Raw genomic sequence first — 554538 nt, 5'->3', positions numbered from 1 at the left:
AGCTAGCCCAGGCTCCCTATTCAATGAATGGAGAGAAACAGGCGCCTATCAATAGGATCCACACAAGCCAGCATGCTGGATAGGGAGATGCCTAAGCTAGGCAGTGGGAGATGCCGACAAGAATAATAGAATCTCAGGGTTAGAAGGGACCTCAGGAGGTCATCCAGTTCAACCCCCTGCTCAAAGCAGGACCAATCCCCAATTTTTGCCCCAGATCTCTATAAACAGCCCCCTCAAGGATTGAACCCTGGGTTTAGCAGGAAAAATGCTCAAATTACTGAGCTAGCCTCCCCTTAGGGTTTGTGCTAAGCCCTACCCCTGTTGCAGTACTAGGTGCCTCAGTCCAGGCTGGTGGAAGGCATTCATCTTGGCTTGTGAGCCAAGGGTCGGGCACATATGGTATTTTTTTCCAGTGTGGCTGAGCCTCTAGCTCATAACTGTCAGACCCGTGGCTAGGATACTCAGCTGGTATGTGGAAGAGCCCCCGTTCAAATCCCTCTTCTGCCTGATGAGGAAAAGGGACTTGAAGAGGATCTGCCATCTCTCAGGTGAGTCCTCTAACCATTGGGCTGTAGGATATTCTGAGATGAGTGCCCTCAATTTGACTTGTTCTATCTTAGATAAAGATGTCACTGGGACAGAGAGAAAAGAAGCACCAGAGTGACTCTCTAGCCTGGTGGTTAGTGCAATCCCCTGGCAGGTGGCAGACCCAGGGTACAGTCCCCTGCTCCAATGACTCTGTAGTTATTTATTGACAGGGAGCCCCTCCTGATAATACCCCATAGCACTGATGATGTGGCCAGTGGCACTACATCCTTTCTCAGAGCAAGTCCTTGTCAGTGTTTGTCTTTCCCTGTTCATCCACACTTTTGCCCTGTTATTCAATCCCAGCTGATAGATTTGATTTTGGGGCTGTGGCTGGGTCGGTGACCAGGAATCACAGGAGGGAGCCTGACCCATCAGAGCAAGGGGGACCAGTGGGTAGGACAGACCCAGCGGAAGTCTCTCTGGAGAAGCCCAGAGTCTGGAATGATCCTGAGGAGCAGAGAGAGCTGGACCTAATGCTCTAATTGAAGGGTAAAGACTAGAAGAATTTCAGGGCACAGGGAGTCTCATGAAGGGGTCCCAGAGGGGACCCAGGGTCAGAGAGGACTTGAGAAGAAACTCTCCAGAGGGGAGGATTGGCTGGAGTGACCTGTACTGCAGGGCAGGAACAGAACCCGCAAAGGGAATTAGGAGCCCAGGCGCAGTGTAATGGCCTGGTGAGTCTAGAGAAGGCAGCCCGGAGAGACTGGCTTTGAGATAAACTTTTATTTTATGTCAATAACCAGACCCCAGAAGCAGAGATAAATTTACATGCACCAATTGTAGCAGTTTGTTTAATTGGGAAAGGGGAGAAACTGAAACAGTGGCAAGTCTGACATCAGTTGGCCATATCCCTAATCCAACAAAACACTTAAGCATGAGATTAACTTCAAGTTCTCAATGGAACTACACATGTTTTTAAAGTTAAGCATGCCCTGAAGTGGTTTTCTGGATCAGGGCCTTAGTGCAGAATATTCAATGGAGGGGAGTTTTGAATTCACAACCATGAGTGTTCTGAATAGATCCTCAGGTTGTGTAAATTCTCAGAGGTCTGTTGACTTCAATGGAGATATAATAATTTATACTAGCTGAGGATTTGTCCCTTCCTTTTTAAGGAACCTGCAGAGTATTGTTAATGTCAGGATGGTAGAGTGGTCTAAGACTCTGTCTTTCTGCTAATCATTTAGTCTGTTCTTTCTATGGAGACCTGGGTTCCAATGCCACTTATAACACGTTTCTTCCATATAAGTAGGAGCATTGTCAGCAGATTGAGAGATGTGATTGTTCCTCTCTGTTCAGCATTGGTGAGGCCTCATCTGGAGTACTGTGCCCAGTTTTTGGCTCCACACTACAAAAAGAATTTGTAAAGAGTCCAGCAGAGGACAACAAAAATGATTAGTTTCAGAGTAGCAGCTGTGTTAGTCTGTATCTGCAAAAAGAACAGGAGTACAAGTGGCACCTTAGGGTATGCCTATAATACATTCCGGATTGGTGGGTAGAGTTTGATGTTTTGGGGATCGGTTTATCGCATCTAGTCTGGACATGATAAATCGATCCCTGAATCAATGCCTGTCCCCACCTTGATGGGAGGAGAAAGCGGAGTCAGTGGGGGAGCCGCGGAAGTCGACTTACCGGTGTGAGAATGGCCAGGTAAGTCAAACTAAGATACTTTGACTTCAGCTACATGAATAGCGTAGCTGAAGTTGTGTATCTAACTTTGAACATCCCTGCTAGTGCAGCCCAGGCCTTAGAGACTAACTAGATACATACAGAGAACAGGAAAAGGTGGCAGTTGCCCTACCCACTCTAAAAGGCTAATTAATTAAGATGGGCTATTATCAACTGGAGAAAAAAAATTGTAGTGATAATCAAGAGCCCATTTGAGACAGTTTGAGAAGAAGATGTGAGGATACTTAAGATAGGGAAATAGATTGAATGTGTGTAATGGCTCTGCCATTCCCACTCTTTATTTAAATATAGTTGATGGTATCTAGTTTGAATATTAATTCAAGTTCAGCAGTTTCTTGTCGGAGTCTGTTTTTGAAGCTTTTCTGTTGCAAAATTGCCACCTTTAAGTCTGTTACTGAGTGACCAGAGAGGCTGAAGGGTTCTCCTACTGGTTTTTGAATGTTATGATTCCTGATGTCAGATTTGTGTCCATTTATTCTTTGCATAGACTGTCAGGTTTGGCCAATGTACATGGCAGAGGGGCATTGCTGGCACATGATGGCACATATCACATTGGTAGATGGCTGGAGCACATGACTTACGAGGAAAGGCTGAAGGAATTGGGATTGTTTAGTCTGCAGAAGAGAAGAATGAGGGGGGATTTGATAGCTGCTTTCAACTACCTGAAAGGGGGGTCCAAAGAGGATGGATCTAGAATGTTCTCAGTGGTACCTGATGACAGAACAAGGAATAATTGTCTCAAGTTGCAGTGGGAGAGGTTTAGGTTGGATATTAGCAAAAACTTTTTCACTAGAAGGGTGGTGAAGCACTGGAATGGGTTACCTAGGGAGGTGGTGGAATCTCCTTCCTCAGAGGTTATTAAGGTCAGGCTTGACAAAGCCCTGGCTGGGACGATTTAGTTGGGGATTGGTCCTGCTTTGAGCCGGGAGTTGGACTAGATGACCTCCTGAGGTCCCTTCCAACCCTGATTTTCTATGATGCTATGAACTGATCCACTCAGGGAAGGGAAACAGAGCATGTTAAAAATGTATCCAGTTGAAACAGCATGAAGTTCAAACACCAAGTATTTAGGATGAACTGTTTGTAGATGAGCTGTGGAGTAAGGTATTGTGAGAGAAATTCTTTGGTAAATAATGTTTAATTATTAATTTTTATAAGAAAATCATGATCTAGGCATAGTCTTGGATAGGAAATGAGTCTCAATAATATGCATAAACTATTCATTATCTATCTATCATTAGCTAGCTAGCTAACAATTCACAATCAAATAGAAATCTATCATTATGACACAATTAGGTTGTGTGTTATGACAAAGAATGGTCCTCTCTCTCTGTCAATCTAACTTCAGACTCTGCCTTTTTCTGTCATATATGCAGTGTACACAACCATGCACAAAGATAGTGTTCTTATACTAATAACAGGCCAACTTCTTAGTTTGGATGTGACTAAATTTACACTGGATGGCATATGGAATACCAGATCGGTGCATGTGATGGCATTTTCCCATTCACACCAATACTATAACAAAATGACCCCTGACAAATAACTTGCACCAGAGTTTGTTACTACTGAACTTAGTCCCGTGTCTTTGGTCATAGTCATCCTGTGATCAACCAATACCCCAAGGTCCTTCTCCTCCTCTGTTGCTTCCAACTGTTGTGTCCGCAATGTATATCTAAAATTCTTATTATTAATCCCTAAGTGCATGACCTTGCACTTTTCACTATTAAATTTCATCCTATTACTATTACTCCAGTTTACAAGGTCAACCAGATCTTCCTGCTCTGATTGAGCTGAGATGGGAATCTCACCCTTATATCTCTGTTGCATTCATTTTCTCCAAGCTGCCTGGATCCACACTTGGATCCTTGTGTGCATTGGCCGCTGACCAAATCATGATTCCTGTGAAGTGAGTGGCTAAATTCCAGTTACTTCAATGGGATCAAAATTTGGCCTCATTATCCAGAGTCTGATTGTCTTTAGGAAACATTGCAAAACCTTCCTCTTAAATAAGCCTTTCAACAACATCAAGAATAACACAACACTGATTTATGCAGTGGTGTTGTAGCCATGTTGGTCCCAGGATATTAGAGAGACAAGGTGAATGAGGTAAGATCTTTTATTTCTCAACTTCTGTTGGTGAGAGAGAAGCTTTTGAGCTTACACAGAACTCTTCTTCAGGTCTAGGAAATGTACTCAGAGTGTTACAGCTAAATACAAATTGGAACAGATGGTTTAGTGTAAACAGTTAACACATATTTCAAGGGACCATTCAAGGTGAATTGGCCTGTTGATGACACGGTATCATCAAACAATTACAATCCATATTCAATGGGGACCATGACCTGAAAGAAATCTTTCCATCACTCCTTCTTCTGGCCCTCAGACAACCTCAGACAGCCAGGCCTACACCTCACAGCGCGATCCGGTGGATCTCGCAGCTCTCGCCCTCAGGGAGCCCCTGCGGCATGTCACGCAGACTCCGTCCCTCACCGTGCCCAGTGCACCGCACCGCCATCATTGCCTGGCACCAAACCCCGAAACCGGCCGGGAACGGGCAGATACTCCGGAACACGCGACCTTAAGCCACACTCCCATTCTGATATACAGCCAATCCGGCATATTGACCCCACCCACCGGTGGTACATCGGCCAATTGGAGCGAGAGGAGGAAAGGGGAGCCAATCACAGCGGAGCACTGCCCCCCATCCATCCATCTCTCTCTGCGCGGGAACCAGCTTTCGAATGGTGGGGAGGAAGTGACCAAGCTGGGGGACAGGTCATTGGTGGGAAGGAAACCAATGAGATCTGGCGAGAACTCCTGCTACTACTTCTGCGCCTACAGACCACGTGGGAACTTTACCCTTGGCCAATGGGAGTAGGGTGCGGGGCTATATCTGCCGGGGCAGGGCCAGTGAGGCGCGTCTGATCCCCAAAATAAAGAAATCTGCTTACCCTGCTACAGTGCCCAGCGCCTGATGTGTCACCTCCGCACACACCTTCCCCTGCCCAGCTCCCCTGCAGCGCGTACTGCCTTGCCCTGCCCTGCTCATGCCAGGCTACAGTGACTAGATCACCCAATTTTCTAGGGACAGTACAGAATGTAGGGTCTTTTTGTTGTATAGCTCCTATTACCCTCCACACACTGCGCTAGGGGTTTGAGCGCCCTAGGCGGACGGCAATTTCGCCGCTCCACGTGCTGGTCCCGCTGCTCCGGTGCAGCTGCCGCAGTGGTGCCTCCGGGCGGTCCACCGGAGCCACACGAGCAACTGACCGTGTGCAGGCACAACTGCAGCAGCTCCACCGGAACCGTGGAGCACCAAACCCTCCGCAGGCACCACTGCGGCAGCTTCACCGGAGCTGCCTGCTGCCCCCTCCGGCAAAACGGCACCCACCAAGTATTCTGGCGCCCTAGGCAATTGCCTAGGCTGCCTAAATGGTAGTGCTGGCCCTGACCCTACACCCACATCCCAATATATCAGACTTCCTGTCTGGCCACCTATGCTGACCTCGGCCAGTGCTCTTCCCTATCTACCCCATCTTTAATCTGCCAGGGGAAGGACTGGATGTTTGGCACCGCGCAAACCTCTCCAGTCTCTCTAAAGTGTCATGAAATTCCCAGGGCGGTCACCTACCTCTCCGACAGACACAGGGACCTTGCCCTCACCTACCAGCTCAGTAACACCTTTTTCCTCTCCAAACCTCCGCTTGACATGCTCCCGCGTCCACACTTCAGACTCACCTCATCACAAACTCATCCACGGACCCTTTGACTTTTCAAGTGCCTCTGGAGGGATGCAGCTTCCCAGGCACGCAGATACTTCCCTTCAACGTGCACTGGACGGAATTCGAAACACAGCCCTTTCCAGGAGGCAATGCGCTGCTTCTGGAGCCTGGTGCCCAGCAAGAAGGCCTGGGACTCTTTTTCAGACGGATGGACCCCACTGACTTTCCTTTACCAAGCAGAAACTAAGGACCGGCCCATGACTCTCTTGGCAAATGGACACAACCAGGCTGAGCCACGAGGCGTGCTGCAGGATAGCCCCTCCCCCACCAAAAAGCAATGCCGTGATCCAGATTTGAACCAAAGTTGCTGTGGCCACGGCGCAGAGTACTGACCACTATACAATCACAGCCAGGTGCCAGCACTAGTGCCGGCGCCAGCAACAGCAACAGCCCAGTGGAAAACGCTCAGCTCGGCGCTCTCAGGGCGGCACCCCTACCTCGCCGGCGGCCACAGATATTTCTCAAGTCTCTGCATTACAGTCACAGGTAAAATCCCGAGCAAAGGGAAAAAGACAGGAAGCCAATCCCATGCCTGTCTTCCTCCTCCCCGTCTGTCTGACCCATTGTCCTCATGCCCCTGTCCGGCCTATTTCCCTTTGCCACTCTAAAACGTGCCCCCACGTGCAGGCCCCGAAGCTGGGCCCGGTGGCGGAAGGCCAGGGAGAGGCTTTCGCTAGGGCCAGCATGTCCTTGCCAGGTAATTGTCTCTCTGGAGGTGAAAGTCATGAGTGCGGGGTGCGAAGGGAAGTGGCTGTAGAAGGAGAATGCAAGGACATGTGGTGGGCAGGCCGGGGATTTCTTTGTCCCCCCTTCAAAAGGGATCACCCTCCCCGTCAAGCAATTGAACCCCAGTCTATTGTATGACAGGCGGGGATACTCTCTACTGTACTAACAAGCAAAGGAGTAGGGCTGTGCAGTCAATAGAAGTGGGAGCATACGTCTACACTACCTTCCTGAACTGTGGGTAACAATATATGTATTGGCGATCGATTTATCGCATGTAGTGTAGACACGATAAATCGATTCCCGATCACTCTCCCATCAGCTGCTGAACTCCAGCTTGGCGAGAGACGGAAGCAAAGTCGATGGGGAAGCTGCGGCCATCGATCCTGCACCACGAGGACCCAAAGTAAGTGATGGTTTTTCAATCTAAGATATGTCGACTTCAGCTACGCCCTTCTCGTGGTCAGTGTCAACCATAGCATGAGCCCTACCAGTGGCCTGGGCCAAACTATCATCAAGGAAATACCTCTTGTTATTGCTGAAACTATTCTGTAAGTGAGAAAATTTTCATTGTATGTCCACATTTATTTTTCAAAGTATTAAGAAAGAAGTGAATGTTTTCATTTTAATACTTAGCGTTAGAGGAGCAGGGGAATACAAAATGCATATAAAAGTACCAAAAGTATTCTTTGTCAGAGTATTATTTCAGTTACACAGCCCTGTGCCTCCAAATAACATAAAGTACTATGAAAATTACAAGCGAGTCTCATCTTATGCTGGGGTTATGTTCCGCTGTCAGCGCGTAAAGCGAAAAACACATATAGTCACAAGTACATTGAGTGTAATGGAGGGCGGAATCGCTCGCACTAGAACAACGTATTTAAATTGTTATTTTTCTCTTTTTTTGTTTGTTTTTTTTGCCAACCACACAAAGCTGAATTTGCGCATGTTAAATACTCAGAAGATGAGACTCGCCTGTATACAAAAATGCATTAGCATTGGCCAACAGTGATTACAGGTAGTTTAGATTGTCCTCTTACTTCCATAAATCTACAGACAGAATAGCTTCTTTGATTTTAAATGATGAAACCTTTTTTTAAAAACAATATAGTAATTAGAGTCTGATTCTCCTTTTGTATCAGTGTAATTCCCTTGACGTCAGTGGAGTTACCTCTGATTTATTCCAGGGGATAGAAGAAGTAAATGCTCAGAATATGTGCTTTTCTCTGCAGAAAGCTTTCAAACAGAGAGTGTATGTTGGTTTTTTAAAACACATTTATCATTAATATAAAGTACTGTTCCACACTAAAGGACTACTCTCATAGTAAACTGAAATTAAATATATAATAGAACAAAACATTTCAAGTTTGTGATCAATATATTCATAAATTTTTCAGTATTAATTGAGGGAAGGGCCAGATGGAGAAGGGATTGAACATATACATGCTTTGTGTTACATTCTGCTCTAAGTTGTGCGCTGATATAGCCACACTGACTTCCATGGATTTACAGCAGTGTAACTAAGGACAAAATTTCCCCCGTTGTCTATAACAGGGTGGACAAACTACGGCCCGCGGGCCAGATTCGGCCAGCCAGCCATTTTAATCCGGTCCTCGAGCTCCCACTGGGGTCTGGGGCTTGCCCCGCTCCGGCACTCCAGCTGGGGATCAGGATCGGGGGCTGCTCCACGTGGCTCCAGGAAGCAGCAGCTTGGCCCCGCTCTGGCACCTATGTGTATGGGCAGCCAGGAGGTTCTACTCTGGATGCTGCCCCTGCCCCAAACGCTGCCCCCGCAGCTCCCATTGGCCAGGAGCTGCAGCCAATGGGAGCTGCAGGGGCAGCACCTGAGGATGGGGCAACATGCACAACCACCTGGCCACAGCTCCGCATAGGAGCTGGGGCGGGGGCATGGCCGCTGCTTCCAGGAGCTGCTTGAGGTAAGTGCCGCCCAGAGCCTGCACCCTTGAGCCTCTTCCCACCCCCAACCCTCTGCCCCAGCCGAGATCTCCCTCCTGCCCTCTGAACCCCTCAGTCTCAGCCTGGAGCACCTTCCTGCACCCCACAACCCTCATCCCCAGCCCCACTCCAGAGTGCACACCCCTAGCCAAAGTCTGTACCCCTTCCCACACCGCAAACCCCTGCCCTGATTCCAGGGCCAGCTTTAGGAAGCGTGGGGCCCAATTCAAACAGTTTTGACGGGGCCCCGGCAGGGATGACAAAAAAAACCCAACAACACATGGGGCTTGTATTGACTGGGCGGTGCTCCGAGTCTTCGGCGGCACTTCAGCGGTGGGTCCTTCACTCGCTCCAGGTCTTCGGCGGCACTGAAGGACCCGCCACCTAAGTGCCACCGAAGACCCAGAGCAAGCAAAGGACCCACCACCTAAATGCCGCCGAACATCTGGAGCACCGCCAGGTGAGTAAAAATTAAAAAGGCGCCTCTAGCCAGGGAAGAGATTCTCACTGGGCGCGGGGCCCTCTTAGGCGCAGGGCCCGATTTGGGGGAATTGGTGGAATTGGCCTAAAGCCGACCCTGCCTGATTCCCCTCCTGCCTTCCGAACTCCTCGATTCCACCCCAGAGTCCGCACACCTGCCCTGCACCCAACTCCCCTGCCCAAGCCCAGAGCCCCCTTCCACACCCTGAACACCTCATTTCTGGACCCACCCTGGAGCCCGCAGCCCCTACCGCACCCCAACCCCAATTTTGTGAGTATTCATGGCTCGCCATACAATTTCTATTTCCAGATGTGGCCCTCGGGCCAAAAAGTTTGCCTACCCCTGGTCTATAGTAATGGATGAAAACACATGCCTAGCATGACACACCTAATTTGTTCCTGGCTGATTTGTATTATTTGAGGAATGAGAGGAGGATGAAAAGATGTCATATTTTTATGGAAATGATGACTCAAACTTTAAAGTTATTGGGTTAGATTCTGATCCCACTAACACTGGTGCAAATCTGCATTAACTCTATTGAAACCAATCAACTTTCTTGACAGGGAATTAACTAAAAGTAGATTCTGTACCACTTGATTTTTTTTTTAAAGATAGAAAACATATTTCATAAAAGGTTGTAAAACATGGTCTCAGGAAAACATATCTGTAGGGCATCAGACATTGCAATTTATACAAAGTAAGGACTTTCTGTCGCCCTGATCCAGGCAGGTACTTAAGCACATGAGTAGTCCCATGAAGTAAATGGACTACTCCCATACTTAAAGGCATATGCTTAAGTGTCTTCCTATAGGGGGGCATTAGAGATTTTAAAAAGTTTTATTTGCCTAATTAAATGCCACTTTCTATAAGGATGAACTACATGCATTTTGATTTGCTAGCTGGCCATGATATTTGGAGCCATGCAGGACCGTCCTTAGGCATACACAGCATATGCAGCTGCGTAGGGCACCATGAAATTCAGGGCACCAAATTGCCCCAAATTTCAGGGTGCCCTAGGCACCTGCGTGTTGCGTAGGCAGCAGCCCCAGCCCAGGGGACCAGCCATACCCCTCGGTCGGCCCCCACTGCATGGGACAGGGCCACCCCTAGTGGGGAGTGGGGCCCCGGACAATTCCCTGCACCCTGCCTCTTACCATTGGCCCCTGCTCCTCTCCCGGCCCTCCCATCCCCCTCTTCCCCCAGCGACCCCACACCCACTGGCGGTGTAACGTCACTTTGAGCAACCCTCCCGTTTTCCAACTAGCTTCAGTTTCTGCCACATAAGGAAACCATCTGTGCTCCTGCTCAGGAATTGCTGCCGCCTGGTCCATGAGGTTGCAAATCGGGAGGGATGGATTTTGTGGTCGAAAACACTCACAATCTGCTTCCTCCATTGGTCCATGGGGTTGCAAATCGGGAGGGATAGAGTTTGTGGTCGAAAACACTCAGGATCTGCTTCTTCCTGGCTAATGTGCCAAATTGACCTATTGGGTGATCGAAGCACGCTCTTTCACTTTTCTGTGTCTGAATACGTGTAAAGGGAAGTAAGGTTTGGGGGTTCAAGGCACACCCCTGACCCCAAGGTGATAACCAGAGTGGCCCCTCTCATTGTTTCCACTGGCTTCCTCCTTGCTTAGTTCCAATGACATGGCTGCCTATGCCCCTGTCTCTGGTCCAGGGATGGTTGCAAATCGGGAGAGATGGAGTTTGTGGTCGAAAACACTCACGATCTGCTTCCTCCTGGCTAATGTGCCAAATTGACCTATTGGGTGATCGAGGCACGCTCTTTCGCTTTTTTGTGTGTGAATACGTGTAAAGGGAAGTAAGGTTTGGGGGTACAGGGCACAACCCTGACCCCAAGGTGATAACCAGAGTGGCCCCTTTCATTGTTTCCACTGGCTTCCTTCTTGTTTAGTTCCAATGACATGGCTGCTCGAGGCATGCTCTTTCGCTTTTTTGTGTGTGAATACGTGTAAAGGGAAGTAAGGTTTGGGGGTACAGGGCACACCCCTGACCCCAAGGTGATAACCAGAGTGGCCCCTTTCATTGTTTCCACTGGCTTCCTCCTTGCTTAGTTCCAATGACATGGCTGCCTATGTACCTGTCACTGGTCCGGGGATGGTTGCAAATCGAGAGGGATGGAGTCTGTGGTCGAAAACACTCAGGATCTTCTTCTTCCTGGCTAATGTGCCAAATTGACCTATTGGGTGATCGAGGCATGCTCTTTCGCTTTCTTGTGTATGAATACATGTAAAGGTAGGTTAGGTTTCGGGGTATGGAGCACGCCTATGATGACACCACTTTCATTTTTTAAAATTACTTTTAAAATTTTATAGTTTGCATTATATATATGGACAGAAATACAGAGAATAATTTATTTAACATCAAGAACATTTATTATAATCTGATGTATACATAGAAATATATTTCTTTGGGTTGCATTATGTTTTGAACAAGAGGCAGTTAAACAATGGGTTTTCTTTATTGCCTTTTTTCTTTTTGTTAATGAAGTGAACTATGCACATGTCTTGCAGTTGTACTCTTTCTTCTCATATGTCAGGTTTTCTTGATTGTTTCCTTCTGTAATGCATGGTATATGTGCCCACCTCTTGCAAGAATCACACTGGACCTTTGATAAGTAGGAATTAAGAAATTAAATCACAGAAGTTATGTTATACATACTTTGCATTGACTCATCCTATTCCTTCCACATGTGAATATTACCTAATATATAACTATCGGCATGAAGAAAATGTTTAATGTTGTGTAATTTTTACAAGGATCACGATCCTTACGCAGTTTATGGCATATATTTCTCATGTAATTCTATGTTTCTTACCATCGTGCAATCCTCACTTTCTTTTTCACAGTCGATAAGGTTGCAGTATATGCAGTAGTCCTCCACGCTTTCTTAAAAATAAATATAGCATTACGATATGATGAATATGTTACGACCAACACTGAAAATGCTAATCTTGATGTATTAATTGTCAATATTGTAATCCAGTCAATGGTTTGAACACACATATCTTTTTCTTTTTTTGGAATATTTTTTTCAAATTTTAACTTTACTGCACCTGTATCTAAAAATTCAAATTTCATTTAACTGGTTGATCAATAGTAATCATTCACCCCATTCAAATTTTTGTGTACTTAAAGATATTATTGATTCATAGTCACCATTTCAGAACCAAACCTTGAGATATCCCACTTTAGGGTTATTAAGATAACTGTCTGTTATGTGACAGAATTCCACTCTTCATATTATCCTCACATGTGCCTAATGAGTCCACAATACATGGTAGAAAGTAATTACCTGACTCCTTCATTAGAAGAATTGCTATATGTCTTCTAAACGCAGTATTAGCCTTCTGTGTTGTTTCCACCGTACTGATGTCTTTGTGCTGCAAATATGTTTCTGCAAACTAACAACACTGATATTTAGAATAAACCTCATACTTACCATAGGTGAAAGTGGGCTGGTCCAGTGTACCGGTAAGAATTGGCCACTGGTTCCAGACCATACATGGCTGACGTTACACTTCCGATGTGGCAGTGCTTTATGCTTTAACAGCCATAGAATCCAAATGAAAGCCCACTTTTAAACGCAGAAGAAAAAGAAAGAAAGAATAAACAAACAAAAAGAAGTGCAGGAATGAGTGATTGAGAACAATACCAGAGTAAAGCAGAAGAAATATCCCCAGCCAGTGCGAAGGCTTATTAGAGGTAATTGCTGCACTATGCTGTGCCACTTACATGCATTGGACTTGTTTCAAAATCAAAGCCTCATTGTACTGCAGAAATAACCATGGATAATGATAAACAATAAAGTGTCTGATTCAAAAATTCACCTCTATGCTTTTCAAGGTGGTATCCAGATTTGATTGCTTTCCTTCTTTCTGGCAAGTCAGACACTGTGCAACCTGTTTTTGATGGAACAATATGATGACATGAACATTTCGTTATGGAAATAGTATCACAAGGGAACAGAGTTCACATTTGCACACCAAATATACTTTTATATTTCTTTCATTCATTTTGTACTTCTATTTCAATTGTAAATACCATTCATCAGGATTTTGTTTCATTACTTTACATACCCAATTGGCAATGTCTTTTGTCATCCCTGGCCAATAGTATTTTGATGTCAGCGCATTCCTGGTTTTGAATATTCCTAGATGTCCACCCGCTGGACTGTCATGATACCTTTTAAAGAGTTGCAGGGCTTCTTTCATGGTATGTACAACAACAACCTTTCTTCCTTTTGCTGAATGGAACAATCTCCCCTCTGTTGATCATAGAAGATGGAGCACAGAGGATGATTAAAGTTTGTCTGGGCTCTGGGACAGAGCAATTGTTGGGCCCCTACCCACCCTGTCCACTGGCTACACCACCTATGGCCTTATCCCTTTCGTCCTCTTCCCCAGGATCGCAGCCATGTTCCGCCTGGGCTCCCCACCATTTTGCTGGCCCCACAACTCCTTGGCTCATTTCCCACCCACCCTGCTGTCCCACACAGCACCAGGACTGGAGAAGCCCTGTCCCTGTGTCACGGCTGTACCAGGGAGTGAGAGCTCCTCCCGTCCCAGGGCCGTGGTGGAGTTTTGGATCCTGTGGTTCTTTAGGGGACTAGGAGCAGGGTGCTGTGGAGTCTCCTGCCCCACCAGGCACATCTCCTGGAGATGGGGTCAGGCATAGAGGCTTCCCCTGCTGCCTTGTGGCTTCTACCAGGGCTGGGGTGTGGGAAAAGTATTTAACTTAAGCTATAAGTGGTTATTGGCAAAACCATTAATTAATTAAAAGGCATATGCCTATCAAAGACATCTATATACAGTCTGGTTCATAATGCCTTGAGTACAAGGGGGAAATTTCATTGTATAGCAAGGCTGCCCAGAGGGGGGGGGGAAGTGGGGCAATTTGCCCTGGGCCCCACACGTGCCCCCACGAGAGTTTTTCAGGGCCCCTAAAGCGGGGTCCTTCACTTGCTCCTTGTGCCCTTGAAAACTCTCGAGGGGCCCGGGCCCCCAGAGCTTCTTCCACTCTTGGTCTTCACCAGTGGGGGGGGTCCTTCCTCCAGGGCAGAGGGACCCCACAGCTGAATTACTGCTGAAGCAGGGCCCCCCTGCCACCAGAGACCACAGGCCCCAGAATCCTCTGGGCGGCCCTGGTGTATAGTTAGAAGTTTTTGCTCATTGAACATATAGTGATTGTTGATGGTGCTTGCAGCAGACTGGATAACATAATTAAGGAATGAAACAAACTCATCAGTTTTTTTTTAAAATAAATTTTAGACTCATTTCTCACGCAACTGCACAGCACACTCCTTTTGTTGCACCACTGGCATAGACAGATTTTCTGGAAAATTTTTATAAAAATAGAGATCTAAATTCCAGTCCCATTGAAGGTAAGGTTAACACTCCAAATACTCCCAGTGTTGGGACATCATGACCATCATTTACAGGCTGAAGTTTCCTGTGTTATGTGTCAGTACTATCTTAAAACAAAGAATCCTTACCTTCCAATGAAAAGTTGACAGCATATCGACGCAAGTTCAGTCTGCCTGCTTTATTCATTCCTTCAGGATATGTGCTACTCCTTATGTATGCTAAAACATTTGCAATTTTTTCTTCAAAAGATTTCCCTGAGAATTGTTTACAAGAGAAAACAGTTACTTAAGTGCAAACATGGCATATCAATGCATATAAGACTCAAAGTTGAGTTAGAAGGTAAGCGATGTACATTGCAAACCCATAAGCAGGGTAAACCTAAAGAAACAATACATCATTCATAGGCCAGTGACATGACAGACATAAATAAATTGCAGGCATGCGCATAATTCTGAAATATTTGTGGCTTGCAATTTTTGGCTGTATTTGCTCAATGAAGAGTGAATGTTATCAGAGCTAAGGAGATCACTACAAGATTGTAACAATGTATAGACATAGTGACTCAGGACAGTAAATGTAACAGCAAAAAATGTCAATTAAAAAAAGAAGCAGAGTTGCTTGAAGATAATGGGTTTTTAAAAAATATTTAATTTTAATAATATATGGGGATATACTTATGTCACAGAACTAGGTCTTGAGTCCAGTCCCCTGCCTTCACTATCAGGACCAAGTACTGTCCCTGACAGTTTTTTTTGGCCTTTCTTTTTTTTTTTTTTTGTCCCATGATCCATAAATGGTTCCCTTAAGGATTAGGCTCACAACCCTGGCTTTAGCAGGCCAATGCTCAAAACATTGAGCTAGCTCTCCCCTCCATAGGAACACATGGAAAAATTCTACTTACTTGCCATTATGTGTATTGAGGTAATTTTTTGCTTGGTGCAACTTTTTTGGAGAAAATAGTTGTCTGGAAATCTGAAGAATCTGAAATAGAGAAACTCCTATAACATACACATATCAGTATCACCTCATTCTCAGCAATGTCTTTAATCAATCGTTTTAATGTAATTAAAGTAATCAATCCTAACATAATGTTACTTGATTATCTAAGAAATTAGATCCCATCATCTAAATTGTTTTACACACAGCAAAATTACTTATATATCAGCCTAAGAAAATAAAAAAAAACAGACACCACACAGATAAACAATATAGAAATTAGGAGCAATAAAGAAGTCACCATGATTACAGACATGCAAACCATTTAAGAAATGATTATATAGTTATTGTAAAGATTCTTTATTATTCAGGCAGTTAGCCGGGAATACCTTTAGTATTTCTGTGCTTTTACCAGATTTGCCCATTACTTGGGGTATGCTCATTTATTGGGTTACTTGTCTGGGTTTTCTCCCTGATAATTCTAATCTTCTGGAGGGGGGTGGTTGTGTAACTCAATCAATGTACTCCTTGTGTGCCCAATGGAATGAGTCAAACAGCACTTTCAAGCTGACACCTTTATTTGTCCCAGATGTAGCATGTCCCTATCTCCATCTTTACATCACAAGGAGAGCCTAAAAAAAGTAAGTTACATTTTTACAGTTTAATACCTGAGTTAGAAAAGGAAAGAGAGAGAGAAAATGAGGAAAGTCACCCACTCCAGGAAGCTTGAACTCCTGAGTCTTCAATGATGATCGTAGCTCACAGTCTTGAATCTGTCAGGAATAGATGTGGTTACCTAAGGAAGTGGTGGAATCTCCATCCTTAGAGGTTTTCAAGATCAGGCTTGACAAAGCCCTGGCTGGGATGATTTAGTTGGGGATTGGTCCTGCTGTGAGCAGGGGGTTGGACTAGATACCTTCTGAGGTCCCTTCCAACCCTGATATTCTATGATTCTAACTCAGGCAGAATTTGGGTCTATGCATGCATAAGAATTCTTACTTAAGAGTGAGCAAATGGTTTTGTAGAGAAAATATGCAATAGGTTGAATTGGTTGAAGGGAGAACAGTAGATTTGTTTATGGGTAAACCGATGACTGCAGGAATTTCTTTAGGCTAGATAATAGGAGCTGATCACTTCTTACTATGGGTGATGTTCCTTCAGGGGGCTGACAATGAAATTTGTCTGCTTCAGTATTTTGGATATCAATCAGATATCAATCAGAGTTTCAACACTAGAATTTGTCTAACTGCTAAAGTGGGTGTGAATGAGGGTAGGGGAGTTGCCTCAAGCTTGTCGCCAGGGTTGTAGGTATGTCTCGTGCCTCCATTGACTGCTCCATGCAAGTTTTTCGTCTGATCACTTTTGGTTTTGGGGAACAGACAGGATACTGTGCCTTAGTTACCAAAGAAGACAGGTATTATCTGTGACTGCTGAGTTCTTAACAGGATATTGATCATAAAATATTTAACCATATGTTGTGACTACTTACATTAAAGAAATCCATTCCATCTTAGTTTAGGAGAGAGAGCAGTGATTGATCAATAATAATCTGGTGTTGCAGATCCCCGTAGTACAATTATTTTTTCTTCTCCACTGTCAGTGCAGCTTTTATTTTGGTGAGTTTTGCACAAAGATGCAGAAATGTGGACCATCCAAAAGTTCTGCAGCCACTGGTCATCAGCCCAAGCCTTCATTGTTGCCGAAGATTTTTGCACTTGGGAAGGTTCTAAGATGACACCATATAATAAACTTACTGAATATTTGTGAATCAGTTTCTACACACAAGCAATGACGTGTGAAAATAGGACTGTAAGAGCTGAGTTCACAGGCAAGATAAATGCAGCAAAAGGCAATTCTAAAATTTGTGAACTGTTGTGAGACTTCACATAGACAAATAGTTATGAGAGAGTCTTTTAAATACTGAAAATGTGTGATGCAGAGTTTGATGGAATGTAGGGAAATTATTTCACTGCATCATGTCTCCTGTAGAAAGAAAGTAGCACTGGGGCAGCAGATTTTAATATTTTTTGGTGGGATCCAGAAAAGGTCCAAGGGCGTTTTGCTATGGGTGGGGGCTTGAGGTCAGTACTGAGTTTACAATGGTGCCAATGGTGCCATGGCAACAGGCCCATCCTGCATCACGTTGCAGACACAGTGCTCAGAATTAAGCGATGTTCTCAGGACTATTGTACTCTATACTAGTTTTCAATTGCCTGATAAATGTTTCAGCCATGCCACCTTTTCACTCAGCTATATCCTGATTCGTGGTGACTGGGAATGGGGGGACAGGGGCAGGGAGTGTAGTAGATGCCAATTTGAGGTGAATATTCTCTTGTCCAGACTATACTGAGTTTATGGTGCTTTGTGCCGTGGACAGGAACAAAGTGGCTGGTGAATAACCAAGAATCTGGTTAATAATTGTTCTCTAAATTCAGCTTTCTTCTTTCTCTCTCTGTGAAGTATCACTAATTCAAAATAGTCCTGTTCAAATTGACTGGATAATGGTAATAGCATAATCTCTTCTTATAACATTGTAAACCCTGCTACCAAATTTTTATATTAAACACTTACTATACATAATACAATAAATCCAACAGAAACAAAAGATAAGAAAAGCTTTTTTTCTGCATCTTCTTTAAACTTTACCAGTTATCTCTTGCTTCAGAATGCCTCATGCGTCGCCCATATTGTTTACAATAGGATTCAACATGTGGCTTGGAAGCTAACTCCTGATTCCTGAAGAGCTGGGAGCTCAATGTTCGTCCCAGATAGATACTATATGCAGAAGCACAGCTCTGTATATATCGGGGGGAGGGGAATTATTTATCTTTGTGCACATGTAATGGTGTTTGGCGTTTGTAAGACAAGGTATCATAATGAACTGTGTAAAAGAGAGGTTGGGAGGCTCCAGGAAGGTGTGTAAAGTGCTGGGATGTCAGGATCCCGGAGGCGCTCTCACCCCCACACTAGGGCGGTGGTCAGGGCTGGCTTTAGGAAGTGCAGGGCCCAATTTGAACATTTTTGGTGGGGCTCCAGCAGGGATGACTAAAAAAAAAAAAAGTGTAAAAAAAAGCCATTCATTTCTTAGCAACCGGTTCCCTATAACAAGTTCTGATTTAAGGGATGTGCCACAGTATGTATTTTTTGTACCAATAAGGTTACCATACGTCCGTATTTTCCTGGATGACAATTTAAGACCCAAAAAGCTTGACATATCTGGGAAAATACAGATTTATGTTAACCCTACCTAAAGTTCTTTTTTAAACAGATGGGTCTGAACTAGAAATGAGCTCTGTTTCACATGTGTGGGTCCCCGCCACTCCCTGGGGGTATGCTAGGGTGACCAGATGTCCTGATTTTATAGGGACAGTCCCAATTTTCTGATCTTTTTCTTATATAGGATCCCATTACCGTCCACCCCATCCCGATTTCTCATACTTGCTGTCTGGTTACCCTAGGGTGTACACAGGTGTGGGTCCCAGCTGCTCCACGCCCCCCTCATTGAAGCAGGTGTGCAGGGTTACTACCCTGGGAACTGCAGGGCAGCAGTGGACATGGGGCAGGCTGGAGGCAGGGCAGGGTCTCACTGGAGGAAGGGTCTGGCTGCAGGCAGGGCAAGGGGTGTGGGGATGGCTGGAGATAGGTATGTGTGGGGTGGGGTGGGCTGGCTGGCTTCAGGCAGGGCCACAGGGGGCTGAGGCATGGGTTGGCAGGGCTGGAGACAGAGGAGTGCAGGATTGGCTGGCTTCAGGCAAGGGTGTGTGGCAGAAGTTGGCTGGAGACAGGGCAGGGAGTGGTTGGCTGGAGACAGGGCAGGGGATGCAGGGCTGGCTCCAGCCCCTGCTGGGAGCCCCAAGCCCTTTAAATTGCCCCCTGGGGAAGCCGGGCCACCCCAGTACAGCGCACTCGCTCTTGCCGGTACACCGAACCGGGGCAGGGCCTGATTCAGGGGAAATGGTTGAATTGGCCTAAAGCCAGCCATGCCAGTATATCCAGGACATTACTCGCACACTTTTCCCCCATTGATACCTAGTAGTTGCACTCTCATCTCCCATAGCTACTTATGTTGCAGCATTTTTGTTAAAACTAAATTGGGAAGAAAGATGACTGATTCAGAACCTGTTTAATGGTTACGTTATTGCTAAAGGGTGTGGTGAGGTGTAAACTTGGAGAGAGGAAGGTTTCTGTGATGTCGCAAACTGTACTACAGTCATACAGTATCTCAAATGCCAAGCTGCATTTCAGTGATCTGAGGTATGAAGAACAGTGTGGAACTAGCTATTTTATGGGATGTCTACATTTCATCCTGTAGTAACATAACTGGTGATAGGAAAGCAGGGAGAGAGAAGTGTGTGTGTGTGTGTGTGTGTGTGTGTGTGTGCGCGCGCGCGCGCGCACTTGGCAAGGCTGGTGGCCACGAGGCCAATGGGTGTGGGTGGGCTGGGTGGGATCTCGGGAGTCATGTCTCAGGTATCTGCCCTGCTCCCAGCAATGCTCCAGCTCTGAGCTGTCTCCACTGCCTGGGATCTGTGGGTCCCCACCTGCCTCCCCGGGGGAAGAGCCACCTGGGACTGGTGCAGAGGCTGGGCCAGTCTCGGCCAGTCACAGGGGAAAGTAGGGGGTGGGGAGAGGCTGAACTGGGTCCTGAGGGAGCTTGACCTGGGTAGGCTGTGCTCCAGCCTGGCTGATTGCACCACTCCCAAGGGGCCGGAGTTTTCCTGCCCCAGGACCAGCTCTGGCTGCGCTGCCAGCTCAGCCTGGCAGACACAGTCACCTCCCATCAGGGCTGGCTATTGTGGCTGGGGGTTAGGGTGTGGCCAGTGATGAGCTGCCAAAATCTTAACAACCAGTTCACTATAAAAAGTTCTGATTTAAGGGTGGGGAGCTGGGGCTGGGGGAGACACACTGGTGGGGCTGGGGGCCCCTCCAGGGCCCAGGCCAGTTGCCCCGCTTGCCCTCTCCCCTCTCCTCTGGCCAGCCCTGGAGCTTGCAGCAGGACACACACACCCCCGCCACCTTGCCGGGCCTCTCAAAAAGCGGCAGCAGGACGACACTCTCAAGCTCAGCTGAGCTGCCAAGCTGATGTCGGTGGCTGAACACGCTGCAGTGGGGGGAAACGGGGCAAGGGCCAGGGGAGCCTCAGCCTCCCCAGCTGGGAATCCTGGGAGCAACAGGATGGTCCAGCCAGGGCCGGCGCTTCCATTTAGGTGGCCTAGGCAATCGTCTAGGGCGCCAGGATTATTGGGGGGCGGCATTTTGCCGGGGGTGGGGTGGCAGGCGGCTCCGATGGACCTGCAGCAGACATTCCTGCGGACAGTCCGCTGCTCCCGAGGCTCCAGTGGAACTCCCGCAGGCACGCCTGCGGCAGCTCCAGTGGAGCCGCGGATCAGCACGTGGGACAGCCAAATGGCCATGCGCCTAGGGCGCTAAAAACACTAGCGCCGGTCCTGGGTCCAGCCTGCGGACTGGAGTTCTTTGCCCACCTCCTGGCCCTTTAACAACCGGTTCTCCACGGAGGTCTGATTTTAGCAACCGGTTCTTGGAGCTGTGGGAACCGGCTTCCGCTCACCACTGGATGTGGGAAGGTAGGTCTCTAGTGGGTCTGGGGGGATGCTGGGCAGTTGGGGCGTGGGAAGATCTGTGTGTGTTGGGGCACTGGGAAGTGTGGGGTGTCTGTGCGGGGCACTGTGCAGTTGTGGTGGTGGGGCAGTGAGGGGATCTGTGGGGGGGTTCAGTTGTGGAAAGGCTGTGGGGGGTCTTCAGCTAGGGGGTGACTGGGCAGTAAGAGGATCTGTTGGGGGGTTCTGAGTGGGTGGGGAAGTGGTCTGGGAGGGCACTGTGCACGGGGGTTTGTGGGGGTCTCTGGGTGGTGTGGCACTGGGCGTAGGTAGTCAGAGGGGTGCTGGGCAGGGGTGTGTGTGGGGGGGGTCTCTGGGTGGTGTGGCACTGGGCGTAGGGAGTCAGAGGGGTGCTGGGCAGGGGTGTGTGTGGGGGGGTCTCTGGGTGGTGTGGCACTGGGTGTAGGTAGTCAGAGGGGTGCTGGACAGGAGTGTGAGGGGGTCTCTGGGTGGTGTGGCACTGGGCGTAGGTAGTCAGAGGGGTGCTGGACAGGAGTGTGAGGGGGTCTCTGGGTGGTGTGGCACTGGGCGTAGGTAGTCAGAGGGGTGCTGGACAGGAGTGTGGGGGGGCCTCTGGGTGGTGTGGCACTGGGCGTAGGGAGCCAGAGGGGTGCTGGACAGGAGTGTGGGGGGGTCTCTGGGTGGTGTGGCACTGGGCGTAGGGAGCCAGAGGGGTGCTGGGCAGAGGTGTGTGTGGGAGGGCCTCTGGATGGTGTGGCACTGGGTGTAGGTAGTCAGAGGGGTGCTGGGCAGGGGTGTGTGGTTGGGGGGCCTCTGGGTGGTGTGGCACTGGGCGTAGGTAGTCAGAGGGGTGCTCGGCAGGGGTGTGTGGTTGGGGGGCCTCTGGGTGGTGTGGCACTGGGCGTAGGTAGTCAGAGGGGTGCTGGGCAGGGGTGTGTGTGGGGGGTCTCTGGGTGGTGTGGCACTGGGCGTAGGTAGTCAGAGGGGTGCTGGGCAGGGGTGTGTGGAGGTCTCTGGGTGGTGTGGCACTGGGCGTAGGGAGTCAGAGGGGTGCTGGGCAGGGGTGTGTGGAGGTCTCTGGGTGGTGTGGCACTGGGCGTAGGTAGTGAGAGGGGTGCTGGGCAGGGGTGTGTGTGTGGGGGTCTCTGGGTGGTGTGGCACTGGGCGTAGGTAGTCAGAGGGGTGCTGGGCAGGGGTGTGTGTGTGGGGGTCTCTGGGTGGTGTGGCACTGGGTGTAGGGAACCAGAGGGGTGCTGGGCAGGGGTGTGTGTGGGGGGGTCTCTGGGTGGTGTGGCACTGGGCGTAGGGAGTCAGAGGGGTGCTGGGCAGGGGTGTGTGGGGGGTCTCTGGGTGGTGTGGCACTGGGCGTAGGGAGTCAGAGGGGTGCTGGGCAGGAGTGTGTGGAAGGGTCTCTGGGTGGTGTGGCACTGCGTGTAGGTAGTCAGAGGGGTGCTGGGCAGGGGTGTGTGTGGGGGGGTCTCTGGGTGGTGTGGCACTGGGCATAGGGAGTCAGAGGGGTGCTGGGCAGGGGTGTGTGTGGGGGGGTCTCTGGGTGGTGTGGCACTGGGTGTACGTAGTCAGAGGGGTGCTGGACAGGAGTGTGAGGGGGTCTCTGGGTGGTGTGGCACTGGGCGTAGGTAGTCAGAGGGGTGCTGGACAGGAGTGTGGGGGGGCCTCTGGGTGGTGTGGCACTGGGCGTAGGGAGCCAGAGGGGTGCTGGACAGGAGTGTGGGGGGGTCTCTGGGTGGTGTGGCACTGGGCGTAGGGAGCCAGAGGGGTGCTGGGCAGAGGTGTGTGTGGGAGGGCCTCTGGATGGTGTGGCACTGGGTGTAGGTAGTCAGAGGGGTGCTCGGCAGGGGTGTGTTGTTGGGGGGCCTCTGGGTGGTGTGGCACTGGGCGTAGGTAGTCAGAGGGGTGCTGGGCAGGGGTGTGTGTGGGGGGTCTCTGGGTGGTGTGGCACTGGGCGTAGGTAGTCAGAGGGGTGCTGGGCAGGGGTGTGTGGAGGTCTCTGGGTGGTGTGGCACTGGGCGTAGGGAGTCAGAGGGGTGCTGGGCAGGGGTGTGTGGAGGTCTCTGGGTGGTGTGGCACTGGGCGTAGGTAGTGAGAGGGGTGCTGGGCAGGGGTGTGTGTGTGGGGGTCTCTGGGTGGTGTGGCACTGGGCGTAGGTAGTCAGAGGGGTGCTGGGCAGGGGTGTGTGTGTGGGGGTCTCTGGGTGGTGTGGCACTGGGTGTAGGGAACCAGAGGGGTGCTGGGCAGGGGTGTGTGTGGGGGGGTCTCTGGGTGGTGTGGCACTGGGCGTAGGGAGTCAGAGGGGTGCTGGGCAGGGGTGTGGGGGGGGTCTCTGGGTGGTGTGGCACTGGGCGTAGGGAGTCAGAGGGGTGCTGGGCAGGAGTGTGTGGAAGGGTCTCTGGGTGGTGTGGCACTGCGTGTAGGTAGTCAGAGGGGTGCTGGGCAGGAGTGTGTGTGGGGGTCTCTGGGTGGTGTGGCACTGGGCGTAGGGAGTCAGAAGGGTGCTGGGCAGGGGGTTTTGTGGGGGTCTCTGGGTGGTGTGGCACTGGGTGTAGGGAGTCAGAGGGGTGCTGGGCAGGGGTGTGTGGAGGGGTCTCTGGGTGGAGTGGCACTGGGCGTAGGGAGTCAGAGGGGTGCTGGGCAGGGGTGTGTGTGTGGGGGGTCTCTGGGTGGTGTGGCACTGGGCGTAGGGAGTCAGAGGGGTGCTGGGCAGGAGTGTGTGGAAGGGTCTCTGGGTGGTGTGGCACTGCGTGTAGGTAGTCAGAGGGGTGCTGGGCAGGAGTGTGTGTGGGGGTCTCTGGGTGGTGTGGCACTGGGCGTAGGGAGTCAGAGGGGTGCTGGGCAGGGGGTTTTGTGGGGGTCTCTGGGTGGTGTGGCACTGGGTGTAGGGAGTCAGAGGGGTGCTGGGCAGGGGTGTGTGGAGGGGTCTCTGGGTGGTGTGGCACTGGGCGTAGGGAGCCAGAGGGGTGCTGGGCAGGGGTGTGTGTGTGGGGGGTCTCTGGGTGGTGTGGCACTGGGCGTAGGTAGTCAGAGGGGTGCTGGGCAGGGGTGTGTGGAGGGGTCTCTGGGTGGTATGGCACTGGGCATAGGGAGTCAGAGGGGTGCTGGGCAGGGGTGTGTGGGGGTCTCTGTGTGGTGTGGCACTGGCCGTAGGGAGTCAGAGGGGTGCTGGGTAGGGGTGTGGGGGGGTCTCTGGGTGGTGTGGCACTGGGTGTAGGGAGTCAGAGGGGTGCTGGGCAGGGTGTGGGGGGGTCTCTGGGTGGTGTGGCACTGGGCGTAGGGAGTCAGAGGGGTGCTGGGCAGGGATGTGGGGGGTCTCTGGGTGGTGTGGCACTGGGCGTAGGGAGTCAGAGGGATGCTGGGCAGGGGTGTGTGGAGGGGTCTCTGGGTGGTGTGGCACTGGGCGTAGGGAGCCAGAGGGGTGCTGGGTAGGGGTGTGGGGGGGTCTCTGGGTGGTGTGGCACTGGGTGTAGGGAGTCAGAGGGGTGCTGGGCAGGGTGTGGGGGGGTCTCTGGATGGTGTGGCACTGAGTGTAGGTAGTCAGAGGGGTGCTGGGCAGGGTGTGTGGGGGTCTCTGGATGGTGTGGCACTGAGTGTAGGTAGTCAGAGGGGTGCTGGGCAGGGTGTGTGGGGGTCTCTGGGTGGTGTGGCACTGAGTGTAGGTAGTCAGAGGGGTGCTGGACAGGAGTGTGGGGGGGTCTCTGGGTGGTGTGGCACTGGGCGTAGGTAGTCAGAGGGGTGCTGGGCAGGGGTGTGGGGGGGGTTCTCTGGGTGGTGTGGCACTGGTGTAGGTAGTCAGAGGGTTGCTGGGCAGGGGTGTGGGGGGGTCTCTGGATGGTGTGGCACTGGGCGTAGGGAGTCAGAGGGGTGCTGGGCAGGGTGTGGGGAGGTCTCTGGGTGGTGTGGCACTGGGCGTAGGGAGTCAGAGGGGTGCTGGGCAGGGTGTGGGGGGGTCTCTGGATGGTGTGGCACTGGGCATAGGTAGTCAGAGGGGTGCTGGGCAGGGGTGTGTGTGTGGGGGTCTCTGGGTGGTGTGGTACTGGCCGTAGGTAGTCAGAGGGGTGCTGGGCAGGGGTGTGGGGGGGGTCTCTGGGTGGTGTGGCACTGGGTGTAGGTAGTCAGAGCGGTGCTGGGCAGGAGTGTGTGGAGGGGTCTCTGGGTGGTGTGGCACTGGGCGTAGGGAGTCAGAAGGGTGCTGGGCAGGGTTGTGGGGGGGGTCTCTGGGTGGTGTGGCACTGGGCGTAGGGAGTCAGAGGGGTGCTGGGCAGGGATGTGGGGGGTCTCTGGGTGGTGTGGCACTGGGCGTAGGGAGTCAGAGGGATGCTGGGCAGGGGTGTGTGGAGGGGTCTCTGGGTGGTGTGGCACTGGGCGTAGGGAGCCAGAGGGGTGCTGGGTAGGGGTGTGGGGGGGGTCTCTGGGTGGTGTGGCACTGGGTGTAGGGAGTCAGAGGGGTGCTGGGCAGGGTGTGGGGGGGTCTCTGGATGGTGTGGCACTGAGTGTAGGTAGTCAGAGGGGTGCTGGGCAGGGTGTGTGGGGGTCTCTGGGTGGTGTGGCACTGAGTGTAGGTAGTCAGAGGGGTGCTGGGCAGGGTGTGGGGGGGGTCTCTGGGTGGTGTGGCACTGGGCGTAGGTAGTCAGAGGGGTGCTGGGCAGGGGTGTGGGGGGGTTCTCTGGGTGGTGTGGCACTGGTGTAGGTAGTCAGAGGGTTGCTGGGCAGGGGTGTGGGGGGGTCTCTGGATGGTGTGGCACTGGGCGTAGGGAGTCAGAGGGGTGCTGGGCAGGGTGTGGGGAGGTCTCTGGGTGGTGTGGCACTGGGCGTAGGGAGTCAGAGGGGTGCTGGGCAGGGTGTGGGGGGGTCTCTGGATGGTGTGGCACTGGGCATAGGTAGTCAGAGGGGTGCTGGGCAGGGGTGTGTGTGTGGGGGTCTCTGGGTGGTGTGGTACTGGCCGTAGGTAGTCAGAGGGGTGCTGGGCAGGGGTGTGGGGGGGGTCTCTGGGTGGTGTGGCACTGGGTGTAGGTAGTCAGAGCGGTGCTGGGCAGGAGTGTGTGGAGGGGTCTCTGGGTGATGTGGCACTGGGCGTAGGGAGTCAGAGGGGTGCTGGGTAGGGGTGTGTGGAGGGGTCTCTGGGTGGTGTGGCACTGGGCGTAGGGAGTCAGAGGGGTGCTGGACAGGAGTGTGTGGAGGGGTCTCTGGGTGGTGTGGCACTGGGTGTAGGGAGTCAGAGGGGTGCTGGGCAGGGATGTGGGGGGTCTCTGGGTAGTGTGGCACTGGGCGTAGGTAGTCAGAGGGGTGCTGGGTAGGGTGTGGGGTGGTCTCTGGGTGGTGTGGTACTGGGCGTAGGGAGTCAGAGGGGTGCTGGGCAGGAGTGTGTGGAGGGGTCTCTGGGTGGTGTGGCACTGGGCGTAGGGAGTCAGAGGGGTGCTGGGCAGGAGTGTGTGGAGGGGTCTCTGGGTGGTGTGGCACTGGGTGTAGGTAGTCAGAGGGGTGCTGGGCAGGGTGTGGGGGGGTCTCTGGGTGGTGTGGCACTGGGCGTAGGGAGTCAGAAGGGTGCTGGGCAGGGGGTTTTGTGGGGGTCTCTGGGTGGTGTCGCACTGAGTGTAGGTAGTCAGAGGGGTGCTAGGCAGGGTGTGGGGGGGTCTCTGGGTGGTGTGGCACTGGGCGTAGGTAGTCAGAGGGGTGCTGGACAGGAGTGTGGGGGGGCCTCTGGGTGGTGTGGCACTGGGCGTAGGGAGCCAGAGGGGTGCTGGGCAGGAGTGTGGGGGGGTCTCTGGGTGGTGTGGTACTGGGCGTAGTGAGTCAGAGGGGTGCTGGGCAGGGTGTGGGGAGGTCTCTGGGTGGTGTGGCACTGGGCGTAGGGAGCCAGAGGGGTGCTGGGCAGGGGGGTAGCATGGTGCAGCATGGGCCCACACCGAAGGGGAAGAAGCAGGATGGCAGCACAGGGCTGGGCTGGACAGTGCCCGTCTGGCAGCTCCCGGGTTGTAAACAGTGCCCTTGTACTGGGCTGGGTGTTTGAGTGAGGGGTGCAGGCTCTGACCTGGGGTATAGCAGGGGGTGCAGACACGTGGGCTCTGGGACGGAGTTAGCAACTCAGCACGTTGTGTAAGAGAAAGGAGCTGCAGTGATTTCATATAGACATAGAAACTGACAGAGACACTTTTACAAAGTCAAAGCGCGAGAGGCAGAGTTTGAGGGAGGGAGGGGGCATCTGTACAATATTTCACCGCATTCAGCCTCCTGGCTGGAGCAATAACAGCCCCGCAACACGTGTGTGAGACAGGGAGGAGCTGCGGGGTCTGAGCTTTGACAATGTAGGAATTGGGAGGTCTGTGCCCAGCCCCAGGAACCCGCCCCCTGCTCCGGGGCTGACATGCAGCGTCCTGGGAGCAGAACGAAAACAGCCTCTGCCCCCCCACAGCCCCCGACACCCCCAGATTTGCGAGCACAGCGGATGGCTCATCCCCAGGGGTCGCTGTCCCCCCCTTCCCCTCCCGAAACGGGGGGTTTGTCCCCGCACAGGGTCTGGCAGCGTCTCCCCCCCCCGGGCTTAACCCCGGCTCCCACCCCCCACCCCCGATTTTCCCCCTTCAGCCCCCTCCCGCCGCTACCTACAGCAGTTTGATCCCCCCTGGCCAGTAAATTTCTGCCCCCTGCTCAGACCCTGGCAGCCCCCCCGCTGCGATTTGCCCCCCTTGGTGCTTTTAAGCCCCTCAAAGAGGAGGCAGCAAATCGTAAGCAGAAGTGAGGGCAGAGAGAGGATAGCGGCAACAGCAAAGTTTACTGCGCATGCTCAATTCATCTGCGCATGCTCAGTGCAGCCAACGTGGGGAATGTGGAGCGGTCACTGTTTCTGTCGTTACACAGAGGGTGTCAGCTGGATCCCAGCCGCTGCAGCCGGGGAGCGGGGGGCGCGGGGCACAGGAAGGGGCTGGAGCAGCTGGGAGCGGGGGGGGTTGCAGAGCACAGGAAGGGGCTGGAGCAGCTGGGAGCGGGGGGGCGCTGGGCACAGGAAGCGGCTGGAGCAGCTGGGAGCGGGGGGGGGGGTTGCAGGGCACAGGAAGGGGCTGGAGCAGCTGGGAGCGGGGGGGGGGTTGCAGGGCACAGGAAGGCATTAACCCCTCTATGCCCAGCCGGGGGGGGAGCTCTTCGGCTACAGTGGCACTAGCTCAGGTCGGGGTTATTGGGGGGTTGCTGGTGGGTTCCAGCTGGAGGGGGAGGGGCAGGAAATACTGAAGAGGTGGCAACTTGTGGGGAGTTAGGGCTGGAGGGGGCAGGGAATACTCTGGGTGAGGAAAGGGAGGGGGACAGAGTGTGACAAACCTGCTGGGACTTGTTTAACGTGGGCCTAGATCCTCAGAACAAACACTTGGGTCTTGGGGGAGAAAATTTCCTAATTTGTGAAACAGGAAATAGAGAAACCAACCCCCTGGGCAGGGCTGGGAAAACTGACCAGACTTCCACTGCTGAACTCTCAGCCTGCTAGCCAGGGGCTGGTGTGACATGGAAAGGGGGCACCCACCAGGGAGGTGCAGGGAAGATGTCCCGGCCCCTCACATCCAGCTGCTGGCAGTGGGGAGGGTGTTGGGTTCCTACCATGGGGTTGTATCAGCCCCTGGCTAGTAGGTGTCTGATGGATCTGCAGGCAAAGACAAGGGATCTCTCTTTGTTCTCTCACCGTGGTGCCCCTGGCTGCCCTCGGCAGTGTGGGGATAGGATTCTGCTGACTGTGTCTCTCTCAGCGCTTCCATTTGATTGGCTGCTTTCCCCTGTGAATAGGGGGCTGTGAGTGGGGAGCAGGTATTGAGTGTTGGACTCTTGCTCTTTCAGGGGCCGGTGACCTTTGAGGAGGTGGCTGTGTATTTCAACAGGGAAGAGGGGGCTCTGGTGGACCCCACTCGCAGAGCCCTTTACAGAGACATCATGCAGGAGAACTATTAGAAGGTAACCTCGCTGGGTAAGGATTCCCATCCCCTCGGTTCTTAGAAGGGGAAATGAAAAGTTAAGGTTCACACCAGTCCCACAATGCCACCTCTGCTCTGTCCGGTTTCAGCATTACCCCGACATGCCAGTGACACACACACTAGCCCTCTGCCCTCCCCTGTTACAGAGCGCTCTGGGAACAGAGCAGTCCAGCAGAAACTCTCACAGCTTCTCTTTGCTAAGATAATCGGGTTCATCTCCATCATAGCAAACAGAAGCTTCCTCCCCCTGGGCTGCTCTCCAGTACTGAACCTCCTGCACACAGACCAGCTGAGACTTGCAAAGTCTTACCACCCCTTTGCCCTCAACTTGAGTTTTCCTTGTGAGTCACTGCCTTCACTTACCCCTCACTCGAACATACGCCATCAGGTTGCTGACATTCCCCATGGCAAGAACACATCCTTGGACACCTTTGCTGACAAAGCCTGTAACACTCAGCACGTAAATGAGGCAGAATTGGCCCCCCAAGTTTCACATGCACCTCTCTGCGTAGCACAGGCACAGCTCTGTCCAGCTGCTCCAACCCATCCCTCCATCAGCCAGTCACAGCTACAGCTGGCCCAGTGCACACAGCTGGAGGCACGTGGGTAGATGCTGGGATTCCCATCTGTGAACACAGCACACACGACGGCATGTTCTCTTAGTCTTTCCTCCAATCGATTATAGGTTCGCAGCTTTGAAGGCCAGATGTGACTATTAGGTCATCTGCTCTGACGTCCTTTATACCACAGACCATAGAATTCATCCCATTACTGCTGCATTGAGCTGAATACCTGAGTCCCTGTGGCAGTTTGTTAACCTTTGCGTGGCCCACACAGAACCATCCTCAGTGGTTCTTGCCAGCTGCAGGGTTAAGGATTGGGGGCAAAGTTAAGGTTGCATTGAAGGAGGAGGGGGGCGTTTACATTAACTTCTCATTTCCTGGTTCGCAGAAGTTTAAGTTTAGTCACCATCTATACCCTCCTGCCTCCCTTGTTTTCTTTCCCTTGAGCAGGGTTTCCAGTTTCCAAACCCTCTGTGATCTCCCAGCTGGAAGGAGGGGAAGAGCCGTGGGTGCTGGATCTCCAGGGTTCAGAGGAAAACGAGATCCTGAGAAGTCCCTGGACAGGTGAGAAAACATTAAACCAACCCAGAAATTGTAAGTGCGTGAAAGAACCAGCTGGGATTCCCCACAGAGACTCTGTGAGCTCAGGACAGTCCCCAGCAGATCTCACTCCTGGCTTCCTACAGATGGTGATTGACACTTTGGCTGGAGCTGCCTCCCTTCCGACTGAGCATTTGGATGGGGTGTGGGCAGGGCCGGCCTTGGGGAAATGGCACCCAGGGCAAACTTACATTTTGGTGCCCCTGGCTCCCATAGGCATGGCACCCCCCCATTCCCTCTGTCCCCCATGGGCTCACCAGGCTCCCCACCCTCCCTTCCCCCCAGCCCCTGCATTGTGCCCCCTTCACTCCAAATACCTGCTCCCCCTTCACTCCTAACTTCTGCCCCCTCCAGCCCCTCCCAACACCTGCCCCCTCCTGTGCCCCGAAGCCCTGCACTGTGCCCTCTCACCCCAACCCCTTCCCCTCCCTCCTGTGCCCCTAATCCCAGGACTGTGCCCCCTTCACTCATGCCCCCTGCACCTCCCTCCTGCACCCTGAACCCCTGCATGGTGCATACCCCCTTCACCCCAAACCCTGCCCCCTGCACCTCAACACCTGCCCCTTCCTGAGCCCCCAACCCCTGCACTGTGCCCCCTTTGCCCCTAACCCTTGCATCCTCCTGCACCTAACTGGGGAACCTGACCTAGATGCACAAAGCAGCTCGCATTGCTGCTCACTCCCCCACTGGACTGCTGCTCCCCTGCCCCACGCAGCCCTGGGGTGCTGGGAGAGGGGAGCAAGGAGCGACATCAGGGCTGCCTGCACTCAGGTCACTTTCCCTGCAGGCTGTGTAAGGGGAGGGCAGGAGAGCAGCTGCTCCTGATATCTCAGCATAACCCAGGTGGGGAGGTGACCTGCATGCAGGGAGCCCTGGTGTGTGTGTGTGTGTGTGGAGGAGAGGATATGAGGAGTGTGTGTATGTTGATGGGCGTGTGTGAGGGACTGTGTGTGTGGAGAGGCCCCTCTGCTCTGGAGCAGTCACCTGGCTCTGACGGCTGGTCGTCCAACTGCCCCCTGCAGCTCAGGTCTCTTCCACTCCCCCACGCAGCTGCTTATCTGCCTCCCTGTGCCATTTTCATCAGCCCAGCGAGCCTCTCGGCAGCAGGTCATATGGGAATCCAAACCCTGCGCCCGGCACCCCCTTGGGTGGGGCACCCGTACGCCCCACTCTAAAGGCCGGTCCTGGGTGTGGAGCAGAATTGATCCCCTCCGCTCTCCCCTATGGGGATGAGTTTGGGGGAATTCAATCGCTGATTTTTATTGTCTGTCTCTCTGGCACTTACTTAGATTTGCTCTCTGCCTTTCCATCCCCAGTTGTGAGATTTCTCCTCTCTTCTAGCAGGTGATGGGTTGGTGAGGGAGAGTGAGGAGCAGAATCCTCACTAGGAAGATGCTGAGCTTGCCGAAGTGCATGGGGAATTACTGCGAAGATCCAAAGGGAGCGTGACCAGCCCACGTGATCAGGGAAAAGCTGATGAAAGTTACCACAGACCAGAGAGAGAGCAGGGAAACCACTCAGAGGAGAGAGTGGATGAACCCATTAATTGACAGGGAATTCACAGGGACCTCAAGGAAACTACGTCCCTGGAGAAGATCCTCACGGAGGAGCAAGAGAATACGTGTAGTGAGTGTGGGAAAAACTTCAATTACCATTCAGGCCTTATTCGACATGAGATAATCTACACAAAAGAGAGACCCTACGAATGCTGTGAGTGTGGGAAAAGTTTCACTCAGAGATATACCCTTATCTCTCATCAGAGAATCCACACGGAAGAGTGACCCTACAAATGCTGCAAGTGCGGGCTAAGCTTCACTCAGAGATTAGCCCTTATCTCTCATCAGACAATGCACACAGGAGAGCGACCCTACGAATGCTGCGAGTGTGGGAAAAGTTTCTCTTGGAGCTCAAACCTTACTATACATCAGCAGATCCACACAGGAGAGAGACCCTATGAATGCCGTGAGTGCGGGAAACGTTTAACTCACTTCTTCTCCCTTACCTCTCATCAGACAATGCACGCAGGAGAGCGACCCTCTGAATGTTGTGAGTGTGGGAAAAGCTTCTCTCGGAGCTCAAACCTTACTATGCATCAGAGGATCCACACAGGAGAGAGACCCTATGAATGCAGTGAGTGCGGGAAACATTTCACTCACCTCTCCTCCCTTATCTCTCACCAGAGAGTCCACACGGGAGAGAGACCCTATGAATGCAGTGAGTGCGGGAAAAGCTTCTCTCAGAGCTCAACCCTTATTACACATTACAGAATCCACACCGGGCAGAGACCCTATGAATGCTGCGAGTGTGGGAAAAGCTTCACTCATAGTTCAGGTCTTTCTAAACATCAGAGAATCCGTAAAGGAGATAAACTTCATAAAAACCTTCTCTAGAGCTGTCAGAAGATTTTTTTCTTTAATTCTTTTGACAGTTCCCAGATAGTGAGTGTTAAGGCTGTTTGCATCTTTTGCACATTGAGGTCCCTCAGCTTCCACACATGAGTTGCCCACTTTTGAAGCTCGCCCGTCTTTGGGGTGGATCCTGTGGTCCTTTCTATCAACTGCATTGTCCTGCGAGTCATGGGAGTGGGTGTCCTTTCTATCAGGAATGTCATCACCCCAGGTGGGGGAGATGGGGAGTGTCTTCAACCAGCTATATTGAGATAAAATCTACCTGGATCTCATCACTGTGGTTGCCATGGAGTTAGCTAGCTTGAGTTCACTTTTCTGATGTAAAAAGACAGCTATTTTTGCAGTAAAGACATGGGCCATGGATAGTGGGTGGGGTTATCTAGCACATTTCCTCCTGATCTGACCTAACCACCATCACATTTCCTTGTCTGAACAAACCTGGAGATTCACATTTGTACTCCTCCTCCCAGTGCAAAGTTATTGTTAGAGACGTCAAGTTCCTCTCTGAGGACAGATCGTCTCATTCCCAGTTGTTCTCACATTACCCTGGATTGTGCAGAACAGCAGTTACTTTGTTGACTTTTTTTCTCATGTAAAATATATTTCAATATGATGAAGAGCTGGAGCAGTGTCAGGGAAATAAGGGTCATTTCAGGTTCTGTGACACTGGAAGGAGATGGGGTGACTCAGAGATTCCGTCCTTCCCCATCATCCCAGAACTGTTACCTTGTGCCTGAGCCATGCAGAGTTCACCCCTTCATATTCCTTCACTTCCCAAGGTGTCTGGTGAGGTCATGTTCTTGGCTGTCCATGCTTGGGAATGGTGCTTGGACGTCTTTGATCCTAAATCAGAGTCACTCTGGCAGGCAATGAAAGTGTCACAGACCTGGAAGGGGATTTCAAATGGATCCCAAGCACTATTCAAATCCCCTTTTTCCTCTATTGGCAAAGCCACTTCTGGGGAGGTCGGCTGTTTTTTCCACCCGTTATGAAGGTGCTAAAACTTCTGTGAATAACACTAATGAGACAGCACTGGGTGAAGCAGGTTTCAGTGGATCAGGGGAGAATTTCTCTTCCTGATTCTGAGACATCAGATGTAACCTAGTCTGGAATTTCACTTTAAATTAAAATGAAAGTGTCTTCTACCTCTTTGTGATATGGGTTTTCTATCTTTCATGAAGGCTCCTTGGTCATTTAACTGCATGTTAGTGGTGTTTGACAGATTGTAGCTCAGATTTATTGGGAAATTTCAGGCAAATGACCATCATTTTTTACTTTAGGTTTGTTTTTTCCCCTATTCCTGCATGATGACATGGAGAAAATTCAAATACAGTTCAATCAACAGGAGAGAATACTCGTAGCTGGTGGACATATTATCAGAGAAACAGTCTGTTTTTAAATCTCCATTCTGAAAAGGTGAACAGCAGCAGACCCCAAATGGTGCAACTGACGGAAGTAAGTGCACATGGTCACAGGGTAGTTCAATTGTTTAAGTCAATATTGTCTCTCACTGATCCAGGGATAGAATTCCACAGCAAGTGACTTGGAACTAGGCAAAATGCCCAGGAATTTGGTTCCCAAGGTATTTGTGACCCAGTCCCTACAGGAGGTTACCTCTGAAGAGATCTCCTGGCTAATCCCAAAATTTGGGAAATGCTGTCTGTGATGAGGTGCATCAACCCTGCACTGGCACTGCTAGTGTTAACTGCACCCTGTGGGCTGAAGAGGCCACACCCCCTCACCCTCTCTGGGCATGCTCCGAATGGAGACGGAGTATAAAAGTATAGAAGTTATAGAAGTATGGAGTATAAAAGGGAGCAGCTCAGCTCAGCCTGGGTGGACTGAGGAGGAGAACAAACCTATGTTGTTGGCTCCTACCAGGAAGCTGCTGGACCCCCAGGCTGCACCATCCAGCCACCCTGAGGCCTCTGCACACACTTAGTTGACGGCCAGAGATGTGATGATGGATTCCAGGACATTACCAACTCTGAACATAAGGGAAGTGACTGAGGGAACGGGACTGTTGCAGTGAGAGATCAAGCCTGGACACAGGAGTATTGTACTGAGGATTGAGTGGAATGAAATGTTATTCTCCTTCCTGTATGAGTGAAGGGCAGCAGAACAGACCTAGTCCGTCCTGATGGAGGGGTAGGTGAGTGAAGAATACCTTTTAATTGACTGTATAGAAGCAACTCAGGATGTCACCCTAAACCAGTGGTCCCCAAACTTTTCACATTGTGCCTTTTTATCCGTGTCTGCGGCCTCTCGGAAACCACGGTCGAGAACCAGGGCTGGGAGTGGGGCTGTTGCTTGCTGGGGAGAGGGGTGCAGAAACAGGTAAGGGGGTCGCAGCTGGGCCAGGGGCTCAGGTTGAGGGTAGGGTGGGGGAAGAGCTGGGACAGAGTGAGACTGAGTGGTGCTCCCTCCCTGCCCTCCATGGGGGCTGGCTTGGGCCCTGAGGTGCCCCCCTGAACGTTCCTCTGTGCCCCCCTAGGAGTCATGTCCCACATTTTGGGAACCGCTGCCCTAAACTGACCCCTAGTCACTAAGCAGGGGCTAGTGATGCTAAAGCCCAGGGACAGGGAGCTTTGCCAGAGTGGAGCCTGCAGGTCACATCATGGGGGGCGGACACATGCTCCGTGCTCTGGAACAGCTCTGAGCCAAACCCAGGAAGAGTCGTCATCAGTGTGACACCCTCCAGGGGATGCTCTCATTAGGGGAAGCCTCCTTGCCCTCAGCCCTCCTAGGACTGACCTTGGACTTTTCAGCACCCCTGTTCCACACCAGGAGCTTTCTGTAGTGAGTCACCTTAGCAGGACACCTGGGAAAGCCTTAGACCCCTCACCCCAAAGGGGAGTCATGCACCCCCAACTTCCGCAATCACCAGTGACTCTCAGCCAGCGTTGTAAAACAGAAGGTTTATTAGTGGTCTGGAATCCAGCCTGCGAAAGTTCTGTGTTAGCACAGGAGGCAGGAAGATTCAGCAATGTCCATCTTGGGCAGACCCAGAACTCAGACCCTGGGCTTTCCCATCGAGTCCCCAGACCAGCAGACTCCATGCTTCCAACAGCCCAGCTCAGCCAGGTTCTTTGTCCCTCTTCTGTCCTTTGTTCTGTTTCCCAGGCAACCTGCTCACCCGGCCTCCAGTTCTTTCTTTGTTCTCTGAAAGACATAAATCTACACCATGTAGAGGGCAAGCATAGGAGTCTATTACACGTAGCGCTGGCGGAATGTCCCCTCGCTTCTTAGGCTCAGAGACACTGCCAATTAATTGATTACAATCGAATATATAAACTTTCCATGGGCGGGGGAAAGTGACGGGGTAGGCAGTTCCACGCCCCGGGATAGGTTTTGTAGCAAGACAAGATAAGCACATTAGCCAGTGGTTAACAGGTCACATAATGCCTCCGCCCATGGTCTCAAGTTAGCAAGTTAACATTTCATTAATACTTTGATAAAATATTAGTATAAATTATATAGGTTGAATTCTGATTTGGGGTCCATAGCAATCAAAGGATTGTCCAACAGGTACATTCCTAGGGGTTAAAGCAAAGAAACAGTGAAAATATATGGCAATAAAGATTGTTTTCTGTGTGTCTTAAGGCAGGCATTGGTCCTTGGGAAGGGAGGTGGAAGGATGCTGTATCTTATACTGACATGTGCCAACTCTTCATAAACTCAAGCCTGGATCTGTGGGAAGAACATCTCCCTACAGAAGAAACAAACACAATAGGAACAGGGATTCTTTGTTCAATCTGCAACTCTGAATAAGACACAATTATTTAGTTCTTAGCTCCAACACTGGCAGCTTGCTGACCAGGCCTATCTTAGCAAGCAAGGCTTTCTGTTAACCCAGCTTTCTTTTAGTTGGTCACTGTTTGCTAGGCCTCTGGTCCCTTGACCATACTCTGGACTTTGGGTCTGGAAAAGAGCTGGCACAATCCATAGACCAGGTTGTTATGCAAAATGCACATGGATTTGAACCCTTGACATACAGTAATAGCAAAGTTCTTGGTTCAGGCTTGTAGCAGTGATGGAATAAACTGCAGGTTCAAATCAAGTCTCTGGACTCCATCCACAGCTGGGATGGGTCATTCAGTCCTTTGTATAGAGATTCAGTTTGTAGCAAAGTCCCTTCAGAGGTATGAAGCAGGATTGAAGACAAGATGGAGACGAGGCATCAGCCTTTTATAGTCTCTTGCAGTGTGGTCTTTGCTTTCTTTGCCCCAGGGACACTCTATCCAGCACGTGGCATAGAAAAACCTTAGAGTTCTGTCCATAGGCAGGTCCCTGCATACCTTGCTGAGTCACAAGGCGTATCTGCCTTCTCTCAATGGGTCGATTGTATAGCTCATGGTCCTTAATGGGCCATCAGGCAGACTAGGCAGAACTGACACCAACTTGTCTGGCTGGGGTGTTTCCCGGAAGCAGAGCACAAGTTTGAAATAGGGACAGCATAGAGCCAATATTCATAATGTCAACTACAAAAATGATATACATCTAGATATAGCATAATTATAATCAGCCAATCAAAACCTCTCCATAGACCCCTTACACAACAACCTTTCTACAATTTTGGCTGCAAATATAGAACAGTGGCTGCAACGGTGATCTATACAGGTACAGATTGTGTCAATAACATCACAGGAGGTGACACAGCATCAGTGAGACTGATACTGGAATACTGCCTCCAGTTTTGATGTCCTCATTTGAAACAGATGTTGTGAAATAGGAGCTGGGGCAGCAAAGAGCCACCAAATGTTCTGAGGGCTGGAGAAAAATGCCCTATAGTGAGCTATTGAAAGAGCTCAACCTGTTTAGCTTCTCAAAAGAAGATTGAAAGGTGATTTCATTGACGTGTTGAAGTGCCTTAATGGAGAAAAAAGATTGGGTATTAAAAGGGTCTTTAATCAAGCAGAGAAAGACATAACAAGACCCAATGGCTGGAAGGTGAAAAGAGACAAATTCATATTACAACTAAGGCACAAATAGTCAACAGCGAGGATGATTCACCACAGGAACAAGCTACCAAGGAAAGTGGTGGATTCTCCATCTCCTGATGTCATTTAATGAAGACTAGATGCCTTTCTGGAATGTGTTTGCCCCCAAAGTAGCTCTTGTGTCATACAGGAGACCTGTGATATTCAGGAGGTCAGATTAGCTGCTCTAATGGTCTCTTCCGGCCATAAAGTTGACTAATTTCTGAAAAACAGAGTGTAGCATTGGGAGCAACGTCTGATGTTTTCCTGTCTAGCCAGCTTGCTTCCTAGAATGAAAGCTCCTTGAGTGGGGTGATCCACAGGGAGTAGCTCAAACCTCCAAAGGGCCTGGCCAGGGGCAGGACATTGGCACAGCAAGGGAGGGGTGTGGTCGTGACATCACAAAGGGCTTTTGCAGGACCTCAGACTATTGGTCCAAGGTAGGGGGGGAGGTGGTGACCTCACAGAGAGATGCTGACATCAGCCAGGCAGGACAGGGGCGAGGGGCCAGGGAAACCTCAGAGACCCCTGTGGCTTTGCTTCAGCAAGTCTCCTTCTCCAGGTCTCTCTTTGAGGACTGAGAGAGTATTCGGGTTCACGGACGTGAGTGCCAGGAGAAATCTCTTTCGAGTTTTCTCCTTCCCTTTTAGTGATTTTACTAGAAAACAGCTGTCCCTGTTTAGAAGGTAGGAGCCTCCTCAAAGGAAGGGGTGTCATGGGGGTGTCACAGTTCAGATGCCAATGCCCCACCGCCCCCACTGTAAGGAAGCTCCTACCACCTGCTCTGTGTTCGCAGTGTGGGAGTGAGCAGCATCCACGGCAGAGATTTGCTCCTGGCTGCTGGAGCAGAGCAGCAGGCTCAGCTGTCAGAACTTCCTGGAGCTATGAATGGGGAGGGCCCCATGGCTCTGTAGCAGAATGCAGGGCAGGTGAGTTCACGGCGGGCATTGTGGGATACTGGTGGAGGCCAGTTATGGTTATATAATGAACGGCAGCATCTACACTGGCACTCTGTCCCTTTAAGCTTGCTACAAAAAGCTCTAGGCCTCTCATCGAAGTGGTTTTATTTTGTCACCAAAACAGGGCAGTTTTATCACCAGATGTGGCATTGCAGTGTGTACACTGGTCACAAGCTGCCGACCGAGGGAGAGTTGCGTGTTTTTCACACAGCTGAGCAATATAATTCTGCTGAAATAACTTTGTAGTGCAGACCTGGCCAAAGAGGGTTTTACACACACACACACACACACACACACACACACACACACACACACACACACACACACACACACACACACACACACACACACACACACACACACACACACACACACACACACACACACACACACACACACACACACACACACAGAGAGAGAGAGAGAGAGAGAGAGAGAGAGAGAGAGAGAGCTTGCAAGGAACACCTCATCTGCCCCTCTGCTTTGCAGAATCCAAAAACAAACAAAGCTTTTCAGGTCCTGATGGAGATGGCAGGGAGTCAGGTATGGTCAGACAGTGTGTTTTAGCCACATGCAGGCATAATGGCTTAGCTGGCTAAAGCACTTGCCTTGTATGTAGGAGATCCTGGGTTCAACTCCCAGTGGTCCCTAGGGGAGTGGCTTTTGGGGCACCTGGTATTGGCTACTGTCAGAAGACAAGATTCAGAGCTAGATGGGCCTTCGGCCTAGCCCAGTGTGGTTTTTCTTATGGTGTAAATTATGCTCAGAGCCATTGATAATAGAGTTGCTGAAAGTTTGGGAGATAAGAGTTGACAGGTCAGTGGTCTAGTCTCCTCACAGATGACCCCCTGCCTCTGAAACAGGGGCAGGTCTGAGCTCTCACAACAAATGCTCATTGTGGCTGCCAGAATCTGTGGGCAGCTCATTTAATTTGCATTGAGGGTTGAGTCCTGCTTTGTGCCCAGTGTGTGAGAATGAAAATCCTAAACTGCCCTTTGAAATAACGAAAGCAGCAGGACGTGTTATTGTCCCTGCCCCAAAGCAGGCAGACCAATGGAGAAATACCATTGAGTCCAGGGTAATACTCCACTGCCATTTTACCTTTTTTGCTTGCTAAACTCCCTCTCAACCTTGTGGGGTCCCAGACCCCGGTATTGAGTCTGAGCCGAGACGTCTACACTGCAAATTTACCAGCCCACGGCCCAAGCCCCAGGAGCCTGAGCTGGCATGGGGCAGCTCTGGGTGTTTCATTGCAGTGTGCACATAGCCTAGCATATGTCTACACTGCCATTAGCACACCCAAGTCACTATTCTCAAACCCTGGGTCAGCTGATTCAGGCGTCTGGGGCTTGTGCTGCAGGGTAATAAGATTACAGTGTAGACACTTGGGCTTGAGCCTGGCTTCCAAGACCCCACAAGGGGTGAGGGTCTCTGAGCCTGGGCTCCAGTCTGAGCCCAAATGTCTACACTGCAGTTTTTAGCCTCACAACCTGAGCCCCAGGAGCCCAAATCAGATCGTCCAGGCCAGTCGGGCCACAGGGCTTTTATCTCAATATAGCTGCACTCTCAGGGTACGTCTACATTGCAATGCAAGCCCAGGGTTAGCAGAAGTCATGTCAGCAGCCCCAACACATAAACCTAAACCATGAGGAAAAGACCCACCCACAAATAAGCTGGGCAGTGTCCTTCTCCCTACGGTTCGTAAGTCCAGCAACCAAAAGTCATTTAACATGAGCCATACCCTCTCTGCACCCCACTCACAGCTGTTGTCCTTAGTCAGTGCAAGCCCAGAGGTGCCTCTGTAGAGTTCATCTGCCATCCTGGGTGGAAAAGGGAGAAAATAAGAAGGCACTGTACTCACTACGTTGTCTAGGGACTCACTCACCCCTCCACAGCCATGCTGTCCTAACATTGGTCTAACACATAAATTTTACTATGAGCACTCAGGCCCTAGCCCACTTAGCTTTGGAACCAATGTCCCCTGCCTAGCGAGTGCTATTGAATTGAGGGTGAATCCCTCCATCGGGGTCTGCCAAGCACAGTTCTACTGCCCTCGATTCACACAACAAGTACAACAATCCTTTATTTCTCCTGTCCCAATAACAAGGAGACTGGGAATCCAACACCAGCCAAAAGTGATCATTTTGGCAAGCAACCCAACATATTTCCAACATGCTGTAAAATCCACATGCAGACTCATACACGAAACCTTGCAAGAAAATCTTCCTGAGGGGGTCTGAAGCACCTGCTGCTGGGGGGAAGGAGGGAGCTGTGGGTTGGGATTGAGGGGCACTGGGAAAAGGAGGGGCTTGTGGATTGGGATTGAGAGGCACTGGGAATAGGAGGGGGCTGTGGGTTGGGACAGAGGAGAAGGGTGAAGAGGAGTAGGCTCTGGTTGGGAGTGAGGAGCAGTGAGCATAGGAGGGACTGAGGGTTGGGACTGAGGGGCACTGGGCAAAGAGGGGACATGGGTTTAGGCTGAAGAGCACCCACATTTGGGGATCCAGCAGGACGGGAAAGGCAGCAAGTGATTCTAATTCCTTTTGGATATTCTGTGTATGTGTGTGTGCAGAGGAGGAACATGCTATATGCCCAGAGGCCTTTATTCCTCCATCCTGCAAGGACAGAGGGGCTGTCAGGAAGTTGTCCCTTCAAGTCCCCCCACACAAAGGCCCTTCTTAGGAAAGGCAAAATCCTGAAGAGAAAAAAGAAGATAAAAGAAGAGTCCAGAAAGACAGATTTTTAAAGATATAGTGAATAACTCATAACCTGACTAGGGGCTTGAACTCTGGACTACTCCAATTAACAGTCTGCTGTGCTACCAACTGAACTAGCCAGGCTCACAGAGCAAAAGTGTAAATTGGTGCAGAGGAGAAACTAGTCAAGAAAACAAGAGCAGGAAACAATAGGGGAAACCTGCTGCTCTCTCTGGTCTGGTCAACACTATGAGTTTATATCCAATTTAGCAGCATTAAATCGCATTAACCCTGCACCCGTCCACACAACGAAACCCTTTATATTGGTATAACGGGCTCTTAATACCTTTATCTGCACTCTTCCCTGATGATGAGTAGTGCTGAAATCGGTATAGCTATGTCGGATTAGGGTTAATGTGGCTGCAATTTGATGGTATTGGTCTCCGGGCACTATCCCACAGCTCTCCATTGTGACTGCTCTGGACAGCAATCTGAACTTGGACGCACTGGCCAGGTAGACAGAAAAAGCCCCGCGAACATTTTGAATTTCATTTCCTGTTTGCCCAGCATGGAGTGCTGATCAGCACAGGTGACCATACAGTCCCAGAATCAGAAAAGAGCTCCAGCATGGACCATAAGGAAGATACTGAAGCTGATCGCTGTATGGGGAGATGAATCTGTTCTATCAGAACTCTGTTCCAAAAGACGAAATGCCAAAACATTGGAAAAAATCTCCAGGGCTATGATGGACAAAGGCCACAACAGGGACTCAATGCAATGCTGAAACTTAAGGAGCTGAGACAAGCGTACCAGAAAGCAAAAGAATGAAATGGACGCTCACGGAGGGAGGGGCGACTGATGACTATAGCTATCCCACAGTTCCCGCACTCTCCGAAAACCATTTGAATTCTTGGCTGAGCTCCCAAAGCCTGAAGGGTCAAAAACATTGTCGTGGGTGGTTCAGGGTATATGTCGTTGCCTCCCTCCACTCGTGAAAGGAAAGAGAAAAAAATCCTTTCTTGCCTTTTTCCAATGTCACTGTATGTCTACTGGATGCTGCTGGCAGACATGGTGCTACAGCGCTAAACAGCAGCATCCCGTTCCCTTCCCTTGCAGACGGCAGACGGTACAGTAGGACTTGTGTCTGTCATTGTCATCCCGTGAGTGCTCCTGGCTGGCCACAGTGAGGTTGGCCAGAAGTGCCTGGGCAAAAATGGGAATGACTCCCAGCTCATTCTCTTCTTTAAGCTTTGTCTAATGGACATTCAGTCCTGCCTGGAATATCCTAGCAGCTGGAGGCTGCGCTCCCCTCCCCCCTTTGATCTCTGCTTGCAGAAGCAATAAAGTCAGTGTTGTTCCAAATTCCTGCATTCTTTATTACTTCATCACACAAATGAGAGGATAACTGCCACGGTAGCCCAGGAGGGGTGTGGGAGGAGGGAAGCAATGGGTGAGGCTAGAATGACATGCAGCTCATCATTTCTGTGGGATCTCTGGGGCTGTGACCCAGAGTGGCCATTTGCCTCTCTGGGCTTAGCTGATAGTCTAGACAGAACTGACTCTCCATTAGACAAAACTTAAAGAAGGGAACGACCTGGGGAGTCATTCCCATTTTTGTCCATGCACCCCCAGCAGACCTCACTGAGGCCATCCAGGAGCACCTATGACAGCAGCAGATGGTACAGTGTAACTGGAAACTGTCATTGCCAACTTGCAAAGCAGCAGACGGTACAGTAGGGCTGGTAACCATCTTTGCTAACTTGCAAGAAGCAAAGGGATACTGCTGTGCAGTGCTGCAGTACCTGTTGCTGTTAACAACATCCAGTAGACATACAGTGACAGTGATAAAAGGCTGAACGGGCTCCATGGTTGCCATGCTATGACGTCTGCCCAGGCAATCCAGGGAAAAGGGCGTGAAATGATTGTCTGCCATTGCTTTCATGGAGGGAGGACTGAGTGACCACATTTACCCAGAATCACCCATGACACTGTTTTTGCCCCATCAGGCATTGAGATCTCAACCCAGAATTCCAATGGGCGGGAGAGACTGTGGGAACTATGGGATAGTTACCCACAGTGCAACGCTCTGGAAATTGATGCTAGCCTTCGTACATGTACGCACACTGCCGAATTAATGTGCTTAGTGTGGGCGCGTGCCCTTGACTTTATATAATCTGTTTTCAAAAAACGGTTTCTGTAAAATCGGAATAATTCTGTAGTGTAGACATACCCTGTGATTAACAACTTTGGTGGCTAATTGAAAGGCTGAGGTTCAAACCCAAGTGAAGATGGAGGTGTTCTTTTTTCAGTGATGAGAATCCAGTATATTTTATCAGGTAGAAAATCTCCTCAGTGCTGGTCTAGCCTCATTTGACAAGCATAAGTGGCATGTAGGAGAGGCTCTTTTTCCAGATGCATTGGTGGTATAGTGGTGAGCATAGCTGCCTTCTAAGCAGTGGATTGAGGTTCAATTCCCAGCCCATGCAATGAAGTGATGTTTTATCCCCTGGGAATTGGTTTAATTTCAGTCACATTGTATCAGTTTAGCAATTGAATGAGAGAATCAGTGTCCCAACTCCCAGCAGGTCATTAAACACCCAGCAGAGGAAAAAAGGGGCAGGACTATAGAATGAGCAGTTGGAGTCATCCTGGTATTACAATGTTTGGTTTATTTTTTTAAAATTTTTCCTTTACTTCCCTCTCCCTTTTAGACTCAGAGCCTTTAAGGTCAGAAGGGACCAGTGTGATCATCTAGTCCGACCTGCTGCACTTTGCAGGCCAAAAGACCCCACCCACCCACTCCTGTAATAGACCCGGGAGGGGAGGCAGCTCTGTGCTCTGCCCCTACCCCAGGCAGCACATGGAGGCCCTCTGCTCCCCTCCCCGCATGGGTGTGCAGAGATGTGCCAGCAGCACTGAGGTGGCTCCCTGCCCACTCTGCCTCCGTCCCTGCGTGCCACTCCCAGAAGTGGCTGGCATGTCCCAGCATCCCCTGGGGCAAGGACAATGTCTCCATGTGCAGCCTCTGCCCCGAGTACCAACTCCACAACTACCATTGGCCAGGAACTGCAGCCAATGGGAGCTCTGGGGGCAGCGCCTGAAGGCAGAAGCGTACGGAGACCCCCTGGCCCCACCCACCTAGGAGCTGCTGCTGCAGGGTTGTGTGTACTGGTCACTTTGGGAGATGCAGTGTCCGGGGTCAGCACTACCTCTCCCGCACCCCAACCTCCTCTCCCAGCACAGACCCCACACCCCACACCCAAATTTCCTCCCAGAGCTTTGCTTGTCTTCCTTTCACCCAGAACCATCCTTCTCCTGGGCTGCAAGTAGACATCCCTGGGAAGCCAAGAGGCAGGCACAGGATTCTGCCTCCCAGCAGCCAACCACACCTCCCCAGGCTTTGCAGAACGAATGGTGGTGCTCTACTAACCCCACTTAGCCGCACTGAGGCTCTTAGCTTCTGCCCTGCCTTCCTCAGCTCGACTTTCCTCTTTTGCCCCATTGCTGCCTCACTTTCTCGTTTGGCAAATCATGCAAAGGAGGCCAGCAGGAAGAGCCGGCTGCTATAGGCCAACCTACCAGGGCAGAGAAGACCAAGCTACAAGGCTTCAAATGGTGACTGGCCCAGATCCTCTAGCTTTCCCCTACTGATGCCAAGGCTTTTTCTCAGCTCATTTCCCCACCCTCTGTCCTGCAGGGGTTGGGGTTATCACAGGTGTTACCCAAAATTAGGCCAGCTAGTAAGCATAGGGAGGACTAATGACCCACCAGAGTTTGGCAGAAAGCAGCACATTTATTATACTGACAGCTAAGCTCCAAAGAAGATGGGTGGGGTGTCATACTTGCATATTCATGCTCCCAGGACTGGCACGGCACTGGAGATGTCAGGATTCAGCAAGGTAAGTGTCCCACAGTGCCGCGATGGATGATGGGATGAAGGTAAGTCTTCCTGAGGCACAATGAAATACAACGCAGAGAACCACTGGCCAGGTGGTCCAGGCCAAGGGCATTCTCTGGACGTACAAGCTTGTGAATGCACAGCTGAGCACATGGCCCCTTCCCCTTTTAAGGACCTGCTCCTCATGGCCTGCGACTACAGATGACTTGGCTGCATCTGGTGGGTCACACTGCACCTTGGGCAGTGTCCATGCTCTGGGGGTGTGAGTGCTGCCTAATTAGAATCCCAGACACCTTGTCTACTTGGGAGCTCTTCTGCTCTTCAACCAGCCCCCTCATCCCACAAGCATTCCAGGAGTGGGGGGAGGGGGAAAGCCACTTCACAGGTATTCAGAGAGGGAGAGGAGACAAAAGTGGGAGGGAGGGGAAATATAACAGACCTTTTGAGCATAGAAATCACTGCTGCTCCTACAACAGCAAGGACAGGCCAGTAGAAACTGGGAAAATTAAGCCATCATGTTTCTGCCTGGTTTCAAAACAGGAGCCTTTTGGGTGTTAGGCAAACGTGATAACCACTACACTACAGAAACTCCACCAGAGAGTTTTGTCCCTTCCTTAATAAGAACCTAAGAATGGCCATACTGGGTCAGACTAAAGGTCTATCCAACCCTGCAACCTATCTGCCAACAGTGGCCAATGCCAGGTGCCCCAGACAGACTGAACCTAATATGTAATGATCAAGTGATCTCTCTCCTGCCATCTATCTCCACCCTCTGATAAACAGAGGCTAGGGATACCATTCCTTACCCAGGATGGCTAACAGCCATTAATAGATTCATAGACTCTAGGACTGGAAGGGACCTCGAGAGGTCATCGAGTCCAGTCCCCTGCCCTCATGGCAGGACCAAATACTGTCTAGACCATCCCTGATAGACATTTATCTAACCTACTCTTAAATATCTCCAGAGATGGAGATTCCACAACCTCCCTAGGCAATTTATTCCAATGTTTAACTACCTTGACAGTTAGGAACTGTTTCCTAACGTCCAACCTAAACCTCCCTTGCTGTAGTTGAAGCCCATTGCTTCTTGTTCTATCCTTAGAGGCTAAGATGAACAAGTTTTCTCCCTCCTCCTGATGACACCCTTTTAGATACCTGAAAACTGCTATCATGTCCCCTCTCAGCCTTCTCTTTTCCAAACTAAATAAAACCAATTCTTTCAGCCTTCCTTCATAGGTCATGTTCTCAAGACCTTTAATCATTCTTGTTGCTCTTCTCTGGACCCTCTCCAGTTTCTCCACATCTTTCTTGAAATGTGGTGCCCAGAACTGGACACAATACTCCAGTTGAGGCCTAACCAGTGCAGAGGAGAGCAGAAGAATGACTTCTCGTGTCTTGTTTACAACACACCTGTTAATGCATCCCAGAATCACGTTTGCTTTTTTTGCAACAGTATCACACTGTTGACTCATATTTCGCTTGTGGTCCACTATGAGCCCTAGATCTCTTTCTGCCATACTCCTTCCTAGACAGTCTCTTCCCATTCTGTATGTGTGAAACTGATTGTTCCTTCCTAAGTGGAGCACTTTGCATTTGTCTTTATTGAACTTCATCCGGTTCACCTCAGGCCATTTCTCCAATTTGTCCAGATCATTTTGAATTTTGACCCTTTCCTCCAAAGCAGTTGCAATCCCTCCCAGTTTGGTATCGTCCGCAAACTTAATAAGCGTACTTTCTATGCCAACATCTAAGTAGTTGATGAAGATATTGAACAGAGCTGGTCCCAAAACAGACCCCTGCGGAACCCCACTTGTTATACCTTTCCAGCAGGATTGGGAGCCATTAACAACTACTCTCTGAGTACGGTTATCCAGCCAGTTGTGAACCCACCTTATAGTAGCCCCATCTAAATTGTATTTGCCTAGTTTATCGATAAGGATATCATGGGAGACCGTATCAAATGCCTTACTAAAGTCTAGGTATACCACATCCACTGCTCCTCCCTTAGCCACAAGACTCGTTATCCTATCAAAGAAAGCGATCAGTTTGGTTTGACATGATTTGTTCTTTACAAATCCATGCTGGCTATTCCCTATCACCTTACCACCTTCCAAGTGTTTGCAGATGATTTCTTTAATTACCTGCTCCATTATCTTCCCTGGCACAGAAGTTAAACTAACTGGTCTGTAGTTTCCTGGGTTGTTTTTATTTCCCTTTCTATAGATGGGCACTATATTTGCTCTTTTCCGTCTTCTGGAATCTCTCCCGTCTCCCATGATTTCCCAAAGATAATAGCTAGCGGCTCAGATACATCCTCCATGAACTCCTTGAGTATTCTAGGATGCATTTCATCAGGCCCTGGTGACTTGCAGGCATCTAACTTTTCTAAGTGATTTTTAACTTGCTCTTTTTTAATTTTATCTTCTAAAACTACCCCCTTCCCATAAGCATTCACTTTGTTAGACATTCCTTCAGACTTCTCAGTGAAGACCGAAACAAAGAAGTCATTAAGCATCTCTGCCATTTCCAAGTCTCCCGTTATTGTTTCCCCCTCCTCACTGAGCAGTGGGCCTACCCTGTCCTTGGTCTTCCTCTTGCTTCTAATGTATTGATAAAAAGTCTTCTTGTTTCCCCTTTATTCCCATAGCTAGTTTGAGCTCATTTTGTGCCTTTGCCTTTCTAATCTTGCCCCTGCATTCCTGTGTTATTTGCCTATATTCATCCTTTGCAATCTGACCTAGTTTCCATTTTTTATATGACTCCTTTTTATTTTGTAGGTCACGCAAGATCTCGTGGTTAAGCCAAGGTGGTCTTTTGCCACATTTTCTATCTTTCCTACCCATCGGAATAGCTTGCTTTTGGGCCCTTAAATTAATGTCTATTAATCTTTTAACTACACTCTCTCTCTTTTCTTTTCTAATAAATTTTAGCTTAGTTAATAAGAATTGGCTATAGCATGTATTTTGGGTGAGATCTAAGTTGGCTGATGAGTCTTGCCCACATGCTCAGGGTTTAGCTGATCGCCATATTTGGGGTCAGGAAAGAACTTTCCTCCAGGGCAGATTGGCAGAGCCCTGGAGGTGTTTGGCCTTCCCCTGCAGCGTGAGGCATGGGTCACTTGCTGGTGGATTCTCTGCAGCTTGAGGTCTTCAAACCACAATTTGAAGACTTCAGTAACTCAGACATAGGTTAGGGGTTTGTTATAGAAGTGAATGGGTAGGGTTCTGTGGCCTGCTTTGTGCAGGGGGTCGGACTAGATGATCACATTGGTCCCTTCTGACCCTACAATCTATGAATCTATTAATCTAAGTTATAATTGAACCTGGGTATGTGGCTGATCCTTTGGGATCAGAAGAATCTTTTCTTTTATATGATGAAGTAAGATTTTCAGGAATCATCATCATATCTGACAGGTGTGTCTGGACGGAGGCCTGAGGCTACGTACTTTAAGGGAACTGCGTGGTTTAAACTTCTAAGTAACCAGGGAGGTACTACAGAAGCTGTTTTGTGCTGGCTTGGTAAATCTAAGTATTAAAATAACCACCAGTGTTTGGGATTTGTCTGCTCTGTTTTGTTTGCAGTTTACCCTGATTGAGTGACCTCAGCTGGCTCCCACGGGCAACACCGTCACACCTACATCCAGGCTGTAGGGGTCCGGGGGATCTTAGGGGCCTTGGGGTGCACAGAGGCATCCTAGGAGTCTTAGGGGATTTGTGGGGGCCCAAGGTACCTATGTCCAGGCTGTAGGGTTACCAGGGGATCTTAGGAGTTCGGGTGGGCACAGATACGTATGTCCAGGCTGTATCGGTCACGGGGGGGGGGGTAGAGGTTTTGTGAGGGGCACAGATATCTACGTCCAGATTGTAGATGTCCCAGGAGGGTGTTAGGGGGGTTGTGGGAGTGCAAATACTTATGTCCAGGCTGTAGGGGTTCCTGGGGTGTTAGGGGGTTTCTGAGGGGCACATATATCTACGTGCACACTGGAGTGTCCCAGGGGGCTTATGGAGTCTATATGGGGTACAGATACCAGTGTCCTGGCTGTATAGGTCTTTGGGGGGCTTAGGGGGGTTGTGGGAGGCACAGATACCTAAGTTCAGGCTGGAGGGGTCTCCAGAGGGCTTAGGTGTTTGGTGGGGGGCACAGATACCTACGTCCAGGCTGCAGGGGTCCCAAAGGGGCTTTGGGTCTGTCACAGAGTGTGGGAGAGTCCGGTCCTGCACCCCTCTTCCTGGGACTCACAGTGACTCTCAGCCAGCCAGTAAAACAGAAGGTTTATTGGACAACAGGAGCGAAGGATACAGCAGAGCTTGGAAGCAGAAGCAGGACCTCGCAATCGAGTCCTTCTGGGAGTTCAGGAAACTTAGTTCCCAGTTTGGGATTCCCTGAATTCCAACCACCAAGACCAAAAGCGAAACTGAACTAACCCAATTCCCTCCAGCCGGCCCCTTCCTGTGTCCAGCTTCCCGGGCAAAGGTGCTGACCTCCTCCCCCCTGCCTAGCTCAGGTTACAGGCTGAGCACGAGTCTGGTCCTAAAGTCACCCCCTGCTCCCCCATCCCCCACACAGACAGTCCCTACTCCATCACAGTAATGCCCAGAGCATTTCCCTCACAGGGCAACAGTGACACCATGTGGCCACGCGGGGTAATACACAGAGCATTTCCCGCATGGAGCAACAGTGACACCGTGTGGCCATGCAGGGTAATGCACAGAGCATTTCCTGCATGGAGCAGCAGTGACACTTTATCAGAGGAGTAGCCGTGTTAGTCTGGATCTGTAAAAGCAGCAAAGAGTCCTGTGGCACCTTCTAGACTAACAGATGTTTTGGAGCATGAGCTTTCATGGGTGAATACCCACATGGACTTTTTTTGAGGGGTGAAATGACAGTCTGGACCTCTACATTGAATGCTTCCACCGACGTGCACAGGCAGAAATTGTGGAAAAACAACATCGCTTGCCTCATAACCTAAGTCGTGCAGAACGCAATGCCATCCACAGCCTCAGAAACCACCCAGACATTATCATCAAAGAGGCTGATAAAGGAGGTGCTGTTGTCATCATGAACAGGTCTGACTACCAAAAGGAGGCTGCCAGACAACTCTCCAACACCAAATTCTACAGGCCACTTCCCTCAGATCCCACTGAGGAATACACTAAGAAACTGCACCATCTACTCAGGACACTCCCTACACTAACACCAGAACAAATCAACATACCCTTAGAGCCCAGACCAGGATTATTCTATCTACTACCCAAGATCCACAAACCCGGAAATCCTGGACGCCCCATCATCTCGGGCATTGGCACTCTCACTGAAGGACTGTCTGGATATGTGGACTCTCTACTCAGACCCTATGCCATCAGCACTCCCAGCTATCTCCGTGACACCACTGATTTCCTGAGGAAACTACAACGCATTGGTGACCTTCCAGAAAACACCATCCTAGCCACCATGGATGTAGAGGCTCTCTACACGAACATCCAACACACAGATGGAATACAAGCTGTCAGGAACAATATTCCTGATGATGCCACAGCACAACTGGCTGCTGAGCTCTGTGCCTTTATCCTCACACACAACTATTTCAAATTTGATGACAATATATATCTCCAGATCAGTGGCACAGCTACTGGCACCCGCATGGCCCCACAATATGCCAATATTTTTATGGCCGACCTGGAACAACGCTTCCTCAGCTCTCGTCCACTCACGCCCCTTCTCTAGCTATGCTACATTGATGACATCTTCATCATCTGGACCCATGCGAAGGAGTCTCTGGAAATATTCCACCGTGATTTCAACAGCTTCCACCCCACCATCAACCTCAGCCTGGACCAATCTATACGGGAGGTCCACTTCCTAGACACCACGGTGCAAATAAGTGATGGTCACATTACCACCACCCTATACCGAAAACCTACCGACCTCTATGCGTATCTTCATGCCTCCAGCTTCCATCCTGGGCACATCACACGATCCATTGTCTACAGCCAAGCACTGAGGTACAACCACATCTGCTCTAACCCCTCAGACAGAGACCAACACCTACAGAATCTCCACCAAGCATTCTCAAAACCACAATACCCACACGAGGAAATAAGGAAACAGATCAACAGAGCCAGACGTGTACCCAGAAACCTCCTACTGCAAGACAAACCCAAGAAAGAAACCAACAGGACTCCACTGGCCATCACATACAGTCCCCAACTAAAACCTCTCCGACGCATCATCAGGGAACTACAACCCATCCTGGACAATGATCCCACACTTTCACAGGCCTTGGGTGGCAGGCCAGTCCTCACCCACAGGCAACCTGCCACCCTGAAACATATTCTCACCAGTAACTGCACACCGCACCATAGTAACTCTAGCTCAGGAACCAATCCATGCAACAAACCTCGGTGCCAACTCTGCCCACATATCTACACCAGCGACACCATCACAGGACCTAACCAGATCAGCCACGCCATCACCGGTTCATTCACCTGCACGTCCACAAATGTAATATAAGCCATCATATGCCAGCAATGCCCCTCTGCTATGTACATCGGCCAAACTGGACAGTTGCTATGGAAAAGGATAAATGGACACAAATCAGATATTAGGAATGGCAATATACAAAAACCTGTAGGAGAACACTTCAGCCTCCCTGGCCACACTATAGCAGACCTTAAGGTGGCCATCCTGCGGCAAAAAAACTTCAGGACCAGACTTCAAAGAGAAACTGCTGAGCTTCAGTTCATCTGCAAATTTGACACCATCAGCTCAAGATTAAACAAAGACTGTGAATGGTTTGCCAATTACAGAACCAGTTTCTCCTCCCTTGGTTTTCACACCTCAACTGCTAGAACAGGGCCTCACTCCCGGATTGAACTACCTCATTATTTCTAGCTTGCCTGCATATATATACCTGCCCCTGGAAATTTTCACTACATGCATCTGATGAAGTGGGTATTCACCCACGAAAGCTCATGCTCCAAAACGTCTGTTTGTCTATAAGGTGCCACAGAACTCTTTGCTGCTTTTACAGAGCCAGATTAACACGGGCTACCCCTCTGATAAGTGACACCATGTGACCACACAGGGTAATGCACAGAGCATTTCCCGCTTGGAGCAACAGTGACACCATGTGGCCATGCAGGGTAATGCACAGAGCATCACACCTGTGTAGAGGCTGTAGAGATCCCTGGGGGGCTTAGGAGTCTTAGGGGGCACAGATAGCTACGTCTAGGCTGGAGGCATTCCAGTGGGGATTAGGGTTTCATGGGGGACACAAATATCTACATCCGGGCTGGAGAGGTCCCTGGACGGCTTAGGGGTTTGTGATGAGCACAGATACATACGTCCAGGCTGTATTGGTCCCTAGGGGTTTAGGGAGTTGGTGAGGGGCACAGAAAGCTATGTATGGTCTGGAGGGGTCTCTGGGGGACTTAAGGGATTGTGGTTGCACAGATACCTACGTCCCGGTTGTAGAGGGCCCTGGGGAGCTTAGGGGGTTGGTGTGGCATACACATAGCTACAACCAGGCTGGTGGGGGCCCTATGGGTCTTAGGGGGCTTGTGGAAGGCAGAGATACCTATGTTCAGGCTGGAGAAGTCGTGGGGAGGGCTTAGGAGGTTCCTGGAGGTCATAAATATCTACATCCAGGCTGGAGGGGTTCTGGGGGTATTAGGGAGTTGTGGGGGGGCACAGATACCTATTTCAATGCTGTAGGGGTCCCGGGGTTGCTTTGGGGCATTTTGGGGTACAGACACCTACGTCCATGCTGTAGGGGTCGCTAGGAGCATCAGTGTGTTCGTGAGGGTGCACAGATACCTACGTCTAGGCTATAGGGATCCTGGGGGGGCTTAAGGGTTTGTGAGGGGCACAGATACCTTCATCCAGGCAAGAGGGGTCCTGGGGGCCTTAGAGGGATCGTGTTGGGCACAGATACCTGCATCTAGGCTGGAGGGGTTCTGGGGGGCTTAAGGGGGTTGTGGGGATCTCAGATAACTATGTCGAGGCTGGAGGGGTCCCATCGTGGCCTAGGGTGTCTGTGGGGGGCACAGATACCTGTGTCTAGGCTGGAGGGGTTTCGGGGGTCTTAGGAGGGTTGTGGGGGCACAGATACCTATGTCTGTGCTGGAGGGGCCCCGTCGTGGCTTAGGGGATTCGTGGGGTCAGAGATATCTATGTCTAGGCTGGAGGAGTCCCAGGGGGGATTAGCTGTGTTGGGGGGGGAACACATACCTACGTCCCAGTTGTAGGTGGCCCTGGGTAGCTTAGGGGGTTTGTGGGGGTCATAGATACAAACATCCATGCTGTAGGGGTCCCGAGGGTTTTGTGGGGCTCTGGGGGTCACAGAAACCTACCTACAGGCTGGAGGGGTCCTGTGGGCCTTAGGGGGTTTGTGGGGCATACAGATGCCTACATCTGGGCTTCTGGGTTCCCTGGGGGGCTCAGAGTTTTGTGGGGAGCACAGATACCTTTATCCAGCCTAGATGGGTCCCGGTGGGATTAGGGAGTTGTGGGGGGCACAACCTATGTAAGCATAAGCAGGATGAACTCTACCCTGACATCTGTTGGTGAATTATGGCAAGTGTGGAAAAGAATTTCAGGGGCTGATCATGTTTGCATAGACACACCCACCCCGCCTGACACGGCCACGGCAGCCTGGGATGGTTGCTTTGGCAGCTGTGGTATCCCCAGTTTGTATGTTGTTGGGGCATGAGATGTGGAGAGTTGGCACCCTGATTGTGTGGATGAGGAACTGTGAAACTGCTTTGAGACAGTGGTTCTCACCATCAATTGAGTGGCACTCGCTAGACAAGGGAGTGGGCTCCTTGAGTGAGCCAGAAACATCAATTGTACCTTTTTCTCTTTTAACAGTTGAATAACAGAGCTGATTTTTGATTTTCTTAAGAATTGAAGTTCTAGGTTCCTGAACTGAAATCACTGAAGAGCTGTGTTAGTTAGTGTGGGAGTCTAAAGTTGTGTTGCGGAGCAGAGCAGCTCATGGAGAAGAGCAGTTTGTGGGATGGTTGGAGTAGCCCATAGAGTGAGGTGAGCTGAGCAGTTTTTTGGGACAGCTGGAGCAGATCACAGGTTGGCTGGTGGGGAAGGTGGAAGTAGAATCCCACGGAGATGCAGGGCAGTCGGAAGTGGACCACGTAAGATGCTCTTTTCTACCCAGGCTGGCGGGGGAAAACCCTGCAGACAGACTCTTGAACTCTGGGGTTGCGGGACTGTGGGTGATTTTGGGGTTGCTGGACTCTTGAAACATTTGAGGTATCGGACTTTGGAGTCTTGGGGTGATTTGGGGATTGCTGAACTCAAGAGCCTAGGGAAAAGGACATGGCCTAGTTGAGGTGTTTTCCCAATTTAATGCTATGTTGTTTATCTCACATTATTAAAGGTGCTACACCAAGACTCTATGCTTGTGAGAGGGGAAGCATTGCCTCTTTGAGGCACCTAGGGGTGCATATGTAAAATTTTCCCAGGTCACTGGGTGGGGGCTCGAGCTGGTTTGCATTACGTTGTAGGGAAGGGACTCCTATGTATTGAACCCAGTCCTTACTGCTATCATTTCAGTCTGGCAGAAGGGTTCCACCTACGTCCAGGCTGTAGGGGTCCCTGGGGGGCTTAGGGGGTTCGTGGGGGCACAGATACCTAGGTCCAAGCTGTAGGGGTCACTGGGGGGCTTAGGGGGTTCGTGGGGGGCACAGATATTTAGGTACAGGCTGTAGGGGTCACTGGGGGGCTCAGGGGTTTGGTGAGGGGCATAGATACCTACATCCAGGCTGCGGGGTCCCAGAGGGGCTTAGGGAGTGTCACAGAGTGTGGTGGAATCCGGCTCTGCACCCCTCTTCCTGGGACAGACAGTGACTCAGCTAGCCAGTAAAACAGAAGGTTTTTTTGGCCAACAGGAACGAAGGATACAGCAGAGCTTTTGGGCACAACCAGGACCCCTCAATCGAGTCCTTCTGGGGGTTCAGGAAGCTTAGTTCCCAGTTTGGGATTCCCTGAATTCCAACAACCCAGCTCCAAAGCAAAACTGAACTAACTCCATCCAGCCGGCCCCTTTCTTTGTCCAGCTTCCCGGGCAAAGGTGCTGACCCCCCTCCCCACTGCCTAGCTCGAGTTACAGGCTTAGGTCCTGTCCCTCACCTAAAGTCACCCACTGTTCTCCCATCCCCCACTCAGACAGTCCCTACTCCATCACAGTAATGCCCAGAGCATTTCCCGCATGGAGCAATAGTGACACCATGTGGCCAAGCAGGGTAATGCACAGAGCATCACACCTACGTAGAGGCTGTAGAGATTCCTGGGGGACTTAGGGGTCATGGGAGGTACAGATCGCTACGTCCAGGCTGGAGACATTCCGGGGGGGCTTAAGGGGGTTCATAGGGTCACAGATACCTACGTCCAGGATGGTCGTGACCCTGAGGGAGCTAGGGGGGTTGTGGGGGTCATAGGTACTTGCGTCCAGGCTGTAGAAGTCCTGGTGGGGATTAGGGGCTTCGTGGAGGACACCAATATCTACGTCCGGGCTGGAGGGGTCCCTGGATGGCTTAGGGAGTTATGGTGAGCACAGTGGTCCCTGGGGGTTTAGGGACTTGGTGAGGGGCACAGATACCTATGTATGTCTTGGAGGGGTCCCTGGGGGGGCTTAGTGGTATTGTAGGGGACACAGATACCTACGTCCAGGCTACAGGGATTCTGGAGGGGTCTTAGAGCATCAGAGGGGCACAGACACCTACATCCAGGCTGGAGGGGTACCGGGCTCTTAGGGGGTCTGTGGGGGCACTGATATGTATGTCCAGGCTGGAGAAGTTCTGGGGAGGATTAGGGGCTTTTGCGGACAGCAGAGATACCTATTTCCAGGCTTTAGGGGTCCATGGGGGGCTTAGGGTTTTTTTTAGGAGGCACAGATATCTATGTGGAGATTGGAGTGGTTCCTGTGGGGTTTAGGGGGTGCCTGGGGGGCACAGATACCTAGGTCCATGCTGTAGGGATCCCCGGGTGGATTAGGGGTTTTCTGGGGGGCACAGATACATACGTCTAGGCTGTAGGGTTTCATGGGAGGCTTAGGGTGTTTGTGGGATCAGAGATACCTACGTGCAGGCAATCGGGCTTCCAGGGGGAATTAGTGTGTTGAGGGGGCACAGATACCTAGGTCCTGGCTGGAGGGTTCCCGGGGTGGGGGTTGGGGCTTAGGCAGTTTATGAGGGGCACAGATACCTGCATCCAGGCTGGAGGGGTCCTTGGGGGGATAAGGGGGTTTCTGGTGGGCACAGATACCTCCGTCCAGGCTGGAGGGTCCCTGGGGGGCTTAGTGGGTTCGTGGGGGGCACAGATACCTAAGTCCAGGCTGGAGGGATCCAGGGGGGTCTTATGGGGTTCGGGGGGGCACATACTTATCTCTAGGCTGTAGGGGTCCCTGATGGGCTTAGCGGGGTTTGGGGGGCCCAGTTACCTAAGTCCATGCTGTAGGCGTTCCTACAGGTGCTTATGGTTTCTTGGGGTGCACAGATATTTATGTCCAGGCTGTAGGAGTCCCAGGGGGGCTGTGGGGGTACTCACTCACTCACGCTTGTCACACCAATTGGGATATGGGCCACCAACAACAGATCTCCAGGGTCCTCTATCCTGGGCCATTCGTTCTAACTGGTTTTTTGCTATCAACCTGAAGGTCACGTCACCAGGTGTTTCTTGGACGGCCTCTTTTCCACTTGCCTTGGGGGTTCCACCACAGTGCCTGTCTGGTGCCTCACGTTCCATGTGCCTATGGTAATCCTCCTGGCTGCAAGAAGGGTAATCAGCTTAGTGGCTTCCTCATGGCTTTTACCACCCAGCATCATGCATCTTCGAATTGAAGACCCTTCTTTTTCCAGGGTAAAAGTCTCTGTTGTCTCTATTGTTGGCGTCTCTGTCGCGGGTTGATTTTTTACGAGGTGGAGTTGCTAGCCCACGCCCAGCCCTCCTCCTTTATCCTGACTTGGGACAGGCAGATGGCCCCAAAGGACCTCTCTGGTGGAGTTTGTGGGGGTACAGATACCTACATGTAGGCTGGAGGGGTCCTGAGGGTTATAGGGGGTTTGTGGGGGGCACAGATACCTAGGTCCAGGCTGTTGGTGTCCCAGGGAGATTAGGCGATTCACTGGGGGCTCAGATACATCCAGGCTGGATGTGTCCCGAGGAGCTTAGGGGGTTCGTGGGGTGCTCAGACACCTGTGTCCAGACTGTAGGGATCCCTGGGGGCTTAGGGGGTTCGTGGGGGTCACAGAGAGGTACATCCAGGCTGAAAGGGTGGTTGGGGCATTTAGGGGGGTTGTGGGAGCACAGATACCTACGTCCAGGCTAAAAGGGTAATGGGGGTGCTTAGGGGATCGGGGCTGACACAGATACCTAAGTCCAGGGTCTAGGGGTCCTGAGGTGATTGGGGATACAGGGGGGAACAGATGCCTATGTCCTAGCTGGAGGGATCCTGGGTGGTTTGGGAGGTTTCTTGGAGTCACAGATACCTATATCTAGGCTGTAGGGGTTCCTGGGCCATTAAGGGGTTTCTGGGGGTCACAGGTACCTACGTGCAGACTGGAGGGGTCCCAGAGGGCTTAGGAGATTTATGGGGGGCACAGATACCAACGTCCTGGCTGTAAAGGTCCCTGGGGGGCTTTGTGGGTTCGTGGGGGGCACAGATACCTACTTCCAGGCTGTAGGGGTTCCCGTGAGGATTAGGGGGTTTATGGGGGGCACAGATACCAACGTCCTGGCTGTAGATGTTCCTGGGGTGCATAGAGGGCTGAGGTGGCACATAACCCTACATCCAGGCTGTCGCCCCAGGAACCCCTACAGCCTGGACGTAGGTATCTGTGACTCCAACAAACCTCCTAAACCACCCAGGACCCCTCCAGCTAGGACGTAAGCATCTGTTCCCCCCTCCACCCCCAATCCCTTCGGGACCCCTCCAGTCTGCACGTAGGTATCTGTGTCCGCCCTGATCCCCTAAGCACCCCCATTACCCCTTTAGCCTGGACGTAGGTATCTGTGCTCCCACAACCCCTCTAAACGCCCCAGCCACCCCTTCAGCCTGGATGTACCTATCTGTGACCACCACGAACCCCCTAAGCCCCCAGGGATCCCTACAGCCTGGACACAGGTGTCTGAGCACCCCACGAACCCCATAAGCTCCTCGGGACACTTCCAGCCTGGATGTATCTGAGCCCCCAGTGAACCGCCTAATCTCCCTGGGACACCGACAGCCTGGACCTAGGTATCTGTGCCCCCCACAAACCCCCTATACCCCCAGGACCCCTCCAGCCTAGATGTAGGTATCTGTACCCCCACAGCCCCCCTGGGACTCCTACAGCCTGGAGGTTTGTATCTGTGCCCCCCACGAAACCCCAACCCCCCGGGACCCCTCCAGCCTTGACATAAGTATCTGTGCACCCCAGGAACCCATAAGCACCTGTAGGGACACCTACAGCATGGACTTAGGTATCTGGGGCCCCCCAAACCCCCCTAAGCCCACCAGGGACCCCTACAGCCTAGAGATAAGTATCTGTGCCCCCTGAACCCAGTAAGACCACCCTGGACCCCTCCAGCCTGGACTTAGGTATCTGTGCCAACAACGAACCTGTTAAGCCTGCCAGGGACCTTCCAGCATGGACGGAGGTATCTGTGCCCCGCACAATCCCTAAGTGCCAAGGAACCCCTCCAGCCTGGAGGTGGGTATCTGTGCCCACCAGAAACCCCCTTAGTCCCCCAGGGACCCCTCCAGCCTGGATGCAGGTATCTGTGCCCCTCACAAACTGCCTAAGGCCCCCACCCCGGGAACCCTCCAGCCTGGAACTAGGTATCTGTACCCCTCCAACACACAAATTCCCCCTGGAAGCCCGATTGCCTGCACGTAGGTATCTCAGCCCCCCACAAACCCCCTAAGCCTCCTAGGGACCCCTACAGCCTAGACGTATGTATCTGTTCCCCCCAGAAAACCCCTAATCCACCCCAGGAACCCCTACAGTATGGACCTAGGTATCTGTGTCTCCCAGGAACCCCCTAAACCCCCCAGGAACCACTCCAACGTGGACATAGATATCATTGCCTCTCAAAAAAACCCTAAGCCCCTCAGGGACCCCTTGAGCTTGGAGATAGGTATCTCTGCAATCCGCAAACCCCCCTAATCCTCCCCGGAACCTCTCCAACCTGGACGTACATATCTGTGCCCCTCACAACCCCCCTAATTCCGCCGGACCCCTCCACCCTGGATGTAGGTATCTGTGCCCCCCGATGCCCTAAGCCCCCACAGAATCCCTATAGCCTGGACATAGGTATCTGTGTCCCCTACAATACCAAGCCCCCCCAGGGACCCCTCCAAGACATACATAGGTATCTGTGCCCCTCACCAAGTCCCTAAACCCCCAGAGATCACTGTGCTCACCACAACCCCCTAAGCCATCCAGGGACCCCTCCAGCCCGGACATAGGTATTGGTGTCCTCCACGAAGCCCTTAATCCCCACCAGGACCTCTACAGCCTGGACGTAAGTACCTATGCCCCCCCAAAATCCCCCTAACTCCCCCAGGGTCCCGACCATCCTGGATGTAGGTATCTGTGACTCTACGAACCCCCTTAAGTGCCCCGAAATGCCTCCAGCCTGGCCATAACTATCTGCACCTCCCATGACCCCTAAACCCCCAGGGATCTCTACAGCTTCTACGTAGGTGTGGTGCTCTGTGCATTACCCTGTGTGGCCACATGGTGTCACTGTTGCTCCATGCGGGAAATGCTCTGGGCATTACTGTGATGGAGTAAGGACTGTCTGTGTGGGGCATGGGAGAGGAGGGGGTGACTTAAGGTGAGGGACAGGACCTAACCCTGTAACCTGAGCTAGGCAGGGGGGAGGGGGCCAGCAACTTTGCCCGGGAAGCTGGACACAGGAAGGGGCCAGCTGCAGGGAGTTAGTTAAGTTCTGATTTGGAGCTGGGTTGTTGGAATTCAGGGAATCCCAAACTGGGAACTAAGCTTCCTGAACCCCCAGAGGGAATCGATTGAGGGGTCCTGGTTGTGCCCAAAAGCTCTGCTGTATCCTTCGTTCCTGTTGGCCAAAAAAACCTTCTGTTTTACTGGCTGGCTGAGTCACTGTGTGTCCCAGGAAGAGAGGTGCAGGGCTGGATTCCCCAACACTCCGTGACCTAAATATCAGTGTGCCCCACGAACCGCCTAAGCCCCTCTGGGACCCCTGCAGCCCGGACGTAGGTATCTGTGCCCCCCACGAACCCTCTAAGCCTCCCAGGGGCCCCTTCAGCCTGGACATAGGTGGAACCCTTCTGCCAGGCTGAATTGATAGCAGTAAGGACTGGGTTCAATACACAGGGATCCCTTCCCTACAACGTAATGCAAACCAGCTAGAGCCCTCACCCAGTGACATGGGAAAATTTTACATACGCACCCCTAAGTGCCTCAAAGAGGCAATACTTCCCCTCTCACAAGCACAGAGTCTGGGTGTAGCAGAAAACGTTTAAGAATGTGAGATAAACAACATAGCATTAAATTGGGAAAACACCTCAACTAGGCCGTGTCCTTTTCCCTGGAATCTTGAGTCCAGCAATCCCCCAAAAACCCCAAGACTCCAAAGTCCAATACCTCAAATGTTTCAAGAGTCCAGCAACCCCAACATCACCCACAGTCCCGCAACTCCAGAGTTCAAGAGTCTATCTGCAGGGTTTTTCCCCCTGCCAGCTTGGGTAGAAAGGTGCACCTTACATGGTCCACTGCCGACTGCCCTGCCTCTCCGTGGGATTCTGCTTCCACCTTCCCCATGAACTGCTCAGCTCGGTCCACCAGCTGCTCTGCTCCAAGAACCGACCTGTGATCTGCTCCAGCTGTCCCAAAAAACTACTTGGTTCACCTCACTCTTTGGGCCACTCCAACCATCCCACAAACTACTTCTCTCTGCTAGTTGCTCTGCTCCGCAATATAGCTTCAGACTCCCCCACTGGCTAGCACAGCTCTTTAGTGATTTCAGCTCAGGAACCTAGAACTTCAATTCTTAAAAAAATCAAAAATCAGCTCTATTATTCAACTGCTAAAAGAGAAAAAAGTGCAATTCATGTTTCTGGCTCACCCAAGGAGCCCACTATCTTGTCTAGCGAGTGCCACTCAATTGATGGTGAGAATCCCTGTCTCAAAGCACTTTCACAGTTCCTCATCCACACAATCAGGGTGACAACACTGCACATCTCATGCCCCAACAACAAATAAACTGGGGATACCACAGCTGCCAAAGCAGCCATCCCAGGCTGTCGTTGCCGTGTCAGGCGGGGTGGGTGTGCCTATGCAAACACGATCAGCCCCTGAAATTCTTTTCCACACTCACCATACTTCACCACCAGATGTCAGGGTAGAGTTCATCCTGCTTCTGCTTACATAGGTATCTGTGCCCCCCACAACCCCCTAATCCCACTGGGACCCATCTAGCCTGGATAAAGGAATCTGTGCTCCCCACAAACCTCTAAGCCCCCCAGGGAACCCACAAGCCCAGATGTAGGCATCTGTACACCCCACAAACCCCCTAATACCCACAGGATCCCTCCAGCCTGTAGGTAGGTATCTGTGACCCCCAGAGCCACACAAAGACCCTCAGGACCCCTACAGCATGGATGTTTGTATCTGTGACCCCCATAAAGCGCCTAAGCTACCCAGGGCTCCCTACAATCGGGACGTATGTATCTGTTCCCCCCAACACACCTAATCCCCCCGAGACCACTCCAGCCTAGACACAGGTATCTCTGACCCCAAAACCCTCCTAAGACCCCCGAAACCCCTCCAGCCTAGACGCAGGTATCTGTGCCCCCCAGAAACACCCTAGGCCACGATGGGACCCCTCCAGCCTCGACATAGTTATCTGAGCTCCCTCCACGCCCCCTAAGGCCCCCAGGACCCCTTTTGCCTGGATGAAGGTATCTGTGCCCCCCACAAACCCCTAAGCCCCACCAGGATACCTATAGCCTGGACGTAGGTATCTGTGCACCCTCACGAACCCATTGATCCTCCCAGCGACCCCTACAGCATGGACATAGGTATCTGTACCCCAAAATTCCCCAAAGCAACCCCGGGACCCCTATAGCCTTGAAATAGGTATCCGTGACCCCCCACAACTCCCAAATACCTCCAGAACCCCTCCAGCCTGGATGTAGATATTTGTGACCTCCAGGAACCCCCTAAGCCCTCACCAGGGCTTCTCCAGCCTGGACATACGTATCTCTGCCTCCCACAAGCCCCCGTAAGACCCATAGGGCCCCCACCAGCCTGGGTTGTAGCTACATGTACAACACACAAATCCCCTAAGCTCCTCAGGGCCCCCTCCAACCGGGACGTAGGTATCTGCGCAACCACAACCCTTTAAGTCCCCCAGGGACCCCTCCAGACCATACGTAGGTTTCTGTGCCCCTCACCAACTCCCTAAACCCCCAGGTACCACTACAGCTTGGACGTATGTGTCTGTGCTCACCACAACCCCCTAAGCCATCCAGGGACCTCTCCAGCCCGGACGTAGATATTTGTGTCCCCCATGAAGCCCCTAATCTGCACTGGAATGCCTCCAGCCTAGACGTAGCTATCTGTGCCCCTCACTACCCATAAGCCCCCCCAGGGATCTCTACAGCCTCTAAATAGGCGTGATGCTCTGTGCATTACCCAGTGTGGCCACACGGTGTCACTGTTGCTCCATGCGGGAAAAGCTCTGTGCATTACCCTGCGTTGCCGCACGGTGTCACTGTTGCTCCATGAGGGAAATGCTCTGGGCATTACTGTGATGGAGTAGGGACTGTCTGTGTTGGGGATGGGAGAGCAAGTGGTGACTTTAGGACCGGACACGTGCTCAGCCTGTAACCTGAGTTAGGCAGGGGGGAGGAGGTCAGCACCTTTGCCCGGGAAGCTGGACACAGGAAGGGGCCGGCTGGAGGGAGTTAGTTCAGTTTCGGTTTTGGTCTGGGTAGTTGGAATTCAGGGAATCCCAAACTGGGAGCTAAGTTTTCTGAACCCCCAGAAGGACTCGATTCCGAGGTCCTGCCTGTGCCTCCAAACTCTGCTGTATCCTTCACTCCTGTTGTCCAATCAACCTTCTGTTTTACTGGCTGGCTGAGAGTCACTGTGTGTCCCAGGAAAAGGGTGCCGGACCGGACTCTCCCACACTCCGTGACAGACCCTAAGCCCTTCCGGGACCCCTGTAGCCTGGACATAGGTATCTGTGCCCCCCACCAAACACCTAAGCCCCCTGTAGACCCCTCCATCCTGAGCTTAGGTATCTGTGCCCCTCAAAAGCCCCCTAAGCCCCCCAGGGACCTATACAGCCAGGACATTGATATCTGTGCCCCATATAGACTCCATAAGCCCCTCGGGACACTCCAGTGTGCATGTAGGTATATGTGCCCCTCAGAAACCCACTAACCCCCCAGGAACCCCTACAGCCTGGATGCAGGCATTTGTACCCCCACAACCTCCCTAACGCCCCACCGGGACATCTACAATCTGGATGTAGATATCTGTGCCCCTCACGAAACCTATAATTGCCCCTGGGACCGATACAGCCTGGACATACATATCTGTGCCCACTCGAACCCCTAAGACCCCCTGGTACCCCTACAGCCTGGACATAGGTATCTTGGGCCCCAAAATATCCCCTAAGACTCCCAGGATGCCTCCAGCCTGGACGTAGGTATCTATCCCCCCACGAACCCCCTAAGCCCCCCTGGCACCACTAGAGCCTGGAGATTGGTATCTGTGTCCCCCACCAAAACTCTCTAAGCCCCCCAGGGACCCCTATGGCCTGGACGTAGTTATCTGTGCACCTCAAGGCCCCTAAGATCCCTCGGATCCCTACAGCCTGGATGTAGGTGTGACGGTGCTCCCGGTGGGAGCCAGCTGAGGTCACTTAATCAGGGTGAATTGCAAACAAAACAGGGCAGACAAATCCCAAACGCTGGTGGTGATTTCAATACTTAGATTTACCAAGCCAGCACAAAACAGCTTCTGTAGTATCTCACTGGTTACTTAGAAGTTTAAACCACGCAGTTCCCTTAAAGTACCCAGCCTCAGGCCTCCGTCCAGACACACCTGTCAGATATGATGATGATTCCTGAAAATCTTACTTCAACATATAAAAGAAAAGGTTCTTCCGATCCCAAAGGATCAGCCACATACCCAGGTTCAATTATAACTTAGATCTTACCTAAAATACATGCTATAGCCAATTCTTATTAAGTAAGCTAAAATGTATTAGAAAAGAAAAGAGAGAGAGTGTTGGTTAAAAGATTAATAGACATATAGACTTGAATTCAATTCTTGAGGTTCAGATACATAGTAGAGGTGAGCTTGTCGTTGCCAAAAGTCCTTTTAGAAATAGTCCATAGGTTATAGTCCAATTTCCATATTCAGGGTGGCTCCAGTCAATGACTGGGGATCTCAATCCTTGTGGCTTAAGGTTTCCCCGTCTTGAAACCCAAAGCAGATCTGAGATGAAGAAGGATCGTGTCCCAGGCTTTTTATACATTTCCAGCAGCCTTTCGGCCTGAGAAAACAATAGGCTTAACTCTCCTTCCAAACATCCTGGCAATTAGTACAGGGTAATTTATTCATTAAACAGTTCAAATACAGATTACCACAACCTTCAAAGAGACACATAGACAATAATACTATTTCACTCAAGTATCATCATAAATGTTAATATTCCTTTTTTGCTCTTTGAATTAAAACTATAGCAATAGACAAGACTTGTTTGCTTACATCACAAGACCTGAGCAAACACCTCCCCTTCTACCTTAACACTGTAGACTTGCATTTCAAAGCTCTGTTCATTTACAGATCTTGCTAACCAGTCCTTAAGGTTCACCCACGGGTCAGGTCAGTCGGTGAGGTGAGTTAATTAACTCTTTCTGGCCCTGTCACCTTTCAATGAGATATTAGATTATACTTACAATGTCACAGTCGCGGTGAGTAGACTGCTGCAGCTCCCCGTAGACTCTGCCTGCGTCTCTCACCAAGCTGGAGTACAGCAGTCAAGGGGAGAGCACTCAATGTATTGCATCTACACTAGACGCGATATATCCACCCCCGCTGGATCGATCGCTGCCCACCGATTCGGCAGGTGGTATAGACATACCCCGAGTTTCTGGTGATCGGAGCTGGAGCCCGGAGAGGGACACATTGAAGGGACTCAGGGGTTAAGGTGCCTCTATTGTCAACTGTCAGGGCTACTGTGGCTCAGAGGAGGGTGCCTGACTGCCTGGCAGGCTTAGGCGCCGCAAGCGTGGGAGGCAGGAGAAGTGAAGCGGCTACAGTGTGCTCAGGGTGCTCATGCTCGGAGCAGGGGTGAGCTGAGGCGAGGGGGGTGCCACAGGGCAGAGCGGGGGAATTGCCACAAAAGGGATGCCTCAGGGGGGAGGGGGGAGCTGCCACGGGTGGGGCCCCTCAGGGTGGGGGCGCAGAGGGGGAGGGCGCAAGGTGGATGTTTCGCCTAGGGCATGAAACATGCTTGCACCGGCCCTGCCCCATGCCCTGCCTGCAGCCAGCCCTGCACCCCCTGCCTTGCCCTGCTCTGCCCGCAGCCAGCCTCTGTCTCCAGCCAGCCCTGCATCTTCTACCCTGCCCACATCAGCCGTATCCTCCCTGCCCTGCCTGCAGCCATCCTCACAGCCAGCCTCTGACACACCCCCTGCCCTGTCTCCAGCCAACTCCTGCCACACACCCCTGTGCCCCTGTCCAAAGCCAGCCAGCCCCCACTCCCCCCACAGCCTGCAGCAGCCCTGCACCCCCTGTCTGCAGCCAGCCCCACACCCCCTGCCTTGTCTCCAGCCAACCCCTGATGCAGCCCCCTACCTGAAGCCAGCCAGCCCCGCACTCCTTGCCCTGCCAGCAGCCAGAACCTACCTCCAGCCAACTCCATGTCCACTGGTGCCCTGCAGTTCCCAGGGCAGTAACTGTGCACAATCCGCTTCAATGAGGGGGGCAGGGAGCAGCTTTGACCCACAGATGTGCACACCCTAGGGTGACCAGACAGCAAATGTGAAAAATCGGGACGGGGGTGGGGGGTAATAGGATCCTAGATAAGAAAAAGACCCCAAAATTTGGACTGTCCCTATAAAATTGGGACATTTGGTCACCCTAGCACACCCCCAGGACTCCTGAGTTCCATTGCTGGGTTTCCTATTGGATCCACTGCTGGTTGTTTTCCTTTTCCTGGGGGACTTTGGGCAAGTTGCTCCCCACTCCAGGGCTCTGTCCTCAGCAGTCAAATGGGGATTTCATATTTTCCCGCTATTGGAAAATGCTGGGAGAATCCCCCAGCAAAAGCTGCTCTGACAGTGCTAAGCAGCATCTGACCATTCAAGGTCGGAGCTCACTGCCCAGGAGGAGGAGTGTTTGGCTCTGGGGTTTCACCTCAGCCCAGTCTAGAGAGAGGGGCCCAACCATGGAGATTGGCTCAAGAAGACCAAGTCTCCAATTTGTTAAGGGTGTTTTGAATTCCAACCCTGTGCTCCAAAGTGCTTGATGTCAGTTGTAAATTTTAGAAGCATGCTCTCCACTCCATTTTCCAAATCATTCATGAAACTACTGAATAGTCCCGGACCCCGGACTGATCCGTGCCGGACCCGCTATGTACACCCTCTCCGTTGGACAGCCAAACATGGAGAAGGGCTCCTGGAGTCTGGGCTTTCAACCAGCTCTGCACCCACATTACACTGATTATAGCTGGACTGCATTTCCCTCGTTTGCTTGTGAGAATGTCCTACGGGACTGTTTGAAAAGCCTTAGCAACACCAAGCTAGATCCTATCTACTGTTTACCCACCTCCACCAGGCCCGGAACCCTGCCAAAGAAGGAAAGAGGATCGGTTTGGAATGATTTGTTCTTGACAAATCCATGCTCACTAATCCTAAGAACCAAATTATTCTGTAGGTGCTGTTGACAAACTGAGTGTTTAAGAATGTATTGCAGGATCTCTCCAGCTATGGCGGTAAGGCTAGCTAGTCTATAAGTCTCAGGGGTCTCTTTGTTCCCCTTTTAGAGAAAGGTCCTCTCTTGTTCATGGATGGAAAGATGTTCTTTTTCAGGGATCTCAGACGAGAACTGAGACACAGCACCTGGTTTGTCAAGGCCACAAAAATGGAGGCAGGAACCTCTTCTCTCCTGCTGGCAAAGAACCCCAGGTACCTAAAAGACAGGGACTCACATCCCTGAATGGGCTTTTAAAAAGGCACTGGTTAAAGATTGGCCCCGACAATTTCTTGTTTCCACAGACTAGACATTTTAGCAAACTTTAGAATTCCTTGGTGCTAAACACTGTGAACCTCCCCTTTCTCCTTCACAGAGGGCTTTAACACCCCTTATCTCACTCAGGCTCACCACTGCCCAGAGTTCGAGAACTGTCTCTGTTCCCATTGGATAGATGGGAGGAGCCTGAGGTCCAGAGAAGGGAAGTGACCTACCCAAGCACCTACACAGTAAGGCGGTGGTAGAGCCAGAAAGAGAAGCCACCAGTCCTGACTCCTGTTCTAACAGACAATAAACCCCCCCAGAGGCAGGGATAGAGCCCAGGAATCAAGATGGTGGGGAAATTTAATTGAATCCATTTCTGTCAGAAAATCCCATTCAGGCTAATCCGATTTGTTTCTCAAAATCATAACAAGTGGGATGAAAGTTCTTTGCAAAAATATTGTGTTGCAAAACAAAAGCATCTCCTGTTTGTCAGAGTGTGTTAAATTGTCTCATCGCACACAAAGAGGAGACACTTAGATCTCAAACATTAGATAAGATGCTTTAGTCTGAGCTAAGTCATTGCTGCTCTTAACAATTTCAAAATAAAAAAATTCAAATTAAATAGACTATTTCAGCTATTCTATTACGTGTTAATCTGCTCTAGGTAAATGTGATAGGACACCTCATATTGTGCCCTACTCCTAGTGACACTCTCCAATGCATCCCCATCCTCCACCCACCGTCAGGTAGGTGAGAGTGGATCATTATTATTTCTACTTGAAAGAGGGAAAAGCTAAGGCTGAGAAAGGAGAATTGACTTGTCTTAGGTCACACAGCCAGTCAGAGGCAGAGTTGGGAATAGGACCCAAGAACTCTGATTTTCAAACTACCCATTGGATCATGAATTTCAGACACCGAATGACCTGAATAAAGTGCTCTCAGATGAGCTCCAGACCAACAACAGTGACAGTAATTATTCAGCAAATATTTGAGGAGAACTGCAATGTTAGAGAGAATCATGAACTGCTCAGAGACAACTAATGCAGAGAAGCAGCAAAATTCATCAAACATAGAACTGGTTTTCACTTATAAAGAGAAAAAAAATGACCTGAGTCTCCTCCCTGTTAATAACCCCCTGCTCAGTCAATCAGGGTAGAGACTGAGGATGGGAGGCTGAGGGATCTCACCAGAGAGCCCAAAGGATGGCCCAGGTCACCGGTGGGGATCACTTCCCGAGCACTAGTTCAGCCTCACATTTTTGGGTAGACCTCCCACAGTGAGAACTGCAGAGCACTGCCCTGCAAAATACTAAAAAAACTACACACAGACTCTCTCTCTCCCCCTCCCTCCTGGTGTTGGGAGGGGAACAGGTAAAAGGACAAAGGAAGTAAGAGAAAAAGAGAAAGGAGGGAGGGAGGGATGGAGGAAGAGGTGAAACAAAAAGGACAAACCCTAATGTCCCCAGTGATCCTAAGGGACAAAATCCCAGGTGAAGAATAAAATTCTGCCTCTTTAAGCTCGTGTTTTCCATGCCTCGAATTCACCTGTCACCAGATGGATCAAACTGAACAGGTTTCAAACCTCCAGGAGGCTCTTACCTTCTAAACAGGGACAGCTGTTTTCTAGTAAAATCACTACAAGGGAAGAAGAAAACTCGAAAGAGGTTCCTCCTGGCGCTCACGTCCATGAACCCGAATACTCTCTCAGTCCTCAAAGAGAGACCTGGAGAAGGAGACTTGCTGAAGCAAAGCCACAGGGGTCTCTGAGGTTTCCCTGGCCCCTCGCCCCTGTCCTGCCTGGCTGATGTCAGCCTCTCTCTGTGAGGTCACCACCTCCCCACCACCTTGGACCAATAGTCTGAGGTCCTGCAAACGGCCTTTGTGATGTCACTGCCACATCCCTCCCTTGCTGTGCCAATGTCCTGCCCCTGGCCTGGACCTTTGGAGGTTTGAGCAACTCCCTGTGGATCACCCCACTCAAGGAGCGTTCATTCTAGTCAGCAGGCAGGCTAGACAGGAAAACATCAGACGCTGCTCCCAATGCTACACTCAGTTTTTCAGAAATTAGTTGTCTTTCTGGCCAGAAGAGACCATTGGTGCTGCTAATCTGACCCCCTGCATATCACAGGCCTCCTGTATGACACAAGAGCTACTTTGGGGGCAAACACATTCCAGAAAGGCATATAGTCTTCATTAAATGACATCAGGAGATGGAGAATCCACCACTTTCCTTGGTAGCTTGTTCCTGTGGTGAATCATCCTCGCTGTTGACTATTTGTGCCTTAGTTGTAATAGGAATTTGTCTCTTTTCATCTTCCAGCCATTGGGTCTTGTTATGCCTTTCTCTGCGAGATTAAAGAGCCCTTTAATAACCAATCTTTTCTCTCCATTAAGGCACTTCAAGACTTCAGTGAAGTGACCTTTCAATCTTCTTTTCATAAGCTAATCAGGTTGAGCTCTTTCAATAGCTCACTAGAAGGTATTTTTCTCCAGCCCTCAGAACATTTGGTGGCTCTTTGCTGCCCTAGCTCCAATTTCACAACATCTCTTTTTCAAATGAGGACACTAAATCTGAAAGCTATTCCAATATCAGTCTCACTGATGTCGTGTCACCTCCTGTGACGTTATTGACATAATCTGTAACTGTATAGATCCATGTTGCGACCATTGTTCTATATTTGCAGCCAATACCGTAGAAAGGTTGTCGTGTAAGGGGTTTAGGGAGAGGTTATGATTGGCTGATTATAATGATGCTATCTCTAGATGTGTATCATTTTTGTAGTTGTTGTTATGAATATTGGCTCTATGCTGCCCATATTTCAAACTTGTGCCATAACGGGGGACAAAACAGCTACCTTGTTAGAAGTGGCTTTGCCAATAGATGGAACCTGGGATTTAAACTCCCAATGATCGCATTGTGTTTGGGATCCATTTCAATTCCTCTCCCAGGTCTTTGACACTTTCATCTCCACTCATAGCGACTCTGATAGAGGATTAAAGAAGTCAAAGCATCATCTCCAAGCACAGACAACGGAGAATGCTTCATCACATGACACTTTGAGAAGTGGATGGATAGAACGTGATGAAGATAAACTCTGCCTGGCTCAGACAAAAGCTAACAGTTGTGCAGTGATGAGGAAGGAGGGAATATCTGAGTCACCTGTACACGGTCGGGTCTTCACAGTGCTCCCGAGCTGGAGAGTGAAGACCCCCCTCAGTCCCACCGTGAGACTGAGGAACAGGAGGCCTGTCACCCCGGTTCCTGCCGTCCTGCATTCCTGGTGTCCAGCATCCCAGAGGGCCTCCGTGCCAGCGAAGAAACCCAACCGTCGTCTGGCCTCCCCAGTGCTCCTCCTCAATGGCTCTAAGTCAGCGGGAGAGTGGAAGGTCCTGGGCATCGCACCGGCACCTGGGATCCACTGCACCTAAACAGTGGGAAAAGGTTTCTGTGTTGGAGCATTGTTTAATGTTTTCCAGTTTCCAAGGGACGGTTTATGGGCCTGAGCGTTAAGCTCCCAAAGCCAGTCACTGTTTCATTGTATTCATTAAGTTTGCATTTTCCCCTGTTCCCCCAGCTTTCTGTACCTTTACCCTGACTACACTTACCTTTGTTTGTGCCAAACCACCTTGTCTCCTCTTTATTTTATTTACACCTCAGAAGGAGGGAGGCAAAATCCACTGGTGATAGAGACAGGAGGGAGTCAAGTTTGTATCTCCTGAGAAAAGGGGCTTTTTCCTTTCCTATTTCTCCCCTACCATTTCTAACATTTTCCTTTGAAGCGTTGCCTTATTCAGCTTGAGGTAACATTAGCTTTTAAGATAAAAACTACGAAATACAGAACTAGAGACATTTTTTAGAAATCTGGGATTTAGACATTTTATTTAAAGCCGAGGGGGTGTCAGAGTTTCTGAGAAGGTTTTTGTTTGCAAGAAGCAACATTATTGTGTCTGTTATTGTACCAAGTGGGGAGATGGTTGTCTATAAAGGAGGAGTCAAGACTAAATGCATCCAATGAGGATGGGATTTGAAAACATGCATATAGAGCACAATGGATTAGCAGACCATCACCTTAACCACTCGGCCACCTCATCTGAGCTGTAACAAAAGGGACAGGAGGAGAAATCTCAGGCTGGCAGAGATAGGGACACGAAGGAGTTTTTAAATACTAAGCGGAAGCAGGGTCTGAATGAGCTCCCCCCTCACATCTACTGAGGAGCTGGGAAAAGACTTCAGGAACAGACCGTGTTTGCATAGACACACCTACTCTGCCTAGATATGCAGCATGGTGGGGCCGCTTCTCCAAAATGACCAGTTTGGGATGGTGGTGGGTTACAAATCGCTTTAGGATTGAGTGGAATAAAATGTTCTTCTCCTTCCTGTATGAGTGAAGGGCAGCAGAACAGACCTAGTCCATCCTGATGGAGGGGTAGATGGGTGAGGAATAGCTTTTATTGGACTGCAGAGAAATGATTGAGGACATCACCCTAAAACAATGGTCCCCAAACATTTCACATTGTGCCCTCTTATCCATGGCTGTGGCCCCTCGGAAGCCACAGTCGAGAACCAGGGCTGGGAGTGAGGCTGTTGCTTGCTGGGGAGAGGGGTGTGGACAGGGGCAAGGGGGTCAACGCTGGGCTGGGAGCCAGGGGCCCAAGCTGAGGGTGGGGTTGGGGAAGAGCTGGGACAGAGTGTGGCTGAGTGTTGCTCCCTCCCTGCCCTCCATGGGGGCTGGCTCAGGCCCTGAGGTGCCCCCATGAATGTTCCTTTGTGTCCCCCTAGAAGTCACGCCCCACATTATGGGGACCACTGAACCCTACTCGCTAAGCAGGGGCTAGTGATGCCAAAGCCCAGGGAAAGGGAGAATAAGTGTGGAGGCTCCAGCATCAGAACCATGGCCCCCATCTTCTGTCTGTGGCTCCACCCCCTTCCACACCTTCCACCCATGGCCCCATCCACTGTCACCTCTGTTCCACTCCTTCCCCCACTGGCCCCACCCTATCACACCTTTACCCCTGCCCCTCTGCGGCCTTGAGACCAGAGAAGTTCTGTGCCCCTGCTGCAGCCCCTGGGCTGTAGCAGGGAGTGGGAGCTCCTCCAGCCCTGGGGCTGACATAGGGGAGACTTTTGCAGGGTGGCCTAATTTGGCCAGGGCCCCTAGTCATGGGCCCCACTGTCCCCTTGGTGATGCAAAGTTTGGGGAGGCTGAGGCCCCCCGACCTCCATTACGTACCACCCAGGCTACCACTTCTCAGTGTGGGGCCAATCTCCCTGTGTTTTCTCCTGCTTGTGCTGGGGAGCCCGGCCGGCACTAGGGGTGGGGCCCCCCGGTAGTCACTCAGGGCTCCAGGGGGTCAAAGGGCACCGTGTGGCAGTGCAAAGGTGCTCACTGCTCTCCCCTGCCCCAATGCTCCTCCATGGGCCCACAGAGGGTTAGGGGGAGCGAGGAGCAACACTATGTGCTCCATGCGTCCTGGTCACTTTCCCCACCTGGGCTGTGCTGTGAGGGGAGCATCAGAAGCTGCTGCTCTCTGCCCTCCCATTATGCAGCCTGGCTGAGGAAAGTGACCTGGATGCAGGGAGCTCGGATGACGTCACTTCTCATCCCCCCGCCCTCACAGCCCCTAGCGGTACCCGGAGGAGCAGCATCCCAGGGAGGAGCAATGCTAGCTGCTCCATGCACACAGATCACTGTCCGCACGTGGGTGCAGGAGGGGGCGCAGGGGTTGGGGACAAAGGAGGTGGGGAAGGGGTTGGGGTGAATGGGGTGCAGGAGAGGGGCAGTGGCTGGGGGCACAAGAGGAGGCGTAGGGGTTGGGGTGAAGGGGGTGCAGGAGAGGGGCAGTGGTGATGGCACAGGAGGGGGTGCAGGGGTTAGGAGTGCAGAGGATGCAGGAGAGGGGCAGTGGCTGGGGGCACAGGAGGGGTGCAGGAGTTGGGGTGAAGGGGGTGCAGGAGAGGGCCAGGGGTTGGGGGCACAGGAGGGGGCATAGGGGTTAAGAGTGAAGGGGGTGCAGGAGAGGATTAGTGGCTGGGGGCACAGGAGGGGCCGCAGGGGTTAGGGGTGAAGGGGGTGCAGGAGAGGGGTAGGGGTTGAGGGCACAGGATGGTGTGGAGGGATTAGGGTGAAGGGGGTGCAGGGGTTGGGGCGCAGGGGGTAGAGGTGAAGGGGGTTCAGGAGAGGGGCAGTGGCTGGTGGCACAGGAGGGGGTGCAGGGGTTAGGGGTGAAGGGGGTGCAGGAGAGGGGCAGTGGCTGGTGGCACAGGAGTGGAGTGTGGGAGTTAAGGGCAAAGGGGACACAGTGTCAGTGTTAGGGCACAGGAGGCGGCAGGAGTTGGGGTGAAGGAGGTGCAAGGGTTGGGAGTGCCTGAGCTAGGGGGTAAAGGGAGAGGGGGATAGTCCAGGGGCGATGGGGAAGTGCCAAAGTCCAAGTTTTACCCAGGGCACCATTTCCCCTAACGTTAGTCCGTGGTAACATTTCTTGCTGGGACGGGGAGGGGAGAGAGATGAGGCGTTTTCTCTCTGTTTTTTTCCTCTCCATTTTCTGCTCCTTCCTTCAATTCCAGAATCCTCCCTTGTGTTTCAGACTTTGCAGTGACGCCCTCCCCACCCCAGGACTCTGGAGCCTTTGGAGCAGAAAGATCCCAGGAGCTGAGGGTGAATCCAGGGGTGAGTAGCTGTCAGGAAGGAGTCCTAGCAGTTCTTCTGGGAACACAGGTGAGGAATGACTCCCCCTTCCCTAGATTCTCCCCATGGGAACAGGGAGGGTTGTGTGATAAATTCCTGTAACCCTTCTGCCCCTCTGAGTTGGCAGAAACAAGGGCTGGGTTCAGTATCTAGGGGTTCTGCTTCAATAACACAATACAAAACTGGCTCGAGCCCCCGCCCAGTGACCTGGGACAATTACACACACCCTCCCCGGGTGCCTCTAGGAGGCAATACTTCCCCTCTTGCAAGCAGGGAGTCTGAGCCGCTCCACTCTACCAGCCATTCCACGAACCACTCCAGTGGTCCCTGAAAACTGCTCTGCTGCGGCTGCAAAGAGCCACCAAATGTTCTGAGGGCTGGAGAAAAATGCCTTCTAGTGAGCAGTGAAAGAGCTCAACCTGTTTAGCTTATCAAAAGAAGATTGAAAGGTGACTTTGTTGAAGTGTTGAAGTGCCTTAATGGAGAGAAAAGATTGGGTATTAAAGAGTTCCTGAATCTGGCAGAGAAAGACATAACAAGACCCAATGGCCGAAAAGTGAAAAGAGACAAATTCATATTACAAATAGGAAGCAAAAATTCAACAGTGAGGATGATTCACCACAGGAACAAGGAAAGTGGTGGATTCCCCGTCTCCTGATGTCATTTAATGAAGACTATATGCCTTTCTGGAATGTGTTTGCCCCCAAAGTAGCTCTTGTGTCATACAGGAGGCCTGTGATATGCAGGGGGTCAGATTAGCAGCACTAATGGTCTCTTCCGGCCATAAAGTTGACTAATTTCTGAAAAACTGAGTGTAGCATTGGGAGCAGCGTCTGATGTTTTCCTGTCTAGACGGCTTGCTGCCAGAACGAATGCTCCTTGAGTGGGGTGATCCACAGGGAGTAGCTCAAACCTGCAAAGAGCCTTGCCAGAGGCAGGACATTGGCACAGCAAGGGAGGGGTGTGGCAGTGACATCACAAAGGGCTTTTGCAGGACCTCAGACTATTGGTCCAAGGTGGTGGGGAGGTGGTGACCTCACAGAGAGATGCTGACATCAGCCAGGCAGGACAGGGGCGAGGGGCCAGGGAAACCTCAGAGACCCCTGTGGCTTTGCTTCAGCAAGTCTCCTTCTCCAGGTCTCTCTTTGAGGACTGAGAGAGTATTCGGGTTCACGGACGTGAGCGCCAGGAGAAATCTCTTTCAAGTTTTCTCCTTCCCTTGTAGTGATTTTACTAGAAAACAGCCGTCCCTGTTTAGAACGTAAGAGCCTCCTCGAAGGAAGGGGTGTCGTGGGGGTGTCACAGGTCAGATGCCAATGCCCCGCTATAAGGAAGCTCCTGCCACCTGCTCTGTGTTTGCCGGGCGGGAGAGAGCAGCATCCACGGCAGAGATTTGCTCCTGGCTGCCGGAGCAGAGCAGCAGGCTCAGCTGTCAGAACTTCCTGGAGCTATGAAAGGGGAGGGCCCCTTGGCTCTGTAGCAGAATGCAGGGCAGGCGAGTTCACGGCAGGCATTATGGGATACTGATGGAGGCCAGTTATGGTTATATAATGAGCGGCAGCATCTACACTGGCACTCTGTCCCTTTAAGTTTGCTGCAAAAAGCTCTAGGCCTCTCATCGAAGTGGTTCTATTTTGTCACCAAAACAGGGCAGTTTTGTCACCAGATGTGGCATTGCAGTGTGTACACCAGCCACAAGCTGCCGACCGAGGGAGAGTTGTGAGTTTTTCACACACCTGAGCAATATAATTCTGCTGAAATAACTTTGTAGTGCAGACCTGGCCAAAGATTTACACACACACACACGCACGCACGCACGCACGCACGCACGCACACACACACACACACACACACAGAGTTTGCAAGGAAAACCTCATCTGCTCCTCTGCTTTGCAGAATCCAAACACAAGTAAAGCTTGTCAGGTCCTGGTGCAGATGACAGGGAGTCAGGTGTGATCGGACAGTGTGTTTTAGCTATATGCAGGCACCATGGCTTAGCTGGCTAAAACACTTGCCTTATAAGCAGGAGGTCCTGGGTTCAACTCCCAGTGGTGCCTGGGGGTGTGGCTTTTGTGGCACCTGGTATTGGCTACTGTCAGAAGACAAGATTCAGAGCTAGATGGGCCTTTGGCCTAGCCCAGTGTGGTTTTTCTTATGGTTTAAATTATGCTCAGAGCCACTGATAATAGAGTTACTGAAAGTTTGGGAGATAAGAGCTGATAGGACAGTGGTCCAGTCCCCTCACAGATGACCCCCTCCCTCTGAGACAGGGGCAGGTCTGAGCTCTCACACCAAATGCTCATTGTGGCTGCCAGAATCTGTGGGCAGCTCATTTAGTTTACACCCAGGGTTGCGTCCTGCTTTGTGCCCAGTGTCTGAGAATGAAAATCCTAAACTGCCCTTTGAAATAATGAATGCAGCAGGACGTGTTATTGTCCCTGCCCCAAAGCAGACAGACCAATGGAGAAATGCCATTGAGTCCACGGTAATACTCCACTGCCATTTTACCTTTTTTGATTGCTAAACTCCCTCTCAACCTTGTGAGGTCCCAGACCCCGGTATTGAGCCTGAGCCGAGACGTCTACACTGCAAATTTACCACCCCATGGCCCAAGCCCCAGGAGTCTGAGCTGGCATGGGGCAGCCCTGGATGTTTCATTGCACTATGGACATAGCCTAGCATTATGTCTACACTGCCATTAACACACCCAAGTCACTATTCTCAAACCCTGGGTCAGCTGATTCAGGCTTGTGGGGCTTGTGCTGCAGGGTAATAAAATTACAGTGTAGACACTTGGGCTTGAGCCCAGCCTCCGAGACCCGACGAGCGGTGAGGGTCTCTGAGCCTGGGCTCCAGTCTGAGCCCAAATGTCTGCACTGCAGTTTTTAGCCTCACAACCTGAGCCCCAGGAGTCCAAATCAGATCATCCAGGCCAGCCGGGCCACAGGGATTTTATCTCAGTATAGATGCACTCTCAGGGTACGTCTACATTGCAATGCAAGCCCAGGGTTAGCAGAAGTCATGTCAGCAGCCCCAACACATAAACCTAAACCATGAAGAAAAGACCCACCCACAAGTAAGCTGGGCAGTGTCCTTCTCCCTACGGTTCGTAAGTCCATTAACCAAAAGTCCTTTAACATGAGCCATCCCCTCTGTGCACCCCACTCACAGCTGTTGTCCTTAGTCAGTGCAAGCCCAGAGGTGCCGCTGTAGAGTTCATCTGCCATCCTGGGTGGAAAAGGGGGAAAATAAGAAGGCACCGTACTCACTATGTTGTCTAGGAACTCACTCACCCCTCCACAACCACCCTGGCCTAAAATTGGTCTAACACATACATTTTAGTATGAAGACTCAGGCCCCAGCCCACTTGGCTTTGGAACCAATGTCCCCTGCTTAGCAAGTGCTATTGAATTGAGGGTGAGTCCCTCCATCGGGGTCTGCCAAGCACAGTTCTGCTGCCCTTGATTCACACAACAAGGACAACGACCCTTTATTTCTCCTGTCCCAATAACAAGGAGACTGGGAATCCAACACCAGCCAAAAGTGATCATTTCGGCAAGCAACCCAACATATTTCCAACATACTATAAAACTGACATGCAGACTCATACACGAAACCTTGCAAGAAAATCTTCCTGAGGGAGTCTGAAGCACCTGCTGCTGGGGGGAAGGAGGGAGCTGTGGGTTGGGATTGAGGGGCACTGGGAAAAGGAGGGGCTTGTGGATTGGGATTGAGGGGCACTGGGAATAGGAGGGGGCTGTGGGTTGGGACAGAGGAGAAGGGTGAAGAGGAGCAGGCTCTGGTTGGGCGTGAGGAGCAGTGTGCATAGGAGGGACTGAGGGTTGGGTCTGAGGGGCACTGGGAAAAGAGGGGACATGGGTTTAGGCTGAAGAGTATCCTCATTTGGGGATCCAGCAGGACAGGGGAAGGTAGCAGGTGATTCTCATTCCTTAGGGATATTCTCTGTGTCTGTGTGTGTGAGAGCAGGGGAGGAACACGCTATATGCCCAGAGGCTTTTATTTCTCCAGCCTGTGAGGACGGGGGGGATGTCAGGAAGTTGCCCCTTCAATCCCCCACCCCATAAAGGCCCTTCTTAGGAAAGGGAAAATCCTGAAGAGAAAAAGCAAGACTCTGGAAAGACAGATTTTTAAGTTATAGTGAGTAGCTCATCACCCAATTAGGGACTTGAACTCTGGACCACCTGATTAACAGTCTGCTGTGCTACCAACTGAACTAGCCACACTCACAAAGCAAAAGAACAAGTTGGTGCAGGGGAAAAACTAGTCAAGAAAACAAGAGCAGGAAACAATAGGGGAAACCTGCTGCTCTCTCTGGCCTGGTCAACACTATGAGTTTATATCCAATTTAGCAGCATTAAATCGCATTAACCCTGCACCCGTCCACGCAACAAAGCCCTTTATATCGGTATAAAGGGGTCTTAATACCGGTATCTGTACTCCTCCCTGATGATGAATAGTGCTGAAATTGGTATTATAATGTCGGATTCGGGTTAGTGTGGCTGCAATTTGATGGTATTGGTCTCCGGGTGCTATCCCACAGTGCACCATTGTGACCGCTCTGGACAGCAATCTGAACTCGGATGCACTGGCCAGGTAAATAGGAAAAGCCCCACAAACTTTTGAATTTCATTTCCTGTTTGCCCAGCATGGAGCGCTGATCAGCACAGGTGACCATGCAGTCCCAGAATCAAAAAAGAGCTCCAGCATGGACCATACGGGAGATACTGAAGCTGATCTCTGTATTGGGAGATGAATCTGTTCTATCAGAACTCTGTTCCAAAAGATGAAATGCCAAAACATTTGAAAAAATCTCCAAGGCTGTGATGGACAGCGGTCACAACAGGGACTCAAAGCAGTGCTGAAACTTAAGAAACTGAGACAAGTGTACCAGAAAGCCAAAGAATGAAATGGACGCTCATGGAGGGAGGGGCGACTGACAACTGTAGCTATCCCAGAGTTCTTGCACTCTCCGAAAACCATTTGAATTCTTGGCTGAGTTCCCAAAGCCTGAAGGGTCAAAAACATTGTCGTGGGTTGTTCAAGGTATATGTTGTTCCCCCCAGCCCATGAAAGCAAAGGGACAAAAATCATTTCTCGCCGTTTTTCAGTGTCACTGTATGTCTACTGGATGCTGCTGGCAGATGTGGTGCTGCACCACTACACAGCAGCATCCTCTTCCCTTCTCTTGCGGATGGCAGACAGTACAATAGGACTGGAATCTGTCATCTTCATCCCGTAAGTGCTCCTGGCTAGCCTTGGTGAGGTCGGCCGGGGGCGCCTGGGCAAAAATGGGAATGACTCCCAGGTCATTCTCTTCTAATGGAGATTCAGTTCTGCCTGGAATATCATAGCAGCTGGAGGCTGCCCTTCCCTCCCTTTGAGCTCTGCTTGCAGAGGCAATGAAGTCAGTGTTGTTTCAAATTCCTGCATTCTTTATTACTTCATCACACAAATGGGGGGATAACTGCCACGGTATCCCAGGAGGGGTGGGGGAGGAGGGAAGCAACAGGTGGGGTTGTTGCAGGGGCACCCCCTAGAATGGCATGCAGCTCATCATTTCTGCGGGATGTCTGGGGCTCTGACCCGGAGCGACCGTTTGCCTGTCTGGTTCTTTAGTAGGCTTGCCTGATAGTCTGGGAAGGACTGACTCTCTCTTTAGACAAAACTTAAAGAAGGGAATGATCTGGGGAGTCATTCCCATTTTTGTCCATGCGCCCCCAGTCGATCCCACCAAGGCCATCCAGGAACACCTATGACAGCAGCAGATGGTACAGTATAGCTGGTAACTGTCATTGCCAACTTGCAAAGCAGCAGACGGTACAGTAGGGCTGGTAACCATCTTTGCTAACTTGCAAAAAGCAAGGGGATGCTGCTGTGTAGCGCTGCAGTACCACGTCTGTCAGCACCATCCAGTAGACATATGGTGACAGTGAAAAAAGGCTGAACAGGCTCCATGGTTGCTGTGCTATGGCGTCTGCCTGGGCAATCCAGGGAAAAGGGCTTGAAATGATTGTCTGCCGTTGCTTTCACGGAGGGAGGACTGAGTGATGACATTTATCCAGAATCACCTATGACGCTGCATTTGCCCCATCAGGCATTGAGATCTCAAACCAGAATTCCAATGGGCGGGGGAGACTGCGGGTACTACGGGACAGTTACCCACAGTGCAACGCTCTGGAAATTAACGCTAGCCTCAGTACATGGACGCACACCGCCAAATTAATGTGCTTAGTGTGGGCGTGTGCCCTCGACTTTCTCAATCTGTTTCCAAAAACCGGTTTCTGTAAAATTGGAATAATCCCGTAGTGTAGACATACCCTGTGATTAACAACTTTGGTGGCCAACTGAAAGGCTGATGATTCAAACCCAAGCGAAGATGGAGGTATTCTTTTTTTAGTGATGAGAATCCAGTACATTTTATCAGGCAGAAAATCTCCCCAATGCTGGTCTAGCCTCATTTGACAAGCATAAGTGGCAAGTAGGAGAAGATCTTTTGCCAGCTGCATTGATGGTATAGTGGTGAGCATAGCTACCTTCCAAGCAGTTGACCTGAGCTTGATTTCCAGCCAATGCAATAATGTGATGTTTTCTCCCCTGGGAATTGATTTTAGTCACATTGTATCAGTTTAGGAAAGGAATGCGAGAATCAGTGTCCCAAATCCCAGCAGGTCATTAAACACCCAGTGGAGGAAAAAAGGGGCAGGACTATACAATAAGCAGTAGAAGTCATCCTAGTATTACAATGTTTGGTTTATTTTTTAAAAAAATTCCCTTTACTTCCCTCTCCCTTTTAGACTCAGAGCCTTTAAGGTCAGAAGGGACCAGTGTGATCATCTAGTCCGACCTGCTGCACCTTGCAGGCCAAAAGACCCCACCCACCCACTTCTGTAAGAGACCCTGGAGGGGCAAAAAAACTTCAGGACCAGACTTCAAAGAGAAACTGCTGAGCTTCAGTTCATCTGCAAATTTGACACCATCAGCTCAGGATTGAACAAAGACTGTGAATGGCTTGCCAATTACAGAACCAGTTTCTCCTCTCTTGGTTTTCACACCTCAACTGCTAGAACAGGGCCTCATCCTCCCTGATTGAACTGACCTCGTTATCTCTAGCTTGCTTGCTAGCACACATATATATACCTGCCCCTGGATATTTCCATTACATGCATCTGAGGAAGTGGGTATTCACCCACGAAAGCTCATGCTCCAAAACGTCTGTTAGTCTATAAGGTGCCACAGGATTCTTTGCTGCTTTTACAGATCCAGACTAACACGGCTACCCTCTGATACCTGGAGGGGAGGCAGCTCTGTGCACTGCCCCTACCCCAGGCAGTGCATGGAGGCCCTCTGCTCCCCTCCCCGCATGGGTGTGCAGAGATGTGCCTGCAGCACTAAGGTGGCTCCCTGCCCACTCTGCCTCCGTCCCTCTGTGCCGCTCCCAGAAGTGTCTGGCATGTCTCAGCATCCCCTGGGGTGGGGGAAGTGTCTCCATGCGCTGCCCCTGTCCCGAGTACCAACTCTGCAGCTCCCATTAGCCAGGAACTGCAGCCAATGGAGCTCTGGGGGCAGTGCCTGCAGGTAACTGCTCAGTGAGACCCCCTGGGCCTGCTCGCCTAAGAGCTGCTGCCAGAGAGTTGTGCCTACAGGTCACTTTGGGAGCTGCACTGCCTGGGGTAAGTCCCACCCCTCCTGCACCCCAATCCACTCCCCCAGCGCAAAGCCAGCACCCCACACCCAAATCTCCTCCCAGAGCTTTGCTTGTCGTCCTTTCACCGAGAACCATCCTTCCTCTCCTGGGCTTTAAGTAGTCATCCCTGGGAAGCCAAGAGGCAGGCACAGGATTCTACCTCCCAGTAGCCAACCGCACCTCCCCAGGCTTTGCAGAATGAATGGTGGCGCTCTACTAACCCCACTTAGCTGCACTGAGGGGCTTAGCTTCTGCCCGCCTTCCTCAGCTCGACTTTCCTCTTTTGCCCCATTCCTGCCTCATTTCCTTTTTTGGCAAGTCACGCAAAGGAGGCCAGCAGGAAGAGCCAGCCTCCATCAGCCAACCTCCCAGGGCAGAGGAGACCAAGCTACAAGGCTCCAAAAGGTGACTTGTCCAGATCCTCTAGTTTTCCCCTGCTGATGCCAAGGCTTTTTCTCAGCTTATTCACCACCCTCTGTCATGCAGGGGTTGGGGTTACCGCAGGTGTTACCCGAAGTTGGGCCAGCTAGTAAGTGTAGGTAGGACTAATAACCCACCAGAGTTTGGCAGAAAGCAGCACATTTATTATACTGACAGCTGAGCTCCAAAGAAGATGGTTGGGGGCGGTGTCACACTCACACTCCCATATTCATGCTCCCAGGACTGGCTCGGCACTGGAGATGTCAGGATTGTGCAAGGTAAGTGTCCCACAGCGCCGCAATGGACGGTGTGATGAAGGTAAGTCTTCCTGAGCCACAATGAAATACAACACAGAGAACCACTGGCCAGGCGGTCTGGGCAAAGGGCATTCACTGGAGGTACAAGCTTGTGAGTGACTCCTGAGCACAGGGCCCCTTCCCCTTTTAAGGACCTGCTCCTCATGGCCTGTGACTAGAGATGACTTGGCTGCATCTGGTTGGTCACACTCTACCTTGGGCAGTGTCCATGCTCTGGGGGTGTGAGTGCTCCCTAATTAGAGTCCCAGACACCTTGTCCACCTAGGAGCTCTTCTACCAGCCCATTCATCCCACAAGCATTCCAGGAGGGAGCAAGCCACTTCACAGGCATTCAGAGAGGGAGAGGAGAAAGTATAACAGATCTTTTGAGCACAGAAATCACTGCTGCTCCTACAACATCAGGGACAGGCCACTAGGAGCTGGGAAAATTAAGCCATCCTGTTTCCAAACCAGGGACTCTTTGCATCTTTGGCAAATGTGATAACCACTACACTACAGAAACTTTGTCACAGGGCTTTGCCCCTCCCTTCATAAGAACATAAGAATGGCCATACTGGGTCAGACCAAAGGTCCATCCAACCCCGCAACCTATTTGCCAACAGTGGCCAATGCCAGGTACCCCAGACAGACTGAACATAATATGTAATGATCAAGTGATCTCTCTCCTGCCATCCATCTCCACCCTCTGATAAACAGAGGCCAGGGATACCATTCCTTACCCAGCCTGGCTAATAGCCATTAATGCACTTAATCTCCATTAAATTATCTGAAAAAAGAACAAGGAGAACACGTGGCACATTAGAGACTAACACATTTATTTGAGCATAAGCTTTTGTGGGCTAAAACCCATTTCATCGGATGCATGCAGTTGAAAATACAGCAGGAAGAGCAGCAAAGAATCCTGCGGCACCTTATAGACTAACATGCATCTGACAAAGGGGGTATTGACCCACGAAAGCTCATGCTCCAAAACGTCTGTTGGCCTATAAGGTGCCACAGGACTCTTTGCTAAATAAACATGGGGAAATAGTTTTACTTTGTGTAATGACTCATTCACTCCCAGTCTTTATTTAAGCCTAATTTAATGGTGTCCAGTTTGCAAATTAATTCCAATTCAGCAGTCTCTCGTTGGAGTCCGTTTTTGAAGGTTTTTTGTTATAATATTGTGACTTTTAGGTCTGTAAATGAGTGACCAGGGAGATTGAAGTGTTCTCCGACTGTGTTTGAATGTTATAATTATTGACATGTGATTTGTGTCCATTTATTATTTTACGTATAGACTGTCTGATTTGGCCAATGTACATGGAAGAGGGACATTGCTGGCACATGATGGCATATATCACATTGGTAGATGTGCAGGTGAACGAGCCTCTTATAGTGTGGCTGATGTGATTAGGTCCTATGATGGTGTCCCCTGAATAGATACGTGGACAGAGTTGGCAATGCACTATGTTGCAAGGATAGGTTCCTGGGTTAGTGTTTTTGATGTGTGGTTGCTGGTAAGTATTTGCTTCAGGTTGCAGGGCTGTCTGTAAGAAAGGACTGGCCTGTCTCCCAAGATCTGTGAGAGTGAGGGATCATCTTTCAGGATCGGTTGTAGATCTTTGATGATGTGCTGGAGAGGTTTTAGTTGGGGGCTGAAGGTGACGGCTAGTGGCGTTCTGTTTCTTTGTTGGGCCTGTCCTGTAGCAGGTAACTTCTGGGTATTCTTCTGGCTCTGTCAATCTGTTTCTTCACTTCAGCAGGTGGGTATTATAGTTGTAAGAATGCTTGTTAGAGATCTTGTAGATGTTTGTCTCTGTCTGAGAGGTTGGAGCGAATGTAGTTGTATCTTAGAGCTTGGCTGTAGACAACAGATCGTGTGGTGTGGTCTGAGTTAAAGCTGGAGGCATGTAGGTAAGTATAGCGGTCAGTAGGTTTCCAGTATAGGGTGGTGTTTATGTGACTATTGCTTACTAGCACTGTAGTGTCCAGGAAGTGGATCTCTTGTGTAGACTGGTCCAGGCTGAGGTTGATGGTGGGATGGAAATAATTGAAATCATGGTGGAATTCCTCAAGGGCTTCTTTTCCATGGGTCTAGATGATGAAGATGTCATCAGTGTAGCGCAAGTAAAGCAGGGGGGTTAGGGGACGAGAACTGAGGAAGTGTTGTTCTAAGTCAGCCATAAAAATGTTGGCATACTGTGGGGCTATGCGGGTACCCATAGCAGTGCCACTGACTTGAAGGTATACATTGTCCCCAAATGTGAAATAGTTATGGGTGAGGACAGAGTCACAAAGTTCAGCCACCAGGTTTGCCATGACATTATCGGGGATACTGTTCCTGACAGCTTGTGGTCCATCTTTGTGTGGAATGTTGGTGTAGAGGGCTTCTACCTCCATAGTGGCCAGGATGGTTTTTTCTGCAGGATCACCAATGGATTGTAGTTTCCTCAGGAAGTCAGTGGTCTCTCGAAGAGAGCTGGTAGTGCTGGTAGCGTCGGGCCTGAGGAGGGAGTCTACATACCCAGGCAATCCAGCTGTCAGGGTGCCATTTCCTGAGATGATGGGGCGTCCAGGATTTCCAGGTTTATGGATCTTGGGTGGCAGATAGAATATCCCTGGTTGGGGTTCTAGACTGTCTTATTGCCAAGGGATGGAGAAACTCAGCCAGCAGCAGGGGGTGCAGATCACCGCCTTAGTGTGGCTGTGACAGTACCTCCGTGATCCTGACATCCTAGCACTTTGCACACCTTCCTGGAGCCTCCCAACCCCTCTGGGCTGTCGGGACTGTGACCCCAACTCTACTCATGAGAAACAGGCCTGGAGAGGGGAAGTTACTGGCTAAGAGTAACACCAAGTGTCAGAAGTATGGATGGGACCCAGCAGTCCTTCTTTACAGGCCCCTTCGCTAACCACTGCTGCATACTCCCTCCCACAGCTGGCAATTACAAGCAGGCCCTCACGGCCACTCCCCCTGCCTTTGAGAGGGAGTGTGCTCCACTGGAGTGACTGGACCAGGGGATTGGAAGTCAGGACTCCTGAGTTCCATTGCTGGGCTTCCTACTGGTTCCACTGCTGGTTGTTTTCCTTTTCCTGGGGGACTTTGGGCAAGTTGCTCCCCACCCTAGGGCTCTGCCCCCAGCCATCAAATGGGGATTTCATACTTTCCTGCTATTGGAAAGTGCTGGGAGAATCCCCCAGCAAAAGCTGCTCTGACAGTGCTAAGCAGCATCTGACCATTCAAGGTCGGAGCTCACTGCCCAGGAGGAGGAGTGTTTGGCGCTGGGGTTTCACCTCAGCCCAGTCTAGAGAGAGGGGCCCAGCTATAGAGTTTGGCTCAAGATGACCAAGTCTCCAATTTGTTAAGGGCGTTTTGAATTCCAATCCTGTGCTCCAAAGCTACTCCCTGTGGATCACCCCACTCAAGGAGCGTTCGTTCTAGGCAGCAAGTCAGCTAGACAGGAAAACATCAGATGCTGCTCCCAATGCTACACTCGATTTTTCAGAAATTAGTCGACTTTATGGCCAGAAGAGATCCTTAGAGCATCTAATCTGACCCCCTTCATATCACAGGCCTTCTGTATGACACAAGAGCTACTTTTGGTGGGAAAACATTCCAGAAAGGCATCTAGTCTTCATTGAATGAGATCAGGAGATGGACAATCCACCAATTTCCTTGGTAGCTTGTTCTCATGGTGAATCATCCTCACTGTTGAATATTTGTGCCTTAGTTGTAATATGAATTTGTCTCTTTTCACCTTCCAGCCATTGGGTCTTGTTATGTCTTTCTCTGCTCCATTCAAGAGCCCTTTAACACCCAGTCTTTTCTCTCCATTAAGGCACTTCAACACTTCAGTGAAATCCCCTTTCAATCTTCTTTTGATAAGCTAAACAGGTTGAGCTCTTTAAGTAGCTCACTAGAAGGCATTTTTCTCCAGCCCTCAGAACATTTTGGTGGCTTTTTCCTGCTTCAGCTCCAATTTCACAACATCTTTTTCAAATGAGGACACCAAAATTGGAGGCTATTCCAATATCAGTCTCACTGATATCATGTCACCTCCTGTGATGTTATTGACATAATCTGTAACTGTGCAGATCACCATTGCGACCACTGTTCTATAATTGCAGCCAATATTGTAGAAAGTTTGTCGTGTAAGGGGTCTATGGAGAGGTTCTGATTGGCTGATTATAATGATGCTATCTCTAGATAAGCAGCAAAGAATCCTGTGGCACCTTATAGACTAACAGACGTTTTGGAGCATGAGCTTTCGTGGGTGAATACCCACTTCGTCAGATGCATGTGTATCATTGTTGTAGTTAAGGTTATGAATATTGGCTCTATGCTGTCTGTATTTCAAACTTGTGCTGTGCTTCCGGGGAACACCCTGGACAAGTTGGTGTCAGTTCTGCCTAGCCTGCTTGATGGCCCATTAAGGACCATCAGCTATACAATCGACTCATTGAGAGAAGGCAGATACGCCTTGTGACTCATCAAGGTATGCAGAGACCTACCTATGGACAGAACTCTAAGGTTTTTCAGTGCCACGTGCTGGATAGAGTGTCCTTGGGACAAAGAAAGCAAAGACCACTTGGCAAGAGACTATAAAAGGCTGATGCCTTGTCTCCAATCCTGCTTCATACCTGGAGGGACTTTGCTACAAACTGAAGCTCTGTACAAAGGACTGAATGACCCATCCCAGCTGTGGATGGACTCCAGAGACTTGATTTGAACCTGCAATTTATTCCATCACTGCTACAAGCCTGAACCAAGAACTTTGCCATTACTGTATGCGAAGTGTTAAAATCCATGTGCATTTTATACAACCTGGTCTATGGATTGTGCCAGCTCTTTTCCAGACCCAAAGTCCAGAGTATGGTCAAGGACCAGAGACCTAGCAAATAGTGACCAGCTAAGAGAAAGCTGGGTTAAACAGAAAGCCTTGCTTGCTAAGATAGGCCTGGCCAGCAAACTGCCAGTTGTTGGAGCTAAGAACTAAAGAATTGTGTCTTATTCAGAGTTGCAGATTGAACAAAGAATCCGTATTCCTATTGTGTTAGTCTCTTGTGTAGGAAGACGTTCTTCCCACAGATCCAACCTTGAGTTTATGAAAAGTTGGCACATGTCAGTATAAGATATGGCATCCTTCCACCTCCCTTCCCAGGGACCAATGTCTGCCTTCAGACACACAGAAAACAATCTTTATTGTCATATACTTTCACTGTTTCTTTGTTTTAACCCCTAGGAATGTACCTGTTGGACATCCAAAGGAGTTGCTCCATTCCTATGGACCTCAAATCAGAATTCAACATATATATTTTATACTAATAACATTTTATCAAAGTATTAATGAAATGTTAACTTGCTAACTTGAGAACATGGGTGGAGACAGTATGTAACCTGTTAATCATTGGCTACTGTGCTATCTTGTTTTGCTGCAAAACCTATCCCAGATTTTGGAACTGCCTACCCCGTCACTTTCCCTCACCCATGGAACATCCAGATTTTCTATTGTAATTAACTAACAGTGTCTCTGAGCCTAATAAGCAAGGTGACATTCCTCCAGCGCTGTGTGTACTAAACTCCTATTCTTGACCTCTACATGGTGTAGATTTATGTCCTTCACAGACATCTGCTGAATAAAGAGGAGATTCAGCATCCAGCTTGGCTGAATGTGTCTTCTCTCCCCACAGCTTGGTGATCTTCTGAGGAAATGGAAAAGACTGCCTTTGCCTAGCTGTACATTGCTTGCAAAAGAAACAGGTCTTTTTGGTGACAAGTGTTGAAAGGAGCCATTAGACAAATGTGGAGACAGGAAAAATGTCCCCCAACTCAACTGGCATCTGTGGATGCTGAAGCCACAACACAAAGTGCTAAACAGTATATGAGCATGACAGGTGTCAAAAGAGTCTCTACCAAAGCCTTTTCCACCAGCAGGGGCCTCTCTGTGCACAGAACTCCTGGTAGTATGATGGCTGCAGGCAATGGAGAACTCTATTTTGGCATCTCTTTGTCGGTGAACATCTGCAGAGGCTGTTTAAAGGTCTCTGGATAGTGATCTTTGGGAAGAGCTGGCTGAAGTGTCTTCCTAGTAATCAGGAAATCCTGGCTTGGCCTGCCAGGTCTTCCTTGCAAGTCGTGAGGGAAATGGGGAACGGCTGTAGTTTGGAATTTGCAGGTGTTGTCCTGGACCATCAAATGGAACAGTTGCAAATATGTTCATGAGGCGGGCACCATGGCTTAGCTGGCTAAAACACCTGTCTAGTAAACAGGAGATCCTGGGTTCAACTCCCAGTGGTGTCTTGTTCCATGGGTTTTGTCTCCTCTGTTCACATTTTCCTGTGTCTTTCTGGGAAACAGAAGAGACCTCCCTTGGTAGCCAAGTAATTGCTTGTTAAGGAAAAGGTTTTTTTGGAGAGAAGCATTGGAAAGAATCAAATCACAATCCTGGAGTTGATGAAAAGGCTGCTGTGACTGGCATTTGCATGGTGGTTGCTTCAACTGCAATTGCGGCAACACGAAAGACTGCGCCACACATCCTTGTGATTTGCTGGGGATGTCCACACACAGATGTCATGTCACCTTCCTTTTGATTGTCACTGATGAAAAATGAAGCAGCTAGGAGAAAAGTCCCAGAGGCACCTGCCAGGTAAAGTGGAGGTTAGAGATGCAGCATCCAGTGGTGCCTTGCCAAATGTGTCCACTCCTCCCACCTTTTGGTCAATCTTCTGAGGAAACAGAGAAGACTGCCTCTACCTTGCAATGCAAATGCTTGCAAAAGAAACCGGTCATTTTTTCTGACAAGTGTTGGAAGGAGGCACCTAAGAAACGTGCAGACAAGGAAAAGGTCATCGTAACTCAACTTGCTTCCATGGCTGTTGAGGCCACAATGCAGAGCACTGAGCACTGTACGACCACAGTTGGGGACAGAAGGGTCTTTTTCAAAGGTATTCTCCACTAGCAGGGTCTTCTCTGTGCACAGAATTCCTGATAGTTTGATGTCTGCCGGCCCCAGAGATCACTATTTTGGCATCTCTCTCTCTGTCTCAGTGAGCATCTGCTGTGGTTGTTGAAAGTCTGTGATGGGATCTCCAGGATGCAACCTGAACAGTGGGACCTCTGAGCCCTGTGTCCCACTCCCTCTCACACTGTGATGGTGTGAGGAGCTGTGTATCTCTGGCAGATATTGCACTTACACAGACATCCGTAGGTAGGGACACAGCCAACTGAGTTACATGAATGCTTCTCCCAGCCACTTATAACATTAATGATAAAGAGTCGCCCCCCGCCCAGCTCTGCAGCCTTGCGCCCCTGGATCATACCATCTTGCCTTAATCGGAAGCCTGATCAGTGTGAGTTTATTATGCAGGGTCCACCCCTCCCTCACTGTGAACAGTACGTGAACCAGCCTTGTAATGGAGCTGAGATTTCCCAAGAACTTCAAGCAAAATACACTAGTTTAAGTACAGCATAAAACAGATTTATTAACTACAGACAGATGGAGTTTTAAGGATTATAAATGGTAGGAATAAAAGATCAAAGTAAGTTACCATGGAAATTAAAGATAAATTGACAATCTAAACTTTACACCTTATTACACCAGGCCGTAGTTCAGTTATGCACACAGGGAGGCTTAATGCTCGAGCTATAGCACATGATGGGCAGGCTTAAGGCCTGGCTCCCCATGGCAGGAGAGAAGAAGAAGACTTGGCCCCTGGAGAGGCAGGCTGGGGCTTCCTGGATCCCATTTGCTCACAGCCAGCACCCTGCCCCCACTCCCAAGTCATTAATGGTGCCCCCAGGTCAGCTAGAATGCAGCAGCGGTTTTCACTGCACTACATCCACTTATGGCTTACAGGCAACTCCCAGACCCACCACAGCCCACCATCTTAGCCAGAAAGGAGCCCACTCAGCCTCGCCATTGCTGCTTTTCCTTCCCCCCAGAACCCCGCTTCTCCTGGGCTGCAAGGACCCATCCCTGGGAAGCCAAGAGGCAGGTGCAGGGGTCTATCTCCCAGCAGCCAACTCCATCTCCCCAGGCTTGCAGAATGAATGGTGTCAAGTATCAGAGGGGTAGCCGTGTTAGTCTGGATCTGTAAAAGCAGCAAAGAATCCTGTGGCACCTTATAGACTAACAGACGTTTTGAAGCATGAGCTTTCGTGGGTGAATACCCACTTCGTTGGATGCATATAGTGGAAATGTCCAGGGGCAGGTATATATATGCAAGCAAGAAGCAAGCTAGAGATAACGAGGTTAGTTCAATCAGGGAGGATGAGGCCCTGTTCTAGCAGTTGAGGTGTGAAAACCAAGGGAGGAGAAACTGGTTTTGTAGTTGGCAAGCCATTCACAGTCTTTGTTTAAACCTAAGCTGATGGTGTCAAATTTGCAGATGAACTGAAGCTCAGCAGTTTCTCTTTGAAGTCTGGTCCTGAAGTTTTTTGCTGCAGTGTGGCCATCTTAAGATCTGCTATTGTGTGGCCAGGGAGGTTGAACTTTTCTCCTACAGGTTTTTGTATATTGCCATTCCTAATATCTGATTTGTGTCCATTTATTCTTTTCCGTAGAGACTGCCCAGTTTGGCCAATGTACATAGCAGAGGGGCATTGCTGGTATATGATGGCGCATATTACATTGGTGGACGTGCAGGTGAATGAACCGGTGATGGTGTGGCTGATCTGGTTAGGTCCTGTGATGGTGTCGCTGGTGTAGATATGTGGGCAGAGTTGGCATCGAGGTTTGTTGCATGGATTGGTTCCTGAGCTAGAGTTCCTATGGTGTGGTGTGCAGTTACTGGTGAGAATATGTTTCAGGTTGGCAGGTTGTCTGTGGGCGAGGACTGGCCTGCCACCCAAGGCCTGTGAAAGTGTAGGATCATTGTCCAGGATGGGTTGTAGATCCCTGATGATGCGTTGGAGAGGTTTTAGCTGGGGACTGTATGTGATGGCCAGTGGAGTCCTGTTGGTTTCTTTCTTGAGTTTGTCTTGCAGTAGGAGGCTTCTGGGTACATGTCTGGCTCTGTTGAGTTTGAGTTACAACAGCTATTTTACATCCCATCATTTTATGTGTAGAGTTGGGATTATGTTTGCCAATGTGCATCACTTTACATTTATCAACATGGAATTTCATCTGCCATTTTGTTGCCCTTTCACCCAGTTTTGTGAAATCTCTTTTTAGTTCCTCACAGGCTGCTTCAGACTTAACTGTCCTCTGTAGTTTTGCATCATCTGCAAATGTTGTCACCTCTCTGTTTAGCAGATCATTTATCAATATGTTGAATAGTCCCAGTATAGACACCACTAGTTAACTGTTTGCATCCTGAAAACTGACCATTTATTCCTACCCTTTGTTTCCTAGCTTTTAACCAGTTATTGATCCATGTGAGGATCTTCCAGAGGTGAAAGTTAAGCATGTACGTTCCAGTATGGGGTACTGGCAAGAGTGGGTACTCTGTGTCAGCCCGGCCCGGCTTCCCCAGTCTGGTGATTTAAAGGGCCCAGGGCTCCCTGCAGAGGCCAGAGCCCCAGGCCCTTTAAATAGACACCTGATCCCCCCTGCCAGAGCCCTGGGGAGTAAATCACTACCATGGATGCTGCTCTCTCCTGCGCTGCCAACACAGAGCAGGGGGCGGCAGGAGCTTCCTTACAGTAGGGGGGCACTGTTGTCTGAACTGTGGCACTCCCATGACACCCCTTCCCCAGGGACCCACACTCACACCACCCCTCCCCCCAAGGCCACACCCACAGAACATCTCTTCCCACCCCCCAAGACTGCCCCTTTCCTCCCCTCCATCATTTGTCCTAACAGCCAGTAAAGAGTGGTGGGGCCATGGCCCTCTAACCCCCTGTTCCAGCACCCCTGACACACAGCTAAGCAGGCAGCAGTGTGTTTGTCACAGAGGCTGCTATGCTGAGTTGAGCCAGTGAGGGAAGCAGGGGCTGATGTCAGACTGTCCCCCTCCTCAGGACTGGTTGCTTGCAGGCAGCTGTCTGAACTCAGAGACAGTGTGCCCACCCATTCACTTTTCCCCAACACACACACTCTCTACCCCATCATGCACATTGCAATTGAAAAGCAGCTGGCAATCTAGTAGCCGCATTACCTAATAGTGTAGACATAGCAACAAGACCCAGCTCCCTTGAAACTAAAGAACCAAAACATCCTCTGTAGTTGGCAGGATTTGAACCTACACAGGGAGATCCCAATGGATTGCTAGTCCATCACCTTAACCACTCAGACACAACTACTATGCTTGAGATGTGTTTCTCACTGCACTCTAGTTCTGTTCTCACTGAGTGATCAATTCCAGTTGTTCCCTTAGACCAGCTTCCACAACACACACACTGCTGTGCCATTGTGTAAGTGTGTCGCTGGCTGAATTGCAAGAATTCCTGTTCATTTCCCTTCTGGCTGGAGCATGAGGAGAGTGTGTTTGTGATCAATGACGTTCCTGTAGATTGTTGTCCATTTCCTGCCTTGACCATTCAGACAGTTCCTTTACCATCATATCCCCAGCACATCAGGGATTGCAATAGCAGGGGGCAGGTTTTCTCTGGGGCACTGAGATTTGTTAGGGGGTTGGTGGCTCCTTTCTTTCCTCACCCTGGAGTAAACTCGGCTTTTTATTCCATCCTTGATGTTTCAAGGAATAACAAGAGAGGACCGAGGAAAGAGGTGGACAGGGTGGGTCTCAGGGGAGGGGCAGAGAGGTGCAAGTGGTGGGCAGGGCTGGTCTCATGGGCGGGGCAGAGAGGTGTGGGTGGTGGTCAGGGCAGGTCAGGGGAGGGGGTAGAAAGGTGTGAGCGCTGGGCAGGGTGGGTGTCAGGGGAGAGGCAGAGAGGTGCAAGTGATTGGCAGGGCTGGTCTTAGGGGAAGGGGCAGAGAGGTTTGGGCAGAGTGAGTCTCAGGGGACGGGCAGAGAGGTGGGGGTAGAAGGCAGACCTTGGGGTAGGTGGTGGAGAGGCACAAGGATGCCTTCGGGGAAGAGAGGAGCAAGGAAAAGGTGGACCAGCAGGCCTCAGCCAAAGAGGAAGAGCAGGGGTGGGAAGTGGCCAAATGGGAGTGAGGGCAGAGCACAGGTGGGGCCTCAGAGGGAGGAGAATGAGCCAAGGGAGTGGAGTGGGCAGGGCTGCCCAGAGGATTCAGGGACCTTGGGCAAAACAATTTTGGGTGCCCCTTCCATAAAAAAAAAGTTGCAATACACTAGAATACTGTATTCTCATGGGGGCCCTGCAGGGCCTGGGAGAAATTGCCCCACTTGCCCCTCCTCTGGTGGCCCTGCCCTCAGCCTCTCCTCATAAGTCCCCTGCCCACTAATCATTTTTGTTGCCCTCCCCTAGACTCTTTCCAATTTGTTTCTGTAGTGGGAGGGCAAAAACTGGACGCAATGTTCCAGATGTGGCCTCACCAGTGCCGAATAGAGGGGAATAATCACTTCCCTCGATCTGTTGGCAATGCTCCTACTAATCTAGCCCAATACGACCAGTTACCCATATTGAATGCAGACCCACCAATATTTGATCAATTGGTTCCTGTCCATTCAGGAGGTTATTTCCTACCTATTCATAAAGAATGAAGATGCTCTAAGCAGAGGGGAGAGAGCTGTCCCGTCCGTGTAGTTAATCCATCTCCCCGAGAGGTGGTAGCTATGTCACTGGGGGAAGCTATGTGGGTGGGTGTGCAAGCTGTGGTGTCTCCATGTATCTATAAGTTTAATCAAACTCCATTTTTAAAAGCACTGTGGTCTGGGAAGAGAACAGGAGATCTCTGAGGCAGGGCCTGTCCTTCAAAATCTTTAAGATTACTGACTTACCTACACAGCAGTCATGGGGGTATAGCTCAGTGGTAGAGTGTTTAACTGTGATTTAAGTGGTCCTTGGTTCAAATCCAAGTGCTTTCTTACAAACCTCTTCCTTCAATCAAAACAATGGCATTTCCATTATGTTCAGGAGTTCCACTGAATAGGGATCCCTGAAATGAATGGAAACACTCACTATTGTCCTGTGCAAATGTGTAAAAACCTAGCAAACATGTGTCTCCACTGAAATCAGTTCCAATCCTCTAAAGGATTAAAGAATCTTTATTGAGGTTGAAGCAAAAAACCATCCCGATATGCAGAAAGAATAGTAAATATGGCAGGCGACCAGCTTGGCTTAACAGTGAAATCCTTGCTGATCTTAAACGCAAAAAAGCAGCTTCCAAGTAGTGGAAGATTGGACAAATGACCAGGGAGGAGTATAAAAATATTGCTCAGGCATCCAGGAGTGAAATCAGGAAGGCCAAATCACACATGGAGTTGCAGCTAGCAAGAGATGTTAAGAGGAACAAGAAGGGTTACTTCAGGTATGTTACTAACATGAAGAAAGTCAAGGAAAGTATGGGCCCGTGACTGAATGAGGGAGATAACTTAGTGGACAGAGGATGTGGAAAAAGCTAATGTACTCAATGCTTTTTTTGCCTATGTCTTCACAAACAAGGTCAGCTCCCAGACTGCTGCACTGGGCAGCACAGCATGGGGAGGAGGTGACCAGCCCTCTGTGGAGAAAGAAGTGGTTCGGGACTATTCAGAAAAACTGGAGACCAGCACATGTCCATGGGGCTGGATGTGCTGCATCTGACGGTGCTAAAGGAGTTGGTGGATGTGATTGCAGAGCCATTGGCCATTATCTTTGAAAACTCATGGCGATTGGAGGAGGTGCCGGATGACTGGAAAAAGGCAACTATAGTGCCCATCTTTAAAAAAAGGGAAGAAGGAGGATTTGGGGAACTACAGACCAGTCAGCCTCACCTCAGTCCATGGAAAAATCATGGAACAGGTCCTCAAGGAATCAATTCTGAAGCACTTAGAGGAGAGGAAAGTGATCAGGAACAGTCAGCATGGATTCACCAAGAGCAACTCACTGACTAACCTTATTGCCTTCTGTGAGGAGATAACTGGCTCTGTGGATGAGGGGAAAGCAGTGGATGTGTTATTCCTTGACTTTAGCAAAGCTTTTGATATGGTCTCCCACGGTATTCTTGCCAGCAAGTTTGAGAAGTATGGGCTGGATGAATGGACTGTAAGATGGATAGAAAGCTGGCTAGAAAGTCGGACTCAGTGAGTATGATCAATGGATCCATGTCTAGTTGGCAGCCAGTTTCAAGTGGAGTGCCCCAAGGGTCAGTCCTGGGGCTGGTTTTGTTCAATATCTTCATTAATGATCTGGAGGATGGTGTGGATTGCACCCTCAGCAAGTCTGCAGATGACACTAAACTGGGAGGAGTGGCAGATACGCTGGAGGGTAGGGATAGGATACAGAGGGACCTAGACAAATTAGAGGACTGGGCCAAAAGAAACTTGATGAGGTTCAACAAGGACAAGTGCAGAATCCTGCACTTAGAACAGAAGAATCCCATGCACTATTACAGATTAGGGACGGAAGGGCTAGGCAGCAGTTCTGCAGAAAAGGACCTGGGGGTTACAGTAGACCAGAAGCTGGATAAGAGTGAACAGTGTGCCCTTGTTGCCAAGAAGGCTTACAGCATTCTGGGCTGTATACTGTAGTAAGTGAAGGCCCTGATAAAGGCCCAGTATGAGGCCTGAGGCCTGAACTAAAGTAATGGTCAAGACTTTGCTAACATAAAGCAAAGTGAAGCTGTGAGCCAGAGGCAGGCCCTGCTCACAGGAGCTGGCAAGGAAAAGGCTGATGCTGCAAGAAGATACGTACCTAAAAGGTACTGAACACTAGAGATCAGAACATTCACATACTTGCACATTCCACACAGATAACAAGGAACAGGCCGACCCATTCCAATGACAGGGGCAAAAGGGTAATATGATGGATAGAGTTGTTTTGATTGAACCAACATGAACAAGGTGAGAGGCGGCACTTTACTACGTAGAGGGGTTGTACCTTACTACGTAGAGGGGCTGCACCTCAATACATCAGGAGTGATGTGTAACTTGTTTGTACCTGTGTATAAAAATGTATCCCTGGGGCGATGTTTTTGTCCGGCCGAGGGGGCAGTGGAAAGTCCCACCACTGACTGAGCCGAGTCCATTGCCAAGAGGCACTTTCTCGTAGTATGCCCTGAGTTAGGCTCAGAAACCTACAGGGAACTGCAATTGTGTCTGAGTGCAATAAACCTGGCCGACGTGCCTTCGTACCTTACTAGACTCTGTGGTCATTGGGGGTTCTCTTCGGGTTTGCTGTGTCAGCTATCTGCAGAGCTGGGGCAGCACAAGAGGGAACACACGCATGCAGCCGAGTGATATCAACAGAGAGAGAGCAGAGCACGACACCGGTAGCATCTGACAACACACCTCTGACAACATATACGTATGGGCACTGCCAGCAGATAGAGGGATGTGATCATTGTCCTCTATTCGAGATTGGTGAAGCCTCATCTAGAGTAGTGTCTCCAGTTTTGGGCCCTACACTATAAGAAGGATGTGGAAAAATTGGAAAGAGTCCAGCAGAAGGCAACAAAAATGATTAGGGGTCTGGAGCACATGACTTATGAGGAAAGGCTAAGGGAACTGGGCTTGTATAGTCTGAAGAAGAGAAGAATGAGGGGGGATTCGATAGCTTTCAAGTACCTAAAAGGGGGTTCCAAAGAGGGTGGATCTAGACTGTTCTCAGTGGTATCTGATGACAGAACAAGGAGTAATGGTCTCAAGTTGCAATGGGGGAGGTTTAGTTTGGATATTAGGAAAAAACTTTTTCACTAGGAGGGTGAAGCACTGGAATGGGTTACCTAGGGAGGTGGTGGAATCTCCTTCTTTAGAGGTTTTAAAGGTCTGCTTAAGGAGGCAAATTTTTATTCCACACATGGGATTTTGTCCCTTAGAATCACTGGGGACATTAGGATTTGTCCTTTTTGTTTCACCTTTTCCTCCATCCATCTGTCCCTCCCTCCTTTCTCTTCATCTCTTCTCTTGTCCTTTCTCCTGTTCCCCTCCCAACACCAGGATGTGCATGCGTGTGCGTTGTGTGTTGCGGGGGAGTGCTCTGCAGCTCTCACTGTGGAGAGTCCAGCCAAATATGTCAGGCTGAACTAGTGCTCGGGCAGTGATCCCCACCAGTGACCTGGGCCATTCTTCGGGCTCCCTGGTGAGAACCCTCAGCCTCTCGTCCTCAGTCTCTACCCTGGTTGCCTGACAGGGAGGAGACTCAGGTCCTTGTTGGTCTCTTTTAAGAACAAGGAAATAAGTCAGAACCACTTCTATGTTTGATGAATTTTGCTGCTTCGCTGCATTAATTCTCTCTGAGCAGTTCATGATTCTCTCTAACATTGCAGTTCTCCTCAAATACTTGCTGAATAATTACTGTCGCTGTTGGTGGTCTGGAGCTCATCTGAGAGCAGTTTATTCAGGTCATTCAATGTCTGAAATTCAAGATGCGATGGTTAGTTTGAAAATCAGGGCTCTTGGGTCCTATTCCCAACTCTGCCTCTGACTGGCTGGGAGACCTAAGACAAGTCAATTCTCTTTTCTCAGTCTTAGTTTCTCCCTCTTTCAAGTAGGGATAATAATGATCTGCTCCTACCTACCTCAACACACTCACCCTTCCCCAACACACACACTGTCTCTGCCCACACACAAGCAGTCTCCACACTGCAGTTGAAAAGCAGCTGGCAATCTAGTAGGAGGCCCCTGGAACAATGGGACAGAGAAACCTGCATCACAGCAGCCTTCCCTAGCAGGGCGGGGGAGCGGGGGGTCGAGAAGCGACATCATCCAAGCTCTCTGCATCCAGGTCACTTTCATCAGCTGGGCTGCATAAGGGGACGGCAGAGAGCAGCAGCTTCTGATGCTCCCCTCAGAGCACAGCCCATGTGGGGAAAGTGACCAGGACGCATGGAGCACATAGTGCTGCTCCTCGCTCTCCCCAACCATCTGAGGAAGGCAAAAGTAAATCTTGTCTTCATGGGCCGCTCGCAGTGACGTCTTTTTTCTGTGCAACAGCTGACAAAAACATCCCAGACAGAAAAGTAATAGGCCAAAAAGAAACCTAGCAGCTGCTGAAATAGTTCAGTTGGGGGCATGCTAGACTAACAGGCTCTTCTATCCCACTTTGTGCATGGGTGGGATATTTTCTGAAAGTACAGCAGTTCCTTTAACTGCCACAAGTCCCTCATTTCAGGCTATGCAGCAGGAAAAGACAGCTTGGGCTTCTGCACCGAGTTGGCCCACCTGACCTTTCATTCTTCTCTTGCTCTTTGTCAGCAAGGGGAAGAAAAAGAAGCTCTCCTTCAAGCTGGAGTCACAAGGACGATGTAAGGACGACTTCCTGAGACCCGGCTCCAGTCCTCTGCTCTGCCAGCTGACCCATCAAAGGGCTGGCACCACTTTCTCTAGGTTTCCCCATCAGTGTGTGCTAGGCTAGTAACACTTTAGCTCTATCCCTTCACTTTTCCATTATACTAACAAACCCATCTGGCTGGGCAGAAGCAACATACAATTTCTTTGTTCACAGATATTAATAAGGACGTAAGAGACACATCCTGGCTTGGCCTGCCAGTTCTTCCTTGAAAGTCTTGAAGGAAATGGGGAACATCTGTACTTTGGAATTTGCAGGTGTTGTCCTGGGCCATCAAATGGAACAGTTGCGAACACTCTTTTGAGGCAGGTACCATGGCTTAGCTGGCTAAAGAAGCTGTTCAGTAAACAGGAGTTCCTGGGTTCAACTCCCAGTTGTGCCTTGTTGTACGGCTTTTGTCTCCTCGCTCACATTTTCCTGTGTCTTTCTGGGAAGCAGAGGAGACCTCCCTTGGCAACACAAGTAATTGCTTGCTAAGGAAAAGGCTTCTTTGGAGAGAAGCATTCTAGAGAATCAAATCACAAGCCTGGAGTTGATGAAAAGGCTGCTGTGACTGGTATTAGCATGGTGGTTGCTTTGACTGCAATTGCTGCAACATGAGAGCCTGTGCCCCATGTCCTTGTGATTCCCTGGCGATGTCCACACACAGATGTCATGTCACCTTCCTTTTGATTGTCACTGATGAAAAATGGAGCAGCTGGGAGAAAAGTCCCAGACAGCGGCACCGTGGCTAAGCTGGCCAAGGCACCTGCCAGGTAAAGCGGAGGTTACAGATGCAACTCTCAGTGGTGCTTTGCCAAATGTGTCCGCTCTTCCCACTTTTTGGTCAATCCTTTGAGGAAACAGAGAAGACTGCCTCTGCCTTGCAATGCAAATGCTTGCAAAAGAAACCGGTCGTTTTTTCTGACAAGTGTCAGAAGGAGGCACCTAAGAAAGTCATAGTTGCTGGGATTCCCATCTGTGAACACAGCACAGATGGGAATCCCAGCATCAATCCGCATGCCTCCAGCTGTGTGCACTGGGCCAGCTGTAGCTGTGACTGGCTGATGGAGGGATTGGTTGGAGCAGCTGGGCAGAGCTGTGCCTATGCTACACAGTGAGGTGCATGTGAAACTTGGGGGGCCAATTCTGCCTCATTTCTGTGCTGAGTGTTGTAGGCTTTGTCAGTAAAGGTGCCCAAGGATGTGTTCTTGCCATGGAGGTTGTCAGCACTCTGGGGGTATATGTTTGCGTGAACTGTGGGGCTTAGTGAGGAGTAAGTGAAGGCAGAGACTCAAAAGGAAAACTCAGGTTGAGGGCAAAGGTGTGGTAACACTGTGCAAGTCTGAGATGGTCTGTGTGCAGGAGGTTCAGTACTGGAGAGCAGGCGAGGGGGAAGAAGCTTCTGTTTGCTATGATGGAGTTGAACCCAAATATTATCTTAGCAAAGAGATGTTAGACATTCTGCTGTACTGCTCTGCAAATCGACGGTATTGGCCTCTGGGCGGTATCCCACAGTGCACCATTGTGACCACTCTGGACAGCAATCTGAACTTGGATGCCCTGGCCAGGAAGACAGGAAAAGCCCTGTGAACTTTTGAATTTCATTTCCTGTTTGCCCAGCGTGGAGCTCTGATCAGCACAGGTGGCGATGCAGTCCCAAATCCAAAAAGAGCTCCACTATAGACCATACGGGAGATACTGGATCTGATCACTGTATGGGGAGACAAATCTGTTCTATCACAGCTCTGTTACAGAAGACGAAATGTCAAAGCATTTAAAAAAATCTCCAGGCTATGATACAGAGTCCACAGCACAGTGCTGCGTGACAAGCGTAATGGAAAGCCAAAGAATCAAATGGATGCTCATAGAGGGAGGGACAGGGTACTGCGGACTCCAGCTATCCCACAATCCCCGCAATCCCTGAAAAGTATTTGCATTATTGGCTGAGTTCCCAGTGCCTGAAGGGTCAAAAACATTTTCCCGGGTGTTTCAGGGTATATGTCATCAATTTACACCCTTCCTACCCCAAAAAGAAAAGGGAAAAAAAAGTTTCTCGCCTTTTTTCAATGTCACCCTATGTCTACCGCATGCTGCTGGTAGACGAGGTACTGTAGCGCTGAACACCAGCATCCTCTTCCTGGTGGCAGATGGTACAATATGACTGCTATCCATTGTCACCATCAGTCTGTGAGTGCTCCTGGCTGGCCTCGGTGAGGTTGGCCGTGGCACCTGGGTAAAAATGAGAATGACCCCTGGTCATTCGTGGCAGATAGTACAGAACAGCTGGTAACTGTCTCCATCATAGCAACTAGAGGCTGCGCTCCATCAGCCCCTCCCCGCCCTTTCAAGTCTAATGAAAAGATTCTGTACTGCCTGGACTATCATAGCAGCAGGAGGCGGGGCTCCTCTCCCCCACCCCCACCGTTTAATGTCCTGCCTGGACTATCATAGCAGCTGGAAGCTTCCTCCCCCTCATTTTATCTCACTAAGAAGTCAGTGTTTCTCACTCCTGCATTCTTTATTACTTCATTACACAAATTGGGGGGGACACTGCCACTGTAGCCCAGAAGGGTTGGGGGAGGAGGGAAGCAACAGGTGGGGTTGTTGCAGGGGCACCCCCTAGAATGGCATGCAGCTCATCATTTCTGCGGGATCTCTGGGGCTCTGACATGGAGCGGCTGTGCTCTCTGGTTCTCTAGTACACTTGCCTCATATTCTAGGCAGGACTGTGACTTCCCTGCTCCATGCAATTTGTCCTGAATTGATACTCCCAGCAGTGTCCTGCCAGAGGCCAGTTGTTACAGGGGTCATCTGGGATTATAGCTGGGAACTCTGAAGCTCAGGATGCACTTCCTTAGCTAGGGGACGTATGTAACCCACACATCTCCAGGGTGTGGTGCTGTGTCCCAGCTAGTGGCACCAAGATCACTTAGAGGGAGAGAGAAAACGAGTCTTTTCTGCAGTCTTAGCTAGCAGCCAGGTGGCTTTTAGTTCATGCTGTAGAGGCTCATGCACTAAGCTCCTGAGTTCCCACTTCGACCTCACCCACTGACAAGTCACCAACCCGGATCTGTCAGCGTAACTGAGACAGCTGCCGCCCCAAGGAGAAAGCTGCCATGACATGCCCGGCTGAGAAGAGGTGCTAAGCAGTGAGCTGACACCCGTCAGAGCTTCCTGTGATAACCTGCAAACTTTGGACAATAGCAGGGTGGTAGGAAGTGTTGCCCTCAGAGTGGCCTGGGTCAGAGCCCATGGGAAGCCATGGGCTCCCCTGCCATCTGCTGCACCCTCCCCCCCGTGGGACCAAAACCCTGACCACTAGGCGACATTCCCACGAGCAAAGGCCATCACCAGGCATCTGTCTTTGAAAGTTTGCAGAGGATGTGGGAGCAGAAAGGGCAGAGAGGATGAGGATGGCTCTTGGGAAGAGGGAGGGAGGGAGCCTTATGGGAATGTCTTGTTTACCTCCATCAACCCAATGATCAGATCATTGATGCCTAGAATCTTCTCTGATGTGTTGTAATTGATCGGATCTAGATTTTAAAATGGGTACCACATTTGCAGATGGAGAAATGTCAGCGAGTTGAGTGGAAGGTCATTGCAAGCTCAGCTAATTATGCAACATGGCTTATGCCCCATCTAACAAGCTCCTTAAACAACAGCTTCCAATTTTCATTTACATTGTTCTGTTAAGTGTTTTTCTCCAAAACACTTTCACTAATCATTTTGATCACCTTTGGAAAGTTAGCCCTTTCAGTGCACCAAATATAAATATTGCTGGTGGGGACTGCCCTCTATTGGTCATAAGAACAGCCATACTGGATCAGACCAATGGTCCAGCCACCCTAGAATCCTATCCTCCCACAGTGGCCAATGCCAGGTGCCCGTGAGGGAATCGACAGAACAGGGAATCATCAAGCAATCCATCCCATCACCCATTCCCAGCTTCCGGCAAACAGAGGTTAGGGACACTTCAAGAACATGGTTTTGTATCCCTGCCCATCCTGGCTAATAGCCAATGATGGACCTGTCCTCCATCAACTTATCTAGTTCTTTGGTGTTATAGTCTTGGCCCTCACAGCATCCTCTGACAAAGTTTCCCCAGGTTGACTGCGTGTTGGGTGAAGAAATACTTTCTTTGGTTTGTTTTAAACCTGCTGTCTATTCATTTCATCGGGTGACCGCTAGTTCTTGTGTTATGAGGAGTAAATAACACTTCCTTACAGATCCAGACTAACACGGCTACCCCTCTGATACTTCCTTACTTATTTACTTTCTCCAAACTTGTCATCATTTTATAGATCTCTATCCTAGTCCCCCCTTAGTCATCTCTTTTCCAAGCTGAAAACTCCCCTCAGTCTTATTAATCTCACCTCACACGGAAGCTGTTCAAGACTCCTAATAATTTTGGTTGCTCTTTTTCGTACCTTTCCCAATTCCGATATATCTCTTTGAGATGGGGGACCAGCTCCAATATTCAAGATGTGGGCATACCATAGATTCATAGACAGGCAATATTATATTTCTGTCTTGCTAGCCATCCCTTTCCTAATGACTTCCCAACATTTTGCTCGCTTTTTTGACTGTCGATGCACATTGAGTAGATGTTTTCAGAGAAGTATCCACAGTGACTCCAAGATCTCTTTCTTAAGTTGTAAGAGCAAAATTTAGACCCCATCAGTTTAGATGTAGAGTTGGGATCATGTTTTCCCATGTGCATTACTTTGCATTTATCCACATTGAATTTCATCTGCCTTTTTGCTGCCCAGTCACACAGTTTGGTGAGATCCCTTTGTCACACTTTGCACTCTCTTTTAGACGTAACTAACTTGAGTTGGTTTGTATCATCTGCAAATGTTTCCATCTCACTGTTTACCCCTTTTTCCAGATCACTTAGGAGTATGTTGAACAGTGCTGGACCCACTACAGACACCAGGGGGACACCACTATTTACCTCTCCATTCTGAAAATCAGACCCTTTCTTTCTTGCCTTTGAACCATACCTATCCCAGAGAGGACCTTCCATTTTATCCCATTTTGCTTCAGAGCCTTTGAGGAGAGACCTTGTCAAAGGTTTTCTGAAAATCTAAGTATATTATATCCACGGGATCACCTTTATCCACATGCTTGTTGACTCTCTCAAAGAATTATAGTAGATTTGTGAGACATGATTTTCCTTTACAAAAACCATATTCATTCTTCCCCAATGTAAGCAGGGGCAGACTCACCTGGCGGCACCTCCTGCTGATCATTTTGGGAATTAGCTCTCCAGACGTCAGAGTGCCTTCCGCAGGCCGGTGATCTGCCTTACCACAGCAGGGCCCCTGTACCTCCCAGGACCCCGGTGCCCCTTTTACCCTGGCAGTACCCCCTGGCAGTACCCCTACAGTTATGGGTCTCCCCCTCCCAGGGGAACCTCCACCCACTATCCCCACTTCACCTCAGTATTGGCTACTGCCCAATCTCCATCTAGCCCTCATTCACTGGGGCAGACTGCAGTATGAGCCACTCATCACAGGCAAAGGGGGTTTTGGCCCTCAGCTGTTTACTTTAGAGTAATGTGGCCCTTGCCGCTTAACGATTTGTGCAGGCCTGGATTAGGGCATTGCGCCACCCTGTGGGCATTTCATGTCCCTCCTCAGTTTCACATACCGACACAATTTCCTTTGCTGTTCAACGAACAGCAAAACCTTTCTGTGTCTCTAGTCTGAGCCAGGGCATTTAATTCCATTGAAACCTTCTCTCCTGCAATGGCAATGCTCAGACAGAGGGGACATGGCCAACCTTCAGCCCTGACAGTGAGATATTCATTCTCCTCTTTCTTCAAGCTGCTGTTGTTAGTCCATAAAACATGTACCATGGAATAAAAAGTTGAGTTTACTCCAGTGTGAGGAAAGAAAGGAGCCACCAACTCCCCGAAAAATCTCTGTGCCCCAGAGAGAACCTGCCCTTGCTACTGGAATCACTGATGTGCTTCAGCTACAAGGGGAAAGTATCTGCTCTAATGGGGGTACAGCTCAGTGGTAGAGTGTTTGACTGCAGATCAAGGGGTCCTTGCTTCAAATCCAAATGCCCTCTAAGAAGCCTCTTATTTTTTATTTTTACTTTTGAAAAAAGGGAAAACATTTTCATTTCCATTCTCCATGATGTTCAGGAGCTCCACTATATGGGGATGCTTGAAATGAATGTAAACACTCAACATTTCACTGTCTAAATGCATAAAAACCCTAGAAAACCTGACCATCAGCTGAAATCAGTTCCAATCCTCTAAGTGTAGAGTTTATGTTTTCATCCATTAAACAAAGGGATCATAGGAATGTACATTTGCAGATCCCTCTTCTCCAGGGCTGTGCTGTGCAGAAGAACAAGAGCCACGTCCAGTTGGGCTTCAGGAGTCTGATGAACAAAGGCAACTTGATGCAGGCTAAAGTCACCAGCACTTTGGCTCCTTCCCATTCAACCAGCAGCTGGGCCCCCAGGACAAGGCATGAGAAGATGACAGTGGCTGTGAGCAGGAAAATAGCCACCAAGAAGCTGGCTAAAGCTGCCAAGATCCTCAGGAAGGTCACCATGAACATGTCTACCATGTACTGACTGCAGCCGGGACCAAAAAGGCAGAGAAAAGCCCTCAAAAGTTCTAAGCTGCCAAGCCCGAGAAGGTGATCAAAATCCTACCTAAAATCAAGACAGGATAAGGCTAAGGTCATCTCCAAAGCCAGGGCTAAGAAGATAACACTGAGAAAGAAGTGAAGAGATTTCCATTGGGATGACTCCTGCTCTTTTATGAATCACAATGGACCACCTAAAGAGATCCAAGCCCTGCAGGACAAACAGCCCCATGGACGGTATAATGAAGTGGTGGCAGTGGGGGGAAGTGTTTCTCTTCCAGAGGGGAAGTGCTGTGTTTTGTGTAACACCTGCCAGGTGAGTGATGCACTGACAGGACAGCTGCCCATAGCTCCCACATGAGCTCATTCTCTTCAATCTGCTTCTGCAGTTATTTCAGAGCCAGCACTAGTGGGAGTGTGTCCCTGTCACTTCACCAGCTGTAGAACAGGCTCTGTCTGCACCCCAGCTCTGATTAATCCCACTTTTTAATGTAGTCCTACTGCGATACTTTCCCAGTTCTCTGCCTCATTCTAACATTCCTGTCAGAGACTGAATATGGGGAGTAATGGACTAATTTGTGTGACGTTCAGTAAGTTGCCATAGCATGTGACTGAAACCTCTGCTGGAGGTGGGCAGGAGCCTGTTACACACATAAAATAGCTAAGCTTTACTAAAGTACCTGCTACACATTCAAACCTTCCTGTACACACACAATAGAAATTGGGGCTCTGAGAAATGGCAACTTGCCTTTAACACAGATCATTGTTTTCTGTACTTCCAGAGGCATTGAAATAGAAGCACATTACCTTTCAACAGCTGCTATTTCACGATCAGCAGCAGAGCCTCTCTCAATTTATCACCCGTAGAGCTGATTGTTTCTAACTGCAGAGTTAGCCAGACCATTCAGTAACATTATCGCTCTGTTTACAAAGCCTTTGGTTAGTGATGAATCATGAGACTTATCCCTTCTTGCTGTAATTCCACTGACTCCAGTGTTCTCTTTCCCCAGTTCTGGTTCCAAGAAAAGAAACAAATTAAAACAACCTTCAGAACTAACATGCTGTGGGAAAGTGGAAATGTTGATAGCTCAAATAATCTGGGGCACAGAGATTTTTCAGTTTCTTCTGTGTCTTGTGTATGTCTATCTGCTTTGTGTGTGTGACCGGTGGGGCTTTTGTTTGCTCCTGGCAGGTTCAACCCTGTCAGATTTGTCTGTGGGGAGGGGCCAGAGAAAACAGACACCCTGGCCTTCCAGGTTGGGGTTAGGCAAAGGAACAACAACCCTGTCCCATAAAAAACAAAATATGTTACAGAAACAGTGGTAGGAACAGTGCTAGAGAAACTGGTAAATAATCACAATGCTCAGGCTTGAAGTAATCAGAAATACAGAATTCAAAAAGCAAAGCTTAGGGGAGATTTGGGATTTGTTCTCTGAGCTTAGCCATGTGCTATAGCACAGGGAGCACTTTTGGAAGTCTCCCATCCCACAACTGGGGAAAGGAAAAGGATTCTTAGGTTCTAGCATGGATTGAAGGAGGAGAGTGATGGGGAATAAGGGATTCCCTCTGACTTACCCTAACTACATCTGTTGTTACAGAGGATGAAATGACTTTTTCCCCTATCCCTGCCCTGTTCCTGATCTTGTTATAGTTCAATATATTTTAAGTGTTGAAAATAATAATAAAAATATCTGCTCTCCAGCACAACCTGAAGCAACATCAGAACAACTGGGAATGAAACAATTTGTTCCCCAAGGGAGAACTCGATGACTAACAATGGCTTTGAAATGGGGAAACAGGATAACCGTGATGCTCAGGGTTAGTTTAGACTAGGAAAAGTGATGGAGTTTAGGTCAGGTCAAGGGGAAAGCTTATGCCAACCACTGCACCTGGGCTGCATCTGCACTACAACTTATTACATTAAGATGACTAACTTGAGCAGCCAATGCCATGTACAGTCCTAGTGGATGGAAGGCACAGGTAGTTTTTGCCTCAGTGTACCTTGCTGGGATCAAACCTCTCTCCCCAACTTGGAACTCATGAACATTCCTGGCTGGAGGGGGACACACCTATGACTCAAAAGGAAAGGAGATGATAGAGAAGATCATAGGACTGACCTCAAAGAAGGATGAGCTGCAAAAGGCAGAAGGCAGCAACTTATCTGGTGGAGCTGAGACATCACGGTGAAGATGATGCAAAAATCACTATGTGGGAATTAGCAAATGTGATTTTTAAAAAAAAATTCGTTTTGGCCAACCCTAGTCAAGGGATTTATTACAATTCTCTCATGTGCATTTTCTGATGTCTAATGAACCTTGAGCGCTGATTGAAGCTTTTCTGAATTCACAGCATGTGTAGGGCATCTTCTTTGTGTGGATTCTACGGCGTCTCCCTTGGGTAGATTCTACGATGCGTGATCAGGGTAGAGCTCCGATTGAAGCTTTCCCACACTCAGTGCACGTGTATGGCGTCTCTCGTGTGTGGATTCTCCGATGTCCGATAAGGTGTGAGCTCCAACTAAAGCTTTTTCCACACTCAGCGCACGTGTAGGGCGTCTCTCCTGTGTGGATTCTACGATGTGTGTTCAGGGTAGAGCTCCGATAGAAGCTTTTCCCACACTCGTGGCATGTGTAGCGTGTCTCTTCCAAGTTGATTCTCTCGCTTGTTACAAGGTCTGAGAGGCTACTAAAGTTTCCCTCAGGCCTCCCCTGAGTTTCACAGGCTTTTGGTTTTTCTGGGAGTGCACAACTCCTGGAAACACTCCCTTTGGATCTTCCTGATAAAGTTCCATTTCGTTCCCCTTGCTCAGCATCTTCCTGATGGGGTTTCTCCTCCTCATTCTGACTCACCATCCCATCACCTGATGAGAGATAGAGAGAGAATCCAGACATAGGTCACTACCTGCACCGGAAAGAAAGAAAATCTCAGAGAGAGGAATGGAAAAAGGGATGAACAATCCAAAATATGTGTGGGAGAGATCAAACCTATCAGAATCTGATTTTCCCCAAAATCTTCCCCAGAGGAGAGAGGAAGGGATCAGATTTGGTCTGCATCTCACGAGAACACTCAGAGGAAAGCGAGATCGGGGAGCGACCTGCTGCCAGTTGTCAGTCAGAATAGGAGGGAAGCCATGAGTCACATCTGCCATAATGATTCTACATCTGCAGGGAACAATCCTGAACTTGGAGAGCTCATAGGGTCTTTGTACCGCATCCCAAATGTTTCCTGCATTCCCATACAGTTGTTGAGTTCGTTTAACTAAGTCCTCACCTGTGCAGGCAGCTCTTGGAAGAACTTCTTTCTCAGAGCCCTGGAGGTCTGGGACCCACGGCTCTTCCCCTCGTTCCACCTGGGAGATCACATCAGGTTTGGAAACTGGAAACCCTACTGCAGGCAAAGAAAACCAGGGAGGTCAGTGGAATTTGTGGGATACTTGTCACAAAGAACAGTCCATGGTTTTAACCCCCAACTCATTGTTAAGCAGTAACATCCCAAGGTCAGCTTCCTTGGCTCAAAGTGGAAGGAGAGTCATTATGATTATAAATCATATTCATTACATTAGTGCTAAGGAGCAACTAACAGTGGGTCCCCATTGTGCTAGGACAAGTACAAACACAGAATAGCAGATGGCCCATGCCCTGAAGAATTTACAATCTAAATACACAAGACGGACATAGAATGGGGGAAAGGACAGAACCCACTGTTAGAATAGAGATATTCAGGCCTGCCTGTAAAGCCTATAGTTTAAGAACTTAGGGGTATTTCTATCACTTAGCTACTTACAAGAGTATGAAAAAAAAGAATCAAAATCACTGCCTGTATTTGTAAGGGCCTTCTCTTACCGTGACAGTCTGAGGCCTTGTCCTGAGGCTAAGGCCTTTGGCTAAGCAGCAGGGGCAGCCATAAGCTGGGAAGCAAAGGGTCACATCCTCACATCCCAAACCAGTCACATTGAAATAAGGTGCTATTGGGCTGTTAGGAAGATGATCCTGTCCTGATAGTGCCCAGCACTACCAGATAAAGAAACAGATCTTAAGATGGTTAAAGAAAACTTAGTTTGATAGCAGCCTGTTTGGCAAGAAATCACTATTCAATGCTTGTGGTTGTGAAACCCTCATTTTTGTATTCTTTTATCTTTATGGCCACCACTTTACAATGTTAATCAGTCTGGTTTTCTAATTGTTTTTCTCTGCTGTATAATTAATTTTGCTAGGTGTAAGTTAAGTAGGGTAGTGGGATACAGTTGGTTAGAGAATTATGTTTCGATGTGTTAGGATTGGTTAATTAAATTTCAGTACAATGATTGGTTAAGCAAAGGTATAGCTGAGAATATTAGTATATAAACTGAGTCTAACAGGAGGGGGAACAGGAACAGGGAAACAGGGTAAATGCTCTGCGGCATCAGAGCTCATAAACTCATAGATTCTAGGGTCAGAAGGGACCAATGTGATCATCTAGTCCGACCCCCTGCACAAAGCAGGCCAGAGAACCCTATCCATCCACTTCTATAACAAACCCTTAACCTATGTCTGAGTTATTGAAGTATTCAAGTTGTGGTTTGAAGACCTCAAGCCGCAGAGAATCCACTAAAAAGTGACCCATGCCCCAGGCTGCAGAGGAAGGTGAAAAACCTCCAGGGCCTCTGCCAATCTGCCCTGGAGGAAAATTCCTTCCCGACCCCAAATATGGTGATCAGCTAAACCCTGAGCATGTGGGCAAGACTCACCAGCCAGCACTTAGAAAAGAATTCTCTGCAGTAACTCAGATCCCATCCCATCCAACACCCCATCACCGACCACTGGGCATATTTATCTGCTGATAATCAAAGATCAATTGCCAAAATTAGGCTCTCCCATCATACCATCCCTTCCATAAACTTATCAAGCTTAATCTTAAAGCCAGATTGTCTTTTGCCCCCACTACTCCTCTTTGAAGGCTATTCCAGAACTTCACTCTTCTAACGGCTAGAAACCTTCGTCTAATTTCAAGTCTAAACTTCCTAGTGTCCAGTTTATACCCATTTGTTCTTGTATCCACATTGGTACTAAGCTTAAATAGACTCATAGACTCATAGGTCAGAAGGGACCAATCTGATCATCTAGTCTGACCTCCTGCACAAGGCAGGCCACAGAACCCCACCCATCCAATTTTATAACAACCCTTATCCCAGGACCGAGTTATTGACATCCTCAAAAATGGTTTGAAGACCTCAAGCTGCAGAGAAACCACCAGCAAGCGACCCGTGCCCTACGCTGCAGGGGAAGGCGAAAAACCTCCAGGGCATCTGCCAATCCGCCCTGGAGGAAAATTCCTTCCCGACCCCAAATATGGCGATCAGCTAAACCCTGAGCATGTGGGCAAAAATAATTCCTCTCCCTCCCTAATATTAATCCCTCTGATATATTTATAAAGAGCAAGCATATCCCCCCTTAGCCTTCTTTTGGCTAGACTAAACAAGCCAAGCTCTTTGAGTCTCCTTTCATATGACAGGTTTTCCATTCCTCGGATCATCCTAGTAGCCCGTCTCTGAACCTGTTCCAGTTTGAATTCATCCTTCTTAAACATGGGAGACCAGAACTGCACACAGTATTCCAGGTGGGGTCTCACCAGTGCCTTATATAACGGTACTAACACCCCCTTACCTTTGCTGGAAATACCTCGCCTGATGCATCCTAAAACTGCATTAGCTTTTTTAACGGCCATATCACATTGGCGGCTCATAGTCATCCTGTGATCTACCAATACCCCAAGGTCCTTCTCCTCCTCTGTTGCTTCCAACTGATACGTCCCCAATGTATATCTAAACTTCTTATTATTAATCCCTAAGTGCATGACCTTGCACTTTTCACTATTAAATTTCATCCTATTACTATTACTCCAGTTTACAAGGTCATTCAGATCTTCCTGTAGGATATCCCGGTCCTTCTCCTTGTTAGCAAAACCCCCCAGCTTTGTGTCATCCGCGAACTTTATTAGCACATTTCCACTTTTTTGCCAAGGTCAGTAATAAAAAGGTTAAATAAGATTGGTCCCAAAACCGATCCTTGAGGAACTCCACTAGTAACCTCCTTCCAGCTGGTAAGGGGGACACAGGGAAAATGCTCTGCGGTGTCAGAGCGGACAAGAGGGATACGCCACCAAGACCCCAGGCCCGCTGAATCCTCTGGCCAGCCCTGGGTGACAGTCACTCTCTTGTCTCTGTCGGGTATTCGATTGATGTAGGTTACTCCCAGCCAGTCCTAAATGACCCATTCATATCACCCCATGACAGCTACGTGACAAAACACCTCACGTCTCCTGCTCTTTATAATCATAGCAATACCAATCACAGCAGAAAACTGAGGTGCGTATTGGCATCATACAAGTATCACCAAAAGTTCCACCTCTATCTCAGACACACTGCTCACAGCCCCTGGAGAGAAAGCAAAGCACAGGAACTGGACGTTAGTCCAGCAAACACAGTGGAGGACAAGCTGCAATCCTCACACACTGGTCAAAAAGGAGAGGCATGTGGGTCCCTATCCATAGTGAGGGGCTGGTTAGAGGCCTGATACCTGAGGGGCCATTCCTTGAGCAGACCATGGAGGCAGGTCAAAGGCTTAGCTACCCCTGGACTGTGACATTGCAAAAGCACATTTTGGGGCATTAGGAAATCTAGTCACTCAGGTGAAATGGGAGGGAGAATTAAACTCCCTCAGTGTGAGGAGAAGGCTGGGGAATTAAACGCTAACATTCAGGAGCAACAGCCTCTAATTCTTCTGGGAAAGGAGAATGTATGAAACAAGAACTGGGCTACGCAACCTCAGGAGGGACAGGCTCAAAGATCCAAGGAGCCTGGAGGGAAGACAGCTTGTGGCTGCTGCAGATGGGGAGAGGGGGGATAAGGCTCTCTCCAAACTCTCACTCTTCTTGACTCTGCCCTGATTTTAGGATTTATGACCTAGTCTCATGTCTTGTGGGCAATTTTATACTTGTAGAGGTAAGATGCCATGATCAGAGTATTGCTTATTAGCTTGGAACATGTGTGGAGGCAAAGAGGTGAGCATAAAGAAATGGGTTATTAAGGACAGGTCGACACTACAGCCGGGATTGACGCTCTGAGATCGATCGAGCCGTGGTCGATTTAGTGATACGATTTAGTAAACGTAGCCTAAGCATGCTACAGTTCAGGGCCTTATATTAAGTTGAGGCTTTGCGAGAGTGGTTATGCTGAAGTCTAAGATTTACCTGAGGTTTGGGTAGGGATTCAGGGTTAAACGTCTGGGATCCCCCACAGCTCTAGATCCCCAAACCTCTCCTCCCTCCCAATGACCCACCCAGCCCACTTCCTGGGTGCCCTTCCTCCACACTCCCCTCCGCTTCTTCCCATTACTCGCAGCCGGCACCACCTCCCGGCGCCTTGGGAGCTTCTTGTGTTGCCTCCTCATCCCTCATTACCTCCTCCCTCCCTGCTGCCTGCTAGTGTATGGGAGATAAGGAAAAAAAAGGGGGCAAAGAAACTTGTCAAAACTTGGGTGATGAATAAAGGTATAAAGTTATTACTGCTCAGGTTCTTTAGAGACCCCGCAGCTTCTAATAACACAGGGGACAGGACTCCTTACCCACCGAGGTCACCGTCTCATAGTTCTCCTGCATGACATCTCTGTAGAGGGCTCTCTGAACAGGGTCCAGAAGAGCCCATTCCTCCCTAGTGAAATACACAGCCACCTCCTCGAAAGTCACCGGATCCTGAAAAAGAACGAGTCCAACACTCAGTACCTGCTGCCCCACTCACAACCCCACGATTCACAGAACAGCAGCACCAGGGAAATGGAAGCTCCAGGAGGCACATGTTAACAGAGTCCCACCTCACCTTGCCTAGAGCAGCCAGGAGGAAGAGAGAACCTTTGTGTCTCCCAGCTGACGGACGGAAGCAGGGTCATCACATTTATCACACAGCTACTAGCCAGAGCTTAATATAGGAGATGGGGCTGTCTCTGGACCCTGCTGGTAGCTCCCTGGTAGGAATCCCAACACTCTCCAAATAAAATATATGGAAGAAAGGGGAAGTCAATAGTAAAGAATAGAAGTTCGAAGGTCAGAATTGTAGAAAGTTGGCAAGGAAAGCTATCAGAAATCAATGATCAACCAATGAAAATAAGAAGGAAGTTTTTAAAAGGACAAAATTAATCCTAACAATGGTCCAGATAACTAGAGTTTTGAAAGACCTGCTGGAGGAGCGTGGTGGACTGTTAATGTTGATTTTAATTAGGACTTGGAACACTTGGGAAATTCCAGAAGACTGGAATAAAGTTAATGCTGTGCCAATATTTAAAAAGTATAAAAGAGATGACGCAGCTAATTACAAGTGTGTCAGTCTGAAATCAATACTGGGCAAGAGAATGGAGCAGCCGATACTGGATTTCATTAAGAAAGAAAGGCGAGTAATATAATTAGTACCCATTAAAAAGGTTTAGACACAATAGATCCTATCAAACTAACTGGATAACCTTATTGGATGAGATCAAAAGTTTATTTGCAGCTAATAGTCCTGATGTAATATATGTAGGCACATGAGTTGGTTCAGAAAAAACCTAGTGATGGTGATATCCTGAGGAAAAGATCTCATGCGTCTTTAGATTACATTGATTTGTAATCTGGGAATATATACACTAAAATGTCTAAATTGTAGCCCTACGGCAATTGCCTGGTGTCACTACAGGGCAGAATTAAGGTTGGCCTTAGTTGTGAATTTCCATCCCCTAACATATTGCAATTGCTGTTAAGTGGGTTTGTCAAAATTCATTTTGTCTCTCTTTCTTTCTTTTAATTTCAATAGATAGCGATATTTATTTTTAAGCCCTGTTTTCAATGTTTACAATTTCAATGTTCAGAGCTGTGGAAAGTTAGGGGGGTCATCAGACAACAATTATTTAATAAGAGTAACTGCTGAGATTCCAAAAGCCAAATCAGATAACCGTTCAAAGAGAAATTGTCAATGTCACACCCAAAATATACAGTGTAAATATCGTTAAATCAAACTCCACTCTCTCCAGAAGCATTTCTGTATATTACCTATAAAAAAAATTTTTCATTTGTCTGTGTACTGTGAAATCAACATTTACTGCAATTTATTCATAAAAATCTAATCATGTCAAGCATAATTTTAAATAATGAAGTACTTGAATTCTTTCACTTCCTAGACTGGAATGTTTCATTTCAGGATAATTACTCTCTCCCTGTGATGTATTTTACTCTCAGTACTGTAACCCTCTTGTGATGCAGTTCCTGTCTGGGAGCTCTGCTGAAGCCAGTGGCATTATGATCAGAAGGTGACACACTGACACATGAGCAGACACATATGGGGGAGGGTGGAGGACGAGGTAACAGGAGCCTACCAGGATTGAACATGGCCCTAAGAGCAAATGCCCTCTCAGCCTCTCCTCTCTCCCACCTCCCAGAGTCAGTAACTCGGATAAATCATTCCCTGAAATATAAATAGCCCCGGTTCGAGAGACTGTGATTAACGCAGGTACCTTAGGGGTTGCAGCGCCAACCCCCTGCCTGGATGAGGAGGGTGAACAATTTCAGTAAAAATGGGTTAGGCTGGGAGAGGGCACAGTTGATGTGAGACTGGGAGCCAAGTTGACCAAGAGGCCAGAACTCATGGAGGGTTTAGGAGAAGTCAACAGGACTGGGTAGAGGTATTTCAGTGTATTTTCCCCATTAACCATTCTGCCATGTATTTAATTTAGAAATTTTTCATTCCCATCTAAACAACTTGGAGCTAAGCTGGGTTGATGCATTTCCACTTACAGTGGTACAGTTGTAATTAGGTGCTTAATCAGATGCTCATGCAACACAAAGCAGTCAGTAAAGGGTGTGCTCTCATTCATTACCATGACTGTGTGTTGTGCATCGCTTTTAAAAAAAGATGGTGTGAGCGAGTGTCAAAATTTTAGGCAATAAGAAATGGTAAGTAGGTGTCAGTTCATTTCTCATGTGTTTACCTCATAATTTTAATGTCAGTTTTGAATTGGTATTAATACCGTGTTGTTTTAACAGCAGTAGGGTCCATTTGTATAATTGTTTGCAAGATTTCATTGGATATTGTGAACCAGCCGTCTTCACCATTCATTTTGAGATTCCTAAATACAACCCAGTGCACCTCTCCTGAAAGACTGCAAGCCCTGGCTGCTGACATGTTCCTTAGAGAGCTAACACCTGACGAGCCCATTTGCCCTAAAAAGGTGCATTTGGCTCTTTGACATTGCTTTATCCGCCCCACCAGAAAATGCTAGAGGTAACCAGGAAATTAAAGCCGACCGTCACTAGGTATAGTTCTACCAGCTATGGGCCAACATTCAAATGCTTCTGTTTGTTTATCTTTCATTCAGCTTTGTAATTCTTAGAGCCCATTTAAAAACTGGAAGTGAAATAACCGAAGCAAGTTAAGAAGAGAGCAGCCTCGGGCACAGGTGGAGGTAAAACAATAAATGGAAAGAATTGACCATGTAAAAAGGAACATCGAAACTATCAGAGCCCCAGACCCCCATCCAACTGAACCCACCCCAGCCAGGCATATTAAGCTGGGTCTCTGAAAAATTGCCCAGCCCGTCTGGCAGTGAACGCTGCGTGTTACAGACAGAGCTACAGTGTGTGCGTCTGCTCTGCTGACGTGCTGCTTTGGTACGGAATGCACCACAGCCACAGGGAGCAGAGACATGGACTCCTACAAAACACATTCCCAGATACACCTCCAATGCCGCATCTCCCCCACCTCCCCACTGTCTGCCATCCCCTCCCCTACCTCCACATGGCCATTCTCAGCCTATTGCTAACACTTCCTCCCAGCCTTCAGCACTATAAATAAATAAAACGTGGTGTTACAAAAAGTAGATCGTGCCACAGAAACCTGATCTGGACGTGAGTGAGGTTTTTGATAACAGTTCCACATGAGAAACTATTTGTTAAATTGGAGAAGATTGGGATCAATATGAGAACCGAAAGGTCAACAAAGAATTGGTTCAAGGGGAGTGTACAAGGGAGTCATATTGAACGGTGAGTTGTCAGGCTGGAGGGAGTTACTAGTGGAGTTCCTCAGATCAGCCTTGGGACCAATCTTACGCAACACTTTTATTAGTGATCTTGGCACAAGAAGTGGGACGGGGACACAAAGCCGAGAAGGATTGCCAATATGGAGGAATACAGGAAAATCATACAAGAAAATCTGCATGTCCTTGAAAGCTGGAGTAATAGAAATGGGATGAAAATGAATAGTGCACAAATTCTAGTTGTTAGTCCCCAAGTGTATAATTTTGCAATAAACTGGGGATTTATCGATTGGAAGTGACAGAGGACTGGTTGATCAAAGGATAATTATGAGCTGCCAATGTGATGCAGTCATGAAATAGGTTAATGCAGTCCTAGGATACATCAGGTGAGGTATTTCCAGCAGACACATGAAAGGGTTAGTACTGTTATAAAAGGCACTGATGAGACCTCATCTGAAATACACCTCTACCTTCTGCCATTAAAGTCTGTGAGTCTATAAACTGTGCTTTGTGTTGCAGACACTGATGGAGATCAGGGCCCCATCGTGCAGCACATGGCAGAGAACCTGACTGAGATCAGCACCCTCATTCTGCTGGGCACTGCACAGACAGAGAGGGACAGTCCTTGCCCCAAAGAGATCACAATCCAAGGAGACAATGGGTAGGAGGAAAACAGAGAGGGGCTGTGACTTCCCCAAGGTCACCAAGCAGGTCAGGGACAGAGCCAGGAACAGACCCCGTTAACGCCAGAGCCACATCACCCGCAGCTTGGAAAGGTCCCCACACCGCATTGTATTAGGCTGCAGGAAGAGATGGTTTGTCCACGGATGCACAGGCTGTCTTGGCAGGGCAGCTCAGCTGCAGTCCCTGCACACAGCTGGGTGTGTGTGTCATGAGTCAGGAGAAGTCAGTGTCCAGTCCTGTGGGGCTGTGCTCCTGGCTCATACCTCCAGCACTCACTGCTGCCCCTCCCTTACCAGCTGCACTGGTCAGCCAGCCCCAGGCCTCTGTGAGGTCACTGCCCCTCCCATCCCACCACTTCAAACCTTCAAACAGGGACATGGTGCACCAGTGCCAGAGTGCACTAGTGTAAAGTCTGTCTGTACTAAGGGTTTGCACCAGTGCCTAAAACAACAGTATGGCAGAGACCTTCAGTGCCCAGAACAGCAGGACGGTGGCACTAGAACTGGGATCTAGTTTTAGCTCTGTCATAAACCTTGCGCACATCAATGTTTCTCCTCCCAGGTTTAGTCTCTTTACCCAGCTGCCCACTCACTGGGGTCGCCTCTCTCTCCACAGCTGCTCACCACTAAAATCTGTGTGGGTGTCACCAGAGCTGAGGTACTTCAGCTCTGGAATAGTCTTACAAGGGGGGCTGTGGATTCTCTTTTCCTGCAAGTTTTTAAGAACAGGTAGGACAAACCTCTGTCACAGATAATCTAAATATACTTGGCCCTGCCTCGGCAGAGAGAGCTGGACTTGATGACATCTTGAGGTCCTATCTAGCCCTACATTTCAAGGATGCTATGCGATATATACATATAAAACAACATACAGAGAAAAACCACACAACAACATGATGTCAAGCCATTCAAAAAAGAACAACAAAACAAAAAACTACATTGTACAGCATAAAATGACACAATACTAAGGAGAAGAAAGCAACACAATGCAAACTAACACACCTTAGGGCAAAAGTACACAATGCAAAATAGCTCAACTCAAACCAACACAACATAGACACCAAACAAGCTGAGGCAAAACAACGCACCATAAAACTATGCAACACAACATGGTGCAATCACAGTTCCAAAATGCAACATGCAAAACAGCTCAGCGTAGAAGAGGACACAGCACAAAAGAGAATTATTTCAATGCAGGCCTGGAAGGGATCTTGAGAGGTCGTCTACTCCAGCCTCCTGTGCTGAGGCAGAACCAAGTATCCCTAGACATTCCCAGACTGGTGTATCTCTAACCTGGTCTTAAAAACCTCCAGTGAAGGGAATTCCACAGTCTCCCTTGGAAGTCAATGCAAGGCAGATACAGGCCAGAACAACGCTGAACACACACGCTGGGCTTGTGGATAAGGGGAGAGGCAAGAACTGAAACAATCTGGGTTCAGTTCCCAGTTTTGCCACAAGTTCTCCATGCAAACTTGAGCAAATTACTTTAGCTCTCTGAGCTTCAGTTTCCCCATCTGTAAAATGGAGAGTCGCCTCCCACCATTGGCCTATTTAGCCTTTGAGCTTTTTGGGGTAAGACCTCTCTGTCCCTGTGGGCATGTCGACACTGCAGTCAGAAACCGGTGGCTGGCCTGTGCCCGTTGACTTGGGCTCACAGGGCTCAGGCTGCAGGGCTGTTTAACTGCGGTGTCGATGTTCTGGCTGGGGCTGCAGACCAAGGTCTGGCACCCTCCCACTTCGCAGGGTCCTACAGCCTGGCTCCAGCCTGAGCCCAGACATCTACACTGCAATTAAACAACCCCTTCGCCTGAGCCGTGTGAGCCTGAGTCAGTGGGCAAGGGCCAGTGGGGGGTTTTAATGGCAATGTAGAGATACCCTTGGTGTCTTTTCCGCACGTATCACAATGGGGACCCTGATCTTGGTCAGTGTCTGTGTAGAGCCCTGCACAACAGGAAGCCTGATCTCAGTTGGGGACTCTGCAGCTCCCAGCATTACAGGATCCCTGATTTTGTTCAGGGCCCCTGCAGCAATTGGCAAAATGTGGGGACAGGATCTCTGTCAGGGTCTCTGGGTAGTGTGGCACTGGGCGTAAGGAGCCAGAGGGGTGCTGGGCAGGGGTGTGTGTGTGGGGGTCTCTGGGTGGTGTGGCACTGGGTGTAGGGAACCAGAGGGGTGCTGGGCAGGGGTGTGTGTGTGTGGGTCTCTGGATGGTGTGGCACTGGGCGTAGGGAGTCAGAGGGGTGCTGGGCAGGGGTGTTTGTGGGGGGGTCTCTGGATGGTGTGGCACTGGGCGTAGGGAGTCAGAGGGGTGCTGGGCAGGAGTGTGTGGAGGGGTCTCTGGGTAGTGTGGCTCTGGGCGTAGGGAGCCAGATGGGTGCTGGGCAGGGGTGTGTGTGGGGGGGTCTCTGGGTGGTGTGGCACTGGGTGTAGGGAACCAGAGGGGTGCTGGGCAGGGGTGTGTGTGGGGGGGTCTCTGGATGGTGTGGCACTGGGCGTAGGGAGTCAGAGGGGTGCTGGGCAGGAGTGTGGGGGGGTCTCTGGGTGGTGTGGTACTGGGCGTAGTGAGTCAGAGGGGTGCTGGGCAGGAGTGTGTGGAGGGGTCTCTGGGTGGTGTGGCACTGGGCGTAGGGAGCCAGAGGGGTGCTGGGCAGGGGGGTAGCATGGTGCAGCATGGGCCCACACCGAAGGGGAAGAAGCAGGATGGCAGCACAGGGCGGGGCTGGACAGTGCCCGTCTGGCAGCTCCCGGGTTGTAAACAGTGCCCTTGTACTGGGCTGGGTGTTTGAGTGAGGGGTGCAGGCTCTGACCTGGGGTATAGCAGGGGGTGCAGACACGTGGGCTCTGGGAGGGAGTTAGCAACTCAGCACGTTGTGTAAGAGAAAGAAGCTGCAGTGATTTCATATAGACATAGAAACTGACAGAGACACTTTTCCAAAGTCAAAGCGCGAGAGGCAGAGTTTGAGGGAGGGAGGGGGCGTCTGTACAATATTTCACTGCATTCAGCTTCGTGGCTGGAGCAATAACAGCCCCGCAACACGTGTGTGAGACAGGGAGGAGCTGCGGTGTCTAAGCTTTGACAATGTAGGAATTGGGAGGTCTGTGCCTTTAAGACCCAGCCCCAGGAACCCGCCCCCTGCTCCGGGGCTGACATGCAGCCTCCTGGGAGCAGAACGAAAACAGCCTCTGCCCCCCCCCACAGCCCCCGACACCCCCAGATTTTCGAGCACAGCGGATGGCTCATCCCCAGGGGTCGCTGTTCCCCCCTCTTCCCCTCCTTAAACGGGGGGTTTGTCCCCGCACAGGGTCTGGCAGCGTCTCCCCCCCCGGGCTTAACCCCGGCTACCACCCCCCACCCCCGATTTTCCCCCTTCAGCCCCCTCCCGCCGCTACCTACAGCAGTTTGATCCCCCCTGGCCAGTAAATTTTTGCCCCCTGCTCAGACCCTGGCAGCCCCCCCCGCTGCGATTTGCCCCCCTTGGTGCTTTTAAACCCCCCCAAAGAGGAGGCAGCAAATTGTACGCAGAAGTGAGGGCAGAGAGAGGGCAGCGGCGACAGCAAAGGTTACTGCGCATGCTCAGTTCATCTGCGCATGCTCGGTGCAGCCAAAGTCGCGAATCTGGAGCGGTCACTGTTTCCGTCGTACTCCGGGCGGAGCAGGAGGGTTTGTGCCGGTGAGACCCGGTAACCGCCCGCGCCCGGCCCGGGCTCTGCCCCCCCGCTGCGGAGCTGCAGCTCCAGGTCCCGGAGCGAGCCCCGGGGGGGGCCGGGCGGTGACTCTGCCCCAGTGTCCGGGGGGGACCCGGCATCCCGCAGCGCCGGGATCTGCTCCCGGGGGGGCAGCGTCCGCGGGGGGCTCGGAGCTGCTGTCCCCGCAGGAGCCCAGCGCCCCCCGGCCCGTCCAGGCTCTGCCCTGGGGCCCCGCGGGGGAGGGGCCCGGCCCCACTGGGGTCCCTGCGTGGGGCCGGGGGGGCTGGGAAAGGGGCGGGTGGGAAATGTCTGTGCAGCTGGGACATGGCGGGGGGGAAGAGCAGGTGGCCCCCGAGGAGCGGGGAGAGAAAGGGGGGGGACTGAGATCCCCTCGGATTTACCGCTGCCCCCCCCGTGGGGACCCCCCCTCCCGTCCTGCCCCATTTCTCCCTAGAGAGCAACGAGCAGCACCCAGAGTGACCCCCCTTCCTCCAAACCCCTGAGAAGTTCCCTGTTCCCCTCCCCCCCATTGTGCCCCATTTTCTCTCCCCTTGGCCAATGGCCAGTTCAGATCTCAGGTTTGGGGTGTTTCCCCCTGTTTTCACCTGCAGGGATTTGTCCTTGTGTGGGTGGGAAATGGTTCCCCCGAGTGATTTCTGAACTGGGCAGAGGCTGAGGGGGCCCTGAGACAGGGACACCTCTGAGCTGGGCTGGAGGGACCACTCTCTGCTGGCAACAGGGCGTGGGAAGGGCCAGGAAGGGGAGGGAGGAGCAAGTGTCCCCCATGGGGATGGCCCAGCCCCAGGTTTCCTAGGCCAGCTACTCCTCCCCCCCATCACCTGCTAGTCACATTCCCAGACTCCATTGCCAGCCCCTCCCCACAGCCAGCGACCTTCTGACTCCAGCCCCGCTCCTTTCCCCTGTGAAAAGACATCACCCAGGGCTCCCTCCTGGCTCTGTGAGTGTGAGGCAAGATGAATCCATCCCATTCTGTTCTTGATTCAATATCCCTGTATAATCTCCTCTAATTTTCCCTCTTTTCTCTTGAACTGTTGAATCGACACATAAAATCTCCCCACATGTTGATGCTTGTCCATTATATTGGCAAATATTTAGTTTGTGCCCCATTTTCTTCTCAGTTCTGAAATACTGATAGCAAATTCTCAAAAATCTTCCTGCTTTTTTCTCTAGGTGTGTAACTGAGATCAGGGCTCTTATTGTACTGATCGTGGCTCTGTTCTGACAGCTGCTGCAGAAACCCCAACTGAGATCTGGGCCCTGCTTTGCCAGGCACTCAAGAGACCCCAGGTGAGATCAGACCCCACTGTTGTGCCAGGTAAAACTGAGACCTGTGCTGAGATCATGGCCCCCCTTGTGCCAGGCAGCGCACAACTGTGACCCAAACTGCTGCCTCCATTGTTCTGGGCACTTCAGAGACCTCGACTGAGATCTGTGTCCCCGTTGGGTCTGGCATTGCACTGACCCTAACAAAGATCACACCCCACCACTGTGCTGTGCACTGCGCAGACCCTGACAGAGATCCTGCCCCCACATTTTGCCAGTTGCTGCAGGGGCCCTAAACAAAATCAGGGATCCTGTAATGCCAGGAGTTGCAGAGTCCCCAGCTAAGATTAGGCTTCCAGTTGTGCAGGGCTCTGCACAGACACTGACCAAAATCAGAGTCCTCATTCTGACAGGTGCAGAAAAGACACCAAGGGTATCGCTACCCTGCTGTCAAATCCCCAGCTGGCTCATGCCAGCTGACTCAGGCCCACAGGGCTCAGTTAAAGAGGCTGTTTAATTTCAGTGTAGATGTCTGGGCTCGGGTTGGAGCCAGGCTGTAGGAACCTGCAAGGTGGGAGGGTGCCAGACCTTGGGCTGCAGCCCCAGCCAGAACATCGACACCGCAATTAAACAGCCCCACAGCCTGAGCCGTGTGAGCCCAAGTCAGCGGGCACAGGCCAGCCGCCGGTGTCTGACTGCAGTGTCGACATACCCACAGGGACAGAGAGGCCTTGTCACAAAAGGCACAAACACTAAATAGGCCAATGGTGGGAGGCGACTCTCCATTTTACAGATGGGGAAACTGAAGCTAAGAGAGCTGAAATAATTTGCTCAAGTTTGCGTGGAGAATTTGTGGCAAAACTGGGAACTGAACCCAGATTGTTTCAGTTCTTGCCTCTCCCCTTATTCACAAGCCCAGCGTGTGTGTGTACAGCGTTGTTTTGGTCTGTGTTTGCCTTGCGTTGGCTGGGGGGGGCCCTGAGACAGGGACACCTCTGGGCTGGGCTGGGGGGCCCCTCTCTGCTGGCAACAGGGCATGGGAAGGGCGAGGAAGGGGAGGGAGGAGCAAGTGTCCCCCATGGAGACGGCCCAGCCCTAGGTTTCCCAGTCCAGTTACTTTCCCCTCCTCCACCTGCCCAACCCAGCAGCCCCCCCCACCTGCTAGTCAAATTCCTAAACCCCACTTCTAGCCCCTCCCCATAGCCAGTGACCTTCTGACTCCAGCCCTGCTCCTTTCCCCTGTGAAAGCCGCACCACCCGGGGCTCTGCTGGCCATGTGAATGTGTGACAAGATGAATCCGTCCTATTCTGTTGTTGATTAAATAACCTTGTATAAACCCCTCCAATTTCCCCTCTTTTCTCTTGAACTGTTGAACGGTGACATAAAATCTCCCCACATGTTGGTGTTTTTCTCTTATATTGGCAAATATTTAGTTTGTGCCCCATTTTCTCCTCAGTTCTGAAATACTGATCTCAAATTCTTGAAAATCTTCCCACTTTTCTCTCCAGGTGTGTGACTGAGATCAGGGCTCTTATCGTACAGAGCGTGTCTCAGCCCTGGCCTGAGATCAGGTCCCTCAGTGCCGTGCCCTGCACAAACCTTGACCAAGTTTGGGGCCCTGGTGGTGCCAAGAACTGCACAGACCCCTACAGAGAGCAGGGACCTTGTTGTGCCGGGTGCTACAGTGACCCTGACTGAGCTCCGGGCCCCTGTTGTGCCAGGCCCTGCATCAACACCATGTGAAATCAGGCTCCCATTGTGCCAGGCGCTGCAGAGACAGCAAACAAAATCAGGGACCTTGTTCCTGGAGCTGCAGAGACCCTAAGTGAGATCTGGGCCCTGTTCTGCCAGGTGCTGCAGAGACCCCAACAGAGGTCAGACCCCACTGTTGTGACAGGTGCTGTGGAGACCCCAAGTGAGATCTGCGCCTCTGTTGTGCTGGGCACTGCAGGCCCCCCATTGTGCCAGGTAAAACTGAGACCTGAACTGAGATCACTGCCCCCCCTTGTGCTGGGCAGCGCACAACTGGCCCAGATTTCTGCCTCCATTGTGCTGGGCACTTCAGAGACCTCGACTGAGATCTGTGTCCCCGTTGGGCCTGGCACTGCACTGACCCTGACCCAGATCATGCCCCACCACTGTACTGGGCACTGCACAGACCCTGACAGATCCTGCCTCCACATTTTGCCAGATGCTGCAGGGACCCTAAACAAAATCAGGGATCCTGTGATGCTGGGAGTTGCAGAGTTCCCGACTGAGGTCAGGCCCCTTGTTGTGCAGGGCTTCTGCACAGACACCAAGATCAGGGTTCCCATTGTGACTGGTGCTGAAAAGACAGCAAGGGTATCTCTACCCTGCTGTTAAAACCCCCCCAGCTGGCTCATGCCAGGTGACTCAGGCTCATGGGGCTCAGGCAAAGGGGCTGTTTAATTGCAGTGTAGATGTCTGGGCTCAGGCTGGAGCCAGGCTGTAGGACCCTGTGAGGTGGGAGGGTGCCAGACCTTGGGCTGCAGCCCCAGCCGGAACATGGACACCACAATTAAACAGCCCCACAGCCTGAGCCGTGTGAGCCCAAGTTAGCTGGCACACGCCAGCGGCTGGTGTCTAACAAGTTTGCATGGAGAATTTGGGGCAAAACTGGGAACTGAATCCAAATTGTTTCAATTCTTACCACTCCCCTTAACCAAAAGCCCGTTGGCTTACAAGGGAGGCTGTGGAATTTCCTTCACTGGAGGTTTTTAAGACCAGTTTAGAGATACACCAGTCTGGGAATGTCTAGGGATACTTGGTTCTGCCTCAGCACGGGAGGCTGGAGTAGACGCCTTCTCAAGATCCCTTCCAGGCCTGCATTGAAATAATTCTCTTTTGTGCTGTGTCCTGTTCTACGCTGAGCTGTTTTGCATGGTGCCATTTGGAACTGTGATCGCACCATGTTGTGTAGCAGTTTTATGGTGCATTGTTTTGCCCCATCTTGTTTGATGCCTGTGCTGTGTTGGTTTGAGTTGAGCTATTTTCCATTGTGTTTTTTTGTCCTAGGATGTCGTCGTTTGCATCGTGTTGCTTTCTTTTCCTTTGTATTGTCATTTTATGCTGTTGAGTGTAGGCTGTGTTTTTTTTTCCCCCCCTGAATTGCCTGACATTATGTTGTGTTGGGTTTTATTCTGTATGTTGTGTTTTTATATGTATATATTGCATAGCATCCTAGAAATGTAGTGCTGGACAGGACCTCAAGATGTCATCAAGTCCAGCAGTCTCTGCTGAAGCAGAACCAAGTGTATGTAGATTATCTCTGACAGAGGTTTGTCCTACTTGTTCTTAAAAACTTCCAGGGAAAGAGACTCCACAGCCCCCGTTGTAAGACTGTTCCAGAGGTGAACTACCTCAGCTCTGGTGACACCCACACAGATTTTAGTGGTGAGCAGCTCTGGAGAGAGAGGAGACCCTAGTGAGTGGGCAACTGGGTAAAAAGAGTAAAGTTGGGAGGAGAAACATTGACATGTCCAAGGTCAGCCAGGCTGTCTGTGGTCGAGCTAGAAATAGGTTATAGTGCCATCATACTGCTGTTTCTGAAGGTCTCTGCCACACTGATGTTTTAGACACTTGTGCAAACCCTTAGTACAGACAGAATTTACACTAGTGCACTGTGATTGGTACTGGTGCACCATGTCCCACTTTGAAGGTTTCAGGTGGTGGGAGCGGTGGGGAGTGACCTCACAGAGGGTAGGATCTGGCTGACTAGTGCAGCTGGTAAGGGAGGGGAAGCAGTGAGTTCTGGAGGTATGATCCAGGAGCACAGCCCCACAGGCCTGGACACTGACTTCTCCTGACCCAGGGGATAGCCCCCCAGCGAGGTGGTTTGTCCATGGATGCACAGGCTGTCTTGGCAGGGCAGCTCAGCTGCAGTCCCTGCACACCTCTTCCTGCAGCCTAATACAGTGTGCTCTGGGGACCTTTCCAAGCTGCGGGTGACAGGGGCTCTGGAGTTAACAGGATCTGTTCCTGGCTCTGTCACTGTCCTGTTTAGTGACCATGGGAAGTCACAGCCCCTCTCTCTGTAACGCTATCTCTAGTGACTTGAGAGCATGAGCACCAGCCTCAAGCAGACTGGTGAAAAGCAGGGCACAAACCCCAAATTGGGTGCGAGGTCCGTATGGAGATTTCAGCAACCAAATATTCAGCGTAAACGCTTCAGGCTCTGTAACAGCATTAACATGGAATCACAGACAGTCCCCTTGGGTGATCCCATATATCTCGCTACGCAGGTGAGCTCAGCTCCCTGACAGATGGTCCCTTACTCCAGGGGTTCTCAACCTTTTTATTTCTGAATCCCCAATGATGGAGATTCCACAACCTCCCTACGCAATTTATTCCAGTGCTTAACCGCCCTGACAATTAGGGAGTTTTTCCTAATGTCCAACCTAAACCCCCCTTGCTGCAATTTAACCCCATTGCTTTTTGTCCTGTCTGCAGAGGTTAAGAACAATTTCTCTCCCTCGTCCTTGAAATGACCTTTTATGTACTTGAAAGCTGATCATGTCCCCTCTCAGTCTTCTCTTCTCCAGACTAAACAAATGCAGTTTTTTCAGTCTTCCCTCATAGGCTGTGTTCTCTAGACCTTTAATCATTTTTGTTGCTCTTCTCTGGACTTTCTCCAATTTTTCCACATCTTTCCTGAAATGTAGCCCCCGGAACTGGACACACTAGTCCTGTTGAGGCCTAACCAGTCTGAAGTAGAGTGGAAGAATTACTTCTCGTGTCTTGCTTACAATACTGCTGCTAATACATCCCAGAATTATACTTCCTTTCTTTGCAATAGTGTAACGTTGTTGACTCATATTTAGCTTGTGATCCACTGTGACTCCCAGATCCATCTCCGCAGTGCTCCTTCCTGGGCAGTCATTTCCTGTCTTGTATGTGTGCAGTTGATGGTTCCTTCCTAAGGGGAGTACTTTGGATTTGTCTTTATTGAATTTCATCCTATTTACTTCAGACCATTTCTCCAGTTTGTCCAGATGATTTTGAATTTCAGTTCTATTCTCCAAAGTCCTTGCAACCCCTCCCAGCTTGGTATCGCCCGCAAACTTGATAAGTGTAACAGAGAGACTCTGCTGCTGGGTGGGTTTCACCATGTGTCAGAGGGTTACACCCTGGTAGGACGGGGCTAGATCTGTACTGGAATAAGGTCACTCTGTGCTTCCCAGTGTGGCAGAACCTAGATTGTCCATTAGCAGGGGTAAATCCTGGGGGGGAATCGACATGTGGAAAGGACAGAAACCCTGTGTGAATGCTCTCACATTGCCCTTCTCACCCTGGCAGGCTACAGAATAACGTCCACGTTTTGCTCCAGATCATCCCATCCTCCCAGGCAATGGCTGCAATGGAGCTGCAATGGAGCTGGCTCAGGTAAGGGATTCTCATGGAGCTGGTGGTGGGTTCTGCTTGGAGGGAGAGAAGCAGTAAATGTGTAGTATAGTATAGTAAATGTACAATAATCAGTTTGTGACACATTTTCTTTGCAAATCTTAAAGATTCATATAAAATAACCTAAACATTTGTCCCACTTCTCTCTAGTTGTCTATTTCTAATTGAATATGCCCTGAGATTTTGCCGCCTCTCTAATTATAACATAAAAAGAAAATCTCAGATTTACACCTTTTCTCCGATTCTTGAACATGCATATAAAATGTTTGCAAATGGTGCTCATTTCCTCTTTATTCATTTATCAAATTTTGATGTGAAACACTCAGATTTTACCTCCTATCAACAACTGATATAAAATCCCTCTGATTTCCAGCCTTTCTCTTTCATTTCTATGTTATTATCGAATGTCATTTAAAAATTCTTTCATGTTTGGGGCTGTTCCCCATGTTTCTCAATCCCAGCAATTTCTCCTTCTTTGGAGGGAGCCTGTTTCCCTGAGTCCGTCTCCATACTGGAGGTTGCATGGGGTTAAATTTCCCAGTGATGGTCTTTCCCCTCTCCTTTGAAAATCATTTCTTCCCCCCCTATCTCTGTTAAAATGTTTGCTGATGAAAGAGACCAGCCACATATTTAATACCCATCAAAGCCAGAGGCCTCCCCTTTTGGGGATCAGTGGTTCCCAGCTGGTAACGGGAGAGTTGGCTGGACCCTTTTCTCCAGTTGGCCCGGGATAAGGAGGTTGCTGTGAGTGCAGCATAGGTCCAGAAGTATCCCAAACCTCATGGCAAGTGGTCTCTGGGAGAGGTTGATTCCCACAGTGTAAGATGCAGCCACCTCTGGGGTGGATCCATGGTGGCCATTATTTGCTAGTGACAGGGCATGGACATTACTTACCCTCCAGGCCTTCCATTCTCCTGTTCAAGAGACATCCCCCAGGGCTCCCTCTGTCTGTGTGACTGGCCAGCAGGGGGTGGTGATAACTTCCTATCCACTTCTCAGGCACTGTGAGGTAACAGTGTTGCGGGGGCGGGGAGGGTGTCTGTGTGGGGAGATTGCAGCTGAAGGGACATTGTGGTAGGGGGAGGTGTTTGGATGGCTGGACAGGGGGTACTCTAGTCAGGTTGGTGGGTTGTGCCCATCCCTGAGGCTATGGGTCCTGGAGGTGGGTATCGCTGGGGGCCTGGTGGCTGCAGAACAGTGGGGGGGTGGGTGTCTCTTGGGGGGGCGGGACAGGGGATTAGAGGGAGACTGGTGCTGTGCCAGGGACTCTGACTCGGCTTCCCCAGCTGGTTCCTGGTTTTATTGCCATGCCCAGTGCACAGAGCTGGGGGAGAGGATCCCTGGCACTAGGTCAGGGGATGCCAGGGAAGCAGAGTGAGGGGTCCCACTGAAAAGCATCAGGGGGTCCTGTTAGATAGAGAAAGGGGTCCCAGACAAATGGCAGGGCAGATCCTGCTTGGGGAGGGGGAGTCCTAGGCAGGCAGTGAGGGACTGAGTTCCCAGTGGGGGGTTCCCTGGGGAGGCTCCTGGCTGATGGGGGCTTTTGGTGGGGGGAACTCTTTGGGATTTCCAACCTGACAGTCATGGTCTGGTGAGGATTCCCTGGCTGGTGGGGCTTTGAGGGGTATCTGGGGTCCCTGGCCAAGGACTCTGGGGGGCTGTGTCCCAGGGAATATCTGATGGGTCCCTGGCTGTGGGAACTTCTACTAACCATGATCCTTCTCTCTGATCAACTTGTGCCAGAGTCCTGGCTCCAAGCACTGCCCGGCATTCCCCAGTCACATGCCCTGTCACTGTAATAACTTTCTGTCCACTTATCAAACACTGTGAGTGTGAAATCACAGATTTTGCTTTTCTCCTCTTTTGAAAACTACAGGAACTTTTGGTTCCGGTTTGGAAAATTTGTGCCACCAGTCCTTCTTCTCGATGTGGGCGGTGAAGGAGGTGAGAAGGGGGTCAGCACTGCCACACAATGGTCTCTTCCACAGCATTCTGGACTCATTTGTGAAATCTGGTTTCATTGAGACAAATGCTAATCCAGAGTCAGTGTATGGAAAGACAAGGAGTGACTCTGGATGGACAGTGGGGCAAATGAGATCAGCAATTCTCCCTGTGAGGAGGGGCTCTCATTAGCTGCTCTCCCCGGAGAGCTAAAGGAGGGAAGCTGCTCAAACGCTCTGTCCCTCTCTGCTCAGGATATTGGGGTTCAGCTTCCTGGGTCAGATGCTGCAGCCTCCATTGTGATCTGGGAGACCAGGCTTGGCAGCTCCTGCTCCTCCAGTGGGGTTCTGTGCTGGGAAGTGACCTTAATTAAAGCTGCTTCTCTGCTCGGCCCAGGGGATGACTTCCTCCAGCTGGTCCTAGCCCCGTAGGGCAGCCCTGGGCCCTATTAATACTAAATTCTGAGCCAGACATTCCAAGTAACTGAAAGGAACGAAGGGAAAATGCTGGGGTCTGGCCTTAAAATGACTCTACACAAACAGACCGCCCCTCATTTCTCGTCCCATTAGCAATTTCAGGAGCAAATCCAGCCATGGGGGAGCAAACTACCCAGGAATGGGACTTTCCTACCAGGCGGGCAGGAAGAGGGGATGGGAAAAGGAGAAAGAGAGATCGAAAGGCACAGTGGGAGAGAAGAGTTTGGAGCGAGATTTCCAGATCTCTAATCTGCCCAGAAAGATGTATTGCTGCACCCTGGATAGATTCACTTTCCTTTAGAAAAGATGAGAATCAGCCAGAGGAAAATCCAGTTCCTGACTCCATATTCTCCCTGCTGGGGTGTTGCTGCCGTGGGGTCAGTGTCTGAGGGAATCCCCCACAGTGACTCCTTTGGTTCTGTTTTTTTCTAGCCTTGTGTTCAGAGATTTTGTTATGGGATGGGGGGAGGGAGAAGGGAGGTTAAACATGTCTCTATGGGTTTAGCCTGGCAGGAGGGGCCAGGTCTACACTGTACACAGAGATCAAGCCTTTCTCAGCATGGCAGACTCTAGGGTGTCTATCTGCGGGGAAAGGGCCAGGGGGAATCATGCTGTGAAATGAATTAAAACCTGTTCTGAAAGCTTCACAACTGCCCTTCTCACCCTGCCAGGCTGCGGAATAATGTCCATGTTTCGCTCCAGTTCATCCCGTCCTCTCGTTGGACAGGGGAGAGAAATGGCTGCAGAGGAGCCACTTCAGGTAGGTATTATCAGGGGGTTGCTGGTGGGTTCCTCCAGGAGGGAGAGGGACTGCAAATACACCGGAGATGGGAAGGTTTGCACAGTCTGGTTTGCAGGAAATGCACAGGGTGGAGAATGGGAGGAGGACAGGGGTGTGCTAAACCTGCTGGGAGTTATTTAATAAGTGGCCTAGATTCTTGGAACAGAACCATGAGGTTCGGCGGTAGAAATGCTCTAGTTTGCGGAGTACAAAATAACCCAGCTCCATGGAGCTGGGAAAACTTACCAGACTCCCAGTGCTGGAGCCCGACCTGAGTAACCAGCGGTTGCTGTGAGATATGAAGGGGGCACCCGCTAGTGAGGCTTAGGGGAGATTCCCCTCCCTTCACATCCAGCTCTTCAGAATGGGGAGGGTGTTGGGCTTCCTACCAGGGAGCTGTCCCTGGACCCTGCTAGGGCTCCATCTCCTGAATCAGTCAGTGGCTAGTAGGTGTGTGATGGCTCTGCTGGGAGAGAGGAGGGGCTCTCTCTTCGACCCCTCCCCCTGGTGTTTCCTGGATGCTCTGAGCAGGGTGGGGATGGGACTCTGACTGCAATCCACCCAGAGTTTCTGTTTGGCTCCTGTCCCCCATGTATAGGGGGGCTGTGAGTGGGGCAGCAGGTACTGAGTATTGGACTCCTGCTCTTTCAGGGGCCGGTGACCTTCGAGGAGGTGGCTGTGTATTTCACCAGGGAAGAGGGGGCTCTGCTGGACCCCACTCAGAGATCGCTCTACAGGGATGTCATGCAGGAGAACTATGAGAATGTGACTGCACTGGGTAAGGGTTCCTGTCCCCTCTGTTCTTGGAAGGGGAAAAGAAAGATGGTTCATGCCAGCCCCCAATGCCACCTCTACTCTGTCCTGTTTCAGCATCACGCCAATATGCTAGTGACACACACGCTGTCAGAGACCGTCTCTTGCTGCAGGATACTTTGGGAACAGAGCACAGGAGCCGTATCGCAATATCAGCATCAAATATCTCCTGTTTGCTCAAGTAAAACTGAGGGTTAGGTGCAGCATACTCAGCAGAAGCTTCCTACCCCGACCTCTCAAACCCTGAGCCTTCTCCACCCAGACCTGAATGTGCTTGGGGTGTAACGAGCAGGCTGCTGGAGTCAGAGCTGCTGATCCAGGTTACTTATCACACAGACAGTCCGTGTGTCCTTGAATGCTGGCTGGGGGGATCCAGAGAAGGAAGCTCAGTGGTGGATTTAGCGTTAGTAGGGCCCTGTGCTCAGCTCCATTTTAGGGGTCCCTCCTTAGGACACAGGCAAGAAAACATTCTGATTTCCCTCCAACCTCCTTTTTTCATTCTTTTTTTTCCTTCCTCCTCCTCCTATAAGCAATAGGAAGTAAGTGAAAATAAAGTGAGGTGTATGGATTGTTTTTGTCGTCTAACCGATTTTTCCACAGACCACTTGAAAATCGCTGAGAGTCTTGGTGCACCACTTAATGATCTTTCCATATATTGTTTGTACCGTTAGCTAACTATTTTAAAGCGCTTTGGATAAGAGCCCTTTATTAAAAATTAAAAACATTGGAGTGCAGGGTCTGGCCAGGAGTTAGGGTGTGGGAGGGGGCTCAGGGCTGGGGCAGGGGATTGGGTGTGGAGCATTTACCTGGAGCAGCTCCTGTTTCATGCGAGCAATGCAGATGGGGAAGTGGGGGGCAGGAGTCAGGGTGGGCAGGAGGCTTCTGGGAGGGGTACAGGAGTCAGGGCTGGGGATGTGAGAGGGGCGTGGGGGAGGGAAGCGGTTATGGGTGGCTGCATGAATCAGAGAGGGTAGGGAACTGGGGTGTGTTTGAGAGGGGTGAAGGAGTAAGGGCTGGGATGTTCAGGGTGCAGGAGTCAGTGAGGGCAGGGTGTTCAGGGTGCAGGAGTCAGGGCTGGGGGTGCAGAGTCTGGGAGGGAGTTAGGGTGCAGGAGCAGGCTGGAGATTGGGATGCATGATCTGGCCAGATTTTAGGATGCAGGAGGGGGCTCAGGTTTGGGGCAGGAGGTTGGGGTGTGGAGTGCTTACCTGGGGCAGCTCCCATTTGGTGTGAGGTGTACAGGTGGCAATGTGGGGGTGTGTGTGCAGGAGCTCCCATTTGGTGCTCAGGGTACAGGGGGTGCAAGAGTCAGAGCATAGGGTGAGAGGGCTTGGTATGTGGGAGGGGGTGCAGGAGTCAGGACTCGGGGCTGGGAGAGTGGGCTGGGGTACCGGGGGTTGCTCCCAGCCCCCTACCCTGAGTGGCTCAAGCAGGGGTTGGGGGCAGGGAGGTATGTGGTAGGGGAGTGCTTTGTAAAGCAGTGAGCATGTGACCAGGGAGCTTTTCAAACAGGGCTGCTAACAGGGAGTTTCATGAGGGAGTTTGGAAGGGGAGTGGGAAGGGGGCGAGGTACTCTTGCCAGTCTCTAAAACATTTAAGCTATAATACAAACTTCTTGATTGAAACAAAACCCTGTTAACCTAGGTAACTGTAAGAGAATGCAGGCAGAAGCCCAGCAGCAGAGTGGGGGCTATCCTGTGTATTGCTCTCAATGTAGCATGTGCCCTGTGGGTGGCTGGCTTAAGTGTGCATTCGGTGCAAGGAGCTCCTGGCCCTCAGAGACCGCGTGGTGGCTTTAGAAGCGAGGGTGGTGGAACTGGAGACGCTAAGGGAGGCAGAGAAGTATGTTGATGAGGCTTTCCGGAACACTTGTAGATTTCTCCCACCTCTGGTCCGACAGCCACTGCGCTGTTGAGGAGGATGAAAGGCCCAGGGAAGGAGAGCAGTCAATGGGAGCAGAGGGAAATCTTCCCATAATTGGGACCCTCCTTCCAGATGGTGTTGAGGTCACCTCTTGCACTGATGTTACCTCTCCAGGGAGGGAACTCCAGTCATTAAGAAAAGGCAGCTGTTAGTAATGGTAGATTTGATCATTAGAAACAGGGATAGCTGGGTTTGTGATGACCGGGAGAACCATATGGTGACTTGCCTGCCTGGTACGAAGGTTGCAGATTTCTCACGGCATCTAGATAGATTTATGTGTTGTGCTGGGGAGGAGCCAGTGGTCATGGCACATGTAGATATCAATGACATAAGGAATAGTAGGTGAGACATCCTGGAGGCCAAATTTAGTCTGCTAGGAAAGAGACTGAAATCAGGGACCTCTATGGTGACATTCTCAGAAATGCTTCCAGTTCCACACACAGGGCCAGGTATGCAGGCAGAGCTTCAGAGTCTCAGTGTGTGGATGAGATGATGGTGTAGAGAGGAGGAGTTTAGATTTATTAGGAACTGGGGAAACTCTGGGGATGAGGGAGCCTATACAGGAAGGATGGGCTCCACCTAAACCAAAGTGGAACCAGAGTGCTGGCACTTAACATTAAAAAGGTTGCAGAGCAGTTTTTACACCAAGAGATGGGGGGAAAGCCAGTGGCTGCAGAGGAGTTCATGGATGAGACAGAGACTTGTCTTAGAGAAGAATCTAGTGATAGAGATTTTTCTAGTTTTAGTCAGGAAGAGAGGCTGGAAGAGGATAAAGTAGGGGCCAGAGCAGACGGGAAGCATTCACACACACACGAATCAGACACATCAGAGAAGGGCAGACAAATAAAGAGTGACAAGTTTTTAAAGTGCTTGTACACAAATGCTAGAAGTCTAAATAATAAGATGAGTGAATTAGAGTGCCTCATGTTAAAGGAGGATTTTGACATAATAGGCATCACAGAAACCTGGTGGACTGAGGACAGTCAATGGGACACAATTGTTCCAGGGTACAAAATATATCGGAAGGACAGAGCAGGTCATCCTCGGGGGGTGGAGAGGGGAGTGGCACTGTATGTTAAAGAAAATGTAAACTCAAATGAAGTAAATGAAACCGCATGTTCCATAAAATCTCTATCGATAGTAATTCCATGCTGCTATAAGATAACAATAGGGATCTGTTATCGACCACCTGTCAAAGACAGTGATAGTGAGGATGAAATGCGAAGGGAGATTAGAGAGACTATCAAAATAAAGAACTCCATAATAGTGTGGGATTTCAATTATCCCCATATTGACTGCGTACATGTAACGTCAGGACAAAATGCAGAGACAGAATTTCTGGCTACTTTAAATAACTACTTCATGGAGCAGCTGCTACAAAAACCCGCAAGGGGAGAAGCAGCTCTCGATTTAGTGCTGAGTGGAGCGCAGGATCAAGTCCAAGAGGTAACTGTAACATGACCGCTTGGAAATAGTGACCATAATATAACAACATTTAAACATTCCTGTGGTGAGAAGAACAGCTCAACACTGTGGCATTTAACTTCAGAAAGGGGAACAATGAAAAAACGAGGGGTTAGTTAAACAGAAATTAAAAGGTGCAATGACTAGAGTGAAATCCCTGCAAGCTGCATGGACACTTTTCAAAGACACAATATTAGAGGCTCAACTTAAATGTATACCCTAAATTAAGAAGCACAGCAAAAGAACTAAAAAAAAAAAGAGTCACTGTGGCTTAACAACCATGTAAAAGAAGCAGTGAGAGATAAAAAAGCATCTTTTTAAAAGTGGAAGTCAAATCCTAGTGAGGTATATAGGAGAGAGCATAAGCACTGCCAAATTAAGTGTAAAAATGTAATAAGAAAAGCCAAAGAGGAGTTTGAAGAAGGGGCTAGCCGAAAACTCAGAAGGTAATAAAATGTTTTTAAGTACATCAAGAGCAGGAAGCCTGCTAAACAACCAGTGGGGCCCTTGGATGATTGAAATACAAAAGGAGCCTTTAAAGACGATAAAGTCATTGCGGAAAAACTAAATGCATTCTTTGCTTCAGTCTTCCTGGCTGAGGATGTTGATGAGATTCCCAAACCTTTTGTGGGTGACCAATCTGTGGCAGTTCCTCAGATTTAAGTGTCAGTAGAGGAGGTTTTGGAACTAATTGATAAACTTAACTAAAACAAGTCACCAGAACCAGATGGTATTTACCCAAGAGTTCTGAAGGAACTCAAATGTGAAATTGGGGAATTATTAGCTATGGTTTGTAACCTATCCTTTAAACCAGCTTCTGTACCCAATGACTGGAAGATTGCTAATGTAACACCAATATTTAAAAAGGGCTCTAGAGATGATCTTGGCAGTTACAGACCAGTAAGTCTAATATCTGTACCAGGCAAATTAGTTGAAACAATAGTAAAGAATAAAATTGTCAGGAACATAGAACAAAAATTGTTGAGCAAAAGTCAACATGGTTTCTGTAAAGGGAAGTCATGTCATACTAATCTATTAGAGTTCTTTGAAAGTGTCAACAAACATGTGGACAAGGGGATCCAGTGGACATAGTGTACTTAGATTTCCAGAAAGCCTTTGACAAGGTCCCTCACCAAAGGCTCTTACATAAATTATGTTATCATGGGATAAGAGGGAAGATCTTTTCATGAATTGAGAACTGGTTAAAAGACAGGGAACAAAGGGTAGGAATAAATGGTAAACTTTCAGAATGGAGAGAAGTAACTAGTGGTGTTCCCCGAGGGTCACTCCTTGGACCAATCCTATTCAACATATTCATAAATGATCTGGAGAAAGGAGTAAACAGTCAGGTGAGGTGGCAAAGTTTGCAGATGATACTTGTGACAATGCCGTTCTGGTGGGACCCAACTAAGAGTGCCAATTCAGGACAAATCGCTTAAAACAAGGCAGTTACAGCCCAAGGCTGGGATTTTTCCACCTCTAAGGCAAACCAAACCAGCCAGACAAAGAGGATGTTGGTTTCACCCCACTGTTTAATCACAAGTCACACAAGCAATTCCCTTAGACACTCCAGTCTTCCAGTATCACCACCAGTGCACTCGTCCTGGGGATGAATGGTTATGAAAACCAACACCCCAATAAAAGAAAAAGGTTCTCTCGATCCCAAAGAATCAAGCCCCAGTCCCAGGTCAATATACACATCAGATCTTACCCACAAATCACACTGTTGCCAATCTTTTAGAATCTAAAATCTAAAGGTTTATTCATAAAAGGAAAAAGACAGAGAGGAGAGCTAGATTTGGTTAAATGGAATCAATTACATGTAGTAATGGCAACGTTCTTAGTTCAGGCTTGTAGCAGTGATGGAGTAAACTGCAGGTTCAAATCAAGTCTCGAGTACATCCCCCTCTGGGATGGGTCAGTCAGTCCTTTGTTCAGAGCTTCAGTTTGTAGCAAAGTTCCTCCAGAGGTAAGAAGCAGGATTGAAAACAAGATGGAGATGAGGCATCAGACATCTATAGGCTTTTCCAGGTGTAAGAACACTTCTTTGTTCTTACTGTGGAAAATTACAGCAAAATGGAGTCTGGAGTCACATGGGCAAGTCCCTGCATACTTTGAGTTACAAGGCATATCTGCCTTCTATCAATGGGTCAGTTGAATAGCTGATGGCCCTTAATAGGCCATCAAGCATGCTAGGCAGAGCAAACACCAACTTTTCTGGAATGTCTCCCAGAAGCACAGAACTTCGAAATACAGACAGTATAGAGCCAGTACTCATAACTTCAACTACAAAATGATACATACATATAGACACCATAATTATAACCAGCAACCCATAACCTGGTCTTAGACACCTTATATGACCCCCTTTACATAAGATTTGGTGCCACTACAGGGCCTTGGTTGCAACCATGTTCTATATGGTCCCAGATTATATCAATAACGTCACAATACTACACTGCTCAAGATAGTTAAGACCAAAGCAAACTGTGAAGAACTTCAAAAAGATCTCACAAAACTAAATGACTTGTCAACAAAATGGCAAATGTGTATAAATGTAAAGTAATGCACTTTGGAAAAAATAACCCCAAATATACATGCAATATGATGGGGGCAAAATTAGGGTAATCAGGAAAAAGATCTTTTTGTCATTGTGGATAGTTGGCTGAAGACATCCAGCAGTGTGCAGCAGAAGTCAAAAAAGCAAACAGGATGTTAGGAATTATTTAAAAAGGGATAGACAGTAATACAGAGAATATCTTATTGCCCTTATATAAATCAGTGGAAATAACTAATTTAGACCCCATCATTCTGTATGTATAGTTGGGATTGTGTTTTCCAATGGGCTGCACTATGTGCTATCCTGTCATCTAGTACTGCTAAGATCCTGCATTCAGTAATATCCCTGCCCTTCCTGTTCCCTTTCTCCACTGAACCCCACGCTTATGTTTCCAGCTTCCCCAGGACTCTCTCTTTGTCTCTGGACCTCTCTGTCAGCAAGAAGCAGTGCCAGGGAGACTGATTTCTGGGACGTGGATTTACTTTGTGTGTTTTAGGAGACTTTTTGAAATTGAGTGTCTGTGACAAAGCACAGTACGATCTGGACTGTTGAACAGCTCTGTCCCCTCAGTTCCCCAAGCTGGAGTGCCTTTTACACTGCTCTGCTGTGAGAGCAGCCACTCCTGGGCAGTCTCCAGCATGTAACTCACTTCTAGCTACACAGTTTTGAGTGCTGCTAGTCAGTGACTCACAAATTACAGTATCTCACAGGAGAACCCCAGAAAATTCTCTGCTCCCAGACTTCCCCCAGAAATATGCATCTTGCACTGTCCAGCACACTCCTGAAGAATGGGAGCTCTTATGAAATCTGTTGTTTCATCAGTGGAAAGTGACATGCACCAGCCTTGTTATTCCAAATGGAGTTTCCAACACACTTTAATCCAAACACACTGGTTTGATTAAGAAAAGGAAACAAAATTATTAACTACTGACAAAAAGATTTTAAGTGACTACAAGTAATGAGGCATAAAAGTCAGAATTGTTTATGAAAGAAAAGCAAGATAAAACACAAACTAATATTTAACTTAACAAACCAAAAAGGATTTAAAACAAATGTTTCTCTCACCGTCTGCTGAGACAGGCTGGTTTTCCTTTCAGCCAGGACTCCCCCTAACCTGCCCCTGCCGCCCACATTCAGTTCTTCAGGAGTTGTCATGAGCAGAGGAAAAGGGGAGAGAGAGAGTCCCATGCATTTTCCTCACCTCTTTTATAATTCAATCCTTTGTACTAGAAACCACTTCAGTTCCCAGCTGAGTCATGGTGACAGGCTGTCATAGATACGAGCTTGAAGTGTCCCTGTGATGGAATGTAAATGTCATCTTCACACCTTCCCCCTCCTGGAGAATGGCTGTTTGACCAGCTGTTTGCCTTGCTGTCTCTGAGGAACTTAGGGTTAGGGATGCAGCTTTTTCAGTAACATCATACTGTAAAATCTCATAACTTTACATACAATGTTGCTACACATTTTAACAGGAGAATATTCAGTAGATTATGTCTTTTCAAATGGTACCTCACAAGCCATACAGTGATAAATGAAGGGGAGGGGAGGGATCTCCCTTTTATAAACACCCAGCCAGCCAGTTGGCTGTAAAATCCCTGTTGTTGCGAGTTCTCTGCTTGCTTTACCTTTAAAGGATTAACAAGCCAACAGAGTTTTTTTTTTTTTAAAGTATTGGGCACCTGACCAAAAGAGCCAATGGAAAGGCTAGAACTTTGTTAAATGGGAAAGTAACTTTCCCTTTGTCTGTTCTCCAGAGGAGACATGGAGTAGCAATGCTGTGTAAGGCTTGAAGCAGGTATGAAAATTCATTTTTCATACCTAGAAGAAATGATTTGGATAGGGAATGTTTGGACAGACACAAACAGGGTTTTTTTTGTTTTGGCTTTCGGATCTCTGTGCTGTCTCAGATGCTTTTATTTGCTTGTAAGCTTTAAGCTGAACCCCCAAGAAAGCTATAAGCAAAAAGCCCAAGTTCCAGATGTATTGTTTTCCTTTTCAATTTTAATAAAAAATTTACCTCTTTTAAGAACAGGATTGGATTTTTGGTGTCCTAAGAAGTTTGTGTGTATTGTTTGATTAGCTGGTAGCCACAGCTAATTTCCTTTGTTTTCTTTCTCAGCTCTTTCCTGGAGGGGAGGTGAAAGGGCTGCAGGGTGCCCTCAGAGGGAAGAATTCTCAAGTGCTCCTTCCTGGGTCCAAGGGTTTGGGGTTTTTTTGCATTTGGGTGGTGGCAGCATTTACCAAGCCAACGTCAGAGAAAAGCTGTAACTTTGGGGGTTTAATTCAAGCCTAGAGTGGCACAAGTTAATTTGTAGAATCCTGTCGGGCCCCCGCTTTCTGCACTCGGAGTGATAGAGTGGTGATTCAGCCCTGACACATACTATGAACAAAATTGATCATAATTTTCTAAAAGGGTGAACATAGGGGAACAGACTTGCACAGTGTGTGTTCCCAACATATATGTGGGTATTACAGTCCCTCACAAGCAGAGTGTTCGGCATCTTCAAACACCTGAGGAATCGGTCCTGGGAATTCACTGGTTTATTAAGTGACACTATATGGAATTGAGAGACACTTTATATTATTATTATTATTATTATTTTATTATAAATACTGTGGCAAATTGCCGGTACTGTTATGCTGGGTCTCATGCTTTTGCTTCTTTGGGGAAGGTTCAAGGTGCCATTTCTTGCCTCTGAATCGGTATTTTAATTACCCCCGTAGTGTCCTTGAGGAGGGGAGTGGAGAGGGAGGGACCTGGGCCCACCCTCTTCTCCAGGTCCCACCCCAGGGGCCCTGAGGTTAGTGGTGAACCACTTGAACTGGCGGTTCCTTCCCCTGGGCTACTTCCTGCTCCTGCCCTTCAGCTTGTGGGGGCTTCCTGCCCTCCCTCTTTACAAGCCAAGAGCCTCTTATCTAGGGTCTTGGACTTCTTAGTCCACTGCAGCACTTCTCCAAACTTTCCTCTGCTTCCCTTCAAACTGTTCTGTGCTCCAGTACCAATCCTTTCTGCTCCAACTCCTTCCCTGTCTGATTGGAGCAGGAGTCTTTATCAGATGACTGACTGCAGGTGCTCTAATTGGCTTCAGGTGCTCTAGTTAATCTATAGCAAACTTTCTTCCCTCTACAGGGAATAAAGCTCCCTTCTAACCCTGTCCTGCTGCCCTCTGGCCACGCTGTATTACACTGTGTACTGAGAACTCCAAGGCTTTTCCATGCCATGTACTGTGAAGCTTGTGTTTGGGACACAGGAAGTGGAAGCCACTTGGCAAAGGGAATATAAAGAGCCTCTGCATCATCTCCATTTTGTCTTCAATCCCCCTTCCTACCTCTAGAGCAACTTCTCTACAAACTGAAGGCTTGAACAAAGGACTGAATAATGTGGATGTGTACCAGGGAGCCTTTCAAGCCAGAAACTCACCAATACTGCTAAGAACCAGATGTATAGATTTCTGAATGTGTCTGACTGCTTTCCCATTTAACAACTCCCTTTTTCTTTCTTTCTTTTATAATAAACCTTTAGTTTAGATGCTTTCTTGCTTATAAACCTTTAGTTTAGGTGCTAAGGATTGGCTGGCATCATAGTATTTTGGGTAAGAGCCAAACCCATACTGACCTGGTAATGTGGCTGACTCTGGGGTCAGAAGAACACTTTGTTTATGTGAGCAGAGTTTTTAAATAACCTCTCACTGTGCTGGACCTAGGTGCTGATTGGGAGTCAGAGAACTAGAATGCAATAAAGTGGGCCATGTGATTTCTTTTTTCAATTTCTCGATAACCAGTGTGTGGGATCAGAAGCACAGTTCGTGACTGGTTGGTGAGTTTAACTTCCGTGTTAACCACCAGTTTGGGGAGCCTCTGCTCTCCCTTTTTCAGCCTGCCCTGGTCTTGGCATTTTCAGTGAGGACTAGCCCAGGCACACCAGGTCTCACTAAGTATTAAAGTTAAATTAATAGAATGTTTTTTATGACAAAGTTTGATGAAATCAACAGAACTCCTTTGTCTTCTTTCATCTGAGCAGGTTTTCCAGTTTCCAAACCTGATGTGATCTCCCAGCTGGAACAAGGGGAAGAGCCATGGGTCTCAGACCTGCAGGGTTCAGAGGGAAAACAGACCCTGAGATCTCCCTGCAGAGGTAAGGAAACATTAAACCAACTCTGAGTGTGAAAGTGCCTGAAGAAAACATCTGAGATGCCCTACAAAGCCCTCTAGAGGTCTCTCAGTTCATTATTGTTGCCAGAAGGGGTCATATTCTCAGGGTAATTATAGCTCATGGCTTCCTGTAGATTCTAGCAGACACAAGGCAGTAGCTTCCTCTCTTCTCCTTGAGAATCTGGATGGGATTTAAAAGCCAAATTGATCCCCTCCTCTCTCCTGTTTTGGGGAAGAGTATGGGGGAGTTCAGTTTGTGATTTTTATTTGACCTCCCTCCAGCACTTAGTTTGTTTTGGCTTTTCACTTTTCATCCCTGTTTGAGGTTTCTGTCTTTTTCACAGCAGGTGATGCAATGACATGTGAAAAAGAGGAGCAGAATTCTCAGCAGAAAAATATTCAGCAACTGGATAAACACAGAGCATTATTGCAAAGATCAAAAAGCAATGTGTCCAGGAGTCATGAGGAGGAAAAATCCTGTGAGATTCAGCACAGACCAGAAAGAGAGCAAGGAAACCAGCCAGGGGAGAAATTGGGTAAACGTATTTCCTCTCAGGGAACTCAGAAGGACCTCAAGGAAGCCACAACAAAGCAGGAAATCATCACTGGAAAGAGAAAAAATACATGCACAGAGTGTGGAAAAAACATATGTGACTACTCAGCCCTTCTTAATCATCAGAGAGTCCACACAGGCGACTGGCCCTATGAATGCTGTGAGCGTGGGAAAAACTTCACTCACAGATCATCCCTTTCTGTTCATCGGAGAATCCACACAGGGGACAGGCCCTATGAATGCCGTGAGTGTGGGAAAAGGTTCATTGAAAGATCAGCCCTTTCTCAACATCAGAGAATCCACACAGGGGAGAGGCCCTATGAATGCCGTGAGTGTGGGAAAACCTTCACTAGCAGCTCAGCCTTTTCTGTTCATCAGAGAATCCACACAGGGGAGAGGCCCTACGAATGCAATGAGTGTGGGAAAACCTTCATTAGCAGCTCAAACCTTTCTAAACATCAGAGAATCCACACAGGGGAGCGGCCTTATGAATGCCGTGAGTGTGGGAAAACCTTCACTAGCAGCTCAGCTTTTTCTGTTCATCAGAGAATCCACACAGGGGAGAGGCCTTTTGAATGCTGTGAGTGTGGGAAAACCTTCATTAGCAGCTCAAACCTTTCTAAACATCAGAGAATCCACACAGGGGGAGGCCCTATGAATGCTGTGAGTGTGGGAAAACCTTCACTAGCAGCTCAGCCCTTTCTAATCATCAGAGAATCCACACAGGGGAAAGGCCCTATGAATGCCGTGAGTGTGGGAAAAGGTTCATTGAAAGATCAGCCCTTTCTCAACATCAGAGAATCCACACAGGGGAGAGGCCCTATGAATGCAGTGAGTGTGGGAAAAGGTTCATTGAAAGATCAGCCCTTTCTAAACATCAGAGAATCCATACAGGGGAGAGGCCCTATGAATGCCGTGAGTGTGGGAAAACCTTCACTAGCAGCTCAGCCCTTTCTGTTCATCAGAGAATCCACACAGGGGAGAGGCCCTTTGAATGCTGTGAGTGTGGGAAAACCTTCCTTAGCAGCTCAGACCTTTCTAAACATCAGAGAATCCACATGGGGGAAAGGCCCTATGCATACCGTGAGTGTGGGAAAAGCTTCATTGAAAGATCAGGTCTTTCTCAACATCAGAGAATCCACACAGGGGAGAGGCCCTATGAATACCGTGAGTGTGGGAAAACCTTCACTAGCAGCTCAGCCCTTTCTCAACATCAGAGAATCCACACAGGGGACAGGTCCTATGAATGCAGAGAATGTGGGAAAACCTCTTGGCACTCAGCCCATATTAGCCATCAGAGAATCTGCAAGGGCGATAAACACCATAAAAACCTCTAGGGCTATCAGTTTTTTTTCTTTAATACTTTTCCTGATCCCCACATAATAACCTTTTAAATCTGTTTGAACGGTTTGCAGCACAGTTGTCCCTCAGCTTGTCCAGATGAGTGGCCCATTTATGCCTTTTGTATTTTGCCTTCTTTTGAGGCGGGCCCATTTGTCCTTTCTATCAACTCAATTATCCCATGAGTAGTTGGAGTGTGCCCTTCCTATGAGGAACCAGGGAGCGTCACACTTATACCATTCCTCCTATTGCAAAGTTATTGTTAGAGTCACCAATGATACAGATTGTATCATTGCCAGTTGTTCTCACGTTGCTCTGGGTTGTGCTGAAGAGCAGTTATATTGGGAATTTTTCATGTTATAGTTAAATAAAGAGGAGCAGGGAGGAAAAGTGTCATTTCAGCCTCTGTGACACTGGAAGGAGATGGGGTGACTCAGAGATTCCCTCCTTCCCCATCACTCCAGAACTGTTACCTTTTGGCTTCCCTGTGCAGAGTTTATTTTCATCACATTCTATCCCTCCACTTCTCAAAGTGTCAGATCAGGAAGAGTTCTCAGCTGCCTGTGCTTGGAGATGATGCTTTGATTTCTTTAATCCTATATCAGAGTCGCTATGACTGGAGATGAAAGTGTCAAAGACCTGGGAGGGGAATTTAAATGGATCCTAAACATAGTGTGGTTATTTGGCATTTAAATTCCAGGTTTCATCTATTGGTAAAGCCACTTCTGGCAAGGGGACTATTTTTTCCCCCATTATGGGGATGCTAGGATATTTACAAAATTGTAAGTAACATAACTGACTATTGAGAGAGTGCTGAGTGAAGCTGCTTTGAATGGATCAGAGGAGAATGTGATGGGAGAATCTCTTGTCCCGATTCGGAATAATCAGATGTAACTTGCTCTGGAATTTCTCTTGATGCTTTCATTGTCATGTATTCTGTCTCTCTGTGATGTGGGTTTCTATCTTTCCTGAAGGCTGTTTGCTCACCCAATTGGATATTAGTTCAGTTTGATAGGACGTAGCTCAGATTTCTTGGAGAATTTAAGAGAAATTAGGACTTTAGGAAATGGTCATTTGTCACTTCAGCTTTGCTTTTTCCCCACCCCTCCATGATGACACGGAGAAAGTTCAAGTGCAGTTCTGTCAACAGTGGAGAACTCTCCAATTCACTGCACATGCTAACAAAGAAACAGCAGTGATTGAAAATCTCCATTCGGAAATGGGGAACACCAGCAGAACCCCAACTAACTGAAGGAAATGCATATGATCACACTGTAGTTCAATTCTTTAAGTCAGTATTTTCTCAGATGATTTGGGGAGAGAATTCCACATTAAGTGATTTCTAACTTGGAAAATGCCCATGTATTTGGTTCCTGAAGCATTTTTGTAACCCATGCCCCACAGAAGATCTTTCCTAGCTAATCGTATGGTATTCGGAATGCTCCCCTTCATGATGCAGATGTGGAGGAAAGAGAAGTGGTATTTTTGTTGAATTTATCCTTAATAGATGCTCAAAATGTGTATAAAATGAAATCAATGTTGGAAATCTAATAGATGCAGAAAAATAGCTCTTGTAAAATAGAAATTCTAGCTCTGGTAACGAAGATTCTGATCCAGGCCTGTATCCAGTCCTTTCTACAAGAATATCCAAAAAATATTGTTTCACTTCATAAATACAGTTGTGTGGCAGTAAATGATGACCCTAAAGTTTCATGAAAGCAAAGAACGCTGAACAAAAAAGTGTGGGAAATACAGATGTATCTGAGAAAATGGCTTGGAGTGAAGGAAGACAAAAATTGATCAGTCGAGAGAAAAGGCACTGTTTCCCCCTGGTTTGGAGCTTCTCTCACTACTGGAGTAGAAAACCTAAGCAAATGGTGTTCTATTGTTGCAAAGGAGATTGAAGTGAGGCCGTTTTCTCCAGATAAAAGAAAATGGTCATGTCAGGAGTGGGATTTGAAACCACTTCTCTGTGCAGAGACCAGAACACCTAAGAGATAGGAAAAGAGAGTCTTAAAATTGGCACTTTAGACCAGTCCACAATCCTAATGCTACAAAGAATGTGACTTATCAACCCTAGTTTTCATTAATATTTGATGACACTCTTTAGGGAGGTTGAGATGGCACATCTCTTTCAACTCCTAGAGACCTTCTACAGCACAGCTGATTTTTAGACACACTCTTCTGGACCTAAAGTTACATGTTTCCTGGAGCTCCATGAGTTCTGCGGTGTTGGAAGCTCCCTGCTCACGTTTTAAGTGAACAAAAGATGGTTGCTGGCATGCTGAGAAAGTAATAGTGACCCTCAAAATCCTGCCCTGGAGGCCAGACAGTTAAGCAACCAGCATCCACAACCTCTACTGTGATAGCATCCTGTCCGGCAACAGTTCACTTATCAATAGCTGGGGTGTGAAATCCTCATTTCTTTGTTCTATCACTGTAGTCTCCACTTTCCTATTGCTTGTCTGTGTAATCTCTGTCTGGTTCTGTGATTGTTTCTGTCTTCTATATAATTAATTTGTTGGATGTAAACTAATTAAGGTGGTGGGGTATAATTGGTTAGATAATCACGTTACAATATGTTAGGATTAGTTAGTTAAACGTCAGTAAAATGATTGGTTAAGGTATAGCTAAGCAGAACTCACGTTTTACTATATAGTCTGCAGTCAGTCAGGAAGTAAGGTGGGGAATGGGAATAGGGGTAGGAGAATTGCAATTATGTTTTGCTAAGGTGGGGAATAGGAACAGGGAATGGGAACAGGGACACAGGCAAGGCTCTGTGGTGTCAGAGCTGGGAAGGGGGATACTGAGGAAGGAAATTGGAATCGTTGCTTGCTGGAAATTTACTCCAATAAACATCAAATTGTTTGCACCTTTGAACTCCATGTATTGCTGCCCTCTGGTCACGCGAGAAGGCCCAGGGAATGGGAGGGTGATGGGATAACAAGTACGTCTTTCAGAGTGTGAAACCAGTACCAGTATCATTAATCTTACCTAAGCCGTGGTTACATAGTGCTAAATGAAAGGAAAGATTGTTCTGTCAAGGTAGCTATTACAGGGATGGAAAACCCCTCCACTCACTGTAGCAACTGTCTATTCCACAGTGCTGGAGCAGAGTGAGACTAGATCTGACTGCAGTTGGATGCTGTGGATATTCAGGCACCAAGACAACAGCAATAACCACACACTAATGCTACCATAGTTGGCAGGATTTGAACCTGCATAAGGAGATCCCAATGGATTTCTCATCCATCACCTTAACCACTCAGCCAAAACTACTTGATGTACAGGGGCTTCACTACACAATGATTCTGTTCTCACAGAATTGTCACTTCAAATTGCTCAGACCAGCTCCCCCAGCACCCTCCTGGCTGTGCATTAGTGTAAATGTGTCCGTGGCTGAACAGCAAGAGTTCCTGCCCATTTCCATTCCGGCTGGAGCTTGGTTAGAGAGTGTTTGCGGTTAACGACATTGCTATTGATAGTTGTTCATTCCCCACACTGACAATTCAGACCGTCCCTTTCCTATTCGAATCTCCACCAGATCATGCCAATGGCCGGGGGCAGGATTTCTCTGGAGCACTGAAATATTTCAGGGGATTGGTGCGTAAGCTCAGCCTTGCATCCATCGCTGATGTTACATGGACTGACAACAGCAGAGTAAAGAAAGAGCTGAGCCAATATCTCACTGTCGGAGGTGAAGGTGGCCACATCCTCTCTGTCACCTCCAAGGGAATAAGGCAACGCTTCAAAGGAAAACGTTAGAAATGATAGGGGAGAAATAGGAAAGGAAAAAGCCCCTTTTCTCAGGAGATACAAACTCAACTCCCTCCTGTCTCTTATCACCAGTGGATTTTGCCTCCCTCGTGAGGTGTAAATAAAATAAAGAGGAGACAAGGTGGTTTGGCGCAAACAAAGGTAAGTGTAGTGAAGGTAAAGGTACAGAAAACTGGGGGAACAGAGGAAAATGCAAACCATTAATACAATGAAACAGTGACTGGCTTTGGGAGCTTAACGCTCAGGCCCATAAACCCTCCCTTGGAAACTGGAAAACACTAAATGATGCTCCAGCACAGAAACCTTTCCCCACTGTTTAGGTGCAGTGGATCCCACGTGCCGGCATGATGCCCAGGACGTTCCACTCTCCAGGTGATTTAGAGCCGTTGAGGAGGAGCACTGGGGAGTCCAGACGACGGTTGAGTTTTGTTGCTGGCAGGGAGGCCCTCTGGGATGCTGGACACCAGGATGGCAGGAATGGTGGTGACAGGCCTCCTATTCCTCAGTCTCACAGCGGGACTGAGGGGGTTCTTCACTCTCCAGCTCGGGAGCACTGTGAAGACCCAACCGTGGACGGGTGACTCAGAGATTCCCTCCTTCCTCATTACTGCGCAACTGTAACCTTTTGTCTGAGCGAGGCAGAGTTTATCTTCATCACATTCTGTCCATCCACTTCTCAAAGTGTCATGTGATGAAGCATTCTCCATTGTCTGTGCTTGCAGATGATGCTTTGACTTCTTTAATCCTCTATCAGAGTTGCTATGACTGGAGCTGAGTATCAAAGACCTCGGAGAGGAATTCAAATGGATCCCAAACACAGTGTGATCATTGGGAGTTTAAATCCCAGGTTCCATTTATTGGTAAAGCCACTTCTAACAAGGTAGCTGTTTTGTCCCCCATTATGGCACAAGTTTAAAATATGGGTAGCATAGAGCCAATATTCATAACATCAACTACAAAAATGAAACATCTAGCAATAGGAGGGAGGGATAGCTCAGTGGTTTGAGCATTGGCCTGCTAAACTCGGAGTTGTGAGTTCAATCCTTGAGGGGGCCACTTAGAGATCTGGGGCAAAAATTGGTCCTGCTAGTGAAGGCAGGGGGCTAGACTTGATGACCTTTCAAGGTCCCTTCCACTTCTAGGATATTGGTATATCTCCAATTATTACCTTTAGCATAATTATAATCAGCCAATCAGAACCTCTCCATAAACCCCTTACACAACAACCTTTCTACAATATTGGTTACAAATATAGAACAGTGGTCGCAACGGTGATCCATACAATTACAGATTATATCAATAACATCACAGGAAGTGACACAGCATCGGTGAAACTGATACTAGAATACTGCCTCCAATTGTGGTGTCCTCATTTGAAAAAGATGTGAAATTGGAGCTGGGTCAGCAAAGAGCCACCAAATGTTCCGAGGGCTGGAGAAAAATGCCTTCTAGTGAACTCTAATGGTCTCGTCTGGCCATAACGTCGACTAATTTCTGAAAACCTGAGTGTAGCATTGGGAGCAGCGTCTGATGTTTTCCTGTCTAGCCGGCTTGCTGCCTAGAACGAACGCTCCTTGACTGGGGTGATCCACAGGGAGTAGCTCAAACCACCAAAGTGCCTGGCCAGGGGCAGGACATTGGCACAGCAAGGAAGGATTGTGGCAGTGACATCACAAAGGCCTTTTGCAGGACCTCAGAGTATTGGTCAATGGTGGTGGGGAGGTGGTGACCTCACAGAGAGATGCTGACATCAGCCAGGTTGGACAGGGGCAAGGGGCCAGGGAAGCCTCAGAGACCCCTGTGGCTTTGCTTCAGCAAGTCTCCTCCAGGTCTCTCTTTGAGGACTGGGAGAGTATTTGGGTTCGCATACATGAGCGCCAGGAGGAACCTCTTCCAAGTTTTCTCCTTCCCTTTTAGTGATTTTACTAGAAAACAGCCGTCCCTGTTTAGAAGGTAAGAGCCTCCTCGAGGTTTGAAACCTGTTCAGTTTGATCCATCTGGTGACAGTTGAATTCTAGGTGTGGAAAACACAAGCTTAAGGAGGCAGAATTTTATTGCGCACCTGGGATTTCTCCCCTTAGAATCACTGGGGACATTAGGGTTGGTCCTTTTTGTTTCACCTCTTCCTCCATCCCTCCCTTCCTCCTTTCTCTTCGTCTCTTGCTTCCTTTGTCCTTTTACCTGTTCCCCTCTGAACACCAGGAGGGTGTGTGTGTGTTACAGGGAAGTGCTCTGCAGCTCCCACTATGGGAGGTCCACCCAAAAATGTGGGGCTGAAATAGTGCTCGGACAGTGATCCCCACCAGTGACCTGGGCCATCCTTTGGGCTCTCTGGTTAGAACCCTCAGCCTCCCATCCCCAGTCTCTACCCTGATTGGCTGAGCAGGGGGTTATTGACAGGGAGGAGACTCAGGTCCTTGTTGTTCTCTTTTAAGACCAAGTAAATAAGTCAGAACCAGTTCTATGTTTGATGAGTTTTGCTGCTTCTCTGCATTAATGGTCTCTGAGCAGTTCATGATTCTCTCTACATTGCAGTTCTCCTCAAATATTTGCTGAATAATTACTGTCACTGTTGTTGGTCTGGAGCTCATCTGAGAGCACTTTACTCAGGTCATTCAATGTATGAAATTCAAGATCCAATGGTTAGTTTGAAAATCAGGGCTCTTAGGTCCTATTCCCAACTCTGCCACTGACTGGGTGTGTGACCTAAGACAAGTCAATTCTCCTTCCTCAGCCTTAGCTTCTCTCTCTTTCAAGTAGAGATAATAATGATCCGCTCCTACCTACCTCACAGTGCGTGGAGGCAGGGGCGGCTCTAGGATTTTTGCTGCCCCAAGCAAAAAAAACAAATTTTGGCTGCCCCCGCCCCAGCCGGGGGCTTCCCATCACGTGCTCCTGCTGACCAAGCCCTGGGCTTCCCCCCACTGGCAGCCCCCTGCCACCCCAGCCCTGGGCTTTCCCCCCACACACCCCGTGCCAACAACATAGGTTTGTTCTCCCCAGTCCACCCAGGCTGAGCTGCTCCCGTTTATACTCCATCTCGAGTTGGAACATGCCCAGAGATGGTGAGGGGTGTGGCCTCTTCAGCCCACAGGGTGCAGTTAATCCTAGCAGTGCCAGTGCAGTGTTGATACACCTCATCACAGACAGCATTTCCCAAATTTTGGGATTAGTTAGGAGATCTCTTCAGGAGTAACCTCCTATAGGGACTGGGTCACAAATACCTTGGGAACCAAATACCTGGGCATTTTTCCTTGTTCGAAGTCACTTGCTGTGGAATTCTATCCCTGGATCATCGGAGACAATATTGACATAAACAATTGAACTACCCTGTGACCATGTGCACTTATTTTGATCAGTTGCACCATTTGGGGTCTGCTGCTGTTCACCTTTTCAGAGTGGAGATTTAAAAACAGACTGTTTCTCTGATAATATCTCCAGCAGCTTGGAGTATTCTCTCCTGTTGCCTGAACTGCATTTGAATTTTCTCCATGTCATCATGCAGGGACAGGGGAAAAAACAAACCTAAAGTCAAAAAGTGATGGTCATTTGTCTGAAATTTCCCAATAAATCTGAGCAACAATCTGTCAAACAACACTAACATGCAGGTATATGACCAAGGAGCCTTCATGAAAGATAGAAAATCCATATCACAGAGAGGTAGAAGACACTTTCCATTTTCATTTAAAGTGAAATTCCAGACTAGGTTATATCTGATGTCTCAGAATCAGGAAGAGAAATTCTCCCCTGATCCGCTGAAACCTGCTTCACCCAGTGCTGTCTCATTAGTGTTATTTACAGAAGTTTTAGCACCTTCATAACAGGCGGAAAAAACAGCCGACCTTCCCAGAAGTGGCTTTGCCAATAGAGGGAAAAGGGAATTTGAACAGTGCTTGGGATCCATTTGAAATCCCCTTCCAGGTCTGTGACACTTTCAGCTCCTGCCAGAGTGACTCTGATTTAGGATCAAAGACCTACAAGCACCATTCCCAAGCACGGACAGCCAAGAACATGACCTCACCAGACACCTTTGGAAGTGAAGGAATATGAAGGTGTCATAAACAGATAAGTAAGAGTTAATAGAACAAAGGTGCTTCATATCTCTTTTGCCTGGAAAGGGTTAACAAGAACAGTGAGCCTGGCTGTCACCTGACCAGAGGACCAATCAGGGGACAGGATACTTTCAAATCTTGAGGGAGGGAAGTTTTTGTGTGTGCTGTTAGTGTTTGGTTGTTGTTCACTCTGGAGGCTCAGAGGGACCAGACATGCAACCAGATTTCTCTCCAATCTCTCCAATACAGGCTCTTATAAGTTCAGAATAGTGAGTACTAGGTAGATAAAGCTAGTTAGGCTTATGGTTGTTTTCTTTATTTGCAAATGTGTATTTGGTTGGAAGGAGTTCAAATTGGTATTTTGCTAAAAGGATTTTAATTTGTACTTGTATACTTAGGCTGGGAGGGTATTCCCAGTGTCTATAGCTGAAAGACTCTGTACCTATTCCATTTTTTTAAATTTACAAAGATAATGTTTACTGTTTTTATTTTCTTTAATTAAAAGCTTTTCTTGTTTAAGAACCTGATTGTTTTTTTATTCTGGTGAGACCCCAGGGGACTGGGTCTGGATCCACCAGGGAACTGGTGGGGAGAAAGGAGGGAAGGGGGAGAGAGAGGTTAATTTCCTCTCTGTGTTAGGATTGCTTTCTCTCTCAGGGAGAATCTGGGAGGGGTAAAGGTGGATTTTCCTCTCTGTTTTAAGATTCAAGGAGTTTGAATCACAGTGATCTTCCAGGGTAACCCAGGGAGGGGAAGTCTGGGAGAGGCAACGGTGAGGGAAAGGGTTTACTTTTCTTGTGTGAAGATCCAGAGCGTCTGGGTCTTGGGGGTCCCCAGGCAAGGTTTTGGGGGGACCAGAGTGTACCAGGCACTGGAATTCCTGGTTGGTGGCAGCGCTACAAGTACTAAGCTGGTAATTGAGCTTAGAGGAATTTATGCTGGTACCCCATCTTTTGGACGCTAAGGTTCAGAGTGGGAAATTATGCCATGACATGGTGTGCAGCATATGGGATAGATAGAAAAGATAGAATCCAAAAGCCAGTGAGGTTTTTATTTCTCTCCCTGCTAGCTATCTGCAGGCAGACTGAGGTTTAGGTTTAGAAGCAAAAGCCAGTAGGAATTTTTCTCTCTCTTTCCCTGCTAGCTGTGTGTAAACCAGGCTAGAGGAGATTCTTTTAAAAGCAAAGGTCGGAAAGATTTTTTTTTGGTCTCTCCCTTCTGAGTACTCTGAAGGCAGAGGCACTAGGGTTTAACAAGGATCTCTGTTAAACAAAGGGACTCCAGATGTGAGTTACCATACACCAGCAAAACACATTTGCAAATGAATGGTTTTTTTCTTTCTAACTCTGTCGGGAATAGCTAGGAAGAAGGAGTTAAAAAAGACTCTGTTGCTAAGCAACTCTAAGGAGGCAACAGAGAAGCAGGATTTCAGGCAGTAAACAGCAGAGGGTGCCCCAACACAAGAAAACAGAAACCATGACTACTAAGGACACCTTGAAACAGGAACGGGCAAAACTGGGGGCAGAGGCACAAATCAAAGACGTAGACCACAAGCGAGACATGGAAAAGAAACTACAAGAACTAGAAATAAAACAAAAAGAGATGGAGCTGAGAGAAAGAGAAAGAGAGGCTGACCACAGGAGAGAGCTGGAGATAAAAGAGAAAGAATTGGAACTCTAGAGAGAGGCCCACCGGCAGGCCCTAGAATTAGAACAGGCTAAGCCGAAGGACACAGCCAATCCTACCAACCCTTCGCCAGTTATCGTTCCACATCCCAAGAAATTTCCCACCTGCAAGGCAGGTGATGACACTCAGGCCTTCCTAGAAAATTTTGAAAGGACCTGCCATGGGTACATCATCTCTGAAGACCAATACATGATAGAGCTGAGGCCACTGCTCAGTGGACCCTTAGCAGAGGTGGCGGCTGAAATGCCTAAGGAGAACATGAACGATTATAAACTTTTTCAAACCAAGGCCAGAATCAGAATGGGGCTAACACTTGAGCATACCTGTCGGAGGTTCAGAGCCCTATGGTGGAAACCGGATGTGTCATTCACCTGACACGCCTACCACATTGGAAAGAATTATAATGCCTGGATATCAGGAGCCAATGTTAAATCTCTGGACGACATGCACCTCCTAATACAATTGGAGCAGTTCTTAGAGGGTGTTCTGGAGGAAATAGAAAGGTACATCCTAGATGGGAAGCCCAAAACGGCAACTGAGGTGGGGGAGATTGGAGCCAGATGGGTGGAAGTGGCAGAAAAGAAAAGAGCTACTATCAAGGGGAGCGAATATCACCGAGGTCACACCGACAATAAACCCTATACCCGAGGGCAACCCAAGACCCCACCTACAACCCAAGGAAAGCCGCCGACTCCCTGTTCTCTCACCTCACCAATCTCCAGTAACCCACCTCGGCCCAGTGACCAGTCAGCTAGGTGATGCTTCAAGTGTAATGAACTGGGACATATAAAGGCCAACTGCCCCAAGAACCCCAACCGAGTCCAGTTCATTATATCTCCATCACTCCAAAGATCCCCAGGCCCAGACGCCTCTCAAATACCCTCGGAGTGAAGGGAAATTTTGAGAGTGGGCGGAAAGAAGGTTACCACGTGGAGAGACACGGGGGCACAAGTGTCAGCTATCCACCAATCCTTGGTGGACCCCAAATTCATCAACCCAAAGGCCTAAGTGACAATTTATCCCTTCGTGTCACAAGCAGTAAACTTGCCTACAGCTAAACTGCCTGTCCAGTACGAAGGCTGGTCAGGAATGTGGACTTTTGCAGTCTATAACAATTATCACATCCCCATGCTACTGGGGGAAGACTTGGCCAAACAGGCAAAGTGGGCCAAGAGAGTGGGAATGGTTACACACAGCCAAGCCAGGCAAGCTTCCAGACCCATTCCTGTTCCTGAACCGTCCACAGGGGCCCCATCTGTGTTAGCAGAGACCCAGACAGAAGTAGTGGACCCGGATCCCCTGCCAACGACTGCTACAGCCATAGTACCTCCAGTCCCAGACCCGAACCTGGAAACGCAACCAACACCAGAACCATTGCCAGCACTGATGCCAGTGCTTGCAAACACATCCTCAACCCCAATGCCAGAGGGCACCAGCGAGCCTGAACTGGCAGAAGCAGCAGACAACCCTACCCAAGAGGCTCAGCCCGAGCCTGGAATACCACCTGGTGCACCAGCAGAGAGCGGTTCACCAGCCACGAAAACAACCCCATCACCTACATCGCTTCCAGAGGGGCCAAGCCCAAGTCCACAGTCTAAGGAAGAACTAGTGTCTCCAGCCTCCAGGAAACAGTTCCAGACTGAGCAGGAAGCAGATGACAGCCTTCAGAAAGCTTGGGCGGTGGCACGGAGCACCCCACCGCCTCTCAGCTCTTCTAACCAATCCCGGTTTGTTATAGAACAAAGGCTTTTATATAATGAGACTCTTTCTGGTGGACACCGAGAAGACTGGCATCCACAAAAACAGTTGGTGGTTCCAACTAAGTACCGGGGGAAGCTCTTAAGCTTGGCCCATGATCATCCCAGTGGCCATGCTGGGGTGAACAGAACCAAAGACAGGTTGGGGAAGTCTTTCCACTGGGAGGGGATGGGCAAGGATGTTGCCAAGTATGTCCGATCTTGTGAAGTGTGCCAAGAAGTGGGAAAGCCCCAAGACCAGGTCAAGGCCCCTCTCCAGCCACTCCCCATAATTGAGGTCCCATTTCAGCGAGTAGCTGTGAATATTCTGGGTCCTTTCCCAAAAAAGATCCCCAGAGGAAAGCAGTACATACTGACTTTCGTGGACTTTGCTACCCGATGACCAGAAGCAGTAGCTCTAGGCAACACCAGGGCTAAAACTGTGTGCCAGGCCCTAACAGACATTTTTGCCAGGGTAGGTTGGCCCTCCGATGTCTTACGGATTCAGGGACAAATTTCCTGGCAGGGACCATGAAAAAACTGTGGGAAACTCATGGGGTGAATTACCTGGTTGTCACCCCTCACCACCATCAAACCAATGGCCTGGTGGAAAGGTTTAATGGAACTTTGGGGGCCATAATACGTAAATTCGTGAATGAACACACCAATGACTGGGACCTAGTGTTGCAGCAGTTGCTGTTTGCCTACAGGGATGTACCACATCCCAGTTTAGGGTTCTCACCATTTGAGCTTGTGTATGCCCAAGAGGTTAAAGGGCCATTACAGTTGGAGAAGCAGCAATGGGAGGGGTTTACACCCACTCCAGGAACTAACATTCTGGACTTTGTAAGCAACCTACAGGACACCCTCCAACACTCTTTAGCCCTCGCTAAAGAAAACCTAAAGGATGCTCAAAAAAAGCAAAAGGCCTGGTTTGATAGACATGCCAGAGAGCGTTCCTTCAAGGTAGACCAGGTTATGGTCTTGAAGGCACAACAGGCCCATAAAATGGAAGCATCATGGGAAGGGCCATTCACGGTCCAAGAGCGCCTGGGAGCTGTTAACTACCTCATAGCATTTCCCAATTCCTCCCTAAAGCCCAGAGTGTACCACGTTGATTCTCTCAAGGTCTTTTATTTCAGAGACTTGCAGGTTTGTCAGTTTACAGCCCAGGGAGGAGATGATGCTGAGCGGCCTGACGGTGTCTACTACAAAGGGAAAAGTAACAGTGGCATGAAAGAGGTGAACCTCTCCACAACCCGGGAACATCTGCAGCGGCAATAAATCAAGGAGTTGATGCACTCTCCCGTGAAAGTTTCCCAAAATCAACTGGTTAAAAATTGTCCTTACAGTGTGAAGCATCTTGTAGTTGTACATAATTAGTAGCATATGTAAGGGTGCATGTGTTTATTGATCTGTTTATTCTAGAGTGCTAGAGAGAAATTACTGCCTGTGGGCAGCGATTTGGGGGGCGTGTCATGAACAGATAAGTAAGGATCAATAGAACAGGAGTACTTCATGTCTCTTTTGCCTGTAAAGGGTTAACAAGTCCAGTGAGCCCGGCTGTCCCCTGACCAGAGGGCCAATCAGGGACAGGATACTTTCAAATCTTGAGGGAGGGAAGCTTTTGTGTGTGCTGTTAGTTTTTGGTTGTTGTTCACTCTGGGGGCTCAGAGGAACCAGACGTGCAACCAGATTTCTCTCCAATCTCTCCTATACAGGCTCTTATAAGTTCAGAATAGTGATATTAGGTAGATAAAGCGAGTTAGGCTTATGGTTGTTTTCTTTATTTGCAAATGTGTATTTGACTGGGAGGAGTTCAAATTTGTATATGGCTGGAAGGAGTTCAAATTTGTATTTTGCTGAAAGGATTTTAATTTGTACTTGTATACTTAGGCTGGGAGGGTATTCCCAGTGTCTATAGCTGAAAGACCCTGTACCTATTCCATTTTAAATTTACAAAGATAATTTTTACTGTTTTTTTCTCTCTTTAATTAAAAGCTTTTCTTGTTTAAGAACCTGATTAGTTTTTTATTCTGGTGTGAGACCCCAGGGGACTGGGTCTGGATTCACCAGGGAATTGGTGGGGAAAAAGGAGAGAAGGGGGAGAGAGATTAATTTCTCTCTGTGTTAGGATTACTGTCTCTCTCAGGGAGAGTCTGGGAGGGAGAGAGAGAAGGAGGGGGGAAGGTGGATTTTCCTCTCTGTTTTAAGATTCAAGCAGTTTGAATCACAGTGATCTTCCAGGGTAACCCAGGGAGGGGAAGCCTGGGAGATACAACGGTGAGGGAAAGAGTTTACTTTCCTTGTGTTAAGATCTAGAGGGACTGGGTCTTGGGGGTCCCCGCGCAAGGTTTTGGGGGGACCAGAGTGTACCAGACACTGGAATTCCTGGTTGGTGGCAGCGCTACAAGTACTAAGCTGGTAATTGAGCTTAGAGGAATTCATGCTGATATCCCATCTTTTGGACGCTAAGGTTCAGAGTGGGGAATTATACCATGACACACCTATTTACTCAATTTAGAATTCTACAGGCAGCATAGTTTCCTCTTAAAATGAGAAAACAGCATGAAAGCTACAGTTATTAATGTAGCCAAGAAGGATACATTAAACGCAATTTCAAAATGACTGATGACAAATGTCTAAAAATGATTCTACTGGGTGGGAGATAAGGCAAAAAAAGGGGGCAAGGAAACTTGGATGATGAATAAAGGTATAAAGTTATTACTGCTCAGGTTCTTCAGAGACCCCACAGCTTCTAATAACCCAGGGGACAGGACTTCTTACCCAGCAAGGTCACCGTCTCATTGTTCTCCTGCATGACATCCCTGTAGAGGGCTCTCTGAGTGGGGTCCAGCAGAGCCCCCTCTTCCCTGGTGAAATACACAGCCACCTCCTTGAAGGTCACCGGCCCCTGAAAGAGCAAGAGTCCAACACTCAGGACCTGCTGCCCCACACTCATGAGGGAGAGGAGCCAATCAAATGGAAGCTCTGGGTGGCTCACAGTCAGAGTCCCACCCCACCCCACTCAGAGCAGCCAGGAAACGTCAGGGTGAGGGGACGAAGCGAGAGCCTCTTGTCTCTCCCAGCAGATCCATCACCCCACTCGCCACAGACGGATACAGGAGATGGATCCCCTAGCAGGGTGCAGGGAGAGCTCGCTGGCAGGGAGCCCAACACTGTTCTCATTGTAAAGAGCTGGACAGCGCCAGACTTAGTGGGGGGCAGACTACATGACGGTCCAGGGGGGCCTTGATGTGGGGCTTCCTCCAGCAGGGGTGTCCTGTCTCTTCTCTCCCCACTTCTCTTCAGCTGTCTGCCAGTGCAGCTCTTCCTGCAGCCCTGCCCCCTCCCCACACTTGGAGCTGCCCCTGCCAAGCTGCTCCCAGGAGCCTCCTGTGTGCTGCGCAGGGGGGGTTGCTGATGTCGGGGTGGCCACACCCTCCTGCCTCTGTGCCCAGTCTCTGCTGAGCAGAGCTGGGGGGACAAGATTCTGTGCTGCTGCCTCTGGGTCAGGAGTGGGAGCTGCTGGCCCCTGCTGCTGTGTGAACGAGCCTTCGGACTAGTGAGTGCCGCTGTGCTGGAAATGACAGCGGGCTGTGTCTCACCCTCCCCCAACACACACACACACACCCCACAACAGACACTTCAATTACTGTTATTACTTCTTTTTACTTCCTGTCAAAATGTGCAAAGTACATATAACCCCTGTAATTTTATTCTTTCCCATTCGGTCAGGATGACAGTGCTGTTAGTTTAGCTTTTTAACTGGTCTGTGTATTTCATCATTTTATTTCTGTCTTATGCTTAAATTCAGTCCTTTGAGTAATGAGTTCTAAAATGCCTCACCTGTCCTGGCTGCAGTAATTATCATTATTACTGTTATAACTGTATTGTGCTTTGTCATTCATTATTTACAATGGTACAATCAAATAACAGAATCGAAAACTTGCTTGTACTTACCTTAGCAGGGCTTGTTTAAAAAAAAGAGCTAAACTCAGAACTTCAGACACTGTGCAGATGAAGATCACTTATCTTCAAACTGTATTTTTAAATCTGTCTGTAAAGTTACTTAAAATGTCTATGAAAATAAATGCAGCTCCAAGTACCATACTAACAGCAATGATGGAGTCAAATCTTAGTGAGTCACATACAAGATTGTGATATGCAGAGAACCAGGCACACGCAGGGCCATGGAGTTCTTATAGCACGTTGGGGGCCTTAGAAAGAAAAAGGTTAAGTACCTTCCCCAAGCCTCATTTGTGGGTGCCCCCTCACATCTCACAGCAGCCGCTGGTTAATCAGGTCAGGTTCCAGCACTGGGATTCTGGTCCGTTTTCCTAGCCCCACTTAGGTGGGTTGTTTCCTGTCCCACAAATTAGAGCATTTCCACCTTCTAACCTCATGGGTCTGTTCCTAGAATGGAAGCCACATATTAAACCAGTCCCAGGAGGTTTGCTACACCCTGGCCTCCTCCCATTCTCCACCCTGGGAATTTTTTGATTTATTCCAACCTCCAATCCAGACTGCCCAAACCTCCCACCTCCTGTGTATTTGCTGTCCCTCCCCTCCAGCAGGAGCCCACCAGCCCCCTCCACCGATAATCCCTACCTGAATGGGCTCCTCTGCAGCTGTTTCCCTTCCCTGTCCCATGGGAGGATGGGATGAGCTGGAGCGAAACATTGACGACATCCTGCAGCCTGGCAGGGCGAGAAGGGCAGTTGTGGAGGTCTCAGAACAGGCTTTAGTTCATGTCACATCACGATTCCCCTAGGATCTTTCCCTGCACAGACACAGCCTAGATTCTGCCATGCTGGGAACATGCTCCATCTCTTTATTGCAGGGGAGACCTGCCCCTCCTGCCAGGCTAAGCCCACAGGGAGATTTTTCAGTCTCCCCAGTAAGAAAGTCTCTGAACAAAATGCTAGAAAGGAGCAGAAGCAAAGGGGCTGGGCAGGCTCCTCCTTTCCCCTCCTGTTCAGTCATGTCCTGTTTCTGGCAGAGATCGGCCACCTCATCTCCCCCCCAGAGGCAGCCATGTCTGCAGGCTCCTCCAATCAGCACCTACTAACCACCACCCACGTTGGGGGAGTGACCCAGGACAGCAAATTCCCACCTACCCAAGGACAAATTGCTGCAGATAAAACGGGCTGGGTTCACATCCCAAAGCTGAGGAGAATTTAAGAATTATGGAGAAAATAGGGCAAAATAAGAGACTAGAGAGTCAATAATTTTAGGGAAAATGAGGGAATCTCCTTGGATTTTCTAGCCACATGTGGGAATGGGAGAAAAGAGGAAGAACTAGAGAGAATTGTTATCAGGTTTTGAGACGGAAAGAAATGGCACAAACAGGAAAAGGATGCAAGTAGCTCACCCCCGTGACCATAGGCGTGAGCAGCACATTTCATTAGGGGGTGCACCCAGGGAGCCCCATCCCATCCACTGCCTCCCACTTACTGACCCCTGCCTGCCCCCCTCAGAACCCTCAACCCCCCCTGCTCCTTGTCCCCTGACTTCCCCCTCCTGAGACCCCCCCCACTGTAACCGCCTCCCTAGGACCCTGTCCCCTACCTGTCCCCCTGACCCTTATCCACAGCCCTACCCCCAGACAGACCCCTGGGACTCCCATGCCCCATCCAACCGCTCCCTGCCCCCTGACAGGACCCCCCCAGGACTCCCGACCCATCTAACTCCCTCTGCTCCCTGCCTGCCCCGACCCTGCTCCACCCCCGCATCTCCCAAACCCTCAACCCATCCAACCCCCCTGCTCCTTGTCCCATGACCGCCCCCTCCAGAGACCCCCCGACCCACTAATCACCCCCCCAACTATCCAACCCGCCACCTCCTGGCAGCTCTGTCCAGTGGCTGCTCTCACCCACCCACCCAAAGTGGCAGAGGAGGTTCCCTCTCCTTCGGTGGGAAGGTTGCCTTGTGGTTAAGGCACCGGAATCAGGCTCAGGTGTTCTGGGTTTGAGTCTCTGCTCTGCCACAGACTCCCTGCTTAGCCTTGGGAAAGTCGCTGCACCTCTTTGTGCCCTAGAGCCCACCTGCCAAATGGGGCCAATGCTGATCCTGCCTCCTGGGCTAAATCCATTCATGGCTGGGTGACGGTGGGGGAAATGGAGATACCAACATGGTGAGATTGGGGCTGAATTTCTCCACAGCCAGAGAATGAGACCCATCTCCACATGGGGGATGGGAGCGAGAAGGGCTCAGGGCAGCTGCACACAGAGTGGGGTCAGGGCTTCAGCCTTGCAACTTCTGCCACTAAGGTGGCTGGGGAATCCCGAGTCGGGGACTTCAGCCCCACATCTTCTGCCAGGGTCCAGGGCTTCTCCTCCCTGCCCCAGGGTGGCTCCTCTCCCCCTTCACACTCCCCCCACTGCAGCTCCTGCAGGGGACCGGGGCATCTCCTGCCCCCTGCCCCATCCCCAGTGTGGCTCCAGCCCAGTTCGGGGCTTCTCCTCCCCCACTCCAGCTCGGCTCCTCTCCCCCACCGCCCCCTGCCAGTATCTGGAGCTTCTCCTCCCCCCAACCTCCCACTGCCCCCAGCCCCAGCCTAGCTGCTGTGGCTGGAGCCGAGCCTGGAGGGCAGGGAGCAGCAATTCATGCGGAGGCCATGGCAGAGCCATCAGCCCGAGAGGTGAGGGGCAGCCCCAGGGAGCAGGGCGGGCTGTGCTGCTGCTGACCCCGCACCCCCGCCCACTCTGACCCCTGAGGCTGTTTGGGTGGGGGGACTCACTCAGACCCCACAGGAGCAGGGAGGGGGGAGCAGTTGAGTGGAGCCTGCCCAGCAAACAGCTGATCGCAGCTGTGCGCAGGCTGCCCCCAGGGAAAAGCTTAGCTGGATGTAGGTATCTGTGCCCCCATGAACCGCTAAGTCCTCCAGGGACCCCTCCAGCCTTGACATAGGTATCTGTGCCCCCCAAGAACCCCATAACCCCCCCAGGAACTACTCCAACCTGGACATAGATATCTGTGCCTTCCAAAAAAAGCCTAAGCCCTCCAGGGACCCCTAGAGCCTGGAGATAGATATCTCTGCCGTTCGCAAAACCCCCTAATCCTCCCTAGAACCTCTCCAGACTGGACGTACATATCTGTGCCCTCCAGGAACCCCCAAAGTCCCCCGGGACCCTTCCAGCCTGGATGTAGGTATCTGTGCCCTCTCTGATGCTCTAAGCCCCCAAAGATTCCCTATAGCTTGGACGTAGGTATCTGTGTCCCCTACAATACCACTAAGCCCAACCAGGGACCCCTCCAGGACATACAGAGGTATCTGTGCCCCTTACCAAGTCCCTAAACCCCTAGGGATCACTGTGCTCATCACAACCCCCTAAGCCATCCAGGGACCGCTCCAGCCCGGACGTAGGTATTGGTGTCCTCCACGAAGCCCCTAATCCCCAGCAGGACCTCTACAACCTGGACACAAGTACCAATGCCCCCAACAACCCCCCTAACTCCCCTAGGGTCCTGACCATCCTGGATGTAGGTATCTGTGACCCTACGAACCACCTTAAGCCTCCCTGAATGCCTCCAGCCTGGACGTAGCTATATGTACCTCCCATGACCCCTAAGCCCCCCAGGGAACTCTACAGCCTCTACCTAGGTGTGATGCTCTGTGCATTACCCTGCGTTGCCACATGGTGTCACTGTTGCTCCATGCAGGAAATGCTCTGGGCATTACTCTACGTGGCCACACGGTGTTACTGTTGCTCCATGCGGGAAATGCTCTGGGCATTACTCTGCGTGGCCACACGGTGTTACTGTTGCTCCATGCGGGAAATGCTCTGGGCATTACTGTGATGGAGTAGGGACTGTCTGTGTGGGGGATGGGAGAGCAGCGGGTGACTTTAGGTGAGGGACAGGACCTAAGCCTGTAACTCGAGCTAGGCAGGGCTGAGAGAGTGAGCACCTTTGCTCGGGAAGCTGGACACAGGAAGGGGTCGGCTGGAGGGAGTTAGTTCAGTTTTGGTTTGAAGCTCGGTTGTTGGAATTAGGGGAATCCCAAACTGGTAACTAAGTTTCCTGAACCCCCAGAAGGACTCGATTGAGGTGTCCTCGTTGTGCCCAAAAGCTCTGCTGAATCCTTCCTTCCTGTTGGCCAAAAAAACCTTCTGTTTTACTGGCTGGCTGAGTCACTGTGTGTCCCAGGAAGAGGGATGCACGGCTGGATTCCACCACACTCCATGACACCCCCTAAGCCCCTCTGGGACCCCTGCAGCCTGGATGTAGGTATATGTGCCCCCCACCGAACCCCTGAGCCTGCCATGGACCCCTACACCCTGGAACTATATATCTGTGCCCCCCACCAACTCCCTAAGCCCCCCAGGGACGTCTTGAGCCTGGACGTAGGTGGAAACCTTCTGCCAGGCTGAACTGATAGCAGCAAGGACTGGGTTCAATACATAGGGGTCCCTTTCCTACAAAGTAATGCAAACCAGCTCGAGCCCCCACCCAGTGACATGGGAAAATTTTACATACGCACCCCTAGGTGCCTCAGAGAGGCAATACTTCCCCTCTCGCAAGCACAGAGTCTAGGTGTAGCAGAAAATGTTTAATAACGTGAAATAAACAACATAGCATTAAATTGGGAAAACACCTCAACTAGGCCGTGTCCTTTTCCCTGGGCTCTTGAGTCCAGCAATCCCCAAATCACCTCAAGACTCCAAAGTCCAATACCTCAAATGTTTCAAGAGTCCAGAAACCCCAAAATCACCCACAGTCCCGCAGCCCCAGAGTTCAAGTGTCTATCTGCAGGGTTTTCCCCCCTGCCAGATTGGGTAAAAAGGGGCACCTCACGTGGTCCACTGCCGACTGCCCTGCCTCTCCGTGGGATTCTGCTTCTGCCTTCCCCACGAACTGCTCAGCTCGGTCCACCAGCTGCTCTGCTAGCTGACCTGTGATCTGCTCCAGCTGTCTCCAAAAGCTATTCAGCTCACCTCACTCCATGGACCATTACAACCATCCAAAAAACTGCTCCTCTCCATCAGCTGCTCTGCTCTATAATATAGCTTCAAACTCCGCAACTAGTTAGCACAGCTCTTTAGTCATTTCAGCTCAGAAACTTGGTACTTCAGTTCTTAAGAACAATAAAAAATTAACTCTACTATTCAACTGTCAAAAAAAGAAAAAGGTGCAATTGGTGTTTCCGGTTCACCCAAGGAGCCCGCTCCCTTGTCTAGCGAGTGCCACTCAATTGATGGTGAGAATCCCTGTCTCAAAGCAGTTTCACAGTTCCTCATCCACACAATCAGGGTGACAACACTCCACATCTCATGCCCCAACAACAAATAAACTGGGAATACCACAGCTGCCAAAGCAGCCATCCCAGGCTGCCCTGGCCGTGTCAGGCGGGGTGGGTGTGTCTATGGAAACACGATCAGCCCCTGAAATTCTTTTCCACACTCGCCATAATTCACCACCAGATGTCAGGGTAGAGTTCATCCTGCTTCTGCTTACATAGGTATCTGTGCTCCTCACAACCCCCTAATCCCACCGGGACCCATCTAGGCTGGATAAAGGTATCTGTGCTCCCCACAAACCTCTAAGCCCCCCAGGGAACCCACAAGCCCTGAAGTAGGTATCTGTACGCCCCACACACCCCCTAAGACCCACAGGACCCCTCCAGACTGTAGATAGGTATCTGTGACCCCCAGCGCCCCACAAATACCCTCAGGACCTGTACAGCATGGATGTTTGTATCTGTGACTCCTACAAATCACCTAAGCTACCCAGGGCCCCCTACCATTGGGACGTAGGTATCTGCTCCCCTCCCAACACACCTAATCCCCCCCGGGACCCCTCCAGCCTAGACGTAGGTATCTCTGACCCCATGAATCCCCTAAGCTGCGATAGGACCCCTCCAGAATGGACATAGGTATCTGTGCCTCCACAACCCTCCTAAGTCCCCCAAACCCCCTCCAGCCTAGACGCAGGTATCTGTGCACCCCACAAATCCCCTAGGCCACAATGGGACCCCTCCAGCCTCGACATAGTTATCTGAGCTCCTCCCACCCCCCCTAAGCCCCCCAGAACCCCTCCAGCCTAGATGCAGGTATCTGTGCCAACATAAACCCATTAAGGCCCCCAGGACCCCTCTTGCCTGGATGAAGGTATCTGTGCCCCTCACAAACCCCTAACCCCCCCCCCCAGGATCCCTATAACCTAGACGTAGGTATCTGTGCACCCTCACGAACTCACTGATCCTCCTAGCGACCCCTACAGCATGGACGTAGGTATCTGTAACCCAAAATGCCCCAAAGCTACCTTGGGACCCCTACGGCCTCGATATAGGTATCTGTGCCCCCCCCCACAACTCCCTAATACCCCCAGAACTCCTCCAGCCTGGACACAGATATTTGTGACCTCCAGGAACCCCCTAAGCCCTCCCCACGACTTCTGCAGCCTGGACATAGGTATCTCTGCCCCCCACAAGCCCCCTAAGACCCATAGGGTCCCCACGAGCCCGGTTCTTGCTGTGTATGCCATAAAACCCCCCTAAGCTCCCCAGGGCCCCCTCCAACCGGGACGTAGGTATCTGCGCAACCACAACCCCTTAAGTCCCCCAGGGACCCCTCCAGACCATACGTAGGTTTCTGTGCCCCTCACCAACTCCCTAAACCCCCAGGGACCACTACAACCTGAACGTATGTGTCTGTGCTCACCACAAACCCCTAAGCCGTCCAGGGACCTCTCCAGCCCGGACATAGATATTTGTGTCCCCCATGAAGCCCCGAATCCCCACCGGAATGTCTCCAGCCTGGACCTAGCTATCTGTGCCCCATACAATCCCTAAGCCCCCCAGGGATCTCTACAGCCTCTACATAGGTGTGATGCTCTGTGCATTACCCTGCGTGGCCACACGGTGCCACTGTTGCTCCATGCGGGAAATGCTCTGTGCATTACTGTGATGGGCTAGGGACTGTCTGTGTGGGGGATGGGAGAGCAGGGGGTTAATTTAGGACCGGACACGTGCTCAGCCTGTAACCGGAGCTAGACAGGAGGGAGGGGGTCAGCACCTTTGCCCGGGAAACTGGACAAAGGAAGGGGCCGGCTGGAGGGAGTTAGTTCAGTTTTGGTTTGGAGATGGGTGGCTGGAATTCAGGGAATCCCTGGGAACTAAGTTTCCTGAACCCTAGAAGGACTCGATTGAGGGGTCCTGCTTGTACCTCCAAGCTCTGCTGTATCCTTCGCTCCTGTTGTCCATTAAACCTTCTGTTTTACTGGCTGGCTGAGAGTCACTGTGAGTCCCAGGAAGAGGGGTGCAAGACCGGACTCCCCCACACTCCGTGACAGACCCTAAGCCCCTCCGGGACCCCTCCAGCCTGAACTTAGGTATCTGTGCCCCCCACAAGCCCCCTAAGCCCCCCAGGGACCTATACAGCCAGGACATTGGTATCTGTGCCCCATATAGACTCCATAAGCCCCCCGGGACACTCCAGTGTGCACGTAGGTATATGTGCCCCTCAGAAACCCCCTAACCCCCCATGAACCCCTACAGCCTGGATGTAGGTATTTGTACCCCCACAACGCTCCTAACCACTCCAGGACATCTACAATCTGGACATAGATATCTGTGCCCCTCATGAAACCTCTAAGCCCCCCTCGCACTGATACAGCCTGGACATACGTATCTGTGCCCACGCGAACTCCTAAGACCCCCTGGTACCTCTACAGCCTGCATATAGGTATCTTGGGCCCCCACAAATCCCCTATGACTCTCAGGATGCCTCCAGCCTGGACATAGGTATCTATGCCCCCCGCTAACCCCCAAAGCCCCCCTGGTACCACTACAGCATAGCTGAAGAAATATGTGCCCCCCATGAACACCTTAAGCCCCCCTGGGACCCCTACGGCCTGGACGTAGGTAACTGTGCACCTCAAGGCCCCTAAGGTCCCCCTAACCCCTACAGCCTGGATGTAGATGTGACCATGCTGCCTGTGGGAGCCAGCTGAAGTCACTCAATCAGGGTGAACTGCAAACAAAACAGGGCAGACAAATCCCAAACGCTGGTGGTTATTTCAATACTTAGATTTACCACGCCAGCACAAAACAGCTTCTGTAGCACCTCACTGGTTACAAAGAAGTTTAAACCACGCAGTTCCCTTAAAGTACCCAGCCTCAGGCCTCCATCCAAACACACCTGTCAGATATGATGATGATTGCTGAAAATCTTACTTCATCATATAAAAGAAAAGATTCTTCCGATCCCAAAGGATCAGCCACATACTCAGGATCAATTATATGTTAGATCTTACGTAAAATACATGCTATAGCCAATTCTTATTAACTAAGCTAAAATGTATCAGAAAAGAAAAGAGAGAGAATGTTGGTTAAAAGATTAATAGACATATAGACTTGAATTCTCTTCTTGAGGTTCAGATACATAGTAGAGGTGAGCTTGTAGTTGCCAAAAGTCCTTTTAGAAATAGTCCATAGGTTATAGTCCAATTTCCATATTCAGGGTGGCTCCAGTCAATGACTGGGGATCTCAATCCTTGTGGCTTAAGGTTTCCCCGTCTTGAAACCCAAAGCAGATATGAGATGAAGAAGGATCGTGTCCCAGGGTTCTTATACATTTCCAGAAGCCTTTGGGCCTGAGAAGACAATAGGCTTAACTCTTCTTTCAAATATCCTGGCAATTAGTACAGGGTAATTTATTCATTAAACTGTTCAGATACAGGTTACCACAACCTTCAAAGAGACACATAGACAATAATACTATTTCACTCAAGTATCATCATAAATGTTAATATTCCTTTCTTGCTCTTTGAATTAAAACTATAGCAATAGACAAGACTTGTTTGCTGATATCACAAGACCTGAGCAAACACCTTCCCTTCTACCTCTAACAATGCAGACTTGCATTTCAAAGCTCTGTTCATTTACATAACTTGCTAACCAGTTCTTAAGGTTCACCCACAGGTCAGGTCAGTCGGTGAGGAGAGTTAATTAACTCTTTCTGGTCCTGTCACCTTTCAATGAGATATTAGATTATACTTATAATGTCACAGTCGTGGTGAGTTGACAACTGCAGCTCCCTTAGACTCTGCCTGCGCCTCTCACCGAGCTGGAGTACAGCAGTTGAGGGGAGAGTTCTCGATGTCTTGCATCTAGAGTAGACGCGATATATCAACCCCCGCTGGATCGATCGCTGCCCACCGATTCGGCAGGTAGTATAGACATACCCCGGGTATCTGGTGATCGGAGCTGGACCCTGGAGGGGGACACATTGAAGGAATTCAGGGGTTAAGGTGCCTCTATTGTCAACTGTCAGGGCTGCTGTGGCTCAGAGGAGGGTGCTTGACTGCCTGGCAGGCTTAGGCACCGCAAGCCTGGGAGGCAAGAGGAGTGAAGAGGCACCGGTGTGCTCGGGGTGCTCGTGCTCGGAGCAGGGGTGAGCTGGGGCATAGAGGGGTGCCGCAGGGCAAAGCGGGGGAGATGCCACAAGAGGGACGCCTCAGGGTGGAGGGGGGGAGCTGCCACGGGTGAGGTTCCTCAGGGCGGGGGCGAGGCAGGGAGGGCACAAGGTAAAAGTTTATCCTAGGGAGTGAAACATCCTTGCACTGGCCCTGCCCCATGACCTGCCTGCAGCCATCCCTGCACCCCCTGCCCTGCCCTGCCCTGCCCTTCCCTGCCCTGCCCTGCCCGCAGCCATCCTCTGTCTCCAGTCAGCCCTGCACCTTCTGCCCTGCCCGCACCAGCCGCATCTTCCCTGCCCTGCCTGCAACCAGCCCCACAGCCAGCCCGACACACCCCCTGCCCTGTATCCAGCCAACTCCTGCCGCACCCCTCTGTGGCCCTGCCCAAAGCCAGCCAGCCCCCACACACCACCAGCCTGCACCAGCCCTGCACCCCCTGTCTGCAGCCAGCCCCACACACCCTGCCTTGTCTCCAGCCAACCCCTGATGCACCCCCCTGCCTGAAGCCAGTCAGTCCCACATCCCTTGCCCTGCCTGCAGCCAGACCCTACCTCCAGCCAACCCCATGTCCACTGGTGCCCTGCAGTTCCCAGGGCAGTAACCGTGCACATCTGCTTCAATGAGGGGGCCAGGGAGCAGCTGGGACCCACACATGTGCACACCCTAGGGTGGCCAGACAGCAAGTGTGAAAAATCGGGAAAGAGGGTAGGGGGTAATAGGATCCTAGATGAGAAAAAGACCCCAGAATTTGGACTGTCTCTATAACATTGGGACATCTGGTTACCCTAGCACACCCCTGGGACTCCTGAGTTCCATTACTGGGTTTCCTATTGGTTCCACTGCTGGTTGTTTTCCTTTTCCTGGGGGACTTTGGGCAAGTTGCTCCCCCCTCTAGGGCTCTGTCCCCAGCGGTCAAATGGGGATTTCATACTTTCCCGCTATTGGAAAGTGCTGGGAGAATCCCCCAGCAAAAGCTGCTCTGAGAGTGCCAAGCAGCATCTGACCATTCAAGGTCGGAGCTCGGTACCTGGGAGGAGTGTTTGGCTCTGGGGTTTCACTTCAGCCCAGTCTAGAGAGAGGGGCCCACCTACGGAGTTTGGCTCAAGAAGACCAAGTCTCCAATTTGTTAAAGATGTTTTGAATTCCAATCCTGTGCTCCTAAGTGCTTGGTGTCAGTTGCAAATTTTAGAAGCATGCTCTCCACTGCATTTTCCAAATCATTCATGAAGCTACTGAATAGTACCGGACCCCGGACTGATCCGTGCCGGACCCGCTATGTACACCCTCTCCGTTGGACAGCCAAACATGGAGAAGGGCTCCTGGAGTCTGGGCCTTCAACCAGCTCTGCACCCACATTACACTGATTACAGCTGGACTGCATTTCCCTCGTTTGTTTGTGAGAATGTCCTACGGGACTGTGTCAAAAGCCTTATCAACCCAAACTAGATCCCATCTCCTGTTTACCCACCTCCACCAGGCCCAGAACCCTGCGAAAGAAGGAAAGAGGATTGGTTTGGAATGATTTGTTCTTGACAAATCTATGCTCACTAGTTCTAAGAACCAAATTATTCTGTAGGTGCTGCTGACAAACTGAGTGTTTAAGAATGTATTGCAGGATCTCTCCAGCTATGGCAGTGAGGCTAGCTAGTCTGTAAGTCTCAGGGGTCTTTTTGTTCCCCTTTTGGAGAAAGGTCCTGTCTTGTTCATGGATGGGAAGATGTTCTTTTTCAGGGATCTCAGACTAGTACTGGGGCACAGCACCTGGTTTGTCAAGGCAGCAAAAATGGAGGCAGGAAGCTCTTCTCTCCTGCTGGCAAAGAACCCCAGGTACCTAAAAGACAGGGCCCCGACCATTTCTTTTTTCCACAGACTAGACATTTTAGCAAACTTTAGAATTCCTTGGTGCTAAACACTGTGAAACTCCCCTTTCTCCTTCACACAGGGCTTTAACGCCCCTTATCTCACTCAGGCTCATAACTGCCCAGAGTTCGAGAACTGTCCCTGTTCCCATTGGACAGATGGGAGGAGCCTGAGGTCCAGAGAAGGGAAGTGACCTCCCCAAGCGCCTACACAGCAAGGTGGTGGCAGAGCCAGAAAGAGAAGCCACCAGTCCTGACTCCTGTTCTAACAGACAACAAACCCCCCCAAAGGCAGAGATAGGGCCCAGGAATCGAGATGGTGGGGAAATTTCATTGAAACCATTTCTGTCAGAAAATCCCATTCAGGCTAATCCAGTTTGTTTCTCAAAATCATAACAAGTGGGATGAAAGTTCTTTGCAAAAATATTGTATTGCAAAACAAAAGCATCTCCTGTTTGTCAGAGTGTGTTAAATTGTCTCATCGCACACAAAGAGGAGACACTTGGATCTCAAACATTAGATAAGATGCTTCAGTCTGAGCTAAGTCGTTGCTGCTCTTAACAATTTCAAAATAAAAAAATGCAAATAAAATAGATGATTTCAGGTATTCTATTATGTGTTAATCTGCTCTGAGTAAACGTGATAGGACACCTCATATTATGCCCTACTCCTCGTGACACTCTCCAATGGAGCCCCGTCCTCCACCCACCGTCAGGTAGGTGCGAGCGGATCATTATTATTTCTACTTGAAAGAGGGAGAAGCTAAGACTGAGAAAGGAGAATTGACTTGTCTTAGGTCACACAGCCAGTTAGAGGTAGAGTTGGGAATAGGACCCAAGAGCCCTGATTTTCAAACTAACCATCGGATCTTGAATTTCAGACATTGAATGACCTGAATAAAGTGCTCTCAGATGAGCTCCAGACCAACAACAGTGCACAGTAATTACTGAGCAAGTATTTGAGGAGAACTGCAAGGTTAGAGAGAATCATCAACTGCTCAGAGACAATTAATGCGGAGAAGCAGCAAAATTCATCAAACATAGAACTGGTTCTGACTTATTTCCTTGGTCTTAAAAGATACCAACAAGAACCTGAGTCTCCTCCTTGTCAATAACCCCCTGATGAGCCAATCAGGGTAGAGACTGAGGATGGGAGGCTGAGGGACCTCACCAGAGAACCCAAAGGATGGCCCAGGTCACCGGTGGGGATTACTTCTCGAGCACTAGTTCAGCCTCACATTTTTGGGTAGACATCCCACAGTGAGAACTGCAGATCACTGCCTTGCAAAAAAAAAAAAAGAAAAAAAACAAAAAAAACCACATATAGACTCTCTCTCTCTCTCTCCCTCCCTCCTAGTGTTCGGAGGGGAACAGGTAAAAGGACAAAGGAAGCAAGAGAAGAAGAGAAAAGAGGGAGGGAAGGAGGGAGGAAAATGTGAAACAAAAAGGACAAACCCTAATGTCCCCAGTGATTCTAAGGGACAAAATCCCAGGTGAAGAATAAAATTCTGCCTCCTTAAGCTCGTGTTTTCCATGCCTAGAATTCACCTGTCACCAGATGGATCAGACTGAACAGGTTTCAAACCTCCAGGAGGCTCTTACCTTTTAAACAGGGACGGTTGTTTTCTAGTAATATCACTACAAGGGAAGGAGAAAACTCGAAAGAGGTTCCTCCTGGCACTCACGTCCGTGAACCCGAATATTCTCTCAGTCCTCAAAGAGAGACCTGGAGGAGACTTGCTGAAGCAAAGCCACAGGGGTCTCTGAAGTTTCCCTGGCCCCTCGCCCCTGTCCTGCCTTGCTGATGTCAGCATCTCTCTGTGAGGTCACCACCTCCCCACCACCTTTGACCAATAGTCTGAGGTTCTGCAAAAGGCCTTTGTGATGTCAATGCCACATCCCTCCCTTGCTGTGCCAATGTCATGCCCCTGGCCTGGACCTTTGGAGGTCTGAGCTACTCCCTGTGGATCACCCCACTCAAGGAGTGTTCGTTCTAGGCAGCAAGCCGGCTAGAGAGGAAAACATCAGAAGCTGCTCCCAATGCTACACTCAGTTTTTCAGAAATTAGTCTACTTTCTGGCCAGAAGAGACCATTAGAGCAGCTAATCTGACCCCCTGCGTATCACAGGCCTCCTGTATGACACAAGAACTACTCTGGGGGCAAACACATTCCAGAAAGGCATCTAGTCTTCATTAAGCGACATTAGGAGATAGAGAGTGGGAGTGCTGTTGGAGGAGTAGGTTTTTGTAGTTTGTGGTGTTTGTGTGTGAGTGAGTGTGTGTGCAGGCTGCTAGGGGCTGTGTGCTGAGAGCGAGGCTGAGCCCTGAGTTGGGGGCGGGGCTTACCTGAGGGGCTATCCCTCCCCCCGTATTGTTTTGCAATACGGGGGGAGGGATAGCTCAGGGGTTTGAGCATTGGCCTACTAAACCCAGGGTTGTGAGTTCAATCCCTGAGGGGGCCATTAAGGGAACTGGGGTAAAAATCTGGGGATTGGTCCTGCTTGGAGCAGGGGGTTGGACTAGATGACCTCCTGAGGTCCCTTCCAACCCTAATAGTCTATGATTCTATGATTCTATGATTAGGGGTCCTATATAAGGAGCCAGGCACTCAGGCAGCGGCACAGTCAGCTGCAGTGGTACAGGAGGTGGCGAACAGAGTGGCTAACAGGGGAGTTTCAGTGGGAGGTTTCAGGGGAGACCAAGGCAGAGAAACCGGGAAGGCAGACTAGGGAAGGGGCAGGGGTCTGCCAGCAGCCCTGCACTTGCCGGTGGCCTGCGGTGCGGTGTGAGCTGTGGATTGCCAGGCACAGAGTTGCAGCGCTACGATGGAGGCGGAGGCAGCAGGTGCAGACACACTGAGGATGACTGGGTGCGGCAGCTGCGGCATGTACATGGTCCTAGAGGGAGCACCTGAAAGGAGTTTCATCTGCATGAAGTGTCGTCTGATAGAGCTGCTGGAGGAAAAGGTAAGGGGACTGGAGATGCAAGTGGAAACTCTGGCTGAGTTTAGAAGGGGATTTGAGCAGATGATGGAACACAGACATGATGAGGCACAGGGGACAAGCTCAGACGAGCGGATAGAAGCAGGACCAAAGGACTCTGAGGAGGGGCTGCTGGGTGAGGAAAGTGGACGGTGGAAGCATGTGACTAGGAGAACCAGGCAGAGGAAAAGACGGGCCAGTGATGGACAAATAGAACTCAGGAACAGGTTTGCTGAGTTGGGAAATGAAGATGGAGCACAGCAGGCTGCTGAAGGAGAAAGGGCGAGGAAGAAGAGGCAAGCAGCTAGTCCTGCAGAAGGAGGGGAGGAGTCAGTGGAGGCGATATCAAGTACAAGCCCTAGGAGGATTGTAAGGGTGAATACAAATCGAGAGGAATCACGGCCAGCTGCTGTGGGGGATAGACTGCAGAATCGCACAGTCGCCAGGAAAAGGCAAGTCTACGTGATTGGAGACTCTTTACTGAGAAGAGTAGACAGGCCTGTAACTAGACCTGATCGGGAGAACAGAAGGGTGTGCTGTCTGCCAGGGGCTAAGATACAGGATGTGGACTTGAGGCTGAATACGATCTTAGCGGGAGCGGGAAAGAATCCGTTGATTATCCTCCATGTGGGAACGAATGACACGGCTAGTTACTCGCTGGACTGTATCAAGGAGGACTATGCCAGACTGTGGAAGAGGCTTAAAGACATCGAGGCTCAGGTGATCTTCAGTGGGATTCTGCCGGTTCCTAGAGCGGGGCGACGAAGGAGTGACAAGATTATGGCGATCAACAGATGGCTCAGGGAGTGGTGTTATAAGGAGGGCTTTGGGATGTACGGTCACTGGGAAGCATTTACGGATAGACAACTGTTTGCTCAGGATGGACTTCATCTAAGCAAGGAGGGAAATAGAATTCTAGGATGGAGGCTCGCCGACCTCATCAAGAGGGCTTTAAACTAGGAAGTTGGGGGAGATGGTTGGGAGATGTTCGGGAGATCTCCACGCCAGAATATAACCTGGAGAGGGAAGTAAACAAAGTGAGAGGGGATACCCTTGTGGCCCCAAGATTTGATCCAAGGAGGAATAGTGGAGTAGAAACCAGAGTAACGGGTGATGCTGGTGGTAGAAAGTTTGTGCACGACGGGGGAAAGAATGTCACTGACGTCAAACGCCAAAAATTAAAAGGTCTGTACACTAATGCGAGGAGTCTAGGTAACAAGATGGAGGAACTGGAGTTACTAGTGCAGGAAGTGAAGCCGGATATTATAGGGATTACCGAAACCTGGTGGAATAGTACTCATGACTGGAGCACGGGTATTGAAGGCTATGTGCTGTTTAGAAAAGACAGGAAGAAAGGCAAAGGTGGTGGAGTAGCCTTGTACATCAATGATGAAATTAACTGTAGCGAAATAAGAAGTGATGGAATGGATAAGACAGAGTCTGTCTGGGCAAAAATCACACTGGGTAAAAAAGCAACTAGTGCTTCCCCTGAGATAGTGCTTGGGGTGTGCTACAGACCGCCGGGATCGGATTGGGATATGGATAGAGACCTCTTTAGTGTCTTTAATGAAGTAAACACAAAGAGGAAATGTGTGATTATGGGGGACTTCAACTTCCCAGATATAGACTGGAGGACGAGTACTTGCAAGAATAATAGGGGTCAGATTTTTCTGGATGTGATAGCGGATGGATTTCTTCATCAAGTAGTTGAAGCACCTACGAGAGGGGATGCCATTTTAGATTTGGTGTTGGTGAGCAGTGAGGACCTCATAGAAGAAATGGTGGTAGGGGACAACCTTGGTTCCAGTGATCATGAGCTGATTCAGTTCAAAGTAGATGGAAGGATAAACAAATGTAGATCTGGGATTAGGGTTTTTGACTTCTCGAGGGCTAATTTTAAAGAGTTAAGGAAATTAGTTAGGGAAGTGGATTGGACAGAGGAATTAGTGGATTTAAATGCAGAGGAGGCCTGGAATTACTTTAAGTCACAGCTGCTGAGACTGTCGGAAGCCTGCATCCCGAGAAAGGGGGAAAAAACCATGGGCAGGAGTTGTAGGCCAAACTGGATGAGCAAGCAACTCAGAGAGGGGATTAGACAAAAGCAGAAAGCTTACAGGGAGTGGAAGAAAGGCAGGATCAGTAAGGTTTTTCGCCTTCCCCTGCAGCGTGGGGCACGGGTTGCTTGCTGGTGGTTTCTCTGCAGCTTGAGGTCTTCAAACCATTTTTGAGGATTTCAATAACTCGGTCCTGGGATAGGGGTTGTTATAAAATTGGATGGGTGGGGTTCTGTGGCCTGCCTTGTGCAGGAGGTCAGACTAGATGATCAGATTGGTCCCTTCTGACCTATGAGTCTATGAGTCTATGAGAATCCAACACTTTCCTTGGTAGTTTGTTCCTGTGGTGAATCATCCTCGCTGTTGACTATTTGTGCCTTAGTTGTAATATGAATTTGTCTCTTGTCACCTTCCAGCGACTGGGTCTTGTTATGCCTTTCTCTGCTAGACTCAAGAGCCCGTAAATACCCAATTTTTTCTCTCCATTAAGGCACTTCAACGAAGTCACCTTTCAATCTTCTTTTCATAAGCTAATCAGGTTGAGCTCTTTCAATAGCTCACTAGAAGGTATTTTTCTCTAGCCCTCAGAACATTTGGTGGCTCTTTGCTGCCCTAGCTCCAATTTCACAGCATCTTTTTCAAATGAGGACACCAAAACTGGAGGCAGTATTCCAGTATCAGTCTCATTGATGCCGTGTCACCTCCTGTGATGTTATTGACATAATCTGTAACTGTATAGATCACTGTTGCAACCACTTTTCTATATTTGCAGCCAATACTGTAGAAAGGTTGTCGTGGAAGGGGTCTAGGAAGAGGCTATGATTGGCTGATTATAATGATGCTATCTCTAGATGTGTATCATTTTTGTAGCTGATGTTATGAATATTGGCTGTATGCTGCCCATATTTCAAACTTGTGCCATAATGGGGGACAGAACAGCTACCTTGTTAAAAGTGGCTTTGCCAATAGATGGAAGCTGGGATTTAAACTCCCAATGATCACACTGTGTTTGGGATCCATTTGAATTATTCTCCCAGGTCTTTGACACTTTCATCTCCACTCATAGCGACTCTGACAGAGGATTAAAGAAGTGAAAGCAACTTCTCCAAGCACAGACAATGGAGAATGCTTCATCACATGACACTTTGAGAAGTGAATGGATAGAATGTGGTGAAGATAAACTCTGCATGGCTCAGAGAAAAGGTAACAGTTCTGCAGTGATGAGGAAGGAGGGAATCTCTGAGTCACCCGTCCACAGTCAGGTCTTCACAGTGCTCCCGAGCTGGAGAGTGAAGACCCCCCTCAATCCCGCTGTGAGACTGAGGAACAGGAGGCCTGTCACACCCATTCCTGCCGTCCTGCATTCCTGGTGTCCAGCATCCCAGAGGGCCTCCCTGCCAGCGACAAAACCCAACTGTTATCTGGATTCCCCAGTGCTCCTCCTCAACGGCTCTAAACCAGCCGGAGAGTAGAACGTCCTGGGCATCGCACCAGCACATGGGATCCACTGCACCTGAACAGTGGGAAAAGGTTTCTGTGCTGGGAAATCGTTTAGTGTTTTCCGGTTTCGAAGGGAGGGTTTATGGCCTGAGCGTTAAGCTCCCAAAGCCAGTCACTGTTTCATTGTATTCATTACGTTTGCATTTTCCCCTGTTCCCCCATTTTTCTGTACCTTTACCCTGACTACACTAACTTGGTTTTTGCCAACCCCCCTTGTCTCCTCTTTATTTTATTTACAGCACACGAGGAGGGAGGCTAAATCCACTGGTGACAGAGACAGGAGGGAGTCGAGTTTGTATCTCCTGAGAAAAGGGCCTTTTTCCTTTCCTATTTCTCCTCTACGATTTCTAACATTTTCCTTTGAAGCATTACCTTATTCAGCTTGAGGTAACATTACCTTTTAAGATAAAAACTACAAAATACAGAACTAGAGACATTTTTTAGAAATCTGGGATTTAGACATTTTATTTAAAGCCGGTGGAGGTGTTGGATTTTCTCAGAAGGTTTTTGTTTGCAAGAAGCAACATTGTTGGGTCTGTTATTGTACCAAGTGGGGAGATGGTTGTCTATAAAGGAGGAGTCAAGACTAAATGCATCCAATGAGGATGAGATTTTAACGCATGTATGCAGAGCACAATGGATTAGCAGTGCATCACCTTAATCGCTCAGCCACCTCATCTGAGCTGTCAGGAAACGGACAGGAAGAGAAATCTAAGGCCGGCAGAGATAGGGACACGAAGGAGTTTTTAAATTCTAAGCGTAAGCAGGGGCTGAATGAGCTCCCCCCTCACATCTAGTAAGGAGCCGGGGAAAGACTTAAGGACAGACCTTGTTTGCATAGATACACCTACTCTGCCTAGCTATGCAGCATGATGGGGCCGCTTCCCCAAAATGACCAGTTTGGGATGATGGTGAGTTACAAATCACTTTAGGATTGAGTGGAATAAAATGTTATTCTCCTTCCTGTATGAGTGAAGGGCAGCAGAACATACCTAGTCTGTCCTGATGGAGAGGTAGGTAAGTGAGGAATAGCTTTTATTGGACTGCAGAGAAGTGATTGAGGATGTCAACCTAAAACAGTGGTCCCCAAACATTTCACATTGTGCCCTCTTAGCCATGGCTGTGGCCCTTCGGAGGCCGCGATCGAGAACCAGGGCTGGGAGTGGGGCTGTTGCTTGCTGGGGAGAGGTGTGTGGACAGCGGTAAGGGGGTCAATGCTGGGCTGGGAGCCAGGGACCCAGGCTGAGGGTGGGGTTCGGGAAGAGCTGGGACAGAGTGAGGCTGAATGTTGCTCCCTCCCTGCCCTCCACAGGGGCTGGCTCAGGCCCTGAGGTGCCCCCATGCATGTTCCTCTGTGTCCCCCTAGGAGTCACGCCCTACATTTTGGGAACCACTGAACTCTACTCGCTAAGCAGGGGCTAGTGATGCCAAAGCCCAGGGAAAGGGAGAACAAATGCAGGGGCCTCAGCACCAGAACCATGCCCCCACCTTCTGTCTGTGGCTCCACCACCCATCCACTGTCACCTCTGTTCCAGCCCTTCCCATACTGGCCCCACCCTGTCACTCCTTTATCCCTGCACCACTGTGGCCCTGAGACCAGAGAAGCTCTGTGCCCCTGCTGCAGCCCCTGGGCTGTAGCAAGAAGTGGTAGCTCCTCTAGCCCTGGGGCCACCGTGGAGGAGACTTTTTCAAGGGGACCCAATTTGTCCAGGGCCCCTAGTCATGGGCCCCACTGTCCCCTTGGTAATGCAAGGTTTGGGGATGCTGAGCCCCCCGAGCCTCCATTACGAGCCGCCCAGGCTACCACTGCTCAGTGGGTGGCCCGTCTCTCTGTGTTTTCTGCTGCTTGTGCTGGGGAGCCTGGCCGGCACTAGGGGTGGGGCCCCCCAGTAGTCACCCAAGGCTCCAGGGGGTCAAAGGCCACCGTGTGGCAGTGCAAAGATGCTCACTGTTCTCTCCTGCCCCAATGCTCCTCCATGGGCCCATAGAGGGTTGGGGGGAGCAACACTATATGCTCCATGCGTCCTGGTCACTTTCCCCACCTGGGCTGTGCTGTGAGGGGAGCATCAGAAGCTGCTGCTCTCTGTCCTCCCCTTATGCAGCCCAGCTGAGGAAAGTGACCTAGATGCAGGGAGCTAGGATGACGTCACTTAGACTCATAGACTCATAGGTCGGAAGGGACCAATATGATTATCTAGTCTGACCTCCTGCACAAGGCAGGCCACAGAACCCCACCCATCCACTTTTATAACAACCCCTAACCCAGGACCGAGTTATTTAAATCCTCAAAATGGGTTTGAAGACCTCAAGCTGCAGAGAATCCACCAGCAAGCGACCCGTGCCCCACGCTGCAGGGGAAGGCGAAAAACCTCCAGAGCCCCTGCCAATCCGCCCTGGAGGAAAATTCCTTCCTGACCCCAAATATGGCGATCAGCTAAACCCTGAGCACGTGGGCAAGACTCACCAGCCAGCATCCAAGAAGGAATTCTCTGCAGTAACTCAGTTCCCATCCCATCCAACATCTCCCCACAGACCATTGAGCAGATCTATCTGGTGATAATCCAAGATCAATTGCCCAAATTAACGATCCTATCATAACATCCCCTCCATATACTTATCAAGCTCTGTCTTAAAGCCAGAAAAGTCTTTTGCACCCACTACTTCCCTCGGAAGGCTGTTCCAGAACTTCACTCTCCTAATGGTTAGAAACCTTCGTCTAATTTCAAGTCTAAACTTCCTAATATCCAGTTTATACCCATTCGTCCTCGTGCCTACATTAGTACTAAACTTAAATAATTCCTCTCTCTCCCTAACGTTAACCCCCCTGATATATTTATATAGAGCAAGTATATCCCCCCGCAGCCTTCTTTTGGCCAGGCTAAACAAGCCAAGCTCTTTGAGTCTCCTTTCATATGACAGGTTTTCCATTCCTCGGATCATCCTAGTAGCCCGTCTCTGAACCTGTTCCAGTTTGAATTCATCCTTCTTGAACATGGGACACCAGAACTGCACACAGTATTCCAGATGGAGTGTTACCAGCGCCTTATATAACGGTACTAACACCTCCTTATCCTTGCTGGAAATACCTCACCTGATGCATCCTAAGATCGCATTTGCTTTTTTAACAGCCGTATCACACTGGCGACTCATAGTCATCCTGCTATCAACCAATACCCCAAGGTCCTTCTCCTCCTCTGTCGCTTCCAACTGATGCGCCCCCAACGTATATCTAAAATTCTTATTATTAATCCCTAAGTGCATGACCTTGCACTTTTCACTATTGTATTTCATCCTATTTCTATTACTCCAGTTTACAAGGTGGTCCAGATCTTCCTGAATAGTATCCCTGTCCTTCTCCGTGTTAGCAATACCCCCCAGCTTGGTGTCATCCGCAAACTTTATTAGCACACTCCCGCTCTTTGTGCCAAGGTCATTAATAAAAAGGTTAAATAAGATCGGTCTCAAAACTGATCCTTGAGGGACTCCACTAGTGACCTCCTTCCAGCCTGACAGTTCACCCTTCAATACGACCCGCTGGAGTCTCCCCTTTAACCAGTTCCTTATCCATCTTACAACTTTCATATTCATCCCCATCTTTTCCAATTTAACTAACAGTTCCCCATGCGGAACCGTGTCAAACGCCTTACTGAAATCTAGGTAAATTATATCTACCGCATTTCCTTTATCTAAGTAATCCGTCACCTTCTCAAAGAAGGAGATCAGATTGGTTTGACACGATCTACCTTTAGTAAATCCGTGTTGCAATTCGTCACAATTACCATTGACCTCTATGTCCTTAACTACTTTCTCCCTTAAAATTTTTTCCAAGACCTTACATACTACAGACGTCAAGCTAACAGGCCTATAATTACCCGAATCACTTTTATTCCCTTTCTTAAAAATAGGAACTACATTAGCAATCCTCCAGTCGTACCGCACAACCCCTGAGTTTATCGATTGCTTAAAAATTCTCGCTAATGGGCTCGCAATTTCACACACCAGTTCCTTTAATATCCTCGGATGGAGATTGTCCGGGCCCTCCGATTTCGTCCCATTAAGCTGTTCAAGTATGGCCTCTACCTCAGTTGCAGTAATATCCACTTCCATATCCACATTCCCGTTTGTCATCCCTCCGTCATCGCTAGACTCCTCACTAGTCTTATTAAAAACTGAGGCAAAGTACTTATTTAGATATTGGGCCATCCCTCCGCCCCCACAGCCCCTAGGGGTACCCGGAGGAGCAGCATCCCAGGGAGGAGCAATGCTAGCTGCTCCATGCACACAGATCACTGTCCACACGTGGGTGCAGGAGGGGGTGCAGGGGTTGGGGAGAAAGGAGGGGGTGCAGGGGTTAGGGGTGAAGGGGGTGCAGGAGAGGGGCAGGGGTTCGGTGCACAGGAGGGGGTGCAGGGGTTAGGGGTGAAGGGGGTGCAGGAGAGGCAGTGGTTTGTGGCACAGGAGGGGGTGCAGGGGTTAGGGGTGAAAGGGGCAGGGGTTAAGGGTGAAGGGAGTGCACGAGAGGGGCACTGGTTGGGGGCACAGGAGGGGGTGCAGTGGTTGGGGTGATGGAGGTGCAGGAAAGGGGCAGGGGTTCGGGGCACAGGAGGGGGCACAGGGATGGGGTGAAGGGGGTGCAGGAAAGGGGCAGTGGTTCGGGGCACAGGAGGGGGCACAGGGATTGAGGTGAAGGGGGTGCGGGAGAGGGGCAGTGGCTGGTGGCACAGGAGTGGGCATAGGAGTTAGGGGTGAGAGGGGGTGCAGGAGAAGGGCAGTGGCTGGGGGCACAGGCGGGGTTGCAGGGGTTAGGGGTGAGAGGGGCACGGGTTGGGGGCACAGGGGTTAGGGGTGAAGGGGGTGCAGGAGAGGGGCAGGGGTTGGGGCGCAGGGGTTAGGGGTGAAGGGGGTGCAGGAGAGGGGCAGGGGTTGGGGTGCAGGAGAGGGGCAGGGGTTGGGGGCGCAGAGGTTAGGGGTGAAGGGGGTGCAGGAGGAGGGCAGTGGCTGGTGGCACAGGAGGGAGTGCAGGGGTCAGGGGTGAAGGGGTTGCAGGAGAGGGGCAGTGGCTGGTGGCACAGGAGGGGAGTGTGGGAGTTAAGGGCAAAGGGGACACAGTGTAGGGTTTAGGGCACAGGAGGCGACAGGAGTTGGGGTGAAGGAGGCGCAAGGTTTGGGAGTGCCGGAGCTAGGGGGTAAAGGGAGAGGGGGATTGTCCAGGGGCGATGGGGAAGTGCCAAAATCTAAGTTTTACCCAGGGCACCATTTCCCTTAATGCTAATCCGTGGTAACATTTCTTGCTGGGACGGGGAGGGGAGAGAGATGAGGCGTTTTCTCTCTGTTTCTTTTCTCTCCATTTTTTGCTCCTTCCTTCAATTCCAGAATCCTCCCTTGTGTTTCAGACTGTGCAGTGATGCCCTCCCGACCCCAGGACTCTGGAGCCTATGGAGCAGAAAGATCCCAGGAGCTGAGGGTGAATCCAGGAGTGAGTAGCTGGCAGGAAGGAGTCCTAGCAGTTCTTCTGGGAGCACAGGTGAGGAATGACTCCCCCTTCCCTAGATTCTCCCCATGGGAACAGGGAGGGTTGTGTGATAAATTCCTGTAACTCTTCTGCCCCTCTGAGTTGGCAGAAACAAGGGCTGGGTTCAGTATCTAGGGGTTCTGCTTCAATAAAACAATACAAAACTGGCTCGAGCCCCCACCCAGTGACCTGGGACAATTACACACCACCCCACTGGGTGCCTCTAGGAGGCAATACTTCCCCTCTTGCAAGCAGGGAGTCTGAGCCGCTCCACTCCACCAGCCATTCCATGAACCACTCCAGTGGTCCCTGCAAACTGCTCTGCTGGGGCAGCAAAGAGCCACCAAATGTTCTGAGGGCTGGAGAAAAATGCCTTCCAGTGAGTAGTGAAAGAGCTCAACCTGTTTAGCTTATCAAAAGAAGATTGAAAGGTGACTACACTGAAGTGTTGAAGTGCCTTCAGGGAGAGAAAAGACTGGGTATTAAAGGGCTCTTTAATCGAGCAGAGAAAGGCATAACAAGACCCAATGGCTGAAGAGTGAAAAGAGACAAATTCATATTACAAATAGGGCGCAAAAATTCAACAGTGAGGATGATTCACCACAGGAACAAGCTACCAAGGAAAGTGGTGGATTCGCCAACTCCTGATGTCGTTTAATGAAGACTAGATGCCTTTCTGGAATGTGTTTGCCCCCAAAGTAGCTCTTGTGTCATATTAGAGCCCAAATCAGATCATCCAGGCCAGCCGGGCCACAGGGATTTTATCTCAGTATAGATGCACTCTCACGGTATGTCTCCATTGCAATGTAAGCCCAGGGTTAGCAGAAGTCATGTCAGCAGCCCCAGCACATAAACCTAAACCATGAGGAAAACACCCACCCACAAATAAGCTGGGCAGTGTCCAGCAACCAAAAGTCCTTTAACATGAGCCATCCCCTCTCTGCACCCCACTCACAGTTGTTCTTACTCAGTGCAAGCCCAGAGATGCATCTGTAGAGTTCACCTGCCATCCTGGGTGGAAAAGGGGGAAAATAAAAAGGCACCGTACTCACTGTGTTGTCTAGGGCCTCACTCACCCCTCCACAGCCATCCTGACCTAAAGTTAATCTAATACATAAATTTTAATATTAGGACCCAGGCCCCAGCCCACTTGGCTTTGGAACCCATGTCCCTGCCTAGCAAGTGCTATTGAATTGAGGGTGAGTCCCTCCATCGGGGTCTGCCAAGCACAGTTCTGCTGCCCTCGATTCACACAACAAGGATAAAAACCCTTTATTTCTCCTGCCCCAATAACCAGGAGACTGGGAATCCAAAACCAGCCAAAAGTGATCATTTTGGCAAGCAATCCAACATATTTCCAACATACTGTAAAATCCACATGCAGACTCATACAGGAAACCTTGCAAAAAAATCTTCCTGAGGGGTCTGAAGCACCTGCTGCTGGAGGGAAGGAGGAAGCTGCGGGTTGGGGTTGAGGAGCAGCGTGAGGAGAAGAGGCCTGTGGATTGTGATTGAGGGGCACTAGGAATAGGAGGGAGCTGTGGGTTGGGACAGAGGAGAGTGATAAAGAGGAGCAGGCTCTGGTTGGGATTGAGGAGCAGTGTGCATAGGAGGGACATGGTTGGGACTGAGGGGACATGGGTTTAGGCTGAAGAGCATTGTCATTTGGGGATCCAGCAGAACAGGGGAAGGCAGCAGGTGATTCTCATTCCGTAGGGATATTTTGTGTGTGTGTGTGTGTGCGCGCATGTGCAGGGGAGGAACATGCTATATGCCCAGAGGCCTTTATTCCTCCAGCCTGCAAGGACAGAGGGGCTGTCAGGAAGTTGCCCCTTCAATCCCCACCACACAAAGGCCCTTCTTAGGAAAGGGAAAATGCTGAAGAGAAAAAACATCAAAGACAACTCCAGAAAGACAGTTTTTTTAGATATAGCGAGCAGTTCATCACCTGACCAGGGACTTAAACCCTGAACCCTCAGTTTAAGAATATGAGGCGCTACCAACTGAGGTAGCCAGGCTCACAAACAAAAAGAGCAACTTGGTGCAGAGAAAAAACTAGTTAAGAAAACAAGAGCAGGAAACAATAGGGGAAACCTGCTGCTCTCTCTGGCCTGGTCAACACTATGAGTTTATATCCAATTTAGCAGTGTTAAATCGCATTAACCCTGCACCCGTCCACACAACGAAGCCCTTTATATCGGTATAAAGGGCTCTTAATACCGGCATCTGTACTCCTTCCTGATGATGAATAGTCCTGAAATCAGTATTGCCATGTCAGATTAGGGTTAGTGTGGCTGCAATTTGACGGTATTGGCCTCCTGGCGCTATCCCACAGTGCACCATTGTGACCACTCTGGACAGCAATCTGAACTCGGATGCACTGGCCAGGTAGACAGGAAAAGCCCCGTGAACTTTTGAATTTCATTTCCTGTTTGCCCAGCCTGAAGTGCTGATCAGCACAGGTGACCATGCACTCCCAGAATCAAAAAAGAGCTCCAGCATGGACCGTATGGGAGATACTGGAGCTGATCTCTGTATGGGGAGATGAATCTGTTCTATCAGAACTCCGTTCCAAAAGACAAAACACCAAAACATTTGAAAAAATCTCCAAGGCTATGATAGACAGAAGCCACAACAGAGACTCAACAAAGTGCTGAAACTTAAGGAGCTGAGACAAGCGTACCAGAAAGCCAGAGAATGAAATGGACGCTCATGGAGGGAGGGGCGACTGAGGATTGTAGCTATCCCACAGTTTCCGCACTCTCAGAAAACCATTTGAATTCTTGGCTGAGCTCCCAAAGCCTGAAGGGTCAAAAACATTGTCGTGGGTTGTTCAGGGTATATGTTGTCCTCCCCGCTTCCGGTCCCCATGAAAGCAAAGAGACAAAAAATATTTCTCGCCATTTTTCAATGTCACCATATGTCTACTGGATGCTGCTGGCAGACATGGTGCTGCAGCGCTACACAGCAGCATCCTCTTCCCTTCCCTTGCAGACGGCAGACGGTACAGTAGGACTAGTATCCCTCATCGTCATCCCGTGAGTGCTCCTGGCTGGCCTGGGTGAGGTCGGCCGGGGGTGCCTGGGCAAAAATGGGAATGACTCCCAGGTCATTCTCTTCTAATGGAGATTCAGTCCTGCCTGGAATATCATAGCAGCTGGAGGCTCCCCTCCCCTCCCCCCTTTGAGCTGTGATTGCAGAGGCAATAAATTCAGTGTTGTTTCAAATCCCTGCATTCTTTATTACTTCATCACACAAATAGGAGTATAACTGCCACGGTAGCCCAGGAGGGGTGGGGGAAGAGGGAAGCAACGGGTGGGGTTGTTGCAGGGGCACCCCCTAGAATGGCATGCAGCTCATCATTTCGGCGGGATGTCTGGGGCTCTGACCCGGAGCGGCCATTTGCCTCTCTGGTTCTTTAGCAGGCTTGCCTGATACTCTAGGCAGGACTGACTCTCCCTTTAGACAAAACTTAAAGAAGGGAATGACTTGGGGAGTCATTCCCATTTTTGTCCATGCGCCCCTGGCCGACCCCACTGAGGCCAGCCAGGAGCTCCCATGACAGCAGCAGACGGTACAGTATAACTGGTAACCATCATTGCCAACTTGCAAAGCAGTAGATGGTACAGTAGGGCTGATCACCATCTGTGCTAACTTGCAAAAAGCAAGGGGATGCTGCTGTGTAGCGCTGCAGTACCACGTCTGTCAGCACCGTCCAGTAGACATACGGTGAGAGTAAAAAAAGGCTGAACAGGCTCCATGGTTGCCATGCTATGGCGTCTGCCCAGGCAATCCAGGGAAAAGGGCGTGAAATGATTGTCTGCCGTTGCTTTCATGGAGGGAGGACTGAGTGACGACATTTACCCAGAATCACCCATGACACTGTTTTTTCCCCATCAGGCATTGAGATCTCAACCCAGAATTCCAATGGGTGAGGGAGACTGCGGGAACTATGGGATAGCTACCCACAATGCAAAGCTCTGGAAATTGACGCTATCCTTGGTACGTGGATGCACACCGTCGAATTAATGTGCTTAGTGTGGGCGCGTGCCATCGACTTTATACAATCTGTTTCCAAAAACCGGTTTCTGTAAAATCGGAATAATCCTGTGGTGTAGACATACCCTGTGATTAACAACTTTGGTGGCTAATTGAAAGGCTGATGGTTCAAACCCAAGTGAAGATGGAGGTGTTCTTTTTTTAATGATGAGAATCCAGTACATTTTATCAGGCAGAAAATCTCCTCAATGCTGGTCTAGCCTCATTTGACAAGCATAAGTGGCACGTAGGAGAAGCTCTTTCACCACATGCATTTGTGGTATAGTGGCGAGCATAGCTCCCTTCCAAGCAGTTGACCTGGGTTTGATTTCCAGCCAATGCAATGATATGATGTTTTCTCTCCTGAGAATTGGTTTAATTTCAGTCACATTGTATCAGTTTGGCGGTGGAATGAGAGAATCAGTGTCCCAAATCCCAGCAGGTCGTTAAACACCTAGTAGAAGAAGAAAGGGGGCAGGACTATACAATGAGCAGTTGGAGTCATCTTGGTATTACAATGTTTGGTTTATTTTTTAAAAAAATTTCCTTTACTTCCCTCTCCCTTTTAGACTCAGAGTGTTTGAGGTCAGAAGGGACCGGTGTGATCATCTAGTCCGACCTGCTGCACCTTGCAGGCCAAAAGACCCCACCCACCCACTCCTGTAATAGACTGTGGAGGGGAGGCAGCTCTGTGCTCTGCCCCTACTCCAGGCAGCATATGGAGGCCCTTTGCTCCCCTCCCCCCATGGGTGTGCAGAGATGTGCCAGCAGCACTAAGGTGGCTCCCTGCCCACTCTGCCTCCATCCCTCCTTGCCACTCCCAGAAGTGGCTGGCATGTCCCAGCATCCCTTGGGGCGGGGGGAGTGTCTCCATGCGCTGCCCCTGTCCCGAGTACCAACTCTGCAGCTCCCATTGGCCAGGAACTGCAGCCAATGGGAGCTCTGGGGGCAGAGCCTGCAGGTAGCGGTACATGAAGACCGCCCTGGCCCCACCCACCTAGGAGCTGCTGCCGCAGGGTTGTGTGTACCGGTCACTTTGGGAGATGCAGTGCCCGGGGCAAGTGCCACCCCTCCTGCACCCCAACCCCCTCCCCCAGCACAGAGCCCGCACCCCACACCCAAATCTCCTCCCAGAACTTTGCTTGTCGTCCTTTCACCAAGCACAGGATTCTACTTCCCACCAGCCAACCGTACCACCCCAGGCTTTGCAGAACGAATGGTGGTGCTCTACTAACCCCACTTAGCCGCACTGAGGCTCTTAGCTTCTGCCCTGCCTTCCTCAGCTCGACTTTCCTCTTTTGCCCCATTCCTGCCTCACTTCCTCCTTTGGCAAATCACGCAAAGGAGGCCAGCAGGAAGAGCAGCCCACCATAGGACAACCTCCCAGGGCAGAGGAGACCAAGCCACAAGGCTTCAAAAGGTGACTGGCCAAGATCTTCTAGCTTTCCCCTGCTGATGCCAAGGCTTTTTCTCAGTTTATTCACCACCCTCTGTCATGCAGGGGTTGGGGTTACCGCAGGTTTTACCCGAAATTGGGCCAACTAGTAAGCATAGGGAAGACTAATGACCCACTAGAGTTTGGCAGAAAGCAGCACGTTTATTGTATTGATAGCTAAGCTGAAAGGAAGGGGGGTTGTCACACTCACACTCACACACTCACACTCCCAGGACTGGCACGGCACTGGAGATGTCAGGATTCTGCAAGGTAAGTGTCCCACAGCGCAGTGATGGACAGTGCGATGAAGGTAAGTCTTCCTGAGGCCCAATGAAATACAACACAGAGAGCCACTGGCCAGGTGGTCCAGGCGAAGGGCATTCACTGGAGGTACAAGCTTGTGAGTGCACAGCTGAGCGCATGGCCCCTTCCCCTTTTAAGGGCCTGCTCCTCATGGCCTGTGACTAGAAATGACTTGGCTGCATCTGGTTGGTCACACTCTAGCTTGGGCAGTGTCCATGCTCTGGGGGTGTGAGTGCTGCCTAATTAGAGTCCCAGACACCTTGTCTACTTGGGAGCTCTTCTGCTCTTCAACCAGCCTCTTCATCCCACAAGCATTCCAGGAGTAGGGAGAGGGGGAAAGCCACTTCAGAGGTATTCTGAGAGGGAGAGGAGACAATAGCAGGAGGGAGGGGAAGTATAACAGACCTTTTGAGCACAGAAATCACTGCTGCTCCTACAACAGCAGGGACAGGCCACTAGGAGCTGGGAAAATTAAGACATCATGCTCCTGCCTGGTTTCAAACCAGGGACTTTTTTTGTGTTAGGCAAACACGATAACCACTACCCTACAGAAACTCTTCCAGAAGGCTTTGCCCCTCCCTTCATAAGAACATAAGAACGGCCATACTGGGTCAGACCAAAAGTCCTTCCAGACCAGTATCATGTCTGCCAACAGTTATCAATGCCAGGTGCTCCAGAGGGAGTGAACCTAACAGGTAATGATCAAGTGATCTCTCTCCTGCCATCCATCTCCACCCTCTTGACAAACAGAAGCTAGGGATACCATTCCTTACCCATCCTAGCTAATAGCCGTTCATGGACTTAACCTCCATTAATTTATCTGCAAAAGGAACAGGAGTACTTTTGGAACTTTAGAGACTAACAAATTTATTTGAGCGTAAGCTTTCCTGGGATAAAACCCACTTCATCAGATGCATGCAGTGGAAAATACAGAAGGAAGATATGTATATATATACACAGAGAACCTGAAAAAATGAGTGTTGCCTTACACACCATAACGAGAGTGATCAGTTAAGGTGAGCTGTTATCAGCAGGAGAAAAAAACCTTTTGTAGTGATAATCAGGATGGCCCATTTCCAATAGTTCTCAGGAAGGTGTGAGTAACAGTAGGGGGACAAATAAACAGGGGAAAATAGTTTTACTTTGTGTAATGACCCATCAACTCCCAGTCTTTATTCAAGCCTAATTTCATGGTGTCCAGTTTGCAAATTAATTCCAATTCAGCAGTCTCTCGTGGGAGCCTGGTTTTGAAGGTTTTTTGTTGTGATATTGTGACTTTTAGGTCTGTAAATGAGTGACCAGGGAGATTGAAGTGTTCTCCGACTGTGTTTCAATGTTATAATTCTTGACATGTGATTTGTGTCCATTTATTATTTTACGTAGAGACTGGTTTGGCCAATGTACATGGTAGAGGGACATTGCTGGTACATGATGGCATATATAACATTGGTAGATGTGCAGGTGAACGAGCTTCTGATAGTATGGGGCTCATGAGGGACAGATACTGGTGGAGGCCAGTTACGGTGATATAATGAACGGCAGCATCTACACTGGCACTCTGTCACTTTAAGTTTGCTGCAAAAAGCTCTAGGCCTCTCATCGAAGTGGTTTTATTTTGTCACCAGACATGGCATTGCAGTGTGTACACCAGCCACAAGCGTCTGACCAAGGGAGAGTTGTGTGTTTTTCACACACCTGAGCAATAGAATTCTGCTGAAATAACTTTGTAGTGCAGACCTGGCCAAAGATTCACACACACACACACACACACAGAGCTTGCAAGGAAAACCTCATCTGCTCCTCTACTTTGCAGAATCCAAACACAAGCAAAGCTTGTCAGGTCCTGGTGGAGATGTCAGTGAGTCAGGTGTGGTCAGACACTGTGTTTTAGCTACATGCAGGCACGATGGCTTAGCTGGCTAAAACCCTTTCCTTGTAAGTAAGAAATCCTGGGTTACACTCCCAGTGGTGCCTGGGGGAGTGGCTTTTGGGGCACCTGGTATTGGCTACTGTCAGAAGACAAGATTCAGAGCTAGATGGGCCTTTGGTCTAGCCCAGTGTGGTTTTTCTTATGGTTTAAATTATGCTCACAGCCACTGATAATAGAGTTACTGAAAGTTTGGGAGTTAGGAGCTGATAGGTTAGTGGTCCAGTCCCCTTGCAGACGACCTCCTCCCTCTGGGACAGGGGCAGATCTGAGCTCTCATACCAAATGCTCAATGTGGCTGCCAGAATCTATGGGCAGCTCGTTTAGTTTGCATCGAGGGTTGAGTCCTGCTTTGTGCCCAGTGTCTGAGAATGAAAATCTTAAACTGCCCTTTGAAATAACGAATGCAGCAGGACGTGTTATTGTCCCTGTCCCAAAGCAGACAGACCAGTGGAGAAATGCCATTGAGTCCATGGTAATACTCCACTGCCATTTTAGCTTGCTAAACTCCTTCCCAACCTTGTGGGGTCCCAGACCCCGGTATTAAGCCTGAGCCGAGACGTCTACACTGCAAATATACCACCCCACGGCCCAAGCCCCAGGAGCCTGAGCTGGCATGGGGCAGCCCTGGGTGTTTCATTGCAGTGTGGGCATAGCCTAGAATTACGACTACACTGCCATTAACACACCCAAGTCACTATTCTCAAACCCTGCGTCAGCTGATTCAGGCTTGTGGGGCTTGTGCTGCAGGGTAATAAAATTACAGTGTAGACACTTGGGCTTGAGCCCAGCCTCTGAGACTCCAAAAGGGGTGAGGGTCTCCGAGCCTGGGCTCCAGTCTGAGCCCAAATGTCTACACTGCAGTTTTTAGCCTCACAACCTGAGCCCCAGGAGCCCAAATCAGATCATCCAGGCCAGCCGGGCCACAGCGATTTTATCTCAGTATAGCTACACTCTCAGGGTACGTCTACATTGCAATGCAAGCCCAGGGTTAGCAGAAGTCATGTCAGCAGCTCCAACACATAAACCTAAATCACGAGGAAAAGACCCACCCACAAATAAGCTGGGCAGTGTCCTTCTCCCTATGGTTCGTAAGTCCAGCAACCAAAAGTCCTTTAACATGAGCCATCCCCTCTGTGCACCCCACTCACAGCTGTTGTCCTTAGTCAGTGCAAGCTCAGAGGTGCCGCTGTAGAGTTCATCTGCCACCCTCGGTGGAAAAGGGGGAAAATAAGAAGGCACCGTACTCACTATGTTGTCTAGGGACTCACTCACCCCTCCACAGCCACCCTGTCCTAAAGTTGATCTAACACATAAATTTTAGTATGAGAACTCAGGCCCCAGCCCACTTGGCTTTGGAATCAATGTCCCCTGCCTAGCAAGTGCTATTGAATTGAGGGTGAGTCCCTCCATCGGGGTCTGCCAAGCACAGTTCTACTGCCCTCGAGTCACACAACAAGTACAACAACCTTTTATTTCTCCTGTCCCAATAACAAGGAGACTGGGAATCCAACACCAGCCAAAAGTGATCATTTCGGCAAGCAACCCAACATATTTCCAACATACTGTAAAATCCACATGCAGACTCATACACGAAACCTTGCAAGAAAATCTTCCTAAGGGGGTCTGAAGCACCTGCTGCTGGGGGGAAGGAGGGAGCTGTGGGTTGGGACAGAGGAGAAGAGTGAAAAGGAGCAGGCTCTAGTTGGGAGTGAGGAGCAGTGAGCATACGAGGGACTGAGGGTTGGGACTGAGGGGCATTGGGCAAAAAGGGGACATAGGTTTAGGCTGAAGAGTATCCTGATTTGGGTATCCAGCAGAACAGGGGAAGGCAGCAGGTGATTCTAATTCCATAAGGATATTTTGTGTGTGTGTGCAGAGGAGGAACATGCTATATGTCCAGAGGCTTTTATTCCTCCAGCCTGCAAGGACAGAGGGGCTGTCAGGAAGTTGCCCCTTCAATCCCCCCCACACAAAGGCCCTTCTTGGAAAAGGCAAAATCCTGAAGAAAAAAAACATCAAAGACGACTCCAGAAAGACAGATTTTTAAGATATAATGAGTAGTTTATCACCTGACCAGGGACTTGAACCATAAGATCAAAAATTTGATGATTTACCAACAGAGCTAGTCAGACACACAAACAAACACAGCAAGTTGTTGCAGAGGAGAAACTAGTCAAGAAAAGGAAAGCAGGAAAAAATAGGGGAAACCTGCTGCTCTCTCTGGCCTGGTCAACACTATGAGTTTATATCCAATTTAGCAGTGTTAAATTGCATTAACCATGCACCCGTCCACACAACGAAGCCCTTTATATCGGTATAAAGGGCTCTTAATACCGGCATCTGTACTCCTTCCTGATGATGAGTAGTCCTGAAATCAGTATTGCCATGTTAGATTAGGGTTAGTGTGGCTGCAATTTGACGGTATTGGCCTCCTGGCGCTATCCCACAGTGCATCATTGTGACCACTCTGGACAGCAATCTGAACTCGGATGCACTGGCCAGGTAGACAGGAAAAGCCCCGTGAACTTTTGAATTTCATTTCCTGTTTTCCCAGCATGGAGCGCTGATCAGCACAGGTGACCATGCAGTCCCAGAATCAAAAAAGAGCTCCAGCATGGACGGTTCGGGAGACATTGAAACTGATCTCTGTATGGGGAGATGAATCTGTTTTATCAGAACTCCATTCCAAAAGACGAAATGCCAAAATATTGAAAAAATCTCCAAGACTATGATGGACAGAGGCCACAACAGGGACTCAACGCAGTGCTGAAACTTAAAGAACTGAGACAAGTGTACCAGAAAGTCAAAGAATGAAATGGACTCTCATGGAGGGAGGGGCGACTGATGACTGTAGCTATCCCACAGTTCCCGCACTCTACGAAAACCATTTGAATTCTTGACTGAGTTCCCAAAGCCTGAAGGGTCAAAAACATTGTCGCGGGTTGTTCAGTGTATATGTCGTTCCCCCGACTCCTGCCCCCATGAAAGCAAAGGGAAAAAAATCCTCTTTCACCTTTTTTCAGTGTCGCTGTATGTCTACTGGATGCTGCTGGCAGATGTGGTGCTGCAGCGCTACACAGCAGCATCCCCTTCCCTTCCCTTGCGGACCGCAGACGGTACAGTAGGACTGGTATCCATCATCGTCGTCCCGTGAGTGCTCCTGATTGGCCTCGGTGAGGTCGGCCAGGGGTGCCTGGACAAAAATGGGAATGACTCCCATGTTCATTCTCTTCTTTAAGCTTTGTCTAATGGAGATTTAGTCCTACCTGGAATATCATAGCAGTTGGAGGCTGCGCTCCCCTCCTCCCTTTGATCCCTGCTTGCAGAAGCAATAAAGTCAGTGTTGTGTCAAATTCCTGCATTCTTTATTACTTCATCACACAAATGGGAGGATAACTGCCATGGTAGCCCAGGAGGGGTAGGGGAGGAGGGAAGCAAAGGGTAGGGTTGTTGCAGGGGCACCCCCTAGAATGGCATGCAGCTCATCATTTCTGTGGGATCTCTAGGGCTCTGACCTGGAGAGCCCTTTTGCCCCTCTGGTTCTTTAATAGGTTTGCCTGATAGTCTAGGCAGAACTGACTCTCCATTAGACAAAACTTAAAGAAGAGAATGACCTGGGGAGTCATTCCTATTTTTGTCCATAAGCCCCTGGCCGACCCCACCGGCCAGGAGCACCCATGACAGCAGCAGATGGTGCAGTATAACTGGTAACTGTCATTGTCAACTTGCAAAGCAGCAGATGGTACAGTAGGGCTGGTAACCATCTTTGCTAACTTGGAAAAAGCAAGGGGATGCTGCTGTGTAGCGCTGCAGTACCACGTCTGTCAGCACCATCCAGTAGACATACGGTGAGAATGAAAAAGGCTGAACGGGCTCCATGGTTGCTGTGCTACGGCGTCTGCCCAGGCAATCCAGGGAAAAGGGCGCAAAATGATTGTCTGCCGTTGTTTTCACGGAGGGAGGATTGAGTGATGACATTTACCCAGACTCACTCATGACACTGTTTTTGCCCCATCAGGCATTGAGATCTCAACCCAGAATTCCAATGGGCGGGGGAGACTGTGGGAACTATGGGACAGTTACCCACAGTGCAACGCTCTGGAAATTGATGCTAGCCTTTGTACATGAACGCACACAACCGAATTAATGTGCTTAGTGTGGGCCTGTGTCCTCGACTTTATACAATCTGTTTCCAAAAACTGGTATCTGTAAAATTGGAATAATCCTGTAGTGTAGACATACCCTGTGATTAACAACTTTGGTGGCCAATTGATGGTTCAAACCCAAGTGATGATGGAGGTGTTCCTTTTTTAGTGATGAGAATCCAGTACATTTTATCAGGCATAAAATCTCTTCACTACTGGTCTAGCCTCATTTGACAAGCATAAGTGGCACGTAGGAGAAGCACTTTTGCTAGATGCATTGGTGGTATAGTGGTGAGCATAGCTCCCTTCCAAGCACTTGATCTGGGTTTGATTTTCAACCAATGCAATGATGTGATGTTTTCTCCCCTGGGAATTGGTTTAATTTCAGTCACATTGTATCAGTTTAGTGATGGAATGAGAGAATCAGTGTCCCAGATCCTAGCAGGTCATTAACCACCCAGTGGAGGAAGAAAGGGGCGGGACTATACAATGAGCTGTTGGAGTCATCCTTGTATTACAATGTTTGGTTTATTTCTTAAAAAAATTCCCTTTACTTCCCTCTCCCTTTTAGACTCAGAGCCTTTAAGGTTAGAAGGGACCACTGTGATCATCTAGTCCTATCACTTCCTCCTTTGGAAAATCACGCAGAGGAGGCCAGCAGGAAGAGCCAACTGCCATAGGCCAACCTCCCAGGGCAGAGGAGACCAAGCCACAAGGCTTCAAAAGGTGACTGGCCCAGATCTTCTAGCTTTCCCCTGCTGATGCTAAGGCTTTTTCTCAGCTCATTCACCACCCTCTGTCATGCAGAGGTTGGGGTTACTGGAGGTTTTACCCGAAATTGGGCCAACTAGTAAACATAGGGAGGACTAATGACCCACCAGAGTTTGGCAGAAAGCAGCACATTTATTATATTGATAGCTAAGCTCAAAAGAAGGGGGATGGGGTGTCACACTCACATACTAACGCTCCCAGGACTGGCTCGGCACCGGAGATGTCAGGATTCTGCAAGGTAAGTGTCCCACAATGCAGTGATGGACGGTGTGATGAAAGTAAGTCTTCCTGAGGCACAATGAAATGCAACGTGGTGAACCACTGGCCAAGAGGTCCGGGCAAAGGGCATTCACTGGAGGTACAAGCTTGTGAGTGACTCCTGAGCACAGGGCCCCTTCCCCTTTTAAGGGCCTGCTCCTCATGGCCTGCGACTAGAGATGACTTGGCTGCATCTGGTTGGTCACACTGCACCTTGGGCAGTGTCCATGCTCTGGGGGTGTGAGTGCTGCCTAATTAGAGTCCCAGATGCCTTTTCTACCTGGGAGCTCTTCTGCTCTTCAACCAGCCCCTTCATCCCACAAGCATTCCAGGAGGGAGGGGGAGGGGGAAAGCCACTTCACAGGCATTCAGAGAGGGAGAGGACAAAAGTGGGAGGGAGAGGGAGTATAACAGACCTTTTGAGCACAGAAATCACTGCTGCTCCTACAACAGCAGGGACAGGCCAGTAGGAGCTGGGAAAATTAAACCCTCATATCATGTTTCTGTCTGGTTTTTAACCAGGGACCTTTTGCATGTTAGGCATATGTGATTACCACTACACTACAGAAACTCCATCAGAGGGCTTTGCCCCTCTCTTCATAAGAACATAAGAGTGGCCATACTGGGTCAGACCAAAAGTCCATCCAGCCCAGTATCCTGTCTGCCAACAGCAACCAATGCCAGGTGCCCCAGAGGGAGTGAAGCTAACAGGCAATGATCAAGTGATCTCTCTCCTGCCATCCATCTCCATCCTCTGACAAACAGAGGCTAGGGATACCATTCCTTACCCATCCTGGCTAATAGCCGTTCATAGACTTAATCTCCATTAATTTATCTGCAAAAGGAACAGGAATACTTGTGAAACCTTAGAGACTAACAAATTTATTTGAGTGTAAGCTTTCCTGAGATAAAACCCACTTCATCGGATGCATGCAGTAGAAAATACAGTAGGAGGAGATATATATATATAGATATAGATATAGATATATATATATACAGAGAGAGAACATGAAAAATGGGTATTGCCATACACACTATAACAAGAGTGATCAGTTAAGATGAGCTATTATCAGCAGGAGAAAAAAACCTTGTGTAATGATGATCAGGATGGCCCATTTCCAATAGTTTTCAGGAAGGTGTGAGTAACAGTAGGGGGCAAATAAACATAGGGAAATAGTTTTACTTTATGTAATGACCCATCAACTCTCAGTCTTTATTCAAGCCTAATTTCATGGTGTCCAGTTTGCAATTTAATTCCAATTCAGGAGTCTCTTGTGGGAGCCTGTTTTTGAAGGTTTTTTGTGGTAATATTGCGACTTTTAGGTCTGTAAATGAGTGACCAGGGAAATTGAAGTGTTCTCCGACAGGTTTTTGAATGTTATAATTCTTCATGTCTGATTTGTGTCCATTTATTCTTTTATGTAGAGACTGTCTGGTTTGGCCAGTGTACATGGCAGAGGGGCATTGCTGGCACATGATGGCATATATAACATTGGGAGATGTGCAGGTGAATGAGCCTCTGATAGCGTGGCTGATGTGATTAGGTTCTATGATGGTGTCCCTGAATAGATATGTGGACAGAGTTGATAATGAGCTTTGTAGCAAGGATAGGTTCCTGGGTTAATGTTTGTGTTGTGTGGTTGCTGGTAAGTATTTGCTTCGGGTTGGGGGGCTGTCTTTAAGCAAGGACTTTCCTGTCTCCCAAGATCTGTGATAGTGAGAGATCATCCTTCAGGATAGGTTGTAGATCCTTGATGATGTGCTGGAGAGGATTTAGTTGGGGGCTGAAAGTGATGGTAAGTGGCGTTCTGTAACTTGCTTTTTTGGGCGTGTCCTGTAGTAGGTGACTTCTGGGTACTCTTCTGGCACTGTCAATCTATTTCTTCACTTCAGCAGGTGGGTATTATAGTTGTAAGAACGCTTGATAGAGATCTTGTAGGTGTTTGTCTCTGTCTGAGGGGTTGGAGCAAATGCTGTTGTATTTTAGAGCTTGGCTGTAGACAGTGGATCATGTGGTGTGGTCTGGGTTAAAGCTGGAGGCATGTAGGTAAGTATAACTGTCAGTAGGTTTCCAGTATAGGGTGGTGTTTATGTGACCAGTGCTTACTAGCACTGTAGTGTCCAGGAAGTGGATCTGTTGTGTGAACTGGTCCAGGTTGAGGCTGATGATGGGATGGAAATTGTTGAAATCATGGTGGAATTCCTCAAGGGTTTTCTTTTCCATGGGACCAGATGATGAAGATGTCATAAGTTAGCACAAGTAGAGTAGGGGCATTAGGGAACGAGAGCTGAGGAAGTGTTGTTTTAAGTCAGCCATAAAAATGTTGGCATCCTGTGGGGCCATGCGAGTACCCATAGCAGTGCCACTGACTTGAAGGTTTACATTGTCCCCTAATGTGAAATAGTTGTGGGTGAGGACAAAGTCACAACGTTCAGCCACCCGGTTTGCCGTGACATTATCGGGGATACTGTTCCTGAAGGCTTGTAGTCCATCTTTGTGTGGAATGTTGGTGTAGAGGGCTTCTACCTCCGTAGTGGCCAGGATGGTGTTTTCTGCAGGGTCACCAATGGATTGTAGTTTCTTCAGGAAGTCACTGGCTCTCGAAGATAGCTGGGAATGCTGGTAGCGTAGGGCCTGAGGAGGAAGTCTACGTAGCCAGGCAATCCTGCTGTCAGGGTGCCATTGCCTGAGATGATGGGGCGTCCAGGATTTCCAGGTTTATGGATCTTGCGTGGCAGATAGAATAACCCTCGTTGGGGTTCTAGACTATCTTATTGCCAAGGGACGGAGAAACTTGGCCAACAGCAGGGGGTGCAGAACACCTCCCTAGTTTGGGGGTGACAGAGCCTGGAGGATACTGACATCCTAGCACTTTACACACCTTCCTGGAGCCTCCCAAAGCCCCGGGACTGCGACCCCCACCCTACTGATGAGAAACAGGCCTGGGGAGGGGAAGCTACTGGCTCAGGGTCACAGCAAGTGTCAGAAGTATGGATGGGACCCCATAGTCCTTCTTTCCAGGCCCCTTTGCTAACCACTGCTGCACACTCCCTCCCACAGCTGGCAATTACAAGCAGGCCCTCATGGCCACTCCCCCTGCCTCTGAGAGGGAGTGTGCTCCGCTGCAGTGACTGGACCAGGGGATTGGGAGTCAGGACTCCTGAGTTCCATTGCTGGGCTTCCTATTGGATCCACTGCAGGTTGTTTTCCTTTTCCTCTGGGACATTGGGTAAGTTGCTCCCCGCTCTAGGGCTCTGTCCCCAGCAGTCAAATGGGGATTTCATACTTTCCCGCTATTGGAAAGTGCTGGGAGAATCCCCCAGCAAAAGCTGCTCTGACTGTGCTAAGCAGCATCTGACCATTCAAGGGAGGATCACACTGCCCAGGAGGAGTGTTTGGCTCTGGGGTTTCACTTCAGCCCAATCTAGAGAGAGGGGACCAGCTCTAGAGTTTGGCTCAAGAAGACCAAGTCTCCAGTTTGTTAAGGGCGTTTTGAATTCCAATCCTGTGCTCCAAAGCGCTTGATGTCAGTTGTAAATTTTAGAAGCATGCTTTCCACTCCATTTTCCAAATCATTCATGAAATTATTGAATAGTACCAGACCCCGGACTGATCTCTGCTGGACCCACTAGGTACACCCTCTCCGTTAGACAGCCAAACATGGAGAAAGGCTCCTGGAGTCTGGGCTTTAAACCAGCTCTGCACCCACATTACGCTGATTGCAGCTGGACTGCATTTCCCTCGTTTGCTTGTGAGAATGTCCTACGGGACTGTGTCAAAAGCCTTAGTAACACCAAGCTAGATCCCATCGACTGTTTACCCACCTCCACCAGGCCCAGAACCCTGCCAAAGAAGGAAAGAGGATTGGTTTGGAATGATTTGTTCTTGACAAATCCATGCTCACTCGTCCTAAGGACCAAATTATCCTGTAGATGCTACTGACAAATTTATTGTTTAAGAATGTATTACAGAATCTCTCCAGCTATGGCAGTGAGGGTAGCTAGTCTGTAAGTCCCAGGGGTCTCTTTGTTCCCCTTTTAGAGACAGGTCCTGTCTTGTTCATGCATGGGAAGATGTTCTTTTTCAGGTATCTCAGACGAGAACTGAGGCACAACACCTGGTTTGTTTAGGCCACAAAAACGGAGGCAGGAACCTCTTCTCTCCTGCTGGCAAAGAACCTCGGGTACCTAAAAGACAGGGATTCACATCCTTGAGTGGGCTTCAAAAAAGGCAGTGGTTAAAAAGTTTGGCCCCGACCATTTCTTGTTTCCGCAGACTAAACACTTTTGCAAACTTTAGAATTCCTTGGTGCTAAAACACCGTGACATTCCCCTTTCTTCTTCACAGAGGGCTTTAACGCCCCTTATCTCACCGAGCCTCACGACCGCCCAGAGCTCGAGAATTGTCCCTGTTCCCATTGGACAGATGGGGAGGAGCCTGAGGCAAAGAGAAGGGAAGTGTCCTGTCACCAGATAGATCAGATTGAACAGGTTTCAAACCTCCAGGAGCCTCTTACCTTCTAAACAGGGATGGTTGTTTTCTAGTAAAATCACTAAAAGGGAAGGAGAAAACTTGAAAGAGGTTCCCCCTGGTGCTCACGTCCGTGAACCCGAATACTCTGTCAGTCCTCAAGGAGAGACCCGGGGAAGGAGACTTGCTGAAGCAAAGCCACAGGGGTCTCTGAGGTTTCCCTGGCCCCTCGCCCCTGTCCTGCCTGGCTGATGTCAGTATCTCTCTCTGAGGTTACCACCCCCCATCACCTTTGACCAATAGTCTGAGATCCTGCAAAAGGCCTTTGTGATGTCACTGCCACACCCCTACCTTGCTGTGCCAATATCCTACCCCTGGCCAGGCCCTTTGGAGGTTTGAGCTACTCCCTGTGGTCACCCCACTCAAGGAGTGTTCGTTCTAGGCAGCAAGCTGGCTAGACAGTAAAACTTCAGACGCTGCTCTCAATGCTACGCTCAGTGTTTCAGAAATTAGTCAACTTTATGGCCAGAAGAGACCATTAGAGCATCTAATCTGACCTCCTGCATATCACAGGGCTCCTGCATGACACAATAGCTACTTTTGGGGGAAAGGCATCTAGTCTTCATTGAATGACATCAGGGGATGGAGAATCCACCACTTTCCTTGGTAGCTTGTTCCTGTGGTGAATCATCCTCGCTGTTGACTATTTGTGCCTTAGTTGTAATAGGAATTTGTCTCTTTTCATCTTCCAGCCATTGGGTCTTGTTATGCCTTTCTCTGAGAGATTAAAGAGCCCTTTAATAACCAATCTTTTCTCTCCATTAAGGCACTTCAAGACTTCAGTGAAGTGACCTTTCAATCTTCTTTTCATAAGCTAATCAGGTTGAGCTCTTTCAATAGCTCACTAGAAGGTATTTTTCTCCAGTCCTCAGAATATTTTGGTAGTCTTTGCTGCCCCAGCTCCAATTTCACAGTATCTTTTTCAAATGAGGACACCAAAACTGGAGGCAGTATTCCACTATCAGTCTCACTGATGCCGTGTCACCTCCTGTGATGTTATTGACATAATATGTAACTTTATAGATCACCCCACTGTTCTATATTTGCAGCCAATATGATAGAAAGGTTGTCATGAAATGGGTCTATGGAGAGGTTCTGATTGGCTGATTATAATTATGCTATCTCTAGATGTGTAGCATTTTTGTAGTTGATGTTATGAATATTGGCTCTATGCTGTCTGTATTCAAACTTGTGCTATGCTTCCGAGGAACACCCCAGCCAGACAAGTTGCTGTCAGCTCTGCCTAGCCTGCTTGATGGCCCATTAAGGATCATCAGCTCTACAATCAACTAATTGAGAGAAGGCAGATACACCTTGTGGCTCTGCAAGGTCTTCAGGGACCTGCCTATGCACAGAACTCGAAGGTTTTTCTATGCCATGTGCTGGATAGAGTGTCCTTGGGACAAAGAAAGCAAAGAACACATGGCAAGAGACTGTAAAAGGCTGATACCTCGTCTTCATATTGTCTTCAATCCTGCTTCGTACCTCTGAAGGGACTTTGCTACAAACTGAAGCTCTGTACAAGGGACTGAATGACCCATCCCAGCTGTGGATGGACTCCAGAGACTTGATTAGAACCTGCAGTTTATTCCATCACTGCTACAAGCCTGAACCAAGAACTTTGCCATTACTGGATGTGAAGGGTTAAAATTCATGTGCATTTTATATAACAACCTGGTCTATGGATTGTGCCAGCTCTTTTCCAGACTCAAAGTCCAGAGTATAATCAAGGGACCAGAAGCCTAGCAAATAGTGACCAGCTAAAAGAAAGCTGGGTAAACAGAAAGCCTTGCTTGCTAAGATAGGCTTGGTCAGCAAATTGCCAGGTGTTGGAGCTAAGAACTAAAGAATTGTGTCTTATTCAGAGTTGCAGATTGAGCAAAGAATCCCTGTTCCTATTGTGTAAGTCTCTTCTGTAGGGAGACGTTCTTCCCAGAGATCCAACCTTGAGTTTATGAAAAGTTGGCAGATGTCAGTATAAGATATGTCATCCTTCCACCTCCCTTCCCAGGGACCAATGCCTGCCTTCAGACACACAGAAAACAATCTTTATTGCCATATACTTTCACTGTTTCTTTGCTTTAACCCCTAGGAATGTACCTGGACGACAATCAAAGGAGTTGCTCCTTTCCTATGGACCTCATATCAGAATTCAGCATAGATATTTTATACTAATAACTTTTTATCAAAGTATTCATGAAATGTTAACTTGCTAACTTGAGACCATGGGTGGAGACATTATGTAACCTGTTAACCTTTGGCTACTGTTCTTATCATGTCTTGCTGCAAAACCTATCCCAGAGTTTGGAACTCCCTACCCCGTCACTTTCCCCCACCCACGGAAAATCTATATATTCTATTGTAATCAATTAACAGTGTCTCTGAGCTTAGTAAGCAAGGTGACACTCTGCCAGTGCTGTGTGTAATAAACTCCTATTCTTGCCCTCTACACGGTGGAGATTTATGTCCTTCACAGACACCTCCTGAACAAGGTGGGGTTTCAGCATCCAGCTTGGCTGAAAGTGTCTTCTCTCCCCACAGCTTGGTGATCTTCTGAGGAAATGGAGAAGACTGCCTTTGCCTAGCTGTACATCGCTTGCAAAAGAAACAAGTCTTTTTGGTGGCAAGTGTTGAAAGGAGCCATTAGACAAATGTGGAGACCGCAAAAATGTCCCCCAACTCAACTGGCATCTGTGGATGCTGAAGTCACAACACAAAGTGCTAAACAGTATATGAGCACAGACTGGCATCAGAAGAGTCTCTATCAAAGCCTTTTCCACCAGCAGGGGCCTCTCTGTGCGCAGAACTCCTGGTAGTGTGATGGCTGCAGGCAGTGGAGAACTCTATTTTGGCATCTCTTTGTCAGTGAACATCTACAGAGGCTGTTTAAAGGTCTCTACATAGTGATCTTTGGGAAGAGCTGGCTGAAGTGTCTTCCTAGTAACCAGGAGATCCTGGCTTGGCCTGCCAGTTCTTCCTTGCAAGTCGTGAGGGAAATGGGGAATGTCTGTAGTTTGGAATTTGCAGGTGTTGTCCTGGACCATCAAATGGAACAGTTGCAAATATGTTTGTGAGGCAGGCACCATGGCTTAGCTGGCTAAAGTACCTGTCTAGTAAACAGGAGATCCTGGGTTCAACTCCCAGTGGTGCTTTGTTCTATGAGTTTTGTCTCCTCTGCTCACATTTTCCTGTGTCTTTCTAGGAAACAGAAGAGACCTCTCTTGGTATCCAAGTCATTACTTGCTAAGGAAAAGGCTTCTTTGGAGATAAACATTGGAAAGAATCAAATCACAAGCCTGGAGTTGATGAAAAGGCTGCTGTGACTGGCATTTGCATGGTGGTTGCTTTGGCTGCAATTTCTGCAACACAAAAGCCTGCACCACACGTCCTTGTGATTTGCTGGGGATGTCCACACACAGATGTCATGTCGTCTTCCTTTTGATTGTCACTGATGAACAATGGAGCAGCTGGGAGAAAAGTCCCAGAGGCACTTGCCAAGTAAAGTGGCGGTTAGAGATGCAGCATCCAGTGGTGCCTTGCCAAATGTGTCCACTCCTCCCACTTTTTGGTCAATCTTTTGAGGAATCAGAGAAGACTGCCTCTGCCTTGCAATGCAAATGCTTGTAAAAGAAACCTGTCATTTTTTCTGACAAGTGTTGGAAGGAGGCACCTAAGAAACGTGGAGACAAGGAAAAGGTCATCGTAACTCAACTTGCATCCATGACTCTTGAGGCCACAATGCAGAGCACTGAGCACTGTACGACCACAGCTGGGGACAGAAGGGTCTTTTTCAAAGGCATTTTCCACTAGCAGGGTCCTCTCTGTGCACAGAATTCCTGATAGTTCGATGTCTGCTGGCACTGGAGATCACTATTTTGGCATCTCTCTCTCTGTCTCAGTGAGCATCCGCTGTGGTTGTTGAAAGTCTGTGATGGGATCTCCGGGATTCAACCTGAACAGTGGGACCCCTGAGCCCTTTGTCCCACCACCTGGGCTCCCTCTCACACATGTGATGCTGTGAGGAGTTGTGAATCTCTGGCAGATATTGCACTTACACAGACATCCGTAGGTAGGGACACAGCCAACTGAATTACATGAATGCTTCTGCAGCCACTCATAACACTAATGATAGAGTCGCCCCCCCCCACAGCTCTGCAGCCTTGCACCCCTGGATCATACCATCTTGCCTTAATCAGAAGCCTGGTCAGTGTGAGTTTATTACGCAGGGTCCACTCCTCCTTCACTGTGAATAGTATGTGAACCAGCCTTATAATGCAGCTGAGATTTCCCAAGAACTTCAAGCAAAATACACCAGTTTAAGTACAGCATAAAACAGATTTATTAACTACAGAAAGATGGAGTTTTAAGGATTATAAGTGGTAGGAATAAAAGATCAAAGTCAGTTATCATGGAAATTAAAGATAAATTCACAATCTAAACTTTACACCTTATTACACTAGGCCATAGTTAGATTATGCACACAGGAAGGCTTAATGCTCGAGCTGCTGCACATGCTGGGCAGGCTTAAGGCCGGGCTCCCCATGGCAGGAGAGAAGAAGAAGACTCGGCCCCTGGAGCGGCAGGCTGGGGCTTCCTGGATCCCATTTGCTCACAGCCAGCGCCCTGCCCCCACTCCCAAGTCATCCATGGTGCCCCCAGGTCGGCCAGAATGGAGCAGTGGTTTTCACTGCACTATGTCCACTTATGGCTTACAGGCAACTCCCAGACTCACCACAGCTCACCATCTTGGCCAGAAAGGAGCCCACTCAGCCTCACCATTGCTGCTTTTCCTTCCCCCCAGAACCTCGCTTCTCCTGGGCTGTAAGAACCCATCCCTGGGATGCCAAGAGGCAGCCACAGGGGTCTGTCTCCCAGTAGCCTACTGCATCTCCACGGGTTCAGCCCTCAGAAGGACTGTCATAAACAGATAGCTAAGGGTTAATGTCTCTTTCACCTGAAGCACCTGACCAGAGGACCAATCAGGAAACCGGATTTTTTCAACTTTGGGTGGAGGGAACTGAGTGTTTTTGTCTTTGTTTTCTGGCTGCCTGCTTTCTCTGAGCTTTGGAGAAGTAGTTCTACTTTCTAGTCTTCTGTTTCTAAGTGTAAGGACAAAGAGATCAGATAGTAAGTTCTATGGTTTCTTTTCTTTGGTATTTGCATGAATATAAGTGCTGGAGTGCTTTGATTTGTATTCTTTTGGAATAAGGCTGTTTATTCAATATTCTTTTAAGCAAATTGCCCTGTATTGTGTCATCTTAATACAGAGAGACCATTTGTATTTTTTCTTTCTTTTTTATATAAAGCTTTCTTTTAAGACCTGTTGGAGTTTTCTTTACTTCAGGGAAATTGAGTCTGTACTCACCAGGGAATTGGTGGGAGGAAGAAATCAAGGGGAGATTTGTGTGTTGGATTGCTAGCCTGACCTTGCATTCCCTCTGGGGGAATAGGAAAGTACTTTTTGTTTCCAGGATTGGGAACAGAGAGGGAGATTCACTCTGTTTGGGTTCACAGAGCTTGTGTCTGTGTATCTCTCCAGGAGCACCTGGAGGGGGGAAGGGAAAAAGGATTATTTCCCTTTGTTGTGAGACTCAAGGGATTTGGGTCTTGGGGTCCCCAGGGAAGGTTTTTCAGGGGGACCAGAGTGCCCCAAAACACTCTAATTTTTTGGGTGGTGGCAGCAGGTACCAGGTCCAAGCTGGTAACTAAGCTTGGAGGTTTTCATGCTAACCCCCATATTTTGGACGCTAAGGTCCAAATCTGGGACTAAGGTTATGATATGGTGTAGCAGTGGTGGGATGATCTAGACAGAATCCAGAAGCCAGTAGGAATATTATATTTTTCTTTTCTCTGCTAAGGGCTTTTTAGCAGAGAGAAACAGTTTGGTTTTAAAAGGGAACCAGAGAGAAATTTTTTTTTCTGCTCTCTCTGGCAGTTTGTGGCTTGCATGTTAAGCAGAAGTCGTTAAGGACTATTAACAGTCTTTTGTCACACAATAGCACTCCCATTGAGAGTCATACCAGCACTATATGAATGCAAATAAAGTGGTTTTTCAGGTTTACTTGACATTGAAGATTAGCTAGAGAGAGAAAAGGAAAAAAGCACTGTTGCTAGGCGGACTTCAGGAGGCAACAGAGAACCTGCAGTTCAGAAGATAAACACCGGAGGGCACCCCAACACAAGAAAACAGGAATCATGACTTCTAAGGCAAAAATTGCGGCCGAAGAACAAATCAAAGAAGCTGAACACAGGCGGCAGATGGAGATGAAAGAAAGAGAAGAACAAATCAAAGAGGCAGCACACAAAAGAAAACTAGAAGAAGAAGAGGTGGCCCACCGCCGAGAAATGGAAAAGCACCGCCGAGAAATGGAAAAGCAACAAAAAGAGAATGAAGAGAAGGAAAAACAGAGAAAACATGAACTGGAGTTGGCAAAAGCTGGGCTGCCTGTGCCAGCCAACCCTAACAACCCGGCGCCAAATATTGCTCCACAGCACAGGAAATTTCCCACCTACAAGGCAGGTGATGACACCGAGGCCTTCTTGGAAAACTTTGAAAGAGCCTGTCTTGGGTACAGCATTCCCGAAGACCTGTACATGGTAGAATTGAGGTCACAGCTCAGTGGACCTTTAGCAGAGGTGGCAGCTGAAATGCCTAAGCACCAAATGAATGACTATAAACTTTTTCTAACCAAGGCCAGATACAGGATGGGGATAACCCCAGATCATGCCCGTCGGCGCTTCAGAACCCAAAAGTGGAAACCAGAGGTGTCATTTCCCAAACACGCCTACTACATTGCAAAAAACTATGAGGCCTGGCTAACAGGAAACAACATTCAAACCTTGGAAGAACTGAACCTCCTCATACAAATGGAGCAGTTCTTGGATGGTGTTCCTGAAGACATCACGCGGTACATACAAGATGGAAACCCCAAGAATATCGCTGAGGCGGGGGAGATTGGAGCCAAATGGATGGAACTGGCAAAAAGCAAGAAAGCTACTGTCAAGGGGAACGATTACCCCAGGGGGCACACAGACCATAAACCCTACAACCGAGGACAGCCAAAGACCCCACATACCACCCAAGTAAAGCCACAGATACCCTACCCTTCAACCTCACCAGTCTCCAGTAACTCACCTCGGCCCAGTGATCCATCAGATGGAAGATGCTTTAAGTGTAATGAACTGGGACATATCAAGGCCAACTGTCCCAAGAACACCATGCGAGTGCAATTCATTACACCACCATCACACCAAAGATCCCCAGGCCCGGATGCCTCTCAAATACCCTTGGAGCGAAGGGAAAATTTGAGAGTGGGTGGAAAGAAGGTTACTGCGTGGAGAGACACGGGGGCACAAGTGTCAGCTATCCACCAATCCTTCGTTGACCCCAAATTCATCAACCCAAAGGCCAAAGTTACAATTTACCCCTTCATGTCACAAGCTGTAGACTTGCCTACAGCTCAACTGCCTGTCCAGTACAAAGGCTGGTCAGGAATGTGGACTTTTGCAGTCTATGACAATTATCCTATCCCCATGCTACTGGGGGAAGACTTGGCCAACCAGGTGAGGCGGGCCAAGAGAGTGGGAATGGTTACACGTAGCCAAACCAGGCAAGCTTCCAGACCCATTCCTGTTCCTAAGCCGTCCACAGAGGCCCCGTCTGTGTTACCAGAGACCCAGACAGAGGTAGTGGACCCGGATTCCATGCCTACCACTGAAACAGCCACAGCATCTCCAGTCCCAGGCCCGGAACTGGAACAACAACCAGCACCAGCAAGTGCAACTACATCTTCAAACTCAACGCCAGAGGGCGCCAGCGAGCCAAAACTGGCAGAAGCGACAGACAGCCATACCCAAAAGGCTCAGCCAGAGCCTGAAATACCCTCAGGTGCACCAGCGGAGAGCGGTTCACCAGCAACGGAAACAACCCCATCACCTACATCGCTTCCAGAGGGACCAAGCCCAAGTCCACAGTCTGAGGAAGAACTGGTGACCCCAGCCTCAAGGGAGCAGTTCCAGACTGAACAGGAAGCGGATGACAGCCTTCAGAAAGCGTGGGCGGCGGCACGGAGCACCCCACCGCCTCTCAGCTCTTCTAATCAATCCCGGTTTGTTATAGACCAAGGACTTTTATACAAGGAAATTCTTTCTGGTGGACACCGGGAAGAATGGCAGCCGCAAAAACAGTTGGTGGTTCCAACTAAGTACCGGGGGAAGCTCTTAAGCTTAGCCCATGATCATCCCAGTGGCCATGCTGGGGTGAACAGAACCAAGGACCGGTTGGGGAAGTCCTTCCACTGGGAGGGGATGGGCAAGGATGTTGCCAAGTATGTCCGGTCTTGTGAGGTATGCCAAAGAGTGGGAAAGCCTCAAGACCAGGTCAAGGCCCCTCTCCAGCCACTCCCCATAATTGAGGTCCCATTTCAGCGAGTAGCTGTGGATATTCTGGGCCCTTTCCCAAAAAAGACGCCCAGAGGAAAGCAGTACGTACTGACTTTAGTGGACTTTGCTACCCGATGGCCAGAAGCAGTAGCTCTAGGCAACACCAGGGCTAACACTGTCTGCCTGGCCTTAACAGACATCTTTGCCAGGGTAGGTTGGCCCTGCGACATCCTTACAGATTCAGGGTCTAATTTCCTGGCAGGGACCATGGAAAAACTGTGGGAAACTCATGGGGTGAATCACTTGGTTGCCACCCCATACCACCATCAAACCAATGGCCTGGTGGAAAGGTTCAATGGAACTTTGGGGGCCATGATACGAAAATTCATCAACGAATTCTCCAATAATTGGGACCTAGTGTTGCAGCAGTTGCTGTTTGCCTACAGGGCTGTACCACATCCCAGTTTAGGGTTTTCACCATTTGAACTTGTGTATGGTCACGAGGTTAAGGGGCCATTACAGTTGGTGAAGCAGCAATGGGAGGGGTTTACGCCTTCTCCAGGAACTAACATTCTGGACTTTGTAAGCAACCTACAAAGCACCCTCCGACACTCTTTAGCCCTTGCTAAAGAGAACCTAAAGGATGCTCAAGAAGAGCAAAAGGCCTGGTATGACAGACATGCCAGAGATCGGTCCTTCAAGGTAGGAGACCAGGTTATGGTCTTGAAGGCGCAACAGGCCCATAAGATGGAAGCATCATGGGAAGGGCCATTCACGGTCCAAGAGCGCCTGGGAGCTGTAAACTACCTCATAGCATTTCCCAATTCCTCACTAAAGCCTAAAGTGTACCATGTTAATTCTCTCAAGCCTTTCTATTCCAGAGACTTACAGGTTTGTCAGTTTACAGTCCAGGAAGAGGATGCTAAGTGGCCTGACGGTGTCTACTACGACGGAAAAAAAGACGGTGGCGTGAAAGAGGTGAACCTCTCAACCACCCTGGAACGTCTGCAGCGGCAACAAATCAAGGAGCTGTGCACTAGCTTCGCCCCATTGTTCTCAGCCACCCCAGGACGGACTGAACGGGCATACCACTCCATTGATACAGGTAATGCTCACCCAATCAGAACCCCACCCTACCGAGTGTCTCCTCATGCCCAAGCTGCTATAGAACGGGAGATCCAGAACATGCTACAGATGGGTATAATCCGCTCATCTACCAGTGCATGGGCATCTCCAGTGGTTCTGGTACCCAAACCAGATGGGGAAATACGCTTTTGCGTGGACTACCGTAAGCTAAATGCTGTAACTTGTCCGGACAACTATCCAATGCCACGTACCGATGAGCTATTGGAAAAGTTGGGACGTGCCCAGTTCATCTCTACAATAGACTTAACCAAGGGGTACTGGCAAGTACCGCTAGATGAACCTGCCAAGGAGAGGTCAGCATTCGTCACCCATGCGGGGGTGTATGAATTCAATGTCCTTCCTTTCGGCCTTCGAAATGCACCCGCCACCTTCCAGAGGCTGGTAGATGGTCTACTAGCTGGACTGGGAGAATGTGCAGTTGCCTACCTCGATGATGTGGCCATTTTCTCAGACTCCTGGCCCGAACACCTACTACACCTGGAAAAGGTCTTTGAGCGCATCAGGCAGGCAGGACTAACTGTTAAGGCCAAAAAGTGTCAAATAGGCCAAAACAGAGTGACTTACCTGGGGCACCAGGTGGGTCGAGGAACCATAAACCCCCTACAGGCCAAGGTGGATGCTATCCAAAAGTGGCCTGTCCCACGGTCCAAGAAGCAGGTCCAATCCTTCTTAGGCTTGGCCGGATACTACAGGCGATTTGTACCCCACTACAGCCAAATCGCTGCCCCACTGACCGACCTGACCAAAAAGACCCAGCCAAATGCAGTTAAGTGGACTGATGAGTGTCAAAAGGCCTTTACCCAACTTAAGGCAACGCTCATGTCTGACCCTGTGCTCAGGGCCCCGGACTTTGACAAGCCATTCCTAGTAACCACAGATGCATCTGAGCGTGGTATAGGAGCAGTGCTCATGCAGGAAGCAACAGATCACAACTTCCATCCTGTCGGGTTTCTCAGTAAGAAACTGTCTGAGAGGGAAAGTCACTGGTCAGTCAGTGAAAAGGAATGCTATGCCATTGTGTACGCCCTGGAAAAGCTACGCCCATATGTTTGGGGACGGCGGTTCCAACTACAAACTGACCATGCTGCACTAAAGTGGCTTCATACTGCCAAGGGGAACAACAAGAAACTTCTTCGTTGGAGTTTAGCTCTCCAAGATTTTGATTTTGAAATTCAACACATCACAGGAGCTTCTAATAAAGTTGCTGATGCACTCTCCCGTGAGAGTTTCCCATAATTCAGTAGTTAAAAAGTGTTCTTAAAATGTAGAAGTCTGTTAGTTATATACTTAGGAGTATATGTAAAGGTGTATGTGTTGTATTAATCTGTTTATTTTCAAGTTCTAGAAGGAAATCGCCGCCAGTGAGCTTCCCCACTGTCTGCAATTTGGGGGGGGTGTCATAAACAGATAGCTAACGGTTAATGTCTCTTTCACCTGAAGCACCTGACCAGAGGACCAATCAGGAAACCGGATTTTTTCAACTTTGGGTGGAGGGAACTGAGTGTTTTTGTCTTTGTTTTCTGGCTGCCTGCTTTCTCTGAGCTTTGGAGAAGTAGTTCTACTTTCTAGTCTTCTGTTTCTAAGTGTAAGGACAAAGAGATCAGATAGTAAGTTCTATGGTTTCTTTTCTTTGGTATTTGCATGAATATAAGTGCTGGAGTGCTTTGATTTGTATTCTTTTGGAATAAGGCTGTTTATTCAATATTCTTTTAAGCAAATTGCCCTGTATTGTGTCATCTTAATACAGAGAGACCATTTGTATTTTTTCTTTCTTTTTTATATAAAGCTTTCTTTTAAGACCTGTTGGAGTTTTCTTTACTTCAGGGAAATTGAGTCTGTACTCACCAGGGAATTGGTGGGAGGAAGAAATCAAGGGGAGATTTGTGTGTTGGATTGCTAGCCTGACCTTGCATTCCCTCTGGGGGAATAGGAAAGTACTTTTTGTTTCCAGGATTGGGAACAGAGAGGGAGATTCACTCTGTTTGGGTTCACAGAGCTTGTGTCTGTGTATCTCTCCAGGAGCACCTGGAGGGGGGAAGGGAAAAAGGATTATTTCCCTTTGTTGTGAGACTCAAGGGATTTGGGTCTTGGGGTCCCCAGGGAAGGTTTTTCAGGGGGACCAGAGTGCCCCAAAACACTCTAATTTTTTGGGTGGTGGCAGCAGGTACCAGGTCCAAGCTGGTAACTAAGCTTGGAGGTTTTCATGCTAACCCCCATATTTTGGACGCTAAGGTCCAAATCTGGGACTAAGGTTATGATAAGGACAGGTGGGAGTTTCCTGGATCCCAGTTGCTCACAGCCAGCCTAGCCTCCACTTCCAAAACCATCAGTCACGCCCCCAGGTTGGCCATAAAGGTGCAGCCATTCTCCACTTAGATCATAGATCAGATCATAGAATATCAGGGTTGGAAGGGACCTCAGGAGGTTATCTAGTCCAACCCCCTGCTCAAAGCAGGACCAATTCCCAACTAAATCATCCCAGCCAGGGCTTTGTCTAGCCTGATCTTAAAAACCTCTAAGGATGGAGATTCCACCACCTCCCTAAGTAACCCATTCCAGTGCTTCACCACTCTCTGAGTGAAAATGTTTTTCCTAATATCCAACCTAAACCTCCCTCACTGCAACTTGAGACCATTACTCCTTGTTCTGTCATCAGATACTACTGAGAAGAATCTAGATCCATCCTCTTGGGAACCCCCTTTTAGGTAGTTGAAAGCAGCTATCAAATCCCCCCTCATTCTTCTCTTCTGCAGACTAAACAATCCCAGTTTCCTCAGCCTCACCTCATAAGTCATTTGCTCCAGCCCCTTAATCATTTTTGTTGCCCTCCGCTGGACTCTTTCCAATTTTTCCACATCCTGCTTGTAGTGTGGGGGCAAAACTTGACACAGTACTACAGATGAAGCCTCACCAATGTCGAACAGAGGGGAATGATCACATCCCTCGAATGAATGAGAGAAACTTAAAAAAAAAAAAAGGAGGGAAAGTCAGCAAGCGGCGGAGTGGTAAAAGAATGAGAGCCAGAAACAAAATAAGCAGGGGGCAGCTGCACCTTGTATGCAGGTGTCTACAAGAATATACATATTGTATTCAACAGAGGAGAAAACCCATATTTTTGGCTAACAGGTTTTTGAAAAATATCATTAGAAGCGAATCAATTCACGGTGCAAAGCATTCAGCTGTTGGAAGTAGAAGGAATAATAATGCACTTCTGAGAAAAAAATCCTCCCGTTACACTCTCAAGCTTGTGACTAATAACTTTGCACTCATGCAGTGCCCTGCATCTCAGGATCTCTAAGGGCTTTGCAGACACATTGACCAGGCTAGCAGATTTTATTATATGGTCTTTAGAATATGGTTTATTTTAGACCATCCCACCGCCAAGGATCTGACTTTATCTGCAGCTAAATTGTAATTCTCAGCTGTTGCTACATCCCACATGCTTATTGCCAGAGCATGTTTTGGTAACCCTAACATACTGATGCACTTATAACTAAATATAATGATTACTTTAAAGATGGATTTGTCCTTCTGCTTCTGTAGATTAGCAAGTAATGCAAGCATCAGGCATTTTTAAAAATCTCTTTCTTGAGTGGCAACAGCTAATTTAGACCCCCTCATTGTATATGAATAGTTTGGATTATGTTTTCCAATGTGCACTGCTTTGCATTTATCAACATTGAATGTCATTTGCCATTTTGTTGCCCTGTCATCTAGTTTGGATAGATCCTTTTGTAGCTCTTTTGGTCTGCCCAGGACTTAACTACCTTAAGTAGATTTGTATCATCTGCAAATTTTGCCACCTCACTGTTTACCCCTTTTTCCAGATCATTTATGAATATGTTGAATAGGACTGGTCCCAGAACAGACCCCTGAGGGACACTACTATTTACCTCTCTCCATTCTAAAAACTGACCATTTATTTCTACCTTTTATTTTCGATCTTTTAATCAGTGGTCCTCATGTGTCAAACCACCAGATTTTGTAGTCTCTCCTCTCCCCCAGCCCCATCTTCAACTGCAGATCCTCTGCACCACTTTATTTAGTCTCAGATGTCTCACTGACAGTGTTTTTAATCCTATTTCACTACTGATTAATATGGGGAACTGATCTTTACAATCGTTTCATTTTATCTGATCCAATGGCCCTGATCTTCAGGTAGGGCTCCTACAAGATTGAGGGTAGGGGAGAGAACAGGAATAAAAATGAGTAGGAAGAGCAGAAAACAAAGGAATTATGGGAAGCAATAGTCATTCGTCCAGGAAAACCAAATGAGGATTTAACCAAGCTCAGAATTATTGCAAGTGTTCATAGATTTTAAAGCCAGAAGGACCTGTTAGGATCTTGTCTGACCTCCTGCATAACATGAGCTGTAAAACCTCATTGAGGGTATGGCTACACTTACAGCTGTACAGCACTGGGAGTTACAGCTGTCTTCGTACAGCTGCGTAGGGAAAGCGCTGCAGTGTGGCCACATTTGCAGCATTTGCAGCGCTGTTGGGACTGGCTGAACAGGCATTCTGGGATACCTTCGAATACATCTGGAGGCCAATTACAGCACTTCTACTTGGACTCAGCTTTGCTTGTTTTCCTTTCACCTAGAACCCCCCTTCTTCTCCTGGGCTGCAAGTAGCCATCCCTGGGAAGCCAAGAGGCAGGCACAGGATTCTGCCTCCCAGCAGCCAGCCGCATCTCCCCATGCTTTGCAGAATGAAGGGTGGTGCTCTACTATCTCCACTTAGCTGCACAGCTTCTTCCCTGCCTTCCTCAGCTCAACTTTCCTCCATTGCCCCATTCCTGCCTCACTTCCTCCTTTGGCCAGTCATACAAAGGAGTCCAGCAGGAAGTGACAGCCTCTATAGGCCAACCTCCAACAGCAGAAGTGGCCAAGCCACAAGCCTCCAAATGGTGACTGGCCTAACTCCTCTAGGTTCTCCAGCCTTACACCAAGGTGCTTTCTCCACTGCTGTCAGCATCCTCTGTCATGCAGGGGTTGTAGTTATCCCAGGGACAGGCCAATAGGAGGAGCAGCCTTTCTGAACAACAAGGGGATCTGGGAAAAGGAAGCCAGTATGTTTCTGCCTGGTTTTGAACCGGGGACCTTTTGCATGTTAGGCAAACGTGATAACCACTACACTACAGAAACTCCACCTACTTGACTCTTGCTCACTCTGGCACAGACCGATGAACAAATCTAGAGAATGTGGTGGCAGCCCCTCGATAGGTCAGCTGGCAGAGCAGAGGACTGGAGCCGGCACTCAGGAAGTCGTCCTTACGTCACCCGTGTGACTCCAGCTTGAGGGAGAGCTTCTTCTTCTTCTCCTTGCTGACAAAGAGCAAGAGAAGAATGAAAGGTCAGGTGGGCCAACTCGGTGCAGAAGCCCATGCTGTCTTTTCCTGGTGCATAGCCTGAAATGAGGGACTCGTGGCAGTTAAAGGAACTGCTGCACTCTCAGAAAACATCCCGCCAGTGCATAAAGGGGGATAGAAGAGCCTGTTAGTCTAGCACGCTCCCAACTGAACTGTTTCAGCAGCTGCTAGGTTTCTTTTTGGCCTATTACTTTTCTGTGTGGGATATTTTTGTCAGCTGTGGCACAGAAAAAGACGTCATTGCGAGTGGCCCATGAAGACAAGATTCACTTTTGCCTTCCTTGCTCAGCTTTACTTGCTTCCTCACCCTATTCCTGCCTTAGTTCCTGTGTTACCTGAAGGTGAGAGGGGCCCAGAAGTACGAGGAGGAAGTTAGACAGCTAGACCCTGGTGGCAAAAGTTCTACCACCGCTTGCCACCCCACTCTCTTCTCCCAGCTTCACATATTGACCGCCAGGGACTTGGTACCCAGCAGCACAACGGAAGGCAGTGGACAGAGCCACCCTCGCCTTGAAGCTCTGGCTCATTAAACCACATCTTTAGTCGCTGATGGCCAATGAGAGACCGACATCACTTGTTATTTTAGCACTCGAAAATGCCATTGGTCAGTCATTGGATCTCTTTAATGCTGTTACATAACAAATGAAAATAGAATCTCAGTGTGACATTCTGTACCTTTGGGGGAGTGTTCTGTAACCCCCATATTCCTCATTTTCATATAATCGTGATCTTATATACAGAGCATGCCTTGTAAGGTATCAGGGGAAAGGATATGATCTGCTGAAAGTCATTTCTCTACCCATAGATGTTTACCATTCATGCATATGAAGTTACGAGAATTGTGCAGTGTGGTTGTCACTATGTTGTAAGGTGGGCGAGTCAGCCAAATATTAGCTCCCCAGTGACAACAGCAAGGAAAGTAACCAACACCTGGACAGAGTGTCAAACAACCATCGACAGCTATTGTCCAGCAAGGGAGCTACAGTGCAGTCACTTACCTGCAAGAAGACACCCCAGGGGAATTGCTCAGACTTGCTTGGAGAGACACAGTGATGCTCACCTGACTCTGAAGGGGAAGCAAAGCCAAGAGGGAAGAAAGGACATGATAAAAGGAGAGACATTTGCCATGCTTTGTCTCTCTCGTCCACCTACATCTACAGACACCTCCACACCAAGCAACTGAAGCGATGATGAAAGGGGAGAGCCTGGCTGAAAAGCCACCAGCCAGCCTGTGGTGAAAAGCATCTAAGTTTGTGAGGGCATTGAAAGGGTTAACATCAGCTTAGAGTGAATTTTGCTTTTATTTCATGAAAACAACGAGGAGTCCGGTGACACCTTAAGAACTAAAAGTTTTATTTGGATACAAGCATTCGTGGGTAAAAAGCCCTATTCTTCAGATGCATGGAGTGAAAATTGCAGATAGAGGCATAAATATATATTGGAACATGACGTGAAGGGAGTTACCATACAAGGGGAGAACCAGTGTTGAAGGCTAATTCAGTCAGGGTGGATTTGGTTCTCTCCCAGTAATTGACAGGGAGGTGTCAATACCAAGAGAGGGAAAATTGCTTTTGTATTGAGCCAGCCAGTCCCAGTCCCTCTTCAAGCTCAAATTAATAGTGTTAAATTTGCACATCAATTGTAACTCTGCAATTTCCCTTTGAAGTCTAGTATCAGAGGGGTAGCCGTGTTAGTCTGGATCTGTAAAAACAGCAAAGAATCCTGTGGCACCTTATAGACTAACAGATCTTTTGGAGCATGAGCTTTCGTGGGTGAATACCCACTTCTTCAATTGCATCTGAAGAAGTGCGTATTCACCCACGCTAGCTCATGCTCCAAAACGTCTGTTAGTCTATAAGGTGCCACAGGATTCTTTGCTGCCTTTGAAGTCTGTTCTTGAAGTTTTTTTGAATGGCTACTTTTAATTGTTGAGTGTGAATGTGTAAATGTGCTATCACCTATACAAGTCCCATATGGTCTAGTGGTCAGGCTTGCTGGATTTTCACCATGGTGGCCTGGCTTCAATCCCTAGCATGGGAACAATGCAGAGCTTTCGCTCAGAGGGGAGCCAGGAAATGAAAGGAATGGGGAGGGATCCTGCCAGCAGTGGAGTTGGATAGTATTGGCAGGGGACCCCAGAAGTGGGGATGGGGAGCAGAGGTCTGAGGAGAGATCAGGGAAGGATTCCAGCTGTGTGGGAAGTTGACATCCTAGAGAGCACAGGCCTGGCATGAGGGGTGGGAAGAGTGAGTGTGTCCTTCTAAACTCACCAACGGCAGGCTTGGAAGAATTACGTATTTCTTGGTAAATGTCAATTTCTGTGTAAACACACAGCCCAATGGCAAAATATTTCCATTGATAATAATCAAAATTGACAGATGGGCAAAGTAAGAAACATGCTGCTTGAGAACTTATCCTATTCTAATCCTACAGGGGTCCCTTCTGCCTTAGGCACCACCAGGTGGGTGTTTTGTTTCCTTCCTCATTTTCATACAGAGAAACAATTTCTTTTGTACAGAACCATGAACAGCAAAATCTTCCCGTGTCTCTTGTCTGAGCCAGGGCATTCAATTCCACTGAAACCTTCTCTCCTGCAATGGCAACGGTCAGACAGAGGGGATGCGTTCACCTTCCCCCTGGCAGTGAGATATTCCCTCTCCTCTTTCTTCAGGCTGCTGCTGTTTTTCCATAAGTCATCAAGGATGGAATAAAAAGCTGAGTTTACTCCAGGGTGAGGAAAGAAAGGAGCCACCAACGCCCCGAAAAATCTCAGTGCTCAGAGAAAACCTGCCCCCTGCTATTGGACTCACAGAGGTGCTGGCGATACAATGGGAAAAGGGACTGTCTGAATTGTCAAGGCAGGGAACGAGCAATCTACAGCAACATCATTAACCACAAACACACTCTAATTATGCTCCAGTCGCTGGGGAAATGGGCAGGAATTCTTGTTGTTCAGCCATGGCCACATGTACAGAGCTGCACAGCTGTGAGTGTGCTATGGAAGCTGATCAAACAATTGGTAATGATCTTCAGTGAGAACAGAACCATAGTGTAGAAAGGCTTCTGTCTTAAGTGGTTGTGGCTGAGGCCTTAGGTAGCTAGGCTAGGAAACCATGGGCATCTTTCTGTGGAGGTTTGGTTCTTGCCAGCTAGGTAAGGCTGGTGTGTGGTTTCTCCATGGCTGTATTTTCAGTGTCTGATCACAGCAGTGTCACAGGGAACCAAGTCTAGATGTATTCAGAGGCTAAGGACAAGTCAACATTTCAAACATTGAGCCTATGCTGTTGCAACTCATTAATGGAGATGCTCTATGCCAGGGTTTCTCAAACTTCCTTTCACTGCAACCCTCTTCTGCCAAAAAAACTTCCTACATGGCCCTGGAAAGAGGAACCAAGCCCCTCCACTCCAGGAGGGAGTGCAAAACCAAAGCTTGAGGGATTCAGCCCTGGGGGGTGGGGCTCAGATTTTGGCTTCAGCCCAGGACCCAACAAGTCTAACACCAGCCCTGGCGACTCCATTAAAACAGGGTCACGACTCATTTTGAGGTCCTGACCCACAGTTTGAGAACCGCTGCTCTGTGCTGATGGGAGAGAGTTTTCCTGTTGGTGTACTCAATCCACTTCCCCAAGAGGTGGCAGTGATGTCTGTGGGAGAAGCTATATCGGTGGGTGTGCAAGCTGTGGTGTTTACAACATTTCAGAAGTTTAATCAAACCCCATTTTTAAAACCACCTGTGGTCTGGGAATGGCAAAAGAGCTCGATGAAGCAGGGTCTGTCCTTCAAAGTCCTGGTGATCACAATCCCATTGTAATGGGGGTACAACTGAGTGGTAGAGTGTTTGCTTAAAAATTAAATGGTCCTTGGTTCAAACCCAAGTGCCCTCTTTAAAAAAAAACAAACATTTTCATTTCCATTATATTCAGGAGCTCCACCATATGGGGATGCTTGAAATGAATGTAAACACTCAACATTTCGCTCTCCAAATGCATAAAAAGCTACCAAACCTGTCCATCAGCTGAAAATCAGTTCCAAGCCTCTAAGTGTCTAGTTTATGTTTTCATCAATTAAACAAAGGTATCATTCCCTGAAGCAGAGCATAAGTTTGAAATACTGGCAGCATAGAGTCAATATTCATAATGTCAACTACAAACATGATACACATCTAGAGATAGCTTCATTATAATCAGCCAATCAGAACCTCTCCATAGACCCATTTCATGACAACCTCTCTGTAATATTGGCTGTAAATATAGAACAGTGGTCGCAATGGTGATCTATACAGTTACAGATTATGTCAATAACATCACAGGAGGTGACACAACATCAGTGAGACTGATACTGGAATAGTGCCTCCAGTTTTGGTGTCCTCATTTGAAAAAGATGTTGTGAAATTGGAGCTGGGGCAGCAAAGAGCCACCAAATGTTCAGAGGGCTGGAGAAAAATGCCTTCTAGTGAGCTATTGAAAGAGCTCAACCTGTTTAACTTATCAAAAAAAGATTAAAAGTGACTTCGTTGAAGAGCCTTAGTGGAGAGAAAAGATTGGGTGTTAAAGGGCTCTTTAATCGAGAAAAGAATGTCATAAAAAGACCCAATGGCTGGAAGGTGAAAAGAGACAAATTCATATTACAACTAAGGCACAAATAGTCAACAGTGAGAATGATCACCACGGGAACAAACTACCAAGGAAACTGGTGGATTCTCCATATCCTGATGTCATTTAATGAAGACTAGATGCCTTTCTGGAATGGGTTTGCCCCAAAAGTAGCTCTTGTGTCGTACAGGAGGCCGGTGAAATGCAGGGGGTCAGATAACATGCTCTAATGGTCTCTTCCGGCCATAAAGTCAACTAATTTCAGAAAAACTGAGTGTAGCATTGGGAGCAGCGTCTGATGTTTGCCTGTCTAGCCAGTTTGCTGCCTAGAACCAACACTCCTTGAGTGGGGTGATGCACAGGAAGTAACTCAAACCTCTAGTGTCTGACTAGGGACAGGACATTAGCACAGCAAGGAAGGGGTGTGGCAGTGACATCCCAAAGGCCTTTTGCAGGACCTGAGACTATTGGTCAGAGGTGGTGGGGAGGTGGGGACCTCACAGAGAGATGCTGACATCAGACAGGCAGGACAGGGGCGAGGGGCCAGGGAAAACTTAGAGGCCCCTGTGGCTTTACTTCAGCAAGTCTCCTTCTCCAGGTCTCTCCTTGAGGACTGACAGAGTATTCGGATTCACGGATGTGAGCGCCAGGAGGAACCTCTTTTGAGTTTTCTCCTTCCCTTTTAGTGATTTTACTAGAAAACAGGCATCCCTGTTTAGAAGGTAAAAGCCTCCTGGAGGTTTGAAACCTGTTCAGTCTGATCCATCTGGTGACAGTTGAATTCTAGGCATGGAAAACACGAGCTTAAGGAGGCAGAATTTTATTGCGCACCTGGGATTTTGTTCCGTAGAGTCATGGGGACATTAGAATTTGTCCTTTTTGTTTCACTTTTTTCTCCATCCATCCCTCCTTCCTTTCTCTTCGTCTCTTGCTTTTGTCCTTTGTTCTGTTCCCCTCCCAACATTAGGAGACTTGTGTGTGTGTTTGTTGCAGGGGAGTGCTCTGCAGCTCACACTGTGGGAGGTCCACCCAAAAATGTGAGGCTGAAATAGTGCTCGGGCAGTGATCCCCACCACTGACCTGGGCCATCCTTTGGGCTCTCTGGTGAGAACCCTCAGCCTCTAACCTGATTGGCTGAGCAGGGGGTTATTGATAGGGAGGAGACTCAGGTCCTTGTTGTTCTCTTTTAAGATCAAGGAAATAAGTCATAACCAGTTGTATGTTTGATGAATTTTGCTGCATCTCTGCGTTCATTATCTCTGAGTAGTTCATGATTCTCTCTAACATTGCAGTTCTCCTCAAATACTTGCTGAATAATTACTGTCACTGTTGTTGGTCTGGAGCTCATCTGGGAGCACTTTATTCAGATCATTCAATGTCTGAAATTCAAGATCCGATGGTTAGTTTGAAAATCAGGGCTCTTGTGTCCTATTCCCTACTCTGTCTCTAACTGGCTGTGTGACTAAGACAAATCAATTCTCCTTTCTCAGCCTTAGCTTCTCCCTCTTTAAAGTAGGGATAATAATGATCTGCTCCTACCTGCCTCAACACACTCACTCTTCCCCAATGCACACACTGTCTCTCCCCACAAACAAGCAGTCTCCACATTGCAGTTGAAAAGCAGCTGGCAGTCTAGTAGGATGCCCATGGAACAATGGGACAGAGAAACCTGCATCACTGAAAGTACAGCCATAAAGACAACACACAGCAGCCTTCCCTAGCAGGGGCGGGGGGGTCAAGAAGCGAGATCATTCAAGCTCCCTGCATCCGGGTCACTTTCCTCAGTCAGGTTGCATAAGGGGAGGGCAGAGAGCAGCAGCTTCTGATGCTCCCCTCACAGCACAGCCCAGGTGGGGAAAGTGACCAGGACACATGGAGCACATAGTGTTGCTCCTTGCTCCCCTAAACCCTCTATGGGGCCATGGAGGAGCATTGGGGAAGGGGAGAGCAGTGAGCACCTTTGCACTGCCACACAGTGGTCTTTGACCCCCTGGAGCCCCGGACGGCTGCCAGGGGGCCCCACCCCTAAGGCCAGCCAGACTCCCCAGCCCGAGCAGCAGAAAACACAGAGAAATGGGCCACACACTGAGTAGTGGTAGCCTGGGCGGTTCATAATGGAGGCTCAGGGGGGCTCAGCCTCCCCAAACCTTAAGTTGCCAAGGGGACAGTGGGGCTCATGACTAGGGGCCCTGGCCAAATAGGGTCCCCCTGGAAAAGTCTCCTACATGTCAGCCCCAGGGCTGGAGGAGCTCCCACTCCCTGCTATGGCCCGGGGGCTGCAGCAGGGGCACAGAGCTTCTCTAGTCTCAGGGCCGCAGTGGAGCAGGGATAAAGGAGTGACAGGGTGGGGCTGGTGGGGGAAAGGGTGGAACAGAGGTGACAGTGGATGGGGTCATGGGTGGAAGGTGTGGAAGGGGGCGGAGCCACAGACAGAAGGGGGGACCATGGTTCTGGTGCCCCTGCACTTGTTCGCCCTTTCCCTGGGGTTTGGCATCACTAGCCCCTGCTTAGCGAGTACGGTTCAGTGGTCCCCAAAATGTGGGGCATGACTCCTAGGGGGACACAGAGGAACATTCACGGGGGCATCCCATGGAAGGAGCACCATTCAGCCCCACTCTGTCCCAGCTCTTCCCCAACCCCACCCTCGGCCTGAGACTCTGGCTCCCAGCCTGGCGTCAACCCCTTTACCCCTGTCCACACCCCTCTCCCCAGCAAGCAACAGCCCCAATCCCAGACCCGGTTCTCGACCTTGGCTTCCGAGGGGCCACAGCCATGGATAAGAAAGCACAGTGTGAAATGTTTGGGGACCACTGGTTTAGGGTGACATCCTCAGTCACTTCTCTGTAGTCCAATAAAAGCTATTCCTCACCCACCTACCCTTCCATCAGGACGGACTAGGTATGTTCTGCTGCCCTTCACTCATACAGGAAGGAGAATAACATTTCATTCCACTCAATCCTAAAGTGATTTGTAACCCACCACCATCCCAAACTGGTCATTTTGGGGAAGCGGCCCCATCATGCTGCATAGCTAGGCAGAGTAGGTGTGTCTATGCAAACACCGTCTGTTCCTGAAGTATTTGCCACGGCTCCTCACTAGGTGAGAGAGGGGAGCTCATTCAGACCCTACTTATGCTTAGTATTTAAAAACTCCTTAGTGTCCCTATCTCTGCCGGCCTTAGATTTCTCTTCCTGTCCATTTCTTGACAGCTCAGATGAGGTGGCTGAGTGGTTAAGGTGATGGACTGCTAATCCATTGTGCTCTGCATGCATGGGGTCGAATCCCATCCTCATTAGACGTGTTTAATCTTCACTCCTGCTTATAGACAACCATCTCCTTCTTTGGTACAATTACAGCTCTAGCAATGTTGCTTCCTGCAAACAAAAACCTTCTGAGAAACTCAGACCCTCGGTTGCTTTAAATAAAATGTCTAAATCCCACATTTCTAAAACGTTTTTCTCTAGTCCTGTATTTCTTAGCTTTTCTCTCAAAAGGGAACATCCTCATAATCTCCCACAAACACCCTGGGACCTCTCCAAATAATTAAAATACCCCCATACTGAGCAAGGCCACAACAGTGAACCAGAGCTAGTGTCTAGGTCAAGCTGCTCTGGAGGAGGCAACTCAAACATTCTCTCCCTGCTTCCCTTGGCAAAGTCTGATTGGGAAAACAAAATTTCCCAAACTGAAAATTTTCTGCTGGAAAACCAATACTAGTCTGTTTGGGGACTTTAGTTTGAATGTATTATTATTATTTTCTTTTGATTTTTGAATCAGTTTTGCAATCCAGGTGTGTTTCCAGCTATTGAGTTGTGGGGGAGAGAGGCCAACACATGATGTGTCTACCCCTCTTTCATAGTTTCTTCCAACTTTCTAGGAAGCTCCTTTGCTAGGATGTGAGTCAAGCAGAGTCCATTGTCTCTGTGCTATCTCGGAAAAGTCTGCATTGTACACGGTTCCTGGGATAGTCCTTGGGAGTGTGGATCCCTTTAATGGGCCAGCCGTGAGTCTGACTCCTCCCTTGTCATACCAGGAAGGCTGGTGGTGGGCATTTCCCAACCTCATAACATATCTCAGTAACATACACAGAGCAAACTTCATAACTTCCCAACCAATGCTACACACACAGTCCTACACAATATTAATGTTCAACAGATCAAGACTTTTGAAATGATACCTCACCAGGCAGACTTTGTACAAACCGTATCATCATTATATGAGAGTGATGAATATGGGGCTTCCAGGTGCTGCTTTGAGCACAGCGTGCCACACCTGGGCTGACATTGCAATGGAGACGTACCCATAGAGTCCATCTCTCCTGGGATATGGATGGCAGCATGGCTCGCCTGGTCATCTGACTTGGACCCATGGAGCTAAAGCTGAGGGGCTAAAAACTGTAGTGCAGATATTTATGTTCACACAGTGTGACTGTTCTTATGGTTTAAATTATGCTCACAGGCACTGATAATAGAGTTACTGAAAGTTTGGGAGTTAAGAGTCGATAGATCAGTGGTCCAGTCCCCTCACAGATGACCCCCTCCCTCTGGGACAGGGGCAGGTCTGAGCTTTCACACCAAATTACTCATTGTGGCTGCCAGAATCTGTGGGCAGCTCGTTTAGTTTACGCTGAGGGTTGAGTCCTGCTTTGTGCACCGTGGGTGAGAATGAAAATCCTAAACCGCTCTTTGAAATAATGAATGCAGCAGGACGTGTTATTGTCCCTGCCCCAAAGCAGACAGACCAATGGAGAAATGCCATGAGTCCAGGGTAATACTCCACTGTGGTTTTACCATTTCCACTTGCTAAACTCTCTCCCAACCGTCTGGGCTCCTAGAGCAGGGTACTGAGCCTAAGCTGAGACACGGACACTGCAACTTTACTATAGACCAAGTTGCATGACCCTGATTACTGCGACAGGGGCCGGGCATGGGTGCTTCATTGCACTGTAGATGTGGCCTAATGTTATGTCTACACTGTGATTAAAACACCCAGGGCACCTGTCTCAAAGCACCTGTCTCAAAGCTGACTCAGGCTTATGGGGCTTGGGCTGGAAGACTAAAATTACAGTGCAGACATATAGGCACTAGATTTGCCTTTTTCCAGTCATCTGAGACCTCCCCCAATCACCACGAGCTTTCAAAGATAATGACCAATGGCTCTGAAGTCACATCTGCCAACTCCATCAGGACCCTCAAGATACATTAGATCCGGAATCAAGGACTTGATCATGTCCAGCTTTTCTAAATAGTCCTTAATCTGTTCTTTCACCACCGAGGGCTGCTCACCTCCTCTCCATACTGTGCTGCTCATGTCTGTGAAGACCGAGGCGCAAAAAGCATTGAGTACTTCAGCTTTTTCCACATCATCTGTCACTAGGTTGCCCGCACCATTCAATAAGGGGCTCACACTTTCTCTGACCTTTTTCCTAACACACCTGTGTTGAAACTGACTTGGAAGCTAATCAAAATAAGTTACTTTTGAAATACAAATCATTCAAATCAACACTGGGTCAGTTTTCTCCTCTACTCTATTTCTCATACACATTCCCCCACCCAGTCCTTTGGAGTGAGGTTTTATATCTGGACACTTTTGTCCAAAGGAGTAAGTTACATCAAAGAAGCTTTTCAGGATTAGCCCCCATTTCCTATATTACTAACAAAAAGAAAAACAAGACAAGTTTGATTCTTCCAGTAGAATTCAGTTGATCACATAATTAAGCCTCTTCTTCGTTACAGAGTAACTTCATGTTTAATTTCATTTTCATTGGTAATAATAAATCCTCAACAATTAACGAATTTTCTCATAAATGGTAGTTTTCCTTTAATCCTCCTTTCCACTAGTGAACCCTTGAGTACAGGTGTGGTTAGGGATTAGATCAGGGGTGGGCAAATTTTTTGGCCCAAGGGCCACATCTGGGTATGGAAATTGTATGGGGCCATGAATGCTCACAAAATTGGGGGCTGGGGTATGGGAGGGGGTGAGGGCTCTGCCTCGGGTTGTGGCCTCTGGGGTGGAGCCAGAAATGAGTTCAGGGTGTGGGAGAGGGCTCCAGGCTTGGAGAAGGGATTGGGGTGGGACTAGGGATGAGGGGCTGGGGATGCAGGAGGGTGCTCCAGGCTGAGACTGAGGGGTTAGGAGAGTGGGAAGGTTGGGACAAGGGAGGGGGTCAGTCTCCAGTTGTCACTTACCTCATACAGCTCCTGGAAGCAGCAGCATGTCCCCGCTCTGGCTCCTACACGGAGGCACGGCCAGGCAGCTCCCACTGGATGTAGTTCCCGGATAATGGAAACTGTGGAGGCGGTGCTTGGGGTAGGGGCAGTGTGTGGAGCCCTCTGGCTGCCCCTATGTGTAGGAGCTGGAGAGGGGACATGGCAGTGCTCTCAGGAGCCATAGTACATGTGAGCGGGGCAAGCCCCTGACCTGCATCCCGGCTGGAGTGTCGGAATGTGGCAAGCCCTAGAACCTGCTTCCCAGTAGGAGCTCCAGTGCTGGATTAAAATGTCTGAAGGGCCAGATGCGGCCCCCTGGCCGTAGTTTGCCCACCCCTGGATTAGATAGAGTCCTGGATCAGAATCTCTGTAAAATAACAGAGATGAAGTTCCTGTTAAAAATGCAGCCATCTCACATACAACACTGATTTCATCTTACACATAGTTATATCACCCACAAATGGTGAGTTCAACAAAAACACCACTTCTGTTTCCTCAACATCTACATCATTATGGACAGTGTCACGGGGTTGATACATCCTGTCACAGAGTGTATGGCCATGTAGTGAAGAAGGCAGGGATTTGAGGGGGGAAGAAATCTGTCCCCTGGGTCAAGACAGCTTGTCTTCAGGTGGTGACTCCATCCAGTGGTGGGTGCAGTGTGGGGAAGAGGGACCTGGGACCACCCTACCCCACCATGTCCTGGCGCAGGGCCTTGAGGAACCAATACTCCTGTGTCCAGGCTTGATCTCTCACTGCAACAGTCCCGTTCCCTCAGTCACTTCCCAGCCTTATGTTCAGAGTTGGTAATGTCCTGGCATCCATTGTCACATCTTTGGCCGTCAATTGCGTGTCTGCAAGGGCCTCAGAGTGGCTGGATGGTGCAGCCTGGGGGTCCAGCAGCTTCCTGGCAGGAGCCAACAACACAGGTTTGTTCTCCTCTTCAGTACACCCAGGCTGAGCTGAGCTGCTCCGTTTTATACTCAGTCTCTAGATGGAGCATGCCCAGAGAGGGTGAGGGGGTGTGGCCTCTTCAGCCCACAGGGTGCAGTTAACCCTAGCAGTGCCAATGCAGGGTTGATGCACCTCATCACAGACAGCATTTCCCAAACGTGGGGATTAGCTAGGAGATCTCTTCAGGAGTAACCTCCTGTAGGGACTGGATCACAAATACCTTGGGAACCAAATACCTGGGTGTTTTCCTAGTTCCAAATCACTTGCTATGGAATTCTATCCCTGGATCATCTGAGACAATATTGACTTAAATAATTGAACTACCCTGTGACCATGTGCACTTACTTAAGTCAGTTGCACCATTTGGGGTCTGCTGCTGTTCACTTTTACAGAGTGGAGATTTAAAAACAGACTATTTCTCTGATAATATGTCCAGCAGCTTGGAGTATTCTCTCCTGTTGACTGAACTGCATTTGAATTTTCTCCATGTTGTTCTGCAGGGATAGCGGAAAAACAAACCTAAAGTAAAAAATGATGGTCATTTGTCTAAAATTTCTCAGTAAAACTGAGCCACAATCTGCCAAACAACACTAACATGCAGGTATATGACCCTGGCGCCTTCATGAAAGATAGAAATCCCATATCACAAAGAGGTAGAAGGCACTTTCATTTAAAGTGAAATTCCAGACTAGGTTACATCTGATGTCTCAGAATCAGGATGAGAAATTCTCTCATGATCCACTGAAACCTGCTCCACCCAGTGCTGTCTCATTAGTGTTATTTACAGAAGGTTTAGCACCTTCATAACGGGTGGAAAAAACAGTCGACCTCCCCAGAAGTGGCTTTGCCAATAGAGGGAAAAGGGGATTTGAACAGTGCTTGGGATCCATTTGAAATCCCCTTCCAGGTCTGTGACACTTTCATTGCCTGCCAGAGAGACTCCGATTTAGGATCAAAGACGTCCAAGCACCATTCCCAAGCATGGACAGTCAAGAACATGACCTCACCAGACACCTTGGGAAGTGAAGGAATATGAAGGGGTGAACTCTGCATGGCTCAGACACAAGGTAACAGTTCTGGGGCGATGGGGAAGGATGGAATCTCTGAGTCACCCCATCTCCTTCCAGTGTCACAGAGCCTGAAATGACCCTTATTTCCCTGACACTGCTCCAGCTCTTCATCATATTGAAATATATTTTAAATGAGAAAAAAAGTCTACAAAATAACTGCTCTTCTGCACAATCCAGGGTAATGTGAGAACAACTGGGAATGAGACGATCTGTCCTCAAAGAGGAACTTGACGTCTCTAACAATAACTTTGCACTGGGAGGAGGAGTATAAATGTGAATCTCCAGGTTTGTTTAGACAAGGAAATGTGACAGTGGTTAGGTCAGATGAGGAGGAAATGTCCTAGATAACCTCACCCACTATCCATGGCCCATGTCTTTACTGCAAGAATAGCTGTCTTTGTACATCAGGAAAGAGAACTCAAGCTAGCTAACTCCATGGCAACCGCAGTGATGAGACCCAGGTAGATTTTATCTCAACATAGCTGGTTGAAGACACTCCCCATCTCCCCCACCTGGGGTGATGACATTCTTGATAGAAAGGACACCCACTCCCATGACTCACAGGACAATGGAGTTGATAGAAAGGACCAAAGGATCCACCCCAAAGACGAGCGAGCTTCAAAAGTAGGCAACTCATGTGTGGGAGCTGAGGGACTACAGTGGGCAAAACATGCAAACAGCCTTAACACTTACTACCTGGGAACTGTCAAAAGATTTAAAGAAAAAAATTTTCTGACAGCTCTAGAGAAGGTTTTTATGAAGTTTATCTCCTTTACGGATTCTCTGATGTTTAGAAAGGCCTGAGCTATGAGTGAAGCTTTTCCCACACTCGCAGCATTCATAGGGTCTCTGCCCGGTGTGGATTCTGTAATGTGTAATAAGGGTTGAGCTCCAAGAGAAGCTTTTCCCGCACTGATTGCATTCATAGGGTCTCTCTCCAGTGTGGACTCTCTGGTGAGAGATAAGGGAGGAGAGGTGAGTGAAACATTTCCCGCACTCACTGCATTCATAGGATCTCTCTCCTGTGTGGATCCTCTGATGCGTAGTAAGGTTTGAGCTCCAAGAGAAGCTTTTCCTACACTCACAACATTCGTAGGGTCACTCTTCTGTGTGCGTTGTCTGATGAGCGGTAAGGGAGGAGAAGTGAGTGAAACATTTCCTGCACTCACGGCATTCATAGGGTCTCTCTCCTGTGTGGATCCGCTGATGTATAGTAAGGTTTGAGCTCAGATAGAAGCTTTTCCCACACTCGCAGCATTCGTAGGGTCTCTCTCCTGTGTGCATTGTCTGATGAGAGATAAAGGCTGATCTCTGAGTGAAGCTTAGCCCGCACTTGCAGCATTTGTAGGGTCGCTCTCCCATGTAGATTCTCTGATGAGAGATAAGGGTATATCTCTGAGTGAAATTTTTCCCGCACTCACTGCATTCATAGGGTCTCTCTTTTGTCTGGATTATCTCATGTCGAATAAGGCCTGAATGGTAATTGAAGTTTTTCCCACACTCACTACATGTATTCTCTCGCTTCTCCATGAGGATTTTCTCCTGGGACATACTTTCCTTGAGGTCCCTGTGAGTTACCTGACAATTAATGGGTTCATCCACTCTCTCCTCTGAGTGGTTTCCCTGCTCTCTCTCTGGTCTGTGGTAACTTTCATCAGCTTTTCCCTGATCACGGGGGCTGGTCACGCTCCCTTTGGATCTTCGCAGTAATTCCCCATGCGCTTCAGCAAGCTCAGCATCTTCCTGGTGAGGATTCTGCTCCTCATTCTCCCTCACCACCCCATCACCTGCTAGAAGAGAGGAGAAATCTCAGAATTGGGGATGGAAAGGCAGAGGGCAAACCCAAGTAAGTGCTGGAGAGACAGACAATAAAAATCAGGGACTGAATTTCCCCAAGTTCATCCCCATAGGGGAGTGTGGAGGGGATCAGTTCTGATCCACATCCAGGACCAGCCTTTAGGGTGGGCCGTACGGGTGCCCCACCCAAGGGGATGCTGGGCGCAAGGTTTGGATTCCCATCTGACCTGCTGCCGAGAGGTTCGCTTGGCTGATGAAAGCGGCACAGGGAGGCAGATAAGCAGCTGCGTGGGGGAGTGGAAGAGACATGAGCTGCAGGGGGCAGTTGGATGACCAGCCGTCAGAGCCAGGTGACTGCTCCAGAGCAGAGGGGCCTCTCCACACACACAGGGTCTCTCTCCTGTGTGGATCCGCTGATGTATAGTAAGGTGTGATGCTGAGCAGATCAAGAGTGACTACAGGGCTCTGGGAGTACGGGTTAAGGAGTTTGGAGCGCAGGTGGTATTCTCTTCGATTCTTCCTGTTGAAGGTAGGGGTCCGGGCAGAGACAGATGCATTGTGGAGGTGAATGCCTGGCTGCGAAGATGGTGTCGCCAGGAGGGCTTTGGCTTCCTCTACCACGGGATGCTACTTGAGGAAGGACTGCTAGGAACAGATGGCATTCACCTTTCGAAGAGAGGAAAGGCCTTATTCGCGCACAGACTGGCTAACCTGGTAAGGAGGGCTTTAAACTAGGTTCGACGGGGACAGGTGAGCAAAGCCCACAGGAAAGTGGGAAACAAGACCTGGGAGATGGGTTGGAAGCAGGAGGGAGCACGGGCTATAATTGCAGAGAGGAAGGAGGGTCAGGGCAAAGCTGGGAGGCAAAATCAAACCAGTATCTTAGATGCCTTTATACAAATGCAAGAAGTATGGGTAATAAGCAGGAAGAACTGGAAGTGCTAATAAACAAATACAACTATGACATTATTGGCATTACTGAAACTTGGTGGGATAATACACACGACTGGAATGTTGGTGTGGATGGGTATAGTTTGCTCAGGAAGGATAGACAGGGGAAAAAGGGAGGAGGTGTTGCCTTATATATTAAAAATATACACACTTGGACTGAGGTGGAGATGGACATAGGAGACGGAACGGTGGAGAGTCTCTGGGTTAGGCTAAAAGGGGTAAAAAACACAGGTGATGTCGTGCTGGGAGTCTACTACAGGCCACCTAATCAGGCGGAAGAGGTGGATGAGGCTTTTTTCAAACAACTAACAAAATCATCCAAAGCCCAAGATTTGGTGGTGATGGGGGACTTCAACTATCCAGATATATGTTGGGACAATAACACCGCGGGGCACAGACTATCCAATAAGTTCCTGGACTGCATTGCAGACAACTTTTTATTTCAGAAAGTTGAAAAAGCTACTAGGGGGGAAGCTGTTCTAGACTTGATTTTAACAAATAGGGAGGAACTTGTTGAGAATTTGAAAGTAGAAGGAAGCTTGGGTGAAAGTGATCATGAAATCATAGAATTTGCAATTCTAAGTAAGGGTAGAAGGGAGTACAGCAGAATAGAGACAATGGATTTCAGGAAGGCGGATTTTGGTAAGCTCAGAGAGCTGATAGGCAAGGTCCCATGGGAATTAAGACTGAGGGGAAAAACAACTGAGGAAAGTTGGCAGTTTTTCAAAGGGACGCTATTAAGGGCCCAAAAGCAAGTTATTCCAATGGTTAGGAAAGATAGAAAATGTGGCAAAAGACCACCTTGGCTTACCCTTGAGATCTTGCGTGACCTACAAAATAAAAAGGCGTCATATAAAAAATGGAAACTAGGGCAGATCACGAAGGATGAATATAGGCAAATAACACAGGAATGCAGAGGCAAGATTAGAAAAGCAAAGGCACAAAATGAACTCAAACTAGCTATGGGAATAAAGGGAAACAAGAAGACTTTTTATCAATACATTCGAAGCAAGAGGAAGACTAAGGACAGGGTAGGCCCACTGCTCAATGAGGAGGGGGTAACAGTAACGGGAGACTTGGAAATGGCAGAGATGCTTAATGACTTCTTTGTTTCAGTCTTCACTGAGAAGTCTGAAGGAATGTCTAGTATAGTGAATGCTTACGGGAAGAGGGTAGATTTAGAAGAGAAAATAAGCAAAGAGCAAGTAAAAAATCACTTAGAAAAGTTAGATGCCTGCAAGTCACCAGGGCCTGATGAAATGCATCCTAGAATACTGAAGGAGTTAATAGAAGAGGTATCTGAGCCTCTAGCTATTATCTTTGGGAAATCATGGGAGACGGGGGAGATTCCAGAAGACTGGAAGGGGGCAAATATAGTGCCCATCTATAAAAAGGGAAATAAAAACAACCCAGGAAACTACAGACCAGTTAGTTTAACTTCTGTGCCAGGGAAGATAATGGAGCAGGTAATCAAAGAAATCATCTGCAAACACTTGGAAGGTGGTAAGGTGATAGGGAATAGCCAGCATGGATTTGTAAAGAACAAATCATGTCAAACTAATCTGATAACATTCTTTGATAGGATAACGAGCCTTGTGGATAAGGGAGAAGTGGTGGATGTGATATATCTGGACTTCAGTAAGGCATTTGATACGGTCTCGCATGATATTCTTATAGATAAGCTAGGAAAGTACAATTTAGATGGGGCTACTATAAGGTGGGTGCATAACTGGCTGGATAACCGTACTCAGAGAGTAGTTGTTAATGGCTCCCAATCCTGCTGGAAAGGTATAACAAGTGGGGTTCCGCAGGGTTCTGTTTTGGGACCGGTTCTGTTCAATATCTTCATCAACGATTTAGATGTTGGCATAGAAAGTACGCTTATTAAGTTTGCAGATGATACCAAACTGGGAGGGATTGCAACTGCTTTGGAGGACAGGGTCAAAATTCAAAATGATCTGGACAAGTTGGAGAAATGGTCTGAGGTAAACAGGATGAAGTTCAATAAAGATAAATGCAAAGTGCTCCACTTAGGAAGGAACAATCAGTTTCACACATACAGAATGGGAGGAGACTGTCTAGGAAGGAGTATGGCAGAAAGAGATCTAGGGGTCATAGTGGACCACAAGCTTAATATGAGTCAACAGTGTGATACTGTTGCAAAAAAAGCAAACGTGATTCTGGGATGCATTAACAGGTGTGTTGTAAACAAGACACGAGAAGTCATTCTTCCACTTTACTCTGCGCTGGTTAGGCCTCAACTGGAGTATTGTGTCCAGTTCTGGGCACCGCATTTCAAGAAAGATGTGGAGAAATTGGAGAGGGTCCAGAGAAGAGCAACAAGAATGATTAAAGGTCTTGAGAACATGACCTATGAAGGAAGGCTGAAGGAATTGGGTTTGTTTAGTTTGGAAAAGAGAAAACTGAGAGGGGACATGATAGCAGTTTTCAGGTATCTAAAAGGGTGTCATCAGGAGGAGGGAGAAAACTTGTTCACCTTAGCCTCCAATGATAGAACAAGAAGCAATGGGCTTAAACTGCAGCAAGGGAGATTTAGGTTGGACATTAGGAAAAAGTTCCTAACTGTCAGGGTAGTTAAACACTGGAATAGATTGCCTAGGGAAGTTGTGGAATCTCCATCTCTGGAGATATTTAAGAGTAGGTTAGATAAATGTCTATCAGGGATGGTCTAGACAGTATTTGGTCCTGCCATGAGGGCAGGGGACTGGACTCGATGACCTCTTGAGGTCCCTTCCAGTCCTAGAGTCTATGAGTCTATGAGTCCTTCGCACATTCCCATCAACATACACACACTCCTCATATCCTCTTCTCCACACACACACACAGTCCCCCCAACACACACACCAGGGCTCCCTGCATGCAGGTCACTTCCCCACCTGGGCTATGCTGAGACATGAGGAGCAGCTGCTCTCCTGCCCTCCCCTTACACAGCCTGCAGAGAAAGTGACCTGGGTGCAGGAAGCCCTCATGTCGCTCCTTGCTCCCCTCTCCCAGCCCTCCAGGACTGCGTGGGGCAGGGGAGCAGCAGTCCAGTGGGGGAGCGAGCAGCAATGCCAGCTGCTTTGTGCATCTAGGTCAGGATTCCCACTTGGATGCAGGAGGATGCAAGGGTTAGGGGCAAAGGGGGCACAGTGCAGGCGTTGGGGGCTGAGGAAGGGGCTGATGTTGAGGTGTAGGGGGCAGGGTGGGGTGAAGGGGGTATGCACCATGCAGAGGTGCAGGAGGGAGGTGCAGGGGGCATGAATGAAGGGGGCACAGTCCTAGAATTAGGGGCACATGAGGGAGGGGAAGGAGTTGGGGTGAAAGGGCACAGTGCTGGGCTTAGCGGCATAGGAGGGGACAGGTGTTGGGAGAGGCTGGAGGGGGCAGAAGTTAGGAGTGAAGGGGGAGCAGGTATTTAGAGCAAAGGGGACACAGTGCAGGGACTGGGGGGAAGAGAGGGTGGGGAGCTTAGGGAGCCCATAGGGGACAGAGGGAATGGGGGGGTGCCATGCCCATAGGAGCCAGGGGCACCAAAATGCAAGTTTGCCCTGGGTGCCATTTCCCCAAGGCCGGCCCTGCCCACACCCCATCCGAACACTCAGTCGGAAGGGAGGCAGCTCCAGCCAGAGTGTCAATCACCATGTGTAGGAAGACAGGAGTGAGATCTGCTGGGGACTGTCCTGAGCTCACAGAGTCTGTGTGGGGAATCCCAGCTGGTTCTCTCACGTACTTACAGTTTCCGGGTTGGTTTGATGTTTCCTCACCGTCCAGGGACTTCTCAGGATCTCGTTTTCCTCTGAATCCTGGAGATCCAGGACCCACGGCTCTTCCCCTCCTTCCAGCTGGGAGATCACAGAGGGTTTGGAAACTGGAAACCCTGCTCAAGGGAAACAAAAAAAAAGGGAGGCAGGAGGATATTTTACCCACCTCTGGTATAGATGGTGACTAAACTTAAACCTCTGTGAACCAGGAAATGAGAAGTTAATGTAAACGCCCCCCCTCCAATGCAACCTTAACTTTGCCCCCAACCGTCAACCCTGCAGCTGGCAAGAACCACTGAGGATGGTTCTGTGTGGGCCGTGCAAAGGTTAATGTAGTAAGTGAAGGCCCTGATAAAGGCCCAGTATGAGGCCTGAGACCTGAACTAAAATAATGGCCAAGACTTTGCTAACATAAAGCAAAGTGAAGCTGTGAGCCAGAGGCAGGCCCTGCTCACAGAAGCTGGCAAGGAAAGGGCTGATGCTGCAAGAAGATACGTACCTAAAAGGTACTGAACACTAGAGATCAGAACATTCACATACTTGCACATTCCACACAGATAACAAGGAACAGACCGACCCATCCCAATGACATGGGCAAAAGGGTAATATGATGGATAGAGTTGTTCTGTTCGAACCAACATGTACAAGGTGAGAGGCGGCACTTTACTACGTAGAGGGGTTGTACCTTACTGCGTAGAGGGGCTTCATCTCAATACGTCAGGAGTGATGTGTAACTTGTTTGTACCTGTGTATAAAAATGTATCCCTGGGGCGATGTCTTTGTCCGGCCGAGGGGGCAGTGGAAAGTCCCGCCACTGACTGAGCCGAGTCCATTGCCAAGAGGCACTTTTCTCGTAGTATGCCCTGAGTTAGGCTAAGAAACCTACAGGGAACTGCCATTGTGTCCGAGCGCAATAAACCTGGCCAAAGTGCCTTCGTATCTTACTAGACTCTGTGGTCATTGGGGGTTCTCTTCGGGTCTGCTGTGTCAGCTATCTGCAGAGCTGGGATAGCACAAGAGGGAACACATGCACGCAGCCGAGTGATACCAACAAGGAGAGAGCAGAGCACCACACCGGTAGCATCTGACAACACACTTCTGACAACACTGGTGACCCCGACCGCTGATCTGGTGAGTAAGCGAGCTATCCGCTGTAAGAATCGCAATCTAACATGACAGAAAACCTTGAGCTAGGGAATCCCCTGATCCCCTCCCTTTTGATCCCCATGGAGTTTGATAATTCCTGGATCCACTGCATTGCCAGTAAGGGAGGTCCATATGAATTTTAAAAAGAGAGTGGAGAGACTTGCACTGGCATATGTACAGCGATGGTAGAAACCGAGGCTCTAAAAAATAGTAATAAAGGTAAAAAAGCAAAAGTAACAGTAACAAAGAAACAGTTAAAAGAATCAAAAGAAGCTACACAGCCCTAGAATGCTCCCACCGCCCTAGCAGGGTGGCAAGCAGTCCAGAGACAACCGGTACAGGAACAGAGTGAAACACTGGAAACAACTGTAAGGAACCTACAAAAAATACATGTGCTGTCCCCTGTTATAAATATTGGTGGTAAACAGCAGGCTTCAGGTAGCTACCCTGTGCCTGAAGAATGGGGACAGAAGTGGAAAGAGGTGGTCCTAGTAAAATTAAAACATGAAACTGGGTCCACTGCATTGCAACCATCAGCTTATGATAAAAGCTGGGTTCCAGTTAAACTTAAACCGGAACCTAGACTGATGCCTGTCAGAACGGGACAAGTAAGTGAACAGAAGGAAAGAGTAGCAAACAATACTCTCACTGAATTGGTAAATCAAATGAAGGAAAAAATGGAACAGTTCACAGAGCACATTAGGAGACAGGAGCTGCGACTCGATCACAGGGGAGTGAATAAAAAATAATTTCAAAGTAAATAACTAATATTAAGTGGGTTAACACCTAGAATTAATGCATTAACACATGGAGCTGCCCAAAAACAGTTAACTGCAGCAAAAAAGGGCACACCCACTATCCACTTGGCATGCACACAAAAGCAACATACACTGGGGGAACAAATTCAGGTTTTACAAGAGCAGGTAACTACCCCCAATCTCCTCTCATAACTAGAATAAAAAACAGGGGCGCAATTCCCAACTGTGAAGTTTCCCAATTGCTTTGACCCATGGAACCACACTCCGCGCTCATATCTGAAAATAGAACCTTCTTTCTCATATATTTTTACATACCAGTTAAGTTTTGTCCTTTATATGTTTTCTCAGTTTCCTAAACTTGCTGCTGCTGTCTGGACTTTCAAATGCCTTGATAGAGTTAATCTCTCTTAGCTCAAGGCTCGCTACCTATCTAGGTTGCTCTTCACCCCCCCCTTTTTCCCCCGCCTCTCCTCACTTCTACTTTTTCTCTTTGTTTTAAAAGTTAAAAGTTATAGTTTTTACAGAAACCTCCAAAAGATAAAGCAATTGAAAACAGAACAAAACAAGAAACAAAAAGAAAAAATAGGGTAAAAATTTTAAATCCAGGAAATTAATTATTTTAACCCTTCAGGAATGCAACAGCTGGAATTATTCCTAACTTTCTTGAAGATATGATTGCCAAGCAACAGAAATGCACTCTCTGCTTCTAATCCTAACCACTAACTAATATTTGAAACATGGGCTTTTCTTATTACATAGAGCAGAGTTTTAAAATAATGTTAAATATAAAGTAATGCAAAATTCCTTGTTACCAAATTAATACAATACATTTGACAAATATTAATATATTTTTATCAAATTCATGCTACAAGTTTTAAAAAAGGTAATAACTTGTTTATTCAAATGTTTAACCCTTTTTAATTTTTATTTTTGGTGGTGTTATTTTGTATAGTTATGAATAGAATTCTGGCTCCATTTGTTTTTAATTGTAAGTTTGTCCTGTATGTCCTGTGTGTGTGTCTTGTGTCTATGTTGTATGTGTCACGTAACTATTATTTTAAAATCATGGTTGGGGTATAATCCTAGTATTATTAACACCAATTTTTTGTGCAAAGTTCAAAAAGGTTTCAGTTACAAATATATGTACATATATTTCTGTCTCAACAAATAATGCAATTGCAAACAAAAAGAATTCCCTTTTATCAATCACAGTTTTGTTTTTTAAGTTTTGTTTTTTTTTAAATTGTTATTCAAAGAAAAAATGTAAGGGGAAACCTCAACATTAAGGTAAAGATAATATTAACAAAATGTCAATTTCTTGTTTGGGCTTTTTATAAATTTGTATGCACTGTTAAATATAGTTATAAGACTGTCATAACCAAAATGTTTTAAAATAACAATTTATGCATGAAGCTAACCAAACAATTTCAACAGTTTTCCACGTTTTTAACAGATTTCCATCTTTGGCTCCCAAACATAGCAAAGCATTTTGAAAGTATACCCTCAAATACCGTCAAAGTATTTGCATGTATCTGTATTTAAAATTTATTTTGGTTTAATGTTATAGTTGGTTTATTTTTATATTCTTTTGTTTTGTTTTGTTATGTTCATGGGGAGCAATGGTTGTTAAGGTTTGTGCTTCTAAACAGTTAACAAAAGTAAAATTGGTATCACAAGTGAATTAACTCTAACTCTAAAAAGCTTGTTGAAGTTATGTTACTAAAAACAAAGTGTTCAGCAAGGGAAAGCAATACCCCTTCTCATGGAAGATTGTGAGCATTTATTGTAGCTGTTAAGCATTACATTTAGTATTAAATATTAGTAATGCACCTCAAATGAAAATGAATGTCTATACAACAATTGCAAAAGTATAGCTTATGTTATAAAAGGCTCTGTCCCTATTACATTGTTCTTATTACATTGTAAACAAACTAAGTTAAAACTGTGTATTAAGTCTGGGTTACTGAAAACAAACAAACAAACAAAAAAAAACTTTACTATGTTAACTAACAAAAGTTGTTTAAGTTGCATCCCACAGACCAAAGATGCCAGAAAATATCACACCCTGAAGACACCAGATAATAACTGTATACAGTGAAAAAACCTCCAAGCATCAAGAAAAGAAAAATGCTTTATAAATAAGAGACTGTTCAAATACACTTCTATCTACCATATATGGACAATTAAGTTAACAATCAGATAAAAACCACTAGCTGGACCAGAAAAACTGTCATTTAATTTCAACTTGGTTACTGTGTAAAAATAACTGTATTCTTGCTGTACTACTGTATTGTCATTGTAATGCTGTATTATTGCTGTATTGTATTATTGCTGTACAATGTGTATAACCTTGCTAAACTGTTTAACCAACCCACAGGTAAAAATCAACAAATGAATGGCAGCAAACACCATGAAGGCAAGGAAAAAACAAATTGATAAAGAAATTAAACTACATAGTAACTACAAATTGGGTAAACTAATTGCCTGTTAGTACCAGTCATAATTTGGGTCAGTGACACTGCATCCTAACTGAAGCACATGTTAGTCAAAACAATCTTGTTCAGTATCTGGGTACCAATATTAAATCCTGACACAGCAATATTTGAAAAATTGTTTACTGTCTGTTCAGTAGGTTATCAGGAAGACAGCATCCAAAAGAAACAACTGGATCTACATCAACTACTGGTGTATCACACAGCAGTTCAACCAATGGAACAGAGAAGCTACCCACTTCTGTTTCCTGCCCAGTAAAGCTGACCAGATGGTGACAACCAGCCTTAAGGATAACCTATAATATGAATGGACAGTACTGTGTAGTAACTAATTACAATATATTTATATATAAAGGCCTCAGTGGTAGTGTCACTACTCCAAATTTCTGTTTTACTTCTCATATACATAGCACTGTGGGACACACTATCACCACCACTATCTCAGTATTTCAAAGTACTCAGCCTACTACTAATAATGAGAGAGGTGGTCACTGGAATTGCCCTAATGGAAGTGTGTTTCTATCTGTGTCACCAAAGTAAAAGGGCCAGGGTACACCAGCAGCCTGGAAAAACATGGTTACACTTGGACATAAGTTGGTGTCATATGTACACATCTATACTATACATATATGCCCATACACACTACAAATATATGCCATATCCATATAATTCATATATATTAATTATTTGGAAGTGCCTCTAAGAATCAATCATAATATTACATTCCTCAGTCATGGTCCCGGGCCTAACATTCCCAGGCCCACCATAAGAGACTAAAAAATAATTGGATAATAAAATCTGCCTAACAGTCGTACGAGGGAATGTGCAGACTCAAAAGACAGATGGGGCATGAGTGTATGGATGGTAAAATAAGGTAATCACATAACAGTGTTTAGCCCACTGGATTATCCTTAGTCCATGCATTATGCTCTTCCGGGATGATGGGTAAACATCCTCCCCATAAAAAGACAAAAAGTGGGGGAATGTAGTAAGTGAAGGCCGTGACAAAGGCCCAGTATGAGGCCTGAGGCCTGAACTAAAATAATGGCCAAGACTTTGCTAACATACAGCAAAGTGAAGCTGTGAGCCAGAGGCAGGCCTTGCTCACAGAAGCTGGCAAGGAAAGGGCTGATGCAAGAAGATACGTACCTAAAAGGTACTGAACACTAAACATCAGAACATTCACATACTTGAACATTCCACACAGATAACAAGGAACAGACTGACCCATCCCAATGACAGGGGCAAAAGGGTAAAATGATGGATAGAGTTATTTTGATCGAACCAACATGTACAAGGTGAGAGGCGGCACTTTACTACGTAGAGGGGTTGTACCTTACTGCGTAGAGGGGCTGTACCTCAATACGTCAGAAGTGATGTGTAACTTGTTTGTACCTGTGTATAAGAATGTATCCCTGGGGCGATGTCTTTGTCCGGCCGAGGGGGCAGTGGAAAGTCCCACCACTGACTGAGCCGAGTCCATTGACCGTGGGTACATATTTGCAGTATGCCCTGTAGAGTAACAATCTCAGAGGAACTACTATTGTATCCAATACGGCAATAAACCTGGCCGACGTGCCTTCGTACCTTACTAGACTCTGTGGTCATTGGGGGTTCTCCTCGGGTCTGCTGTGTCAGCTATCTGCAGAGCTGGGACTCATAGACTCATAGACTCTTAGGTCAGAAGGGACCAATCTGATCATCTAGTCTGACCTCCTGCACAAGGCAGGCCACAGAACCCCACCCATCCAATTTTATACAACCCCTATCCCAGGACCGAGTTATTGAAATCCTCAAAAATGGTTTGAAGACCTCAAGCTACAGAGACACCACCAGCAAGCGACCCGTGCCCCACGCTGCAGGGGAAGGTGAAAAACCTCCAGGGCACCTGCCAATCCGCCCTGGAGGAAAATTCCTTCCCGACCCCAAATATGGCGATCAGCTAAACCCTGAGCATGTGGGCAAGAGTCACCAGCCAGCACCCAAGAAGGAGTTCTCCGCAGCAACTCAGTACCCATCGCATGCAACATCTCCCCGCAGACCATTGAGCAGACCTGTCTGGTGGTAATTCAAGATCAATTGCCCAAATTAACGATCCTATCATAACATCCCCTCCATATACTCATCAAGCTTTGTCTTAAAGCCAGGAAAGTCTTTTGCCCCTACTACTTCCCTCGGAAGGCTATTCCAGAACTTCACTCCCCTAATGGTCAGAAACCTTCGTCTAATTTCAAGTCTAAACTTCCTAATATCCAGTTTATACCCATTCGTCCTCGTGGCTACATTAGTACTAAACTTAAATAATTCCTCTCCCTCCCTAACGTTAACCCCCTTGATATATTTATATAGGGCGAGCATATCCCCCCTCAGCCTTCTTTTGGCCAGGCTAAACAAGCCAAGCTCTTTGAGTCTCCTTTCATAGGGCAGTTTTTCCATTCCTCGGATCATCCTCGTAGCCCGTCTCTGAACCTGTTTCAGTTTGAATTCATCCTTCTTGAACATGGGACACCAGAACTGCACACAGTATTCCAGATGGGGTCTCACCAACGCCGTATACAACGGTACTAACACCTCCTTATCCTTGCAGGAAATACCCCGCCTGATGCATCCCAAAATCGCATTTGCTTTTTTAACAGCCGTATCACATTGGCGACTCATAGTCATCCTGCTATCAACCAGTACCCCAAGGTCCTTCTCTTCCTCCGTCGCTTCCAACTGATGCGCCCCCAACATATATCCAAAATTCTTATTATTAATTCCTAAATGCATGACCTTGCACTTTTCACTATTGTATTTCATCCTATTTCTATTACTCCAGTTTACAAGATGGTTCAGATCTTCTTGAATAGTATCCCTGTCCTTCTCCGTGTTAGCAATACCCCCCAGCTTCGTGTCATCCGCGAACTTTATTAGCACATTCCCGCTCTTTGTGCCAAGGTCAGTAATAAAAAGGTTAAATAAGATCGGTCCCAAAACCGATCCTTGAGGGACTCCACTGGTGACCTCCTTCCAGTCCGACAGTTCACCTTTCAATACGACCCTCTGGAGTCTCCCCTTTAACCAGTTCCTTATCCACCTTACAACTTTCATATTCACTCCCAGCTTTTCCAATTTAACTAACAGCTCCCCGTGCGGAACCGTGTCGAACGCCTTACTGAAATCTAGGTAAATTATATCTACCGCATTTCCTTTATCTAAGTAATCCGTCACCTTCTCAAAGAAGGAGATCAGATTGGTTTGGCACGATCTACCTTTAGTAAATCCGTGTTGCAATTCGTCCCAATTACCATTGACCTCTATGTCCTTAACTACTTTCTCCCTTAAATTTTTTTCCAAGACCTTACATACTACAGACGTCAAGCTAACAGGCCTATAATTACCCGGATCACTCTTTTTCCCTTTCTTAAAAATAGGAACTACATTAGCAATCCTCCAGTCATACGGCACAACACCCGAGATTATCGATTGCTTAAAAATTCTCGCTAACGGGCTCGCAATTTCACGTGCCAGTTCCTTTAATATCCTCGGGTGGAGATTGTCCCGGCCCTCCGACTTCGACCCATCGAGCTGTTCAAGTACGGCCTCTACCTCAGTTGCAGTAATATCCACTTCCATATCCACATTCCCGTTTATCATCCCTCCATCATCTCAAGGTTCCTCACTAGTCTTATTAAAAACCGAGGCAAAGTACTTGTTTAGATGTTGGGCCATGCCTAGGTTATCCTTAACCTCCATTCCATCCTCAGTGTATAGCGGCCCCACTTCTTCTTTCTTTGTTTTCTTCTTATTTATGTGGCTGTAGAACCTTTTACTATTGGTTTTGATTCCCTTTGCAAGTTCCAGTTCAATGCGGCTTTTAGCCTTCCTCACTTTATCCCTACATGTTCTGACCTCAGCAAGGTAGCTTTCTTTACTGATCCTGCCTTCCTTCCACTCCCTGTAAGCTTTCTGCTTTTGTCTAATCCCCTTTCTGAGTTGCTTGCTCATCCAGTTTGGCCTGCAACTCCTGCCCATGGTTCTTTTCCCCTTTCTCGGGATACAGGCTTCCGACAGTCTCCGCAGCTGTGACTTAAAGTAATTCCAGGCCTCCTCCACATTTAAATCCACTAATTCCTCCGTCCAATCCACTTCCCTAACTAATTTCCTTAACTCTTTAAAATTAGCCCTCGAGAAGTCAAAAACCCTAATCGCAGATCTACATTTGTTTATCCTTCCATCTAGTTTGAACTGAATCAGCTCATGATCGCTCGAACCAAGGTTGTCCCCTACCACCATTTCTTCTACGAGGTCCTCACTGCTCACCAACACCAAGTCTAAAATGGCATCCCCTCTCATAGGTGCTTCAACTACTTGATGAAGAAATCCATCCGCTATCACATCCAGAAAAATCTGACCCCTATTATTTGTGCAAGTACTCGTCCTCCAGTCTATATCCGGGAAGTTGAAGTCCCCCATAATCACACATTTCCCCTTTGTGTTTACTTCATTACAGACATTAAAGAGGTCTCTATCCATATCCCAATCTGATCCCGGCGGTCTGTAGCACACCCCAAGCACTATCTCAGGGGAAGCTCTAGTTGCTTTTTTACCCAGCGTGATTTTTGCCCAGACGGACTCCGTCTTATCCATTCCATCGCATCTTATTTCGCTACAGTTAATTTCATCATTGATGTACAAGGCTACTCCCCCACCTTTGCCTTTCTTCCTGTCTTTTCTGAACAGCACATAGCCTTCAATACCCGTGCTCCAGTCATGACTACTATTCCACCAGGTTTCGGTAATCCCTATAATATCCGGCTTCACTTCCTGCACGAGTAACTCCAGTTCCTCCATCTTGTTACCTAGGCTCCTCGCATTAGTGTACAAACCTTTTAATTTTCGGCGTTTGGCGTCAGTGACATTCTTTCCCCCGTCGTGCACAAACTGTCTGCCACCAGCATCACCCGTTACTCTGGTTTCTACTCCACTATTCCTCCTTGGATCAAATCTTGGGGCCGCAAGGGTATCCCCGCTCACTTTGTTTACTTCCCTCTCCAGGTTATGTTCTGGCGTGGAGATCTCCCGAACATTTCCCAACCATCTCCCCCAACTTTCTAGTTTAAAGCCCTCTTGATGAGGTCGGCGAGCCTCCATCCTAGAATCCTATTTCCCTCCTTGCTGAGATGAAGTCCATCCTGAGCAAACAGTTGTCTATCCGTAAATGCGTCCCAGTGACCGTACATCCCAAAGCCCTCCTTATAACACCACTCCCTGAGCCATCTGTTGATCGCCATAATCTTGTCCCTCCTTCGTCGCCCCGCTCTAGGAACCGGCAGAATCCCACTGAAGATCACCTGAGCCTCGATGTCTTTAAGCCTCTTCCCCAGTCTGAAATAGTCCTCCTTGATACAGTCCAGCGAGTAACTAGCTGTATCGTTCGTTCCCACATGAAGGATAATCAACGGATTTTTTCCCACTCCCGCTAAGATCGTATTCAGCCTCAAGTCCACATCCTGTATCTTAGCCCCTGGCAGACAGCACACCCTTCTGTTCTCCCGATCAGGTCTAGTTACAGGCCTGTCTACTCTTCTCAGTAAAGAGTCTCCAATCACGTAGACTTGCCTTTTCCTGGCGAATGTGCAATTCTGCGGTCTATCCCCCACAGCAGCTGGCCGTGATTCCTCTCGATTTGTATTCGCCCTTACAATCCTCCTAGGGCTTGTACTTGATATCGCCTCCACTGACTCCTCCCCTCCTTCTGCAGGACTAGCTGCTTGCCTCTTCTTCCTCGCCCTTTCTCCTTCAGCAGCCTGCTGTGCTCCATCTTCATTTCCCAACTCAGCAAACCTGTTCCTGAGTTCTATTTGTCCATCACTGGCCCGTCTTTTCCTCTGCCTGGTTCTCCTAGTCACATGCTTCCACCGTCCACTTTCCTCACCCAGCAGCCCCTCCTCAGAGTCCTTTGGTCCTGCTTCTATCCGCTCGTCTGAGCTTGTCCCCTGTGCCTCATCATGTCTGTGTTCCATCATCTGCTCAAATCCCCTTCTAAACTCAGCCAGAGTTTCCACTTGCATCTCCAGTCCCCTTACCTTTTCCTCCAGCAGCTCTATCAGACGACACTTCATGCAGATGAAACTCCTTTCAGGTGCTCCCTCTAGGACCATGTACATGCCGCAGCTGCCGCACCCAGTCATCCTCAGTGTGTCTGCACCTGCTGCCTCCGCCTCCATCGTAGCGCTGCAACTCTGTGCCTGGCAATCCACAGCTCACACCGCACCGCAGGCCACCGGCAAGTGCAGGGCTGCTGGCAGACCCCTGCCCCTTCCCTAGTCTGCCTTCCCGGTTTCTCTGCCTTGGTCTCCCCTGCAAACTCCCACTGAAACTCCCCTGTTAGCCGCTCTGTTCGCCGCCTCCTGTGCCGCTGCAGCTGACTGTGCCGCTGCCTGAGTGCCTGGCTCCTTATATAGGACCCCTAATCAGGTAAGCCCCGCCCCCAACTCAGGGCTCAGCCTCGCTCTCAGCACACAGCCCCTAGCAGCCTGCACACACACTCACTCACACACAAACACCACAAACTACAAAAACCACAAAAACCTGCTCCTCCAACAGCACTCCCACAGCATAAGAGGGAACACACGCACACAGCCGAGTGATACCAATCAGGAGAAAGCAGAGCATCACACCGGTAGCATCTGACAACACACTTCTGACAACACCTCTGAGTTCTGCTATGTCTCCAGTAGCTGCTGTCCCCTGGTAGCAGGGAAGGACGTTTCTACCCATCCAGGAGATCCCAGCCTTGGACCAAAGGCAACGTCAGGCTTCTCCTCTCTCCCTTCTTGGAATCAAGTTCAGGTTTTTACCAGGAGTTAAAGCAGCCTGAAGCTGCAGAATCTGGATCAAGGTCACAAGTTCCCAGTGCCTCCGTGGAAGGGAATTTGTTAAATCCCAGATGAGTGGAGTTAAATCAGTTCTCAATCTGAGTCCTTAGGTCTAAATCCTGAGGATATTGTCCCATCATGGGGCCATTTCCATCCTCTCTTTCATACAGAAGCACATTTTTCTTTGCACAGACACAGGAACAGCAAGATCTTTCTCTGTCCCTTGTGCAAAGCAGGTGGCCAAATTCCATGGAAACAATGGCCAAGCAGAGGGGCCCTGGGCACATTAAGCCCTGCCCATGAGATGTTCCCTCCCCTCTTTCTTTATGCTGCTGTTGTTATTTCATGGAATGTCTGGGATGGGGAAAAGCTGAGTTCACTTCAGCTGGAGGGAAAAAGACCCCTGAAAATCTCAGGCCCTCAGGGAAAACCCAACCCCTCCTATGCCACTACCAGGGTCACTGAGGTGCTGGGGATTTGAGTAGGAAAGGGACTGTCTGAATTATCAAGATAGGGAATGAATAACAAACTACAATATCCACCTCATTAACCACTGACACAGACTAATCCTGTTGCAGATAGAGAGGAAACTTTGCTGTGCAGCCATGGAAACACTGACCCAATTGCACTGCAGTGAATGTGCTGGGGAAAACTGGATTTTACAGGCAGGTGGAAATCATGGATCCTAGAAACACCTGGAGTCCCCTACACTGCGTCTTCCACCAGGGTTCGGTGTTGAGCTGCTCACAGACTCCCCCACCACCATTACTTTCTAGCAGGGGATTGCAGCACCACCCACCCACCCAGAGGTGAAAGTAAGCCGGTCCAGTCTGGTATGGCATACCAGCAAGAGCCAGTACACCATGTTGGACCGCACCGGCATCCACGCAGGAGATTGAAAGGGCTCTGGACTGCCCACGGCCAGGGCTCTGGCAGCTGGGCTGGGGACGGGATTGAAAGGGCTCAGAGCTCCCCGCGGCTGCAGCTGAGATTTAAAGGGCTCAGAGCTCCTAGCAGACAGCCCAGAGTCCTTTAAATCCCGGCCGCGGCTCTGGTGACTGGGCTGAGGCCAGGATTTAAAGGGCCCGGGGCTCGCCTCAGTGGCAGGAGCTCTGGGTCCTTTAAATCCCTGCCTCAGCCCCACAAAGCTCAGAGTTCTCCTGGTGGCTTGAGGCCCAGGCCCTTTAATTTGCCCCATGAGCCCCGCGTGGCTCCCAGCCCACTCCTCAGCTAGGAGCCCCTGGTTGATTTAAAGGCCCTGGGTCTCCCAGCCACAGCTGGTGCCCCAGGGCCTTTAACTCTTGAGAGGTCACGCCTCTCTGGATGAGGCCACGCCCCCTCAGGACTCCCACAGTACCGGTAAGTCCTGTAAGTTACTTTCACACCTGCACCCAGCCAATGCAGTATGAGGGCTGAGTCTTGTATCGCTGCACCCTGGGTCCAGGGCATGCACTCTCTCTCCTCCTCTGCTGTGTAGAATCTTCCCCTGCTGCAAAGTGTCCTCCATGAGCCACCAACCTCCAGGACAGCAGGTTCAGCCCTCAGAGTAGGGACCTGCCCAAGGTGGGGGTGTAGCTCAGTGGTAGAGCACATGCTTTGCACGTATGAGGCCCTGGGTTCAGTCTCCAGGTTCTTTTTTCACCCTGCTGCTTTGCTCATGCCCAGAGGGGATGTGGCCCACCAGGCTCCCTGCCCGAGCTTCAGTCCTGCTCAGTGAGGGGCAAGGGACAATTGCAAGGAAGGTCCTGGGGGAGTTTCTGCTCCTAAGTCATCTCAGTATGTTTAAGATTCCCACCCGCTGTGCTGCTTGGGACAATGGTAGATGAGAAGGGCGAATCCTCCACCACTGGAGGGAAAGGTCCCATCTGCACAGGCCGAGGGGCAAGGAAACAGAGGGGCCGTCAGTGCTCTGAGAGGAGAGAGGTCAGTGATTTACACCCACCAGAGGACACTGACTTTTTGAGGAGGGTGCAGCTGGCTTGAGATGGTGCTGACGATGGATAGAAAAAAGGCTGGAGTCAGTGACAGATGGGACCACAGAAGGGGAAGGGGAATGGCAGCCCCACAGAAGGTCCTGGGTGCTCAGATGCCCCAGTTATTGCACCCTGGCCTGTCCTAGAGAGAGAAAAGACACAGAGGGACCCAGCCCCCCTACAGTGATCTCATGGACAAGAACCTGGTTGGGAGTGAGGTGAAGGTTCCCTCTGGGCAAAGGGGAGCTGAAATCCCTCAGTGTCCTGGCATTTAAGTAATGAAAGCTTCAAACCCTGCACAGGTGTGTGCTGAGGTGCATCAGCAGAAGGTTGGGCTGGACAGAGCTGGCAGGTTTGTATAATTTTTGGTGGTGCCCAGAATGGGACCAGGTCCTTCCCCACCCCACACCTGTGTGAGGCTCTGGGAGGGAGTTTGGGTGTGGGAGGGAGAGGGGTTGGGCTCTGGGAAAGACTTTGAGTGCAGGGTCTGGGCTCAGTCAGACGGTTGGGGTGCAGGAGTGGGTGTGGTGGGCAGCGTCTTGGAGGGAGTTTGGGTGTGGATATGGGGTCTGAGTTGGAGCAGGGTGTGAAGGTTGCAGAGGAGGGTGAGGGGTGCAGCATTTACCTCAAGCATTTCCCAAAAGCAATGTGCATCCCTCTCTAGAAGCAGCCTCTAACCAGGAGGGCTGGGAGTGTTTCTGTGCACCACTGCCAGCAGACTCCACCCCACAGGTCCCATTACCACAATAGGCAGAGTTGGCACTCGGGGAGACCCCCCCACACGTCAGGGACTACAGAGACGTGCCAGCTGCTTCTGGGGGTGGCGTGCTACACGGAGCTAGGGCGATCAGGAAACTGCCTTAGCCCTCTTCTGCTGGTGGTAGTGGCGGCGGCAGGGATCTCTGGGCCCTTTTAATTTCCCATAGGCGGCAAGCAGGACCAGAGGGGACACTCCCAAGGCCAAACATTGCTTTGCACAATGATAAATCTTGGAAGAGGACAGAAATGAAATGGCAGCAGAACCTAAGGAATGAAAAGCCTCCGGATTCTTGTGTGTGCACTGACTCCAAACAGAAACTGTAATTTGACTCGCTTTGTGTCTGCGACCGGTAAAATATCAAGGCAAAATCATTCCAGTCATTGTGACACCGGGTTTGAGGAGGCTTTGGTCTTATTAAAATGTAACTAGCATGTTAGGTCCTGTCTTGTTCCTGGGTAGGAAGATGTTCTTTTTCAGAGATCTCAGACGAGAACTGGACCACAACACCGGGTTTGTTTAGGCCACAGAAACGGAGGCAGGAACCTCTTCTCTCCTGCTGGCAAAGAACCCCAGGTACCGAAAAGACAGGGACTCACATCCATGAATGGGCTTTAAAAAAGTTAGGCCCCGACCACTTCTTGTTTCCACAGACTAGACACTTTAGCAAACTTTAGAATTCCTTGGTGCTAAACACGGTGTAACTCCCCTTTCTCCTTCACAGGGGGCTTTAACACCCCTTATCTCACTCAGGCTCACAACTGCCCAGAGTTCGAGAACTGTCCCTGTTCCCATTGGACAGACGGGGAGGAGCCTGAGGTCCAGAGAAGGGAAGTGGCCCACCCAAGGGCATACACAGAAAGGCGGTGGCAGAGCCAGAAAGAGAAGCCAGCGGTCCTGACTCCTGTTCTAACAGACAAACACTCCCTCTCCTCCTTAGAGGCAGGGATAGAGCCTAGGAATCGAGATGGTGGGGAAATTTCATTGAAACCATTTCTGTCAGAAAATCCCATTCAGACTAAAACAGTTTGTTTCTCAAAATCATAACAAGTGGGATGAAAGTTCTTTGCAAAAGTATTTTGTTGCAAAACAAAAGCATCTCCTGTTTGTCACAGTGTGTTAAATTGTCTCCTCACACACAAAGAGGAGACACTTAGATCTCAAACATTAGATAAGATGCTTCAGTCTGAGCTACGTCGTTGCTGCTTTTAACAATTTCACAATAAAAACATACAAATCAAATAGACTATTTCAGCTATTCTATTATGTGTTAATCTGCTCTGAGTAAAAGTGATAGGACACCTTATATTATGCACTATTCCTAGTGACACTCTCCAATGGATCCCCATCCTCCACCCACCATGAGGTAGGTAGGAGCAGATCATTACTATCCCTACTTGAAAGATGGAGAAGCTCAGGCTGAGAAAGAGAATTTACATGTCTCAGGTCACACAGCCAGTCAGGCTAGGCTGGGGCGGCAGGGGGTGCGGGTGGAGGGGGCAGAGCCCAGAGCTGAGCCGGCAGGAGTGTGTGTGGGTGGGGGAGCACTGGAGGGGGGGAGAGGAGAGCCCAGAGCTGGGGCAACACGGGGTGTGTGAGGGTACAGCCCAGGGCTGGGACAGCAGGGGGATGCGGTTGGGGGGAGGCCCAGAGCTGGGGTGCCGGGGGGTGCAAGTGGGGAGGGAAAGCCCAGGGCTTGGGCAGCAGGGGAGAAGGAGGGGGCAGGGATGGGGAAGGGGCAGCCAAAATTTTTTTTTGCTTTGGGCAGCAAAAGACCTAGAACCAGCCCTGCCTCCACGCACCATGAGGTAGGTAGGAGCGGATCATTATTATCCCTACTTGAAAGAGGGAGAAGCTAAGGCTGAGAAAGGAGAATTGACTTGTCTTAGGTCACACAGGCATTCGGTGGCAGAGTTGGGAATAGGACACTGTGACAAACTGGGAATGTTCTTAATGTTCCCTCTGAATACTGTGTTGGTGCCTCAGTGTCCCCATGGCAGTTCTTAAGTATGTGGCAGAGGAAAGGACCAGTGCACCTAAATGCCTGACCCTCTGTCTCCTAGTAACTGATGGCCTGGGCCCCTCCTCTGCAAAGGTGCCAGCTGAAGGTGTTGGAGACAAAGGGATCAGGTGACCTTCTGGCCTGGGAAAGGGGCTGAGCAGAAAGGAGGGGCTGGAAGGAGTGGTTAGTCTGGAGCTGGCTGAGGGCAGACGTGGGGATCTGGCTCACTGACCCCAGAATGGACCCGGCCAAGGGGTCCGGTTTTCTGTACCTAAAAGCTCTGTTTTAGACCCTGTTCCTGTCATTGAATAAACCTCTGTGTTACTGGCTGGCTAAGAGTCATGTCTGACTGCAAAGTGGGGGTGCAGGACCCGGTGGCTTCCCCAGGACCACACTGAGGCGGGCTCGCTGTGGGAAGCGCACGGAGGGGCAGAGGATGCTGAATGCTCCAAGGAGAGACCCAGAAGGTGAAGACGTGTGAGCTTCTTGCCCTGAACAAGTCTGCTCCAAGGGAAAGGAGGCTCCCCAAAGTCCTGCCTGGCTTGGTGGGGAGCAGTTCCAAAGCATTGCCCGGGGACTCCGTGACAACTGGTGGCAGAGGTGGGATGTACTGCACCCCGTGAATGGCGCTGCTTGCAGTAAGTGACTGGGGAGCAGTAAAACAAAGGAGGTATAATGAGGACTAGGTGTGCTGAAGGCTCAGAGAGGCACGGTTTCAGGGGGCAGTTAACCTCTGGGAGTGTGTGACCAGCGAGAAGGACTGTTGGAGTAACGGGGTCCCCCTGAGGATTGCAGCGAGCAGTCTCAGGGGCGGAGGAGCTTGCCGCTCGACCCTGGGAGAGAGAAGGATTTTTGCAGTAGCAGGGTTCCCCTAGGGATTGCAGGAGCAGTCCCAGGGGCGGAGGAGTCTGCAGCTCGACCCTGGCAAAAAGGTGGTGATCACGAGAAGGGCTGGCACACCAGGGGTTCTTCCTGGAAACCATGGGGGAGCCAAGAGCATACAGGCCTGTGAGTCCAGAGCCACTTGGTAACGGTGAAGTGATGGCCTATCACCATCTCCTTGAGAAGGACATTGTGATCCTGTGCACAAAGAGAGGGTTACGCATGAGGAAATTCACCAAGGCACAGTTAATCGTGCAGTTGGAGGAGAAGCACCGCTCTGAGGAGCAGATTCCTGGCCCAGATGGGGCTACAAGAGGATGTGAGAGCAGCTGGAGCATCAGCCAGGCATCCCCGGGAGTCTGGTCCCCAATCAGACGAGGGTCTTCACGATTGGGTTCCCCATCAGGAGATTGGAGACGGATGGGATGGGAGCAGAGCCCGAGAGAGCGAAAGGACCGTGAAAGAAAGCAAGAGGCTGAGAAAAAGCTGCGTGAGAAGCAGCAGCAGCGTGGACTGGTGATGGTGGAGCAGAGAGACATAGGGGGCTGCCCAGGGGTTAGGGGGGAAACACGCCTGCAGGGGCAAGACCCTGGGACAGAGAGAACTGTGGTGGTGCAGCCCCAAATGCTGAGGGACTGTGGGACCTGGGTGAAGTTCCCTGGAGTGAAGTCCCTCGCCCTGCCTATGGCCCAGATCCCTGTGCAGACCCAGAAGGGGTCAGGCTGGCTGGTAGTTGGGGTTCTCCAGGATATTGGCTGGGAGGCCCTGTTGGGGGGTGACTGTCTCCCCATGGGACAGGATCCAGGCCCCGCTCCTGTAACGGCTGAGGGTTTGAATTCAAATCCAGGGAACCAATTGGCTAGGATGGAAATGGTCAGTGAAAATGCAAATAACCTGGCTGGCAGGGGGGAGGGGCTGCTGGACTCAGGATACCTGCCTACCTATAACCAGCCCCCTGGGGCTGAGTGGGAGGGAGAGATGCTCCCCGCCCCCCTGCACACCGGAGAGGGGGCTCACACTGGATCTGATGCTGTGACCAGAGCAGAGAGCTCGCTGCCTGTCCCCACTGGGACAGCAAGGGCAGCACTGAGCACGGGGGGAGCTGAGATCCCAACTGAGTGGGGGGACACCCGGGCAGGGCAGGTCAGCTGCCAAACAGGTTTGCCTGGTCCAGACGTGCTGCTGAGAAGTGATTACACAGCAGGGAGGGAGCTACCAGGGACAGGGCTCAGGGGGGCTGTGACCCCAGGCCCAACCAGCAAGAGGGAGCAGGTCCCACTCGCTGCCCCAGCTGCTGAATCCCAGACCGAGCTGCAGAAGGATCCCTCCTTGGAGAAGCTGAGAGAACTTGCTGGCCACAGCACTGCAAACCCCCTTGGGAAGGCTGCAGGGACAGAGTCCTGTGGGAGAAGGGATTCCTGTACCGGGAATGGGCTCCCCAAGGGGAAGTAGAACTGGGGGGAATCGGAAGGCAGCTGGTGGTGCCCCAGGAATCCACAGGGCTCTTCCCATTTGAGCTGCTGGATGGGAGGACAGTGAGGGGACCCCTGGACCTGAAGAGGGAGGATTGGATGGAAAAGGGGGAAGACCCCCGGGGGGATCTCTTCCCTGAGGTGGGAGCCAATCTCCCCATCAGGTGTTCCCCATTCAGAGTCACTGGGAAAGCAGCCCAGAACCTGGAGAGAGAGGTCAAGGACCTGCTGGCTTTAGATGGGATCCAGCCGTTTTACAGCCCATGGGCCTCACCCGTGGGGCTGATCCCCAAGCAAGACAGGATGATCTGGTTTTGTGGGGGCTATCATAAGCTTAAAGCCATCACAGTGTCCGATGCAGACCCCATGCCTAGCCTGGGGAGATTCTAAACAAGCAGAGGGGGATGGAGAACTTGGCTGTGGCAAACACTGATAACATGTGCATCTTTAGCCAGACCTGGGAGGAACAGGTGTCCCAGGTGAAGAGGGGCCTGGGCTGCCTCAAGGAGGTGGGACTGACAGTAAAAGCTGGAAAGTGCGAGGGGGAACGGCAGAGGTGTTGTGTCTGGGCCACAAAGTGGGAAGCAGCTGCCCAAGCCCAGAGCTGGCCAAGGCCAAGATGGGGGCTCTTAACCAAGAGATCCCGAATCGCTGCCCAGAGTGCTGGGAGAAGACCCAATCCCAGTTTGAACCCCAGGGGTATTGGGAATAGAAAGGGTTCAAGCTGCATAAACCTTCCCACATGCAGCCTGCAAGTGCCATCAAGCACACCCGACCTAAGGGAGGGCGTGAGACTGGACTGCCCTGGTGTAACTCACACCAAGGAATGGGAGAGATGCTGGGTCACCCATGGGAATGTTGGTGGGTTTGAACTTCCTCAGGTCACTGGCTGGAGTGACCTCGCTCAGTTCGGTCTCGAAGGGGGGAGAGATGTGACGAACTGGGAATGTTCTTAATGTTCCCTCTGAATACTGTGTTGGTGCCTCAGTGTCCCCATGGCAGTTCTTAAGTATCTGGCAGAGCAAAGGACCAGTGCACCTAAATGCCTGACCCTCTGTCTCCTAGCAACTGATGGCCTGGGCCCCTCCTCTGCAAAGGTGCCAGCTGAAGGTGTTGGAGACAAAGGGATCAGGTGACCTTCTGGCCTGGGAAGGGGGCTGAGCAGAAAGGAGGGGCTGGAAGGGGTGGTTAGTCTGGAGCTGGCTGAGGGCAGACGTGGGGGTCTGGCTCACTGACCTCCAGAATGGACCCGGCCGAGGGGTCCCTTTCTCTGTACCTACAAGCTCTGTTTTAGACCCTGTTCCTGTCATTGAATAAACCTCTGTTTTACTGGCTGGCTAAGAGTCATGTCTGACTGCAAAGTGGGGGTGCAGGACCCGGTGGCTTCCCCAGGACCACACTGAGGCGGGCTCGCTGTGGGAAGCGCACGGAGGGGCAGAGGATGCTGAATGCTCCAAGGAGAGACCCAGAAGGTGAAGACGTGTGAGCTTCTTGCCCTGAACAAGTCTGCTCCACGGGAAAGGAGGCTCCCCAAAGTCCTGCCTGGCTTGGTGGGGAGCAGTTCCAAAGCATCGCCCGGGGACTCCGTGACAGACACAAGAGCCCTGATTTTCAAACTAACCATCGGATCTTGAATTTCAGACATTGAATGACCTGAATAAAGTATTCTCAGATGAGGTCCAGACCAACAATAGTGACAGTAATTATTCAGCAAGTATTTGAGGAGAACTGCAATGTTAGAGAGAATCATGAACTGCTCAGAGACCATTAATGCAGAGAAGCAGCAAAATTCATCAAACATAGAACTGGTTATGACTTATTTCCTTGGTCTTAAAAGAGAACAACAAGGACCTGAGTCTCCTCCCTGTCAATAACCCCCTGCTCAGCCAATCAGGGTAGAGACTGAGGACAGGAGGCTGAGGGTTCTCACCAGAGAGCCCAGGTCACTGGTGGGGATCACTGCCCGAGCACTAGTTCAGCCCCACATTTTTGGCTGAACATTCCACAGTGGGAGCTGCAGAGCACTCCCCCACAACAAACACACACACAAGCATACCTCCTGGTGTTGGGAGGGGAATAGGAAAAAGGAGAAAAAAAGCAAGAGAAGAAGAGAAAGGAGGGAGGGAGGGAGGGAGGGAGGAAAAGGTGAAACAAAAAGGACAAACCCTTATGTCCCCACTGATTCTAAGGGACAAAATCCCAGCTGTGGAATAAAATTCTGCCTCCTTAAGCTCGTGTTTTCCATGCCTAGAATTCAACTCTCACCAGATGGATCAGACTGAACAGGTTTCAAACCTCCAGGAGGCTCTTACTTTCTAAACAGGGATGGCTGTTTTCTAGTAAAATCACTACAAGAGAAGGAGAAAACTAGAAAGAGATTCGTCCTGGCGCTCACGTCCGTGACCCTGAATACTCTCTCAGTCCTCAAAGATAGACCTGGAGAAGGAGACTTGCTGAAGCAAAGCCACAGGGGTCTCTGAGGTTTCCCTGACCCCTCGCCCCTGTCCTGCCTGTCTGATGTCAGCATCTCTCTGTGAGGTCACCACCTCCCCACCAATAGTCTTTTACCAATAGTGTGAGGGCCTGCAAAAGGCCTTTGTGATGTCACTGCCACATCCCTCCCTTGCTGTGCCAATGTCCTGCCCCTGGCCAGGCACTTTGGAGGTTTGAGCTACTCCCTGTGAATCACCCCACTCAAGGAGCGTTCGTTCTAGGAAGCAAGTTGGCTAGACAGTAAAACATCAGACGCTGCTCCCAATGCTACACTCAGTTTTTCAGAAATTAGTCGATTTTATGGCCAGAAGAGACCATCAGAACATTTAATCATATAATCATAGAATATCAGGGTTCGAAGGGGCCTCAGGAGGTATCTAGTCCAATCCACTGCTCAAGGCAGGACCAATCCCCAACTAAATCTTCCCAGCCAGGGCTTTGTCAAGCCTGACCTTAAAAACCTCTAAGGAAGAAGATTCCACCACCTCCCTAGGTAACCCATTCCAGTGCTTCACCACTCTCCTTGTGAAAAAGTTTTTTCCTAATATTCCACCTAAACGTTCCTCATTGCAACTTGAGAAAATTACTCCTTGTTCTGTCATCAGGTACCATAGAGAACAGTCTACCCATCCTCTTTGGAACCCCCTTTCAGGTACTTGAAAGCAGCTATCAAATCCCCCCTCAGTCTTCTCTTCTGCAGACTAAACAAGCCCAGTTCCCTCAACCTCTCCTCATAAGTCATGTGCTCCAGACCCCTCATCATTTTTGTTGCCCTCTGCTGGACTCTTTCCAAGGTTTCCACATCCTTCGTGTAGTGTGGGGCCCAAAACTGGACACAGTACTCCAGACGGGGCTTCACCAATGTCAAATAGAGGGGAATGATCACATCCCTCGATCTGTTGGCAATGCCCCTACTTATACAACCCAAAATGCCGTTAGCCTTCTTGGCAACAAGGGCACACTGTTGACTCATAGCCAGCTTCTCGTCTACTGTAATCTCTAGGTCCTTCTCTGCAGGACCGCTTCCTAACCATTCGGTCCCTAGTCTGTAACAGCAAATGGGATTCTTCTGCTCTAAGTGCAGGATTCTGCACTTGTTCTCGTTGAACCTCATCAGGTTTCTTTTGCCCCAGTCCTCTAATTTGTCTAGGTCCCTCTGTATCCTAACCCTACCCTCCAGCGTATGTACCACTCCTCCCAGTTTAGTGTCATCTGCAAACTTGCTGAGGGTGCAGTCCATGCCATTCTCCAGATCATTATTGAAGATATTGAACAAAACTGGCCCCAGGACCAACCCTTGGGGCACTCCGCTTGAAACTGGCTGCCAACTAGACATGGAGCCTTTGATCACTGCCCATTGAGTCTGACGATCTAGCCAGCTGTCTAACCACCTTACAGTCCATTCATCCAGCCCATACTTTAACTTGCTGGCAAGAATACTGTGGGAGACCACATCAAAAGCTTTGCTAAAGTCAAGGAATAACACATCCACTGCTTTCCCCTCATCCACAGAGCCAGTTATCTCCTCATAGAAGGCAATTAGGTTAGCCAGGTATGACTTGCCCTTGGTGAATCCATGCTGACTGTTCCTGATCACTTTCCTCTCCTCTAAGTGCTTCAGAATTGATTCCTTGAGGACCTGCTCCATGATTTTTCCAGGGACTGAGGTGAGACTGACTGGCCTGTAGTTCCCCGGATCCTCCTTCTTCCCTTTTTTAAAGATGGGCACTACAGTAGCCTTTACCCAGTCATCCGGGACCACCCCCGATTGCCATGAGTTTTCAAAGATAATGGCCAATGGCTCTGCAACGACATCTGCCAACTCCTTTAGCACCCTCGGATGCAACACATCCAGCCCCATGGACATGTGCTGGTCTCCAGTTTTCTAAATAGTCTCAAACCACTTCTTTCTCCACAGAGGGCTGGTCACCTTCTCCCCACACTGTGCTGCCCAGTTCAGCAGTCTGGGAGCTGACCTTGTTTGTGAAGACAGGGGCAAAAAAAGCATTGAGTACATTAGCTTTTTCCACATCCTCTGTCCACTAAGTTACCTCCCTCATTCAGTAAGGGGCCCACACTTTCCTTGACTTTCTTCATGTTAGTAACATAACTGAAGAAACCCTTCTTCTTATTCTTAACATCTCTTGCTAGCTGCAACTCCGAGAGTGATTTGGTCTTCCTGATTTCACTCCTGCATGCCTGAGCAATATTTTTATACTCCTCTCTGGTCATTTGTCCAATCTTCCACTTTTTGTAAGCTTCTCTTTTGCGTTTAAGATCAGCAAGGATTTCACTGTTAAGCAAAGCTGGCTGCCTGCCATATTTGCTATTCTTTCTACACATCAGGATGTTTTTTTCCTGCAACCTCAATAAGGATTCTTTAATCCTTTAGAGGATTGGAACTGATTTCAGTGGAGGCACATGTTTGCTAGGCTTTTATGCATTTGCACAGGAAAATATTGAGTGTTTGCATTCATTTCAGGGATCCCTACTTAGTGGAACTCGTGAACATAACAGAAATGCAATAACTTTTGTTGAAGGAAGAGGTGTATAAGGGGGCACGTGGATCTGAACCAAGGACTGCTTGATCTGCAGTTAAACACTCCACCACTGAGCTATACCCCCATGACTGCTGTGAAAATAAGTCAGTTATCTTAAAGAGTTTGAAGGACAGGCCCTGCCTCAGAGATCTCCTGTTCTCTTCCCAGACCACAGTGCTTTTAAAAATGGGGTTTCATTAAACTTATAGATGCATGGAGACACCACAGCTTGCACACCCACCCACATAGATTCCCCCAGTGACGTAGCTACCACCTCTCGGGGAGATGGATTAACTACACGGGCGGGACAGCTCTCTCCCCACTGCTTAGAGCATCTTCATTATTTATGAATAGGTAGGAAAGAACCTCCTGAATGGACACTAACCAATTGATCAGATATTGCTGGGTCTGCATTCAATATGGGTAACTGGTCATACTGGGCTGGTTTTGTAAGGAGCATTGCCAGCAGATCGAGGGAAGTGATTATTCCCCTCTATTTGGCACTGGTGAGGCCACATCTGGAGCATTGCGTCCAGTTTTCGCCCTCCCACTACAGAAACAAGTTGGATTGAGTCTAGGGGAGGGCAACAAAAATGATTAGGGGGCAGGGGACTTACAAGGAGAGGCTGAGGACAGGGCCACCCAGAGGGGGGGCACGTGGGGCAATTTGCCCCAGGCCCTGCAGGGACCCCATGAGAATATAGTATTCTAGAGTATTGCAACTTTTTTTATGGAAAGGGCCCCCAAATTTGTTTTGCCCCAGGCTCTGAATCCTCTGGGTGGCACTGCCCACTCCACCCCCTGACTCATTTTCCTCCCTCTGAGGCCCCACCTGTGCTCTGCCCTCACTCCCATTTGGCCACTTCCCACCCCTGCTCTTCCTCTTTGGCTGAGGCCTGCTGGTCCACCTTTTGCTCACTCCTCTCCTGCCCGAAGACCTCCTTGTGCTTCTCCACCCCCTACCCCAAGGTCTGTCTGCTGCCCCCACCTCTCTGCCCTTCCCCTGAGACTCACCCTGCCCAAACCTCACTGCCCCCTCCCCTAAGACCAGCCCTGCCCAACACTTGCACCTCTCTGCTTCTCCCCTGAGACCCACTCTGCCCAGCATTAGCACCTCTCTACCCCCTCCCCTGACCTACCCTGTCCACCACCCACATCTCTCTGCCCCTCCCCTAAGACCCACCCTGTCCACCTCTCTCCTCGGTCATCTCTTGTTATTCCTTGAAACATCAAGGATGGAATAAATAGCTGAGTTTACTCCAGGGTGAGGAAGAAAGGACCAACCAATCCCCTAGCAAAGCTCAGTGCCCAGGAGAAAACTTGCCCCCTGCTATTGCAATCCCTGATGTGCTAGGGATATGATGGTAAAGGAACTGTCTGAATGATCAAGGCAGGAAATGGACAACAATCTACAGGAACGGAATTGACCACAAAAACACCCTCCTCATGCTCCAGCCAGAAGGGAAATGAGCAGGAATTCTTGCAGTTCAGCTATGGACACACTTACACAATGGCACAGCAGTGTATGTGTTGTGGAAGCTGGTCTGAGGGAACAACTGGAATTGATCACTCAGTGAGAACAGAACTGGAATGTAGTGAGAGACACATCTCAAGCAAGTAGTTATAGCTGAGTGGTTAAGGCGATGGACTAACAATCCATTGGGGTTTCCCTGCACAGGTTCAAATCCTGTCAACTATGGAGGAAGTTGTGTTTTTTTAGTTTCAAGGGAGCTGGGTCTTGTCTCACTCTCAAGCTATGTCTACACTATTGGGTAATGTGGCTTTAAAGTGTTTTAATTAAACAGCTGTTGCATGTCCACACTATGCCCCTTGTGTCACCAGAGCACATCCAGGCTAGAATCCTGGATGGCCACAGACAGAAGTGCATTGTGGGTAGCTGTGCAACTGGCTGCAGGTGTTTTAGGAAGGGTTTGCAAGACCTCATGGTTGGCACAGCATCACATGATGCAGGTTTCTCTATCCCATTGTTCCATAGGAATCCTACTAGATTGCCAGCTGCTTTTCAACTGCAATGTGCCTGGTGGGGTAGAGAGTGTGTTTGCGTGTGTAGGGGGAGAGTGAGTGTGTGGGCACACTGTCTCTAAGTCCAGACAGCTGCTGCAAGCAACCAGTCCTGAGGCAGGGGGAGGGAGACAGCCCCAACATCAGCCCCTGCTTCCCTCACTGGCTCAGGTCAGCACAGCAGCCTCTGTCTCACACACACACACACACACACACACACACACACACACACACACACACACTGCTGCCTGCTTAGCTCTGTGTCAGAGGTGAAGAAACAGGGGGTTAGATCTGTTTACCAGCTGTTAGGACCAGTGATGGAGTGGTGGGAAGAGTGGAGTCTTGGGGGGGAAGAGGCGTTCTGTGCTTGTGGTCTAGGGGGGAGGGGTGGTGTGAGTGTGGGTCCTTGAGGAAGGGGTGTCATGGGAGTGCCACAGTTCAAACAACGGTGCCCCCCCCACTTTAAGGAAGCTCTCGCCGCCCCTGCTGTGTGTTCATAGCGCAGGAGAGAGCAGCATCCACGGCAGTGATTTGCTCCCTGGGGCTCCGGTAGGGGGGATTGGGAGATGATTTAAAGGGTCCGGGGCTCCAGCCACTGCAAGGGAGCCCTGGGCCCTTTAAATCACCAGCCTGGGGAAGCCGGGCCGGGCTGGCACAGCGTACCCGCTCTTGCCGGTATCCCATACTGGACTGGACTGACTTACTTTCACCTCTGGAAGGTCCTCACGTGGATCAATAACTGGTTAAAAGCTAGGAAACAAAGGGTAGGAATAAATGGTCAGTTTTCAGGATGCAAACAGGTAACTAGTGGTGTCTGTACTGGGACCAGGACTAGTCAACATATTGATAAATGATCTGCTAAACAGCGAGGTGACAAAATTTGCAGATGTTCCAAAACTACTGAGGATAGTTAAGTGCAAAGCAGCCCGTGAGGAGCTAATAAGAGATTTCACAAAACTGGGTAAAAGGGCAACAAAATGGCAGATGAAATTCAATGCTGATGAATGCAAAGTGATGCACATTGGCAAACATAAACCCAACTCTACATATAAAATGATGGGATGTCAAATAGCTGTTGCAACTCAAGTGAGAGATCTTGGAGTCACTGTGGATAGTTCTCTGCAAACATCCACTCAATCTGCAGCAGCCGGCAAAAAGCGAACAGAATGTTGGGAGTCATTAGGAAAGGGATAGAAAATAAGAGAGAAAATCTTATTGCCACTGTATAAATCCATGGTACGCCCACATCTTGAATGCTCCATGCAGATTGGGTCACCCCATCTCAGAAAAGATGTATTGGTGTTGGAAAAGGTTCAGAAAGGGGTGTGGAGTGTCTGCCATATGAGGAGAGAATAATCAGACTGGGACTTTTCAGCTAGGAGAAAAGATAACTAAGGGGAAATATGATAGAGGTCTATAAAGTCATGGCTGGTGTGGAGAAAGTAAATAAGGAAGTGTTACTTATTCCTTCTCATAACACAAAAACTTGGCGTCACCAAATGAAATTAATGGGCAGCACGTTTAAAACAAACAAAAGGAAGTATTTTTTTCACATAATGCACAGTCAACCTGCAGAACTCCTTGCCAGAGGATGTTGTGAAGGTAAAGACTATAACAGGGCTCAGAAAAAGAGCTAAATCGATTCATGGAGGACATGCTCTGAGCCAGGATGGGCAGGGAAGGTGTCCCTAGTCTCTGTTTGCTGGGAGCGGGTGACAGGGGATAGATCACTTGATGATTACCTGTTCTGTTCATTCCCTCTGGGGCACCTGGCTTTGGCCACTATGGGAAGACAGGACACTGGACGAGATGGACCCAGTCTGACCAGTCTGGCTGCTCTTACGTCCTTATGCTCCTGTCATACAGATGCCTGGGATTCTGCCTGACAATGTGTCCCTGAGGTCTCAGCCAAAATGCCCAGACAGGCAAACACTCTGGGCTCCTGAAGCCTCTTCCCCCCACCTAGTGCCTATGGCTCATCCCTGACCCTTGCTGCTGCTCCTTGCTGTAGAAGGTGAAAGGAGCAGAGGCAGTGCAGGAGCCTTCTGGGGATGCAGATCTGAGGCTTTGGGAGAGACACATTGTCTGAGACATCAGAGCGCTGTAAACCATGCAGCCACCCTCTCAATCAGGGTCCTGTTCCAGCCCTGAGTCTGGGTTACCGTGATCCCTCCCACACAGCAGGTTGCCCACTGTTCTGTATTTGGTTGTCGTGGTTTTTGTTCCAATGGCAACTTAGTTAGATTATTAGGGGTTAGCCCAGCCAGCTTTGGCCGGTTGGGTTAGCTCTGTGTCTGTAAATAAATGGTAGTTTTGTTAGCTGTCTGCTGTCTGGCCTCAAGTGATATCTTCCTAAACCGGCTGCCCAGAAGGATATAACAAGTGGCGACGAGGATGTGATTCCAGTGCTGCTCCAGCAACACAAGGAAGTAGAAGTCAAGGTACAGAAAGTGAAACTAAGAATCATGGCTACTCTGACGGGGCCACTGGAACCTTTTGATGAGAATATAGAGCAGTGGCCTGTGTATACTGAGTGTTTTGAGCTTTTTGTTATTGCAAATGACATTACAGAAGAGAAGAAGGTGCCCATATTCTTAAGTGTTGTAGGAGCCAAAATCTACTCCCTGCTACACAGTTTACTATACCCTGTTAAGCCTGAGACTAAATCTTACAGTGACATGTTGGAAATCCTGGGGTCCCATTTTTCCCCAAAACCACTGGTAGTTGATGAAAGATATCGGTTCCACAAAAGAGACCAAAAAGAAGATGAAAGAGTTGTACAATTTGTAGCAATTTTAAAAAAGCTAGCAAAACACTGTGAATTTAAAGAGATGTTAAATGATGCCCTGAGTGACAGGTTAGTGTGTGGCCTCTACAGAGAAGCTATATGGAAGTGCCTACTGACAGAGGCTCAGCTTACATTACAGAAGGCTGTTGATATTGCTATATCCATGGAACTGGCTACAAGGGAGGCGCAATACATCGGTGCATCCTCTAGGCTGCAAAAAGTGTCACAAGAACCTACCTACAAAACTGTGCAGAGTCAGGAATGTTACCGCTGTGGTAAGCCGGGTCACCAGGCATCAGAATGCTGGTGTAAGGACCTGGTGTGTCGACACTGTGGCAAAAAGGGACAGATTGAGTTTGCCTGTAAACAAAAGAATAAGAGGCCTGTGGTCTGGCCGACAAAAAGAGGAACCCTGCATACCCTAGAGCAGAGCTAGAATGATCAAGGTGACACCTCATCGCAAGCGGAAGTGCCACTGCATGTTTTGTCTTTGGCGGTGGGCTCACGTGAATACAGGGTAACCCCATTATTGGATGGCAAACCTATACGCATGGAACTGGACACCGGTGCAGCCGTCTCGCTGGTCTCCAAAACTGTGTATAAAGAAAAACTACAGCATCTTCCGCTAAAGGCAACAAAAACTGTTCTGAAGAGGTATACGGGAGAAGCTGTGCCCATGTTTGGCACTATTGATGTTAAGGTGGAGCTCAATGAACAGGCTGCTAAATTGCCACTGTTTGTGGTGAGAGGTAACTACCCAGCCTTAATGAGTAGGTCTTGGCTTGGGCAGATTCAGCTGACCTGGGCAGAAGTGCACCAGATGACTAAAGAAGAAAACAGTCTAACCCCTATACTAAGGAAACATGCCGCTGTTTTTGGAGATGATTTGGGAAGTATGAAGGGAATCACTGTGACATTGAACATTAAACCTTATAGTCCACCAAAGTATCTGAAAGCATGTACTGTGCCATATGCCATCAGGCCAAAAGTCGAAACAGACCTGGAGCGCCTGGTCACCAATGGAGTCCTAACACCAGTTACCCATAGTTCATGGGCCACTCCTATCGTTCCAATAGTGAAGAAAGATGGCTCTCTCCGGATTTGCGGTGATTTTAAAGTCACTGTCAACCTAGTGTTGTGTGCAGAGCAATACCCTCTTCCCTGCATAGATGATCTCTTCGCAGGCCTGGCTCAGGGACAAAAGTTCAGTAAGATTGATCTGAGTCAAGCATATTTACAGATGCATGTCGATTACAAGTCCTAAGATCTGTTGACTATTGTGACTCATAAGGGGCTTTATCGATACTGTCGCCTACTCTTCGAAATAATGTCTGCTCCCGCCCTGTTCCAGAGGGCTATGGACCAGATCTTGTGTGGCTTGTCAGGAGTTCAGTGCTATCTGGATGATATCCTGGTCACTGGAAGGAATGAAGAGGATCACTTAAAGAATTTAGAGGCTACCCTACAAAGACTGGAAGAGTATGGCCTACGAGTTCGCAAAGACAAGCGTGAATTCTTCAAGCTCTCTGTTGAATATTTGGGACACATCATTGATTCTGCAGGTCTTCATAAGGCCCCTGCAAAAGTTAAAGCTATGGTAGAGGCTCCTCCACCTTGAAATGTAAGCCAGCTGCACTCGTTTCTAGGACTACTGAACTATTATGGAAAGTTCATCTCACAGTTAGCCACACTGCTAAAACCACTTCATGAGCTCCTGGGGCAGAACAAGGCCTGGAAGTGGACTGAAGCCTGTGATGTTGCATTTAACAAAGCTAAGAATGCACTGCTGAATTCTGAAGTTCTCACGCACTTTGATCCATCCTTACCCCTACAATTGGCCTGGGATGCCTCCCCTTATGGAGTGGGAGCAGTCGTGTCACACATTATGCCTTCTGGAGAAGAGAGACCTATTGCTTTTGCTTCATGCACTCTAAGCAAAGCAAAAACTAACTACTCCCAAATAGAACATGAGGCATTAGGAATTGTTTCTGGAATTCGGATGTTTCATCAATACCTGTTTGGGCGAAAGTTTACTCTTCTCACAGACCATCGACCTCTGACGTCAATTTTTGGACCCTACACAGGCATTCCCCCATTAGCTGCTAGTTGTATGCAACGTTGGGCATTGTTACTTTCAGCACACACTTATAAAATTAAATATCGGAAATCCACTCTGCACGGCAATGCGGATGGTCTCTCAAGGTTGCCTTTGCCGATCAAACATCAAGATAGTGCCCAAAAGGAAATCTTCTACTTTGATCAGGTAGAGAATACCCCCATCACTGCTACTCAGATAAAGAAGGCAACTCGCGTTGGCCCAGTATTGTCCCAAGTTATGGACCTGGTGATACATGGAAAATCTCGACAAACCTTTCCGGTCTCATCCGACCTTGTTACCTACATGTCCAGGAGGATGGAGTTATCGGTTCAATCCGGTTGTTTGTTGTGGGGGAGACATGTCATTATTCCACCACCACTGAGATCACAGATGTTAGAACAGCTACATTCCAGTCACTGTGGAATAGTGCACATGAAGGAAATTGCACAAAGCTATTTTTGGTGGCCTGGATTGGACAGTGCTATTGAAGAGAAAGCAAAAGCTTGTATGTCATGTCAGGGTATGAGGAATGCACCCCAGTGGGCACCCCTACACCCATGAGACTGGCCTGAAAACCCGTGGCAATGTATTCACATTGACTTTGCTGGCCCCCTTGAAGGAAGCATGTTCTTGGTGGCAGTAGATGCCCATTCTAAATGGCCAGAAGCCTCTATAATGCAGTCCACTACTGCAGAGAGTACTGTCCACAAACTACGGGGACTCTTTAGTCCTTTTGGTCTCCCAGAACAACTTGTGAGCGACAACGGACTGCAGTTCGTCTCTCAGGAGTTGCAAAATTTTATGAAGGCAAATGGGATACACCACATCACTTTAGCACCATATCATCCATCTACCAATGGATTAGCTGAAAGATTTGTGCAGACAATGAAACACGCTTTGAAATCAGCAAGGGGACAACACTCCATTCAAAAACGTCTGGATACCTTCTTACTTTCCTACAGAAACACACCTCATGCTACCACCCAGGCATCCCCAGCCTTTCTAATGATGGGACGACAGATGCGCACTTGCTTTGATCTGCTGAAACCTTCTGAACCCTGACAAATTGTGCAACATCAGCAGCAACATCAAGTCATCAGACGTGCACCCAGAGCAAAAGACCTAACCTTTGGCCCGGGACAGCCAATTTTGCCTGGGAATTATACTTCTGGAGCTAAATGGGTCCCTGCCACGATCATCACTCAAACAGGACCTGTTTCCTACACAGTTCGGACTGCAGAGAATCTTACCTGGCAGCGACATGTAGATCAGCTGTTGCCAGATCATGCCAGTCCTCAGACACATCTGCAGTTGAGTGGTGTGACTTCACCTCTTCTGGTCAGACACTGACTCACGAATCACCTATTCCTGACTGTTCTCCTCCCTTACTACCAGCGGCTGAGATACCCCTTTGCCCAGCATGAGCTGATACCACCTCTTCACCTGTTCGTGCTGCAGACCCTAAGCCCATGGTACTTTTGAGTGCAACAACACCAGAAGTTCACCATAATCCACCTAGAGACAGAAGGCCTCCTCATCGGCTGGATCTTTAGCTAGAGTGAACCCACAGTTATCGGACAAAATAATCCCCGGGGTTTAGCCTGGAATGGAGGCAGTCTACCCTCCTTCTCTAGTCTAGTATCAGAGAGGTAGCCATGTTAGTCTGGATCTGTAAAAGCAGCAAAGAATCCTGTGGCACCTTATAGACTAACAGACGTTTTGGAGCATGAGCGTTCGTGGGTGAATACCCACTTCGTCAGATGCATGTAGTGGAAAGTTCCAGGGGCAGGTATATATATGCAGGCAAGCTAGAGATAATGAGGCAGTTCAATCAGGGAGGATGAGGCCCTGTTCTAGCAGTTGAGGTGTGAAAACAAAGGGAGGAGAAACTGGTTTTCTAATTGGCAAGCCATTCACAGTCTTTGTTTAATCCTGAGCTGATGGTGTCAAATTTGCAGATGAACTGAAGCTCAGTAGTTTCTCTGCTGTACCCAGCAGCCTCCTACTGCAAGACAAACCCAAGAAAGAAACCAACAGGACTCCACTGGCCATCACATACAGTCCCCAGCTAAAACCCCTCCAACGCATCATCAGGGATCTACAACCCATCCTGGACAATGATCCCCCACTTTCACAGGTCTTGGGTGGCAGGCCAGTCCTCACACACAGGCAACCTGCCAACCTGACATATTCTCACCAGTAACTGCACACCGCACCATAGTAACTCTAGCTCAGGAACCAATCCATGCAACAAACCTCGGTGCCAACTCTGCCCACATATCTACACCAGTGACACCATCACAGGACCTAACCAGATCAGCCACACCATCACCGGTTCATTCACCTGCCATCATATGCCAGCAATGCCCCTCTGTTATGTACATAGGCCAAACTGGACAGTCGCTACGGAAAAGGGTGAACGGACACAAATCAGATATTAGGAATGCAATATACAAAAACCTGTAGGAGAACACTTCAACCTCCCTGGCCACACTATAGCAGACCTTAAGGTGGCCATCCTGCAGCAAAAAAACTTCAGGACCAGACTTCAAAGAGAAACTGCTGAGCTTCAGTTCATCTGCAAATTTCTCCTCCCTTGGTTTTCACACCTCAACTGCTAGAACAGGGCCTCATCCTCCCTGATTGAACTGCCTCATTATCTGTAGCTTGCCTGCATATATATACCTGCCCCTGGAACTTTCCACTACATGCATCTGACGAAGTGAGTATTCACCGACGAAAGCTCATGCTCCAAAACGTCTGTTAGTCTATAAGGTGCCACAGGATTCTTTGCTGCCTCTAGTCTAGTGTGTGTTTTATTTAGGGGAGATGTTCTTATTAGCGGGGGAGGAAAATGTTGTGTATTTGGTTGTCATGGCTTTTATTCCTATGGCAACTGAGTTAGATTATTAGGGATAGCCCAGCCAGCTTCAGCCTGTTAGGCGAGCTCTGTGTCTGTAAATAAATGGTAGTTTTGTTAACTGTCTGCTGTCTGGCCTCAAGTGATTTCTTCCTAAACTGGCTGCCCCCAAGGATATAACACCAACCCAGCGTGGCTTTTCCTCCTCTTCCCCCGCTTGGTGCTTCTCCCCCTCCCTCCCCCAACTGCAGCTCCTGCAGGGGCCCAGGGCTTCTCCTCCCCGCTCCCCTCCCCTCCCCAGCGTGGCTCCAGTCCAGTTCGGAGCTTCTCCTCCCCCACTCCAGCTCGGCTTCTCTCCCCTCCCCCGCCCCTTCTGCCACTATCTGGAGCTTCCTCTTCCCCTAACCTTCCACTGCCCCCAACCCCAGAAGGAGCAGGGAGGGAGGAGCAGTTGACCTAACATCCCACTGCTCCCAGAGCCCCGCCCCCAGGAGCTTCCCCACCCCTTGCCTGTGCCAGAGCCCCACCCCAGGAGCTGCCCCGCCCCCAGGATCTGCCCCACCCCCTGCCTGTGCTAGAGCCCCTCCCCCAGGAGCTGCCCCTCCCCTTGTCTGTGCCAGAGCCCCGTCCCCAGGAGCTGCCCCGCCCCAGGCAGTGCAAGAGCCCCACCCCCGGGCTCTGGGCTTTGTTCTCCTGCCTCCTTCTTCCCAGTACCCCCCACTCCCAGCTGCTCCCTCCCTGTGTCTGCAAACACTGCCCCGGGCGGGTCGCTGAGGCTGACTCTGCTGGCTGAAGTAGCCTCCATCTCTGCTCACCTCGGAGGGAGAGGAGGGACGAAGAGAGGAGATGGTCCCAGGGTGTGAAAGCAAAATTAGGGGGCAGGGAAAGGAGGACTGTTTGGAAAGGTGGGTTTTTTGCGGGGGGGGTGAGCCAGAGGGAGTCAGAAGAAGTTGGGCAGCAGAGGCTCATGGAAATTGAGAGGAACCCCCTGGGTGTCCCAGTGTTGGCCAGGGATTGTACAGCACCTAGTGCAATGTGGGGTCCTGATCTCAGTCATGGTGTGTGCAGCACCTGGGAGCCCTGATGTCTATTTTCTGATCACAGGTACTGGGAATGGACAGAGGGAAAACCTCAGCACCTGAAGGGTTAATGCAGCCTTCTGTGCAGTCCCTGCTGGGTGGCGCTGCTGCTCTCATGCGGGGCTGGCTTAATAGACCAACAGCACAATCCCAGTCCCATGTGGTCTAGTGATCTGGGTTTTTGCTTTTCACGCAGGTGACCTGGGGTTCAATTCCCAGTGTGGGAATAGTGCAGAGCTTTTGCTCAGAGGGGAGGAAGGGCAAGGGGGAAGATCCTAGAAGCAGGGCATTTGGACAGTGTGGGGAGGGGATCCCAGAAGTGGGGGTGGGGGGCAGAGGTCTGAGGGGAGATCAGGGATGGATCCCAACATTGCGGAAAGTGGGCAGCATGGAGAGCCCAGGCCTGGCATGGGGACGAGGAAGAGTGACTCTGTCCTTCTAAACTCAGCACTGGCAGACTATGCAGGCTTGGAAGAATTACTTATTTGTTAGTAAATGTCAATTTCTGTGTAAACACACAACCCAATGGCAAAATATTTCCATTGATAATAATCAAAATTGACAGATGGGCAAAGTAAGAAACATGCTGCTTGAGAATTTATTCTGTTCTAATCCTATAGGGGTCTCTTCTGCCTTAGATGCCACCATGTGGGTGTTTCATTTCCCTCCTCATTTTCACACAGAGACACAATTTCCTTTGCATGGGTCCATGAACAGTAAAATCTTCCAGTGTCACTCGTCTGAGCAAGGGCATTCAATTCCACTGAAACCTTCTCTCCTGCAATGGCAATGGTCAAACAGAGGGGACGTGGCCACCCTCACCCCTTGCAGTGAGATATTCCCTCTCCTCTTTCTTCAGGCTGCTGCTGTTATTCCATGAATCATCAAGCATGGAATAAATAGCTGAGTTTACTCCAGGAAGAGGAAAGAAAGGAGCCACCAACTCCTTGAAAAATCTCAGTGCCCAGAGAATACCTGCCGCTGTTATTGGAATCCCTGATGTGTTGGTAGCTTATTTATTTACACTGAGGATTGAGTCCTACATTGTGCACCATGTTTGAGAATGAAAATCCTAAACCACCCTTTGAAATAACGACTGCAGCAGGACATGTTTATGTCCCTCTCCCAAAGCAGACAGACCGATGGAGAAATGCCATGAGTCCAGGGTAATACTTCACTGCAGTTTTACCATTTCCACTCGCTAAACTCCCTCTCAACCTTCTGGGCTCCTAGAGCAGGGTACAGAGCCTGAACCGAGATATGTACAATGCAACTTCACAGACCAAGCCACATGACCCTGATTAATCTGACATGTGTTTCATTGCACTGGAGATGTATCCTAATGTTATGTCTAGACTGTGATTAAAACACGCAGGGCACCTGTCTCAAAGCCCGGCCAGCTGACTCGGGGTTATGGGGCTTGGGCTGCAAGACTATAACATTACAGTGCAGACAGATGGGCTTGAGCCCAACCTCAGAGACCCCAGGAGGATGAGGGTTTCTGAACCTAGGCTTCAGCGTGAACACAAATATCTGCACCACAGTTTTTAGCCCCTCAGCGTTAGCTCCATGAGCCCAAGTCAGATGACCCAGGCCAGCCATGCTGCCATCTTTATCCTAGCAGAGATGGACTCTACGGGTACATCTCCATTGCAATGTCAGCCCAGATGTGGCACGCTGTGCTCAGAGTAGCACCTCGAAGCCTCATATTCACCACTCTCATATAATGATGATACGGTTTGTACAAAGTCTGCCTGATGAGGTATCATTTCAAAAGTCTTGATCTGTTGAACATTAATATTGTGTTGGTCTGTGTGTGTAGCATTGGCTGGGAAATTATGAAGTTTGCTCTGTGTGAGTGTTACTGAGATATGTTATGAGGTTGGGAAATGCCCACCACCAGCCTTTCCGGTGTGACAATGGAGGAACCAGACTCACTGCTGGCCCATTAAAGGGATCCACACTCCCAAGGACTATCCCAGGAACCGTGTACAATGCAGACTTCTCCGAGATAACACAGCAACACTGGGCACTGCTTGACTCACATCCTAGCAAAGGAGCTTTCTAGAAAGTTGGAAGAAACTATGAAAGAGGGGTAGAGACATCATGACTTGGCCTCTCTCCCCACAACTCAACAGCTGGAAACACACCTGGATGACAAAACTGATTCAGAAATCAGAAGAAAATAATAATAATGCATTCAAAGCAAAGTCCCCAAACAGACTAGTAATGGTTTTTCAGCAGAAAATTTTCAGTTTGGGGGATTTTCTTTTCCCAGTCAGACTTTGCCAAGGGAAGCAGAGAGAAAATGTTTGAGTTGCCTCCTTCAGAACAGCTTGGCCTAGACACTAGCTCCGGTTCACTGTTGAGGCCTTGCTCAGGATGGGAGTATTTTAAGAATTTGGGCAGGTCTCAGGGTGTTTGGGGGAGATTATGAGGATGTTACCTTTTGAGATAAAAGCTAAGAAATACAGGACTAGATAAAAACCTTTTAGAAATGTGGGATTTAGACATTTTATTTGAAGCAATAGGGGCTCTGAATTTCTCAGAAGGTTTTTGTTTGTAGGAAGCAACATCGCTAGAGCTGTTATTGTACCAAAGGGGGAGATGGTTGTCTGTAAAAGACGGGTGAAGACCAAATGCCTCCAATGAGGATGGGATTCAAACCTATGCGTGCAGAGCACAGTGGATTAGCAGTCCATCACCTTAACCACTCGGTCACCTCACCTGAGCTGTCAGGAAATGGACAGGAAGAGAAATTTAAGGCCGGCAGAGATAGGGATATGATGGAGTTTTTAAATACTAAGTGTAAGCAGGGGCTGAATGTGCTCCCCACTCACATCAAGTGAGGAACTGGGGGAAAGACTTCAGGAACAGACCGTGTTTGCATAGACACACCTACTCTGCCTAGGTATGCAGCATGATGGGGCCGCTTCCCCAAAATGACCAGTTTGGGATGGTGGTGGGTTACAAATCACTTTAGGATAGAGTGGAATGAAATGTTATTCTCCTTCCTGTATGAGTGAAGGGTAGCAGAACATACCTATTGCATCCTGATGAAGGGGTAGGCACCTCAGGGCCTGAGCCAGCCCCTATGGAGGGCAGGGAGGGAGCACTACTCAGCAGCGCTCTGTCCCAGCTCTTCCCCAACCCCACCCTCAGCCTGAGACTCTGGCTCCCAGCCTGGCGTCGACCCCTTTACCACTGTCCACATCCCTCTCCCCAGCAAGAAACAGCCCCACTCCCAGCCCCAGTTTTCGACCGTGGCTTCCGAGGGGCCACAGCCATGTATAAGAGGGCACAGTGTGAAATGTTTGGGGACCACTGGTTTAGGATGACATCCTCAATCACTTCTCTGGCACCACGGGCAGCCCAGAGCCCTTAAATGTCAGCCGCTGCTGGGATTCAAAAGGGCTCAGAGATCCCTGCGGCTGCAGGCATCCCAGAGCCCTTTTAATCCCGGCCACAGCTCCAGGGGATGGAGTGGGGCTGGGATTTCAAGGGCTCAGGCTCCTCTCAGCAGCAGCTCTGGGCCCTTTAAATCGCTGCCCCAGCCCCACAAAGCTCCGGGTTCCCCCAGCCACCGAGCCCCGGGCCCTTTAATTTGACTCTGAGGGCTCCCAGCCACATCTTCAGCTGGGAGCCCCTGGTTGATTTAAAAACAAGTATCACCTCCCCACCCTCAACCTTCCTTTTTGACCCACAGCTGTTTTGATGTGGCGGTGCTGGGGAAGGAGGGCTTTTTTCTGCAGGGCTGGGCGAGGCGTTTCCACTGGGCCAGGAAGTCCTGGGGGCGGTTCCGCGGGACCAGGGGGTTTTAGCCTTTAGCTGTTTTCTTTAGAGTAATGTGGCCCTCGCCGCTTTATGAGTTGTGCAGGCAGGCTGACGGCATTCACTGGGCCTCTCGCTTGTGTGGATTCTCTTATGCCTAAAAAGGTGTGAGCTGTGATTTAAGGTTTTTCCACACTCACGGCATTCGTAGGGCCTGTACCCTGTGTGGATTCTCTGATGTTGAGAAAGGCGTGATCTGTAAGTGAAGTTTTTCCCACACTCAACGCATGTATTTTTTTGCTTTTCCCAGCAGATTTCCTGCTGTATTCTGGTTTCCTTAAGGCCCTTCTGAGTTCCCTGACAGGAAATAAATTTATCCATTTTCTCCCCTGGCTGGTTTCCCTGCTCTTTTTCTGGTCTGTGCTGAACCTCACAGGATCTTCCCTGCTCGTGACTGCTGGACACATTCCTTTTCATTCTTTACGATAATGCTCTGTGTTTATCCACTTGCTCAACATTTCCCTGCTGAGAATTCTGCTCCTCTTTCTCACACGTCATTGCATCACCTGCTGTGATAGAGACAGAAACCTCAAACAGGGATGGAAAGGGGAAGGTCAAATCAAAACAAGTGCTGGAGAGAGGTCAAATAAAAATCAGGAACTCAGCTCCCCCCAAGAGGAGAGAGGAGGGGATCAATTCAGCCTTCACATCCCATCCAACTTCTCAGGGGGAAGGTTTAAGGCTACTGCCCGGTGTCTGCTAGGATCTATAGGAAGCCTTGAGCTATATTTACCCTGCGGATGCGACCCCTGCTATGGACAATAATGAACTGAGAGACTTCCCAAGAGCTTTGTAGGGCATCCCAGATGTTTCCTTCAGGCACTTACAGATTCTGAGCTGGTTTAATGTTTCCTCATCTGTGCGGGGAGATCTCAGGATCTCTCTTTCCTTTGAACCCTGGAGCTCTGGGACCCATGGCTCTTCCCCTTGTTCCAGCTGGGAGATCACATCACGTTGGAAAACCAGAAACCCTGCTCAAATGAAAGAAAACAGAGGAGTTCAGTTGATTTCATAAAACTTGATCATAAAAAACATTTTATTAATTTATCTTCAGTGCTTAGTGTGACCTGGTGTGCCTGGGGCAGTCCTCACTGAAAATGCCAAGGTCAGAGCAGGTTGAAAAAGGGAGAGCAGATGCTCCCCAAACTGGTGGTTAACACTGAAGTTAAACTCACTAACCAGTCACAAACTGTGCTTCTGATCCCACACACTGGTTAACGAGACTCTGAAAAAAGAAATCACATGGCCCACTTTATTGCATGACAGTTTTCTGACTCCTAATCAGTAACTAGGCCCCGTACAGTGAGAGGTTATTTTAAAACTCTGCTCACTTTGATACAGCATGGCCAGAGGGCAGCAAGAGAGTGATCCTAATTGGATCCAGGAAGTGGGTGGGTGGAAGGTCAGCCACATTATCCAGTCACTATAGGATTGGATCTCATCCAAAATACCATGCTGCCAGCCAATCCTTTAGCAGTTAAACTAACTGTTTAGAAGAAAGAACGAATGAAAGAATGAAGTTAAATTCCATCCTTCCAGACCATTCTTTAGCATCTAAATTAAAGGTTTAAAAGAAAGAAGGACAGAAAGAAGTTAAATGGAAAAGCAGTCAGATACATTCCAAAATGGATATATCAGGTTCTTAGCAGTATTGGTGAGTTGCTGGCTTGAAAGTCTGTCTGGAACGCATCCACAGCTTGGATGGGTCATTCAGTCCTTTGTTCCAGGATTCTGTTTGTAGAGAAGTTGCTCCAGAGGTAGGAAGGGGGATTGAAGACAAGATGGAGATGATGCAGCTGCGCTTTATATTCCTTTTGCCATGTGGTTTGTACTTCCTGTGTCCCAAACACAAGCTTCACAGCACATGGCATGGAAAACTTTGGAGGTTTCATTACACAGGCATACCCCAGTATGTCTTGCTGACTCAATAGGTGTATCCCCTTGGTCCATGGGCTCATTGTACAGCTGATGACCCTCAATGGGCCATCAAACAGGCTAAGCAGTGTTGATGTCAATATGTCTGGGGGTGTCACCCAGAAAAACTGCACAAGTCTGGAAATACAGATATACCCTACATATCTGTAACTCACAATACAAAGGTGATAGAAACATAGAAACAAAATTATCATACTTGGCAAATCATAACATTTTCACTAACACTTTACCTGGCATACCTAGCATGATTCATTGCAATTTTATCAGATTATATTATTTTATTATTAATACCAAAGTGTCTCACAATTTCTCACAGTCTCATGCAGTTTGATGGATAAATTATCCTATACTAATTGCCAGGATGTTTGGAAGGAGAGTTAAGCCTATTGTTTTCTCAGATCGAAAGGCTGCTGGAAATGTATAAGAACCTGGGACACGATCCTTCTTCATCTCAGATCTGCTTTGGGTTTCAAGAGGGGGAAACCTTAAGCCACAAGGATTGAGATCCCCAGTCATTGACTAGAGCCACCCTGAATATGGAAATTGGACTATAACCTAAGGACTTTTGGCAACTAAAAGCTCATCTCTACTATGAATCTGAACCTCAAAAATTGAATTCAAGTCTATATGTCTATTAATCTTTTAACTAACACTCTCTCTCTTTTCTTTTCTAATACATTTTAGCTAAGTTAATAAGAATTGGCTATAGCATGTATTTTGGGTAAGATCTAAGTTATAATTGAATCTGGGTGTGTGGCTGATCCTTTGGGATTGGAAGAATCTTTTCTTTTATATAATGAAATAAGATTTTCAGGAATCATCATCATATCTGACAGGTGTGTCTGGATGGAGGCCTGAGGCTGGGTACTTTAAGGTAACTGCGTGGTTTAAACTTCTGAGTAACCAGTGAGGTACTACAGAAGCTGTTTTGTGCTGGCTTGGTAAATCTAAGTATTGAAATAACCACCAGCATTTGGGATTTTTCTACCCTGATTTGTTTGCAGTTCACCCTGATCGAGTGACCTCAGGTTGCTCCCACTGACAGCACCGTCACACCTACATCCAGGCTGTAGGGGTCCGGGGGATCTTAGGGGCTTGAGGTGCACAGATAGCTACGTCCAGGCCGTAGGGGTCCCTGAGGGGCTTAGAGAGTTTTGAGGGGGACACAGATACCAATCTCCAGGCTCTAGGGATCCCGGGGGGCTTAGGGGGTTCGTGGGGGGCACATATACCTACATCCATGTTCCAGTGGTACCGGGGGGGCTTACGGGGTTAGTGGGGGCATAGATACCTACGTGCTGGCTGGAGGCATCCTGGGAGTCTTAGGGGATTTTGGGGGGGCCCAAGATACCTATGTCCAGGCTGTAGGGGTACCAGAGGGTCTTAGGGGTTCGAGTGGGCACAGATACGTAGGTCCAGGCTGTATCAGTCCCAGGAGGGGTGAGAGGTTTCGTGAGGGGCACAGATATCTATGTCCAGATTGTAGATGTCCCAGGGAGGTTAGGGGGGTTGTGGGGGTACAAATACCTACGTCCAGGCTGTAGGGGTTGCTGGGGGGTTAGGGGGTTTCTGAGGGGCACATATACCTACGTGCACACTGGAGGGTCCCGAGGGTCTTATGGAGTCTCTATGGGGTGCAGATACCAATGTCCTGGCTGTATAGGTCCCTGGGGGGCTTAGGGGGTTTGTGGGGGGTACAGATACCTAAGTTCAGGCTGGAGGGGTCTCCAAGGGGTTTAGGTGTTTGGTGGGGGGCACAGATACCTACGTCCAGGCTGCAGGAGTCCCGGAGGGGCTTAGGGTCTGTCACAGAGTGTGGGGGAGTCCGGTCCTGTACCCCTCTTCCTGGGACTCACAGTGACTCTCAGCCAGCCAGTAAAACAGAAGGTTTAATGGACAACAGGAGTGAAGGATACAGCAGAGCTTGGAGGCACAAGCAGGACCCCGCAATCGAGTCCTTCTGGGGGTTCAGGAAACTTAGTTCCTAGTTTGGGATTCCCTGAATTCCAACCACCCAGACCAAAACCAAAACTGAACTAACCCAACTCCAAACCAAGCCCCTTCCTGTGTCCAGCTTCCCAAGCAAAGGTGCTGACCCCCTCCCCCTGCCTAGCTCAGGTTACAGGCTGAGCACATGTCCGGTCCTAAAGTCACCCCCTGCTCCCCCATCCCCCACACAGACAGTCCCTACCCCATCACAGTAATGCACAGAGCATTTTCTGCATGGAGTAATAGTGACACCTTGTGGCCACGCAGGGTAATGCACAGAGCATCACGCCTATGTAGAGGCTGTAGAGATCCCTAGGGGGCTTAGGGGTAGTGGGGGGCACAGATAGCTACGTCCAGGCTGGAGGCATTCCAATGGGGATTAGGGGCTTCATGAGGGACACAAATATCTACGTCTGGGCTGGAGAGGTCACTGGATGGCTTAGGGAGTTGTGGTGAGCACAGATATATACATCCAGGCTGTAATAGTCACTGGGGATTTAGGGAGTTGGTGAGGCACACAGAAACATACAGATGGTCTGGAGGGGTCCCTGGGGGACTTAAGGGGTTGTAGTTGCGCAGATACCTATGTCCCATTTGGAGTGGGACCTGGGGAGCTTAGGGTGTTTGTGTGGCTTGCACACACCTACAACCAGGCTGGTGGGGGCCCTATGGGTCTTAGGGCGTTTGTGGTGGGCAGAGATAACTATGTACAGGCTGGAGAGGTCCTAGGGAGGGCTTAGGAGGTTCCTGGAGGTCACAAATATCTACATCCATTCTGGAGGTGTTCTGGGGGTATTAGGGAGTTGTGGGGGGGCACAGATACCTATTTCGAGGCTGTAGGGGTCCCGGGGTTGCTTTGGGGCATTTGGGGTACAGATACCTACTTCCATGCTTTAGGGGTTCCTGGGAGGATCAGTGAGTTCGTGAGGGTGCACAGATACCTACGTCCAGGCTATAGGGATCCTGAGGGGGCTAAGGGTTTTGTGGGGGACAAAGATACCTTCATCCAGGCAAGAGGGGTCCTGGGGGTCTTAGGGGGGTCGTGTTGGGCACAGATACCTGCGTCTAGGCTGGACAGGTTCCGGGGGGGCTTAGGGGTGTTGTGGGGAGCTCAGATAACTATGTCGAGGCTAAAGGGGTCCCATCGTGGCCTGGGGGTTTGTGGGGGGCACAGATACCTGCGTCTAGGCTGGAGGGGTTTTGGGGGTCTTAGGAGGGCTGTGGGGGCACAGATACCTATGTCCATGCTGGAGGGGTCCTGTCATGGCTTAGGGGATTCATGGGGTCAGAGATACCTATGTCTAGGCTGGAGGGGTCCCGTGGGGGATTAGGAGTGTTGGAGGGAACACATACCTATGTCCCGATTGTAGGGGGCCCTGGGTAGCTTAGGTGGTTTGTGGGGGTCACAGATACAAACATCCATGCTGTAGGGGTCCCGAGGGTCTTTGTGGGGCTCTGGGGGTCACAGATACCTACCTACAGGTTGGAGGGGTCCTGTGGGTCTTAGGGGGTTTGTGGCGCTTACAGATGCCTACATCTGGGCTTGTGGGTTCCCTGGAGGGCTTAGAGGTTTGTGGGTAGCACAGATACCTTTATCCAGATAAGATGGGTCCAAGTGGGATTGGGGGTTGTGGGGGTCACAGATACCTATGTAAGCAGCAGCAGGATGAACTCTACCCTGATATCTGGTGGTGAATTATGGCGAGTGTGGAAAAGAATTTCAGGGGCTGATCATGTTTGCATAGACACACCCACCCCGCCTGACACGGCCACGGCAGCCTGGGATGGTTGCTTTGGCACCTGTGGTAGCCCTAGTTTATTTGTTGTTGGGGCGTGAGATGTGGAGTGTTTTCACCCTGATTGTGTGGATGAGGAACTGTGAAACTGCTTTGAGACAGGGATTCTCACCATCAACTGAGTGGCACTCACTAGACAAGGGAGTGGGCTCCTTGGATGACCCAGAAACACTAATTACACTTTTTTGTCTCTTAGCAGTTGAATAGTAGAGATGATTTTTGATTTTCTTAAGAATTGAAGTTCCAGGTTCCTGACCTGAAGTTGTTAAAGAGCTGTGCCAGCTAGTGGGGGAGTCTTAAGATATATTGCGGAGCAGAATAACTGATGGAGAGAAGCAGTTTGTGGGATGGTTGGAGTGGCCTATGGAATGAGGTGAGCAGAACAGTTTTTGGGGACAGCTGGAGCAGATCACAGGTCAGCTGGAGGAGCAGAGCAGCTGGTGGACTGAGGTTGGCAGTTTGTGGGGAAGACGGAAGCAGAATCCCACGGAGAGGCGGGGCAGTCGGCAGTGGACCATTAAGGTCCCCCTTTCTACCCAGGCTGGCAGGGGGAAAAGCCCTGCAGATAGACTCTTGAACTCTGGGGCTGCGGGACTGTGGATGATTTTGGGGTTGCTGGACTCTTGAAACATTTGGAGTCTTGGAGTGGTTTGAGGATTGCTGGACTCAAGAGCCCAGGGAAAATGAGACGGCCTAGTTTAGGTGTTTTCCCAATTTAATGCTATGTTGTTTATCTCACGTTATTAAACATTTTCTGCTTCACCCAGACTCTGTGCTTGTGAGAAGGGAAGTATTGGCTCTTTGTGCCACCTAGGGGTGCGTATGTAAATTTTTCCCATGTCACTGGGTCAGGGCTCGAGCTGGTTTGCATTACGTTGTAGGGAAGGGACCCCTATGTATTGAACCCAGTCCTTACTGCTATCAGTTCAGCCTGGCAGAAGGGTTCCACCTACGTCCAGGCTGTAGGGGTCCCTGGGGGGCTCAGGGGTTTGGTGAGGGGCACAGATACCTACGTCCAGGCTGCAGGGGTCCCGGAGGAGCTTAGGGGGTGTCCCGGAGTGTGGTGGAATCTGGCCGTGCACCCCTCTTCCTGGGACACACAGTGACTCAGCCAGCCAGTAAAACAGAAGGTTTTTTTGGCCAACAGGAACAAAAAATACAGCAGAGCTTTTGGGCACAACCAGGACCCCTCAATCGAGTCCTTCTGGGGATTCAGGAAGCTTAGTTCCCAGTATGGGTTTCCCTGAATTCAAACAACCCAGCTCCAAACCAAAACTGAACTAACTCCCTCCAGCCGGCCCCTTCCTGTGTCCAGCTTCCCGGGCAAAGGTGCTGACCCCCTCCCCACTGCCTAGCTCAAGTTACAGGCTTAGGTCCTCTCCCTCACCTAAAGTCACCCCCTGCTCTCCCATCCCCCGCACAGACAGTCCCCACTCCATCACAGTAATGCCCAGAGCATTTCCAGCATGGAGCAACAGTGACACGTCCTGGCCACTCAGGGTAATGCACAGAGCATTTCCCGCATGGAGCAACAGTGACACCGTGTGGCCATGCGGGGTAAAGCAGAGAGCATCACACCTAGGTAGAGGCTGTAGAGATCCCTGGGGGGCTTAGGGGTCATGGGAGGTACAGATAGCTACGTCCAGGCTGGAGGTATTCTGGGGGGCTTAAGGGGGTTCGTAGCACCACAGATACCTACGTCCAGGCTGTAGGAGTCCCAGGGGGGGCTGTGGGGGTACAGATACCTATATCAAGGCTGGAGGGGTCCTGTGGGGTATAGGGGCTTTGTGGGGGGCACAGATACCTAGGTCCAGGCTGTCTGTGTCCTGGGGAGATTACGTGGTTCACTGGGGGCTCAGATACATCCAGGCTGGATGTGTCCCGAGGAGCTTAGGGGGTTCGTGGGGTGCTCAGACACCTGTGTCCAGGCTGTAGGGATCCCTGGGGGCTTAAGGGGTTCGTGGGAGTCACAGATAGGTAAGTCCAGGCTGAAGAGGTCGCTGGGGAGTTTAAGGGTGTTGTGGGAGCACAGATACCTATGTCCAGGCTAAAGGGGTAATAGGGGTTCTTAGGGGATCAGAGAAGACACAGATACCTAGTCCAAGGTTTAGGGGTCCCAAGGGGATTGGGGGTTGAGGGGGGAACAGATACCTACGTCCTAGTTGCAGGGGTTCTGGGTGGTTTAGGAGGTTCGTTGGAGTCACAGATACCTATGTCCAGGCTGTAGGGGTTCCTGGGGCGTTAGGGGGTTTCTGGGGGTCACAGATACCTACAGGCAGACTGGAGGGGTCCTGGAGGGCTTAGGAGTTTTATCAGGGGCACAGATACCAACGTCCTGGCTGTAAAGGTCCCTGGGGAACTTTACAGGTTTGTGGGGGGGCACAGATACCTACGTCCAGGCTGTAGGGGTTCCCGTGGCGATTAGGGTTTTATGGGGAGCACGGATACCAACGTCCTGGCTGCAGATGTTCCTGGGGAGCATAGATCGGCTGTGGTCTTGCCTAACCCTATATCCAGACTGTCGGGGTCCCGTGGGGGATCAGGGGGTTCGTGGGGAGCTCAGATACCTGTGTCCAGGTTGGAGATGTCCTGGGAAGGATTAGGGAGTTTCTGGGGTGCACATATACCTATCTCCAGGCTGTAGGGGTCCCTGTTAGCCTTAAGGGTTTGTGGGGGGCAGAGATAACTATCTCCCATCTTTAGGGGTCGCTGGGGAGGCTTAGATGGTTTGTGGGGGGGGCAAATACCTACGTCCAGGCTGGAGAGGTCCCTGGGGGGCTTATAGGGTTCGTGAGTGGCACAGATACCTATGTCCAGGCTAGAGGGGTGGCTGGGGGGGGGCGGTTGTGGGAGCACAGATACCTAACTTCAGGCTATAGGGGTCCCAGGGTTGCTTAGGGGTTGGAGCAGGCACAGATACCTACATCCAGGCTGTAGAGGTCCTGAGGGGATTGAGGGTTCTGGGGGGCAGAGATACCTACGTCCAAACTGGAGGGCTCCCTGGGGGTTTAGTGCTTTTGTGGGGGTCTCAGATACCTACGTCCAGGCTGTAGGGATCCCGGGGGGCCTTAGAGAATCATGGGGGGCACAGATACCTAACTTCAGGCTATAGGGGTCCCAGGGGTGCTTAGGAGGTGGGGGGCACAGATACCTATGTCCAGCCTGTGGGGGTCCCTTGGGGGGCTTAGGGGGTTGTGGGGGTAAAGATACCTACATCCTGGCTGAAGGAGTCCTCAGGGGGTTCGTGTGGGTCAGAGATACCTACGTCTAGGCTGTAGGGGTCTTGGGGGGCTTAGGAGGTTTCTGGAGGTCACAGATACCTCCGTGCAGACTAGACAGGTCCCGGAGTGATTAGGAGGTTTATGGGGTGCACAGATGACAACTTCCAGGTTGTACAGGTCCCTGGGGGGCTTAGGGGGTTGTGGGGGGCACAGATATCTATGTCAAGGCTGGAGAGGTCCCTGGAGGGCTTAGCGGTTCATGGGGGCACAAATACCTACGTCCAGCTGAGCTTTTCCCTGGGGGCAGCCTGAGCGCAGCTGCCATCAGCTGTTTCCTGGGCAGGCTCTGCTGAACTGCTCCCCTCTCCCTGCTCCTGTGGGAGCTGAGTGAGTCCCCCCCCCAAACAACTGCAGGGGTCGGAGTGGGCGGGGGGTGTGGGTCCAGCAGCAGCACAGCCCGCCCCACTCCCTGGGGCTGCCCCCCACCTCTCACTCTGATGGCTCTGTCCTGGCCTCCGCGTGAATCGCTGCTCCCTGCCTGCCAGGTTCGGCTTTGGCCACAGCAACATCGGGTGCCCCAGGGAGCCCAGCTAGGCTGGAGCTGGGGGCAGTGGGAGGCTGGGGGGAGGAGAAGCTCCCGATACCGGCAGGGGGCGGAGGGGAGGAGAGGAGAGGAACCGAGCTGGAGTGGGGGAGGAGAAGCCCCGGGCCCCTGCAGGATCTGCAGTGGGACAGAGAAGCACCAAGCTGGGGCAGAGGAGGAGAAGCCAGATAGGGTTGGGAGGTGGGGGAATAAGCCCAGACGCCAGCAGGAGCTGCACTAGGGGATGGTGAAGGGGGAGAGGAGCCACCCTGGGGCAGGGAGGAGAAGCCCTGGACCCTGGCAGAAGATGTGGGGCTGAAGTCCCTGGCTCCGGAGCCCCAGCCACCTTAGTGGCAAAAGGGTCAGGGCTTCAGCCTTGCAACCACTCTGTGTGGAGCTGGCCTGAGCCCCTCTCGCTCCCATCCCCCCTGTGGAGCTGGCTCTCACTCTCCAGCTGTGGAGAAATTCAGCCTCAATCTCCCCATGTTGGGATCTCCATTTCCCTCATCGTCACCCAGCCATGAATGGATTTAGCCCAGGAGGCAGGATCAGCATTGGCCCCATTTGGCAGGTGGGCTCTAGGGTACAAAGAGGTGCAGTGACTTTCCCAAGGCTAAGCAGGGAGTCTGTGGCAGAGCAGAGACTCAAACCCAGAACACCGGAGCCTGAGTCCTGTGCCTTAACCACTAGGCAACCTACCCACAGAGGGAGAGGGAACCTCCTCTGCCACTTTGAGTGTGTGGGTGGGAGCAGCCACTAGACAGAGCTGCCAGGAGGTGGCGGGGTTGGATAGTTGGGGAGGTGATTAGTGGGCCTGGAGGTCTCTGGAGGAGGCGGTCATGGGACAAGGAGCAGGGGGTTGGATGGGTTGAGGGCTCGGGGGGTTCCTGTCGGGGGGTGGAGCGGGGTTGGGGCAGGCAGGGAGCAGAGGGAGTTGGATGGGTCAGGAGTTCTAGGGGTCCTGTCAGGGGGCGGGGAGCGGATGGATAGGAGTGGGAGTTCTGGGGGTCTATCTGGGGGCAGGGGTGTGGATAAGGGTCAGGGGGACAGGTAGGGGGCAGGGTCCTAGGGAGGCAGTTACTGGGGGGGGGGGGTCTCAGGAGGGGGACCAAACCCTGGGATAGGTTTTGCAGCAAGACAAGATAGTACAGTAGCCAATGGTTAACAGGTTACATAATGTCTCCACCCTTGGTCTCAAGTTAGTAAGTTAACATTTCATTAACTCTTTGATAAAATGTTATTAGTATAAAATATATATGTTGAATTCTGATTTGGGCTCCATAGGAATGGAGCAACTCCTTTGATTGTCCAACAGGTACATTCCTAGGGTTTGAAGCAAAGAAACAGTGAAAGTATATGGCAATAAAGATTGTTTTCTGTGTGTCTGAAGGCAGGCATTGGTCCCTGGGAAGGGAGGTGGAAGGATGACATATCTTATACTGACATATGCCAACTTTTCATAAACTCAAGGTTGGATCTCTGGAAAGAACGTCTTCCTACAGAAGAGACTGACACAATAGGAACAAGGATTCTTTGTTCAATCTGCAACTCTGAATAAGACACAATTCTTTAGTTCTTAGCTCCAACACCTGCCAATTTGCTGACCAAGCGTATCTTAGCAAACAAGGCTTTCTGTTAACTACGCTTTCTTTTAGCTGATCACTATTTCCTAGGCTTCTCGTCCCTTGACCCTACTCTGGACTTTGGGTCTGGAAAAGAGCTGGCACAATCCATAGACCAGGTTGTTATACAAAATGCACATGAATTTTAATCCTTCACATACAGTAATGGCAAAGTTCTTGGTTCAGGCTTGTAGCAGTGATGGAATAAACTGCAGGTTCAAATCAAGTCTCTGGAGTCCATCCACAGCTGGGATGGGTCATTCAGTCCTTTGTATAGACCTTCATTTTGTAGCAATGTCCCTCCAGAGGTATGAAGCAGGATTGAAGACAAGATGGAGATGAGGCATCAGCCTTTTATAGTCTCTTGTCATGTGGTCTTTGCTTTCTTTGTCCCAAGGACACTCTATCCAGCACTTGGCATAGAAAAACCTTAGAGTTCTGTCCATAGGTAGGTCCCTGCATACCTTGCTGAGTCACAAGGCGTATCTGCCTTCTCTCAATGGGTTGATTGTATAGCTGATGGTCCTTAATGGGTCATCAGGCAGGCTAAGCAGAACTGACACCAACTTGTCTGGCTGGGGTGTTCCCAGAAAGCAGAGCACAAGTTTGAAATAGGGACAGCATAGAGCCAATATTCATAACGTCAACTACAAAAATGATACACATCTAGAGATAGCATAATTATAATCAACCAGTCAGAACCTCTCCATTGACCCCTTACACAACAACCTTTTTACAATTTTGGTTGCAAATATAGAACAGTGGTCACAACAGTGATCTATACAGTTACAGATTGTGTCAATAACGTCACAGGAGGTGACACGACGTCAGTGAGACTGATACTGGAATACTGCCTCCAGTTTTAGTGACCTCATTTGAAACAGATGTTGTGAAATAGGAGCTGGCGCAGCAAAGAGCCACCAAATGTTCTGAGGGCTGGAGAAAAATGCCTTCTAGTGAGCTATTGAAAGAGTTCAACCTGTTTAGCTTCTCAAAAGAAGATTGAAAGGGGATTTCATTGAAGTGTTGAAGTGCCTTAATGGAGGAAAAAGATTGGGTGTTAAAGGGTTCTTTAATCGAGCACAGAAAGACATAACAAGACCCAATGATTGGAAGATGAAAAGAGACAAATTCATGTTACAACTAAGCCCCAAATAGTCAACAGTGAGGATGATTCACCACAGGAACAAGCTACCAAGGAAAGTGGTGGATTCAGCATCTCCTGATGTCATTTAATGAAGACTAGATGCCTTTCTGGAATGTGCTTGCCTCCAAAGTAGCTCATGTGTCATACAGGAGGCCAGTGATATGAAGGGGGTCAGATCAGATGCTCTAATGGTCTCTTCCGGCCATAAAGTCGACTAATTTCTGAAAAACTGAGTGTAGCATTGGGAGCAGCGTCTGATGTTTTCTTGTCTAGCTGGCTTGCTTCCTAGAACAAATGCTCCTTGAGTGGGGTGATCCACAGGGAGTAGCTCAAACCTCAAAAGGGCCTGGCCAGGGGCAGGACATTGGCACAGCAAGGGAGGGGGGTGGCAGTGACATCACAAAGGCCTTTGCTGGACCTGAGACTATTGGTCCAAGGTGGTGGGGAGGTAGTGACCTCACCGAGAGATGCTGACATCAGCCAGGCACAAAAGGGACAAGGAGCCAGGGAAATCTCAGAGACCCCTGTGGCTTTGCTTCAGCAAGTCTCCTTCTCCAGGTCTCTCTTTGAGTACTGAGAGAGTATTCGGGTTCATGGCCGTGAGTGCCAGGAGGAACCTCTTTCAAGTTTTCTCGTTCCCTTGTAGTGATTTTACTAGAAAACAGCCTTCCCTGTTTAGATGGTAAGAGCCTCCTGGAGATTTGAAACCTGTTCAGTCTGATCTATCTGGTGAGAGTTGAATTCTAGGCATGGAAAACACGAGCTTAAGGAGGCAAAATTTTATTCCACACCTGGGATTTTGTCCCTTAGAATCACTGGGAACATTAGCGTTTGTTCCTTTGTTTCACCTTTTCTTCCATCCCTCCCTCCGTCCTTTCTCTTCTTCTCTTGCTTCTTTTGTCCTTTATCCTGTTCCCCTCCCAACAGCAGGAGAGGGGTGTGTGTGTGTGTGTGTGTGTATGTGTCTGTGTGTGTGTGTGTTGCGGGGCAGTGCTCTACAACTCTCACTGTGGAAGGTCCACCCAAAAATGTGAGGCTGAACTAGTGCTCGGGCAGTGAGCCCCACCAATGACCTGGGCCATCCTTTGGGCTCTTTGGTGAGAACCCTCAGCCTCCCGTCCTCCATCTCTACCCTGATTGGCTGAGCAAAGGGTTATTGACAGGGAGGAGACTCAGGTCCTTCTTGTTCTCTTTTAAGACCAATTAAATAAGTCAGAACCAGTTCTGTGTTTGATGAGTTTTGCTGCTTCTCTGCATTAATAGTCTCTGAGCAGTTGATGATTCTCTCTAACATTGCAGTTCTCCTCAAATACTTGCTGAATAATTACTGTCACTGTCGTTAGTCTGGAGCTCATCTGAGAGCACTTTATTCAGGTCATTCAATGTCTGAAATTCAAGATCCGATGGTTAGTTTGAAAATCAGGGCTCTGGGGGCCTATTCCCAACTCTGCCTCTGACTGGCTGTATGACCTAAGACAAGTCAATTCTCCTTTCTCAGCCTGAGCTTCTCCCTCTTTCAAGTAGGGATAATAATGATCCACTCCTACTTACCTCACGGTGCATGGAGGCAGGGCTGGCTCTAGGTCTTTTGCTGCCCCAAGCAAAACAAATTTTGGTTGCCCCCACCCCAGCCCTGGGCCCCCCACACACACTCCCCTGCTGCCCAAGCCCTGGGCTCCGCCCCCCACCTTCACCCCCTGGCACTCCAACTCTGGGCCTTCTCCCAACCGCATCCCCCTGCCATCCCAGGCCTGGGCTCTCCCCTCCACAAACCCCGTGCTGCCCCACCTCTGGGCTCTCCCCTCCCCGCCCACCAGTGCTCCCCCACCCACACACCCCCTGCCGTCCCAGCCCTGGGCTCTGCCCCCTCCATTCGCACCCCCTGCCGTCCCAGCCAAGCCTGACTGGCTGTGTGACCTGAGACAAGTCAATTCTCTTTTTCAGCCTGAGCTTCTCCCTCTTTCAAGAAGGGATAATAATGATCTACTCCTACCTACCTCACTGTGGGTGGAGGATGGGGATCCATTGGAGAGTGTCACTAGGAGTAGGGCATAATATGAGGTGTCCTATCACGTTTACTCAGAGCAGATTAACACATAATAGAATAGCTGAAACAGTCTATTTTATTTGTTTTTTTATTTTGAAATTGGTAAAAGCAGCAACGACTTAGCTCAGACTGAAGCATCTGATCTAATGTTCGAGCTTTAAGTGTCTTCTCTTTGCATGTGATGAGACAATTTAACACACTGTGACAAACAGGAGATGCTTTTGTTTTGCAACAAAATACTTTTGCAAAGAACTTTCATCCCACTTCTTATGATTTTGAGAAACAAACCGGTCTAGTCTGAATGAAATTTCCCCACCATCTCGATTCCTGGGCTCTATCCCTACCTCTAGGGGAGAGGGGGAAGGTTTGTCCCTTAGAACAGGAGTCAGGACCAGTGGCTTCTCTTTCTGGCTCTGCCACCATCTTCCTGTGTATGCCCTTGGATAGGTCACTTCCCTTCTCTGTACCTCAGGCTCCTCCCCATCTGTCCAATGGGAACAGGGACAGTTCTCAAACTCTGGGTAGTTGTGAATCTGAGTGAGATAAAGGGCGTTAAAGCCCTGTGTGAAGGAGAAAGGGGAGTTTCACAGTGTTTAGCACCAAGGAATTCTAAAGTTTGCTAAAGTGTCTAGTCTGCGGAAACAAGAAATGATCGGGGCCTAACTTTTTTAAAGCCCATTCATGGATGTGAGTCCCTGTCTTTTAGGTACCTGGGGTTCTTTGCCAGCAGGAGAGAAGAGGTTCCAATCTCCATTTTTGGGGCCTAAACAGACCAGGTGTTGTGCCCCAATTCTTGTCTGAGATCCCTGAAAAATAACATCTTCCCATCCATGAACAAGACAGTACCTAACATGCTAGTTATATTTTAATAAGACAAAAGCCTCCTCAAACCCAGTGTCACAATCACTGGAATGATTTTGCCTTGATATTTTACCAGCAGCAGACACAAAACGAGTCAAATTACAGTTTCTATTCGGAGTCAGTGCACACACAAGAATCCGGAGGCTTTTCATTCCTTAGGTTCTGCTGCCATTTCATTTCTGTCCTCTTCCAAGATTTATCATTGTGCAAAGCAATGTTTGGCCTTGGGAGTGTCCCCTCTGGTCCTGCCTGCCTCCTATGGGCAATTTAAAGGGCCCAGAGATCCCTGCTGCCACTACCATCAGCACAAGGGGGCTAAGGCAGTTTCCTGCTCGCCCTTGCTCCGTGTGGCATGCCACCCCCAGTAGCAGCTGGAACGTCACTGTAGCCCCTGAGGTCTGGGGGGGTCTCCCCGAGTGCCAACTCTGCCTACTGTGGCAATGGGACCTGTGGGGTGGAGTCTGCTGGCAGTGGTGCACAGAGACACTCCCAGCCCTCCTAGTTAGAGGCTGCTTCCAGAGAGGGGTGCACATTGCTTTTGGGAAATGCTCGACGTAAATGCTGCATCCCTCACCATCTCCTGCACCCCTCACACCCTACTCCAACTTAAACTTCATATCCGCACCCAAACTCCCTCCAAGATGCTGCCCACCACACCCACTCCTGCACCCCAACCCTCTGACTGAGCTCAGACCCTGCACTCAAAGTCTTTGCCAGAGCTCAACCTCTCTCCCTCCAACACCCAAACTCCCTCCCAGAGCCTCACACAGGTGTGGGGTGGGGCAGGACTTGGTCCCATTCTGGGAACCACCAAAAATTATACAAACCTGCCACTTCTGTCCAGCCCAACCTTCTGCTGATGCACCTCAGCCCACACTCATGCAGGGTTTGAAGCTTTCATTGCTTAAATTCCAGGACACTGAGGGATTTCAGCTCCCCTTTGCCCAGAGGGAACCTTCACCCCACTCCCAACCAGGTTCTTGTCCATGGGGTCACTGTAGGGGGGCTGGGTCCGTCTGGGTCTTTTCTCTCTCTAGGACAGGCCAGGGTGCAATAACTGGGGCATCTAAGCACCCAGGACCTTCTGTGGGGCTGCCATTCCCCTTCCCTTTCTGTGGTCCCATCTGTCACTGACTCCAGCCTTTTTTCTATCCATCGTCAGCACCATCCCAAGCCAGCTGCACCCACCTCAAAAAGTCAGTGTCCCCTGGTGGGTGTAAATCACTGACCTCTCTCCTCTCAGAGCACTGACGGCCCCTCTGTTTCCTTGACTCTCAGGCTGTGCAGATGGGACCTTTCCCTCCAGTGCTGGAGGATTCGCCCTTCTCATCTACCATTGTCCCAAGCAGCACAGCAGGTGGGAATCTTAAACATACTGAGGTGACTTAGGAACAGAAACACCCCCAGGACCTTCCTTGCAATTGTCCCTTGCTCCTCACTGAGCAGGATTGAAGCTTGGGCAGGGAGCCTGGTGGGCCACATCCCCTTTGGGCATGAGCAAAGCAGCAGGATGAAAAAAGAACCTGGAGATGCTGGGGATTGAACCCAGGGCCTCATACATGCAAAGCATGTGCTCTACCACCGAGCTACACCCCCTCCTTCGGCAAGTACCTCTTCTGAGGGCCAAACCTGCTGTCCTGGAGGTTGGTGGCTCATGGGGGACACTTTGCGGCAGGGCCAGATTCTACACAGCAGAGGAGGAGAGAGAGTGCATGCCCTGGACCCAGGGTGCAGCGATACAAGACTCAGCTCTCATACTGCATTGGCTGGGTGCAGGGCTGAAAGTAACTTACAGGACTTACCGGTACTGCGGGAGCCCTGAGGGGTCGTGACCTCATCCAGAAGAGGCGTGGCCTCTCAAGAGTTAAAGGCCCTGGGGCACCAGCTGTGGCTGGGAGACCCAGAGCCTTTAAATCAACCAGAGGCTCCTAGCTGAAGATGGGGCTGGGAGCCCCCCGGGGCTCATGGGGCAAATTAAAGGGCCCGGGCCTCCAGCGACCAGTAGAAACCCGAGCTTTGCGGGACCAGAGCAGGGATTTAAAGGGCCCTGAGCTCCTGCCGCTGAGGGGAACGCCGAGCCCTTTAAATCCTGGCCCCAGCCCGGTCACCAGAGCCGCAGCCGGGATTCAAAGGACTATGGGCTGCCTGAAGTGGCGTGGAGCTCCGAGTCCTTTCAATCCTGGCCTCAGCCCGTCCGCCGGAGCCCTGGCCATGGGCAGTCCAGAGCCCTTTCAATCCCAGCCGTGGATGCCGGTGCGGTCCAACACGGCATACTGGCTCTTGCCGGTACGCCATACCAAACTCGACCGGCTTACTTTCACCTCTGGGTGGGTGGCTGGTGCTGCAATCCCCTGCTAGAAAGTAATGGTGGTGGGGGACTCTGTGAGCAGCTCAACACCCAACCCTGGTGGCAGACACAGTGTGGGGAACTCCAGGTGTTTCTAGGATCCATGATTTCCACCTGCCTGTAAAATCCAGCTTTTCCCAGCACATTCACTGCAGTGCAATTGGGTCAGTGTTTCCATGGCTGCACAGCAAAGAATCGCTCCCAGTTTCCCCTCTATCTGCAGCAGGATTAGTCTGTGTCGGTGGTTAATGAGGTGGATCTTGTAGTTTGTTATTCATTCCCCACCTTGATAATTCAGACAGTCCCTTTCCTACTCAAATCCCCAGCACCTCAGTGACCCTGGTAGCAGAGGTTGGGTTTTCCCTGAGGGCCTGAGATTTTCAAGGGTCTTTTTCCCTCCAGCTGGAGTGAACTCAGCTTTTCCCCATCCCAGACATTCCATGAAATGACAACAGCAGCATAAAGAAAGAGGGGAGGGAACATCTCACTGCCAGGGCTGGATGTACCCAGGGCCCCCTGCTTGGCCATTGTTTCCATGGAATTTGGCCACCTGCTTTGCACAAGGGACAGAGAAAGATCTTGCTGTTCCTGTGTCTGTGCAAGGAAAATTGTGCTTCTGTATGAAAGAGAGGATGGAAATGGCCCCATGATGGGACAATATCCTCAGGATTTAGGCCTATGGACTCAGGTTGCGAACTGATTTAACTCCACTCATCTGGGATTTAACAAATTCCCTTCCACGGAGACATTGGGAACTTGTGACCTTGATCCGGACTCTGCCGCTTCAGGCTGCTTTAACTCTTGGTAAAAACCTGAACTTGATTCCAAGAAGGGAGAGAGGAGAAGCCTGAAGTTGCCTTTGGTCCAAGGCTGGGATCTTCTGAATGGGTAGAAACGTCCTTCCCTGCTACCAGGGGACAGCAGCTACTGGAGACATAGCAGAGCTCAGAGGAAGGGGGATTGTTGAATGCACTTTATGCGCACAGGGCCACACTAACTCTAAATCCCCCACTCTAGCAGGAACTTAGAAAGTTAGACCTCGGTCAATGGCAGGACTGGGCTTTGAAAAAGAGATTCGTTTTTCCTTCCCGTCATGAGAAAGAAAGTAAGAGCTGGCAGCTCTGGTGCAGAAAACCACTTTTTCCTCTGGCTGGGGAGCTTCCAACCAGGCGCAGACGACTGGTGTCTCCTGAAGGGGGGGCACAATGTCAAGGTTCAGCCCCATCCCCTTGCAATCAACAGCCCCCCCAGCTGCGCACAGTGAAGGGAGAGGAAGCAGCAAAGACAGCCCCTCTCCACTCAGCCCTGCATCAGCTGCTGTTCATTGAGGGGGCCTGGCAGCACCACATGATGCAGCAGGCGATAGCTAACCCAGGTGGGGCACATGACCCCACACACGCCCTCTGCAAGTGTTGCTTCTGAAATTAGGAACACTGGTGAGTTCAGGGAACAGCTGCACACCCAGAAGAAAGCCCAACACAACACACCCAGGGTGAAGGGGGTGCTAAAGCCTGGTATCAAATCAGAAACCTTTAGATTTTCAATCCAATGCACTCCCAGCTGAGCTATTGGACACCACTATCTACTTCTTCCCAACACTATACCACAACTGACTGGAAATTCCTGTTTCTAAACCTTTATTCCACCTCTTCGGCAAGGACCAGGCCCACCAGGAAGGCTTAATACATGAACCGCAGCACATGCTGGGAAAATTTAAATCTGGATGTCACAACACAGGAGCCAAGCAGTGGACTTGGCCTGGAGGGGCAGGCTGGGGTTTCTTGTATCCCATTCACTCAAGCCAGCACCTGCCCCCTCACAAGCTGTCACTGGCACCCCCAGGTTGGCAAGAAAGGAGCAGTGGTTCTCACTGGAACAACCTCTTCCACAGCTCGCAGGCTCCTCCCAAGCCTAAAAGGGAAAACCATCTTGCCAGAAAGCAGCTGACTAGGACTCATCATTCTCAATAGAACATCTCTCCAGTCAACAATGGCAAATGCAAGATGGACATCGCTTGCTATTTTAGCACTTGGAAATGTCATCAACTAGTCTCTGGATCTCTCAAATGCTGCGCTTCAGTTCATGGGGGAAAGGCGAGAGAAGCGACCTTTCAACTAAAGGCCTGGAGTTAACATCCTAACGCTGTCTCCTACTGTAACACTACTTAATACTGGCCAGCCCTGTGCTGGTGACAGTTCCATTGCTAGATGTTAGTACAGTTCAGTTACTGTCAAAATTAAAAAGTTTCTATATGCTTAGAGGAAATGAATTTGTTTGATTTGCTTATATGTGGTAAGAATAAATACAGGTTTACAGAACCTAGCCTGCAAATTTATCATCTTATATGACAGAGAAAATCGTGCATCGAAATCATGAATTGAGCTACAAATGCAATGAAAAATAAGATATTCAAAATTTTAACATGGGGGGGCACCGAAGACACGTCTTGCCTGGGGTGCCACTTGGTCTAGGGGAGGCCCTGTCAGGGAGAACAAGAATTAGTGTCACATGCCTATTTTCAGGCTGTAATCTGTGGGTACTCTGCTCTGTGGGAAGGATCGTGGTAGCCCAGACTCAGGGCTGGAAAAGGCCCCTGAGAGAGGGGGTGGCTGCATGGTTTACAGCGCTCTGATGTCTCAGACAATGTGTCTCTCCCAAAGCCTCAGATCTGCATCCCCAGAAGGCTCCTGTGCTGCCTCCGCTCCTTTCACAGTCTATAGCAAGGAGCAGCAGCAAGAGTCAGAGATGAGCCATAGGCACTAGATGGGGGGCAGAGGCTTCAGGAGCCTGTCTGGGCATTTATGCTGAGACCTCAGGGACACATTGTCAGGCAGAATCCCAGGCATTTGTATGAAAGGAGCATAGGGACGTAAGAGCAGCCATACTGGGTCAGACTGGGTCCATCTCGCCCAGTGTCCTGTCTTCCCATTGCGGTCAAAGCCAGGTGCCCCAGAGGGAATGAACAGGACAGGTAATCATCAAGTGATCTATCCCCGGTCACCCACGCCTAACAAACAGAGATTAGAGACACCTTCCCTGCCCATCCTGGCTCAGAGCATGTCCTCCATGAATCGATTTAGCTCTTTTTTTGAACCCTGTTATAGTCTTGACCTTCACAACATCCTCTGGCAAGGAGTTCCACACGTTGACTGTGCATTGTGTGAAAAAATACTTCCTTTTGTTTGTTTTAACTGTGCTTCCTATTAATTTCATTTGGTGACCCCTAGTTCTTGTGTTATGGGAAGGAATAAGTAACACTTCCTTATTTACTTTCTCCACACCTGTCATGATTTTATAGACCTCTATCATATTTCCCCTTAGTCATCTTTTCTCCAAGCTGAAAAGTCCCAGTCTGATTATTCTCTTCTCATATGGCAGACACTCCATACCCCTTTCTGAACCTTTTCCAATTCCAATACATCTTTTCTGAGATGCGGTGACCACATCTGCAAGCAGCATTCAAGATGTGGGCGTACCATGGATTTATATAGTGGCAATGAGATTTTCTCTCTTATTTTCTATCCCTTTCCTAATGATTCCCAACATTCTGTTCGCTTTTTGCCGACCGCTGCAGATTGAGTGGAAGTTTGCAGAGAACTGTTCACAGTGACTCCAAGATCTCTCACTTGAATTGCAACAGCTATTTTACATCCCATCATTTGATATGTAGAGTTGGGATTATGTTTGCCAATGTGCATCACTTTGCATTTATCAGCACTGAATTTCATCTACCATTTTGTTGCCCTTTCACCCAGTTTTGTGAAATCTCTTTTTAGCTCCTCACGGGCTGCTTCGCACTTAACTATCCTCAGTAGTTTTGGAACATCTGCAAATTTTGTCACCTCACTGTTTAGCAGATCATTTATCAATATGTTGACTAGTCCTGGTCCCAGTACAGGCACCACTAGTTACCTGTTTGCATCCTGAAAACTGACCATTTATTCCTACCCTTTGTTTCCTAGCTTTTAACCAGTTATTGATCCACGTGAGGACCTTCCAGAGGTGAAAGTAAGTCCGTCCAGTCCAGTATGGGATACCGGCAAGAACGGGTACGCTGTGCCATCCCGGCCCAGCTTCCCCAGACTGGTGATTTAAAGGGTCCAGGGCTCCCTTGAGTGGCCAGAGCCCCGGGCCCTTTAAATCGTCTCCCAAGCCCCCCTGCCAGAGCTCCGAGGAGCAAATCACTGCTGTGGAAGGCTGCTCTCTCCCGCGCTATGAACACAGAGCAGGGGCGGCGGGAGCTTCCTTACAGGGGTGGGCACTGTTGTCTGAACTGTGGCACTCCCATGACACCCCTTCCCCAGGGACCCACACTCATATCACCCCTCCCCCCGAGGCCACACCCACAGAAATCCTCTTCCCCCCACACTCCACCCTTCCCCCAACTCCATCGTTTGTCCTAACAGCCGGTAAAGAGTGGTGGGGCCACGGCCCTCTAACCCCCTGTTCCAGCACCCCTGACACACAGCTAAGCAGGCAGCAGTGTGTATGTGTGACAGAGGCTGCTGTGCTGTGCCGAGCCAGTGAGGGAAGCAGGGGCTGTCCCCTTTCCCCTGCCTCAGGACTGGTTGCTTGCAGCAGCTGTCTGAACTTAGAGACAGTGTGCCCACACACTCAAACACTCTCTACCCCACCAGGCACATTGCAGTTGAAAAGCAGCTGGCAATATGGTAGGATTCCCATGGAACAATGGGATAGAGAAACCAGCATCATGTGATGCTGTACCAGCCCAGGAGGCATTGCAAACCCTTCCCAAAGCACCTGCAGCCAGTTGCACAGCTACCCACAATGCACTGCTCTCTGTGGCCTTCCAAGAGTCTAGCCTGGATGTGCTCTGGTGACACAAGGGGCATAGTGTGGCCATGGAACAGCTGTTTAATTCAAACACTTTAAAGCCACATTACTCAATAGTGTAGACATAGCCTGAGAGTGAGACAAGACCCAGCTCTGTTGAAACTGAAGAACCACAGCTTCCTCCTTAGTTGGCAGGAATCGAACCTGCGCCAGAAAACCCCAGTGGATTTCTAGTCCATCACCTTAACCACTCGGCCACAACTACTTGTTTAAGATGTGTTTCTCACTACACTCTAGTTCTGTTCTCACTGAGTGATCAATTCCAGATATTTCCTCAGACCAGCTTCCACAACACACTCACTGCTGTGCCATTGTGTAAGTGTGTCCCTGGCTGAACTGCAAGAATTCCTGCTCATTTCCCTTCTGGTTGGAGCATGAGGAGAGTGTGTTTGTGGTCAATGACGTTCCTGTAGATTGTTGTCCATTTCCTGCCTTGATCATTCAGACACTTCCTTTACCATCCTATCCTCAGCACATCAGTGATTGCAATAGCAGGGGCAGGTTTTCTCTGGGGCACTGAGCTTTGCCAGGGGTTTGGTGGCTCCTTTCTTTCCTCACCCTGAAGTAAACTCAGCTTTTTATTCCATCCTTGATGTTTCAAGGAACAGCAACAGATGACCGAGGAAAGAGATGGACAGGGCGGGCCTCAGGGGAGGGGCAGAGAGGTGTGAGTGCTGGCCAGGGCTGGTCTTAGGGCAGTGAGCAGAGAGGTTTGGGCAGGGTGAGTCTCAGGGGAAGGGTAGAGAGGTGGGGGCAGCAGGTAGACCTTGGGGTAGGGGGTGGAGAGGCACAAGGAGGCCTTCAGGGAGGAGAGGAGCAAAGAAAAGGTGGACCAGCAGGCCTCAGCCAAAGAGGAAGAGCAGGGGTGGGAAGTGGCCAAATGGAAGTGAGGGTAGAGCACAAGTGGGGCCTCAGAGGGAGGAGAATGAGTCAGGGGGTGGAGTGGACAGGGCTGCCCAGAGGATTCAGGGGCCTGGGGCAAAACAATTTTGGGGGCCCCTTCCATAAAAAAAAGTTGCAATACTCTAGAATACTATATTCTCATGGGGGCCCTGAAGGGCCTGGGGCAAATTGCCCCACTTGCCTCCTCTCTGGGTGGCCTGCCCTCAGCCTCTCCTCGTAACTGCCCTGCCCCCTAATCATTTTTGTTGCCCTCCCCTAGACTCTCTCCAATTTGTTTCTGTAGTGGGAGGGCGAAAACTGGATGCAATGCTCCAGATGTGGCCTCACCAGCCCGGAATAGAGGGGAATAATCACTTCCCTTGATCTGCTGGCAATGCTCCTACTGATCCAGCCCAATACGACCAGTTACCCATATTGAATGCAGACCCACCAATATTTGATCAATTGGCTACTGACCATTCAGAAGGTTCTTTCCTACCTGTTCATAAAGAATGAAGATGCTCTAAGCAGAGAGGAAAGAGCTGTCCCGTCCGTTTAGTTAATCCATCTCCCCAAGAGGTGGTAGCTATGTCACTGGGGGAAGCTATGTGGGTGGGCGTGCAAGCTGTGGTGTCTCCATGTATCTATAAGTTTAATCAAACCCCATTTTTAAAAGCACTGTGGTCTGGGAAGAGAACAGGAGATCTCTGAGGCAGGGCCTGTCCTTCAAAATCTTTAAGATCACTGACTTACCTCCACAGAAGCCATGGGGGTGTAGCTCAGAGGTAGAGTGTTTGACTGCAGATCAAGGGGTCCTTGGTTCAGATTCAAGTGCCTCCTTACAAACCTCTTCCTTCAACCAAAATAATGGCTTTTCCATTACGTTGAGGAGTTCCACTGAATAGGGATCCCTGAAGTGAATGGAAATACTCAATATCTTCCTGTGCAAATGCATAAAAACCTAGCAAACATGTGCCTCCACTGAAATCAGTTCCAATCCTCTACAGGATTAGAGAATGCTTATTGAGGTTGCAGGAAGCAAACCATCCCGATGTGCAGAAAGAATAGTAAATATGGCAGGCGACCAGCTTGGCTTAACAGTGAAATCCTTGCTGATCTTAAACGCAAAATAGAAGCTTCCAAGTAGTGGAAGATTGGACAAATGACCAGAGAGGAGTATAAAAAGATTGCTCAGGCATCCAGGAGTGAAATCAGGAAGGCCAAATCACACTTGGAGTTGCAGCTAGCAAGAGATGTTAAGAGTAAGAAGAAGGGTTTCTTCAGGTATGTTACTAACATGAAGAAAGTCAAGGAAAGTGTGGGCCCCTTACTGAATGAGGGAGATAACTTAGTGGACAGAGGATGTGGAAAAAGCTAATGTACTCAATGCTTTTTTTGCCCCTATCTTCACAAACAAGATCAGCTCCCAGACTGCTGCACTGGGCAGCACAGCATGGGGAGGAGGTTGTCATAAACAGATAGCTAAGGGTTAATGTCTCTTACACCTGGAAAGAAGTAACCTGAAACACCTGACCAGAGGACCAATCAGGAAACAAGACTTTTTCAAATCTGGGTGGAGGGAAGTTTGTGTCTGAGTTCTTTGTCTTGTGTCTGTCTCTCTCTCGGCTATGAGAGGATTTCTGTTTCCTGCTTTCTTATCTTCTGTTTCCAAGTTGTGAGTACAGAGATCATAAAACAATAAGGGTTATTGGGTTTTTTTTCTTTTGTATTTACATGGTGTAGTTGCTGGAATGTTTTGAATTGTATTCTTTTTGAATAAGGCTGTTTATTCATATTTCTTTTAAGCAATTGACCCTGTATTTGTCACCTTAATACAGAGAGACCATTTTTATGTATTTTTTTCTTTCTTTTTATATAAAGCTTTCTTTTAAGACCAGTTGGAGTTTTTCTTTAGTGGGGAACTCCAGGGAATTTAGTCTGCAGCTCACCAGGGAATTGGTGGGAGGAAGAAGTCAGGGGAAAATCTGTGTGTGTTAGATTTACTAGCCTGACTTTGCATTCCCTCTGGGTGAAGAGGGAAGTGCTTGTGTTTCCAGGACTGGAAATAGGAGAGGGTGGAATCGCTCTGTTTAAATTCACGGAGCTTGCTTCTGTGTATCTCTCCAGGAACACCTGGAGGGGGGAAGGGAAAAGGTTTATTTCCCTTTGTTGTGAGACTCAAGGGATTTGGGTCTTGGAGTCCCCAGGGAAGGTTTTTGGGGGGACCAGAGTGCCCCCATACACTCTTAATTTTTTGGGTGGTGGCAGCTTTACCAGGTCCAAGCTGGTAACTAAGCTTGGAGGTTTTCATGCTAACCCCCATATTTTGGACGCTAAGGTCCAAATATGGGAATAGGTTATGACAGAGGTGACCAGCCCTCTGTGGAGAAAGAAGTGGTTTGGGACTATTTGGAAAAACTGGAGACGAGCACATGTCCATGGGGCTGGATATGCTGCATCTGAGGGTGCTAAAGGAGTTGGTGGATGTGATTGCAGAGCCATTGGTCATTATCTTTGAAAACTCATGGCGATTGGGGGAGGTCCTGGATGACTGGAAAAAGACTACTGTAGTGCCTATCTTTAAAAAGGGAGGAAGGAGGATCCGAGGAACTACAGGCCAGTCAGCCTCACCTCAGTCCCAGGAAAAATCATGGAGTAAGTCCTCAAGGAATCAGTTCTGAAGCACTTAGAGGAGAGGAAAGTGATCAGGAACAGTCAGCATGGATTCACCAAGGGCAAGTCATGCTTGACTAACCTAATTGCCTTCTATGAGGAGATAACTGGCTCTGTGGATGAGGGGAAAGCAGTGGATGTGTTATTCCTTGACTTTAGCAAAGCTTTTGATGTGGTCTCCCACAATATTCTTGCCAGCAAGTTAAAGAAGTATGGGTAGGATGAATGGACTATAAGGTGGATAGAAAGCTGGCTAGATCGTCAGGCTCAATGGGTAGTGATCAACGGCTCCATGTCTAGTTGGCAGCCGGTTTCAAGCGGAGTGCCCCAAGGGTAGGTCCTGCGGCTGGTTTTATTCAATATCTTCATTGATGATCTGGAGGATGGTGTGGATTGCACCCTCAGCAAGTTTGCAGATTACACTAAACTGGGAGGAGTGGTAGATACGCTGGAGGATAGGAATAGGATACAGAGGGACCTAGACAAATTAGAGGACTGGGCCAAGAGAAACCTGATGAGGTTCAACAAGGACAAGTGCAGAGTCTTGCACTCAGGATGGAAGAATCCCATTCACTGCTACAGACTAGTGACCGAATGGCTAGGCAGCAGTTCTGCAGAAAAGGACCTAGGGGTTACAGTGGACGAGAAGCTGGCTATGAGTCAACAGTGTGCCCTTGTTGCCAAGAAGGCTAACTATATTTTGGGCTGTATAAGTATGGGGATTGCCAGCAGATCAAGGGATGTGATTATTCCCCTCTATTCGACATTGGTGAGGCCTCATCTGGTGTACTGTGTCCAGTTTTAGGCCCCACACTACAAGAAGGATGTGGAAAAATTGGGAAGAGTCCAGTGGAGGGCAACAAAAATGATTAGGGGGCTGGAGCACATGACTAATGAGGAAAGACTGAGGGAACTGGGCTTATTTAGTCTGCAGAAGAGAAGACTGAGGAGGGATTTTATAGCTGCTTTCAACTACCTGAAAGGGGGTTCCAAAGAGGATGAATCTAGACTGTTCTCTGTGGTACCTGATGACAGAACAGGGAGTAATGACCTCAAGTTGCAATGGAGAAGGTTTAGGTTGGATATTAGGAAAAAGCTTCTTCCCTAGGAGGGTGGTGGAGCCCTGGAATGGGTTACCTAGGGAGGTGGTGGAATCTCTTTCTTTAGAGGTTTTTAAGGTCAGGCTTGACAAAGCCCTGGCTGGTATGATTTAGTTGGGGATTGGTCCTGCTTTGATCAGTGGATTGGACTAGATACCTCCTGAGGTCCCTTCCAAACCTGATATTCTATGATTATATGATTAGATGCACTAATGGTCTCTTCTTGTCATAAAGTCGACTAATTTCTGAAAAACTGAGTGTAGCATTGGGAGTAGCGTCTGATGTTTTCCTGTCTAGCCAGCTTGCTGCCTAGAACGAACGTTCCTTGAGTGGGTGATCCACAGGGAGTAGTTCAAACCTCCAAAGTGCCTGGCCGGGGGCAGGAGAGTAGCACAGCGACGGAGGGGTGTGGTATTGACATCACAAAGGCCTTTTTGCAGGACCCCAGACTATTGGTGAAAGGTGGTGGGGAGGCAGTGACCTCACAGAGAGGTGGTGACCTCACTGACATCAGCCAGGCAGGACAGGGGCAAGGGGCCAGGGAAACTTTAGAGACACCTGTGGCTTTGCTTCAGCAAATCTCCCTCTCCAGGTCTCTCTTTGAGGACTGAGAGAGTATTCGGGTTCATGGCCGTGAGTGCCAGTAGGAACCTCTTTCGAGTTTTCTCCTTCCCTTGTAATGATTTTACTAGAGACCAGCCTTCCCTGTTTAGAAGGTAAGAGCCTCCTGGGGGTTTAAAACCTGTTCAGTCTGATCGATTTGGTGACAGTTGAATTCTAGGCATGGAAAACACAAGCTTAAGGAGGCATAATTTTATTGCGCATCTGGGATTTTGTCCCTTAGAATCGCTGGGGACATTATAGTTTGTCCTTTTTGTTTTACCTTTTCCTCCCTCCCTCCCTCCTTCCTTTCTCTTCATCTCTTGCTTCTTTTCTCCTTTCTCCTGTTCCCTTTCCAACAACAGGAGGGGTGTGTGTGTACGTGTTGTGGGGGAGTGCTCTGCAGCTCCCATTGTGGGAGGTCCACCCAAAAATGTTGGGCTGAACTAGTGCTCAGGCAGTGATCCCCACCAGTGACCTAGGCCATCCTTCGGGCTCCCTGGTGAGAACCCTCAGCCTCCCGTCCTCAGTCTCTACCCTGATTGGCTGAGCAGGGGGTTATTGACAGGGAGGAGACTCAGGTCCTTGTTCTCTTTTAAGACTAAGTAAATAAGTCAGAACCAGTTCTATGTTTGATGAATTTTGCTGCTTCTCTGCATTAATTGTCTCTGAGTAGTTCATGATTATAACATTGCAGTTCTCCTCAAATATTTGCTAAATAATTACGGTGCACTGTTGTTGGTCTGGAGCTCATCTGAGAGCACTTTATTCAGGTCGTTCAATGTCTGAAATTCAAGATCCGAGGGTTAGTTTGAAAATCAGGGCTCTTGGATCCTATTCCCAACTCTGCCACTGACTGGCTGGGTGACCAAAGACAAGTCAATTCTCCTTTCTCAACCTTAGCTTCTCCCTCTTTCAAGTAGGGATAATAATGATCCGCTCCTACCTACTTCATGGTCGGTAGAGGATGGGAATCCATTGCAGAGTGTCACTTGGAGGAGTGCATAACATGAGGTGTCCTATCACATTTACTCAGAGCAGATTAACACATAATAGAATAGCTGAAATAGTCTATTTGATTTGTATTTTTTTTTATTTTGAAATTGTCATAAACAGATAGCTAAGGGTTAATGTCTCTTTCACCTGAAGCACCTGACCAGAGGACCAATCAGGAAACCGGATTTTTTCAACTTTGGGTGGAGGGAACTGAGTGTTTTTGTCTTGGTTTTCTGGCTGCCTGCCTCTCTGAGCTTTGGAGAAGTAGCTCTATTTTCTAGTCTTCTGTTTCTAAGTGTAAGGACAAAGAGATCAGATAGTAAGTTCTATGGTTTTCTTTTCTTTGGTATTTGCATGAATATAAGTGCTGGAGTGCTTTGATTTGTATTCTTTTTGAATAAGGCTGTTTATTCAATATTCTTTTAAAAAATTGCCCTGTATTGTGTCATCTTAATACAGAGAGACTATTTGTATTTTTTCTTTCTTTTTTTTATATAAAGCTTTCTTTTAAGACCTGTTGGAGTTTTTTTTTACTGCAGGGAAATTGAGTCTGTACTCACCAGGGAATTGGTGGGAGGAAGAAATCAGGGGAGATCTGTGTGTGTTGAAGTGGCTAGCCTGATTTTGCATTCCCTCTGGGTGAAGAGGAAAGTACTTTTTGTTTCCAGGATTGGGAACAGAGAGGGAGATTCACTCTGTTTGGATTCACAGAGCTTGTGTCTGTGTATCTCTCCAGGAGCACCTGGAGGGGGGAAGGGAAAAAGGATTATTTCCCTTTGTTGTGAGACTCAAGGGATTTGGGTCTTGGGGTCCCCAGGGAAGGTTTTTCAGGGGGACCAGAGTGCCCCAAAACACTCTAATTTTTTGGGTGGTGGCAGCAGGTACCAGGTCCAAGCTGTTAACTAAGCTTGGAGGTTTTCATGCTAACCCCCATATTTTGGACGCTAAGGTCCAAATCTGGGACCTAGGTTATTACAGAAATTGTTAAGAGCAGCAATGATTTAGCTCAGATTGAAGCATCTTACCTAATTTTTGAGATCTAAGTGTCTCCTCTTTCTGTGTGATGAGACAATTTAACACACTGTGACAAACAGGAGATGCTTTTGTTTTGCAATAAAATGTTTTTGAAAAGAACTTTCATCCCACTTGTTATGATTTCAAGAAACAAACTGGTTTAATCTGAATGAAATTTTCTGACAGAAATGGTTTCAATGAAATTTCCCCATCTCGATTCCTGAGCTCTATCCCTGCCTCGGGGGCAGGTGGTTGCTGTCTGTTAGAACAGGAGTCAGGACTGGTGGCTTCTCTTTCTGATTCTGCCACCGCCTTGCTGTGTAGGCCCTTGGGTAGGTCACTTCCCTTCTCTGGACCTTAGACTCCTCCCCATCTGTCCAATGGGAACAGGGACAATTCTCAAACTCTGGGCAGTTTAGAGACTGAGTGAGATAAGGGGCGTTAAAGCCCTGTGTGAAGGAGAAAAGGGAGTTTCATATGTTTAACACCAATAAATTCTAAAGTTTGCTAAAATGTCTAGTCTGCGGAAACAAGAAATGGTCGGGGCCGAACTTTTTAACCACAGCCCTTTTTAAAGCCCATTCAGGGATGTGAGTCCCTATCTTTTAGGTACCTGGGGTTCTTTTCCAGCAGGAGAGAAGAGGTTCCTGCCTCCGTTTTTGTGGCCTTAACAAACCCGGTGTTGTGCCTCAGATTTTTCTGAGATCCCTGAAAAAGAATATTTTCCCATCCATGAACAAGACAGTCCCGTAGGACATTCTCACAAGTGAACGAGGGAAATGCGGTCCAGCTGCACTCAGTGTAAAGTGGGCGCAGAGCTGGTTGAAAGCCCAGACTCCCGGAGCCCTTCTCCAGGTTTGGCTGTCCAACGGAGAGGCTCTACCTAGTGGGTCCGGCAGGGATCAGTCCGGGGTCCAGTACTATTCAGTATTTTCATTAATGATTTCGAAAATGCAGTGGAGACCATACTTCTAAAATTTTCAGCTGACACCAAGCACTTTGGAGCACAGGATTGGAATTCAAAACTCCCATAACAAATTGGAGACTTGGTCTTCTTGAGCCAAACTCCGTGGCTGGGTCCCTCTCTCTAGACTGGGCTGAAGTGAAATGCCAGAGCCAAACACTCCTCCTGGGCAGTGAGCTCCGACCTTGAATGGTCAGATGCTGCTTAGCACTGTTTGCTGGGGGATTCTCCCAGCACTTTCCAATAGCGGGAAAGTATGAAATCCCCATTTGACTGCTGGGGACAGAGCCCTAGGGAGGGAGCAACTTGCCCAAAGTCTCACAGAAAAAGGAAAACAACCGGTAGTGGAACCAATAGGAAACCCAGCAATGGAGCTCAGGAGTCCTCGGGGTGTGCTAGGATGACCAGATGTCCCGATTCTATAGAGACAGTCCCGATTTCGGGGTCTTTTTCTTATCTGGGATCCTATTCCCCCCCATCTCCTGTCCTGATTTTTCACCCTTGCTGTCTGGTCACCGTAGGGTGCACACATGTGTGTGTCCCAGCTGCTCCCTGCCCCCCTCATTGAAGCAGATGTGCAGGGTTACTGCCCTGGGAACTGCAGGGCATCAGTGGACATGGGGTTGGCTAGAGGTAGGAGTGCGGGGCTGGCTGGAGACAGGGGTGTGTGGGACAGGCTGGCTGACTTCAGGCAGGGATGCAGGGGGGTGCGGCAGGGGTTGGCAGGGCTGGAGACATAGGAGTGCAGGACTGGCTGGGTTCAGGCAGGGGGTGCGGGGCTGTCTGGCTTCAGGCAGGCGGTGCGGCAGGGATTGGTTAGAGCCAGGGCAGGGGATGTGGCACTGGCTGCAGGCAGGGCTGGGGGTGCAGGGCTGGTGCAGGCTGGGGGTGTGTAGGGGCTGGCTGAGTTTGGGCTGGGCCACATGGGGGTGCGGCAGGAGTTGGCTGGAGACAGGGCGGGGGGGTGTCAGGGGCTGACTGTGAGGCTGGCTGCAGGCAGAGCAGGGAAGATGTGGCTGGTGCGGGCAGGGCAGGTGGAGCTGGCCTGGCTGCAGACAGGGGCTGGCTGCCGGCAGGGCAGGGGGAGCTGGATTAGCTGCAGACAGGGGCTGGCTGCAGGCAGGGCATGGGGCAGGGCTAGTGCAAGAATGTTTTGCGCCCTAGGCGAAACTTCTACCTTGCGCCCTCCACCCCCGATGTCCCTGCCCTGAGGTGCCCCATTCATGGCAGCTCCCCCCTCCACCCTCAGGGTCCCGTCTTGTGGCAGGATCACCGCTCTGCCCTGCAACACCCCCCTCGCCCCAGCTCACCCCTGCTCTGAGCACGAGCACCCCGAGCACGCCGTGGTCGCTTCACTTCTCTCGTGTCCCAGGCTTGCGGCGCCAAAGCCTGCCAGGCAGTCAAGCACCCTCCTCTGAGCCACAGCAGCCCTGACAGTTGACAATAGAGGCATCTTAACCCCTGAGTTCCTTCAATGTGTCCCCCTCTGGGGTCCAGATCCGATCACCAGATACTCAGTGTATGTCTATACCACCTGCTGAATCGGTGGGCAGCGATCGATCCAGCGGGGATTGATATATTGCGACTAGTTTAGATGCAACACATCAAGTGCTCTCCCCTCCACTGCTGTACTCCAGCTCGGTGAGAGACGCAGGCAGAGTCTACGGGGAGCTGCAGCAGTTGACTCACCATGACGAAGACACCACAGTAAGTCAATCTAAGTATATCAACTTCAGCTACATAATTCACGTAGCTGAAGCTGCGTAACTCAGATCAATCCCCTCCCCTAGGGTAGACCAGGGCTCAGAAAAATCCCAGCTCCTCTCTGCCCAAAGCAATGGTACCTCCCAGGTTACCAGTTTTACTGGTATCACACACAGCACTTGAGCACAGTTATCGAACAAATGGAAATTTCTTTACCAAGGGACAGAGATTTAAATAGAAACAAATATGAGTGATGGAAACCAACCGTTACCAACAAAACAAAATCACAAAATGCAACCGACACTTTTTAATAGCTCCCTTCCCTATCTAAGTAGACTGAAGTGTGAAGTGACAGTCTATTGCAGTGATTGCTAGTCCCTAGGAGCCATACTCCTGCCTTTCTTGAAGCACCACTGGTCAGTAGTGATCTCCTTGGTGAATGGACCCAGAGTGTTTCTCTCCACCCTGTCATAAACTGAATCAGTCTTTTGTGTATATTCACAGAATGGACCATTTCCTCATTGTCATATTGTCCTTTTCACTTCCACAGGGTTTCGATGTCTATAATTTGTGTTTGATAGTTTTCCATTGGCTTTTCTGGGCTGGAGCAAAGGTTGACAATGCAGCAATACATCGCATAACTGGCTAATAAGGGACGGGTGACAATTCCCTCCCACTTGACTGGGCTGTCCCCAACAAGACCTATGATTGGGGTGACTCACTTTCATGACAATACCATATGGGCATAATTTTCCATCTACTTACATGACTCCTTCAACAGGACTCATACACACCTCTTGCAGTGATCAGGAGTAACAATAATTTACAAGCTTTCACTAGAGATCTCACTGCTAAGCTTCCTGGATAAATATCATAAAAATTAGTGCATCAGGTGTGATGAGTTTGTCAGGTCTGAGACAGGAGTTTCTTGTGAATTACTTTGACCTCTTTGCCAATTGGCACCAAAGAGCTTTTATCACACATGCACTGAGCTATACAGTCACACCCTGATAGAACAGAAAGGCCAGCACAAAAAAAAGAGAGAGGAACAATAAGATACTAAAATGACAATTGTTGGAACTCAACATTTCTCTCAGTCTTTGGACTGATGGATACTAAGAGCTTTTCCCTCAGTTGAACCAAGTGATCGGATACCTGGCTCAGGCCTCCATAGTAGCAGCTTTCTCACGTATAGGGAGATGGGTCAAAATTGGAATTGATGTCATGACTTGATTCTCAAATCTATCTAAGGCTGTGTCTACCCTTCAAACATTGGAAATATTCTTCTGCCAACCTAACACTGTCTACACTGGGGCTTAGGTCACATTAACTACTTCTCTCAGAGGACTGGATTTTTCACACTACTGAGAGATGTGGCCATGTCAACATAGCTTTTCAGTGTAGACCAGTCTTTGGATGGCTTTTTGATATGAAAGACAATGGACTTCAGCCTTTTCCTTGGTATTTGATGGTTGACAACTGCAGCTTTCCTACCTGCTGGACACATCCTATGACGGATGTCAGGCCTCTCCTTTGCAAATTAGAGAAGTGGGGAAGTCAGTGACCCTTACAGCGTAAGTGGGTAAAAAGTTATACAACTTGTCTCCTCGAGTTTTCCTTTTAATTGAAATTGACTTTGAAGCTAAGCAAAATATGTTCTATTTGAAATGCAAAAAAAATAAAATCTATACAGACCCAATATTCTCTTATACACTAACTCCTATTCTCCCACCCCAACCTTTGGAGTGAGGTTTTCTACCAGAACTCCCTGCACTACAGGGGGTAAATTATATCAAAGTAACTTTTGAAGATTAGCCATCATTTCCTGTACAACTAAAAAAAGAAAAAAACAAGACAACTTTCAGTTTTCCAAAATAATTCAGATTATCAAACAATTAGTCTCTTACTCTTTAACCAATAACAAGTCTGTATTTTTTCTTCTTTTCCATGAGGATTTCCTGCTGTGCTGTGGTTTCTTTGATGCTCTTCTGAGTTCCTCAGCAGAAAATATATTTACCCATTCTCTCTCCTGGCTGGTTGCCTTGCTCCCTTTCTGGTCTGTGCTGAATCTCAAAGGAGTTTCCCTGCTCATGACTTCTGGACACATTCCTTTTCGATCTTTGCAAAAATGCTCTGTGTTTATCCACTTGCTCGACATTTTCCTGCTGAAAATTCTGCTCCTCTTTCTTACCTATCATTGCATCACCTGCTGCGATAGAAACCTCAAACAGGAATGGAAAGGGGAAGGCCAAACCAATACAAGTGCTGGAGAGAGGTCAAATAAAAACAAGAACTGAACTCCTCCAAACTCTTCCCCTTAATAGGAGAGAGGAGGGGATCAACTGGGCCTTCACATCCCATCCAAATTAACAGGGGGAAGGAAGGAAGCCACAGCCTGGTGTCTGCTGGGATCTAAAAGAAGCCATGAGTTATGTTTCCCCTGAGGATACGACGCCTGCTAGGGACAATAATGAACTGAGAGACCTCCCCAAGGGCTTTGTTAGGCATACCAGATGTTTCCTTCAGGCACTTACAGATTCTGAGCTGGTTTAATGTTTCCTCACCTGTGCAGGGGGCTCTCAGGATCCATCTTTCCTCTGAACCCTGGAGGTCTGGGACCCATGACTCTTCTCCTTGTTCCAGCTGGGAGATTATATGAGGTTTGGAAACTGGAAACCCTGCTCAGATGAAAGAAAACAAAGGAGTTCAGGTGATTTCATATGACTGTGTCATTAAAACACTCTATTAATTTAACTTCAGTGTTTAGTGTGACCCAGTGTGCCTGGGGCAGTCCTCATTTAAAAGGCCAAAATCAAGGCAGGCTGAAAAAGGGAGAGCAGATGCTCCCAAAACTGGTGGGTAACAAGGAAGTTAAACTAACCGACCAGTCACCAAATGTGCTTCTGATCCCCCATGTTGGTTATTGAGAAACTGAAAAAAGAAATCACACAGCCCCCTTTATTGCATTCTAGTTCTCTGACTGCCAATCAGCACGTAGGTCCAGGACAGTGAGGGGTTATTTAAAAACTCTGCTCACATAAACAGTGTTCTTCTGACCCCAGAGTCAGCCACATTACCAGGTCAATATGAGTTTGGATCTTACCCAAAATACTATGATGCCAGCCAATCCTTAGCACCCAAACTAAAGGTTTATAAGCAAGAAAGCATCCAAACGAAAGATTTATTATAAAAGAAAGAAAGAAAAAGGGATTGTTAAATGGGAAAGCAATCAGATATATATATTTCTGAATGTATCTGGTTCTTAGCAGTATTGGTGAGTTTCTGGCTTTAAAGGTTCTCTGGTACACATCCACATTATTCAGTTCTTTGTTCAAGCCTTCAGTTTGTAGAGAAGTTGCTCCAGAGGTAGGAAGAGGGATTGAAGACAAAATGGAGATGATGCAGCTGCCCTTTACATTCCTTTTGCCAAGTGGCTTCTACTTCCTGTGTCCCAAACACAAGCTTCACAGCACGTGGCATGGAAAAGCCTTGGAGGTCTCAGTACACAGGCATACCCCGGCATGTCTTGCTGACTCAATAGGTGTATCCCCTTAATCCTTTCAATGGGTTTATTGTATGGCTGATGACCCTGGATGGGCCATCGAACAGGCTGGGCAGCGCTGATGCCAGTATGTCTGGAGGTGTCATTCAGAAACACTACACAAGTCTGGAATACAGATATACCCTACATATCTGTAACTCACAATACAAAGATAGAAACAAGATCATCATACTTGGAAAATCATAACATTTTCATTGACACCTTACATGGCATATCTAGCATGATTCATTGCAATTTCATCATATTGGTATTTATAAGAAAATAATATTAATATAAAGTGCCTCTCAATTCCATACAGTGTCACTTAATAAACAGGTCAATTCCCAGGACCAGTACCCGGGTGTTTGAAGATGACGAATGCCTTGCTTGTGAGGGACAGAAATACCCTCATATGTGTTGGGAACACAGACACTATGCAAGTCTGTTCCCCTATGTTCACTCTTCTAGAAAATTATGATTAATTTTGTTCATAGTATGTGTCAGGGCTGAATCTCCACTCTGTCACTTCGAGTGCAGAAAGGGGGGCCTGCTAGGATTCTAAAAATTAATTTGTCCCACTCTAGGCTTGTACTAAAACCCCAAAGTTACAGCTTTTCGCTGACCTTGGCTTGGTAAATACTGCCACCACCCAAATGCAAAAAAACCCCAAACCCTTGGACCCAGGAAGGAGCACTTGGGAATTTTTCCCTCTGGGGCACCCTCAAGTCCTTTCACCTCCCCTCCAGGATAGAGCTGAGAAAGAAAACAAAGGAAATTAGCTGTGGCTACCAGAAAATCAAATCACATGCACAAACCTCTTAGGACACCAAAAATCCAATCCTGTTCTTAAAAGAGGTAAATTTTATTAAAATTGAAAAGGAAAACAGTACATCTGGAACTTAGGCTTTTGCTAGATCTTAAAAGAACATTTTTGAAAACATCCAAAATAGCTTTCTTCTGGGTTCAGCTTAAAACTTACAAGCAAACAAAAGCATCTGGGATAGCACAGAGGAGCTCCAAAAGCCAAAATAAAAAATAAACCTGATTGTGTCTGTCTAAACATTCCCTAGCCAAATCATTTCTTCTAGGTATGGAAAATGAATTTTCATACCTGCTTCAAGCCTTACACAGCATTGCTACTCCTGCCTTCTCCAGAGAAAAACAGACAAAGGCAAAGTTGCTTTCCCATTTAAAAAATTTCTAGCCTTTCTATTGGCTCTTATGGTCAGGTGCCCAAACCTTTTCTTTTACCTATGGGCTTGTTAACCCTTCAGAGGTAAAGCAAGCAGAGAACTCGCACCAACGGGGATTTTACAGCCAACTGGCTGGCTGGGTGTTTATAAAAGGGAGATCCCTTCCCTCCCCTTCATTTATCACTGTATGGCTTGTGAGGTACCATTTGAAAAGACATAATCTACTGAATAAGCCGCCTGATAAACTGTGTGGCAACATCGTATGTAAAGTTATGAGATTTTACGGTATGCTGTTACTGAAAAAGTTGCAACCCTAACTCTAAGTTCCTCAGAGACAGCAAGGCAAACAGCCGGTCAAATAGCCATTCTCCGCCAGGGGGAAGGTGTGAAGAAGACATTTACATTTCATCACAGGGATCACTTGAAGCTCGTATCTATGACAGCCTGTCACCATGACTCAGCTGGGAACTGAAGTGGTTTCTAGTACCAAGGACTGAATTATAAAAAGAGATGTGGAAAATGCATGAGACTCTCTCTCTCTCCCCTTTCCCTCTGCTCATGACAACTCCTGAAGAACTGAATGTGGGCGGCAGGGGCAGGTTAGGGGGAGTCCTGGCTGAAAGGAAAACCAGCCTGTTTCAGCAGATGGTGAGAGAAACATTTGTTTTAAACCCATTTTAGCTTGTTAAGTTAAACATTAGTTTGTGTTTTATCTTGCATTTCTTTTGTAAAAAATTCTAACTTTTATGCCTCATTACTTGTAGTCACTTAAAATCGTTTTTTTCAATAGTTAATAATTTTGTTTCCTTTTTTTATCTAACCAACGTGTTTGGATTAAAGTGTGTTGGAAACGCCATTTGGAATAAAAAGGCTGGTGCATGGTATTTTCCACTGATGAAATAACATATTTCATATGAGCTCCCATTGTTCAGGAGTGTGCTGGACAGGGCAAGATGCACATTTCTGGGGGAAGTCTGAGAGCAGAGAATTTTCTGGCGTTCTTCTGTGAGGTACTGTAATTTGTGAGTCACTGACTAGCAGCACTCAAAACTGTGTAGCTGGGAGTGAGTTACATGCTGGAGACTGTGTGTGAACTGCCCAGGAGTGGCTGCTCTCACAGTACAGCAGTGTAAGAGGCACCCCAGCTTGGGGAACTAAGGGGACACAGCTGTTCAACAGTCCAGCTTGTACTGTGCTTAATGTCAGAGACACTCAATTTCGAAGAGTCTCCTAAAATATACTGAAAGTAAATCCATGACCCAGAAATCGAAGTCTCCAGAGAGCAAGTCTCCCTGGCACTGCTTCTTGCTGACAGAGGTCCAGAGACAAAGAGAGAGTCCTGGGGAAGCTGGGAACAGGAAGCATGGGCTGGTGGGGTTCGGTGGAGAAAGGGAACAGGAAGGGAAGGGATATTACTGAATACAGGATCCCAGCAGTGCTAGATGTCAGGATAACACATAGTGCAGCCCAGTGGAAAACATCAATCCCAAATATACATGCAGAATGATGGGGTCTAAATTAGTTATTTCCATTGATTTATATAAGGGCAATAAGATATTCTCTGTATTACAGTCTATCCCTTTTCAAATAATTCCTAACATACTGTTTGCTTTTTTGACTTCCGCTGCACACTGCTGGATGTCTTCAGAGAACTATCCACAATGACAAAAATATCTTTTTCCTGATTAGCCTAATTTTGCCCCCATCATATTGTATGTGTAGTTGGGGTTATTTTTTCCAATGTTCATTACTTGACATTTATACACATTAAATTTCACTTGCCATTTTGTTGCCCATTCACTTAGTTTTACGAGATTTTATTAAAGTTCTTCACAGTCTGCTTTGGTCTTAACTATCTTGAGCACTTTATCATCATACGCAAACTTTGCCACCGCACTGTTTACCCCTTTCTCCAGATTATTTATGAATACGTTGAATAGGATTGGTCCAAGAGTTGACCCTTGGGGAACGCCACTAGTTACTCCTCTCCATTCTAAAAGGTTACCATTTATTCCTACCCTTTGTTCCCTGTCTTTTAACCAGTTCTCAATCCATGAAAAGATCTTCCCTCTTATCCCATGATAAATTCATTTATGTAAGAGCCTTTGGTGAGAGACCTTGTCAAAGGCTTCTGGAAATCTAAGTACACTATGTTCACTGGATCCCTCTTGTCCACATGTTTGTTGACCCCTACAAAGAACTCTAATAGATTAGTTAGACATGATTTCCCTTTACAGAAACCATGCTGACTTTGGGGGGAGAGACATCTCTGTGGTTTGAGCAGTGGGTAGCTAAACCCAGGCTTGTGAGTTCAATCCTTGAGGAGGCTGCTTAGGGATCTTTGGCAAAAATTGGTCCTCCTAGTGAAGGCAGGGGGCTGGACTCAATGACCTTTCAAGGTCCCTTCCAGTTCTAGGAGATTGGTAATCTCCTATTATTTTCTTTGTCCAACAATTTTTGTTCTTCTATGTTCCTGACAATTTTATTCTTTACTATTGTTTCAACTAATTTGCCTGGTACAAACGGTAGACTTACTGGTCCATAATTGCCAGGATCGCCTCTAGAGCCCTTTTTAAATATTGGTGTTACATTAGCAACCTTCCAGTCATTGGGTACAGAAGCTGATTTAAAGGACAGGTTACAAACCATAGCTAATAGTTCCCCAATTTCACATTTGAGTTCCTTCAGAACTCTTTGGTAAATACCATCTGGTTCCGGTGACTTGTTACAGTTAAGTTTATCAATTAGTTCCAAAACCTCCTCTAGTGACACTTCAATCTGTGGCAATTCCTCAAATTTGTCACCCACAAAAGGTTTGGGAATCTCACCAACATCCTCAGCCGTGAAGACTGAAGCAAAGAATGCATTTAGTTTATCCGCAATGACTTTATTGTCTTTAAGGGCTATTGCATCTCGATCACCCAGGGGCCCCACTGGTTGTTTAGCAGGCTTCCTGCTTTTGATGTACTTAAACATTTTATTACCTTCTGAGTTTTTGGCTAGCTGTTCTTCACACTCCTCTCTGGCTTTTCTTATTACATTTTTACACTTAATTTGGCAGTGCTTATGCTCCCTTTTATATACCTCACCAGGATTCGACTTCCACTTTTTAAAAGAGGCCTTATCTCTCACTGCTTCTTTTACATGGTCGTTAAGCCACAGTGATTCTTTTTAAGTTCTTTTGCTGTATTTAGTAATTTGGGAGATACATTTAAGTTGGGCCTCTAATATTGTGTTTTTGAAAAGTGTCCATGCAGCTTGCAGGGGTTTCACTCTAGTCACTGTACCTTTTAATTTCTGTTTAACTAACCCCCTCGTTTTTGCATAGTTCCCCTTTCTGAAATTAAATGCCACAGTGTTGAGCTGTTCTTCTCACCACAGGAATGTTAAATGTTGTTATATTATGATCACTATTTCCAAGCGGTCCTGTTATAGTTACCTCATGGACTAGATCCTTCGCTCCACTCAGGACTAAACTGAGAGTTGCTTCTCCCCTTGTGGGTTCTTGTACCACCTGCTCCATGAAGCAGCCATTTAAAGTAGCCAGAAATTTTGTCACTGCATTTTGTCCTGAGGTGACATGTACCCAGTCAATCTGAGGATAATTGAAATCTCCCATTATTATGAAGTTCCTTATTTTGATAGCTTCTCTAATCTGCCTTCAAATTTCATCCTCACTATCACTGTCTTTGATAGGTGCTTGATAACAGATCCCTATTGTTATATTCTTATTAGAGCATGGATTTACAATCCAGAGAGATTCTCTGAAACATGCGGTTTCATTTAAGATTTTTACTTCATTTGAGTCTACATTTTCTTTAACATACCGTGCCACTCCCTTCCCCACCCCCTGAGTATGACCTGCTCTGTCCTTCTGATATATTTTGTACCCTGGAACAATTGGGTCCCATTGCTTGTCCTCAGTCCACCAGGTTTCTGTGACGCCTATTATGTCAATATCCTCCTTTAACATGAGGCTCTCTAATTCACCCATCTTACTATTTAGACTTCTAGCATTTGTGTACAAGCACTTTAAAAACTTGTCTCTGTTTATTTGTCTGCCCTTTTCTGATGTGTCAGATTCTTTTGTGTGTAAATGCTTCCTGTGTGATCTGGCCCCTACTTTATCCTCTTCCAGCCTCTCTTCCTGACTAAACTAGAAAAATCTCTATCATTAGATTCTTCACTAAGACAAGTCTCTGTCCCATCCACGAGCTCCTCTGCAGCCATTGGCTTTCCCCCATCTCTTAGTTTAAAAACTGCTCTGCAACCTTTTTAATGTTAAGTGCCAGCAGTCCGGTTCCACTTTGATTTAGGTGGAGCCCATCCTTCCTGTATAGGCTCCCCCATCCCCAAAGTTTCCCCAGTTCCTAATAAATCTAAACCCCTCCTCTCTACACCATCATCTCATCCATGCATTGAGACTCTGAAGCTCTGCCTGCCTACCTGGCCCTGTGCGTGGAACTGGAAGCATTTCTGAGAATGCCACCATAGAGGTCCCAGATATCTCTTTCTCGCAGACTAAATTTGACCTCCAGGACGTCTCACTTACTGTTCCTTATGTCATTGGTGCCTACATGTACCACAACCACTGGCTCCTCCTCAGCGCTACACATAAATCTATCGAGATGCCTCGAGAAATCAGCAACCTTTGCACCAGGCAGGCATGTCACCATACAGTTGTCCTGGTCATCACAAACCCAACTATCCTTGTTTCTAATGATCAAATCTCCCATTACTAACAACTGCCTTTTCTTGATGACTGGAGTTCCCTCCCCGGAGAGGTAACCTCAGTGCAAGAGGTTACCCCAACACCATCTGGAAGGAGGGTCCCAATTATGGGAAGGTTTCCCTCTGCTCCCATTGACTGCTCTCCTTCCCTGGGCCTTTCATCCTCCTCAATAGCACAGTGGCTGTCTGGCCAGAGGTGGGAGAAATCTAGTATTCCAGAAAGCCTCACTGACATACTTCTCTGCCTCCCTTAGTGTCTCCAGTTCCACCACCCTGGCCTCCAAAACCTCCACGTGCTGTCTGAGGGCCAGGAGCTCCTTGCACCGAATGCACCCGTAAGCCACCTGCCCACAGGGCAGGTAATCATACATGCTACATTGAGTGCAATAAACAGGATAGTCCCCACTCTGGTGCTGGGCTTCTGCCTGCATTCTCTCCTACAGCTACCTAGCTTAACAACAGGGATTTTGTTTCAACCAAGAAGTTTGTATTATAGCTTAAATGTTTTAAAGGATGGCAAGAGAACCTCGCCCCCTTCCCACTCCCCTTCCAAACTCCCTCACGAAACTATCTGTTAGCAGCCCTGTTTCAAAAGCTCCCTGGTCACTTGCTCACTATTTAACAAAGCACTTACCTATCACATACCCCCACATCCACAGCCCCCACTGAGAGCCACTCAAGGTACGGGGCTGAGAGTACCCCCATGACCCAGCCCACCAACCCAGCCCCCAGCCCTGACTCCTGCACCTCCTCCCACATATGCAGCCCTCACATCCCATGCTCTGACTGTTGCACCCCCGCCACATCCTCACCCCCACCCTGAGCACCAAATATGGGAGCTCCTGCACATACGCCTCCACATTGCCATCTGCATCCCTCGCACCAAATGGGAGCTACCTCAGGTAAGCACTCCACACCCCAACCTCCTACCTGAACCCTGAGCCCCCTCCTGCATCCCAGAACCTGCACCCCAATCTCCAGCCTGCTCCTGCAGCCTAACTCCCTCCCAGACCCTGCACCCCCAGCCCTGACTCCTGCACCCTGAACACCCTGCCCTCACTGACTCCTGCACCCCTACTCACACCCCCAGCCCTTACTCCTTCACCTCTCACAAACACACCCCAGTTCCCTGCCTTCTCTGATTACTGCAACCACCCATACCCCCTGCCCCCAGACACACCCCCAGCCCTGACTCCTGCACCCCTTCCACACAGCCTCCTGCCCACCCTGACTCCTGCCTCCCCACATCCCCACGTGCATTGCTCGCATGAAACAGGAGCTGTCCCAGGTAAGCGCTCCACACCTCAACCACCTGCCCCAGCCCTGAGCCCCCTCCCACACCTTAACTCCTGGCCAGACCCTGCACTCCAACTTTTTTAATATTTTTTTTGATAAAGGGCTCTTATCCAAAGATCAGAGGGGTAGCCGTGTTAGTCTGGATCTGTAAAAGCAGCAAAGAATCCTGTGGCACCTTATAGACTAACAGACGTTTTGGAGCATGAGCTTTCGTGGGTGAATACCCACTTCTTCAGATGCATGTCACCCATGAAAGCTCATGAGCCAAAACGTCTGTTAGTCTATAAGGTGCCATAGGATTCTTTGCTGCTTTTACTTATCCAAAGAGTTTTACAATAATTAGCTAACGGTACAAACAGTATTTGGAAAGATCATTAGGTGATGCACTGAGACGCTCAGCGATTTTCAAGTGGTCTGTGGAAAACTCAGACAACAAAAACAATCAAGTTACCTCACTTTAGCCTCATTTACTTCCTATTTCTTATAGGAGGAGGAGGAAGGAAAGAAGAATGAAAAATGGGGGTGGGAGGGAAATGAGAGTATGTTATTTTTCTTGCCTTGGTCCCAAGGAGGGACCCCAAAAATCGAGCTGAGCACAAGGCCCCACTAAAGCTAAATCCGCCACTGAGCTTCCTTCTCTGGATACCCCCAGCCAGCATTCAAGGACACATAGAGTGTCTGTGTGATAAGTAACCTGGATCAGCAGCTCTGACTCCAGCAGCCTGCTCGTTACACCCCAAGCATTATTGTGGTCTGGGTGGAGAAGGCTCAGGATTTGAGAAGTCAGGAGTAGGAAGCTTCTGCTGATTATGCTGCACCTAACCTCAGTTTTACTTGAGCAAACAGGAGATATTTGACACTGTGCGATACGGCTCCTGTGCTCTGTTCCCAAAGTGTTCTGCAGCAGGGGATGGTCTCTGACAGCGTGTGTGTCACTGGCATATTGGGGTGATGCTGAAACAGGGCAGAGTAGAGGTGGCATTGGGGGCTGGCGTGAACCATCTCTCTTCTTTTCCCCTTCCAAGAACAGAGGGGACAGGAACCCTTACCCAGCGAGGTCACATTCTCATAGTTCTCCTGCATGACATCTCTGTACAGGACTCTCTGAGTGGGGTCCAGCAGAGTCCCCTCTTCCCTGGTGAAATACACAGCCACCTCCTCAAAGGTCACCGGCCCCTGAAAGAGCGAGAGTCCAACACTCAGTACCTGCTGCCCCACTCACAGCCCCCCTATACATGGGGGACAGGAGCCAAACAGAAACTCTTGGTGGATTGCAGTCAGAGTCCCATCCCCACCCTGCTCAGAGCATCCAGGAAACACCAGGGGGAGGGGACGAAGAGAGAGCCCCTCCTCTCTCCCAGCAGAGCCATCACACACCTACTAGCCACTGACTGATTCAGAAGATGGAGCCCCTAGCAGGGTCCAGGGAGAGCTCGCTGGTAGGAAGCCCAACACCATCCCCATTCTGAAGAGCTGGATGTGAAGGGAGGGGAATCTCCCCTAAGCCTCACCGGTGGGTGCCCCCTTCATATCTCACAGCAGCCGCTTAGGCAGGTCAGGCTCCAGCACTACGAGTTTGGTCAGTTTTCCCAGCCCCATGGATCTGGGTTATTTTCTGCTCCAGAAACTAGAGCATTTCCACCGCCGAACCTCATGGGTCTGTTCCTAGAATCTACACCACTTATTAAGCAGCTCCCAGCAGGTTTAGCACACCCCTGTCCTCCTCCCTTTCTCCACCCTGTGCATTTCCTGCAAACCAGACTGTGCAAACCTTCCAATCTCCGGTGTATTTGCTGTCCCGATCCCTCCTGGAGGAACCCACCAGCAACTCCCTGATAATACCTACCTGAACTGGCTCCTCTGTAGCCATTTCTCTCCCCTGTCCAACGAGAGGTCAGGATGAACTGGAGCGAAACATGGACATTATTCCACAACCTGGCAGGGTGAGAAGGGCAGTTGTGAAGCTTTCAGAACAGGCTTTAATTCATTTCACAGCATGATTCCCCCAGGCCATTTCCCTGCAGACAGACACCCTAGAGTCTGCCATGCTGAGAAAGGCTTGATCTCTTTGTACAGTGTAGTCCTGGCCCCTCCTGCCAGGCTAAACCGACAGAGACATGTTTAACCTCCCTTCTCCCACCCCCTCATCCAATAACAGTCTCTGAACACAAGGCTAGAAAAAAGCAGAACCAAAGGAGTCACTGTGGGGAATTTCCTCAGACATGGACCCCACGACAGCCACACCCCAGCAGGGGGAATATGGAGTTAGGGACTGGAATTTTCCTCTGTCTGATTCTCATCTTTTCCACAGAAAAGTGACTCTATCCAGGGTGCAGCAATACATCTTTCAGGGCAGATTAGAGATCTGGAAATCTCTCTCCAACTCTTTTCTCCCATTGCCCCTTTCAATCTCTCTTTCTTCTTTTCCCATCCCCTCTCCCTGTTCGTCTGGTAGGAAAGTCTCATTCCTGGGTAGTTTGCTCCCCCATGGCTGGATTTTCTCCTGCAATTGCTAATGGGACAAGAAATGAGGGGGGTCTGTTTGTGTGGAGTCATTTTAAGGCCAGACCCCAGCATTTTCCCTTTGTTGCTGTCAGTTACATGAAATGTCTGGCTCAGAATTTAGTATTAACAGGGCCCAGGGCTGCCCTTGGGGGCTAGGACCAGGTGGAGAAAGTCATCCCCAGGGCTGGGCAGAGAAGAAGCTTTAATTAAGGTCACTTCCCAGCACAGAGCCCCACTGGGTTAGCAGCAGCTGCTAAGCCTGGTCTCCCAGATCATAATGGAGGCTGCAGCATCTGACCCAGGAAGCTGAACCCCAATATCCTGAGCAGAGAGGGACAGAGCGTTTGAGCAGCTTCCCTCCTTTAGCACTCCGGGGAGAGCAGCTAATGAGAGCCCCTCCTCACAGGGAGAATGGCTGATCTCATTTGACCCACTGTCCATCTGGAATCACTCCTTGTCTTTCCATACAGCGACTCTGGATTAGCATTGGTCTCAATGAAACCAGATTTCAGAAATGAGTCCAGAATGCTGTGGAAGAGACTATCATGGGGCAGTGCTGACCCCTTCCCACCTTCCTCATCGCCTAGATAGAGAACAAGACTAGGGTCACAAATTTTCCAAACGGAACCAAAAGTTCCTGTAGTTTTCAAAAGAGGAGAAAAGCAAAATCTGTGATTTCACACTCACAGTGTTTGATAAGTGAACAGAAAGTTATCACAGTGACAGGGCACGTGACTGGGGAATGCCGGGCAGTGCTTGGAGCCAGGACTCTGGCACAAGTTGATCAGAGAGAAGGATCATGGTTAGTAGAAGTTCCCACAGCCAGGGGCCCACCAGATATTCCCTGGGACCCAAACCCCAGAGTCCCTCGCCAGGGACCCCAGATACCCCTCAAAGCCCCACCAGCCAGGGAATCCCCACCAGACCATGACTGTCAGGTTGGGAATCCCAAAGGGTTCTCCCCACCAAAAGCCCCCAGCAGCCAGGGACCTCCTCAAGGGAACCCCCCACTGGGAACTCAGTCCCTCACTGCCTGCCTAGGACTCCCCCCCAGCAGGATCTGCCCTGCCATTTGTCTGGGACCCCCTTCTCCATCTAACAGGACCCCCTGATGCTTTTCAGTGGGACACCTCACTCTGCTTCCCTGGCATCCCCTGACCGAGTGCCAGGGATCCTCTCCCCCAGCTCTGTGCACTGGGCATGGCAACGATCCTAACAGCCAGCCAGGGAAGCCCAGTCACAGCCCCTGGCACAGCACCAGGCTCATTCTAACCCCCTGTCCCACTTCCCCAAGAGACACCCCTCCCCCTGGTCTGCAGCCACCAGGTCCCCAGCGATACCCACCTCCAGGACCCATAGCCTGAGGGCTGGGCACATCACAACCACCCCCCAAGCCCCGAGAACCCACCAACCTGACTAGGGTACCCCCTGTCCAGCCATCCAAACACCTCCCCCTACCACAATGTCCCTTCAGCTGCAATCTCCCCACACAGCCCCACCTGCACCCCCCACCCAGCAACACTGTTATTTCACAGAGTGTGATAAGTGGATAGAAAGTTATCATCGCCCCCTGCTGGCCAGTCACACAGGCAGAGGCAGCCCTGGGGGATGCCTCTTGAACAGGAGACTGGAAGACCTGGAGGGTAAGAAATGTCCATGCCCTGTCACTAGTAAATAATGGCCACCGTGGATCCACCCCAGAGGTGGCTACATCTTAGCATTGTGGGAATCAACCCCTCAGAGACCTTTTGTCTTGGGGTTTGGGATAGTTCTGGACTCACGCTGCACTCAGAGTGACCTCCTCATCCCAGGCCAGCTGGAGAAAAGGGTCCAGCCAACTCTCCCTTTACCAGCTGGGAACCACTGATCCCCAAACTTAGGGAGGCCTCTGGCTTTGATGGGTATTAAATATGTGGTTGGTCTCTTTCATCATCAAACATTTTAACAGAGATAAGGGGGGGGAGGAAGAAATGATTTCAAAGGAGAAGGGAAAGATGATCACTGGGAAATTAAGCGCTGGAATAAATTGCCTAGGGAGGTTGTGGAATCTCCCTCATTGGGGATTAAGAAAGAAAAAGGTTGAGAACCCCTGGAGTAAGGGAATCTGTCATGAAGCTGAGCTCACCTGCGTGGCGAGATATATGGGATCACCCAAGGGGACTGTCTGTGATTCCATGTTAATGCTGTTACAGAGCCTGAAGCGTTTACACTGGATACTTGGTTGGTGAAATCTTCATACAGACCTCACACCCAATTTGAGGTTTGTGCCCTGCTTCTTACCAGTCTGCCTGAGGCTGGTGCTCATGCTCTCAAGTCACTAGAGATAGCGTTACAAAGAGAGGTGCTGTGACTTCCCCATGGTCACTAAACAGGACAGTGACAGAGCCAGGAACAGACCCTGTTAACTCCAGAGCCCTGTCACCCGCAGCTTGGAAAGGTCCCCAGAGCACACTGTATTAGGCTGCAGGAAGAGGTGTGCAGGGACTGCAGCAGAGCTGCCCTGCCAAGACAGCCTGTGCATCCATGGACAAACCACCTCGCTGGTGGGGTGTCCCCTGGGTCAGGAGAAGTCAGTGTCCAGCCCTGTGCGGCTTTGCTCCTGGCTCATACCTCCAGCACTCACTGCTGCCCCTCCCTTACCAGCTGCACTGGTCACCCAGACCCCGGCCTCTGTGAGGTCACTGCCCCTCCCCCACTCCCACCACCTCAAACCTTCAAACTGGGACATGGTGCACCAGTACCAATCACAGTGCACTAGTGTAAATTCTGTCTGTACTAAGGGTTTGCAGAAGTGCCTAAAACATCAGTGTAGCAGAGACCTTCAGAAACAGCAGTACGGTGGCACTAGAACCTATTTCTTGCTCAATCACAGACAGCCTGGGTGACCTTGGACATGTCAATGTTTCTCCTCCCAACTTTAGTCTCTTTACCCAGCTGCCCATTCACTGGGGTCTCCTCTCTCTCCAGAGCTGCTCACCACTAAAATCTGTGTGGGTGTCACCAGAGCTAAGGTAGTTCAGCTCTGGAATAGTCTTACAACGGGGGCTGTGGAGTCTCTTTCCCTGGAAGTTCTTAAGAAGTAGGACAAACTTCTGTCAGAGATAATCTACATATACTTGGTCCTGCCTCAACAGAGAGAGCTGGACTTAATGACATCTTGAGGTCCTGTCCAGCACTACATTTCTAGGATGCTATGCAATAAATACATATAAAACAACATACAGAATAAAACCCACCACAACATAACGTCAGGCAATTCGTGGGGGGGGGACAGCCTACACTCCACAGCATAAAATGACAATACAAAGGAAAAGAAAGCAACATGATGCAAACGACGACATCCTAGGACAAAAGAACACAATGGAAAATAGCTCAACTCAAACCAACAAAGCACAGGCACCAAAAAAGCTGAGGCAAAACAATGCACCATAAAACTGCTACACAACATGGTGCGATCACAGTTCCAAATGGCACCATGTAAAACAGCTCAGCGTAGAACAGGACACAGCACAAAAGAGAATTATTTCAATGCAGGCCTGGAAGGGATCTTGAAAGGGCGTCTACTCCAGTCTCCTGTGCTGAGGCAGAACCAAGTATCCCTAGACATTCCCAGACTGATGTATCTCTAACCTGGTCTTAAAAACCTCCAATGAAGGAAATTCCACAGCCTCCCTTGTAAGCCAATGCAAGGCAAACACAGACCAAAACAATGCTGTACACACACATGCTGGACTTTTGGTTAAGGGGAGTGGTAAGAATTGAAACAATTTGGATTCAGTTCCCAGTTCTGCCCCAAATTCTCCATGCAAACTTGTTAGACACCAGCGGCTGGCCTGTGCCCGCTGACTTGGGCTCACACGGCTCAGGCTGGGGGGCTGTTTAATTGTGGTATTGATGTTCCGGCTGGGGCTGCAGCCCAAGGTCTGGCACCCTCCCACCTCGCAGGGTCCTACAGCCTGGCTCCAGCCTGAGCCCAGACATCTACACTGCAATTAAACAGCCCCTTTGCCTGAGCCCCGTGAGCCTGAGTCACCTGGCATGGGCCAGCTGGGGGTTTTTAACAGTAGGGTAGAGATACCCTTGCTGTCTTTTCAGCACCAGTCACAATGGAAACCCTGATCTTGGTGTCTGTGTAGGTGCCCTGCACAACAGGGGGCCTGACCTCAGTTGGGGACTCTGCAACTCCCAGCATCACAGGATCCCTGATTTTGTTTAGGGTCCCTGCAGCATCTGGCAAAATGTGGAGGCAGGATGTGTTAGGGTCTGTGCAGTGCCCAGTACAGTGGTGGGGCATGATCTGGGTCAGGGTCAGTGCAGTGCCAGGCCCAACTGGGACATAGATCTCAGTCGAGGTCTCTGAAGTGCCCAGCACAATGGAGGCAGAAATCTGGGCCAGTTGTGCGCTGCCCAGCACAAGGGGGGGCAGTGATCTCAGTCCAGGTCTCAGTTTTACCTGGCACAATGGGGGGCCTGATGTCAGATGGGGTCTCTGCAGTGCCCAGCACAACAGAGGCACAGATCTCACTTGGGGTCTCCACAGCACCTGTCACAACAGTGGGGTCTGACCTCTGTTGGGGTCTCTGCAGCACCTGGCAGAACAAGGCCCAGATCTCACTTGGGGTCTCTGCAGCTCCAGGAACAAGGTCCCTGATTTTGTTTGCTGTCTCTGCAGCACCTGGCACAATGGGAGCCTGATTTCACATGGTGTTGATGCAGGGCCTGGCACAACAGGGGCCCGGAGCTCAGTCAGGGTCACTGTAGCACCTGGCACAACAAGGTCCCTGCTCTCTGTAGGGGTCTGTGCAGTTCCTGGCACCACCAGGGCCCCAAACTTGGTCAAAATTGTGCAGGGCACGGCACTGAGGGACCTGATCTCAGGCCAGGGCTGAGCCACGCTCTGTATGATAAGAGCCCTGATCTCAGTCACACACCTGGAGAGAAAAGTGGGAAGATTTTCAAGAATTTGAGATCAGTATTTCAGAACTGAGGAGAAAATGGGGCACAAACTAAATATTTGCCAATATAAGAGAAAAACACCAACATGTGTGGAGATTTCATGTCACCATTCAACAGTTCAAGAGAAAAGAGGGGAAATTGGAGACGTTTATACAGGGTTATTTAATCAAGAACAGAATAGGACGGACTTTTCTTGTCAAACATTCACATGGCCAGCAGAGCCCCGGGTGGTGCGGCTTTCACAGGGGAAAGGAGTGGGGCTGGAGTCAGAAGGTCATTGGCTGTGGGGAGGGGCTGGCAGTGGGGTCTGGGAATTTGACTAGCAGGTGGGGGAGGCTGTTGGGTTGGGCAGGTGGGGGAGGGGAAAGTAGCTGGACTGGGAAACCTGGGGCTGGGCCGTCTCCATGGGGGACACTTGCTCCTCCCTCCCCTTCCTGGCCCTTCCCACTCCCTGTTGCCAGCAGAGTGCCCCCCCCAGCCCAGCCCAGCCCAGAGGTGTCCCTGTCTCAGGGCCCCCCCAGCCTCTGCCCATTAACCCTCTGCTCAGTTCAGAAATCACTCGGGGAAACCATTTCCCACCCACACAAGGACAAATCACTGCAGCTGAAAATGGGAGAAACATCCCAAACCTGAGATCTGAACTGGCCATTGGCGAAGGGGAGAGAAAATGGGGCACAATGGGGGGAGGGGAACAGGGAACTTCTCAGGGGTTTGGGGGAAGGGGGGGTCACCCTGGGTGTTGCTCGTTGCTGTCTAGGGAGAAAGGGGGCAGGACGGGAGAGGAGGGGGGTACCCACGGGGGGGCAGCGGTAAATCCGAGGGGATCTCAGCCCCCACCCTTTCTCTCCCCGCTCCTCGGGGGTCACCTGCTCTTCCCCCCCCCCGGCCATGTCCGGGCTGCACAGACATTTCCCACCCGCCCCTTTCCCATCCCCCCAGCCGGGTCTCACCCCCCAGCCCCCGCCCGGCCCCACGCAGGGACCCCAGTGGGGCCTGGCCCCTCCACCCGCCACCCCCCGTGGGGCCCCAGGGCAGAGCCTGGCCAGGCCCGGGGTGCGCTGGGCTCCTGCAGGGACAGCAGCTCCGAGCCCCCCGCGGGCGCTGCCCCCCCCGGGAGCAGATCCCAGCACTGCCGGGTCTCCCCCCCGGACACTGAGGCAGAATCACCGCCCGGCCCCGGCCCCCCCCCGGGGCCCCCCGCACTGCCCGGGCCCCACTGCGCTGCCCCCGCCCCCACCGCGCTGCCCCACGGGCTGCAGGGCTGGAGCAGCCCCCGCGCTGCGCTCCCGGCCCGGCCATGGCCCCGCTGCCAGCACAAAGGGGCAGGGGCAGGAGAGGGGCAGGGGCTGGTGTAACAGCTCGCGTCCTCCCAGCACCTGCGGAGGGTGTCAGCTGGATCCCAGCCGCTGCTGCCAGCCCTGGCAACCGCTGCAGCCCGGGGGAGCGCGGGGTTGCAGGGCACAGGAAGGGGCTGGAGCAGCTGGGGGGGGCGGGGGGGGCAGGACACAGGAAGGGGCTGGAGCAGCTGGGGGGGCGGGGGTTGCAGGACACCCCTTTGCCTTCAACCTGAGTTTTCCTTGTGAGTCACTGCCTTCACTTACCCCTCACTAAGCCCCACAGATCACTCCAACGTACGCCACCAGGGTGCTGACAATCCCCATGGCAAGAACACACGCCTGGGCACCTTTGCTGACACAGCCTACAACACTCAGCACAGAAATGAGGCAGAATTGACCCCCCAAGTTTCACATGAGCCTCTCTGCGTAGCATAGGCACAGCTCTGCCCAGCTGCTCCAACCCATCCCTCCATCAGCCAGTCACAGCTACAGCTGGCCCAGTGCACGCAGCTGGAGGCATGTGGGTAGATGCTGGGATTCCCATCTGTGAACACAGCACAGATAGTGACACGTTCTCTTAGTGTTTCCTCGGATCCATTATAGGTTCGCAGCTTTGAAGGCCAGATGTGACTATTAGGTCATCTGCTCTGACGTCCTTTATACCACAGACCATAGAATTCATCCCATTACTGCTGCATTGAGCTGAATACCTGAGTCCCTGTGGCAGTTTGTTAACCTTTGCACGGCCCACACAGAACCATCCTCAGTGGTTCTTGCCAGCTGCAGGGTTAAGGGTTGGGGGCAAAGTTAAGGTTGCATTGGAGGGAGGTGTTTACATTAACTTCTCATTTCCTGGTTTTCAGAGGTTTGTTTAGTTACCATCTATACCAGAGGTGGGCAAAGTACCCTTCTGCCTCCTTTGTTTTCTTTCCCTTGAGCAGGGTTTCCACTTTCCAAACCCTCTGTGATCTTCCAGCTGGAAGGAGGGGCAGAGCCGTGGGTCCTGGATCTCCAGGGTTCAGAGGAAAACGAGATCCTGAGAAGTCCCTGGACAGGTGAGGAAACATTAAACCAACCCAGAAACTGTAAGTGCCTGAGAGAACCAGCTGGGATTCCCCACAAAGACTCTGTGAGCTCAGGACAGTCCCCAGCAGATCTCACTCCTGGCTTCCTACAGATGGTGCTTGACACCTTGGCTGGAGCTGCCTCCCTTCCTACCGAGTGTTTGGATGGGATGTGGGTAGGGCCGGCCTTGGGGAAATGGCACCCGGGGCAAACTTGCATTTTGGTGCCCCTGGCTCCCCTGGGCATGGCACCCCCCCATTCCTTCTGTCCCCCATGGGCTCGCCAGGTTCCCCACCCTCCCTTCCCCCCAGCCCCTGCACTGTGTCCCCTTCACTCCTAACTTCTGCCCCCTCCTGCCCCTCCCAACACCTGCCCCCTCCTGTGCCCCTAAGCCCTGCATTGTGCCCCCTTCACCCCAACCCCTGCCCCTCTCTCATGTGCCCCCAAGCCCTGCACTGTGCCCCCTTCACCTCAACCCCTTCCCCTCACTCATGTGCCCCTAATCCCAGGACAGTGCCCCCTTCACTCGTACCCCCTGCACCTCCCTCCTGCATCCTGAACCCCTGCATGGTGCATACCTGCTTCACCTCAAACCCTGCCCCCTGCACCTCAACACCTGACCCTTCCTGAGCCCCCAACCCCTGCACTGTGCCCCCTTGCCCCAAATGCCTTCTCCCCCTCCTGCACCCCATATCCCTACACCCCTTCAATCTTAACTTCTGCCCCCCAGCACCCAAATCCCTGCCCCCTCCTGAGACCCCAACCCCTGCACTCTGCCCCCTTGCCCCAAACCTTACACCCTCCTGCACCCAAGTGGGGAACCTGACCTAGATGCATAAACCAGTTGGCATTGCTGCTCGCTTCCCCACTGGACTGCTGGTCTCCCGCCCCACGCAGCCCTGGGGGGCTGGGAGAGGGGAGCAAGGAGCTACGTCAGGGCTGCCTGCACTCAGGTCACTTTCCCTGCAGGCTGTGTAAGCGAACAGGAGCTGCTAACAGGGAGTTTTGCAAGGGAGTTTGGAAGGGGAGTAGGAAGGGAGGGGGTCCCTTGTCGGTCTCATCTGTGACCCATTGGTCCCTTGAACCCATAACCTGAGCCACATCGAAAACCTTTCTGCTCACAGCAAAGAGGAGCGGACAGAGAGCTGTAGACAGGAATTTGAGACTTTGACAGAGGGAGGCTTAAAATGGTGAGGAGGACCCGTAACACCTGTGCCAGCACGGCTTCTGTCTCCTCCACCTGCGCCTGTAGCCAGACAGAACACCAAAGCATGGATGCTTTTACCCAGATTCTGGTGTGGGCTTGCAAAGACTGTAATTTGCAATTTCCACTTACTGATATCCAGGCTGGGGGTGGCATCCAATGTGAAAGGTGCCTACTGGTGGAATCTCTCAGGCAGCAGGTGGGAGAGCTACAGGAGGAGGTGGCCTGGCTGAGGAACATCTATGTCCATGAGCAATTCCTGGACAGTATCCATGTGGAGACAGCTGATGGTGCTGTCCCAGTTGATGGGACTACTGACACTGCAGTGGAAGAGGAGATGCCTCAGGGTGTACCTGACACACCAGTGGAGGAGGAGGCTCAGGGTGGACACAGCCAGCTGGTTACTTCTAGCAGCGGGCAGTGCTCCACCACTGCTGCGAACCCTCCTGTTGTGGTAAAAGATACAGGAGAGAAGAAATCACCCCCAACAGTGAAGGGGGTGAAGCCTCGTACCCCTAAGGCTGGGAGGTCTGCTGCCACCACTGATAAGAAACGTAGGGTAGTGGTGGTTGGAGACTCTCTGCTGAGGGGGACGGAGACACCCATCTGTCGCCCTGACCGTTCATCCCGGGAGGTATGCTGCCTGCCAGGGGCCCGTATCCGAGACGTTACAGAGGCTTTGTCGAGGATTATCCGGCCTTCTGACTACTATCCCATGCTACTCATCCATGTGGGCACAAATGATACTGCGAGGTGTGATGCTGAGCAGATCAAGAGTGACTACAGGGCTCTGGGAGTACGGGTTAAGGAGTTTGGAGCGCAGGTGGTATTCTCTTCGATTCTTCCTGTTGAAGGTAGGGGTCCGGGCAGAGACAGATGCATTGTGGAGGTGAATGCCTGGCTGCGAAGATGGTGTCGCCAGGAGGGCTTTGGCTTCCTCGACCACGGGATGCTACTTGAGGAAGGACTGCTAGGAACAGATGGCGTTCACCTTTCGAAGAGAGGAAAGGCCTTATTCGCGCACAGACTGGCTAACCTGGTAAGGAGGGCTTTAAACTAGGTTCGACGGGGACAGGTGAGCAAAGCCCACAGGAAAGTGGGGAACAAGACCTGGGAGATGGGTTGGAAGCAGGAGGGAGCACGGGCTATAATGGCAGAGAGGAAGGAGGGTCAGGGCAAAGCTGGGAGGCAAAATCAAACCAGTATCTTAGATGCCTTTATACAAATGCAAGAAGTATGGGTAATAAGCAGGAAGAACTGGAAGTGCTAATAAACAAATACAACTATGACATTATTGGCATTACTGAAACTTGGTGGGATAATACACACGACTGGAATGTTGGTGTGGATGGGTATAGTTTGCTCAGGAAGGATAGACAGGGGAAAAAGGGAGGAGGTGTTGCCTTATATATTAAAAATGTACACACTTGGACTGAGGTGGAGATGGACATAGGAGACGGAAGGGTGGAGAGTCTCTGGGTTAGGCTAAAAGGAGTAAAAAACACAGGTGATGTCGTGCTGGGAGTCTACTACAGGCCACCTAATCAGGCGGAAGAGGTGGATGAGGCTTTTTTTCAAACAACTAACAAAATCATCCAAAGCCCAAGATTTGGTGGTGATGGGGGACTTCAACTATCCAGATATATGTTGGGACAATAACACCGCGGGGCACAGACTATCCAATAAGTTCCTGGACTGCATTGCAGACAACTTTTTATTTCAGAAAGTTGAAAAAGCTACTAGGGGGGAAGCTGTTCTAGACTTGATTTTAACAAATAGGGAGGAACTTGTTGAGAATTTGAAAGTAGAAGGAAGCTTGGGTGAAAGTGATCATGAAATCATAGAATTTGCAATTCTAAGTAAGGGTAGAAGGGAGTACAGCAGAATAGAGACAATGGATTTCAGGAAGGCGGATTTTGGTAAGCTCAGAGAGCTGATAGGCAAGGTCCCATGGGAATTAAGACTGAGGGGAAAAACAACTGAGGAAAGTTGGCAGTTTTTCAAAGGGACGCTATTAAGGGCCCAAAAGCAAGTTATTCCAATGGTTAGGAAAGATAGAAAATGTGGCAAAAGACCACCTTGGCTTACCCTTGAGATCTTGCGTGACCTACAAAATAAAAAGGCGTCATATAAAAAATGGAAACTAGGGCAGATCACGAAGGATGAATATAGGCAAATAACACAGGAATGCAGAGGCAAGATTAGAAAAGCAAAGGCACAAAATGAACTCAAACTAGCTATGGGAATAAAGGGAAACAAGAAGACTTTTTATCAATACATTCGAAGCAAGAGGAAGACTAAGGACAGGGTAGGCCCACTGCTCAATGAGGAGGGGGTAACAGTAACGGGAGACTTGGAAATGGCAGAGATGCTTAATGACTTCTTTGTTTCGGTCTTCACTGAGAAGTCTGAAGGAATGTCTAGTATAGTGAATGCTTACGGGAAGAGGGTAGATTTAGAAGAGAAAATAAGCAAAGAGCAAGTAAAAAATCACTTAGAAAAGTTAGATGCCTGCAAGTCACCAGGGCCTGATGAAATGCATCCTAGAATACTGAAGGAGTTAATAGAAGAGGTATCTGAGCCTCTAGCTATTATCTTTGGGAAATCATGGGAGACGGGGGAGATTCCAGAAGACTGGAAGGGGGCAAATATAGTGCCCATCTATAAAAAGGGAAATAAAAACAACCCAGGAAACTACAGACCAGTTAGTTTAACTTCTGTGCCAGGGAAGATAATGGAGCAGGTAATCAAAGAAATCATCTGCAAACACTTGGAAGGTGGTAAGGTGATAGGGAATAGCCAGCATGGATTTGTAAAGAACAAATCATGTCAAACTAATCTGATAACATTCTTTGATAGGATAACGAGCCTTGTGGATAAGGGAGAAGCGGTGGATGTGATATATCTAGACTTCAGTAAGGCATTTGATACAGTCTCGCATGATATTCTTATAGATAAGCTAGGAAAGTACAATTTAGATGGGACTACTATAAGGTGGGTGCATAACTGGCTGGATAACCGTACTCAGAGAGTAGTTGTTAATGGCTCCCAATCCTGCTGGAAAGGTATAACAAGTGGGGTTCCGCAGGGTTCTGTTTTGGGACCGGTTCTGTTCAATATCTTCATCAACGATTTAGATGTTGGCATAGAAAGTACGCTTATTAAGTTTGCAGATGATACCAAACTGGGAGGGATTGCAACTGCTTTGGAGGACAGGGTCAAAATTCAAAATGATCTGGACAAGTTGGAGAAATGGTCTGAGGTAAACAGGATGAAGTTCAATAAAGATAAATGCAAAGTGCTCCACTTAGGAAGGAACAATCAGTTTCACACATACAGAATGGGAGGAGACTGTCTAGGAAGGAGTATGGCAGAAAGAGATCTAGGGGTCATAGTGGACCACAAGCTTAATATGAGTCAACAGTGTGATACTGTTGCAAAAAAAGCAAACGTGATTCTGGGATGCATTAACAGGTGTGTTGTAAACAAGACACGAGAAGTCATTCTTCCGCTTTACTTTGCGCTGGTTAGGCCCCAACTGGAGTATTGTGTCCAGTTCTGGGCACCGCATTTCAAGAAAGATGTGGAGAAATTGGAGAGGGTCCAGAGAAGAGCAACAAGAATGATTAAAGGTCTTGAGAACATGACCTATGAAGGAAGGCTGAAGGAATTGGGTTTGTTTAGTTTGGAAAAGAGAAGACTGAGAGGGGACATGATAGCAGTTTTCAGGTATCTAAAAGGGTGTCATCAGGAGGAGGGAGAAAACTTGTTCACCTTAGCCTCCAATGATAGAACAAGAAGCAATGGGCTTAAACTGCAGCAAGGGAGATTTAGGTTGGACATTAGGAAAAAGTTCCTAACTGTCAGGGTAGTTAAACACTGGAATAGATTGCCTAGGGAAGTTGTGGAATCTCCATCTCTGGAGATATTTAAGAGTAGGTTAGATAAATGTCTATCAGGGATGGTCTAGATAGTATTTGGTCCTGCCATGAGGGCAGGGGACTGGACTCGATGACCTCTCGAGGTCCCTTCCAGTCCTAGAGTCTATGAGTCTATGAGGGGAGGGCAGGAGAACAGCTGCTCCTGATGCCTCAGCATAGCCCAGGTGGGGAAGTGACCTGGATGCAGGGAGCCCTGGTGTGTGTGTTGGGGGGAGGATATGAACGAGTGTGTGTATGTTGAAGGGAGTGTGTGAGGGACTGTGTATGTGTGTGTGTGTGTTGAAGAGAGTGTGTGAAGGACTGTGCAGGTGTGCTCCTGAGTAAGTGAGTGAGCGCACTGTCTCTTTAAGAAAGTTCTCAGGGTCAGGATCCTGAACTAGGCTTGTTCAGACATATGCAGCTGCCAGCAGCTCCGGCCCCAGAGAGGCAGCAGCACACGCAGATTCCCCCTGTCCCGTCACACCAACTCAGTGGAAATTGTCTACCCGGGAGGAAGGGAGGGGGACATCCCACCGTCAATCAGCCCCTCCCCCCGCAGAGCAGTCAGGAGGATGCTCCCAGTCAGGAGTGGACAGGAGTGACTCCAGGAGTGAACAGAGAGTGGGGAGATGGAGGGACAGGAACAGCAGCAGCTGCACACATGGAGCAGGGCGGAGGAGGGGCCCCTCTGCTCTGGAGCAGTCACCTGGCTCTGACGCTGGTCGTCCAACTGCTCCCTGCAGCTCAGGTCTCTCCCACTCCCCCACGCAGCTGCTTATATGCTTCCCGTGCCACTTTCATCAGCCCAGCGAGCCTCTCAGCAGCAGGTCAGATGGGAATCCAAACCCTGCACCCGGCATTCCCTTGGGTGGGGCACCCGTACGGCCCACCTTAAAGGCTGGTCCTGGGTATGGAGCAGAATTGATCCCCTCCACTCTCCCCTATGGGGAATAGTTTGGGGGAATTCAGTCCCCAATTTTTACTGTCTGTCTCTCTGGCACTTACTTGGGTTTGCTCTCTGCCTTTCCATCCCCAATTCTGAGATTTCTCCTCTCTTCTAGCAGGTGATGGGGTGGTGAGGGAGAGCGAGGAGAAGAATCCTCACCAGGAAGATGCTGAGCTCGCCGAAGTGCATGGGAAATTACTGCGAAGATCCAAAGGGAGCATGTCCAGCCCCCGTGAGCAGGGAAAAGCTGGTGAAAGTTACCACAGACCAGAGAGAGAGCAGGGAAACCACTCAGAGGAGAGAGTGGATGAACCCATTAATTGTCAGGGAACTCACAGGGACCTCAAGGAAAATACGTCCCAGGAGAAAATCCTCAGGGAAAAGCGAGAGAATACGTGTAGTGAGTGTGGGGAAAACTTCAATTGCCATTCTGCCCTTATTCAAATGAGATAATCCACACGAAAGAGAGACCCTACGAATGCTGTGCGTGTGGGAAAAGCTTCAATCTTCCCTCAGCCCTTAGTAGGCATCAGAGAATCCATACAGGAGAGCGACCCTACAAATGCTGTGAGTGCGGGATAAGCTTCACTCAGAGATCAGCCCTTATCTCTCATCAGACAATGCACACGGGAGAGCGACCCTACAAATGCTGCAAGTGCGGGATAAGCTTCTTCTGGAGCTCAAACCTTATTACACATTACAGAATCCACACCGGGCAGAGACCCTATGAGTGCTGCGAGTGTGGGAAAAGCTTCACTCATAGCTCAGGCCTTTCTAAACATCGGAGAATCCGTAAAGGAGATAAACTTCATAAAAACCTTCTCTAGAGCTGTCAGAAGATCTTTTTTTCTTTAATTCTTTTAACAGTTCCCAGGTAGTGAGTGTTAAGGCTGTTTGCAACTTTTGCACATTGAGGTCCCTCAGCTCCCACATATGAGTTGCCCACTTTTGAAGCTCGCCCGTCTTTGGGGTGGATCCTGTGGTCCTTTCTATCAACTCCATTGTCCTACGAGTCATGGGAGTGGGTGTCCTTTCTACCAGGAATGTCATCACCCCAGGTGGGGGAGATGGGGGGTGTCTTCAACCAGCTATATTGAGATAAAATCTACCTGGGTCTCATCACTGTGGTTGCCATGGAGTTAGCTAGCTTGAGTTCACTTTCCTGATGTAAAAAGACAACTATTCTTGCACTAAAGACATGGGCCATGGATAGTGGGCGGGGTTATCTAGCACATTTCCTCCTGATCTGACCTAACCACCGTCACATTTCCTTGCCTGAACAAACCTGGAGATTCACATTTATACTCCTCCTCCCAGTGCAAAGTTATTGTTAGAGACGTTATGTTCCTCTTTGAGGACAGATTGTCTCATTCCCAGTTGTTCTCACATTACCCTGGATTGTGCAGAACAGCAGTTACTTTGTTGACTTTTTTTCTCATTTTAAAATATATTTAAATATGATGAAGAGCTGGAGCAGTGTCAGGGAAATAAGGGTCATTTCAGGCTCTGTGACACTGGAAGGAGGTGGGGAAGGACGGAATGTCTAAGTCTTCCCATCACCCTAGAACTGTTACCTTGTGTCTGAGCCATGTACAGTTCATCCCTTCATATTCCTTCACTTCCTAAAGTGTCTGGTGAGGTAGTATTCTTGGCTGTCCATACTTGGGAATGGTGCTTGGACATCTAGTCACTCAGGCATGAGGGGAAAGGGTCACAAACCTGGAAGGGGATTTCAAATGGATCCCAAGCACTGTTCAAATCCCATTTTCCCTCAATTGGCAAAGCCACTTCTGGGAAGGTTGGCTGTTTTTTCCCCCCCTTTATGAAGAAGCTAAAACTTTTTTGTAAACAACACTAATGAGACAGCACTGAGTGAAGCAGGTTTTATGGGAGAATCTCTCATCCTGATTCTGAGTTATCAGATGTAACCTAGTCTGGAATTTCACTTTAAATGAAAAGAAAAGTGTCTTCTACCTCTCTATGATATGGGTTTTCTATCTTTCATGAAGGCTCCTTAGTCATATAACCGCATGTTAGTTTTGTTTGACAGAATGTAGCTCAGATTTATTGGGAAATTTCAGACAAATGACCATCATTCTTTACTTCAGGTTTGTTTTCCCCCCATCCCTGTAGGTGACATGGAGAAAATTCAAATGCAGTTCAGTCAACAGGAGAGAATACTCCAAGCTGCTGGACATATTATCAAAGAAACTGCAGTGTGTTTAAACCTCCACTCTGAAAAGGTGAACAGCAGCAGATCCCAAACCATGTAACCGACGGAAGTAAGTGCACATGATCACAGGGTAGTTCAATTGTTTAAGTCAATATTGTTTCAGATGCTACAGGGATAGAATTCCACAGCAAGTGACTTGGAACTAGGCAAAATGCCCAGGTATTTGGTTCCCAAAGCATTTGTGACCCAGTCCCTACAGGAGGTTACTCCTGAAGAGATCTTCTAGCTAATCCCAAAATTTGGGAAATGCTGTGTGTGATGAGGTGCATCAACCCTGCACTGGCACTGCTAGGGTTAACTGCACCGTGTGGGCTGAAAAGGCCTCACCCTCTCTGGGCATGCTCCGACTGGAGACGGGAGTATAAAAGGGAGCAGCTCAGCTCAGCCAGGGTGGACTGAAGAGGAGAACAAACCTATGTTGTTAGCTCCTGCCAGGAAGCTGCTGGACCACCAGGCTGCAGTGTCCAGCCATGCTGAGGCCCCTGCAGACACCCAGTTGACCGCCAAGGATGTGACACTGGATGCCAGGACATTACCGACGCTGGATGTATGGGTGGGAAATGACTCAGGGAATGGGACTGTTGCAGTGAGAGATCAACCCTGGACACGGGACTATTGGTTCCTCAAGGCCCTGGGTCATGGCATGTCCCCACTCCAGCTCCTACACATAGGGGCAGCCAGGGGGCTCCACACTCTGCCCCCATCCCAAACACCACCTCCACAGTTCCCATTGTCCAGGAACTGCATCCAATGGGAGCTGCCTGGCTGTGCCTCCGTGTAGGAGCCAGAGCGGGGACATGCTGCTGCTTCAAGGAGATGTTTGCGGTAAGTGACAATTGGAGACTGACCCCTTCCCTTGCCCCAACACCCTGCCCCAGCCCTACCACTCTCCTAACCCCTCAGTCCCAACCTGGAGCAACCCCTCACCCCTAGACCCACCCCAATCCCCTGTCCAAGCCCTGGAGCCCTCTCCCACACCCTGAACTCATTTCTTGCTCCACTGCAGAGCCCACTACCCCAGCCAGAGCGCTCGTCCCCTCACACACTTCAACCTCCAATTTTGTGAGCATTCATGGCCCCATACAATTTCCATACCCAGATGTGGCCCTCGGGCCAAAAAATTTGCCCACTCCTAATCTAATCCCTAACCACAACTATACTCAAGGGTTCATCGGTGGAAAGGAGGATTAAAGGAAAACTACCATTTATGAGAAAATTCTTTAATTGTTGAGGATTTATTATTACCAATGAAAATGAAATTAAACATGAAGTTACTCTGTAATGAAGAAGAGGCTTAATTGTGTGATCAACTGAATTCTGCTGGAAGAATCAAACTTGTCTTGTTTTACTTTTTGTTAGTAATGTAGGAAATGGGGGCTAATCCTGAAAAGCTTCTTTTATGTAACTTACCCCTCTTGGCCTAAAAGGTCCGGATGTAAAACCTGACTCCAAAGGCTGGGGTGGGGGAAAGTGTGTGAGAAATAGAGTAGAGGAGAAAACTGACCCAGTGTTGATTTGAATGATTTGTTTTTCAAAAGTAACTTATTTTGATTAGCTTCAAAGTCAGTTTCAACAAAGTCAGTTTCAACACAGGTGTGTTAGGAAAAAGAAGAAGGTCAGAGAAAGTGTGGGCCCCTTATTGAATGGGGCAGGCAACCTAGTGACAGATGATGTGGAAAAAGCTGAAGTGCTCAAGGTTTTTTTTTGCCTCGGTCTTCACAGACATGAGCAGCACAGTGTGGGGAGGAGGTGAGCAGCCCTCGATGGTGAAAGAACAGATTAAGGACTATTTAGAAAAGCTGGACATGACCAAGTCCTTGGTTCCGTATCTAATGCATCTGAGGGTCCGGAGGGAGTTGGCACATGTGACTGCAGAGCCATTGGTCATTATCTTTGAAAACTCGTGGTGATTCGGGGAGGTCTTAGATGTTTGGAAAAAGGCAAATCTAGTGCCTATATCTCTGCACTGTAATTTTAGTCTTGCAGCCCAAGCCCCATAAGCCTGAGTCAGCTGGCCGGGCTTTGAGACAGGTGCCCTGGGTGTGTTAATCACAGTGTAGACATAACATTAGGCTACATCTACAGTGCAATGAAGCACCCACAGCTGGTTCCTGTCACATTAATCAGGGTCATGCAGCTTGGGCTGTAAAGTTGCAGTGTCCATGTCTCAGTACCTTGCTCTCAGAGCCCAGAAGGTTGGGAGGGAGTTTAGCGAGTGGAAATGGTAAAACCACAGTGAAGTATTACCCTGGACTCATGGCATTTCTCCATTGGTCTGTCTGCTTTGGGGCAGGGACAATAACACTTCCTGCTGCATTCGTTATTTCAAAGGGTGGTTTAGGATTTTCATTCTCACCCGTGGTGCGCAAAGCAGGACTCAACCCTGGGTGCAAACTAAATGAGCTGCCCACAGATTCTGGCAGCCACAATGAGCCTTTTGGTGTGAGAGCCCAGACCTGCTCCTGTCCCAGAGGGAGGGTGTCATCTGTGACAGGCTGGAACACTGACCTATCAGCTCTTAACTCCCAAACTTTCAGTTACTCTATTATCAGTGCCTGTGAGCATAATTTAAACCATAAGAACAGTCACACTGGACTAAAGCTGCATCTAGCTCTGTGTTTTGTCCTCTGGCTGTAGACAATTCCAGGTGCCCCAAAAGCTACTCAACAAGGCACCACTGGGAGTTGAACCGAGGATCTCCTGTTTATAAGGCAGGTGCTTTAGCCATCTAAGCCATGGTGCCTGCATGTGGCTAAGGGATACTGTCTGCTCACACCTGACTCCCTGCGATCCCCACCAGGGCCTGACAAGCTTTGCATATGTTTGGATTCTGCAAAGCAGAGGAGCAGGTGACATTTTCCTTGCAAGGAGTGTTTGTGTAAATCTTTGGCCAGGTCTGCACTACAAAGTTATTTTAACATCATTATATTGCTCAGGTGTGTGAAAAACACACAACGCTCCCTCGGTCGGCACCCTTCTCCTCTGTCCCAACCCACAGCCCCTCCTATTCCCAATGCCCCTCAATCCCAACCTTGACGAGAGCCTAGAGCTTTTTGCAGCAAACTTAAAGCGAAAAATTGTCAGTATAAATGCTGCTGTTCATTATATCACATAACTGGCCTCCTGCAGTATCCAACAATGCCCACTGTGAACTCGCCTGCCCTGCATTCCTGCTACAGAGGCTGGGCCCCTCCCCTTTCATAGCTCCAGAACGTTCTGACAGCTGAGCTGCTGTCTACACCAGCATTGGTTTGGTATAACTGCATTGCTTGGGGGAGTGTACATTTTTTATACATCTAAGTAACACCGACCTAATTTTGTAGCGCAGACCTGTCCAAGTAATCACTCACACACCTTGGGAGTAAACTTTCCCCTGCTCCTCTGCTTTACAGAATCCAAACACAAGAAAAGCTTGTCAGGGCTCAGTGGGGATTGGCAGAGTCAGGTGTGGGCAGACACGATGCTTTATGGAGCAGCAGACACCATGGCTTAGCTGGTTACAACACCTGTTCTGTAAACAGAAGATCGTGGGTTCAACTCCTAGTGGTGTTTGGTTGAGTGCCTTTTGGGGCACCTGGTGTTGGCAACTGTCAGAAAACAAGATTCAGAGCTAGACGGGACCTTTGGTGTAGCCCAGTGTGGTTTTTGTTATGGTTTAAATTACACTCACAGGCACTGCTAACAGAGTTACTGAAAGTTTGGGTGTTAAGAGCTGGTAGGTCAGTGGTCCAGTCCCCTCAATGCAATTTTACCATTTCCACTTGCTAAACTCCCTCCCGACCTTCTGGGCTCCTAGAGCAGGGGACTGAGCCTGAGCCGAGACAGGGACACTGCAACTTTACAGCCCAAGCCGCATGACCCTGATTAATGTGACCTGAGCCAGCCATGGGTGTTGCATTGCACTGGAGACGTAGCATAGTGTTATGTCTACACTGCGATTAACACACCCAGGGCACCTGTCTCAAAGGTGACTCAGGTTTATGGGGCTTGTGCTGCAAGACTATAACATTACAGTGCAGACAGATGGACTTGAGCCCAACTTCTGAGATCCCATGACAGGTGAGGGTTTCTGAACCCAGGCTTCAGTGTGAACACAAATATCTGCACCACAGTTTTTAGCCCCTCAGCTTTAGCTCCTTGAGCCCAAGTCAGATGACCCAGGCCAGCCATGCTACCATCTTTATCCCAGGAGAGATGGACTCTACGGGTACGTCTCCATTGCAATGTCAGCCCGGGTGTGGCACGCTGTGCTCAGAGCAGCACCTGGAAGCCCCATATTCACCACTCTCATATAATGATGACATGGTTTGTACAAAGTCTGCCTGGTGAGGTATCATTTCAAAAGTCTTGATCTGTTGAACATTAATATTGTGTAGGACTATGTGTATAGCATTGGTTGGGAAGTTATGAAGTTTGCTCTGTGTGTGTTACTGAGATATGGTGTGAGGTTGGGAAATGCCCACCACCAACCTTTCAGGTGTGACAATGGAGGAGCCAGACCCTCTGCTGGCCCATTAAAGGGATCCACATTCCCAAGGACTATCCCAGGAACTGTGTACAATGCAGACTTCTCCGAGATAGCACAGCGACAATGGACACTGCTTGACTCACATCCTAGCAAAGGTACTTCTTAGTAAGTTGGAAGAAACTATCAAAGAGGGGAAGAGCCATCATGACTTGGCCTCACTCCCCCACAACTCAATACCCAGAAACACACCTGGAGGACAAACACTGATCTGAAATAAATCAAAAGAGAATAATAATAATACATTCAAATCAAAGTCTCCAAACATACTAGTATTGGTTTATCAGCAAAAAATTCAGTTTGGGGAATTTTCTTTTCTCAGTCAGACTTTGCCAAGGGAAGTGGAGAAGAAATGTTTGAGTTGCCTCTTTCAGCACAGCCTGGTCTAGACACTAGCTCTGGTTCACTGTTGTGGTCTTGCTCAGGTTGGGGGTATTTTAATTATTTGGGAAGGTCCCACGGTGTTTGGGGGAGATTATGAGGATGTTCCCTTTTGAGATAAAAACTAAGAAATACAGAACTAGAGAATTTTTTCAGAAATCTGAGATTCACAGTTTTTATTTGAAACAAGGGAAGGGGCTGAGATTCTGAGAAGGTTTTGTTTGCGAGAAGCAACATTGTTTGATGTGTCATTGTACCAAATGGGGAGATGATTGTGTGTAAAGGAGGGGTGAAGACTAAATGCACGTGATAAGAAGTGGATTTGAACCCATGTATGCAAGGCACAATGGATTAGCAGTCCATCACCTTAACCACTCAGTCACCTCATCTGAGCTATCAAGAAATGGACAGGAAGAGAAATCTAAGGCCGGCAGAGATAGGGACACTAAGGAGTTTTTAAATACTAAGCATAAGCAGGGTCTGACTGAGCTCCCCCCTCACATCTAGTGAGGAGCTGGAGGAAAGACTTCAGGAACAGACGGTGTTTGCATAGACACACCTACTCTGCCTAGCTATGCAGCATGATGGGGCCGCTTCCCCAAAATGACCAGTTTGGGATGGTGGTGGGTTACAAATCACTTTAGGATTGAGTGGAATGAAATGTTATTCTCCTTCCTGTATGAGTGAAGGGCAGCAGAACATACCTAGTCTGTCCTGACGGAGGGATAGGTGGGTGAGGAATAGCTTTTATTGGACTGCAGAGAAGTAATTGAGGGTGTCACCCTAAACCAGTGGTCCCCAAACATTTCACATTGTGCCCTCTTAGCCATGGCTGTGGCCCTTTGGAAGCCACGATCGAGAACTGGAGCTGGGAGTGGGGCTGTTGTTTGCTGAGGACTGGGATGCGGACAGGGGTAAAGGGGTCGAGGCCGGGCTGGGAGCCAGAGTCTCAGGCTGAGGGTGGGGTTGGGGAAGAGCTGGGACAGAGTGGGGCTGAGTGTTGCTCCCTCCCTGCCCTCCTTGGGGGCTGGTTCAGGCCCTGAGGTGCCCCCATGAATGTTCCTCTGTGTCCCCCTAAGAGTCACGCCCCACATTTCGGGGACCACTGAACCCTAGTCACTAAGCAGGGGCGAGTGATGCCAAAGCCCAGGGAAAGGGAGAACAAGTGTGGGGGCCCCAGCACCAGAACCATGTCCCCATACCCTCTTCTGCCTGCGGCCCTGCCCTATTTCAACCTTTCCACGCCTTTCACCCATGACCCCATCCACTAGTCAGCTCTTTTCCGCCCCACCCTGTTCACTCATTTACTCCCCCCCACTCACGCTGCAGCCCTGAGACCAGAGAAGCTCTGTGCCCCTGCTGCAGCCCCCGGGCCATAGTGTGGACTGGGAGGTCCTTCAGCCCTCGGGCTGACATAGGGGAGACTTTTCCAAGGGTCCCAAATCAGCCACGGCACTCGGGCAGCATGTGGCAGTGCAAAGGTGCACGCTGTGGGAGTAGTGTCAGACACTGCTTCCTGGGGGGGCTCCCACATTTCTCCCTGCGTGTACCCGGTGGAGGAGCATTGTGGGGGGAGGGGCAAGTGGTGACACAAAGATACAGCTCACCCGCCCCCAATGTTCCTCCATGGCCCCATAGAGGGTTTGGGGGGAGTGAGGAGTAACACTATGTGCTCCATGTGTCCTGGTCACTTTCCCCACCTGGGCTGTGCTGTGAGGGGAGCATCAGAAGCTGCTGCTCTCTGCTCTCCTCTTATGCAGCCCAGCTGAGGAAAGTGACCTGGATGCAGGGAGCTCGGATGATCTCGCTTCTTGCCTCCGCCCTCACAGCTCCTAAGCGGCATTCCAGGGAGAAGTGGGGGGCAGCAATGCCAGCTGCTCCATGCACACAGGTCAGTGCCCCTAAGTGGGCGCAGGAGGGGGTGCAGTGGTTTCTGGGATGCCTATTCTATCAATATCGTCACTCAATACCAGGCACTCAAATTCACCCGTCTTAGTACTTAGACATCTAGCATTTCTGTTTAAGCACTTATAAAGTGTGTCACAGTTTAGCTGTCTGCTATTGCATGATCTAATTGAGGGAGACTCTTTCATTTCACTGTTTCCCATTAGATCCTACCTGTACATTATCATCTTCCATCCTCTCCTCCTTACTAGGCTATAGAGAATCCCTGTGAATAGTTCCTCTCCTAACGGATGTCTCTGTCTGAACCCTGTGATCCTCAGCGCCTGTCGGCTTTCCCCCAGATCTGAGGCTGTGTCTACACTGCGCACCTCACCACGGTGCAGCTGTGCCACTCTAACCGTGCTGTTGTAAGGTGAGCTGTGTGGCCGTCCTTATCGCTGGGAGAGAGCTTCCCCGGCAACAAAGCCAAATTACCTCCAATGAGGGGCAGGAGCTTCGTCACCGGAAGCACAGCTCCACCTACGAAGCACTGTTCACACTGCTGCTTTTCATGGCTCAAATTCTGGCATTAGGGGAGTGTTTTTTCTCACCCCGGAGAGACAAAATTTTTAGCAACAAAAGCCGAAATTAAAAAAAACTCCTCTGCAACCTATTTAATTTTACCTTTATACAATCTTTATACTGCCCCAGTTTTGGTGTCTTCATTTGAAAAAGATGTTGTGAAATTGGAGCTGGTGCAGCAAAGAGCCACCAGATATTCTGAGGGCTGGAGAAAAATGCCTTCTAGTGAGCTATTGAAAGAGCTCAACCTGTTTAGTTTATCAGAAGAAGATTGAAAGGTGACTTCATTGAAGTGTTGAAGTGCCTTAATGGAGAGAAAAGATTGGGTATTAAAGGGCTCTTTAATCGAGCAGAGAAAGGCATAAAAAGACCCAATGGCTGGAAGGTGAAAAGAGACAAATTCATATTACAACTAAGGCACAAATAGTCAACAGTGAGGATGATTCACCACAGGAACAAGCTACCAGGGGAAGTGCTGGATTCACCATCTCCTGCTGTCATTCAATGAAGACTAGATGCCTTTCTGGAATGGGTTTGCCCCCAAAGTAGCTCTTGTGTCATACAGGAGGCCTATGATATGCAGGGGATCCAATCAGATGCTCTAATGTTCTCTTCTGGCCATAAAGTCGACTAATTTCTGAAAAACTGAGTGTAGCATTGGGAGCAGCGTCTGATGTTTTCCTGTCTAGCTGGCTTGCTGCCTAGAACGAACGCTCCTTGACTGGGGTGATCCACAGGGAGTAGCTCAAACCTCCAAAGTGCCTGGCCAGGGGCGGGACAGTAGCACAGCAAGGGAGGGGTGTGGCAGTGACATCACAAAGGCCTTTTGCAGAACCTGAGACCATTGGTCAAAGATGGTGGGAAGGTGGTGACCTCACAGAGAGCTGCTGACATCAGGCAGGCAGGACAAGGGTGAGGGACCAGGGAAACCTCAGAGACCCCTGTGGCTTTGCTTCAGCAAGTCTCCTTTTCCAGGTCTCTCTTTGAGGACTGAGAGAGTATTCGGGTTCATGGATGTGACCGCCAGGAGGGACTTCTTTCGAGTTTCTCCTTCCCTTGTAATGATTTTACTAGAAAACAGCCATCCCTGTTTAGAAGGTAAGAGCCTCCTGGAGGTTTGAAACCTGTTCAGTCTGATCCATCTGGTGAGAGTTGAATTCTAGACATGGAAAACACGAGCTTAAGGAGGCAGAATTTTATTCCGCACCTGGGATTTTGTCCCTTAGAATCACTGGGGACATTCGGGATTCACCTTTTCCTCCATCCCTCCCTCCCTCCTTCCTGACTCTTCATCTCTTGTTTCTTTTGTCGTTTCTCCTGTTCCCCTTCCAACACCAGGAAGGAGGGGTGTGTGTGTTTGTGTGTCTGTGTGTGTTGCGGGGGAGTGCTTTTCAGGTCCCACTGTGAGAGGTCCACCCAGAAATGTGGGGCTGAAATAGTGCTCGGGCAGTGATCCCCACCAGTGACCTTGGTCATCCTTTGTGCTCTCTGGTGAGAACCCTCAGCCTCCCGTCCTTTGTCTCTACCCTGATTGGCTGAGCAGGGGGTTATTGACAGGGAGGAGACTCAGGTCCTTGTTGTTCTCTTTTAAGATTAAGTAAATAAATCAGAACCAGTTCTATGTTTGATGAATTTTGCTCCTTCACTGCATTAATGGTCTCTGAGCAGTTGATAATTTTCTCTAACATTGCAGTTCTCCTCAAATATTTGCTGAATAATTACTGTCACTGTTGTTGGTCTGGAGCTCATCTGAGAGCACTTTATCCAGGTCATTCAATGTCTGAAATTCAAGATCCGATGGTTAGTTTAAAAATCAGGGCTCTTGGGTCCTATTCCCAACTCTGCCACCGACTGGCTGTGTGACCTAAGACAAGTCAATTCTCCTTTCTCAGCCTTAGCTTCTCCCTCTTTCAAGTAGAGATAATAATGATCTTCTCCTACCTACCTCACGGTGGGTGGAGGATGGGGATCCATTGGAGAGTGGCACTAGGAGTAGGGCATAATATGAGGTGTCCTATCACGTTTACTCAGAGCAGATTAACACATAATAGAATAGCTGAAAAAGTCTATTTTATTTGTATTTTTTTATTTTGAAATTGTTAAGAGCAGCAACGACTTAGCTCAGACTGAAGCATCTTATCTAATGTTTGAGATCCAAGTGTCTCCTCTTTGTGTGCAAGGAGACAATTTAACACACTGTAACAAACAGGAGATGCTTTTGTTTTGCAACACAATATTTTTGCAAAGAACTTTCATCCCACTTGTTATGATTTCGAGAAACAAACTGGATTAGTCTGAATGGGATTTTCTGATAGAAATGGTTTCAGTGAAATTTCCCCACCATCTCGATTCCTGGGCTCTATCCCTGCCTCTGGGGGGGTTTGTTGTCCATTAGAACAGGAGTCAAGACTGGTGGCTTCTCTTTCTGGTTCTGCCACCGCCTTGCTGTGTAGGCGCTTGGGGAGGTCACTTCCCTTCTCTGGACCTCAGGCTCCTCCCCTCTGTCCCATGGGAACAGGGACAGTTCTCGAACTATGGGCAGTTGTGAGCCTGAGGCCTGGTCCACACTAAGCAGTTAAACCGATTTTAACAGTTAAATCGATTTAACGCTGTACCCGTCCACACTACAATGCACTTTATATCGATTTAAAGGGCTCTTTCAATCGGTTTCTGTACTCCTCCCCAACGAGAGGAGTAACGCTAAAATCGATATTAACATATCGATTTAGGATTAGTGTTGCCGCAAATCGAAGTAATTGGCCGGATAGTTATAGTGATAGCTATCCACAGTGCAATGCTCTGGAAATCGATGCTAGCCTCAGACCATTGATGCACACCTCCAAATTAATGTGCATAGTGTGGCTGCGTGCAATCGATTTTATTATATTTGTTTAATAAAACCAGTTTAAGTTAATTCAAAATTATCCTGTAGTGTAGACATACCCTGAGTGAGAGAAGGGGTGTTATAGCCCTCTGTGAAGGAGAAAGGGGAGTTTCACAGTGTTCGGCACCAAGGAATTCTAAAGATTGCTAAAATGTCTAGTATATGGAAACAAAAATATTTGGGGCCAATCTTTAACCAGTGTCTTTTTTAAAGCCCATTCAGGGAGGTGAGTCCCTGTGTTTTAGGTACCTGGGGTTCTTTGCCAGAAGGAGAGAAGAGGTTCCTGCCTCCGTTTTTGTAGCCTTAACAAACCAAAAGTTGTGCCTCAGTTCTCGTCTGAGATCCCTGAAAAAGAACATTTTCCCATCCATGAACAAGACAGGACCTATCTCTAAAAGGGGAACAAAGAGTCCCCTGAGACTTACAGACTAGCTAGCCTCACTGCCATAGCTGGAGAGATCCTGCAATACATTCTTAAACAATCAGTTTGTCAGCAGCACCTACAGAATAATTTGGTTGTTAGGACTAGTGAGCATGGATTTGTCAAGAACAAATCATTCCAAACCGATCCTCTTTCCTTCTTTGGCAGGGTTCTGGGCCTGGTGGAGGTGGGTAAACAGTAGATGGGATCTAGCTTGGGGTTGCTAAGACTTTTCACACAGTCCCATAGGACATTCTCACAAGCAAACGAGGGAAATGTAGTCCAGCTGTAATCAGTGTAATGTGGGTGCAGAGCTGGTTGAAAGCCCAGACTCCAGGAGCCCTTCTCCATGTTTGGCTGTCCAACAGAGAAGGTGTACCTAGTGGGTCTGGCAGGGTTCAGTCCGGGGTCCGGTACTATTCAATGTTTTAATGAATGATTTGGAACATGCAGTGGAGAGCATGCTTCTAAAATTTGCAACTGACACAAAGCGCTTAGGAGCACAGGATTGGAATTCAAAACACCCTTAACAAATAGGAGACTTGGTCTTCTTGAGCCAAACTCCAAGGCTGGGCCCCTCTCTCTAGACTGGGCTGAAGTGAAACCCCAGAGCCAAACACTCCTCCTGGGCAGTGTGCTCCGACCTTGAATGGTCTGATGCTGCTTAGCACTGTCAGAGCAGCTTTTGTTGGGGGATTCTCCCAGCACTTTCCAATAGCGGGAAAATATGAAATCCCCATTTGACTGCTGGGGACAGAGCCCTAGAGTGGGGAGCAACTTGCCCAAAGTCCCCCAGGAAAAGGAAAACAACCAGCAGTGGAACCAATAGGAAACCCAGTAATGTAACTCAGGAGTCCTTGGGGTGTGCTAGGGTGACCAGATGTTCCGATTTTATAGGGACAGTCGAAATTTTGGGTCATTTTCTTATCTAGGATCCTATAACCCACCTCCATCCTGATTTTTCACACTTACTGTTTGTTCACCCTAGGATGTGCACAGGTGTGGGTCCAATCTGCTCCCTGCCCCCCTCATTGAAGAAGATGTGCAGAGTTACTGCCCTGGGAACTGCAGGGCACCAGTGGACATGGGGTTGGCTGGAGGTAGGGTCTGGCTACAGGCAGGGCAAGGGATGCGGAGCTGGCTGGCTTCAGGCAGGGGGGTGCATCAGAGGTTGGCTGGTGACAGGGAAGGGAGTGTGGGGCTGGCTGCAGACAGGGGGTGCAGGGCTGGTGCAGGCTGGGGAGGTGTGGGGGCTGGCTGGCTTTTGGCAGGGCCACAGAGGGGTGCGGCAGGAGTTGGCTGAAGGCAGGGCAGGGGGTGTGTAAGGGACTGGCTGTGGGGCTGGCTGCAGGAAGGACAGGGAGGATGCGGCTGGTGTGGGCAGGGCAGAAGGTGCAGGGCTGGCTGGAGACAGAGGCTGGCTGCGGGCAGGGCAGGGCAGGAGGTGCAGGGCTGGCTGCGGGCAGGGCGTGGGGCAGGGCCAGTGCAAGGATGTTTCACGCACTAGGCAAAACTTCCATCTTGCGCCCTCCCCCCCACACCCTCGCCCTGAGGCGCACCGCCCATGGCAGCTCCCCCACTCAACCCTGAGGCTCCCCTTTTGTGGCAACTCCCCCGCTCTGCCCTGCGGCACCACCCTCGCCCCAGCTCACCCCTGCTCCGAGCACGAGCACCCCGAGCACACCGTGGCCACTTCACTTTTCCTGCCTCCCAGGCATGCGGCGCCTAAGCCTGCCAGGCAGTCAAGCATCCTCCTCTGAGCCACAACAGCCCTGACAGTTGACAATAGAGGCACCTTAACCCCTGAGTTCCTTCAATATGTCCCCCTCCGGGGTCCAGCTCCGATCACCAGATACTCGGGGTACGTCTATACCACCTGCCAAATCGGTGGGCAGCGATCGATCCAGCAGGGGTCGATATATCGCGTCTAGTGTAGATGCAACACATTGAGTGCTCTCCCTTCGACTGCTGTACTCCAGCTCGGTGAGAGACGCAGGCAGAGTCTACGGGGAGCTGCAGCAGTCGACTCACCGTGACTGTTACATTATAAATATAATCTAATATCTCATTGAAAGGTGACAGGGACAGAAAGAGTTAATTAACTCCCCTCACCGACTGACCTGACCCATGGGTGAACCTTAAGGACTGGTTAGCAAGATATGAAAATGAACAGAGCTTTGAAATACAAGTCTGCAGTGTTAGAGGTAGAAGGGGAGGTGTTTGCTCAGGTCTTGTGATGTAAGCAACAAGTCTTGTCTATTGCTATAGTTTTAATTCAAAGAGCAAAAAAGGAATATTAACATTTATGATGATACTTGATTGAAATAGTATTATTGTCTATGTGTCTCTTTGAAGGTTGTGGTAACCTGTATTTGAACTGTTTAATGAATAAATTACCCTGTACTAATTGCCAGGATGTTTGGAAGGAGAGTTAAGCCTATTGTTTTCTCAGGCAGAAAGGCTGCTGGAAATGTGTAAGAATCCTGGGACACGATCCTTCTTCATCTCAGATCTGCTTTGGGTTTCAAGAGGGGGAAACCTTAAGCCACAAGGATTGAGATCCCCAGTCATTGACTGGAGCCACCCTGAATATGGAAATTGGACTATAACCTATGGACTATTTCTTAAAGGACTTTTGGCTACTACAAGCTCATCTCTACTATGTATCTGAACCTCAAGAATTGAATTCAAGTCTTTATGTCTATTAATCTTTTAACCAACACTCTCTCTCTTTTCTTTTCTAATACATTTTAGCTTAGTTAATAAGAATTGGCTATAGCATGTATTTTAGGTAAGATCTTAGTTGTAATTGATCCTGAGTATGTGGCTGATCCTTTGGGATTGGAAGAATATTTTCTTTTATATGATGAAGTAAGATTTTCAGGAATCATCATCAACATATCTGACAGGTGTGTCTGGACAGAGGCCTGAGGCTGGGTACTTTAAGGTAACTGCGTGGTTTAAACTTCTAAGTAACCAGTGAGGTACTACAGAAGCTGCTTTGTGCTGGCTTGGTAAATCTAAGTATTGAAATCACCACCAGCATTTGGGATTTGTCTGCCCTGTTTTGTTTGCAGTTCACCCTGATTAAGTTACCTCAGCTGGCTCCCACAGGGAGCACCGTCACACCTACATCCAAGCTGTAGGGGTCCGAGGGTTCTTAGGGGCCTTGAGGTGCACAGATACCTACGTCCAGGCCTTAGGGGTCCCTGGGGGGCTTAGAGAGTTTGGGGGGAGACAAAGATACCAATCTCCAGGATCTACGGGTCTCAGGGGGGCTTAGGGGGTTCGTGGGGGGATAGATACCTATGTGCAGGCTGGAGGCATCCTGGGAGTCTTAGGGGATTTCTTGTGGCCCAAGATATCTATGTCCCGGCTGTAGGGGTGCCAGGGGGTCTTAGGGTTTTGAGTGGGCACAGATACGTATGTCCAGGCTCTATCAGTCCCAGGGGCGATTAGAGGCTTTGTGAGGGGCACAGATATCTACATCCAGATTGTAGATGTCCCGGCGGGGGGTTCAGGGGGTTTTGGGTGTACAAATACCTACATCCAGGCTGTAGGGGTTCATGGGGGGTTAGGGGGTTTCTGAGGGGCACATATACCTACGTGCACACTGGAGTGTCCCAGGGGGCTTATGGAGTCTATATGGGGCACAGATAACAATGTCCTGGCTGTATAAGTCCCTGGGGGGCTTAGGGGGCTTTTGAGGGGCACAGTTACCTAAGGTCAGGATGGAGGGGTGTACAGGGGGCTTAGGTGTTTGTTGGGGCACACAGATAGCTACGTCCAAGCTACAGGGGTCCCAGAAAGGCTTAGGGTCTGTCACGGAGTGTGGGGAAGTCCGGTCCTGCACCTCTCTTCCTGGGACACACAGTGACTCTCAGCCAGACAGTAAAACAGAAGGTTTATTGGACAACAGGAGCGAAGGATACAGCAGAGCTTGGAGGCACAAGCAGGACCCCTCAGTGAAGTCCTTCTGCGGGTTCAGGAAACTTAGCTCCCAGTTTGGGATTCCTTGAATTCCAACCACCCAGACCAAAACCGAAACTGAACTAACTCCCTCCAGCCAGCCCTTTCCTGTGTCCAGCTTCCCTGGCAAAGGTGCTGACCCTCTCCCCCCTGCCTAGCTCAGGTTACAGGCTGAGCACGTGTCCGGTCCTAAAGTCACCCGCTGCTCTCCCATCCCCCACACAGACAGTCCCTACTCCATCCCAGTAATGCCCAGAGCATTTCTCGCATGGAGCAACAGTGACACCATGTGGCCACGCAGGGTATTGCACAGAGCATTTCCCGCATGGAGCAACAGTGACACCCTGTGGCCACACAGGGTAATGCACAGAGCATCACACCTACCTAGAGGCTGTAGAGAGCCCTGGGGGGGCTTAGGGGTAGTGAGGGGCACAGATAGCTACATCTAGGCTGGAGGTATTCCGGTGGGGACTAGGGGCTTCATGAGGGACACAAATATCTACATCCGGGTTGGAGAGGTCCCTGGATGGCTTAGGGGTTTGTGGTGAGCACAGACACATACGTCTTAGCTGTAGTGGACCCTAGGGGTTTAGGGAGTTAGTGAGGGGCACAGAAACCTATGCATGGTCTGGAGTGATCCCTGGGGGACTTAAAGGGTTGTGGTTGTGCAAATACCTATGTCCCCGTTGGAGGGGGCCCTGGGTAGCTTAGGGGGTTTGTGTGTTGTACGCATAGCTACAGCCAGGATGGTGGGGGACCTATGGGTCTTAGGGGGTTTGTGGGGGGGCAGAGATACCTATGTCCAGGCTGGAGAAGTCCTGGGAAGGGCTTAGGGGATTCCTGGAGGTCATAAATATCTACATCCAGGCTGGAGGGCTTCTGGGGGTATTAGGGAGTTGTGGGGGGCGCAGATACCTACCTGCAGGCTGGAGGGGTCCTGTGGGTCTTAGGGGGTTTGTGGGGTGTACAGATGCTTACATCTGGGCGTGCGGGTTCCCTGGGGGCTTAAAGGTTTGTGGGGAGCACAGATACCTTTATCCAGGCTAGATGGGTCCCAGTGGGATTAGGGGGTTGTGGGGGGCACAGATACCTATGTAAGCAGAAGCAGGATGAACTCTACCCTGACATCTGGTGGTGAATTATGGCGAGTGTAGAAAAGATTTTCAGGGGCTGATCGTGTTTGCATAGGCACACCCACCCCGTCTGACAAGGCAATGGCAGCCTGGGATGGCTGCTTTGGCACCTGTGGTATCCCCAGTTTATTTGTTGTTGGGGCATGAGATGTGGAGTGTTGTCACCCTGATTGTGTGGATGAGGAACCGTGAAACTGCTTTGAGACAGGGATTCTCACCATCAATTGAGTGGCACTCGCTAGACAAGGGAGTGGGCTCCTTGGGTGAACCAGAAACATAAATTGCATTTTCTTCTTTTTTAGCAGTTGAATAGTAGAGCTGAAATCTGATTCCGTTAACAATTGAAGTTCTAGGTTCGTGAGCTGAAATCACTGAAGAGCTGTGCTAGTCAGTGGAGGAGTCTGAAGCTATATTGGGGAGCAGAGCAGCTGACAAACAGAAGCAGTTTGTAGGAGGGTTGGAGTGGCCCACGGAGTGAAGTGAGCTGAGCAGTTTTTTGGGACAGCTGGAGCAGATCACAGGTCAGTTGGCGGAGCAGAGCAGCTGGTGGACCGAGCTGAGAAGTACGTGGGGAAGGCAGAAGCAGAATCCCACAGAAAGGCAGGGTAGTCGGCAGTGGACCATGTAAGGTGCCCCTTTATACCCAGGATGGCTGGGGGAAAAACCCTGCAGATAGACCCTTGAACTCTGGGGCTGCAGGACTTTGGGTGATTTTGGAGTTGCTGGACTCTTGAAACATTTGAGGTATTGGACTTTGGAGTCTTGGGGTAATTTGAGGATTGCTGGACTCAAGAGCCCAGGGAAAAGGACACGGCCTAGTTGAGGTGTTTTCCCAATTTAATGCTATGTTGTTTATCTCACATTATTAAACGTTTTCTGCTACACCCAGACTCTGTGCTTGTGAGAGGGGAAGTATTGCCTCTTTGAGGCACCTAGGGGTGCGTATGTAAAATTTTCAAATGTCACTGGGTGGGGGCTCGAACTGGTTTGCATTACGTTGTAGGGTAGGGACCCCTATGTATTGAGCCCAGTAATTACTGCTATCAATCCAGCCTGGCAGAAGGGTTCCACCTACATGCAGGTTGAAGGGGTTCCTGGGAGGCTTAGGGGGTTCGTGGGGGGCACAGATACCTACATCCAGGCTGCAGGGGTCCCAGAGGGGCTTAGGGGGTTCGTGGGGGGCACAGATATTTAGGTCACGGAGTGTGGGGGAATCCGGCCCTGCACCCCTCTTCCTGGGACACACAGTGACTCAGCCAGCCAGTAAAACAGAAGGTTTTTTTGGCCAACAGGAACGAAGGATACAGCAGAGCTTTTGGGCAAAACCAGGGCCCCTCAATCGAGTCCTTCTGGGGGTTCAGAAAGCTTAGTTCCCAGTTTGGGATACCCTGAATTCCAACAACCCAGCTCCAAACCAAAACTGAACTAACTCCTTCCAGCCGGCCCCTTCCTGTGTCCAGCTTCCCGGGCAAAGGTGCTGACCCCCTCCCCGCTGCCTAGCTCGAGTTACAGGCTTAGGTCCTGTCGCTCACCTAAAGTCACCCACTGCTCTCCCATCCCCCACACAGACAGTCCTTACTCCATCACAGTAATGCCCAGAGGATTTCCCGCATGGACCAACAGTGACACCATGTGGCCACGCAGGGTAATGCACAGAGCACCACACCTACGTAGAGGCTGTAGAGATCCCTGGGGGGCTTAGGGGTCATGGGAGGTACAGATAGCTACATCCAGGCTGGAGGCATTCCGGGGGGCTTAAGGGGGTTCGTAGAGTCACAGATACCTATGTCCAGGATGGTCGGGACCCTGGGGGAGTTAGGGGGGTTGTGGGGGGCATAGGTACTTGCGTCCAGGCTGTAGAGGTCCTGGTGGGGATTAGGGGCTTCGTGGAGGACACCAATACCTACGTCCTGGCTGGAAGGGTCCCTGGATGGCTTGGGGGGTTGTGGTGAGCACAGTGATCCCTGGGGGTTTAGGGACTTGGTGAGGGGTATAGATACCTATGCATGTCCTGGAGGGGTCCCTGGGGGAGCTTGGTATTGTAGGGGACACAGATACATATGTCCAGGCTATAGGGATTCTGGGGGGGCTTAGGGCATCGGGGGGGCACAGATATCTACATCCAGGCTGGAGGGGTCCCGGGGGACTTAGGGGGGTTGTGAGGGGCACAGATATGTACGTCCAGGCTAGAGAGGTTCCAGGGAGGATTAAGGGGGTTTCCGGATGGCAGAGATACCTATCTCCAAGCTCTAGGGGTCCCTGGGGGGCTTAGGGTTTTTTTGGGAGGCATAGATATCTATGTCCAGGTTGGAGTGGTTCCAGGGGGTTTAGGGGGTTCCTGGGGGGCACAGATACCTAGGTCCATGCTGTAGGGGTTCCCGGGGTGGATTAGGGGTTTTCTAGGGGCACAGATACATACGTCTAGGCTGTAGGGGTCCCTGGGAAGCTTAGGGGGTTTGTGGGGGGCTGAGATACCTACATCCAGGCAATCGGGCTTCCAGGGGGAATTAGTGTGTTGGGGGGCACAGATACCTAGGTCCAGGCTGGAGGGTTCCCGGGGTGGGGGGCTTAGGCAGTTTGTGAGGGGCACAGATACCTGCATCTAGGCTGGAGGGGTTCCTGGGGGGCTAAGGGGGTTTCTGGTGGGCACAGATACCCACCTCCAGGCTGGAGGGGTTCCTCAGCACTTAGGGATTGTGCGGGGCACAGATACCTCCGTCCATGCTGGAGGGTCCCTGGTGGGCTTAGCGGGTTCGTGGGGGGCACAGATACCTAAGTCCAGGCTGGAGGGGTCCAGGGGGGTCTTATTGGGTTCGAGAGGCACAAATACTTTTCTCTAGGCTGTAGGGGTCCCTGGTGGGCGTAGGGGATTTTGGAGGGCCCCAGACACCTAAATCCATGCTGTAGGCCTCCCTACAGGTGCTTATGGGTTCCTGGGGTGCACAGATACTTATGTCAAGGCTGGAGGGGTCTCGGGGGGGTTGGGGTTCCGTGGGGGGCACAGATACGAACCTCTAGGCTGTAGGAGTCCCAGGGGGGCTGTGGGGTACAAATACCTACATCTAGGCTGGAGGGGTCCTGGGGAGTATTGGGGGTTTGCGGGGGGCACAGATACCTAGGTCCAGGCTGTCGGTGTCCCAGGGAGATTAAGTGGTTCACTGGGGGCTCATATAAATCCAGGCTGGATGTGTCCCGAGGAGCTTAGAGGGCTCGTGGGGTGCTCAGACACCTGTGTCCAGGCTGTAAGGATCCCTGGGGGCTTAGGGGGTTCGTGGGAGTCACAGATAGGTACATCCAGGCTGAAGGGGTGGCTGGGGCGTTTAGGGGGGTTGTGGGAGCACACATACCTATGTCCAGGCTAAAGGGGTAATGAGGGTGTTTAGGGGATGGGGCGGACACAGATACCTATGTCCAGGGTCTAGAGGTCCTGAGGGGATTGTGGGTAGAGGGGGTAACAGATGCCTACGTCCTAGCTGGAGGGGTCCTGGGTGGTTTAGGAAGTTCGTTGCAGTCACAGATACCTACTTCCAGGCTGTAGGGGTTCCTGGGGCGTTAGGGGGTTTCTGGGGGTCACAGATATCTACATGCAGACTGGAGGGGTCCCAGAGGGCTTAGGAGATTTATGGGGTGCACAGATACCAATGTCCTGGCTGTAAAGGTCCCTGGGGGCTTTGCGGGTTTTTGGGGAGCACAGATACCTACATCCAGGCTGTAGTGGTTCTCGTGGGGAATCGGGAGTTTATGGGGGGCATAGATACCAAAGTCCTGGCTGTAGATGTTCCTGGGGTGCATAGAGGGGCTGAGGTGGCACATAACCCTACATCCAGGCTGTCGGGGTCCCGTGAGGGATTAGGTGGTTTGTGGGGAGCTCAGATACCTACGTCCAGGTTGGAGATGTCCCAGGAAGGATTAGGGAGTTTCTGGGGTGCACAAATACCTATCTCCAGGCTATAGGGGTCCCTGTGGGACTTACGGGTTCGTGGGGGGCAGAGATACCTATCTCCCATCTTTAGGGGTCGCTGGGGAGGCTTAGACGGTTTGTGCAGGGCCCAAATACCTACATAAAGGATCCAGAGGTCCCTGGGGGGCTTATAGGGTTCGTGAGTGGCACAGATGCCCATGTCCAGGCTAGAGGGGTGGCTGGGGGGCTTAGGGAGGTTGTGGGAGCAAAGATACCTAACTTCAGGCTATAGGGGTCTCGGGGGTGCTTAGAGGTCGGGACGGGCACAGATACCTAAGTCCAGGCTGTAGGCGTCCCCAGGGGATTGGGGGTTGTGGGGGGTAGAGATACCTACGTCCAAACTGGAGGGCTCCCTGGAGGTTTAGTGCATTTGTGGATGTCACAGATACCTAAGTCCAGGCTGTAGGGGTTCTGGGGGCACCTTAGGGGATTGTGGGGGGCACAGATACCTAACTTCAGGCTATAGGGGTCCCAGGGGTGCTTAGGAGGTGGGGGGGTGCAGATACCTATGTCCAGGCTATAGGGGTCCCTTGGGGGGCTTAGGGGGTTGTGGGGGTAAAGATACCCACATCCTGGCTGAAGGAGTCCTCAGGGGGTTCGTGTGGGTCAGAGATACCTACATCCAGGCTCTAGGGTCTTGGGGGGCTTAGGGGGTTTCTGGAGGTCACAGATACCTCCGTGCAGACTAGACAGGGTCCGTGGGGATTAGGAGGTTTATGGGGTGCACAGATGACAACTTCCAGGCTGTACAGGTCCCTGGGGGACTTAGGGGGTTGTGGGTGGCACAGATACCTATGTCAAGGCTGGAGGGGTCCCTGGAGGGCTTAGCGGTTCATGGGGGCACAGATACCTACGTCCAGCTGAGCTTTTCCCTGGGGGCAGCCTGAGTGCAGCTGCGATCAGCTGTTTGCTGGGCAGGCTCCGCTCAACTGCTCCCCTCTCCCTGCTCCTGCGGGGGCTGAGTGAGTCCCCTCCCGCAAACAGCCTCAGCGGTCGGGGTGGGTTGTGGTGCGGGTCCAGCAGCAGCACAGCCCATCCTGCACCCTGGTGCTGCCCCCCACCTCTTGGGCTAATGGTTCTGCCATGGCCTCCGCGTGAATCGCTGCTCCCTGCCCGTCAGGCTCGGCTCCGGCCACAGCAGCATCAGGTGCCCCAGGGAGCCTGGCTAGGCTGGGGCTGGGGGCAGTGGTAGGTTGGGGGGAGGGGAAGCTCCAGATACTGGCAGGGGGCAGGGGAGGAGAGGAGCCGAGATGGAGTGGGGGAGGGGAAGCCCCGAACAGTGTTGGAGCCACGCTGGGGAGGGGTGAGGGGGAGGAGAAGCCCAGACCCCAGCAGGAACTGCAGGGGGGGGGTGAAGGGGGAGAGGGGCCACCCTGGGGCAGGGAGGAGAAGCCCTGGACCCTGGCAGAAGATGTGGGGCTGAAGTTCCCGTCTCGGGAGCTTTTTAACAGGTCTGTGCATTTCATCATTTTATTTCTGTCCTGTGCTTAAAATCAGTTCTTTGAGTAATGAGTTCTAAAATGCCTCACCTGTCCTGGCCGCAGTAATTATCATTATTACTGTTATTGCCGTATTGTGCTTTGTCATTCATTATTTAAAATGCTACTAGCAAACAACAGACTGTACATTTAGCTTGTACTTACCTTAGCAGGGCTTAACTGAAAAAAATTAGCTAAACTCAAAACTTCCGATACTGCGCAGATGAAGATCACTTATCTTCAGATTGTATTTTTAGTCTGTGATGAAGCAGGGAGTGGGGAGGATTGACCTGGGGATGTTGCAGGGGACTTTTCCTGGGACTGTCTGCATTGGGGATGGGATATCAGGGTGTGACTTCACTTGAGGGACAATAGCTGAGCATGTAACCTGAGCCGAAGGGGGGGATGAGGCCACGTGACACCTTCTGCACTGGAAACTGAACTAAGGCTGGAGGAGGAGCCGGGGGGTGTGTGCTGGAGGAGACGGCTGGAGGGGATTTTTCAGTTTGGAGCTGGCTGGGAAACTGAGTCTGGCTCCCTACCCCCCGCCCCAAGATGGACCTGACCAAGGGGTCCTGCTGTCTGTACCTACAAGCTCTGGTTTGGACTGTGTTCCTGTTGTCTAATAAACCTTCTGTTTTACTGGCTGGCTGAGAGTCAGAGTGAATGGCAGGAAGTGGGGGAGGTGCAGGGACCTGTCTCCCCCAAACTTCATGGTACAGTTAAATCTGGAAAGTAACTTAAAATTTCTATGAAAATAAATGCAGTTCCAAGTATCATACTAATAGCAAAGATGGAGTCAAATGTTAGTGTCACATACATGATTGTGATCAATAAACATAAATGCCAAAATAACTAGAAAATAAATTCCCATTCTTAATAAAAGAGAAAAAACCTTAATCATGTATGTAAATTAAGTAAATATGTTTCCAGTGGAGTGAAAACCAATTGACTAAAATAGAGGAGATGGCGGCACTAACACAGAGTGTGTCTGTTGAGTAAAATCTGCTTCCTTTCTCTATATCTATTTATCTCTGCTAAAGAGAGGGTGTAAAGTATCAAACTTGTGTTTCCGATACCTGCATTAAAGCTCCAGAACTGATACCTCAAGGCTTGGGATGGGAATATCTTGCTGTATTATCTCCTGATTGTTCTAAATTTACTACGTGGCTGTAATTGGAGTCAATATATATTTATCTTTCTTTACATAACAATGAGATACACTGCTCATCAGTGAATTTCTAAGTTATTTTCTGTAAAAAACCCTACAGTTTTCAGGTGCCTCAATACCCCTGAGATCACAATTAAAGTTGCCCCCCCCCCAAAAAAAATCTGAAATGGCCCCTGGTGAGCCAGGGGCAGCCACAGAGTTGCAGGGTATCTGGGGCTCCAGCAAGATGCAGCCCCTCGTTTGAGAGCACAAAGCCCGTCGTGAGCTGCAGGCAGAGCGCTGGGCACCACAAGCCACAGCAGCAGTGTAGGAGTAAGGGTGGGAACGGCAGCCAGTGATTTTAGTTTACCGTTCATTGACTGTGTGGTGTTATAAATAACTAACACGTTATGTCATATAGAATCACTGTATGCTAAAAAGGGAATCGATTGATCGGTATGTAGCAAGAAAAATCATGTATTCGATATCTAAGTAAATAGGGTTGAAACACAAGGCCTGTAGGCTGAGACCTGCAAGATTTTAGCTTCGTTATTTTAGGCCTTGGAGCTAAGAAACGCTGACAGAAGTAAAAGGCCGAGGAATAACCTGATGCCCTAAGATGATGGGAGAAGAGGTACCAAGTGGTAACAGGGTGAACAATTAGCCAGAAGATTAATTTTAAATAAAAAAATTCTGTAAGGCACATTTGGAAACAGAGGTGCCTTTAACCACAGGATACAGGTGGTGCGTCAATGCTAAGGAGGTATAATCAGAATCACATTATAAAAAGGGGGTGCCCAGAGCAGGAAAACTGAGCTCCCTACAGAACCATCCCTCCACTGATGATCATTCCAAGAGAGACACATCAGCCCCTAATACTATTGTTCAGGATGTGAGTAGAAGTAGAGTTGGACCCTTTGCAGAGGTCTTTATAGAATGTCTATATCAGGGGTCAGCAACCTATGGCACGCGTGCCAAAGACGGCACGCGAGCCAATTTTTAATGGTACGCTGGAGCCTGCCAGGACTCCAGCATGCCACTAAAAATCCTGCCCAGCCTGGCGCGCTCTCCTCTGCCTCCACTTCCCCCGCGGAGGCAGGGAGCAGAAGCATAACCGTGCGCACGGGGTGGGCAAATGGCCCCACTCTCCCGGCACGGCAAGCCGCGGGGTCCGCGCTCCGGGGCCGAGCGCAGCAAGCTGCCTGCCCCTCTCCTGCCTTCTCCTCTCCCCTGGAGCCTTGCTGCAGAGCACAGCGCTCTGGGGGTTGGGGCTGTGCGCTCCCGAGGGCAGCGTTTGGCTCTGCAGGTGGGCAGACATGCTCCCCGCTCAACCGGAGGGGTGGGGCTCTGTGCTCCCGCGGAGCAGCGTATCCAGCTCTGTGTGGAGCCTCATGGTAAGGGGCCCGGAGCTGGGGGGGTTGGATAAGGGGTGGGGGCAGTTAGGGGACAGGAAGCAGGGTGGGTTGGATGGGGGGGTTAGAGGTGGGGAGGGTCGGATGGGGCATGGGAGTCCCAGGGTTTGTGAGGGGGCAGGGGGTGGATAGGGGTCAGGGGACCGGGAGCAAGGAGGGTCCTGGGGGGGGAAGTTAGGGTGGAGGGGTCTCTGAAGAGGGTGGTCAAGGGACAAGGAGTGGGAGAGTTGTATGAGTTGGGAGTTCTGGGGGTCCTGTCAGGAGGCAGGGGAGTGGAAAGGGGTTAGGGCAGGCAGGGAGTTGGGGGGCTGGATGGATTGGAAGTTCTGGGGGTCCTGTCAGGGGGAAGGGAGTGGTTGGATAGGCATGGGAGTCCCAGGGGTCTGGGCTGGGGACAGGGCTGTGGATAAGAGTTGGGGCAGTCAGGGGACAGGTAGGAGGTAGAGTCCAGTCTGGGGACAAGGAAAAGGGAGGCTTAGATGGGGATGGGGTCCCAGGAGGGGGTACTCAGGGGACAAGGAGCAGCGGGGTTGAGAGTTGTTAGGGGGGCAGTCACGCAGCACTCTCCCCTGAGCCCTGCCCCCCCATACACACACCACGCCCTCTGCCCTGAGCCCCGCACCCTCCCCAGGCCCCTGCCCTGAGGCCTGTACCTTCCTCATACAAACCCAGCCCTCTGCTTGACTCCTTCATCCCCTGACCCCCTCAACCCGCAAGCCTAGCCCTGACTCTGGCACCCCCACCCATATCCAGCGCCCCCTCTGTCCTGACACCTACACCTCCTCACATACCCAACCCCCAGCCCTGACTCCAGCCCTCTGCCCCCAACCCTCTGGGTCCTGGCCGCCAGCCCCGCACAGCCCGCTGCCAGTCTGGGGTTCTGGCTGACGGACCCTTGCCAGACGGGGTGCCGGCTGCAGGCACCGCTCAGCTTGCTGCCGGCCTAGGTGAACAGAACCCCAGACCAGCAGCGGGATGAGTGGGCTGACAGCGTAAGATCAACATTTTAATTTCATTTTAAATAAAGCTTCTTAAACATTTTGAAAACCCTGTTTATTTTACAATACAACACTAGTTTAGTTATATAATATATAGACTTGTACAGAGAGAGATGTTCTAAAAAACATTAAAATGTATGACCGGCACGCGAAACCTTAAATGAGAGTGAATAAATGAAGACTCGGCACACTGCTTCTGAAAGGTTGCTGACCCCTGGTCTACATGCCTAGGTATTCCTAGCCTTAACTGTAACTTTAATAAAACTTGTAAAACCGACCAGACCTTGTGCTTGTGAATGTCTGTGTGGTCACTACCCTTGCTCTGTGTGTGCTCCTAGAGACTGAACATTTGAAGCAAGTAGCAGAGGCAACTTTCACTCTGTTAAGCTTGACATTGTCACCACCAGAGCCGACCCCGCGGCGGTGCAATGCCGCATTACAAACTGCACTTTACATACAATAAAAGGCTGCACAATACACCACACACCAGGCCACCCTCACTTCTGCGATGCTGCTGGCGGTGGCATTGCCTTCAGAGCTGGGCGCTTGGTCAGCAGCCGCCGCGGTGAGGCCGCTCTGCCAGTGCTGAATTTGTGCCAGGGCTGAGCTCTGGCACCTCTTTCAATACAGATTAAGCACTAGAGGGAGGCATCGGGGTCTGGACGTGATGGTGGGGAGCCTGTGAGGGCCGGGGAGGATGGGGGGCACCAAAATACAAGTTCACCCAAGGCGCCATTTTCTCTAAGGCCAGCCCTGGAGCTGGGTATGGGGGAGGGGCACATCCCCTAAGGCCGTGGGTCTCAACTAGGGGTCCTTGGACCCCTACAGGGCTGGGAGCAGGTTTCAGGGGGTCCTCCAAGCAAGGCCCGTGTTAGACTCGCTTGGGCCCAGGCCAGAAAGCCGAAACCTCACTGCCTGGGGCTGAAGCCTGGGGCCATGAGCCCTGCCACCAGGGCTGAAGCCAAAGCTTGAGCAATTAGCTTTGCGGGGGGCCTGTCACATGGGGCCCCAGGCAATTGCCCTGGTTGCCACCCCTGACGCCAGCCCTGGCTTTTATATGCAGAGAACCAGGCATATGCAGGGCCATGGAGTTTTTATAGCACGTTGGGGGCCTTAGAAAGAAAAAGGTTAAGAACCCCCCCGCCAAGCCTCACTGGTGGATGCCCCCTCACATCTCACAGCAGCCGCTGGTTAATCAGGTCAAGCTCCACCCTGGGAGTCTGGTCCATTTTCCTAGCCCCATCTGGGGGGGGGGGTGTTTCCTGTCCCACAAATTAGAGCATTTCCACCCTCTAACCTCATGGGTCTGTTCCTAGAATGGAGGCCGCATATTAAACCAGTCCCAGGAGGTTTGCCACACCCTGGCCTCCCCCCATTCTCCACCCTGGGAAATTTTTGGCAAACTCCAACCTCCAAACCAGACTGCCCAAGCCTCCCACCTCCTGTGTATTTGCTGTCCCTCCCCTCCAGCAGGAACCCACCAGCCCCCTCCACAGATAATCCCTACCTGAACTGGCTCCTCCACAGCCGTTTCCCTTCCCTGTCCCATGGGAGGATGGCACGAGCTGGAGCGAAACATGGACGACATCCTGCAGCCTGGCAGGGCGAGAAGGGCAGTTGTGGAGGTCTCAGAACAGGCTTTAGTTCATGTCACATCACGATTCCCCCAGGATCTTTCCCTGCACAGACACAGCCTAGATTCTGCCATGCTGGGAACATGCTCCATCTCTTTATTGCAGGGGAAACCTGCCCCTCCTGCCAGGCTAAGCCCACAGGCAGATTTTTCAGCCTCCCCAGTAAGAAAGTCTCTGAACAAAATGCTAGAAAGGAGCAGAACCAAAGGGGCTGGGCAGGCTCCATAGGGACACCGGCTCCTCCCTTCCCCTCCTGTTCGGCCATGTTCTGTTTCTGGCAGAGATCGGCCACCTCATCTCCCCCCAGAGGCAGCCATGTCTGCTGGCTCCCCCAACCAGCACCTACTAACCACCACCCACATTGGGGGAATGACACAGGACAGCAAATTCCCACCTATCCAAGGACAAATTGCTGCAGATAAAACGGGCTGGGTTCACATCCCAAAGCTGAGCAGAACTGAAATGGCAATTGGACAATTACAGAGAAAATAGGGCAAAATAAGAGACTAGAGAGTCAATAATTGTAGGGAAAATGAGGGAATCTCCTTGGATTTTCTAGCCACATGTGGGGAGGGGAGAGAAGGGGAAGAACTAGAGAGAATTGTTATCAGGTTTTGAGACGGAAAGAAATGGCACAAATAGGAAAAAGATGCAAGTAGCTCACCCCCATGACCATAGGCGTGCGCAGCACATTTCATTAGGGTGGGCACCCAGGGAGCCCTGCCCTAGCCCCACCCCATCCACTGCCTCCCACTTCCTGCCCCCTGGCTGCCCCCCTCAGAAGTCCCCCTGCTCCTTGTCCCCTGACTGCCCCCTCCTGGGACCCTGCCCCTAACTGCCCTCCAGGACCCAACCCCCTACCTGTCCCCCTGACCCTTATCTGCACCCCCATAACTCCCAACCCATCCAACTCCCTCTACTCCCTGCCTGCTTCACCCCCCACAAGGCACCCCCCGAACCCTCAGCCCATCCAACTCTCCAGCTCCTTGTCCCCTGACCGCCCCCTCCAGAGACCCCCCGACCCACTAATCACCCCCCCAACTATCCAACCCCCCACCTCCTGGCAGCTCTGTCCAGTGGCTGCTCCCACCCACACACTCGAAGTGGCAGAGGAGGTTCCCTCTCCTTCGGTGGGAAGGTTGTCTAGTGGTTAAGGCACAGGACTCAGGCTCAGGTGTTCTGGGTTTCAGTCTCTGCTCTGCCACAGACTCCCTGCTTAGCCTTGGGAAAGTCACTGCATCTCTTTGTGCCCTAGAGCCCACCTGCCAAATGGGGCCAATGCTGATCCTGCCTCCTGGGCTAAATCCATTCATGGCTGGGTGACGGTGGGGGAAATGGAGATCCCAACATGGGGAGATTTGGGCTGAATTTCTCCACAGCCGGAGAGTGGGAGCCAGCTCCACAGGGGGGATGGGAGCGAGAAGGGCTCCGGGCAGCTGCACACAGAGTGGGGTCAGGGCTTCAGCTCTGCAACTTCTGCCACTAAGGTGGCTGTGGCTCCTGAACTGGGGACTTCAGCCCCACATCTTCTGCCAGGGTCCAGGACTTCTCCTCCCTGCCCCAGGGTGGCTCCTCTCCCCTCCACCCCGCCCCAGTGCAGCTCCTGCTGGGGTCTGGGCTTCTGCCTCCCACCTCCCAACCCAGCCTGGCTTCTCCTCCCCTGCCCCAGCTTGGCGCTTCTCCCCCTCCCTCCCTCCCTCCCATTGCAGCTCCTGCAGGGGACTGGGGCTTCTCCCCCCCCCTCACCCCAGCGTGGCTCCAGCCCAGTTCGGGGCTTCTCCTCCCCCAATCCAGCTCGGATCCTACCTCCAGCCCCCTGCCAGTATCTGGAGCTTCTCCTCCCCTCAACCTCCCACTGCCCCCAACCCCAGCCTAGCCAGGCTCCCTGGGGCACCCGATGCTCCTGTGGCTGGAGCCGAGCCTGGCGGGCAGGAAGCAGCGAGTCACGCGGATGCCATGGCAGAGCCATCAGTCCGAGAGGTGCGAGGCAGCCCCAGGGAAGTGGGGTGGGCTGTGCTGCTGCTGGCCCCACATCACCGCCCACCCCGAGCCCTGAGGCTGTTTCGGGGGGGGACTCACTCAGCCCCCACAGGAGCAGGGAGAGGGGAGCAGCTGAGCAGAGCCTGCCCAGCAAACAGCTGATCACAACTGAGCGCAGGCTGCCCCCAGGCAAAAGCTAAGCTGGATGTAGGTATGTGTGCCCCCCAGTAAATCTCCTAAGCCCTCCGGGACCCCTCCAGTCTGCACATAGGTATATGTGACCCCCAGAAGCCCCCTAACGCCCCAGGAACCCCTGCAGCCTGGACGTAGGTTTCTGAGACTCCAACGAACCTCCTAAACCACCCAGGACCCTCCAGCTAGGACGTAGGCATCTGTTCCCCCCTCAACCCCCAATCCCCTCGGGATCCCTAGACCCTGGATGTAGGTATCTGTGTCTGCCCCGATCCCCTAAGCACCCGCATTACCCCTTTAGCCTGGACGTACCTATCTGTGAACCCCACGAACCCCCTAAGCCCCCAGGGATCCCTACAACCTGGACACAGGTGTCTGAGCATCCCACGAACTCCCTAAGCTCCTTGGGACACATCCAGCCTGCATGTATCTATGCCCCCAGTGAACCGCCTAATCTCCTCGGGACACTGACAGCCTGGACCTAGGTATCTGTGCCCCCCACAAACCCCCTAAACCCCCCAGGACCCCTCCAGCCTCGATATAGGTATCTGTACCCCCACAGACCCCCTGGGACTCCCACAGCCTGGAGGTTGGCATCTGTGCGCCCATGAAACCTCAACCCCCCCAGGACCCCTCCAGCCTGGACATGAGTATCTGTGCACCCCACGAACCCATAAGCACCTGTAGAGACACCTACAGCATGGACTTAGGTATCTGGGGCCCCCAAACCTCCTAAGCCCACCAGGGACCCCTACAGCCTAGAGATAAGGATCTGTGCCCCCTCGAACCCCATAACCCCCCCGGCCCCTTCCAGCCTGGACTTAGGTATCTGTGCCCCCTACTAACCCGCTAAGACCCCCAGGGACCCTCCAGCCTAGACGGAGGTATCTGTGCCCCCCACAATCCCTAAGTGCCGAGGAACCCCTCCAGACTTAAGGTAGGTATCTGTGCCCACCAGAAACCCCCTTAGCCCCCCAGGAACCCCTCCAGCCTGGATGTAGGTACTGTGCCCCTCACAAACTGCCTAATCCCCCCGCCGGGGAACCCTGCAGCTTGGACCTAGGTATCTGTGCCCCCCCAACACACTAATTCCCCCTGGAAGCCCTATTGCCTGCAGGTAGGTATCTCTGCCCCCCACAAACTCCCTAAGCCTCCCAGGGACCCCTACAACTAGACGTATGTATCTGTGCCCCGAGAAAACCCCTAATCCACCTGGGTACCCCTACAGCATGGACCTAGGTATCTGTGCCCCCCCAGAAGCCCTCTAAACCCTCCAGGAACCACTCTAACCTGGACATAGATATCTGTAACTCTCAAAATAACCCTAAGCCCCCCAGGGACCCCTAGAGCCTGGAGATAGGTATCTCTGCCATCCACAAACCCCCCTAAACCTCCCCGGAACCTCTCCAGCCTGGACATACATATCTGTGCCCCTCAAAACCCCCCTAAGCCCCCTGAGAACCCTCCAGCCTGGATGTAGATATCTGTGCCCCCTTGACTCCCTAAACCCCACCAGAATCTCTATAGCCTGGATGTAAATATCTGTGTCCCCTATAATACCACTAAGCCCCCCCCCCCAGGGACCCCTCCACAACATACATAGCTATCAGTGGCCCGCACCAAGTCCCTAAACCCCCAGGGATCACTGTGCTCACCACAACCCCCTAAGCCATCCAGGGACCCCTTCAGCCTGGACGTAGGTATTGGTGTCCTCCACGAAGCCCCTAATCCCCACCAGGACCTCTACAGCCTGGACGCAAGTACCTATGCCCCCCACAAGCCCCCTAACTCCCCCAGGGTCCCGACCTTCCTGGACGTAGGTATCTGTGACCCTACGAACCCCCTTAAGCCCCCCTGGAATGCCTCCTGCCTGGACGTAGCTATCTGTACCTCCCATGACCCCTAAGCCCCCCAGGAATCTCTACAGCCTCTACGTAGGTGTGATGCTCTGTGCATTTCCCTGCGTGGCCACACGGTGTCACTGTTGCTCCATGCGGGAAATGCTCTGTGCATTACCCCGCGTGGCCACACGGTGTCACTGTTGCTCCATGCGGGAAATGCTCTGGGCATTACTGTGATGGAGTAGGGACTGTCTGTGTGGGGGATGGGAGAGCAGCGGGTGACTTTACGTGAGGAACAAGACCTAAGTCTGTAACTCGAGCTAGGCAGGGGGGAGGGGGTCTGCACCTTTGCCTGGGAAGCTGGACACAGGAAGGAGCCGGCTGGAGGGAGTTACTTCAGTTTTGGTTTGGAGCTGGGTTGTCGGAATTCAGGGAATCCCAAACTGGGAACTAAGCTTTCTGAACCCCCAGAAGGACTTGACTAAGGGGTCCTGATTGTGCCCAAAAGCTCTGCTGTATCCTTCGCTCCTGCTGGCCAAAAAACCCTTCTATTTTACTGGCTAGCTGAGTCACTGTGTGTCCCAGGAAGAGGGGTGCAGGGCCGGATTCCACCACACTCTGTGACAACCCCTAAGCCCCTCCGGGACCCCTGCAGCCTGGACGTAGGTATCTGTGCCCCCCACCAAACCCCTGAGCACCCCAGGGACCCCTTCAGCCAGGACCTAAATATCTGTGCCCCCCACAAACCCCCTAAGCCCCCCAGGGACCTCTACAGCCTAGACCTAGGTATCTGTGCCCACCACGGACCCTCTAAGCCCCCCAGGGACCCCTACAGACTGGACATAGGTGGAACCCTTCTGCCAGGCTGGATTGATAGCAACAAGGACTGGGTTCAATACATAGGGGTCCCTTCCCTACAATGTAATGCAAACTAGCTCAAGCCCCCACCCAGTCACATGGGAAAATTTTACATATGCACCCCTAGGTGCCTCATAGAGGCAATACTTCCCCTCTCACAAGCACAGAGTCTGGGTGTAGCAGAAAATGTTTAATAACGTGAGATAAACAACATAGCATTAAATTGGGAAAACACCTCAACTAGGCCATGTCCTTTTCCCTGAGCTCATGAGTCCAGCAATCCCCAAATCACCCCAAGGCTCCAAAGTCCAAAATCTCCAATGTTTCAAGAGTCCAGCAACCCCAAAATCACCCACAGTCCCACAGCCCCAGCGTCTATCTGCAGGGCTTTTCCCCTTGCCAGCCTGGGTAGAAAGGGGCACCTTACGTGGTCCACTGCCGACTGCTCTGCCTCTCCATGGGATTCTGCTTCTGCCTTCCCCACAAACTGCTTAGCTCGGTCCACCAGCTGCTCTGCTCCGCCAGCCGACCTGTGATCTGCTCCAGCAGTCCCCAGAAACTGCTAGGCTCACCTCACTCCGTGGGCCACTCCCACAATATGCCCCATACTGCCAACTGCTCTGCTCTGCAGTATAGCTTCAGACTCCCCCACTAACTAGCACAACTCTTTAGTGATTTCAGCTCAAGAACCTAAAACTTCAATTCTTAAAAGAATCAAAAATCAGCTCTACTATTCACCTGTTAAAAAAAAAGGGGGCAATTGGTGTTTCTAGCTCATTCAAGGAGCACACTCCCTTGTCTAGCGAGTGCCACTCAGTTGATGGTGAGAATCCCTGTCTCAAAGCAGTTTCACAGTTCCTCATCCATACAATCAGGGTGACAACACTCCACATCACACGCCCCAGCAACAAATAAACTGGGGATACCACAGTTGCCAAAGCAACCATCCCAGGCTGTGCCCTCCACAACCCGCTAATCCCACCAGGACCCATCTAGCCTGGATAATGGTATCTGTGCTCCCCACAAACCTCTAAGCCCCCCAGGGAACCCACAAGCCCAGATGTAGGCATCTGTATGCCCCACAAACCCCCTAAGACCCACAGGACAGCTCCAGCATCTAAGTAGGTATCTGTGACCCCCAGAGCCCCACAAAGACCCTCGGGACCCCTACAGCATGGATGTTTGTATCTGCGACCCCCACAAACCACCTAAGCTACCCAGGGCCCCCTACAATCAGGACGTAGGTATCTGTTCCCCCCCAACACACCTAATACCCCCGGGACCACTCCAGCCTAGACGTAGGTATCTCTGACCCCATGAATCCCCTAAGCCACGACAGGACCCCTCCAGCATGGACATAGGTATCTGTGCCCCACAACCCCCCTAGGCTACGATGGGACCTCTCCAGCCTCAACATAGTGATCTGTGTCCTCACAACCCCTCTAAGCTCCCCGGAATGCCTCCAGCCTAGACGCCGGTATCTGTGCCCAACACGAACCCCCTAAGGCCCCCAGGACCTCTCTTGCCTGGATGAAGGTATCTGTGCCCCCCACAAACCCCTAAGCCCCCCCAGGATCCCTATACCCTGGACATAGTTATCTGCACACCCTCACAAAACCACTGATCCTCCCAGCGACCTCTACAGCATGGACGCAGGTATCTGTACCCCAAATTGCCCCAATGCAACCCCGGGACCCCTACAGCCTCGAAATAGGTATCTGTGCCCCTCCACAACTCCCTAATACCCCCAGAACATGTCTAGCCTGGATGCGGATATTTGTGACCTCCAGGAACCCCCTGAGCCCTCCCCAGGACTTCTCCAGCCTGGACATAGGTATCTCTGCCCCCCTAACACACATAGGAAACCCACCAACCTGGTTGTAGGTGTCTGTATGCCACACAAACCCCCTAAGCTCCCCAGGGCCCCCTCCAACCAGGAAGTAGGTATCTGCGCAATCACAACCCCTTAAGTCCCGCAGGGATCCCTCCAGACCATACGTAGCTTTCTGTGCCCCTCAGCAACTCCCTAAACCCCCAGGAACCACTAAAGCCTGGATGTATATATTTGTGCTCACCACAACCCCCTAAGCCGTCCAGGGACTTCTCCAGCCATGATGTAGATATTTGTGTCCCCCCATGAAGCCCCTAATCCCCACCGGAACGCCTACAGCCTGGAAGTAGCTATCTGTGCCCCCCACGACCCCTAAACCCCCCAGGGACCTCTACAGCCTCTACATAGATGTGATGCTCTGTGCATTACCCTGCGTGGCCACACGGTGTCACTGTTGCTCCATGACGGAAATGCTCTGTGCATTACTGTGATGGAGTAGGGTCTGTCTGTGTGGGGGATGGGAGAGCAGCGGGTGACTTTAGGACCGGACACGTGCTCAGCCTGTAACCTGAGCTAGGCAGGGGGGAGGGGGTCAGCACCTTTGTCCGGGAAGCTGGACACAGGAAGGAGCCGGCTGGAGGGAGTTGGGTTAGTTCAGTTTCGGTTTTGGTCTGGGTGGTTGTAATTCAGGGAATCCCAAACTGGGAACTAAGCTTCCTGAACCCCCAGAAGGACTCGATTGCGGGGTCCTGCTTGTGCCTTCTACCTCTGCTGTATCCTTCACTCCTGTTGTCCAATAAACCTTCTGTTTTACTGGCTGGCTGAGAGTCACTGTGTGTCCCAGGAAGAGGGGTGCAGGGCCGGACTCCCCCATACTCCGTGACAGACCTTAACCCCTCTTGGACCCCTGCACCCTGGACGTAGGTATCTGTGCCCCCCATCAAACACCTAAGACCCCCGCAGACCCCTCCAGCCTGAACTTAGGTATCTGTGCCCCCCCACCATCCCCCTAAGCCCCCCAGGACATTGGTATCTGTACCCTATAGGGACTCCATAAGCCCCCTGGGACACTCCAGTGTGCACGTAGGTATAGGTGCCCCTCAGAAACCCCCTAACCCCCCAGGAACCCCTACAGCCTGGATGTAGGTATTTGTACCCCCCCAACCCCCTCCCGGGACATCTACAATCTGGACGTAGATATCTGTGCCCCTCACGAAACCTCTAACCCCTCCTGGGACTGATACAGCCTGGTCATATGTATCTGTGCCCACCCGAACCCCCAAGACCCCCTGCAACCCCTACAGCCTGGACATAGGTATCTTGGGCCACAAAAAATCCCCTAAGACTCCCAGGATGCCTCCAGCCTTTATGTATGTATCTATGCCTCCCACTAACCCCGTAAGTCCCCCTGGTACCACTACAGCCTGGATGTACTAATATGTCCCCCCACGAACCCCCTAAGCCCCCCGGGACCCCTAGAGAATGGAGATTGGTATCTGTGTCACCCCCAAAACTCTCTATGCCCCCCAGGGACCCCTACAGAGTGGACGTAGGTATCTGTGCACCTCAATGCCCCTTAGATCCCCCAGACCTCTACAGCCTGGATGTAGATGTGAGAATGCTGCCCGTGGGAGCCAGCTGAGGTCACTCAATCAGGGTGAACTGAAAACAAAACAGGGCAGAAAATCCCAAACGCTTTTGGTTATTCCAATACTTAGATTTACCAAGCCAGCACAAAACAGCGTCTGTAGTACCTCACTGGTTACTTAAAAGTTTAATCCACGCAGTTCCCTTAAAGTACCCAGCCTCAGGCCTCCGTCCAGACACACCTGTCAGATATGATGATAATTCCTGAAAATCTTACTTCATCATGTAAAAGAAAAGATTCTTCCAATCCCAAAGGATCAGCTACATACCCAGATTCAATTATAACTTAGATCTTACCTAAAATACATGCTATAGCCAATTCTTATTAACTAAGCTAAAATGTATTAGAAAAGAAAAGAGAGAGAATGTTGGTTAAAAGATTAATAGACATATTAACCTGAATTCAATTCTTGAGGTTCAGATTCATAATAGAGGTGAGCTTGTCGTTTCCAAAAGTCCTTTCAGAAATAGTCCATAGGTTATAGTCCAATTTCCATATTCAGGGTGGCTCCAGTCAATGACTGGGAATCTCAGTCCTTGTGGCTTAAGGTTTCCCCCTCTTGGAACCCAAAGCAGATTTGAGATGAAGAAGGATCGTGTCCCAGGATTTTTATACATTTCCAGCAGCCTTTCGGCCTGAGAAAACAATAGGCTTAACTCTCCTTCCAAACATCCTGTCAATTAGTACAGGGTAATTTATTCATTAAACAGTTCAAATATAGGTTACTACAACCTTCAAAGAGACACAGAGACAATAATACTATTTCACTCAATTATCATCATAAATGTTAATTTTCCTTTTTTGCTCTTTGAATTAAAACTATAGCAACAGACAAGACTTGTTTGCTTACATCACAAAACCTGAGCAAACACCTCCTCTTCTCCCTCTAACACTGCAGACTTGCACTTCAAAGCTCTGTTCATTTACATATCTTGCTAACCAGTTCTTAAGGTTCACCCACTGGTCAGGTCAGTCGGTGAGGGGAGTTAATTAACTCTTTCTGGCCCTGTCACCTTTCAATGAGATGTTATATTATACTTACAATGTCACAGTCATGGTGAGTCGACTCCTGCAGCTCCCCGTAGACTCTGCCTGCGTCTCTCACCGAGCTGGAGTACAGCAAGCGAGGAGAGAGCATTCGATGTGTTGCATCTACACTAGACGTGATATATCGACCCCCGCTGGATCGATCGCTGCCTACCGATTCGGTAGGTGGTATAGACATACCCTGAGTATCTGGTGATCGGAGCTGGACCCCGGAGGGAGACACATTGAAGGAACTCAGGGGTTAAGGTGCCTCTATTGTCAACTGTCAGGGCTGCTGTGGCTCAGAGGAGGGTGCTTGACTGCCTGGCAGGCTTAGCCGCCGCGAGCCTGACAGGAGGGAGAAGTGAAGTGGCCACGGCGTGGTCGAGGTGCTCGTGCTCAGAGCAGGGGTGAGCTGGGGCGAGGGGGGTGTTGCAGGGCAGAGCGGGGGACTTACCACAAGAAGAACGCCTCAGGGTGGAGGGGGGGAGCTGCCGCAAGTGGGGCGCCTCAGGGTGGGGGCACAGGGGGGGATGGCACAAGGTGGAAGTTTCGCCTAGGGAGTGAAACGTCCTTGCACCGGCCCTGCCCCATGCCCAGCCTGCAGCCAGTCCTGCCCTGCCCTGCCCCGCCCGAAGCCAGCCTCTGTCTCCAGCCAGCCCTGCACCTTCTGCCCTGCCCGCACCAGCCACATTCTCCCTGCCCTGTCTGCAGCCAGCCCCTGACACACCCCTTGCCCTGCCTTCAGTCAACTCCTGCCGCACCCACCTGTGGCCCTGCCCAAAGCCAGCCAGCCCCCACACACCCTCAGCCTGCATCAGCCCTGCACCCCCTGTCTGTAGCCAGCCCTGTACCCCCTTCCCTGTATTCAGGCAACCCCTGATGCACCCCCCTGCCTGAAGCCAGCAAGCCCCGCATTCCTTGCCCTTCCTGCAGCCAGACCCTACCTCCAGCCAGCCCCATGTCCATTGGTACCCTGCAGTTCCCAGAGCAGTAACCCTGCACATCTGCTTCAATGAGGGAGGCAGGGAGCAGATGGGACCCACACCTGTGCACACCCAGGGTGAACAGACAACAAGTGTGAAAAATCAGGACGGAGGTGGGTTATAGGATCCTAGATAAGAAAAAGACCCAAAATTCGGACTGTCTCTATAAAATCGGGACATCTGGTCACCCTAGCACACCCCCAGGACTCCTGAGTTCCATTACTGGGTTTCCTATTGGTTCCACTGCTGGTTGTTTTCCTTTTCCTGGGGGACTTTGGGCAAGTTGCTCCCCACTCTAGGGCTCTGTCCCCAGCAGTAAAATGGGTATTTCATACTTTCCCACTATTGGAAAGTGCTGGGAGAATCTCTCAGCAAAAGCTGCTCTTAAACTGCTAAGCAGCATCTGACCATTCAAGGTCGGAGCTCAGTACCTGGGAGGAAGAGTGTTTGGCTCTGGGGTTTCACTTCAGCCCAGTCTAGAGAGAGGGGTCCAACCATGGAGTTTGGCTCAAGACGACCAACTCTCCAATTTGTTAAGGGTGTTTTGAATTCCAATCCTGTGCTCCTAAGTGCTTGGTGTCAGTTGCAAATTTTAGAAGCATGCTCTCCACTCCATTTTCCAAATAATTCATGAAAACATTGAATAGTACCGGACCCTGGACTGATCCCTGCTGGACCCATTAGGTACACCCTCTCCGTTGGACAGCCAAACCTGGAGAAGGGCTCCTGGAGTCTGGGCTTTCAACCAGCTCTGTACCCACATTACGCTGATTGCAGCTGGACTGCATTTCCCTCGTTCACTTGTGAGAATGTCCTGCGGGACTGTTTGAAAAGCCTTAGTAACACCAAGCTAGATCCCATCTACTGTTTACCCACCTCCACCAGGCCCGGAACCCTGCCAAAGAAGGAAAAGGATCGGATTGGAATGATTTGTTCTTGACAAATCCATGCTCACTAGTCCTAAGAACCAAATTATTCTGTAGGTGCTGCTGACAAACTGATTGTTTAAGAATATATTGCAGGATCTCTCCAGCTATGGCAGTGAGGCTAGCTAGTCTGTCAGTCTCAGGGGTCTCTTTGTTCCCCTTTTAGAGAAAGATCCTGTCTTGTTCATGGATAGGAAGATGTTCTTTTTCAGGGATCTCAGACGAGAACTGAGGCACTACACTTGATTTGTTAAGGCCACAAAAAGAGATGCAGGAACTTCTTCTCTCCTGCTGGCAAAAAACCCCAGGTACCTAAAAGACAGGGACTCACATCCCTGAATGGGCTTTAAAAAAGGCACTGGTTAAAGATTGGCCCCGACTATTTTTGTTTCCATATACTAGACATTTTAGCAAACTTTAGAATTCCTAGGTGCTGAACACTGTGAAACTCCCCTTTCTCCTTCACAGAGGGCTTTAACACCCCTTCTCTCACTCAGGGTACATCTACACTACAGGATAATTTTGAATTAACTAAAACTGGTTTTATTAAACAGATATTATAAAATTGATTGCATGCGGCCACACTATGCACATTAATTCGGCGGTGTGCATCCATGGTCTGAGGCTAGCATCGATTTCCGGAGCGTTGCACTGTGGGTAGTTATCACTATAACTATCTGGCCAATAACTTCGATTTGCGGCCACACTAACCCTAAATCGATATGTTAATATCGATTTTAGCGTTACTCCTCTCGTTGAGGAGGAGTACAGAAACCGATTGAAAGAGCCCTTTAAATCGATATAAAGTGCATTGTAGTGCGGATGGGTACAGCGTTAAATCGATTTAAAGCTGTTAAAATCGGATTAACTGTGTAGTGTGGACCAGGCCCCAGGCTCACAACTGCCCATAGTTCGAGAACTGTCCCTGTTCCCATCGGACAGATGGGAGGAGCCTGAGGTCCAGAGAAGGGAAGTGACCTCCCCAAGCGCCTACACAGCAAGGCAGTGGCAGAACCAGAAAGAGAAGCCACCAGTCCTGACTCCTGTTCTAATGGACAATAAACCCCCCCAGAGGCAGGGATAGAGCCCAGGAATCGAGATGGTGGGGAAATTTCATTGAAACCATTTCTGTCAGAAAATCCCATTCAGGCTAATCCAGTTTGTTTCTCGAAATCATAACAAGTGGGATGAAAGTTCTTTGCAAAAATATTGTGTTGCAAAACAAAAGCATCTCCTGTTCATCACAGTGTGTTAAATTGTCTCCTCGCACACAAAGAGGAGACACTTGGATCTCAAACATTAGATAAGATGCTTCAGTCTGAGCTATGTCGTTGCTGCTCTTAACAATTTGAAAATAAAAAAAATACAAATAAAATAGACTTTTTCAGCTATTATATTCTGTGTTAATCTGCTCTTATAGGACACCTCATATTATGCCCTACTCCTAGTGACACTCACCAATGGATCCCCATCCTCCACCCACCGTGAGGTAGGTAGGAGCAGATCATTATTATTTCTTCTTGAAAGAGGGAGAAGTTAAGGCTGAGAAAGGAGAATTGACTTGTCTGAGGTCACACTGCCAGTCAGTGGCAGAGTTGGGAATAGAACCCAAGAGCCCTGATTTTCAATCTAACCATCAGATCTTGAATTTCAAACATTGAATGACCTGAATAAAGTGCTCTCAGATGAGCTCCAGACCAATAACAGTGACAGTAATTATTCAGCAAGTATTTGAGGAGAACTGCAATGTTAGAGAGAATCATGAACAGCTCAGAGACAATTAATGCAGAGAAGTAGCAAAATTCATCAAACATAGAACTGGTTCTGGCTTATATACTTGATCTTTAAAGAGAAAAACAAGGACCTGAGTCTCCTCCCTGTCAATAACCCCCTGCTCAGCCAATCAGGGTAGAGACTGAGGCTAAAGGTTCTCATCAGAGAGCCCAAAGGATGGCCCATGTCACTGGTGGGGATCACTGCCCCAGCACTATTTCAGCCCCACATTTTTGGGTGGACCTCCAACAGTGGGAGCTGCAGAGCACTTCCCTGTAACACACGCACACACCCCTCCTGATGTTGGGAGGGGAACAGGTAAAAGGACAAAGGAAGCAAGAGAAGAAGAGGAGGGAGGGATGGAGGAGGAGGTGAAACAAAAAGGAGACATTCTGAAGCAAAGCCACAGGGGCCTCTAAGATTTCCCTGGCCCCTCGCCCCTGTCCTGCCTGGTTGATGTCAGCATCTCTCTGTGAGGTCACCACCTCCCCCACCACCTTTGACCAATAGTCTGAGGTCCTGCAAAAGGCCTTTGTGATGTCACTGCCACATCCCTTCCTTGCTGTGCCAATGTCCTGCCCCTGGCCAGGCACTTTGGAGGTTTGAGCTACTCCCTGTGGATCACCCCACTCAAGGAGTGTTCATTCAAGGAAGCAAGCCAGCTAGACAGGAAAACATCAGACGCTGCTCCCAATGCTACACTCAGTTTTTCAGAAATTAGTCTACTTTATGGCCAGAGGAGACCATTAGAGCATCTAATCTGATCCCCTGCATATCACAAGCCTCCTATTTGACACAATAGCTACTTATGGGGCAAATCCATTCCAGAAAGGCATCTATTCTTCATTACATGACATCAAGAGATGGAGAATCCACCACTTTCCTTGGTAGCTTGTTCCTGTGGTGAATCATCCTCGCTCTTGAACATTTGTGCCTTAGTTGTATTATGAATTTGTCTTTTTTCACCTTCCAGCCATTGGGTCTTGTTATGCCTTTCTCTGCTCGTTTGAAGAGCCCTTTAATACCCAATCTTTTCTCTCCATTAAGGCATTTCAACACTTCAATGAAGTCACATTTCAATCTTCTTTTAATAAGCTAAGCAGGTTGAGCTCTTTCAACAGCTCACTAGAAGGCATTTTTTTCCAGCCCTCAGAACATTTGGTGGCTCTTTGCTGCCCCAGCTCCAATTTCACAACATCTTTTTCAAATGAGGACACCAAACTGGAGGCTATTGCAATATCAGTCTCATTGATCCCGTGTCACCTCCTGTGATGTTATTGACATAATCTGTAACTGTATAGATCACCATTGTGACCACTGTTGATATCAGTTCTCCTTAGCCTGCTTGATGGCCCATTAAGGAGCATCAGTTATACAATCGACCCATTGAGAGAAGTCAAATATGTCATATGGGCTTGAGCCCAACCTCTGAGACCCCACGAGGGGTGAGGGTTTCCAAACCCAGGCTTCAGTATGAACACAAATATCTTCACCACAGTTTTTATCCCCTCAGCTTTAGCTCAATGGGGCCAAGTCAGATGACCCAGGCCAACCATGCTGCCATCTTTATCCCAGGAGAGATGGACTCTCAGGGTACATCTCCATTGCAATGTAAGCCCAGGTGTGGCACGCTGTGCTCAAAGCCGCACCCTGGAGGACCCATATTCACCACTCTCATATAATGATGACATGGTTTGTACAAAGTCTTCCTGGTGAGGTATCATTTCAAAAGTCTTGATCTATTGAACATTAATATTGTGTTGGATTGTGTGTACTTGCATTGGCTGGGAAGTTATGAAGTTTGCTCTGTCTGTGTTACTGAGATATGTTATGAGATTGGGAAATGCCCACCACAAGCCTTTCAGGTGTGACAGTGGAGGAGCCAGACTCGCTGCTGGCCCATTAAAGGGATCACACTCTCAAGGACTATCCCAGGAACCGTGTACAATGCAGACTTCTCCGAGATAACACAGCAACAATGGACACTGCTTGACTCACATCATAGCAAAGGTACTTCCTAGCAAGTTGGAAGAAACTATGAAAGAAGGGTAGAGACATCGTGACTTGGCCTCTCTCCCCCACAATTCAACACCTGGAAACACATCTGGAGGAGAAACACTGAACTGAGATAAATCAGAAGAGAATAATAATAATGCATTCAAACCAAAGTCCCCAAACAAACTAGTATTGGTTTTTCAGCAGAAAATTTTCAGTTTGTGGGATTTTCTTTTCCCAGTCAGACTTTGCCAAGGGAAGCAGAGAGAAAATATTTGAGTTGCCTCCTTCAGAACAGCTTGGCCTAGACACTAGCTCTGCTTCACTGTTGTAGCCTTGCTCAGGAAGGGTTTTTTTTTAATTATTTGGGGAGGTCCCAGAGTATTTGGGGGAGATTATGAGTCTGTTACCTTTTGAGAGAAAAGCTAAGAAATACAGGACCAGAGAATACTTTTAGAAATGTGGGATTTAGGCATTTTATATAAAGCAACAGGAGGGAGGTCTAAGTTTCTGAAAAGGCTTTTGTCTGTAAGAAGCAACATTGTTTGATCTCTCATTGTATAAAAGGGGAAGATGGTTGTCTTTTGAAGAAGGTGTAAAGACCAAATACATCTGTTAAGGATGGGATTCAAACCCACATGTACAGAGCACAATGGATTAACAGTCCACTACCTTAACCACTTGGCCACCTCATCTGAGCTGTTAGTGAATGGACAGGAGGAGAAATCTAAGGCTGGTAGAGATAGGGACACTAAGGAGTTTTTAAATACTAAGCATAAGCAGGATCTGAATGAGGTCCCCCCTCACATCTAGTGAGGAGCTGGGGAAAGACTTCAGAAACAGACCGTGTTTGCATAGACATACCTACTCTGCCTAGCTATGCAGCATGGTGGGGCCGCTTCTCCAAAATGACCAGTTTGGATGGTTATGGGCTACAAATCACTTTAGGATTGAGTGGAGTGAAATGTTATTCTCCTTCCTGTACGAGTGAAGGGCAGCAGAACATACCTAGTCTGTCCTGATGGAGGGGTAGGTGGGTGAGGAATAGCTTTTATTGGCCTGCAGAGAAGTGATTGAGAACATGTCCCTAAACCAGTGGTCCCCAAACATTTCACACTGTGCCCTCTTAGCTATGTCTGTGGCCTCTCGGAAGCCACGGTCGAGAACCGGGGCTGGGAGTGGGGCCGTTGCTTGCTGAGGAGAGGGGTGCGGACAGGAGTGAAGGGGTCGACGCCGGGCTGGGAGCCAGAGTCTCAGGCTGAGGATTGGGGAAGACCTGGGACTGAGTGATGCGCCCTCCCCCTCCCTGCCTTTTACAGGGGCTGGCTCGGGCCCTGAGGTACTGCCATGAATCTTCCTCTGTCTCCCCCTAGAAGTCATGCCCCACATTATGGGGACCAATTAACACTACTCGCTAAGCAGAGGCGAGTGATGCCAAAGCCCAGGGAAAGGGAGAACAAGTGCGGGGGCCCCAGCACTGGAACCATGGCCCCCCCTTCTGTCTGTGGCTCAGCCCCCTTCCACACCTTCCACCCATGGCCCCATGCACTGTCCCCTCTGTTCCACCCCTTCCCCCACTGGCCCCACCCTATCACTCCTTTACCCCTGCCCCGCTGTGGCCCTGAGACCAGAGAAGCTCTGTGCCCCTGCTGCAGCCCCCGGGCTGTAGCAAGGAGTGGGAGCTCCTCCAGCCCTGGGGCCACCGTAGGGGAGAATTTTCCAGGGGGACCCAATTTGTCTAGGGACCCTAGTCATGGGCCCCACTGTCCCCTTGGCAACGCAAGGTTTGGGGAGGCCGAGCCCCGCCGAGCCTCCATTACGAGCCGCCCAGGCTACCACTGCTCAGTGAGTGGCCCGTCTCTGTGTTTTCTGCTGCTCGTTCTGGGGAGCCTGGCCGGCACTAGGGGTGGGGCCCCCTGGTAGTCACTCAGGGCTCCAGGGGGTCAAAGGGCACCGTGTGGCAGTGCAAAGGTGCTCACTGCTCTCCCCTGCCCTAATGCTCCTCCATGGGGCCATAGAGGGTCGTGGGGAGCGAGGAGCAACACTATGTGCTCCATGTGTCCTGGTCACTTTCCCCCCCTGGGCTGTGCTGTGAGGGGAGCATCAGAAGCTGCTGCTCTCTGCCCTCCCCTTATGCAGCCCACCTGAGGAAAGTGACCTGGATGCAAGGAGCTCGGATGATGTTCCTTCTCACCCCTCCCCGCCCTTGCTAGGGAAGGCTGCTGTGTGCTGTCTTTACGGCTGTACTTTTAGTGATGCAGGTTTCTCTATCCCATTGTTCCAGGGGCATCCTACTAGATTGCCAGCTGCATTTCAACTGCAGTGTGGAGACTGTTTGTGGGGAGAGACAGTGTGTGTGTTGGGGAAGAGTGAGTGTGTTGAGCTAGGTAGGAGCAGATCATTATTATCCCTACTTGAAAGAGGGAGAAGCTAAGCCTGAGAAAGGAGAATTGACTTGTCTTAGTCACACAGCCAGTTAGAGGCAGAGTTGGGAATAGGACCCAAGAGCCCTGATTTTCAAATTAACCATCGGATCTTGAATTTCATACACTGAATGACCTGAATAAAGTGCTCTCAGATGAGCTCCAGACTAACGACAGTGACAGTAGTTATTCAGCAAGTATTTGAGGAGAACTGCAATGTTAGAGAGAATCATGAACTGCTCGGAGTCCATTAATGCAGAGAGGCAGCAAAATTCATCAACCATAGAACTGGTTCTGACTTATTTCCTTGGTCTTAAAAAAGAACAAGGACCTGAGTGTCCTCCCTGTCAATAACCCCCTGCTCAGCCAATCAGGGTAGAGACTGAGGACAGGAGGCTGAGGGCTCTCACCAGGGAGCCCGAAGGATGGACCAGGTCACTGGTGGGGACTAGTTCAACCCCACATTTTTGGGTGGTGCTCCCACAGTAGGAGCTGCAGAGCACTCCCCCGCAACACACACACACACACACACACACACACACACACACACACACACACACACACACACACCTGCTAGTGTTGGGAGGGGAACAGGAGAAAGGAAAAAAGAAGCAAGAGAAGAAGAGGAGGGAGGGATGGAGGAAAAGGTGAAACAAAAAGGACAAACCCTAATGTCCCCAGTGATTCTAAGGGACAAAATCCCAGGTGCAGAATAAAATTCTGCCTCCTTAAACTCATGTTTTCCATGCCTAGAATTCACCTGTCACCAGATGGATCAGACTGAACAGGTTTCACACCTCCAGGAGGCTCTCACCTTCTAAACAGGGATGCCTGTTTTCTAGTAAAATCACTAAAAGGGAAGGAGAAAACTCAAAAGAGGTTTCTCCTGGTGCTCACGTCCATGAACCTGAATACTCTCTCCGTCCTCAAAGAGAGACCTCGGGAAGGAGACTTGCTGAAGCAAAGCCACAGGGGTCTCTGAGGTTTTCCTGGCCACTCGCCCCGTCCTGCCTGTCTGATGTCAGCATCTCTCTGTGAGGTCACCACTTCCCCACCAATAGTCTTTGACCAATAGTCTGAGGTCCTGCAAAAGGCCTTTGTGATGTCACTGCCACACCCCTCCCTTGCTGGGCTAATGTTATGCCCTTGGCCAGGCACTTTGGAGGTTTGAGCTACGCCCTGTGGATCACCCCACTCAAGGAGTGTTGGTTCTAGGAAGCAAGTCGGCTACACAGGAAAACATCAGATGCTGCTCCCAATGCTACACACAGTTTTTTCAGAAATTAGTCAACTCTATGGCCAGAAGAGACCATCAGAGGATCTAATCATATAATCATAGAATATCAGGGCTGGAACGGACCTCAGGAGGTATCTAGTCCAATCCACTGCTCAAAGCAGGACCAATCCCCAACTAAATCATCCCAGCCAGGGCTTTGTCAAGCTTGACCTTAAAAACCTCTAAGGAAGGAGATTTCACTACCTCCCTAGGTAACCCATTCCAGTCCTTCACCACCCTCCTAGTGAAAAAGTTTTTTCCTAATATCCAATCTAAACCTCCCCCACTGCAACTTGAGACAATTACTCCTTGTTTTGTCATCAGGTACCACAGAGAACAGTCTAGATCCATCCTGTTTGGAACCCACTTTCAGGTACTTGAAAGCAGCTATCAAATCCCCCCTCAGTCTTCTCTTCTGCAGACTAAACAAGCCCAGTTCCCTCAGCCTTTCCTCATAAGTCATGTGCTCCAGCCCCCTAACCATTTTTGTTGCCCTCTGCTGGACTCTTTCCAATTTTTCCACATCCTTCTTGTAGTTTCGGGCCCAAAACTGGACACACTACTCCAGATGAGGCTTCACCAATGTTGAATAGAGGGGAATGATCACATCTCTCGATCTGCTGGCAATGCCCCTACTTATACAGCCCAAAATGTCGTTAGCCTTCTTGGCAAGAAGGACACAGTGTTGACTCATACCCAGCTTCTCATTCACTGTAACCCCTAGGTCCTTTTCTGCAGAACTGCTGCCTAGCCATTAGGTCACTAGTCTGTAGCAGTGAATGAGATTCTTCCGTCCTAAGTGCAGGACTCTGCACTCATCCTCGTTGAACCTCATCAGGTTTCTTTTGGCCCAGTCCTCTAATATGCCTATGTCCCTCTGTATCCTATCCCTACCCTCCAGTGTATCTACCACTCCTCCCAGTTTAGTGCCTTCTGCAAACTTGCTGAGGGTGCAATCCACACCATCCTCCAGATGATTAATGAAGATATTGAACAAAACCAGCCTCAGGACCGACCCTTGGGGCACTCCTCTTGAAACTGGCTGCCAACTAGACATGGATCCATTGATCACTACCAATTGACCCAGACGATCTAGCCAGCATTCTATCCACCTTATAGTCCATTCATCCAGCCCATACTTCTTTAATTTGCTGGCAAGAATACTGTGGGAGACCATATCAAAAGCTTTGCTAAAGTAAAGGAATAACACATCCACTGCTTTCCCCTCATCCACAGAGCCAGTTATCTCCTCATAGAAGGCAATTAGGTTAGTCAGGCATGACTTGCCCTTGATGAATCCATGCTGACTCTTCCTGATCACTTTCCTCTCCTCTAAGTGCTTCGGAAGTGATTCCTTGAGGACCTACTCCATGATTTTTCCAGGGACTGAGGTGAGGCTGACTGGCCTGTGGTTCCCCAGATCCTCCTTCTTCCCTTTTTAAAGATGGGCACTACAGTAGCTTTTTTCCAGTTATCCAGGACCTCCCCCGTTCGCCATGAGTTTTCAAAGATAATGGCCAATGGCTCTGCAATCACATCCGCCAACTCCTTTAGCACCCTTGGATGCAGCGCATCCAGCCCCATGGACATGTGCTTGTCTCCAGTTTTTCTAAATAGACCCAAACCAATTCTTTCTCCACAAAGGGCTGGTCACCTTCTCCCCACCCTGTGCTGCCCAGTGCAGCAGTCTGGGAGTTGACCTTGTTTGTGAAGACAGAGACAAAAAAAGCATTGAGAACATTAGCTTTTTCCACATCCTCTGTCCACTAAGTTACCTCCCTCATTCAGTAAGGGACTCACACTTTCCTTGAATTTCTTCATGTTACTAACATACCTGAAGAAACCCTTCTTCTTACTCTTAACGTCTCTTGCTAGCTGCAACTCCAAGTGTGATTTGGCCTTCCTGATTTCACTCCTGGATGCCTGAGCAATATTTTTATACTCCTCCCTGGTCATTTGTCCAATCTTCCACTTCTTGTAAGTTTCTTTTTTGCGTTTAAGATCAGCAAGGATTTCACTGTTAAGCCAAGCTGGTCACCTGCCATATTTACTATTCTTTCTACACATCGGGATGGTTTTTCCTGCAACCTCAGTAGAGATTCTTTAATCCTGTAGAGGATTGGAACTGATTTCAGTGGACGCACATGTTTGCTAGGTTTTTATGCATTTGCTCAGGAAAAGAGTGAGTGTTTCCATTCATTTCAGGGATCCCTACTCAGTGGAACTCCTCAACATAGGAAAAATGCACTTACTTTTGTTGAAGGAAGAGGTGTATAAGGGGGCACTTGGGTTTGAACCAAGGGCCACTTGAACTGCAGTCAAACACTCTACCACTGAGCTACACCCCCATGACTGCTGTGGAGGAAAGTCAGTGATCTTAAAGATTTTGAAGGACCCCTGCCTCAGAGGTCTCCTGTTCTCTTCCCAGACCACAGTGCTTTTAAAAATGGGGTTTGATTAAACTTATAGATGCATGTAGACACCACAGCTTGCACACTCACCCACATAGCTTCCCCCAGTGACATAGCTACCACCTCTCGGGGAGATGGATTAACTACACGGACGGGACAGCTCTCTCCCCTCTGCTTAGAGCATCTTCATTCTTTATGAATAGGTAGGAAAGAACCTCCTGAATGGACAGTAACCAATTGATCAAATATTGGTGGGTCTGCATTCAATATGGGTAACTGGTCATGCTGGGCTGGATTAGTAGGAGCATTGCCAGCAGATCGAGGGAAGTGATTATTCCCCTCTATTCTGCACTGGTGAGGCCACGTCTGGAGCATTGCATCCAGTTTTCGCCCCTCCACTACAGAAACAAATTGGAAAGAGGCTAGGGGAGGGCAACAAAAATGATTAGGGGGCAGGGGACTTACGAGGAGAGGCTGATGGCAGGGCCACCCAGAGGGGGGGCAAGTGGGGCAATTTGCCCCAGGCCCTGAAAGGCCCCCATGAGAATACAGTATTCTAGAGTATTGCAACATTTTTTTATGGAAGGGGCCCCCAAAATTGTTTTGCCCCAGGCCCCCTGAATCCTCTGGGTGGCCCTGCCCACTCCACCTCCTTCATTCATTCTCCTCCCTCTGAGGCCCCACTTGTGCTCTGCCCTCACTCCCATTTGGCCACTTCCCACCCCTGCTCTTCCTCTTTGGCTGAGCCCTGCTGGTCCACCTTTCGCTTGCTCCTGTCCTGCCTGAAGGCCTCCTTGTGCCTCTCCACCCCCTACCCCAAGGTCTGCCTGCTGCCCCCACCTCTCTGCCCTTCCCCTGAGACTCACCCTGCCCAAACCTCTCTGCCTCTTCCCCTAAGACCAGCCCTGCCAATCACTTGCACCTCTCTGCCTCTCCCCTGACACCCACCTTGCCCAGCGCTCACACCTCTCTACCCTCTCCCTTGGCCTGCCCTGACCACCACTCACACCTCTCTGCCCCTCCCCTGAGACCCACCCTGTCCACCTCTTTCCTCAGTCATCTTGTTATTGCTTGAAACATCAAGGATGGAATAAAAAGCCGAGTTTACTCCAGGGTGAGGAAAGACAGGAGCCACCAACCCCCTGACAAATCTCAGTGCCCCAGAGAAAACCTGCCCCCTGCTACTGCAATCCCTGATGTGCTGGGGATATGATGGTAAAGGAACTGTCTGAATGATCAAGGCAGGAAATGGACAACAATCTACAGGAAAGTCATTGACCACAAACACACTCTCCTCATGCTCCAGCCAGAAAGGAAACGAGCAGGAATTCTTGCAGTTCAGCCAAGGACACACTTACACAATGGCACAGCAGTGTGTGTGTTGTGGAAGCTGGTCTGAGGGAACAACTGGAATTGATCACTCAGTGAGAACAGAACTTGAGTGTAGTGAGAGACACATCTCAAGCAAGCAGTTGTGGCCGAGTGGTTAAGGCGATGGACTAGAAATCCATTGGGGTCTCCCCATGCAGGTTCAAACCCCACCAACTACAGAGGAAGTTGTGGCTCTTTAGTTTCAACAGAGTTGGAGTCTTGTCTCCCTCTCAAGCTATGTCTGCCCTATTGGGTAATGTGGCTTTAAAGTGTTCTAATTAAACAGCTGTTGCATGTCCACACTATGCCACTTGTATCACCAGAGCACATCCAGGATGGCCACAGAGAGCAGTGCATTGTGGGTAGCTGTGCAACTGGCTGCAGGTGCTTTGGGAAGGGTTTGCAATGCCTCCTGGGCTGGTACTGCATCACATGATGCAGGTTTCTCTATCCCATTGTTCCATGGGAATCCTACTAGATTGCTGGCTGCTTTTCAACTGCAATGCGCCTGGTGGGGTGAAGAGTGTGTGTGTGGGCACACTGTCTCTAAGTTCAGACAGCTGCTGCAAGCAACCAGTCCTGAGGCAGGGGGAAGGGGACAACCCCAACATCAGCCCCTGCTTCCCTCACTGACTCAGCTCAGCACAGCAGCCTCTGTCACACACACACGCTGCTGCCTGCTTAGCTCTGTGGCAGGGGTGTTGGAACAGGGGGGTTAGAGGGCCATGGCCCCACCACTCTTTACCAGCTGTTAGGACAAATGATGGAGTGGGGGGAAGGGTGGAGTCTTGAGGGGGGGTAGAGGCGTTCTGTGGGTGTGGCCTTGGGGGGAGGGGTGGTGTGAGTGTGGGTCCTTAGGGAAGGGGTGTCATGGGAGTGCCACAGTTCAGACAACGGTGCCCCCCCACTGTAAGAAAGCTCCCGCTGCCCCTGTTCTGTGTTCGTAGAGCGGGAGAGAGCAGCGTCCACGGCAGTGATTTGCTCCCCAGGGCTCTGGCAGGGGGGCTCGGGTGGCGATTTAAAGGGCCTGGGGCTCTGGCCTCTGCAGGGAGCCCTGGACCCTTTAAATCACCAGCCTGAGGAAGCGGGGCCGGGCTGGCAAGGCGTACCTACTTTTGCCAGTACCCCATATCGGACCGGACCGGCTTACTTTCACCTCTGGAAGATCCTCACATGGATCAATAGCTGGTTAAAAGCTTGGAAACAAAGGGTAGGACTAAATGATCAGTTTTCAGGATGCTAACAGGTAACTAGTGGTGTCTGTAGTGGGACTATTCAACATATTGATAAACAATCTGCTAAACAGAGAGTTGACAAAATTTGCAGATGATTCAAAACTACAGAGGATAGTTAAGTGTGAAGCAGCCTGTGAGGAGCTAAAAAGAGATTTCACAAAACTGGGTGAAAGGGCAACAAAATGGCAGATGAAATTCAATGCTGATAAATGCAAAGTGATGCACATTGGCAAACATAATCCCAACTCTACATATAAAACGATGGGATGTCAAATAGCTGTTGCAACTCAAGTGAGAGATCTTGGAGTCACTGTGAATAGTTCTCTGCAAACATCCACTCAATGTGCAGCGGCCGGCAAAAAGCAAACAGAATGTTGGGAATCATTAAGAAAGGGATAGAAAATAAGAGAGAAAATCTTATTACCACTGTATAAATCCATGGAATGCCCATCTCTTGAATGCTGCTTGCAGATGTGGTCACCCCATCTCAGAAAAGATGTATTGGAATTGGAAAAGGTTCAGAAAGGGGTATGGAGTGTCTGCCATATGAGGAGAGAATAATCAGACTGGGACTTTTCAGCTTGGAGAAAAGATGGCTAAGGGGAAATATTACTGAGGTCTATAAAATCATGACTGGTGTGGAGAAAGTAAATAAGGAAGTATTACTTATTCCTTCTCATAACACAAGAACTTGGGGTCACCAAATGAAATTAATAGGAAGCACAGTTAAAACAAACAAAATGAAGTACTTTTTCACACAATGCACGGTCAACGTTTGGAACTCCTTGCCAGAGGATGTTGTGAAGGCCAAGACTATAACAGGGCTCAAAAAAGAGCTAAATCAATTCATTGAGGACATGCTCTGAGCCAGGATGGGCAGGGAAGGTGTCTCTAATCTCTGTTTGTTAGGCGTGGGTGACAGGGGATAGATCACTTGATGATTACCTGTCCTGTTCATTCCCTCTGGGGCACCTGGCTTTTGCCGCTATGGGAAGACAGGACACTGGGCGAGATGGACCCAGTCTGACCCAGTCTGGCTGCTCTTACTTCCCTATGCTCCTTTCATACAGATGCCTGGGATTCTGCCTGACAATGTGTCCCTGAGGTCTCAGCCAAAATGCCTAGACAGGCAAACACTCTGGGCTCCTGAAGCCTCTGCCCCCCACCTAGTGCCTATGGCTCATCCCTGACCCTTGCTGCTGCTCCTTGCTATAGAAGGTGAAAGGAGCAGAGGCAGCGCAGGAGCCTTCTGGGGATGCAGATCTGAGGCTTTGGGAGAGACACATTGTCTGAGACATCAGAGCGCTGTAAACCATGCAGTCACCCCCTCTCTCAGGGGCCTGTTCCAGCCCTGAGTCTGGGCTATCGCGATCCCTCCCGCAGAGCAGGGTGCCCACAGATTACAGCCTGAAAATAGGCATGTGACACTAATTCCTGTTCTCCCTGGCAGGGTCTGACCTAGACCAAGTGGCACCCCAGGAAAGAAGTGTCTTCGGTGCCCCCCCGATGTTAAAATTTTGAATATCTTATTTTTCAGGGCATTTGTAGCTCATGTCATGATTTCGATGCACGATTTTCTCTGTCATATAAGATGATAAATTTGCAGGCTAGATTCTGTAAACCTGTATTTATTCATGCCACATATAAGCAAATCAAACAAATTCATTTCCTCTAAGCATATAGAAACTTTTTAATTTTGACAGTAACTGAAATGTACTAACACCAAGAAATGGAACTGACACCAGCACAGGGCTGGCCAGTATTAAATAGTGTTACAGTAGGAGACAGCGTTAGGATGTTAACCCCAGGCCTTTAGCTGAAAGGTCGCTTCTCTCGCCTTTCTCCCATGAGCTGAAAAGCAGCATTCGAGAGTTCCAGAGACTAGTTGATGACATTTCCAAGTGCTAAAATAGCAAGCGATGTCCATCTTGCATTTGCCATTGCTGACTGGAGAGATGTTCTGTTGAGAATGATGTGTCCTAGTCAGCTGCTTTCTGGAAAGATGGTTTTCTATTTTAGGCTTGGGAGGAGCCTGCGAGCTGTGGGTGAGGTTATTCCAGTGAGAACCGCTGCTCCTTTCTTGCCGACCTGGGGGGTACCAGTGACAGCTTGTGAGGGGGCAGGTGCTGGCTTGAGTGAATGGGATATAGGAAACCCCAGCCTGCCCCTCCGGGCCAAGTCCACTGCTTAGCTCCTGCTTTGTGACATCCAGATTTAAATCTTCCCAGCGTGTGCTGCAGCTCGTGTATTAAGCCTTCCTGGTGGGCCTGGTCCTTGCCAAAGTAGCTCAGCTGGGAGTGCATTGGATTGAAGATCTAAAGGTTTCTGCTTTGATACCAGGCGTTAGCACTCCCTTCACCCTGGGCGTGTTGTGCTGGGCTTTCTTCTGGGTGTGCAGCTGTGCCCTGAACTCACCAGTGTTCCTAATTTCAGAGGCAACACTAGCAGAGGGCGTGTGTGGGGTCATGTGCCCCACCTGGGTTAGCTATCGCCTGCTGCATCATGTGGTGCTGCCAGGCCCCCTCCCTGAACAGCAGCTGCTGCAGGGGTGAGTGGAGAGGGGCTGTCTTTGCTGCTTCCTCTCCCTGCACTGTTCACAGCTGGGGGGGGCTGTTGATTGTAAGGGGATGGGGCTGAACCCTGACATTGTGCCCCCCCACTTCAGGAGACACCAGTCGCCTGTGCCTGGTTGGAAGCTCCGCAGCCAGAGGAAAAAGTGGTTTTGTGCACCAGAGCTGCCAGCTCTTACTTTTTTTCTCATGACGGAGAGGAAAAACGAATCTCTTTTTCAAAGCCCAGTCCTGCCATTGATCGAGGTCTGACTTTCTAAGTTCCTGCTAGAGTGGGGGATTTAGAGTTAGTGGGGCCCTGTGGCCATAAAGTGCATTCAACAATCCCCCTTCCTCTGAGCTCTGCTATGTCTCCAGTAGCTGCTGTCCCCTGGTAGCAGGGAAGGACGTTTCTACCCATCCAGGAGATCCCAGCCTTGGACCAAAGGCAACTTCAGGCTTCTCCTCTCTCCCTTCTTGGAATCAAGTTCAGGTTTTTACCAGGAGTTAAAGCAGCCTAAATCTGCAGAGTCTGGATCAAGGTCACAAGTTCCCAGTGTCTCCTTGGAAGGGAATTTGTTAAATCCCAGATGAGTGGAGTTAAATCAGTTCTCAACCTGAGTCCTTAGGTCTAAATCCAGAGGATATTGTCCCATCATGGGGCCATTTCCCACCTCTCTTTCATACAGAAGCACAATTTTCTTTGCACAGACGCAGGAACAGCAAGATCTTTCTCTGTCCCTTGTGCAAAGCAGGGGGCCAAATTCCATGGAAACAATGGCCAAGCAGGGGGTCCTGGGCACATCCAGCCCTGGCCGTGAGCTGTTCCCTCCCCTCTTTCTTTATGCTGCTGTTGTCATTTCATGGAATGTCTGGGATGGGGAAAGCTGAGTTCACTCCAGCTGGAGGGAAAAAGACCCCTGAAAATCTCAGGCTCTCAGGGAAAACCCAACCCCTGCTACGAGGGTCACTGAGGTGCTGGGGATTTGAGTAGGAAAGAGACTGTCTGAATTATCAAGATGGGGAATGAATAACAAACTACATGATACACCTCATTAACCACCGACACAGGCTAATCCTGCTGCAGATAGAGAGGAAACTGGGAGCGATTCTTTGCTGTGTAGCCATGGAAACACTGACCCAATTGCACTGCAGTGAATGTGCTGGGGAAAGCTGAATTTTACAGGCAGGTGGAAATCATGGATCCTAGAAACACCTGGAGTCCCCCACACTGAGTCTGACAACGGGGTTGGGTGTTGAGCTGCTCACAGAGTCCCCCATCACCATTACTTTCTAGCATTGGATTGCAGCACCACCCACCCACCCAGAGGTGAAAGTAAGCCAGTCCAGTCTGGTATGGCATACCGGCAAGAGCCAGTACGCTGTGTTGGACTGCACCGGCGTCCATGGAGGGGATTGAAAGGGCTCTGGACTGTCCACGGCCAGGGCTCCAGCGGCCAGGCTGGGGCCGGGATTGAAAGGGCTCAGAGCTCCCCGCGGCTGCGAGCAGCCTAGAGCCCTTTAAATCCCAGCTGCAGCTGAGATTTAAAGGGCTCAGAGCTCCCAGCCCTAGCAGACAACCCAGAGTCCTTTGAATCCCGGGCGCGGCTCTGGTGACCAGGCTGGGGCCGGGATTTAAGGGCTCGGGGCTCCCCTCAGCGGCAGGAGCTCTGGGCCCTTTAAATCCCTGCCCCAGCCCCAAAAAGCTCGGGGTTCTCCTGGTGGCTGGAGCCCCAGGCCCTTTAATTTGCCCCATGAGCCCCGGGGGGCTCCCAGCCCCCTCTTCAGCTAGGAGCCTCTGGTTGATTTAAAGGCTCTGAGTCTCCCAGCCACAGCTGGTGCCCCAGGGCCTTTAACTCTTGAGAGACCACGCCTCTTCTAGATGAGGTCATGCCCCTTCAGGACTCCCGCAGTACCGGTAAGTCCTGTAAGTTACTCTAACCCCTGCACCCAGCCAATGCAGTGTGAGGGCTGAGTCTTGTATCGCTGCACCCTGGGTCCAGGGCATGCACTCTCTCTCCTCCTCTGCTGTGTAGAATCCGGCCCTGCCGCAAAGTGTCACCCATGAGCCACCAAACTCCAGGACAGCAGGTTTGGCCCTCAGAGCAGGGACTTGCCCAAAGTGGGGGTCTAGCTCAGTAGTAGAGCATATGCTTTGCATGTATGAGGCCCTGGGTTCAATCCCCAGCAACTCCAGGTTCTTTTTTCACCCAGCTTATTTGCTCGTGCCCAGAGGGGTTGTGGCCCACCAGGCTCCCTGCCCGAGTTTCAATCCTGCTCAGTGACGGGCAAGTGACAATTGCATGGAAGGTCCTGGGGGAGTTTCTGCTCCTAAGTCACCTCAGTATGTTGAAGATTCCAACCCGCTGTGCTGCTTGGGACAATGGTAGATGAGAAGGGCTAATCCTCCAGCACTGGAGGGAAAGGTCCCATCTGCACAGCCCGAGAGGCAAGGAAGCAGAGGGGCCGTCAGTGCTCTGAGAGGAGAGAGGTCAGTGATTTACCCACCAGGGGACACTGACTTTTTGAGAAGGGTGCAGCTGGCTTGGGATGGTGCTGACGATGGATAGAAAAAAGGCTGGAGTCAGTGACAGATGGGACCACAGAAGGGGAAGGGGAATGGCAGCCCCACAGAAGATCCTGGGTGCTCAGCTGCCCCAGTTATTGCACTCTGGCCTGTCCTAGAGAGAGAAAAGACCCAGACGGACCCAGCCCCCCTACAGTGATCCCATGGACAAGAACCTGGTTGGGAGTGGGGTGAAGGTTCCCTCTGGGCAAAGTGGAGCTGAAATTCCTCAGTGTCCTGGCATTTAAGCAATGAAAGCTTCAAACCCTGCGCGGGTGTGGGCTGAGGTGCATCAGCAGAAGGTTGGGCTGGACAGAGGTGGCAGGTTTGTATAATTTTTGGTGGTGTCTAGAATGGGACCAAGTCCTGCCCCACCCCACACCTGTATAAGGCTCTGGGAGGGAATTTGGGTGTGGGAGGGAGAGGGTTTGGGCTCTGGGAAAGACTTTGGGTGCAGGGTCTGGACTCAGTCAGAGGGTTGGGGTGCAGGAGTGGGTGTGGTGGGCAGGGTCTTGGAGGGAGTTTGGGTGCAGATATGGGGTTTGAGTTAGAGCAGCGTGTGAGGGGTGCAGGAGAGGGTGAGGGGTGCAGCATTTATCTCTGGCATTTCCCAAAAGCAACACGCACCCCTCTCTAGAGGCAGCCTCTAAGCAGGAGGGCTGGGAGTGTCTCTGTTCACCGCTGCCAGCAGACTCCACCCCACAGCTCCCATTGCCACAGTAGGCAGAGTTGGCACTTGGGGAGACCCCCCCCCACATTCTAGGGGCTGCAGTGATGTGCCAGCTGCTTCCGGGGGTGGCGTGCCACACAGAGCGAGGGCGAGCAGGAAACTGCCTTACCCCCTTGTGCTGGTGGTGGTGGTGGCAGGGATCTCTGGGCCCTTTTAAATTGCCCATAGGCGGCAGGCAGGACCAGAGGGGACACTCCCAAGGCCAAACATTGCTTTGCACAATGATCAATCTTGGAAGAGGACAGAAATGAAATGGCAGCAGAACCTAAGGAATGAAAAGCCTCCGGATTCTTGTGTGTGCACTGACTCCAAACAGAAACTGTAATTTGACTCGTTTTGTGTCTGCGGCCGGTAAAATATCAAGGCAAAATCATTCCAGTGATTGTGACACTGGGTTTGAGGAGGCTTTTGTGTTATTAAAATGTAACTAGCATGTTAAGTCCTGTCTTGTTCATGGATGGGAAGATGTTTTTTTTCAGGGATCTCAGACGAGAACTGGGGCACAACACTTGGTTTGTTTAGGCCACAAAAATGGAGGCGGGAACCTCATCTCTCCTGCTGGCAAAGAACCCCAGGTACCTAAAAGCCAGGGACTCACATCCCTGAATGGGCTTTAAAAAGTTAGGCCCTGACCATTTCTTGTTTCCGCAGACTAGACACTTTAGCAAACTTTAGAATTCCTTGGTGCTAAACACTGTGAAACTCCCCTTTCTCCTTCACACAGGGCTTTAACGCCCCTTATTTCACTCAGGCTCATGACTGCCCAGTGTTTGAGAACTGTCTCTGTTCCCAGTGAACAGATGAGGAGGAGCCTGAGGTCCAGAGAAGGGAAGTGACCTACCCAAGGGCATACACAGAAAGGTGGTGACAGAGCCAGAAAGAGAAGCCACTGGTCCTGACTCCTGTTCTAAGGGACAAACCGTCCCCCTCTCCTCTAGAGGTAGGGATAGAGCCCAGGAATCGAGATGGTGGGGAAATTTCATTCAGACTAGACCGGTTTGTTTCTCAAAATCATAAGAAGTGGGATGAAAATTCTTTGTAAAAGTATTTTGTTGCAAAACAAAAGCATCTCCTGTTTGTCACAGTGTGTTAAATTGTCTCATCACACGCAAAGAGGAGACACTTAAAGCTCGAACATTAGATCAGATGCTTCAGTCTGAGCTAAGTCGTTGCTGCTTTTAAAAATAAAGAAACAAATAAAATAGACTCTTTCAGCTATTCTATTATGTGTTAATCTGCTCTGAGTAAACGTGATAGGACACCTCATATTATGCCCTACTCCTAGTGACACTCTCCAATGGATCCCCATCCTCCACCCACCGTGAGGTAGGTAGGAGTAGATCATTATTATCCCTTCTTGAAAGTTGGAGAATCTCAGGCTGAAAAAGAGAATTGACTTGTCTCAGGTCACACAGCCAGTAAGGCTGGGCTGGGACGGCAGGGGGTGTGTGGGTGGGGGAGCACTACTGGGCGGGGAGGGGAGAGCCCAGAGCTGGGGCAGCACGGGGTGTGTGGAGGGGAGAGCCCAGGGCTGGGATGGCAGGGCGATGTGGTTGGGAGAAGGCCCAGAGTTGGAGTGCCAGGGGGTGCAGGTGGGGGGGGGAGCCCAGGGCTTGGGCAGCAGGGGAATGTGTGTGGGGGGCCCAGGGCTGGGGTGGGGGCAGCCAAAATTTGATTTGCTTGGGGCGGCAAAAGCCCTAGAGCCAGCCCTGCCTCCATGCACCATGAGGTAGGTAGGAGAAGATCCTTATTATCCCTACCTGAAAGAGGGAGACGCTAAGGCTGAGAAAGGAGAATTGACTTGTCTTAGGTCACACAGCCAGTCAGAGGCAGAGTTGGGAATAGGCCCCCAGAGCCCTGATTTTCAAACTAACCATCGGATCTTGAATTTCAGACATTGAATGACCTGAATAAAGTGCTCTCAGATGAGCTCCAGAACAACAACAGTAACAGTAATTATTCAGCAAGTATTTGAGGAGAACTGCAATGTTAGAGAGAATCATGAACTGCTCAGAGACAATTAATGCAGAGAAGCAGCAAAACTCATCAACCATAGAACTGGTTCTGACTTATTTCCTTGGTCTTAAAAAAGAACAACAAGGAGCTGAATCTCCTCCCTGTCAATAACCCCCTGCTCAGCCAATCAGGGTAGAGACGGAGGACGAGAGGCTGAGGGTTCTCACCAGAGAGCCCAAGGATGGCCCAGGTCACTGGTGGGGATTACTGCCCAAGCACTATTTCAGCCTCACATTTTTGGGTGGACCTTCCACAGTGAGAGCTGCAGAGCACTGCCCCGCAACACACACACACACACACACACACACACACACACACACACACACACACACACACACACACACACACACATCCCTCTCTCCTGCTGTTGGGAGGGGAACAGGAGAAAGGAGAAAAGCAAGAGATGAAGAGAAAGGAGGGAGGGAGGGAGGAAAAGGTGAAACAAAAAGGACAAAGCCTAGTGTCCCCAGTGATTCTAAGGGACAAAATCCCAGGTGTGGAATAAAATTCTGCCTCCTTAAGCTCGTGTTTTCCATGCCTAGAATTCAAATGTCTCCAGATGGATCAGACTGAACAGGTTTCTTACCATCTAAACAGGGACGGCTGTTTTCTAGTAAAATCACTAAAAGGGAAGGAGAAAACTCGAAAGAGGTTCCTACTGGTGCTCACGTCCATGAACCCGAATACTCTCTCAGTCCTCAAAGAGAGACCTGGAGAAGGAGACTTGCTGAAGCAAAGCCACAGGGGTCTCTGAGGTTTCACTGGTCCCTCGCCCCTGTCCTGCCTGGCTGATGTCAGCATCTCTCTGTGATTTCACCACCTTCCCACCACCTTGGACCAATACTCTGAGGTCCTGCAAAAGGCCTTTGCGATGTCACTGCCACACCCAGCCCTTGATGTGCCAATGTACTGCCCCTGGCCAGGCCCTTTGGAAGTTTGAGCTACTCCCTGTGGATCACCCCACTCAAGGAGCGTTCGTTCTAGGCAGCAAGCCGGCTAGACAGGAAAACATAGACTCATAGACTCTAGGACTGGAAGGGACCTCGAGAGGTCATTGAGTCCAGTCCCCTGCCCTCATGGCAGGACCAAATACTGTCTAGACCATCCCTGATAGACATTTATCTAACCTACTCTTAAATATCTCCAGAGATGGAGATTCCACAACTTCCCTCTGCAATCTATTCCAGTGTTTAACTACCCTGACAGTTAGGAACTTTTTCCTAATGTCCAACCTAAATCTCCCTTGCTGCAGTTAAAGCCCATTGCTTCTTGTTCTATCATTGGAGGCTAAGGTGAACAAGTTTTCTCCCTCCTCCTGATGACACTCTTTTAGATACCTGAAAACTGCTATCATGTCCCCTCTCAGTCTTCTCTTTTCCAAACAAAACAAACCCAATTCCTTCAGCCTTCCTTCATAGGTCATGTACTCAAGACCCTTAATCATTCTTGTTGCTCTTCTCTGGACCCTCTCCAATTTCTCCACAGCTTTCTTGAAATGCGGTGCCCAGAACTGGACACAATACTCCAGTTGAGGCCTAACCAGCGCAGAGTAAAGTGGAAGAATGACTTCTCGTGTCTTGTTTACAACACACCTGTTAATGCATCCCAGAATCACGTTTGCTTTTTTTGCAACAGTATCACACTGTTGATTCATATTAAGCTTGTGGTCTACTATGACCCCTAGATCTCTTTCTGCCATACTCCTTCCTAGACAGTCTCTTCCCATTCTGTATGTGTGAAACTGATTGTTCCTTCCTAGGTGGAGCACTTTGCATTTATCTTTATTGAACTTCATCCTGTTTACCTCAGACCATTTCTCCAATTTGTCCAGATCATTTTGAATTTTGACCCTGTCCTCCAAAGCAGTTGCAATCCCTCTCAGTTTGGTATCGTCCGCAAACTTAATAAGAGTACTTTCTATGCCAACATCTAAATCGTTGATGAAGATATTGAACTGAACCGGTCCCAAAACAGACCCCTGCGGAACCCCACTTGTTATACCTTTCCAGCAGGCTTGGGAGCCATTAACAACTACTCTCTGAGTACAGTTATCCAGCCAGTTATGCACCCACCTTATAGTAGCCCCATCTAAATTGTACTTTCCTAGTTTATCTATAAGAATATCATGCGAGACTGTATCAAATGCCTTACTAAAGTCTAGGTATATCACATCCACCGCTTCTCCCTTATCCACAAGGCTTGTTATCCTATAAAAGAACGCTATCAGATTAGTTTGACATGATTTGTTCTTTACAAATCCATGCTGGCTATTCCCTATCACCTTACCACCTTCCAAGTGTTTGCAGATAATTTCTTTGATTACCTGCTCCATTATCTTCCCTGGCACAGAAGTTAAACTAACTGGTCTGTAGTTTCCTGGGTTGTTTTTATTTCCCTTTTTATAGATGGGAACAATATTTGCCCCCTTCCAGTCTTCTGGAATCTCCCCCGTCTCCCATGATTTCCCAAAGATAATAGCTAGAGGCTCAGATACCTCTTCTATTAACTCCTTGAGTATTCTAGGATGCATTTCATCAGGCCCTGGTGACTTGCAGGCATCTAACTTTTCTAAGTGATTTTTACTTGCTCTTTTTTCATTTTATCTTCTAAACCTACCCTCTTCCCTTAAGCATTCACTATACTAGACATTCCTTCAGACTTCTCAGTGAAGACTGAAGCAAAGAAGTCATTAGACATCAGACGCTGCTCCCAATGCTACACTCAGTTTTTCAGAAATTAGTCAACTTTTTGGCCAGAAGAGACCATTAGAGCATCTGATCTGACCCCCTGCATATCACAGGCCTCCTGTATGACACAACAGCTATTTTTAGGGCAAACACATTCCAGAAAGGCATCTAGTCTTCATTAAATGACATCAGGAGATGCTGAATCCACCACTTTCCTTGGTAGCTTGTTCCTGTGGTGAATCATCCTCACTGTTGACTATTTGGGGCTTAGTTGTAACATGAATTTGTCTCTTTTCACCTTCCAATCATTGAGTCTTGCTTTGTCTTTCTCTACTCGATTAAAGAGCCCTTTAACACCCAATCTTTTTTCTCCATTAAGGCACTTCAACACTTCAATGAAATCACCTTTCAATCTTCTTTTGAGAAGCTAAAAAGGTTGAGCTCTTTCAATAGCTCACTAGAAGGCATTTTTCTCCAGCCCTCAGAACATTTGGTGGCTCTTTTCTCCTTCAACTCCAATTTCACAACATCTGTTTCAAATGAGGACACCAAAACTGGAGGCAGTATTCCAGTATCAATCTCACTGACGCCGTGTCACCTCCTGTGACGTTATTGATATAATCTGTAACTGTATGGATCTCTGTTGCAGCCACGGTTCTATATTTGCAACCAAAATTGTTGAAAGGTTGTTGTGTAAGGGGTCTATGGAGAGGTTTTGATTGGTTGATTATAATGATGCTATCTCTAGATGTGTATCATTTTTGTAGTTGACGTCATGAATATTGGCTCTATGCTGTCCCTATTTCAAACTTGTGCTCTGCTTCCGGGGAACACCCCAGCCAGACAAGTTGGTGTCAGTTCTGCTTGGCCTGCCTGATGGCCCATTAAGGACCATCAGCTCTACAATCAACTCATTGAGAGAAGGCAGATACGCCTTGTGACTCAGCAAGGTATGCCGGGACCTGCCTATGGACAGAACTCTAATGTTTTTCTATGCCAAGTGCTGGATAGAGTGTCTTTGGGACAAACAAAGCAAAGACCACATGGCAAGAGACTATAAAAGGCTGATGCCTCGTCTCCATCTTGTCTTCAATCCTGCTTCATACCTCTGGAGGGACATTACTACAAACTGAATTTCTATACAAAGGACTGAATGACCCATCTCAGCTGTGGATGGACTCTAGAGATTTGATTTGAACCTGCAGTTTATTCCATCACTGCTACAAGCCTGAACCAAGAACTTCGCCATTCCTGTACGTGAAGGGTTAAAATTCATGTGCATTTTGTATAACAGCCTGGTCTATGGATTGTGCCAGCTCTTTTCCAGACCCAAAGTCCAGAGTAGGGTCAAGGGACGAGAAGCCTAGCAAATAGTGACCAGCTAAAAGAAAGCTGGGTTAACAGAAAGCCTTGTTTGCTAAGATAGGCTTGGTCAGCAAATTGGCAGGTGTTGGAGCTAAGAACTAAAGAATTGTGTCTTATTCAGAGTTGCAGATTGAACAAAGAATCCCTGTTCAGATTGTGTCAGTCTCTTCTGTAGGGAGACGTTCTTCCCATAGACCCAACCTTGAGTTTATGAAAAGTTGGCACATGTCAGTATAAGATATGGCATCCTTTCACCTCCTTTCCCAAGGACCAATGCCTGCCTTCAGACACACAGAGAACAATCTTTATTGCCATATACTTTCACTGTTTCTTTGCTTTAACCCCTAGGATTGTACCTGTTGGACAATCAAAGGAGTTGCTCCATTCCTATGTACCCCAAATCAGAATTCAACATATATATTTTATACTAATAACATTTTATCAAAGAGTTAATGAAATGTTAACTTACTAACTTGAGACCAAGGGTGGAGACATTATGTAACCTGTTAACCATTGGCTACTGTGCTATCTTGTCTTGCTACAAAACTTATCCGAGGGTTTGGTCCCCCTCCTGAGACCCCCCCACTGTAACTGCCTCCCTAGGACCCTATCCCCTATCTGTCCCCCTGACCCTAATCCACACCCCTGCCCCCAGATAGACCTCCGGAACTCCCACTCCTATCCAACCACTCCCTGCCCACTGACAGGACCCCTAGAACTCCCGACCCATCCTACTCCCTCTGCTTCCTGCCTGCCCCAACCCTGCTCCACCCGCTGACAGGCACCCCCCGAGCCCTCAACCCATCCAACCCCCCTGTTCTTTGTCCTATGACCATCCCCTCCAGAGACCCCCAGACCCACTAATCACCTCCCCAACTATCCAACTGCCCCACCTCCTGGCAGCTCTGTCTAGTGGCTGCTCCCACCCGCACCCTCAAAGTGGCAGAGGAGGTTCCCTCTCCTTCGGTAGGAAGGTTGCCTAGTGGTTAAGGCACAGGACTCAGGCTCAGGTGTTCTGGGTTTCAGTCTCTGCTCTGCCACAGACTCCCTGCTTAGCCTTGGGAAAGTCACTGCACCTCTTTGTGCCCTAGAGCCCACCTGCCAAATGAGGCCAATGCTGATCCTGCCTCCTGGGCTAAATCCATTCATGGCTGGGTGACGGTGGGGGAAATGGAGATCTCAACATGGGGAGATTGGGGCTGAATTTCTCCACAGCCGGATAGTGAGAGCCAGCTCCACAGGGGGGATGGGACCGAGAGGTACTCAGGCCAGCTCCACACAGAGTGGTTGCAAGGCTGAAGCCCTGACTCTTTTGCCGCTAAGGTGGCTGGGGCTCCGGAGCCAGGGACTTCAGCCCCACATCTTCTGCCAGGGTCCAGGGCTTCTCCTCCCTGCCCCAGGGTGGCTCCTCTCCCCCTTCACCATCCCCTAGTGAAGCTCCTGCTGGCGTCTGGGCATCTCCCCCCACCTCCCAACCCAGCCTGGCTTCTCCTCCCCTGCCCCAGCTTGACGCTTCCCCGTCCCACTGCAGATCCTGCAGGGGCCCGGGGCTTCTCCTCCCCGACTCCAGCTCGGCTCTTCTCCTCCACCCACCTTTGTTGGTATCTGGAGCTTCTCCTCCCCCTAGCCTCCCACTGCCCCTAGCCCCAGCCTAGCTGGGCTCCCTGGGGCACCCGATGTTGCTGTAGCTGGAGCTGAACCTGGCAGGCAGGGAGCAGTGATTCACGCGGAGGCCAGGGCAGAGCCATCAGCCTGAGAGGTGAGGGGCAGCCCCAGGGAGCGGGGCGGGCTGTGCTGCTGCTGGACCCACACCCCCCGCCCACCCCGGCCCCTGAGGCTGTTTGGGGAGGGGACTCACTCAGCCCCCGCAGGAGCAGGGAGGGGGGAGCAGCTGAGCGAAGCCTGCCCAGCAAACAGCTGATGGCAGCTGCGCTCAGGCTGCCCCCAGGGAAAAGCTCAGCTGGATGTAGGTATCTGTGCCCCCATGAACCGCTAAGCCCTCCAAGGACCCCTCCAGCCTTGACATAGATATCTGTGCCCCCTACAGCCCCCTACACACCCCAGGGACCTGTACAGCCTGGAAGTTGTCATCTGTGCACCCCATAAACCTCCTAGTCCCCCCGGGACCTGTCTAGTCTGCACGGAGGTATCTGTGACCTCCAGAAACCCCCTAAGCCCCCCCGGGACCCCTAGAGCCTGGACGTAGGTATCACTGACCCACACGAACTCCCTGAGGACTCCTTCAACCGGGATGTAGGTATCTTTACCCCCACAAACCCTTAAGCTCGCCAGGGGATTCCTACAGGCTGGACATAGGTATCTGTGCTCCCCACCTCCTAAGCACCCCTGGGAGCCCTATAGCCTGAAGTTAGGTATCTGTGCCCCCCACGATCCCCTAAGGCCCCCCGGGACCCCTACAGCCTGGACGTAGGTATCTGAGACCTCCACAAATGCACTAAACCCCCAAGGAAACCTCCAGTTTGGACGTAGATATATCTGCCAACCAGAACCCCCAATCCCCTCGGGACCTCTACAGCCTGGACGTAGGTATCTGTGCCTGCTCCGACCTCTAAGCACCCCTGGGACCCCTATAGCCTGAAGTTAGGTATCTGTGCTCCCACAACCGCCCCCAGCCACCCCTCTAGCCTGGATGTAGGTATCTGTGCCACCCACAAACCCTATAAGCCCCTTAGGGACATCTCCAGCCTGGACGTAGGTATTTTCCCCCACAAACACAAACCATCTAAGCCTCCCCAGCGACCCCTAAAGATGGGAGATAGTTATCTCTGTCTCCCACAAACCCTTAAGGCCCACAGGGACTCCTACAGCCTGGAGATAGGTATTTGTGCACCCCAGAATCTCCCTAATCCCTCACAGGATATCTCCAACCTGGACTTAGGTATCTGAGCTCCCCACAAACCCCCTAATCCCCCCCGGGACCCCAGCAGCCTGGATGAAGGGTTAGGTGCGACCACAGCCAATCTATGCGCCCCAGGAACATCTACAGCCAGGACGTTGGTATCTGTGCCCCCCATAAACCACCTAATCGCCACGGGAACCCCTACAGTCTGGACATAGGTACCTGTGCCCCCCACAAACTTGGAAAGCTCCCCAGGGACCTTTAGAGCGAGGACGTTGGTATCTGTGCCCCCAATAAATCTCCTAAGCCCTCCAAGACCCCTCCAGTCTGTGTGTAGGTATCTGTGACCCCCAGAAACCCCCTAACGCCCCAGGAACCCACACAGCCTGGACGTAGGTATCTGTGACTCCAACGAACCTCCTAAACCACCCAGAACCCCTGCAGCTAGGATTTAGGTATCTCTTCCCCCCTCAACCCCCAATCCCCTCGGGACCCCTAGACCCTGGACAAGGTATCTGTGTCTGCCCTGATCCCCTAAGTACCCCATTACCCCTTTAGCCTGGACATAGGTATCTGTGCTCCCACAACGCCCCTAAACACCCCAGTGACCTCTTCAGCCTGGACGTACCTATCTGTGACTCCCACGAACCACCTAAGCCCCCAGGGATCCCTACAGCCTGGACACAGGTGTTTGAGCAGCCCACGAACCCTCTAAGCTCCTTGGGACACATCCAGCCTGGATGTATCTGAGCCCCCAGTGAACCGCCTAATCTCCTCGGGACACCGACAGCCTGGACTCCTACAGTCTGGAAGTAGGTATCTGTGATGCTACAAACCCCCTTAAGCCACCCAGAATGCCTCCAGCCTGGACGTAGCTATCTGTACCTCCCATGACCCCTAAACCCCCAAGGAGCTCTACAACCTCCACGTAGGTGTGATGCTCTGTGTGTTACCCTGTGTGGCCACACGGTGTCACTGTTGTTCCATGCAGGAAATGCTCTGTGTATTACCGTGCGTGGCCACACGGTGTCACTGTTGCTCCATGCGGGAAATGCTCTGTGCATTACCCTGCGTGGCCACACGGTGACACTGATGCTCCATGCGGGAAATGCTCTGGGCGTTACTGTGATGGAGAAGGGACTGTCTGTATGGGGGATGGGAGAGCAGGGGGTGACTTTAGGTGAGGGACAGGACCTAAGCCTGTAACCTGAGCTAGGCAGCGGGAAGGGGGTCAGCACCTTTGCCTGGGAAGCTGGACACAGGAAGGGACCGGCTGGAGGGAGTTGGGTTAGTTCAGTTTCGGTTTTGGTCTGGGTGGTTGGAATTCAGGGAATCCCAAACTGGGAACTAAGTTTCCTGAACCCCCAGAAGGACTCGATTGCGGGGTCCTTCTTGTGCCACCAAGCTCTGCTGTATCCTTCGCTCCTGTTGTCCATTAAGCCTTCTGTTTTACTGGCTAGCTGAGAGTCACTGTGAGTCTCAGGAAGAGGGGTACAGGACCAGACTCCCCCACACTCTGTGACAGACCCTAAGCTCCTCCGGGACCCCTGCATCCTGGACGTAGGTATCTGTGCCCCCCACCAAACACCTAAACCCCTTGGAGACCCCTCCAGCCTGAACATAGGTATTTGTGCCCCCCACAAACCCCCTAAGCCCCCCAGGGACCTATACAGCCAGGACATTGGTATCTGTGCCCCATAGAGTCTCCATAAGCCCCCCTGGACACTCCAGTGTGCATGTACGTATATGTGCCCCTCAGAAACCCCCTAGCCCCCCAGCAACCCCTACAGCCTGGACATAGGTATTTGTACCCCCACAACCCCACAAACCCCCCCCCCGGGACATCTACAATCTGGACGTAGATATCTGTGCCCCTCACGAAACCTCTAACCCCTCCTGGGACTGATACAGCCTGGACATACGTATCTGTGCCCACCTGAACCCCTAAGACCCTCTGGTACCCCTACAGCCTTGACATAGGTATTTTGGGCCCCCCAAAATCCCCTAAGACTCCCAAGATGCCTCCAGCCTGGACGTAGGTATCTATGCTCCCCACTAACCCCGTAAGCCCCCCTGGTACCACTACAGCCTGGATGTAGGAATATGTGCACCTCACAAACCCCCTAAGCCCCCCAGGATCCCTAGAGCCTGGAGATTGGTATCTGTGTCCCCCTCAAAACTCTCTAAGCCCCTAAGGGACCCCTACAGCCTGGACATAGCTATCTGTGCACCCCAAGCCCCTAAGATCCCTCGGACCTCTACAGCCTGGATGTAGGTGTGATGGTGCTGCCCGTGGGAGCCAGCTGAGGTCACTTGATCAGGGTGAACTGCAAACAAAACAGGGCAGACAAATCCCAAATGCTGGTGGTTATTTCAATACTTAGATTTATCAAGCCAGCACAAAACAGCTTCTGTAGTACCTCACTGGTTACTTAGAAGTTTAAACCACACAGTTACCTTAAAGTGCCCAGCCTCAGGCCTCCGTCCAGACACACCTGTCAGATATGATGATGATTTCTGAAAATCTTACTTCAAGCAATAAAAGAAAAGGTTCTTCTGATCCCAAAGGATCAACCACATACCCAGGTTCAATTATAACTTAGATCTTACCCAAAATACATGTTATAGCCAATTCTTATTAAGTAAGCTAAAATGTATTAGAAAAGAAAAGAGAGAGAGTGTTAGTTAAAAGATTAATAGACATATAGACTTGAATTCAATTCTTGAGGTTCAGATTCATAGCAGAGATGAGCTTTTAGTTGCCAAAAGTCCTTAGGTTATAGTCCAATTTTCATATTCAGGGTGGCTCTAGTCAATGACTGGGGATCTCAATCCTTGTGGCTTAAGGTTTCCCCCTCTTGAAATCCAAAGCAGATCTGAGGTGAAGAAGGATCTTGTCCCAGGGTTCTTATACATTTCCAGAAGCCTTTCGGCCTGAGAAAACAATAGGCTTAACTCTCCTTCCAAACATCCTGGCAATTAGTACAGGGTAATTTATCCATCAAACAGTTCAAATACAGGTTACCACAACCTTCAAAAAGACACATAGACAATAATACTATTTCATTCAAGTATCATCATAAATGTTAATATTCTTTTTTTGCTCTTTGAAATAAAACTATAGCAATAGACAAGACTTGTTTGCTTACATCACAAGACCTGAGCAAACATCTCCCCTTCTACCTCTAACATTGCAGACTTGCATTTCAAAGCTCTGTTCATTTAGTTATCTTGCTAACCAGTTCTTAAGGTTCACCCACGGGTCAGGTTAGTCTGTGAGGTGAGTTAATTAACTCTTTCTGGCCCTGTCACCTTTCAATGAGATATTAGATTATACTTATAATGTCACAGTCGCGATGAGTCAACTGCTGCAGCTCCCCGTAGACTCTGCCTGCGTCTCTCACCGAGCTGGAGTACAGCAGTCGAGGGGAGAGCACTCGATGTGTTGCATCTACACTAGACGCGATATATCAACCCCCGCTGGATCGATCGCTGCCCACCGATTCGGCAGGTAGTATAGACATACCCCAAGTATCTGGTGATCGGAGCTGGACCCTGGAGGGGGACACATTGAAGGAACTCAGGGGTTAAGGTGCCTCTATTGTCAACTGTCAGGGCTGCTGTGGCTCAGAGGAGGGTGCTTGACTGCCTGGCAGGCTTAGGCGCCGCAAGCCTGGGAGGCAGGAGAAGTGAAGCAGCCATGGCATGCTCGGGGTGCTCGTGCTCGGAGCAGAGGTGAGCTGGGGCAAGGGGGGTGCCGCAGGGCAGAGCGGGGGATTTGCCACAAGAGGGGCGCCTCAGGGTGGAGGGGGGAAGCTGCCAGAGATGGGGCACCTCAGGGTGGGGGCACGGGGGAGGAGGGCGCAAGGTGGAAGTTTTGCCTAGGGCGTGAAACATCCTTTCACTGGCCCTGCCCCATGCCCTGCCTGCAGCCAGCCCTGCACCCCCTGCCCTGCCCTGCCCGCAGCCAGCCCCTGTCTGCAGCCAGACTTGCACCCTTTTTACCCTGCCCGCACCAGCCACGTCCTCTCTGCCCTGCCTGACACCAGCCCCACAGCCAGCCCCTTACACACCCCCTGCCCTGTATCCAGCCAACTCCTGCCGCACCCCCCTGTGGCCCTGCCCAAAGCCAGTCAGCCCCCACACACCCCCAGCCTGCACCAGCCCGGCATCCCCTGTCTGCAGCCAGCCCAGCATCCCCTTCCCTGTCTCCAGCCAACCCCCGATGCATCTCCCTGCCTGAAGCCAGCCAGCCCTGCACCGCTTGCCCTGCCTGCAGCCAGACCCTACCTCCAGCCAACCCCATGTCCACTGATGCCCTGCAGTTCCCAGGGCAGTAACCCTGCACAGGTGCTTCAATGAGGTGGGCAGAGAGCAGCTGGGACCTACACATGTGCACACCCTACGGTGACCAGACAGCAAGTGTGAAAAATCGGGACAGGGGGTGAGAGGTAATAGGATTCTAGATAAGAAAAAGACTCCAAAATTCAGACTGTCCCTATAAAATCGGGACATCTGGTCACCCTAGCACACCCCCAGGACTCCTGAGTTCCATTGCTAGGTTTCCTACTGGTTCCACTGCTGGTTGTTTTCCTTTTCCTGGGGGACTTTGGGCAAGTTGCTCCCCACTCTAGGGCTCTGTCCCCAGCAGTCAAATGGGGATTTCATACTTTCCCGCTATTGGAAAGTGCTGGGAGAATCCCCCAGCAAAAGCTGCTCTGACAGTGCTAAGCAGCATCGGACCATTCAAGGTCAGAGCGCACTGCCCAGGAGGAGTGTTTGGCTCTGGGGTCTCACTTCAGCCCAGTCTAGACAGAGGGGCCCAACCATGGAGTTTGGCTCAAGAAGATCAAATCTCCAATTTGTTAAGGGTGTTTTGAATTCCAAGGTTTTTCTGTGCCATGTGCTGTATAGAGTGTCCTTGGGACAAAGAAAGCAAAGACCACACTGCAAGAGACTATATAAGCCTGATGCCTAGTCTTCTTCTTGTCTTCAGTCCTGCTTCATACCTCTGGAGGGACTTTGCTACAAACTGAAGGTCTATACAAAGGACTGAATGACCCATCCTAGCTGTGGATGGACTCCAGAGACTTGATGTGAACCTGCAGTTTATTCCATCACTGCTACAAGCCTGAACCAGGAACTTTGCCATTACTGGATGTGAAGGGTTAAAATCCATGTGCATTTTATAGAACAACCTGGTCTATGGATTGTGCCAGCTCTTTTCCAGACCCAAAGTCGAGAGTATGGTCAAGGGACCAGAGGCCTAGCAAATAGTTACCAGCTAAGAGAAAGCTGGGTAAACAGAAAGCCTTGCTTGCTAAGATAGGCCTGGTCAGCAAATTGGCAGGTGTTGGAGCTAAGAACTAAATAATTGTGTCTTATTCAAAATTGCAGATTGAACAAAGAATCTCCATTTTTATTGTGTTTGTTTCTTCTGTAGGGAGATGTTCTTTCCACAGATCCAGGCTTGAGTTTATTAAGAGTTGGCACATCTTAGTATAAGATATGGCATCCTTCCACCTCCCTTCCCAAGGACCAATGCCTTGCCTTCAGACACACAGAAAACAATCTTTATTGCCATATACTTTCACTGTTTCTTTGCTTTAACCCCTAGGAATGTACCTGTTGGACAATCAAAGGAGTTGCTCCATTCTTATGGATCCCAAATTAGAATTCAACATATATATTTTATACTAATAACATTTTATCAAAGTATTAATGAAATGTTAACTTGCTAACTTGAGACCATGGATGGAGGCATTATGTGACCTGTTAACCATTGGCTAATGTGCTTATTTTGTCTTGCTACAAAACCTATCCCGGGGTGTGGAACTGCCTACCCCATCACTTTCCCCCACCTGTGGAAAATGTATATATTCTATTGTATTCAATTAATTTGCAGTGTCTCTGAGCCTAAAAAGCAAGGGGACACTCCGCCAGTGCTATGTGTAATAGACTCCTATGCTTGCCCTCTACACAGTGTGGATTTATGTCCATCAGAGAACAAAGAAAGAGCTGGAGGCCGGGTGAGCAGGTTGCCTGGGAAACAGAACAAAGGACAAAAGAGGGACAAGGGACCTGGCTGAGTTGGGCTGTTGGAAGCAAGGAGTCTGCTAGTTTGGGGACTCGACTGGAGAGCCCAGAGTCTGAGTTCCAGGTCTGCCCAAGATGGACGTTGCTGAATCTTCCTGCCTCCTATGCTAACAGAGAACTTTCCCAGGATGGATTCCAGACCACTAATAAACCTTTGGTTTTACAATGCTGGCTGAGAGTCACTGGTGATTGTGGAAGTTGGGGGTGCATGACTCCCCTTTGGGGTGAGGGGTGTAAGGCTTTCCCAGGTGTCCTGCTAAGGTGACTCACTACAGGAAGCTCCTGGTGTGGAACAGGGGTGCTGAAAAGTCCAAGGTCAGTCCTAGGAGGACTGAGGGCAAGGAGGCTTCCCCTAGTGAGATCGTCCCCTGGGGGGTGTCACACTGATGACGACTCTTCCTGGGTTTGGCTCAGAGCTGTTCCAGAGCACGGAGCATGTGTCCACTCCCCATGATGTGACCTGCAGGCTCCACTCTGGCAAAACTCCCTGTCCCTGGGCTTTAGCATCACTAGCCCCTGCTTAGTGACTAGGGGTCAGTTTAGGGCAGCGGTCCCCAATATTTGGGGCATGACTCCTACGGGGGCACAGAGGAATGTTCATGGGGGCACCTCAGGGCCTGAGCCAGCCCCCATGGAGGGCAGGGAGGGAGCACCACTCAGTCCCACTCTGTCCCAGTTCTTCACTCACCCTACCCTCAACCTGAGCCCCTGGCCCAGCTGCGACCCCCTTACCTGTTTCTGCATCCCTCTCCCCAGCAAGCAACGGTCCCACTCCCAGCCCTGGTTCTCAACCCTGGCTTCCGAGGGGCCGCAGACATGGATAAAAAGGCACAATGTGAAAAGTTTGGGGACCACTGGTTTAGGCTGACATCCTGAATTGCTTCTATACAGTCGAATAAAAGCTATTCTTCACTCACCTACCCCTCCATCAGGACGGACTAGGTATGTTCTGCTGCCCTTCACTCATACAGGAAGGAGAATAACATTTCATTCCACTCAATCCGAAAGTGATTTGTAACCCAACACCACCAAAACTGTTCATTTTGGGAAAGTGGCCGCATCATTCTGCATATCTAGGCACAGTAGATGTGTCTATGCAAACACGGTCTGTTTCTGAAGTCTTTCCCCAGCTCATCTCTAGACGTGAGGGGGGAGCTCATTCAGACCCTGCTTCTGCTTAGTATTTAAAAATTCCTTATTGTCCCTATCACTGCCAGCCTTAGATTTCTCCTTCTATCCCTGCACTAACAGCTCAGATGAGGTGGCTGAGTGGTTAAGGTGATGGACTGCTAATCCATTGTGCTCTGTACGTGTATGGGCTCGAATCCCATCCTTATTGGATGTACTTAATCTTCACCCCTCTTTTATAGACAACCATCTCTCCCTTTGGTACAATGACAGATCAAACAATGTTGCTTCTTGCAAACAAAAACCTTCCGTGAAACTCCAATCCCCCCTTGCTTTAAATAAAATGTCTAAATCCCACATTTCTAAAAAAAATTCTCTAGTCCTGTATTGCTTAGTTTTTATCTCAAAAGGTAACAACCTCATAATCTCCCCCAAACACCGTGGGACCTTCACAAATAATTAAAATACCCCCATCCTGAGCAAGGCCACAACAGTGAACCAGAGCTAGTGTCTAGGCCAAGCTGTTCTGAAGGAGGCAACTCAAACATTTTCTCCCTGCTTCCCTTGGCAAAGTCTGACTGGGAAAAGAAAATTCCCCAAACTGAAAATTTTCTGCTGAAAAACCAATACTAGTCTGTTTGGGGACTTTGATTTGAATGTATTATTCTTCTTCTCTTCTGGTTTCTGAATTATTTCAGTTCAGTGTTTGTCCGCCAGATGCGTTTACAGGTGTTGAGTTGTGGGGGAGAGAGGCCAACTCATGATGTCTCTACCTTTCTTTCATAGTTTCTTCCAACTTGCTAGGAAGTACCTTTGCTACTATGTGAGTCAAGCAGTGTCCACTGTCTCTGTGCTATCTCGGAGAGGTCTGCATTGTACATGGTTCCTGGGATAATCCTTGGGAATGTGGATCCCTTTAATGGGCCATCCGTGAGTCTGACTTCTCCATTGTCACACCTGACAGGCTGGTGGTGTGCATTTCCCAACCTCATAACATATCTCAGTAACACAAACAGAGCAAACTTCATAACTTCCCAACCAATGCTACACACACAGTCCAACGCGATATTAAGGTTCAACAAACCAAGACTTTTGAAATGATACCTCACCAGGCAGACTTTGTACAAACCATATCATCATCATATGAGAGCGGTGAATATGGGGCTTCCAGGTGCTGCTCTGAGCACAGCGTGCCGCACGCGGGTTGACATTGCAGTGGAGACGTACCCTTAGAGTCCATCTCTCCTGGGATAAAGATGGCAGCATGGCTGGCCTGGGTCATCTGACTTGGGCTCATGGAGTTAAAGGTGTGGGGCTAAAAACTGTGGTGCAGATATTTGTGTTCACACTGAAGCCTGGGTTTGGAAACCCTCACTCCTCGTGGGGTCTCAGAGGTTGGGCTCAAGTCCATATGTCTGCACTGTAATTTTATAGTCTTGCAGTCCAAGCCCCATAACCCTCAGTCAGCTGGCCGGGCTTTGAAACAGGTGCCTTGGGTGTGTTAATCGCAGTGTAGACATGACATTAGGCTATGTCTTTAGTGCAATGAAACACCCACGGCTGGCCCGTGTTGGATTAATCAGGATCATGCAGCTTGGGCTGCAGTAAAGTTGCAGTGTTCATGTCTCGCCTCAGGCTCAGTACGGGAGGGAGTTTAGCAAGTGAAAACGGTAAAACCGCACGGGAATATTACCCTGGACTCATGGCATTTCTCCATTGGTCTGTCTGCTTTGGGGCAGGGACAATGAAACATCCTGCTGCATTCGTTATTTCAAAGGATGGTTTAGGATTTTCATTCTCAAACACAGTGCACAAAGCAGGACTCAAACCTCGGCATAAACTAAACGAGGTGCCCACTGATTCTGGCAGCCACAAAAAGCATTTGGTGTGAGAGCTCAGACCTGCCCCTGTCCCATAGGGAAGGGGTCATCTGCGAGGGGACTGGACTACTGATCTATCAGCTCCTAACTCCCAAACTTTCAGTAACTCTATCCTCAGTGCGAGTGTAATTTAAACCATAAAAACAGTCACACTGGGCTAGACCAAAGGTCCATCTAGCTCTGAATCTTGTCCTCTGACAGTAGCCAATAGCAGGTGTCCCAAAAAGCCACTCTACAAGGCACTACTGGGAGTTGAACCCAAAACAGGTGCTTTAACCAGCTAAACCATGTTGCCTGCTGTTGTGTATTTGATTGCCATAGTTTTTGTTCCTATGGCAACTGAGTTAGATTATTAGGGGATAGCACAGCCAGTTTTGGCCCGTTAGGTGAGCTCTGTGTCTGTAAATAAATGGTAGTTTTGTTAGCTGTCTGCTGTCTGGCCTCAAGTGATTTCTTCCTAAACCGGCTGCCCCCAAGGATATAACAAGTGGTGACGAGGATGGGATTCCGGTGCTGCTCCAGCAACAGAAGGAAGTAGAAGTCAAGGTAAAGAACAAACAAACAAACAAACTCCTTGTTTGCACTGACTGTGAAGGTGAAACTAAAAATCATGGCTACTGTGAGCGGGCCACTGGAATCTTTTGATGAGATACAGAGCAGTGGCCTGCATATACTGAGTGTTTTGAGCTTTTTGTTATTGCAAATGACATTACAGAAGTGAAGAAGGTGCCCATATTCTTAAGTGTTTTAGGAGCTAAAACCTACTCCCTGCTACGCAGCTTACTACATGCTGTTAAGACTGAGACGAAATCTTACAGTGTTATGGTGGAAAGCCTGGGGTCCCATTTTTCCCCCAAACCACTGGTAGTTGCTGAAGGATATCGGTTCCACAAAAGAGACCAAAAAGAAGATGAAACAGTTGTACAATTTGTAACAATTTTAAAAAAGCTAGCAGAACACTAAAAGCAGCAAAGAATCCTGTAGCACCTTATAGACTAACAGACATTTTGGAGCATGAGCTTTCGTGGGTGAATACCCACTTCTTCAGATTCAGAACACTGTGAATTTAAAGAGATGTTAAATGATGCCCTGTGTAACAGGTTAGTGTGTGGCCTCTACAGTGAAGCTATACGGAAGCGCCTACTGACAGAGGCTCAGCTTACATTACAGAAGTCTGTTGATACTGTTGTATCCATGGAACTGGCTACAAGGGAGGCACAATACATCGGTGCATCCCCTAGGCTGCAAAAAGTGTCACAAGAACCTACCCACAAAACTGTGCAGAGTCAGGAATGTTACCGCTGTGGTAAGCTGGGTCACCAGGCATCAGAATGCAGGTGTAAGGACCTGGTGTGTCGACACTGTGGCAAAAAGGGACACATCGAGTGTGCCTGTAAACAAAAGAAAAAGAGGCCTGTGATCTGGCCGACAAAAAGAGGAACCCTGCACACCCTAGAGCAGACCCAGGATGATGAAGGTGGCACCTCATCGCAAGCGGAAGTGCCACTGCATGTTTTGTCTTTGGCGCTGGGCTCACATGAATGCGAGGTAACCCCGTTATTGGATGGCAAACCTATACGCATGGAACTGGACACCGGTGCAGCCGTCTCGCTGGTCTCCGAAACTGTGTATAAAGACAAGCGACAGCATCTTCCGCTTAAGGCAACAAAAACTGTTCTGAAGAGGTATACGGGAGAAGCTGTGCCCATGTTGGGCACTATTGATGTTAAGGTGGAGCTCAATGGACAGGCAGCTAAATTGCCACTGTTTGTGGTGAGAGGTAACTACCCAGCCTTAATGGGTAGGTCTTGGCTTGGGCAGATTCAGCTGACCTGGGCAGAAGTGCACCGGATGACTAAAGAAGAAACCAGTCTAACCCCTATACTAAGGAAACATGCTGCTGTTTTTGGAGATGTTTTGGGAAGTATGAAGGGAATCACTCTGACATTGAACATTAAACCTGATAGTCCACCAAAATATCTGAAAGCCCGAACTGTGCCATATGCCATCAGGCCAAAAGTCGAAACAGACTTGGAGCGCCTGGTCACCAATGGAGTCCTAACACCAGTTACCCATAGCTCATGGGCCACTCCTATCGTTCCAGTAGTGAAGAAAGATGGCTCTCTCTGGATTTGTGGTGATTTTAAAGTCACTGTCAACCGAGCGTTGTGTGCAGAGCAATACCTGCTTCCCCGCATGGATGACCTCTTCGCAGGCCTGGCTGGGGCACAAAAGATCATGGCAGTAAGATTGATCTGAGGCAAGCATATTTACAGATGCACGTTGATTAGAAGTCCTAAGATCTGTTGACTATTGTGACTCATAAGGGGCTTTATCGATACTGTCGCCTACCCTTTGGAATAACGTCTGCTCCCGCCCTGTTCCAGAGAGCTATGGACCAGATCTTGTGTGGCTTGTCAGGAGTTCAGTGCTATCTGGATGATATCCTGGTCACTGGAAGGAATGAAAAGGATCACTTAAAGAATTTAGAGGCTACCCTACAAAGACTGGAAGAGTATGGCCTACAAGTTCGCAAAGACAAGTGTGAATTCTTCAAGCCCTCTGTTGAATATTTGGGACACATCATTGATTCTGCAGGTCTTCATAAGGCCCCTGCAAAAGTTAAAGCTATTGTGGAGGCTCTCCCACCTCAAAATGTAAGGCAGCTGTGCTCTTTTCTAGGACTACTGAACTATTATGGAAAGTTCATCTCACAGTTAGCCACACTGCTAAAACCACTTCATAAGCTCCTGGGGCAGAACAAGGCCTGGAAGTGGACTGAAGCCTGTGATGTTGCATTTAACAAAGCTAAGGATGTATTGCTAAATTCTGAAGTTCTATTGCACTTTGATCCATCCTTACCCCTACAATTGGCCTGCGATGCCTCCCCTTATGGAGTGGGAGCAGTCGTGTCACACATTATGCCTTCTGGAGAAGAGAGACCTATTGCTTTTGCTTCATGCACTCTAAGCAAAGTAGAAACTAACTACACCCAAATCGAATGTGAGGCATTCGGAATTGTTTCTGGAATTCGGAAGTTTCATCAGTACCTGTTTGGGAGAAAGTTTACTCTTCTCACAGACCATCGACCTCTGACGTCAATTTTTGGACCCTACACAGGCATTCCTCCATTAGCTGCTAGTCGTATGCAACGTTGGGCATTGTTACTTTCAGCACACACATATGAAATCAAATATCAGAAATCCACTCTGCACGGCAATGCAGATGGCCTCTCAAGGTTGCCTTTGCCGGTCAAACATCAAGATAGTGCCCAAAAGGAAATGGTCTACTTTGAACAGGTAGAGAATACACCCATCACTGCTACTCAGATAAAGAAGGCAACTTGCGTTGACCAAGTATTGTCCCAAGTTATGGATCTGGTGATGCATGGAAAATCTCAACAAACCTCTCTGGTCTCACCCAACCTTGTTACCTACGTGTCCAGGAGGATGGTGTTATCGGTCCAATCCGGTTGTTTGTTGTGGGGGAGATGTGTCATTATTCCATCACCACGGAGATCACAGATGTTAGAACAGCTACATTCCAGTAACTGTGGAATAGTGCACATGAAGGAAATTGCACAAAGCTATTTTTGGTGGCCTGGATTGGACAGTGCTATTGAAGAGAAAGCAAAAGCTTGTATGTCATGTCAGGGTATGAGGAATGCACCCCAGTGGACACCCCGACACCAATGAGACTGGCCTGAAAACCCATGGCAACGTATTCACATTGACTTTGCTGGCCCCCTTGAAGGAAGCATGTTCTTGGTGGCAGTAGATGCCCATTCTAAATGGCCAGAAGTCTCTATAATGCAGTCCACTACTGCAGAGAGTACTATCCAAAAACTATGGGGACTCTTTAGTCGTTTTGGTCTCCCAGAACAACTTGTGAGCGACAACGGACCGCAGTTCGTCTCTCAGGGGTTTCAAAATTTTATGAAGGCAAATGGGATACACCACGTCACGTCAGCACCATATCATCCATCCACCAATGGATTAGCTGAAAGATTTGTGCAGACAATGAAACACGCTTTGAAATCAGCAAGGGGACAACACTCCACTCAAAAGCGTCTGGATACCTTCTTACTTTCCTACAGAAACACACCTCATGCTACCACCCAGGCATCCCCGGCCTTTCTAATGACGAGACGACAGCTGCGCACTTGCTTTGATCTGCTGAAACCTTCTGAATCCCAACAAATTGTGCAACATCAGCAGCAACATCAAGTCATCAGACGTGCACCCAGAGCAAAAGACCGAACCTTTGGCCCGGGACAGCAAGTTTTGGCTGGGAATTATACTTCTGGAGCTAAATGGGTCCCTGCCATGATCATCACTCAAACAGGACCTGTTTCCTACACAGTCTGGACTGCAGAGAATCTTACCTGGCGGCGACATGTACATTAGCTGTTGCTAGGTCATGCCAGTCCTCAGACACATCTGCAGTTGAGTGGTCTGACTTCACCTCTTCTGGTGAGACACTGAATCACGAATCACCTGATCTTGACTGTTCTCCTCCCTTACTGCCGGCAGCTGAGATACCCCTTTGCCCAGCACTAGCTGATACCACCTCCTCACCTGTTCGTGCTGCAGACCCTGAGACCATGGTACTTTCGGGTGCAACAACACCAGAAGTTTGCCATAATCCACCTAGAGACAGAAGGCCTCCTCATCGGCTAGATCTTTAGCTAGGGTGAACCCACAGTTATGGGACAAAATAAACCCCGGGGTTTAGCCGGGAATGGAGGCAGTCTACCCTCCTTCTCTAGTCTAGTGTGTGTTTTATTTAGGGGAGGTGTTCTTATTGGGGGGGGGGGGGAGGAAAATGCTGTTTATTTGGTTGTCATGGATTTTGTTCCTATGGCAACTGAGTTAGATTATTAGGGGATAGCCCAGCCAGCTTCGGCTGGTTAGGCGAGCTCTGTGTCTGAAAATAAATGGTAGTTTTGTTAACTGTCTGCTGTCTGGCCTCAAGTGATTTCTTCCTAAACCGGCTGCCCCCAAGGATATAACACCAACCCAGCGTGGCTTCTCCTACCCTTCCCCAGCTTGGCACTTTTCCCCCTCCCTCCCCCCACTGCAGCTCCTACAGGGGCCCGGGGCTTCTCCTCCCCCTTGCCCCTCCCCAGCGTGGCTCCAGTCCAGTCCTGGGCTTCTCCTCCCCCACTCCAGCTCGGCTTCTCTCCCCTCCCCCGCCCCCACGGCTTCTGCCGCTATCTGGAGCTTCCCCTCCCCCTAACCTCCCACTGCCCCCAGCCTCAGCCTAGCTGGGCCCCCTGGGGCACCCGATGCTGCTGTGGCTGGAGCCGAGCCTGGCGGGTGGGGAGCAGCGATTCATGCGGAGGTCATGGCAGAGCCATCACCCCGAGAAATGTGGGGCAGCCTCAGGGAGAGGCTCGGGCTGTGCTGCTGCTGGCCCCACACCCCCCGCCCACCCCGACCCCTGAGGATTTTTGGGGGGAGACTCACTCAGCCCCCGCAGGAGCAGGGAGGGGAGAGCAGTTGAGTGGAGCCTGCCCAGCAAACAGCTGATCGCAGCTGCGTGCAGGCTGCCCCCAGAGAAAAGCTCAGCGGAGGAGGCACCACAAGCTGCCGACAGCGGGTCATTCCTGGGGGGGCTGAGCACCCGCCTGCAGCCACCGCAGCCTCCTCCCCTTCCCCTGGAGCCTTCACGGGAGGGGGAGGAGCAGCCTCCCTAGCCGGAGCTCAGGGCATTGGGGTGCCGGGGCTCACCCACGTGCACGCCTATGCCCGGGACATTCACACACACTCTCCCCCTGGACTTTCCTGGCTGCACAGAGACCGTCCAACCCCCTGCCTGTCCCCCTACCCTTCCCCTGCCTGCAGCTCCAGCTTCTCCCCTCCCCTCCTGCCCCCCACCAGCCACAGCAAGGGGAACCCCCGGGCCCCAGTATCTGTCCCCACCTGGATCCCAGTGGGGCTGGGGGCAGATCCTGGTTGCAGCTGAGAACAGCTGCTCCTCTCTGGCTCGGGCAGCTCCAGCGCTGCTGGCAGCACTTGGAGAACCAGGGAGCAGCTGCTCAGCCCGGGCTCCCTGTCACAATGTGCCAGAGCCCCGCCCCCGGGAGCTGCACCGCCCCTGGCCTGTGCCAGAGCCCCTCCCCCAGGAGATGCCCCGCCCCTTGCCTGTGCCAGAGCCCCTCCTCTAGGAGCTGCCCCGCCCCTTGCCTGTGCCAGAGCCCCGCCCCCAGGAGCTGCCCCGCCCCAGCAGCTGCCCTGCCCCCGGGCTCTGGGCTTTGTTTTCCTGCCTCCTTCCCAGCACCCCCTGCTCCCAGCTGCTCCCTCCCTGTGTCTGCAAACACTGCCCGGGACAGGTCGCTGGGGCTGACTCTGCTGGCTGAAGTAGCCTCCATCTCTGTTCACCTCGGGGGGAGGGGTGGGAGGAAGAGAGGAGATGGTCCCAGGGTGTGAAAGCAAAATTAGGGGACAGGGAAAGAAGGACTGTTTGGAAAGGTGGGTTTTTTGCGGGGGGGGGGGGGAGCCAGAGGGAGTCAGAAGAAGTTGGGCAGCAGAGGCTCACGGAAATTGAGGGGAACCCCCTGGGTGTCCCAGTGTTGGCCAGGGATTGTACAGCACCTAGCGCAATGTGGGGTCCTGATCTCAGTCATGGTCTGTGCAGCACCTGGGAGCCTTGATGTCTATTTCCTGATCACAGGTACTGGGAATGGACAGAGAGAAAACCTCAGCACCTGAAGGGTTAATGCGGCCCTGTGTACAATCCCTGCTGGGTGGCGCTGCTGCTGTCATGAGAGGTTGGCTTAGTAAATCAATAACACAACCCTAGTCCCATGTGGTCTAATGATCTGGATTCCTGGCTTTCACCCAGGTGGCCTGGGGTTCAATTCCCAGTGTGGGAATAGTGCAGAGCTTTTGCTCAGAGGGGAGGAAGGGCAAGGGTGAGGGATCCTAGAAGCAGGGCATTTGGACAGTGTGGGGAGGGGATCTCAGAAGTGGGGGTGGGGGGCAGAGGTCTGAGGGGAGATCAGGGATGGATCCTAACATTGTGGAAAGGGGGCAGCATAGAGAGCCCAGGCCTGGCATGGGGACGGGGAAGAGTGACTCTGTCCTTCTAAACTCAGCACCGGCAGACTAGGCAGGCTTGGAAGAATCACTTATTTATTAGTAAATGTCAATTTCTGTGTAAACACACAATCCAATGGCAAAATATTTCCATTGATAATCATCAACATTGACAGATGGGCAAAGTAAGAAACATGCTGCTTGAGAATTTATTCTGTTCTAATCCTATAGGGGTCCCTTCTGCCTTAGATGCCACCATGTGGGTGTTTCATTTCCCTCCCCATTTTCACACAGAGACACAATTTCCTTTGCATGGATCCATGAACAGTAAAATCTTCCTGTGTCACTTGTCTGAGCCAGGGCACTCAATTCCACTGAAACCTTCTCTCCTGCAATGGCAATGGTCAAACAGAGGGGACGTGGCCACCTTCACCCCTGGCAACGAGATATTCCCTCTCCTCTTTCTTCAGGCTGCTGCTGTTATTCCATGAATCATCAAGGATGGAATAAGGAGCTGAGTTTACTCCAGGATGAGGAACGAAAGAAGCCACCAATTCCTTGAAAAATCTCAGTGCCCAGAGAATACCTGCCGCTGTTATTGGAATCCCTGATGTGTTGGTAGCTTGTTTATTTACACTGAGGATTGAGACCTACTTTGTGCACCGTGTTTGAGAATGAAAATCCTAAACCACCCTTTGAAATAACGACTGCAGCAGGACATGTTTATGTCCCTCTCCCAAAGCAGACAGACCGATGGAGAAATGCCGTGAGTCCAGGGTAATACTTCACTGCGGTTTTACCATTTCCACTCGCTAAACTCCCTCCCAACCTTCTGGGCTCCTAGAGCAGGATACAGAGCCTGAGCCGAGATACGTACAATGCAACTTCACAGACCAAGCCGCATGACCCTGATTAATCTGACATGGGCCAGCCATGGTGTTTCATTGCACTGTAGATGTATCCTAATGTTATGTCTACACTGTGATTAAAACACGCAGGGCACCTATCTCAAAGCCCGGCCAGCTGACTCGGGGTTATGGGGCTTGGGCTGCAAGACTATAACATTACAGTGCAGACAGATGGGCTTGAGCCCAACCTCAGAGACCCCAGGAGGATGAGGGTTTCTGAACCCAGGCTTCAGTGTGAACACAAATATCTGCACCACAGTTTTTAGCTCCTCAGCGTTAGCTCCATGAGCCCAAGTCAGATGACCCAGGCCAGCCATGCTGCCATCTTTGTCCCAGGAGAGATGGACTCTACGGGTACGTCTCCATTGCAATGTCAGTCCAGGTGTGGCACGCTGTGCTCAAAGCAGTACCTGAAAGCCCCATATTCACCACTCTCATATAACGATGTTACGGTTTGTACAAAGTCTGCCTGGTGAGGTATCATTTCAGAAGTCTTGGTCTGTTGAACACTAATATTGTGTTGGACTGTGTGTGTAGCATTGGTTGGGAAGTTATGAAGTTTGCTCTGTCTGTGTTACTGAGATATGTTATGAGGTTGGGAAATGCCCACCACCAGCCTTTCCGGTGTGACAATGGAGGAACCAGACTCGCTGCTAGCCCATTAAAGGGATCCACACTCCCAAGGACTATCCCAGGAACCATGTACAATGCAGACTTCTCCGAGATAATACAGCAACACTGGGCACTGCTTGACGCACATCCTAGCAAAGGAGCTTTCTAGAAAGTTGGAAGGAACTATGAACGAGGGGTAGAGACATCATGATTTGGCCTCTCTCCCCACAACTCAACAGCTGGAAACACACCTGGATGACAAAACTGATTCAGAAATCAGAAGAGAATAATAATAATACATTCAAACCAAAGTCTCCAAACAGACTAGCATTGGTTTTTCAGGAGAAAATTTTCAATTTGGGGGGAGTTTCTTTTCCCAATCAGACTTTGCCAAGGGAAGCAGAGAGAAAATGTTTGAGTTGCCTCCTTTAGAACAGCTTGGCCTAGACCCTAGCTCTGGTTCACTGTCGAGGCCTTGCTCAGGATGGGGGTATTTTAATTATTTGGGGAAGTTCCAGGGTGTTTGGGGGAGATTATGAGGATGCTACCTTTTGAGAGAAAAGCTAAGAAATACAGGACTAGAGAAAAACATTTTAGAAATGTGGGATTTAGACATTTTATTTAAAGCAACAGGGGCTCTGAATTTTTCAGAAGGTTTTTGTTTGTAGGAAGCAACATTGCTAGAGCTGTTATTGTACCAAAGGGGGAGATGGTTGTCTATAAAGGAGGGGTGAAGACCAAATGCCTCCAATGAGGATGGGATTCAAACCTATGCGTGCAGAGCACAATGGATTAGCAGTCCATCACCTTAACCACTCGGTCACCTCACCTGAGCTGTCAGGAAATGGACAGGAAGAGAAATTTAAGGCCGGCAGAGATAGGGATATGATGGAGTTTTTAAATACTAAGCGTAAGCAGGGGCTGAATGAGCTCCCCACTCACATCTAGTGAGGAACTGGGGGAAAGACTTCAGGAACAGACCATGTTTGCATAGACACACCTACTCTGCCTAGGTATGCAGCATGATGGGGCCACTTGCCCAAAATGACCAGTTTGGGATGGTGGTGGGTTAAAAATCACTTTAGGATTGAGTGGAATGAAATGTTATTCTCCTTTCTGTATGAGTGAAGGGTAGCAGAACATACCTATTGCGTCCTGATGGAGGGGTAGGCACCTCAGGGCCTGAGCCAGCCCCTATGGAGGGCAGGGAGGGAGCACTACTCAGCAGCGCTCTGTCCCAACTCTTCCCCAACCCCACCCTCAGCCTGAGACTCTGGCTCCCAGCCCGGCATCGACCCCTTTACCACTGTCCACATCCCTCTCCCCAGCAAGAAACAGCCCCACTCCCAGCCCTAGTTCTCGACTGTGGATTCCGAGGGGCCACAGCCATGGATAAGAGGGCACAGTGTGAAATGTTTGGTGACCACTGGTTTAGGGTGACATCCTCAATCACTTCTCTGCCACCACGGGCAGCCCAGAGTCCTTAAATCTCAGCCGCTGCCGTGATTCAAAAGGGCTCAGAGATCCCTGCGGCTGCAGGCATCCCAGAGCCCTTTTAATCCCGGCCACAGCTCCAGGGGATGGAGTGGGGCTGGGATTTCAAGGGCTCAGGCTCCTCTCAGCAGCAGCTCTGGGCCCTTTAAATCACTGCCCCAGCCGCACAAAGCTCTGGGTTCCCCCAGCCACCAAGCCCCGGGCCCTTTAATTTGACTCTGAGGGCTCCCAGCCACCTCTTCAGCTGGGAGCCCCTGGTTGATTTAAAATCAAGTATCACCTCCCCTCCCTCAACCTTCCTTTTTGACCCACAGCTGTTTTGGTGGGGCGGTGCTGGGGAAGGAGGGCTTGTTTCTGCAGGGCTGGGCGGGGTGTTTCCACCGAGCCGGGAAGTCCTGAGTGGGGGGTGGTTCCGTGGGGCCGGGGGGTTTCCGCCCTTAGCTGTTTTCTTTACAGTAATGTGGCCCTCGCCGCTTTACGAGTTCTGCAGGCAGGTTGATGGCATTCGCTGGGCCTCCCGCTTGTGTGGATTCTCTGATGCCTAATGAGGTGTGAGCTGCGATTGAAGGTTTTCCCGCACTCATGACATTCGTAGGGCCTGTCTCCTGTGTGGATTTTCTGATGCCTAATAAGGGCTGATCTTTGAGTGAAGAGTTTTCCACACTCATGACATTCATAGGGCCTCTCCCCTGTGTGGATTCTCTGATGTTGAGAAAGGCGTGATCTGTAAGTGAAGTTTTTCCCACACTCAGAGCATGTATTTTTTTGCTTTTCCCTGCAGATTTCCTGCTGTATTCTGGTTTCCTTAAGGCCCTTCTGAGTTCCCTGACAGGAAATAAATTTATCCATTTTCTCCCCTGGCTGGTTTCCCTGCTCTTTTTCTGGTCTGTGCTGAACCTCACAGGATCTTCCCTGCTCGTGACTGCTGGACACATTCCTTTTCATTCTTTGCGATAATGCTCTGTGTTTATCCACTTGCTCAACATTTCCCTGCTGAGAATTCTGCTCCTCTTTCTCACACGTCATTGCATCACCTGCTGTGATAGAGACAGAAACCTCAAACAGGGATGGAAAGGGGAAAGTCAAACCAAAACAAGTGCTGGAGAGAGGTCAAATAAAAATCAGGAACTCAGCTCCCCCCAACAGGAGAGAGGAGGGGATCAATTCAGCCATCACATCCCATCCAACTTCACAGGGGGAAGGGAGAAAGCTACTGCCCGGTGTCTGCTAGGATCTATAGGAAGCCTTGAGCTATATTTACCCTGCAGATGCGACCTCAGCTATGGACAATAATGAACTGAGAGACTTCCCAAGAGCTTTGTAGGGCATCCCAGATGTTTCCTTCAGGCACTTACAGATTCTGAGTTGGTTTAATGTTTCCTCATCTGTGCGGGGAGATCTCAGGATCTCTCTTTCCTGTGAACCCTGGAGCTCTGGGACCCATGGCTCTTCCCCTTGTTCCAGCTGGGAGATCACATCACCTTGGAAAACCAGAAACTCTGCTCAGATGAAAGAAAACAAAGGAGTTCAGTTGTTTTCATAAATCTTGATCATAAAAAACATTCTATTAATTTATCTTCAGTGCTTAGTGTGACCTGGTGTGCCTGGGGTAGTCCTCACTGAAAATGCCAAGGTCAGAGCAGGCTGAAAAAGGGAGAGCAGATGCTCCCCAAACTGGTGGTTAACACTGAAATTAAACTCACTGACCAGTCACAAACTGTGCTTCTGATCCCACACACTGGTTAATGAGACTCTGAAAAAAGAAATCACACAGCTCCCTTTATTGCATGACAGTTCTCTGATTCCTAATCAGCAACTAGGTCCCGTACAGTGAGAGGTTATTTTAAAAACTCTGCTCACTGTGATACAGCATGGCCAGAGGGCAGCAAGAGAGTGATCCTAATTGGATCCAGGAAGTGGGTGGGTGGAAGGTCAGCCACATTACCCAGTCACTATAGGTTTGGATCTCATCCAAAATACCATGCTGCCAGCCAATCCTTTAGCAGTTAAACTAAATGTTTAGAAGAAAGAACGAATGAAATAATGAAGTTAAATTCCATCCTTCCAGACAATTCTTTAGCATCTAAATTAAAGGTTTAAAAGAAAGAAAGACAGAAAGAAGTTAAATGGAAAAGCAGTCAGATACATTCCAAAACGGATATATCAGGTTCTTAGCAGTATTGGTGAGTTGCTGGCTTGAAAGTCTGTCTGGAAAGCATCCACAGCTTGGATGGGTCATTCAGTCCTTTGTTCCAGGGTTCAGTTTGTAGAAAAGTTGCTCCAGAGGTAGGAAGGGGGATTGAAGACAAGATGGAGATGATGCAGCTGCGCTTTATATTCCTTTTGCCATTTATATTCCTTTTGCCATTTATATTCCTTTTTCCTTTGGCTTGTACTTCCTGTGTCCCAAACACAAGCTTCACAGCACATGGCATGGAAAAGCTTTGGAGGTTTCATTACACAGGCAAACCCCGGCATGTCTTGATGACTCAATAGATGTATCCCCTTGGTCCATGGGCTCATTGTACAGCTGATGACCCTCAATGGGCCATCAAACAGGCTAAGCAGTGTTGATGCCAATATGTCTGGGGGTGTCACCCAGAAAAACTGCACAAGTCTGGAAATACAGATATACCCTACATATCTGTAACTCACAATACAAAGGTGATAGAAACATAGAAACAAAATTATCATACTTGGCAAATCATAACATTTTCACTGACACTTTACATGGCATACCTAGCATGATTCATTGCAATTTTATCAGATTATATTATTTTATTATTAATACCGAAGTGTCTCACAATTTCATGCAGTCTCACACTTGGTAAACTAGTGAATTCCCAGGACCAGTTCCCCAGGTCCTTGGAGATGCCAAACATTGTGCTTATGAGGGATTGAAATACCCACATATCTGCTGGGAACACACACACAGACACAGTGTCAGTCTATACCCCTGTGTTCACTCTTCTAGAAAATTATGATCAATTTTGTACCCAGTATGGTTTGTGAGGTATCATTAGAAAACGCGTAACCTACTGAATATTATCCTCCTGTTATAATGTGTAGTAACACTGTATGTAAAATTGTGAGATTTTACAGTATGATATTACTGAAAAAGTTATAGTTCTGGGAAACACCCACAGACCAGTTCCTCAGAGACAGCAAGGCAAACAGCTGGTCATATAGCCATTCTCTTGCAGGGGGAAGGTGTGAAGACATTAAGGGCTGGTCTACACTACGGGGGGAAATCAATCTTAGATACGCAACTTCAGCTACTTGAATAACATAACTGAAGTTGAATATCTAAGATAGGATTACTCACCCATCCTCACCATGCGGGATCGATGTCCGCGGCTCACCCTGTCGAATCTGCAACTCCGTTGGGGTTGATGGAGTTCCGGAATCGATATAAGCGCGCTCGGGGATTAATATATCGCGTCTAGATGAGACGTGATATATCGATCCCCGAGCAATCAATTTTAACCCGCCGATACGGTGGGTAGTCTAGATGTAGCCTTACATTCCATCACAGGAACCTATTGAGGCTATTGTGGAAAACGACCACAGGATTAATATTTGAATCAGCTCAGCCTGAGGCTCTTTTCTTGGTTACAAGCACACAGGGGGCGACAGCTATTGGAATATTGTCCCCGAGCTAAAAATCACACAAGTCTTTTACAGCTTAAAACCACAAACAATGACACATACGTTGCATGTTAATTTCCTTATTTGGAATATATTGCAAAAGATAATGCAGGTCAAAAGCAAGCTGAACAATCAGTTTTCCATATTTGGCCTTTCCTGTTATTTTTATTACACCTGGTGATATGAGAGCAAGACTTTCCATGTCTCAAGAAATGTCACTACCAACCTAGGCCATTTTCACATGCTGGGGTGCAATCCAGATCAGCGAGTTGTGTCATCTGTAATCCTAGGTGAGATTCAGTGTACTGCTGCTGGAGCTCCCCTGTCTGGATACTCCCAGCCAGCGTTCAAGGACGCACTGAGTGTCTGTATGATAAGTAACCCTGGACCGGCAGCTCTGACTCCAGCCGCCTGCTTGTTACACCCCAAGCACATTCTGGTTTGGGTAGAGAAGGCTCGGGGTTTGAGAGAAGGCTGGGAGTAGGAAGCTTCTGTTCATTATGCTGGACCTAACCCCCAGTTTTACTTGAGTAAAGAGGAGATATTTGACATTGTGTGATACTGCTCCTGTGCTCTGTTCCCAAAGTGTTCTGCAGCAGAGGAGGGTCTCTGGTAGTATGTGTGTCACTGGCCTAAGGGGTGATGCTGAAACAGGACAGGGTACAGATGGCATTGTGAGGGTGGCATGAACCTTCACTCTTCATTTCCCCTTCCAAGAACAGAAGGGACAGGAATCCTTACCCAGCAAGACCATCGTCTCATAGTTCTCCTGCATGACATCCCTGTAGAGGGCTCTCTGAGTGGGGTCCAGCAGAGTCCCCTCTTCCCTGGAGAAATACACAGCCACCTCCTTGAAGGTCACCGGCCCCTGAAAGAACAAGAGTCCAACACTCAGTACCTGCTGACCCACTCACAACCCCACTAGTCACGCAACAGCAGCACCAGGGAAATGGAAGCTCCGAGAGGCACATGTTAACGGAGTGCCACCTCACCTTGCCTAGAGCAGCCAGGAGGCATCAGAGGGTAGAAAGAGAGAACCTTTGTGTCTCCCAGCTGACAGACAGAAGCAGAGTCTTCACATTTATCACATAGCTACTAGCCAGAGTTAAATATAGGAGATGGGGCTGTCTCTGGACCCTGTTAGTGGCTCCCTGGTAGGAATCCCAGCACTCTCCAAATAAAATATATGGAAGAAAGGGGAAGTCAATAGTAAAGAATAGAAGTTAGAAGGTCAGAATTGTAGTGCCCATTAACAAAGGTTTAGAGAAAATAGAGCCTATCAAACTAACGGGATATCCTTATTGGATGAGATCAAAAGTTTGGTTGCAGCTAATAGTATTGATGTAATATAACTAAATTTCTGTAAGGGACATGACTTGATCAGCACAATATTTTTACTAAAAAACTAGAATGATACAAAATAAACACGGTATACATTAAATAGATTAAAAACTCTGATAGTAAATGGGGAACCATGGTCGAACGGATTTCTTTCTAGCAGGTTCCTGCAGGGATTGGTTCTTGGCCCTGTGCTATTTAACATTCTTATCCATGACTTAGAAGAGAGTACAAAATCACCACTGATAAAGTTTACAGTTGCCACAAAGATTTGGGTTGGTGGTAATTAATGAAATGCCAGTAGATTCAGGCTCCATCACTGGGAGTCTGGGAAGTTGTCCCAGCCCTGGCTGGAGGGTTATTTCCTGTTCCACAAAGAGGGGAAGTTCCATTCCCAACTCCTGTGCCTTGAAATTAGGACCTATCTGACACTACACCCCCATATTCATCATAGTGGTATGATTATAATATGATTAGGACATAATTATGATCTATTTTGTACAAGATGCCTCATGTGTGGTGTCACTGGAAAAGTTCTGATTTGCTGAATATGATTATCCTATTTGTGTGCACATATCATGTTCGTATCTGAAGTTATGGATATTGACTCTGTATCTGTATTTCAAATGTGCTTACTCTGGGTAACACCCACAACGAGCCTTTCAGGTACAACAATGAAGAAGCCAGACAGTGCTGATGGCTCAGCAAAGACAATGGACTGTGGAAGATCTTAGCCTTCCTGTGAATGTTTCAGCCAGCCTATGAGTCATGGCTACTATGACTCAGCAGGGCCTGTGACCAGACCACATGACACTAAACTCCATTTTAGTTCCTGTATTTTTCCACAAACTGGACTGGGAACTGAGTTTGGAACAAAAGGTTCCCACCATATGGTAAAGCTACATAAGGTGGGGTGTGACATCATCTCTTGGTCTCATTCCCCACACAAGAGAACTCCTGGAAACACCTGAGAAACAAGAACTGATGTAGGGGAAGTGCTGCTCCCAGGATCAAGAGATTTCTAGCTTGTGCTTGGAAACTTGGGGGACTGCTTGTACCATCAGTTAAGGTGAGAAATTGCTAATTCAAATTCTATCCATCTAGTATGTTAGGCTTAGTTTGAGTTTTGGTTATTTGCTAAATAATCTGCTTTGATCTGTTTGTTATCACTTATAATCACTTAATCTATCTTTCTGCAGTTAATAAACTTGTTTGATGCTTTATCTTAACCAGCGTATTTTGAGTGAAGTGTCTGGGGAAAATCTGAGCTTGTTGTGCACATCTGTCCCATATCGAGGGGAAGGGGAACTATACTAATGAGCTTACATTATAGAGATCCCTGTGCACTATAAGATGGTATAATTCTGGATTTATACTACAGCAAGTGTGCAAGGTTGGGGAGTGAGAAATTGGCTCGTCTTCTATCTGTCCTTGAGTGGCTTAGATAACGCACTCAGGTAGCTTAGTTGGCTGCATGGCGCCACCTGCTGTCGTGTTGGGTGATAACAGGGCCTGGAGAGGCTGGCGAAATCTCCAGCAAAGCAGTGTGAGAAGGGCCAGCCCAGCTTGAGGGTTAAAAGGCACAGCAGTTCCCAGAAGCTCCACAAACTGCCCCATGGAGGTGACAACCCATCACGCCCTATATTACACAAGTCTCAGCAGGTTTGTCACATGCTGTCCCCTCCCTTTCTCCACCCGAGATATTTCCTGCTTCCCACCACCTCTAGCAATTCCCATCTTCCTATGCATTTACTGCTCCTCAACCTCCAAGCAGAGCCCACCACCCTGATAATCTCTTACCTGAGCCAGCTCCATTGCAGCCATTTCCTTGCCCTTGGGAGGACGAGATGATCTGCAGCGAAACATGGATGTTATTCTCTGGCCTGCCAGGGTGAAAAGGGCAAGGTGTGAGAATTCAGAAAGGGCTTTTGTCCATTCCACAAGCCGATTTCCCCCAGCTTTTCCCCTGCTAATGCACATTCTAGGTTCTGGCACACTGTGAAGCACAGAGTGACCTTATTCCAGTACAGGCCTAGCCCCCTCCCACCAGGGTGTAACCCTCTGACACATGGGGAAACCCTCCCAGTAACAGTCTCTCTCTTACATGTATCAAGTTTGCGGACAACACCAAGCTGGGAGGGCTTGTAAGTGCTTTGGAGGATTGGATTAAAATTCAAAATGATCTGGACAAACTGGAGAAATGATCTGAAGTAAACAGGATGAAATTCAGTAGGGACAAGTGCAAAGTACTCCACTTTGGAAGGAACAATCGGAGGCCAGAGAAGAGCAGAAACAAAGGAGTCACTTTGGGGGATTCTCCCTGTCATTGTCCCCAAGGCAGCTGTCTCAGGTTTACAAAGGTGTTTCATGTTCCAGCCTTTATACAGTCTCTCCTGGGAGTGCCCATTTCATGGACTGGGCCTAGTTTTAGTTTTTGGTAGTTAACAATCTTGGTTTATTGTTCATCTAACCAGTATGTGTGGATTGAAGTGTGTTGGAAACTCTGTTTGGGATAACAAGCTGGTGCATGTCATTTTCCACTGATGAAATGACAGACTTCATATGAGCTTGTGTCGTTCAGTAGCGTGCTGGACAGTGCAAGATGCACATTTCTGGGGGAAAGTTGGGCACCTGAGAATTTGCTGGTTTTCTCCTGAGGCGTAATTCATGAGTGGCTGTCTAGCAGCACTCAATACTGTGTAGCTGGGAGTGAGTTACATGCTGGAGACTGTGTGTTAATTGGCCAAGAGGGGCTGTTCTCGAGGGGAAAACAGTGGAAAAGGCACCCCAGGCTGGAGAACTGAGGGGACACAGCTATTTAACAGTCCAGATTGTACTCTGGGTAACATCACAGACACTCATTATGACAGAGTCTCTTGTAACAAAGAGAAAGTAAATCCATGTTCCAGAAATCGAAGACTCCAGACAGAGGGCAAGTGTCCCTGGCACTGCTTCTTGCTGACAGAGAGGTTCAGAGACAGTGCGAGAATCCTGGGGAAGCTGGGAACAGGAAGCATGGGCTGACGGGGTTCGGTGGAGAAAGGGAACAGGAAGGGCAGGGATATTACTGAATGCAGGATCTCAGCAGTGCTAGATGACAGGATAGCACACAGTGCAGCCCATTGGAAAACACAATCCCAACTATACATACAAAATGATGGGGTCTAAATTAGTTGTTTCCACTCAAGAGATGGATCTTGGAGTCACTGTGGATAGTTCTCTGAAAACATCCACTCAATGTGCAGCAGCAGTGAAAAAAAGTGAACAATGTAGGAAATAATTAAGAAAGGGATAGATATGACAGAATATATCATAAATCATATTTGTAAAAACAGCAAATAAATCCATGATACACCCACATCTTGAATACTGCATGCAGATGTTGTCACCCCATCTCAAAAATAGATATATTGGAATTGGAAAAAGTTCAGGAAAGGGCAACAAAAATGATTAGGGGTATGGGACAGTTATGTCAGACCTAACCCCCAGTTTCACTTGAGCAAACAGGAGATATTTGACACTGTGCAATACAGCTCCTGAGCTCTGTTCCCAAAGTGTTCTGCAGCAGAGGAGGGTCTCTGGTAGTATGTGTGTCACTGGCCTATTGGGGTGATGCTGAAACAGGACAGGGTACAGAGGCATTGTGGGGGTAGCATGAACCTTCACTCTTCATTTCCCCTTCCAAGAACAGAAGGGACAGGAACCCTTACCCAGCAAGACCATCACCTCATAGTTCTCCTGCATGACATCCCAGTAGAGGACTCTCTGAGTGGGGTCCAGCAGAGCCCACTCTTCCCTGGTGAAATACACAGCCACCTCCTTGAAGGTCACCGGCCCCTGAAAGAGCAAGAGTCCAACACTAAGGACTGGCTGCCCCACTCACAGCCCCACTATTTGTGGCAGAGAGGAGTGAATCAAATGGAAGCTCTGGGTGGATCGTAGTCAGGAGACTCCCACCTCGACCTCGCTCAGAGTATCCAGCAAATACCAGGATGAGGGGATGAAGAGAGAGCCCCTTGTCTCTCCTAGCAGATCCATCACCCCCCTACTAGCCACTGACTGATACAGGAGATGGAGTCCCTAGCAGGGTCCAGGGAGAGCTCGCTGGTAGGACGCCCAACAACCTCCTCATTGTGAGGAGCAGGATATGAAGGGAGAGGCAGCTCCAATAAGCCTGACTCATGGGTGTCTCCTTCATATCTCACAGCAGCCGCTGGTTAGTGAGGTCAGGCTCCAGCACTAGGAGTCTGGTCAGTTTGACTAGCTCCATGTAGGTGGGCTATTTTCTTTCTTCACAAATTAGGGCATTTCCACCTCCGAACCTCCTGGGTCTGTTCCTAGAATCTAGGCCACTTATTAAATAACTCCCACCAAGTTTGCCACACCCTGGTCGCCTCCATTCCCCACGCTGAGAATTTCCTGCCTGCTCCAACCTCCAAACCAGACTGTGCAAATCTTCCCATCTCCGGTGTATTTGCTCTCCCTCTCCTCCAGCAGGAACCCACCAGCAACCCCCCGATAATCTCTACCTGGACTGACTCCACTGCAGCCATTTCTCTTCCCTGTCCCACGCCAGGCTGGGATGAGTTGGAGCAAAACATGGACGTCATTCTCCAGCCTGTCTGGGGGAGAAGGGCAGTTGTGGGCGTTTCAGAACCGGTTTTAGTTAATTTCACATCACAATTTCCCCAGGCCCTTTCCCTGCAGACAGACACCCTAGATTCTGCCATGCTGGGAAATGCTCAATCTGTTTATTTCAGTGTAGACCTGGCCCCTCCTGCCAGGCTAAGCCCAGATACATTTTTAACCTCCCTTCTCTCTCCCCTCACCCTTTCTCTGAACACAAGGCTAGAAAAGAGCAGAACCAAAGGAGTCACTGTCGGGGATTCCCTCGGACACTGACCCCATGGCAGCCACACCCCAGCAGGGGGAATATGGAGTCAGGAACTGGCTTTTCCTCTCTCTGATCCTTGTTTTGTTCACTGGAAAGTGGTTCTGCCCAGGGATGCAGCAATACATGTGTCTGGGTGGATCAGAGAGCTGAAAATCTCTCCCCCCACTCATTTCTCCCACTGCCCCTTTCAGTCTCTCCTTCCCCTGTCCTCTCTCCCTGCCCCTCTGCTGGGACAGTCCCGTTCCTGGGGGCTTTGCTCTCCCATGGCTGGATTTTCTCCTGGCAATTGCTACTGGGAGGAGAAATGAGGAGGGGCTGTTTGTGCAGAGTCACTTTCTTGCCAGTCCCCAGTACATTCCCTAAGGTCTTTCAGTTACCTGGAGACTCTGGCTCAGAATTTAGTATTAACAGGGCCCTGGCCTGCCCTAGGGGACTAGGACTAGCTGCAGAAAGTCATCCCCTGAGCTCTGCAGAGAAGCAGCTTTAATTAAGGTCACTTCCCAGCACAGAACCCCACTGGGGGAGCAGCAGCTGCCAAGCCTGGTCTCCCAGATCACAATGGAGGCTGCAGTCTCTGACTCAAGAAGCTGAACCCCAGTATCCTGAGCAGAGAGGGACAGAGTGTTTGAGCAGCTTCCCTCCTTTAGCTCTCCGGGGAGAGTACCTCACAGGGAGAACTGCTGATCTCATTTGCCCCACTGTCCATCTTGGGTCACTCCTTGTCCTTCAATACAGTGACTCTGGATTAACAATGGTCTCAATGACACCAGAGTTCAGAAAGAATGATTCCAGAACGCTGAGGAAGAGACCATTGTGTGGCAGTGCTGACCCCCCTCCCACCTCCCTCACCCCCAGATCTAGGACAAGGATGGAGGGAGGGGAAACATTTTCCCAATGGAACTGGAAGTTCCTGGAGTTTTCAAGAGGGGAGAAAAGCAAAAATCTGTGATTTCACCTCACAGTGTTTGCCCCATGAGGGCAGGGGACTGGACTCGATGACCTCTCGAGGTCCCTTCCAGTCCTATAGTCTATGAGTCTATGAGTCTATAAGTGACTAGAAAGTCATCACAGTGACTGGGCCTGGCCGGGGAATATCGGGCAGTGCTTGGAGCCAGGATTCTGGCATAAGCTAATTAGGGAGAAGAAGCAAGGTCAGGAGCAGCCCCCAGAGCCCCAGCCAGCCCCTCCCCAGATATTCCCTGGGACCCAGCCAGCCCCCAGAGTTCCTGGCCAGGGAGCTCAGATACCCCTCAGAGCCCTCACCGGCCAGAGATCCCCCACCAGAACTTCATTGCCAGGTTGGGAATCCCAAAAGGTTCCCCCCACCAAGAGACCCCAACAGCCAGAGACCCCCCAAAAGGGACCCCCACTTGGAAATCAGTCCCTCACTGCCTGCCGAGGACCCCCCCTGCCCTCCAGAAGGATCTGCCCTGCCCTTTTGCCTGGCACCCCCTTCTCCCCCCTGCAGGATCCCCTGATGCTTTATAGTGGCACTCCCTGGCCTAGCACCGGGGATTCTCCCACACGCACTCTGTGCACTGGGCATGGCAGTGATCCCAGGAGTCTGTGGGGGAAGCCCAGACAGAGCCCCTGGCACAGCACCAAGCTTCCTCTAACCCCCTGTCCTGCCTCCTCAAGAGACGCCCACCCCTGCTGTTCTGCAGCCACCAGGCCCCCAGCGATACCCCCCCTCCAGGACCATAGCCTCAGGGATGGGCACATCACAAACACCACACCCCAAAACCCCAAACCTCCACAACTCATCAACCTGACTAGGGTATCCCCTGCCCAGCCACCCAGAGGCCTCCCCCTACCACAATGCCCCTTCAGCTGCAGTCTCCCCACACAGACACCTTCCTCGGCCCTTCAACACTGTTACCTCACAGTGCCTGATAAGTGGATAAAAAGTTATCACAGCCCTCTGTTGTCCAGTCACACAGACAGAGGGAGCCCTGGGGGATGCCTCTTTAACAGGAAAATGGAAGCCCTGGAGGGACAAAATAGGTAAGAAATTTCCATGGCCTGTCACTAGCATATAATGGCCACCATGGATCCACACCAGAGGTGGCTACATCTTAGCACTGTGGGAAGCAACCCCTCACAGAGGCCATTTGCCATGGGGTTTGGGATACTTCTCAACTCACACTGTACTCAGAGTGACCTCCTCATCCCGTGCCAGCTGGAGAAAAGAAGAGGGTCCAGCCAACTCTCACAGCTCACAACCCTGGGTTTGGAAGGCCAGTGCTCAAACCACTGAGCTATTCCATCCCCACTCCAGGGGCAGCCACGTTTTGGGGAATGACCCAGGGCAACAATTTCCCACCTAAACAAGGACAAATCACTGCAGATAAAATGGGTGGGAAAATGCCCCTCACTAGAGAAGATTTTAAACTGACATTTGAGACTCATGGGGAGAACGAGGGACATCGGGGGAGATGGGAGAGCTGATTATTTGAAGGGAAAGGGGGAAAATTGCCCCAGATTTTATAGTCCCGTGTGAGATACTGAGAGAGAAAAGGGGCAGAACTAGAGAGAATTTGTATCGGGGTGAGAGGCAAATGGCACAAACAGGGGAAGGATCCAATTAACTCCCCTCCCCCCTCCGCTCGCCCGCCACTCCCCCCCACAGGAATTTCCTGCCTGCACAGAGACAGTTCAGCACCCCCATCCACGTCCCACTGACCTTCCCCTCCCTACAACTCCAGCTACTCCCCTCCCTGCCTGACATCACCCATCTCCCCCACACCCATAGGTGGCAAGTTTGTAGAAATTTTGGTGGTGCCCAGAAGCCGCCCCCCCAACTCCGCCCCCACCTGCCTAAGGCTCTGGGAAGTGTTTGGGGGAGGTCTGGGGTGCAGGTCCTGGGCTGGGGATTAGGGTTGCAGGAGGGGTGCAGGGTGCAGGCTTTGGGATGGAGTTTGGGTGCTGGGTGCAGGCTCCGGGCTGGGGCAGCGGGTGGGTGTGCAGGAGGGGGTGAGGGGTGCAGGATTTGGGATGGAGTTTGGGTGCAGGCTCTGGGCTGGGGGTGGGGGTTCATGCTCTGGGAGGGAGTTTGGGGATAGGAGGGAAAACAAGGGGGAGGGTTGTGGGGCTGAGGATGAGGGATTCATGATGCAAGATGGGGCTCAGGGCAGGGGCAGAGGATCAAGGTGCAGGGGGATGAGGGCTCAGGCTGAGGATGAGGGGTTCATGCTATGGGAGTGACTCAGAGCTGGGGCAAAGGATCAGGGTGAGGGGGAATCAGGGCTCTGGCTGGTGCAGAGGAATTCATGCTGCGGGGGGGGGGCCTCAGAGCTGGGGCAGAGGATCAGGGTGCTGGAGATGAGGGTTGGGGCTGAGGATGAGGGATCCATGATGCACAAGGGGGCTCAGGGCTGGAGCGGAGGATTAGGGTGCGGGGGGATGAGGGCTCTGGCTGGGGATAAAGGGTTTATACTACGGGGAGGCTCAGGGCTAGGGCAGACGATCACTGTGTGGGGGGATGAGGGCTCTGTCTGAGGGTGAGGATCAGGGTGTGGGAGGATGAGGGCTCTGACTGGGGATGAGGATCAGGGTGCAGGGGGGATGAGGGCTCTGTCGGGATGAGGATCAGGGTGCAGGGGGGATGAGGGCTCTGTCGGGATGAGGTTTAGGGTGCGGGGAGATGAGGGCTGTGGCTGGGGCAGAGGATCAGGGTGTGGGGTGATGAGGGCAATGGCTGGGGACGAGGAATTGGGTGCAGAGGGATGAGGGTTCTGCCTGAGGCTGAGGATTAGGGTGCGGGAGGATGAGGGCTCTGGCTGCGGCAGAGGATTAGGGTGCGGGGGGATGAGGGCTCTGGCTGGGAATGAGGATCAGGGTGCAGGGGGATGAGGGCTCTGGCTGGGGTGAGGATCAGGGTGCAGGGGGATGAGGGCTCTGGGTGGGGCAGAGGATTAGGGTGCAGGGGGATGAGGGCTCTGGCTGGGGATGAGCATTAGGGTGCGGGGGGATGAGGGCTCTGACTGGAGATGAGGATCAGGGTGCAGGGGGGATGAGGGCTCTGTCGGGATGAGGATTAGGGTGCGGGGGGTGAGGGCTCTGGCTGGGGATGAGGATCAGGGTGCAAGGGGGATGAGGGCTCTGTCGGGATGAGGATTAGGGTGCGGGGGGATGAGGGCTCTGGCTGGGATGAGGATTAGGGTGCAGGGGGATGAGGGCTCTGGCTGGGGATGAGGATCAGGTGTGGGGGGATGAGGGCTCTGTCTGGGGATGAGGATTAGGGTGCGGGGGGATGAGAGCTCTGGCTGGGGCTGAGGATTAGGGTGCAGGGGGATGATGGCTCTGGCAAGGGATGAGGATTAGGGTGCGGGGGGATGAGGGTTCAGGACTAGGGCAGAGGATCAGGGTGCGGGCGATGTGGGCTCTGGCTGGGAATGAGAATCAGGGTGCGGGGGGATGAGGGTTCTGGGTGGAGCAGAGGATTAGGGTGCAGGGGGATGAGGGCTGTGGCTGGGGATGAGGATCAGGGTTTGGGGGATGAGGGCTCTGGCTGGGGATGATGATTAGGGTGCAGGGGGATGAGGGCTCTGGCTGGGGATGAGGATTAGGGTGCAGGGGGATCAGGAGTCTGGATGGGGATGAGGATTAGGGGAAGGAGGGATGAGGGCTCTGGTTGGGAATGGGGATCAGGGTGCGGAGGGATGAGGGCTTAGGGCTGGAGCAGAGGATTAGGGTGCAGGGGGATGAGGGCTCTGGCTGGGGTTGAGGATTAAGGTGCGGGGGGATGAGGGCACTGGCTGCGGCAGAGGATCAGGGTGCAGAGGGATGAGGGTTCTGCCTGAGGCTGAGGATTAGGGTGCGGGAGGATGAGGGCTCTGGCTGCGGCAGAGGATCAGGGTGCAGGGGGATGAGGGCTCTGGGTGGGGCAGAGGATTAGGGTGCAGGGGGATGAGGGCTATGGCTGGGGATGAGCATTAGGGTGCGGGGTGATGAGGGCTCTGACTGGGGATGAGGATTAGGGTGCAGGGGGATGAGGGCTCTGGCTGGGGTTGAGGATAAGGGTGTGGAGCGATGAAGGCTCAGGGCTAGGGCAGAGGATCAGAGTGCGGGGAGATAAGGGCTCATGGCTGGGGCAGAGGATCAGGGCGAGGAGGGATGAGGGCTCCGGCTGAGAATGAACATTAGGGTGTGGAGGGATGAAGGCTCTCGCTGAGGATGAGGATCAGTGCACAGGGGGATGAGGGCTCTGGCTGGGTCTGAGGATTAGGGTATGGGGGGATGAGGGATCTGGCTGGGGCTGAGGATGAGGGTGCATGCGGATGAGAGCTCAGGGCTAGAGTAGAGGATTAGGGAGCGGGGGGATGAGAGCTCAGGGCTGGAGCAAAAGATTAGGGTGCAGGGGGTTGAGGGCTCTGTCTGGGGATGAGGGATTCATGCAGAAGGGAGGGGTCAGGGCTGCGTCAGAGGATCAGGGGGAGGAGGAGGGCTCGGGCTAATGATGAGGATTAGGGTGCGGGGGGATGAGGGCTCTGGCTGGGATCAGGATCAGGGAGCACGGATATGAGGGCTCTGGCTGGGGATGAGGATCAGTGCACAGGGGGATGAGAGCTCAGGGCTGGAGCAGAGGATTAAGGAGCGGGGGGATGAGAGCTCAGGGCTGGAGCAAAAGGTTAGGGTGCAGGGGGTTGAGGGCTCTGTCTGCGGATGAGGGATTCATGCTGCAGGGGGGGGTCAGGGCTGAGTCAGAGGATCAGGGGGAGGAGGAGGGCTCGGGCTAGGGATGAGGATCAGGGTGCAGGAGGATGAGGGCTCTGACTGGGGATGAGGATCAGGGTGGGGGGGATGAGGGGTCTGACTGGGACTGAGGATCAGGGTGCAGGGGGATGAGGGCTCTGGCTGGGGATGAGGATTAGGGAGCGGGGGGATGAGGGCTCTGGTTGGGAATGAGGATTAGGGTGTGGAGGGATGAGGTCTCAGGGCTGGAGCAGAGGATTAGGGTGTGGAGGGATGAGGGCTCTGGCTGGAAATGAGGATCAGGCTGCAGGGGATGAGGGCTCAGGGCTGGGGCTGAGGATTAGGGTGCGGGGGGATGAGGGCTCTGGCTGGGGATGAGGATCAGGGTGTGGGCGGATGAGGGCTGTGACTGGTATGACGACCAGTGTGCAGGGGGATGAGGGCTCTAACTGGGATGAGGATTAGGGTGTGGGTGGATGACGGCTCTGGCTGGAAATGAGGATCAGGGTGCAGGGGGATGAAGGCTCTGTGGGGATGAGGATTAGGATGCGAGGGGATGAGGCCTCAGCCTGGGGATGAGGATCAGGGTGCAGGGGGATGAGGGATCTGTCGGGATGAGGATCAGAGTGCGGGGGGATGATGGCTCTGTCGGGATGACGATTAGGGTGCGAGGGGATGAGGGCTCTGGCTGGGAATGAGGGTCAGGGTGCAGGGGGATGAGGGCTTTGGCTGGGGATGAGGATTAGGGTGCGGGGGGACGAGGGCTCTGTCGGGCTGAGGATTAGGGTGCGGGGGGGATCAGGGGTCTGGCAAGGACTGAGGATCAGGGTGCAGGGGGATGAGGGCTCTGACTGGGATGAGGATCAGGGTGCGGACGGATGAGGGCTCTTGCTGGGGCTGAGGATTAGTGTGCGGGGGGATGAGGCCTCTGGCTGGGGATGAGGGTGCAGGGGGATGAGGGCTCTGGCCGGGAATGAGGATCAGGGTGCGGACGGATGAGGGTTCTGGCTGGGGCTGAGGATTAGTGTGCGGGGGGATGAGGGCTCTGGCTGGGGATGAGGGTCAGGGTGCAGGGGGATGAGGGCTCAGGCTGGGGATGAGGATCAGGGTGCAGGGGGATGAGGGCTCTGGCTGGGGATGAGGATCAGGGTGCAGGGGGATGAGGACTCTGACTGGGATGAGGATTAGGGTGCGGACGGATGAGGGCTCTGGCTGGGGCTGAGGATTAATGTGCGGGGGGATGAGGGCTTTCGCTGGGGATGAGGGTCAGGGTGCGGGGGGATGAGGGCTCTAGCTGGGGATGAGGATCAGGGTGCAGGGGGATGAGGGATCTGTCGGGCTGGGGATTAGGGTGCGAGGGGGATCAGGGCTCTGGCTGGGACTGAGGATCAGGGTGTAGGGGGATGAGAGCTCTGGCTAGGGATGAGGATTAGAGTGCAGGGGGATGAGGGCTCTGGCTGGGGATGAGGATCAGGGTGTGGGGGATGAGGGCTCTGGCTGGGAATGAGGATCAGGGTGCGGGGGGATGAGGGCTCTGGCTGGGAATGAGGATCAGGGTGTGGGGGGATGAGGGCTGTGGCTGGGGATGAGGATCAGGGTGTTGGGGATGATTGCTCTGGCTGGGGATGAGGATTAGAGTGCGGGGGTGTCATAAACAGATAGCTAAGGGTTAATGTCTCTTTCACCTGAAGCACCTGACCAGAGGACCAATCAGGAAACCGGATTTTTTCAACTTTGGGTGGAGGGAATTGTGTGTCTGAGTCTTTGTTTTCCTGGCTGCCTGCTTTCTCTGAGCTTTGGAGAAGTAGTTCTACTTTCTAATCTTCTGTTTCTAAGTGTAAGGACAAAGAGATCAGATAGTAAGTTCTATGGTTTCTTTTCTTTGGTATTTGCATGAATATAAGTGCTGGAGTGCTTTGATTTGTATTCTTTTTGAATAAGGCTGTTTATTCAATATTCTTTTAAGCAATTGACCCTGTGTTGTATCATCTTAATACAGAGAGAACATTTGTACTTATTTTTCTTTCTTTTTATATAAAGCTTTCTTTTAAGACCTGTTGGAGTTTTTCTTTACTTCAGGGAAATTGAGTCTGTACTCACCAGGGAATTGGTGGGAGGAAGAAATCAAGGGGAGATTTGTGTGTTGGATCGCTAGCCTGATTTTGCATTCCCTCTGGGGGAATAGGAAAGTACTTTTTGTTTCCAGGATTGGGAACGGAGAGGGGGAGTCCCTCTGTGTAGTTTCACAGAGCTTGTGTCTGTGTATCTCTCCAGGAGCACCTGGAGGGGGGAAGGGAAAAAGGATTATTTCCCTTGGTTGTGAGACTCAAGGGATTTGGGTCTTGGGGTCCCCCAGGGAAGGTTTTTCAGAGGGACCAGAGTGCCCCAAAACACTCTAATTTTTTGGGTGGTGGCAGCAGGTACCAGGTCCAGGCTGGTGGCTAAGCTTGGAGGTTTTCATGCTAACCCCCATATTTTGGACGCTAAGGTCCAAATCTGGGACTAAGGTTATTACATGGTGTAGCAGTGGTGGGATATAGACAGAATCCGGAAGCCAGTAGGAATATTATATTTTTCTTTTCTCTGCTAAGGGCTTTTTAGCAGAGAGAGAAGCAGTTGGTTTTAAAAGGGAACCAGAGAGAATTTTTTTTTCTGCTCTCTCTCGCAGTTTGTGGCTTGCATGTTAAGGGTCTTTTGTCATGCAATAGCCCTCCCATTAGGAGGCAAGTACCAGCACTTATAGGCATGCAAATAAAGTGGTTTTTCTGGTTTCCCTTCCTTGAACATTAGCTAGAGAGAGAAAGGGAAAAAAGCACTGTTGCTAGGCAGACTTCAGGAGGCAACAGAGAACCTGCAGTTCAGAAGATAAACACCGGAGGGCACCCCAACACAAGAAAACAGGAACCATGACTTCTAAGGCAAAAATTGACGCCGAAGAACAAATCAAAGAAGCTGAAGACAGGCGACAGATGGAGATGAAAGAAAAGGAAGAAAGCATGAAACTGGCAGCCTTCCAAAGAGAACAGGCAGCCCAAGAGGCAGCACACAAAAGAAAACTAGAAGAAGAAGAGGTGGCCTACCGAAGGAAACAAGCAGAAGAAGAGTTGGCCCACCGCCGAGAAATGGAAAAACAACAAAAAGAAATGGAAAAACAACAAAAAGAGAATGAAGAGAAGGAAAAACAGAGAAAACATGAACTGGAGTTGGCAAAAGCTGGGCTGCCTGTGCCAGCCAACCCTAACAACCCGGCGCCAAATATTGCTCCACAGCACAGGAAATTTCCCACCTACAAGGCAGGTGATGACACCGAGGCCTTCTTGGAAAATTTTGAAAGAGCCTGTCTTGGGTACAACATCCCCGAAGACCAGTACATGGTAGAATTGAGGTCACAGCTCAGTGGACCTTTAGCAGAGGTGGCAGCTGAAATGCCTAAGCTGCAAATGAATGACTATAAACTTTTTCAAACCAAGGCCAGATACAGAATGGGGATAACCCCAGATCATGCCCGTCGGCGCTTCAGAACCCAAAAGTGGAAACCCGAGGTGTCATTTCCCAAACATGCCTACTACATTGCAAAAAACTATGAGGCCTGGATAACAGGAAACAACATTCAAACCTTGGAAGAACTGAACCTCCTCATACAAATGGAGCAGTTCTTGGATGGTGTTCCTGAAGACATCACACGGTACATACAAGATGGAAATCCCAAAGATATCGCTGAGGCGGGGGAGATTGGAGCCAAATGGATGGAACTGGCAGAAAGCAAGAAAGCTACTGTCAAGGGGAACGATTACCCCAGGGGGCACACAGACCATAAACCCTACAACCGAGGACAGCCAAAGACCCCACATACCACCCAAGTAAAGCCACAGATACCCTACCCTTCAACCTCACCAATCTCCAGTAACTCACCTCGGCCCAGTGATCCATCAGATGGAAGATGCTTTAAGTGTAATGAACTGGGACATATCAAGGCCAACTGTCCCAAGAACACCATGCGAGTGCAATTCATTACACCGCCATCACACCAAAGATCCCCAGGCCCGGATGCCTCTCAAATACCCTTGGAGCGAAGGGAAAATTTGAGAGTGGGCGGAAAGAAGGTTACTGCGTGGAGAGACACGGGGGCACAAGTGTCAGCTATCCACCAATCCTTCGTTGACCCCAAATTCATCAACCCAAAGGCCAAAGTTACAATTTACCCCTTCATGTCACAAGCTGTAGACTTGCCTACAGCTCAACTGCCTGTCCAGTACAAAGGCTGGTCAGGAATGTGGACTTTTGCAGTCTATGACAATTATCCTATCCCCATGCTACTGGGGGAAGACTTGGCCAACCAGGTGAGGCGGGCCAAGAGAGTGGGAATGGTTACACGTAGCCAAACCAGGCAAGCTTCCAGACCCATTCCTGTTCCTGAACCGTCCACAGAGGCCCCGTCTGTGTTACCAGAGACCCAGACAGAGGTAGTGGACCCGGATTCCATGCCAACCACTGAAACAGCCACAGCACCTCCAGTCCCAGGCCCGGAACTGGAACAGCAACCAGCACCAGCAAGTGCAACCACATCTTCAAACTCAACGCCAGAGGGCGCCAGCGAGCCAGAACTGGCAGAAGCACAAGACAGCCATACCCAAAAGGCTCAGCCAGAGTCTGAAATACCCTCAGGTGCACCAGCGGAGAGCGGTACACCAGCAACGGAAACAACACCATCACCTACATCGCTTCCAGAGGGACCAAGCCCAAGTCCACAGTCTGAGGAAGAACTGGGGGGATGAGGGCTGTGGCTGGGGATGAGGATCAGGGTGTTGGGGATGATTGCTCTGCCTGGGGATGAGGATTAGAGTGCGGGGGGATGAGGGCTCTGGCTGGGGCTGAGGATTAGGGCACGGGGGGAGGAGGGCTCTGCCTGGGGCTGAGGATTAGGGTGTAGGGGGATGAGAGCTCAGGGCTGGAGCAGAGGATTTGGGTGCAGGGGGATGAGAGCTCTGTTGTGATGAGGATTAGAGAGCGGTGGGATGAGAGCTCAGGCCTGGAGCAGAAGATTAGGGTGCAAGGGGTTGAGGGCTCTGTCTGGGGATGACGTATTCATGCTGCAGGGGGGGCTCAGGGCTTGGTCAGAGGATTAGGGTGTGGCGGGATGAGAGCTCTGGCAGGGGATGAGGTTTAGGGTGCAGGGGGATGAGGACTCTGGCTGGGGATGAGGATCAGGGTGCAGGGGGATGAGGGCTCTGGCTGGGGATGAGGATCAGGGTGCAGAGGGATGAGGGCTGTGGCTGCGGATGAGGATCAGGGTGCAGGGGGATGAGGGCTCTGGCTGGGAATGAGGATCAGGGTGCAGGGGGATGAGGGCTCTGGCTGGGGATGAGGATCAGGGTGCAGGGGGATGAGGGCTCTGGCTGGGGATGAGGATCAGGGTGCAGGGGGATGAGGGCTCTGGCTGGGGATGAGGATCAGGGTGCAGAGGGATGAGGGCTGTGGCTGCGGATGAGGATCAGGGTGCAGGGGGATGAGGGCTCTGGCTGGGAATGAGGATCAGGGTGCAGGGGGATGAGGGTTCTGGCTCGGGCAGAGTATTATGATGTGGGGGGATGAGAGCTATAGCTGGGAATGAGGATCAAGGTGCAGGGGGATGAGGGCTCTGGCTAGGAATGAGGATCAGGGTGTGAGGGGATGAGGGCTCTGGCTGGGGATGAGGATCAGGGTGCGGGCGGATCACAGGTCTGGCTGGGTCTGAGGATTAGGGTGTTGGGAGATGAGAGCTCTGGCTGGGGCTGAGGATTAGGGTGCAGGGGGATGAGGGCTCTGGCTGCGGTTGAGGATAAGGGTGTGGAGCGATGAAGGCTCAGGGCTAGGGCAGAGGATCAGAGTGCGGGGAGATAAGGGCTCATGGCTGGGGCAGAGGATCAGGGCGAGGAGGGATGAGGGCTCCGGCTGAGAATGAACATTAGGGTGTGGAGGGATGAAGGCTCTCGCTGAGGATGAGGATCAGTGCACAGGGGGATGAGGGCTCTGGCTGGGTCTGAGGATTAGGGTATGCGGGGATGAGGGATCTGGCTGGAGCTGAGGATGAGGGTGCATGCGGATGAGAGCTCAGGGCTAGAGTAGAGGATTAGGGAGCGGGGGGATGAGAGCTCAGGGCTGGAGCAAAAGATTAGGGTGCAGGGGGTTGAGGGCTCTGTCTCGGGATGAGGGATTCATGCAGAAGGGAGGAGTCAGGGCTGGGTCAGAGGATCAGGGGGAGGAGGAGGGCTCGGGCTAGGGATGAGGATTAGGGTGCGGACGGAGGAGGGTTCTGGCTGGGGCTGAGGATTAGTGTGCGGGGGGATGAGGCCTCTGGCTGGGGATGAGGATGAGGGTGCAGGGGGATGAGGCTCTGGCTGGGGATGAGGATCAGGGTGCAAGGGGATGAGGGCTCTGTCAGGATGAGGATTAGGGTGCGGGGGGATGAGGGCTCTGGCTGGGGATGAGGATCAGTGCACAGGGGGATGAGAGCTCAGGGCTGGAGCAGAGGATTAAGGAGCGGGGGGATGAGAGCTCAGGGCTGGAGCAAAAGATTAGGGTGCAGGAGGTTGAGGGCTCTGTCTGCAGATGAGGGATTCATGCTGCAGGGGGGGGTCAGGGCTGAGTCAGAGGATCAGGGGGAGGAGGAGGGCTCGGGCTAGGGATGAGGATTAGGGTGCGGGGGGATGAGGGCTCTGGCTGGGATCAGGATCAGGGAGCACGGATATGAGGGCTCTGGCTGGGGATGAGGATCAGGGTGCAGGAGGATGAGGGCTCTGGCTGGGATGAGGATCAGGGTGCAGGGGAATGAGGGCTCTGTCAGGATGAGGATTAGGGTGCGGGGGGATGAGGGCTCTGTTGGGACGAGGATTAGGGTGCAGAGGGATGAGGGCTCTGGCTGGGGATGATGATCAGGGTGCAGGGGGATGAGGGCTCTGACTGGGGATGAGGATCAGGGTGGGGGGGATGAGGGGTCTGACTGGGACTGAGGATCAGGGTGCAGGGGGATGAGGGCTCTGGCTGGGGATGAGGATTAGGGAGCGGGAGGATGAGGGCTCTGGCTGGGAATGAGGATTAGGGTGTGGAGGGATGAGGTCTCAGGGCTGGAGCAGAGGATTAGGGTGTGGAGGGATGAGGGCTCTGGCTGGAAATGAGGATCAGGCTGCAGGGGATGAGGGCTCAGGGCTGGGGCTGAGGATTAGGGTGCGGGGGGATGAGGGCTCTGGCTGGGGATGAGGATCAGGGTGTGGGCGGATGAGGGCTGTGACTGGTATGACGATCAGTGTGCAGGGGGATGAGGGCTCTAACTGGGATGAGGATTAGGGTGTGGGTGGATGACGGCTCTGGCTGAAAATGAGGATCAGGGTGCAGGGGGATGAAGGCTCTGTGGGGATGAGGATTAGGATGCGAGGGGATGAGGCCTCAGCCTGGGGATGAGGATCAGGGTGCAGGGGGATGAGGGATCTGTCGGGATGAGGATCAGAGTGCGGGGGGATGATGGCTCTGTCGGGATGACGATTAGGGTGCGAGGGGATGAGGGCTCTGGCTGGGAATGAGGGTCAGGGTGCAGGGGGATGAGGGCTCTGGCTGGGGATGAGGATTAGGGTGCGGGGGGACGAGGGCTCTGTCGGGCTGAGGATTAGGGTGCGGGGGGGATCAGGGGTCTGGCAAGGACTGAGGATCAGGGTGCAGGGGGATGAGGGCTCTGACTGGGATGAGGATCAGGGTGCGGACGGATGAGGGCTCTGGCTGGGGCTGAGGATTAGTGTGCGGGGGGATGAGGCCTCTGGCTGGGGATGAGGGTGCAGGGGGATGACGGCTCTGGCCGGGAATGAGGATCAGGGTGCGGACGGATGAGGGTTCTGGCTGGGGCTGAGGATTAGTGTGCGGGGGGATGAGGGCTCTGGCTGGGGATGAGGGTCAGGGTGCAGGGGGATGAGGGCTCAGGCTGGGGATGAGGATCAGGGTGCAGGGGGATGAGGGCTCTGGCTGGGGATGAGGATCAGGGTGCAGGGGGATGAGGACTCTGACTGGGATGAGGATTAGGGTGCGGATGGATGAGGGCTCTGGCTGGGGCTGAAGATTAATGTGCGGGGGGATGAGGGCTTTCGCTGGGGATGAGGGTCAGGGTGCGGGGGGATGAGGGCTCTAGCTGGGGATGAGGATCAGGGTGCAGGGGGATGAGGCCTCTGGCTGGGGATGAGGATGAGGGTTCAGGGGGATGAGGGCTCTGTCAGGATGAGGATTAGGGTGTGGGAGGATGAGGGCTCTGGCTGGGAATGAGGATCAGGGTGCAGGGGGACGAATGCTTTGGCTGGGGATGAGGATTAGGGTGCGGGAGGATGAGGGCTCTGGCTGGGATGAGGATCAGGGTGCAGGGGGATGAGGGTTCTCGCTGGGAATGAGGATTAGGGTGCAGGGGGATGAGGGCTCTGTTGTGATGAGGATTAGGGAGCGGTGGAATGAGAGCTCAGGCCTGGAGCAGAAGATTAGGGTGCAAGGGGTTGAGGGCTCTGTCTGGGGATGAGGTATTCATGCTGCAGGGGGGGCTCAGGGCTGGGTCAGAGGATCAAGTTGCGGCGGGATGAGAGCTCTGGCAGGGGATGAGGTTTAGGGTGCAGGGGGATGAGTGCTCTGGCTGGGGATGAGGATCAGGGTGCGGGGGAATGAGGGCTCTGGCTGGGGATGAGGATCAGGGTGCAGAGGGATGAGGGCTCGGGCTGGGGATGAGAATCAGGGTGCAGGGGGATGAATGCTTTGGCTGGGGATGAGGATTAGGGTGCGGGAGGATGAGGGCTCTGGCTGGGATGAGGATCAGGGTGCAGGGGGATGAGGGTTCTCGCTGGGAATGAGGATTAGGGTGCAGGGGGATGAGAGCTCTGTTGTGATGAGGATTAGGGAGCGGTGGAATGAGAGCTCAGGCCTGGAGCAGAAGATTAGGGTGCAAGGGGTTGAGGGCTCTGTCTGGGGATGAGGTATTCATGCTGCAGGGGGGGCTCAGGGCTCGGTCAGAGGATCAAGTTGCGGCGGGATGAGAGCTCTGGCAGGGGATGAGGTTTAGGGTGCAGGGGGATGAGTGCTCTGGCTGGGGATGAGGATCAGGGTGCGGGGGAATGAGGGCTCTGGCTGGGGATGAGGATCAGGGTGCAGAGGGATGAGGGCTCGGGCTGGGGATGAGAATCAGGGTGCAGGGGGATGAATGCTTTGGCTGGGGATGAGGATTAGGGTCCGGGGAGATGAGAGCTCTGGCTGGGAATGAGGATCAGGGTGCAGAGGGATGAGGACTCTGGCCGGGAATGAGGATCAGGGTGCAGGGGGATGAGGGTTCTGGCTGGGGATGAAGATTATAGTGCAGGGGGAAGAGGGCTCTCCCTGGGAATGAGGATCAGGGTGCAGGGGGATGAGGGCTCTGGCTCGGGCAGAGGATTATGATGTGGGGGGATGAGAACTCTAGCTGGGAATGAAGATCAAGGTGCGGGGGGATGAGGGCTCTGGCTGGGAATGAGGATCAGGGTGCGGGGGGATGAGGGCTATGGCTAGGAATGAGGATCAGGGTGTGGGGTATGAGGGCTCTGGCTGGGGATGAGGATCAGGGTGCTGGGGATGAGGGCTCTGGCTGGGGATGAGGATTAGGGTGCAGGGGGATGAGGGATCTGTCGGGCTGGGGATTAGGGTGCGAGGGGGATCAGGGGTCTGGCTGGGACTGAGGATTAGGGTGTAGGGGGATGAGAGCTCTTGCTAAGGATGAGGATTAGAGTGCATGGGGATGAGGGCTCTGGCTGGGGATGAGGATCAGGGTGCTGGGAATGAGGGCTCTGGCTGGGGATGAGGATCAGGGTGCAGGGGGATGAGGGCTCTGTCGGGTTGAGGATTATGGTGCTGGAGGGATCAGGAGTCTGGCTGGAACTGAGGATCAGGGTGCAGGGGGATGAAGGCTCTGGCTGGGGATGAGGATGAGGGTGCAGGGGGATGAGGGCTCTGTTAGGATGAGGATTAGGGTGGAGGGGGATGAGGGCTTTGGCTGTGGCTGAGAATTAGGGTGAGGAGGGATGAGGGCTCAGGCTGGGGATGAGAATGAGGGTGCGGGGGGATGAGAGCTCTGGCTTGGAATGAGGATCAGTGTGCGGGGGGATGACAGCTCTGGCTGAGAATGAGGATCAGGGTGCGGGCAGATGACGGCTCTGGCTGTGGATGAGGATTAGGGTGCGGACGGATGAGGGCTCTGGCTGGGGCTGAGGATTAGTGTGTGGGGGGATGAGGCCTCTGGCTGGGGATGAGGATGAGGGTGCAGGGGGATGAGTGCTCTGGCAGAGGGTGAGGATCAGGGTGCAGGGGGATGAGAGCTCTGGCTGGGGATGAGGATGAGGGTGCAAGGGGATGAGAGCTCTGTCAGGATGAGGATTAGGGTGTCGGGGGATGAGAGCTCTGGCTGAGAATGAGGGTCAGGGTGCAGGGGGATGAGGACTGGGATGAGGATTAGGGTGCAGGGGTATGAGGCCTCTTGCTGGGGATGAGGATGAGGGTGCAGGGGGATGAGGGCTCTGTCAGGATGAGGATTAGGATGTGGGGGGATGAGGGCTCTGGCTGGGAATGAGGATCAGGGTGCATGGGGATGAGGGCTCTGGGTGGGGATGAGGATTAGGGTGCAGGAGGATGAGGTCTCTGGCTGGGCATGAGGATCAGGGTACAGGGGGATGAGGGCTCTGACTAGGGATGAGGATTAGAGTGCAGAGGGATGAGGGCTCTGTCTGGGGATAAGGATCAGGGTGCAGCAGAATGAGAGCTCTGGCTGGGGATGAGGATTAGGGTGCGGGAGGATGAGGGCTCTGACTGGGATGTCCATGAGTGTGCAGGGCGATGAGGGCACTGGCCGGGGCTGAGGATTAGGGTGCAGGGGGATGAGGTGTCTGGCTGGAGATGAGGATTAGGGTGCAGGAGGATGAGGGCTCTGACTGGGATGTCCATGAGTGTGCAGGGCGATGAGGGCACTGGCCGGGGCTGAGGATTAGGGTGCAGGGGGATGAGGGCTCTGGCTGTGGGTGAGGATTAGGGTGCTGGGGGATGAGGCCTCTAGCTGGGGATGAGGATGAGGGTGCAGGGGGATGAGGTCTCTGGCTGGGCATGAGGATCAGGGTACAGGGGGATGATGGCTCTGACTGGGGATGAGGATTAGGGTGCAGAAGGATGAGGGCTCTGACTGGGGCTGAGGATTAGGGCACGGAGGGAGGAGAACTCTGCCTGGGGCTGAGGATTAGGGTGTACGGGGATGAGAGCTCAGGGCTGGAGCAGAGGATTAGGGTTCAGGGGGATGAGGGCTCTGTTGTGATGAGGATTAGGGAGCGGTGGGATGAGAGCTCAGGCCTGGAGCAGAAGATTAGGGTGCAAGGGGTTGGGGGTTTGTCTGGGGATGAGGTATTCATGCTGCAGGGGGGGCTCAGGACTGGGTCAGAGGATCAGGGTGCGGCGGGATGAGAGCTCTGGCAGGGGATGAGGTTTAGGGTTCAGGGGGATGAGGGCGCTTGCTGGGGATGAGGATCAGGGTGCGGGGGGATGAGGGCTCTGTCGGGATGAGGATTAGGGTGCAGGGGGATGAGGGCTCTGGCTGGGGATGAGGATCAAGGTGCGGGGGGATGAGGGCTCTGGCTGGGAATGAGGATCAGGGTGCGGGGGAATGAGGGCTGTGGCTAGGAATAATGATCAGGGTGAGGGGGGATGAGGGCTCTGGCTGGGAATGAGGATCAAGGTGCGGGGGATGAGGGCTCTGGCTGGGGATAAGGATCAGGGTGCAGGGGGATGAGGGATCTGTCGGGCTGGGGATTAGGGTGCGGGGGGGATCAGGGGTCTAGCTGGGACTGAGGATCAGGGTGCAGGGGGATGAGGGCTCTGGCTTGGGATGAGGATTAGAGTGCAGGGGGATGAGGGCTCTGGCAGGGGATGAGGATCAGGGTGTGGGGGGCTGAGGGCTCTGGCTGGGAATGAGGATCAGGGTGCGGGGGGATGAGGGCTCTGGCTGGGAATGAGGATCATGGTGTGGGAGGATGATGGCTCTGGCTGGGGATGAGAATCAGGGTGCTGGGGATGAGGGCTCTGGCTGGGGATGAGGATGAGGGTGCAGGGGGATGAGGGCTCTGTTAGGATGAGGATTAGGGTGGAGGGGGATGAGGGCTTTGGCTGTGGCTGAGGATTAGGGTGAGGGGGGATGAGGCCTCTAGCTGGGGATGAGGATGAGCGTGCAGGGGGATGAGGGCTCTGGCTGGGGATGAGGATCAGGGTGCAGAGGAATGAGGGCTCTGGCTGTGGATGAGGATAAGGGTGCGGGGGTATGAGAGCTCTTGCTGGGAATGAGGATCAGGGTGCGGGTGGATGAGAGCTCTGGCTGGGAATGAGGATCAGGGTGCGTGGGGATGAGGGCTCTGGCTGGGGCTGAGGATTAGGGCACGGGGGGAGGAGGGCTCTGCCTGGGGCTGAGGATTAGGGAGTAGGGGGATGAGAGCTCAGGGCTGGAGCAGAGGATTAGGGTGCAGGGGGATGAGGGCTCTGTTGTGATGAGGATTAGGGAGCGGTGGAATGAGAGCTCAGGCCTGGAGCAGAAGATTAGGGTGCAAGGGGTTGAGGGCTCTGTCTGGGGATGAGGTATTCATGCTGCAGGGGGGGCTCAGGGCTGGGTCAGAGGATCAGGGTGTGGCGGGATGAGGGCTCTGTCGGAATGAGGATTAGGGTGCGGAGGGATGAGGGCTTTGGCTGGGGATGAGGATCAGGGTGCGGGGGGATGAGGGCTCTGGCTGGGGATGAGGTTTAGGGTGCGGGGTTGAGGGTTCTGGCTGGGGATGAGGATCATGGTGTGGGGGGACGAGGGCTTTGGATGGAGTATAGGATCAGGGTGCGGGGGATGAGGGCTCTGGCTGGGGATGAGGATTAGAGTGCAGAGGGATGAGGGCTCTGGCTGCAGATGAGGATTAGGGTGCACAGGGATGAGAGCTCTGGCTGGAGTAGAGGATCGAGGTGCGGGGGATGAGGGCTCTGGCTGGGGATGAGCATTAGAGTGCGGGGGGATGAGGGCTCTGGCTGGGGATGAGGATTAGGGTGCAGGGGGATGAGGGCTCTGTCTGGGGATTCAGATCAGGGTGCAATGGAATGAGGGCTCTGGCTCGGCCTGAGGATTAGGGTGCGGGGAGATGAGAGCTCTGGCTTGGAATGAGGATCAGTCTGCGGGGAGATAAGAGCTCTGGCTGGGAATGAGGATCAGGGTGCAGGGGGATGAGGGCTCTGGCTGGAGATGAGGATCAGGGTGCAGGGGGATGAGGGCTCTGGCTGGGGATGAGGATTAGAGTGGAGGGGGATGAGGGCTCTGGCTGGGAATGAGGATCAGGGTGCAGGGGGATGAGGGCTCTGGTTCGGGCAGAGTATTATGTTGTACGGGGATGAGAGCTCTAGCTGGGATTGAGGATCAAGGTGCGGCGGGATGAGGGCTCTGGCTGGGAATGAGGATCAGGGTGCGGGGGGATGAGGGCTCTGGTTGGGAATGAGGATCAGGGTGTGGGAGAATGAGGGCTCTGGCTGGGAATGAGGATCAGGGTGCGGGGGGATGAGAGCTCTGGCTGGGAATGAGGATCAGGGTGCGGTGGGATGAGGGCTCTGGCTGAGGCTCAGGATTTGGGCACGGGGTCAGGAGGGCTCTGCCTGGGGCTGAGGATTAGGGTGTAGGGGGATGAGAGCTCAGGACTGGAGCAGAAGATTAGGGTGCAGGGGGATGAGGGCTCTGTTGTGATGAGGATTAGGGAGCGGTGGGATGAGAGCTCAGGCCTGGAGCAGAAGATTAGGGTGCAAGGAGTTGAGGGCTCTGTCTGGTAATGAGGTATTCATGCTGCAGGGAGGGCTCAGGGCTGGATCAGAGGATCAGGGTGCGGCGGGATGAGAGCTCTGGCAGGGGATGAGGTTTAGGGTGCAGGGGGATGAGGGCTCTGGCTGGGGATGAAGATCAGGTTGCGGGGGGATGAGGGCTCTGTCGGGATGAGGATTAGGGTGCGGAGGGATGAGGGCTCTGGCTGGGGATGAGGATCAGGATGCAGGGGGATGAGGGCTCTGGCTGGGGATGAGGATCAGGGTGCAGAGGGATGAGGGCTCTGACTGTGGATGAGGATTAGAGTGCAGGGGGATGAGGGTTCTGTTGTGATGAGGATTAGTGAGCGGTGGGATGAGAGCTCAGGCCTAGAGCAGAATATGAGGGTGCATGGGGTTGAGGGCTCTGTCTGGGGATGAGGATCATGGTGCGGGGGGATGAGGGCTCTGTCGGGATGAGGATTAGAGTGCGGAGGGATGAGGTCTCTGGCTGGGGATGAGGATCAGGGTGCAGGAGGATGAGGGCTCTGGCTCGGGATGAGGATCAGGGTGCAGGGGGATGAGGGCTCTGGCTCGGGCAGAGTATTATGATGTGGGGGGATGAGAGCTCTATCTGGGAATGGGGATCAAGGTGCGGGGATATGAGGGCTCTGGCTGGGAATGAGGATAAGGATGCGGGGGGATAAGGGCTCTGGCTGGGAATGAGGATCAGGGTGCGGGGGAATGAGGGATCTATCGGGCTGGGGATTAGGGTGCGGGGAGGATCAGGGGTCTGGCTGGGGATGAGGATTAGAGTGCAGGGCGATGAGGGCTCTGGCTGGGGATGAGAATCAGGGTGTGGGGGGATGAGGGCTCTGGCTGGGAATGAGGATCGGGGTGTGGGGGGATGAGAGCTCTGGCTGGGGATGAGGATGAGGGTGCAGGGGGATGAGGGCTCTGTTATAATGAGGATTAGGGTACAGGGGGATGAGGGCTCTGGCTGTGGCTGAGGATTAGGGTGCCGGGGGATGAGGTCTCTAGCTGAGGATGAGGATGAGCGTGCAGGGGGATGAAGGCTCTGTCAGGATGAGGATTACGGTGTGAGGGGATGAGGGCTATGGCTGAGAATGAGGATCAGGGTGCAGGAGGATGAGGTCTTTGGCTGCGGTTGAGGATTTGGGTGCAGGGGGATGAGGGCTCTGGCTGGGCATGAGGATCAGGGTACAGGGGAATGAGGGCTCTGACTGGGGATGAGGATTAGGGTGCAGAGGGATGAGGGCTCTGGCTGGGGATGAGGATCAGGGTGCAGGGGAATGAGGGCTCTGGCTGGGGATGAGGATTAGCGTGCAGGGGGATGAGGGCTTTGGCTGGGGATGAGGATCAGGGTGCAGGGGGATGAGGGCTCTGGCTGGGGATGAGGATTACAGTGCAGGGGGATGAGGGCTTTGGCTGGGAATGAGGATCAGGGTGCAGGGGGATGAGGGCTTTGGCTCAGGCAGAGTATTATGGTGTGGGGGGATGAGAGCTCTAGCTGGGAATGAGGATCAAGGTGCGGGGGGATGAGGGCTCTGGCTGGGAATGAGGATCAGGGTGCAGGAGAACTAGGGCTCTGGCTGGGGATGAGGATTAGGGTGCGGGGGGATGAGGGCTCAGGCTGGGGCTGAGGATTGGGGCACGGGGGGAGGAGGGCTCTGCCTGGGGTGAGGATTAGGGTGTAGGAGGATGAGAGCTCAGGGCTGGAGCAGAGGATAAGGGTGCAGGGGGATGAGGGCTCTGTTGCGATGAGGATTAGGGAGTGGTGGGATGAGAGCTCAGGCCTGGAGCAGAAGATTAGGGAGCAAGGGGTTGAGGGCTCTGTCCGGGGATGAGGTATTCTTGCTGCAGGGGGGGCTCAGGGCTGGGTCAGAGGATTAGGGTGTGGCGGGATGAGAGCTCTGGCAGAGGATGAGGTTTAGGGTGCAGAGGGATGAGGGCTCTGGCTGGGGATGAGGATTAGACTGCAGGGGGATGATTACTCTGGCTGGGAATGAGGATCAGGGTGCAGGGGGATGAGGGCTCTGGCTCGGGCAGAGTATTATGATGTGGGGGGATGAAAGCTCTAGCTGGGAATGAGGATCAAGGTGCGGGGGGATGAAGGCTCTGGCTGGGAATGAGAATCAGGGTGCGGGGGGATGATGGCTCTGGCTGGGAATGAGGATCAGGGTGCGGGGGAATGAGGGCTCTGGCTGGGGATGAGGATCAGGGTGCGGGGGATGAGGGCTCTGGCTGGGGATGACGATCAGGGTGCAGGGGGATGAGAGATCTGTCTGGCTGGGGATTAGGGTGCGGGGGGGATTAGGGGTCTGGCTGGGACTGAGGATCAGGGTGCAGAGGGATGAGGGCTCTGGCTGGGGATGAGGATTAGAGTGTAGGGGATGAGGGCTCTGGCTGGGGATGAGGATCAGGGTGTGGGGGGATGAGGGTTCTGGCTGGAAATGAGGATCAAGGTGCGGGGGGATGAGGGCTCTGGCTGGGGATGAGGATCAGGGTGCAGGGGGATGAGGGCTCTGTCGGGCTGAGGATTATGGTGCTGGGGGGATCAGGGGTCTGGCTGAAACTGAGGATCAGGGTGCAGGGGGATGAAGTCTCTGGCTGTGGCTGAGGATTAGGTTGCGGGGGGATGAGGGCTCAGTGCTAGAGCAGAGGATTAGGGTGTGGGGGGATGAGGGCTCTGGCTGGAAATGAGGATCAGGGTGCGGGGGGATGAGAGCTCTGACTGGGATGAGGATTAGGCTGCGGGGGGATGAGGCCTCTGGCTCGGGATGAGGATGAGGGTGCAGGGGGATGAGGGTTCTGTCAGGATGAGGATTAGAGTGTGGGGGAATGAGGGCTCCAGGAGAAAATGAGGATCAGGGTGCAGGGGGATGAAGGCTCTGGCTGGGGATGAGGATCAGGGTGTGGGGGGATGAGGGTTCTGGCTGGAAATGAGGATCAAGGTGCGGGGGGATGAGGGCTCTGGCTGGGGATGAGGATCAGGGTGCAGGGGGATGAGGGCTCTGTCGGGCTGAGGATTATGGTGCTGGGGGGATCAGGGGTCTGGCTGAAACTGAGGATCAGGGTGCAGGGGGATGAAGTCTCTGGCTGTGGCTGAGGATTAGGTTGCGGGGGGATGAGGGCTCAGTGCTAGAGCAGAGGATTAGGGTGTGGGGGGATGAGGGCTCTGGCTGGAAATGAGGATCAGGGTGCGGGGGGATGAGAGCTCTGACTGGGATGAGGATTAGGCTGCGGGGGGATGAGGCCTCTGGCTCGGGATGAGGATGAGGGTGCAGGGGGATGAGGGTTCTGTCAGGATGAGGATTAGAGTGTGGGGGAATGAGGGCTCCAGGAGAAAATGAGGATCAGGGTGCAGGGGGATGAAGGCTCTGGCTGGGGATGAGGATTAGAGTGCGGGGGGATGAGGGCTCTGCCTGGGATGAGGATCAGGGTGCAGGGGGATGAGGGCTCTGACTGGGATGAGGATCACGGTCAGGGGGATGAGGGGTCTCCCTGGGATGAGGATCAGGGTGCAGGGCGATGAGGGCTCTGGCTGGGGCTGAGGATCAGGGTGCGGGCGGATCAGAGGTCTGGATGGGGCTGAGGATTAGGGTGTGGGGGTATGAGGCCTCTAGCTGGGGATGAGGATGAGCGTGCAGGGGGATGAGGGCTCTATCGGGATGAGGATTAGGGTGTGGGGGGATGAGAGCTCTGGCTAGGAATGAGTATCAGGGTGCGGGGGGATGAGGGCTCTGGCTGTGGATGAGGATCAGGGTGCGGGGGGATGAGGGCTCTGGCTGTGGATGAGGAACAGGGTGCTGGGGGATGAGGGCTCTGGCTGGGGATGAGGATTAGGGTGCAGTGGGATGAGAGCTCTGGCTGTGGATTAGGTTGAAGGTGCGGGGGGATGAGGGCTCTGGCTGGGGCTGAGGATTAGGGCATGGGGGGAGGAGGGCTCTGGCTGGGGCTGAGGATTAGGGAGCCGTGGGATGAGAGCACAGGCCTGGAGCAGAAGATAAGAGTGCAAGAGGTTGAGGGCTCTGTCTGGGAATGAGGTTTTCATGCTGCAGGGGGGCTCAGGACTGGGTTAGAGGATCAAGGTGCGGGGGGATGAGGGCTCTGACTGGGAATGAGGATCAGGGTGCGGGGGAATGAGGGCTCTGGCTTGGAATGAGGATCAGGGTGTGGGGGGATGAGGGCCCTGGCTGGGAATGAGGATCAGGGTGCGGGGGATGAGAGCTCTGGCTGGGGATAAGGATCAGGGTGCAGGGGGATGAGGGATCTGTCGAGCTGGGGATTAGGGTGCGGGGGGGATCAGGGGTCTAGGTGGGACTGAGGATCAGGGTGCAGGTGGATTAGGGCTCTGGCTGGGGATGAGGATTAGAGTGCAGGGGGATGAGGGCTCTGGCAGGGGATGAGGATCAGGGTGTGGGGGGATGAGGGCTCTGGCTGGGAATGAGGATCATGGTGTGGGAGGATGATGGCTCTGGCTGGGGATGATAATCAGGGTGCTGGGGATGAGGGCTCTGGCTGGGGATGAGGATCAGGGTGCAGGGGGATGAGGGCTCTCTCGGGCTGAGGATTATGGTGCTGGGGGGATCAGGGGTCTGGCTGGACCTGAGGATCAGGGTGCAGGGGGATGAAGGCTCTGGCTGGGGATGAGGATGAGGGTGCAGGGGGATGAGGGCTCTGTTAGGATGAGGATTAGGGTCGATGGGGATGAGGGCTTTGGCTGTGGCTGAGGATTAGGGTGAGCGGGGATGAGGCCTCTAGCTGGGGATGAGGATGAGCGTGCAGGGGGATGAGGGCTCTGTCGGGATGAGGATTAGGGTGTGGGGGGATGAGGGGTCTAGCTGAGAATGAGGATCAGGGTGCAGGAGGATGAGGGCTCTGGCTGGGGATGATGATTAGGGTGCAGGACGATGAGGGCTCTGGCTGGGCATTAGGATCAGGGTACAGGGGGATGAGGGCTCTGACTGGGGATTATGATTACGGTGCAGAGGGATGAGGGATCTGGCTGGGGATGAGGTATTCATGCTGCAGGGGGGGCTCAGGGCTGGGTCAGAGGATCAGGGTGGGGCGGGATGAGAGCTCTGGCAGGGGATGTGGTTTAGGGTGGAGGGGGATGAGGGCTCTGGCTGGGGATGAGGATCAGGGTGCGGGGGGATGAGGGCTCTGGCTGGGGATGAGGATTAGAGTGCAGAGGGATGAGGGCTCTGGCTGCAGATGAGGATTAGGGTGCACAGGGATGAGAGCTCTGGCTGGAGTAGAGGATCAAGGTGCGGGGGATGAGGGCTCTCGCTGGGGATGAGGATGAGGGTGCGGGGGGATGAGGGCTCTGGCTGTGGATGAGGATCAGGGTGCAGAGGGATGAATGCTCTGGCTTGGGATGAGGATTAGGGTGCAGGAGGATGAGGGCTCTGGCTGCAGATGAGGATTAGGGTGCACAGGGATGAGAGCTCTGGCTGGAGTAGAGGATCAAGGTGCGGGGGATGAGGGCTCTCGCTGGGGATGAGGATGAGGGTGCGGGGGGATGAGGGCTCTGGCTGTGGATGAGGATCAGGGTGCAGAGGGATGAATGCTCTGGCTTGGGATGAGGATTAGGGTGCAGGGGGATGAGTGCTCTGTCTGGGGATTCAGGTCAGGGTGCAAGGGAATGAGGGGTCTGGCTGGGGCTGAGTATTAGGGTGCGGGTAGATGAGAGCTCTGGCTTGGAATGAGGATCAGTCTGCGGGGGGATGAGAGCTCTGGCTGGGAATGAGGATCAGGGTGCGGGGGGATGAGTGCTCTGGCTGTGGATTACGATCAGGGTGCAGGGGGATGAGGGCTCTGGCTGGAGATGAGGATCAGGGTGCAGGGGGATGAGGGCTCTGGCTGGGGATGAGGATTAGAGTGCAGGGGGATGAGGGCTCTGGCTGGGAATGAGGATCATGGTGCAGGGGGATGAGGGCTCTGGTTCGGGCAGAGTATTATGTTGTGGGGGGATGAGAGCTCTAGCAGGGAATGAAGATCAAGGTGCGGGGGTATGAGGGCTCTGGCTGGGGATGAGGATCAGGGTGCGGGGGGATGAGGGCTCTGGTTGGGAATGAGGATCAGGGTGCGGGAGAATGAGGGCTCTGGCTGAGGCTGAGGATTAGGGCACGGGGGGAGGAGGGCTCTGCCTGGGGCTGAGGATTAGGGTGTAGGGGGATGAGAGCTCAGGACTGGAGCAGAAGATTAGGGTGTAGGGGGATGAGGGCTCTGTTGTGATGAGGATTAGGGAGCTTTGGGATGAGAGCTCAGGCCTGGAGCAGAAGATTAGGGTGCAAGGAGTTGAGGGCTCTGTCTGGGGATGAGGTATTCATGCTGCAGGGAGGGCTCAGGGCTGGGTCAGAGGATCAGGGAGCGGCGGGATGAGAGCTCTGGCAGGGGATGAGGTTTAGGGTGTAGGGGGATGAGGGCTCTGGCTGGGGATGAGGATCAGGGTGCGGGGGGATGAGGGCTCTGTCGGGATGAGGATTAAGGTGCGGAGGAATGAGGGCTCTGGCTAGGGATGAGGATCAGGGTGCAGGGGGATGAGGGCTCTGGCTGGGGATGAGGATCAGGGTGCGGGGGGATGAGGGCTCTGTCGGGCTGAGGATTATTGTGCTGGGGGGATCAGGGGTCTGGCTGGAACTGAGGATCAGGGTGCAGGGGGATGAAGGCTCTGGCTGGGGATGAGGATGAGGGTGCAGGGGGATGAGGGCTCTGTTGTGATGAGGATTAGGGAGCCGTGGGATGAGAGCTCAGGCCTGGAGCAGAAGATTAGGGTGCAAGAGGTTGAGGGCTCTGTCTGAGGATGAGGTTTTCATGCTGCAGGTGGGCTCAGGACTGGGTTAGAGGATCAAGGTGCTGGGGGATGAGGGCTCTGGCTGGGGATGAGGTTTAGGGTGCGGGGTTTAGGGTTCTGGCTGGGGATGAGGATCAGGGTGCGGGGGCACGAGGGCTCTGTCTGGAGTATAGGATCAGGGTGCGGGGGATGAGGGCTCTGACTGGGGATGAGGATTAAAGTGCAGGGGGATGAGCGCTCTGGCTGGAGATGAGGATTAGGATGCACAGGGATGAGAGCTCTGGCTGGAGTAGAGGATCAGGGTGCGGGGGATGAGGGCTCTGGCTGGGGATGAGGATTAGAGTGCGGGGGGATGAGGGCTCAGGCTGTGGATGAGGATCAGGGTGCGGGGGAATGAGGGCTCTGGCTGGTCATGAGGATTAGGGTGTAGGGGGATGAGGGCTCTGTCGCGTTGAGCATTAGGGTGCAGGGGGATGAGGGCTCTGTCTGGATGAGGATCAGGGTGCGGGCGGATGAGGTCTCTGGCTGGAGCAGAGGATCAGGGTGCACGGGGATGAGGGGTCTGGCTGGAGCAGAGGATCAGGGTGCGGGGGGATGAGGACTCTGACTTGGAATGAGGATTGGGGTGCGGGGGGATGAGGGATCATGGTTGGAGCATAGGATTAGGGTGTGGGGGATGAGCGCTCAGGGCTAGAGCAGAGGATTAGGGTGTGGGGGGATGAGGGCTCTCTCTGGATGAGGTTTAGGGTGCAGGGGGATGAGGGCTCTGTCGGGATGAGGATTGGGGTGCAGGGGGATGAGGGCTCTGTCTGGGGATGAGGATTAGGGTGTGGGGGGATGAGGGCTCTGGCTGGGGCTTAGGATTAGGGTGCGGGGGGATGAGGCCTCTGGCTGGGGATGAGGATGAGGGTGCAGGGGGATGAGGGTTCTGTCGGGATGAGGATTAGGGTGTGGGGGGATGAGGGCTCTGGCTGGGGATGAGGATCAGGGTGCAGGGGGATGAGGGCTCTGGCAGAGAATGAGGATTAGGGTGCGGGGGATGAGGACTCTGGCTGGGAATGAGGATTAGGGTGCGGTGGGATGAGGGCTCAGGGCTGGAGCAGATGATTAGGGTGTGGGGGGATGAGGGCTCTGTCTGGGGATGAGGATTAGGGCACGGGGGTATGAGGGCTCTGGCTGGGAATGAAGATTAGGGTGCGGGAGGATGAGGGCTCTGTCGGGAAGAGGATTAGGGTGCGGGGGTATAAGGGCTCTGTCGGGATGAGAATTGGGGTGCAGGGGGATGAGGGCTCTGGCTGGGGATGAGGATTAGGATGTGGGGGGATGAGGGCTCTGGCTGGGAATGAGGATTAGGGTGCGGAGGAATGAGGGCTCACGTCTAGATCAGAGGATTAGTGTGTGGAGGGATGAGGGCTCTGGCTGGGGATGAGGATTAGGGCACGGGAGGATGAGGGCTCTGGCTGGGAATGAGTATTAGGGTGCGGGAGGATGAGGGCTCAGGGCTGGAGCAGAGGATTAGGGTGCGGGGTGATGAGGGCTCTGTCGGGATGAGGATTAGGGTGCAGGGGGATGAGGGCTCAGCGCTGGAGCAGAGGATTAGAGTGCGAGGGGATGAGGGCTCATGGCTGGAGCAGAGGATTAGGATGCGGGAGGATGAGGGCTCTGTCGGGTTGAAGATTAGGATGCGGGTGGATGAGAGCTCTGTCGGGATGAGGGTTAGGGTGCAGGGGGATGAAGGCACTGGCTGGGAATGAGGATTATGGTGCAGGGGGATGAGGGCTCTGGCTGGGAATGAGAATTAGGGTGCGGGAGGATGAGGGCTCAGGGCTGGAGCAGAGGATTAGGGTGCGGGGGGATGAGGGCTCTGTCGGGATGAGGATTAGGGTGCAGGGGGATGAGGGCTCAGCGCTGGAGCAGAGGATTAGAGTGCGAGGGGATGAGGGCTCATGGCTGGAGCAGAGGATTAGGATGCGGGAGGATGAGGGCTCTGTCGGGTTGAAGATTAGGATGCGGGTGGATGAGAGCTCTGTCGGGATGAGGGTTAGGGTGCAGGGGGATGAAGGCACTGGCTGGGAATGAGGATTATGGTGCAGGGGGATGAGGGCTCAGGGCTGGAGGAGAGGATTAGGGTGTGGGGGGATGAGGGCTCAGGGCTGGAGCAGAGGATTAGGGTGTGGGGGTGAGGGGTTTGAGGCGTTGGAGAGGCTCAGGGCTAGGGCAGAAGCACAGGGCAAGGGCAGCCTGCCTTGCCATTAACGAATGGTGGGTGCTAGGACCCTGGGGCAGCAGAGAGGATTTCTGCCAGGAGCCCAAGCAGGCAGAGACCTGGTGCAGCGGGTTGGGGACGCAGGGGGAGGGGTGGCTGTCGGGAGCTGGGACCTTCTCCAGGCAGGGACGTGGCGGTTGGAGGAGACCCGCGGGGGCCAGGGCCGATCCAGGCAGGACTGGGGAGAGACCCAGCTCCAAATATTGCTGGAGCAGGGCCCCCATCCCTGAGTATTCCTGGTGCCCGAGCACCACAAACAGACATAACCTGCCGCCTATGCCCACACCACAGGGGATCCCCCCCACCAGGTCCCCGTCTCTGCCCCCCAAATCCCAGCTGCAGCTCCACTGGGGCTGAGGCAGCTCTGAGGTTTCTCCCAGCTTCCCCGGGGCAGAGTCACTTTCCCGCCCCCCCAGCACCCTCCCGGGGTCTCTCACTCAGTGGGGGGCTCCGGCCCAGGGGGCTGGTGAGGGCAGGGCCTGGGGCTGCCCAGGGGGCCGGTCCCAGCTGGAGAAAGCCCCCCCCCGGCTGGGATACGAATGTGTTGCTGGTAGCAGCCTGGGGCTGGACCCTCTCTATGGGGGACACTTGCCCCTCCCTCCTCTTCCTGGCCCTTCCCACGCCCTGTTGCCAGCAGAGAGTGGCCCCCCCAGCCTAGCCCAGCGGTGTCCCTGTCTCAGGGCCCCCCCAGCCTCTGCCCAGTTCAGAAATCACTCGCGGGAACCATTTCCCACCCACACAAGGACAAATCCCTGCAGGTGAAAATGGGGGGAAACACCTTTCCCCACTGTTCAGGTGCAGTGGATGCCACATGCCGGCGCGACGCCCAGGACCTCCCACTCTCCGGCTGATTTAGAGCCGTTGAGGGGGAGCACTGGGGAGTGCAGACGGCGGTTGAGTTTCGTTGCTGGCAGGGGGGCCCTGTGGGATGCTGGACACCAGGAATGCAGGACGGCAGGAATGGGGGTGACAGGCCTCCTGTTCCTCACTCTCACGGCGGGACCGAGGGGGGTCTTCACTCTCCAGCTCGGGAGCACTGTGAAGACCCGAGCATGGACGGGCCGTCGCTGGGGTGCACAGCCCCGCGCAGGCGCTGAACACGTCCTTATATCACTTTTGTGGCGGGGAAAAGTTCTGAGGAGATGGAACGCTGAGGGCTGGTTTTGGCGGGAAAAACCGGTTTGGACTGGTCTGAGCCGGTGTCCTGATGGTAAACACGTCCCCTCTCAGAGATGGAGTCCAGGGTCAATAGTTCATATGCTCCAGATTGGATCCTATTTTAAAGCCAGTGATTTACTTCATAAACACCTTATTAACCAACTAATTGAACATATTAAACAATTTATACTTCTTACACCTAACAATGAGATAAAATACAGAACACAGACAAACCGTGTCAGTAACGGCTAATGTCCTAAATGGGAAATCAGCAGCGGTTTGTAGAGGGGGGAGCGCACAGTCTGAATGTGTATGACCCGACCCCAGCCCCAGCCCCACAAAGCAGTAGGGCTTGGCACTCTCTGTGCATTGGTGTGGTGGCTGAGGGGTTAATGAGGCAGTGACAATCCAAGGAGGTTCCCTGAGTCAGTCTCACTCCTGAGGAGATTCTGCACCAAAAAAATTCTGTGCACAATATTTTAAAATTTTGCAAATTTTATTTGTCAATAAATAAATGTGGAGGCTCCAGCATGGCAGGGGAGAGCACAGGCTGCTGGATGCATAGAGGTGGGAGATCACCCTGTAGCCCCCACTCTCCTCCAGTGAAACAGTCTCGGTGGTGAGGCTGCACCTCTCCGCTGCCTACTCCAGGAGCCCCCAAAAGACTCCCCAGAACTGCTCATGGGGGCACACGTGCCTTCCCTTTGCTTCCCCATCAGAAAGTCAGAAAGCCCGAGCAGCTGGCCTCGGGCGATTTGAAAGGGCCCAGGGGCTCCTGTCATCACTACTGGCAGCACAGCGGGACTGAAGCAGATTCCTGCCCACCCTCGCTCTGCACGGGGCATCACTCCCAGAAGCATCTGGAACATCCCTATGGCCCCCGTGGGGTGTGTCTCTCGCATGCTGCCCCCACCCCAAATGCCAACTCTGCCATTGGAACTGCGGCAATGGGAGCTGCAGGGGTGGTGCCAGTTGGCAGTGATGCCAGGAAACCCACACCCCCCAGGCCTCTTTCATGTAGGAGTTGCTTGCAGATGGAGGTGTGGGTCACTTTTGGGAGCTGCCCAAGATAGGTGCCACACCCTAACCCTCTGCCACAGCCCAGATCCCACACCCAAACTCCCTCCCAGAGCCTGCCACTGCCCCCCTGCACCCCAACCCCAGCACATATCCCCCACCCTGCCCACACCGAAACTCCCTCCCAGGGTCCGCCCCCACTTCCCCTGCACTCCAACCCCCTGCCCAGCCCCAGAGCCTGCACCTCATGCACTCAAACTCCTTCCCAGAGCCCGCACCCCCTCCAGCACCCAAACTCACTCCCAAAGGCTGCCACCGTCTCCCCCCACCCCCTGCCCATCCCAGAGCCTACACCTCATGTACCCAAACTCGCTCCCAGAGTTTTAGGAGGGTGGGGGGGGGACGAGGAAGGAAGGGCAGGACTTGGACCCGTTCTGGACATCACCAAAAGTTATATAAACCTGGTGACTGCTGAGCTGGAGCCCTAGTCACTGCACATCTCTCTCCTTACAGGAGGGGACTCTGTGGGGCAGGGCACTGCTGGGGGTTTATTCCTTCCTTTCATGGCTGTGGAAGGGTGAACAGGGAGAGAATTTGCTCCTCTGTTCTCTGCGGAGCACACAGGCAGTGGGTTATTTCCAAGGCTGTAACAAACACAAGCTGGCAGAGGGGGGGAAGGGAGTTCCCGCAGGATCTATTCCCAGGGCAGCTCCCAAGCTGTGCCCTGGGGAGCTGTGCCAAGGGGATTTAGACGCTTTAGAGGCAGGTGATTGACAGGTGCTGGGTCCCATCTCCAGCGCTGAACTGACACGTGCTCCCTGCATTCTCAGCCGGGGGCTCCTTGGGTTGATGGTTCAGCAGCACCAGCCCCCGCCCCTGCTTTTCCCCTGGGGAGCCCCAGCCCCTCTCCTGCCCCCTCCGAGCTGAGGCGGGTCCCCACGTGTCCCATCCCCCCTGCGTGGGGCCGGGGGCAGCGCGGGGACACGCGTGGGGCGAACACGCTGCTGCCGGGAGGGGCCGGGCCCGGCTGCCTGGTTCGCCCCCTGCCCGGGGGCTCCCCGAGCTCCCCGCGGCCAGAGCGGGGCTGCGGGGGGCGAATGTCCCGGGCGGGGCGGAGCTCGGGAGCGGCTGGGCCGTGAGCTGCAGGAGGGGCCGGAGCGCGGCTCGGCTGCAGAGCTCGGAGCCCAGGCTGGGCCCGGGAGCGAGGAGAGGGGGATCCGGGGGAGGGATCTGGGGTGTCAGAGCCGGGCGGGGGGGGGGAGCGCCTGGGATTGGGGGGAGCTGGGAGTTTGGGGTGCGCTGGGGGGGTCAGGGCTGGGGATTGGCGGCTGTTTAGACGTCACAAGCGCTCCCAGCGCTGCCGCTGTATTAAAGCGCTCCCTGGGAAAAGGCGGGGGGGGGGCGGTCTCTCAGCAGGGGAAAAGGAGGAGGGGCGGGGAGACGGTCTGCCTGGCCCCGGGGACCTCCTTTTCTTGGGTTGGAGAGAGCGGAAGCGGCACTGGGGCAGTCTGGGAGATGTAGTTCCTGACTCTCTCCGGAGCGGAAGTGACGTCGGTGGGGAGGCGGGGCCGGGCTGCGAAGGAGAGTTGGTCGCTCGGGCTCTGCCTGGCTCGCGCGGGGCCGTTAGAGCCTCTCCCGGGGCCGGAGAAGGGTTTGTGCCGTGGGGGCTCTGGGCATGCGCAGATCGCGGCGGGAGAGCCCTTCATTAACCCCCCGCGCCCGGCCCGGGCTCTGCCCCCCCCCCCGCTGCGGAGCTGCAGCTCCAGGTCCCGGAGCGAGCCCCGGGGGGGGCCGGGCGGTGACTCTGCCCCAGTGTCCGGGGGGGACCCGGCATCCCGCAGCGCCGGGATCTGCTCCCGGGGGGGCAGCGCCCGCGGGGGGCTCGGAGCTGCTGTCCCCGCAGGAGCCCAGCGCCCCCTGGCCCGGCCAGGCTCTGCCCTGGGGCCCCGCGGGGGAGGGGCCCGGCCCCACTGGGGTCCCTGCGTGGGGCCGGGGGGGCTGGGAAAGGGGCGGGTGGGAAATGTCTGTGCAGCCCAGACATGGCGGGGGGGGGGGGAGAAGAGCAGGTGGCCCCCGAGGAGCGGGGAGAGAAAGGGGGGGGCTGAGATCCCCTCGGATTTACCGCTGCCCCCCCCGTGGGGACCCCCCCTCCCGTCCTGCCCCATTTCTCCCTAGAGAGCAACGAGCAGCACCCAGGGTGACCCCCCTTCCCCTAAACCCCTGAGAAGTTCCCTGTTTCCCTCTCCTGACTGTGCCCCATTTTCTCTCCTCTTCGCCAATGGCCAGTTCAAATCTCAGGTTTGGGGTGTTTCCCCCCATTTTCACCTGCAGTGATTTGTCCTTGCAGGATAGGCTCCAGGGTTTCTGGTGCCCTAGGCCCCGAGCCATTTTGCCGCCTTGCGCGCGGGTCTCGCGGCTCCGGTGGGGCTGCCGCAGCTGTGCCTGCAGGAGGTCCACCGGAACCGCGGAAGCAGTGGACCGTCTGCGGGAATGCTTGCAGCAGCTCCACTGGAGCCACGGGACCAGCGGACCCTCCGCAGGCACGGCTGCAGCAGCTCCACTGGAGCCGGCTGCCGCCCCTCCCCCCCCCAGCAAAATGCCGCCTCCTCCATAATCCTGGCGCAGTCGCCTAAATGCAAGCACCGGCCTTGTGTCAGTGGGAAATCGCTCCCCCGAGTGATTTCTAAACTGGGCAGAGGGTTAATGGGCAGAGGCTGGGGGAGTCTTGAGACAGGGACACCTCTTTGCTGGGCTGGGGGGTTCACTTTCTGCAGGCAACAGGGCATGGGAAGGGCCAGGAAGGGGAGGGAGGAGCAACTGTCCCACATGGAGATGGCCCAGCCCCAGGTTTCCCAGTCCCAGCTACTCCCCCCTCCCCATCACCTGCTAGTCACATTCCCAGACCCCACTGCCAGCCCCTCCCCACAGCCAGCGACCTTCTGACTGCAGCCTCACTCCTTTCCCCTGTGAAAAGACATCACCCAGGGCTCCCTCCTGGCTCTGTGAGTGTGAGGCAAGTAGAATCCGTCCCATTCTGTTGTTGATTCAATATCCCTGTATAATCCCCTCCAATTTCCCCTCTTTTCTCTTGAATGGAGACATAAAATCTCGCCACATGTTGATGTTTGTCCCTTATATTAGTAAACATTTAGTTTGTGCCCCATTTTCTCCTCAGTTCTGATATCAAATTCTCAAAAATCTTCCTACTTTTCTCTCCAGGTGTGTGACTGAGATCAGGATTCTTATACCAAGCATGGCCCTGTTCTGATAGCTGCTGCAGAGACCTCAACTGAGATCTTGGCCCTGTTCTGCCAGGCGCTGAAGAGACCCCAGGTGAGATCAGACCCCACTGTTGTGCCAGGTAAAACTGAGACCTGCACCGAGATCATGGCCTCCCTTGTGCCAGGCAGCGCATGACTGTGACCCAAACTGCTGCCTCCATTGTTCTGGGCACTTCAGAGATCTCGACTGAGATCTGTGTCCCCATTGGACCTTGCATTGCACTGAAGAAGATCACACCCCACCCCTGTACTGTGCACTGCACAGACTGACAGAGATCCTACCCCCACATTTTGCCAGTTGCTGCAGGGGCCCTAAACAAAATCAGGGATCCTGTAATGCTGGGAGCTGCAGAGTCCCCAACTGAGGTCAGGCTTCCTGTTGTGCAGGGCTCTGCACAGACACTGATCAAGATCAGGGTCCCCATTGTGACAGGTGCAGAAAAGACACCAAGGGTATCTCTACCCTGCTGTTAAAACCCCCGCACTGGCCCATGCCAGCTGGCTCAGGCTCATAGGGCTCAGGCGAAGGGGCTGTTTAATTACAGTGTAGATGTCTGGGCTCAGGCTGGAGCCAGGCTGTCGGACCCTGCGAGGTGGGAGGGTGCCAGGCCTTGGGCTGCAGCCCCAGCCGGAACATGGACACCACAATTAAACAGCCCCACAGCCTGAGCCATGTGAGCCCACGTCAGCGGGCACAGGCCAGCCGCCGGTGTCTGACTGCAGTGTCGACATGCCCACAGGGACAGAGAGGCCTTGCCACAAAAAGCTCAAAGGCTAAATAGGCCAGTGGTGGGAGGCGACTCTCCATTTTAGAGATGGGGAAACTGAAGCTCAGAGTGCTGAAGTAATTTGCTCAAGTTTATGTGGAGAATTTGGGGCAAAACTGGGAACTCATAGATTCATAGACTTTAGAGTCAGAAGGGACCAATATGATCATCTAGTCTGACCTCCTGCACAAAGCAGGCCACAGAACCCTACCTATCCACTTCTATAACAAACCCCTGACCTATGTCTGAGTTATCGAAGTCTTCAAATTGTGGTTTGAAGACTTCAAGCTGCAGAGAATCCACCAGCAGGTGACCCATGCCCCACGCTGCAGAGGAAGGCGAAAAACCTCAAAGGCCTCTGCCAATCTTCCCCGGGGGAAAATTCCTTCCCGACCCCATATATGGCGATCAGCTAACCCCTGAGCATGTGGGCAAGACTCACCAGCCAGGACTTAGGAAAGAATTCTCTGCAGTAACTCAGATCCCATCCCATCCAACATCCCATCACCAACCACAGGACATGCTTACCTGCTGATAATCAAAGATCAATTGCCAAAATTAAGCTATCCCATCATACCATCCCTTCCATAAACTTATCAAGCTTAATCTTAAAGCCAGATATGTCTTTTGCCCCCACTACTCCGCTTGGAAGGCTGTTCCAGAACTTCACTCCTCTAATGGTTAAAAACCTTCGTCTAATTTCAAGTCTAAACTTCCTAGTGTCCAGTTTATACCCATTTGTTCTTGTATCTACATTGGTACTAAGCTTAAATAATTCCTCTCCCTCCCTAATATTAATCCCTCTGATATATTTATAAAGAGCAAGCATCTCCCCCCTCAGCCTTCTTTTGGTTAGGCTAAACACACCAAGCTCTTTCGAGTCTCCTTTCATAAGGCAGGTTTTCCATTCCTCGGATCATCCTAGTAGCCCGTCTCTGAACCTGTTCCAGTTTGAATTCTTCCTTCTTAAACATGGGAGACCAGAACTGCACACAGTATTCCAGATGAAGTCTCACCAGTGCCTTATATAACGGTACTAATATCTCCTTATCTTTGCTGGAAATACCTCGCCTGATGCATCCTAAAACTGCATTAGCTTTTTTAACGGCCATATCACATTGGCAGCTCATAGTCGTCCTGTGATCAACCAGTACTCCAAGGTCCTTCTCGTCCTCTGTTGCTTCCAACTGATGTGTCCCCAATTTATAACTAAAATTCTTATTATTAATCCCTAAATGCACTTTTCACTATTAAATTTCATCCTATTACTATTACTCCAGTTTACAAGGTCATCCAGATCTTCCTGTATGATATCCCCGTTCCTTCTCTGTATTAGCAATACCTCCCAGCTTCATGTCATCCGCAAACTTTATTAGCACATTCCTGCTCTTTGTGCCAAAATCAGTAATAAAAAGGTTAAAGAAGATTGGTCCCAAAACTGATCCTTGAGGAACTCCACTAGTAACCTCCTTCCAGCCTGACAGTTCACCCTTCAGTATGACCCGTTGGAGTCTCCCCTTCAACCAGTTCCTTATCCACCTTTCAATTTTCATATTGATCCCCATCTTTTCCAATTTAACTAATAATTTCCCATGTGGAACCGTGTCAAATGCCTTACTGAAATCGAGGTAAGTTAGATCTACTGCATTTCCTTTGTCTAAATAATCTGTCACCTTCTCAAAGAAGGAGATCAGGTTGGTTTGGCACGATCTCCTTTAGTAAAACCATGTTGTAATTTGTCCCAATTACCATTGATCTCAATGTCCTTAACTAATTTCTCCTTCAAAATTTTTTCCAAGACCTTACATACTGACAGTGTCAAACTAACAGGCCTATAGTTACTCGGATCACTTTTTTCCCCTTTCTTAAAGATAGGAACTATGTTAGCAATTCTCCAGCCATTCGGTACAACCGCTGAGTTTACTGATTCATTAAAAATTCTTGCTAATGGGCTTGCAACTTCATGCGCCAGTTCCTTTAATATTCTTGGATGAAGATTATCTGAGCCCTCCGATTTTGTCCCATTAAGCTGTTCAAGTTTGGCTTCTACCTCAGATGAGGTAATATCCACCTCCATATCCTCATTCCCGTTTGTCATCCTTCCATTATCCCTAAGCTCCTCATTAGCCTTATTAAAAACTGAGGCAAAGTACTTATGTAGATATTGGCCCATGCCTAGGTTATCCTTAACCTCCTTTCCATCCTCTGTTTAGCGGTCCCACTTCTTCTTTCTTTGTTTTCTTCTTATTTATATGGCTATAGAACCTTTTACTATTGGTTTTAATTCCCTTTGCAAGGTCCAGCTCTACATGGCTTTTAGCCTTTCTCACTTTATTCCTTACATGTTCTGACCTCACTAAGGTAGCTTTCCTTGCTAATCCCACCCTTCTTCCACTCCTTGTAGGCTTTCTGCTTTTTCTTAATCACCTCTCTGAGATGCTTGCTCATCCAGCTTGGTCTACAACTCCTGCCTATGGTTTTTTTCCCCTTTCTTGGGATGCGGGCTTCTGATAGTTTCTTCAGCTGCGACTTAAAGTAATTCCAGGCCTCCTCCACATTTAGATCCACAAATTCCTCAGTCCAAACCACTTCCCTAACTAATTTCCTTAATTCTTTAAAGTTAGCCCTTGAGAAGTCAAAAACCCTAGTCCCAGATTTATTTTTGTTTATCCTTCCATCTAGGTTGAACTGAATTAGCTCATGATCACTCGAACTGAGGTTGTCCCTACAACCATTTCTTCTATGAGGTCCTCACTACTCACCAAAACCAAATCTAAAATGGCATCCCCTCTTGTTGGTTCTTCAACTACTTGGTGAAGAAATCCATCAGCTATCACATCCAGAAAAATCTGAGCCCTATTACTCTTACGAGCACTTGTCCTCCAGTCTGTATCTGGGAAGTTAAAGTCTCCCATGATCACACAATTCCCATTAGTGTTTACTTCATTAAAAACATTAAAGAGGTCTCTATCCATATCCAAATCAGATCCCGGCGGTCTGTAGCACACCCCAAGCACTATCTCAGGGGAGGCTCTAGTAACTTTCTTTCCCAGTGTAATTTTTGCCCAGACAGACTCTGTCTTGTCCATTCCATCACTACTTATTTCTTTACAGTTAACATCATCATTGATATACAATGCTACTCCACCACCTTTGCCTTTATTTCTGTCTTTCCTAAACAGCACATAGCCTTCAATACCTGTGCTCCAGTCATGACTACTATTCCACCATGTTTCTGTTATCCCTATAATATCCGGTTTCACTTCCTGCACCAGTAGCTCTAGTTCCTCCATTTTGTTCCCTAGGCTCCTCGCATTAGTGTACATATATCTTAATTTTTGCAGTTTGGCTTCACTGACATTCTTTACCCTCTTAGGCACAGACATTCTACCACCAGCATCACCTGTTAGACTGGTATCTACCCTTCCTCCTTATGTCAATTCTTCTGTCCACGGCTGTATCCCCTCTTACTTTGTTTTCTTCCCTCTCAAGGTTAAATTCTGGTGTGGAGATTACCTGGACATCTCCCAACCATCTCCCCCAAATTTCTAGTTTAAAGCTCTCTTAATCAGTTGGGCAGCCTCCATCCTAGAAGCCTATTTCCCTCCTTACTCAGGTGAAGTCCATCCCGAGAGAACAGTCTTCTGTCCATAAATGCTTCCCAGTGACCATACATCCCAAAGCCCTCCTTATAGCACAACTGCCTGAGCCATCTGTTGATCGCCATAATCTTGTCACAGCTTTGTTGCCCTTCTCTAGGAACTGGCAGAATCCCACTGAAGATCACCTGAGCCTCGATTTCCTTAAGTGTCTTCCCCAGTCTGGCATAGTCTCCCTTGATACATTTGTCGGAGAAAAACTCAGTTCTCGCTTTTTGTTTGGGTGCAGCAAAATCAAATACTTTATTCTAACTCCAGCAATTGCAATAGAGGGAGGGTGTGCCCTAGGACACTGGGTCGCCCCAGTCCCGGACAGGTCTCTCAACAGGTAAACAATTACAGCAAGCATTTATACCTTTGTTACAGACGATAACAAGCAATAATACAGACAATAATGAGCAACAGCTGCATTTTGTTTATACATAGGCTATCCTGCTATCTTATTTTCCTCACGTTGGGCGCCAGTCTACGTATTTAATTATCAGTGCAAGGTCGTGATAACTTCTCTCACAGTTCTTTCCTACTCGCCTCACACTAACCTCGCTTCTACAAATCTCACGTCATTAGGGTTACAGCTGGCCTAACTCTTGCTAACAGACTGACATGCATTAAGATCCCCTACAAATCCTTGTCAATTCTTTCCCTACTTCCACACTCCCCCCTTTTGTACTTCTAGTACAGCAGATATTTTCAAATCTCTATTTGCATTAAGCCATGGATTTCTAATTCTACATCAGATGTTTCAACCTTAGGGATTTTCACTGGATGTAATGACAATACATAATTAGCATGGTCATGAAAGGTATTACTATTATTATGTCTTTTACAACAGCAATGACATAATTTTAAACTAACTAACAACAATGCAAGCAATAATATCCCCATAGCAATAATATGATGAGGTTGTTGTACAGTTTTGGTTAGAAAGCATAATATATCATACTTAGTACACAAAGTAGACACTCTATAAGCTGTATGAAAGGCATTCTTTTCAGCTTGATATATATTCTGAAGCATGTGAATTTGCCCTTGCAACTCAGAGATTCTTTGAACCTCTGGTAACAATGAAAGCAAATTTTGAAATCAATCAGGTACTAAGCTGGTCCAATTAAACTAAGGGCTACTTGCAAAATTCTATCTGCAGGTCAATAAACAATATGATTGCCTGCAGTGGTGATGAGATTAAAATGTATATCTTGCAATGTGGTGGTTTTAACATAGATACAGCTATCATTAGCTTGAAAAGTAATTGTCCTGTCAGGATAGTTCCTTGTCCTCTACCCTCCCAGCAAACGTTATCATAAACAGTGACAACTTCCTCTGGCTTCAGTTTATGGATACACTGAAGCTGCAGGGGTTCTAACAGCCAAATGTCCATTGATTCCCTATTCCTATACAAAATATCAGGTGTTATTCTAGGGGCACTGACTATAAATCAGTTAGGTATACCAGGTGGTCTAATTTCCCAGATGTCTCAGTGAATAATCCAGTCCCATATGCATCCTTCCCATGAACCCGTCAGGATTTGGTATGTGGGAGCCCACACCTCCCCAGCTGGTCCAAATGCTTGGAAGGAGCACTGTGAATGTCCACACTTCCACTCAGAAAGTGTCCAGATATGTCTCCATGACCACAGATCAGATGGTACTCCTGATGTGTCTGTAAGGGCAGTGGGCCAAGTCTGGTGCTCAAGATCACTCTGAATGGCCATCAGCTGGTCATTATGGAAATCCTGAATTTCCGAATGTGCTAGATCCCACTGCAATGCCTTCCCAGCCTCAGTGATATTCAATACCATCTCTGTTAGTAACTTCTGGGTCATAGAACTAAGGGTGGAAATAACATGTAACTCACCAACTCTAGCCTATATTTGGGTTAGCTGAGCTCCAGAAATAAGGCTAGTGGCCTTTTCTAGTTGGCCTGATTTCTCATCATGTTCTTGGCTTTTAAAAATATTCCAAATGGCTGCTGCGCTATTGGCCCCATCCCATAGGGATCTGGTCAAGTCCCTCTTCTTCCAGAGGAAATAACCCAGGCCCTCTGTTATGCTAGTCTAATGGCAGCCCCTAGTGTTGTATTAATCACAGTCCACTGATTTCCTAATACATATCTCTTTGGTGTAGTACTCTATCACATCTGTTGGTTATATACCTTTAACTAATCTCAGGTACTTTCAAGAGGCATTGACATTAATAGCATAGGAGGGGGTGTATTGCAATAAGGTACAGGTTACATTATTTGCCACTGGAATGATTTCAATATAAGTAAAATTTCCAGTGGCAGAACAAACTCTTTGGGTATTCATTTGATTATTTACTAATTGGGTAACCAAATAACAAAAAGGGCTTCTTTCATGTAACACAGTACAAATTCCAGGTATAGCCATCATATCTATTTCACTATGGAACCCATCAATTCCAATTATAAAATTTTTTTTGAGTTCATTTGCAGTAATATTATGGATCTTTATTTCCACTGATCCATTTGTTCTCCACTCAATTGTTCACTTATATGGGATATCCTGAACTTTAAAAAAATTTTTTTTCCCAAACAATCTTTAAATAAATCACTAAAGTGTGAAGGCCTTGGTCATTGGTTTTATCAAATATATGGCATTGTCTGTATTTGGATGTATTACAGGGGTAATAGTGTAATGGAGGAGGTGGCAGAGGCAGTGACAACACAGTGCATTTGGTACATGTCATTTAAAAATCCAATTAGAGCATACATGCTGAAGTATTTATCCAAAACACAGGGCACAGCCTGTAGAAGAAACCCCAAAATCCAATCAATACCACATTCCCAAGCAGGGTCCCACAAATTTCTTCCTGCCAGTGTATAATTCTTCATTTCTTCACCAGGATCAGTTCTTAATGTCCCTTCTAGTCAGGAATTCCTGGACTTTGGCAATTTCAGTGGAATGAGTGTTTCTTCTTCTTCCCCGAAACAGTCGTGGTTCAGCATCCTACAGGGAAGAGGTTACCAGCCCATTACCCTGTAATGGTTTTGATTCTTCTAGAAAAATTCAAAGGCACAGTAGATCTGTCAGTGGACAAGGGAGAGGTTACTAGCACTTCACCTTGTACTTTTTACCTACTGTCCAGAAGGCACCGTGGAGCTAGAAGGAGAAATGGCTAATCATCAGTAGGAGAATTCTCCCGATGTGGAAGGGTCTTTTTGCAGTGAGAATCATGGGTCCAGGCAGTCAGTCTTTGGCACTTCACGGTGGTGTTGGTAGTCAGTAGGACTTTCCAGCGTGGAGCCAGAGCAGTCTTTCGTTGGTGGACCTTTACATTGATCCAGTCTCCTGATTCCAAGGAGTGGCAGGGCTGCTAGGGTCTTTGGGTAGTGCTTCTTTACCTGTGAGAAAAGAAACCTAACACATTTCATTAGTGCCTGGCAGTGTTTTGCAGATCTCATAGCTGCTTGGGCACATTCAAGCCCCCCCCCCCTCCGGTTCTTGGTTGTCAGCTAAGTCTTAGCTGTGAGCAGTGTCCTTGAATGGAGTCAGTGTCTTATCTTTAGCTTGAGCATACTAGCTATTTTTTCCCAGTTAACTCATTCTGCTCTTTTTCCTTCTCCCCTTCTTGGCTTCTTTTAACCTACAAAGGAAACTTCCACTCTTCACTCATACACCTTTTTCCCAACCATGAACACATAAATATTACCATTATACAGTACATTAGTCTTATTATTCAACGTATGCCACATATACCCTTCCACTACAATATCTTTATTACAGAGCTTTGGAGCAACAAGCCAGGACAAGCACACCCACTTTGAGGAGTTCATTGAGTACAACCTCTAGTCCAATAGCTTCCCACCATCCCCAGCCCTCTGACTAGACATCTGAGGTAGCCAGAAGGATCCCATGTACAATATGGGGAGTGGGTTAACTTTTCATGTCTTTGCTTCCAAAGACTGTTTGTAGGCAAATTTTAACAACAATTTTTTTTAAATTAACAATTTGGCCAATGAAGCTTCTTTTTCTTACTTAAGCAAATGTATTAGACTTTAGTATATCACATTCTCCTGATTTATCTAAACACCTTGTATTCCAAAATTGAATAAAACAAGTATCTGCATTTAACCCTTCTATTTGATTTTAACTGGACTATCCTATGAAAATATTAAACACAACAATTTTGGCCACGAGACAAACACCGCAAGACAGGACATAGAACACAAAACATAATTCCTATTGTGCCAGTAAATGCATGATACGTTGAATGCTGTTCAGCTGGCATCAGTTTTCTCTGATTATCTGAAAGACAAAAAAAACAGACATCTACCCCTTCTGGGCAGTCAATCATCACTTAAAATATACAAATACTCTTGTTGATTTCAGGCAAAACAGAGGAATTACCCCATATTTCCTTGTATTTGTTTCATAGGCAGCCCAGGTTTCAGTGGCTTCCACCTTATCAGTTAGAATATTTGCATTAATACAGATGCTTTCTGGCTTGCTTCTGGATCCAAAGCTATTCACAGCTTAAAGATTCTTACCTTAAAAGGGACATAATTAACTTTACCAGAATTTTGATGGCTTTTTACTACTAACTCCTGCTTTCAAACACTGAAAGAAAAGCACTTCTTATAGTGCCCCTTAGAGCCTAATAGGATTTCAATTACATAGCACTGTATACATTCTTTAGCTAATTTAACTAAATTGTTCATAGTCAAATTAAATTATTGCAATCCAATAATTTCTTTGCCTGAATTTATTTACAAACATTTCACAGACACCAAGAACTTTCTTCTTTAGCATTTTACAAAGTTCAACTGCTGTTTCCTCCAGCAACTACAGAGATAACTTCTCACTCTCCCTTAAATCACTTGCTTGTCTCCCAACAGCCACTTTTATCAATTTAACTCTCCATTTCAAGATATTGTCCTGGGTATTTGAAATCCCTATGCTTACACTTACTTACTCCTTTCTTCCACTACACCCTCAAAATTCTCCAACCTGTTTTGCAATCTTTCTGTCTGTTGCCTGCCCGCTTGGGCCCAATCCTGCTTTCCTTGCTGAACCGTCCCTTCCATGGGCACCAACTTGTTCCACTACCAGTTTAGCTAGGAGGATGGACTTCTCAAGTGGCCCTCACCATTCCTGGTCTCTTCCCTTAAACATTCTTACTCATAAGACTACCCGAGTCCTCCCTCGTGAGGCTTGCCACCTGGGCAGAAACGCATGGCCCATTGGCATTTAACTATTCAATTTCCTCTTGTAGCAAACACACTGCTGTTATGGCGTATGCTGAGCACAAATGGTTACATTTTGACAAGTCCCTGAAGGACTGGTACTTGCTTAGCCAGGGCTTCCTTTTCTACCTGGAAGTCCTATCTCAAGGCCTGCAACTTGCCCTGGGCATAGGTTTGAGTTGCTGCCTGGTTCATGATCTATGCTCTTAATTGCTCCTTTCTAGTTATCAAGTACACATCTCTTCCCTTTTCTTCAACTTCTCTATTGCCCAGTCCTGCTACAACTGGGGTAGATCCGCCTGCTGCCCTTCCCGGTCAACCAGGGTGGACAGAGGAATGCTAAACCCCTCTCCAGTTCTCAGACTTACTGCGGCTGAGATTGGCACTCCTTTAATCATGCAGTCCTTAACATATAACATCAACAATACCAAGCAAAGCAAACATAAAAATAACAAGGATAAAACAAATAGATCGTGTAAATTCTGCAGGGCTCCCCCCTTTTCAGTTGCTCACCAAATTGTGATAAATTTCTGTTACTAGTCTATCCCTTGTGTCAGGTGATCAGGCTGACACTGCAGGACATTGGGGAAGATAAAGAAAACACACCATATAACTGAATTTTAAAGCTTCATTAATAAAATAATAAAACAACAATGGAGAGTGTTGGGAACACTCCCACATCACTCAGGAAAAACATTAATGCCCCAAGCCCTATGCCATTTTCATACTCACACATGTCCAGACTGGCCACGTCTGTGTATAACGTTGAGAGAAGGGAGAGAGGCGGACGGGAGATTATCCTGTATACAGCTTGTCCAGAATTTCCAACATGCTTTCGCTCTTGGGAGGGCTGTTCTTTTACACCCTGGAATTTCCTTCGGTGTCTCTTTCAGAGATTCCAGTCCAGGTCTACTGCCTGTGGCTTCTTCGGTGTCACCAAGCCACACCGGCTCCGGGGTCACAAAGGCACTCTGTTGGATCTCACTGGACAGTTAAGCTTTGCAAATGTAATCTCAGTTCTGTAACTTGTATTGCCTTTGATTTGCCTCTGTCTATATTTTTTCACAGCCAGCTGGGGCCGAAAGCAGTTTTTCTTTGTACTTAGCATAATCTGTGTTGATTCTTGACCTTGAACGCAGTGCAACTTTCTCTTTATCTCTGGGCCAAGCTGAATTTCAAATTAACCTGTTCCTTTCCTCAATAGACAAATTGCTCACACTGTCAGAGGCTTTTTGTTGATTAAAAGCTCCTCTTAGATGTATGATCTTATCTAGATTGAAGGTACCTTCTAGTGGGCATTGTTTAGATGGATTTTCATGCGTGTAAAGATTCCAATTCTCTAAATACCTGCAGGTTGTTGGACCATAATGTACGTACATGAAATAAGATGGGGTACCCTTAGGGGGTGAGCTGGAATGCTTAAACTGTCTCCTACCCATTTTCCAATCACACACACACGGGGGGATGCCCTGTCCGCGCTAGCGGCACATAAACTAACGATCTCTCCCTACAGGGTACTCACATAGGAGAGGCTAACGAGGATGGCCACGACCCTCCTACATCTCCCTTTAGCAAAGAGCGTTGGCTAGTCTCAGGGAGACGGCGCCGCTTACTCTGCATCCAGTGAAATGATCAGACTGTCAGTAGCCCACACGGAAAGGAAAGGGGGAGGGAAGATGGGTTCACACGCTCCTAGACCCAGGTAGTTTCCTCACCAGACGATGCCAGGCCGAGTCAGCCCACCGTGGGTCGGATCTTCTAAAGATCCACTAGTTACCGGGCTTGCGTTAGAGTAGTCCTGGTCACGAGCTTTCGCTTCACAGGGTACTCTGGGCGTCTTCCGGTAACAGTCACTCACACTAGTGTATACACACACACACCAAGGCCTTATTTCCAAATACCACGATGCATCTGTACCTTATGTCCGGACCCAATACCATGAGGCGGTATAACAACCCCTCTTGAGGCGGTAAAAACCCCTCAGCACCGGTGCATACCTAATGCATTTCACTATGCATTACCTAATGCATTTCACTATGCATTACCTTGTTGGCCAACTTAGCAGTTTCCCAGTACTGCTATAAACTAACCTTATTGGGGCCTTTCCCCAATACCACTTTGTATCTGATCTTGCTGCACAGTCAATAAGTTCAGATGACGTGAGCCCAACAGAGACAGAAGGCCCCATGGACAGTCCTCCGACGACACCCCAACAGAGATTTCAAAAGGTCTCATACCTCTCTTGTGGCGCCATGGGGTTCGAAGGGGAACGATCTGTAGCAGCTGCCTGTATCTCAGTAGGCGTTGCCATCCTGGACGAGCCCCCAAATTGTCAGAGAAAAACTCAGTTCTCGCTTTTTGTTTGGGTGCAGCAAAATCAAATACTTTATTCTAACTCCAGCAATTGCAATAGAGGGAGGGTGTGCCCTAGGACACTGGGTCGCCCCAGTCCCGGACAGGTCTCTCAACAGGTAAACAGTTACAGCAAGCATTTATACCTTTGTTACAGACAATAACAAGCAATAATACAGACAATAATGAGCAACAGCTGCATTTTGTTTATACATAGGCTATCCTGCTATCTTATTTTCCTCACGTTGGGCGCCAGTCTACGTATTTAATTATCAGTGCAAGGTCGTGATAATTTCTCTCACAGTTCTTTCCTACTCGCCTCACACTAACCTCGCTTCTACAAATCTCACGTCATTAGGGTTACAGCTGGGCTAACTCTTGCTAACAGACTGACATGCATTAAGATCCCCTACAAATCCTTGTCAATTCTTTCCCTACTTCCACACGTTCCAGCGAGAATTTAGCCGTATCATTCGTTCCCACATGAAGGACAATCAACAGATTCTTTCCCGCTCCCATTAGTATTCTTTTCAGCCTCAGGTCCACATCCTGTATCTTAGCACTCGGCAGACAGCACACCCTTCTGTTCTCCCTATCAGCTCTAGTTACAGGCCTATCTATCCTTCTCAGTAAGGAGTCTCGAAACACATAGACCTGCCTTTTCCTGGTGACAGTGTGATTCTCCTGTCTATCCCCTGCACCCACTGGCTGCAAGTCTTCTTGATTCTGGGACTAGGGTGTTTTGTTTCAAAAGGGCTAACTTTAAAGAATTAAGGAAATTAGTTAGGGAAGTGGATTGGACTGAAGAACTTGTGGATCTAAATGCGGAAGAGGCCTGGAATTACTTTCAGTCGCAGAAACTATCGGAAGTCTGCATCCCAAGAAAGGGGAAAAAAACCATAGGCAGGAGTTGTAGACCAAGCTGGATGAGCACGCATCTCAGAGAGGTGATTTAAGAAAAAGCAGAAAGCCTACAAGGAGTGGAAGAAGGGTGGGATTAGCAAGGAAAGCTATCTTAGTGAGGTCAGAACATGTAGGGATAAAGTGAGAAAGGCTAAAAGCCAAGTAGAGTTGAACCTTGCAAAGGGAATTAAAACCAATAGTAAAAAGTTCTATAGCCATATAAATAAGAAGAAAACAAAGAAAGAAGAAGTAGGACCGCTACACACTGAGGATGGAAAGGAGGTTAAGGATAACCTAGGCATGGCCCAATATCAACATAAGTACTTTGCCTCAGTCTTTAATAAGGCTAATGGGGAGCTTAGGGGTAATGGAAGGATGACAAAGGGGAATGAGGATATGGAGGTGGATATTACCACATATGAGGTAGAAGCCATACTTGAACAGCTTAATGGGACAAAATCGGAGGGCCCGGACAATCTTCATCCGAGAGTATTAAAGGAACTGTCGCATGAAATTGCAAGCCCGTTAGCGAGAATTTTTAATGAATCAGTAGACTCAGGGGTTGTACCGTACTACTGGAGAATTGCTAACGTAGTTCCTATCTTTAAGAAAGGGAGAAAGAGTGATCTGAGTAACTATAGGCCTTTTAGTTTGACATATGTAGTATGTAAGGTCTTGGAAAAAATTTTGAAGGAGAAAGTAGTTAAGGACATTGAGGTCAATGGTAATTGGGACAAAGTATAACATGGTTTTACTAAAGGTAGATCGTGCCAAACCAACCTGATCTCCTTCTTTGAGAAGATGACAGATTATTTAGACAAAGGAAATGCGGTAGACCTAATTTACCTCGATTTCAGTAAGGCATTTGACACGGTTCCACATGCGGAATTATTAGTCAAATTGGAAAAGATGGGGATCAATATGAAAATTGAAAGGTGGATAAGGAACTGGTTAAAGGGGAGACTCCAACGGGTCATACTGAAGGGTGAACTGTCAGGCTGGAAGGAGGTTACTAGTGGAGTTCCTCAAGGATCGGTTCTGGGACCAATCTTCTTTAACGTTTTTATTACTGACCTTGGCACAAAAAGCGGGAATGTGCTAATAAAGTTCGCGGATGACACGAAGCTGGGGGGTTTTGCTAACACGGAGAAGGACTGGGATATCATACAGGAAGATCTGGACGACCTTGTAAACTGGAGTAATAGTAATAGGATGAAATTTAATAGTGAAAAGTGCAAGGTCATGCACTTAGGGATTAATAATAAGAACTTTAGATATAGATTGGGGACGCATCAGTTGGAAGCAACAGAGGAGGAGAAGGACCTTGGGGTATTGGTAGATCACAGGATGACTATGAGCCGCCAATGTGATATGGCCGTTAAAAAAGCTAATGCGGTTTTTAGGATGCATTAGGCGAGATATTACCAGCAAAGATAAGGAGGTGTTAGTACTGTTATATAAGGCGCTGGTGAGACCCCACCTGGAATACTGTGTGCAGTTCTGGTCTCCCATGTTTAAGAAGGATGAATTCAAACTGGAACAGGTTCAGAGACGGGCTACTAGGATGATCCGAGGAATGGAAAACCTGTCATATGAAAGGAGACTCAAAGAGCTTGGCTTGTTTAGTCTAGCCAAAAGAAGGCTGAGGGGGGATATGCTTGCTCTTTATAAATATATCAGAGGGATTAATATTAGGGAGGAGAGGAATTATTTAAGCTTAGTACCAATGTAGACACAAGAACGAATGGGTGTAAACTGGACACTAGGAAGTTTAGACTTGAAATTAGATGAAGGTTTCTAACCATTAGAGGAGTGAAGTTCTGGAACAGCCTTCCAAGGGGAGTTGTGGGGGCAAAAGACATATCTGGCTTTAAGACTAAGCTTGATAAGTTTATGGAAAGGATGGTATGATGGGAGAGCCTAATTTTGGCAATTGATCTTTGATTATCGCCAGATAAGTATGCCCAGTGGTTGGTGATGGGATGTTGGATGGGATGGGATCTGAGTTACTGCAGAGAATTCTTTCCTGAGTCCTGGCTGGTGAGTCTTGCCCACATGCTCAGGGTTTAACTGATCGCCATATATGGGGTCGGGAAGGAATTTTCCTCCAGGGCAGATTGGCAGAGGCCCTGGAGGTTTTTCGCCTTCCCCTGCAGTGTGGGGCATGAGTCACTTGCTGGTGGATTCTCTGCAGCTTGAGGTCTTCAGACCACAATTTGAAGACTTCAATAACTCAGGCATAGGTTAGGGGTTTGTTATAGAAGTGGATAGGTAGGGTTCTGTGGCTTGCTTTGTGCAGGGGGTCGGACTAGATGATCACATTTGTCCCTTCTGACCCTAGAATCTATGAATCTATGATTCCTATTCACCCTTGCAATCCTCCTGGGGCTCATATTTGGTGTTCCCTCCATTGATTCCTCCCCTCCTCCTGTAGGACTAATCAGCTCTTCTCTTTTTCCTTCTCCTCTCTCCTTCAGCGGCCACCTGCTGTGCCCCTTCTTCATTTTCCAACTCTGCAAACCTGTTCCTGAGTTCTATTTCTCCTTCACTGACCCGTCTTTTCCTCTGCCTGGTTCTCTTAGTCACATGCTTCCACCGTCCACTTTCCTCACCCAGCAGTCTCTCCTCAGAATTCTTTGGTCCTGCTTCCATCTGCAAGTCTGAGCTTATCCCTTCAGCCTCCTCGTGTCTGTGCTCCATTATCTGCTCGAACTCCCTTCTAAACTCGACCAGAGTTTCCACTTGCATCTCCAGTCCTTGGATCTTTTCAGATTGTTTCAGTTCTTGCCTCTCCCCTTATCCACAAGCCCAGCGCGTGTGTGTGTACAGCATTGTTTTAGCCTGTGTTTGCCTTGCATTGGCTTGCAAGGAAGGCTGTGGAATTTCCTTCACTGGAGGTTTTTAAGACCAGGTTAGAGATACACCAGTCTGGGAATGTCTAGGGATACTTGGTTCTGCCTCGGCACAGGAGGCAGGAGTAGACGACCTCTCAAGATCCCTTCCAGGTCTACATTGAAATAATTCTCTTTTGTGCTGTGCCCTGTTCTACGCTGAGCTGTTTTGTGTGGTGCATTTTGGAACTATGATGCACCATGTTATGTTGCATAGTTTTATGATACATTGTTTTGCCTCAGCTTGTTTGGTGTCTGTGTTATGTTGGCTTGAGTTGTTGTTTTGCATTCTGTACTTTTGTCCTAAGGTGTATCAGTTTGCATTGTGTTGCTTTCTTCCCCTTATTATTGTATCATTTTATGCTGTGCAGTGTAGTTTTTTGTGGTGGTGGTGGTGTTTTTTGAATGGCCTGACATTATGTTGTTTTGCGGTTTTTCTCTCTATGTTGTTTTATATGTATATATTGCATAGCATCCTAGAAATGTAGAGCTAGATAGGACCTCAAGATGTCATCAAGTCCAGCTCTCTCTGCTGAGGCAGGACCAAGTATATGTTGATTATCTCTCATAGAGGTTTGTCGTACCTGTTCTTAAAAACTTACAGGGGAAGAGACTCCACAGCCCCCCTTGTAAGACTATTCCAGAGCTGAACTAGCTCAGCTCTGGTGACACGCACACAGATTTTAGTGGTGAGCAGCTCTGGAGAGAGAGAGGAGACCTCAGTGAGTGGGCAGCTGGGTAAAGAGACTAAAGTTGGGAGGAGAAACATTGATGTGTGCAAGGTCACCCAGGCTGTCTGTGACAGAGCTAGAACTAGATCCAAGTTCTAGTGCCACCGTACTGCTGTTTTGGGCACTGAAGGTCTCTGCCACACTGGTGTTTTAGGCACTGGTGCAAACCCTTAGTACAGACAGAATTTACACTAGTGCACTCTGGCACTGGTGCACTATGTCCCTGTTTAAAGGTTTGAGGTTGTGGGGTGGGAGGGGCAGTGACCTCACAGAGGCCTGGGGCTGGCTGACCAGTGCAGTTGCTAAGGGAGGGGCAGCAGTGAGTGCTGGAGGTATGAGCCAGGAACACAGCCCACACGACTGGACACTGACTTCTCCTGGCCCATGACACACACACCCAGCTGTGTGCAGGGACTGCAGCTGAGCTACCCTGCCAAGACAGCCTGTGCATCCATGGACAAACCGCCTCTTCCTGCAGCCTAATACAATGGGGTGTGGGGACCTTTCCAAGCTGCGGGTGATGTGGCTCTGGCGTTAATGGGATATGTTCCTGGCTCTGCCCCTGACCTGCTTGGTGACCTTGGGGAAGTCACAGCCCCCCTCTGTTTTCCTCCTACCCCTTGTCTACTTGGATTGTTATCTCTTTGGGGCAAGGACTGTTCCTCTCTGTGCAGTGCCCAGCAGAATGGGGGTACTAATCTCAGTCAGGCTCTCTGCCATGTACTGCACGATGGGGCCCTAATCTCCAGCGGTGTCTATGCAACACAAAGCACAGTTTATAGACTCACAGATTTTAAGGGCAGAAGGTAGAGGTGTATTTCAGATGAGGTCTCATCGGTGCCTTTTATAACAGTACTAACTCTTTCATGTGTCTACTGGAAATACCTCACCTCATGTATCCTAGGACTGCATTAACCTATTTCATGGCTGCATCACATTGGCAGCTCATAATTATCCTGTGATCAACCAATACACTCAGGTCTTTCTCCTCCTCTGTCACTTCCAATTGATAAATCCCCAGCTTATTGCAAAATAATGCACTTGGAGACTAACAACTAGAATTTGTGCACTGTTCATTTTCATCCCATTTCTGTTATTCCAACTTTCAAGGCCGTGCAGATTTTCTTGTATGATTTTCCCGTCCTCCTCCATACTGGCAATTCCTCCCGGCTTTGTGTCCCACTCCCACTTCTTGTGCCAAGATCACTAATAAAAGTGTTGAGTAAGATCGGTCCCAAGGCTGATCTGAGGAACTCCACTAGTAACTCCCTCCAGCCTGATAACTCACTGTTCAATGTGACCCCCTTGTAGACTCCCCTTTAACCAATTCTTTATTGACCTTTCGGTTCTCATATTAATTCCCATCTTCTCCAACTTAACGAATGGTTTCCCATGTGGAACTGTATCAAAAACCTCACTGACATCCAGATCAGGTTTCTGTGGCACGATCTACCTTTTGTAACACCACGTTTTATGTATTTATAGTGCTGAAGGCTGGGAGGAAGTGTTAGTAATAGGCTGAGAATGGCCATGTGGACATAGGGGAGGGGATGGAAGACAGTGGGGAGGTGGGGGGGGATGCGGCATTGGAGGTGTATCTGGGAATGTGTTTTGTAGGAGTCCATGTCTCTGCTCCCTGTGGCCATGGTGTGTTCCGTACCAAAGCAGCATGTCAGCAAAGCAGACGCACACAGCGTAGCTCTGCCTGGAACACGCAGCATTCACTGCCAGACGGGCTGGGCGATTTTTCAGGGACCCAGCTTGATATGCCTGGCTGGGTTGGGTTCAGTTGGATGGGGGTCTGGGACTCTGATAGTTTGCGATGTTCCTTTTTGCATAGTCAGTTCTTTCCCTTTATTGTTTTACCCCCACCTAAGCCCGATGCCGCTCTCTTCTTAACTTGCTTCAGTTATTTCACTTCCAGTTTTTAAATGGGATCTAAGAATTGCAACGCTGAATGAAAGATAAACAAACAGAACCATTTGAATGTTGGCCCATAGCTGGTAGAACTGTACCTAGTGGCGGTCGGCTGTAATGACCAGGTTCCCTATAGCATTTTCTGGTGGGGTGGATAAAGCAATGTCAAAGAGCCAAATGCGCGCTTTTAGGGCGAAAGGGCTCGTCAGCTGTTAGCTCTCTAAGGAACATGTCATCGGCCAGGGCTTGCAGTCGTTCAGGAGAGGTGCACTGAGTTGTATTTAGGAATCTCAAAATAAAAGGTGAAGACGGCTGGTTCACAATATCCATTGAAATCTTGCAAACAATTATACAAAAGGACCGTACTGCTGTTAAAACAACATGGTATTAATATTGATTCAAAACTGACATTAAAATTAGGAGAGAAACGCTTGAGAAAGGAACTGACACCTACGTACCATTTCTTAATGCCTAAAATTTTGACACTTCCTCACACCATCTTTTTTTAAAAGCGATGCACAGCCCAGTCAAGTTAATGAATGAAAGCACACCCATTATTCACTGCTTTGTGTTGCATGAGCATCTGATTAAACACCTAATTAAAACTGTACCACTGTAAGTGGAAATGCATCAACCCAGCTTAGCTCTAAGGTGTTTAGATGGGAATGAAAAGTTTCTAAATTAAATACATGGCAGAATGGTTAATGGGGAAAATACTCTGAAATGCCTCTACCCAGTCCTGTTGACTTCTCCTAAACCCTCCATGAGTTCTGGCCTCTTGGTCAACTTGGCTCCCAGTCTCACATCAGCTGTGCCATATCCCAGCCTAACTCATTTTTACTGAAATTCTTCATCCTCCTCATCAAGGCAGGGGGTTGGTGCAGCAGCCCTTAAGGTACCTGCGTTAATCACAGTCTCTCAAACTGGGGCTATTTAGATTTCAAGGAACGATTTATCCGAGTTACTGACTCTGGGAAGTGGGAGAGAGGAGAGGCTGAGAGGGCATTTGTTCTTAGGGCCATGTTCAACCCTGGTAGGCTCAATGTTACCTCCCCCTCCACCCTCCCCCTTGTGTCTCTGCTCGTGTCAGTGTGTCACCTTCTGATCATAATGCCACTGGCCTCAGGAGAGCACCCAGACAGGAGCTACATCACAAGAGTGTTATGGTACTGAGAGCAAAATACATCACAGGGAGGGAGTAATTATCCTGAAATGAAACGTTTCAGTCTAGGAAGTAAAAGAACTCAAGTACTTCATTACTTAAAATTATGTTTGAAATGATTAGATTTTTATGAATAAATTGCAGCAAATGCTGATTTCACTGTACACAGACACAGATGAAAAAATATTTGTATAGGTAATATACAGAAATGCTGCTGGAGAAAGTCGAGGTTGATTTAAGGATATTTACACTGTATATTTTGCATGTGACATTGACAATTTCTCTTTGAACAGTTATATGATTTGACTTTTGGAATCTCAGCAGTTACTATAATTAAATAATTGTTGTCTGAGGACTCCCATAATTTCCCACAACTCTGAACATTGAAATTGTAAACATTGAAAAAAGGGCTTAAAAATAAATATCACTATCTATTGAAATTAAAAGAAAGAAATAGACAAAGTGAATTTTGTCAAACCCACTTAACCGCAATTGCAATATGTTAGGGGATGGAAATTCACAACTAAGGCACCCAACCTTAATTCTGCCCTGTAGTGACCCCAGGTAATCACCGTAGGGCTATGAATTAGGCATTTTAGTGTATAAAGTTGCAGGTTACAAATCAATATGATATAAAGACACATGAGATCTTTTCCTCAGGATATCACCATCACTGGGTTGTTTCTCTTATTGGTAATTCCCAGAAATGAACAGATTATTAACATTTTATCAGTTATGAAGTGGCCATTTCAGATGTCTGGAGAGTGTCTGTTATTTTGCACTAGGGGCCAGGTCCTTGGAGAGACGGAACCTTGGTTTCATTTTAACTTCTCCATGCTCAGCAGCTTCTGGAATTTGGTTCAAAGTATTTACATGTTTCCCTGCCCTGGTGTTAAAAGTGCTGCTGTAGAAAGTGGAGAAGGTCAGGAACTGCCTGCAGGATCAGTAGCTGAGTCCCTTAGATATTTATAGCTCATCGGAAGGAGGACGGGGATTGGTGGGTGTCTGGGGATTTAATAATAAATACACAAATATCATTGTTCTTAGTGAATTTTCATCTTCTAATTCCCATAACCCACTAATTATCCCTGGCTGCCCCCGGCCGTCTCGGGAGGGAGAACTAGTCAACTCCTGTGGCCAGTGTGGAACCTAAGGCCCAAGGATCTTTCTGTGGCTGACTCAAAGTCACCCAGAGTGAAATTCACTTCACTGGATAAATCCCTAGTTGCTGAGCTCTGCAGAGGGGTGGGGAGGTGAATTCCATCCCACATTCTTGAGCATGGACCCCCCTCCAATTCTCACCCTGATCTCAGACACTACCCCAACCTTCCCCTGCAGTGATGGACCCACTTGATGCTGCCAGAGCCATCTGCCATGGGAGCTAGAGAGGACAGAGGCTCCAGAACTGCTCCCCCTGCCCACAGCCCCCAAGCTGTGCTGGAGTTGCCCTGACTTTCCAGTCTGCAGATTGGTCCAGCTGTACCCAGCCCGTGAACCCACCGCACACAAACTTTGTCACAAACAAACATGCCAGGATTGGGAAAGATCATTTGGGGCTGGCTGCAGTCTCCCTTTGCTGCTGTGAGGGGAATGAGGTGGTCCCTCATATAGGATCCAAACATACCCAGGGGCAGAAGGGAAAGGTTTTTTATTCCAGGGGTTTGAAATGTTTGGCTTAGAGTCCTGAGCTCTGTCTTCCTGTTTGTCTCTTGCCACTTTCAGATCTCTTGGAGAGACAAGGTGGGTGAGGTAATTTTTTTAGAACTAATTAAAAATACCTATTTGCTATCCTGGGGCCAACATGGGTACAACAACTTTCCCCTTTGTACCCCCTCCCCATCTCACCTCCCCCTCAGCGGAGACTGTCCCATGTGATAGGAAAATAAGGGTTCAGTCCTGTAACTGGATTGGGTCTTGCCAGCACTAATGGGAGTGAAAGCCTGTGTGCATTAATGACAGCAGCAGCTCTGGGACTCGACACATAGGGAGAAGAGATGGGAGTGAGCAGGTTCTGTTTGTGCCAGGTTTGAGTTACTCATGTGGGAATTCTGCAGCGCTGCGTATGCACAGAATTCATGTCTGGTGCAGAATTTCTTTTTTTGGCTTGAAGAAGATACATTCTGCCTGAGAAGTGCTACAGTTCTGCCTTTCACCCACCAGAGGCCCCTGTGGCACCAGAACAGGCACCATTCAGCTGAGTTCATTTGGTGGTAATTTGTTGGCCCGAGCTATACCCCAAATGGGAAGAGAGTTAGTAGGTGCAACTTGGGAGAGTCCTGAGACATGGCTGCCTGTGGGGGTGGGGACAGGGTGGTCATTCTCTGCTTGCAAGAGGGCGTGGAAAGGGCACAGGAGGAGCAAGTGTCCCCTATGGAGACTGCCCAGCCCCAGGTTATCCAGTCCCAGACGCTTCTTCCCCCACCATACCCCAAACCTCTTCACCCCTCCAACCATCAGTTGCCAGTCTCCCCTCACTGCTTGCCCTTCCTGACTGGCAGAGACCCTCTAAGCCAGTAGTGTGTCAGGGCTCAACCTTCTGGCTGAGTCCTCCAGGCACTTTCTTCCTCTCTCGGGGTACCATGCCACAGGGGCCCCACAAATCTACATTGCTTATGCTTTGGCTTCAGCCTTGGGTGGTGGGGCTCAGGCCCTGGACTTCAGCCTCATGCGCTGGGACTTAAGCTTTCTGCCCTGGGCCTCAGTGTGTCTAATGCTGGCCTTGCTTGGCGCCCACCCTGAAACCTGCAAGTGGCCCCCAGCAGGCTCAGGAACCCTGGCTGAGAACCACTGCCTTACCCTACGAATCACAGCAATGTTCAGGTTACTGCCAGTCATAGAATCATAGAATATGAGGGTTGGAAGGAACCAATCCTCAACTAAATCATCCCAGCCAGGGCTTTGTCAAGCCTGACCTTGTCCCAAAGGACCAGTCACTTACTGAGGTCAATTGAATCTTAGATCTCACAACAAAGGCAATACTTGTAGCCAGTCCTGTAATAACCTGTATTAAGACTTATTTAAAAGGAAACGAGTTGTTTACAAAGTTAAAGCAGGTGATCCTATAGATGCAGACAAGTTACAGTCTTAAATTTCAAAAGATAATAGAAGCTTCTTTAATAAGCAAGCTCTGTATATTCTTTAGGACTAACCCCGGCTAATCAGCTGGGAATCTCGTGCTTATGCCTAGAAACTTTGCCCCCCCAGAGTCCACGCAGCATACAGATAATCAGTTCCTTCTGTATGGGTTTTTTTATCCCCTTCCTGCCATGTGCTCTGAGCTGCAATCTCAGTTAATGGGAAGTCAGGAGCACAACAACTGTCTTTTGTCGTCTTTAACATCCCATAATAGTCTCTCTGGTGTTGATGAACCTTTCCTGCCAGGCAGGGTGTAATGCATTCGGTTGCCGGTCAGCACTTCGCCTAGGTAAAGTCTCTCTCCTGTCTGGTGATTTACAGAGCCAGAGAGCCTCACAATGCAACTAGTCAGATATTAACCCAAGCAGCAACTCACAAGCATTCAATAAAGTGTAAACGCATTCTTATAATCCTAATACTTAATACTAACGCAAGTGAGTGAGACTGATTCCAGCTATGCGTTTGTCCCTGTTCAATGAAGACATGGGGGCTTTTGCAAGAGCTAACACCTCATCTGCCAGTGTCAGGCAGGATGGGCAGGGATGGTGTCTCTAGCCTCTGTTTGGCAGAAGCTGGGAATAGTTGACGGAGTGGATCATTTCATGATTACCTGTTCTGTTCATTCCCTCTAAAGCACCTGGCATTGGCCACTGAGCTAGATGGACCATTAGTCTGATGCAGTGGGCAGCTCTTATGTTCTTACGTTCACAGTCTCTGTGCGAGTGTCTACTCATTTGGACTCACTGAGGGGGCCACAGAAAGAAACAAGATGTGCTGAGGCAAGAAGGCCCAGTCTCAGAGCCCCAGGGGTCATGGTTCCCAAAAGCTAAAACTAGGCTCAGCCCATGAAAGGAGCACTGCCAGGAGAGACTGTATAAAGGCTGGAGCATCAAACAGCTTTGTAAACCTGAGAGAGCTGCCTTGGGAACAGTGACAGGGAGAATCCCCCAGAGAGACTCCTTTGATTCTGCTCTTCTCTGGCCTTTGGTTCATAGAATTATAGAACTGGAAGGGACCTCGAGAGGTCATCTAGGCCAGTCCCCTGCACTCAAGGCAGGACTCGGTATTATCTAGACAATCCCTGACAGGTGTTTGTCCAGCCTGCTCTTAAATATTCCCAGTGATGGAGATTCCACAACCTCCCTAGGGAATTTATTCCAGCCCTTAACCACTCTGACAGTTAGGAAGTTTATTCCTAATCTCCATCCTAAACCGCCCCTGCTGTAATTTAAGTCCATTGCTTCTTGTCCTATCCTCAGAGGTTAAGAAGAACAGTTTTTCTCTGGCATTTTTGTAACAACCTTTTATGTACTTGAAAACTGTGATCGTGTCCCCTATGAGTCTTCTCCAGACTAAACAAACCCAGTTTTTTCAATCGTCCCTCATAGGCCATGTTTTCTAGACCTGTAATCATTTTTGTTGCTCTTCTCTGGACTTTCTCCATTTTCTCCACATCTTTCCTGAAATGTGTTCCCCAGAACTGGACGCACTACTCCAGTTGAGACCTAATCAGTGCGGAGTAGAGTGGAAGAATTACTTTTCGTGTCTTGCTTACAATACTCCTGCTAATACATCCCCAAATGATACTTACTGTTGCAAAAAAAGCATAACTCTGGTGACTCATATTCTGCTTGTGATCCACTCTGATCCCCAGATCCCTTTCCACAGCACTCCTTCCTAGGCAGTTATTTCCCATTTTGTATGTGTGCAACTGATTGTTCCTTCCTAAGCACTGTACTTTGCATTTGTCCTTATTGTATTTCATCTTATTTACTTCAGACCATTTCTCCAGTTTGTCCAGATGATTTTGAATTTCAGTTCTATCCTCCAAAGTACTTGCAACCCCTCCCAGCTTGGTATCGCCCGCAAACTTGATAAGTGTAACAGAGAGACTTTGCTGCTGGGAGGGTTTCACCATGTGTCAGAGGGTCACACCCTGGTAGGAGAGGGCTAGGCCTGTACTGGGATAAGGTCACTCTGTGCTTCCCAGTGTGGCAGAACCTAGATTGTCCATTGGCAGGGGAAAATCTTGGGGGGAATCAACATGTGGAAAGGAGAGAAACCCTGTCTGAATTCTCTGACATTGCCCTTCTCCCCTTGGCAGGCTACAGAATAACGTCCACGTTTTGCTCCAGATCCTCCCATCCTCCCAGGGGGAAGGCAATGGCTGCAGTGGAGCTGGCTCAGGTAAGAGATTCTTAGGGAGCTGGTGGTGGGTTCTGCTTGGAGGGAGAGAAGCAGTAAATGTGTAGGAGGGTGGGAGCCAGTGATGAGCTGCCAAAATATTAACAACAGGTTCCCTCCTCCTCACCTCACGAGGGGGTCATGCCCCCCCGGGGGTCATGCCCCGTCCAACCTCCCGTGTTCCTTGACACACACCTCCGGGGACCCCTGACCCATCCTCCTCTTCCTTGTCCCCTGACTGCCCCCTGCCGCCCCATCAAACTCCTCCTCTCATTCTTGATGCCCCCTCGGAACCTCTGCCCCATCCAACCACCCCTTCTCTCTATCCCTGACTGTCCCCTCATCCGACCTCTGCTCCTTCCTGACTGACCCCGGGACCCCTGCCCCCATTCAAACCCCTTGTTCCCTGCCCTCTGACCACCTCGACCCCTATCCAGCCCCCCACAACCCACCAAAGACCTCCTCCCTGCTCCCTACCCCCTTACCACACTGCCTGGGGCCAGGACTGGGACCGCTCTGCCGGGACCGCGACTGGCGCCACAGGACCCAACTCCCCAAGCCGGGCTGGAGCCGCTCGGCTGTGACCGGTGCTGCGGGGCCTGAGCTGGTCTGGGTCGGAGCCGCTCGGCTGGGAGCAGCCCGAGCAAGGGGTGTTTAGACGGGACCCGGCTGGGGCGCTCGACCAGGGCCAGGGGGAGCCGCTCAGGTGGAGCCGGACTGAGCCACGCGTGCCGTCTTCCCTCCTCCCCACCCCCCCCGGCCCCTGCTGCTTGTTTCAGGCTTCCCGCAAACATTTGATTCGCGGGAAGCAGGGGATGGGGAGGAGAATGAGGGTGGAGCGTTCAGAGGAGAGGGGGAGGTGAGCTGGGGCAGGGGGCCGGGTGGACAACTGCCAGAGCCTTTGTTAAATTTAAAAGCTTTTTTAGAACCGGTTGTCCTGGAACAACCTGTTCTAAAAAGGCTTCTAAATTTAACAACCGGTTCATGCGAACCGGCTGAAGCTCGCCACTGGTGGGAGCTGCTAGAGGTGGTGGGAGGGAGGATATATCTTGGGTGGAGAAAGAGAGGGGACAGGATGTGACAAAACTGCTGAGACTTGTGTACTCTAGGGTGTAATGGGTTGTCACCCCGGGGTGCAGTCTGGGGGGCTTCTGGGAACCGCTGTGCTCTCTAACCCTCAAGCTGGGCTGGCCCTTCTCACTCTGCTTTGCTGCAGATTCAGCCAGCCTCTCCAGGGCCTGTTATCACCCAACACGACAGCAGGTGGCGCCATGCAGCCAAGTAAGCTACCCGAGTGCTTTACCTAAGCCACTCAAGGACAGATAGAAGACAACAGCCAATTTCCCAGCGATAAGTGTTAGCAAACAGATCAAAGCAGATTACTTAGCAAATAGCCAAAAACTCAAACCAAGCCTAACATACTAGATGAATAGAATTTGAATTAGCAATTTCTCACCCTGACTGATGATAGAAGCAGTCCACCAAGTTTCCATACACAAGCTAGAAATCCCTTTGCAGTTGGACCAATACTTCCTCCAGTTCAGTCTTTGTTCCTCAGGTGTTTCCAGGAGTTCTCTTGTGTGGGGAATGAGGCCAAGAGATGATGTCACACCCCACCTTATGTAGCTTTTCCATATGGCAGGAACCCATTTGTTCCAAGCTCAGTTCCCAGTCCAGTTTGTGGAAAAATACAGGTACCAAAAGGAAGTTCATTGTCATGTGGTCTGGTCACATGCCCTAGAGTGCCCTGCTGAGTCACAGTAGCCATGACTCCTAGGCTGGCTGAAACATTCACAGGAGGGCTAAGCTCTTCCACAGTCCATTGTCCTTGTTGATGAACCATGAACACTGTCTGGCTTCTTCATTGTTGTACCTGAAAGGCTCGTTGTGGGTGTTACCCAGAGTAAGCACATTTGAAAGACAGATACAGAGTCAATATCCATAACTTCAGATACAAACATGATCCGTGCACACAGGTAGGATAATCATAATCAGCAAATCATAACTTTTCCAGTGACATCACACATGAAGCATTTTGTACAAAATGAGTCATGTCCTAATCATATTATAATCCTGCCACTATGTTGAATGTGGGCTGTAGTGTCAGATAGGTTCTAATTTCAAGGCACAGGCGTTAGGAATGAAACTTCCCTCTTTGTGGAACAGGAAATAACCCTCCAGCCAGGGCTGGAACAACTTCCCAGACTCCCAGTGCTGAAACCTGAACCTCCTGACACTTCATTAGTTACCCCCATCCCTAGTCTTTGTGGCAACTGCAAACTTTATCGGTGATGATTTTATATTCTCTTCTAAGTCATGGATAAGAATGTTAAATAGCGCAGGGCCAAGAACCAATCCCTGCAGGAACCCGCTAGAAAGAAATCCACTCGACCATGGTTCCCTATTTAAAATCCCAGTTATTAATCTATTTAATGTATGCCATGTGTATTTTGTATCTTTCTAGTCAAAATATTGTGCTGAACCAACTCCTATGCCTACATATATTACATCAGTACTATTAGCTGCAACCAAACTTTTGATCTCATCCAATAAGGATATCCACTTAGTTTGATAGGATCTATTGTGTCTAAACCTTTTTAATGGGTACTAATTATATTACCTTCCTTTCTTTATTAATGAAATCCAGTATCGGCTGCTCCATTCACTTGCCCAGTATCGATTTCAGACTGACACACTTGTAATTAGCTGCATCATCTCTTTTATACTTTTTAAATATTGCCACAGCATTAGCTTTATTCCAGTCTTCTGGAATTTCCCAAGTGTTCCAAGTCCTAATTAAAATCAACATTAACAGTCCACCATGCTCCTCCAGCAGGTCTTTCAAAACTCTAGTTATCTGGACCCACTGATTTAAACATATCTAACTTTAATAGCTACTGTTTAACATTCTCGTGAGTTACTTTTGGAATGGAAAGACTGTCAGCGTCAACATCTTATGATATGAGTTACTGTCACGGAGTGTGGGGGAGTCCGGCCCTGCACCCCTCTTCCTGGGACCCACAGTGACTCTCAGCCAGTCAGTAAAACAGAAGGTTTATTGGACAACAGGAACACAGGTTACAGCAGAGCTTGCAGGCACAGTCAGGACCCCTCCACCGAGTCCTTCTGGGCTTTCAGGGTGCTTGGATCCCAGCTAGGATACCCTGAATTCCGCCCACACAGCCCCAAGCCCAAACTCAAACTGCTTCCCTCCTGCCACTCCCTTCCTTTTCCCCTTCCCAGGCAAAGGTGTTGACCTTTCCCCTCCCTTACCTAGCTCAGGTTACAGGCTCTGGCATCGTCCATCTCCTAAAGTCCTCCCCTGCTCTCCCACTCCCCACACAGACAGTCCCTACTGCATCACATCTCTCCCCCCTTCGAGACTGAACTGAGCGGGGTCACTCTGCCCAGTGACCTGGGGAAGTTCAGGGTCCCCTCTCCGGGACAACGCATCCGCTGTCAGGTTGGCACTTCCCTTCACATGGACCACGTCCATGTCATAGTCCTGCAGGAGCAGGCTCCACCTCAGGAGCTTGGCGTTGGCTCCTTTCATCTGGTGCAGCCAGGTCAGGGGAGAGTGGTCGGTGTACACGGTGAAGTGTCGCCCAAAGAGATATGGCTCTAGCTTCTTAAGGGCCCACACCATGGCCAGGCATTCCTTCTCGATGGCCGCGTAGCTTTGTTCCCGGGGTAGCAGCTTCTTACTCAGGTACACGATGGGGTGTCTCTCCCCCTTTTCATCCTCCTGCATTAACACCGCCCCCAGTCCCGTGTCTGAGGCATCGGTGAACACCATAAAGGGTTTGTCAAAATCTGGGTTTGCCAGAACTGGGTCGCTAACCAGAGCCTCCTTCAGCGCCCGGAAAGCCTCCTGGCACTGCTCAGTCCAGATCACCTTGTCTGGCTTCCCCTTTTTGCACAGTTCAGTGATGGGGCCGGCTATGGCACTGAAGTGGGGCACGAACCTTCGATAGTACCCCGCCTTCCCAATAAAGGCCTGGACCTGCTTTTTGGTTTGGGGAGCAGGCCAGTCTCTGATCACCTCCACCTTGGCTGGTTCCGGCTTCAGGCAGCCGCTCCCCACCCGATGGCCCAGGTAAGATACTTCAGCCATCCCCACCTTGCACTTCTCAGCCTTTACTGTTAACCCAGCCTTTCGGAGTCGGTCCAGGACTTGTTTAACCTGGGACACGTGGTCCTCCCAGGTCTGGCTGAAGACGCAGATGTCGTCAATATACGCCACGGCAAAACTCTCCATCCCCCTCAGTAGCTGATCCACCAGGCGCTGGAAGGTGGCCGGCGCTCCCTTGAGGCCGAAGGGCAGGGTCAAAAACTCATAGAGCCCCAGAGGGGTGATAAAGGCCGATTTCAGCCTGGCATCTGCGTCCAGCGGCACTTGCCAGTAGCCTTTGGTAAGATCCATAGTGGTGAGGTACCGTGCACCTCCCAGCTTGTCTAGGAGCTCGTCAGGCCTGGGCATAGGGTAGGCATCAGATACGGTGATGGCATTGAGCTTTCGATAGTCCACACAGAACCGGATTGACCCATCCTTCTTGGGAACCAGCACTACTGGCGAGGCCCAAGGGCTGGAAGACGGCTGGATCACCCCCAAAGCCAGCATGTCCCTGACCTCTCTTTCAAGATCCTGGGCAGTTTTACCAGTGACCCGAAAAGGGGAGCATCTTATAGGGGGGTGTGACCCGGTCTCCACCCGGTGGACAGTCAAATTAGTGCGTCCAGGCTGGTTGGAAAACAGCTGTCTGTACAGATGCAGCACCCCTCTGATCTCAGCGTGCTGGCCCGGGGTCAGCTGATCAGAGAGGGGAATCGCCTCCAGGGGGGAACCAGTTTTTGTCCCAGGGAATAGATCCACTAAGGGGTCATCTCCCTGCCCCTCCCAATGTCCACACACGGCCAACACCACATTCCCCCTGTCATAGTATGGTTTCATCATGTTCACATGGTACACCCGACGGTGATGTGCCCGGTTTGACAGCTCCACCACATAGTTTACCTCATTCAGTTGCTTGATAACCTTGAAGGGCCCTTCCCAGGCGGCCTGGAGTTTGTTTCTCCTCACGGGGATGAGAACCATCACCTGATCCCCGGTGGCGAAGGCACGGGCTCGGGCTGTGCGGTCATACCAGACCTTCTGCCTCCTCTGGGCTCGGGCCAGATTCTCCCTGGCCAGGCCCATGAGCTCGGCCAGTCTTTCCCGGAAGGTCAGGACATACTCCACCACTGACTCTCCCTCGGGAGAGGCCTTCCCCTCCCATTCGTCCCTCATCAGGTCTAGGGGCCCCCTCACCCGCCTTCCATACAACAGTTCGAAAGGTGAAAACCCAGTAGATTCCTGGGGTACCTCCCTGTACGCAAACAGCAGGTGAGGTAAGTACTTGTCCCAATCTTGCGGATGCTGGTTCATAAATGTTTTTAGCATCATCTTCAGCGTCCCGTTGAACCTTTCTACCAGCCCGTTGGACTGGGGGTGATACGCTGAGGCCCAGTTGTGCTGGACCCCACATTTCTGCCATAAGGACCGGAGCAGGGCCGACATGAAGTTGGACCCCTGGTCCGTTAAGACCTCCTTGGGGAACCCCACCCGGCTGAAAATTGTCAGCAGCGCATCTGCCACTGTGTCTGCTTCGATAGAGGACAAGGCCACCGCCTCGGGGTAGCGAGTGGCAAAATCCACCACCACCAGGATGTATTTCTTCCCTGACCGGGTCGTCTTGCTGAGAGGTCCCACTATGTCCATGGCCACCTTCTGGAAAGGTTCTTCTATGATGGGTAAAGGCCTCAAAGCTGCTTTCCCCTTGTCCCGGGCCTTCCCCACCCTCTGGCAGGGATCACAGGATTGGCAGTACTGTCGGACATGGGTAAAGACCCCAGGCCAGTAAAAGTTCTGTAGCAGCCTCTGCCTGGTGCGCCGGATTCCCTGGTGCCCTGCGAGAGGGATGTCATGGGCCAGGTACAACAGCTTGTGACGGAACTTCTGGGGAACCACCAACTGCCTCCTGATCCCCCATGACTCTACTTCCCCTGGGGGAGCCCATTCTCGGTACAGGAACCCCTTCTCCCACAGGAACCTCTCCTTGCAACCTCTCCTCATGGTCTGTACCGCACTAAGGTCAGCCCGGTCCCGGTGCTTCCGCAAGGAGGGATCTTTCTGCAACTCGGCCTGGAACTCAGCAGCTGGGACAGGAATGGGGACCGGCTCTCCCTTGCTGGCTGGGTCTGAGGCCGCAGCCTCTCTGCACCGTGCCCCTGGGCGTTCCCCGCTCCCTGAGTTAGGGTCCTGCACCTCAGGTCGAGTACCTTCCCCGTTTTCGGGGTGCAGTGCCATTTGCCGACTCTGACTACGAGTCACGACCAGGGCACTCTGGGTGTTAGTAGGCCAGTCCTCAAGGTCCCCTCCCATTAACACGTCAGTGGGCAAATATTGGTGTACCCCCACATCCTTGGGGCCCTCCTTGGCCCCCCATTTCAGGTGTACCCTTGCCACGGGTACCTTGAATGGGGTCCCGCCCACGCCCATCAGGGTCAGGTAGGTGTCGGGCACCATCCGATCTGAGGCCACCACCTCGGGCCGGGCCAGCGTCACCTCTGCGCCCGTGTCCCAGTACCCAGTGACCTTCCTCCCATCCACTTCCAGGGAAACAATGCACTCTTTCCGGAGGGGCAGCCCCGCGCCCACCCGGTAAACCAAAAACCCGGAACCGGGAGCATCCATAGGTGGTATGTTGCCAACCCCCCTTTCCTGGGAATGTAGCCCCTCCTCCGATTGGGTTTTTACCCAGTCCACCCTCTGCGGGTTGGGTCTGCTTGGTCTGTCCCTGAGCTTGGGGCACTGGGCCCGTATGTGACCTCGTTGGCCACAGCGATAGCAGCCCATATCTCGTGGGTCCCCTTGAGTGGGTCGGAGGGACCTGCCGCTGGATGTTCCCCTTTTGGGGGGGTTCTCCATAGGCCCCCTTTGGGAGGTCCCATGTTGACTCTCTCTCTGCGTTGAGGCAGGCCTGCTCCTTCGAGACTCCTCCCTGCCATCCCCTGCCCGACTGTCCACAAATTGGTCGGCCAGCTGGCCTGCATGCTGCGGGTTCTCCGGCTTCTGGTCCATCAACCACAGCCTCAGGTCGGACGGGCACTGCTCGTACAGGTGCTCCAGTATGAATAGGTCAAGCAGGTCCTCTTTAGTTTGGGCCCCAGCTGTCCACTTGCGGGCATACCCCTGCGCCCGGTTGACCAGTTGTAGGTATGTAACCTCACGGGTTTTACGCTGGCTCCGGAACTTTTTCCGGTACATCTCAGGAGTCAGCCCAAACTCGCGGAGCAGGGCCTGTTTGAACAGTTCGTAGTCCCCTGCCTCCGCCCCTTTCAGTCGGCTGTACACCTCCACGGCTGTGGAGTCCAGTAAGGGGGTGAGAACTGCGATCCTGTCTGCAGGGTCAACCCTGTGCAGCTCGCAGGCATTCTCAAAGGCCGTCAGGAAGGTATCTATGTCCTCCCCCTCCTTACGCCGGGGCAGCAAGTGCTTATCAAAGCTCTTTGTAGGCTTGGGTCCCCCCTCACTCACCGCAGCTGGGGCCTCACTGCTCCTCAGCTGGGCCAGGTCCAGCTCATGTTTACGCTGTTTCTCCTTCTCCTCCCGCTCATGTTTACGCTGGTTCTCCTTCTCCTCCTGCTCACGCTGGCGCTGGTTCTCCTCATGTTCACGCTGTTTCGCCTTCTCCTCCAGCTCTCGCCTCTTTAACTCGAGCTCCTCCCGTCTCAGCTCCCTTTCATATTCCAGCCGCATCCGCTCCACGGATGCCGAGCGTTGCCGGGAGGATCCCCTGCTGGGGGGTGGGCTTCGCCGGGCAGATCCCCTGCTGGCCGGGGGTGTCACGGTGCCCTCGGTATACACTGGGCTCCTCCCCGCCCTTCCTCTACGCCTAGGAAGGGGGGGTCTCGGGAAGCCCTCGTCCGCCGGCTGACCACTCCCAGCGGGGACAGACACTGGTGCCTGCGCTGCATCTGCTCGGCTGCTTCCCTCAGAGACAGGGCTCCGTTCATTCATGCGGTCTCCCTCCTCCAGCTGGGCAATCAGCTGGTCCTTGGTGCGTCTCCCTGGGTGCAGCCCCCTCTGCTTGCACAGCTCCACCAGGTCACACTTGCGCCGCTTGGCATACATCTTCCTGCTGGCCACTCACAGGCCGGGGTGCTCGCCGCTCCCCACGGTTTCCAGGGGGACCCCTAGTGCACCAGCCCTTCTTGAGGTCACCACCTCTCTGCCAGGGTCGAGCTGCAGACTCCTCCGCCCCTGGGATCGCTCGCTGCAATCCCCCGGGGGACCCTGTTACTGCAAAGTCCTTCTCACTGGGCACACACTCCCAGGGGTTAACCACCCCTTCGTTTTACTGCTCCCCAGTCACTTACTGCAGGAAGCGCCGTCCACGGGGTGCAGTATATCCCACCGCTGCCACCAGTTGTCACGGAGTGTGGGGGAGTCCGGCCCTGCACCCCTCTTCCTGGGACCCACAGTGACTCTCAGCCAGTCAGTAAAACAGAAGGTTTATTGGACAACAGGAACACAGGTTACAGCAGAGCTTGCAGGCACAGTCAGGACCCCTCCACCGAGTCCTTCTGGGCTTTCAGGGTGCTTGGATCCCAGCTAGGATACCCTGAATTCCGCCCACACAGCCCCAAGCCCAAACTCAAACTGCTTCCCTCCTGCCACTCCCTTCCTTTTCCCCTTCCCAGGCAAAGGTGTTGACCTTTCCCCTCCCTTACCTAGCTCAGGTTACAGGCTCTGGCATCGTCCATCTCCTAAAGTCCTCCCCTGCTCTCCCACTCCCCACACAGACAGTCCCTACTGCATCACAGTTACATCATCTGTTTTTCTCCAAATCCAGGAGAGAAATATTTATTAAACACTTTTACCTCTTCTGCATGATTGTTGATAATTCTGCCATTTCCATCTACTAATTTACCACTACCATTGTTAGGATTAATTTTGTCCTTTTAAAAACTTCCTTCTTATTTTCATTGGTTGATCATTGATTTCTGATAGCTTCCCTTTCCAACTTTCTACAATTCTGACCTTCTAACTTCTATTCTTTACTATTGACTTCCCCTTTCTTCCATATATTTTATTTGGAGAGTGTTGGGATTCCTACCAGGGAGCCACCAGCAGGGTCCAGAGACAGCCCCATCTCCTATATTAAGCTCTGGCTAGTAGGTATGTGATAAATGTGATGACCCTGCTTCCGTCTGTCAGCTGGGAGACACAAAGGTTCTCTCTTCCTCCTGGCTGCTCTAGGCAAGGTGAGGTGGGACTCTGTTAACATGTGCCTCCCGGAGCTTCCATTGACCTGGTGCTGCTGTTCTGTGAATAGTGGGGTTGTGAGTGGGGCAGCAGATCCTGAGTGTTGGACTCTTTCTTTTTTAGGATCCGGTGAGTTTCGAGGAGGTGGCTCTGTATTTCACCAGGGAGGAATGGGCCCTGCTGGACCCTGTTCAGAGAGCCCTCTACAGAGATGTCATGCAGGAGAACTATGAGACGGTGACCTCGCTGGGTAAGGAGTCCTGTCCCCTGGGTTATTAGAAGCTGTGGAGTCTCTAAAGAACCTGAGCAGTAATAACTTTATACCTTTATTCATCATCCAAGTTTTGACATGTTTCTTTGTCCCCCTTTTTTTCCTTATCTGACATAGACTACCAGGCAGCAGGGAGGGAAGAGGTAATGAGAGACGAGGAGGGAACACAAGAAGCTCCCAAGGTGCCGGGAGGTGGTGCCGGCTGCGAGTAATGGGAAGAAGCGGAGGGGAGTGTGGAGGAAGGGCACCCAGGAAGTGGGCTGGGTGGGTCATTGGGAGGGAGGAGAGGTTTGGAGATCTAGAGCTGTATGAGATCCCAGACCTTTAACCCTGAATCCCTACCCAAACCTCAGGTAAATCCTAAACTTCAGCATAACCACTCTCACAAAGCCTCAACTTAATATAAGGCCCTGAACTGTAGCAAGCTTAAGCTACATTTACTAAATCATATCACTAAATCGACCACGGCTAGATCGATCTCAGAGCATCAATCCCGGCTGTAGTGTCGACCTGCCCTTAATAACTCATTTCTTTGTGCTCACCTCTTTGCCTCCACGCATGTTCCAAGGTAATAAGCAATACTCTGATCATGACATCTTACCTCTAGCAAATATAAAATTGCCCACAAGACGTGAGACTAGGTCATAGATCGTAAAATCAGATCGGGGTCAAGAAGAGTGAGAGTTTGGAGAGAGTCTTGTCCCCTCTCTCCCCATCTGCAGCAGCCACAAGCTGTCCTCCCTCCAGGCTCCTTGGATTTTGAGCCTGTCCCTCCTGAGATTGCGTAGCCCAGTTCTTGTTTCTTACATTCTCCTTTTCCAGAAGAATTAGAGGCTGTTGCTCCTGAATGTTAGCGCTTAATTCCCCAGCTTTCTCCTCACACTGGGGGAGTTTAATTCTCCCTCCCATTACACCTGAGTGACTAGAATTCCTAATGCCCCAAAATGTGCTTTTGCGATGTCACAGTCAGGGGTAGCTAAGCCTTTTACCTGCCTCCATGGTCTGCTCAAGGAATGGCCCCTCAGGTATCAGGCCTCTAGCCAATCCCTCTCTATGGATAGGGACCCACATGCGTCTCCTTTTTGACCAGTGTGTAAGGATTGCAGCTTGTCCTCCACTGTGTTTGCTGGACTAACGTCCAGTTCCTGTGCTTTGCTTTCTCTCCAGGGGCTGTGAGCAGTGTGTCTGAGATAAAGGTGGAACTTTTGGTGATACTTGTATGGTGCCAATACACACCTCAGTTTCCTGCTGTGATTGGTATTGCTATGATTATAAAGAGCAGGAGACATGAGGTGTTTTGTCACATAGCTATCATAGGGTGATATGAATGGGTCATTAAGGACTGGCTGGGAGTAACTTACATCAATGGAATACCTGACAGAGACAGGAGAATGACTGTCACCCAGGGCTGCCCAGAGGATTCAGGGGGCCTGAGGTCTTCGGCAGCGTGTCCCCCTTACCCTCTCTGACACCGCAGAGCATTTACCCTGTGTCCTCATTCCGTGTTCCTGTTCCCCCTCCTGTTTGACTCAGTTTATATAGTAATATTCTCAGCTGTACCTTTGCTTAACCAATCATTGTACTGAAATTTAATTAACCAATCCTAACACATTGAAACATAATTCTCTAACCAATTGTATCCCACTACCCTAATTAACTTACACCTAGCAAAATTAATTATACAGCAGACAAAACCAATTAGAGAACCAGACTGATTCACATTATAAAGTGGTGGCCATAAAGATAAAACAATACGAAAATGAGGGTTTCACAACCACAAGCATTGAGAAGTGATTTCTTGCCAAACAGGCTGCTTTCAAACCAAGTTTTCTTGAACCATCTTAAGATCTGTTTCTTTATCTGGTGGTGATGGGCGCTACCCGGACAGGATCATCTTCCTAACAGCCCAATAGCACCTTATTTCAGTGTGACTGGTTTGGGATGTGAGGATGTGACCCTTCGCTTCCCAGCTTATGGCTGCCTCTGCTGCTTAGTCAAAGGCCTTAGCCTAAGAACAAGGCCTCAAACTGTCACGGTAAGAGAAGGCTCTTACAAATACAGACAGAGATTTTGATTCTTTGTTCTCATACTCTTGTAAGTAACTAAGTGATAAAAATACCCCTAAGTTCTTAAACTATAGGCTTTACAGACAGGCCTGAATTTCTCTCTTCTCACAGTGGGTTCTATCCAGGGCTGGCTCTAGCTTTTTTGCCACCCCAAGCAAAAAAAAGCAAAACAAAACAAACAAACAAAAACCTGTGCGGCAGCCGGAACAGCAAAGGGGAGGGGGACGGGAAACCAACCTGCCGCCTGGCTGGAGCAGCAAAGCTGGGTGCGGGGGCAGGAAACCAACCTGCTGCTGACTGGAGCAGGAAAGGGTGGAGAAGGGGACAGGAAACCAACCTGCCGCCCGGCTGGAGCAGCAAAGCTGGGTGGGGGGGCGGGAAACCAACCTGCTGCCAGCTGGAGCAGCAAAGGTGCAGGGAGAGTGGGGGGTGAGAAACCAACCTGCTGCCCGGCTGGAGGAGCAAAGGGCGGGGAGGGGCCAGAAACCAACCTGCTGCCTGGCCATAGCAGCAAAGGGAGGGGGCAGGAATTCCAGGAAACCTGCCAGCCCGTTGGAGCAACGAAGGTGGGGAGGGGCGTGAAACAAACCGCCCGGCTGGCTGGAGCGGGAAAGGGAAGAAAAAACAAAAAACCAAAAAGAAAAAAAATACCTGTGGAACGACAGGTGCGTGGGTGCAGGAGGTCTCCCAGCCCTGCAGATCCTGGGTAGCAGAGTGCACACCCCAGCTAGCGGGCGGGGAGGGGGGGTGGAAAGAGAAGGGGGATGGCAAGGGCTTCCTTAAGTGGGGCGCTCGCTATGCAGCCCCTCCCACCGTGCCGCCTGCTGGAAGGGCAGGCAAGGAAGGACGCGGGCTGCCGGGCCGGGCTTGCTGCAGACCTGGCACTGCTCCCAACATCTTCTCTCCTCTCCGCCGCCGCCCCTTACAGGGTGGCAGGAGTAGCAAACCAAAATAAAAAATCCTGCTGGGGTGGCGGAAGCGGCGAAGCCCAAAAAAAAAAAAGGTTTGGCTGGAATGCTGCCCCTTGGAATCTGCCACCCCAAGCACCAGCTGGAGCCAGCCCTGGTTCTGTCCCTTCCCCCATTCTGTGTCTGTCTTGTGTATTTAGATTGTGAATTCTTCAGGGCACGAGCCATCTGCTGTTCTCTGTTTGTACTTGTCCCAGCACAATGGGGACCCACTGTTAGTTGCTCCTTAGGCACTAATGTAATGAATTTGACTTATAATCATAATAACTCTCCTGCCACTTTGAGCCAAGGAAGCTGGCCTTGGAATGTTACTGCTTAACAATGAGCTGGGGGTTAAAACCATGGACTGTTCTCTGTGACAAGTATCCTACAAATTCCACTGACCTTCCTGGTTTTCTTTGCCTGCAGTAGGGTTTCCAGTTTCCAAACCTGATGTGATCTCACAGCTGGAACGAGGGGAAGAGCCGTGGGTCCCAGACCTCCAGGGCTCTGAGAAAGAAGTGCTTCCAAGAGCTGCCTGCACAGGTGAGGACTTGGTTAAACCAACTCAACAACTGTGTGGGAATGCAGGAAGCATTTGGGATGCCGTACAAAGACCCTGTGAGCTCTCCAAGTTCAGGATTGTTCCCTGCAGATGTGGAATCATTATGGCAGATGTGACTCATGGCTTCCCTCCTATTCTGATTGACAACTGGCAGCAGGTCGCTCCCTGATCTCTTTTCCCCTGAGTGTTCTCATGAGATGCAGACCAAAGCTGATCCCTTCCTCTCTCCTCTGGGGAAGGTTTTGGGGAAAGTCAGCTCCTGATAGGTTTGATGTCTCCCACAGACATTTTGGATTGTTCATCCCTTTTTCCATTTCTCTCTCTGAGATTTTCTTTCTTTCCGTTGCAGGTAGTGATCTGTGTCTGGATTCTCTCTGTCTCTCATCAGGTGATGGGATGGTAAGTCAGAATGAGGAGGAGAAATCTCATCAGGAAGATGCTGAGCAGAGAGAACCACATGGAACTTTATCAGGAAGATCCAAAGGGAATGTTCCCAGGAGTGGTGCATGCTCAGAAAAAACAGAAGCCTGTGAGACTCAGGGGAGGCCAGAGGAAAACTTTAGTAGCCTCTCAGACCTTATAACAAGCGACAGAATCAACTTGGCAGAGACACGCTACACATGCCATGAGTGCAGGAAAAGCTTCAGTTGGAGCTCTCACCTTATCAGACATCAGAGCATCCATACAGGTGAGAAACCTTATGGATGCTCTGAGTGTGGGAAATGCTTCATCGATAGTTCAGCCATCTCACATCAGCGAATCCATAGAAGAGAAGTGCCCCACACATGCTCAGAGTGTGGGAAAAGCTTTAGTCGGAGCTCTACCCTGAACACACATCGTAGAATCCACACAGGGGAGAAGCCCTACACGTGCTCTGAGTGCAGGAAAAGCTTCAATCAGAGCTCCACCCTTGTCACACATTATAGAATCCACACAGGAGAGAGGCCCTACACATGCACTGAGTGTGGGAAAAGCTTTAGTCGGGGCTCAGACCTTATCAAACATAGGAAAATCCATGTGGGTGAGAAACCTTATGGATGCTCTGAGTGTGGGAAATGCTTCATCGATAGTTCAGCCCTCATCTCACATCAGCGAATCCACACAGGAGAGACGCCCTACACATGCTCTGAGTGTGGGAAAAGCTTTAGTCAGAGCTCAGACCTTATCAGACATCAGAGAATCCACACAAGAGAGACGCCCTACACATGCTCTGAGTGCGGGAAAAGCTTCAATCGGGCCTCAAACCTTATCAGGCATTGTAGAATCCACACAGGAGAGACGCCCTACACATGCGCAAAGTGTGGGAAAAGTTTTAGTCGGAGCTCAAACCTTATCAGACATCAGAGAATCCACACAGGGGAGAAGCCCTACACGTGCTCTGAGTGCGGGAAAAGCTTCAATCGGAGTTCTACCCTGATCACGCATCGTAGAATCCACACAGGGGAGAAGCCCTACACATGCTCTGAGTGCGGGAAAAGCTTCAGTCAGAGCTCTACCCTGATCACGCATTGTAGAATCCACACAAGGGAGATGCCCTACACATGCTCTGAGAGCGGGAAAAGCTTCAAGCACAGCTCAAACGTTGTCTCACATAGGAGAATCCACATGGGGGAGAGTGTGGGAAAAGCTCTGAGTGCGGGAAAAGGTTCAGTCATTGCTCAAGCCTCATTAGACATCAGAAAATCCACATGAGAGAGAATTGTAATAAATCCCTTGACTAGGGTTGGCCAAAAAATTTAAAAAAAAAAAAATCACATTTGCTAATTCCCACAGTGAGTTTTGCATCATCTTCACCGTGGTCTCTCAGCTCCACCAGATAAGTTGCCGCCTTCTGCCTTTTGCACCTCATCCTTCTTTGTGGTCAGTCCTGTGATCTTTTCTATCATCTCCTTTCCTTTAGAGTCATAGGAATGTGTGTCCCTCCTGCCAGGAATGTTCATCAGCTCCAGGTGGGGGAGAGAGGTTTGATCCCAACAAGGTACACTGAGGCAAAAACTACCTGTGCCTTCCATCCACTAGGACTGTACATGGTGTTGGCTGCTCAAGTTAGTGATCTTGGTGTAAAAAGTTGTAGTGCAGATGCAGCCCCAGTGCAGTGGTTGGCATTAGCTTCCCCCTTGGCCTGACCTAAACTCCATCACTTTTCCTAGTCTAAACAAACCCTGAGCATCACGGTTATCCTGTTCCCCCATTTCAAAGCAATTGTTAGTCATTAAGTTCTCCCTTGGGGAACAAATTGTTTCATTCCCAATTCTTCTGATGTTGCTTCAGGTTGTGCTGGGGAGCAGATATTTTTATTATCATTTTCCGCACTTAAAATATATTGAACTATAACAAAGAGCAGGAACAGGGCAGGGATAGAGAAAAATGTCATTTCACCCATTGTAACAACAGACGTAGTTAGGGTAAGTCAGAGGGAGTCCCTTATTCCCCATCACTATCCTCCTTCAATCCGTGCTAGAACCTAAGAATCCCTTTCCTTTCCCCAGTTGTGGGATGAGAGACTTCCAAAAGTGCTCCCTGTGCTATAGCACATGGCTAAGCTCAGAGAATAAACCCTAAATCTCCCCTGAGCTTTGCTTTTTGAATTCTGTATTTCCGATTACTTCAAGCCTGGGCATTGTGATTATTTACCAGTTTCTCTAGCGCTGTTCCTACCACTGTTTCTGTAACATTTTTTTGTTTTTTACAGGACAGGGTTGTTATTCCTTTGCCTAACCCCAACCTGGAAGGCCAGGGTGTCTGTTTTCTCCGGCCCCTCCCCACAGACAAATCTGACATGGTTGAACCTGCCAGGAGCAAACAAAAAGCCCCACTAGTCACACACACAAAGCAGATAGACACACACAAGACACAGAAGAAACTGAATTATTTGAGCTATCAGCATTTCCACTTTCCCACAGCATGTTAGTTCTGAAGGTTGTTTTAATTTGTTTCTTTTCTTGGAACCAGAACTGGGGAAAGAGAACACTGGAGTCAGTGGAATTACAGCAAGAAGGGATAAGTCTCATGATTCATCACTAACCAAAGGCTTTGTAAACAGAGCGATAATGTTACTGAATGGTCTGGCTAACTCTGCAGTTAGAAACAATCAGCTCTACGGGTGATAAATTGACAGAGGCTCTGCTGCTGATCGTGAAATAGCAGCTGTTGAAAGGTAATGTGCTTCTATTTCAATGCCTCTGGAAGTACAGAAAACAATGATCTGTGTTAAAGGCAAGTTGCCATTTCTCAGAGCCCCAATTTCTATTGTGTGTGTACAGGAAGGTTTGAATGTGTAGCAGGTACTTTAGTAAAGCTTAGCTATTTTATGTGTGTAACAGGCTCCTGCCCACCTCCAGCAGAGGTTTCAGTCACATGCTATGGCAACTTACTGAACGTCACACAAATTAGTCCATTCCTCCCCATATTCAGTCTCTGACAGGAATGTTAGAATGAGGCAGAGAACTGGGAAAGTATCGCAGTAGGACTACATTAAAAAGTGGGATTAATCAGAGCTGGGGTGCAGACAGAGCCTGTTCTACAGCTGGTGAAGTGACAGGGACACACTCCCACTAGTGCTGGCTCTGAAATAACTGCAGAAGCAGATTGAAGAGAATGAGCTCATGTGGGAGCTATGGGCAGCTGCCCTGTCAGTGCATCACTCACCTGGCAGGTGTTACACAAAACACAGCACTTCCCCTCTGGAAGAGAAACACTTCCCCCCACTGCCACCACTTCATTATACTGTCCGTGAGGCAGTTTGTCCTGCAGGACTTTGATCTCTTTGGGTGGTCCATAGTGATTCATAAAAGAGCTATTAGGGGAGCAGGAGTCATCCCAATGGAAATCTCTTCACTTCTTTCTCAGTGTTACCTTCTTAGCCCTGCCTTTGGAGATGACCTTAGCCTTGTCCTGTCTTGATTTTAGGTAGGATTTTGATCACCTTCTGGGGCTTGGCAGCTTAGAACTTTTGAGGGCTTTTCTCTGCCTTTTTGGTCCCCGCTGCAGTCAGTACATGCTAGACATGTTCATGGTGACCTTCCTGAGGATCTTGACCGCTTTAGCCAGCTTCTTGGGGGCTATTTTCCTGCTCACAGCCACTGTCGTCTTCTCATGCCTTGTCCTGGGGGCCCAGCTGCTGGTTGAATGTGAAGGAGCCAAAGTGCTGGGGACTTTAGCCCGCACCAAGTTGCCTTTGCGCGTCAGAGTCCTGGACCCCAAATGGACGTGATTCTTGTTCTTCTGCACAGCACAGCCCTGGAGAAGAGGGATCTGCAAATGTACATTCATATGACCCTTTGTTTAATGGATGAAAACATAAACTCTTCACTTAGAGGATTGGAACTGATTTTAGCTGATGGACAGGTTTGCTAGGTTTTTATGCATTTAGACAGTGAAATGTTGAGTGTTTACATTCATTTCAAGCGTCCCCATATAGTGGAGCTCCTGAACATAATGGAGAACGGAAAAGAAAATCTTTTCCCTTTTTTCAAAAATAAAAAAAAATAAGAGGCTTATTAGAGGGCACTTGGATTTGAAGCAAGGACCCCTTAATCTGCAGTCAAACACTCTACCACTGAGCTATACCCCCATGAGAGCAGATACTTTCCCCATTGTAGCTGAAGCACATCAGTGATTCCAATAGCAGGGGCAGGTTCTCTCTGGGGCACAGAGATTTTTCGGGGAGTTGGTGGCTCCTTTCTTTCCTCACCCTGGAGTAAACTCAGCTTTTTATTCCATAGTACATGTTTTATGGACTAACAACAGCAGCTTGAAGAAAGAGGAGAATGAATATCACACTCTCAGGGCTGAAGGTGCCCACGTCCCCTCTGTCTGACTGTTGCCATTGCAGGAGAGAAGGTTTCAATGGAATTGAATGCCCTGGTTCAGACTAGAGAGACAGAAAGGTTTTGCTGTTCATTGAATGGCAAAAGAAATTGTGTCTATATGTGAAATTGAGGAGGGACATGAAATGCCCACGGTGGCACAATGCCCTAAACTAAGGCAGGAGGGTGAAGGAATGGGGCTGAGGAATGACTGAAGTGGACTTACCTGGGATTGAAATAACATTTGTTTCTGTCTGGTAGTGGGAAATGTGATATTAATTTAGATGCAGAGTTGAGGCTTCTTTAGCTCCTTGTAGAACTTGAACTTGATTTCCCAGAAGGGAGAAAGGGAAAGTCTGGGGCTGCCTTTAGTCTCTGGCTGGAGCAGTGTATAAAAAAAGCTCCAGAGACGCAGCTGGCAATTACAAGCCACTAAGGCTAACTTCAGTACCAGGCAAATTGGGTGAAATTGTAGAGCCCAATTATTAGAAACATAGGTAAACAGACTTTGTTGGGTGTATCTATTGAGTTTCACTCCCCAGCCTAAGGGGAGGATCTACAGGACCTCAGAACCCCACTGATTTTGGGGGACAACTAATAAAAGAACAGGGACAGGAGTGCGGTATCAAAGGGTCATAAGAAGGGAGCCTGACGGGGTCACCGAGTAGAGAACCCCGGACAGAGCCTGCTGCTCCTCGAAGGCATCAAGGGAGCCAGTGGACGCCACCCAGAGGAACTCCGCCCAGATACGTGAATGGACCAAGGATTGGAAACAAGCCCCACAGTCACCAGAGTCCCCATTGTCCAACCCCCTCTCCCTGTTTGCGTAGATGGCCATTTTATCCAGGGCAAGGAGGAGGTTGACCAGGAGGTCCTGCGACTTCGTGGGGCCACGGATATGGAGTGCATAGAGAAGAAGGTGAGGGGAAAAGTGCAGCTAGAAACGCAACAGGAGATTGGTGAGGAGCCAGTATAGGGGCTGCAACCTGGAGCACTCTAAGTAAACATGCGCCAGGGTCTCCCTCATGCCGCAGAAGGAGCAAGTGTCTGGGACAGTGGTAAACCATGCCAAATACACGCCTGTGCTCACAGTGCCATGGAGGAGCTGCCAACTGATATCCCCAGCAGGCCTCGGGACTAGAGTAGAGGCTGGCCCATCAGGGTCCTCACCCTCCAGAAGTGGCAGGAGGTCCCGCCGATTTATGTCAGGGCGGGACACGAGGGTGAGGAAGTAAAGGATGGTGTGGAGCACGAGCATGTAGAGATGCTTCCTTGGCGCAGTTTGGAAGTGGACTGGCTGCAGATTGTGCAGCCGGCTTGTGGAGAACGGGGGGGGGGGGGTCGGTCGGGTCCACGGGGCAAGGGCCCGATGAAAAGGTCCGGAGGGCTCAGGGTGGGGGCTGGGTAAGGCGTGCCCTCTCGCAGGACCCGGTTGAGGTAGGCCCGAGCAGCGAACGGCAAAGCGGCCTCCACCTCCTGTAGTATGCGCCGGGGAGTACAAGGTCTGGAGAGCCCCATACGCCGAGTGAGCATCAGGGGATCCATCTAGTCTTCCCGGTTGTAGTCCAGGAGGTCTCCTACCCTGGTACTTTGTTGTGTGTAGTGGAATGGTTACCTCCTCCTCGCCTGCGGGGCTTGAAACAGCCCAGGAGAGGGCTGTGGCTGGGGCAAGAAGCCTGGGCTGACTGGGGAAAGTTGGCTCAGCTGTGGCCATGCCCCAATCAGCCTAGCTGGCCGCTATAGGAGGCTGTGAGCCAAAAGCCCAGTCAGTCTCCCTCTGCTTGTAGCATGAGAAGGGCCTGGCTGCAGGGACCTAAGCAAGACACCTAGATTGGGAGCAGGGCTGGGGAAGGACCAGAGGAGCTGGGAGCTCTGGCCTGGAAAGCCCCAGGCTGCAGGCCTGACTATAGGTTGAATAGGTGCAGGGTTGCAATGGGGCAGCCCATGGGGAAGCAGAGGTGGCAGGTCCAAACCCCTTTGCCTGTGATGAGTGGCTTGTACTGCAGTCTGCCCCAGTGAATGGGGGCTAGATGGAGACTGGGCAGTAGCCAAGACAGGTGAAGTTGGGATAGTGGGTTGAGGTTCCCCTGGAGGGGGAGACCCAGAACTGTGGGGATATTGCCAGGGCCCAGCACCTGGTAAAAGGGGAACTGGGGTCCTGGGAGGGACAGGGGGCGAGCTGCAGTAAGGCAGATCACCAGCCTGCAGAGGGTGCTCTGACGGCTGGAGAGCTAATTCCCAACATGACCAGCAGGAGGCACCACCATGTGAGTCTGCCCCCGCTTACATTGGGGAAGAATGAACACAGTTTTTGTAAAGGACAATCATGCCTCACGAATCTACTATAATTCTTTGAGGGAGTCAACAAGCATGTGGATAAAGGTGATCCCGTAGATATAGTATACTTAGATTTTCAGAAAACCTTTGACAAGGTCTCTCCCCAAAGGCTCTGAAACAAAATGAGATAAGACAGAAGGTCCTCTCTGGGATAAGTAACTGGTTCAAAGGCAAGAAAGAAAGGGTCTGATTTTCAGAATGGAGAGAGGTAAATAATGGTGTCCCCCGGGGTCTGTACTGGGACCAGCACTGTTCAACATACTCCTAAGTGATCTGGAAAAAGGGGTAAACAGTGAGGTGGCAACAGTTGCAGATGATACAAACCAGCTCAACTTCGTCACGTCCAAAAGAGAGTGCAAAGTGTGACAAAGGGATCTTACCAAACTGAGTGACTAGGCAGCAAAAAGGCAGATGAAATTCAATGTGGATAAATGCAAAGTAATGCACATGGGGCAGTTTAGGATTTTCATTCTCACACATGGTGCACGAAGCAGAACTCAACCCTCGGTGGAAACTCAATAAGCTGCTCACAGATTCTGGCAGCCACAATGAGCATTTGGTGTGAGAGCTCAGATCTGCCCCTGTCCCAGAGGGAGGGGGTTGTCTGTGAGGGGACTGGACCACTAACCTATCAGCTCCTAACTCCCAAACTTTCAGTAACTATCCTCAGTGCCTGTGAGTGTAATTTAAACCATAAGAAAAACCACACTAGGCTAGACCGAAGGTCCATCTAGCTCTGAATCTTGTCTTCTGACAGCAGCCAATACCAGGTGCCCCAAGAGCAACTCAGTAAGGTACCACTAGAATGTGAACCCAGGATCTCCTGTTTACAAAACAGTGGTTTTAGCCAGCTAAGCCTAGTGCCTACAGTTGCTGAAGGGCTCATCTCTGCACACACCTGGCTCTCTGCCAACCTCCATCTGGGCCTGACAAGCTTTGCTTGTGTTTGGATTCTGTAAAGCAGAGGAGCAGGTGAAGTTTTACTCCCAAGGTTCTTTGGACAGGTCTACACTACAAAATTAGATTGGTGTAACTACATTACTCAGGGGTGTATCTCCCCAAGCAATGCAGTTATAGCAACCTAATCCCAGTGCAGATAGTGCTGTGTCAACAGGAGGGCTTCTCTCATCAACATAGCTTGGGGAAGGGCTTGGTTAATGAAGACCCAGAGAATAGGTGGCCCATGACTTTTGCATTTGGGGGCTGGGTGTGAGCGCTGGAAGCTCCCTAGAGTGGGGGGCCCATTGGTGCCCAGACCATGGCACTGCCCCTCAACCTTTGTCCTCTCTCTGAGGCCCCACCTGTGCTCCCCACTTGCTCCTGTTTGGCCACTTCCCACCCCCGCTCTTCCTCTTTGGCTGAGGACTGCTGGTCCATCTTTCACTCGCTCCTCTTCTCCCCCAAGGCCTTCCTGCCCTCTGCTTGTGCCTCTCCACTCCCTACCACAAGGTCTGCCCACCAGCTGCCATCGCCACCTCTGACCCATCCCTGCAACCCACCCTGCCAACCACCCACAACTCTCTGCCCCTCCCCTGAGACCTGCCCTGCCTATCTCTTTCTTCGGTCGTCTGTTGTTCCATGAAACATCAAGAATGGAATAAAAAGATGAATTTACTCCAAGGTGAGGAAAGAAAGGAGCTACCAACCCCCTGGCACTGCTGCTTTAGTTAAAGTATTTTAACTAAACAGCTATTGAATGTCCTCCCTATGCCCCTTGTGTCACCAGAGCACATCCATGGTAGCAGTTCTTGGATGGCAACAGAGAGCAGTGCACTGTGGGTAACTATCCCACTGTGCAACTGGCTGCAGGGTGTTTTCGGAAGGATTTGCAATGCCTCACGGGCTGGTAGAGTATCACATGATGCAGGTTTCTCTATCTCACTGTTCCATGGGCATCTTACTAGATTACCAGCTGCTTTTCAACTGCAGTGTGCGTGGCGAGGTAGAGAGTGTTTGTGTGTGGGGAGAGACAGTGTGTGTGTTGGAGAAGAGTGAGTATGTTGAGCTAGGTAGGAGCAGATCATCATTATCCCTCCTTGAAAAAGGGAGAAGCTAAGGCTGAGAAAGGAGAATTGACTTGTCTGAGGTCAAACAGCCAGTCAGTGGCAGAGTTGGGAATAGGACTCAAGAGCCCTGATTTTCAAACTAACCATCGGATCTTGAATTTCAGACATTGAATGACCTGAATAAAGTGCTCTCAGGTGAGCTCCAGACTGACAACAGTGCATGTAGTAAGTGAAGGCCCTGATAAAGGCCCAGTATGAGGCCTGAGGCCTGAACTAAAGTAATGTCAAGACTTAGCTAGAAAGCAAAGTCAAGCTGTGAGCTGAAGACCGGCTCAGTTCACAGATGCTGGCAAGGAAAGGACTGATATTGCATAAACATATATATTCACCTAGCATACCGAAGTATAAACACGGTACCAGAACACCTTATACTGGAACATTCCACAGATAAGAAAGAACAGGCCGACCCATCCCAATGACAGGGGCAAAAGGGTAATATGATGGATAGAGTTGTTTTGATCGAACCAACATGTACAAGGTGAGAGGCGGCACTTTACTACGTAGAGGGGTTGTACCTTACTGCGTAGAGGGGCTGCACCTCAATACGTCAGGAGTGATGTGTAACTTGTTTGTACCTGTGTATAAGAATGTATCCCTGGGGCAATGTCTTTGTCCGGCCTAGGGGGCAGTGGAAAGTCCCGCCACTGACTGAGCCGAGTCCATTGCCAAGAGGCACTTTCTCGTAGTATGCCCTGCGTTAGGCTTAGAAACCTACAGGGAACTGCAATTGTGTCCGAGCGCAATAAACCTGGCTGACGTGCCTTCGTACCTTACTAGACTTTGTGGTCATTGGGGGTTCGCTTCGAGTCTGCTGTATCAGCTATTTGCACAAAGCTGGGACGGCACACAGAGGTAACACACACATGCAGCCGAGTGATACCAACAAGGAGAGAGCAGAGCAGAGCACCACACCGGTAGCATCTGACAACAACACACTTCTGACAACAGTGCACAGTAATTATTCAGCAAGTATTTGAGGAGAACTGCGATGTTAGAGAGAATCATGAACTGCTCTGAGACAATTAGTGCAGAGAAGCAGCAAAATTCATCAAACATAGAACTGGTTCTGACTTATTTCCTTGGTCTTAAAAGAGAACAACAAGGACCTGAGTCTCCTCCCTGTCAATAACTCCTAGCTCAGCCAATCAGGGTAGAGACTGAGGAGGGGAGACTGAGGGTTCTCACCAGAGAGCCCAAAGGAGGGCCCTGGTCACTGGTGGGGATCACTGCTCGAGCACTATTTCAGCCCCACATTTTTGGCTGAACATTCCACAGTGGGAGCTGCAGAGCACTCCCCTGCAACACACACATGCACACCCCTCCTGTTGTTGGGAAGGGAACAGGAGAAAGGACAAAAGAAGCAAGAGACAAAGAGAAAGGAGGGAGGGACGGAGGAAAAGGTGAAACAAAAAGGACAAACCCTAATGTCCACAGTGATTCTAAGGGACAAAATCCCAAGTGCGCAATAAAATTCTGCCTCCTTAAGGTCGTGTTTTCCATGCCTAGAATTCAACTGTCACCAGATGGATCAGACTGAACAGGTTTCAAACCTCCAGGAGGCTCTTACCTTCTAAACAGGGACCACTATTTTCTAGTAAAATCACTACAAGGGAAGGAGAAAATTCAAAAGAGGTTCCTCCTGGCGCTCACGTCCATGAACCAGAATACTCTCTCAGTCCTCAAAGAGAGACCTGGAGAAGGAGACTTGCTGAAGCAAAGCCACAGGGGTCTCTGAGGTTTCTCTGGCCCCTCGCCCCTGTCCTGCCTGGCTGATGTCAGCATCTCTCTGTGAGGTCACCACCTCCCCACCACCTTGGACCAATAGTCTGAGGTCCTGCAAAAGGCCTTTGTGATGTCACTGCCACACCCCTCCCTTGCTGTGCTAATGTCCTGCCCCTGGCCAGGCACTTTGGAGGTTTGAGCTACTCCCTGTGGATCACCCCACTCAAGGAACATTCATTCTAGGCAGCAAGCCAGCTAGACAGGAAAACATCAGACGCTGCTCCCAATGCTACACTCAGTTTTTCAGAAATTAGTCAACTTTATGGCCAGAAGAGACCATTAGAGCATCCAATCTGACCCCCTGCATATCACAGGCTTCCTGTATGACACAATAGCAGGTGAGGGTGGGGGACTGAGGAGGTGAGCAGGTGGGCAGTGGCAGGGGGACAGGTGAGCTGGTGGCAGGGTAGAGGGCCCAAGGAAGTGAGCGGATATGCAGTGGTGGGGGGGCAGGTGAGCTGGCAGCTGGCCCCAGCTCACCTCTGCTCCTCCTCCTCCCTTGAATGCCCTGCCCCACTTTCCCCCCTCCCCCTGCTAATCAGCTGTTTGCGCAGGAAGCCTTGGAGGGAAGAGAAGCAGTGTGGCAGCTTAGCGCTCAGGCCCAGCAAGGTGGAGACGGAGATGAGGTGAGCTGGAGCAAGGGGGCCGCCCGCACCGCAGCAGATAACCCACGGGGGCACTGGGGAACCGCTCCCCACACCAGCTCACCTGCCTCCCCTCTGCCTCCCTGGGCCTGAGCATGAAGCTGCCGTTTGCTTCTCAGCCCTCCCAGCCTTCCCGCGTGAACCATCAGGGGAAAGGGAGAAGGGTGGTTCGATGGGGCAAGGGTCCCAGAGGGGCATCAGGAGTGAAAGGAGAGGTTGAATGGGGCAGCAGGGGACAGGGAAGGAGGGTAGATGGGGTAGGGGTCCTCGGGGGGGGTGTCAAGGAATGTGGGGGGTTGGATGGGGCAGGAGTCCCAAGGGGCAGGGGTGGGCCACAACCCCCACGTGGGGTGAGGAGGGAACTGGTTGTTAAGATTTTGGCAGCTCATCACTGGCCAGGGGGGTGGTAGGCTGAGGAGGCGAGCTGGTGGGCAGTGGCGGGGGGTGAGTATGTGAGCCAGGGAGCGGGGAACGGAGGTGAGCAGGGGGTAAGGTGAGCTGGGGGAGTGGGGGTCTGAGGAGGCAAGCGGGTGGGCATTGGCGGGGGGTCAGGTGAGCTGGCGATGGGGGAGGAGAGCTGAGGAGGCGAGCGGGTGGGCAGGCAGGTGAGCCATGGGGGCTGAGGCGAGTGGGCAGGCAGTGGCAGGAGGGGGCAGGTGAGCTGGGGGAGTGGGGGTCTGAGGAGGGAAGCGGGCGGGCATTGGCGGGGGGTCAGGTGAGCTGGCGGTGGGGGAGGAGAGCTGAGGAGGCAAGCGGGTGAGCATGCAGGTGAGCCATGGGGGCTGAGGCGAGTGGGTGGGCAGTGACAGGCGGGGTGGGTGAGCCAGCAGCAGGGGAGGGGGGTTGAGGAGGTGAGCAGGGGGCTGAGGAGGTGAATGGTGAGTCAGTGGCTGACCTCTTCTACTGATCTGCTCTGGCTCCCAGCCCCTCGCCAAGGGTTGCAGCTGTCTGGAGGTGCTGCCTTCCACGCCTTCCTCAGTCACATCTCATTCACTCAACAGGGCAACTGATTACCAAGTGAGAGGAAGATCTTATTCTACTTCTAGCAAAGAGACATTTTTCTTTTATCTTAATCACACTACCTTAGGGGCCCCCGATAACATATTAGCAAGGTTCATTACCGCTGTTTTGGCAGGGTGGTGCTGGGGAAGGAGGGTTTGTTTCCACGAGGCGGGCAGCACTTGGGGGGGATTGTTCGGGGGGCCTGGGCGGCACTGGCGACGTTGTTTTTCCAGGGTGGGCGGTGCTGGGGGGGTTGTGTTTTGGAGGGGCTGGGCGGTGCTGAGGGGAGTGTTGTGTGGGGTTTCAGCCCTCAGCTGGTTGCTTTGGAGTAATATTGCCTTTGCCACTTTACGAGTTATGCAGGCCTGGACTAAACCACAGCCTTGAGACTCAGCATTCTAGTATCCTGCAGTCTGAACTTGGAATCTGATATATTCCCTCATTGGCTACCATTGTTTGCCCAGCATGGAAGTGCTTCTTGTCCAATGAGGCAGCCAGATTAGGGCCCATAGGCATGGAATGGCTCTGAAGGAATCAGCTGTTTCTCTCTGTGCTTCATGAAACTTTGGATCCAAATGGTAAAAGACAGTTGTGCCCAATTTAATCATGGCGTCTTTTAGGTGTGTGACCAATGCCACTTAACTAGGGAGCAGGGTTCTAAAAATAGTTGACCTGGGCCACAGGTCACCATAGCTTTCATCTCTGGGGTGAAAATCAACCACTAGTACCTGCAATTTCTACCCAAGTTCTTGTCAAATCTTTGACCTTCCTTGGAGTAATTTGACACTTCTCTGGCGTAGAATTCTTCACCAACTGCACAACAGATCAGTAGCGATAGTGAGGTACAACTCCCCCAACTGTGCCCTTTTATTTCTTTAATCTGGTGGCACAGATTAAAGTTAGGAACTAAATTCAGGTATGACTTAGAATTCCTGTAAGACAACAAATGTCAGGTCTCTATTAAAAATAAGTAAGTATCTTTCTGCAGCTATATCACATTCAACAGGGATTTCATTTTCTACACATTTGTAGAATCTCCCAAGGGTGAGCTGAACAGAAATGTCACTTCCATTTTTCCCATCTCTACCTAGATAGGGATTGTGTTTCCCAAAAAATAAGCAACATGCAGCTGATTAGGAAGGAGATATCTTCAGGAGCAACCTCCTGCAGGGCCTGGGCCACAACGGCTTTGGAAGCCCAATGCATGGGTATTTTTTTTAATTACAAGTCATTTACGTGGGAATCCTCTTCCTAGCCCTTTAGAAAAAATATTGACCTAAGAAGCTGAACCAAAGGGGGATTGAGATGGTGATGAGGAATCAGGGTAAATCAGAACGATTCCTTATCTTCTTCTGTTGTTATAGAGGAGAAATGACATTTTCCCCTATCCACTGCCTTGTTCCTGCTCTTTGTTATAGTTCAATATATTTTAAGTGAGAAAAATGGTAGTAAAAATATCTGCTCCCCAGCACAACCTGAAGCAACATCAGAGCAACTGGGAATGAAACAATTTGTTCCCCAAGGAAGAACTCGATAACTAACAATTGCTTTGAAATGGGGGAACAGGATAACTGTGATGCTCAGGGTTTGTTTAGACTAGGAACAGTGATGGCGTTTAGGTTAGGTAAAGGGGAAAGCTAATGCCAACCACTGCACCGTGGCGCATCTGCTCTACAATTAAGATTTCCTTTTCACACTAAGATCACTAACTTGAGCAGCCAAAGCCATGTACAGTCCTAGTGGATGGAAGGCACAGGTAGTTTTTGCCTCAATGTATCTTGTTGGGTGTGACGATGAGGGTCTGGCGGGACCCAACTGAGAGTGTCAATTCAGGACCAATTGCCTAAACAGGACAGTTACAGCCCTAGGCTGGGGTTTTTCCACCTCTAAGGCAAACCGAACCAGCCAGACAAAGAAGACTTTGGTCTCAGCCCACTGGCTAACCACAAGTCACACAAGCAATTTCCTTAGACACTCCAGTCTCCCAGTGCCACTCGTCCTGGGGATGAATGGTTATGAAAACCAACACTCCAATAAAAGAAAACGGTTCTCTTGATCCCAAAGAATCAAGCCCCAGACCCAGGTCAATATACCAATCAGATCTTACCCACAAATCATGCTGTTGCCAATCCTTTAGAATCTACAATCTAAAGGTTTATTCATAAAAGGAAAAAGATAGAGCTGAGAGCTAGAATTGGTTAAATGGAATCAATTACATGCAGTAATGGCAAAGTTCTTAGTTCAGGCTTGTAGCAATGATGGAGTAAACTGCAGGTTTAAATCAAGTCTCTGGAGAACATCCCCAGCTGGGATGGGTCATCAGTCCTTTGTGCAGAGCTTCAGTTTGTAGCAAAGTCTCTCCAGAGGTAAGAAGCCAGATTGAAGACAAGATGGAGATGAGGCATCAGCCTTTTATAGTCTCTTTTCCAGGTGTAAGAACCTCTTTGTCCTTACTGTGGAAAATTTCAGCAAAATGGAGTCTGGAGTCACATGGGCAAGTCCCTGCATACTTTGTTGAGTTACAAGGCGTATCTGCCTTCTCTTCATGGGTCAATTGTATAGCTGATGGTCCTTAATGAGACATCAAGCAGGCTAGGCAGAGCGAACACCAACTTGTCTGGGGTGCTACCCAGAAGCACAGCACAAGTTTGAAATACAGACAGGATAGAGCCAATATTCATAACTTCAACTAAAAAATGACACATGCATACAGACAGCATAATCATAACCAGCAACCTATACCCTGGTCTTAGACACCTTATATGACCCCCTTTACATAAGATTTCATGCCACTACAGGACCTTGGTTGCAACCATGTTCTATATGGTCCCTGATGAACATTCCTGGCTGGAGGGACACATACTCCTTCAATTCAAAGGGAAAGGAGTTGATAGAGAAGATCACAGGCCTGACCCCAAAGAAGGCTGAACTGCACAAGGCAGAAGCAGGCAACTCATCTGGAGGAGCTGAGACACCATGGTGAAGATGGTGCAAAAATCACTTTGACGGAATTAACAAATGTGATTTTAAAAAAATCTTCAGCCAGGCCTAGTCAAGGCATTTGTGGATTTTCCGATGTCTAATAAGGACTGAGCTGTAATGAAGCTTTTCCCGCACTCAGAGCACATGTAGGGCATCTCTCCTGTGTGGATTCTACAATGTCTGATAAGATGTGAGATCTGCTTGAAGCGTTTCCCGCACTCAGCGCATCCATAAGGTTTCTCACTAGTGTGGATTCTCTGATGTTCACTAAGGTTTGAGCGCCCAATGGAAGCATTTCCCGCACTCAGAGCAGGAGCAGGGTTTCTCTCCTGTGTGGATTCTACCATGTGCGAGAAGGGTTGAGCTCAGACTGAAGTTTTTCCCACAGTCAGAGCACGTGTAGGGCATTTCTCCTGTGTGGATTCTCTGATGTGTGATAAGGCTTGAGCTTTGATTGAAGCTTTTCCCACACTCATGGCATGTGTACTGTGTGTCTTCCAAGTTGATTCTCTCACGGGGAATAAGGTCTGAGTGGCTACTGAAGTTCTCCTCTGGCCTGTGCAGAGTCTCACAGGCTGTTTCTTTTTCTGGGAGTGCACAACTCCCGGAAACATTCCCTTTGGATCTTCCTGATAACATCCCGTGTGGTTCTACTTGCTCAGCATCTTCCTGTTGGGGTTTCTCCTCCTCATTCTCACTCACCATCCCATCACCTGATGGGAGACAGAGAGAATCCAGACACAGGTCACTCCCTGCACCTGACAGAAAGGAAATATCAGTGAGAGGAATGGAAAAAGGGGGAAACAAACCAAAACATGTGCAGGAGAGATCAATTCTATCAGGAGCTGATTTTCCCCAAACCCTTCCCCAAAGGAGAGAGAAAGCGATCACTTTTGATAGACATCTCACCAGAACACTCAGGGGAAAGCGAGATGGGGAGGGACCTGCTGCCAGTTGTTAGTCAAAATAGGAGGGAAGCCATGAGTCACATCTGCCATAATGATTCCACATCTGCAGGGAACAATCTTGAACTTGGTGAGCTCACAAGGTCTTTGTACGGCATCCTGAATGTTTTCTGCATTCACTGACATTTTTTGAGTTGGTTTAACCAATTCCCTACCTGTGCAGGCAGCTCTCAGGAGCACTTTTTTCTCAGAGCCCTGGAGATCTTGAACCCACGGCTCTTCCCCTCCTTCCAGCAGTGAGATCACATCAGGTCTGGAAACTGGAAATCCTACTCAAGGCAAAGAAAATGAGAGGTCAGTGGAATTTGTGAGATACTTATCACAAGGTATATTGTATGATTTTACTCCCCAGCTCATTTTTAAGCAGTAATATCCCAAGACCAGCTTCCTTGGCTCAAAGTGCCAGGAGAGTTATTATGATTATAAATCATATTCATTACCTTAGGGCTAAGGAGCAACAGTGGGTCCCCATTGTGCTAGGACAAGTACAAACACAGAATAGTAGAGGGCCCATGCCCTGAAGAATTTACAATCTAAACAGACAAGACAGACACAGAATGGGGGAAGGGATAGAACCCACTGTTAGAATAGAGATATTCAGGCCTGCCTGTAAAGCCTATAGTTTAAGAACTTAGGGGTATTTTTATCACTTAGCTAGTTACAGAAGTATGAAAACAAAGAATCAAAATCTCAGTCTGCCTGTGTCTGGGCCTTCTCTCACTAGGACAGTCTGAGGCCTTGTTCTTAGGCTAAGGCCTTTGGCTAAGCAACAGGGGCAGCCATAAGCTGGGAAGTAAAGGGTCACATCCCAAACCAGTCACACTGAAATAAGGTGCTATTGGGCTGTTAGGAAGACCATCCTGTCCAGATAGTGCCCATCACCATCAGATAAAGAAACAGATCTTAAGATGGTTAGAGAAAACTTCGTTTGACAGCAGCCCGTCTGGCAAGAAATCACTTCTTAATGGTTGTGAAACTCTCATTTCTATATTGCTTTATATTTATGTCCTACACTTTGCTATTGTAAATCTGTCTGGTTCTCTAATTGTTTCTGTCTGCTGTATAATTAATTTTGCTAGGTGTAAGTTAATTAGGGTGGTGGGATATAATTGGTTAGAGAATTATGTTACAATATGTTAGGATTGGTTAGTTAAATTTCAGTAAAATGATTGGTTAAGGTATAGCTGAGAATATTACTATATAAACAGGGTCAAACAAGAGGGGGAAGGGAAATTGGAATCATGTTTGTTAAGGTGTGTGGGGGGAGAAACGGGAACACAGGCAAGGTTCAGCTGCATCAGAGCTGGGAAGGGGGACACGGGATAAACCCTCTGCGGCATCAGAGCTGGGAAGGGAACACTGGGGAACAGACTGTATCAGGATATCAAGATAAGCCTGACTGGTGTGAAGGGCTTCAGAATATTCTTCTTTGGAAACTAACCCCAATAAACTTTGCATTATCTGCGCTTCGGACTTCTGGTCTTTTGCTGCTTCCTGTCTGCGTGACAAGAACCAGGGAAGTGGGAGGGTGAGGGGAAAGCCTCTAACAAAACTGACATGACCTGATAACCAAGAGGTAAGCCTTAGAGGAAGGTTTTAATATGCTTGGAACGGATCAGGGATTCCCACAAGGACTGATGAGGGGCTGATGGTAAATACACATTTAGATCCTTGTCTTGTTTTATATCTTATCCCCATAAGGCTGAACCTCTGGCACACTGTCATGGATCCATAGGATCTGGGCAATGCCCTGGCTTTTAAACAGTCCTTGGGAGGTGCCCCTTGAGTGCACTAGACCCCCAAAGGCTCTCACTCTTCCACAAGGACAGGCCATGTAGCTTCAGCACCTGAGACTGAGCCTCTGGCTTCAACACTCCCATTTCACCCTGTGAGCTCTGCCAGCAGGTCCAGCTGAACTACACTCCTGTTCAGAGACTGTTCCTCAGTCAATGGTGTCACGGAGTGTGGGGAGTCCAGTCCTGCACCCCTCTTTCTGGGACCCACAGTGACTCTCAGCCAGCCAGTAAAACAGAAGGTTTATTGGACAACAGGAACACAGGTTACAGCAGAGCTTGCAGGCATAGTCAGGACCCCTCCATCGAGTCCTTCTGGGCTTTCAGGGTGCTTGGATCCTAGCTAGGATACCCTGAATTCTGCCCACACAGCCCCAAGCCCAAACTCAAACTGCTTCCCTCTTGCCACTCCCTTCCTTTGTCCCCTTCCCGGGCAAAGGCGTTGACCTTTCCCATCCCTTACCTAGCTCAGATTACAGGCTCCGGTATCGTCCATCCCCTAAAGTCCTCCCCTGCTCTCCCATTCCCCACACAGACAGCCCCTACTCCATCACATCTCTCCCCCCTTCGAGACTGAACTGAGCGGGGTCACTCTGCCCAGTGACCTGGGGAAGTTTACCTAATTCCCAGTGGCGAAGGCACGGTCCCGTGCCGTGCGGTCATACCAGACCTTTTGCCTCCTCTGGGCTCGGGCCAGATTCTTTCTGGCCAGGCCCATGAGCTCAGTCAGTCTTTTCCGGAAGGTCAGGACATACTCCACCACTGACTCTCCCTTGGGAGTGGCCTTTCCCTTCCATTTGTTCCTCATTAGGTCTAGGGGCCCCCTTACCCGCCTTTCATACAACAGTTCAAAAGGTGAAAACCCGGTAGATTCCTGGGGTACCTTCCTGTACGTGAACAGCAGGTGAGGTAAGTACTTATTCCAATTCTGCGGGTGCTGGTTTATAAATGTTTTTAGCATCATCTTTAGTGTTCCTTTGAACCTTTTCACGAGCCCGTTGGACTGGGGGTGATACGCTGAGGGCCAGTTGTGCTGGACCCCACATTTCTGCCATAAGGACCGGAGCAGGGCCGACATGAAGTTGGACACCTGATCCGTTAAGACCTCCTTGGGGAACCCCACCCAGCTGAAAATGGTCAGCAGCGCATCTGCCACGGTATCTGCTTCGATAGAGGACAAGGCCACTGCCTTGGGGTAGCGAGTGGCAAAATTCACCACCACCAGGATGTATTTTTTTCCTGACCGGGTCGTTTTGCTGATGGGTCTCACTGTGTCCATGGCCACCTTCTGGAAAATTTCTTCTGTGATGGGTAAAGGCCTCAAAGCCACTTTCCCCTTGTCCCGGGCCTTCCCCACCCTCTGGCAGGGGTCACAGGATTGGCAGTACTGTCGGACATGGGTAAAGACTCAAGGCCAGTAGAAGTTCTGTAGCAGCCTCTGCCTGGTGCACCGGATTCCCTGGTGCCCTGCAAGAGGGATGTCATGGGCCAGGTACAGCAGCTTGTGGCAAAACTTTTGGGGAACCACCAGCTGCTTCCTGATCCCCCATGACTCCACTTCCCCAGGGGGAGCCCATTCTCGGTACAGGAACCCCTTCTCCCACCAGAACCTCTCCTTGCAACCTCTCCTCATGGTCTGTACCGCTCTAAGGTCAGCCCGGTCCCTGGGCTTCCGCAAGGATGGATCTTTCTGCAACTTGGCCTGGAACTTATCTGCTGGGACAGGGATGGGGACCGGCTCTCTCTTGCTGGCTGGGTCTGAGGCCGCAGCCTCTCTGAGCCATGTCCCTGGGTGTTCCCTGCCCCCTGGGTTAGGGTCCTGCACCTCGGTTCGAGTACCTTCCCCGTTGTCGGGGTGCAGTGCCCTTTGCTGACTCTAACAACGAGTTATGACCAGGGCACTCTGGGTGTTACTAGGCCAGTTCTCGAGGTCCCCTCCCATTAACACGTCCATGGGCAAATATGGGTGTACCCCCACATTCTTTGGGCCCTCCTTGGCCCCTCTCTTCAGGTGTACCTTCACCACGGGCACTTTGAATGGGGTTCCGCCCACGCCCATCAGGTTTAGGTAGGTGTTGGGCACCATTCGATCTGAGGCCACCACCTCGGGTCAGGCCAGCGTCACCTCTGCGCCTGTGTTCCAGTACCCAGTGACCTTCCTCCCATCTACCTCCAGGGAAACAATGCACTTTTTCTGGAGGGGCAGCCCCGCGCCCACCCGGTAAACCAAAAGCCTGGAGCCTGGAGCATTCAGCCCCCCAGAGGAGCTGACCTGGGGACCTCCTTCCCCCTTCACAGGTGGTATGTTGCCAGCCCCCCTTTCCTGGGAACGTAGCCCCTCCTCCAATTGGGTTTTTACCCAGTCCACCCTCTGCGGGTTGAGTCTGCTTGGTCTGTTCCTGAGCTTGGGGCACTGGGCCCGTATGTGGCCTCGTTGGCCACAGCGATAGCAGCCCATGTTTCGTGGGTTACCTTGAGTGGGTTGGAGGGACCTGACTCTGGATGTTTCACTTTTGGGGGGGTTCTCCATAGGACCCCTTTGGGAGGTCCCATGATGACTCTCTCTCTGCGTTGAGGCAGGCCTGCTCCTTTGAGACTCCTTCCTGCCATCCCCTGCCCGACTGTCCACAAATTGGTCGGCCAGCTGGCCTGCATGCTGTGGGTTTTCCGGCTTTTGGTTCATTAACCACAGCCTCAAGTCGGACGGGCACTGCTTGTACAGGTGCTCCAGTATGAATAGATCAAGCAGGTCCTCTTAAGTTTGGGCCCCAGCTGTCCACTTGCGGGCATACCCCTGCACCCGGTTGACCAGTTGTAGGTATGTGACCTTACGGGTTTTACGCTGGCTCCGGAACTTTTTCCAGTACATCTTAGGAGTCAGCCCAAACTCGCGGAGCAGGGCCTGTTTGAACAGTTTGTAGTTCCCGGCCTCCGCCCCTTTCAGTCGGCTGTACACCTCCACGGCTGTGGAGTCCAGTAAGGGGGTGAGAACTGCGATCCTGTCTGCAGGGTCAACCCTGTGCAGCTCGCAGGCATTCTCAAAGGCCGTCAGGAAGGTATCTATGTCCTCCCCCTCCTTACGCCGTGGCAGCAAGTGCTTATCAAAGCTCTTTGTAGGCTTGGGTCCCGCCTCACTCACAGCAGCCGGGGCTTCACTGCTCCTCAGCTGGGCCAGGTCCAACTCATGTTTACGCTGTTTCTTCTTTTTTTCCCGCTCATGTTTACGCTGGTTTTTCTTATGTTTACACTGGTTCTCCTCATGTTTACGCTGGTTCTTCTCATGTTTACGCTGGTTCACCTTTTCCTCCAGCTCTTGCCTCTTTAATTCGAGCTCCTCCCATTTTAGCTCCCTTTCATATTTCAGCCGCATCCGTTCCATGGATGCTGAGCGTCGCCGGGAGAATCCCCTGCTGGGGGGTGAGTTTCACCGGGAGGATCCCCTGCTGGCCGGGGGGCTCCTCCTCACCCTTCCCCTAGGCCTAGGAAGGGGGGGTCTTGGGAAACCCTCGTCCGCCAGCTGACCACTCCCAGCGGGGACAGACACTGGTGCCTGCGCTGCATCTGCCCGGCTGCTTCCCTCAGAGACAGGGCTCCGTTCATTCATGCGGTCTCCCTCTTCCAGCTGGGCAATCAGCTGGTCCTTTGTGAGCCTCCCTGGGGGCAGCCCTTCTGCTTGCACAGCTCCAGCAGGTCGCACTTCCGCCGATTGGCATACATCTTCCTGCTGGGCACTCACAGGCCGGGGTGCTTGCCGCTCCCCAAGGTTTTCAGGGGGACCTCTAGTGCACCAGCTCTTCTTGAGGTCGCCACCTCTCTGCCAGGGTCGAGCTGTAGACTCCTCCGCCCCTGGGACAGCTCGCTGCAATCCCTCAGGGGACCCTGTTGCTGCAAAGTCCTTCTCACTGGGCACACACTCCCAGGGGTTAATTACCCCTTCGTTTTACTGCTCCCCAGTCATTTACTACAGGAAGCGCCGTCCACGGGGTGCAGTATATCCCACCGCTGCCACCACTTGTCACAGATGTGGGGAGTCCAGTCCTGCACCCCTCTTTCTGGGACCCACAGTGACTCTCAGCCAGCCAGTAAAACAGAAGGTTTATTTGACAACAGGAACACAGGTTACAGCAGAGCTTGCAGGCACAGTCAGGAGCCCTCCATTGAGTCCTTCTGGGCTTTCAGGGTGCTTGGATCCTAGCTAGGATACCCTGAATTCTGCCCACACAGCCCCAAGCCCAAACTCAAACTGCTGCCCTCCTGCCACTCCCTTCCTTTGTTCCCCTTCCTGGGCAAAGGTGTTGACCTTTCCCCTCCCTTACCTAGCTCAGGTTACAGGCTCCGGTATCGTCCATCCCCTAAAGTCCTCCCCTGCTCTCCCATTCCCCACACAGACAGCCCCTACTCCATCCACAGAGCAAGTTTTTGCTGTGACACTGGGCAGACTTTTAAAACATAGCAGGGTTTATTAGTCAACCGAAACACAGCATTGGAAAGTCCTTAGATTAGCACAGAGAAGACAATATAGTCCATACTGACCAATGCCCTTGAGCCAGGCTGATGAAGAAAACGCTTTGGTTTCCTTTCACTGTGCCTGTCCATTTGTCTTCGCTCCGGTCAGAGCCGTCTTTAGGATTTATGGTGCCCTAGGCGGGATTATTAATCTGGTGCCCCTGTGCCTGTCTTGCTCTTAGCAACACAAACATAAGCTTACACTATTGGAAAACTTGCCACAAGCATGTTATTAAAACCAGTTTAATGTTGTTAAGCACACTGTAATGCTGAGGAATCAGCACTAAAGAAGCAGCACTATAGAAAAAATTCTGATTTGACAGAATGATGCAAATAATATAATTTTTTTAATTTGTCAACATTTCATTGGAAATTTATATGAAGAGGTATTGAAACAAGGATTTGTTTCTAATTAAAAGCAATCTTTCTGGCTTTTTTGGCTGCAAAATCAGGAATAATGTCATCGTATGACAAAGACAAAGTGATGTCTTATTCGATTGCAAGAATAGCAAGACTAGTCAAGTGTTCCTGACTCCTTGTAGAGCGGAGATAGTTTTTAATGAGTTTTAGTTTTGAGAAACTCCATTCTCCTGATGCTACTGTTATAGGAATTGTCAGTAGAATACGAGTGGCAATTTACACATTAGGATATATGTCAACAACTTTGCTGGTATGAGTAAAATGTACAATGCCCATCATCGATTTTGCATGTGGCAACACTGATGACAGTGTACTCAATACTTCATACAGTTCAAGTCCATTTAAATCAAAACGATAACGGTGCTTCAGGAGGCTTTCTAGGTCAGGGGTCCCCAATGAGGTGCCCGTGGCTGCCATGGCGCCCGCAGGGGCCTCTCAATGTACCTGCATACTGGCCGGCGGACAAACATCTGCTGAAATGCCAGCAAAATTTGGCGACATTTTGGCGGCGATGCCTCTTGATGACGCCACTTGCTGCCGATAAGCAGCGTCATCCAGAGGCATCGCAACTGAAATGCCGCCAAATTTTGGCGGCATTTTGGCAGATGTTCATCCACTGCCACGGTCCTTTGTCTGGTGGGCGCCAGACGAAAAAGGTTGGGGATCACTGCTCTAGGTTCTTGCACTTTGTCATTAGTTGCTCTTGTTTTCCTATTTCGTTGAATTTAGTCCTGCTCAGCCCGCTACCAGCTGAGTGAAGGGAACTCCAGGCCGACAGAGGGTTGAGTGGCTCGGCCAGGGTCTCAGCTGCCGGCCTTCTCGGCCCGCTGCCAGCTTGGGGTTCCTTGGGGGTCCCCAAGCCAGCAGTGGGTGCTGAGTGCCACCAGCAGCCAGGACCCCTGGTGGCAATGTGGCAGCCACCGGAACCCCAGAGCAGTGGTGGGCTAAGCCTCTCAGCCTGCCGCTGTATGCCATCAAAAATCAGCTCGCGTGCCACCTTTGGCACATGTGCTGTAGGTGGCCGACCCCTTCTCTATACGTTAGTTAGGAGATGAGCATATTTACAGCTGCTGGTGGGCTCTATTTAGCAGTAACAGGGCTATAGGAAAGTCAGTCAACATTTTTTGTTCCTCTGATGAAAACTGGCCCACTCCCTTCCCCATGCCAAACTTGTTACAAATAATTGTCAACTTAATTTTCTGGTTTTGGCTAAGATATTGATTTTAAAAAAATATTGAAATTGAATTCAGGATTGTTAGCAAGCATTTTTGGGGACCAAATTTGTTAAATGACAATCTAAATGGAAACACAGTACTGCTTTCATGCTTGGCTCACCCCTCAGCCTGCTGGTCCAACAGCTGCAGTAGAGGAGGAGATAGATGGAAAACTGCAGGACCCCAAAATCCACCTCTTGGGGTGCAGAGTGGCAACAGCAGCAGCAAACCCTCAGGTCCAATCACATGCCAATGGGCACCACCACCAGCTCAACTGACCATGGTGAAATTAGGACAGCATCTCATCTCAGGGACGGAGCACCTATGAAGCCACAGCAGCTCATTCTGCCCTGTGCAGCTCCCCCCGAATGAGATGGATCAGTGCCAGCTCGGGGGAGAGACATGCTTTCCAGCTAGGGTGTCCAGATCCAGATGTCCTGATTTTATAGGGCCAGTCCCAATATTTAGCTTGCCTGCATATATACACCTGCCCCTGGAAATTTCCACTACATTCATCTGACGAAGTGGGTATTCATCCACGAAAGCTCATGCTCCAAAACGTCTGTTAGTCTATAAGGTGCCACAGGACTCTTTGCTGCTTTTACAGATCCACACTAACACGGCTACCCCTCTGATACTTGACATCATCAACAATGTGCCCATTTGTGCCTGGGTAGTGGCCCTGCTGTGGGAGGGAGGATGCAGCAAGGACTCTGGATTGGTGGCCGGGGTGGCTGTGCATAGAGATGGGGAGATTATACAGGGAGGGCGTAATGAGTGGGAGAGGGAGGTCAAGAGTTAAAATAATAATATTTGGGGAAAACATGTAAAGAAGTGAAACTGAACAGAAAGAAAACTGGAGTGTAGGCTCTAAAACAACAAGGCTTGGGTAGGGATTGGGGGTTAAAGGTCTGGGATCCCCCACTGCTCTAGATCCCCAAACCTCTCCTCCCTCTCCCTGACCCACCCAGGCCACTTCCTGGGTGCCTTCCCCCACACTTCCCTCCCCTTCTTCCCTCTACTCTCAGCTGTCACCACCTCCTGGCGCCTTGAGAGCATCTTCTGTTCGTCCTCGTCTCTCACAACCTCATCCCTCCTTGCTCCATTTTACCTCTAATCCTGCACATACCCTCCCCATGTCCAGGCACTCCAGAATTATCTACTCCACCCACCCCTTCTCCTCGTCTCACATGGCTCTATTCTCCTTTCACCTTTGGGCTCCTGAATGACAACATTATCCTCTCTTCTGTCAAAAGAGGAGCTCATCTGACTGTCACACAAGCCATGCGTCAGTCACACACCTATTTACTCAGTTTAGAATTCTACAGGCAGCATATTTTCCTCTTAAAATGAGAAAACAGCATGAAAGCTACAGTTATTAATGTAGCCAATAAAGATACATTAAAAGCAATTTCAAAATGACTGATGACAAATGTCTAAAAATGATTCTACTGGGTGGGAGATAAGGCAAAAAAGGGGGGCAAGGAAACTTGGATGATGAATAAAGGTATAAAGTTATTACTGCTCAGGTTCTTCAGAGACCCCACAGCTTCTAATAACACAGGGAACAGGAATCCTTACCCAGCGAGGTCACTGTCTCATAGTTCTCCTGCATGACATCCCTTGTACAGGGCCCTCTGAGTGGGGTCCAGCAGAGTCCCCTCTTCCCTGGTGAAATACACAGCCACCTCCTCGAAGGTCACCGGCCCCTGAAAGAGCAAGAGTCCAACACTCAGGACCTGCTGCCTCACTCACAGCCCCACACTCATGGGGGAGAGGAGCCAATCAAATGGAAGCTCTGGGTGGCTCACAGTCAAAGTCCCACCCCACCCCACTCAGAGCAGCCAGGAAACGTCAGGATGAGGGGACAAAGCGAGAGACCCTTGTCTCTCCCGGCAGATCCATCAGCTCCCTACTAGCCACGGACGGATACAGGAGATGGAGGCCCTAGCAGGGTGCAGGGAGAGCTCGCTGGCAGGGAGCCCAACGCTGTTCTCATTGTGAGGAACTGGACAGGGCCAGACTTAGTGGGGGGCAGACTATATGACGGTCCGGGGGGGCCTTGCTGAGGGGATTCCTCCAGCAGGGGTGTCCTGTCTCTTCTCTCCCCACTTCTCTTCAGCTGTCTGCCAGTGCAGCTCTTCCTGCAGCCCTGCCCCCTCCCCACACTTGGAGCTGCCCCTGCCAAGCTGCTCCCAGGAGCCTCCTGTGTGCTGCGCAGGGGGGGTTGCTGATGTCGGGGTGGCCACACCCTCCTGCCTCTGTGCCTAGTCTCTGCTGAGCAGAGCTGGGGGGACAAGATTCTGTGCTGCTGCCTCTGGGTCAGGAGTGGGAGCTGCTGGCCCCTTCTGCTGTGTGAACAAGCCTTCGGACTAGTGAGTGCCGCTGTGCTGGAAATGACAGCGGGCTGTGTCTCACCCTCCCCCAACACACACACACACACACACACACACCCCACAACAGACACTTCAATTACTGTTATTACTTCTTTTTACTTCCTGTCAAAATGCGCAAAGTACATATAATCCCTGTAATTTTATTCTTTCCCATTCGGTCAGGATGACAGTGCTGTTAGTTTAGCTTTTTAACTGGTCTGTGTATTTCATCATTTTATTTCTGTCTTATGCTTAAATTCAGTCCTTTGAGTAATGAGTTCTAAAATGCCTCACCTGTCCTGGCTGGAGTAATTATCATTATTACTGTTATAACTGTATTGTGCTTTGTCATTCATTATTTCAAATGGTACTAGCAAATAATAGAATGTACATTTTGCTTGTACTTACCTTAGCAAGGCTTGTTTGAAAAATTAACTGAACTCAAACTTCAGACACTGTGCAGATGAAGATCACTTATCTTCAGATTGTATTTTTAGTCTGTGATGAAGCAGGGAGTGGGGAGGATTGACCTGGGGATGTTGCGAGGGAGTTTTACTGGGACTGTCTGCATTGGGGATGGGATATCAGGGTGTGACTTCACTTGAGGGACAATAGCTGAGCATGTAACCTGAGCCGAAGGGCGGGGATGAGGCCAGGTGACACCTTCTGCCCTGGAAACCGGACAAAGGCTGGAGAAGGAGCCTGGGAGTGTGGCTGGAGGAGATGGCTGGAGCGGGGTTCAGTTTGGATCTGCCTGGGGAACCGGGTCTGGCTCCCTACCCCCCCAAGATGGACCTCACCAAGGGGTCCTGTTGTCTGTACCTACAAGCTCTGGTTTGGACTGTGTTCCTGTCGTCTAATAAACCTTCTGTTTTACTGGCTGGCTGAGAGTCAGAGTGAATGGCAGGAAGTGGGGGAGGTGCAGGGCCCTGACTCCCCCAAACTTCATGGTACAGTTAAATCTGGAAAGTAACTTAAAATTTCTATGAAAATAAATGCAGTTCCAAGTACGATACTAATAGCAAAGATGGAGTCAAATGTTAGTGAGCCACATACATGATTGTGATCAGTAAACATAAATGCCAAAATAACTAGAAAATAAATTCCCTTTCTTAATAAAAGAGAAAAAAACCTTAATTACGTATGTAAATTGAGTAAATACGTTGTCAGTGAAGTGAAAAACAATTGACTAAAATAGAGGAGATGGTGGCAGTAACACAGAGCATGTCTGTTAAGTAAAATCTGCTTCCGTTCTCTATATTTATTTATCTCTGCTAAAGAGAGGGTGCAAAGTATCAAACTTGTGTTTCTGATACCTGCAGCAAAGCTCCAGAACTGATACCTCAAGGCTTGGGAATTGGGAATATCTTGCTGTGTTATCTCCTGATTGTTCTAAATTTACTTTTAAATTTACTACGTGGCTGTAATTGGAGTCAGTATATATTTGTCTCTCTTTATATAACAATTAGATACACTGCTCGTCAGTGAATTTCTAAGTTATTTTCTGCAAAAAGCCCTATAGTTTTCAGGGCGTCAGTAGCCCCTGGAGTCACAGTTAAAGTTGCCCCCTCCCCAAAATCTGAAATGTCCCCTGGTGAGCCAGGAGCAGCCACAGAGCTGCAGGGTATCTGGGGCTCTAGCAAGATGCAGCCCCCGTGTGAAAGCCCGTCTTGAGCTGCAGGTAGAGCGCTGGGCACCACAAGCCACAGCAGCAGTGTAGGAGTAAGGGTGGGAACGGCAGCCAGTGATTTTACTGTTCATTTACTGTGTGGTGTCCGTTGTCAGGGGGATAGCCTTGTTAGTCTGGATCTGTAAAAGCAGCAAAGAATCCTGTGGCACCTTATAGACTAACAGACGTATTGGAGCATGAGCTTTCGTGGGTGAATACCCTCTTCGTCAGATGCATGTAGTGGAAATTTCCAGGGGCAGGTATATATATGCAGTCAAGCTAGAGATAATGAGTTTAGTTCAATCAGGAAGGATTTTATCCTCACACACAACTATTTCAAATTTGATGACAATATATATTTCCAGATCAGTAGCATTGCTACGAGCACCCGCATAGCCCCACAATATGCCAATATTTTTATGGCAGACCTGGAACAACGCTTCCTCGGCTCTCGTCCACTCACGCTCCTTCTCTACCTACGCTACATTGATGACATCTTCATCATCTGGCCCATGGGAAGGAGACTCTGGAAAAATTCCACCACGATTTCAACAGCTTCCACCCCACCATCAACCTCAGCCTGGACCAATCTACACGGGAGGTCCACTTCCTAGACACCACGGTGCAAATAAGTGATGGTCACATTACCACCACCCTATATCGAAAACCTACCGACCGCTATGCCTACCTTCATGCTTCCAGCTTCCATCCCGGGCACATCATACGATCCATTGTCTACAGCCAAGCACTGAGGTACAACCGCATCTGCTCTAACCCCTCAGACAGAGACCAACACCTACAAAATCTCCACCAAGCATTCTCAAAACTACAATACCCGCACGAGGAAATAAGGAAACAGATCAACAGAGCCAGATGTGTACCCAGAAGCCTCCTACTGCAAGACAAACCCAAGAAAGAAACCAACAGGACTCCACTGGCCATCACATACAGTCCCCAGCTAAAACCCCTCCAACGCATCATCCAGGATCTACAACCCACCCTGGACAACGATCCCACACTTTCACAGGCATATGTTTGAGGTTGGCAGGCCAGTCCTCGCCCACAGGCAACCTGCCAACCTGAAACATATTCTCACCAGTAACTGAACACCGCACCATAGTAACTCTAGCTCAGGAACCAATCCATGCAACAAACCTCGATGCCAACTCTGCCCACATATCTACACCAGCGACACCATCACAGGACCTAACCAGATCAGCCACACCATCACTGGTTCATTCACCTGCACGTCCACCAATGTAATATACGCTATCATATGCCAGCAATACCCTTCTGCTATGTACATCGGCCAAACTGGACAGTCGCTACGGAAAAGGATAAATGGACACAAATCAAATATTAGGAATGGCAATATACAAAAACCTGTAGGAGAACACTTCAACCTCCCTGGCCACACTATAGCAGACCTTAAGGTGGCCATCCTGCAGCAAAAAAACTTCAAGACCAGACTTCAAAGAGAAAGTGCTGAGCTTCAGTTCATCTGCAAATTTGACACCATCAGCTCAGGATTAAACAAAGACTGTGAATGGCTTGCCAACTGCAAAACCAGTTTCTCCTCCCTTGGTTTTCACACCTCAACTGCTAGAACAGGGCCTCATCCTCCCTGATTGAACTAACCTCATTATCTCTAGCTTGCCTGCACATATATACCTGCCCCTGGAAATTTCCACTACATGCATCTGACGAAGTGGGTATTCACCCACGAAAGCTCATGCTCCAAAACGTCTGTTAGTCTATAAGGTGCCACAGGATTCTTTGCTGCTTTTACTGTGTGGTGTTATAAATAACTAAGACGTTATGTCATATAGAATCACTGTATGCTAAATAGGGAATAGATTTATCAGTATGTATTGAGAATAACCATGTATTAGGTATCTAAGTAAATAGGGTTGAAATGCAAGGCCTGTAGGCTGAGACCTGCAAGATTTTAGCTTCGCTATTTTAGGGCCTTGGAGCTAAAAAACGCTGACAGAAGCAAATGGCCGAGGAGTAACCCGATGCCCTAAGATGATGGGAGAAGAGGTATACAGGGTGAACAATCAGCCAGAAGATTAATTTAAATAAAAAATATTCTGGAAAGGCACTTCTGTTTCCAAATGTGCCTTAACCACAGGATACAGGTTGTGCATCAATGCTAATGAGGTATAATCAGAATCACATTATAAAAAGGGGGGGTCCAGAGCAGGAAAATTGAGCTTCCTACGGAACCATCCCTCCACTGGTGATCATTCCACGAGAGACTCATCAGACACCAACACTATTGTTCAGGTGTGAGTAGAACTAGGGTTGTAACTTTTGCACAGGTCTTTAGAGAATGTCTATATGCCTGAGTCATCATAACCTTAACTGTAACTTCAATAAAACTTGTAAAACCAACCAGACCTTGTGCTGGTGAATGTCTGTGTGGTCACTACCCTTGGTCTGTGTGTGCTTCTAGAGACTGTACATTTGAAGCAAGTAGCAGAGACGACTTTCACTCTGTTAAGCTTGACACTGTCACCACCAGAGCCGACCCCGCGGCGGTGTAATGCTGCATTACAAACTGCACTTTACATACAATAAAAGGCTCTACAATACACCACACACCAGGACACCCTTACTTCTGCGATGCTGCTGGCGGTGGCATTGCCTTCAGAGCTGGGCGCTCGGCCAGCAGCCGCCGCTGGGAGGTCGCCCTGCCAGTGCTGAATTTGTGCCAGGGCTGAGCTCTGGCGCCTCTTTCAATACAAATTAAGCACTAGAGAGCGGCATCGGGGTCTGGACATGATGGTGGGGAGCCTGTGAGGGCCAGGTGGGATGGGAGACACCAAAATACAAGTTCACCCAAGGCGCCATTTTCTCTAAGGCCAGCCCTGGAGCTGGGTATGGGGGAGGGGCACATCCCCTAAGGCCGTGGTTCTCAACTAGGGGTCCCTGGACTCCTGCAGGGCTGCGAGCAGGTTTCAGGGGGTCCTCCAAGCAGGGCCCGTGTTAGACTCACTTGGGCCCACGGCAGAAAGCCCAAAACTCACTGCCTGGGGCTGAAGCCTGGGGACATGAGCCCTGCCACCAGGGGCTGAAGCCAAAGTTTGAGCAATTAGCTTTGCGGGGGGCCTGTCACATGGGGCCCCAGGCAATTGCCCTGGTTGCCACCCCTAATGCCAGCACTGGCTTTTATATGCAGAGAACCAGGCATACGCAGGGCCGTGGAGTTTTTATAGCACTCTGGGGGACTTAGAAAGAAAAAGGTTAAGAACTCCCCCCCCCCGAAGCCTCACTGGTGGGTGCCCCCTCACATCTCACAGCAGCCGCTGGTTAATCAGGTCGGACTTCAGCCCTGGGAGTCTGGTCTGTTTTCCTAGCCCCACCTAGAGGGGTTGTTTTCTGTCCCACAAATTAGAGCATTTCCACCTTCTAACCTCATGGGTCTGTTCCTAGAATGGAAACCGCATATTAAACCAGTCCCAAGAGGTTTGCTACACTCTGGCCTCCCCCTATTCTCCACCCTGGGAATTTTTTGGAAAACTCCAACCTCCAATCCAGACTGCCCAAGCCTCCCACCTCCTGTGTATTTGCTGTCCCTCCCCTCCAGCAGGAACCCATCAGCCCCCTCCACCGATAATCCCTACCTGAACTGGCTCCTCCGCAGCCGTTTCCCTTCCCTGTCCCATGGGAGGATGGGATGAGCTGGAGCGAAACATGGACGACGTCCTTCAGCCTGGCAGGCCGAGAAAGGCAGTTGTGGAGGTTTCAGAACAGGCTTTAGTTCATGTCACATCACGATTCCCCCAGGATCTTTCCCTGCACAGACACAGCCTAGATTCTGCCATGCTGGGAACATGCTCCATCTCTTTATTGCAGGGGAGACCTGCCCCTCCTGCCAGGCTAAGACCACAGGGAGATTTTTCAGCCTCCCCAGTAATAAAGTCTCTGAACAAAATGCTAGAAAGGAGCAGAACCAAAGGGGCTGGGCAGGCTCCATAGGGACACCGGCTCCTCCCTTCCCCTCCTGTGCGGCCATGTTCTGTTTCTGGCAGAGATCGGCCACACCATCTCCCCCCCAGAGGCAGCCATGTCTGTGGGCTCCCCCAACCAGCACTTGCTAACCACCACCCACGCTGAGGGAATGACACAGGACAGCAAATTCCCACCTACCCAAGGACACATTGCTACAGATAAAACGGGCTGGGTTCACATCCCAAAGCTCAGGAGAATTTAAGAATTATGGAGAAAATAAGAGACTAGAGAGTCAATAATTGTAGGGAAAACGAGGGAATCTCCTTGGATTTTCTAGCCACATATAGGGAGGGGGAAGAACTAGAGAGAATTGTTATCAGGTTTTGAGACGGAAAGAAATGGCACAAACAGGAAAAGAATGCAAGTAGCTCACCCCCGTGACCATAGGCGGGTGCAGCACATTTCATTAGGGTGGGCACCCAGGGAGCCCAACCCCATCCACTGGCTCTCCCTTCCTGCCCCCTGGCTGCCCCCATCAGAACTGCCCCTGCTCCTTGTCCCCTGACCTGCCCCCTCCTGGGACCCTGCCCCTAACTGCCCTCCAGGACCCAACCCCCTCTCTAAGCCTCCCTGCTCCTTGTCCCCTGACTTCCCCCTCCTGAGACCCCCCCCACTGTAACTGCCTCCCTAGGACCCTGCCCCCGACCTGTCCCCCTGACCCTTATCCACACCCCCACCCCCAGACAGAGCCCCGAGAATCCCACTCCTATCCAACCGCTCGCTGCCCCATCCAACTCCCTCTGCTCCCTGCCTGACCCAACCCCACTCCACCCCCCGACAGGCATCTCTCATACCCTCAACCCAGCCAACCCCCCTGCTTCTTGTCCCCTGACCACCCCTTCCAGAGACCCCCCCGACCCACTAATCACCCCCCTCAACTATCCAACCCCGCCCACCTCCTGGCAGCTCTGTCCAGTGGCTGCTCCCACACGCACACTCAAAGTGGCAGAGGAGGTTCCCTCTCCTTCGGTGGGTAGGTTGCCTTGTGGTTAAGGCACAGGACTCAGGCTCAAGTGTTCTGGGTTTGAGTCTCTCCTCTGCCACAGACTCCCTGCTTAGCCTTGGGAAAGTCACTGCACCTCTTTGTGCCCTAGAGCCCACCTGCCAAATGGGGCCAATGCTGATCCTGCCTCCTGGGCTAAATCCATTCATGGCTGGGTGACGGTGGGGGAAATGGAGATACCAACATGGGGAGATTGGGGCTGAATTTCTCCACAGCCGGAGAGTGGGAGCCAGCTCCACAGAGGGGATGGGAGCGAGAGGGGCTCAGGGCAGCTGCGCACAGAGTGGGGTCAGGGCTTCAGCCCTGCAACTTTTGCCACTAAGGTGGCTGGGGCTCCCGAGCCAGGGACTTCAGCCCCACATCTTCTGCCAGGGTCCAGGGCTTCTCCTCCGTGTCCCAGGGTGGCTCCTCTCCCCCTTCAGCCCCCCTCCAGTGCAGCTTCTGCTGGGGTCCGGGCTTCTCCCCCCCTCACCTCCCAACTCTGCGTGGCTTCTCCTCCCCTGCCCCAGCTTAGCGCTTCTCCCCCCCATTGCAGCTCCTGCAGGGGCCCGGGGCTTCTCCTCCCCCACTCCAGCTCGGCTCCTCTCCCCCACCACCGGTATCTGGAGCTTCTCCTCCCCCCAACCTCCCACTGCCCCCAGCCCCAGCCTAGCTGGGCTCCCTGGGACACCCAATGCTGCTGTGGCCGGAGCCGAGCCTGGCGGGCAGGGAGCAGCGATTCACGCGGAGGCCATGGCAGAGCCATCAGCCCGAGAGTTGCGGGGCAGACCCAGGGAGAGGGGCAGGCTGTGCTCCTGCTGGACCCACACCCCCGCCCACCCTGACCCCTGAGGCTGTTTAGGGGGGGACTCACTCAGCTCCCGCAGAAGCAGGAAGAGGGGAGCAGTTGAGCGGAGCCTTCCCAGCAAACAGCTGATCGCAGCTGCGCGCAGGCTGCCCCCAGGGAAAAGCTCATCTGGACGTAGATATCTGTGCCCCCATGAACCGCTAAGCTCTCCAGGGACCCCTCCAGCCTTGACATAGGTATCTGTGTCCCCCTCAACCCCTTAAGCCCCCCAGGACCTGTACAGCCTGGAAGTTGTCATCTGTGCACCCCATAAACTTCCTAATCCCCCCGGGACCAGTCTAGTCTGCATGGAGGTATCTGTGACCTCCAGAAACCCCCTAAGCCCCCCAAAATCCCTACAGCCTGGATGTAGGTATCTCTGACCCGCACAAACTCCCTGAGGACTCCTTCAACCGAGATGTAGGTATCTTTACCCCCACAGCCCCCTAAGCCCCCCAAGGGACCCCTACAGGCTGGACATAGGTATCTGCGCCCCCCCACCTCCTAAGCACCCCTGGGACCCCTATAGCCTGAAGTTAGGTATCTGTGCCCTCCATGATCCCTTAAGGCTCCCCGGGACCCGTACAGCCTGGATGTAGGTATCTGTGACCCCCACAAATGCACTAAACCCCCAGGGAGCCCTCCAGTTTGGACGTAGGTATCTCGGCCCCCCATAAATCCTAAGCCCTCCGGGACCCCTACAGTCTGCACGTAGGTATCTGTGACCCCCAGAAACCCCCTAACGCCCCAGGAACCCCTAAAGCCTTGACGTAGGTATCTGTGACTCCAATGAACCTCCTAAACCACAGAGGACCCCTCCAGCTAGGACGTAGGTATCTGTTCCCCCCTCAACCCCCAATACCCTCGGGACCCCTACACTCTGGACGTAGGTATCTGTGTCCACCCTGACCTCTAAGCACCCTCATTACCCCTTGAGCCTGGACGTAGGTATCTGTTCCCCCCTCAACCCCCAATCCCCTCAGGATCCCTAGACTCTGGACATAGGTATCTGTGTCCGCCTTGATCCCCTAAGCACCCTCATTACACCTTTAGCCTGGACGTAGGTATCTGTGCTCCCACAACCCCCCTAAACACCCCAGTGACCCCTTCAGCCTGGACGTACCTATCTGTGATCCCCACGAACCCCCTAAGCCCCCAGGGATCCCTACAGCCTGGACACAGGTGTCTGAGCACCCCACGAACCCCCTAAGTTCCTTGGGACACATCCAGCCTGGGTGTATCTGAGCCCCCAGTGAATCACCTAATCTCCCTGGGACACTGACAGCCTGGACCTAGGTATCTGTGCCCCCCACAAACCCCCTATCTCCCCCAGGACCCCTCCAGCCTAGATGTAGGTATCTGTGCCCCCACAGCCCCCCTGGGACTCCTACAGCCTGGACGTTCATATCTGTGCCCCCCACAAAACCCCAATCCCCTCGGGACCCCTCCAGCCTGGACGTTCGTATCTGTGCTTCTCACGAAACCTCAACCCCCCCAGGACCCCTCCAGCCTGGACATAAGTAGCTGTGCACCCCACGAACCCATAAGCACCAGTAAGGACGCCTACAGCATGGACTTAGGTATCTGAGGTCCCCCAAACCCCCTTAAGCCCACCAGGGACCCCTACAGCCTAGAGATAAGTATCTGTGCCCCCTCAAACCCCATAAGACCCCCCTGGACCACTCCAGCCTGGACTTAGGTATCTATGCCACCCACGACCCCTAAGTGCCGAGGAACCCCTCCAGCCTGGAGGTAGGTATCTGTGCCCACCAGAAACCCACTTAGCCCCCCAGGGACTCCTCCAGCCTGGATGCAGGTATCTGTGCCCCTCACAAACTGCCTAAGCCCCGCCCCCGGGAACCCTCCAGCCTGGACCTAGGTATCTGTGCCCCCCAACACACTAATTCCCCCTGGAAGCCCTATTGCCTGCACGTAGGTATCTCTGCCCCCCACAAACCCCCTAAGCCTCCCAGGGACCCCTACAGCCTAGATGTATGTATCTGTGCCCCCCAGAAAACCCCTAATCCACCAGAGACCCCTACAGCATGGACCTAGGAATCTATGCCGCCCAGGAACCCCCTAACCCCCCCCCCCCGAAACCACTCCAACCTGGACATAGATATTTGTGCCTCCCAAAAAAACCCTAAGCCCCCTAGGGACCCCTAGAGCCTGGAGATAGGTATCTCTGCCATCTGCAAAACCCCCTAATCCTCCCCAGAACCTCTCCAGCCTGGACATACATATCTCTGCCCACCACAAACCCCCTAAGTCCCCCAGGACCCCTCCATCCTGGATGTAGATATCTGTGCCCCTCCAATGCCCTAAGCCCCCCCAGAATCCCTATAGCCTGGAGGTAGGTATCTGTGTCCCCTACAATACCACTAAGCCCCCCAGGGACCCCTCCAGGACATACATAGGTATCTGTGCCCCTCACCAAGTCCCTAAACCCCCAGGGACCACTGTGCTCACCACAACCTCCTAAGCCGTCCAGGGACCCCTCCAGCCCGGACTTAGGTATTGGTGTCCTCCACGAATCCCCTAATCCCCACCAGAACCTCTACAACCTGGACACAAGTACCTATGCCCCCCACAACCCCCGTAACTCCCCCAGGGTCCCGACCATCCTGGACGTAGGTATCTATGACCCTACGAACCCCCTTAAGCCTCCCGGAATGCCTCCAGCCTGGACGTAGCTATCTGTACCTCCCATGACCCCTAAGCCCCCAGGGATCTCTACAGCCTCTACGTAGGTGTGATGCTCTGTGCATTACCCTGAGTGGCCACAAGGTGTCACTGTAGCTCCATGCGGGAAATGCTCTGGGCATTACTGTGATGGAGTGGGGACTGTCTGTGTGGGGGATGGGAGAGCAGCAGGTGACTTTAGGTGAGGGACAGGACCTAAGCCTGTAACTCGAGCTAGGCAGCGGGGAGGGGGTCAGCACCTTTGCCCAGGATGCTGGACAAAGGAAGAGACCAGCTGGAGGGAGTTAGTTCAGTTTTGGTTTGGAGCTGGGTTGTTGGAATTCAGGGAATCCCAAACTGGGAACTAAGCTTCCAGAACCCCCAGAAGGATTCGACTGAGGGGTCCTGGTTGTGCCCAAAAGCCCTGCTGTATCCTTCATTCCTGTTGGCCAAAAAAAACCTTCTGTTTTACTGGCTGGCTGAGTCACCGTGTGTCCCAGGAAGAGGGGTGCAGGGCCGGATTCCACCACACTCCGTGACACCCCTTAAGCCCCTCCGGGACCCCTGCAGCATGGACGTAGGTATCTGTGCCCCCCACCAAACCCCTGAGCCTCCCAGGGACCCCTACATCCTGGATCTAAATATCTGTGCCCCCCACGAACCCCCTAAGCCCCCCAGGGACCCCTACAGCCTGGACCTAGGTATCTGTGCCCTCCACGACCCCCTAAGCCCCCCAGAGACCCCTACAGCCTGGACCTAGGTGTCTGTGCCCTCCACGACCCCCTAAGCCCCCCAGGGACCCCTCCAGCCTGGACGTAGGTGTAACCCTTCTGCCAGGCTTAATTGATAGCAGCAAGGACTGGGTTCAATACATAGGGGTCCCTTCCCTACAACGTAATGCAAACCAGCTCGAGCCCCCACCCAGTCACATGGGAAAATTTTACATATGCACCCCAGGTGCCTCAAAGAGGCAATACTTCCCCTCTCGCAAGCACAGAGTCTGGGTGTAGCAGAAAACGTTTAATAACGTGTGATAAACAACATAGCATTAAATTGGGAAAACACTTCAACTAGGCCGTGTCCTTTTCCCTGGGCTCTTGAGTCTAGCAATCCCAAATCACCCCAGGACTCCAAAGTCCAATACCTCAAATGTTTCAAGAGTCCAGCAACCCCAAAATCACCCACAGTCTCGCAGCCCCAGAGTTCAAGAGTCTATCTGCAGGGCTTTTCCCCCTGCCAGCCTGGGTAGAAAGGGGCACCTTACGTGGTCCACTGCTGACTGCCCTGCCTCTCCGTGGGATTCTGCTTCCGCCTTCCCCATGAACTGCTCAGCTCAGTCCACCAGTTGCTCTGCTCCACCAGCCGACCTGTGATCTGCTTCAGCTGTCTCCAAAAACTGCTAGGCTCACCTCACTCCATAGGCTACTCCAACCGTCCCACAAACTGCTCCTCTCCGTCAGCTGCTCTGTCCACAATATAGCTTCAAACTCTTCCCCTAGCTAGCACAGCTCTTTAATGATTTTAGCTCAGGAATCCAGAACTTCAATTCTTAAGAAAATCAAAAAGCAGCTCTGCTATTCAACTGCTAAAAGAGAAGAAAGTGCAATTGATGGTTCTGGCTCACCCAAGGAATCCACTCCCTTGTATAGCGAGGGCCACTCAATTGATGGTGAGAATCCCTGTCTCAAAGCAGTTTCACAGTTCCTCATCCACACAATCAGGGTGAAAACACTCCACTTTTCACACCCCAACAACAAATAAACTGGGGATACCACAGCTGCCAAAGCAACCATCCCAGGCTGCAGTGGCCGTGTCAGGCGGGGTGGGTGTGCCTATGCAAACACAATGAGCCCCTGAAATTCTTTTCCGTGCTTGCCATAATTCACCACCAGATGTCAGGGTAGAGTTCATCCTGCTTCTGCTTACATAGGTATCTGTGGCCCCCACAACCCGCTAATCCCACCGGGACCCATCTAGCCTGGATAAAGGTATCTGTGCTCCCCACAAACCTCTAAGCCCCCCAGGGAACCCACAAGCCCAGATGTAGGCATCTGTATGCCCCACAAACCCCCTAAGACCCACAGGATCCCTCCAGCCTGTAGGTAGGTATCTGTGACCCCCAGAGCCCCACAAAGACCCTTGGGACCCCTACAGCATGGATGTTTGTATCTGTGACCCCCACAAACCGCCTAAGCTACCCAGGGCTCCCTACAATCAGGACACAGGTATCTGTTCCCCTCCAACACACCTAATCTCCCCCGGGACCCCTCCAGCCTAGACGTAGGTATCTCTGACCCCAGGAACCCCCTAAGCCACGACAGGACCCCTCCAGCATGGACATAGGTATCTGTGCCCCCACAACCCTCCTAAGACCCCCAAAACCCCTCCAGCCTAGATGCAGGTATCTGTGCCCCCCACAAACCCTTTAGACCATGATGGGACCCCTCCAGCCTCGACATAGTTATCTGAGCTCCCCACAACCCCCCTAAGCCCCCCGGAACCCCTCCAGCCTAGACTCAGGTATGTGTGCCGAACACGAACCCCCTAAGGCCTCCAGGACCCATCTTGCCTGAATGAAAGTATCTGTGCCCCCTATAAATCCCTAAGCCTCCCTAGGTTCCCTATAGCCTGGACGTAGGTATCTGTGCACCCTCACGAACCCACTGATCCTCCCAGCGACCCCTACAGCATGGACGTAGGTATCTGTACCCCAAAATGCCCCAAAGCAACCCCGGGACCCCTACAGCCTCGAAATAGGTATCTATGCCCCCCCCACAACTCCCTAATACCGCCAGAACCCCTCCAGCCTGGATGTAGATATTTGTGACCTCCAGTAAACCCCTAAGCCCTCCCCAGGACCTCTCCAGCCTGGACATAGGTATCTCTGCCCCCCACAACCCCCCTAAGACCCATAGGGCCCCCATCAACCTGGTTGTAGGTGTGTGTATGCCACACAACCCCCCTTAGCTCCCCAGGTCCCCTTCCAACGGAACGTAGGTATCTGCCCAACCACAACCCCTAAAGTCCCCCGGAGACCCCTCCAGACCATACATAGGTTTCTGTGCCCCTCACCAACTCCCTAAACCCCCAGAGACCATTGCAGCCTGGACGTATGTATCTGTGCTCACCACAACCCCCTAAGCCATCCAGGGACCTCTCCAGCCCAGACGTAGATATTTGTGTCCCTCATGAAGCCCCTAATCCCCACCAGAACGCCTCCAGCCTGGATGTAGCTGTCTGTGCCCCCTATAATCCCTAAGCCCCCCAGGGATCTCTACAGCATCTACATAGGTGTGATGCTCTGTGCATTACCTTGCATGGCCACAAGGTGTCACCGTTGCTCCATGCGGGAAATGTTCTGTGCATTACCGTGCGTGGCCACAAGGTGTCACTGTTGCTCCATGCGGGAAATGCTCTGTGCATTACTGTGATGGAGTCGGGACTGCCTGTGTGGGGGATGGGAGAGCAGGGGGTGACTTTAGGACCGGAGACGTGCTCAGCCTGTAACCTGAGCTAGGCAGCGGGGAGGAGGTCAGCACCTTTGCCCGGGAAGCTGGACACAGGAAGGGGCCGGCTGGAGGGAGTTGGGTTAGTTCAGTTTCGCTTTTGGTCTGGGTGGCTGGAGTCAGGGAATCCCAAACTGGGAACTAAGTTTCCTGAACCCCCAGAAGGACTCGATTGCGGGGTCCTGCTTGTGCCTCCAAGCTCTGCTGTATCCTTCACTCCTGTTGTCCAATAAACCTTCTGTTTTTCTGGCTGGCTGAGAGTCACTGTGAGTCCCAGGAGGAGGGATGCAGGACCGGACTCCCCCACACTCCGTGACAGACCCTAAGCCCCTCCGGGACCCCTACAGCCTGTAAGTAGGTATCTGTGCCCCCCACCAAACACCTAAGACCCCCGGAGACCCCTCCAGCCTGAACTTAGGTATCTGTGCCCCCCACAACCCCCCTAAGCCCCCCAGGGACCTAAACAGCTAGGACATTGGTATCTGTACCCCATATAGACTCCATAAGCTCCTCAGGACACTCCAGTGTTCACATAGGTATATGTGCCCCTCAGAAACCCCCTAACCCCCCAGACCCCTACAGCCTGGACGTAGGTATTTGTACCCCCACAACCCCCTAATCCCCCAGGGACATCTACAATCTGGACGTAGATATCTGTGCCCCTCACGAAACCTCTAACCCCCCCTGGGACCGATACAGCCTGGACATACGTATCTGTGCCCACTCGAACTCCTAAGACCCCCTGCTACCCCTACAGCCTGGACATAGGTATCTTGGGCCCCCACAAATCCCCTAAGACTCCCAGGATGCCTCCAGCCTGGGCGTAGGTATTTATGCCCCCCACTAATCCCCTAAGCCCCCCTGATACCACTACAGCCTGGAAGTAGGAATATGTGCCCCCCACGAACCCCCTAAGCCCCCCTGGGACCCCTAGAGCCTGGAGATTGGTATCTGTGTCCCCCCAAAACTCTCTAAGCCCCCCAGGGACCCCTACGGCCTGGACATAGCTATCTGTGCACCCCAAGGCCCCTAAGATCCCCCGGACCCCTACAGCCTGGATCTAGGTGTGACGGTGCTCCCTGTGGGAGCCAGCTCAGCTCACTCAATCAGGGTGAACTGCAAACAAAACAGGGCAGACAAATCCCAAACGCTGGTGGTTATTTCAATACTTAGATTTACCAAGCCAGCACAAAACAGCTTCTGTAGTACCTCACTGGTTACTTAGAAGTTTAAGCCACGCAGTTCCCTTAAAGTACTCAGCCTCAGGCCTCTGTCCAGACAAACCTGTCAGATACGATGATGATTCCTGAAAATCTTACTTCATCATATAAAAGAAAATATTCTTCCGATCCCAAAGGATCAGCCACATACCCAGGTTCAGTTATAACTTAGATCTTACCTAAAATACATTCTATAGCCAATTCTTATTAACTAAGCTAAAATGTATTAGAAAAGAAAAGAGAGAGAGTGTTGGTTAAAAGATTAATAGACATACAGACTTGAATTCAATTCTTGAGGTTCAGATACATAGTAGAGGTGAGCTTGTAGTTGCCAAAAGTCCTTTTAGAAATAGTCCATAGGTTACAGTCCAATTTCCAGATACAGGGTGGCTCCAGTCAATGACTGGGGATCTCAATCCTTGTGGCTTAAGGTCCCCCCCTTGAAACCCAAAGCAGATCTGAGATGAAGAAGGATCGTTTCCCAGGCTTCTTACACATTTCCAGCAGCCTTTCGGCCTGAGAAAACAACAGGCTTAACTCTCCTTCCAAACATCCTGGCAATTAGTACAGGGTAATTTATCCATCAAACAGTTCAAATACAGATTACCACAACCTTCAAAGAGACACATAGACAATAATACTATTTCACTCAAGTATCATCATAAATGTTAATATTCCTTTTTTGCTCTTTGAATTAAAACTATAGCAATAGACAAGACTTGTTTGCTTACATCACAAGACCTGAGCAAACATCTCCCCTTCTACCTTAACACTGCAGACTTGCATTTCAAAGCTCTGTTCATTTACAGATCTTGCTAACCAGTTCTTAAGGTTCACCCACGGGTCAGGTCAGTCGGTGAGGTGAGTTAATTAACTCTTTCTGGCCCTGTCACCTTTCAATGAGATGTTATATTATACTTACAATGTCACAGTCGCAGTGAGTTGACTGCTGCAGCTCCCCGTAGACTCTGCCTGCGTCTCTCACCGAGCTGGAGTACAGCAGTTGAGGGGAGAGCACTCGATGTGTTGCATCTACACTGGACGCGATATATCGACCCTGCTGGATCAATCGCTGCCCACCGATTCGGCAGGTGGTATAGACATACCCCGAGTATCTGGTGATCGGAGCTGGACCCCAGAGAGGGACACATTGAAGGAACTCAGGGATTAAGGTGCCTCTGTTGTCAACTGTCAGGGCTGCTATGGCTCAGAGGAGGGTGCTTGACTGCCTGGCAGGCTTAGGCACCACAAGCCTGGGAGGCAGGAGAAGTGAAGCGGCCACGGGCGTGCTCGGGGTGCTCGTGCTCGGAGCAGGGGTGAGCTGGGACAAGGGGGGGTGCCGCAGGGCAGAGCGGGGGAGTTGCCACAAGAGGGACGCTTTAGGGTGGAGGGGGGGAGCTGCCACGGGTGGGGCACCTCAAGGAGGGGGCGCGGGGGGAGAGGGCGCAAGGTGGAATTTTTGCCTTGGGTGTGAAACATCCTTGCACCGGCCCTGCCCAATGCCCTGCCTGCAACCAGCCCTGCACCCCCTGCCCTGCCCTGCCCGCAGCCAGCCTCTGTCTCCAGCCAGCCCAGCACCCCCTGCCCTGCCCTGCCTGCAGCCAGCCCTGCACCCCCTGCCCTGCCCGCAGCCAGCCTCTGTCTCCAGCCAGCCCTGCAGCCAGCCCCTGACACACTCCCCGCCCTGCCTCCAGCCAGCTCCTGCCGCATCCCCCTGTGGACCTGCCCAAAGCCAGCCAGCCACCACACACTCCCAGCCTGCACCAGCCCTGCACCCCCTGTCTGCAGCCAGCCCAGCACCCCCTGCTCTGTCTCCAGCCAACCCCTGATGCACCCCCCTGCCTGAAGTCAGCCAGACCCGCACCTCTTGCCCTGCCTGAAGCCAGACCCTATCTCCAGCCAAGCCCATGTCCACTGGTGCCCTGCAGTTCCCAGGGCACTAACCCTGCACATCTGCTTCAATGAGGAGGGCAGGGAGCAGCTGGGACCCACACATGTGCACACCCTAGGGTGACCAGACAGCAAGTGTGAAAAATTGGGATGGGGGGTGGGAGGTAATAGGATCCTAGATAAGAAAAAGACTCCAAAATTCAGACTGTCCCTATAAAATTGGGACCTCTGGTCACCCTAGCACACCCCCAGGACTCCTGTGTTCCCTTGCTGGGTTTCCTATTGGTTCCTCTGCTGGTTGTTCTCCTTTTCCTGGGGGACTTTGGGCAAGTTGCTCCCCCCTCTAGGGCTCTGTCCCCAGCAGTCAAATGGGGATTTCATACTTCCCCGCTATTGGAAAGCGCTGGGAGAATCCCCCAGCAAAAGCTGCTCTGACAGTGCTAAGCAGCATCTGACCATTCAAGGTCGGAGCGCATTACCCAGGAGGAGTGTTTGGCTCTGCGGTTTCACTTCAGCCCAGTCTAGAGAGAGGGGCCCAGCCATGGAGTTTGGCTCAAGAAGACCAAGCCTCCAATTTGTTAAGGGCGTTTTGAATTCCAATCCTGTGCTCCAAAATGCTTGGTGTCAGTTGCAAATTTTAGAAGCATGCTCTCCACTGCATTTTCCAAATCATTCATGAAAACATTGAATAGTACCAGACCCTGGACTGATCCCTGCCGGACCCACTAGTTACACCCTCTCCATTGGACAGCCAAACATGGAGAAGGGCTCCTGGAGTCTGGGCTTTCAACCAGCTCTACACCCACATTACACTGATTGCAGCTGGACTGCATTTCCCTCGTTTGCTTGTGAGAATGTCCTGCGGGACTGTGTGAAAAGCCTTAGTAACCCCAAGCTAGATCCCATCTACTGTTTACCCACCTCCACCAGGCCCGGAACCCTGCCAAAGAAGGAAAGAGGATCGGTTTGGAATGATTTGTTCTTGACAAATCCTTACTCACTAGTCCTAAGAACCAAATTATCCTGTAGGTGCTGCTGACAAACTGAGTGTTTAAGAATGTATTGCAGCATCTCTCCAGCTATGGAAGTGAGGCTAGCTAGTCTGTAAGTCTCAGGGGTCTCTTTGTTCCCCTTTTAGAGAAAGGTCCTGTCTTGTTCATGGATGGGAAGATGTTCTTTTTCAGGGATCTCAGACGAGAACTGAGGCACAACACCTGGTTTGTTAAGGCCGCAAAAATGGAGGCAGGAACCTCTTCTCTCCTGCTGGCAAAGAACCCCAGGTACCTAAAAGACAGGGATTCACATCCCTGAATGGGCTTTTAAAAAGGCACTGATTAAAGATTGGCCCTGACCATTTCTTGTTTCCACAGACTAGAAATTTTAGCAAACTTTAGAATTCCTTGGTGCTAAACACTGTGAAGCTCCCCTTTCTCCTTCATAGAGGGCTTTAACGCCCCTTCTCTTACTCAGGCTCACAACTGCCCAGAGTTCGAGAACTGTCCCTGTTCCCATTGGACAGATGGGAGGAGCCTGAGGTACAGAGGAGGGAAGTGCCCTCCTCAAGGGCCTACACAGCAAGGCGGTGGCAGAGCCAGAAAGAGAAGCAACCAGTCCTGACTCCTGTTCTAACAGACAACAAACCCCCCAAGAGGCAGAGATAGGGCCCAGGAATCGAGATGGTGGAGAAATTTCATTGAAACCATTTCTGTCAGAAAATCCCATTCAGGCTAATCCAGTTTGTTTCTCGAAATCATAACAAGTGGGATGAAAGTTCTTTGCAAAAATATTGTGTTGCAAAACAAAAGAATCTCCTGTTCCTCACAGTGTGTTAAATTGTCTCCTCGCACACAAAGAGGAGACACTTGGATCTCAAACATTAGATAGGATGCTTCAGTCTGAGCTAAATCATTGCTGCTCTTAACAATTTCAAAATAAAAAAATACAAATAAAATAGACTATTTCAGCTATTCTATTAAGTGTTAATCTGCTCTGAGTAAACGTGATAGGACACCTCATATTATGCCCTACTCCCAGTGACACTCTCCAATGGATCCCCATCCTCCACCCATCATGAGGTAGGTAGGAGAGGATCATTATTATCCCTACTTGAAAGAGGGAGAAGCTATGTCTGAGAAAGGAGAATTGACTTGTCTTAGATCACACAGCCAGTCAGTGGCACAGTTGGGAATAGGACCCACGAGCCCTGATTTTCAAACTAACCATTGGATCTTGAATTTCAGACATTGAATGACCTGAATAAAGTGCTCTCAGATGAGCTCCAGACCAACAACAGTGACAGTAATTATTCAGCAAGTATTTCAGGAGAACTGCAATGTTAGAGGGAATCATGAACTGCTCAGAGACCATTAATGCAGAGAAGCAGCAAAATTCATCAAACATAGAACTGGTTCTGGCTTATTTCCTTGGTCTTAAAAGAGAACAAGAAGGACCTGAGTCTCCTCCCTGTCAATAACCCCCTGCTCAGCCAATCCGGGCAGAGACTGAGGCTGAAGGCTCTCATCCGAGATCCCAAAGGATGGTCCATGTCACTGGTGGGGATCACTGCCTGAGCACTATTTCAGCCCCACATTTTTGGGTGGACTTCCACAGCGGGAGCTGCAAAGCACTCCCCCGCAACACACACACACACACACACACACACACACACACACCCCTCCTTCCTGGTGTTGGGAGGGGAACAGAAGAAAGGACAAAAGAAACAAGAGACAAAGAGAAAGGAGGGAGGGAGGGAGGGAGGAAAAGGTGAAACTTGAATGTCCCCAGTGATTCTAAGGGACAAAATCCCAGATGTGCAATAAAATTCTGCCTCCTTAACACGTGTTTTCCATGCCTAGAATTCAACTGTCACCAGATGGATCAGACTGAACAGGTTTCAAACCTCCAGGAGGCTCTTACCTTCTAAACAGGGACGGCTGTTTTCTAGTAAAATCACTACAAGGGAAGGTGAAAACTCGAAAGAGATTCCTCTTGGCACTCACGTCCGTGAACCCGAATACTCTCTCAGTCCTCAAAGAGAGACCTGGAGAAGGAGACTTGCTGAAGCAAAGCCACAGGGGTCTCTGAGGTTTCCCTGGCCCCTAGCCCCTGTCCTGCCTGGCTGATGCCAGCATCTCTCTATGAGGTCACCACCTCCCCACCATCTTTGACCAATAGTCTCAGGTCCTGCAAAAGGCCTTTGTGATGTCGCTGCCACACCCCTCCCTTGCTGTGCTAATGTTCTGCCCCTGACCCGGCCCTTTGGAGGTTTGAGTTACTCCCTGTGGATCACCCCACTCAAGGAGCGTTCATTCTAGGCAGCAAGCTGGCTAGACAGGAAAACATCAGACGCTGCTCCCAATGCTACACTCCATTTTTCAGAATTTAGTCGACTTTCTGGCCTGAAGAAACCATTAGAGCATCTGATCTGACCCCCTGCATATCACAGGCCTCCTGTATGACACAAGAGCTACTTGGGGGGCAAACGCATTCCAGAAAGGCATCTAGTCTTCATTACATGACATCAGGAGATGGCGAATCCACCACTTCCCTTGGTAGCTTGTTCCTGTGGTGAATCATCCTCACCGCTGACTATTTGTGCCTTATTTATAATATGAATTTGTCTTTTTTCACCTTCCAGCCACTGGGTCCTGTTATGCCTTTCTCTGCCAGATTCAAGAGCTCTTTAATACTCAATCTTTTCTCTCCATTAAGGCCCTTCAACACTTGCATGAAGTCACCTTTCAATTGTCTTTTGATAAGCTAAACAGGTCGAGCTCTTTCAATAGCTCACTGGAAGGCATTTTTCTCCAGCCCTCAGATCATTCGGTGGCTCTTTGCTGCCCCAGCTCCAATTTCACAACATCTTTTTCAACCAAGGACACGAAAACTGGAGGCAGTATAAAGATTGTATAAAGGTAAAATTAAATAGGTTGCAGAGGAGTTTTTTTTAAATTTAGGCTTTTGTTGCTAAAAATTTTGTTGTTCAGGGGTGAGAAAAAACACTCCCAGAATGCCAAAAATTGAGCCATGAAAAGAGCAATGTGAACAGCACTTCGTTGGTGGAGATGTGCTCCCAGTGACGAAGCTACTGCCCCTCGTTGGAGTTGGTTTGGTTTTGTTGCTGTGGAAGCTCTCTCCAAGCGATAAGGACGGCCAAACAGCGCACCTTACAATGGCATGGTTAGAGTGGCACAGCTGCGCCGTGGTAAGGTGCGCAGTGTAGACACAGCCTCAGAGCTGGGGAAAAGCTGACAGGTGCTGAGGAGCATAGGGTTCAGACAGAGACATCCGTTAGGAGAGGAACTATTCATAGGGATTCTCTATATCCTAGTAAGGAGGAGAGGATGGAAGACGATAATGTACAGGTAGGTTCTGATGAGAAACAGTGAAATGAAAGAGTCTCTCTCAATTACATCACGTAATAGCAGACAGCTAAAATGGGACACATTTTATAAGTGCTTAAATACAAATGCTTGATGTCTAAGTACTAAGACGGGTGAATTTGAGTGCCTGGTATTAAGTGACGGTATTGATAGAATAGGCATCACAGAAACTCCTGCACTCTCTCCTGCACCCACGTGGGGACACTGATCTGTGTGCATGGAGCAGCTGGCATTGCTGCCCCCCGCTCCTCTCTGGAACGCTGCTCCTCTGGGCACCCCTAGGGGCTGTAGGGTGTGGGGGCAAGAAGCAACATCATCCGAGTTCCCTGCATCCAGGTCACTTTCCTCAGCCAGGCTGCATAAGGGGAGGGCAGAGAGCAGCAGCTTCTGATGCTCCCCTCACAGCACAGCCCAGGTGGGCCACGGAGGAGCATTGGGGGAGGCGAGAACAGTGAGCACCTTTGCACTGCCATATGGTGCTCTTTGACCCCATGGAGCCCTGGGCAGCTGCCGGGGGGCTCCACCCCTAAGGCCAGCCAGGTTCCCCAGCACGAACAGCAGAGAACACAGAGAGACTGACCACACACTGAGCAGTGGTAGCCTGGGAGGCTCGTAATGGAGGCTCAGGGGAGGGGGGACTCAGCCTCCTCAAACATTGCCTTGCCAAGGGAACAGTGGGGCCCAGGTCCAGGGGCCCTGTCCAAATTAGGTCCCCCTGGAAAAGTCTCCCCCATGTCAGCCTCAGGGCTGGAGGAGCTCCCACTCCCTGCTATGGCCCGGGGGCTGCAGCAGGGGCACAGAGCTTCTCTGATCTTGGGGCCACAGCAGGGCAGAGGTAAAGGAGTGTCAGGGTGGGGCTAGTGGGGGAAGGGGTGGAACAGAGGTGACAGTGGATGGGGCCGTGGGTGGAAGGTGTGGAAGGGGGCGGAGCCACAGACAGAAGGTGGGGGCCATGGTTCCAGTGCTGGGGCCCCCACACTTGTTCTCCCTTTCCCTGGGTTTGGCATCACTAGCCCCTGCTTAGCGAGTAGGGTTCAGTGGTCCCCATAATGTGGGGTGTGACTCCTAGGGAGACACAGAGGAAGATTGATGGGGGCATCTCAGGGCCTGAGCCAGCCCACATAGAGGGCAGGGAGGGAGCACCACTCAGCACCACTCTGTTACAGCTCTTCCCCAACCCCACGCTCAGCCTGGGCCTCTGGCTTCCAGCTGGCCTCGACCCCCTTACCCCTGTCTGCATCCCACTGCCCAGCAAGCAACAGCCCCACTCCCAGCCCCGGTTCTCGACCGTGGCTTCCGAGGGGCCACAGCCATGCATAAGAGGGCACAGTGTGAAATGTTTGGGGATCACTGGTTTAGGGTGATGTCCTCAATCACTTCTCTGCAGTCCAATAAAAGCTATTCCTCACCCACCTACCCCTCCATCAGGACGCACTAGGTATGTTCTGCTGCCCTTCACTCATACAGGAAGGAGAATAACATTTCATTCCAGTCAATCCTAAAGTGATTTGTAACCCACCACCATCCCAAACTGGTCATTTTGAGGAAGCGGCCCCATCGTGCTGCATAGCTAGGCAGAGTAGGTGTGTCTATGCAAACATGGTCTGTTCCTGAAGTCTTTCCCCGAGCTCCTCACTAGATGTGAGGGGGGAGCTCATTCAGACCCTGCTTATGCTTAGTATTTAAAAACTCCTGTGTCCCTATCTCTGCCGGCCTTAGATTTCTCCTCCTGTCCTTTTCCTGACAGCTCAGGTGAGGTGGCCAAGTGGTTAAGGTGATGGACTGCTAATCCATCGTGCTTTGCACACATAGGTTCAAATTCCATCCTCCTTGGATGCATTTAGTTGTCACTCTCCTCTACAGACAACTCTCTCCCATTTGGTACAATAACAGATCAAACAATGTTGCTTCTGTTACCCAAAATTGGGTCAGCTAGTAAGCTTAGGGAGGACTAATGACCCCCCAGAGTTTGGCAGAAAACAGCACATTTATTATATTGATAGCTAAGCTCGAGGGAGGAGGGAGGGTGTCACACTCACACTCGCATACTCACGGTCCCAGGACAGGCCTGGCAGTGGAGATGTCAGGATCCTTTAAAGTAAGTGTCCCACAGCGCAGTGATGGATGATGCGATGAAGGTAAGTCTCCCTGAGGCACGATGGAATGTAACACAGCGAACCACTGGCCAGGTGGGCCGGGAGAAGGGCATTCACTGGAGGTACAAAGTAGAGGGGGAAAGCCACTTCACAGGCATTCAAAGAGGGAGAGGAGACAAGCCGGGAGAAGGGCATTCACTGGAGGTACAAAGGAGAGGGGGAAAGCCACTTCACAGGCATTCAAAGAGGGAGAGGAGACAAGCCGGGAGGGGTAGTGTAACAGACCTTTTGAGCATACAGGTTATACAGAGTACACAGATCACTGCTGCTCCTACAACAGGATAAGTTCTCAAGCAGCATGTTTCTTACTTTGCCCATCTGTCAATTTTGATTATTATCGATGGAAATATTTTGCCATTGGGTTGTGTGTTTACACAGAAATTGACATTTACCAACAAATACACAATTCTTCCAAGCCTGCCTAGTCTGCAGTTGATGGGTTTAGAGGGACACATTCACTCTTCCGGGTCCCCATGCCAGGCTGTGCTCTCCAGGCTGTCAACTCCCCACAGAGCTGAAATCCTTCCCTGATCTCCCCTCAGAGCACTGCCCCACCCCCACTTCTGGGGTCCCCTCCCCACACTGTCCAACTCCCCTGCTGGCAGGATCCCTTCCTGTTCCTTTCATTTCCTGTCTCCACTCTGGGCAAAAGCTCTGCACTCTTCCCACACCAGAAGTTGAACCCAGGCCACCTGGGTGAAAACCAGGAATCCTGACCACTAGCCCATATGGGACTAGTGTAATTTCTGATGAAATGGGTATTCACCCATGAAAGCTCATGCTCCAATACGTCTGTTAGTCTATAAGGTGCCACCGGACTCTTTGCTGCTATTATTACTACAACTCAGGCCTTGGCTACACTGGAGAGTTGTAGCGCTGGTGGTGACTTTACAGCGCTGTAACTTACTCCCCGTCCACACTGGCAAGGCACATACAGCGCTGTATCTCCCTGGCTACAGTGCTGCATGTGCTCCACCTCGACGAGAGAAATAAAGAGAACAGAGCTAGTGATGCAGTGCTGGGGTGCCAGTGTAAACAGTGATTAACCTTACTACGCTGTAACTGACCTCCAGAACCTTCCCATAATGCTTTTAAGTAGAGATAACACTCTTTGTTTTGTTGTGATGCCTCTGTTTGTTTTGTTGTGAGCTCGGGGCTCCTGGAGCTGCTTATCTAAAAACCAAACCCAGCTCCTGTTTGCAGTGAATGAGCAGAGGAAGGAGGATCGCTTTGGAACACCCACAGCTGGTGTTGGCTTGAGGAGAGAAGTAGCCCGGCGGGCACGGGGGGTGGGGTCTGTTTTGGAGCAGCTGCTTATCAGCCCTGTGAGGAAAAAAAATAAAGGCGGCTATTTGCATTTAGTGAATGAGAGAGGGGTGGGAGATGGGATTGGAACTTGCCAGGCAGGGAGCTGACACAGTGTCAGCTCCAAAAATCCACTCGCTCTGTCTCCCCCCCCCGCTCCCTGTCACACTCCACCCCACCCCGCTCTTTTGAAAAGCAGGTTGCTGCCACTTGAACTCTGGGATAGCTGCCCATAATGCACCACTCCCAACACCGCTGCAAATGCTGCAAATGTGGCCACACTGTAGCGCTGGTAGCTGTCAGTGTGGCGACACTGCAGCACTTTCCCCACTCAGCTGTAGGAAGACAGCTTTAACTCCCAGCACTGTACAGCTGCAAGTGTAGCCAAACCCTCTCTAAGCCGACCCCTTATGAGAGCAGCAGGGACTAGTGTGACTGGATGTCCCGATTTTTGGGTCTTTTTCTTATATAGATGCCTATTACCCCTACCCAGTCCCAGTTTTTCACATTTGCTGTCTGGTCACCCTAGCAGGGGTTGCACACAGGGCTGCATTAACCTTCTGGTGCTGAGGTTTCCCTCTCTCCATTCCCAGAGCTTGTGATCAGGAAACAGACATCAGGGCTCCCAGGTGCTGCACAGACCATGACTGAGATCAGACCCCATATTGTGCAAAGTGCTGTACAAACCCCGGCCAACACTGGGACACCCACGGGTTCCCCTCAAAAACCCACCTTTCCAAACAGTCCTTCTTTCCCTGCCCCTGATTCTGCTTTCACACCCTGGGACCATCTCCTCTCTTTGTCTCTCCCCCTCCAGGTGAAGCAGAGATGGAGCGAACTTCAGACACTGGAGACAGCCCCAGTGAGCACTGCAGCCCACCCCGTGGGGGTGTTTGCAGACACAAGAAGGGAGCAGCTGAGAGCTGGGGGGGGGAAAGTGCTGGGAAGAAAGAGGCAGGAGAACAAAGCCCAGAGACCCAACACTGGGCAGCTCCTGGGGGCGTGGCTCTGGCACAGCCCAGGGGTGGGGCAGCTCCTGGGGGCGGGGCTCTGGCACAGCCCGGGGGCGGGGCAGCTCCTGGGGGCGGGGCTCTGGCTCAGCTCGGGGGCGGGGCAGCTCCTGGGGGTGGGGCTCTGGCTCAGCTCGGGGGCGGGGCAGCTCCTGGAGGCGGGGCTCTGGCTCAGCTCGGGGGCGGGGCAGCTCCTGGGGGTGTGGCTCTGGCTCAGTTCAGGTGCGGGGCAGCTCCTGGGGGGGGGCTCTGGCACAGCCTGGGGGTGGGGCAGCTCCTGGGGGCGGGGCTCTGGCACAGCTCGGGGGCGGGGCAACTCCTGGGGGCGGGGCTCTGGCTCAGCTCGGGGGTGAGGCAGCTCCTGGAGGCGGGGCTCTGGCTCAGCTCGGGGGCGGGGCAGCTCCTGGGGGTGTGGCTCTGGCTCAGTTCAGGTGCGGGGCAGCTCCTGGGGGGGGGGCTCTGGCACAGCCTGGGGGTGGGGCAGCTCCTGGGGGCGGGGCTCTGGCACAGCTCGGGGGCGGGGCAACTCCTGGGGGCGGGGCTCTGGCTCAGCTCGGGGGTGAGGCAGCTCCTGGGGGCGGGGCTCTGGCACAGCTCGGGGGTGTGACAGCTCCTGGGGGCGGGGCTCTGGCACAGCCCAGGGGTGGGGCAGCTCCTGGGGGAGGGGCTCTGGCACATTGTGGAGCGAAGCCCGGGCTGAGCAGCTGCTCCCTGGTTCTCCACGTGCTGCCAGCAGCGCTGGAGCCGCTGGAGCCGGAGCGGAGTCGCTGTTCTCAGCTGCAGCCAGGACCTGCCCCCGGCCCTGCTGGGATCCAGGCGGGGACAGAGACTGGGGCCTGGGGGTTCCCCTTGGTGTGGCTGGTGGGGGCAGGAGGGGAGGGGAGAAGCCGGAGATGCAGGCGGGGGAAGGGCGGGGGGACATTGTGACCCGGAGCTCCCCAGTGAGTGAGAGACCCCTGGGGGGCGGGAAAATGACTCTGCCCCGGGAAGCCTGGGAGAAGCAGCGGAGCCGCCTCGGCCCCAGTGGAGCTGCAGCAGGATCCGCCCGGCCCGCTGGGATGGGGGGAGGGCAGAGACTGGGACCCAGCTGGCCGGGTGGGGCGGAGCCAGGGGCCCGGCAGGGGGGCTGAGGGGGAGCCTGGGGCCAGGTGGGGGGGAGCGGTGTTTTAAATCGCTCCTCATAGCAATGTGCTACCCCCGGGGCACTGCGCATGCCCAGTAACAGCTGCTGAAGCCGCTGCCATTCCCCCCGGGGTAGAACTGTCTCTGTGCAGCCAGGACATTCCCGGGGTGGGGGGGGAGGTGAGTTAACTGGATCCTGTCCCTGTTTTTGCCACTTCCTCCCACACACACATTCTCTCAAGATTTCCCCTTTTCTCTCTCATTATCACACGGGGCTATAAAATCCAGGGAGATTCTCCTCTCCTCCAATGATCAGCTCTCTAATTGCCTCTGATTTTCCCTTTTCTCTCCATACTTCTCAAATGTCAATTTAAAATCTCTCCGATGGGGGGTGGATTTTCCCACCCATTTTATCTGCAGCGATTTGTCCTTGTTCGGGTGGGAAATTGTTGCCCTGAGTCATTCCCCAGAACATGGCTACCCCTGGAGGGGGGGTGGGATGAGATGCCCGTTCTCTGCCAGGGCAGAGAAGGGAGGAGCACGTGTCCCCCATGGAGACTCCCCAGACCCCATTTCCCAATCCCCCTGCTGCCCGCTTCCTTTGTCCAGGAAGCCTTCCAGCTGCCCCTCCCCCGCCCTCTTAAAGCTACTCCTCAAAGGTCTCTGAGTTGCTCATGTGAATGGTGGCCCTGGGGGTGGGGGACCATTACATTCTGTTTATGTATTGGACAGTCATATAAAATCCAGTCCAACAGTCCCCCTTTTCCACTAGTTATTTAATAGCAACATCAAATCCCCTCCGATCTTGGTGTTTTTCTCTAACGTTATCAAACGTCATTTGTGACAGGTTGTCTCTGCGTATCTCAAAGATTGATATAAAATACCCCAAACATTTGCCCCACTTCTCTCTAGTTGTTTTATTTCTAATTGAATATGATGGGTTGTTTCCCAATGTGCTAAGATGCAGCCACCTCTGAGGTGGATCCATGGTGGCCATTATATGCTAGTGACAGACCATGGACATTTCTTACCTATTTTGTCCCTCCAGGGCTTCCATTGTCCTGTTAAAGAGGCATCCCCCAGGGCTCCCTATGCCTGTGTGACTGGCCAGCAGGGGGTGGTGGTAACTTTCTATCCATTTATCACACTCTGTGAGGTAACACTGTTGCAGGGGCGGGGAAGGTGTCTGTGTGGGGAGATTGCAGCTGAAGGGGCATTGTGGTAGGGGGAGGCCTCTGGGTGGCTGGGCAGGGGGTACCCTAGTCAGGTTGGTGGATTGTGGAGATTTGGGGTTTTGGGGTGTGGTGTTTGTGATGTGCCCATCCCTGAGGCTATGGGTCCTGGAGGTGGGTATCGCTGGGGGCCTGGTGGCTGCAGAACAGTGGGGGTGGGTGTCTCTTGGGGGGGCGGGACAGGGGGTTAGAAGGAGCCTGGTTCTGTGCCAGGGGCTCCGTCTGAGCTTCCCCCGCTGGCTCCTGGGATCGTTGCCATGCCCAGTGCACAGAGCTCAGGGAGGGGATCCCTGGCACTAGGTCAGGGAATGCCAGGCAAGCAGAGTGAGGGGTCCCCCTGTAAAGCATCAGGGGGTCCCACTGGGCAGAGGAGGGGGTCCCAGGCAAATGTCAGGGCAGATCCTGCTGGAGGGTGGGGGAGTTCCTAAGCAGTCAGTGAGGG

The 554538-nt window shown here is 50.3% G+C and overlaps 4 protein-coding genes, 4 long non-coding RNA genes, 13 other non-coding genes and 1 pseudogene across 27 annotated transcripts; 11 read left to right on the top strand and 11 right to left on the bottom strand.

Annotated features, from left to right (window-relative positions):
• Positions 1-11628: 11628 nt before the first annotated feature.
• On the bottom strand, positions 11629-12785 carry LOC127042226 (uncharacterized). The gene is made up of 3 exons (XR_007771870.1): positions 12536-12785; positions 12059-12129; positions 11629-11848 (listed from the first exon to the last, which is right to left on the bottom strand). It is a non-coding gene; the product is annotated as an uncharacterized LOC127042226 (long non-coding RNA).
• Positions 12786-13051: 266 nt separating this feature from the next.
• On the bottom strand, positions 13052-18034 carry LOC127042232 (uncharacterized). Its single transcript, XR_007771882.1, has 6 exons — positions 17032-18034; positions 16255-16315; positions 15508-15587; positions 14735-14860; positions 13320-13507; positions 13052-13142 (listed from the first exon to the last, which is right to left on the bottom strand). It is a non-coding gene; the product is annotated as an uncharacterized LOC127042232 (long non-coding RNA).
• Positions 18035-22560: 4526 nt separating this feature from the next.
• LOC127042230 (uncharacterized) lies at positions 22561-26922 on the top strand. Its single transcript, XR_007771880.1, has 4 exons — positions 22561-22665; positions 25020-25111; positions 26471-26602; positions 26859-26922. It is a non-coding gene; the product is annotated as an uncharacterized LOC127042230 (long non-coding RNA).
• Positions 26923-28827: 1905 nt separating this feature from the next.
• Positions 28828-33804, top strand: LOC127042213 (zinc finger protein 70-like). Its single transcript, XM_050935830.1, has 3 exons — positions 28828-29081; positions 30102-30215; positions 31593-33804. The coding sequence occupies exon 3, from the start codon at positions 32099-32101 to the stop codon at positions 32639-32641; it is 543 nt and encodes a 180-aa protein (XP_050791787.1). The 5' UTR covers positions 28828-29081; positions 30102-30215; positions 31593-32098; the 3' UTR covers positions 32642-33804.
• Positions 33805-35557: 1753 nt separating this feature from the next.
• Positions 35558-40529, bottom strand: LOC127042236 (uncharacterized). Its single transcript, XR_007771887.1, has 2 exons — positions 40359-40529; positions 35558-35821 (listed from the first exon to the last, which is right to left on the bottom strand). It is a non-coding gene; the product is annotated as an uncharacterized LOC127042236 (long non-coding RNA).
• Positions 40530-76094: 35565 nt separating this feature from the next.
• Positions 76095-76168, top strand: TRNAI-UAU (transfer RNA isoleucine (anticodon UAU)). Its single transcript has one exon. It is a non-coding gene; the product is annotated as a tRNA-Ile (tRNA).
• Positions 76169-88762: 12594 nt separating this feature from the next.
• On the top strand, positions 88763-88836 carry TRNAT-AGU (transfer RNA threonine (anticodon AGU)). Its single transcript has one exon. It is a non-coding gene; the product is annotated as a tRNA-Thr (tRNA).
• A 3860-nt stretch (positions 88837-92696) lies between these two features.
• TRNAA-AGC (transfer RNA alanine (anticodon AGC)) lies at positions 92697-92778 on the bottom strand. Its single transcript has one exon. It is a non-coding gene; the product is annotated as a tRNA-Ala (tRNA).
• Positions 92779-94358: 1580 nt separating this feature from the next.
• On the top strand, positions 94359-94430 carry TRNAH-GUG (transfer RNA histidin (anticodon GUG)). Its single transcript has one exon. It is a non-coding gene; the product is annotated as a tRNA-His (tRNA).
• A 13409-nt stretch (positions 94431-107839) lies between these two features.
• Positions 107840-424006, bottom strand: LOC127042164 (zinc finger protein 679-like). Its single transcript, XM_050935778.1, has 4 exons — positions 423976-424006; positions 157574-157700; positions 108693-108809; positions 107840-108282 (listed from the first exon to the last, which is right to left on the bottom strand). The coding sequence occupies exons 1-4, from the start codon at positions 423997-423999 to the stop codon at positions 107840-107842; spliced, it is 711 nt and encodes a 236-aa protein (XP_050791735.1). The 5' UTR covers positions 424000-424006.
• Positions 128305-146407, top strand: LOC127042183 (zinc finger protein 345-like; annotated as a pseudogene).
• On the top strand, positions 151739-208814 carry LOC127042191 (uncharacterized). Its single transcript, XM_050935813.1, has 2 exons — positions 151739-155752; positions 208609-208814. The coding sequence occupies exon 1, from the start codon at positions 154140-154142 to the stop codon at positions 155187-155189; it is 1050 nt and encodes a 349-aa protein (XP_050791770.1). The 5' UTR covers positions 151739-154139; the 3' UTR covers positions 155190-155752; positions 208609-208814.
• Positions 202603-202676, top strand: TRNAT-AGU (transfer RNA threonine (anticodon AGU)). The gene has a single exon. It is a non-coding gene; the product is annotated as a tRNA-Thr (tRNA).
• Positions 214126-214198, bottom strand: TRNAV-AAC (transfer RNA valine (anticodon AAC)). Its single transcript has one exon. It is a non-coding gene; the product is annotated as a tRNA-Val (tRNA).
• On the top strand, positions 222228-222309 carry TRNAS-GCU (transfer RNA serine (anticodon GCU)). Its single transcript has one exon. It is a non-coding gene; the product is annotated as a tRNA-Ser (tRNA).
• TRNAA-UGC (transfer RNA alanine (anticodon UGC)) lies at positions 288538-288609 on the bottom strand. Its single transcript has one exon. It is a non-coding gene; the product is annotated as a tRNA-Ala (tRNA).
• Positions 294338-294419, bottom strand: TRNAS-AGA (transfer RNA serine (anticodon AGA)). Its single transcript has one exon. It is a non-coding gene; the product is annotated as a tRNA-Ser (tRNA).
• On the bottom strand, positions 380518-380589 carry TRNAC-GCA (transfer RNA cysteine (anticodon GCA)). The gene has a single exon. It is a non-coding gene; the product is annotated as a tRNA-Cys (tRNA).
• Positions 382121-382202, top strand: TRNAS-AGA (transfer RNA serine (anticodon AGA)). Its single transcript has one exon. It is a non-coding gene; the product is annotated as a tRNA-Ser (tRNA).
• Positions 416444-416525, bottom strand: TRNAS-GCU (transfer RNA serine (anticodon GCU)). Its single transcript has one exon. It is a non-coding gene; the product is annotated as a tRNA-Ser (tRNA).
• Positions 424007-459368: 35362 nt separating the features above from the next.
• LOC127042184 (zinc finger protein 501-like) lies at positions 459369-503901 on the top strand. Of its 7 annotated transcripts, XM_050935805.1 has the most exons (7): positions 459387-459493; positions 461062-461175; positions 471645-471758; positions 485947-486029; positions 495457-495583; positions 499047-499163; positions 499532-503901. In XM_050935805.1, exons 4-7 carry the CDS (start codon positions 486006-486008, stop codon positions 500872-500874), a joined length of 1611 nt encoding a protein of 536 aa, XP_050791762.1. In that variant the 5' UTR covers positions 459387-459493; positions 461062-461175; positions 471645-471758; positions 485947-486005; the 3' UTR covers positions 500875-503901. The 7 variants fall into 7 exon arrangements, with proteins under 7 accessions (XP_050791765.1, XP_050791762.1, XP_050791758.1 ...); XM_050935801.1 differs by lacking the exon at positions 471645-471758; XM_050935806.1 differs by lacking the exon at positions 495457-495583.
• TRNAC-GCA (transfer RNA cysteine (anticodon GCA)) lies at positions 503684-503755 on the bottom strand. The gene has a single exon. It is a non-coding gene; the product is annotated as a tRNA-Cys (tRNA).
• Positions 503902-554538: the final 50637 nt, after the last annotated feature.

Source organism: Gopherus flavomarginatus, unplaced genomic scaffold (genome assembly GCF_025201925.1).
Source record: "Gopherus flavomarginatus isolate rGopFla2 unplaced genomic scaffold, rGopFla2.mat.asm mat_scaffold_34_arrow_ctg1, whole genome shotgun sequence".
Lineage (NCBI taxonomy): Eukaryota > Metazoa > Chordata > Testudines > Testudinidae > Gopherus > Gopherus flavomarginatus.
This window is presented reverse-complemented; position numbering and strand designations above follow the sequence as displayed.

Excerpts from the sequence above, each read along its gene's own strand:
- LOC127042191 (XM_050935813.1), top strand. The coding sequence starts at position 154,140 with ATGTGGACTTTTGCAGTCTATAACAATTATCACATCCCCATGCTACTG.
- LOC127042184 (XM_050935808.1), top strand. The coding sequence starts at position 486,006 with ATGGCTGCAGTGGAGCTGGCTCAG. Across the intron at positions 486,030-495,456 it reads CTGCAGTGGAGCTGGCTCAG|GATCCGGTGAGTTTCGAGGA; the intron begins GTAAGAGATTCT and ends TTTCTTTTTTAG. Across the intron at positions 499,164-499,531 it reads TCCAAGAGCTGCCTGCACAG|GTAGTGATCTGTGTCTGGAT; the intron begins GTGAGGACTTGG and ends TTTCCGTTGCAG.
- LOC127042164 (XM_050935778.1), bottom strand. The coding sequence starts at position 423,999 with ATGGCTGCAATGGAGCTGGCTCAG. Across the intron at positions 157,701-423,975 it reads CTGCAATGGAGCTGGCTCAG|GGGCCGGTGACCTTCAAGGA; the intron begins GTAAGAGATTAT and ends TTGCTCTTTCAG. Across the intron at positions 108,283-108,692 it reads TCCAAGAGCTGCCTGCACAG|GTGATGGGATGGTGAGTCAG; the intron begins GTGAGGACTTAG and ends ATCTCTCATCAG.
- LOC127042213 (XM_050935830.1), top strand. The coding sequence starts at position 32,099 with ATGCACACAGGAGAGCGACCCTACGAATGCTGCGAGTGTGGGAAAAGT.